Genomic DNA, 576,716 nt, shown 5'->3' with positions numbered 1-576,716 from the left:
GGTGAGGGGTGGGCGGGGAACGCCCTCCCGCAGGGCCCGCCACAAAAAGCTGATAGCGGGAGGTGACAGTGCAGCACCTACCTCCTGGAGCACACGCAGAGGGGTCGTGAGGGTGGAGAGCCCCATGCGCCGACCAAGCGCACGGGGATCCACCCAGTCCCCTCCGGCATAGTCCAGGAGGTCTCCGACCCTAGTGATTCCCGCCAGGATCAACCTCCGGCTCACCGAGGGTGACTCCGCCACCTGCACACGGAGAGCGGGATTGTGTAGCAGGGGCTCCGCGAGGAGATCTGCGCCCTCGGTGGCCACAGTGGACCTGGTCGCCGAGAAAAGCTTCCATGTCCGGAGAATGTCCTGGTAGAAGACCGGCAGCTCCGAGAGGTCACGCGGAAGACCTCTCGGGTGAAGAAAAAGGAGCTGCCGGTCGTAGCGGAGCCCTCGAAGGCGGCGGAGGAAGGCGTGCGCCAACGTGCTCCATGCCGGACTACCCGCACCATAAAGGAGCCTCTGCAGGGCCTGGAGGCGGAAGACATGGACCTGGCTACGAAGGCAGATCAGGCCCTGTCCCCCCTCCTCCAGGGGAAGACTCAAAACCCCCGCAGAGACCCAGTGCAGTCCCGGCCAGAAAAACTCCAGGGCTAACCTCTGGAGTCTGGCCAGGATCCCCGGGGCCGGGCTCAGGGTGTTGAGCCGGTGCCAGAGCATGGACAGGACGAGCTGGTTCAGCACCAGCGCCCTCCCTCGCAGGGAGAGACACCGGAGCAGTCCCGTCCATCTCCGCAGCCGCCCACCCACCCAGCACCTCCCCCACACACACCCCAGCACCTCCCACGCACCAGTGATCAGCTGTTCAGCGGCATGCAGGAGGCGCTGGTGGGGAAGGGGAGTGGAGCAAGGGTGGGGTACACTCGGGAGAGGGGGCAGGAAGAGGCAGGGCGGGGGTTGGGTTTGGGGGGGTATAGTGAGTCCATATTGGTTGACCGGGAGGTGGGCGGGTTCACCCGCCCACTGCTAAAGGCCCCTCCCCCAACTTAGCGGGAGGGACCACTGGACCCAGAACCAAGTAATTCCATGGGACAACTAATAAAAAAACAGGAAGTGAGGTGACAATCAAAGGTTCAAAATCAGTAAACCAAATGGGGACACCGAGCAAAGAACCCCGGACAGCGCCCACTGCTCCTCAAAGGAGGCAAGGGAGCCAGCGGACGCTGCCCAGTGGAACTCCGCTCGGAGACGTGAAACCAAAAAGGTACGAAAGTAGGCCTCACAGTCGCAGAGCACCCCCTCGGCCAACATCTTCTCCCTGGTATTATAGATGGTAAGCTTGGCTAGAGCCAGGAAGAGGTTGACGAGGAGGTCCCGCGACTTCGTGGGGCCACGAATAGGGTGAGCATAAATAAACAAGTGAGGGGAAAAATGCAGCCAGAACCTCAACAAGAGGTTCTGGAGGAGCCGGAACAGGGGCTGCAGCCTGGCGCACTCAAGGTAGGCATGCGCCAGGGTCTCCCGTATGCCACAAAATGGGCAGGCTTCGGGAATGGGGGTGAACCTCGCTAAGTACACGCCCGTGCCCACGGCTCCGTGAAGGAGCCGCCAACCAACATCCCCGGCGGGTCGTGGAACCAAGGTGGAATAAAGACTGGCCCACCGGGGTTTCTCACTCTCCACAGGTATCAAATAGTCCCGCCACTTGGTGTCGGGGCGGGACACGAGGGTGAGAAAATGCAACGTGTGGAGCACGAGCGTGTACAGGTGGTCTCTGGGCGCGGTTCGAAACCGGACCGGCTGCAGAGCATGCAGCTGGCTCGGATTATGGGATCGTGGGAGCTGGGGGGGCTCACGGAGCAGGGGCCCAATAAAAGGATCCGGAGGGCCCGGGGTGAGGGGTGGACGGGGAACGCCCTCCCGCAGGGCCCGCCACAAAAAGCTGATAGCGGGAGGTGACAGTGCAGCGCCTACCTCCTGGAGCACACGCAGAGGGGTCGTGAGGGTGGAGAGCCCCATGCGCCGACCAAGCGCACGGGGATCCACCCAGTCCCCTCCGGCATAGTCCAGGAGGTCTCCGACCCTAGTGATTCCCGCCAGGATCAACCTCCGGCTCACCGAGGGTGACTCCGCCACCTGCACACGGAGAGCAGGATTGTGTAGCAGGGGCTCCGCGAGGAGATCTGCGCCCTCGGTGGCCACAGTGGACCTGGTCGCCGAAAAAAGCTTCCATGTCCGGAGAATGTCCTGGTAGAAGACCGGCAGCTCCGAGAGGTCACGCGGAAGACCTCTCGGGTGAAGAAAAAGGAGCTGCCGGTCGTAGCGGAGCCCTCGAAGGCGGCGGAGGAAGGCGTGCGCCAACGTGCTCCATGCCGGACTACCCGCACCATAAAGGAGCCTCTGCAGGGCCTGGAGGCGGAAGACATGGACCTGGCTACGAAGGCAGATCAGGCCCTGTCCCCCCTCCTCCAGGGGAAGACTCAAAACCCCCGCAGAGACCCAGTGCAGTCCCGGCCAGAAAAACTCCAGGGCTAACCTCTGGAGTCTGGCCAGGATCCCCGGGGCCGGGCTCAGGGTGTTGAGCCGGTGCCAGAGCATGGACAGGACGAGCTGGTTCAGCACCAGCGCCCTCCCTCGCAGGGAGAGACACCGGAGCAGTCCCGTCCATCTCCGCAGCCGCCCACCCACCCAGCACCTCCCCCACACACACCCCAGCACCTCCCACGCACCAGTGATCAGCTGTTCAGCGGCATGCAGGAGGCGCTGGTGGGGAAGGGGAGTGGAGCAAGGGTGGGGTACACTCGGGAGAGGGGGCAGGAAGAGGCAGGGCGGGGGTTGGGTTTGGGGGGGTATAGTGAGTCCATATTGGTTGACCGGGAGGTGGGCGGGTTCACCCGCCCACTGCTAAAGGCCCCTCCCCCAACTTAGCGGGAGGGACCACTGGACCCAGAACCAAGTAATTCCGTGGGACAACTAATAAAAAAACAGGAAGTGAGGTGACAATCAAAGGTTCAAAATCAGTAAACCAAATGGGGACACCGAGCAAAGAACCCCGGACAGCGCCCACTGCTCCTCAAAGGAGGCAAGGGAGCCAGCGGACGCTGCCCAGTGGAACTCCGCTCGGAGACGTGAAACCAAAAAGGTACGAAAGTAGGCCTCACAGTCGCAGAGCACCCCCTCGGCCAACATCTTCTCCCTGGTATTATAGATGGTAAGCTTGGCTAGAGCCAGGAAGAGGTTGACGAGGAGGTCCCGCGACTTCGTGGGGCCACGAATAGGGTGAGCATAAATAAACAAGTGAGGGGAAAAATGCAGCCAGAACCTCAACAAGAGGTTCTGGAGGAGCCGGAACAGGGGCTGCAGCCTGGCGCACTCAAGGTAGGCATGCGCCAGGGTCTCTCGTATGCCACAAAATGGGCAGGCTTCGGGAATGGGGGTGAACCTCGCTAAGTACACGCCCGTGCCCACGGCTCCGTGAAGGAGCCGCCAACCAACATCCCCGGCGGGTCGTGGAACCAAGGTGGAATAAAGACTGGCCCACCGGGGTTTCTCACTCTCCACAGGTATCAAATAGTCCCGCCACTTGGTGTCGGGGCGGGACACGAGGGTGAGAAAATGCAACGTGTGGAGCACGAGCGTGTACAGGTGGTCTCTGGGCGCGGTTCGAAACCGGACCGGCTGCAGAGCATGCAGCTGGCTCGGATTATGGGATCGTGGGAGCTGGGGGGGCTCACGGAGCAGGGGCCCAATAAAAAGATCCGGAGGGCCCGGGGTGAGGGGTGGGCGGGGAACGCCCTCCCGCAGGGCCCGCCACAAAAAGCTGATAGCGGGAGGTGACAGTGCAGCGCCTACCTCCTGGAGCACACGCAGAGGGGTCGTGAGGGTGGAGAGCCCCATGCGCCGACCAAGCGCACGGGGATCCACCCAGTCCCCTCCGGCATAGTCCAGGAGGTCTCCGACCCTAGTAATTCCCGCCAGGATCAACCTCCGGCTCACCGAGGGTGACTCCGCCACCTGCACACGGAGAGCGGGATTGTGTAGCAGGGGCTCCGCGAGGAGATCTGCGCCCTCGGTGGCCACAGTGGACCTGGTCGCCGAAAAAAGCTTCCATGTCCGGAGAATGTCCTGGTAGAAGACCGGCAGCTCCGAGAGGTCACGCGGAAGACCTCTCTGGTGAAGAAAAAGGAGCTGCCGGTCGTAGCGGAGCCCTCGAAGGCGGCGGAGGAAGGCGTGCGCCAACGTGCTCCATGCCGGACTACCCGCACCATAAAGGAGCCTCTGCAGGGCCTGGAGGCGGAAGACATGGACCTGGCTACGAAGGCAGATCAGGCCCTGTCCCCCCTCCTCCAGGGGAAGACTCAAAACCCCCGCAGAGACCCAGTGCAGTCCCGGCCAGAAAAACTCCAGGGCTAACCTCTGGAGTCTGGCCAGGATCCCCGGGGCCGGGCTCAGGGTGTTGAGCCGGTGCCAGAGCATGGACAGGACGAGCTGGTTCAGCACCAGCGCCCTCCCTCGCAGGGAGAGACACCGGAGCAGTCCCGTCCATCTCCGCAGCCGCCCACCCACCCAGCACCTCCCCCACACACACCCCAGCACCTCCCACGCACCAGTGATCAGCTGTTCAGCGGCATGCAGGAGGCGCTGGTGGGGAAGGGGAGTGGAGCAAGGGTGGGGTACACTCGGGAGAGGGGGCAGGAAGAGGCAGGGCGGGGGTTGGGTTTGGGGGGGTATAGTGAGTCCTTATTGGTTGACCGGGAGGTGGGCGGGTTCACCCGCCCACTGCTAAAGGCCCTCCCCCAACTTAGCGGGAGGGACCACTGGACCCAGAACCAAGTAATTCCGTGGGACAACTAATAAAAAAACAGGAAGTGAGGTGACAATCAAAGGTTCAAAATCAGTGAACCAAATGGGGACACCGAGCAAAGAACCCCGGACAGCGCCCACTGCTCCTCAAAGAAGGCAAGGGAGCCAGCGGACGCTGCCCAGTGGAACTCCGCCCGGAGACGTGAAACCAAAAAGGTACGAAAGTAGGCCTCACAGTCGCAGAGCACCCCCTCGGCCAACATCTTCTCCCTGGTATTATAGATGGTAAGCTTGGCTAGAGCCAGGAAGAGGTTGACGAGGAGGTCCCGCGACTTCGTGGGGCCACGAATAGGGTGAGCATAAATAAACAAGTGAGGGGAAAAATGCAGCCAGAACCTCAACAAGAGGTTCTGGAGGAGCCGGAATAGGGGCTGTAGCCTGGCGCACTCAAGGTAAGCATGCGCCAGGGTCTCCCGTATGCCACAGAATGGGCAGGCTTCGGGAATGGGGGTGAACCGCGCTAAGTACACGCCCGTGCTCACGGCTCCGTGAAGGAGCCGCCAACCAACATCCCCGGCGGGCCGTGGAACCAAGGTGGAATAAAGACTGGCCCACCGGGGTTTCTCACTCTCCACAGGTATCAAATAGTCCCGCCACTTGGTGTCGGGGCGGGACACGAGGGTGAGAAAATGCAACGTGTGGAGCACGAGCGTGTACAGGTGGTCTCTGGGCGCGGTTCGAAACCGGACCGGCTGCAGAGCATGCAGCTGGCTCGGATTATGGGATCGTGGAAGCTGGGGGCGCTCACGGAGCAGGGGCCCTATAAAAAGATCCGGAGGGCCCGGGGTGAGGGGTGGGCGGGGAACGCCCTCCCGCAGGGCCCGCCACAAAAAGCTGATAGCGGGAGGTGACAGTGCAGCACCTACCTCCTGGAGCACACGCAGAGGGGTCGTGAGGGTGGAGAGCCCCATGCGCCGACCAAGCGCACGGGGATCCACCCAGTCCCCTCCGGCATAGTCCAGGAGGTCTCCGACCCTAGTGATTCCCGCCAGGATCAACCTCCGGCTCACCGAGGGTGACTCCGCCACCTGCACACGGAGAGCGGGATTGTGTAGCAGGGGCTCCGCGAGGAGATCTGCGCCCTCGGTGGCCACAGTGGACCTGGTCGCCGAGAAAAGCTTCCATGTCCGGAGAATGTCCTGGTAGAAGACCGGCAGCTCCGAGAGGTCACGCGGAAGACCTCTCGGGTGAAGAAAAAGGAGCTGCCGGTCGTAGCGGAGCCCTCGAAGGCGGCGGAGGAAGGCGTGCGCCAACGTGCTCCATGCCGGACTACCCGCACCATAAAGGAGCCTCTGCAGGGCCTGGAGGCGGAAGACATGGACCTGGCTACGAAGGCAGATCAGGCCCTGTCCCCCCTCCTCCAGGGGAAGACTCAAAACCCCCGCAGAGACCCAGTGCAGTCCCGGCCAGAAAAACTCCAGGGCTAACCTCTGGAGTCTGGCCAGGATCCCCGGGGCCGGGCTCAGGGTGTTGAGCCGGTGCCAGAGCATGGACAGGACGAGCTGGTTCAGCACCAGCGCCCTCCCTCGCAGGGAGAGACACCGGAGCAGTCCCGTCCATCTCCGCAGCCGCCCACCCACCCAGCACCTCCCCCACACACACCCCAGCACCTCCCACGCACCAGTGATCAGCTGTTCAGCGGCATGCAGGAGGCGCTGGTGGGGAAGGGGAGTGGAGCAAGGGTGGGGTACACTCGGGAGAGGGGGCAGGAAGAGGCAGGGCGGGGGTTGGGTTTGGGGGGGTATAGTGAGTCCATATTGGTTGACCGGGAGGTGGGCGGGTTCACCCGCCCACTGCTAAAGGCCCCTCCCCCAACTTAGCGGGAGGGACCACTGGACCCAGAACCAAGTAATTCCGTGGGACAACTAATAAAAAAAACAGGAAGTGAGGTGACAATCAAAGGTTCAAAATCAATAAACCAAATGGGGACACCGAGCAAAGAACCCCGGACAGCGCCCACTGCTCCTCAAAGGAGGCAAGGGAGCCAGCGGACGCTGCCCAGTGGAACTCCGCTCGGAGACGTGAAACCAAAAAGGTACGAAAGTAGGCCTCACAGTCGCAGAGCACCCCCTCGGCCAACATCTTCTCCCTGGTATTATAGATGGTAAGCTTGGCTAGAGCCAGGAAGAGGTTGACGAGGAGGTCCCGCGACTTCGTGGGGCCACGAATAGGGTGAGCATAAATAAACAAGTGAGGGGAAAAATGCAGCCAGAACCTCAACAAGAGGTTCTGGAGGAGCCGGAACAGGGGCTGCAGCCTGGCGCACTCAAGGTAGGCATGCGCCAGGGTCTCCCGTATGCCACAAAATGGGCAGGCTTCGGGAATGGGGGTGAACCTCGCTAAGTACACGCCCGTGCCCACGGCTCCGTGAAGGAGCCGCCAACCAACATCCCCGGCGGGTCGTGGAACCAAGGTGGAATAAAGACTGGCCCACCGGGGTTTCTCACTCTCCACAGGTATCAAATAGTCCCGCCACTTGGTGTCGGGGCGGGACACGAGGGTGAGAAAATGCAACGTGTGGAGCACGAGCGTGTACAGGTGGTCTCTGGGCGCGGTTCGAAACCGGACCGGCTGCAGAGCATGCAGCTGGCTCGGATTATGGGATCGTGGGAGCTGGGGGGGCTCACGGAGCAGGGGCCCAATAAAAAGATCCGGAGGGCCCGGGGTGAGGGGTGGGCGGGGAACGCCCTCCCGCAGGGCCCGCCACAAAAAGCTGATAGCGGGAGGTGACAGTGCAGCGCCTACCTCCTGGAGCACACGCAGAGGGGTCGTGAGGGTGGAGAGCCCCATGCGCCGACCAAGCGCACGGGGATCCACCCAGTCCCCTCCGGCATAGTCCAGGAGGTCTCCGACCCTAGTGATTCCCGCCAGGATCAACCTCCGGCTCACCGAGGGTGACTCCGCCACCTGCACACGGAGAGCAGGATTGTGTAGCAGGGGCTCCGCGAGGAGATCTGCGCCCTCGGTGGCCACAGTGGACCTGGTCGCCGAAAAAAGCTTCCATGTCCGGAGAATGTCCTGGTAGAAGACCAGCAGCTCCGAGAGGTCACGCGGAAGACCTCTCGGGTGAAGAAAAAGGAGCTGCCGGTCGTAGCGGAGCCCTCGAAGGCGGCGGAGGAAGGCGTGCGCCAACGTGCTCCATGCCGGACTACCCGCACCATAAAGGAGCCTCTGCAGGGCCTGGAGGCGGAAGACATGGACCTGGCTACGAAGGCAGATCAGGCCCTGTCCCCCCTCCTCCAGGGGAAGACTCAAAACCCCCGCAGAGACCCAGTGCAGTCCCGGCCAGAAAAACTCCAGGGCTAACCTCTGGAGTCTGGCCAGGATCCCCGGGGCCGGGCTCAGGGTGTTGAGCCGGTGCCAGAGCATGGACAGGACGAGCTGGTTCAGCACCAGCGCCCTCCCTCGCAGGGAGAGACACCGGAGCAGTCCCGTCCATCTCCGCAGCCGCCCACCCACCCAGCACCTCCCCCACACACACCCCAGCACCTCCCACGCACCAGTGATCAGCTGTTCAGCGGCATGCAGGAGGCGCTGGTGGGGAAGGGGAGTGGAGCAAGGGTGGGGTACACTCGGGAGAGGGGGCAGGAAGAGGCAGGGCGGGGGTTGGGTTTGGGGGGGTATAGTGAGTCCTTATTGGTTGACCGGGAGGTGGGCGGGTTCACCCGCCCACTGCTAAAGGCCCTCCCCCAACTTAGCGGGAGGGACCACTGGACCCAGAACCAAGTAATTCCGTGGGACAACTAATAAAAAAACAGGAAGTGAGGTGACAATCAAAGGTTCAAAATCAGTGAACCAAATGGGGACACCGAGCAAAGAACCCCGGACAGCGCCCACTGCTCCTCAAAGAAGGCAAGGGAGCCAGCGGACGCTGCCCAGTGGAACTCCGCCCGGAGACGTGAAACCAAAAAGGTACGAAAGTAGGCCTCACAGTCGCAGAGCACCCCCTCGGCCAACATCTTCTCCCTGGTATTATAGATGGTAAGCTTGGCTAGAGCCAGGAAGAGGTTGACGAGGAGGTCCCGCGACTTCGTGGGGCCACGAATAGGGTGAGCATAAATAAACAAGTGAGGGGAAAAATGCAGCCAGAACCTCAACAAGAGGTTCTGGAGGAGCCGGAATAGGGGCTGTAGCCTGGCGCACTCAAGGTAAGCATGCGCCAGGGTCTCCCGTATGCCACAGAATGGGCAGGCTTCGGGAATGGGGGTGAACCGCGCTAAGTACACGCCCGTGCTCACGGCTCCGTGAAGGAGCCGCCAACCAACATCCCCGGCGGGCCGTGGAACCAAGGTGGAATAAAGACTGGCCCACCGGGGTTTCTCACTCTCCACAGGTATCAAATAGTCCCGCCACTTGGTGTCGGGGCGGGACACGAGGGTGAGAAAATGCAACGTGTGGAGCACGAGCGTGTACAGGTGGTCTCTGGGCGCGGTTCGAAACCGGACCGGCTGCAGAGCATGCAGCTGGCTCGGATTATGGGATCGTGGAAGCTGGGGGCGCTCACGGAGCAGGGGCCCTATAAAAAGATCCGGAGGGCCCGGGGTGAGGGGTGGGCGGGGAACGCCCTCCCGCAGGGCCCGCCACAAAAAGCTGATAGCGGGAGGTGACAGTGCAGCACCTACCTCCTGGAGCACACGCAGAGGGGTCGTGAGGGTGGAGAGCCCCATGCGCCGACCAAGCGCACGGGGATCCACCCAGTCCCCTCCGGCATAGTCCAGGAGGTCTCCGACCCTAGTGATTCCCGCCAGGATCAACCTCCGGCTCACCGAGGGTGACTCCGCCACCTGCACACGGAGAGCGGGATTGTGTAGCAGGGGCTCCGCGAGGAGATCTGCGCCCTCGGTGGCCACAGTGGACCTGGTCGCCGAGAAAAGCTTCCATGTCCGGAGAATGTCCTGGTAGAAGACCGGCAGCTCCGAGAGGTCACGCGGAAGACCTCTCGGGTGAAGAAAAAGGAGCTGCCGGTCGTAGCGGAGCCCTCGAAGGCGGCGGAGGAAGGCGTGCGCCAACGTGCTCCATGCCGGACTACCCGCACCATAAAGGAGCCTCTGCAGGGCCTGGAGGCGGAAGACATGGACCTGGCTACGAAGGCAGATCAGGCCCTGTCCCCCCTCCTCCAGGGGAAGACTCAAAACCCCCGCAGAGACCCAGTGCAGTCCCGGCCAGAAAAACTCCAGGGCTAACCTCTGGAGTCTGGCCAGGATCCCCGGGGCCGGGCTCAGGGTGTTGAGCCGGTGCCAGAGCATGGACAGGACGAGCTGGTTCAGCACCAGCGCCCTCCCTCGCAGGGAGAGACACCGGAGCAGTCCCGTCCATCTCCGCAGCCGCCCACCCACCCAGCACCTCCCCCACACACACCCCAGCACCTCCCACGCACCAGTGATCAGCTGTTCAGCGGCATGCAGGAGGCGCTGGTGGGGAAGGGGAGTGGAGCAAGGGTGGGGTACACTCGGGAGAGGGGGCAGGAAGAGGCAGGGCGGGGGTTGGGTTTGGGGGGGTATAGTGAGTCCATATTGGTTGACCGGGAGGTGGGCGGGTTCACCCGCCCACTGCTAAAGGCCCCTCCCCCAACTTAGCGGGAGGGACCACTGGACCCAGAACCAAGTAATTCCGTGGGACAACTAATAAAAAAACAGGAAGTAAGGTGACAATCAAAGGTTCAAAATCAGTAAACCAAATGGGGACACCGAGCAAAGAACCCCGGACAGCGCCCACTGCTCCTCAAAGGAGGCAAGGGAGCCAGCGGACGCTGCCCAGTGGAACTCCGCTCGGAGACGTGAAACCAAAAAGGTACGAAAGTAGGCCTCACAGTCGCAGAGCACCCCCTCGGCCAACATCTTCTCCCTGGTATTATAGATGGTAAGCTTGGCTAGAGCCAGGAAGAGGTTGACGAGGAGGTCCCGCGACTTCGTGGGGCCACGAATAGGGTGAGCATAAATAAACAAGTGAGGGGAAAAATGCAGCCAGAACCTCAACAAGAGGTTCTGGAGGAGCCGGAACAGGGGCTGCAGCCTGGCGCACTCAAGGTAGGCATGCGCCAGGGTCTCCCGTATGCCACAAAATGGGCAGGCTTCGGGAATGGGGGTGAACCTCGCTAAGTACACGCCCGTGCCCACGGCTCCGTGAAGGAGCCGCCAACCAACATCCCCGGCGGGTCGTGGAACCAAGGTGGAATAAAGACTGGCCCACCGGGGTTTCTCACTCTCCACAGGTATCAAATAGTCCCGCCACTTGGTGTCGGGGCGGGACACGAGGGTGAGAAAATGCAACGTGTGGAGCACGAGCGTGTACAGGTGGTCTCTGGGCGCGGTTCGAAACCGGACCGGCTGCAGAGCATGCAGCTGGCTCGGATTATGGGATCGTGGGAGCTGGGGGGGCTCACGGAGCAGGGGCCCAATAAAAAGATCCGGAGGGCCCGGGGTGAGGGGTGGGCGGGGAACGCCCTCCCGCAGGGCCCGCCACAAAAAGCTGATAGCGGGAGGTGACAGTGCAGCGCCTACCTCCTGGAGCACACGCAGAGGGGTCGTGAGGGTGGAGAGCCCCATGCGCCGACCAAGCGCACGGGGATCCACCCAGTCCCCTCCGGCATAGTCCAGGAGGTCTCCGACCCTAGTGATTCCCGCCAGGATCAACCTCCGGCTCACCGAGGGTGACTCCGCCACCTGCACACGGAGAGCAGGATTGTGTAGCAGGGGCTCCGCGAGGAGATCTGCGCCCTCGGTGGCCACAGTGGACCTGGTCGCCGAAAAAAGCTTCCATGTCCGGAGAATGTCCTGGTAGAAGACCGGCAGCTCCGAGAGGTCACGCGGAAGACCTCTCGGGTGAAGAAAAAGGAGCTGCCGGTCGTAGCGGAGCCCTCGAAGGCGGCGGAGGAAGGCGTGCGCCAACGTGCTCCATGCCGGACTACCCGCACCATAAAGGAGCCTCTGCAGGGCCTGGAGGCGGAAGACATGGACCTGGCTACGAAGGCAGATCAGGCCCTGTCCCCCCTCCTCCAGGGGAAGACTCAAAACCCCCGCAGAGACCCAGTGCAGTCCCGGCCAGAAAAACTCCAGGGCTAACCTCTGGAGTCTGGCCAGGATCCCCGGGGCCGGGCTCAGGGTGTTGAGCCGGTGCCAGAGCATGGACAGGACGAGCTGGTTCAGCACCAGCGCCCTCCCTCGCAGGGAGAGACACCGGAGCAGTCCCGTCCATCTCCGCAGCCGCCCACCCACCCAGCACCTCCCCCACACACACCCCAGCACCTCCCACGCACCAGTGATCAGCTGTTCAGCGGCATGCAGGAGGCGCTGGTGGGGAAGGGGAGTGGAGCAAGGGTGGGGTACACTCGGGAGAGGGGGCAGGAAGAGGCAGGGCGGGGGTTGGGTTTGGGGGGGTATAGTGAGTCCATATTGGTTGACCGGGAGGTGGGCGGGTTCACCCGCCCACTGCTAAAGGCCCCTCCCCCAACTTAGCGGGAGGGACCACTGGACCCAGAACCAAGTAATTCCGTGGGACAACTAATAAAAAAACAGGAAGTGAGGTGACAATCAAAGGTTCAAAATCAGTAAACCAAATGGGGACACCGAGCAAAGAACCCCGGACAGCGCCCACTGCTCCTCAAAGGAGGCAAGGGAGCCAGCGGACGCTGCCCAGTGGAACTCCGCTCGGAGACGTGAAACCAAAAAGGTACGAAAGTAGGCCTCACAGTCGCAGAGCACCCCCTCGGCCAACATCTTCTCCCTGGTATTATAGATGGTAAGCTTGGCTAGAGCCAGGAAGAGGTTGACGAGGAGGTCCCGCGACTTCGTGGGGCCACGAATAGGGTGAGCATAAATAAACAAGTGAGGGGAAAAATGCAGCCAGAACCTCAACAAGAGGTTCTGGAGGAGCCGGAACAGGGGCTGCAGCCTGGCGCACTCAAGGTAGGCATGCGCCAGGGTCTCCCGTATGCCACAAAATGGGCAGGCTTCGGGAATGGGGGTGAACCTCGCTAAGTACACGCCCGTGCCCACGGCTCCGTGAAGGAGCCGCCAACCAACATCCCCGGCGGGTCGTGGAACCAAGGTGGAATAAAGACTGGCCCACCGGGGTTTCTCACTCTCCACAGGTATCAAATAGTCCCGCCACTTGGTGTCGGGGCGGGACACGAGGGTGAGAAAATGCAACGTGTGGAGCACGAGCGTGTACAGGTGATCTCTGGGCGCGGTTCGAAACCGGACCGGCTGCAGAGCATGCAGCTGGCTCGGATTATGGGATCGTGGGAGCTGGGGGGGCTCACGAAGCAGGGGCCCAATAAAAAGATCCGGAGGGCCCGGGGTGAGGGGTGGGCGTGGAACGCCCTCCCGCAGGGCCCGCCACAAAAAGCTGATAGCGGGAGGTGACAGTGCAGCGCCTACCTCCTGGAGCACACGCAGAGGGGTCGTGAGGGTGGAGAGCCCCATGCGCCGACCAAGCGCACGGGGATCCACCCAGTCCCCTCCGGCATAGTCCAGGAGGTCTCCGACCCTAGTGATTCCCGCCAGGATCAACCTCCGGCTCACCGAGGGTGACTCCGCCACCTGCACACGGAGAGCAGGATTGTGTAGCAGGGGCTCCGCGAGGAGATCTGCGCCCTCGGTGGCCACAGTGGACCTGGTCGCCGAAAAAAGCTTCCATGTCCGGAGAATGTCCTGGTAGAAGACCGGCAGCTCCGAGAGGTCACGCGGAAGACCTCTCGGGTGAAGAAAAAGGAGCTGCCGGTCGTAGCGGAGCCCTCGAAGGCGGCGGAGGAAGGCGTGCGCCAACGTGCTCCATGCCGGACTACCCGCACCATAAAGGAGCCTCTGCAGGGCCTGGAGGCGGAAGACATGGACCTGGCTACGAAGGCAGATCAGGCCCTGTCCCCCCTCCTCCAGGGGAAGACTCAAAACCCCCGCAGAGACCCAGTGCAGTCCCGGCCAGAAAAACTCCAGGGCTAACCTCTGGAGTCTGGCCAGGATCCCCGGGGCCGGGCTCAGGGTGTTGAGCCGGTGCCAGAGCATGGACAGGACGAGCTGGTTCAGCACCAGCGCCCTCCCTCGCAGGGAGAGACACCGGAGCAGTCCCGTCCATCTCCGCAGCCGCCCACCCACCCAGCACCTCCCCCACACACACCCCAGCACCTCCCACGCACCAGTGATCAGCTGTTCAGCGGCATGCAGGAGGCGCTGGTGGGGAAGGGGAGTGGAGCAAGGGTGGGGTACACTCGGGAGAGGGGGCAGGAAGAGGCAGGGCGGGGGTTGGGTTTGGGGGGGTATAGTGAGTCCATATTGGTTGACCGGGAGGTGGGCGGGTTCACCCGCCCACTGCTAAAGGCCCCTCCCCCAACTTAGCGGGAGGGACCACTGGACCCAGAACCAAATAATTCCGTGGGACAACTAATAAAAAAACAGGAAGTAAGGTGACAATCAAAGGTTCAAAATCAGTAAACCAAATGGGGACACCGAGCAAAGAACCCCGGACAGCGCCCACTGCTCCTCAAAGGAGGCAAGGGAGCCAGCGGACGCTGCCCAGTGGAACTCCGCTCGGAGACGTGAAACCAAAAAGGTACGAAAGTAGGCCTCACAGTCGCAGAGCACCCCCTCGGCCAACATCTTCTCCCTGGTATTATAGATGGTAAGCTTGGCTAGAGCCAGGAAGAGGTTGACGAGGAGGTCCCGCGACTTCGTGGGGCCACGAATAGGGTGAGCATAAATAAACAAGTGAGGGGAAAAATGCAGCCAGAACCTCAACAAGAGGTTCTGGAGGAGCCGGAACAGGGGCTGCAGCCTGGCGCACTCAAGGTAGGCATGCGCCAGGGTCTCCCGTATGCCACAAAATGGGCAGGCTTCGGGAATGGGGGTGAACCTCGCTAAGTACACGCCCGTGCCCACGGCTCCGTGAAGGAGCCGCCAACCAACATCCCCGGCGGGTCGTGGAACCAAGGTGGAATAAAGACTGGCCCACCGGGGTTTCTCACTCTCCACAGGTATCAAATAGTCCCGCCACTTGGTGTCGGGGCGGGACACGAGGGTGAGAAAATGCAACGTGTGGAGCACGAGCGTGTACAGGTGGTCTCTGGGCGCGGTTCGAAACCGGACCGGCTGCAGAGCATGCAGCTGGCTCGGATTATGGGATCGTGGGAGCTGGGGGGGCTCACGGAGCAGGGGCCCAATAAAAAGATCCGGAGGGCCCGGGGTGAGGGGTGGGCGGGGAACGCCCTCCCGCAGGGCCCGCCACAAAAAGCTGATAGCGGGAGGTGACAGTGCAGCGCCTACCTCCTGGAGCACACGCAGAGGGGTCGTGAGGGTGGAGAGCCCCATGCGCCGACCAAGCGCACGGGGATCCACCCAGTCCCCTCCGGCATAGTCCAGGAGGTCTCCGACCCTAGTGATTCCCGCCAGGATCAACCTCCGGCTCACCGAGGGTGACTCCGCCACCTGCACACGGAGAGCAGGATTGTGTAGCAGGGGCTCCGCGAGGAGATCTGCGCCCTCGGTGGCCACAGTGGACCTGGTCGCCGAAAAAAGCTTCCATGTCCGGAGAATGTCCTGGTAGAAGACCAGCAGCTCCGAGAGGTCACGCGGAAGACCTCTCGGGTGAAGAAAAAGGAGCTGCCGGTCGTAGCGGAGCCCTCGAAGGCGGCGGAGGAAGGCGTGCGCCAACGTGCTCCATGCCGGACTACCCGCACCATAAAGGAGCCTCTGCAGGGCCTGGAGGCGGAAGACATGGACCTGGCTACGAAGGCAGATCAGGCCCTGTCCCCCCTCCTCCAGGGGAAGACTCAAAACCCCCGCAGAGACCCAGTGCAGTCCCGGCCAGAAAAACTCCAGGGCTAACCTCTGGAGTCTGGCCAGGATCCCCGGGGCCGGGCTCAGGGTGTTGAGCCGGTGCCAGAGCATGGACAGGACGAGCTGGTTCAGCACCAGCGCCCTCCCTCGCAGGGAGAGACACCGGAGCAGTCCCGTCCATCTCCGCAGCCGCCCACCCACCCAGCACCTCCCCCACACACACCCCAGCACCTCCCACGCACCAGTGATCAGCTGTTCAGCGGCATGCAGGAGGCGCTGGTGGGGAAGGGGAGTGGAGCAAGGGTGGGGTACACTCGGGAGAGGGGGCAGGAAGAGGCAGGGCGGGGGTTGGGTTTGGGGGGGTATAGTGAGTCCTTATTGGTTGACCGGGAGGTGGGCGGGTTCACCCGCCCACTGCTAAAGGCCCTCCCCCAACTTAGCGGGAGGGACCACTGGACCCAGAACCAAGTAATTCCGTGGGACAACTAATAAAAAAACAGGAAGTGAGGTGACAATCAAAGGTTCAAAATCAGTGAACCAAATGGGGACACCGAGCAAAGAACCCCGGACAGCGCCCACTGCTCCTCAAAGAAGGCAAGGGAGCCAGCGGACGCTGCCCAGTGGAACTCCGCCCGGAGACGTGAAACCAAAAAGGTACGAAAGTAGGCCTCACAGTCGCAGAGCACCCCCTCGGCCAACATCTTCTCCCTGGTATTATAGATGGTAAGCTTGGCTAGAGCCAGGAAGAGGTTGACGAGGAGGTCCCGCGACTTCGTGGGGCCACGAATAGGGTGAGCATAAATAAACAAGTGAGGGGAAAAATGCAGCCAGAACCTCAACAAGAGGTTCTGGAGGAGCCGGAATAGGGGCTGTAGCCTGGCGCACTCAAGGTAAGCATGCGCCAGGGTCTCCCGTATGCCACAGAATGGGCAGGCTTCGGGAATGGGGGTGAACCGCGCTAAGTACACGCCCGTGCTCACGGCTCCGTGAAGGAGCCGCCAACCAACATCCCCGGCGGGCCGTGGAACCAAGGTGGAATAAAGACTGGCCCACCGGGGTTTCTCACTCTCCACAGGTATCAAATAGTCCCGCCACTTGGTGTCGGGGCGGGACACGAGGGTGAGAAAATGCAACGTGTGGAGCACGAGCGTGTACAGGTGGTCTCTGGGCGCGGTTCGAAACCGGACCGGCTGCAGAGCATGCAGCTGGCTCGGATTATGGGATCGTGGAAGCTGGGGGCGCTCACGGAGCAGGGGCCCTATAAAAAGATCCGGAGGGCCCGGGGTGAGGGGTGGGCGGGGAACGCCCTCCCGCAGGGCCCGCCACAAAAAGCTGATAGCGGGAGGTGACAGTGCAGCACCTACCTCCTGGAGCACACGCAGAGGGGTCGTGAGGGTGGAGAGCCCCATGCGCCGACCAAGCGCACGGGGATCCACCCAGTCCCCTCCGGCATAGTCCAGGAGGTCTCCGACCCTAGTGATTCCCGCCAGGATCAACCTCCGGCTCACCGAGGGTGACTCCGCCACCTGCACACGGAGAGCGGGATTGTGTAGCAGGGGCTCCGCGAGGAGATCTGCGCCCTCGGTGGCCACAGTGGACCTGGTCGCCGAGAAAAGCTTCCATGTCCGGAGAATGTCCTGGTAGAAGACCGGCAGCTCCGAGAGGTCACGCGGAAGACCTCTCGGGTGAAGAAAAAGGAGCTGCCGGTCGTAGCGGAGCCCTCGAAGGCGGCGGAGGAAGGCGTGCGCCAACGTGCTCCATGCCGGACTACCCGCACCATAAAGGAGCCTCTGCAGGGCCTGGAGGCGGAAGACATGGACCTGGCTACGAAGGCAGATCAGGCCCTGTCCCCCCTCCTCCAGGGGAAGACTCAAAACCCCCGCAGAGACCCAGTGCAGTCCCGGCCAGAAAAACTCCAGGGCTAACCTCTGGAGTCTGGCCAGGATCCCCGGGGCCGGGCTCAGGGTGTTGAGCCGGTGCCAGAGCATGGACAGGACGAGCTGGTTCAGCACCAGCGCCCTCCCTCGCAGGGAGAGACACCGGAGCAGTCCCGTCCATCTCCGCAGCCGCCCACCCACCCAGCACCTCCCCCACACACACCCCAGCACCTCCCACGCACCAGTGATCAGCTGTTCAGCGGCATGCAGGAGGCGCTGGTGGGGAAGGGGAGTGGAGCAAGGGTGGGGTACACTCGGGAGAGGGGGCAGGAAGAGGCAGGGCGGGGGTTGGGTTTGGGGGGGTATAGTGAGTCCATATTGGTTGACCGGGAGGTGGGCGGGTTCACCCGCCCACTGCTAAAGGCCCCTCCCCCAACTTAGCGGGAGGGACCACTGGACCCAGAACCAAGTAATTCCGTGGGACAACTAATAAAAAAACAGGAAGTAAGGTGACAATCAAAGGTTCAAAATCAGTAAACCAAATGGGGACACCGAGCAAAGAACCCCGGACAGCGCCCACTGCTCCTCAAAGGAGGCAAGGGAGCCAGCGGACGCTGCCCAGTGGAACTCCGCTCGGAGACGTGAAACCAAAAAGGTACGAAAGTAGGCCTCACAGTCGCAGAGCACCCCCTCGGCCAACATCTTCTCCCTGGTATTATAGATGGTAAGCTTGGCTAGAGCCAGGAAGAGGTTGACGAGGAGGTCCCGCGACTTCGTGGGGCCACGAATAGGGTGAGCATAAATAAACAAGTGAGGGGAAAAATGCAGCCAGAACCTCAACAAGAGGTTCTGGAGGAGCCGGAACAGGGGCTGCAGCCTGGCGCACTCAAGGTAGGCATGCGCCAGGGTCTCCCGTATGCCACAAAATGGGCAGGCTTCGGGAATGGGGGTGAACCTCGCTAAGTACACGCCCGTGCCCACGGCTCCGTGAAGGAGCCGCCAACCAACATCCCCGGCGGGTCGTGGAACCAAGGTGGAATAAAGACTGGCCCACCGGGGTTTCTCACTCTCCACAGGTATCAAATAGTCCCGCCACTTGGTGTCGGGGCGGGACACGAGGGTGAGAAAATGCAACGTGTGGAGCACGAGCGTGTACAGGTGGTCTCTGGGCGCGGTTCGAAACCGGACCGGCTGCAGAGCATGCAGCTGGCTCGGATTATGGGATCGTGGGAGCTGGGGGGGCTCACGGAGCAGGGGCCCAATAAAAAGATCCGGAGGGCCCGGGGTGAGGGGTGGGCGGGGAACGCCCTCCCGCAGGGCCCGCCACAAAAAGCTGATAGCGGGAGGTGACAGTGCAGCGCCTACCTCCTGGAGCACACGCAGAGGGGTCGTGAGGGTGGAGAGCCCCATGCGCCGACCAAGCGCACGGGGATCCACCCAGTCCCCTCCGGCATAGTCCAGGAGGTCTCCGACCCTAGTGATTCCCGCCAGGATCAACCTCCGGCTCACCGAGGGTGACTCCGCCACCTGCACACGGAGAGCAGGATTGTGTAGCAGGGGCTCCGCGAGGAGATCTGCGCCCTCGGTGGCCACAGTGGACCTGGTCGCCGAAAAAAGCTTCCATGTCCGGAGAATGTCCTGGTAGAAGACCGGCAGCTCCGAGAGGTCACGCGGAAGACCTCTCGGGTGAAGAAAAAGGAGCTGCCGGTCGTAGCGGAGCCCTCGAAGGCGGCGGAGGAAGGCGTGCGCCAACGTGCTCCATGCCGGACTACCCGCACCATAAAGGAGCCTCTGCAGGGCCTGGAGGCGGAAGACATGGACCTGGCTACGAAGGCAGATCAGGCCCTGTCCCCCCTCCTCCAGGGGAAGACTCAAAACCCCCGCAGAGACCCAGTGCAGTCCCGGCCAGAAAAACTCCAGGGCTAACCTCTGGAGTCTGGCCAGGATCCCCGGGGCCGGGCTCAGGGTGTTGAGCCGGTGCCAGAGCATGGACAGGACGAGCTGGTTCAGCACCAGCGCCCTCCCTCGCAGGGAGAGACACCGGAGCAGTCCCGTCCATCTCCGCAGCCGCCCACCCACCCAGCACCTCCCCCACACACACCCCAGCACCTCCCACGCACCAGTGATCAGCTGTTCAGCGGCATGCAGGAGGCGCTGGTGGGGAAGGGGAGTGGAGCAAGGGTGGGGTACACTCGGGAGAGGGGGCAGGAAGAGGCAGGGCGGGGGTTGGGTTTGGGGGGGTATAGTGAGTCCATATTGGTTGACCGGGAGGTGGGCGGGTTCACCCGCCCACTGCTAAAGGCCCCTCCCCCAACTTAGCGGGAGGGACCACTGGACCCAGAACCAAGTAATTCCGTGGGACAACTAATAAAAAAACAGGAAGTGAGGTGACAATCAAAGGTTCAAAATCAGTAAACCAAATGGGGACACCGAGCAAAGAACCCCGGACAGCGCCCACTGCTCCTCAAAGGAGGCAAGGGAGCCAGCGGACGCTGCCCAGTGGAACTCCGCTCGGAGACGTGAAACCAAAAAGGTACGAAAGTAGGCCTCACAGTCGCAGAGCACCCCCTCGGCCAACATCTTCTCCCTGGTATTATAGATGGTAAGCTTGGCTAGAGCCAGGAAGAGGTTGACGAGGAGGTCCCGCGACTTCGTGGGGCCACGAATAGGGTGAGCATAAATAAACAAGTGAGGGGAAAAATGCAGCCAGAACCTCAACAAGAGGTTCTGGAGGAGCCGGAACAGGGGCTGCAGCCTGGCGCACTCAAGGTAGGCATGCGCCAGGGTCTCCCGTATGCCACAAAATGGGCAGGCTTCGGGAATGGGGGTGAACCTCGCTAAGTACACGCCCGTGCCCACGGCTCCGTGAAGGAGCCGCCAACCAACATCCCCGGCGGGTCGTGGAACCAAGGTGGAATAAAGACTGGCCCACCGGGGTTTCTCACTCTCCACAGGTATCAAATAGTCCCGCCACTTGGTGTCGGGGCGGGACACGAGGGTGAGAAAATGCAACGTGTGGAGCACGAGCGTGTACAGGTGATCTCTGGGCGCGGTTCGAAACCGGACCGGCTGCAGAGCATGCAGCTGGCTCGGATTATGGGATCGTGGGAGCTGGGGGGGCTCACGAAGCAGGGGCCCAATAAAAAGATCCGGAGGGCCCGGGGTGAGGGGTGGGCGTGGAACGCCCTCCCGCAGGGCCCGCCACAAAAAGCTGATAGCGGGAGGTGACAGTGCAGCGCCTACCTCCTGGAGCACACGCAGAGGGGTCGTGAGGGTGGAGAGCCCCATGCGCCGACCAAGCGCACGGGGATCCACCCAGTCCCCTCCGGCATAGTCCAGGAGGTCTCCGACCCTAGTGATTCCCGCCAGGATCAACCTCCGGCTCACCGAGGGTGACTCCGCCACCTGCACACGGAGAGCAGGATTGTGTAGCAGGGGCTCCGCGAGGAGATCTGCGCCCTCGGTGGCCACAGTGGACCTGGTCGCCGAAAAAAGCTTCCATGTCCGGAGAATGTCCTGGTAGAAGACCGGCAGCTCCGAGAGGTCACGCGGAAGACCTCTCGGGTGAAGAAAAAGGAGCTGCCGGTCGTAGCGGAGCCCTCGAAGGCGGCGGAGGAAGGCGTGCGCCAACGTGCTCCATGCCGGACTACCCGCACCATAAAGGAGCCTCTGCAGGGCCTGGAGGCGGAAGACATGGACCTGGCTACGAAGGCAGATCAGGCCCTGTCCCCCCTCCTCCAGGGGAAGACTCAAAACCCCCGCAGAGACCCAGTGCAGTCCCGGCCAGAAAAACTCCAGGGCTAACCTCTGGAGTCTGGCCAGGATCCCCGGGGCCGGGCTCAGGGTGTTGAGCCGGTGCCAGAGCATGGACAGGACGAGCTGGTTCAGCACCAGCGCCCTCCCTCGCAGGGAGAGACACCGGAGCAGTCCCGTCCATCTCCGCAGCCGCCCACCCACCCAGCACCTCCCCCACACACACCCCAGCACCTCCCACGCACCAGTGATCAGCTGTTCAGCGGCATGCAGGAGGCGCTGGTGGGGAAGGGGAGTGGAGCAAGGGTGGGGTACACTCGGGAGAGGGGGCAGGAAGAGGCAGGGCGGGGGTTGGGTTTGGGGGGGTATAGTGAGTCGGCGTGGCTCCCCTCCGCCTCCGGCAGGGTAGAGCTGCTTCCATCCCCAGCGTGGGCGGAGCTACCGGGTCCGGGGCCCGCCCCTCAGAGGTCACGGCCCCGACCCGGAAGTATAAAAGCCCACCACCAAAGCTCAGTAAGGGCCAGCTGGCCGGAGAGAGCAGACGTCCCGGGCCGAGCTCCCGCTTGGGAGACACCGGCAGACCGCGAACCGCCTGCTAACGCCCTGCGCCGGTCCAGCCTCCCTCTCGCCAGGTACCCCGAGGAGGACTGGTCCAGCCTGCCCCGGACCCGTTATCCCGAGGAAGACTGGCCCGGCCTGCCCTGGACCCGGTATCCCGAGGAGGATTGGCCCAGCCTGCCCCGGACCAGCGGCCCCGAGGAGGAGTCAAGTCTGCCCCGTGCCAGCTGTCCCGGGGAGGAACTACCGAACCAGCCCCCCAGCCCCGCCACCGAGGAGCCGATGCTGGTGGACTGGCCTGAACCCAGCCCTGCCGCCGAGGTAAGCCCTGAGGGGGAACAAGGAAGTAGCCCGGGGGTAGCCGACCCCGGTCAGGCTGCAGAGGCCTGTGAGCCAATGTCAGTGTGTTTCGGTCAGGATACCCCACTGACCGGCAGCGACAGTAATCGCTGCTAGGGCCCCGGGCTGGGACGCAGTGGAGTGGGTGGGCCTGCGTCCCCCCCTGCCACCCCTACGTACGGGTGGCAGGCTTCCCCCTCACCCAACGCTCAGGTAGGAACCTGGGCCCCCTTTAACTACTTGTCTGCTCAACCCCTGCCCCAAAGGGCTTGAGCTGTGACTGTTTGTGCCCCGCCCTGACCCAGGGCCTGGGCTCCTAGACTGCTGTTTGCCCAGCCCCTGCTACAGAGGGCCTGGGCTCCTAAACTGCTGTTTGCCCAGCCCCTGCTACAGAGGGCCTGGGCTCCTTTACCTGCTGTTTACCCAGCCCCTGCTACAGAGGGCCTGGGCTCCTTTACCTGCTGTTTGCCTAGCCCCTGCTACAGAGGGCCTGGACTCCGTAACTGTTGTTTTCCTCAGCCCCACCCCAGAGGGCCTGAGTCCTGAGCTAACCGGCTGTTGACTTCGTCTGCAGTGAGTCGGCGTGGCTCCCCTCCGCCTCCGGCAGGGTAGAGCCCCGACTCACTCTACTACAGGGGGAAAGGGTGGAGTGGAGGTGGGGCCTGGGGAGTCCCCCCCGGCACATTAGAAAGTCGGCGCCTCTGGGGGAAATGTATAAAAGACATTTGCTTTTATTTATCATTAACAGTATAAACCCATGGGGGAAATACGCATGTGCCCCATAGCGGCTACCACATAACTACGTTGGGCTCCCCAGCCCCCTCATTTGGAGAGTCTGTGATGCCTCTCCCCCACACTGCTGCCATCCCAGCTGGAATATATGGCAATGATTGGGGGTGATAACATCTCCCCTGATGTCCAGTAGTGGTAGGGCCCTGGAACGCTCCACCTGAGTGTCAGGCTGGGGTGGAATGAAGAAGCTACCTACTCAGAGTTCCATGCTGGCTGACTGCTTCATGTTGGCACCACCAGTCACAGGTGAAGGTCCCATACACCTCTTCCTGCAGAGGCAATTACTTCCTCAATGGCCTGAGAGTTCACAGGAGAACCCTTTGCCCATGCATAAGAATGGGTTGGGGTTTGATCCACCTCAAATTGTTTTAATTTCAAAAATTTGCAGGTATTCTACTTGAAAATAACAATATCAAATTCCTTTGGGTCAAAGAATAAAGGATTCCATAATAGAGGAGGTAAGTTCCATTGCACCATGAAAGAAAAGACAAATGTCTTAGCTGTCCCCATGTGCCTCAAGCAGTACCCCAGTGCGGCTCATCTCTGTCGTTCGTTTTACAGTGAAATGTAACATGAAATGTTACAGCATAGGTTACACTTTGTATAATGGTTTTGTCACTGTAGTTGTTTGGTTTTGGTTTTGGCTTGTTTTCTTATACATGTTTATTGACCCCCTTCAGGGTCTCAGCATAACCAACATAGCATTTTGGAAGGGCCTCAGATGGCATTATGCAGATGTTTGCTGAGCATTCAAACATTCCAAAGAGACTACTGGAAACATTTGCTAACATGATGCTCTGTAAACGGAAATGTTATAACATGACACTCTCTCAAGACATGGACTCATTCTCACAACCAAGGCAGGATATATTCACAGGGTGAAAGAAAGATCTTCCCAAAATGGCATGTCTACAGGTGACTCTCACTCAAATGCCTTAAACACTTAACCCCTTATCTCTATGCTTACTCCTCCCATATAGTCTGTCTTTTCTTACAGTAATTATATTTGTGCTTACTCTTATCCCTTTGAAAAGGCATGAATCACCTAGCCACAAGCAGATTATGCTCCATTAAAACCAGAGCCAATACAAAACAGGCCAAAGTGGGTTTACCTCATGCTTTGTTTTTCATTTCCATTATTTCCTATGAGCTATGTCATGCCTTAAGGCACTGCCTTGTGTTGGGAATGCCACTAAATTTCACCCCCCCCCAAGGAAAAATCAGGGGATGAATTACACCTCCTAGAGCAAAGGCTTTAAAACTGTGGGGCACGCCTACTTAGGGGGGTGAGGAGGATGTTCTGGAGAGGGGAAGGAATGAGCAGGTGGTTTGGGCCAGCGTGCGGGACTCGGGGAGGAAGCACCATCTCCACCCCCGATTCACCTCAGCAGGCCACCCAGCCTGTGGGTCAGTGTCAACATCCACCGTGGCGGTGCCGATTTCTGCTTCCGACAGCTTCAGCACCCGGCACTAGTCCATTCCCAGAGACCATCACAGGTGCCTCCCTCCACCCTGAAAACCTGAGGGGGGAGGGGCAGGTATTGTGTCTTTTTTTTGGTCTGGGTTGAGGGGGTGCAACCAAACATTGTAACTCAAAGGAGGGGCTCAGGTCAAGAAGTTTGAAAACCGCTGTTCTAGAGGCACAAACAATCCTTCCTTGAGCTCACTGGTGTGTATTGTAGCGTGCTGTCTGCACTCTCTCCCAATGGGCTGGTGAGGATGGGGGCAGGGCCTCCTTTCCTCTTTGGGGTACATAGGAAACAGTCCTTCCATTCCTCTGAGCACAAAGAATGCAGCTGGGGCTGGCCCTTATACTGGCCATGCAAGAGGGTGGAGAGTAGGATCTTTGTGCATCTCCACAAAAGTCAGCCACAATATGGCTCTATACATTGTGATAACTAAGGGCACAGTCCTGATCCCACTGAAGTCAATGGAAGTTTACCAGGGATTTCAGTGGAAGCAGCTTTGATCTTTACATTTGTATGAACTTTGTAATCAGTTAAACTCTCGTAAACAAAAAATGAGTTTTGATTTTTTCAGGTTGTTCCAGTCTCCTCTTCTGTTTGTAACTTTTGCAAACTCCAAAAAAATAGGATGAAGTCTGAATCAACATAGAAGGAGCCAGAATCGACCTGTGCTAATTCAAAGTAGTGTGCACAGTACCTGTGGAAAAACAATGCAAGGGCAAAATCTTGCTTATCTTAGGCTTGGCCTACACAGGTTTTGTACCAACCAATGTAACTATTTCAGTTATGGGTGTGATTTGTTTACAGATATAGTTATACCAATACAACCCCTAGTGTGGATGCAGCAATACCAGTGAAAAGGTGCTTAAACCAGAATACTGTAGTTTATTCCCCTTCCCTTATGAGAATAGCGATGCCAGTATAAGCATTTCTATACCAGTATAACTACATTCGCACTAGGGGGGTTGTGATGAGGCATTCACTCCACCCTGCCCCTGGAAAGGTAAAGATAGCATGGTAGGGGCTAATTAATCTGATAGGCTGCACCTGGGGGAGAATGAGGCTGGCTAGGCAAGCCCTAACAGTATATAGAACCCAGATGGTCAGGAACAGGCTGAGCTGGTGCAGCACTAGGGGGCTGAGAATAGAGGGAACTGTAGTTGCTTTCCAGCCTGAGAGAGGGAACAGAGAAAACTAGGGAAGAACAGAAGCCCTGTGGTCCTGGCCCTGAGGGAAAAGGATACCCAGAGAAGGGTGGAGAAAGAGTCTGACAGAGACAAACCAGGAGCAGCCTAGGGAAATAGTAGCAATGTTTGGGACTGTGGAGACCTTGGCTGCTGTTTGTGAGATCCCTGGCTGGAACCCAGAGTAATGGATAGGCCTGGGTTCCCCTACCAGCTGCTGGGGAAGTGGCACAGACCAGGCAGTGAAGCAGAGAACTGCCTAGGATAGTTGTCCAGTGGGACTTTAGTACCCCGTAAGGGGAGGACTACAGTGAGCTGGCTGGAGGGCCAAGCTGTGAAGAAAGAGCATCCTGTGTCACAGAGAGAGGTGGCAGGGCCTGTGAATGAGCAACAGAAGTGGGTGTCAAACCTGGAAAGAGCTAATCCCCAGAGCAGCCAGGAGGAGGCACTCTAGTGGTGAGTGGACCCCGTGACAGGGTTGTGCTGCTTTAACTATAGTGGGGAAAGTTAAAAGGGTACAAGTTGTGTGTGTAAACAAGGCCTGCCTGATCCAAGCTGTTTACCCAGTAGGACTGCTTACTTGGAAAGGCTTTAGTTGGTGTTGGTCCTGCTTTGAGCACGGGGTTGGACTAGATGACCTCCTGAGCTCTCTTCCAACCCTAATCTTCTATGATTCTAAGACAAGTGGGATTTAGCCCTAAGTTACTACATTAAATTGTTAAGCAGCTCTGACAACTGCTGTTCCCTATTACGGTAGATAATTAGGGCTGTGTCCTCAGATTTCATGTGTCAATTGCACAGCTCACTTTTTAGTGACTTTTTGCAGCTCTTATCTCTTCCCACACCTTTCCACGCCCTTCAAAGGGAAACATGGTTCTAACTCATTAATACTTTGAATTTAAAAAAAAATACAAACATGGACTCAGGCTATATGGATGTCAGGCTACCTGTAAGCTGATTTAAAAAAAAAAAAAAAAAATTTCTGTGTTACTATAGCTTATTGGAGAAGTGAGGCTCAGGTGCTCCCTTCCCTTTCTCTCATGCCATTGCAGGTTTAGAGCTGAAACACTGTTTGGCATGTTCATGTTCCCTTTCCTATCAGGGGGTTTCTCAGTCAATCCAGCATTAACTCCTGCTTTGCAGCTTCTGCTCCTCAGATGTTGCAGATTGGGATATAGTCTCACAGTAGGGAGCCAATGGCTCCTCAGGTTGCTGTGCTACCAGAGAGGGGAGGAAGGCCAGGAATCAGCACAGACAGGCCACCTACCCATGCAGAGGGCAGGCCCCAGCCTCTACAGAGTTAGAAATCAAATTCCTTGTAGATCCAAGGTCACACCTCATCCTCCTTTGCAAGGCAACAAACTTCTTTTTTCTGAGGGAGGTGAGTGTGTGACAGCAACACCATGGGATAAAAGTTACAGAGGCTGATGCTTTTCCCCCTCAGAGATTTTCCAGAGGAGAGCCTCAGAATAGTATTAAAGCATTTTTGGGAAACCAGTCATTGAATGTAACACTGCATGCTTTTTTCTATGGGCATTGTTCTTTTTCTTGTCAAGAAGAAATTTGTAAGAGTACTGAAAGTTGCCAGTTAGCCAAAAGCTAGTTGGTGGCAACAGATTGTTAGGAGAAGGAAGGGGATGTGTGTATGGTAAAAGGCATTCTCCGTGGTAAAATGCTCAGGCCACAAACATTTGCAGTGGAATGGGGTTACTTCTCCCCTTATCTTTGAAGCTGCCAACCTAAAATGTATTATGTCCAAAGGCATTTTTGACTGTACATACAGTAGGGAAGCCCAACTGATAGCTGATGTGTATTCAATGGTTTCACAACTTATTTTGCATCATTTGGTCTGATTTTAATACAATACCCTACTTAATGTAGTCATCCTGTTGTCTTTTCCAAGCAGTTTTGATGTACAGCATGTATTGATTATCCCACTTGATAATCTGAGTTCATTCATAAATTGTTTTGACATTTATCATTTTGATTTCCTTGTTCCTCCCCTCTCTACAGCCCACAAAATTGTTTATAGAGAGGGGTATTGGTACAATAAAGAATTGCTTGTTAAAAAGTTGGTTTGCTTAAATGGGATCAAAGCTTGCCTCCCTTGTATCATGCTTTCGGTACAGAATGTTTTAGCTGAGGTTCTATCAGGACTTCCACTAAAATACCCTGTTTTCAGCTGCTCACAAACTTCTGAAAAATCATTCTTTTCAACTGAAATGTTCTCTGCTTGCTCTTAACCCAAATGCCCCATTTTATGAACAGTCTGAGTAAAATCCATTCACCTACTTTTTTAGTTAAGTGATGATGTAAAAAAAAAATAATCAATTTTCCTAGTGTACAACTATGGTAAAGACTTTGTTGTGTACATGGGACTTGATGTAACTCTCATTGACTTTAATGAGTCTTGCCATTTATTTCAATGGCGCTGGATAAGTATAACTCAAAAATGACTCCACTTTTCAAAGTGAGACACTCCAGGTGGTTTGTTCTCACTGAGGACTGGTCTCCAGGCCAAACTGCAAACAAAAAACCATCAAGAGTTAAAGTGACTGGAAAATCAATTTTGAATGTGCGTGAAGACCAAAATGTCCATTAAATGTAAAGCTATAATTCTACATACAGGGATATACAATGACATAAATACATGTTGTTATTATTTGTATTCCCATAGCACCTAGGAGCCCTAGTCATGGACTGGGACCCCATTATTTTAGGTGCTGTACAAACACAGTTAATTATGTAAATGGTACTTTGAGTTTTTGTTTCATTGTGGCGATCCACACTTGTGTAAGAATTTGACTCTTTGGAAGCACACAGTGACTTAAGTATAAAGATTAACGTTTTGGGGCCTGATTCTAAAGTTTCAGCTATCCAGCCATGGAGCCAAAGCAATGTCACGTGAGCACTCACACACTGGAAATCACAAATAAAGAACAGCATAAAGCTGAAAATGTAGTCCAAGTGAATAGTTTGTGATCAGCACATAGGCTGAATTTTTATTTGTATAAAGGGTTTGAAAGGCCTAGAGAAGGTAAACCGGGAGTTTCTGTTCTCAGTCTCAGAACACAAGACCAAGTGGACATTCAGGGAAATGAAAAGGTGGCAAAGTATTTTCATCGTGGATTTGCAAACAGCGAAAAAAGCTAAATTCATCCAATAAATTGTACTTTTCAAATATCAAAGGGGTAGCCGTGTTAGTCTGGATCTGTAAAAGCAGCAAAGCGTCCTGTGGCACCTTATAGACTAACAAACGTATAGGAGCATGAGCTTTCGTGGGTGAATACCCACTTCTTCGGATGCATGCACGCATGCATTCACCCACGAAAGCTCATGCTCCTATACGTTTGTTAGTCTATAAGGTGCCACAGGACGCTTTGCTACTTTTCAAATAGTTGACCTATATCTAGAGTGCATGGCCTGAAGTTGCAGCTAGAACTTAAACTTGCACCCAAACCAAACCTTTTTTGAGCAATGAAATAGTTGTTAGCTTTAAATAACTATATTTGTTTCCATGGATCTCTGGCACTCTTAGCTCAAGAAGTGCAAAGTACTCCAAGGAAGGATGCTCATGTGTTACCTCTGATCCAGTAACAAGCAGGCATATTGGAAATGTCACAGAAGAGCTTGTTCTCATCCCACTTCCTGCCTAACTTGGCAGAATCAAGAAGTTCAGGTACTTTAGATAAAGTACAGATGAGCATCTGAATTTTTGAGTACTTATCTGAATGGAATCTTCAAACCTAAGATTTGCCCTTCTTTAGTAGAGAAAAACAGCTTCTGCCACTGAAAACTACTTTTTTAAAAATTTCAGGAAAGCAGAAATGATCACTTTCACCAAGCTGTTCCCTTGACACTGCATGAACTTTAGCTCTAGTATTTGTGTATAGAGACTTGATAAAACAGTCCCTTGAAGACAGATAGAAACCTGCAGGTAATTAAAAAGATAACATTATTCAGAGACTTTTTTGCTTTTGGCTGAACAGTTGGGTATGGGTAATTATAGTCCCTCTTGGATTGGTTTCAGTGACTGACAACCCCCAACAATGCCCAGACCTCACTCCCAGCTGCACAGGGAAGTGAAACTGCAGACGGATGCAGATTTCCTCTAATTTATAGCAGCAGGAATTTTTGCTTGGTGTTTTTTGTTTGGTTTTTGTTGTATTTAGGCTTATCTTTTCCAAATATGAGATGAGATGTGTGCAGAGCATGTTACTTGTCAGCAACAGCACCACTTTCCAAGTCCATGAGCAATTTATGTGCTGTGACATTGTAACTTTTTTCTTATAAGTGAGGACTTAAAACTGTAATTGTGTGTTTGTGTATGTACGTGTAAATAAATCAATGGCTGGTGCAACTAGACTACAATTAAGTAAAACGTATCCAAGTTTTTTCAGTAACTAATTAGATTAAATTTTGGTGGCTAGATGGGGTTGTTTCAGAGTTTCTGGAGTTCTCCACATCATTGCTTCTGTGGCTGAGTTATGGTGGTTTGAGTGCATTTTAGTATCAATTATTTGGTGGTCTTTTCAATTTAATCTTAATTCTGGATTTCTAATCTTTTGTTTTTTGATGTAAGGTTTCTTATTCATTAGGTTACTGATGTTTACGCTCAACCTAAACACCAGATTAAGCAAGGGTATTCACTAAATTAATATCTGTAAGCTATTCCTTTTTTGTTTTAAAGTAAAATCAGGGTGGGGGTGTTATTTCAGGAAAGCAGTAGCAAGAACAGTTCAGTAATTTTGTAAGGGGCATGTGTGTGGATGCAGAACCTCCAGTTAATTGAATTTCTCTACATTTTATCAGGTGGTTTGGCCTAAAACTAGAATCAAAGTAAACCTCTGAAAATAGACCTTATAAAGTATAGGATAAAAATGCCCCAAATTTACAGTCTTCACAGAGTTGAACATTTGTTTGTGGAGGTATCCTGCAGACCTGAGGTCCTCTATGCTCATAGGGGATGCAGGACTCTGAAGGGAGCCAGTTATTCATAAATTCAAGGAAGCGCCTGTGTTTCAATTTTTAGGGTGAAATCCACTCCACCCACATAGAGCCTGATTCTGATCCTAAACCCAGGGCCAATGTGCAGGCTGCTTTGCAATCCTTCCCTGGGGCTGCTGTTCCAGCCTGTACAGCCAAACCTCTCTGTGCTGAGGCCAATAGATGTGCATCAGTACAGATTCTGTGGTTCTGTCCTTGGCCTGCCCCTTTCTATGCTGTCCTATGAGGGGACAGCACTGCCATTTCCCATGGTATGTAGGGGATCTGCAACCAGTGCAAGCACTCCTGCCTGCGTTCTCCATGGCTTAAGTGAAGGAGAAGACCTCATGACTTTCCTTAGCACCAGTGATGAATTTTCAGCCTTAAACACAATGCAAAATCCATCTTGTGGTGTAGACCTCTCTACAGGAGAACAGGTTACAAAACAGTAACTGTGCACAGTGGTGAGCTGGAGCCAGTTCACGTGAACCAGTTGTTAAATTTTGAAGCAGTTTTAGAACCGGTTGTTAACCCGCTTCCCTGTGAGGGGGCGCTGCGGCTTTGATGGGCTCTGGCCGGGAAGTGATGTAATTCCTCCTCTGGCCACCGGGAGTGCTGCGCTGCGGGAGCCATGTGGGCCGCTGCCTGGCCCTGGGCACGGGCCCTGTTGCTGCTGCTGCTGCTCCCCTGGCCCTGGGGATGCTCCGAGCAGCTCTCCCTGCCGCACCCCCTGCCCTGTCTCCAGCCAACTTCTGCTGCACCCCCCTGCGGCCCTGCCTGCAGTCAGCCCCTGCCCTGCCTCCAGCCAGCCCCACACCCCCTTGCCTCCAGCCAACCCTGCACCCTCCTGTCTCCAGCCAGCTCCGTACCTCCTGCCCTGCCCGCAGCCAGCCCCACACCCTCTGCCTCCAGCTAGCCCTGCCCCACACCCCTGTCTGCAGCTGGCCCCATGTTCACTGGTGCCCTGCAGTTCCCAGGGCAGTAACCCTGCAAACCGGCTTCAATGAGGGGGGGCAGGGAACAGCTGGGACCCACACATGTGCACACACCCCCAGGGAGTGGCGGGGACCCAAACATGTGAAACGGAGCTCATTTCTAGTTCAGGCCCATCTTTTTAAAAAAGAACTTTAGGTAGGGTTAACATACATCTGTATTTTCCCAGACATGTCAGGCTTTTTGGTTCTTAAATTGTTGTCCGGGAAAATACGGTACAAAAAATACATACTGTGGCACATCCCTTAAATCAGAACTTTTTATAGGGAACCGGTTGTTAAGATTTTGGCAGCTCATCACTGACTGCGCACACACACACAAGCTGTCTGTGTTTGGGGGGCGGGAACACCTTGCTCTTGCAAAGGGCAGCACCTTGGAACAGCCTAGAGAAGAGGTAAAGTGTCCTGTGTTTCAGTATATAGCAAAGCGTTTGAGACCCAATTCCAGTATGCAAAGGGATGCTTAGTGGAACCAAAATGTGATTCCTTCCCTTACCCCAGCTAAAGTAAACAGAGTGAGAGAGGGGAATGCTCAAGCAAGAGAGACCATTACCTGGGCAGAGAGATCTCCCCACAGCCCTTCTACTAAATCTGTTAAATCCTTTTGCTGAATACACAGCTTGGTTCACCCATGTCCTAAACAAATGGGTTCAGCAACATCCCACTGCCAAGACTTCCCTCCAGGGAGAGGAGAAAAGAATTAATCATTCAGCTGTCAGGCCCTGCCTAGGTTAGATTGCTGCTTGATTTCCATGAAGAACTGAACTGACCTGACTGCATGCCTCTCCTTTCTCAGAGACACACCCATTCCTGAGATAACCCACATCTCCATTTTCTGCCATTTTTTGTGGTTATTCCAGGAGACACCCATACCAAAAATACTTGTATAGACCCAGCTCAGTGTAGGACCTCAGGTTGCAGGATTGTATGTTTTTATGAAGGTCCCTATTTGCTGTTACCTTTTATATAGATATCTGCTTTTTTTTTTTTTTTTAAGACAGCCCTGTCAACTGGTTGAGTGTCTGACTACATGCAACTGTCACTACTAGGCCCAAGGGCAGCTAAACGCTTAAGAATGTTAGGCAGTATAGCAGGTGGGGAACTTTTCACTGGAATGAGTTTCAATTTTGCAGAAACTGCATTTTCTATGGGAAACTTTCCTCAAGAAATTTTGATTTTTGGGGGGAGAAAAAAGTTCCATCGGAATAATCAGTTTTTTTTTTTTTTTTTTTTTTTAAACTGATCCCTAAACAATATAGCACATTGCTTTATGAAAGACAGGTCTGCCAGGAAACCCAGCACCTAGAAGTGTCTGGGGGCCAGATATACAACTCCCATAAGGCAATGTGTTCATTTTTCTCTGACTGAGCAGTGTAACTGAGGGTGCATAATGGGAGGGGTTGTCCAGTTAGAGAACCTGGTCCATAGGAAAGAATGGGCAGCAGAACTACAGTAGTAATAAGGCAGTGCCCCATAGGCAAATGCAGTTTAACGTTGAAATGACTTGGGGACAATAAAGCATTTTGGATAACTTCAACAGACCAAAATGAAACATTGACATTCCTGAAATCAAAATGTTACATTTTGATGTGAAATGTCCCAACACTTATGAACTGAAATTTTTCAGAATTTTTTTTGGTGGAAATATTTTTGAAATTTCAAGTCTCTCATTGTGAGGCAAAACCAAATGTTGAAATTTCCTAAGGGTTGGACATTTGAATTTTTCTCAGCAGTAGTTTTGTCCACAGCTAATGCACTGTTTGAATGTGTTTACAGGTTTCCCTCTATGCCCAGTCTACAAAGGATGTGAGTCTGTTACTGCCCCAGCTGGGCAGCCTTAGCTTAAGACGGTCCCGAGTGCATCAGCCATATAAGCAGGAGCTTGAGAGGTCCACCCTGCTCAATTCCCCATAGGGTCACCATTTGCAATGCCTTTTCATTGGGTTAGCTCTCAACAGTAGGGATTGAATATGGGACCTCTGCATCATAATACATGAGCTGTTACTAACTGAGCAAAGAGATCCACCTCGCCTAACCCAGACTATAGCAGTCTCCTTTACCTTTGTGGCCTAGCCATCACCAAAGACAGTCAGAGTGCCATACTGAGCTGGCATGAGTTACACTCTCCCCCCACATGCACTTTGCAAGACTACCAGAGGCTCCTCTGAGGCTTCAGGGATCTTGGGGAGGTGGGGGGTGGGAGAGGGTGGCAAAAGCCAAACAGAGATGTAGGAGATGATGAACTATTCATATGATTGCTGACAAACAGATGATGTGTTCATCTTATGGTGTACTTGTTTTGGTTCTGTCCTTTTTCTCACTCTAGTTCTTGCTGCACTTCCTGACTGGCTCCTTGATTCCTTACAGTATTGTGAATACTACACTGTATATTGCTCTCAAAGGTGGGCTGGGACCCATTCTGTATACGTCCTCAAAACCATTGGAGGCACTTCACAATAGCACAACTAATTGATAACATTAGCTCTTATTACCAATGAACAGACAACATGGTCACAAACAAGGTCAATACCCTTCCAACCAAACTAGCCATGCCCCTTCTATACATTGGCTAGGGCAATTTAGTGGAATGTGGGTTCCATGCAACTTCCCTAAAATCCTTACTTCCAGGTGTCCCTTAAAAATACTTGCAATTTGCCCAACCCAGACAGAATCGATTCTTCTAATGGTTTTTGGTGTCTATATATTACAGTGAATGCCAGACTTCCAATGCTTAAGATAGATAAATATCCTGCTTCCAGCAGAGACCAATACCTGGCCACAGAGGTAAAGGGTTTTTAAAAAGATGATATTGTATATCAGCCATCTGTTTTAATTAGGCAAAACTTAACTATTACTAACATCTCCTCAACCTCCAGGTCATTTTAATTACAAACTGAGACTTTGCACCCAATTCATTATAGGAATTCGAAATTCGATTTTAGTCTGCTTGTCGCCTTATTGCAGTAGTGATGTCTGTCTCCTTCACCCTTCTTTTTCAAGCCTTGAACAAGAAGAGAATTCCCTCTCTTTAACCAATTCAGTGCACTTCCTTGATGTTTTAAGGAACATGCACTGAACGTACATGTCAGTCTCCCATGTAAAACACTTAAGAGGGTCTCTTAAAATGAACACCAAAGGCCAGGCCCACCGCCTGTGGGCAAGAACCTTTGTGCTAGGTGGAAGGCTAGAAGACCATTTTCTGCCTCAGTTGTCATCTGTACGGCACAAAAGAAGCTAAGGTTAAGCATTAAGTGCAAGGAAAGAGGCACTTCCTTTCCCCTCAAAACAATAAAAGGAATTCAGGAACAGTCAGGTGAAGGAGGAGTCCTAGGAAGAAGCAATGGAAACCTGTTCCGCCTGGGTGTAGGGGTATGTAAGAGTGCCTAAGAGGAATCCTGACGAGATTAAGGGCCTGATTCTGCACAACGCCGGTAAGGAGGTTTGTGCTTGTAAGTACAAGGGAAAAGGTGACTAGCAAGACAGTGAGCATGGGAACCTGCTCCTGCATGAAGGTGAGCATTGCTGTTTGGCTGAGAAGTTATTCCTGCCTAGTAGCAGGAGTAAAGCTGAATGGAGGACACAGAGCTAAAAGTCTCATTGGCACAATGAAGGGTATGCTTATTCATGTCTTTTCATGTTTACTTTATTTATCCTGTGCTATCAAGAGCTAAGGAGTGAGCACAGTGGGGCTTGAGACTTCTGTCTGCTCAGCCAGTCATGCTTCGACTCTGAAGGGCTCTGAGTTTTCAGAACCAGATAAGCAAATGCCTCTGATCTGCAGCACTTGGCACCCACACCGCAAGCAAACTCATCGGTCCGCTATCATAGAGTCAGGTCTGTGTAGGCAGATGCCCTCATTGTATGAGAGGGGGAAGGGCAGAGGTGAAAGTAAGCCAGTACGCCCCGGTACGGCGTACCGGCAAGAGCCGGTTTGCCGTACCGGGGCGGCCTGGCTTCCCCAGGGGGCAATTTAAAGGGCCTGGGGATCCTGCTGGAGCCCTGGGGTAGGGCTGCGGGGCTCTGGGGGCTATTTAAAAAGTCCGGGGCTCCCGCTGCTTCTACCGCCCCGGGGCTGTAGCAGCAGGGGAGCCCCGGGCCCTTTAAATAGCCCCTGGAGCCCAGGGGTAGCGGGGGGCTCCAGGGGCTATTTAAAGGGCCCGAGGCTCCAGCTGCCTCTGCCGCCCTGGTCCTTTAAATAGCCGCGGGAGCCCCGCTGCTTCCCCAGGGCTCCCGTGGCTATTTACAGGGCCAGGGCGGTAGAAGCAGGGGAGCCCTGGGCCCTTTAAATAGCCCCCGGAGTCCTGGGCTGCTGCTACTACCCCGGTGTGTGGGGGGGGGGGGGGGGAGGGGCACTTACCTTACAGGGTGGGCTGGCGCTGGCTCTGACTCCCTCAGCCATGCCCCTTCCGCCCTAGGCCCCGCCCCTTCCGGGGGCCAGAGCTGGCCCCAGCGTACCGGTAAGTCACTGGACTTACTTTCACCCCTGGGGAAGGGTATTGTTAGAGAGATGCTAAGCATCCCTGCTGGGTCAGGCTGGCTGCTGGTGCAGAGGTAGGTGGTGGAGAAGAGCCAGAGCAAGGCTATGGGCCCCATGTGAAGGGCCAGAAGAGAGAATCTAGTTTTATAGATAGTGATTTTTGGAGGTAAATCCCAATATAATCTGCTGCTGGGCCCACAGTCCCCGACCAGCTCTGCAGCTGTGTGCATGAACAACCGCTGTGGGCCCAGAGCATCACATAATGTATGCAGGCAATGGCACAGGCAAACTGAAGGCATAAAGAAAAAAAATGGGCTGATCTGTGGCACAGAGCCAAGCTGACTGAACACCTGGCAGCACTTCAGGGAAGAGTGAGACAGCGGCATCAATCCCTGTGCTCTCCTCCCAGGCTCTGGCACTCTGCCACAGCTCCAGCCCAGCGTGACCCATCAGGGGGCTGGGAGATCTGGACACTGACCACGGCTAACCAGGGACTGATGAACAGTTCTAATAGTGCAAAGCACTCATAGGGCCTCACCCAGGGGAAAGTAATTTAAAGGGTCCCTACCTAAACCTTCTTTCGTCAAGGGGCACGGTGCCAGAGCTGTGCAAGAGCCAGAGCTAGGATCACTCCCTCGCCCCACACACCATATGTCCTCCTCATTTACACAGTGTCCTGCATGTTGCTGGAGCAGTGATGTCACCGGTCAGCTTATGTGACCACCAGTGCTGGCTGCTGGTCTGTCTGGAGAGGGCAGATGAGTGCTCACCTCCTCAGGCTGCTTGTATGTCCTAATTTCACAGGTACCTCTGCTGGCACATTCAGCCTCTTAGATGAACTCTCGGCCTTTGGTGAATCTCTCACCCAAGGTTCCTCCTCTTTAGAGGACTGTGGTGTCTGCAGAAGAAGAGGATTCCAGTCATGTGGCATGTAGAAGCAGTAGATGCACCTGCTGCACCACAAATACAGTCCCCATTACCAGCAAATCAATGTGCTATCCCCAAGACTCGCATACGCTGTCCCTGCCCTTAGTGTGTTAGGGATGAGAAGGCAGAGGGGTACAAGCAAACCTGCCGCCTTCACAAAATTGAGGACCAAAGCATACTTCTCCTCTCCCACCACCTAACGCAATCTTCACAAACATTTTTATAGGAAACCTTTAACATCCTCCTTATTTTTAAATTAAGCATTATTTTCCTCACCTTTTTTTGTTTCTATAATATAAAATGTACTTCATTATTAGGCTTCAAATTTCACACACACTCAGCAGGCATGAAATAGGAATTTGAATTTTAAATTTACCACTTTGTTCAGCACAATCAATGAAGCTGTTCTGGTTTTTGCCAAGCATAACTGATGTAATTGTATATAATAAACATCTGTATCCTAAAACCTATTTGTTCATAATCCCAGACAGTGAGTCAGGGCTCATTCCCTGGATTTTTATATTGATGTGCACAACGTTTCAGACCCGAATATGAGTGCCTTACAATGTGTTAAATAGTCCCTTCAAGTTAGAATACATCAGAGTACAAGAGATTTGCCTTTTTTATATACAAAATTGCATTTTAAAAAGCCCTACGTTAAAAGAATGTTATTTTGTTTGCAAACTCAAGCACTCAGATTCAGGAAATATCACTGTGTGGTCACCTGTGCAATTTTAATTCTGTTCCCCGGTACATCCAAACTCAGGGAGATAGGGGTCAGGTGGGAAAAATAGCGATTAAAGACTGTATTGTAATGCAGGGGAGAGAATTAGGCTGTGCAAGCCCTATCAGTTCCCCATCCCTTTTGTGAGAGCATTGTTCCTGGGAGGTAGCAAGGGCTGAGCATTCTGTGATGATGGGAATGGCTATTGTGACCATTCCTTACACCTGCTACACCTGAGTGGTGGCTTCCTGCACCTGTCCATGCTCCCTTACTGTGCATTCCGCACAGGCATTATTCACACTGCAGCCATAGGCAACTGCAACATACAAGATTTTTGGAAAGAATGTTGGAGTGCCACATTCTCTTTCTGATGCCCAGCTTCTACCCAAGCTCCTTTACATTGTCTCCCTTCCAGGTCTGCATTTTACACCAATGTTTTCTCCTTTTCTCAAGCTTGGAATTGGCTCATGTCCCTACCCGGAAGAGCTGTTCTCTGTCACTGGGTTTTTGTGAGGTTACTCCCCCACTGTCCTATAGGGCTTCAATCCTTTCCAAAGTCCCACCCTTCTTCACTGCCAGGATCACATCCTACTTCAGGGCTTTGTGAAGGTGCTGTGTTCCTCCTCTGATCCACAGAGCTGCTGACCAATTCCCAGCTGCTGTGCAGTCCTATTCTCAGGCTTATATGCTCTGGATTGTAGTGGTGCTCACTGCAGATTCTGATTTTCCTCCCATGTACTCGTTCTTCAGAATTAGTCATTGGTCTTGATTACACACACAGTAACTTGCTATTTTGAAAAATAATTGACAAGAAAGGAAATCACCACATCACTAGAACTGACTGTTTTGCTCACTGATTTCAAAATAAAATATTGTAGGACAGCAGATTTATGCCATTCTTTTGCCCATGAGGCCTCTAGTTATGGCTGGCACTAGCCTTCAAAAAAGCAACACGTTGACATTTCAGCAAATGCTGAATTACAATGGACATCTCATAACAAGCCTATCTGACAGCAACATGCATAAATTGGCTGCTGTCCTTGCCCTTACAGTGATGGGTCACATAATATGCTATTGTTGAGAGAGCCCTAAGAAAACACAAACTTGAAAACATACAATTTTAGCATGTGTGTTAAAACTAAGGAGGAATTCATAAAACTGCCACAGCAAATTCACTCGTTCTTCATTCAATTATTGAACACGTACAAGATAATGCCATTGAATATTGTGCTGTTTCAGTTTCCATAGGCTTGTCTGATAGGAGACAGTATCCCAGTCTCCAGCCTAATATATTAGTAATTCAGCACCTTGTATGTCTGAATTATGTATCTATACATGGTTCTCAATAGCTATTGGCTCAGAATAGCTAAAAGGGAACAATGAAGCCTACATATTAAGCAGTCGAGCACCGAAGAACCTCAAACCACCATCAGATTCTCCAAAAATATATCTGCTCTGCATAAATATCTTTAGAGGAGCTCGATTAACAATGCCACCTAGAGCAATGGATAGGTGCTTCGTACATCTGAAGAAAAAAGACCTTTTTTGTATTTACACTAACGGCCCTTTATGCTACACTGCCAGAATGGCATGAACAGCCTTAGTGTAAAAGAGAATCAAGCTAAGAATATTTAAGTCATCCACATGCCAAGGGAAACAGTTGAGTTGAAAAACTTTGAACACTTACGTCTGCCAGGTTCTGAGACTGAGGCTTTAGCTGCTGAGGTAAGTGGCAGAGTTCATGTAACACTTCATGCCTAAATCACCAATTTAAACTCTGATCCCGTCAGTAGTTACTGAACGTTGTTATCATTTGACTGTGTGTCCCTGATGTAAAACACATTGTGGGGCTCAGTCTCCTTCCTAGTAGACAGATGCCCACATCATAAAAACCCATCACCACAAATTGACACATTAACAGTTGCAACAGAGAGGCCAAGTACCACATGGGCCAGGGAAACTGCAATGCCGCTCTGCGAGATGGACTCTCTAGAACATGGTTGAGGCACACTGTCTTGGCAGCATGGGGAAAGATTCCACTGCTACTACTGTGGCTATGTAATAGGACTTCAATCTCCCAGGCAGTACCTTTCACAAGCAGGAAGTTCACTAAAAACGGTTCACATAATGCAGGTACCACCATTAAAGAAGGCAGGGGGAGGACTTTCTGATTAAAATACTCACTACATGGAGGCTCATACAATGCTGCTCTGCTGCTTTTTTAACTATGGATATGTCTACATTGCAATTAAACCCCCCAAGCTGGCCCATGTCAGCTGACTCAGGATCGCAGGGCTCGGGCTAAGGGGCTGTTTAATTGCGGTGTAGACATTTGGGCTCGGGCTGCACCCTGGGTTCTAGAGCCCTGTGAGGTGGGAGGGTCCCTGAGCTTGGGCTGTGGCCCTATGTGACCTCTAAAGTTTTTGAAATTTCCACATCTAAGCAACAGACAAGCAAACAGCAGTAAAACTGAAAAGCTTGTTCTGGGGAGAAACCAGGTTTCAGGTGGTCAATGAATTATGCAAGACTTAATTTCTTGTAAATCTCTATGGGTCTTGTGGCACTGCTGCACCAGGTGTTTCCTTCTCGTAACTTGTGGGTGATGGCACAAAACTATTTTATTATTTACTTGCTTTATTGTGATGCTCCTAGCTGAGGTATGTTTAGCCTCACACACACCCCTGGGAGGTAGGATGGCATTGTTTTGCACATGGGGAAGCTGAGACACTGAGAAGTTATTTAATATTTGTCCAAGGTCCCATAGCAGAGCTGGGGATAGACTAGAGAGCTTTTGATTCTCAGGCCAGTGCCTTAACCTCAAGGCATCCACAACAGCCAAGGGCAAGATTCTACCCTGTGCCCTGGGGGATGGTGGGGCAGGTCCCCGTTGTGGCTAGAGCTGTTTGGAGGAATTCTGGCTGGTGTCTCCAAGCTGCATGAGTTGAAACAATAGATGTGATGCCTTTGGAAATGTTACAGCATGCTCACCTCTCTACGTTCAGCTGGCTGCATTGGTGCTCTCTGCTCCATTCCTACTCGACCGCTACCTTGCACTCTCCTAACCCCATTCAACCATTAGCTCCTGTGGTGGCACCAGCAAGGATCCGGATAGCCCCCGGGAGGTGTGCTAGGGAGAGCTCTTTGCACCCTTCCCTTCTATGCACATTCATGCAGGGGACAGCCAGCATCTGGCCATAATGCAGCAGAGGTTCATATCTTTTAACACATCTGGATAGAAAAAAAAGATGTATTAAATTTCATTAAACTCACAAAACAGCAGAGAGTCTGTCTGCCTCTGCTGGGAGCCTGGAATAAAACTTTAAGAAACCCTCCAAAACTCTGTGCAAATGGTAAAACATTGGTCCTTATTCTGACTCCACTTTCACTCATTTTGCAGTGGGGTACCTCCGCTAAATTCCTTTTACTTGCTCCTGACTTACTCCAGTGTAACTGAGTTCAGAGTGAGGGCCAGTGTGTTTTTTAAAGGCTTCAAGTAGGCTAGAGCTTGGCCAAATATCTAAATTAAAAATGTGTTTCCAAGGTTTCGGCCAGCAGTCACCATAGCCTACTGTAAATCAATTTAGAACAGCTGTGCACAGCTTTTAAAATTCAGGACTGGAACATTTTAATTGGGGAAGTGGAGTGAAAGTTGCTGGACCATAGTCCCATTAAAAACAAGGAGTTTTTTATGGAGGCAAAAGCTACACAAAACTCAAAAGCCATCATGCCATTCCATCCCTGCTATAATTCTGAGGTAGCATCCTAGGATTTTGATATAATTCTCTAGCCCTGAAAACAGCAACAGAATGTAATTCACACTATGGGATCATTCTCCTTGACATTAGAATCCCTTGACTGGATATCTCTTTGCTTTCCTGTCAGAGAAGTCTCTCCCTGTGCTGTTGGCATATGTGGATATAATCTGTTGGCAACAGTGAAGTGGTGCGAGCTTACCTCAGCAGTGAATTTGGCCTTTTTGTGGCCTATGTCATCCTTTCATACCATTTCTGATAAAGTAAACCAATCATGATGCTCTTGCAAACTAGTGTTTTGGACTGCAAAGCCGTATTGCCTACTTTACAAGAGGTGGCACTCAAAATGTCCTCTAATAATACTGGGAGAAGGGGAATGATTTATTTCAGTCTTTTCATCTGCCTGCCCTTGATTGGCTGAATTAGAAAGGAGAGGACTCTTGAACTTCCACTAGATGGATGTAAAACGTGAAACAGGATACTATTGTTTATATGTTAGTGGAAACTTCCAAAGACAATATACAAAGGAGCTTCCTTTCTTCTTTCACAACAAATGTATTATTGGCAGTTTCCAGGTACAATATGCCTTTTGTGAAAACAAAATGGTCAGCACTTCACTCAGGTTTCCTTTTTTTTTTTTTTTAATGTTCTCCAAAACAAAACAAAAAACCTTGACCAGAACAGGATTTAGTAGGAGGTAGAACTGATGCAAACAGGGCCAGCTCTAGGCACCAGCTTGGGGTGGCACAATTTCAGGGGCGGCATTCTGGACACTTTTTGTGTGTGTGTGTGTGTGTGTGTGTGTGTGCGTGCTTGGGATGGCAAAAAAAAACGAGAGCCGGCCCTGGATGCAAAACCCACTACTTGTGAAAATCCTGTTAGGACTTGATAAGTTTATGGAGGGGAACATATGATGAGGTTCTTTACAGTGGCATATGGTCCAGCTGTGACCGCTGGTAGCAAATATCTCCAGTGGCTGGAGATGGGACACTAGAGGGGGAGGGCTCTGAGTTACTACAAAGAATTCTTTCCCAGGTGGCTGGCTGGTAGGTCTCGCCCACATGGTCAGGGTCTAACTGATCAACATATTTGAGGTCGGGAAAGAATTTTCCTGCTGGTCAGATTGGCAGGGACTGGGATGGGAGGCTCACCTTCTGCTGCAGCGTGGGGCACCAGTCACTTGCTGGTTTGAACTAGGGTAAGTCTTTTTAAATCAAGATGTTGAGGACTTCTGTAACTCAGCCAAAGGTTATGGGCCTACTACAGGAGCGGGTGGATGAGGTTCTGTGGCCTGTGATGTGCAGAAGGTCAGACTAGCTCATTATGATCCCTTCTGGCCTTAAAGTCTATGAGTATAAGAAGGGTATTAAGTGCACTTAAAAGGACAGTACTGTCAGAACCGTTCTGCTTTCTCAGGAAAACAGAGCCCTCAAACTATGTTATGAAGCTTTAAAGTGGGCATTGCTGTTCAGCATTGATGCCACAGGCCAATGAGACTGAACCTCTGGACACAGAAGAGCCATTTTTTAATCAAATGCAGTTGCAGAGAGCCACAAGAGAATCAAATGTATTTATTTGTAACAGGTACCTGTTCACGTCACCTGTGCCATCCTATTCCTTTAATCCTTTCAGTGGTTTCCACTCTTTTACTTGTAGTAGGAGCAAATCTCCACCTCCCTTTGTAAAACAGGGATAGTAATGTTTTCTTGCTTCTGTAAAGCAGTACAGATGAGAAGGCTATCAAAGTGTTAAGCATTCAGGCATTCTTTCAAGATGTGTCTATATGTGGAACAGCCTTCTTGTCTGCTAAATGCCCCCTCCTTCTCCGTAGTCTTCCAGTTTTGATCTTCATGTTGACTCTGTCCCATTGTCATCACTCTGTTTGTTTTGCTAGTTTCATATGTCTGTCTTCATTAGATTGTGTGCTCCTCAGGGTAGGGACCATGACTTTCTATGTGTTTGTGAAGTGCTGTATACTTGTAGCGCACTCCATAAACAGACGTGTATATATAATTTTGGGTTCTACCTATTTCTGAGACCACTCCTATCTCTGTGTGATACCACAAACCAACAATCCTCTTCCTTAAATCAGAACGGTCTGGTGACAGGGTTTTCTTGATGATGGATTCTCAGCTCTGATATGCACTTTCCCTGTTGGTTCATTATAGCTCCATTCTGATTACCTTTGTGGCCTGCTTCGAGGCCCATCTGTTTTCCAAGTACTCTAATTTTAAGAAAGCTGCTCAAATGGAAACATCCAAGCAGAAGTTTCAGCTTCCCACAGCTGGCTAGAGCTTTAACTTAAATGTCTGTGTGTATTAGTCTTTGCCTGTCTGTGTGAGTGTGTCCATCTGTTTGTGTCTCCATGCTTTTGTTTTATTTTAAGTTGCCATTTCCCAGGGCAGCTAATATCACATCATTGTCAGGATGTCAGGCAACACCTGCTGTACAACTTACTCCGCTTCAGAAAAGAATGGTAGGTATATATTTTTGCCATAGACTTTAGATTTCAGGGTGCTGAATGAGGAAAATATCCTTATAAAGAACATAAGGAAAGCCTTAAGGAGTTTCCGGACAGGAATTTTTGCTGATGCAGTTTGTTCTGTAGCTCTCTAATTGGTATGAGGCTTCTGTTATCACAATTTTTGCTCACTTGCACAGATTGTTTACCTGCTGTGAGGGAGCCACAGTTCTCTGTTGTCGTTACAGCTATTAATGCCATTACTTTCTCAGGCACAGACTATAAAAATATCAAATCTGTCTGCTTGAACATGGTGGTATGGGCTCCTCGGCTTTGACATCTACACATGAGAGCCTTTGTGGCTATTCCAGGAAAATCTCTAAACTCTTCAGACTTGCAAACTTAACTTAAATGGCTCCAACAAACACAATACTTTTAATAAGGTATTTTTCATGAACAATGAACTGCTTCTAGTGATATGCCCCAATTCTACCTTCATCCTTCTTCCAGGCCAAGGAACCTTAACATAGGTCTAGGACAACTGTAGCTGACATAATAGCTGTGAAGGGCTTATGATCCAGCAGATGAATCCACCCTGCTCAGAATGACTGCATCTAAGAGGCCTATTCACCAGAGGAAGAATTTTATTATTAGCATGTCCCCAACCACATGCCTGTTTAGTTGGTTGGGAGTGGCAGGGCCATGTCTCCTTTGCTCTCTATCTTGTGCACAATATTGACAGGAGCAAGAAATAGCTGTGTTTTGGAGGAATGCAGGGATTATAATTGCCTGGGCTGCTGCATGGGAACACAAGAGGGTGGGAATGAGCAGGTGACTCCTTGCATACCTTTGGAACAGCTGGGCAGTGGGCACGAATTAGGAATAAAGTTATTGTTTGGCCACTCTGCAACATATGTAGCTTGTGAGAAAGTAAGGTGTTTCTTGGTGTTTGAAAGGAAAAGATAAACTGGAGACGCTTCCGTGTTTAAAGCATATTTCTAGGAAATATTTTATTTGATTTAACATTGATTTTTAATATGATCAATACTTAAGTGTTTTCTGCACAGTTCTAAATAAATAACACTTACCCTAAAGAAACCAAGAACTGCTGTGTATTTATATATACAGCACATATGCATATAGTCACTAATATTCAACTTCCTATGTACTGTATTAGAACTGCAATTTTCCTTCCGTGGGCTGAACGTGGTCTCTGTGCTTAATTGAGGATCTGTATGTCTTCTGCATCTGTGATGGCAGAGCCCCAAAAGGGGATGTGAAATGGGGAAGTGGGCGGAATTAATAAAAGAATAACAACATTTATTCGCATGTTGCTCTCTGAAACAGGTGGATCTGGAGGGAATATTTTTGAGCTCAAGTTAATGCTGACCTTAGCTGGAATAATTTGCCCTCTTGATCCTCCTCAGATGTATAGTAAATAGGGAGTTGTCTGGCTGCTAGATGTGATTGTACACATCTGTCAGATAAATCAGAGATCCAAATGCAAAATGTAGCACTCGGCAACATCGTGTGTATTTGTGACACTCCCTGAAGGACTTTCGGTCCATAAACCAATGAATGGATTATAGTGAGGCATAAATATAGCATTTTTATCGGTGACAGATGTAATCCTGTTCCAACGTTGCTCATGTTATTTAAAAGAAAACCATATCTATTTTCCTCGCACCAGTACTCTGAATTTCCAAAGATAATAAGCACTTTTCCACATGAATGAGCTGGGAACTATGTCTGAAAATTATTTGGCAGTATTGTTTTGAAACAGGGCTGGCCATAGCAGAGTGAGTTTTCTGTTAACTCTTGTAGAATGCCACTTCCACTTACAAGCGCAAACAACCCAATTCAAACTGCTTGAGCAACAGGGATTGAAGTATTGAGCATTGTTTTCCATGCCCAGGAGAGCGGCCCTTGCTTTTTGGATGTAACTTGCAGCATGGCACAGTCTAAATGGCAAGCTAGCAATGTCATGGCAGAGTTATGGAGAGCAGCATCCCAAAGCCAAGAAACAGGTGCGTGACATACCTCTCACTTGCACGGATATGTGCCACAAAATGTTTCAACCCTTCCTACATAATATTGTAATATACACTCCTCAGCAAGGGCATAGTGCAAGGTGCACATGGAAGATATCAGCTGCTTATATTTTGAGACAAGAGAATGTACTTTCTCTTTAGCTACTAGTAAGCACTGGCATATGCAAGGAGAGAGTGTTATACAGGCTCCAAACAATGGCTTGCAATCCGGTAGTGAGCAAGGCTTGAAGAGACCAGGACTTTCAACAAATTGTAGGCCAGGAAAACTATTATGTGCAGTGCTTCCAAAACTGCCGCACCTGGCTACAGTAGTGTCGTACTGGATTATATGGATTTCAGTGTGTGGAAACATCCTAATTATCTAATATGGAAAAGAGTTGAAGAATGCTACACTGCTGGACGCAAAGTCTGTGCCAGTTTGCCATTACTTTACACAGGGGCACAGCACTGAGCTGCCGCTAAGCTTACACTGCTACAGGAAGCCTTCTGGGACTCTAGCAGCAACGAGGCGGAGTTGGAGGAGATCTTTGATGTGGCTCTCAAATAGCTTATTTAGGAATCAAAAGTTGGACTCTGGACTGTAGTGGGGAGGTCGGTCACATCAAGCACCAATTTAAGTAACTGCAGGATTATGACATCCTTTGAGGGGATAATAGATTTTCTCCCTCAAAAAGAAGTGTTGATTATCTCAGTTGGGGGGGCTCTCAGACTCTTTTTAGCCAAGGGGGTAGGGAGCAGGGATGGATCAGAGTCACAGGTGGGTTCATGTACTGTGAAACAAACTCTGAGGTTAGCTTCTGGGGCCATGTAATACTATTGCATTTTCTGCTAGGCAAGATTTTGATAGAACTGGAAGAAATGCAGAGAAAGGGGGCAAATGATTAGATTTATTTATCAAGAGTGGCTAAAAGTGATTTAATCTGCAAAGTTTTGCTAAATTTGGGAGGTGATCTCCATCTATGAGCATTTGAAAAGTGCAAACATCGAGGAGGAAGAGGAATTATTTGGGTTGATAGAAAGGAGTATGTCTAGGAGTGTTGGAATTACTAATAATATATTAAATTATTAATATGGGAAATCACCAAATACCAATTGAACCATAAATTCCTTTTTTAAATCCAGAGGTCAAATGGTACTTTATATGGTTGCTCTAACCATCCCGAAAAAGCCTAACTGATAAGCAATTTACTACATCCAAACAGTAACAAAACACTTATAAGCATTTTAAGATACTTACAAACAGGCTAAACCCAGGGGTGCTTAGACTCCTGTTGGTCGGCTCCAACAGACAGGTATTAGCAATAAGAGTTTTCTTTCTTTATACCCTTTAACAAACAAGTGATGTTATTGCCAATTACCGACTTCAGCTAAAAACCAATTTGAGACAGTTCACCCTTATTTCCAGTCTTAATCCAGATAAGATTTACAACCGCCTTTCCTCCTTATCTCTTGCCCTCCTTCCTGCTGACCAACCGCTTTTTCGTTGCACCTGGGTTCACACAGGAGATAACACTGGTATGTGGGGTGGGAAGGTCCATGATGGCTCCTTTTTAAGAGAGATTCTTTCTGACTTTTGAAAACCATCTTCAGTCACCCCTACCAGCCAGAGGCCTTCTTTTTAGAAACTTTCCCTTATCTCTTTAGTTATTCTTTGAACCAGACAGATATCCTCCCTACTTCATTCCTTCGGGCCTCAGACCTCATTATTTTCAAGGCCTTTCTTCTATGTACATGCTAGTCAGGGCATTTCTTTACAACACATATCTATTTCCTTATCTTAAGTTTGGTTACCTTTAATTCTTTAATCCTTGTAGGAGAAGTATAAAATTAATGGGACAAAAGTTTAAAAATGAGAAATTAGGCTGAATATGAGGAAAAACTTCCTGACAGTGAGATCTTTTGGTTCGTGGACTGATTTCCCGGAGGGAAAGGAGAAGCCTCGTTACTTGGGACATTAAAAGTTAGACTAAATGAAACGCTAGTAATTGCATTGTAGGAAACAATACTAGATTGGCAGGGAAATGAACTAGATGATCTGCCAGGGTAGAGATTTTTCCATCTCTAATTTCTATCTCCTCCTCATTCTTAACTGTGGAGTTACCACCATAATGATTCAGAGAGCCTGGTCTTTCAGCACAGATACATAACTGCATGTCAGAAAATTCTATTCTTTCTCTTGATCAGTGGATCTTAAATTTTGTAAATAGATCATGTCACACTGGTATCTAAATGCTGTTCCTATTCCCAATTAAGAAGCTGATCAGTGGCTTTTAGGTAAGGAAATTAGAAAGCCAACAGCCAAAATAGCACTTTGGTGCGCAGTCAGGTTTCAGTCAGTCCATGCTCAGGCAAAATTCCAGTTGGCTGTATTATCTTCCCTGGATAAGCTCTGAGGTACCATATGGGGGACAGCATGCATCCTAACTACACTGTACCTGGCTTATCCACTCATTCCCCTACCTGCCCAGTGTCCATCCGCACCCCTCTTCACAGACCCTGGACCCCTGGAATTGTTTGTGATGCCTAGAGGAGCAGGGGAGGACAATGCCACGGAGGCAACTAACCCGTCTGCCATCCAGGTGAAGTGAGAGAGTGACATGCACAAGGCTCCTTCCATGTGCAGATCTCAGATTATGATCCAGATGACAAAGACTTGCAAAAAGTGAATGTTCTGCTATCGATTTGCTGAAAAAAGAATTTCAAATTGCATATCCAGCATAAAATGTGCAGTTCGCTGTGTGTTGGTTAGTTACATCTGTCATGTGATGTGCTTTCCGCATCCGGATTGCAGGACTTGTATAACTGATTGTGAAAGTTTTGTATCGCACTAAACAGTTAAGTGAGCTACATTAAGTGACTTATGTAGTTCACTTAAGTTACAGCACAAATTGAATGTGCAACACTTGGCATTCAGGCAACCTGCTGGACAAGAATCATTTGCTGAAGAAATTTGTGAATAATTTTGAAAACTGAATACATTTGAGGTCTTTGCGATCCTTTCAGGGACAATTAGCAAACAGTAAATAAGGGCAAAATTTGTTAAATACATTATTTGCTAAGATGGACCCCTTCTACTACACTCCAGAATAACGAGTAAGATGGTATCGTGCCCCAGATGCCTTGTAAAGTATTGTTGCTCACTTGCCCATAAAAAGAAAGCATTAGCTGCCTCCTCGTTATGGGTGCCATCCAATTCTCACTGAAGTCAACCAGAACCTTTCCATGGACTTTTACTAGGTGCTGCATCAGGCTCTATAATGCTCTCACTGATCATCAAAGACAACCTCGTTGCTCCTCCCAGGATGGGCAAGACTCACCGGGATGGCCATCATTAGTTAGAAAAGCACCTGCTAAGCATTTTATTTATGATAAAGATGAAGGTTGCGATGGCATACTCTGTAGAGGCAAGACAAGCTGCAAAACTCTGTCCTGATGTGTCAGCACCTACTTTGCAGCCAGGACATGGCTTGGAGGAAGCAGGGTGTGAATAACAATGATTACATTTGGAGAGTGAAGAAATGTTGAGAATGGCTGCACTACTTCCCATTTCCTGTGCAGTGACCCTCTTGCCTGTTCTCAGTTGGCAGCTGATGAAATGGTGGAGAGGGTTTGGGATCCCTGCTGAGATTATTGCTGAAACTCCAGTCACACTGCTTGTTTTTATCCTCCTACTGTAAGCAAGTGATTTTACTGTGCACACCATGAAGTCAGGTTTTGCAGGTGGAATAAAACAATTTTTCATCCTGAAAAGCTGACCAAGATAGAGCAAGAAGCTTATCATATTTTGTAAGTGTTTTGATGACTTTATATGTAATTTAAAGTTACAAACTGGAGAACAAATTTGGCTCCGTTATAGAGGTGTAACTGAGCAGGATTTAATCCCATACATTTCAATACATTATTTATCTGTTAGTAATGACACTATACATCATTTAAAATCAAATTTACTTTTCCCTGAGTCAGGGTGTTCCTCTACTTTTTGCATTTCACTCAGTGAACAAAACTGGTCTGTTTCATTTCCTATTTATAATAAATTGCACTTTTGCTGGCTCCCATGCACTAGCACAATGAGGCTTTGTTTTCATTTCCAACAGTGCAGGAAAATGTTTCAATGTAAAATAAAACATGTTTTTAATTAAATTATTTTTATTTAATTTCATGGGCTAAGATCTTATGTTTTGCAATTAAAAAGAAGAAGAAGAAGAAAGACGGACTTAAATTTGGGGCTGAAGCTACTCGAGTGTCACTTTAAGGTTTAGTCTAAGAGAAAAAAGTTAAAATAACTGACTGTCTGAGAGCACTCCCACGCTCACAGGAAAACCCAGAAGAGGCCACTAAGCAGAGAAGAAAATCTTCATGAGATTCCCTTCCATGGAGTTTCCTCCCAATCTGTGTGCCCCATTTTCAGGCAGAGTTTTGCCCCTTCCCTGGAGGAATAGGCTGTGTGCCAGGCCTACGAACTTCTCTAATTGTATCACCTTTCTGAGGGGAACACTCACTACCTACAGGGTAAGATCTTTTGGGGGCTGAGACTGGCTTTTTATTATGTGTTTGCACAGTGCCTAGCACAGGGGATTCTGATCCCTCATTGAAGCTTCTGGACACCACCAAAGTACAAATAACTAATAACAAGAAAGCTGGCAGGCACAACAGAGAGGACAACGCATCATCCCCCTCTCCGCCCCCCCCCCCCCCCCCGTGCCTCTCCCCAGCCTGTCTCCTCCCTGTGCATAGATCAGGGACTGCAGGGGAAGGCAGGGAAGCTGCCAGGGGGTTGGGAAGGCATGTCGTATATGAAGGGTATTCTCTTTCACATATAGGTCAAAAGGGGTATTTGTGATGCCTTTCATCTTCTCTGTGGTTATTTTGAGCCAAGTTCTGTCTTAAGAAACGTGGTATCAGTGAAGTCCATGGGAGCTGAACTTGTGCACATCCAAGGTCAGAATTTGGCTGTCTGTAATTATCTATTGGGTCCCTCCTCTGCCCTGCACGCTTAATTATAAGGGGAGTAGTTTATATTGCCCTGGAATTTTCAGCAGCATTTGGTCTTCATAGAGTTTTTTTCCCCTTCCATTTTCTAGGTGGGTTAACAACTGTGATACAGGGTGGTAAAGTGACTCACGGAGTCACACAAGTGACTCATTGACTCTTCTGCAATTGGAATCCAGCATCCCTCGGACTCTAACCATTTAGACCACACGGACAACTAATATTATGTCTGTGGGGAGAATTTCCTCAGCACAATTCTGTCCTTTTAACCTTTTAATACTCTTCCAACTTAAGATGCTATGGGCAGGCCCTAGACTTAAATAGCTGTGCACAGCTGCCACAAATTGCTTTCACTATGCGCCAGTGATATCTGGAGCTGGCTGACCTAAACCTTGGAGAAAAAATTCTTAAAGGTTTTATTTTGGGCTAGCTTTTAACTGCTTTTATTCTTAGTTCATTATTTGGCCTGAGATGAAAACTGAGTTAAACATATAAAAGGGAAAAATTAAAAGGCAATCCTTTCTCACCCATAAAGATGGCCTTGATGACCACTTGTGGCAGTGAGTTCCACAAGCTAAGAGGTTGGAAAGATTTAAAACAGGATTGTATATTTATATGGGTAACAAGAATATCTAGGGGAAAAAATGAGGCGTCCTTGTGGCACCTTAGAGACTAACAAATTTATTTGGGCATCAGCTTTCGTGGGCTAGAACCCACTTCATCAGATGTATGAAGTAAAAGATACAGGAGCAGGTATCCTTTCTTATGCCCAAGTAAATTTGTTAGTCCCTAAGGTGCCACAAGGACTCTTTGTTCTTTTGCTGATACAGACTAACATGGTTACCACCGAAAAGAATATCTAGAGTTAGAATAGTAAATGTTACAAAGAGACAAGAGTTTGGGAAGGGGATAACCACCCCTCGTTCTTCAGAGCATAATCCAAACTTTAATAGGAATTAGGAAGAAACTATAGGCATGTTAGTCCATACGTACCTAGGGTTTCTTGCACTTTTTTCTGAAGCTGTTGCTACTGGCCACTGTTGGGTACAAGACACTGAACTAGATCAGCGGTTCTCAAACTGTGGGTCACCAGGGCTGGCATTAGACTTGCTGTGGGCTAGAGCATGGGGCCGAGCCCCATTGTCTGGGGCCGAAGCTCAAGGGCTTTCACCCGGGGCGGTGGTGCTCAGATTACAGGACCCTACCTGGGGCTGAAGCCCTTTGACTTTGGTCCCCGTGCCCCCCGCAGGGTGGCAGGGCTTGGGCAGGCTCAGGCTTCAGTCCCCCCTCATGGTGTTGTATAGTAATTTTTGTTGTCAAAGGGGGTCGCAGTGCAATGAAGTTTGAGCACCCCTGACCTAGATGGATCACTTGTCTGAGCCAATATGACAACTCCTAGATATATGTTTATCTGAAGAATAAAGCAGTAAAGGGTTAGCACCCAGAGATTCTAAGCTGTCACTTTAAAAATGCACTATCTCTGAAGTTCTACCTTAACAAAACAAACAACTGCTTATGCAGGCCAGTGATTGTTTTAGTGTTCACAAGAGTGGGAAAGAACTGGATGGGAAAAATCTGTACGCAGATCTGTACTTCTGCAACACATTCTTACTGGCACTGCCACAACAATTCCATATTAATTCCACTGAGTCTAGTAATGTGATGCAATGAATACAGGGGGAAAGTGCCAGATGACATTTTGGAGCAATTAAATCTTTATTTTGTTTATCTGCTTGTTTATTTGAGAGCTAGTGTAGATGACTGTGAATATTGAAGTTGCATGCCTCATGTGAATTGATACAACAGCTAATTCTTATTGTACAAACAATTTTTCCCTCTTTTTCCCCCCCACCCTAATTACTGTAGATCTTCTGCATAACTGGTCTGTAATTAATGATGCTGGAAGATCTTGCCATGCATGTTGAAGTTTTGGATAGATTTGTTGGGCCAGATTCTGCTCCCACATACACCCATTATTTATCAGTTTATTCTTGATATGAACCAGAGTAACTGAGAAATCCATTGATCCATTCTGATGCCTTAATAAATTAATCCAGACTCAAAATATATTTTATAGTATTCTAAGCAATTCTAAATAAGTACATACATTTGTCAACAAGGGCAAAATCCCCCACCAGGGCCAACCCTGAATAACCAGGCAGGGTGCTGGGCAGATGTATGGGTGGGGGGATTCATCCCATCAAGGCTGAGGAGCTGGCTACTTCAGCCCAATGGGTGTCAAGTTGTTGGCACTTTCTCGAATACATTATTCGGGGACAACACTGACCACAGAAAAGCCAACTCTTACAGGATTAAGCTTAATTAGTGCAATATTTCAGTGCCCTACATTTCATTCTGGTAGCTGCTGACTGTTCTGGTATCTGGGACATCCCAGACAGGGCCACCCAACAGAGGGTGAGTGCAAAAAGGGCTGTTTGCACCAACTTCCCATTTGAGAGAGCCACCAAGCCAAGTGATGGCGTAACAAGGTGGTGGGGTTGCGGCGCCACTCATGATGGAGAGACAGCCACGCCAAACCTGAATGATGACACAATCCCAAGCACCAGGTCGCATTGTCCATAGCGTAAAGTTTGGCTCAGCTCTGTGGGATAGGAGCTGCCATTGTGGGGTGAGTGCAGGGCAGACTCCCGCTCTAAGTTCCCCCCTCCCTCCCTTCTTTCCCCTTCTCAGGGTTTCCCCTCAGTGAAAATTATTTTTAGAAGGGTCGGGGGACTCTTAGTTTCAGATTGTGCCCAAAAACCTCTGTGCAGCCCTGATGCCAGAATAATGCATGGGGAGTGTGTGTAATTCTTGTGGCTGCCCACTACACCAAATCCCTAGAGTGCCAGTAGCATGCCAGGTGTACAGCAACTTGTAGGCGAGCACTGTAGGTGCTTCAGCAGCTAGGCCTTATAGGTGCTAGCCCTGGTGGATCCCAGTAACCACTTGCCACATGGCTAAGTGAAAGTGTAATGTACTAGGGCTGGCAGAAAAAGGGAAAGGCCTCTGTACCTAGGGTATTTACAGTCTAAACTGTTTGGGTCCTTGGGGGCAGTCCAATTGACCACCTGAGCTCGTCAGGCCTAGTGCCTGGGGTGCCCTCTCCAGTCCAGTCTCTATTGAAGCAAATAGACACTTGCAGCTTTCCAGGCCAGGCTCAGTTAGTGTCTCTCACTGGGACCTCTCTGTGCTGGTGCCCAGCCCAGACCCTGCTGCCACCCCGTAAGTCCCACACAGCTGTAATGTCTGGCAGTCACAGCCAGAGGCGGATTTACAATGAAACACACAGTGCCCTGGCACGGGGCCCCCCAACTACAGGGGGCCCCAGGGCTGGGCACCCCAGCACGGTCCAGAACCCCCTGTGGGGGGGACTGCTGCGGGGGCAGAAGCTGTGGGGGAGAGCAGGGACGGAGCCGTTTAAGAGCCATGCTGGAGGCGCAGTGTGCGGTGCGCTCTCCCAGTCAGTGAGCCAGGCTCCTGCTGGCTCCCGGGGCCCCTGCTGCAGGCTGGCACTGGCAGGCAGGTGAGGAGCCGACTGGGGGCGTGCTGTAGGGGAGCCGGGTGTGCCCCCTTGGTGGGGCAGCCGTCCGCGTCTGTCCTGCTGCCCTGCTCCTCTGGATGCCGGGCAGTGCAGGTGCAATCCCTGGCATGCACTGCTGCTGGTGGCCCCTGGAAAAAGGCCGGGGGAAGGGAGCGGCAGGCCAGGGGTTCTCAGCTCTCTCATGCTGCTGCCACCACAGCTCTCTTTGGCAGCCAACAGGAGCAGCGGTGGAGGAGGGACATGTCTGCCAGCCAGCCAGGTAAGGTGACCCAGCAAGTGTTGGGACTGCCCCAGCCCCAACACCCCCCCACACACACACTGCCCCCTACACACATGCGCCCCCCCCCCCAACCCTCTGCCCTGAGCTGCTCAGGGCAGGGGGTTGGGGTGGTCCCCCCCACACACACTGCCCCCTGCCCTCACTCCTGCACCCCCCACACATACCCCACCCTGACTCCTGCAGCCCCTCATTCCCCACCCCCACCTGAGCACCAAACGGGAGCTCCTACACCCCCGCCCCCATCCCCACCTGGACCCCTCGCACCAAACAGGAGCTGCCCCAGGTAAGCCCTCCATACCACAACCCTCTGCCCCAGCCCTGAGCCCCTTCCTCACCCTAACTCCTAGCCAGACCCCACACCACACCCCAACCCTCCGCCTGCTCCTGCACCCTAACTCCCTCCCAGATCCCACACCCCAACCATGAGCCCCCTCCCACATCCTAACTCCTGGCCAGACCCCACACCCTAGCCCACTCCTGCACCCTAACTCCCTCCCAGACCCCACACTCCAACCCTGAGCCTCCTCCCACATCCTAACTCCTGGCCAGACCCTGCACCTCAATGTTTTTTAAGTTTTTTTTTTTTATAAAGTGCTCTTATCCAAAGCACTTCACAATAGTTAGCTAACGGTACAAACAATATTTGGAAAGATCATTAAGTGGTTCGCTGAGACCCTTAGCAATTTTCAAGTGGTCTGTGGGAAAAAAAGTTAGACTACTAAAACAATCAAGGTACCTCGTTTTATTTTCATTTACTTCCTATTACTTATAATATAGGAGGAGGATGAAGAAAAAACGAATGAAAAACAGGGATGGGGGAGATAAGAGAGAATGTTCTTTTTCTTGACCTGGTCCCAAGGGAGGGTCCCAAAAATGAAGCTGAGCACAGGGCCCCACTAACTCGAAATCTGCCACTGGTCACAGCCTGTTCCAGATGTGGCTCTGTTCACAGTTCCAGGGGCTTCTCTCCAGCTCCCTGCTGCCATGGAGCTCCCGCTCCCAAACAGAACACAGCCACTACCCTTACCTGGCCAGGAGAAAGGGAAGTGCACTAGGGAAGGTATTGATGGAAGTTGTAGTCCCCTGCTTTGCAGATCCGTCCCAGGTGTATGCTAAATGATGGAGCAGGGTAGTGGGGGAGCCCTAGGTTCTATTACCATTCAGCTACTGGCTCCCTATTGGACTTTGGGGAAGTGACTTAGTGTTTCAGTGCCTCTGATTCTCCATCTGTAAAATGGGAGTAATTACACTTATCTGAATCTGTGAAGTGCAAACACAGGCGCCGACTTCTGCTCGCGCCGGTTGGTGCTCGACCCGACCCCCCCGACACCGCCCTGACTCCACCGCTGCCCAACCCCTTCCTGCCCCTGCCCCGCCCCCATCCAACCCCTTCCCCAAAGTCCCTGCCCCAACTCCACCCTCTCCCTGCCCCTATTCTGACTCCTTCCCCAAATCCCCGCCCTGGCCCCACCTCTTCCCCTGAGCTCGCCACGTTCCCGCTCTTCTCTCTCCCTCCCGGCCCCGGAGCTTGCTACGCCAGCAAACAGCTGTTTGGCGGTGGCGGCAAGTGCTGGGAGGGAGGCAGAGGAGCGGGGACGCAGCGCGCTCAGGGGAGGAGGCAGAGGTGACGTGGGGTGGGGACGGGAGCTTGGCTGCTGGTGGGTGTAGAGCACCCACTAATTTTTCCCCGTGGGTGCTCCAGACTCCACGGAGTCGGTGCCTATGAGTCCAGATATTTTATCATCATCTGTGGATCCAGGAGCAAAGCTGGGAGTGAGATATGAGCCCCCAAAGTGTGAATCTTCAGCTCCACAGTGGAGAGGCTGGGGTGTCATCAGCACTATTGAAGTTGGATCCTGGCTTTTGCTAGAGCAAGGGAACAGCCAGCACGCAGTCAGACATTGCAGGGAAGAATCTGCTTTCTCACAAACCCAGCCCAGCAGCTCACCCTCTTGGCCAATCATACCCCAAAGGGAAGATCCAGGGTCAGTGTCCCTTCTTCCCGAGGTAATGTGTCATGAGCCACGTGACCTAGGGGAAAGCAGAATATTCAGCCGCCAGCATGTAGGTCTCTGACCGTACTCTCACAACTTCATCCTGTGGTGTGCAGGTGCTCTGGATCATAAGGAGTCACTTTTAGTTAATGTGGCCTCAGGAGCTGGGGAAAAATAGTAAGTTTGAAAACAAACTGCATGATTCTTTTCTTGAGGGGAGTGGGAAAGGGGAAGCCTTGGAGCTGAGGAGACATAAAGTAGCTCTGGGTGAGCTGAGAAGATCTCAGAGGTGAGGCGAGCAGTAGAGAAGGCAAGGGAAGGGAACCATGAGCTGGGCACTGAGGAGGGACAGGAGAGTCTTGGGATTGTGGGAGACCCAGTGTCTGCAGGGGTCACTGAAGCAAAGGATCTCTGACTTTAGCTGGATATATGCCTCAGCGCTCTCCATAAAGGTCGCTTTGATTTTGTTGAAACTAGACCCTTAGTTAGTCTGCCCTGATCAGAGTCACAGCTGTGTCCCTGCTATATTGTTGCTGCTTACAATGGTCTGTGGTTTATTTTATTCACAATCCTTATAATAAATATTGGATGGAAAATAGCAAAATGTTTACAACTGGATCTCCTGTGTGTTGGTTTCTTAAGTGCCTCTCGTGATGAATGTGGTGTTCTGACTCTCCCAGTTCCCTTGAGACCCCATGCTTGCCTGACTTCCCTGAGGAGTTTTTCTCAGAGCAGATGTATTGTGTTCTCAGAGGTTGAATTCTTCACAGAAGGAGGGACTGCTATGGCCCAGTGGCTGATTGATCCCCAAGGCAGATGTGGTGTCACCTTTGGAAGCAGGCCTCCTGGCCTGAGGTAAGAGGGCCTCTACTAGCTGCTGTTTGTACTGATGGAATAAACACAAAGAGAAAGAAACAAAGCAAAATAGGGGAGGAAACCAATACCAGCCATAACACAGCTGAGACTCCAGCTGCTTTGAAACTGTTTTCTGCAATAAACAATACATCTGAACAGGTTCTGATTTCCCTAATTAACCCCCACAACAATGCTAGATAGTCATACAATTTTCTGTAAGTAAATGAAATATTAACCCCTTACAAAAATGATCCCTTGCGCTGTTATAGAACATTTCCTCAGTACCTTTGAAAGCATTTTAAAAAGTATCATTATCCCTATTTTACAGATGAGGAAAATTAGGCATAGGAAGGTTGAGTGACTTGATCAAGATCCAAGAGCTTTGGTAGGGCCAGGCATAGAACCCAGCTTACCTGACTCCTAGTCAAGCACTCATTCCCCAGGGCTATGCTGCTGTTGTTTTGCCAGTCTTCTAGTTGCAGAAATGAAGTTTATGGAAGTATAAGTAGGAGTGGTGCTAATAGTTGAAAAGCAGTTGCATCTGTGTTTTACCATCCTTTACTATCCCTTCTGGTCTCTCCCTCCCTGCAATGCGCCCCCCGAACGCATACGTGCACACACACGTAGAGTGATTAATTGTTACCCGTGTCAAGATAATCCATGTTTCAAGAAAATAAAAGGACAGCTGTGTGAAAAACACAGGGCAATGCTTATTTTTAGGTCTAGCATCCTAGGATATGCATTGTTGTATTGGAGTGTCTGATCCTTTGCATGATTATTGCTAAAACGTAGATCAAAGTGTGCCCTAATTTGACCTGATATAGAACAAGCAATATTAGGCACCGAACTGTTTACATTATTTGTTGTGAATGGAACTTTTATTTTTCCTGTTGGCAAATTATTCCCAAACTGATCACAATTTCTACAAATGAATTCTCTATTCCTGAATAGTTTGGACCATTTTCAGCTTATGTATGATGTATTAACCTTGGTGTGCAGATATCTTATAGAGGGCACAAAGGCAGCAAGCAGAAGGGGAGGACATGAAGCCAGATTCTGGCCCTCATGCCAGCTTCTTTGTACCACTCCAACAATGCAGAGTGGCTAGAAAGCAGGTTAACCAGCTACTTAGGGATTCCCTTGTCATAAATTCCCTGGGTGGTGTAGGACTAGTGCAGCGGAAGGGACATACCAGGGCACTCCTGTTCTCCAGCTATCCCTTGCTACCAGAATGGCTGCTTGGGAGCATAGGCAGCCAGGTATAACTCGGAGCAGGTTTTAGACTGCTTTGATTTAGGGAAGTGGACTGGATATAGTAAAGCCACCTTTCCCCTCTCCCTCCCTTCTGGTCTCACAACAAGCACAGGTCAGGCAGAGCAGAAAACCTGGCTCACTGTATATAACCACTTGCCCTTTCTTGATGGGACCCCTGCATTGTGCGTGCGTGTGTGTGTGTGTTTGTGTCCACTACACTGCACCACCTGAGGAAGAAAGAGGCTTATGTAATGGGTAAGGGTTTTAGTTCATCCCTAACAGTTCCCTATATACTTGGCACGTGCAGAGGTTCTATGGGTAGGACAGTGGTACTGCATAAATACATAGTTAAGCAATTGCTAACCATTATGGCCACTTGTGCAAATAAGCATTTGAAGTCCTGGCCTTAGATACCCATATGGAGCACAAAGACCAGCTGCTTATGTTTTTAGACTTTTTTTTTTTTTTTTAAAAGAGCAAATGTCAAACAAACGTCCTCTGTCATTAGCAGGAAAAGAGAACTGCCAGTTATGGGACGCAGGGGCCACGGTAGGAGTGGAATGTTCCACTTGTGTGATGGGGGACAGCAGCCTTCCTCACTTGTTCACTTTGGGATTTGAGGCATGGCCTCATACTTAAAGCATGGACCTATGAGTGGGAAACTTTTCCAATGAATATCACTATAGAAGAACTCAACACATGCAGTGCTATGAACTACCAATGCGGTAGTCCATATTTTCTCTTTCTTCTTTTCTTTTCCTCCCAAGATTTTAAATGTTTTGCACTGATGACGTGTACCAGATCAATAGGATGTCAGTGCCCAGGAATGTTACTCTGCAGAACAGTCACAGTATGGGTAATGGCTGAACAAGCTTCACCATGCCACCCAACCAACCTGTCTCTCTCTCTCGTGGAGGGCTGAGTGGATTTCCATAGCCATTTGCTCCATGCTGAGAGTGCCTAGAAAAGAGATAATTCATGTCAATTTTGGAAGTAATTTTTTATCATGTGAACACCTCTCCACTAGGAACTGGACTGACACCATCAATTTGCCAACAGATGACTGCTCTGTTACAATCGCAGTTAGTATATGTAATGTTTTCCTCAGAGCCCCCAAACAGAGTGTAACAATAACCAGCAAAGAAAGGCATTAGAAGGATCTAAACTTCACTGAAGAACATGCAGATTGCAGACAGAACATAGGCAACCACATAAATGCCTCAGATAGCTTCCTCCGAGAGGCTCTGCTAAAGCTGAAAGAGCAAAAGGAAGGTCACTTGCTACTTCTGGTTTCACATAACTATACCCACAACAGCAACCAACTAAGATTAACCTACCCTAATATGTATTTTCCTTTCTCAGAAATGTTGGTAGAATCATCCCTGTGATGTCGGATAATCTTACTGATATTAGCTTGGGAGTGGGGAAATTCCCAGTTCTTTCAGTGCAGTTGATTAGTGGATGCACAACAATTTGGGGGATTCAAGTGTCAGAAACCAGGCCATTTCTTTGCTGGAGGGCTGCCAGGAGGTGGGGGCCCTCTGAAGACAGTATAGTTAGTGGGAGTAGAGTGTCTCCCCTCTCCCTCTGCAGTGATCTCTCTCTGGCCTAGTCAGGATGACGTCAGCTAGCTACTGAGCCCAGCCCCCCTCAGTCAGTCATGATCCAATATAATCTGTCTCCGTGTTACAAGACGCTAATTACAATAATGAGAGCTGGCAATATTTGATGTTTCACCTGTAGCCCCAGCTCCAGGAAATAAGTGGTTCTGTGAAAATCCTAATGTCCATTTTTTTTAAAACAAGATGTTTCTAGCCCTCATGCCTGCAGAAAAAGACTTTAAAATGGGACCCCAATGCACCCTAAAAGCTCAAATACTGGAAAGCAGATGAAAAGAACCTGCTAGTGGTTATTTTTGTTCAAGTCTCATGATTCTTAAGCCAATCTCATGATTTTGCAGGGCCTGACTCGTGACTTTGAAAATCTGGGGCTCTCTTCTGTCAATACATTTTTAATGCAACTGTCACCATAGCATCAAGGTGCCTGTAGAAACAGGGGAATACAGTAAACATGGAAGACTGCTCAGGACTCTGAAAGAAGCTCTGAGGACTCTGGGGAAGAAAATAGCTTCTTATTAACTTTACTGACCCAATCTCTTGAGGGTGATTGTTTATGCATTAGTTATCTCGTCTGGCTAACTGCCTACTTTCAACATATCGGATGTGATTTTGCTCAGAGACAACAGTGGATGGATAGACAGTTCCAGTGAGTCATCTTAATGGAGTTTGAGTTTGTTTATAGGGCAAGGGAGACGCTCTGAAGTAATCCAGAAGGCTAAAGATCTTTAAAGGGTTTTGCAGATTGCTCATAGATTGCACCCGCCACAGGTCTGAATGATGTCAATGGGTCATTGTGGCTTATGCAGCAGCTTATCTTATGGTATGGCTCTAGAGATTGATGTATGTGGTGTTTAGCTGTCTAACATCTGTGCTACATCAAACTGGATGAAGAATAAAAGGTACAGTATAGACAAGTGGTACAATCTAGCAACTCTCTCTAATTTTTTCATTAGATCAAAACCAATCTGCTGTTTTATTTATTTTTTTAACCCTTTAATTCTTTTTAGTGGCTGGTTTGAGGTATTCTTAGCAAACTTACCTTCCTCCACCATCCTTTCTGCATGGACGTCTAAGGGGAAAAAAAAGACATTGCTGCATGTATTTGTGGCATAAAGGAGAATCTGAACTGCTTTAAATTGCTTTCCTACATTTCTACCCAATTCCCTTTTCTCTTAGACAAGGTGAAAAACAAATGCAAGGAAAATCAGTCCACCCTGAAGGAGCCCTGAAATCTCACAGAGGAAGACATTTGTGCCAGTCCTGGCCCAGGGAAAACACTCAAACAACTCCCAGAGCAGTTAGTAATAACAAAAATATAGGATGCCTCTCTTGTTCTGCCTAAACATCCTACATAATTGTTAGCCCATATCAGGCTCACCATGGTTAATGAGCCCCTAACTCCTCAGTCACTGGTTGGAGAACACCAAAAGACCCTCAATGCAGTTGATGGTGGATCCTGGTTGCTGCAAAAGAAGTTGAGAACCTGCAGTGAGGAAGCAAAGATAACCTGTGGGTCCAGAGATGCTCAGGTTTCTCTGTCAGAGAGGAAAGCCCAAGTGTTCAATTTGTTGTACTGTTTCTAGTCTGTGGGCAATGAGTGATCACACCTCTGGTTGGGATATCTACAGGGGATTGAACATGAGTCTTCTGGGTCTTAAAAACCGAGTCTCTATTGTTTGAGCTAAAGGTTTGGGTCTGTTAGCTTGGAGGCAGCAGCAGATCTATAAACCATTTTATAAATGCTCTAGCCACTTGAGCTGGACAAAGACCCCCATTATGTCGGCATAGGTTATGCATTGCATCACTATGATGATCTAATGAAAGGACACATGCCAGAAAGACACTGTGGCCCACAAATTTCACCTCAGCCTGCTCTTCTTCCAAGCAGTTTTGTTGTCTCTTCTCACAGAACTGAATGGGGGTGCTGAGAGGCAGGTCACTGAACTTGCATATATTGTCACCAGCTCTAGAAGTGGCTGGTGTATTTTATTTGGATTGGTGCTAGGACAGGCCAGTTCCTCAGCTGGTGTATGTCTGTTGCAGTCTGAAGGTGTTTGACAGTAGTGCACTCACGGTTTGGCTGTACTTGTCATTTCCTAGTGTAACTGATACTGTGATGCATTTTCTGTTGGGTAAATTGTACAGGCACATTAACCTGATTGACAGGAACAGTGAGTCTCAAGAATTTCCTGAGGAGAAATGTCCATGTGCAGCAAGTGAAATGTTTCAGTTTTCTTTTGACTGCAGTGTGATATATCTTTCTACTAATTTCATTTGCACCCTTATATATATATAATATAACCTTCATGAAAATACTGGTGTCTTTGCTGCCTGAACTCCCTAGAAATTTCTGTCATCTTTAAATAACCCAAGGCAAAATCAGCAATGAGACTGTCTCTTCCTGCCTGCTATTGTGTTACTAATTTAGTTTGAGATGTTTGCCCTATATAGTAATGGTTGCTAGTGAAGCAGTTACTCTCTGCATCAGAATTTAAAATGAATGAACAAAGCTACACTTGCCCTATTTGTCTAATGGCAGTATGAGTGCTCTTGGTTTTCATGATTCAATCTAGCTGCTGTTTTTATTAATTATATAATGGAGGCCCCCTATTGTCGTAGTAATGGTCAGGATTGGGGCCCCACTGCAGTCACTGCTTCATGGTCACTGCCTCAAATAGCTTATGATCTAATTTGAAATGTGACACAATTAGGGCATGTCTACACGGGGAGTTGAGATTAATTAACTAAAACTCTGAAGTTAATGCACATATGTTAAAGCACGTTAAATCTCCATGTGGGTGCTCTCATTCAGAAATAAAGTGGCCTTAGGAATGGAGGATTAAGCTACAGTGAACTAACGCCACTTTATTTCTGAATGAGACTATCCACGGAGGGAGTTAATGTGTTTTAACATCTGTACATTAACTTCACACCTTAATCAGTTTGTCTTGGCTTTCCTGAGTGTTCCCATGTAGACTAGTCCTAAGCTGGATAAACTAAAGGAGGGACAGGAGTAAGGTATATGTAAGTTTAGCTGTTGCACAGTTTGATTCCAAATCATCCGAAAGTATTTGCTGCTGCTGTTTTACTTAAAATAAACTATTCCCCCACTGAGCCATCATTGGTTACATGGGTTTGGGTTTTTTGGTGTGGTTTTTTTTTTTTGGGGGGGGGAGAGCATCTATCATAGCTTCATGCTACAGCCTCAGCTTTAGACCAGTCTCTTGCAGGAACCCTTTTGATATGCCAGACCTCAACAGGTCTCACTCTTCCTTCAGAGTAAGCCACACAGCCTCACCACCTCCGGAGAACAAACTTCTGGGGCTTCTATCCTCCTACTTATCAGGCCCAGTGGGTCTAGAACCTGGGTCTGCAGAGCTACCAGGCAACAGATAGTGCCATGCTGTTACCCAGTAGCAGCTGTACCCAACTTGCACTCGACTACTCATAACCTGCTGTGGAACCAGACTATGAGAAGTTCTGCCTTAGAAGGGTCTGACAGGCAGCAGCCTCATGACTCCTGATTGGCTCCCCACCCTATATAAACCCAAGGGGCATTCCAGGAAGTATCCAGGCAACAGTGTGGATTTCTTGTAATTGCCATGACCATTCCTGCTCTTGAACTCCTGGCTTTGATTTCAACTTCATTTAGACTTTGCCTCCTGACTCAGACTCTGACACTTGGTATAGACCCTGGCCTGGAACCTGGCTACAAATTCCTACGCTACTCCCAGACCCGGGTTTGACCCTGCTGACTCTCGGTCCCAACTGTCATTGTTAGGATCCTGACACTGCTTCACAGCATGAGCTCTGTTTAGCAAGTCCAAATGAGATAGACTCCTGGTAGACACTTGTGCGCTCTTCAGGGCTTAATGCACTTCACCAAGTATTTACAGTGACACTCAGGTGGCACTTTCAAAACAGTAGGATTTATTAGTCAACTAGAACAAAACATAGGAAATCCTTTGGTTAGCCCAGAGCCCCAGCCAAGTTGTATTGCACCCCACGTTCAGGCTCTGTCCATCTCTTGGTCTGAACCTCCTTTGTCCATTCCCAGGTGGAAGCCCTGACTTCTTCCAGCAGCCACCTTCCTAGTCTTTTGTTCTCGATCTGGGATCTTTGCTCAGTCAGCTTCCCTCCTGAGAGGTGGGGAAATCCATCTCCCTCTGGATTGTTGGTTGCTAGGTATCAATGTCCAGACGATTTGGGTTTTCCATTGTCATCTTGGATTTTCTACTGATGGGGTCAGCCTTGGCCAGTCCTTCTTAATGACCCATTCAGGCTCAGACAGCTAGCAACATTCATACCTATGTCTCCCAGCCTGCCCTGCGAGCAAACAGTACTTCTTTCCCCCACTGGGTAGTCATGCCAAATACAGGGGAAACTGAAGCACACATAGTATTCATAAAAATATTACAGAAAATTCCCACTTGGTCACAACAGAAATGCATCTCAGTATGGGGTGGGAAGGAGGATAAAAGTAACCCATGTATGCTGGGCAGTGTGCAAGGGGCAATTTGGTGTTAATTATTTGCATTCAAATGTTTTAGGAGTACCAGTTTTTCAGACAGTTGGTGGTGTTTTATGTTAGATGTATTTGAAGTGAGGGTCATATCAGCATCACTGGTGTCTTTAATTTAAAAGATACAGGGTACCATAGCTGAAATAGAATTTCTCTGTCAGCGTGTTAGTTTTGTTTGTACAATTTCATCTGTTATGGGTTATGGCTAATGTTGTAGTATAGCTGCATTAATAGATATCTATCTAATGCGTGGCTCACATCATTGTAATATCTGAGTGCCCCTTCCCCCTAAATTATCTACGAATAAAAATAACTCTCATTGTCACTCTCTTCTTTCCCAGCCTAATGGATAAATAGCTTAATGAATTTTTCTCTGTGGGCATATGTGAAGGAGTGGGAGTTGTGGTAAAAAGCTTAGTGAGGGAAAGCTGAGTAGAAGAAATTAGTTCTGCATTTAGTTAGTTAGTTAGTTCTGTGTTCATTGTGCTGGATATTGCACAAAAACACAACACGAAGAAGGTCTCTGCCCCAAAGAGCTTACAATTTAACTATGAGACAACAGGTAGATACAGACAGATGAGGAATCAAAAGGAAATAATGAGAAGATAGTGGTGATCATGGTGTGCTGTGGTCTCAGCACACTAGCTCCTTAACTATTGACATCACAGCAAAGGAACGTTTTAAGAACGGATTTGAAGGGGGACAATGAGGTAGCTTTGTCAGTGTTTATGGGGAGTCCCAAGTGTGAGGAGCAGCATGGGAGAAAAAATGAAAATGCTTGCTTGAAGGCTTACCAAGTGAATGATGAAGGCTGGCATCATTGGCAGAGCACAACTGGAAGATGACACTGTGATAGCGTGTGAGAGATGATAGATCGGGTGGAAATAGGCCATGAACAGAGATGAAAGTAAGCTGGTCCGGTCCGGTATGGCGCACCGGCAAGAGCCAATACGCCGTGCCGGACCGCACCGGCTTCCGCGGCGGGGATTTAAAGGGCTCTGGGCTCCCCGCCGTTGCGGGGAGCCCCGAGCCCTTTAAATCCCCACCCTCAGCTCTGGCAGCCGGCCTGGGGCCGGGATTTAAAGGAAGGGCCCAGAGCTCCGTGGCAGCCGGAGCCCCGGGCCCTTTAATTTGCCCCTGAGCTCCAGGGGCTCCCAGCCACCTCTGCAGCTGGGAGCCCCGGGTTAATTTAAAGGCCCTGGGGCTCCCAGCCACAGCCGGTGCCCGAGGGCCTTTAAATCTTGAGAGGCCCCGCCTCTTCCGGTTGAGGCCATGCCTCTTCTGGATGAGGCCACGCCCCCCTCAGGACTCCGGCAGTACCGGTAAGTCCTGTAAGTCACTTTCACCCCTGGCCATGAAGGGCCTTGAAAGTGAAGACCAGTAACTTATGTCTGATGCACTGGAAAAAGGATAGTCAGTGGAGCAATGCAAAGAGAGGAAAGGTCAAAATATCAATCTAGGAAAATGATCTTTGCAATGCAGTTTGAATGGATATCACTCCAGGGCCTTGTCCAGATAAGGATTTAAAGGTGTGATATTAGAACATCTTAGTACCATACAGGCAGCCGGTGTGGGGTAATGTCCTGACTTCCAGGTCTACTTCCTGCAGACTCACCATTTTGCCGTCCGTGTACTCAGTCCCTAGTATCTTGACAATAAGAGCCTCCATTCCTGTAAATCGGTGGAAGTAGTCACTTCCTAAATTCAGATCAACTTATTAAAGTTCTTTATCTTATTAGGATTCCACTTGGTGCCTAAAAATCTAACATGAATGCCATGAGTATCTGTGTTTGTCTAATCTACATTATATCGTGTGAGATGTAAAGCAAATGGTTATTTACCCATAGTAGTGCACTCATTTAACTGAGTGCTAAACATTTCTGGATTCATTATTTAATTTTGTAATGTAACTATGAAGATCTAAAATAGCTATTGTATGTGCTACGTTATTAAATTTGAATTGAATAATGTAGTGAACATGCAGCAGAATAATTAGGAAGAAACTTAATTTCTTCTAGTTGTTCAGGCGGGAATGAGCAGGAAAAGATTAATGCTCTTATGCAATGAGCTAGCAAAACATTTACCTCATTTGCTGTAGGGGAAAAAAGCCTCTGCTTCCTTACCAGAGAACATTTCCTTGATAGCTTGATCAGATAAATACAATTAAATCCAACAATGCATTTGTTTTTACAGTTGTTGTTGCTTGAGATAGATGCTAATAGTTTATAAGTAAAGAAGTGTCAATACTAAATGCTTTAAAACTGTGTAATGGAAAAGAATGATTTTTGGCCATAAATCACAATTGGTAAGATCTTGGACCAGATCCTCAGCAGGTGTATATTGCCGTAGTTCCATTGAAATCACACCAGCAGAAGGGTCTGGCTCCTTTTCTGCTTTGATAGTCATTTCCACAGTCCCACCCAGCAGGTAACTAGGACTGAGATCCTGCTCCAATTTATGATACTAGCAAAATTCCCACTGGCTTCAGTGATACACAGGACCATAAGAAATGACATGCTGGATCAGACCACTAATCCATTTAGTCGGGTATCCTGTCTTCAGTGGTGACCAGTACCAAAGGCTTCAAAAGAAGGTCCAAGAAAGCACAGGTGCTGACTTTTGTTTTTATCAGTGAGTGCTCCTCTCCACCCCCTACCTTCCATGCAAGTGGCGGGCAGATCCTCTGGGGGAAGAGGCTGAGTGGGGGCGGGGCCTCGGCACAAAGTGTGGGCAAAGGCGGGACCACGGTCCAGGCACTGGGGTCCACAAAGATTAATCCAGCTTTTTTCGGTGGGTGCTTGAGCCCCAGAGCACCCACGGAGTCAGCACCTATACAAGAAACCCTGTGATAGGCATTTAGGGCCCGATTTTTCAAAGACATTTAGGCACCTAAAGATGCAGCTAGGCACCTAGTAGGATTTTTAAAAGCACCTAAGCACCTAACTCCCATTGATTACAGGGAGTCGGTGCCATGTTACAGAACTGTTAGCAAATGTGTGTTCACATTTGTCCTGACTCATATAATAAAAGGACTAAAGTATCTTACAGTAACTGTTTTAAAGCATAGTTTACGATAATGATATTGCAGCGTTTGGGCAGGGCCGGCTCCAGGGTTTTGGCTGCCCCAAGCAGCCAAAAAAAAAATAATCAAATCCGCGATCGCGATCTGCAGCGGCAATTCGGCGGAAGGTCCTTCACTCCTAGCGGGAATGAGGGACCGTCCGCCGAATTGCCGCCGAATAGCTGGACGTGCCGCCCCTCTCCGGAGCGGCCGCCCAAAGCACCTGCTTGCCAGGCTGGTGCCTGGAGCCGGCCCTGCGTTTGGGGCTGCTATGGTAAAATGTTGTGCAATTTTTTTCAATAATGGAAAATACTGTTATACGCATCTATATAGGGAAAAAATATAGATACCTTTGGCTCCTCCAGAGTACGCTGATACTGTACCTAGAGAATATTTGCTAGAAGAAGGATTAAAGCAACTTTTAAGAAGACTTTTCTGATATGTAAGTGCCTGGAAAGGGGTAATGGGCTTTGTTTGTGTGGAAACCAAATCCCCAGGTGATTCAAATTTGAAGGAAGCATCTGAGCTGAGTTATGTGCATATATGTGGATCTGAAATCAGAGCTCATCAAGGACAGCTTTGTGATGTATTCTTTTTGGGGTAGGAAGAGAGAGAAATCCTTATTGTTCTCCAGGAGTTCACATAGCGCTTTCTGAAATTGAATTAAGACTTTGAAAGCAATCTTTAGCCTGTTATAGCTGAGCGGTTGAACTCTGTGAGGTCACATACAGAAAGAAATTATTGTGCATTATTAAAGCAGATTAGATTTTCATATTTTACTATTCATGGTGACCTTGGGTATGCATAAAATGACAGCCAGGTGAGAGCTCATCAGCACTTGCTCCTTAGGGAGAAATGGGAAGGAAGTATGTGATAAAACTCTTGATTCTGCCATTATCCTAGTGAATACATTAAGGCCTAACTTTTCCAGGCTCTGTCACTGCCCTGCTGTGTGATTTTGGGCAAGTCATTTCACCTCTGTACCTGTTCAGACCTCCAGTAAAATATGTATAATACCAAATTGGCTCACCAGTGACCTTAATGTTTGTAAAGCGCTTTGAGATCCTTGAACTAAAGGTGTCTTCTTATTATTGTTGAAGATGCATGAGTTTTAAGCAATAATTTATAAATAAAAACAAGATTTGGCAATAGCCAACAACTATGTACCATGATGATTCTATCAGGGAGAGTTAGGTGTTGTCTACACACAAGTTGTACCATTTTAACTATACCAGAATAGAGTTAAAGCAGCACCAACTCCCCTCTGCTCCCTCTGCCATGACACCAATGTGGATGCAGTCTTACCAGTATAAAGGTGCTTTTACACTGATATAGCTATTCCTGCACATGAAGGGGAACAAACTATGTCAGTATAAGGAAACTTTATACCAATTAATTTCATCCACACTGGGGGTTGTACCCATATAACTACTTTGGTTTAAAAAAAAAATCATGAAATAGTTATACTGGCACAAAATTGGTGTGTAGACCAGGCCTTAGGTAACACATTAGTTAACATATTTTTAAACAGCACTTAGCACCTAGTGCAAACCAAGACAGTGGTGTATAAAAGCAGCAGTTTATAAAAATATTAGCAGATTGTGCTAAACTCTAGAGTCCCTGTAGTGTTTAGAAACATGTTAATCCACTTGTTAAGCAAGGCCCTACAGGCTAATGACATGCCTTCCATCACACTGACAGACCTCTCTAATTGGGACATATAGTCCTAGGATTTTTTTAGTTTAACTTCTAATCAAGTGTACAAATATATTTGTTTGGTGGATACTTTTATTTCACAGCTTACTGTAAAACAGTTTTAGTTTATTGTTGAATTCTTGGCTTTTGTGCATATTTGTTTTAACTTCTGTCCCTCTGCCCCCAAATCTGAATTATGTATTTTGCATTTGCAATTCTTGTGGCTTATGAGTAAGGGGATATTTGGCTTAGAGATGGCGATGAGCACGTGGAGTATTAAGAGGAAACATGATTTCATCCTGTTGCCAACAGAGATTCCCCTCAAAGGATATGTCTACGCTACCCGCCAGATCGGCGGGCAGCGATCGATCCAGCGGGGGTCGATTTATTGCGTCTAATCTAGACGCGATAACCTGATCCCCGAGTGCTCTCCCGTCGATTCCTGTACTCCACTGCTGCGAGAGGCGCAGGTGGAGTCGACGGGAGCGGCAGCAGTCGACTCACCGCAGTGAAGACGCCGTGGTGAGTAGGTTTAAGTACGTCGACTTCAGCTACGTTATTCACATAGCTGAAGTTGCGTAACTTAGATCGATTTCCCCCTTCTCCCCTCTCCCCCAGTGTAGACCAGGCCAAAGAGTCAGTCAGTTTTTTGCCTGGCCTGTTTTGAGTCAGAAACAGCATGATCTCTACTGGCTGCTGTAAATTGCCTCTGAGTGGTATAGTTGTATATCAGTTTTGCCTGTCTGCTTTCAGATGCCGCTACAGAGTGCTAGATTTTAAAATGTTTCTGTTTAATCTTTGTGGAATTAAAACAAGGATATTTCCATGGGATTTCTATGGCATTTGCACACAAGTATTTCCATTTCAGATAAATCATACCAACAAGGCAGGGTGTGACCCATACCCCCACCAAAAACATTTTTAGAAGTATTGCGTGCCCACAGCTCCAGATTAAGTGAAAGGGAACAACAGAAGCCCAACATTTCTGAAAATTAAGTCTATAGCTTTTTTTTCTAGCACCTTTGCAGTGCTGTAGCAACACAGCCGAGAGCTTTCTGGGATGTGTCTTCATTGTACAGTACTTGAAAGCAGCAGGACAGTTGGGAAAGGGAAAGCCTTGAACTGGCTCCTTTGCAAAGACCCTGTGACCAGGAGAAAGAAGAAGCATGCCTATGAACTTTGCTCAAAGTTATGTTTGTTCCTGGGAGACAAGTTGTCATGTGGGTGAGGGGAGAAATCAGATAGGATACACTGGAGATGGAGGAATCTGGGTCAACCTGGACTTATGAGTAGAGAGCTATGAAAGAAGATCGAGAGCCCAGAAAAATGAGGTGGAATCTGTTTTTCGATACCCGTTATCTAAATGCTAGACCCCTACTGCCTAGATTTCACAGGCTTTTTCATAGATTTTTAAGGCCAGAAAGGACCATGATTACTATCTGGCCTGACTTCCTGTATAACGTAGGCAAAAGAATTTCACACAGGGCGTCTTGCATGAAGCCCATAACTACTGGTTGAGTTATAGCATAACTTTTAGAAAGACATCCAGTCTTGAGTTAAAGATTTCAAGTGATGGAGACTCCACCCATGTCCTAGAGTGACCAGATAGCAAATGTGAAAAATCGGGATGGGGGTAGGGGGTAATAGGCGCCTATATAAGAAAAAGCCCTGAATATCGGGACTGTCCCTATAAAATCGGGACATCTGGTCACCCTACCATGTCCCTAGGCAAGTTGTTCCATTGGTTAATCACCCACACTGTTAAACATTTGCACCTTATTTCTAGTCTGAAATAGGCTGTTGCAAAATTTGCTATCATGCATAGTGCAGGGTTGAGTGTTGGCTGGGCAGACAGAGGCCCTACACTCAACTTGATGGCATTTCTGTTTGTCTATCTGTATGCAGTGTTGTTGAAGTTGTGTCCGTCCCAGGAGATTAGAGAGACAAGGTGGGTGAGGTAATATCTCTTATTGGACCAAATACTGTTGGTGAGAGAGACAAACTTTTGAACTTATACAGAGCTCTTCTTCAGGTCTGGGAAAGGTACTCAGTGTCACAGTTAAAAACAAGGTTTGAACAGATTGCTTAGCAAAAGTAAAAAGAACAGGAGTCTCTAGTCTAAGGTGCCACAAGTACTCCTGTTCTTTTTGTGGATACAGACTAACAGGGCTGCTACTCTGAAACTTAGCATAAGTAGTTGACACATATTTCAAGGGATCATTCGAGATGAAGTGGCCTGTTAATACCTGTAATACCTGTACAGTCATTGGAGGGGGGAGGGGAAGCAACAATGTGGGGAAATCAGACTCTTACTATGCTCTCAAATGACCCCACACGGGAAATTGATAAGACAAAAACACCACATATCACCTGTGTGTGAACACTTTTCCCAAAGAGATCAGATATAGTTTGATTGATCAGTCTTGATCCTCAAAGGAAACCTGCACAACACTTTCAAAAGATGACCTTGGGAAATGAAATTCATAACTTTGCTGGGTACTAAAAATCATGGGCTGCACAGAGACATTGGATTTATGGTTTATTACAACATTCTGTAACCCACTAACAACCCTCCCAGCTGCCTTCCCCCACCCCGCCTGCCTTCCCCCCTATGACTGGAGGGGTGATAGCTCCTGATGTATGCAATGAGCCCAGCTGAGCCAACAGATGCAACAAAAATGCAACACGCTAGTTTAGTTTCAGCTTCCAGTCTTTGGCTTTGTTATGCCTTTGTCTGCTAAACTATAGAGATCCCTCCCAGGATCAGAAATCTTCTCCCTAGATTTGGTTACTTTAACAATTCTACTAGCTGCTCTCTGTCTCTCAGTACTCTTGGGTCCTAATCCTGCTTCCACTGAAGTGAATGTTTTTTGCCATTGGAATCCATGGTAGCAGGATCAGCTCTTTGGTATGTCTCTTTCCTTTGTTCCAAACCACTCTGTGAGCACCTCTAGCCTGTATCAGAGCTTCATTGGCTTCTCTCTGAACTCTTCCAGTGAGTGAGCTGCAGTAGCCTCTCGCTGTTCCCCTCCCCCCCCAGCCCCCATACATTCTATAAACCATATGCCTGGACATATGTGCTGTCAATACTGGACTTTGTGCAGGGTGTTTAAAAACTAAAAACCTATCATTATATGTTCTCTGTTGATCTGATCCTGCAGTCCATAGCCAGGCAAAAATACTTGTAAAAATCAATGGGTGTTTTGCTTGTGTAAAGACTACCCGATTGGCCAGTATATGTGTGCATATGTATACACATTCATTATTACATAGATAAACATGCACATTGGGGCAAACAAAATCATATGACTACACATAGTATACACTGCCCGGCCTCCAAAATGGCATAAACTGTTCTCACTGAGTAATCAGAGAACTGATCAATGTACAATGAAACCTACTTACAGTGAACTCTTAAAATAAACACTTGTTTCTAGTGAACTGGAACAAACTGCTTCAACTTATTTCAATGGGCATTCACTCTCATTTAGATTGAAGCTTCACTTTGTCTAGGGCTTGTTTACACAGGATAGTTTTACTAGTAGTATAGTTATACCAATATAAGTATAGTTAAACCAATATAGTTATTCTGGTATAACTCCCTGCATGAGCATTTTTATTCCACTATAAAAGTGTTTTTCCCCCCTTGGTTTAGTTTAAACCCCTTCCAAAGTGACTTAATATAAACTTAAAAAGTCATCCTTATTATGGAATAAGTGTGTCCATATGTGGAGTTATAACACTATTGATTTAAATTCACACTTTAGCTTATGCTGGTATAATTTCCCTGTGTAGACAAGCTTTCATAGGGAAATTATACTCCACTTTATAACCAGGTTACAATGTGCTAATCCCCTTGGATTGAAGCAATTATCACCTTTTGATTGGTGTTAAATGCTGCATTACAAGGGGATTATTTTCTCCTTTGTTCTCATAGACTCATAGACTTTAAGGTCAGAAGGGACCATTATGATCATCTAGTCTGACCTCCTGCACAATGCAGGCCACAGAATCTCACCCACTCCTGTAACAAACCCCTAACCTACGTCTGAGTTATCGAAGTCCTCAAATCGTGGTTTAAAGACCTCAAGGTGGAGAGAATCCGTGCCCCGTGCCCCACGCTGCCCCTCCTCTGCCCTGGAGGAAAATTAGTTCTGACTGAGGCCTGGTTTACGCACACATTTATACCAATTCAACTAATTTGGCTGCCTCAAATCTTTGTGGATATTTTGCTGCAAATCTGTATGAATGATCTTATTCTGGAACAAAAATAGATAATGTTAATTTAGGGCTTGTCTACACAGTGAAGTTAAAAGAATGAGAAGTACTTGTGGCACCTTAGAGACTAACAAATTTATTTGGGCATAAGCTTTTGTGGGCTAAAACCCACTTCATCAGATGCATGGAGTGGAAAATACAGTAGGAAGATATTGATATAGATATATATACTGAGAACATGAAAAGATGAAAACATGAACCCCCATCTTTTCACGTTCTGTGTGTGTGTGTGTGTGTGTGTGTGTGTATATATATATATATATAAAATCTTATTGTGCATTAGAGTCTCTCCACACACAGAGTTAGTGTGGAGTAGCTAGTGCACACCAGGTACTGTTGCCTTTTCCCCTTGGTTAAAATTGGCTTGTTACAAATTGTAGCTAAATTGACTTTAGCACTTCTATTCTGCAATAAGAGTGTACACACAGACCTGTGTGGCAATAACTAATTGGGTTTTAATTTGCACCTTTTGTTATTTCTGTGTAAGACTGTGTGTAAGCCGGCCTTGAGCAGAAGAGTAGGTGGAGGGGAAGACAAGGCTTTGCTATCCATTGAGGGATGGTACAGAGGACTCCCTGGCTCCTGGTCTTGTGATTTCCCCCCCTCCCCCCTCACTAGGGAGTTATTTGTATTGCAATAGAGCCTAGAAGCTTCAATCAGGATCAAGATCCCATTGTTCTAAGCACCATTCAAACCTATATTAAAAAAGACAATCACCACCCCAAAGAGCTTACATTCTACTTTAATAAAAAGATGCAACCAATGTATGAGACCCACAAGTACGAGGGTGGGGATGGGCAAGCTAACTAATTATGCGTGTTGTCACAAGAAAGTGAAACAGAATTGAGTTGGTTTGCTGTAATTTCTCCTCATTGGGAATGAAAATATGGCTTTCCAGAGGCTTCCCATAGCTACCAATACCTTGGCAACTACTTGGGTGGGGAGATGGGGAAATACTTTTTGTCGTGTAGGCCCTCTCCTTTTTAGTTAGTCCTGACTCTGGCAAAACTCTGACTTAAATGGGAGCTGTAGGTGCTCAGTTCTTATGAAAATATGTCACTTATTTAGAGGCCTAATTAGGAGCCTAACATTAGGGACCCAGGTTTGAAAATTTGGTCAATACCAATGAATAATGAGAGGAAGTTGCATTTTCCTTCCTCTGGGTCACTTATGCATAGTGTGACTAAAACTGAACCCAACACCAGTTCGCTTGATAGTAGGTAATCCAAGATACGAAGTTATCACCTCTCTGCTACCTGATCTGTATCTATTTACCACCCTGCTCTGGCCTTCTGTTACCAAGCAAATTTTTTTATCCAGTTGTGTATTTTACCATCAGTGCTGTTTTTATTATTATTTGTTACCATATAGCACTTAGGAGCCCTAGTCATGGACCAGGACTCCTTGGGCTGAAGTCTTTTCAGATATTGAAAGTTAAGCAGAGTTGGGTCTTCTCAGCCCTTCTATGAACACAAGGAAAATGTTGCCACAAGAAGCATTGTGGGGAGTCAGTAGCTGGCCTTCTTTTCTTTCTGAATCAGTGCTCTAGCAAAATGCTAAGGGATACCATGTTGCTGGAGGTGATGTCTTCTGAATGAGCTGTAAAACAGAGGTCTGCCTTTAACTGCTTGTGGTTATTAAAAAATCCCATCAAAGTACCACAGAGCTCCAGTGTCTTGAGAAATTCCAGTCGGGTTGTTATGTTCTGTATATCTAAAATTTCCTTGTTTGCTGTGTTGGTCCCAGAATATCAGAGACAAGGTGGGTGAGATAATATCTCTTATTGGACCATCTTCTGTCAGTGGTAAAGACAAGCTTTTGAGCTACACAGAGCTCTTTTGCCTGTCTCTACCACTAACAGAAGTTTGTCCAGTAAAAGGTATTACCACACCCTTCTTGTCTCCCTCTTAAATGTCCTTATAATTTAGCTGAAGGAGGTTGTGACGGGCTTCCCCCGGGGTGCCACTTGGAACTTGGGTACCACTGAGCCCACCTGACCCCCATTCTGGGCTCCCTTTATGCTGCATTGCTAAGGCAAGCCAGCCAAGCCCTCCCTCAAGCTTCAGGCTGCACTTTACCAGCACACATACAGGTAGGGACATGCCCAGCTGCAGAAACACACACACACACACACACTGAAATCAGCTCTGTGTGGGAAGGCTCAGCTAAGGATTTGCAGTACTCAAGTGCACACCCTCCTCTAGAGGATAAACCCAAAATTATACCGTCTTGCGCTGCACAGAGAATTGTACAGCGTAAGCTCATGAAATTTGCCCCCTCCCTCAATGTGGAGAGAGATGCAACAGCTTCCCCCCCCCCCATATGAATTCCACGCACTGGCTTTTAGACATGACAAAAATAAGTTTATTAACTGCAAAAGATAGATTTTAAGTGATTATAAGGGAAAGCAAAGAGATCAAAGCAGATAAAACAAAAATGCAATCTAAGTTTAAGATGCTAAAGAAACTGGTTACAAGTAGTAATTTCTCACCCTAAATGTTGTTTTAGGCAGATTGCAGAGATTCTTGAAGGCCAGCTGCACTTGCCTGCAGCTTAAAACTTCAGATATTTCATTCACAAGGTAGACAATCTTCCAGCCTGGGCTCAGTCCTTCTCCCCTTATTCAGTCTTTGTTTCTTAGATGTTTACAGCAGTCATCTTGGGCTGGGATGCAGTGAAGAATGAACCCTGATTGTCTCACTCCCCTGCCTTAAATAGGTTTTACGTATAACAGGAATCCTTTGTCTTCCAGTGTGATTCCCACCCCCTCATCCCTGTCAGTGGAAAAATACTAGCAATATCATGGTGTCTAGTATCAGGTAACTTGATCACATGACCCTGCAGCCATGGCTCAGTCTGTTTGCAGCATCCCCAGGAATACTTCTCTGGAGGTGATAAACATCTTCTGAGACCTATTGTTCTCTCTAATGGCTCTTCCTTACAGCAAGCCATCTAGACTGATTGCATTCTGTCTGGTGGGTGTTCCCCAGGTGTAAACACACTTGTAATTGATACATAGTCAGTATTCCTAACTTCAGATACAGAAATGATACATGCATACAAATAGGATAATCATATTCAATAAATCATTACTTTTCCAAAGATACCTCACATGCCTTATCTTGCACAAAATGCATCATAATTATGCCATACTCATATCATAACAATATCTCCATGAAGAATATGGGGGCATAGTGTCACAGAGGTACCTTTCATTGAACAGTTGCATAGTGTCGACATGTGTATGGGTAGAGACTTCATAGAATCATAGACTTTAAGGTCAGAAGGGACCATTATGATCATCTAGTCTGACCTCCTGCATAATGCAGGCCACAGAATCTCACCCACCCACTCCTGTATCAAAGCTGTGTCTGAGCCATTGAAGTCCTCAAATCATGGTTTAAAGACTTCTGCCTTCCACTCCAGAGGTGACTGTTTCAGGGATGGTTGAGATGTTTTATATGTAATGGTCCAAATAAAGGGGCTTTGTCAGCTGTAAATACACTGATGTACAGAGGGCTGAGGGAAGGTATACTCCACTTCAGCATATTCTTCAGATCTTATAACCCAAGTGGCTGGCCCACTGGCAACTATTGTAAAGCATTGTGGGACTTTCAGCAGAGACTTGACGGGAAATGGGAGGGGGCTAGCTGACTTTAATCTGAGAGCTCCTTCCAGCACAGCATGATGTCATGGCATGAAAAAAGGTACAGAGCGAGGAAAAGAGCATATCTAAACTATGCTTTGACTGAATTGAAGGGAATGATGATGAATGGTAATTTGCACCCCAGAAGCAGAAACACGTCTGTCTCCTACACCTTCACACTTCAGTAGAACTGTGATTTAATTAGGAGCCCAGCGTTTGCAGGTTTCTTGCTTAGAAAACAAGAAAAAAAAATATTTTCCACTAGAATTGTCATGTTTCTCAAGTCACATCTGGTATAAATCTAGTGGAAAGCTGAAACTGTACTGTCAGCATTAGTATAGGACTGTTTTTTTTTCTGATTAATGATGGCAAATGTAGTTCTAATATGATCCCTGCCTTCCCCCTCACATTAAAACCCAGTATCTTTTATATCTGTATATGTTTCTTCAAGGACTATAGCTAGTGACAATGTAACAAGGATTGCATTGGAGAAGTTTCACTCTGGCAACCATGTACTCATCAACATCCTCAGTGTGAAAAAAGTAGGGAGGGAGAGATGAACAGAGGGAGAAAGGGGTGGGGCTTTCTAGCCTGGCTGGGGAAAGTAGCAGCTCATCCAATTATTTCACAACTCAGTTTTCACACACCCTCACTCACATTCACCTTGACTCCACCATCAATCCAGTTCATTTCTACCCTCCCCATTCCACCAGTACTCTGTTCTCACGCTCTCTCATTCCAAGTCAACCTGGTTTTGTTTTCAGCTTTTCTTCTCCTAAAACATTTCTTCCTCTGTCTCCCTGTTTTCACCCAATGCCACCGTTTTACATCCCGTTCCCTCCCTGGCATTTCATGCTCTTCACCCCTCCACGCACCTTAGATATTCAGCTAGTGTCACTGAAGATCATCCATGGATCAAATTCTTCTGAAGGTGTTCTGTGGAATGCTCCTTCACCAACAGTAAAAGCCATCAAGGATCAACAGCAAAGCAGTCACCTGCAAATTACTGGGGATTGCCTGACTGAGGTTAATGAACTAATGTTAATCTATGGAAAAAATCTGTGGAATGGACCTCACTTGGGCCAACGTCTTCAAAAGAAGCCACTGATTTTGGGATGTTTCCCTTTCTGGCTGCCTAGCATATGATGCTGTGGGCCTCAGTTCCTGTTAGCTTTGAATGGAGCTGTTGGTTCTCAGCACTCCTTGGAAGCAGGCAATGGTGACTGCAGTTGGGCATCCAAAATCTGAGCCTCCCAAAAAATCAGAGGCTTCTTTTGAAAATGTGTCTATAAGTATCCGGTGCCAACAGCAAAGCTCCATCCAGCAGTGCCATTCACAATGCATGGACTCTATGAACAGTGCTGTATGAAACCTTGATTGTACAGGTTCTGCTTCTTTAAATCTTACCTTTGCAATGAAATCTCTTCTGTTGTGTGCTGATCATCAGGTCATATCAAAATGCATTTGAACCTGATAAGATTATTGTTCAGGGAAAACATGTTGTTGCCCTTTTTCCTTCAAAACCTGTAATGATTCAATGGCCTCTGACTATAAACCTCCATCTTTTTGGGGTCATAAATTTTCTCTACTGCTGTAGCATTACTGAAACCGTTTCCCCTGTGGATGAAATCTCTTATGCACTTAGGTCTGGACAAGGAGGCATGCAGCCGGATGGCAAAGCAAATAATACTGCACTAAAAGAGGGAGATCGTGTTTAGCCACTGAGGTAGAACACGATCAGTTATCAGACTGGAAATGTTTTCTTCTCCAATCTCAGCCTCTGCAAAACAAAGCAAGTCTGGATAGTACAGTAACTGCAATGAATAGAAATGCCTTAAATGATAAAGTTCCCTTAAGTAACAGAGCATGGAAGAAGAAAAATCATATAATGTATTTTCCTAAAAATATGAGTTATATGAACAACTGGTGTGCATTAAATGTCAGAGACCTATCATGTGGTAGTTTGTCTGAACTCTGCTTTTCTTTTGTATTGTTATTTCTATTGTGGTTGTCCCCAGTATCCCCCATCAAGGTCAGGGCCCTTTTGTGCTGGATTATGCACACATACATAGAATAGTCCCTGCCTTGAAGGGCTTTACCATCTTAAATGTCAAGGCTCTTCCTCCCACCACCTCTCCCAAAATAAATGGACCAATGGTTCCCAGCAGTGATGGTTCTTCTACAATTTGCCATAGGTGGGACCACTAAGCACTGAAGAAGGGGTGGAGATTTAAGATAATCTGGGTATGGCCCAACACCTAAATGAATATTTTGCCTCAATTTTTAATAAGGGTAACAAGGAGCCTGGAGCCAGTGGCAGGATGGCTAATGGGAACAAGGATAGAGAAGTAGAAATTACTACATTGGATTTGGAAGCCAAACTCAAAAAGCTTAATCGGACCAAATCAGGGGCCCAGATAGTCTCCATCCAAGCATATTAAAAGAACTGACACATGACACTGAAAGTCCAATAGCAAAGATTTTTAATGAATCCATGAACTTGGGGGTTATAACCTATGACTGGCAAATTGCAAATATAGTACTGTTAGTCAATGCGGGGGGGGGGGGGGGAAGGGGGATGACAAAAACAGAAAATGTGGAAATGGCAGAAGTGCTAAATGACCTTTTTGTTTGTTTTCACCAAAAAGGTTAGTAGTGATTGGCCATCTAACATAGTGAATACCAGTGACAATGAGGTAGGATCAGAGGGTAAAATAGGGGAAAAAAACAAGTTAAAAATTACTTAGACAAATTAGATGTCTTCAAGTCACTAGGGCTTGATGAAATATATCCTAGAATACTCAAGGAGCTGACTGAGGAGATATCTGAACCATTAGCGATTATCTTCAAAAAATCATGAATGGGAGAGATTCAAGAGGACTGGAAAAGGGCAAATATAGTGCTCATCTATAAAAAGAGGAATAAGGACAAACTGGGGAATTACAGACCAGTCATCTTAACTTCAGTACCTGGAAAAATAATGGATAATTGATTAAGCAATCAATTTGCAAGCACCTAGAAGATAAAGGGGTGATTAGAAACAGTCAGCATGGATTTGTCAGGAACAAATCATGTCAAACCAACCTAATAGATTTATTTGACAGGGTAGCAAGCCTTGTGGATGGGGGGAAAGCTGTAGACATGGTATATCTTGACTTTAGTAAGGCTTTTGATACTGTCTCATATGACCTTCTCGTAAACAACCTAGGGGAAAACAACCTAGATGGAGCTACTATAAGGTGGATGCATAACTGGTTGGAAAACCATTCCCAGAGAGTAATCAGTGATTCATAGTCAAGCTGCTAGGCATATCAAGTGGGGTCCTGCAGGGATCAGTTCTGGGTCCGGTTCTGTTCAATATCTTCATCAATGATTTAGATAATAAAGTTTGCGGACAATACCAAGCTGGGAGGAGTTGTAAGTGCTTTGGAGGATAGGATTAAAATTCAAAATGATCTGGAAAAAGTGGAAAAATGGTCTGAAGTAAATATGAAATTCAATAAGGACAAAAGGAAAGTATTCTACTTAGGAAGGAACAATCAGTTGAAACATGCAAAATGGGATATGACTGCCTAGGAAGAGTACTGCAGAAAAGGATTTAGGAGTCCTAGTAGATCACATATGAAATATGAGTCAATGTTGTAACACTGTTGCAAAAAAAAGCGAACATCATTGTGGGATGTATTAGCAGGAGTGTTGTAAGCAAGACACAAGAAGTAATTCTTCCACTCTACTCCATGCTGATTAGGCCTCAGCTGGACTATTGTGTCCCGTTCTGGGCGCCACATTTCAGGAAGATGTGGACAAATTGGAGAAATTCCAGAGAAGAGCAACAAAAATGATTAAAGATCTAGAAAACATGACCTATGAGGGAAGACTGAAAAAATTGGGTTTGTTTAGTCTGGAAAAGAGAAGACTGAGAGGGGACATAATAGTTTTCAAGTACATAAAAGGTTGTTACAAGGAGGAGGGAGAAAAATTGTTCTCTTTAACCTTTGAGGATAGGACAAGAAGCAATGGGCTTAAATTGCAGCAAGGGCGGTTTAGGTTGGACATTAAAAAAAAAAAAAAAAAAAATTCCTAACCGTCAGGGTAGTTACGCATTGGAATAAGTTGCCTAGGGAGGTTGTGGAATCTCCATCATTGGAGATTTTTAAGAGCAGGTTAGACAAACCTGTCAGAGATGGTCTAGATAATACTTAGTCCTGCCATGAGTGCAGGGGACTGGACTAGATGACCTCTCGAGGTCCCTTCCAGTCCTACAGTTTTATGATTCTATCTGTATTTAAGAAAGTCAGTAATAATGGGGGAATTCAGCTATCCCCATACTGAGTGGGTACATGTCACCTCAGGATGGGATGCAAAGACAAAGTTTCTTGACACCTTAAAATGACTGCTTTTTGGAGCAGCTAGTCCTGGAACCCACGAGATGAGACGCAATTCTTGATTTAATCCTAAATGGAGCACAGGATCTGGTCCAAGAGGTGGATATATGGTATAAATGATACCACTCGGTAATAGTGACCATAACATAATAAAATTTAACATCCTTGTGGGGAGAGGGGGAGAACACCACAGCAGCCCATCACAGTAGCATTTAATTTCAGAAAGGGGAACTACACAAAAATGACACTTTTCTATGCAGTGTCTACCCTGCACCTCCATATGATACTGAAGGTGTTAAATAAATCATCTCATGGCCTACCAACAGCACTGAAAACAAGATGTTGCATCTGTCATAACATTTATTTAAGGAGGAATTTTTAAATAAACACATACAACTATCAAGATGCTAGAACATGACGTTAAAATCCATGCATATCCTTTAAGAGTGAGATGTCTGGCCACGTTAATTCTCCATTCCATGCTCTGACACCTTCTCTTGAATGATCTAATAATAACCCAGGTTTCCACTCTGAAAAGCCCTCTCCATTTATCATTTTGTCTGTTGGGATCTCAGTGCAATTATTGTAGGCTGCATCTCTTCAGCTAGGAAAAGGCATTAAAAGTAACTCTAAAATAATGTCAGAGAGCCAAACCCTAAAAAAGAAATGGGTAAGTAGGCCTCCCTTGATGTGATAGCAGAAAGAGCACTCCAGGATACTGCTGAACAAGATACGAGATAGTGTTCTCAAAGAAGCAATTAATGCAATCAATTTAACTTCACATTTTGCCTTGTCTTGAAAATTATTGAGTCATTAATCTTAGCAGTGTCATGGTGTTGTCATCCACTGAATTCAATTAAATGAGAGCTCAGGGTAATAAATAGGTGTGGTGTTCATGTGGAAGAATGCACTATTGGCAGTAATAAATACAGCACTACCTGTTGAATTACGAGGGATTTAGAAAGAGGCAGATTAGCGAAAGAAGACTAGAGAAAATGAGTGAGGGATGCACATTAGTTGATATTCTCTTTTCATACTGTGTAACTCTTGGACAAATCTGAAACCTTTACAAGGCTCCATTCTTCCCTATGTGCTGTGTAATAACCCATGCCAGGGAGAAGAGAGTCCACAAGCTTCAACTCATGGAGCCTGATTCTCTACCTTGTTTTCTCATTGACACCTCAGCAAAGTGAATTGCAGAATTGCCAGATCAGAATGGTGCAGCTGTTAACACCCCCCTGGCTTGCCACACCGCCTTGCACCTGCTGTTGTCAATCAGGCACATGGAATTTCCTTTGAGTTCTGCCATTGGGAATGTGTGGTGTCCCCACTCAGCTCCCATGGAATAAGATGGGGGATCCCCCATCTTATCCTGCAGCTTCCTGAAGCTCTACGTAGACCTCAAGGGATCAACAGGAGGCAATCTATCTATCCAGATCCTCCTTATGTCTGCCTCTCTCCTTCCCCCACCCCAAATGTAGAGGGTGTTTCGGGATGGCTGAAAGCCAGAAGTGGCATGGTGGGGTGGGGCCAGAGCACTGTGGTGGAGAGCAGAGCCTTGAGGAATATTAGCTGCCAGCACAACTTAGAGCAACTCTGAGGCTACTCTATTTGTACCAGGGCCACTTTGGCCTCGGACAACCCACAGGATCAGGGGGCAGAAAGGTGGCTTTAAGCTCTGGAACACCTGCAAATCTAGCTTTTAGTAAGGACTTCAGGATTTGGCCCAATGTTACTTGATATGACTTTTCTCTGAATGTTTTCTTTATTTCTACTTTTGCCTGTGAGAGCTAACCTGAAAGAAATTCCTATAAGTCCAGAGTGAAGGCCTGGAATTGTAATGGAAGAGTGGCTCTGACCAGAGTGTGACCCAGTAAAAATGGCTTCAGGCTTCCATAGGCAGGTTCTCTCTTAAGGGCAACTGCTGAGAGAGCATGTGTATTTGTGGTGTTGGGGAGAGGAGTCTGGAGGAAGAGGGTGAATATTGTGTCTGGAGTACATTAGAAAAATAACTGAGTTTATGTCAAGAGGTTAATTGAACTGAGATTATTTGATACTGTGTGAGTGGGCAAAGGATATATCCCTGGGTTTAGGGGTTCTGTAGTGCCACACAAAACTGGAATTGACATGAGAACATGCTCAACTAATGAAACATGCAGTAAGTTAGAATCATTGCACCGTCAGAAAAAAAGTCTCATTGCCTGATCATACCTAAGGGCGTTGCCACTGGAAGCAGCATGTATAATGTCTGGAGCGACTACCTTTGGCCTGATGGCAACTGAGATAAAAAGATCACATGTGCATGTTGAGCCAAAATGGAGTGGAAAGAGCTTTCACTGATCACATCTTCCTGATGGCAACATACAGAGAAACGCCCCACAGTGAACTCTCTCAGCCCAAGAATCTCGGTGTCAGTCCTAATGCCCAGACCAGCACTATACAAAAAAATATGCTGGATTCTGTAAGAGAATATCTCAGATTTGGCTCTTATAAACACTTATGTAGAATACGGAACAGATCACTATGGATGTTATTGTTAATCACCATATATTTTATGGTGATATCTAGAGGCTCCAGGCAACAAGAGAGTCTCGTTATGCTAGGCGCTGTTCAGACAAATCATAAGAGACAGCCCTGGCTCTGAAGAGCTTACAGTCTAAACAGACAATACGGATGTAGGGTTGGAGAAAGGGTTGGAACATAGAAGCTGAAGAGTGGGGAACTGAGGCACAAGGGCAAGGTCACTGTTTGCATTAGGTACGTGCACAGGGACGTAAGAGGGCATAAGGTGTATCAACATGTAGGTGGACAAGTAGCCTTCTCAGGGCTGCTACTCCCCCATCTGTGCAGATGGGGGCAAGGGAAGTGGCAACTGGGTGGAACTTTGACTGGGCCACCACTACCCCTGAATATACTGCCAGCAAGACTGAGTTTATGCAGAGGGGGAAGTAATCCGCTACTAGCATAGATTTCTAGCTGATGACTTCCTCCTCCCCCCCGCCCCCGAGCGAGGAGGAACCAGTAAATGAATTGTGTTTCTCAGGATATGGCTACACGGCAGCTAGGAGCAAGCCTCGCAGTTGTGTGGACAGACTCATGCTAATGCGCTCAAAATAATTGTGTGGAAGTTGTGGCAATAGCAAAGGCTCAGCTAGCCACCTGAGCTCAAGCCCACGATACCGCTTGGGTATCTAGCCTATTTAAAAATAATAATAATCCTGAAATGTCTCCATTCACCCTTACCTTATTTTCTGCATAACCAGAACATAAAGTAAATAGAATTTGGGAGTTATATGTGTACCTTGCACACTCAAGGTCTGTGTGTGCTTTGCAAAGCAAGGATTCAGAGACTGATTCAGTGACTGTTGACTGTTTGCTGGGCAAAAACTCTCACCCAGATCCATGGATTATAGAGAACTTCCTTTGTTAAGAGAAGGCATGTTTGTCTGGTAGAGCACATGGAGCTGAGATATATAACTCTTGTTTCTGCTTCAAGAAATTAAGATGAAACTGGAAAACTCAGTGGAAATATTTGCAGACTGTTTTTCTGTTTTCCTTCTCTAAATCAACTGCGTTCTTGTCATAAAATTACCACAGCCAGGAGGGAAATGAAATTTCTCAGTTATTTTGTCAGTTATTTGTAATGACTTTGGGGAAATTGATAACTTCTGCAAAATGTGTGTTTGGTTTTTTTTTTTATTGTTTTGGGAAGTTTTTGTTTGTTTTCTTTCTGTCAGAGGAAGGGGGGGAAACAGTTTGCACATTTTCCAGTTTCTTTTCTTCTGCAAAATGCTTCCAGTGCTGCTCTGCATGTGTCATGGAGCTACTAGGAAGCTACTACTTAGAATAAGAAAGGCTCAGAGATGAATATGGCTATAAGAAACTATAGTAGTTACATACAATACAAGCAGTACAAAAATGAGAGGAGGATTTTGGTGGTGGAGTAGCAAGGTAGTGGTCCTTATGTGTACAGTACGTCTTTAGGAGAAGATAAAATTTTTTGCAACATTTTCCACTTGTACTGTTTTGTGCTTATGTATTCTATTGCTTTTGCTTTTCTTGCCTTGAAAGCGTTTCCCCCTTTTTGTTTTTATAGAGCTATTTATCATAGCACTGGTGGAGAAACTAATGTTGACTAAAAAAATAATTGGAAGCCCGAGAATAACTGTTCTGAAGGGCCAACACATGATAGTAATTTAATTATAAGAACTTGTCTTCCTTCACAATCCTGTCTGGGTCCTGTCTGTAGCCCACATTTCCATAGGACTCTTTAATAAGAACAAAAGTAGTCTGTAAGTATTTCCAAGATATGTTTGGAAATAGCATTGTAAAGTCTCTCCTGAAGGGTGTCTACTTATATTTGTGTATGGAGAACATAAAGTGTAAACAGCATTTTGATGATCATATACAGACCATTTGAGGAAAATCTGATGCATTGATTTGTCACAGACCAGAATATGATTAAATCTTCCTAATTTCTAGAGAGCTCCAAGGAAGAGGAAAGATATTACTAATCATGATCTTGGAGCATGCACCAGTAAGTGGCATGATTGGACTCCAGGAAACCATACTCAAAAACCTAGCAACAAAATCGGTACAATTTTGTAGAAGCTGAAACGCAGGAAGCAGGAAAGTGCTAAAAATAATGCAATCTTAGAATGTGGTTACAAAAAGCGGAGTCAGTGATCCATTGAGATGTACTGAACCCAAAATACTGGCACCTGAGCCAGGGCACAGAAGACTCAAAATGCAGCAGTACCCCTGCAGTTTTGTGTGTTTGGGGGTGGGGGTGATGAGGGCCAGAGTGGAGAAGGGAGGGGGCCTCAACGAGCCAGTGAATCATTGTGATCTGGAGTAGTTCTTGGTGCACCTGAGTCAAGGAGGAGAGGGGGAAATTGGCTATACATCACTTTTCAGCCCCCCACATTTTGACGACAGCTGTGGGCCAGTTCAGTCCCCAATGTAACTTACAGCAGCCTCTGGGTTGATAGACCCACTGTGATATTTTGGATGCCCAAGTGCATAGGCAAATATAAACAGGATATATCAGGTCTCCCAATTATGTGGCCCACTGTCCTCTCCAGGGCTGCCTCACCTCAAATTCCTCATGAAGCTGCAATATAATAATCGTGCTGGCAGTTGTCACCCTGCTGAACTAAGTGGGTGGTAATTTTCAACCCTCAGACATCAGAACTTGTGGGGGTAATGAGAGTTCAGATGATCTTCCCCTACTACCTACTCTGAGCATCTAATTAATTCACGGAGGCAAAATGGCCTGTGCAGTAGAGTGAGGCCATGAGTAGCACTATCACTGAACAGCCCAGTCTGCAGGTTGCATGCATTGATCTCCCAAGTTCATCTTCGGTGCTGATGACTCATTTCCACTCTAAACATGCTCTCTCCTGCAGCATGCTCTGTGCTGAAAACATGCTGGTGAGAAAATGGACTCTGCAATTAGAATCTCTACGGAAAGGGCAACCTGTATTATTGTTACTTCCTTCTGTCCTAAAGAGATGATCCCCCACTCACTATGCACCCAGTTGCCCACAAACCACAGTTGACAGACAGAGACCCATTGCTTAAGCGGCAGCTGTTTAGCCTGGGCAGTGTGTAACTGTATCTAGCGATAGCAGGCAAAAGGTGTTCAATACACGCTAGTGGTTTGAGGTTGTTATGGTTTTTTAGGCACCCAAATGGAGTTGAAAAGCACAATAATTAGCAAACGGAAATACTGCGGTTTTTAGCAAGGAAGTAAATTCTTGGATCTGTTGAGAATTCCAAAGTAGGTCATCCTGAGTGTGACAGCATGCTGCACAAATGTGCTAGACTTGAAAACCTTTAAAAACAAATATTACACTATAGAGAAGCAATTGAAGCACCAGCTGGTTCCCTGTAGACTCTCTCCCTTGTGGCCTTCTGAACCTCGTGTCATATGAGCAGTCATTTCCAAAAGTTGCTTCTTTCCTTCTCACAGGCCACATTCTTTCTCTCCTACTGCAAGTAAAGTTCTATTGAGCAGTAAATGTAACAAATTCTAATGGGAACATTTGAAATCAGGAGAAATTTAAGGAGAATAACTTGACCAGAGAATTTGACTACTACTAGCAGTTTTCTCTCTATGCTGTGTGGAATAGCCAACTAGCCAATCATTGGTATTTTCACAATCACTGACAATCAGAATGAAAAGGCACAACCAATTCAACCGTCTGAATTTGTTTCCATGACAACGACTTAGTAAACAAGGTCGACAAAAGTTTAAAATCCATTGCAATAAAAGGCAATTATAAAAATGTGCCCTGTGTGCTCTGGTTATGTATTAAAATGAAAATATCACGGACAAAAACAGTGAATAACATAAAGAAACCAGTTATCACAACCACACTGTAGATTGGAGGAGAATAATGGTCTCTTATTGTAGCAGAAATCGCAATGCCATCTCATTATACAGTAGCTTTCTGGGGGCTGAGGGAATGTGATGAGACACATCCACACATATGAGAAATCCCAGGATTTGTACATGAATGGATTTATTTCTTATTAGAGTCTAATTAGAATACATAGCTACTGTAGTTGGACTTTTACCATCATGATCCATGTCTAGCTCTTGTTCCAAGCCTGAGGGTTTCAGACACAGCTAGTAATAAAGGGAGAATGATCCAGCATTGCTTTTTTTAAATATATTTGAATCATTTATATTTATAGTTTATGAATAACAGGGAAAACAAGGATGCTACTGTGCCAAACGAAGCAGTTTAAAGAGCCCTCCAATCCTTCCAGCCCAGAGGAAAATAAACATCATGGCATTTTGTGAAGAAACAACACAATAATAATAATTAAGTACTTCTTTTTAGGGCAAAGATTGAAAATAACAGGTTCAAAAGCAAAATAAGTGGGACCAAATACATTAGGCACACAAACCTAGTTACAGTAATTAAGGTTATGTTCTTGGGAGGAAAAGTGTGACTAATAAAGACTGCATGTAATTTTTTTCAGACAATAGCAAATTGTCTTTAGCAATAGCAAAAGCCCTTTAAGTAGAGTAATATAGCACACTGCTGATCCCATCTCTTATTTGTTTCCTGGCAAAGTGGATGAGGTTTAATAGATATGAAAGATAGCGTGCAGCTGCATGATTTTCCTGTATATATTGAAGCAGACTTTGATTTTGCAGTGGCAATTGGCCTTCTTTAGAGAATCACAGTAGTCCAAAGTGAGGTGTTTGGTTTTTGTTTGTTTGTTTGTTTTTTTGTTTGTTTGTTTGTTTTTAAAGAGAGAGTGCTCACTGTGAAAGAGAGATGAAGAAAATTTCTGGATTAACTCTCTATGAAATTTTGAAGTCTAGGGGCCAGATCATCAGCTGTTATAAAATATCATAGCTCTGTTGACTTCCCATAGATGATCTATGGGATTTCAGCAAATTGAGGATCTGGCCATCGGTTTCATACCATGCCTTTTTCCAGACTAATTTTGCACTTAATTATGAATACATGCAATAGCAGCATTCAGGTTGTCCTTCTCGCTCCCCATTGGGTGGAATGATTTATTTGCTTTGATTTTTGTATTATTAATTTCTGTAAATAATGAATGATTAAAGGAAAGCTAGGTCAAAGAAATAATCTCTTTTCTTTTAGAAGTGAATGCAATGAGCTTATTGATTGTGTTACCACTTTTTAGCAATGAGTCCCTGGTCTTGGAAACTGAGACACAGGAAAATTAAAGAGTAAATTTCCAGCCAGGCTGAGACTGGGCACGGCAAAAAATAAATAAATAAATAAATAAAATAAAAAGCCTGCAATTCAGGTAAGGGAGGGGTACAAATCTTAGTAGTTAATATATTTGATTGTCTGACTGCAGACATAAACCAGATCATTAGACATGTAACTACTTTGATTTGCACCTGCAAAAAAAGGTGGCTGATCTTCTGAAAATGAGGCCTGAGCAACTTGCCCAATGTGTCTCAGAGAGTCAGTGGAAGAGTCCCCTACTTTGTTAGGCAAAATTTCCCTCCCCAAACTATCCAGAAAAGCATGGCCTGTTCTTGCCTTGTTCAAAAGCATCAGGATGAAAGGACTGCATTTGCTCCATAAATTAGCAGTACAAAAGAAAGTTCCTTCTGTAGGAAATATAAACAAGTGTTTTGTTTAAGTGTTTCCTAGCTTTATAGTTTGTATTAGTACCCTGGCTGTTGATGACCTGAGGTCTTTGGTCATGGAGGTAACCACAAGGAAAAGCTTTCTAGTAGAGAAACCTGTTCTTGATTCATGCAGTAACTATTTCCTTATTATTTTATTATTAGTCCTTCTGATTACTAAAATATAACTCTAGGGGCCCCTCCTGTGCAGTGGGTGCCTGCCCCATAAATTAAAACTCACAAATCACAAAATAAACAAAAGATGGCCCATAAATAGATCTACTCTCTTCTCAACTGCTTTAGAGAAGAGAGGAAAAGCTAGTGACAGGCTCTCTGATGATGAGTGTAACGTAAATACCTAGACAGTTCGATACTGACATTTTGACAGATGGAACATACATGGAAAGCAAAGTAATAACCTATTCTTGAACCACACAGCAAGGGGTACCGCACATCTCTGGTGCATTCTTCATGTCTTCTCCCCCCACACCCCCCCCACACCCCTTCAATCCCCCTTTAAGATCTTCTTTGTATTTTTAGCTCCTTCCCCCTCCCCCTTTCCTCCTTTTGTGCTTTTTTTTCTTCTCTTCTCATGGGAGCCAGCAGTTTGGACCCTTACATTTTTCATGGTTCACTGCTTCTGCTTTGCAGTGCTTCATTCTTCAGTATAAAACAAAGATTGCAAGAAGAGTGCAAAGGCTACAGAGAGGAGGTTACATCAGGCATGTTGTAGACAGTGCTGACGTGTTTGTAACCTTGCCAGATGGATGGACAGCCCCACACACTCCCAACAGGGTCTCCTGAAAGCAGATTCAAACTCATGTATTCCATGGGGGTGGGTATGTGGAATTTCCATACATTTCCATTAACTTGATGTGATTTCCGCCTATGGTGTCACTAGCAGTATTTTACAAGGCTTTTCCGCACTAAGTATTCCGAGCTATTAAAAGTGTCCCTGACCTAGCTGTCCCATTCCTCCCGAAAACAAATATTGTAGAACACTTTTTGCTGCTCATAGCAAATTCCCTGCAGTAAGTAAGTAGCTTCTATTGTTATGATTATCTTGTTTCTGCTAGCTGTAGTTGCTATTCTAGCAATCTCACAAAAATAGGAACATCCCAAAGTTCTCGTCTGCAAGATTTGCTCCAATGTCATCTGTGTAGCTACACCAGCAAAAACCCCTAGTGTAAAAAAGCAGACACGATTTGCACTGGTGGATCCTACAAATATTTAATATTTATTGTTTGTATTGCAGTTGCACCAGTAGGGCCCCAGTCATAAACCAGGCTCCACTGTGCTAGGCCCTGTACGCACCCAGAATAAAAAGAGGAGCTTACAGTCTAAGTAAGATGGGGTAACTTCACCAGGGCAAATAGCAGTTTAGAGTGTTTGATTCTATTTACCCTAGGGGTTGGCAATGGTAGCTGCTCACTCATGCTGTCGTGGAGACAAGTCCCCACTGGGGACAAGGTCTCAAGTGCAATCCTACTCCAAATGCAAATATCCCCCACTTGATTAAATTAAACTCTCTTCCAAACAGTCACAAAACTATGGTCTGACTCCCGCATTTCCCATTCAGGCGATGTCTTCACTGCGGAGTTAGCTCAGGTGATCAGCACCCAGGTCTGAATGTGCTCACTGCAAAGCCATACCTGAGTTGCTGTGTCCTCATTGTTTCTGCACTCGCCTGTATGTGTGTGGGGACATATCCCTTGGTTCTTTGTTCTGAGGTCCTCTAGGATACTTTCCCAGTCAAATGTATGAATGGGGATGGGGGGGGGGGGGGAACTTGTCTGTTCTTTGGGGAATTGTGGGATGGCATCAGAGGACTATCAGCGCTAGAGTGTGGTTTAGCCTGCATCCTCACTGCAAAGAGGGTGGATTCCAGCCTGAGTTAAAGCAGAGACTGGACTCTTCCCTAAGGCCACAGCTGGGTAAGATAGCTTGGGTTTAGATAGCGGGGCCCCCACTTTTGGGAAGGCTCTGTCACGCCTGCTGATAGTGGGGGGCACAACCCCAGAACAGCTCAAGTCACACACACACACACACCCCATAGTTCTCCTCCTGGAAAGCAGCACCCCCTCCCTGCAGCTCCCAGTTATTCCTCCTGCCTCTGCCTCTCCCTGCCTGGCACAGCTCGCAGGCTCAGCTGCCCTACAGGGAAGGGCTTGGCCGCACCATGTAACTGAGCAGTCTGGGGGGGGGCACGTTACCCCGCATGCCCCCTCCCCCCCATGCATTGCCTCTGCCTGCCCATCCCACCCTGAAATATTTTGCACCATCTACACAGGTCCTTCTCTGAAAACTTCCATTGACTGGGTCACAGAGAGAGAGAGAGAGAGGAGTGACTTGATAGCCTAGTGGTTAGGGCACTCACCTGGGAGACTCAGGTTCCAGTCTCTGCTTCAATTAATATTTAAGTATTTATACAAAATGAAATAATTTCAGCAGGAGAGATTGAGAGAGCCCCAACCCAGAATACTCCATAGGCCACTCACCTAGGAAGTGGGTTTCGAGTCTCTGCTTCGCATCAGGCAGAGTGGGGATTTGAACCCAGGTTTCCCCACTGCTGGGTGAGTGCTCTAACCATTGGGCTGTGTCTTGTGGGAGCGCCCCAGTCTAGTACATGCTCTCTGAGATGGCCTCTGAGAATGCCTAACAGCTTGGGTGTCTCAGGTGAGCTAGGCAGGAGGAACACCTAATTGATTAATCTTGCCAGGGCTTAGGCATGAGAGAGGTGCTGAGTTGCTCACCTTTGTTCATGCCCACTGGCAGAAATATAGAACCACAGGGTTAGAAGGGACTGCAAGAGTCATCCAATCTAACCCTCTGCCAAGATGCAGGACATATAGATGCGTTGGAGGTTTTATTGGTGGACACTTGAGCACCTAGGGACTTTAGTTGCCTTTAGGGATAGGTGGCAGCTGAGAGCTGGTTTTATAAATGCTAGTGGTGCCTAAAGGTTGGACTCTCACTTAAAGTGGCAGTTAAGTCCCTTTCGTGAATCTAGCCTTTAATGTTCATGTAACACAAGAACTGGCTGTTGTGGTTTTGCAGCTATTAAAATGACACTGTCCCTGAATGAAAGTTTCCACAGGTACCAACCTATTGTTTTGTGAAACCTTCTGTGCTAGTTGTTTGTTCACACTGACTGCGGGTTACAGTTCCTGGAATCATGCTCCTGCGATGAATCACTGGGTGCATGTGACTTGGCTGGTAGCTGCTGAACACTTTGGGCTCCTTCCCACAAGGAAGCGTTCAGTAGGGATTTATGGCTCAGAACTGTTATGTTTTTGAGGTGTCCAAAATAGTCAGTATTATAGTGGGCCCTGCCTAGCATCCACTGTAATTCAGGTTGAGTTCCATTCTAATTCACCTCTCAGTTGCTCACAACTTTTCATGCCCCTTTTGATATGAATTTTTCCATGCTTGGTCTCAGGCCAGTGGTGGATTGTGTGTGTGTGTGTGTGTATATATATATATATATAAAAATAAAAAAAGGTTTTGAGCAAAATTGGTTCCGCCAATTTTTTTGAACAGGGAAAAAATTCCTTCCCCCACCCCATGTGTTTATACTAGAAACCTTACACTTCAGAAAACTTCACACTTGATTTGCAGATCTCATGGAGATTTAACAGATTGAACCCAATCTGAAGAAAAAAGGTTTTACGATTAAAAACACACAAGCCAGTCCTGGTCCATTCCACCCTCAGTCACATCAATGCAGAGCTTGGCTCGCCCTCACGTGCATCACATTACCTAGCTGTCTAAAGACCCCAAGCAGATGGCTCTCTGATGCCTTCATTGACCAGTTTTACCAAAGAGATGTCTCAGATGGAAATAGGACCCTGCATCACAAAAGACAAGATGGCAGCAGTTAGAGAGGCAGAACTTAAATAAGTATCTGTCCTGAAATGGCAGAATGGGCCTGATTTTACTCTCACACAAATCTTACACTGTTGTGACTCATTGGGCTTGGCTACACTTGCAAGTTAGAGCGCATTAAAGCAGCCCCAGGCGCCCTAACTCCCGACCCGTCCACACTGGCAAGGCACATAGAGCGCCTGGACTCTGCAGCTGGAGCGCTCCTGGTAATCCTCCTCCATGAGAAGAAAACGCCCCAGCGTCAGTGTGAATGAGGTGTTGCATTACTGCGCTGCAATGGGCCTCCAGAAACGTCCCATAATCCCCTTAAGTCAAGTGGCCACTCTTGTCATTGTTTTGAACTTGGCTGTAGGAATGGGGATATCCCCTTTCAAAGCTCAGTTTCTGGCATGCTTATCTGCTCCGGGACAAAGCAACCATTACTGTGGAATGCTGCTTGCTGTAAGTGTGTGAGAAAGAGGTGGAGGAGGGAGGGGGGTTTGCTGCTGTCTGAACTTACAAGACAGCATGCTGACATGCTCTCAGCACCCCAAAAACCCATTCTCTCTCCCCCCACATACACACAACACACTCCCTGTCACACTCCACACACACACCCCATTTGAAAAGCACGTTGCAGCCACTTGAACGCTGGGATAGCTACCACAATGCACTGCTCTCTGTGGCTATTGCAAGAGCTGCTAATGTGGCCATGCCAGTGTGCTTGAATCTGACAGTGTGAACACACTGCAGCGCTTTCCCTACTGCGCTCTCCGAGGGCTGGTTTAACTCTTAGCACTCTATATCTGCAAGTGTAGCCATGCATTTCTCCTCTCACTGACAATGAGGTATATTAGGCAGCCCCTCCACCCCACTCTTGTGCTTTTGAATGAGACATTGTCAGTAGAGATACTTGTCACTAAACCCTGATGCTGTTGTTTAATCTTTTCACTCTGGCCAGCCCAGTCTTTTTGCTTATAAGTTTCTTTAGTCTGGAATGTGCTTTCAGTCAAGATCAAACTGTTTTCCAGCAATAAGATCTTGTTAAATGTTCACTAGTATTTAATTTGAACTCCAGCTGGGCTTGTTTCTGAGTGTAACTTGTCCTGGTTTATAATATAGTGTCTTTTGTTGTTGTTGTTTTTAATGCTAGCTTTTGAAGCTGATAGCTGATTGGATTCCTTTGCTGTCCTGTTTGACTGCACATACTCCCATTAGTAAACCCTGGGAAACAAGGACCTTCATTTCACCATGCTTAGTCTGATGTCATGCAATAAATATATAAAAGATGTTACGCTATAAACAGAAAGATTTCAGACATCTGTTCAAAGCTACATCCAACATAATTACATAACACTGGGGCTGATGGATGACTGATTTATCCAAATATTTGGTGAAGAGGCTGACATACTACAGGGATAAGTTACTGCCTCACCGCTGCTTCCTACCTCATTACTTTATTTATCAGTTTCAGACCAGCAATTAGCAATTGTAAAATTTCAGGGAATTATCACCTTGATGCAAATCTTTAACAGGTGGGTAAATATTGTCTGACTTTGCAAGTTAAATTATAAACTCAAGATGTCTCTTAGGCCTGGTCTACACTAGGAGCTTATATCGAATTTAGCGCCGTTACATCGAATTAACCCTGCACCCGTCCACACCAGGAAGCTACTTAGTTCGAAATAGAGCTCTTTTAAATTCGACTTCTGTAATCCTCGAAAACGAGAGGAGTAGCGCTAAATTCGAAATGGCAATATCGAATTAGGCTAGGTGTGGATGGAAATCGACGGTAATAGCTCCGGGAGCTATCCCACAGTGCACCACTCTGTTGACGCTCTGGACAGCACTTCGAGCTCGGATGCTCTGACCAGCCACACAGGAAAAGCCCCGGGAAAATTTGAATTCCTTTTCCTGTCTGGCCAGTTTGAATCTCATTTTCTGTTTGGACAGCGTGGAGAGCTCAGCAGCACTAGCAACGATGCAGAGCTCTCCAGCAGAGTTGGCCGTGCAATCTAATAGAAAGAGGGCCCCAGCATGGACTGATCGGGAGGTGTTGGATCTCATCGCTGTCTGGGGCGATGAGTCCGTGCTTTCAGAGCTGCGCTCCAAAAGAAGGAATGCAAAGATCTATGAGAAGATCTCTAAAGCCATGGCAGAGAGAGGATACAGCCGGGATGCAACGCAGTGCCGCGTGAAAATCAAGGAGCTGAGACAAGGCTACCAAAAAACCAAAGAGGCAAACCGACGCTCCGGATCCCAGCCCCACACATCACGTTTCTACGAGGCACTGCATTCCATCCTAGGTGCGGCCGCCACCACTACCCCACCAGTGACCGTGGACTCCGAGGATGGGATATTGTCCACGACCGGTTCCTCCTCGGAAATGTTAGGTGACGGGGAAGATGAGGAAGGAGATGAGGAGGACGAGGCAGTCGACAGCGCTTGCACCGCTGATTTCAACGACAGCCAGGAGCTCTTCATCACCCTTACCGAGATCCCCTACCAACCGTCCACAGCCCTTACCCCGGACACCGAATCAGGGGAAGGATCAAGCAGTGAGTGCTTTAAACATCTAAACATTTCATTTTAACATAAGTGGAATATTTATATTGTTAAGAATGGGCTTTTCAGTCACTCAGTTAAACATAGAAACTTTTATTTATAACAAAACAGGAATAATAACTATTTCAGTAATTTGTTGTTCATGATTTATTTGGCTTAGTAAACTTTTTACTACTAACTATGTATAGAAAATCAAGTACTGTCCGGATATTCATGATTAGTCCACAACACGGCCCCTCCACTCTGTAGTCCGTTATGCTCAACTTAAAGGAAAAGGCGGTCAATGTGCCCGGGAATGGACAGACAGTCCTCCTGGGATAGCTCCGCATAGCTCTCCTGGAGGTACCGCTCCAGCATGCGCACGAGGTTCAACGGCAGGGCAATCTTGTTTGGTCCCCCGTGGTAGCACACGTTCCCACGCCATGAGTCCATGAGGTAGTCGGGGATCAGTGCGCGGCACAGCATGGCGGCATACGGCCCAGGCCTCTGCATGCATTCACGCAGCATCCTTCCCCTCTCGGTCTCCGAGATCCTCATGAGGGTTATGTCACACATGACGCCCTGCTTTAAATTAGGGAGGGGAATGTTAGTATTTGGACTGCTTTACAGCCACGCGGTGGAGGCGGCAGAGGGGCAGCATACAGGGATCTTTCCCGGGGACAGCCGCGAGGTGGTGGGACAGGGGCAGAGCTCATGCTTCCCTGATTGCTGCCAGCAGAGAGTGGCCTTGCATTCAGTGCGAAAGGAGCCCAGTGCTACTATTACATGTTTAAGCTGCCACAAGTCTACGGCTTACCATGTTTGCCCGCAGCAGAAGTAGAGGTGTCCTGCAACGCTTCTCTGATCGCAACTGCAGGACCCCAGACACATAAGGCGAGGGCCGAAAATTCGACCTTGTCCTGAGTGCGCATGTGAAAGGTGCAGTGCATGGTGTTGTTCACAGAGAAAGACTATGCTCTTTGTTAGCAACTTCATTTATCTGTCTCAGGAATTTACTCCCTTTTTCCCATTCCCACAGACACATCTGCGACTGTCTCCCAACCCAGCCTGGCATCACACTCCCAGAGGCTAGCGCAGATTAGAAGAAGGAAGAGAAAAACTCGTGAAGACATGTTTTATGAACTTATGGAGTGCTCACGAGAGCAGGCAGCCCAGACGACACAGTGGAGGGAGAACTTGTCACAAATGCACAGAGCAGTCATGGAACGGGAGGAGAGGTGGCGCCAGGAGGACCAGCAGGCTACTCAAACCCTGCTTGGACTAATGAGGGAGCAAACGGAGACGCTCCGGCGCCTAGTGGATGTTCTGCAAGACCGGAGGCAGGAGGACAGAGCACTGCTGCTGTCTATCTCTAACCGCCCTCCCCCGCCACCAAGTCCCACACCCCCCTCACCAAAAGTACAAAGAAGGAGGGGCGGCAAGGGCCGTTAAAACTGTCAGTCGGCCACTGCACACTGCTGCAGCAATGGAAGGCTCTCGTTCCAAACTTTGAAAAGTCCTTTCCTACCCATCTCACACTAGCCCATGTCCAAGTTTCCTTCCCCCCCCCCCTTTTCATGTGCGGTTCGTAATAAAACATCTGTTTCTGTTAAGTACTGTTTCCGAGAGTGTCTTTTGGAGGGGATTCTGTCTGAAGGGGGGGAAGGGGTTTGTTACTTGGACAGGACAGTCACCTGTAGCAGGCTACAGAGGCGGGGGCAGGTCCAGCATCAGGACACATACACAGCACAGTCACCAGTTACCCTGGTCAGTCTGGGAGGCGGTTTTCTTGTTCTGGGGTGCGAGGGGGTTGATCTGTGACTTTGTGTCGGGGGAGGGCAGTTAGAGATCCTATGCCGCGGTCCTTATCCTGGATCACAGAGCCACGCAGCAGGGGATCTGTTACCCTCCGCCCCCTGCCAGAAAGTCACTTGGCCGACACATACATCCAGTCCCGCCCAGGACTGCTGGCAGGCTGCGTTGAAACAACCAATGCAGCACTGTGGAGCCTGTCATTCCCGGACTTTAGAAGCATCATTTGCATCAAAACAGTAAGCCCGCCCCCCGCCACAGTCTGCGTCCCCGGTTTAAAACATTCCCGCGAAAACAGTAAAAAAGAGAACCTTGTTCATTAACAGAACAGAACAGATTTTATTTGTTGGGAAGGTGGGGAAGGGGGTATGTAACTTGGAAGGATAGTCAACAGTAACTGGGTAAAGAAACGGGGGCAGGTTCAGCATCTGTGTCCACAAAGTAAAAAGTCACTGGAGACCCTGTTCAGTCAGGAACCTGGCTTTCAAAGCCTCCCTGATGCACAGTGCGTCCCGCTGTGATCTTCTAATCGCCCTGCTGTCTGGCTGGACGTAATCAGAAGCCAGGCTATTTGCCTCAACCTCCCACCCCGACATATAGGTCTCCCCCTTGCTCTCACACAAATTGTGGAGCACACAGCAAGCAGCTATCACAATGGGGATATTGGTCTCGCTGAGATCACAGCGAGTGAGTAGGCTTCTCCATCTGCCCTTGAGACGGCCAAAAGCACACTCCACCACCATTCTGCACTTGCTGAGCCGGTAGTTGAATAGTTCTTTCCCTGAGTCCAGTGCGCCAGTGTAGGGCTTCATGAGCCAGGGCATTAGCGGGTATGCAGGGTCCCCGAGGATGACTGTAGGCATCTCCACATCCCCAACAGTTACTTTGTGGTCCGGGAAGTAAATACCTTCCTGCAGCCGTCTACACAGACCAGAGTTCCTGAACACCCTAGCGTCATGAACCTTGCCAGGCCATCCAACGTAGATATTGGTAAAACGTCCCCGATGGTCCACCAGTGCTTGCAGCACCATGGAAAAGTAGCCCTTCCGGTTGATGTACTGGCTGGCCTGGTGGTCCGGTCCCAGGATAGGGATGTGAGTCCCATCTATAGCCCCACCGCAGTTTGGGAATCCCATCTCGGCAAAGCCATCTCTGATGAGCTCCACGTTTCCCAGGGTCACTACCTTAGATAGCAGTAGCTTGACGATTGCCCTGGCTACTTGCATAACAGCAACCCCCACGGTAGACTTGCCCACGCCAAACTGGTTAGCGACGGACCGGTAGCTGTCTGGCGTTGCGAGCTTCCAGAGGGCTATGGCCACTCGCTTCTGGACAGTCAGGGCTGCCCGCATCCGGGTGTCCTTTCGCTTCAGGGCAGGGGACAGCAACTCACACAGTTCGAGGAAAGTCCCCTTCCGCATGCGAAAGTTGCGCAGCCACTGGGATTCATCCCAGACCTGCAGCACTATGCGGTCCCACCATTCCGTGCTGGTTTCACGGGCCCAGAATCGCCGTTCAACAGTATCAACAAGACCCAGTGACAGCGAGATGTCCTGGGCGCTGGGTCTCATGTTCTCAGAGAGGTCGGAGCTAGTGTCCGACTTCATGCCGTCACGGTAGTGCCGTAGCCTCCTCTCATGATTGATCTGCAGCTGCCTCTGGTACAGGTGGAGGAGAAGCTGCGAGGCGTTGAGAACTGCCACAACTGCAGCGATGGTCGCAGCGGGATCCATGCTCGCACTGCTGTGGCGTCCGCGCTGTCAGTAATCAGAAAAGCGCGCGAAATTATTTCCCGCCGGCGCTTTCAGGGAGGGAGGGAGGGAGGGAGGGCTTGAGTGACGGACGGATGACGACAGGCGCCCAAAAGCACCCTCGACACATTTTTTTACCCAGAAGGCATTTGGGGCTCGACCCAGAATTCCAAAGGGCAGGGGGGACTGCGGGAACTGTGGGATAGCTGCCCACAGTGCACCGCTTCCAATGTCGACGCTTGCCCCGTTAGTGTGGACTCACAAAGTCTCACAAAGTCGAATTACTGTCCTTAGTGTGGACACACACGTTCGACTTAGTAATATCGATTCCACATAGTCGAATTAACTAAAATCGAAGTACTCTCGTAGTGTAGACAAGGCCTTAGTCTAGTTACTACCCTAAAAGCCTAATCATTAATATTCCATGCCCGTTTAAACTAGAGAATTCAACCAAAATTATTGCATGGGAAAAGAAAGTAAAGAATCTTTCAAGCAGGGAATGTGGTAAACATCATTTCCCCAAAAGTCTGGTTTCAAAGTTTAATGTTTTCATAGAAACACTTTTACAAAATAGTGCTTTTTAAAAATGTTTAAAAACCCTTCACCAGTGAATATAAAATCTAGAAGTAAACTATAATTTTAATGCTGATGTGACTTTGCTGCTAAGAAAATGACGTAGCTTTCCATTGCAGCTGATGTGTGTCTTCACATATTGGTGCTTTCATAGTGGTAAATGCAGACAAGGGAATTTAAAAACGCCCACTGCAAAATCTATATGATGCAAAAGCAGCCTGAGGGTCGGATTCTGAGAGTTGCTTAGCACCCTCAATTGCCATTGACTTCAAGATTGAAAACACTTTGCTTCTGGGCTCCTTTGCCCATTATCTACTATTGAAACAAGCATAATTAAGAGTAAAGTAGGAACAATTTAATTCAAATGTAAACCATTTTGGTATTAATGTGGGAGTATGCAATATAATGCCACCTTTAACAGTTGCTAGCTTCCATGCTTGTAAACAGCATAATCTATCTGTTTACTATATCCTCTCTTTGCAGTGTGAAAGGTGGCATTAAAGGTCCTTCATAAATAAAACTGAAGAAATGGAGGTGGATATTGTAGCAAAGGGAGTCTATCAAAGATCTAGTGAATGTAATTTTGGCATTATAAATAAACAATGTATCTAGTGGTAGGGAATTGTGAGTTAAATGTCTGGGGTTCTTGTCTCATCTTAGATCGAGCTGTGATTAATTTCTGATGCAAAAGATCATAGGGCAGGATTTTCAAAAGCATGCAGGTGACTTAAGAGCAGAAGCCCCACTGAGTTTCAGTGGGACTTCTACTCCTAAGTCATATAGGTGCTTTTGTAATCCCAGCCACCATGCCTAGTAATTATAGACATGAAAGAATCAAGGCTACATTTGGCCAAATTCATCCTGGGTTTAACTGTATTGATTATGGGTTTATGCCAGGGATGAATTTGATCTATAATCTCTAAAGATCTAGGATAGGATTCTCTGAATCTTGCTTGCTTGGTCCTCTAATGAAAAACTTAACAAGTGAAGTGTGTCTGTCTACTCCCAAATGGCCACTTTGAGATAGGATCAAACAACTTTTCTATTATGAACCTGCACTGCTGTATCATTAGTAGTGACTTCTTCATTATGCTTACTGGCATTTCATGCTGCTGCTTCTCTGAGGAGTATAGCATCTAAGAAAAAGATACATGAGTGGGGTCACACTTAGGCTCTTAACTGGGGTGTGATGACAATCAAAAGCTTTGTAGTTACCCTGAGGGAGGGGGAAAGTGTGAAGAGCACAGCTCTTTCTTTTGCTTACAAAAGCCAACATTATCAACAAAGATGACAAGGCCTTAGTGGGACATGAAGGTAGGCTTCCTCCAAGTCTATTGATGTCCTAGTCTCCTGGGTTTTTGTTTTGACAAGGAATAGTGGTTGAATTTAGGTTAGGTTTAGTTATCGTGCGTAAAATAAGCCTGACCTCAAGGCAAAGCCCCGGAGGTAGAGATTTTAAAATATTGCTTTGGGGATATAAAAGGAGCTGGAAGGAAATGCTTGGATTTGTCTCCCTGTTTAGCTATTCTGTTCTCTGGCAAAAAAACTAACTGGTTTCAAGACTCGGCTTGATAAATTTACGGGGGGGGGGGGAGGTATGATGGGATGGCCTACAATGGCATGTGGTCCATTGGCGACTGCCAGTAGCAAAAATCCCCAACTACTGGAGACGGGACACTAGATGGGGAAGACTCTGAGTTACTACAGATAATTCTTTCCCAGGTATCTGCCTGGTGGGTCTTGCCCATATGCTCAGGGTCTACCTGATTGCCATATTTGGGATTGGTAAGGAATTTTCCCCTGGGTCAGATTGGCAGAGACCCTGGGTTTTTTTCACCTTCCTCTGCAGCATGAGGCATGGGTCACTTGCAGATTTAAGCTAGTGTAAACGGTGAATTCTCTGTAACTTGAAGACTTTAAACCATGATTTGAAGTTAGGGGTCTATTTCAGGAGTGGGTGAGGTTCTGTGGCCTGCAAAGTGCCTGAGGTCAGACTAGATTATCAGGATGGTCCCTTATGACTTTAAAGTCTATGAGTCTATGGGATCTTCTCAAAGAACTGTACATTTTCCTGAGGATGGGTTCTCTTTGCAGTGGTTATCAGAATGTACACCAGAGATAATGCCTATCTACTAAACCCTGGCTACTAAATTCATAGAGTCCACTGAGCCTCTGCTGTGTAAAGGTTGAATGTTCAAGCTTAACTAAACTTACAAACAATTTGGTCACCAAACAGCAACTATTTATGAGAACTGTGTCTGGAACAAAGTGCTCTCCTGCCTCTCTCTCAGTAAGATTAACCCAGAAACAGGAATGCATCCCAGAAATCCTAATCACCAGCATTCTACTGCTGTCTAACAAATGGGAGATCCACCAGCAAAGCATGTATCACATTCCATTCTAGTGGTGATCTGCAAAAAGCTAAAGAGCCCTCCTCTAGCTCAATTGGTATGTGTCTGTGCTGAGGACCAGCATTCAAAACCTGCTGACATTCCATGTTGCATTTTCCTTTAAAAACTGGTTACCTGGTTTATTTAATACACATAGAGAGGAAGCATCTTTAAAAACAGGTTTTACAGTTAAGTCATTATAATCCGTCAAGTAAGGCATGATGCCCAACAAAACACAGTTCTAAATTTTGGTTATTTGTTATACGTTTTGGTTGTGTGTCTCACACATTGGCAGGTTTGAAGGTTAAGAAGTAAGTTCCTCAAACTTTCTCCCGCAACTGTAATTTCTATAACACCTCCTCCCATCACTCCCTCTTCCCTACTGCTGGTTCCTTCATTCTCTATCCTTGCCAAGGCCAGCCACAGCCCCCAAATGGGCTAAAGAGATGCTCCACTCCCCACTGACAGCTGTGTTAGGCTGTTTGTTGTTTTTGAGTCTGTTGGCTGTTGAACAGAGGTTGTTCAATAACTGATCTGTGGCTAATGGGAGGTATCTGCTAAGCTCTGAAATGGTACTTTCACAGCACTGCTAAAGCAATGAATCTAGCAGTGAGCACAGTTGATTGCACTAACAGGAGACTAGGGAATGCTGCTGAGATCTCCACAGCCTTTGGATGGAAAGTGTTCTGATACCACAATGATGGGCTCAGTTTAAAAATTGAGATAGATGGAAGCAGCTTCATGGACCATCCGGGCTTGACAGACAAGAGTTTGACTTGCTGGTGTGTGCTGATCCGTATCTTTTAAATCATCACACAATGGCTTGGCTACATTAGCAGAACAGATTGTGGTGTGAGATGACTGAAGACAGGCTGAGCTGGCTTCAGAGTTACATCTAAGGTTCTCCTTTATTTTCCTATCCATGGGGGTCCTTTGAAAAAATCCTTTTCTGAAGGATTAATCATATCTCTAGGTGCGGAAGCTGTGGCAGCATCTATCTTGGGGAAATAGAAACTAAATTAGCCTTTGACCATTGAGGATTAAAAAATTTCATTATTTGTTGATTTTTCCCTTATCAGGGCTTTCCCACTCTGTATTAATTACATCCACAGATGAGGAAATAGGACAGTGGACCTGAATTTTTGTTTTCTAATTTAAAGGGAAGATATTTGCCAGTAACCATTTTATCCTTCTCTTCTTCTTTGTAAGACAGTGTGACAACAGCAGTAGCCACATGGGGCCAGATTTTTAAAGGGACTTAGACAGCAAGGCACTTTTGAAAATCCCACTCAGTACCTATATCAGCATCTCTGCATGCCTAAATACCTTTAAAACAGGCCTATGGTGCCAAGACCCTCTTTTTTTCAGACTGAGATCATTTTCCTTCCTCCCCAGAGGGGCTGGTGTTGAAGAGAATTATATTTTTTGTTGTTCTTTAGTTGTTTTACTTTTTATTTTGTATTGTTTTTTCTACATGTATTTTTTTTGTGAAGAACGAATGACCTCTCAGGGCAAGGGGTTTCCTCTTTTGGCTTTGTCTACTACACTGGCAAGTGAAAGATAAAACTTTTGTCATTTAGAGGTGTTTAAAAAAAAAACAAAAAAAAAAACACTCTCACACACACCCCCGAAAGACAAAAGTTTTGTCCACGACAAGTGCTGGTGTGAACAGTGCTTTGTTGGCAGGAGCGCTCTCCTGCCAACGCTAATGCCGCTCGTGGGGGGTGGAAGTTTTTTGTCGGAAGGAAGGAGAGCTCTCTCCTGCCGACAAACAGCGGCTACACGCGCGCCTTTTAACCGCACGGCTGTAGTGTCACAGCTGTGTCGCTAAAAGCTGCGTAGTGTAGACATAGCCTAAGTGATCCCCTGGCAGCACAGCGCTCTCAGGCATGTACTAGCTTAAGAAACTTCCTTATCATTATTAGAGAGAGATGAAGAGTCAGCGGAATGCCCTGTGAGTGAGAGGACCTTGTTAGGCTGATCACTAAGAAAGGAAGAGCAAATGCCTGCTAATTGGGGTTGAGTGAATTTAGCACCATTTTGGAGGAAAATAGTGGATTTCTATAATAAGCTGATACTTTTCCTGATATGGGAAAGTAAACTGTCTTTTCTCCTTAGCTAGGAGAGCAGCAATAAGACAAGATGAGGTGACTTTTATTTTTTCTGAGCACTTGGGTCAGGGAGTTTTGTCTGTTTGTGCCAAAGGTTTATGTGAGGTACCATGCTTGTGTCAGGCTCTCCTGTCCATTCCATATCACTCCACATCAGAGCCCATTGATCCTGGCAGGGTGATGCTCCGCGGGGCTTGGCACAGTAGGTAAAAGTGCTGCATCCCAGCTGGATGTGGAGCTGCGTTACTGCAAGCTGGGCCATGTCTGTCAGACAGTTCAGATAGGGATGCTCCCCTGAATGGTCTCTGATGGAAAATGCTCTTCCAAAAAGGCCTTCAACTAAAGCAAATGAGAAACAGACTCACTGAGAGTTAAAATGAAAGGTGTCTGGTTAATATTTGCCAAGAGAAGTGTTGGGGGAGGAAGATGAAAGGAAACATGAAGGAGAGTCTGAACTACAACGCTATGCCTAACTGCCAGAGACTGGCAGGCTGATGGGAAGCTTAGCTGAGCAGGTGCGGCCTTCAATCCCAGTCTCCCTTCAGCTCAGCCAAACTGCCCCTGGCCTCCACTAGCAAGAAAGGAACCCATTTGTGCAGATTAGAAGCAATGTTTTGAGGGAGAATGTATTATTATTACTATTTGCAAATTCTAGCCCTGTAAACTTGGCATGGACTAAGGGGAAAAAAGCCCTTCTTCACATCCTTTTGGCATCTACCCTAGGACAATAATGATAGCTGAGACAGAGCAGAGTGAGTGCTGACAGTGAGCTTTGGATGTAAGTAGCTCAGACATGCAGGGTGAAAGATCACTGAGGCATCTGTGCAGTGTTTTTATACTGTATTTTCTATTCTGTTTGGTAACTGAAGCAAATCACAATAAGACTATATTTCTCTCATGCATTGGCTGCTAAATGGCTAAACAGCAGCATTTTGAATAAATCAGAGCCACTTCAGGGAATTATTTAATGCAGCAGAATTGCAGCAATCAGAGAGCAAAGTTAGGTGTAAGAATGTCTGGTTAAGGAGGTTGAATTGAGTTCAGAGTAAAACCGCCTGCCTTCTGTTTACCCACAAGAGACAGCATGGTGTAGAGAAAGGAGCTGGGGGGAGTCAGGCAGTTCCAAATTCCAATCCCAGCTCTGTCATTGACGCCCTGTGTGGCTTTGAGCAAGTGACTTAACTTCCCTTCCTGTTTCCCCACAGTTAACGGGACTTACTTCCCTGCCTGTTAGGGATGTTGTGAGGATTAGTTTGTATGTGGAAAGTGCTACATAAATTCTAATAATTATTTATTAGATGGCAAGATGATGCATCAGGAGAATGGAATGGAATGGCTTGATCTAGAGCCAAATAAGAAATTAAAGCTTGATATCTGGCCAGGTTTGAAAGACCCAAATGGAACTTAAGTCTAATCCATTTTCCAAAGCAGGTTATTTATTGCGTTTTACACTGATTGCTCAGCATCAATACCATTCACATTTAGTTCATGATGGTTTCACACACTTCCTGCTGTCTGCCCCATAATGTGTCTTCATTATTTGCTACTGGCTTTAATGAGGCCACGCTCTTGAAGTCTTGGCATAAAGGATCCAGCATGGTGAGAGAGTGAGCAGGGGAAGTAAGAGAGATGACATTTAAAAGTAGTAGAAATGGAAGCCAGTATCCTGGCTGACTAGTTACAGAGGTGACAAAGGAAGGTTCTGTAATATGGGGAAGGCACGGGGAGTCTGTGGTTAGTAGTGAAGAAATTCTAACTAGAGATGAGTGAATCTTTCATCATGTCACCTGAAGCTCAAGGGTCTCAAACCTGAGTGAATTAAACCTGCTGGTTTGGATTTGCCAATGCCTTGCAAACTGGAACAGGCACTGCCGGAAAGAAGCCAATGACATTTTCATAGTGAACATGGGCCATTAATTCTCCAAAGCAGCCTTTACCCTATTTAAAAACTAAGGGCCAGATTTTCAGAGGGGTGAGCACCCAAAACTGCAGTACAAGTCAATGGAAACTTGTGGATCCTCAGCAGCTCTGAAAATCAGACCCTAGATAAGCTGGGCACTGAGAATTTAAATCACCCAAGATTTGAATTTGAAGATGTGGGCTTGTATCTCTGTAGCGGGGCCTAAATTGAAAGTAATTCCAGTTAGCATGAAAGGACACAGATAGAAGAATTAGGGTTCAGTCATGTCCTCCCATAAATGGGGGACAGCCCTTTTGTGTTAGAGAGCTCTGACAAAATGGGCCTGGCAATTAACCAGTCCAGCTATGAAATCTACTTGCCTAGCCTTTGCCTTGATGATGAAAGAGCTAATGACACTTAATTCACTCATCTAAAAAATTATTTCTCCCAGCTGAGTATGTAAGTAGAATTTTGCAAATCTCAGTTTATAGTGATCAATATCTAAACATTGAATAGTTTCTTTCATTACAGGAGCTTCTAACTAACCGCAAAGACTGTAATCCACAGGTTCTGGTGCTATGTAGCTGTCTACAGAATATGTATCTCAGTAGAAATAGGAGTTCCAAGATAGTTCTGTGACCTATAAATCATTTAACAAACATATGCATGAATTAACCAAAAATAAGTTTCTATTAATGATGCAACATAATACAGCAAACGTGGTGTCAAGGAATGTGTGTGTGTGCATGCACGTGTGTGTGTGTGTAATTACAATACTTTGATACAAAATATAGTCTCTTGTCCATAAAGGTACTCCTCTTATTGTGCTATCTTAGCACAGCTTTATTTTAGTGGAGAACATCTGGAGCAAATATCATTGTCCAATGCATCATAATAGTCAGGAACATTGATCCTCTGTTCCTGATTTACAGTAAAGTTTAATGCCTTCTATGTTTTCCCATACAATCATTTCTATGTAGAAGAGCCTTTGTGCTCCACAATCTGGAGCAGGTTGCTAAATTTGGATCATACTTTTTTCTTACAAATACAAGCTTATGACAATTTACAAAAGCAGCACACTGGAATGCTGGATACCTAGCATTATGGCATTTCCCTTTCAACCATTTGCTGTTATCCAGCTGCTATCGGTGCCTTGGGCATTTTGTTGCATTGAGCTGTATTCTTCTTTTTCTTCAAAGAATGATTTTGAAGATCAACATTTAAACTTGGGAGACCTTCTCCTCCCATGCAACAATTATTCAGGAGCTATATGGAGCCAAATACTGAAGCCTTTATTCAAGCAAGACTCCCACTGAAGTCCATGGTAGTGTTACCTGGGTAAGGAAAGAGTCAAAACTGAATAAGGATTTCAGGATTTGCCCTCTGGCTTGTTGCATGTCAAATTGCTTAATGGCTGTATGTAAGAAACATGACAAATGACTGCCAAGGCTTTTCTTCTAGGTCAGCAGTTTGCAAATAGTCTTTCAAAACTCATTAAGTTATAATAGTGGCACAGTGGATGTCTGCAGTTGCTGTTTCAAAAGCTCCTACCAATATAATCATTTCCCCATGCAAATCCAGTGTGGGGTCTGGGTGCAATTGTGCCCCACCTGCTGAAGCCGTTTTGATGAGCTTCATAAGAAAGGCGAATAAACATGGGCTGAAACTCAGTAAGAACAATAGGCTCATGTATCAAATATATGCCATGAGGGACTAACTCACCATGGACCTGAAGGGAAGGACAGCACTACGGATCAATATTATTCTGCCCTTTTTTGGCTATCTTCTCTTTAGGGAATCTCACACTTTCTGTAAGGCAGGACATGGTCCAGCATCTGTTTTGAACTGTTATGCAGATTGCACAGGAAGTTTACTTGTTACTAGTGCAACTGTTCCCATAGCCTCTTCCAGGCAGGTACAAGTTCTTAACAAAGGTAACCAACAAGCAATTTGTAACACTTCGCCATCCTGCTCTGTGCTCTGTGTCATTGGTAAAAGACACCAAGGGAGTTGACCCTCATGCAGTGTGCGTTCCACATTGTCCAACTCCTTTCATAAACAATATTGTCAATGGCCAGGCCACAAGGTAGAGTTACATCCCCAGAAGGAAACAGTATCATTTTTGAATCATTTGGACTCAAGCAAAGGCTTTTTCAAAAGTAGAATGCTCCCATTAGTGTGGTCAATTCAAATGCAACCGTACTTTGAGGCTATTAGCCAAGATGGTCAGGGTTGCAACCCCATGAGGTGTCCCTAAGCCTCTGAGTGCCAGGAGCTGGGACTGGATGACAGGGGATGGATAACTCAGTAATTGCCCTGTTCTGTTCATTCCCTCTGAAGTATCTGGCACTGTCCACTGTCAGAAGACAAGATACTGGGCTAGATGGAGCATTGGTCTGACCCAGTATGGCCGTGCTTATGTTCTTATCTTCATGGATGATAATACGTCCCCTAGCCTGCAACTACAGATCCTTCAACTCTGGGCCACAGTAGTACTAAAAGTACTGTAGCTATGTGGTGGAGTTACCTGCTGTGAGGAGAAGGAGAGAGCCAAAATTAAACAGCTGGCAGTTTGGGTGGGTTATTACAATAATTGCTAACTAGCCACCAGGATTATACAAGTCTAAGCAGTCACATTAGTTTGACTGCGCAGGAGCACAATGTGCTAACTCCCAAGGTAACTCGCAGCACCTTGTAAGGTGGTTTTGTTAAATGAGCTACCATGCTTACACATAACCTCACAGCAGTGATGGTGACCATCAAAAGGTTCAGAGCTTTGATTCAGATAAGCAAAGCTCCCCCAGTGTGGATGCCTGTTCAAATCTCATTGTTCTGGAAGTCCCCATGAGAAATGTTTTCTCACTACATTTCCAGTATTTTCTGGTTTCCACTCACATCTGTAATTCCACGAGGGTCTTTCACCTATTTCAGCACTTCCACTTCTAGCAGAAACCAGGAAGGGCAGAGGCATAGAAATGAAACTCCTTCTCATTCACTTCTGTTGTTAGCCAAACTGGGAAGGTGAGTCAGGCTTTTTGGATGAAGGTTCTTAGTCTATCTAAACCAATTCACCCATCCTTAGTTTACAAGAGCTGATTTTACTAGCTTACTTAAGGCCTTTATGTGAATGTGGGGGGTGGGCAGAGAGAGCCTTCACCCTTAGCAAGGATGAGGGATAATCTCAGTCCTTGCACTTGAAGGAGTGCAGCATATGCTCTCTCTGTGCACCCCCAAAGGTTCAAACCACCCCAGAGCAGGCAAAGAGTGACAGAGAGGAGTAGTGCTGCCCAGGCTCACTGTGGGAGTAGGCTGCACGTTTGGTACAGCAGGCACATTCCCCCTTTGCCCTTGGGTGCTGAGCCAAAGGATAGTGCTTCCCTCCGCTGCTATCCCACCTGAACTTTCACCTTTGGTAGTGCAGCTCTGCATGGCACCCAGCACAGGACAGGTTGTAAAGTACACGCTTCGGGCCTTACTGGATTGCCGGGGTCAAACTAGACAGCAGGCATTCTTTGTAGATCTCTACTTCCAAACATGATGCTTTGAATAGTGGGTGCCAGGAGAGAGGCCACTAATGCAAACTAGTAAAAATGCTTCATCTGTCTATGCAGACACTGAGATACTGTTGTGAGAGCCAAAACAGCAGAATTTATGGTGCTTGTTCTTCAGCTGGTATGTTTAGTTCTGCCCAGTGTTATTAAGAAGGAAGATTACAGGCCTATCCATTCCTGCTGCACAGCAAAAAGGAATATGGAATACAATTGGAGCCATGAAAAATGGGGCATTGGACCCTCAGCTTATGTAAACTGGAGTATTAGAGCAGAAATTGAATGCATTGGAGCTAAGCCAATTTAAACCTGCAGTACCAGTAACATTTCAAATGCTGCATTTCCCATTCTAAGGGTATGTCTGCATTACGAAATTAGGTCAATTTTATAGAAGTTGATCTTTAGAAAGCGATTTGATACAGTCGATCGTGTATGTCCCCACTAAGCGCATTAAGTCGGCGGAGTGCGTCCTCAATACCGTGTCTAGCATTGACTCACGGAGTGGTGCACTGTAGGTAGTTATTCCACAGTCCCCACTGCCCATTGGAATTCTGGGTTAAGCTCCCAATGCCTGATGGGACAAAAATATTGTCGCGGGTGGTTTTGGGTACATATCATCAGTCTCCTCTCCTTGAAAGCAACGGCAGACAATCATTTCGCTCCTTTTTTCCTGGGTTACATATACAGACACGAAAGCACAGCAAGCATGGAGCTCAGAGCTGCTGTTGTGAGCATTGTAAACACCTCGCGCATTATCCTGCAGTATGTGCAGAACCTGGCTAGGAGCCACCAGCATGAGGACGATTGTGAGGAGGACATGGACACAGCCATTCCTGAAAGCCCGGGATGTGGCAATTGGGACATCATGGCGGCAGTGGGGCAGGTTGATACAGTGGAACGCCGATTCTGGACCCGGCAAACAAGCACAGACTGGTGGGACTGCATAGTGTTGTAGGTATGGGATGATTCCCAGTGGCTGCGAAACTTTTGCATGCGTAAGGCCACTTTCATGGAACTTTGTGAGTTGCTTTCCCCCGCCCTGAAGTGCAGGAATACCAAGATGAGAGCTGCCCTGACAGTTGAGAAGTGAATGGCGATAGCCCTGTGGAAGCTTGCAATGCCTGACTGCTACTGGTCAGTCGGGAATCAATTCAGAGTGGGCAAATCTATTGTGGGGGCTGCTGTGATCCAAGTAGCCAAGGCAATCACTAACCTTCTGCTAGCAAGGGTAGTGACTCTTGGAAATGTGCAGGTCATAGTGAAGTGTTTTGCTGCAATGGGGTTCCCTAACTGTGGTGGGGCGATAGACGGAATGCATATCCCTATCTTGGCACCGGACCATCTTGCCAACCAGTACGTAAACCGTGAGGGGTACTTCTCAATGGTGCTGCAAGCACTGGTGGATCACAAGGGAAGTTTCACCAAGATCAACGTGGGATGGTTGGGAAAGGTGCATGACGCTCGCAACTTTAGGAACTCCGGGCTGTTCAAAAAGCTGCAAGAAGGGACTTTCTTTCCAGACCAGAAAATTACTGTTGGGGATGTTGAAATGCCAATAGTTATCCTTGGGGACCCAGCCTACCCCTTGCTCCCATGGCTCATGAAGCCGTACACAGGCAGCCTGGACAGTAGTAAGGAGCAGTTCAACTATAGGCTAAGCAAGTGCAGAATGGTGATAGAATGTGCCTTTGGATGTTTAAAAGCCTGCTGGCACTGTTTGCTGACTTGGTTAGAACTCAGCGCAACTAATATTCCCATTGTTATTGCTGCTTGCTGTGTGCTCCATAATATCTGTGTGAGTAAGGGGGAGATATTTATGGCAGGGTGGGAGGTTGAGGCAAATCACATGGCGGCCAATTTTGAACAGCCAGACACCAGGACGATTAGAAGAGCAGAGCTAGGCGCGCTGCGCATCAGAGAGGCTTTGAAAAACAGTTTCATGATTGGCCAGGCTACAGTGTGACAGTTGTGTATGTTTCTCCTTGATGCAAAACTTGTTGAATTTACTTCCCTGTAAGCCAATCCACCTCCCCCGTTTGACCACAGCTGGCAAAGGAAATAAAGTCCCTATTGTTTTGAATCCATGCATTCTTTATTTATTAAAAAAAAAAAGTGAGATCACTGACAAAGTAGCCCGGGTGGGGTAGGGGAGGAGGGAAGGACAAGGCCACATTGCTTATTGTAGCCACACTACAAATCAAAGCTGTTTGAATGACAGCCTTCTGTTGCTTGAGCCATCCTCTGGAGTAGAGTGGCTGGGTGCCCGGACCCTCCCCCCCGCGTTCTTGGGTGTCCAGGCGAGGAGGATATGGAACTTGGCGAGGAGGGCAGGTGGTTATACAATGGATGCAGTGGCGGTCTGTGCTCTTGTTGCTTTTCCTGCAGCTCCACCAGATGCCTGATCATGTCCATTTGCTCCCCCATTAGCCTCAGCATCTCCTCCTGTGTGTTCTGATCACGCTCACTGAATGCTTTCCTGGCCTCTGCCACTGAATGCATTGCCTCCATGCATTCAGCTGTGCCCTATCAGTGCAGGAGGACTGCATGAGCTCGGAAAACATGTCATCGCAATTCCTTTTTTTCCGCCTTCTAATCTGCGATAACCTCAGGGATGGAGATGATAGGGGGAGCATAGAAACATTTGCACCTGCAGGGGGGGATAAAAAGGGAGAGTAAAATTTAAGAAGATACATTTCTGAGAACAAAAGGGAGACTCTTTCACAGTGAATCAAGCAATTCACAGCAGACAGCACATGTGCTTTAGGTACAAGGTCGCATTTTGCCTTTTATATTGAGCGCCTGCCGGTGTGGTGACACATCACACACGGCTGGGCAACAGAATTCGGTTTCCAAGCAGCCATGGTAAGCCAAAGGGTACGTGGGGTTGGCTTCTTCTGCATTCATAACATGTGGGAATGGTTTCAAACTGCAGTGCCCTCCTTTCCCATAGCAAGCAATGCCGGTTGAGTTTGCCGTTTAAAAGGAGGGGCTATGGTTTTGGGGTGGATGTGCAGCACACCCCTCCCCCCACCGTGTGGCTATTCTCTGGGATGATCCCTTTTAGCCAAGCGCAAAGAGCCCAGCATGAACGGGATCCTTTTACTGTTCCCTTACAAAAATTCCCCTATTTCAACCAGGTGACCATGAAATAATATCACTCTCCTGAGGCTGACACAGAAAGATAAAGACCGAATGTTGCATGAATGCTACCAAAACCCAGGACCATTCATTGCCATGCTTTGTGCTGCAATGATTCCAGACTACTTGCTACTGGCTTGGCGTGGTAAAGTATCCTACCGTGGAGAAGGAAATAAGGCAGCCCCCCTCCCCAGAAACCTTATGCAAAGGCTTTGAGTACCTCCAGGAGAGCTTCATGGAGATGTCCCTGGAGGATTCCCGCTCCATCACCAGACACGTTAACAGACTTTTCCTGTAGCTGTACTGGCCGTGAATGCATCCCAAGTCTTCAGGGCAAATCAAACATTAGACACAATTGCTTTTAACCTCTGTAGTGTAGTTACAAATGTGCACTCACCAGAGGTGCCTTCTCTGCCTTCAGGGTCCGGGAACCCGCCATGGGAGGGTATTGGCTCCAGGGTGATGAAAAGGTCCTGGCTGCCGGGGAGAACAGATTCTCCGCTTGCCTGCTGCGCATTCTCCTCCTCCTCCTCCTCTTCCTCATTCACAAAATCCTCCTCTGTGTTGCGTGAGACTCCCCCCTTGCAGGTGTCCATGGACAGTGGTGGGGTACTGGTAGGGTCCCCCCCAGAATGCCATGCAGCTTATCATAGAAGCGGCATGTATGGGGCTCTGACCTGGAGCGACCGTTTGTGGTGTTGTAGGCTTGCCTGAGCTCCTTAACTTTCACGCGGCACTGCTGTGTGTCCCTGGTGTAGCCTCTCTCCACCATGCCCTGTGAGATTTTGGCATATATGTTAGATTTCTTCTTTTTGATCAAAGTTCTGCCTGCACAGATTCTTCTCCCCATACAGCAATCAAATCCAGTGTCTCCCGTTCGCTCCATGCTGGAGCTCGTTTGCGATTCTGGGACTGCATGGTCACCTGTGCTGCTGAGCTCGCCACGCTGACCAAACCTGTGTACCTGGCTAGTGCATCGGAGCTGAAAGTGCTGTCCAGAGCAGTCACATTGGAGCACTCTAGGATAGCTCCCAGAGGCCAATACCGTCGAATTGCACAATGCTGTGTCTGCACTACCCCAAATTCGACCCAAGAAGGTCTATTTTAGCGCTACTCCCCTTGTCAGGGAGGAGTACAGCAGTAGATTTTAAGAGCCCTTTAGATCGACAGAACGGGGTTGGTTGTGTAGCCGCATTGCTTATAAAATCGACCTAACGCGACCAAATTCGACCTAACCTCGTAGTGTAGACCAGCCCTAAGTATAGGAATATCACACATACCTTGATAAATGTAAATACTGCTGTGTTGCAAGTATCTATTTTTTAAAGATCCCTATCCATCTGCCACTTCAGCCCCAGGAGCAGGAGACTAACGGCTCAAGGCTTGGTTCTCCATTGTGCTGCATTGCATTTTTACCAGCGCAAAATGGACATAAAACACTATCATTCTGATATGGTAGCATTTTACACCCACTTTGCACTGGTGTGAATGACTATACAGGATGCAGGCAGTGGAGAATCAGGCTTACAGTCCAGTCACACAGGCTGTACCAGGGAGACAGCTAGGAACCCAACACTTATTTAAAAAGCATTTCGAAAATCACGGGATTTTTTAATTTTGGGAGCTGAAAATCCACACACACTAAAGCAACCATGTTCTTTTTCTCAGCTATCTTTACAAAGGGAACAACCTTTGGCCTGTAAATGAGCTCAGACTTGTCAGACCCTTCTGCTCAATAATATTTAGTCTTCCCTGCTTCCTGGGATGCTGTGTTTATTGTTTATTTCAGGCTGTTTTCAGAGTAAAGTAAACAAAAACACAAGCCTCGCTATAGGCCCTGCTATCTCCGGTCCTAGGGCTGCAATTACTTTATGGTCCTTAATAGCTGCGATTATAAGAAGAGAAACATAACTAGTCCACAGAACAGGAGAACCTCCCCTTCCCAGCTCTCCTAGCTACAGTCCTCACTTGCAGGCTGATGGATGGTCTCTGAACTCCCAGACCCCCACCCAGAAATCGTCCGCAGGTTACATGATTCCTAATTGGCAGCCTCTTGTTTAACACCAGTTGATCCTGGATAAGCTCACAGAGCAGAGGCAGGGATCATGGGGTTTCTTCCCCGGGACCAGTTTGGGTTGGCCAGTGCACCCCATCAAAGGCCTTTAGCAAAAGAACGAGCTGTATTATTTAAGGACTAGTAGCTGAAAGCCCATGATGTCACATGGGTGTGGTAGTTGGGCCAAGTAATCCACTATCTGTGCAGTCTCCCTCATACAACCAATGAAATGGTTGCATACAAACAGGGCCAGCTCCAGGCACCAGCTCAGCAAGCAGGTGCTTGGGGTGGCCAACGGTAAGGGGGCGGCACGTCTGGCTCTTTGGCGGCAATTCAGCGGCGGGTCCTTCAGTCCCTCTCGGAGGGAAGGACCTGCTGCCGAATTGCCGCCGCCGAAGTGCCGCTGATCGCGGCTTTTTTTTTATTTTATTTTTTTCCCTGCCGCTTGGGGCAGCAAAAACGCTGGAGCCAGCCCTGCAAACAAATTAGCTGTAGACTAGAGTAAGTGTAGTGACTGGCTGTGTTACCTCTGATGTCTCAATGGTCTAGAACTCTTGACATGGCATAGCTCCATGCCTTACTGTAGCCATACACCACATGGGTATAATTTATAAAGTCAAAATGGCTGAGAACTTAAAAATTGAACAGTAACAGACTGTAAAACCCAGTAATGATTGCACCTGGTAATATTCTGAACAAAAAGAGCTCTCCAATGTACTTGTAGCTGTTTCCATCACTTCACACTGACTAAACACTCATTCTAGACAGAGAGAGAGAGACAATCCTGGAATTTTATAATATAGATTCTTTCCTTTCCTCACATTACATTCCTGTCTTCAGATGTCTTTGGCTGTTTGGTGTGGTCAAGCAAAGGCGACACAGAACCTTCTGATTGTCTGATTGACTGTTCTGCAGTGGAGCATGATTCAGAGTACCTGACTCCACTCTCTCCTGTCCTATAGAAGGAAATCTCAGGTAACTTTTGATGAGCTAATCATAAGCGACACTATTTGCTGTCCTGTCCTTGAGTTCCTCCGCTGAACCAGAAACAAAAGGTAACCAAATGGGAGGTGCTAACAAAGGAGGAATAGTTCATTTGTGATCCAATGCTTTGAAAAGTGCAGATTTAAGGGATGAAAAGGCAGCTCTGCTTGACTTTCCCTAACCCTTGTCAATCTTTGGCTGGTTTGTGTTTGTAGATTCCCCCCCCCCCGCCCCCCTGTTTATGCCAGATTCATTTCAGCCATGCACTTCGTACTTGAAAGAATCTTCAAAGGTTGACATCCTCTCTGAAGTTTGTACTTAAAGCTATTTTTTATAGTAGCTTTACACCACAGTGTGTTTAGATGGATTATCTATTTTCCAACTGTGGGCTAACATTTCTAGCAGCCATGTAATTGTTTAAGGTTTAAAGATGGGGCTGGCTTACCTTTTTGGTGGGTTTTTCATAGTTTAAATAAAAAAAATACACAGCACCTAATTAGGAAACCTTTATTCCGTAGTTACTAATGGCTGCCTTTTTAAAAACCAGCAAAGAGACAGTCTGCAGTGGAGTTTTTTTTAAACTGTTTTAAAAACAAAACTTGATATCGAGATAAGCGAGTCAGTGAGTTGGTGCTCTAGAGTGAGATTTTTCAATTACATTCAGTGGGACATATGCCCCTAAATCACTTAGGGGCTTTTGAAATCCAGTCCTTAGTGTTTCATGTTAGAAGGGCTGGGTTCAAATCCTTGCTCAGGTCATACATTGAAAATGAATGTGCTGTCTCATCCTGACTCCTGGGTGAGATATGTCCCCATCACATGCATTTTAAAAGTATCTGAAAGTCCAGTGTTATTATTTGAGCTTCATACAACTTAAAAACTGGTTCAGAGGAACACACTACATTTTGGGAAAGCCAGATGGAGAGGAGCACTCGGCTCAGCCAACCTGTATGTGGCAAAGGGGCCCATGAGGGACCAAAAGAAAGAGAATATTTTTAGGATTCAGAAATGCAAATTTTTGGTCTGTGACTCAACTGATAAGGGAAAGTGATTAAAAAGGGCCGAGTGTGCTCCTGGCTTGCGTATGCAATAAAGGGCTAGCAGCTGCCTTCGCTGCACTGGGCTGTGACATGATGGGCAGCATGGGAGTGAATGTGTTGAACCCCGCCTTGATACTGTGTAGAAGAGAGATGGAAGGACCTCTCTGTACCCTCTTCACCTTCCTCTCATGCATTTGAATAACCCTAGGCAGAATCTGGCCATGACTGTAGGAGAGACTTCACAGGAGCTGGGAGCTTCGTAGAGCAACACTGTAACACAGAGAGGTCTACTGTAGTCCTTGAAACTGTGCGGCAAAGGAGCACTTCACTAATCTTGGATGGACTTTGATGTCAACATTTCAAAAGGCTGTGAAAAAACCCCTTTCGTTATAGCCGCAATAAAAGGAAAATATCGGAGATGACATTTTGAAAGGGAACAAAAGCCTGTAATTGAATTTCCAGGTATTGTTGTACTTATGCACTATGCCAGGAAAGAACTTTGTTCTGAAGAGTCGTGAAGCAGATTAAAAGGGAAGTGACTTGAAGGATTTTGCAATCACTAATGTATGAAGCATTGTCTCTTAACTAGTTTTTAAAATGAAGAAGTTTCACATTTAGAACATAACACTCAGCTCCATAGAAAATAGAGACAATATATTTAGGAGCCTTAATGTGGATTTAGGAGCCTAATGTTAGGCCAGCAGATTGAAAGTGTTGGCCAGTGGCTGTTTGTGAGATTCGATCTCAGAATTATATTGGTGCAGTGGGATGCAGTTGAGAAACTCACTTTGAGACTTTTACCATGGACAGAAAATAAATAAAGGAGCTTTTCTTCCCTATATTGTCCAGTATCAGGAATAAAAGATGAGCTTGGCCTTTCCTTAGGTTCTAACTCTTTGGTCCTGTTGCTACTTCAGGCAATTTAAGGGGGGAAAAAACACCATCTGTGACAGGAACACTCAAGGCACCCTCTTAGTTGACTGAAAAAACTTTTTCAATTATGTTTGATTTGTACTTTCAATTTTATCCCGTTAGAACTGCACAGCACTACTAGCAATCTTATGCCATTCCTGACACTGGGATTGTCTGTGCTATCTAGGAATGCATTCAAAAGCAGTGGCCTTGTACTGTCTTAGTCTGAAGAAAAGCTTTGCTGTTCTGATTAAGTCAAGCCAGTTGCTTGGCTGTGCCTTACTGCTTGGAAACGAGGTATATAATGCCGAAGGGTTCAGAAAGAATAGAGTCCTCTCAACTAAAGACAAAGCAGACACACTCGGGAATGGAGAGCTGGGGAGTGGGTAGTAGTGGAAGCAAGTTTTTGAGTTAGGGAAGGATTGGCTTGGCATAGAACAAGAAAGCATTCTGCTTGGGTTTGATTGAATAGCTCAGGGGATAGGTAACAAACAGGCTAAGGCCTTTCACCGCTAGGCCAGTAGTTTGAATGTGGCCCACAATAGTAGTACGGGTCTCATAAAGTTGTTAAGCACCTGACACAGCTGTGAAGTGAGTTGCTTATTCCATTCCTGTCCCGCATAGTTGGGTCCACATCACAAAAAATCAAAGCTGACAAGAATTGTCCGTCTGTGTAGAAAGGCTAAAGACCGAAAAACCCATGGAGACTGAACCAATAGACCAAAGAGGTTCTTATCTCCAGACATCGTTCCTGCCAGTCAAGATTGAGGTCAGATAAGGAAGCATTGTGAGAAAGCTTACTCTGTTGCTAGCCATGTTGTGTATGTCGTGTGTATAGATAAAGCCCTGTAGTCTCCAAGCTTGCAAGTCAAGCACTTGATTCATGGTAACCAAAGCTGGATTCAATGGACACACAGTTCATCAAAATCAGAAGAGAAACCTTGGCTCATGAATGGGCTGAGGAAGGTAGAATGGAAAGAGGAAAGCTTTTAAAATGTAAAACTCGTCTGATGCAGAAACATCAGTAATAATACCCATTCGGTTCTGAAGAGGCCTTTGAGAGCTGAACTGGTAGCATTGGAGTTTTTCTATTTACTACAAACAAATGAATACATAAAAGAAATGTGTGTGCAATCCCCGTGCCACATTGTTGGGACTTCTGCCCGTATGAGCATTGTGAAAATCTTCTAAAACCCATCTAGAAGGAAGGTAGTTTATTTGCTTACTTTACCAAGTTACAAGGATTTCAAAACTTCTTTTCTCCATAGTTTCTTCAACATTTTGGTGTACATCCTTATTTCCTGTAATGGTCCTGATCCTGTTGCCACTAACATCCAAGGGTGGTTAGCTATTGACTTCAGAGGGAGGAGGATTCCTTCCCTCCCATATTGTAATTGCTATCAGTTGTTCTTGGCAGTCTCAAGAAGAGAGGCCATTAAAGTAATGGATCAGAGAAACTGAACTACCTTCTCACTCCTAGAAGTGGTCCCTCCAGAGCAGTGTTGAGGCACACTAGCTGTGCCAAGAAGGAAGTGTGAATTGTCAATGTTCATGCTCTGCTTGTTCTGTGACTACACAGAGGACTGAACTTCAGCCTTTAGGGCTGTCAATATAAGTACTCTTCGTGAGTACTGCTTGTTAAAGAACTGTATTTTAGAGAACATCCTGTGTGCTGCTTGGGAGACTGGGCCTCAAATTTGACTCTGCTTCTGGGTTTATTTTAAAATGTCAGTGAAAAGGGGGGATACTTGTTGCCATTTTTCTACTCCCTGATTTTTGCTGATTAGAGGCAGCCTGTAGCATTACAATGCACACCACCCCTCTCTCCCACATACACGTTACTAGGTTTATTTGATCCTACCTCAGCACATGGGGCTGGACTTGACCTCTGAAGGTCCCTTCCAGCCCTGCATTTAGGGCCAGCCTTACAGGTGGGCAACATGGGCAACCGCCGAGGGCGTCGTGGTCAGTGGGGACACTGTGGTCAAGAGACAAGAAGTGGGACAGGTGTGGGGTGTGAGGCCGCAGAAGGGAGCACAGAGCGATGGTGGGGTGGGGGGAGAGGCAGCAAGGCCAGGGGCGATGGGGGGGGAGAGCTTGGGGAGGCAGCGGGGGCCTGAGGTGCCAAAATACAAGTTCACCCAGGGCACCATTTTCCCTTAGGCCAGCCCTGCCTACATTTCTATGATTCTGTGATAACTTCCGATCTAACCTTATTTGTTCAGGTGCTCAATCCCACACGTGAGACCAGATTTTTCAAGAGCACCCACAATTTGGGGCCAGACTTTCTAATGAGTCCAGCTCCCACTGACTATATGGCCAAATCTTCAAAAGAGCTCAGCAGCCAATGTGATGAGTATCGTTGGTTGGAAATTTTTCACCCAAAAGCTTTTTTTCCCCAACAAAAATTGGCTTTTTGATCAATACAGAAATTTTCATGAAATTTGTTTTGCATCATGCTAAATGTTCCAGTTGTTTAATGAACACATTTGTTTTAAACCGATTTGCTGAAAAACTGGAAGAAATCCATGAAAAATGTTGACCAAAACAAACTCTTAATTTCATTCAATTTCTCCCCCAACACACACATGGAATAGAATTCGTTTTTCAACCAGCATCTATTTAGTGTGATCTTTGCCTATGTGAATGTAGGAATTAGGCCATCCTCTGGATGTCAGTGTATCACAAACTAATCAGTGTTTCAATCTGGACCAGATTGTGCCATCAAGACATAGTCCTGAGACAGGGGATAGTACAGAGCCAGCCCATGCCAGCAGGAGCTCCAGATAACATTCTTCTCTAAGGAAGGCACAATTCCTCATTGGACCCCTGTGAAGTGCAGCTATTTCCCTCTCTGGTTAGCTTGCTCTATTAGCAGAGGTAGGGAAAGGTGGTGAATGGCTCTTCTTTGCAGTGTGTCATGCCCTGAGCGATCCTTGCACAAGGGGGAGCACAAGGGTTGCAAGAGTGCCCAGCCCATGCATGAAGAGTACAAGGTGGGAGAGTGGAGTGAAGAGAAGGCTCAGCTCTCTGCCGCATTATGCACCAACAGGGGCTGGCTCCAGTGTATTATTGTCTATTTATTTATTTTATTTGTTTGTATTCCAGTAGCAGCTACAGTATTCCCGGCTCTGCGTGTGCACATGCTCAAACGCAGCCCTGCCCTGAAGAGCTCACAACCTACTAAGACAAGCAACATTTGATGGGTGGGGGAGAGGGATACAGTTAAAATCAGTATAAGCTTTATATACATTTTGTAATGTAATCTGCCCTGAATATTTCCTATCCCCCTCCATATAAACCAAGGCAGAGCAAGTGAGTTAACCTTCAAAACCATGCCACCTATGAACCATGATCAGGTGGCTCTAAATCCTGCCAGATCAAAAGCATCACATTTCACTCTCAGTAAAGGAGGACACAGTGATAGTCACTGTAAAGATCAGAAAAATGGGATTAGAGAAGTGATCATAGTACTGTATGTGGCTAATATGCAATGGTTTCTAAGACCATAAAGACTCATAATTACATTTATATGGATTAGTATAATCCATGAATTTGTAACCCCCAAGGACTTGGTCATGCAGGGCTGGAGAAGTAGAGTGCTATGATATGCTATCTGATGTGCCTGACTAATAGAAGTGTTCTTTTTAGCCTTAGTCTGAAGCGCTGGTGCCTTTAAACTGCTTTGGTTTTCATTGATTCATTTCAGTTTAAAAAAATCCCGAATAATAGTTTTAATTGTTAATTCATAAAAGAAATCTGATATGTCTGAGGCATGATCAGAAATCTCTTTAAAGGAATAAAGAAAATTCCTATATTCGTAAAGAAACAGCTTTCCTTACCTATATTCCTAACACCTTAGACTATTAAAATGAAAGGGTTTGGCTGATTATTTATTTTTTACATTTCTCTCTGTGTTGGACGATCAAAATGGACCAGTTAATTTTATCTTGGTTTTTAATCAGTTTCACTTTCTGGCTCTCGTGTACAAACACAGTGCTGCAACACTGGGGTTTCAAAACCTGCAAAGGGATGGTTAAATCTAGACTGCGCACTGGAATGTGTTGCTTGAGTCGTCATGCAAAATATTGTTTTAACAACACCTAAATTGTGAACCAAAATCAACTTGTCAGTATCCCTTTAACATTCTATCCAGCAGCACTGCCTCTGCCCCATGGTACAGCAAAGGGAGTCAGGATTCCACACACTTGTCAAAGACTTGAATAGCTGGAGAGACACTGTGAGGATGCAACTGAGCAAATATTCACTTGCAAGCTATAGTCAAAGATGGTTAAGGCTGAGTCAGAAAACCCAGTGAAATCTGTGAGAGTTGAAGGAACTCAGCACCACACAATAAGTTCTCTGCACACCCTGAAGCATTGGGTCCTTTGTGTCTGGCTGGAGCCCAGCATTGAATATTTCACCCTCAGCTTGGTATTTCTTTGATCTGGATTTTGTATTCATTTTCTTCCATTTTTTATGTGAATCTGTGAATTTAGCACAGAGACTAAAGTCAAGCCAGACAGACAAAACTCAGTGAGTTCCTGGACTGTACTACTTTGTACTCATAAATATCAAATACATTTTCAGGAAAGAGCAATTTTTCTGTACTGAATGTGAGTGGAATTGGTCAGAATATCAACTAGTTTGCTAATAACTAACTAATTTGTTTCTTAAAAAAAAACTAAAAATAGGCAAATCAGTTAGTCCATGGTGGGAAGTAATGACCTGAGAAATTTTGTTTATGAATCTTAAATTCTCACATTAGTTCTGCGTGTGGGGGAAAGGCAGCTTAACCCTCACCTGGACAGTGGCACAATGCATTTGACTATTGTAGGGATCTCCACATGTCCTGTTAAAGGCCATTTTGTGAACTATTTGAATGGTCTCTAATAAAGCCCTTTACTCTAACATGTCCAGAAATCCCTACTCTGACATGATCCTGGTTCCTGTTGGAAGACAGGTCAGGCATTGCTCCTCCACCTGCTTCATCCCATTGCTGTTGGTTGGATCATTGTATTGGACTGACCGGCCCATTCAGATTCCCCCAGCTGGCTGATGGTCACACAGATGAACCCATTTCCCAGAGAGTTGGCAAGCCTCTTTGTGCTTGGCAGGGTAGAGTCTCTGGGCCAGCTCCTTTACTGGTGTAAACTGGCATTGATCTGTTGACTTCAATGAAGCTATTCCACCGTGCACCAGTTGAGATGGCTGTGAGGGAATGGGATTTTGCCCTATTCGGGCTCTGTGGCAATGAAGTCCAGACAGGCCCCATTGCTCTGGCTGGCTCAGTACAATGAAAGAGCTAGAGGTAAGATTTGGTTCACAGTATCTTGCTGGGACTAACATTTGTTCAGTAGTTTTAAAAATGTTGTTATGAATCATTAAGTAAATTCTCATTAATTTTCAGATTATTGACCCAATGGACCATAGAGGTGGTGGACTCACCACCATTAATGGCCTATCCAAAAACAGTCTGAATGGTTATTAACAACCATCTCAGATTTTAAAGGTATTTCCCAGAAATGAGATGTTCTCGCATTTCAGTCATGGACAGCTGTGGCACCACAATTATCTGGGATGAAGACTCTAGTATAGAAACGCCTACTGAGTTTTGAATGAAGTTCTAATTAGCTACTGACCCAAAACTAAATAGAGAGGTACTAGGAACACAGCAATAAGTCTGTGATCTGAAAATACTGTAATACTTGCTTACAGAGATCAGCGGACTCTTGGTGCTGCAAGTAACAACTCCAGAACATACAGATGGGATTTAACCTTCTCCTGCCCTGCCCTTCCAACCAAGACAAATAATATCAAAATAAGACAACAACTTAGCCCTAAAATAAAGATACAGTACCATCTAATGGTGGAGGTGCTGTCTGCAGGGATCATTACAATACATAGAAAAATGACATTGGTGGGAGGGAGGCAGTGAGGGGAAATATATCCATGTAAAATAGGTGATTGAGATATATTTGAATGTATTGAGCAGAGTGTTGAATCAATTATGTGACTTTGCAGTTATAGTTTCTTAAGCCGTTGTTTATGTTGAATCTGTTATATAGTGGTTACTACATTTTTCTTATTTCTGCAATACAGGAGTCAGTCTGCCATCATGGCTCCAACCATGTGGACATGAAAATGTTTCTAATCAGGGATTCATGCTGTATCCGCCATATACAACATTGGTATTCACAGCTTAATATCTCCTGCAGAGTGAACTGATGTCTAAAGCTTAATGTTACATGCAGAACACTGCTTAGAAAGCAGGGCCGGCTCCAGGGTTTTGGCCGCCCCAAGCAGCCAAAACAAAAAAAGCCGCGATCGCGATCTGCGGCGGCAATTCGGCAGGAGGTCCTTCGCTCCCAGGTGGAGTGAGGGACCGTCCGCCGAATTGCCGCCGAATACTTGGACGTGCCGCCCCTCTCCGGAGCGGCCGCCCCAAGCACCTGCTTGACAAGCTGGTGCCTGGAGCCGGCCCTGTTTGAAAGCATTCTTGGTGACATTAACCTCATCCCCACTTCAGCTAATATGATAGAACAGTGCTCATCATCTTCAATCCATTTGAATCTACCTCCCATGATATGTCTACTGAGTCATAAACCTCCTGGAATAATGACTCTTGCAAAACAACAATCTAGACCAGTGGTTCCCAAACTGGGGTTCGTGAACCCCTGGGGGTTCGCGAAATGTTTCAGGGGGTTCTCGGAAAAAAATTCCCTAATGGCGGACAGAGCTTTCCTTAGGGACCCTGGGCAGCACAGGGCCAGCAGCCTGGAGCCACTGGACTTCCACGAGCTAAGCAGATCAAAGCAAGCATATCTATCGCACTGAGGAGATTTAAACTTCAAGACTCCTTATAAGAAATGGAAAGGGAGGTGGATATTTTTTGCTGTTTTTAAAATTAAATAGGCAGCTAGTATTGTTTTTTTTTTTAATTATTATGAAGAACAAGTTTAAGCTTTGTTGTAACGTGCATTGTTTGCCTGGACTGCTCAAGACCTGAATGCTTGTGTAGGAGGAACTCTTTGAGTTGGCTTCTTAAATACCTTCATGATGTTTCACATCTGATACTCCTTGATGAAACATAGGAGCCTTGTCTTATAACAGGCTTATTCAAAGTGATACAAGCTACGAAAGTGAGCTCTTGGAAGAGTGTTGCCATTTTCATAATGTAATAAAAATACTGTAATGATAAATAATAATAAATAATAAATAGTGTGTAATATGCATGTCATAAAAACAAATTTTATATTTCCCAGATCACTGCTTTTATCATTTATACTCAGATAAAGAAGAAAATCCCTGGAAATATACATTTTTAGGAGGGGGTTCCCGAAACTCGACATTTTAGTGAAAGGGGTTCACAGGTTGTTGAAGTTTGGGAACCACTGATCTAGATCCATTAAGTGTATGTGAAAAACACACATGGACTTGCCAGCACTCTCATGCAGAAAATGACTGAGCAGTTGCTCAGGGTAGGTCTACACTTACCCGGTAGTTCGGCGGCGAGCGATCGAACTTCTGGGTTCGACTTATCGCGTCTTGTCTGGACGCGATAAGTCGAACCAGGAAGTGCTCGCTGTCGACTGCGGTACTCCAGCTAGACGAGAGGAGTACCGCGGAGTCGACGGGGGAGCCTGCCTGCCGCGTGTGGACCGAGGTAAGTTCGAACTAAGGTACTTCAAACTTCAGCTACGTTATTCACGTAGCTGAAGTTGCGTACCTTAGTTCGAATTAGGGGGTTAGTGTAGACCTGGCCTCAGTAACACCCAGTTAAATAGGATGTCCCAAACCACACATTGCATGCTAGCCACACACAGTAATCCTTAGTTCATACAGTACAGGTTTCACATGGATTGACAGAAGAGAGAGAGAGAGACACTGTAACTTGGTAGCTCAGGCACTTTACTTTACACAGACAGGCCAGAAGGGGCAAATCAGACAGTAGAATCTTCTGTAGACTCAGATACAGCACTAGCAGTGGCAGCCTCAACTTCAGTTCCTTGACTGCACTCAACATTTCCTAACAGAGAGAGTAGCAACAATTCTCCAAGGCATCAACCTACGGAGAAATCTGACCTGATTGCTTCTGCACCAACGCAGCCACAGTCAGAGCAATTGATCCCTAAATTGGTACGCTGCTGCTACATTGATGAACCACTTACATAGAGCATTTGGATCCTGGAAAACAAAAACAGCAACCTGGCTTGAATTGGCAAGGTTAGCTTTGAAAGTCCTAAGTTGCTTACCAAGCAGTGTGTGCTTCTATTAATACAGAAGTCAGATCTGTTGCTATTAGAAAATGAACTTCTGCAGACTTGCATAGCTAGGAGTGTGCTCCCATGTGCGGAGACACTGTGGCTAGTGAATTGGTCAATGGTTCAAATAAATCATGCTGTCAGGAGTTAATTGTTCTTGCCCTCTTGGTCTTTGCCCCGTGCAGTGTCCACTCCAACTGTCACATTATTGACTTAAACTGGGACCATATAGAACATGGTTGCAACCAAGGTCCTGTAGTGGCACCAAATCTTGTATAAAGGGGGTCAAATAAGGTGTCTAGGACAAGGTTATGGTTTGCTGGTTATAATTATGCTGTCTATATGTGTGTATCATTTTGTAGTTGAAGTTATGAAGCTCTGCCTAGCCTGCTTGATGGCCCACTAAGGACCATCAGCTACACAATCGACCCATTGAGAGAAGGCAGATACGCCTTGTGACTCAGCAAAGTATGCAGGGACTTGCCCATGTGACTCCAGACTCCATTTTGCTGTAATTTTCCACAGTAAGAACAAAGAGGTGTTTCTTACACCTGGAAAAGACTATAAAAGGCAGCTGCCTCATCTCCATCTGGTCTTCAATCCTGCTTCTTACCTCTGGAGGGACTTTGCTACAAACGGAAGCTCTACACACAGAATTGATGACCCATCCCAGCTGGGGATGTACTCCAGAGACTTGATTTGAACCTGCAGTTTATTCTGTCACTGCTACAAGCCTGAACTAAGAACTTTGCCATTACTGTATGTAATTGATTCCATTTAACCAATTCTAGCTCTCATCTATATCTTTTTTTCTTTTATGAATAAACCTTTAGATTTTAGATTCTAAAGCATTGGCAACTGCGTGATTTGTGGGTAAGAACTGATTTGTATATTGACCTGGGTCTGGGGCTTGGGCCTTTGGGATCAGGAGAACCTTTTTTTTCTTTTACTGGGGTATTGGTTTTCATAACCATTTGTCCCTATAACGAGTGGTACTGGTGGTGATATTGGGAAACTGGCGTGTCTAAGGGAATTGCTTGTGTGACTTGTGGTTAGCCAGTGGGGTGAGACCAAAGTCCTCTTTGTCTGGATGGTTTGGCTTGCCTTAGAGGTGGAAAAACCCCAGCCTTGGGCTGTAACTGCCCTGCTTTTAGCAATTTGTCCTGAATTGGCACTCTCAGTTGCGTCCTGCCAGAACCAGCATAGTTACACCAACTTTTTAGCTTGAGCCAAGACAATTCTGGGTGGGTTGGTTCACTTGGAGCCAACATCCCCTCAGAGCAGCACTCAATAATACCTGTCTCAGAGCATGTCTGAAACCTGCATATGTCAATACCAATCTCCCTCTTGATGTTGGGGACAGAGCATAATGCAGTTTGACTCAGTGTTTGCCACCAGGTTGGCCTCATAATTGCTTGTGTCACAAATAAGGAACTCTGGAGTCTCAAGAATACGTCTGCCACATGGCATCAACTCTGTCAGCAGAACTAGTGAGACAAGCTAGAGAGGTCAAAAGTTCTGGCTTCAGGAGTTGCTTGATGGAGAGCAGGCTCCCATAACTTAACGGGTGGTGTGTGAATGGCAGTGGGTCCTGGTCTTTAGCGTGGATTTGTTTGGAAATCTAAGTCCATAGCAACATTAACAGCAAGAAGCTCTGGATTTCTGTTTAGGGTGGAGGTGTAAAAGCCCTGAATGATTTCCTGAGCTATATCGACAAATGTTAGCAGATGACTCTGAGGAAAATACATCCCAAACAGCACAGAGAGAGGCAACAGCAGGAAGCCACAGATTTTTTTTTTTAACTTCATTATTATTTTGTTTTGACTGCACCTCTGTGTAGCATTGTAAGGCGAGAAAATAAGACTTGGGAGAAACCCAGCACCTTACCTTTCATCTTACTTTTTCTTCCCATCAAGCTGCCCAGCCCAGCCCTTCTCTCGCTCTCTCTGTCATAAAGACAGAGCACTACGTAACCTTGGCACCAGATGATCATTTAGAATCACAATGCTGCATTGGAACTGGATGATAAAAAAAAAAAAAAGCAGTATACAGGCCTAATAGCCAATGTACAGTGGGGACAGCTGTAAAGTGCTGGGCTGTGCTCATCTTACAGCAATTTCTGTACAGGAATCTCTGGATTTACATTTTCAAAAAGTAAACGAAGGCTTATTTTATCCACTAATTACTTTCTTGGAATTGGTTAATTAGCCTCTGTAATGATGAAAGGGGGTGGGGGAGGGTCTGATAAATGCAGATGGAAATGGATAGTACCAAAGCACTGAGAAAAGGTGAAGAAGGAAAAGCGCCTGCAGGTAAATCAGAGACCTTTTGCTCACTAAGGTGTGTATTGTGGAGTCTGTCCCCAGTCCTGATTATCTTCGTAATCATGCTCTCATCTAGATAGCCCCATCCTGATCTCTGTGTGAAGTAGAGTTCACATTAGTCCATGGATATGTTTGCAACAAATCTAAGCACTCTGGTCTCTTGGTATCTATCACAGTGTACAGTGTAAGCTCCCTGCCTTTCTTCTCTGTTATACAGCACTGAAAACTGCCGAAGGGCAGGAATAGTCGTCTTCTTCATTTTCACTCTGAGCTGGATTTCTGGCACTAGGATTTTTTTGTTTTGTTTTGGAATCATGTGTGGTTGGTTCACCTGTCTGGCACATGCATGTCATTTGTCTCACTGACTGGGTCTGAAAATATATCAAGGATCAGTGCATCTTTCTGGTTCTTGAGATGGACACAAAGGAAGCAATTGAGCTAAATGTTCTTGTTCCCTGTGCTATCTAAACAATGTTGTAAATGCAAAATTAACCCTGACTTTTTTGATCAACTAATAAAACAAACCATTTGGGGGCATGATTCTCCACTTCCCCATCTTGTGAGTTGTTGTTTACACCTGGGCAAAGTGGGGGTAAGCTGCTAGTAAATCATAACGGTAACATTCTGCACATGCTTTACAATAGGTGTAAATAGCTATTCTAGGTGTGAGACGGGAGAATCAGGCCCTTATACTGGTACTAGTCACAGGTCTTAATCTAAATGTGGTTTTTAATCTACAGTCTAAAATGTCCTACACTGCAGGGCATTGCACCTGGCGTTTCCAAATTTGTCAGGAGATGACCCCTAAATGCCTCCCTACCTCACACCCTCCCCTTGCCATTAAATTTCTCTCACTCTTCACTTTTGTTTTCGTAGCTACAGGCTTAGGGCTTGGCTAGACTTGTGAGTTACAGCGCAATAAAGGAGCCCCGTGTGCACTAGCTCACTACCCGTCCACACTGGCAAGGCACGTAGAGCGCTCTGACTCCGCGGCTACAGCGCTCCTGGTTCTCCACCTCAGCGAGTAGAATAACACTTGATGCGCCCCTGCTGGAGCGCCCCAGTGTCAGTGTGAATGAGGTGTTGCATTACTGCGCTCTGATCAGCCTCCGGAAACGTCCCATAATCCCCTTAAATCAAGTGGCCACTCTAGTCATTGTTTTGGATATGCCCTTTGAAAGCTCCATTTGATAGCCAGCATGCTTATCTGCTCCGAGACAAAGCAAACATTACTGTGTGAGAGAGAGAGAGGCTGGGGGGAAGGGGGAGGTCTGCTGCTGTCTGAACTTACAAGACAGCATTCTGACATGCTCTCAGCCTCCCCAAAACCCACTCTCTCTCTCTCCCCACATACACACAACACACTCCCTGTCACACTCCACCCCCCCCAATTTGAAAAGCACGTTGCAGCCACTTGCATGCTGGGATAGCTACCACAATGCACTGCTCTCTGTGGCTGTTGCAAGAGCTGCTAATGTGGCTACGCCAGCGCGCTTTCAGCTGTCAGAGTGGACAGACTGCAGCGCTTTCCCTACTGCGCTCTACGAAGGCTGGTTTAACTCAAAGTGCTCTACATCTGCAAGTAGCCATGCCCTCAATCAATAGCTTCACTGAAGTCCAGGAAGTTAGGCCAACGCAAAACCTGTATAAAAACTTCTGTAGTTCCTAATTCTCAGGTGGAATTATGCTAATTTTAATGAAAGGCTTAGGAAATTGCCAATTAAAGAGAAAGGATGGCATGTGTTTCATCCTATCACATTACACAAAGGAGACAGACCCTTATCCTATAAATGTAGGATGTGTGGCGGGAGGAAGGAGTCATACTATTGTGCAATACAGGCAGCAGCTTGCAATAAAGGGTTCTTGCAATAAAGGCAAGTCATCTGGAATGGCTTGTCCAAACTGAAATACATGGCCTCTCTTTCCTGGAAGTGCTGGTGAGAGAAATGTATGTCTATTACTTTGTGTTTAAGGGAAAGATGTTACCTTGCCTTTCCAAATCACATTCCAGCAACCTTCTGCCTGTCTTAGTCCACCCCATCCCATATTGTTACCAATGGGGACTATATTCTTCACTTCTCCTTTAAAAACTGATGTGTAGTGTCACTACCAGAGAACAACTCCTGTTCTTCCACACAGGAGGTGACTCTGTTTCTGCGGGGAGTGAAATGTACACAGCCTTTCTAGATGAAAGGTACTATATAAATCTCAGATATTATTTTTTTCAGCCAATGCAATAACTACAGTGCCATCACTGTAAAAGTGTGGTGGACCCCAGGGTCTTGTGAGAGCCTGCATCAAGGGATCTGTGAAATCAACCACACTAAATTGCATTCTTTGAAAAGTCTTGCCTGGCATCTACAGCCTAGTAAGATTAAAAGAGTGTTGGACTCATGGGGAAATTTGCAGGACTTTTGTAGTGTCTGGGCTGACTCCGAATAGCCATGTTTGATTCACTCCTTTAAAGGCGTGAGTTCTCAAACCTGTCTGAAGCTAAACTGTGCCATTCGTTCTTAGTTCCATGTTGCCTATGCTCAACTATGCATTTCAATTACAAATGATATTTTAGTTCATAATTTTTATGAATGATAGTGTGACAGACCCAGACCAGTGGGGTACAGGAGTCTGGTAGAGGGCAAATATACTGGTCACTGGATGAGTAGTTTTCTGTTCCCTGAGTGACCAGAGCAGGGGCTGCACTAGAGTAATCAGGAACCTGCTAGAACCAGTTAAGGCAGGCAGGCTAATTAGGACACCTGGAGCCAATTAAGAAGAAGCTGCTAGAATCAATTAAGGCAGGCTAATCAGGGCACCTGGGTTTTAAAAGGAACTCACTTCAGTTTGTGGTGGGAGTGTGAGGAGCTGGGAGCAAGAGGCGCAAGGATCTGAGAGTGAGAGGGTGTGCTGCTGGAGGACTGAGGAGCACAAGCGTTATCAGACACCAGGAGGAAGGTCCTGTGGTGAGAATAAGGAAGGTGTTTGGAGGAGGCCATGGGGAAGTAGCCCAGGGAGTTGTAGCTGTCATGCAGCTGTTACAGGAGGCACTATAGACAGCTGCAGTCCACAGGGTCCTGGGTTGGAACCCAGAGTAGAGGGCGGGCCCGGGTTCCCCCCAAACCTCCCAATTGACCTGGACTGTGGGTTCTTCCAGAAGGGAAGGTCTCTGGGCTGTTCCCCAACCCACATGGTGAATTTCTGAGGCAAGAAAATCTGCCAATAAGCGCAGGACCCACCAAAATAGAGGAGGAACTTTGTCACAATAGATAAATGTTGTTTTCTTACATAAATATAAAAGGAGAAGGTGACAGATACAGGAATATAACAGAGTTGAGGCAGTATAGGGTCTGAGTTACAGTAAGTGTATCTATTATGTTTTTTTTCACCCGTTCATCCCATTTGGCCCATCTTTCCTCAAATAGCTCAGTTGTTACTCCATTAGAGGTGGTAAATTGCTCCATTTCTCTTAATTCTTTTATTCTGAGACCACATTTCTCTAGATGACATTGGTTTGTGCAGCCATAGTGATGAAATACATTTACTGGCTGCAGGCACAAGAATTCTAAGCAGGCATCTGTCTTTGTTTAATTTCAGCAATCAGGAGATATCCATATCGCCACAGGAAGAGGAATTTGGGGGACATTACACTGAAATAAACTCTTGCATCAATATTATACCATCAGACCAGAAGCCTTTCACTGGGGACCATACCAGATCTAAGGTGACTTTCCATAACATGGTGTCCACTCCACCGAAAGGTTTTGAAGGATTACTGGAAGCTGCAAATTAAAGGTAGGGGCCAGGATTTGGCAGGTCATGACACACCGACGAAACTCTGAAATTTGCTCTATGTGTTTGCCACATTTTTTGGCTGACTGGACTGTAGGGTTACCAGGCTTTTTGTGGGAGGAGGGTGGTTTTGGTCAAAGCTTGGCCTGTCAGTGGCACCAATTAAAGAGGGTTAGGGGACAAATGCCTCCCCCTCCCAAGGTGTTTGCGCTTGTTCCACATTAAGCAGTGGTCCTATACTAAATCAGTACTGCTGCTGCCGCAGTGTTCCCGAATTGCTCTGGCTATGTGGTTGCAATGGCAATGAAATTTGACCTAGCCGTCCCTCTCTACAGACAGCGGAGCAGCCAGGCCAAATGTCATTGAGTGACATTGCAACCTAGTGCATGGGGTCACAACACCGCTCAAATTTGGCCTGGCTACCCGTTCATCCAGATGAGAGGGGCGGCCAGGCCGAATGGTGGTGTGACTGGGTACATATGGAGTCTGTTCCTGTGCGACAGAGCACAGGGAGTCCACCAAGAACTTGACTCCTGGTGGCACCGACTCAAAGTGTGTGGGTGAGAAAGAGGTGAGACTTCCTGGCCAAGGGAGGCCCAGAGTCCCTACAGGAAGGGTGGGGGATGAGTGGGGACTGGAACAGGGTCCCTGCCAGAGCAGGCGGGAACTGGATTTCCCCCACCCCAATAAATATCTGAATTGGCGCCAGTGCTGTGTGTGTGCGCGCGCGCACACATGCTGTTGGACGCAGGGTAAGAAAGCAATCTCCATCTTTGGCAGTGTTTCTAAAATCTTTGGAGCATACACTCTGTTTTTGTTTACTAGTCTGAATATTGACTTCCTCTCCTCTGTTTAGTTCAGAGCTCTTCGGGGTAAACTACCCAGTTTTAAGTCGCTTAGTGGGGAAAATGGTAGATCTGGCAAGGAAAATTCTAAAGAAGTGGACAGGGCAGCAGAAGGGAGTCAGCAGATGGTACGAATAGCAGGAAGTCAGCTTCAGGGAATCAGCAAGTGGATAAGGCAGCAGGAAGGCTGACCCACTTTCTGAACTAATTGATGTGAATGGCACCTACTGGAATACAGTGCACTTTACACTCAGCCTGGGTTCCGCTTCAAGGGGGTTCTTACCTTCCTGCATATCAGCGGTAATAAAAGTTCTACTGTCCTCCTTCTAAAGGCATTGCATGTTAGTTGCATCACTATTACACTGTGATTCACTGGTAGCACAATCACTTCTTGGCCAGGGCATGAGTTTGTTTTACACTTAAGTTTGGATTTATACCTGAAGCTGACATTGCACTGAAGTCCTGCAGCAGAAGTACTGCACTGTTAGGGGGATCTGTCATCCTTTGGATTAGAATTAAAGGGTCTTTTTTGCCCAGTGATGTGCTGGAAGGGATTCCCAGGAGCTCCTTATTACAATTCTGCCATTACATTGAAGTAAGGGAAGAGTGAGCTGACGTCTTTGTCTCTGATTGATACTAACTCCTGCTATATCAATATTTCTCTAAATTCTGACTCACTGCCAGATGCAGCTCCCACCTGTCTACAGCACACCCCTCTTTAGCATGTGATTGGGGTGGGGGGAGGGAAGGGAGACATGATTTATTCATTACATGTAGCTGGCCCAGCCTAGCACTACCTTACAATATCCTGAACTCAGGGCAGGCACCCGACCTGTGATTAACTTCTTCCCTGCCAACCTGTGGATGATGCCTACAAGCCCTATCACAGGCTCTTTCTTTGATCTGAGGCACCATGTTGTTTTTGAGAGAGACTTTCAGAAAAGTGACCCAACAGTTATCCTATGTCTCTGTCAGGTGCATAATGCATATTTGCAGAATGCATGCTGTAAGTAGGCTGGGATATGTACATACCAACAGCTCATTTGGCAGAAAGAAAGAGGTGCTCAGATTAAATTCTAGCATTAGTTAAAAAGAGGCTGAACAGAAAACTCAGTGCAACTCACTTGGCCTGAACAAAGAGCATTTTAGGACTGTTAGAGAGTTAGAGATTGTTAGGACTCGTGAATTCACTATTGCTGATCAGTTTTGCTCAGAGAGCCCAGCGATGCACAGCAGTATAAACATCTTTAAATAGATGGACAGATAGTTTGGAATTGAGCAGCAGGTTACAGGGCCAGAGGCTCTGTCGTCCCATGAGGACAAACCCAGTTTTTGCTTTTGTAAAAATGCGTGCTATAAAGCCCTTTAACATCAGTTAAGCCTCACAGCATCCCTGTAGTGTAGCTATTATAGTGATTTTCAATATAGGTAAACTCAGGCACAGAAAAAGTTTACCGGCTTGTCCACAGTCATTCAGTAAGTCTGTTGTAGAACCAGAAATAGAATCAAGATATCCTTGACTCTTACTCCCCTGCTCTAGCCATTAGAACACACTCCCTTCATTGTCTTAATACTATATGACTGTCTAGTTGTTCAGTGTTGAATATTTTTGTCAGTATTCATTGTTATGGTAGAAAAACAAAGTTTTATATGAACCAAAGACATGTCATTCTTTTAATGACAAGAAGTCCATCAAGCCCAGTATCCTCTGTCTTCCACAGAAGGCATAAATCATGTGCAGAAGAGTGAATTAAACCATCGCTGGAAAGCGACTAACTTCCCATGTGATTCCTCCCTTCTCCTCAGAATATCAGATTTTCAGTAAACATTGACCAAAAGAAACTACCTCTGTAGCATCGGGTCTCTGTGCTTTCCATGTTGATGCAATTTCTGCATGTGCAGCCCCCAGGCGTGGGATGTTGCAACCCAGCAAATTTTGCACATGATGTGCCAATCAGTTATAGCAGGACCTTGCTTGGGTATATGGCAGAGGGATAGTGCTACCTATGGAGATCAAAAAGGGAAAGCAGAATCAAAATGATATATAGAGAGAAAATTAAATAACAACATGAGAATATTGAAGTTCCTAATCCTAGAATGAAATTCAATCCTGTACTCAAAGGTTTGTGCACCACTAAAGACATGTGTAAGCTTTATATTGAAGGCCTTTGCTGATTGTAAGTGGTGCATATGCCTTTTGCTGGCCCTCTGACAAGGAGTGAATTTCACCCTGAAGGCACAGAATAAGTGAGGATCAGACCCAAGAGGGCTACTGAAATATTTGAGCATGAGACATCAACGTATTCTTTAGATAGTTTAGGAGGACAGTCCATATCAGAAGGTCATGACTGTTTTTTCTTTTTTCTATTGATCTTGTTCTTATTCTCTAGAGTTGAAAATCACCTGCTATAACAAATGGCTCAGTAACCATTAATAGCCTTAGAAGCAAAATCTGAAGCCTTTCCCCATTCTTTGCTACAGATAAGCAGACACTGTTTCCAGTTTACATGGAAAATAACTAAAGAAATCTCTGAACAATTGCCTGCCCACCCACCCACCCCATACATCTCCTATTGAGATGACTCTAAAAAGCTAGATTCTTTTGTGAATTAAAATTGCAGAGGAGTAGACATTAATTAGAAACACACAATGATTAATTTGTCTTGCAGGAGACACTATCAGTCCTCCATTTCTTCCACTACATAAGTTCTACTTTATATTTAATGGGGTTATTAAGCAATGACATTCGAGGAGATCCAATCAATACTACATTTCCAATTCATGATAATAAGAAGTGTACACAATACAGACAACGCAAGAAGGCCGATGATGCCTTTCTGCTCCCTGTGCACTGTATTGTCATAACCAGGGAGTATTAATGCAGAGGTGCGGCAATTATATATCAGGGCATGCCACTGGCAGTGCAGAAGATAAAATGTCAAGTAGTGCCATAAATTCAATACAGATAGAGGGTACATTCAGTGGAGGGAGGTGTGGAAGGCCATGGAAAAGGGAGACGTTTCTTATCTACAGCAGGATTAATGCAGAGAGACTAGTTGCAGTCACTACAGTTCATTGTGGAAAATAAGAAACAAGAAGCCACGTACCTCAGTACGAAACTGTGTGTTCCTTCCACCTTTTCCTTCTCTTTAATGAAAATAACCAGTGGTAGATCGATCAAACAATGGCTGCTCTGACAAGTGCAGGACATAGCTGTGAAGTGTGGTATGATTCTAGATTGTTCTTCTCTTTAGAGTTTCAGATGCTGTCTCTCACACAGAGACATTGATCCTTGTGAATTATCGAATCTGATTAATTTACCCTATATTCAAGCCCATGGCACATCTGGGAGTGGATCACAATCTCTTCCAAAGCATTTGTTGTTCAAATATATTCAACCATTTATTTAATTTCTCTGTGCATTGAGTGTAAATAGTCGAAATTTGAGCTTTCTGATTTAGAGCCTGTCTACATGGCGAGTTAGTGTGCAGCAAGCCAGGGTGTGAATCTACGGAGCACCCGTATGCCACACAGTTACCTGCCATGTGGACACTGCTACAGCACAGTACGCTAAGTCACACTGTAGGACTTTTCACTGTGCTGTAGTAGTGTGTAACCTTTGATTTATGTATTCCCAATTAGTAGCTTGAAGGTAAGGAATAGAACCAAACTGAATTCTTTAAGGTTTGAGCCTCCGGCATGGTTACAATGATTTAATTTAGTGGGAGGACTGTGATTGAGTATAAAATTAAAGACTTTATATAAAATAACAGTGTTAGTTAAACCAAACAGGCATTACAATATAGCTATACACTGCACTGCTACTCACATTCTAAGATAAAGTGATGTATTATGGGGTGATCAGTCCCTGTACAGCAAGAATAGGTATAATCCTTTCTCTAATGATACCTTAATGGTGGGTGGGCGGGCCTAATCTAAAATTAGGGTGCTACCCCTTTTATAATCAATTACAATAACACCCCATAATTAATTAGTATTAAATCTGCCTTTTACCTATCTACATTTCTGCTACCATAATTAAAATACCTTCTACTCCCTCACTGGTTATTTAATACAAAACTTATCTTTAATTAACATCTGCATAAATGCCATACCAGTAAATATCAGTATAGAAAGCATTTTCTAAAACATTAACATTTTATCTAAAACACTTGTAAAAACCAGTTAGGCCCAAAACATATTACAACATGACCTGGGATTATGCCCTAATTTCTCTCTCACTTGCCTCTGGGCTGTCTCACTTTACTTCACTCATATTTTACCAGGCCTGGCTTGACTATTGTCAAGTGTATTTTTAGGCAATAGATTTTGAGCCTATTTACATTTCAACACATTTCTATATATCATAAGCAAGAGTCATCTCCATAGGCTGCAAGTCTCCACACAGTGAGTTACTGCACAGCAAGCTGCTGTGCTGAAGATTTACATCCTGGCTTGCCACTCACTAACTCATTGTGTAGACAAGCCCTACGCTGTGATTGGTCAGATATGTCACATGATACTGTTTCTGATTAGGGGTGTGTGGAAGCACTTGTATACTAGAAATGCAGGAGGTTCCACTGGGTACTTGAGAGACCGGACTTTAATTCCCTGCTCTGCCAGAGGATTCCTGTGTGATCTTGTCACTTAGGGCTCATCTACATGAATAATTAGTTTGTGGCCAGCTGGGATGTGAAGCCTTCCACTGTCTAACTGTCCATGTGCACACTGCTGATGCGTATTAATAGGTTGTTAGAGCACTTTGATCTAGTCCTCTTTGAAATGGGATTAGCTCAAAGTGCTCTAATGAATTGTGAATGTATGTTAGCAGGGTGCACATGCACAGTTAGTGTGCAGCAGGCTAGTGCAGGGCGGATTCACAACCCAACTTGGCTCAAACAAATTGTTTGTGTAGACAAGCATAACTGTCCATCTGTAAAATGGGGATAATACCTCATTGGGATGTTACTCATGGCTCTAGTTGCAGGCTTTGGCTTCAGGTTCAGGAGTTTCAGGTACTCAAGAATCTGAACCAACAATGAGCTTGATCTCTCATTGAAGTCAACAGAGAGACTCCCATTGTCTTCAGTGGGCATTGGATTGAGCCCAATGTGAGCAGATGCAAATGCCTTCCATTTTGCTAGCCCCAGCCATCTGCCTGCCCCAACCTGGGCACGCTATACCACAGTTTATCTTTTTAAATCATCCAGGAGGGATGCAGTGGCCTGATTAGGGTGGGGCTGGCACTAGACCTACCTAGCAACCTTCCTAAAGACTGATGACTGGAGAAAGGGTCAGCACCCTTGTCACACCAGCATATTATGGGTACATATAATGGTACCAAATGATAATGGTATCTGAAATCAGAATAGGGATCACTACATTTTCTTCTTAAAAATAAAGACAAATTCCCAACAAAACCAAGGCTGAGAATTTTTAAAAAACAATCTTAACTTGGAGAGTGGGATGTGTAGCAGAAATCAGTTGTGTTTTGTGTAGGTGGTGGCTTTGTTTTTTTTTATTTTTGCAATATTGTGAATTTTTTTATTGGGGTTGGCAAAAGAGCCAAGTAGGAATGACGTGTGTGTGTGTGTGTGTGTGTGTGTGTGTGTGTGTGTGTGTGTGTGTGTGTGTGTGTGTGTGTGTGTGTGTAAAAAACCATTTAGCATTTCAGTAGAAAGCAGTGTAGAACATAAGCTATTTCTAGGGTAGCATGGGCTAACCATCAATTATACAGCAAACTGCTAACTCTGGCATCCCAGCCTCTTGTTGGAATGGTAAGTTCATAGGATATATAATAAATATTGGCTATTGAGTAGCTTTCTTTTTCTCTTTTATAATTTAGTTTCATTTGCCATGTCTTCCCTTTGTCAGCCAAACAGTCAATTTTGAAAAGCCAGCAGCTTCTACCACCAGCTAGAAACAAAGGCTCCAATACTGGACTGTGTTCAGGCCCCTTTATATGGTGCCAGTGGTGGAGAGCAGTTGAACCACCTCACTGGTGAATTGTCCCAGCATAGTTCCCATATAGTATATGACTCTTGGAATTGCCCTGTGCTGAATCTCCTGGTAGCATAGGGACTTGCTGGTAGTTGGCGGGGACATGTTGGGGGAGGGTGGCCTATGGCCAGAGTGCACAATGTTTTGACTATTCTGGGCTGCCAAGTTGTCCTTTGGAGACTGTTGTAGATGAGGTGCAAGTTGGTGCACACCCTGGGGTTGTTCTAGTTTATGTTGGGGTCTGAAGCAGCCCTTTTTTGGGAATCCCAGAGCTATAAAGGCTGGGTGCAGCCAACTCTGTCCTCCCATTGCTGGACTGAGCAACTCAGAATCAGGGCTAGTGTCCTGCCCACAGGATAAATTAGCCAATGAGCATTTAGTTCTGATGGTGTCATGCTTGTAACTTGATACCTTACTTCTGTTTCTATGGAACTAAGCAGTCATGAAATTCTCCCTCCATTAGTCAATTAGTGCAGTTTTCGTAAAGCCCTGTTGAATTAATCTGTTACTTGTGATAATCTCATTTATTTCTTACCACTTCTCTCTGTTTGCACTGCCCTATTCAGTCACACAGGAGACAAGCCAGCATAAGGCATAATGCTCCGCAGAGAGAGAGCTTTCCACTCCAATTCAATTCCCTGCTAATGCCTCTAAGGCTGGGGCTTTCCCAGCTGGGGCTGCAATGGTCCACGCCCTTGGTGGCAGATGACACAGGTGGTTTAGGCAGAGATGGAAGAGATTGATGTTAAGAAGCCTGTAGTAAGCTACAAATAGGAGACTGTCTTTTCAATCTCTCAGTCCTTTGTATGGCTGTCACAGCTGCATGTCATTCCCTGAAGGCCATGAATATTCCCAGACAGCCCACTGTGGTAACGCAGATCAAAGATCCCTGAAGTCTGCCCTGCCTGCTGTCTATGGAATACATACATTAGTTAGTGTTTCTTTGTCCGCTCCTGCCTGGCTAGTCAGGCTTCTGAACAGAGCTATATTCTATGATCGCTTCAATCTCTGCATTTCAGGAAAGAGTTGCAGTAAACCCCTTCTTAATGCTCAGTTTCACTTGCCTATATTCAGCTGCCCTTTAGAGCTAAATTCTAGCTGTCGTACATACAGCTAGAGAGCATGTAGAGCAGTTGTCAAGTGTTTCTTTTCCTTGTGATTGTTGATTACTTTGTTAATCATAATTCATAGATTTTAAAGCGAGAATGAACCATTATGATAATCTAATCTGACCTCATGTATAACACAGTGCATAGAACTTTAGCAATAATTTTTACATGAAAGCCATTATTTCTCATTGAACTAGAGCATAGAGGTGTAGAGCTGGAAGGGACCCTTTAGTCCAGCCCATGGGGACGAGGCAGGACCAAGTAAACCTAGACCATGCCTAACTGGTGTTTGTCTAACCTGTTCTTAAAACTGCCAATGACTAGGATTCCACCTCCTGAGGTAATCTGTCCCAGCATTTAACCATATAGTAAGTTAGTTTTTCCTGATGTCGAACTTTAATCTCTTTTGTAGCATATTAAGCCAATTACTACTTGTCCTACCTTCAGCGCATAAGGAGGACAACTGGTTCTTTTTATAACACATTTGAAGACAGTTATAAAGACTAAACATGCCCAGTTTTTTTAAGCTTTCCTCATAGGTTAGGTTTTCTAAACCTTTCATCATTTTTGTTGCTCTCCTCTGGAAAGTATATCTTTTAGAAAAGTGTCCATTCTTGATTTAAAGACTGCAAGCAATGAAGAAACCCCTACATCCCCATGTAAGCTGTTACAATGGTTAATCACTCACACTGTTAAAATTTTGCACATTATTTCCAGTTTGAATTGGTCAAGTTTCAGCTTCCAACCTTTGGATCTTGCTGTGCTCTACTGGATTAAAGAGCCATCTACTTTCAGAAATCTCTTTTCCATGCAGGTACCTGTAGACCTTGATCAAGTCACCTCTTAATTGTCTCTTGGATAAACTAAATACATTGAGCTTGTTAAGTCTCTCAGTATAAGGTATGTTTTCCAGGCCCGGAATCATTCTTGTAGTTCTTTTCTGAATCCTTTCTAATTTTTCAACATCTTTTTTTGGAGTGTGGGAACCTGAACTGGTTACAGCATTCGATAATGGTCTCTCGATTGCTATATACAGAGCAACACTGGTAACACCACCTCCCTGCTCTGACTTGATATTCCCTTGCCTATACAGCCAAAGATCCTGTTCACCTTCTTAGCTACAACACTGCACTGGGAGATCATGTTAAAGCGGTAATCTACCATGACCCCTGAGCAGCAGGAGAGCAAAGAAGCAAATCATGAGCCAAACTCCCCATCAGGTAGCAAGACAGAAGCAGAAGAATCTAAATTCAGGCCCTTCCTCTCTACTGATCTTCTTCCCCCTGCTGCAGTTTACACCCCAATCTTGGTTAGTGTCATGTAAACTATGAGACTGGGCCTGAAAGAGATGCTTAATAAACCCATAGAAAATACCAATACAAGCAAAACCCTGGGAAAAGATAGTGTTGATTTGTCACAACTCTTGGAACACTGTGGGAAGTCTAATGTGAAAATAATTTAAAAGCGTAAATAGGATGACCTGGGTAACTATAGGCTGTGTAGTCTGACAGCGATCCCAAGCAAAAACATGGAAAGGCTGGTATGTATACTTGAGTTGCCAGACCTGCACTTGGGCCCAAAGAATTGCTTACCCACTTGTTGAGGCCGACCCTGATCTTTTAGAATTCTCCGACTTGCATACACCAGAGACTAGAAAGGGCATCTTAGTGAGAAGAGACACTCTTCGATACCTACTCTATCCGTAACCACCTGAAAAGCTTCACCAATGCAGTTTTGCTGAGTGGGTGGAGCTCGATGCTCTGGAGACATAAGAATTTGTAGAACACAGTGGAGGGAAATAGGAGAAATGCACATGAATCATAGAATATCAGGGTTGGAAGGGACCTCAGGAGGTCATCTAGTCCAACCCCCTGCTCAAAGCAGGACCAATTCCCAACTAAATCATCCCAGCCAGGGCTTTGTCAAGCCAGGCCTTAAAAACCTCCAAGGAAGGAGATTCCACCACCTCCCTAGGTGAAGCATTCCAGTGCTTCACCACCCTCCTAGTGAAATAGTGTTTCCTAATATCCAACCTAGACCTCCCCCACTGCACCTTGAGACCATTGCTCCTTGTTCTGTCATCTGCCACCACTGAGAACAGCCGAGCTCCATCCTCTTTGGAACCCCCCCTCAGGTAGTTGAAAGCAGCTATCAAATCCCCCCTCATTCTTCTCTTCTGGAGACTAAACAATCCCAGTTCCCTCAGCCTCTCCTCATAAGTCATGTGCTCCAGACCCCTAATCATTTTTGTTGCCCTCCGCTGAACTCTTTCCAATATTTCCACATCCTTCTTGTAGTGTGGGGCCCAAAACTGGACACAGTACTCTAGATGAGGCCTCACCAATGTCGCATAAAAGGGAACGATCACGTCCCTCGATCTGCTGGCAATGCCCCTACTTATACAGCCCAAAATGCCATTAGCCTTCTTGGCAACAAGAGCACACTGTTGACTCATATCCAGCTTCTCGTCCACTGTGACCCCTAGGTCCTTTTCTGCAGAACTGCTACCTAGCCATTCGGTCCCTAGTCTGTAGCAGTGCATAGGATTCTTCCGTCCTAAGTGCAGGACTCTGCACTTGTCCTTGTTGAACCTCATCAGGTTTCTTTTGGCCCAATCCTCCAATTTGTCTAGGTCCCTCTGTAGCTGATCCCTACCCTCCAGCGTATCTACCACGCCTCCCAGTTTAGTGTCATCTGCAAACTTGCTGAGAGGGCAGTCCACACCATCCTCCAGATCATTAATAAAGATATTAAACAAAACCGGCCCCAGGACCGACCCTTGGGGCACTCCGCTTGAAACCGGCTGCCAACTAGACATGGAGCCATTGATCACTACCCGTTGAGCCCGACGATCTAGCCAGCTTTCTATCCACCTTACAGTCCATTCATCCAGCCCATACTTCTTTAACTTGGCGGCAAGAATACTGTGGGAGACGGTATCAAAAGCTTTGCTAAAGTCAAGGAATAACACATCCACTGCTTTCCCCTCATCCACAGAGCCAGTTATCTCCTCATAGAAGGCAATTAGGTTAGTCAGGCACGACTTCCCCTTGGTGAATCCATGCTGACTGTTCCTGATCACTTTCCTCTCCTCTAAGTGTTTCATAATTCCTTGAGGACCTGCTCCATGATTTTTCCAGGGACTGAGGTGAGGCTGACTGGCCTGTAGTTCCCCGGATCCTCCTTCTTCCCTTTTTTAAAGATGGGCACTACATTAGCCTTTTTCCAGTCATCCGGGACCTCCCCCGATCGCCATGAGTTTTCAAAGATGATGGCCAATGGCTCCGCAATCACATCCGCCAACTCCTTTAGCACCCTCGGATGCAGCGCATCCGGCCCCATGGATTTGTGCTCATCCAGTTTTTCTAAATAGTCCCGAACCACTTCTTTCTCCACGGAGGGCTGGTCACCTCCTCCCCATACTGTGCTGCCCAGTCCAGCAGTTTGGGAGCTGACCTTGTTTGTGAAGACAGAGGCAAAAAAAGCATTGAGTACATTAGCTTTTTCCACATCCTCTGTCACTAGGGGTATGTCTACACTACGAGAGTAGTTCGATTTTACTTAAATCGAATATGTGGAATCGATATTACAAAGTTGAACGTGTGTGTCCATACTAAGGACAGTAATTCGACTTTGTGAGTCCACACTAACGGGGCAAGCGTCGACATTGGAAGCGGTGCACTGTGGGCAGCTATCCCACAGTTCCCGCAGTCCCCGCTGCCCATTGGAATTCTGGGTCGAGCCCCCAATGCCTTCTGGGGAAAAAAATGTGTCGAGGGTGGTTTTGGGTAACTGTCGTCATCCAACCGTCACTCCCGCCCTCCCTCCCTGAAAGCGCCGGCGGGAAATCAGTTTGCGCACTTTTCTGGTCAGTGACAGCGCGGACGCCACAGCACTGCGAGCATGGAGCCCGCTGCGACCATCGCTGCAGTTATGGCCGTTGTCAACACCTCACACCTTATCACCCACCTTTCCCAGAGGCAGATGCTGAGAAATCGGGCGAGAAGGCTACGGCAGCGCGGTGAGGACCTGAAGTCTGAGAGTGGCACAGACCTGTCACAAAGCACGGGACCCTGCACCGAGGACATCATGGTGGCAATGGGTCATGTTGATGTTGTGGAATGGCGATTCTGGGCCCGGGAAACAAGCACGGACTGGTGGGACCGCATAGTGCTGCAGGTCTGGGATGAATCACAGTGGCTGCGAAACTTTCGCATGCGGAAGGGGACTTTCCTGGAACTTTGTGAGTTGCTGTCCCCTGCCCTGAAGCGCAAGGACACCCGGATGAGAGCAGCCCTGACTGTCCAGAAGCGAGTGGCCATAGCCCTCTGGAAGCTTGCAACGCCGGACAGCTACCAGTCAGTCGCGAACCACTTTGGCATGGGCAAATCTACCGTGGGGGTTGTTGTGATGCAAGTAGCCAACGCAATCGTTGAGCTACTACTCTCAAAGGTAGTGACACTAGGAAACGTGGAGGTCATCATAGATGGCTTCGCCGCGATGGGATTCCCAAACTGCGGTGGGGCTATAGATGGAACTCACATCCCTATCCTGGGACCGGATCACCAGGCCAGCCAGTACATTAACCGAAAGGGCTACTTTTCAATGGTGCTGCAAGCACTGGTGGACCATAGGGGACGTTTTACAAACATCAACGTCGGATGGCCGGGCAAGGTTCATGACGCTCGTGTTTTCAGGAACTCTGGTCTGTTTAGACGGCTGCAGGAAGGTATTTACTTCCCGGACCACAAAATAACTCTTGGGGATGTGGAGATGCCTATAGTCATCCTCGGGGACCCAGCCTACCCGCTAATGCCCTGGCTCATGAAGCCCTATACAGGCGCCCTGGACACTGAAAAAGAACTCTTCAACTACCGGCTGAGCAAGTGCAGAATGGTGGTGGAGTGTGCTTTTGGACGTCTCAAGGGAGATGGAGAACCTTACTGACTCACTCTGATCTCAGCGAAACCAATATCCCCATTGTTATTGCAGCTTGCTGTGTGCTCCACAATCTGTGTGAGAGCAAGGGGGAGACCTTTATGGCGGGGTGGGAGGTTGAGGCAAATAGCCTGGCTGCTGATTACGCCCAGCCAGACAGCCGGGCGATTAGAAGAGCCCAGCGGGACGCGCTGTGCATCCGGGAGGCTTTGAAAGCTAGGTTCCTGAGTGAGCAGGGTAACCTGTGACTATTAAGTTTGTTTACAGAGAAGCTGAACCTGCCCCTGTTTCTTTACCCAGTAAATGTTCACTATCCTCTCCAGTTACATACCCCGTTCACCCCGTTCCCCCCCTTCCAACACACGTTTAAAAATAAAATCACTTGAAATTTGTTAATGAACACCGTTTTCTTTATTACTGTTTTCGCGGTAAAGTGTTGAACCTGGGACGCAGACTGTGGTGGGGAATGGGTGTAGTGTAGTGATGCAAAGGATGCTTCTAAACTCCAGGAATGACAGGCTCCGCACTGGTGGACTGGTTGTTTCAACGGAGCCTGCCACCCCTCCTGTTCGGGACTCTGTGTGTGGGGGCTATGTGACTTTGTGGCAGGGGGAGGACGGTTACAGATCCCCTGCTGCGTGGCTCTGTGATCCAGGATAAGGACCGCTGCATAAGATCTCTAACCGCCCTCCCCCGCCACAAAGTCACATAGCCCCCCCACACACAGAACATGAAAACCACCTCCCAGACTGACCAGGGTAACTAGTGACTGCAATGTGTGTGTGCCCTGCTGCTGAACCTGCCCCCGCGTCTGTACCCTGGTAAAGGTGACTGTCCTGTCCAATTACCAACCCCCTTCCCCCCCTTCAAACAGACTCTCCTCTAAAAGAACATGATGGAAACAGTAATTAACAGAAACGTATTTTTTATTAGCAACTACACATGAAACTGGGGGATGAAACTGGGACGGGGGCTTGGGTGAGGCGGGAAGGAAAGGACTTATCAAATTTTGGGGAATGAGAGCCTTCTGGTACTTGAGCAGTCTGCAGGGGTGGAGTGAGAGTTTTCACGGACTCTGCCGCCTCTCCTTCTTGGGACTTTGGGTGAGGGGGGTATGGGACTTTGTGGCGGGGGAGGGCGGTTAGAGATAGACTGCAGCGGGGCTCTGTCCTCCTGCCTCCGGTCCTGCAGAACATCCACAAGGCGCCGGAGCGTGTCCGTTTGCTCCCTCATTAGTCCAAGCAGCGTTTGAGTCGCCTGCTGGTCTTCCTGCCGCCACCTCTCCTCCCGTTCCATGTGTGATCGGTGGATTTGGGACAAGTTCTCCCTCCACTGGGTCTGCTGGGCTGCCTGGGCTCGGGAGCAGCCCATAAGTTCCGAGAACATGTCCTCCCGTGTCCTCTTCTTCCTATGCCTAATCTGCGCTAGCCTCTGGGAATGTGATGCCAGGGTAGGTCGGGAGACAGTCGCAGCTGTGGGATGGGAAAAAGGGAGTGAATTCCTCAGAAAGATAAATTTTTTTGTGAACAAAGAACATAGTCTTTCTCTGTGAACAAGACCATGCACAGCACCTATCACATGGGCACTCAGGACAAGGTCGAATTTTCGGCCTTCGCATTCAGTGCCTGGGGTCTTGCAGTGCAGATCAGACAAGCGGGACAGGACAGCGGAATTTGGGTAACAGGCTGACATGGTAAGCCGTAGACTTGTGGCTGCTTAAAACTTTAATAATAGCACTGGCCTCCTTTCACATTCAAAGCAATGCCAGTCCCTGCTGCCAGCAATCCGGCAAGCATGAACTCTGCCCCTGTCCCACCCCCTCGCGGCTGTCCCAGGGAAAGATCCCTGTATGCTGCTCCTCTCCCGCCTCCACCGTGTGGCTGTAAACAGCCGGTTACAGTTCTGTAAAGGAACAGGCAAGCAGTCCCAATACTAACATTCCCCTACCTAATTCAAAGCAGGTCACCATGAGCGACATCACTCTGATGAGGATTTCAGAGACGGAGAAAGAAAGGATGCTTCGGGAAAGCCTGCAAAGACCAGGGCCGTATGCCGCCATGCTCTGCAAGGCAATGATCCCCGAGTACTTGATTGTCTCCTGGCGCGGAAACGTTTCCTACCACGGAGGACCCAATAAGGCCGCTCTCCCCAGGAACCTGATGCAAAGGCTTTCCAATTACCTCCAGGAGAGCTTCGTGGAGATGTCCCAGGAGGATTTCTGCTCTATCCCCGGACATATAGACCGGATTTTACTGTAGCTGCACTGGCAGGGACTAAACAGTAGAGCGCCTAGGGAAAAACAATCATGCTAAACCGGACATTGTTAGATTTTTTTTCAGTAGTTGCACTGCCAAGGACTGAAACGTTAAGCACCTAGGGCAAACTAATCATGAAAACCCATTGTTAATATTCCTGTTCTGTTAAAAATAAATGTTTACATGTTTAAAACACTTACTGACTGATCCTTCCCCTGATTCTGTGTCCGGGTTAACGCCTGGGGATGGTTGGTAGGGGATCTCTGTAAGGGTGATGAAGAGATCCTGGCTGTCGGGGAAATCAGCGTTGTAAGCGCTGTCGACTGCCTCGTCCTCCTCATCTCCTTCCTCATCTTCCCCATCCGCTAACATCTCCGAGGAACCGGGCGTCAACAATAGGGGGGTGGGATAGCTCAGTGGTTTGAGCATTGGCCTGCTAAACCCAGGGTTGTGAGTTCAATCCTTGAGGGGGCCACTTAGGGATCTGGGGCAAAATCAGTACTTGGTCCTGCTAGTGAAGGCAGGGGGCTGGACTCAATGACCTTTCAAGGTCCTTTCCAGTTCTAGGAGATAGGATATCTCCATTAATTTATTTTAATTTTATCCCATCCTCAGAGTCCACGGTCAGTGGTGGGGTAGTGGTGGCGGCCGCACCTAGGATGGAATGCAGTGCCTCGTAGAAACGGGATGTCTGGGGCTGGGATCCGGAGCGTCCGTTTGCCTCTTTGGTCTTCTGGTAGCCTTGTCTCAGCTCCTTGATTTTCACGCGGCACTGCGTTGCATCCCGGCTGTATCCTCTCTCTGCCATGGCTTTAGAGATCTTCTCGTAGATCTTTGCATTCCGTCTTTTCGATCGCAGCTCGGAAAGCACGGACTCATCGCCCCACACAGCGATCAGATCCAAGACTTCCCGATCAGTCCATGCAGGGGCCCTCTTTCTATTCTGAGATTGCATGGCCATCTCTGCTGGAGAGCTATGCATCGTTGCCAGTGCTGCTGAGCTCGCCACGATGTCCAAACAGGAAATGAGATTCAAACTGCCCAGACAGGAAAAGGAATTCAAATTTTCCCGGGGCTTTTCCTGTGTGGCTGGTCAGAGCATCCGAGCTCGGACTGCTGTCCAGAGCGTCAACAGAGTGGTGCACTGTGGGATAGCTCCCGGAGCTATTACCGTCGATTTCCATCCACACCTAGCCTAATTCGACATGGCATGTCAAATTTAGCGCTACTCCCCTCGTTGGGGAGGAGTACAGAAGTCGAATTTAAGAGACCTCTATGTCGAACTAAATAGCTTCGTTGTGTGGACGGGTGCAGAGTTAATTCGATGTAACGGTGCTAAATTCGACAAACTCCTAGTGTAGACCAGGCCTTAGTTGCCTCCCTCATTCAGTAAGGGGCCCACACTTTCCTTGACTTTCTTCTTGTTGCTAACATACCTGAAGAAACCCTTCTTGTTACTTTTAACATCTCTTGCTAGCTGCAACTCCAAGTGCGATTTGGCCTTCCTGATTTCACTCTTGCATGCCTGAGCGATATTTTTATACTCCTCCCTGGTCATTTGTCCAATCTTCCACTTCTTGTAAGCTTCTTTTTTGCGTTTAAGGTCAGCAAGGATTTCACTGTTAAGCCAAGCTGGTCGCCTGCCATATTTACTATTCTTTCTACACGTCGGGATGGTTTGTTCCTGCAACCACAATAAGGATTCTTTAAAATACAGCCAGCTCTCCTGGACCCCTTTGCCCTTCATGTTATTCTCCCAAGGGATCCTGCCCATCTGTTCCCTGAGGGAGTCAAAGTCTGCTTTTCTGAAGTCCAGGGTCCATATTCTGCTGCTCTCCTTTCTTCCTTGTGTCAGGATCCTGAACTCGACCATCTCATGGTCACTGCCTCCCAGGTTCCCATCCACTTTTGCTTCCCCTACTAATTCTTCCCTGTTTGTGAGCAGCAGGTCAAGAAAAGCTCTGCCCCTAGTTGGTTCCTCCAGCACTTGCACCAGGAAATTGTCCCCTACACTTTCCAAAAACTTCCTGGATTTTCTGTGCACCGCTGTATTGCTCTCCCAGCAGATATCAGGGTGATTAAAGTCTCCCATGAGAACCAGGGCCTGCGATCTAGCAACTTCTGTTAGTTGCTGGAAGAACGCCTCGTCCACCGCATCCCCCTGGTCTGGTGGTCTATAGCAGACTCCGACCACGACATCACCCTTGTTGCTCACACTTCTCAACTTTATCCAGAGACTCTCAGGTTTTTCTGCAGTTTCATACCGGAGGTCTGAGCAGTCGTACTCCTCTCTTACATACAATGCAACTCCCCCACCTTTTCTGCCCTGCCTGTCCTTCCTGAACAGTTTATATCCATCCATGACAGTACTCCAGTCATGTGAGTTATCCCACCAAGTCTCTGTTATTCCAATTGCATCATAGTTCCCTGACTGTGCCAGGACTTCCAGTTCTCCCTGCTTGTTTCCCAGGCTTCTTGCATTTGTGTATAGGTACTTAAGATAACTCATCTATCGTCCCTCTTTCTCAGTATGAGACAGGAGTCCTCCCCTCTTGCGCTCTCCTGCTCTTGCTTCCTCCCAGGATCCCATTTCCCCACTTACCTCAGGGCTTTGGTCTCCTTCCCCCGGTGAACCTAGTTTAAAGCCCTCCTCACTAGGTTAGCCAGCCTGCTTCCGAAGATGCTCTTCCCTCTCTTCGTTAGGTGGAGCCCGTCTCTGCCTAGCACTCCTCCTTCTTGGAACACCATCCCATGGTCGAAGAATCCCAAGCTTTCTCTCCGACACCACCTGCGTAGCCATTCGTTGACTTCCACAATTCGACGGTCTCTACCCAGGCCTTTTCCTTGCACAGGGAGGATGGACGAGAACACCACTTGCGCCTCAAACTCCTTTATCCTTCTTCCCAGAGCCACGTTGTCTACAGTGATCCGCTCAAGGTCATTCTTGGCAGTATCATTGGTTCCCACGTGGAGAAGCAGGAAGGGGTAGCAATCCGAGGGCTTGATGAGTCTCGGCAGTCTCTCCGTCACATCGTGTATCCTAGCTCCTGGCAAGCAGCAGACCTCTCGGTTTTCCCGGTCGGGGCAGCAGATAGATGACTCAGTCCCCCTGAGGAGGGAGTCCCCGACCACCACCACCCTCCTCCTCCTCTTGGGAGTGGTGGTTGTGGAACCCTCATCCCTAGGACAGTGCATCTTTTGCCTTCCAATCGATGGAGTCTCCTTCTGCTCCCTTCCTTCAGATGTGTCATCTAGTCCACTCTCCGCATTAGTACCTGTAGAGAGAACATGGAAACGATTGCTCACCTGTATCTCCATTGCTGGTACATGGACGCTCCTCTTTCTCCTTCTGGAGGTCACATGCTGCCAAACTTCTTCACCATCCTTCTGTCCCTGCTGCGCCTGCTCTGAATCTTCAGAACATTGTGGCCGTAGAAGCATCTCCTGACGTCTGTCCAGGAAATCTTCATTTTCCCTTATGCAACGCAGAGTCGATACTCGATTCTCCAGACCTCGAACCTTCTCTTCCAATATGGAGACCAGCTTGCACTTTGTACAGTCAAAGTCACTTCTGTCCTGTGGAAGAAAGACAAACATGGCACAACCTGTGCAGGTTACAACAGCTGATCGCTCACCTTCCATATCACCTTCCTCTTAAGAGCTTCCTCAGCTATTGCAGAAACTACTCAGAGAAACCTGCGGATGAAAGCCTCAGTGAGCTCTCCCCAGGCGAACTCCCAGGCAAACTCCCTCTGTTAGCCGCTCAGCTGGTTCGCTGCTGACTGCCCTTATATACCAGTCAGGCCCACTCAAGGCCCACCTGGAACAAAGCACTCCCAATTCACACTTTTCAAACAAGCAAGCAAGCAATCAAGCACACGGTCAAACTGACAAGCTGCACTGCTTCTCTCAGTGCTGAAGGGGTGTGTGTGTGTGTGTGTGTGTTTTTAAAGCTACTGGAAGTTAGCATCAGACTCTAATGTAATTGTGAGCTGATTAGCTCGCCCTCAAAAAATTAAAATGCCCATTTGGCAAGACAATCACAAAGGATTCCCCTTCGGCATTTCACTCTCTCATTGTCTGAATAGTGATAAATCAGAGATTGTTTTCTTTGCATTGTATATTGGATTGCCATTGTGCAAAGGTCTTTCTAATTTTCCATTTCTCCAGCAAGATCTATCATGCGTCTCTGAGCCATGCTGTGATTATTTTCTTATTATCTCTTTCTGCCCTTTACACTCTTGCATTGCTTTTTATTATTATTATTATTATTATTATTGCAAGCTGTTTGTTCCTCTACACTGGCAACAGCAACTGTCCAAATGATACATTGGCTTTTTTAGTGGCTTTACCTGTGTATCTTCTCAAGACCCTGACGCTGTTGTCTCCTGTATCACCCTCCCCACAGGAACGTGACTGAATACAGTGCATTCGGAGAACATAGGGTATATCTACACTACATTGTAAACCCGGGTCTGTCCAGGCTTGTGAACTTGGTGTTTCCAAGCCGAAACGTGCTGAGTTGTAAACCTGGTTTACAACTGCTTGACCTGAGTCTCAGCTGTGCTAAAGCATCCATATTGCACTATGCAGACCTCGTGACTTGGGTCTGTGGCTTGAGCTGCATCCACACTGCAAAACGACAGGGCTTGGATCTGAATTACAGCAGGACTCTGGCTCCGACCGCCCCCAGTAGGTCGTAGGACCTGGGACCTGAGCGCTTCCTATCCGAGTCTGACTGATTTGTGTGTGGACGGAAGTGGGGCTTGGGCTCAAATAGGAGTCAGAGCCTGGGCTTAGTGTGCAGTGTAGATGTACTCGTAGACTCCCCCTTGCTCAGCCAAACCTCAGCTGCTTTTTAACCAGGATTCACATTTAGGCCTCCTTTAGAGATTTAAAAGTGAGAAGTTTTACCGTGGCTTTTGGTCGGGCTAGTTTTCAGATGCAGAAGAAATATTCTGCGTCCTTCAGTTTTTATCCCCGGAAGTTTTTATTATCCTCCTTGACAGTGCAGAAAAAAATCTGTATGTGCATACTTTTTTTTAGAGCTTCTTTGTTGCATATGCTAAATCTCTGAAACTAAAAATCTCTTGGTCCCAGTCTCACTTTTAATAGGACAGCAAACTAAGAGGATACATAAAGATTATTCTAATTCCCCCCTGAAGCTCTCTGAAGCACTGCTGCATGCCTGGGAGCCATTCTGTAACTGCCTTCTCCAGCCTCTCTAGAAAAGAGGTGCTTATCTTGATTTACTAAGTAATGAGAGGAAAGTAAAAGACTGAAATGTCAAGCCTTAGAAAAAATGGGATTAGCTCACTGATTGAGAACAAAAATATTTGGATAGATCAGAGCCATCCTCAGGCTGTTTCTCTCTCCCACCCTTCCCGCACCCCTTATTTCCCAAAGTAAATTTTAAATACAGAGAGCAACAGCTATTCCAAAGTGTTTACAGTCTGCTCCGGGTGTGCGTTTGGTTTCCCATTTTCTTTTCTCTTTGGTGTGTGCATGTTCAGAGACCAAATTGGTGGGGAATTTATAGTCCCCTCTCATGACACTGTATCTCACTTTAGCTCTGTGTGAATTAAAGGAGGGAGCATGGGGGTGTGTGTTAAATGTGGGAATATGTGGGATGTGTGGGGAGGGAGGGATTTATCCATGGTGGGATTCCTGCTTCCCCCTGGGTACCTGCTAAACCGGCCCTGCAAGAGATGATTTGCATCCCTGGCTCATTCAGGGTGAAATTCACCCCTGTTCAGAGGGGCAGGATAAGGCCTGTGTACCACTAAACTCACACTTACATTCTCAAATAGACCTTAATTGGGGCTTGGCTGCTGCAGAGATCTTGGACTAAAGCTTAGAGGTTAAAAAAAAAAAAAAAAAATCAATCTAGGTACTTAACTGGCCCTTCATGGCTGTTGTATCTGAGCACCTCACAATCATTAATGGACTTTATTCCCACAATATCTCTGGGAAGCAGGGAAGTATTTTACAGGTGGAGAATTGAGGAAACTAAGTGACTAGATCACACAGGAAGTCTCTGGCTGAACTGGGAATTGAACTGAGGTCTCAAGTGCCAGTACATGCCCTAGCTACCGACTATCCTTACTACCCCTTTCATGCAAAGAGACTTCTGAAAATCAATATAGTTTGCTGTTGCACTAAATTGCACCTAGTGGAATGGATTTTCAGAAACGTTTCCAGAAGATGGGATATTCCCAGAACTTCCCTAATAGACGCTTCCTCCCTTCTCTGCAAGTTGCCAGACACTGACTTTTCACACTTAAAGCTAAAAGCATTGGTAAACTGAATGAACAATAAATGCACGTAGACCCTACAACATTTTTTATAAACAATGTTCTCTTTATTTGCAGAATAATATATTTCCTATCCACAGTAAAAGAAAGGTGACAGAGGTGCAGTAAATGATTTACTTTATTACACCTTTTTTTCAGACTGACTTAGAACAATTATTGGGTTGGCAGTTAACTTCCCACAACAAATAGTAAAGATACTGGAATGATAAATTAAAAATATAGGCCACAGAGAGAGAGAGAGAGAGAGAGAGAGATGTGTAAAAAAATAAAATGTTAATACGTCAAAATATAAAATTACATACAAATCAAGTAATGACTGATAGCTTAAGACTTCAGTGTTTTTATTATAGTGGTTGTATACTTTTTAAATTAAAAACTAACAATGCTTTGAAGACATGAAACATGAAAGCCACGACATTTTAAATCAAAATGGAATTTCTTCAAAAACTCATACAGCTACAATGCACAGCTAGACAAAAGAACAGAATCTGAGGATTAACTATCCCTACTTGAAGGCTGAGAGTCATTGTGAGAAAAGTGCTGTGACTTGAACTGCTGCAAAGCAGCTCTATTTGGTTCTTGCTGTGCTTTGTGATTTATAAATAGTCAGTGTGGGCCATGTTTGGCTCACACGTGCTGCACAGTCAACAATGACAAAGCTCTGCCTTCTCCCCATGGTGGTACTCATGTGAGTAACTGCTAACCAAAGTGAGCATGATGTTCACACTCTGGGCCTGTGTGCGTTGTTATATATGCAGGGTGAACTCATCTTGGATTAGTAAAACTATGAACTGTCATTTCTGGCAGTTGGTGAGCCTTGGCTCTGTTAGATGTTAGCCCACATTTAGGCCCAACAGCATTATAACTTGGTAATCATGCCAGTTTTATGGCCATATTCTACCATCAGTTTTTACCCAGAATTGTCACTAACTTTAAGGAGGGTAGGCTGAATTTCATCACTGTGCAGAATAAGCTCTCTCCCTGCCCCACATTAAGTGGGATTTAAGTGGTACATAGGCTGTGGGCTGGCCCTATGCATAAGGGTGAATTTCACCCTGTTAGTACAACAATAGCAGCATACAGTCTGCACTTGGTCTGCCTATGGCTAGTAACTAAGGCTTTGTTCATCCACTTCTATGGGTGTTTGCAGAAAGTGCAGTGGAGAGGCAATGTGCAGGAACTCTCCAAGGATAGCTTGGAGAGGGTCAGCAGGTAGGTTGAAGGAAGAGAAACAGAAGCAGCAGCAGCAGGAGCCCTCCATTGGAGGCTGTGGATGAGTAAGGGAAAGGCTGCAAGGGGAGAAAGGAGAATTGAAGCCCATGCAAGGCACTGACCCAGGACTCTTCCTCACAACACGGATTCTGATCTAAAGGTAAAAGCCAACCATGTTTTGAATTACAGGGCTGTAATCCATCCTGAAGATCTGATGACTACACAAACCACTGGAACTTGACTCTCATGGTTTGTCAGTTTTACCTCCCTGGATGAAATTATAACCCTGCTGTAAATCTCAGCTGCCTGGTGCTTTTTATATATATATTTAACATTTTGAGGTAGAAATTTTAACTCTAGTCTTTAAGTACACAAAGAAGAATGAGCACAGTTTTGAAGGTCTATCTGGCTAGTAGTCCAGGGATTAATGTCTGAGGCTACATCTACACTACGGGGGGGGTGTCGATTTAAGATACGCAAATTCAGCTACGCGAATAGCGTAGCTGAATTCGACGTATCAGATCCGACTTACCCTGTTGTGAGGACGGCGGCAAAATCGACCTCTGCGGCTCCCAGTCGACGGCGCTTACTCCCACCTCCGCTGGTGGAGTAAGCGCGTCAATTCGGGGATCGATTGTCGCGTCCTGACGAGACGCGATAAGTCGATCCCCAAGAGATCGATTTCTACCCGCCGATTCAGGCGGGTAGTGTAGACCTAGCCTGAGAAACCACATGCTTTATTTGTAAACCCAGCAACTCTAATGGCACAAACGTAAATTATTATTTTTAAAAAGTCCATTTTTCAAAAATGAGGTACAATCTACTGTTGTGAATAATTGGCTTGAGCTAGTGATTTAAAGATTGAATTAAATTGAATTGAGTTTTTAAGGAGCTGTTTTATTTATTTATTTTTAATTTCCCCCCTCATAGTCTCTGCAGCAAATAGCAGAAATAGGATTCCAAATGAAAATGTGATAACCTCAGTTTATTTTAGCATCCAAGTAAGAATGTTTTGGATTTATGAGTACACAATTTACTAATTGATTGAATACTGCACCATTGTAAATCACCAATATTTAGCTGGTTTTAGTTCCATTCCTTTTATTTTTTCCTGTAGCAAATAAAGAGATTAAACAGATAATCTAACTTTATCAAACATACGTATGTATATACACATCCAAAACCCTTTCATTTTTATGACAATATAGGGCAGGTTAAAGAAGTAAGCATAGTATTAAGAAAAAATACTTAATGTTCATACATTATTCAAATATAAAGACCACAAATCAGCAGGTTATCACTTTAAATATTCGGAGCTTTTGGTATTAATATGCATTTGCTATAAAATGTAAATGAAAATGGTTGAAAAGCTATTGTTCTCTAGTCTGATGTTAATTTTCTCTGCTTTGTTGAATGCCACTGGGTAAATGTAGCCCTAATTTAAGTTAGAAGAATTTGGTTATTTTGAATTCTATCCTAGTGGTCTTACATTTTGTAGGAATCTGAAAATAACTTGGGTGTAAGAAAGATGTTACAAAGACAAAAAATTACTTATTCCCTCAGCTGTCTCTCAGCAATACTGAAGAATACCGCCTTTAACGTGACATGCTGAAGGAGAAAAAGATTGAAGAATGCACGAGTAAGGAAGTTGTTTATAACGAGTTAGAAAAATCTCACTCTGACATTAAAGGAGACTCTGCTGAATCACTTGAATGTATCAGTTTGTAATCGACACAATTACAGGAGCTGCTCTGCTCTGAAAGCTGGTTTCCAGTCTGTGCCAGAACATGGGAAGCTGTGTAGAACACTTCTGTTGATAAACCTCCAGGCTCCATTTCTCCATAATTGATTTAGTTGTTGTTAGTTATGCAGGGAGAGAAGAGATCCTCAAGGCTTGGTAAGACAGTATTCAGTTAGTAAAAGCAACCCTTTGTGAATTAACATTAAAACACCAGACTCCCCTCAATATTATTCCTTTAAGTCTTGTTTTCCTGGACACCAGCTGTCACAGAGGAAGTCTCCAGCCTCATCTTCTCTTGCCTCCTTATCCGGCTGGAGCTGCATCAGCATGGCCTGCAGAGTTTCCTTCACCATCTGGATCTCCCTCTGTAGAGACTGTACATGCTTTATTAAGGAATAAACCTAAAGGTGATTGGCAGCCCCTTTTCTCTCTCCAAGTTATGAAATAAATTGTTGTTCTGCTGTTCACAACAGATGGGCATTGCTATCTAATTGTGGCTTCAAGTTCTTCCAAACTGTTTGGATTAAATATTCATATTTCACATTAATTAATTAACTAACTAACTAATTAATTAATTAGGATTTCCAGTAACTTTGAAGTCCTCAAGTGGCATTACTTAGCGGTTCTCTTATAAGGGTTAGAAAAGAACTCAGTTGGTTGGAGGGTTTGTTTGGTTTTTTTGGGAGGGGGGAGGAAGGTGTAGATCAATATAGAGGTTGTCTATTCTGATGCCCAAAAACACTATTGCAGTCAATCTCCAATTGGAATAACCTGAAATCTCAGCACAGTTATTAATGGATATCAAAAGAGCTCCTGGTATTAATGTGGCAACCCCTGAGCTCCTGAACAGTAATTCTCACTAATATAAGACCAAGTACTATCTTTGGATTCACATGCATTGTGCTGCCTGAACTCAATGGGAGCCACACACTTGCACATGAGTTCTCCCCAGCACTTTATACATAGGAAATGGGATAATTTTCAGGTAATTCTCCCTTCTTTGAAGGGATAAGTCCACAGAGCCTCAGTATGGGTCATCACTAAGGCTAAGCTTTTGTCATGGTTATTTTTAGTAAAAGTCATGGACCGGTCACGGGCAATAAACAAAGATTCACGGATGCCGTGACCGGTCTGTGACTTTTGCTGCTGCAGCTCCATGGTTTCCCCCCCGCCGCCATGGTGGCTGAGAGCTGTGGAGTTCCCCCTCTTCCCACGGAAGCTGCAGGGGCCCCCCTCCACCCATGGTGGCTGGGAGCTGCAGGGTGACCATATTTCCCAAAGAGAAAATGGGACACCCCTAGCCGCTCGCCTGAGGAGTGTTTCCCCCCACTCCCCGTGAGGCTGTCACCCATTGCTAGAACCCTGAGGAGGGCCCCCTCAGGAGTCTGTCACCTTATGCTGGCACCTTGCCAGGACCTCTGTGACATAAACATAGCCTTAGTCATCACTAGTTTGTAGTCAGAGGGGGCAGAACTTGCTCCACCTTCCAAAGCTAAGCCCTCTGGGTTGTGAAACAAAAAAGGAGTCTCTCATCCTGCATCAGTACCTTGCAAAAAAAATACTTGACAAGAAACATGAACAAGAAGAAAGATTTTAACTTCTGCAGAGAACTTTAACCACAAGTTTGACAGATTTCTCTTAATGGATTTCCAGGGGAAGGCCGGCTCTGTGGACCTATCCCTTTCAAGAAGGGAACATTTTCAGGTAAGCAACCACAAATTCTCCCATTCTCTCTCCAGGCAAGGTCCACAGATCCTCAATGTAGGATTTTCTGAACAGTGACAAAATTCCTAGGGTGGGAACCAAATGTCACTCATAGAAAGGATTCTCTTACTCTAAGGAATCACTACACCATGCAGGCCCTACCTGCCTACGGTTGCATCAGCTGAAGACTGAGTATCTGTGTTGTAAAACTTGGTAAATGTATGCAGGAATGACCAAGCTGCAGTTTTAGATTGCCCGAGAAGGGGCCTGCACTTTCTCAACCCATGATGCCACCTCCACTTGTACTGAGTGAGCTCTTGTTTCCACTGGAGGATTGAGACCTTTTGCTCTATACACACCAGCGTATACACTGTGAGATTGATGATCTAGATGCTTTAGCTCCTCTTTTCCTTGGATGAAATAAGACCAGGAAGGCTGGTCTTAAGCTCTCAGTTCTTTTCAGATATGCCTTTAAGGCTTGCTTGCATCCAACAAATACCATAGTTTCTCCTTTGGGTGAGAAGGATGTGGACAAAAGGAAAGCAATGAAAAATGCTTAATTGTGCTCATTATGCTCAATGAAAAATAAAATTTACTTTTGGACTAAAGGTGGGAGCCATTCACAAAACCACTTTATCTTTGTGGAAGATGCAGAAGGATGGATCAGTTGATAGAGCTCCCAACTCGGACACCCTTCTGGGCAAGCTGGTAGGGATGAAAAAGATTAATTTGATAGCCAGGTAGTGCAATGAAACTGATTTAATAAGTTCAAAGTGCACCTGCACTAGGGCATTGAGCACAATGTTCAGATCCCAAGGCAGTGCTCTCTGCACCTTAGAAGGACCCAATAGCTGAACTGCTTTAATGAAGCGACACACGTTGTTATGGTGGAACACAGAAGACCTTCTAGATACACTCAAAATTGTCGACAGTGCAGAAATGTGTACTTTTAAGGTATTAGCCTGCAACCTGACATAAAAACTGCCATGTAAAAATTCCAGAACATAAGACATTTTGGTTAAATGATGCTGAATATGTCTCCTACTGTGTGTATTTAGCCAAATCCTTGAATAAGACCTGTTTGTTTTTTTTTACTTTCTCCTAGATGCCAACAGAGTTTTGACAAGACCAGCAAACCTTTCATTTTAGAAACTTCCTTTCAAATGCCAAGCTGCTAGATTTGACTTGCTTGGATCTTGGTGAAGAACTGGTTCCTGAGATAACAAATCTGGTCTCGGATTCAGGAAAAATGGTAACTCCCACTGACATGTCCACCAGGTCAGGAAACCAAAGCCTTCCAGGCCAATGAGGAGCCACTAAGATCACACCCATTTCCTCCTTTCTAATCGTCTGTATTACCCTGGTGGTGATGGGCACTAGGGGAAAGGCATGTATGCCCAGGGCTTCTGGCTCTCTTCTCCTGGCAAAGTATTGGAAAGCCTTCCAGAATTGGAATTTTGAAAATTTTGGTATTCAATTGGAAGGATTTGTTGTGAAGACTCCATTATGCCTAACTGATTTTCCTTCTGCTCAGCCAGTCAACATTTTTATTGCTGGTGCCCTTGATGTGCAAGGTGAGGATAGACAGCAGATGGGCCTTCACTGACTGCATCAATGATACTGCTGCTTTCTGTAGATCCCTTAACCTCATACTGCCCAAAGGCTTACATATGCCATTACTGATAGACTGTCCATTATTATAAGGATATGACTGTTCAGCAATGCTGAGGCCAGATGTTGAAGAGAGTACTTTATTGCCACCAGTGCTAGAAAATTTATGCTTTTCTTTTGTTTTGTTTGAAAAAGGACCATGTTCCTTAAGTCACATACTTCTAGGAGAATACTCCTCATCCTTCCAGACTTGCATCTGTTATGACAGATCTGTCTGGTTCTGCCATGTTCATCTCTCCCTGGAACCTCTCCAGACTCATCCAGCAATCCAGGGAATTCATAACAAGTGACAAAATGGTCACTTTCTGAGATGGAAAAATCAGAGAACAACGGAATCAACAGAGAACAAGGGAATCCAAGGGAAGCCCTGGAGAGTCTTCATATGCATACTTGCTCAGAGCACTATCCCTATGCAGGAAACGATCACCCCTAGAACACTCATTAGAGTGCTGACTGATGTCCTTGGGCATCTCCTCAGGAGGGTAATTGCTGATCTAATCTTGTCCTATCTTTCGGCTGACAGAAACATTTTGTGGGCCTCTGCATCTAGATAAACTAGGCACTGAGATGGCTGAAAATGAACCTTTTTGGAATGTACTATAAATCCATGCTGTTGCAACATATGAACTGTGGTTCAAGTTACTCAAGTGGACTCCTCCTTGGATGGGGCTCTTACTTAAATGTCACCCAGGAAAGGGTACATCTGTATCTACTACTGCCTGTGAACAGCCACCAAAATGAGTAATTTTGTGATGATAGTCTGAAAAGCAGCAATTTGTATTGAAAATGATTGGCCTCATGAGTAAGTTGCAAAACTCCCCTGTGCCCCGATGAACTGGCACATGAAGGTAGGCCTCCCTCAAGTCAACTGATGTAAGGTAATCATCCTGGCAGATCACTCCCACTATTGACTTCAAAGTGTCCATCTTGAACCTGGGCCTCCTTATGAACTTGTTCAGGCGCTTTTAATCCAACACAGCTCTGTCCTCCCCAGATCTCTTGGGTACCAGAAATAAGAATGAATATTGGCAGGAGAACATCACTGCCTCGGTGGCTCTCTTTGTCACAATGATTCGCAAAAGAGGATCTATAGCCTTTGGTATATTCTGCCACTTTTGAGGGATTTGAGAGTAGTGGAGAAGGGAGAAAATTATTTGGAATCTCTGACACACTTTTCTTGAACAACATCCGGGGCCCATCTGTCTGATGTTGAGAGGCCATTGGTCCTTGAATTTTAATAGCTACCCCATCCCCAGTTGTTGCTTACTGGACCCACCTGACCACAGTCAGGAGTTGTTCTAGTTCATATTCTTTCTTTCTTTTCTTCCTGCCTCATCGATATAATATTCAGTGGTAGTGAAGCATATAATTTTTGCTTCCATTTTTTTCTACCTAAAAACCTTTTGTAATCATTTAGCCTATTACAAATAACAGCATGTTGTTCCAGGCTGCATATCAAAGGTAATTAAATCTCAGGGGTTTCTTGGTGTTCATAAACTGCATGAGCTATGCTTTTACCAGTTCTGATTTCAGCAGAACTTTATGATTAAATTACATCTTGGTATTCAATCTGCAGGGCCGGCATTAGATTCGCTGGGGCCCAGGGCAGAAACTAAGGAGTGGGTCCCCCACTCTGCCTCCCTTACCTGCTCACACATTGGATTTCTGCAACGTTTCTGAGGCTGAAGCACAAACCCCCACCACACAAGGCCCCCTACAGCATGGGGCCCTGGGCAATTAGCCTGCTTGCTATCCTCTAATGCTGGCCCTGGGTCTGAGACCACTTATTACACAATAACAATATTTCCCTGCCTCACAAAGGTGGTGTGAGGCTTAATTCACTAGTGCTTGTAAAGTGCTTTGAGATCACTGGATAGGAAAAGTACATAGAAATGCATATTATTATTTATATGAAGTCATAGATTAGATTAATAAAGCTGCCCAAAAATTAAGGGAAATGTACCCTCTACTAAAAAAATTGTTTTTTTCCCCCATGATAAAGTGTAAAGAGTGAAACATCACAGTAAATGAATGTAAATTACATAAAAGATGAAGTTTTGAGGAAGCTATAATAGAATCAAAAGCTGCCAAAAGGCTTTTCAAACTGGTGTTCGTGCCTGCCATAGGAGTGATTTGCATAACTTTCCCATGATTCTCTATAGTCATATTTTCAAAAGAGAGAGAGAGCTTGCTTTTTACAGTCGCATAACCTAAGGGTGCCTTTTTGTTTTGACATTGCATTGACATTGTACTTGGGTAAAACAACATTTCATAATGGATGAGCTCTAAGAAGGCCAAAAGCAGTATAGCATTTCCTTTCTGTGTATTAAGTTTTGAAAAAAGTAAGGTTTTTGTTCCAGCTCCAGTCTTTTCTCGTTTAGAACTCAGGGTCTCACGAATACCCTATGATGCTTTACTGTTGTAAATTAAGATTTGCTCTTCTCTATTATCAGTTGAATCTGTGTTAGCGTTTTTGGGCCCTGATACTGCAATCTGACCTGTGCAGGAAGATTACTGAGTAAATTAAGAAGGGGGAAAAGAGGTCAAGAAATGGTCCAAGAAAATTAGACAATTGGCTTGTTGTTCTTCCTGAGATGACAGTTCCTCTGACTCATCACCAGAAGGCTCCAGAGCTAAAAGCTCTGGGTTTTTTTCGTACATAGAAAGAATAAGCATAATAAAATATTAGATTCCAGTGTAACGTGTCTGGGCAGGCCTCTATGGCTGAACACTTCACATGCAATCAGAGGAACAGAGACACTGGCAGAAAGGGGGGCCCAAAACTCCCTGGACTAACCAGACACTGCTTATGCTGTGCTCAACCATGCCACAACTTCCAACTAACCAAACCCTGCTCATAGGGCAGGTCAGCCATGCCACATCTGCTAGACTAACACAACTCTGCTCATTATGGGTCGACCATGCCTCATACAGCCGGCTGTAGAGGACTGAGAGGGAGAGCAGCGCAGATAATGGAGGAACAAGCAGGCGGTAAGGGGCCTCTTGGCTCACCACTTATGTCTGACTGACTAACTCTGCCTGCTTTAACAAGGGGTGGTAACCCTTTTGGAATCCTGCCTTGTTCACCCTAGGCTTCAGTGAGGCAACACAGCTGTGCTCTGCGGCTCTTCCGTAGTGCCGTCTGGCTCATTAACAGATGCAGTCAGACAAAGACCCGCACTATGCAGCTGTTAGGTAGCTATGCCTGGCTCACTAAGGTTATGTCTACACTGGGAGAAAAAACGCAACAAACCACGCCATGGAAGAGAGTCTTAAAGCCTGGGTCAACTGACTTGGGCCCGCGCTACAGGGCTAAAAATAGCAGTGTAGACATTCCCACTTGAACTGAAGCCCAGGCTCTGAAACCTGGCAAAGGGGGAGGATCTCAGAGCCCTGACACCAAGCCAAGTGGGAACATCTACACTGCTATTTTTAGCCCTGGAGAATGAGCTCTGTGAACCTGAGTCAGTTGACCCATGCTCAAACTCTCTGCCGGGGGTTTGTTTTGTTCGTTTTTTTGCAGTGTGCATGTACCACAAGGGATCCATTGAGACAAAGGGCTGCGCCATGCAGCTGTTATGTAGCTCTTCCTGGCTTACTAAGGAGTTCAGGGATAGGCCAAAACCATATTAGCAGCTTAGCAATTCGGGGAGCCATTAGATAAAGTCATGACAGGCTCCTCAGCTAAATCAAAAAGACCTTCAGGACTTCCTGATTACAAATGCAGGAAAAGGAATAGCCAGCTCTATTACAGGCTTAAGTATCCTTTTCATGGCTAATCCCCTAAATACAGAAGGTGAGGCTACACAAAGTCAGATGGAACAAGTTTAAGGCCGGGAAGGGGAGAGAGCACTTTTCCCATAGTGCAAATTCCAACACTAGAACAACTGCTGAAGGAGCAAGAGATATGACTGGTTTACGCTTGAAATAAATTCTAGTAGTCTCAGGAATGTCACCACATTCACAATATGACAGACCAAAGGACACCAGTAATTGTAAAGTTAAGGCTGAAATACTGTGGCAAAGGGACATATATTGCTTTCAAGCAGTATGTAGAACCTCTGTTGGTAACAAATGGAGTTCAGCATGTCTCTGACAGGATGCAGGGCTACTACTAGTTTGCTGCTATAAAATGAGATTAGCCCAATTAAGCTTCTTCCTCCCCTGGCACAAAGTGCTCAAGGGCAGAAGAAGAAGAGCTGGATGCTACAAGCCAGAGACCCCAGGGAGGAAGACAGGAAACTCTTTAAGCATAGTTTGTTGGGTGACAGAAGGCCTTGGAGCTGCAGGCTGAGGTGATGGCTTAGACTGGGATTTTCTGGTTTAGATCTCTGATCATGTAATATCAGCTTGCTGTAAATAGTGCACTCTGAATACATGGGGGAAATATGTACAGGAGGAACACAAATGGCCAGAAAGATGTTTGTGGGTTGTTTGGTTGTTTTTTCCTATTCTACCTGGCAAACTACTCTGCCTATTTACAGTGGCTCTAAGTACCGCAGTGGTCTGAGATTAGTACATAATGTTATGTCTTATACTGTAGGTGTTGTGATTCCCACCACACTATACAAGTTACATATTGAAGGAGCAGTGAGCTAGGGATGCCTTTACTTCCAATTACTCTTCTCTGTTTCTGTCACTGTTCTCATAGGGCTGGAGTGAGGCCAGGAGTTCTCCAAGCCCATCTCCAGCCTTTATATATCATCCTTTTCTTCCTTGTATGATGAATGCAACCCTTCCTGTGATGAAAGGAGCACTGCAGGTGCTTTCTTTGTTGTCTGTCAAAACCAAGTCTTGAATTGGCCAAGGACTAAGAGTGGTGTTCCCTTCCTCACCCCTCCCAAAAATGTATTACGGCTGGTCCCTCCCATCCTGAGTGTCAGGGATCCAAGCTGAAAACTAGACCTTATTTTAATCTGGGAATCTCCTTACTTTATTTATCAACATAAAGCATGGAAGAGAGCCATCCATGGAAGTATAAGGAGGTGGAACTATAAGGCATAATGGAGATGCTGCAAAACCCACTGGTACATGCATGACAAGTGTCCTGCTGGGTCCTGCAATTCTGTAATAAAAAATGAAGGTGGTGCTGGGGTTTGTGGGGGATGGTGGCCAAGGAGAGTCAAACACCACATTACTACTGCCCTGAGAGTTCCTGCAGTAATAAAGAAAGATAATGGAGATATCCTATCTCCTAGAACTGGAAGGGACCTTGAAAGGTCATCAAGTCCAGCCCCCTGCCTTCACTAGCAGGACCAAGTACTGATTTTGCCCCAGATCCCTAAGTGGCCCCCTCAAGGATTGAACTCACAACCCTGGGTTTAACAAGCCAATGCTCAAACCAATGAGCTATCCCTCAGATTAATGCGGAACATTAATTTCTTAAAGATTCATCCAGATGGTGACTCCTGACTAAGGTATGGTAAAGAACTAACTATTTATTTCACCACATATTTGGTGCAGACATGGGGCTTGATTCTGCTCTGGCATCATTTTTACACTGGTGTAAGTCCATTGACTAAGCAGAGTTACCCCAATTTACACTGATGTACAGGAGACCAGAATTAAGCCCCATGTCTTCACCAAATACACGGTGAAGTAAACAGGTTAGGACCTATGTGTGTCTAATCAACATTTAAACATGCTATTACAACTTCAAAATCATTATTTGGAGTTTTTTAAAGGGGGGGGGGGAAGAGGATTTTGTGCATTTAACATAAGATAGCCCAACCCAGTTTTCTCTCAACAAAAGCATTTTCTCTAGAAGGAACTATTACATGCACTCAAATTGTCTATCAAACCCTAACTGCTAATTAAGAACAAAAATGACTGTGAAATTGCAATATAGGAGCCATTTAATTTTACTGGAAATTCTAGGCCTTTACTGTCAGTGAAGTAACACCTCTCATCAGCCCTGCAGACACCAGCAATGAGTCACCTCTCCTTCTTTGGTTTTTCCAATTAATGATGCAGACTGTTTTCATACACTTGCCACTGATTAACTATAGTTGACTGTTTTGTGGTTGTATTTGGTTATGCTACATATAATTTAGCAAACATGTCAGACAGTCAGAGTGCTACAGAGGGGATTTTTTATTCTGTTTGTTTGATGCTTTTTTTATACAAAGGTACTGTTTAATATTTGCAGTGAGAAACTTCAATATCAAATGAGACTCCCAAGAGGCTCTGTGTAAATATTCAACACCAAGAAATATCGCCTTCTCCTTTGTTCATGTCACACCAGCAATTACTAGTAACAGCCTGGCTGATTCGAGCGTTATGTGCCGTCTAAATGTGTAACGAAAAACAATGGCAACTGGGAATTATTTCCTCTAATATAGATTTAATTATTAATCAAAGCCATGATGTATACTAAATATTGGCAGAATTTCTTGACAGCTGCAGGAATGTAGTTATCTGTGGGATGTTTATAGTCCTTTTCATTAAAAAGAGACATCCATACACCTTCACAGCAAATTTCGGCCATACATACTTTTTTTTCTCCTCAGTATATTCACGGCTTCCTTTCTTTTATCTAAATACAGAGCAATCAAGAGTTTTGCTGGGAAGTTTTTACAGTACTCATTAAGTTCTAGATCATATTTTACAAATAAATTACATCTAGCCCTTACATAGCTTTATACCTTAAAAAGTATTTTTAATAAAGACCACATAAGCACTTACCATTTGAGATGTGTTTTCACTGAAGTCAAATAAATAAAGGCTGTGAAAAGCTCAATCCTTAACCTCCCTGTTGACAATAGTAACTAGTACCAATTGTGGTGCTAGTTTTTGTAACACAGGAATAAGACCACGATTATTTCATAGGCTATTTAACAGCCAACAGATTGATTTTGAATAATGGTTTAAAGATTTGATTTTTTTTCATCCCTTTTAAATAAAACAAAAGGACAACTTGATAACTTTTGGTTACGTTCACCTTTAGTGGATTTTAGTCAGTAATCTAGAGTTTAAAGGCTCTATGCTGCTAGCAATCACTTGAGATATTCAACAAACTTTAAATAAGTTTTCTGATTTGTTCTTGATGCACCTCCTGGAAGCCATAACAGCATCCTTCCCACAGGACATGATGTACATGTTATCCATTCATCATTACAGGATTTAACTCCATTTATGTAATCACTGATGTCAAAGAGCCAAGTCTTGACGCAAACCCATGACTTCCAAATCTCCAGATTTCTGTTGTGATCTACAGTACCTGGACTTGGAAACCAAATTTTCACCTAATAGTGCATTTAACAAACACCATTAAATTGTCTTTCTTCACTATTGTTAATTACACTACCTATGAACCTTGTATGTATCTTAATGCTAACTGCAAAGTGTATGATCATGTTAAGATCAATCTTGTGAATAGTGAAAATTGCTTAATATTAGGGTTAAGATATTGTCTATTAAAACGTGATCAAGGTGGGGAAGGAAATATGGGGGTTTGGGACACTCAAAGCTAATCTGGGTGAAAACTTAATTGTGTTTCTAAATGAGATTGACCCACAAGTCTGTTCAAAGTTCAAAATGATTTTTAATTAACTTTTACATTTAGAATTTAAACTAAATTGAAGCATATACTGCCTTTATAAAAATAATACTAATATTATGTGCTTCTGTAGTGTCTGTCATTCAAAAATCAAACAGTTCTCTTCAAACAAAAATGTATGAAACCTCATAACAAACTTGTAAGGTGGGTAACTATTGTCAGACCCATTTCCCAGCTGGGTTAATTCAAATGTAGATGTAAAGTGACTTCCAAAAGAAAATATAGCAAGTCTGTGGCAGAGCTGGGAATAGAAGACTCCTGTCTCCCAGTGCTCTTCTACCCATTGGACACACTGGGCTCAATTAAGAATGAGCTGTAAGGTGTGAAGTTAGAACCTCCTGCCACTTCTTATAGGGGCGTTACATGGGTGTATGTATATAGCATTGCAAAGAGATCTCAAACAGGATTAAGGTTGATCCATTATACTATACAAATGCCTCACAGACACATTACAAATTGGTCTGTGCTAAACACAGGTTAATTATCTTCCTGTAAAAATAAGACAAACATTTAGAGCAGTGAGGGATTCTAAGTGATGACAAATTACTGCAAAATAGCTAATTACATTGGCTGAATCATTCTGTTTCTCATAGGAATTTTAAACAGTAAAAATATTATGCACTTTTAATGAATATCAGGCTTATTTTATGATTTTAAGCTTTTGCAAGGTTGGTAATGGCTCTCCAGGTCTATAAAACAATACAGCATCTCAAATAAAGTGTCTCATCTTCCTCTTTCCTTCCATCTGTTAGTGTCTCTTAAGATTTTGTCCTTAGCTTCTACACTGTCTTTCCTTCATGACCTTGTCTGCTCTTTATGGTTTCAACTACAGCCTTGATGAGGATGATTCTCAAATCTACGTTTCTTAGAACTGTATGCCTTCTGTTCAGTTCCTCATCTCCAGGTGTCTTTCTAGCACCTCCTCTTGGGTGTCATTACAAGCTACCATTACAAACTCTCCAAAATGGAATTTTTTTCATCTTTCCTTTCAATACTTCTCCACTCTGTCTCTTCTCTATCTCCATTGAAAACACGATTAAGAATTTGTGTGAGACAAACTGGGAAATAACATGTATTATTTTTTATGAATATGGTGCATGACTCTCCTTATTTATGATGGAGTTGCTATAGAGTTAGATCAAAAGGCATTGTTAAAAGAACCAAGCAGGGAAGGTAAAATAATGGGCTAGATAAGGAGCATCCCACCAAACAGTAAAACACAGTAGCCAGGTTTATAGCCACAAAGAGGTGATGCCTATGTCCCAACTCTAGTGAGAGAGCTGTTTGGCCAAGGCTGATGAGAGACAGACCAAAGGGAAACACTAAGCCATTACAGGAGCCTGGGCCTAGAAAAGGGAGGAGGGTTAGGTGAGCAAGGTGAGGCTGCCCAGAGAGAATCAATGAAAGCTGATAGGCTAAGGGGTACACAGCGCCTGCTGCAAGCAGGACAGTCTATTTTTCCCAGCCAGAGATGGGGATTAGCTGGGCTAACAGGAACCTACAAAAGCTGATGAGGAATGATGAAGGTGTAGGTCAGAGCAATGTGTCTAGCTTTTTTATTGTTTTTACCTTTTGCTCTATGTGCTTTGTGCCTCTGGGGAAACAATGAATAATACTTTGTTTTGAAGACCCTGTTTTGAGTTGCTTTAATCAACTCCCTGGTCACAGGTTCCCAGAGCGAAAGGGCTTACAGGTTCCAAACGCTGTTCAGCCTGTGTCATTAACCTGGCTGGGAACCAGGAAGGCTGCAACCCAGTGACCCAGTCCCAGAGTGGTTGGACTGTGTGGTTCTGCCTGGATTGAAGTGCAGGAAGCCAGCCCGGTTACCAACAGGTGCACTTGAGAGGGAGGGACTAAAAGAGGTCCAAGGTGCCGTTCTCCCTGTAACCGTGACTCATAGACTCATAGACTTTAAGGTCAGAAGGGACCATTATGATCATCTAGTCTGACCTCCTGCATGATGCAGGCCACAAAAGCTGACCCACCCACTCTTGGAATAATTCTCTCCCTTGACTCAGCTGTTGAAGTCCCCAAATCATAATTTAAGACTTCAAGTTGCAGAGAATTCTCCAGCAAGCGACCCCTGCCCCATGCTGCGGAGGAAGGCGAAAAACCTCCAGGGCCTCTGCCAATCTACCCTGGAGGAAAATTCCTTCCCGACCCCAACTATGGCGATCAGCTGAACCCCGAGCATGCGAGCAAGATTCTCCAGCCAGACCCTCCGGAAAAAAGTTCTCTGTAGTAACTTTTAATATCCCATCATTGACCATTGTTACTAATTACCAGCGATGGCACGTTATTGACCTATTGACTAAAATCACGTTATCCCATCAAACCATCCCCTCCATAAACGTATCAAGCTTAATCTTAAAGCCAGAGAGGTCTTTTGCCCCCACTGTTTCCCTCGGAAGGCTGTTCCAGAACTTCACCCCTCTGATGGTTAGAAACCTTCATCTAATTTCAAGCCTAAACTTCCCGACGGCCAGTTTATATCCATTTGTTCTCGTGTCCACATTAGTACTGAGCTGAAATAATTCCTCTCCCTCCCTGGTATTTATCCCTCTGATATATTTAAAGAGAGCAATCATATCCCCCCTCAGCCTTCTTTTGGTTAAGGTAAACAAACCAAGCTCCTCGAGTCTCCTTTCATACGACAGGTTTTCCATTCCTCGGATCATCCTAGTGGCCCTTCTCTGTACCCGTTCCAGTTTGTATTCATCCCTTTTAAACATGGGAGACCAGAACTGCACACAGTACTCCAAATGAGGTCTCACCAGTGCCTTGTATAACGGAACCAGCACCTCCTTATCCCTACTAGAAATACCTCACCTAATGCATCCCAGGACCGCATTAGCTTTTTTCACGGCCATGTCACATTGCCGACTCATAGTCATCTTGCGATCAACCAGGACTCCGAGGTCCTTCTCCTCTTCCGTTACTTCCAACCGATGCGTCCCCAGCTTATAACTAAAATTCTTGTTAGTCATCCCTAAATGCATCACCTTACACTTCTCACTATTAAATTTCATCCTATTACTATTACTCCAGTTTACAAGGTCATCCAAATCTCCCTGCAGGATATCCCGATCCTTCTCCGAATTGGCAATACCTCTCAACTTTGTATCATCCTCAAACTTTATCAGCCCACTCCTACATTTGGTTCCGACACTTTGTCTCCCAGATTTACAATCACAGTGGTATATTTACACTTCTCCCCATATACTTATCTCTATTAAGCATGCCCCTTTTTTCTCTGTAATATAGCCATCCTCCCCATTCCCTGAAAACCCTTGTCCAGTTCTTGTCCATCATTATCTTCTGTTTTAAACTTCTTCTCTAGACCTTCCCACCTCTCCCATCTTTTCTCTCCAATCAAATCCATATAGTGTTTCAAAATCATTCTTCTCTCCTGTCACTCCAACAAAATTGCTGCCCTCTGAGAAAGCCAATGAAAGGATTCAATCTGTATTTAAGTTTCATATCCTAGTCTTCAAAGTGCTACATAGTCTTGGCCCCATCTGTATATTGGCTCTCATTTTGTACGCTATTCCTGAACCTCTTTCCTCACTGCTCCCTTCATTGTTCTTCTTGCACTCATGGCTATTCATTTCTATCACATTGCTCCTGTGCCAAGAACAATCGCAAACTCCCTGACCTCTAGCAAGCCCTCTTTCTGCTCCTTGCTCCAGGAAAGCTTGCTACCTTCTCCTCCACCCAAATCCTCCTCCCATCTTCTCTTACTTGAGCTAGTGTTCCATGGCTCATCATGTCTTTGGCTTGTATAGCTTAGATTGTAAGCTCTTCAGCAGTTACAAAGAATAAATACTAACCCAAGACCCCAGCCCAACCAATCTGTTCTTATGCTTTTTACATTTACACTTTCTGAAGGCTAATTTCCATTCTCAGCAGAATCACTACCTTTGGTGGTGGTAATTTATTTCTATAAACACAATAAGAGGATTAGACAACACAGGTGAAAAAATAGTCTGTACTTTTAAAGTTGGGAAATTTCTACATATGTAGGTATGGCAGATGGCTCTGTAAAGGTTAAGCAACCTTTACCCAGATGCTGGATGGCGTAAGCAGCCTTTTGGTTCTTTCTGTATTTTATCCAAGGGCTTTCAGCTGGAAGAGAATCAAATACCCAACTCTCTTATGGCTATTTACACTGTACAGCACTGTATGCAGGTTAAATCACATGGTAGATGCCACATGATGCAACTACTGAATATTTCAAAAGGAACAATAGCCAGATTAGAGATCTATAATCAATTCTGACTGCACATGAACTCGCATTTAATTTGACTAAATAGATCATGTTTGAAAGTGCAGATTTGTGTTGGCTGTTACACGTGTTCTACTTAGTGCACTAGACACTTGCAGTGATGTGTACATTATAAAACTTAGGCCAGGTCTACACTACCGCGGTAGTTCGACAGCTGGCAATCGAACTTCCGGGTTCGATTTATCGCGTCTGGTCTGGACGCGATAAATTGATCCCGGAAGCGCTCGCCGTCGACTGCGGTACTCCAGCTCGGCGAGAGGAGTACCGCGGAGTCGACGGGGAGCCTGCCTGCCGCGTGTGGACCGCGTCTGAACCGTGGTAAGTTCGAACTAAGGTATGTCGACTTCAGCTACGTTATTCACGTAGCTGAAGTTGCGTACCTTAGTTCGAATTTGGGGGTTAGTGTAGACCAGGCCTTAGAGATTAGATTGATAGAGATAAGCAGATGACTATTTCAACATTTAGTCTAAGATTAAATTTGCAGGATTTATCTCACTCCTATTTAAGTCAACGGAAGTCTTGTCATTGACTTCATCACGAACTGGATCAGATCCATAGTGAATGAGCACTATGGGAATGTTTTAGTAGACCAAAAATGTCCACATTAGCTAAATTCACTCATTTCCACCTTACTTAACATATCCAGATCATGCTAAAATAAACTAGTGCTTTACATGAAGCTGGGAGATAAATACAACAAGGAGTCTGGTGGCACCTTAAAGACTAACAGTCTTTAAAGTGCCACCAGACTCCTTGTTGTTTTTGTAGATACAGACTAACACGGCTACCCCCTGATACTTGGGAGATAAATAGTTAATCTATGTAGCAAAAGGATATGAATAAAACCGTCATCCAAGTTGCAGACTGATGCTTGGAGTTGATCTTCTAATTGCACCAGTTTCTCACTTATTGCTTCACATTTTTCTCCCAGTTCTGCAGAAAATAAGTGGAAGTCCTAGGAGTTGAAAAGGAAAAGAAAAGGTGATTGCTATTTATTCCATTAGTACAGTTCAAATTCATAGCAAATTAAGGATAAAATAAATATTTTAAAACAGTAAGACTGGATGACTCAGGGAACTGGTAACAGGATATAGTGCCTTGCATTGCTAGGTCACTCGTTCAAACCCATGGTCCGGTTTGTACTGAATGAAAGCTGTTATTGTATAATGATTTGGTGACCTATGTGAAATGAAATGAGCTGGCGGTCTCAATCCATCTCCAAGCAGCAAAATAAGTCACGATAATTGTCATACTCAGCAGGGAATTAAATGGTCACTGAGACGGAACTGCCCTCTCACTCCCAGCCCTTCAGTGAAGGGGAATCTTGCACTGCCTATGCTGTGCATGTTCTATCGTTAAATAGACTATCGTCTCTAGGGGTACAATTTTCAAAACCACCAAAATACTTTAGAAATCAAAGTCCTATTTTTCAAAAGTGACGTAGACATTTAGGTCCAATGACTTTCAGTGAGACTTTCTAAGTGCCTAAGTTGCTGTTGAAAACATTACTTGGGCTTCTAAGTCACTGGTATTTTTCAAAATTTTACTTGAAGGCTATAAATGTTGACATCTCTTTCAAGCACTAAATTTGCTAAAAATGTTTGAAAAGACTAAAAAATCTGGCTGAAGTGTTGAGAGACTTTGCTTGAATAATTCAGAATTTTGGGCGGGCTTGACATATATGCCATTATTTAATGTTTTTCATCTTAAGATAGCTCAGTGGTTTGAGCATTGGCCTGCTAAACCCAGCGTTGTGAGTTCAATCCTTGAGGGGGCCACTTAGGGATCTGGGACAAAATCAGTACTTGGTCCTGCTAGTGAAGGCAGGGGGCTGGACTCAATGACCTTTCAGGGTCCCTTCCAGTTCTATGAGATAGGTATATCTCCATATATTATTATTATAACAACATGTATTGATCTAAGATAATAGACTTTAATTTTGTTGGTTTAGACCAGGGGTGGCCAACCTGAGCCTGAGAAGGAGCCAGAATTTACCAATGTACATTGCCAAAGAGCCACAGTAATACATCAGCAGCCCCCCCCATCAGCTCTCCCGCCCACTGGCTGCCAGTCAGCGCCGCCTCCTCCTCCCTCCCCGCACCTCCTGATCAGCTGTTTTGTGGCGTGCAGGAGGCTCTGGGGGGAGGGAGAGGAGTGAGGGCATGGCAGGCTCAGGGGAGGGAGCGGGAAGGGGTGGAGTGGGGCAGGGCCTGTGGCAGAGCCAGGTGTTGAGCAGTGAGTACCCCTTGGCATATTGGAAAGTTGGCACCTGTGGCTCCAGCCCCCGAGTCGGTGCCTGTACAAGGAGCCGCATATTAACTTCTGAAGAGCCGCATGTAGCTCCACAGCCACAGGTTGGCCACCCCTGGTTTAGACTAACAGTATTCTGCTATTGCATTACAAAGGAAAGCAAGAAAATATAAGCTTAAAAAACTATTTGTTTCCCACCATTTTTATTTCAATCACAGTCCATTTTAAAATGTGTAGTGCTACTTCCAGTTACAGGATGCATCAAATTTTGCAATTAACCAGGTTTAGAATATTCGCTATACATATTTCCTTGCAGTGTCATTCTTCATTAGGTGAACGACAAATTGGCAAATGATCATTTTGGGAAAAAAAAGTTCTAAAATTAATTGTAACAGTGACACACAAAAAAGGCAATTTTGCTATTTTAATCTGCACCTGCATCTACACTGGGTGACATGGCCAGGCTCAGGGGAAAGCAAAGTATATGTAAATGGGTGATTAGGTACCAGATCTGAATTTCCATGACCACAGTATTGAGACAACCATGGTCATTCACTAACCGGTCAGCCTGAACTATTCTTCTCTTGCTGCATGCCCTACAAATTCATCCAAACAGGTGATGTTAATTTTACACATGCAGCTAGTGTCCTGGGTCTTATACGAGCCTCAGAATCCACAATGCCAGCTGCTGTGATACTTCCTTAAATCATAGCATAAATATTGACAAAGGATTCTGGGGCCGATGCAGAAAGCCAAGCATTCACTAATAATAAGCTAAACCAGAAATGTCTTCCTTGAGGAAAAATACACAGAAGGTGGGGGGGGAGCTACAGCGGGGTGGGTGGGTTGGGACAGGGAGCAACTGAGACAAGCTGGGGTGACCAAATAGCTTCACTGCCTAGGTTACCAAGGTAGACAGGGCTTCTCTTATTAAGCATGTGTGCTCTTCTTCGCTGGGGTGTGCTGTCCAATGTGAAGTATTTTGATTCCCAACTGTATTGGTTCAGTGGATCCTTAGAGTGTTGGCATAGTCATCCATGGTGTAACAGTGAATTTATACCAGTGATAAATTTGGCCCATTGTTTTTAAATTCAGAGGCAGGTGGGGAGAAGGTGGCATCTCTCTCTATTGATTGTAAATGTCCTTGTCTCAGAACTGGGTAAAGAAAATGAGTCATCCATCGAGCTGGTAAATTGTTATTCCGTACACCAGCAAGCTCTTGTATGTTTTTTTAGGGAGAGGGATAACCTGAGCAATTTACACAACTGGAAGGCTATTAGAGAATAGCTTTGTGAGAAGCATACAAGAAAAGATTGCAGCATTCTAAGTAAACTTTGGTATCTCTAATGCTAGAAAAAGAAGAGTTAGTAAATCATTGACAGTCATTGCTCTGAAAGTATATCTAAAAATGATTATCTATTGAAAGTTCCATTTTTGAATGCCAATTTTTCTAAAGAAGTTAACCAGTCATAAGAAAATTAGTTGTCCATATAGCCATCATTTCAAATGTGTCAATGTTGCATGTGTGCGTGGGGAGCGGGGGAGGTTGGTGCAGTGATGGTTTGCTCGGTACTATAAAATACGAACACTTGATTTAGCAAGAAAAGCTGTTAACTAGGATTTGAAAGCTCTTAAGTGCAGATTTGCTTTGATGGATAAAACATATGAATGAGGTTTTCCAAATCAAGCTATCACTGCGGACTGTACGCTTAGGTAAAATAAATTACCACAGTACAGAACATGAAGAAGTGCTGTTTTAAAGTGACATTTAAACAAAAAGCAGGCTCTAGTTCCATAATATCAATATATTGAGTACTTTGTCTGGATCAGACTACAGTACATTGCTTTAATTAAGGGCTATTAGTATATTAGATTATAGATCAGACTCACGCTGCCAAAAACTATTAGATTTCCAAGGCTGGTTTGAAAAAAATCATGATCGGAGGCAACAGTTAAAAAATATTGTGTAGATTAAGTGATTGTCTTTGAAAATGTGTGTCACTATATTTAAGCAAAATGATACAATAAGGGTATGGGTTATATTGGGACGTCCCCATTTTCAGATGGGTTAAGTCAAGTCTGAGGTCAGAGTATTTTCCTAGAGTACTGTGGCATGGCCAGTTTTAGCCCTAATATCAGTCACCTAACTAGCACAATTGCTGAAAGACAGGATTGGTTTCCAGAGTCCTTGAACCCAACTCCTTTCTAAAGCTGCCTTCATCTGTGCTTCATGGTATACGAAATACACAGGAGCCTTAAGGCATCTTAACTGCAGCATCAACTCAGGCGATCGGCACCTAGGTCTGAGCATCTGGGTTTGTCTAGCTCAGCTGTGCGTGGCCACACCGCAAAGCCTTACCTGAATTACTGTGTCCTCAGTGGTGTGCACTCACCCATGGGTGTTGCTAGGACTGCTGGGGCATATGCCCTGGTTCTTGGCACTGCAGTAAACTGAGCTATGCTGTGATTCTTTCCCAGTGAATTGTCTGAGAACTTGTCTGTCCCTCTGGGCTCATGGGGTAATTGTGGGAAAGCACTGGAGGACTATCAGCCTTCAAGTGGTTTAGCCTGCATCCACATTGCAGAATGCGTGGGTCATCAATCCAAATGAAAACCTCACTCTGATTTTAAGGTGTGGCCTCAGACAATCCAGCTAGCCCAGGTGAGACAATTGTGTGTGTGGATGGGAGAGAGGTTGAGGGCCACACCCAAGTAAAAACCTGTGTTAACTCTGCCGTGAAGAAATGCCCTGATCAATGAAGAACTATTCTGTGTTGGTCTACTTCAGACAAGTTTTACTCTGTTGACAACATAGGTCATCTCATTTGGCTCCTCCAGATCATCTCCTAAAGTCACATGCAAAAGGAGATCTTCCACCACACCCTCTCTTTGCAGCTATGATCTGTGTATTAGTTGAAGTGGGCTCCCAATTAGACCTTGCTTTCCCTTTTGTTTTCTGATTCAGCAGTTACAGGAGAAAAGGTCCATCTTTTGGTATACCCAGTATTTCTTATCTTTTAGCTTTTGTGGGTAGGCGGGGGGGGGGGGGGGGGGATCCAAGCCCATGTCAGATCTTAGAGCAGCTTTTCCCCAGGTTAAGGGTGTGCCCCTCTTGGGGAAAAAGGTGCACAGACAGACCTCCCAACTGTTCTCCAGGGTCCCAGCTTTTATTTCTTTTTATAAAAAGTTAGTGTCTAGCTGTTACTTTGTTTAAAAAAACAACAACATGTGAAAACATGACCCAAGTGTACTTATGCAGCAATGTCTGCCTGAGTCTCCAAAGAACCTGAAACAGTAGTGTAGAAGTGTGAATTGTGCCATTCATTTCACTGGCTAAAACGCCAATGTTAACATTTTAAACTATTCCACTGCTCAGCAAAGCACATAAGAAAGAAGAGGAAGCATCATGTTATAAGAATCTGCACATTCTACTCGGTATGTCTGCACCCTTTAGGTAGGACTTTAACAAATACCTGTCAGGGTTGGAGGGGCATGATTGGTTTCCTTTTTCTGAAGTGGGACCCCTCAACTTTAAAAAGTTTGGGAAATGCTACCTTAGAAAATTCCAATTTCCTTCCTCTTTTTCCACTCAGAATGTCCTGTGTCACTCCAGGCTCTGTATATCAACGTAATCTCAAATAAAATCAACAGTTACTTCAGATGTACACTGATGTAACTAAAAATAGAATCTTTCTCCTTTCCTGTTTGCTCATCCCATACCAGCAGAAATCCTCTTTCTGTTCTGTACCAGCTGGATTGGATGTTTTATCTCTTCCTCTCTTTTGATTTGTCACTGTCACGCCTCAAGTTTGCACTGCTTGATAGACTTAGATAACCTGGAGACATTCTCTGGTCATTGGCACTCTTTAGGGAATTTCCAATGTTTCCCATTTAAACTTGAGGTTTAGCTTGAGACTTCAACCCCTCAGGCTAGTCAGGATGTCAAAGCTTTTCTTTATTTATTCTTTTGACTGGCTGAGGAGCCAGAGCTCCAAGCACCCTTTTAGTGTGACTTCCAGCTCTAAAATGAACTTGAGGGCAGTTAGTTTCCAGATAAATGATGCATACAATCATGTACCCATGTGCTGTTGCGGAGATGCTGTACAAAAACTGTCACAGGATGAAGTGCTAGGTAAAGAAATGGCTAATTTTTAAGCTTCCATTCCTTTTTGAGAAACAGCAGTCCCTAATACAGTGTATCCAAGCATCTCAGAGTGGTGATTTAACAGTGCTGTTGGGAAAGGGAGATCTGTCGACATACACTGCAAGTGAAGTTGTGATTGTTGCCCGGATAGGCATAGCCACCTTAGCTTTAGGTACAGCTACACTGCATGCGTCTTTCGGCGTCGTATAAAGTACACAGCCCCCCTACTAAGGTATAATAGCAGTGTAGCCAGTGAGGCATAGTTTAGGCAAGCAAAGACATACTGAAGGGTGTGGGTACGTACCCAAGTACATACCCTACATGGCCCTCTACTCACCCAAGCCCTACCTCCCCAGCTACACTGCTATTTTTAGCATTGTGGTGTCCTGCTGACTGCCTGCAGATGGAGCCTTTCCCCTCTGTGGGAAAAGACTCCCCCAGCAGGGACAGGCCCTGGCAGCGGGGAGGCAGCGGGGAAAGGCTCTGGCAGGGGAGAAGCAGCGGGGAAAGGCTCTGGCAGGGGAGAAGCAGCGGGGAAAGGCTCTGGCAGCTCCTTGTTGCTGGATCCTTTCCCCACAGCAGAGAAAATCGTACATACCCTGGGTCCTTGGAGGGCTTGTACTCTGGTTGTTAGCACATGCTGAAGCTCATGTCACCACATCTACACTGCTATCGTTACCTGTGCTAGCTAGATTAAAGCTAGTGTAGTATGCCTACCTGTGCTACAATGACACCTTCACTTGCAGTACAGATATACCCGTAATGTCTTCTAAGAGGAAAAGTAGCACTGTCCCCTCCAACTCTGAGACTCTTTGGTCTGTTCTTATGAGAACCGTGAAACATACAGACTCCTGTTTGCTAAGTATTTAGGAAAGCAAGATTCTAATTTCATTATCATAATTACCAACTAGAAAAGAGGTACAGCAAGGGAAAAAAGTCCCACATCACACACTAGCGTTTGAGGAAGGAACACTATTCTCCACTTAGCTTTGGCCCCATAGATCACAGCAAGAAACCCGCTAACCCCACTTCCCTCTTCAGTCCCAGAATGACTCCGTGAAGTCAGGTTTTCTTTTAGGTGCAACATGGAAAAAGTGGCTCATGCCGGAAGGAGAACAGAATAAATATTTGCAAGTCAACCTGAACTGAGTTTTCACAGTTCTAGTGGGCAGACTGTCAATCATCTTCTAATAAGGTAAGAAAGTATTATCTGCACTTTACAAATGGCAAAACGAAGGCACATCATTTAAAATTACTTGCATGGGGCCACACTGCAAAACAGCAGTAGAGCTGTGCTCAAAACCCGTAACTCCCAACTACCAGCACTTCACTCTGACCACTATATTTGGTATCAATGGATCGAATTACTTCAAATACATAAATATGTAGTGGGCTTAATTGTTTACTCACTTACACCACTTAAACCCCTATGTAAACTTCAATGAGTTCAACAGATCTACTCTTAACATACACCTGTGTAAGTGAGATTAAAGTCAGATCCAGTACATAAACTGCTGCATATTTTCATTCCATCCAGTTTGGCTTGCCCATTTGCATCAACGCTAAGAAACACAAACTACATGTATATTTATCTTCATTTTAGCACCCCACTTATTTTTGTTAGCAAGCATGTCTTATAATAGTAATTTTGTTCTGACGCATTACTGCTTTCTCCTGCTGCAAAGAGCTAAATAAAATTTTAAAGAGAGAATGAGCATTCAGAAAGGAATTATGAAGATGTCAAATTGGTTTGACAAGGAACTCTTGAGATTTTTCTACCATTCCAAACAAAAATAGGCCTATGACAGTATTACTTTTGGCATACCGACAAAAACAACGTTTTGATACATCTTTGTATACTGTTCAAGTTCATGTGACAAAAGCACCCATTTACTTAATGCCAAATTCTCGCTGCTACTGAGTTAATTACACAGATGTAAATCTGAAGTGAGATCAGAATATACAACATATACTTAGAGGAATGATGGGTTTGTGATTAAGGCACTGGTCTGGAACTTAGGAGAGCTGGGTTCTTTTTCTAGCTCTACTACAGACTTCTTGTTTGACCTTGGGCAAGTCATAGACTCCTTTTGTGCCTCGGTTTCCCCATTATAAAATAGGGATAATAATGCTTTTGTGTGTCTTGTCTATTTCAATTGTAAACTCTTTGAAATAGGGACTGTCTCTTGCTATGTGTATGTACAATGTGGATCTTGTTTTAGGGCCAGTAGGTGTAATACAAATAATAAATAAAGGAAATAGAAGACTTGTAATTCAGCTGTTCAGATGAGGAATGGACCAAAATATGGGTGAGTTTGTGGACCAGTCTTCATATATCATTCTTGAGTGACTGCACTTTTATCTTGTTTCTAGGTAGAGCCATAGCACTGTTAATAACTGCTGTTTTGGGGTAGGCTAGGAGAAGAGGAGCATGAGTATTATTATGAAATGTTTCAAGATCAAATATTTGTGTAGGTTTTGAGCTTTTTCTTCTGTTAGCGGAGACCCTCTTGGAGCTCTAATTTATAATACTAACAATTACAACGTTTATACAGAGCCACTGATTCAGCCCTTCAAAATGTTTTGTCCAGGCTGCTTCAGCCTGCCAGTCCAGACCTATCCTTCAATAACCATATGGAAATGTGGGTTGACTCTGCCTCCAGGGACAGGGGCATGGCTGGATACAGGGCCAGCTACAGCACCAGCTTGCCAAGCAGGTGCTTGGGGCGGCCACTCTGGAGAGGGGCGGCACGTCCAGCTATTCGGCGGCAATTCGGCGGACGGTCCCTCACTCCCACTTGGAGTGAAGGACCTTCCGCCGAATTGCCACTGCAGATCGCGTCTTTTTTTTTTTGCCGCTTGGGGCAGCAAAAGCCCTGGAGCCGGCCCTGGCTGGATAGCTGCAAAGATAGCTGCATGGTCAGTTCTAAGAGGGAGGGAGTTTTCTGTTTACGATTCTCTCAGTGTTGGGTAGGCACAGAGTCAAATCAGGCAGAACAGCTCCAGCTGGTGTCTCACTACTAAAGCACCAGGTGCAGGATTTAGCCTATAAACAATTAATATAACATTGGGCAACTAACCTGCTCAGTATGTTAAAACAGCAGCCAAAGCAAAGCCCCAAAATATAAATAATTGGAAAAACTGGTTTAATGACTTAGTCCTTTTTTTTTTGTGGTAAGATAAAAAGAGCATTGCATGTTCCAGTGTATGTACTTCTTTTATAAGAGTTTCTAAACTTTAATCTGGAAACCACCCCAAACGGTCTGCAACAAGTACTTATTCGAAATGATATTTCTTGTTGTTGATTTGCATAATGAACAGTGTGTAACTAGGTGCTCTGTACCTCAGACTCATAGATAATTAGCTTAAAATGTGTTCCCCATCCAATGCAATTTTGAAATAAAATATTAATGAGAAAAATGTTTAAAGGGGCCTTAAATCCAGTCCCTTATTGGAACATAATTAGGGGCTTGAGATTATGGGCACCAGTGAAATGACTGATTGGCAATGTAGGCACAAAAGTACAAATTGGACTCAGCAATGATAATCGCACAGTTTTTATGATGTAGAGAACCCAGAGGCCTGAGGTATAACTAAATCCCCAAAATTCCAATAGGCAATGTGTCTACCCTTTGATGCTGTGTATCACTACCCACTGTGCTGTTTGGTGTTTGATTTTTTTTAAAAGGAACATTCACACACAAGTTAAGAAAGGCATCAACTTTCCAAAAATAATTTGAGTTTATTTCCCATCATACCGAATGCTAACCTTGTACATAAACACTGTACTACAAGGATGTCTACAGATCCTTTGTGCCACTGCGAAATTAAAATTTAGGCTCCTAAGTGAGATCTACTACAAAGAGTCAATTTCTGCTCTATCAGTAGATTAATTTAAAAACTATTCTAAAATAATAGTGTGCAGTTATTATGGATGCATTGATAGTAATTCCATTGGTAAGTCAAGTTTTGCACTTAAAGAAGGGAATCAACCTGTTTGTTACATATGAATAATACAGCCCATCCTCCCCAAAATTACAGCACTTTCTCTGAGTACAGAATGAATTTTCTGAGAATTTACAAATAAATCAGATAACTGGTTCCAGAATTACAATGAATTAATACAGAGTCCTGTAATAAATTTAGCACCCAGTCCAGACCTATGACATCATAAGGGGGGAAATGAAAAAAAAAGCAAATACTTCTTTAAAAATGAATTTAATTTAATCTGGGTCCACAAATTCTAAAATCCCTTACTCATAATCATGACTACTGCATGGTGTCTAGTGGGTAATAACAACACCCCTGTAATATAGTTTACCCTAAACTACTGAAATGTGCTCTCAAGCTTAACTCCATCTTAATGTAATAACAACATTAATCTGGGTGTATTATCTATATATGGGAGAGAGCTGCTTCTTCTGTTAAAATAAACAATTCCCTCCCTAGACAAGCAGTGTCATTGGATACCACATTAGTAGGTCATGAGAAATATACTCATATCTTGTGAAGACCTTGGTGTATAAGGCAATGTATTGATTTTTTGGGGGGAGGGGGAGGAGAGGTCATGCTGTAGATAGATAGTTTCAACTGTTGTTTAACATGGAGGACAGAGTGCTGAGAATTGTCTTATAATGGGGTGAGACAAGTCACCAATGCTCTCAATAAAAGTGAGTATTCTACATTTTCAAAAACAAATTCACAATCCTCTACTTCTAAAAAAGGAGGTAACAGCTAAAAAATAGAGAGGGAACAGTGATTTTCAGCATCTTTCATGCCTAGTATTGGCACTAGTAATACTTTTACCTGACACTTATATATATATAGAAAGAGAGAGAGAGAGAGAGAGAGAGGCAGGCAAAAACACTGCCAGTGACACAGAAACTATTCCAACCACTTCCTGGTAGGAGATCTGCTCTGTGTATACTGCACAACACTAGCTCAGAGAAGTAAATGGACTCTGCCTCAAGCTCAATGTACTAACATAAATCCTCCCGCTTGCTGGTTACACTAACGCTGCAAGCAAACCTAACTCTGATAGCACCTTAAGACTTGTTTGGTTATTTTTTGCACTGACCTCACTTTTAGGAATCTGAATGTTACTGCTAGGAGACATTAATATAGTAAGAGAGAGATGAAATTATGGTATGGATTTTTGTGCGTGCAGAGGGTGTAATTTTTGATGGGGTTTATTTTTGTTGCTCCTAAAGCAGACAGAAATAGGTACAAAATGCACGTGATTGTTGTAAGATATATTTCTGGCAGTGGTGGGAAAATTTCCTCAGCTTTCTAATGCAAAGTGGACTTACTCACCTCTCCTCCCCTTTTTAGCTGTGGGTATACAACATACGTTGCTGCACCTGCATTAGCGTATCAGCTTTAATAGGAGATCAGAATGTTTTTCAATTTATTTTCTGTGGTTCATATTTTCTTAAAAGCCATTTTAATCTCTACTTCCAACTGGCAGTCATTATACAGTACCACTTAGCTATAAATATATATTTGGTCAACTTCTCCAGAGCAGACACCATCCTCCCTCTCTGAATTCTAGTTCAGCAGTTTGCATATAGGAATTAGTGAAGTCAACACACTCTTTTTTGTCACTGTTGTTTTCACCACAAAGTTCCTCTTCACTCCAGTCTCAGAAGTGAGAGTCCCAGATACATCCCCAAAACTGGTCCTAACAGTAAGCAAGCTGTCTAGTCTTCAAATTAATCAAATTGTGCCCCTGATAAAACTTTCAGCACAAAAAGCCTTAGAACTATTGCTACAGCATACCCGGTGAGACATTTCTCGTCTGGGCTGAATTAGAACTGATATTTCTTTTATGCCCATTAAAAACTGTTTGAAGTAATTTAAAATACAAGATGGGGTTTCCGCTGTCAGACAGATATTTCACATTACAACTTTTTTTAGAACATTCAGGCTTCATTTTCAGAACAGCTGATTTCCCACCACTCCAAATGAAGTTAATCAGAGCTGTGGGTACTCAGCACCTCTGAAGAATCACACCCAGGTATGTCGAAAAGTACACGTACACACGAACACTTGATTATATGTTTAAACCAGGGGCGGGCAACCTTTTTGGCCTGAGGGCTGCATCGGGTTTCCAAAATTGTATGGAGGGCCGGTTAGTGGAGGCTGTGCCTCCCCAAACAGCCAGGCGTGGCCCGGCCCCAGCCCATCCAACCCCTCCTGCTTCTCACCCCAATGTCCCCCCTGGGACTCCTGCCCCATCCCCCTGTCCCCTGGCAGCCCCCAGAACCCCTGCTCCTGACTGCCCTCCGCCACCCCATCCAACCCCTCCTCTCATTCCTGACTGTCCCCATTCAACCCCCCTGTTCTCCACCCTCTGACTGCCCTGACCTCTATCCACGCCCCCGCCCCCTGACCACCACTCTGAACTCCCCTGCACTCTATCCAACCCTCCCTGCCCCCTTACTGTGCTGCCTGGAGCACCGGTGGCTGGCCGCCCAGCTGGAGCCAGCCACACCACCGCGCAGCACTGAGCACTGGGTCAGGCCCAGGCTCTGCAGCCCCGCCACCCAGAGCATTGCGCCGGCGGCGCAGTGAGCTGAGGCTGTGGGGGAGGGGGGACAGCAGGGGAGGAGCCAGGGGCTAGCCTCCCAGGGCAGAAGCTCAGGGGCCGGGGAGGAGGGTCCCGCGGGCCGTAGTTTGCCCACCTCTGACCTCAACCATATGTAGTGTAATCTCATACCATACTCAGACATTGAGTTATCTAGCCACACAGTGGTCAAACTACACAAGGAGAAAACATTTCTCCATGTTCCGCATCCCTTAATGTGGGAGTCACTGTAGAGAAGAGGGTGGCACTGACTACTGAGAACAGGTCCAAATTCTCTCTGTGCATAATGTACAACACTCAGGATAATATGTGCAGAGCAAGCATCAATGTGCAAAACTGCATGCATCTATTCAAGAAACCACCACAGCTGCACTATTCATTCTCAGGGTCTGAGAGTGACATGACTACAATCTACTGTACTTTAACAAAAAATACTGGACAGACGCAGCAGTGGTTCACCATCCATAATGGGCAGCAGAGAAAATGGTTTGTAAAGCTATCACCCCATTGAGTGACCACCCAGCTACGGCCACCACACAAGCTGTGCCCCAAAACTGACTACTGCCTGGCAGTTCTGTTCCAGAGATACCACATCATGGGAAGCTCTGGCTGACCCTCTGTGTGCCACCTTTGGGTTTGGTGATTTAGTTTGGATGCACAGACCAAGATGAATGGTGGGATGGTGTGGGACTGTACTTGTCTGTGTTTGTATATCACAGACAGAGTATGTCTTGTGTGACTATGGACACAAGAGATGATCACTGCTTGTGCATCTCATCCTCCAAACATTTCACTTTGTCAGAGCCCTCTGCATGTCTGAGTGACAGGGATTAGCATGTTCTGGCATATTGGTGAGAGGAGAGGGGCTATGTGAAACATAACCCAAGCAAACTCCAAAAGGTAAGTAGGAACACAGCAAACCATGGCTTATCATACATGCTTTAATTCTTGCCATCCCATCAACCTTTTGCCAAGAATGAAGCTGTCACGTGGGGGTGTTTGGGAGCAGCTTCAACACGACAACATGCATCAGAGCTTCTTCTTACGTGCAGTGACTCAAGTACTAAGGTTCACACTCAGGTTCTTTGCAATTACATGACAACTCACAACCACATCTCGCATTTCTTTAGCTCAATCTGCTCTATCCTCCCACTTCCTCTGCAGTGGTACGGAATGCTGGATGTTGTGGCACATGGGCATGTTAATTACTGCCAAAATCATGCTGCAACCCTGACCATTGTGTCCCCTCATGTTTCCTGTATTACAGTTGCTGAAGAACATTCTTGGAAGAGCATCCACACAGGTCTGTATCTTTCTGCTGTCCTCCAGTGTTCAGTCACACAAGACACCTTGCCATGTTCTGTGTGAGAGCAGGTTCCCGTCTCTTATCATCTGTATTCCCTCTGTCTGAAGGATACAGTATTTCTGGTCTGGGCAGGCTTTGAATATGCAAGTGTACTACTACACTGGCTTCATTTAATGTACCTGGGATAATTCCAGTTCCTGTGGGTATTGTCATCTACTGGTTTGCAAGTGATAATCTGCATTGGGCCAGAACTTTTCATAGAAATTGCTTTCTGATGTGCACATCCATTTGTGTAAGGAGTCAGCATAGCTGGATATGATTTGCAGGTGGCTCACAGTGTAAGTAATTCCTTTTTCTACCTCTGTCTAGTCACCATGATCCAGCAACTGTCCTGCAGCTTTCTGTATCACTGCTGTGCATTAGTCTGCTGGAGGTGTTTACATTCTGTATCTCAGGCCATATGCTGCCTGTACTATCTTGTAAAGACTCTGCTATCTTGGCAGCTGCCTGTGGCTGATGACTGGACACTGTCCATGTACCATTGTTGTCATTCTTTTCTGACAACAGGTGTTTTCGCTGTCTTGGTGCCTGCGGGATTATGTACTCCTTTTGTGTGTCAACACTGTTCAGAGGCATATGTGTGGCTTTGTCCTGATTCACAGCTGAGGCCAATGGCATGAGAGGCAGTTTTCATCATCTCAAACTCATTTTTTGCTCAGATAACCTTCACCCCCAAAAGCTTCTTCCTGCGCATGCTGCCATCATGCACAGCTGAACTTTCTCTGGCATATCTAGTCTCATGGGCATGATCTCAGTCTGCCTGTCCACAAAGACAGTAATTTGAGTTCGTCTCTTGAGGTAAAGTATCTTGCCTGGATTTTTCCAGCTTCTATGCAGCCTTTGGATTTACTGGTGGTAATACAGAGTAGTGGCTTGTCCAGATGGCTACCCCATATTGCAACCCAGTAACAGTTCATTTTTGAATTTGCATGGCTGGGCAGCAGGGGGTACATATACTCATATATACTACTATGGGATGTGAAATAAGGTTTACTTCCTGTGTAATTAATTTGCTTGCTGGAAGTGGTGCATATCAACTAAACTTTCTCAATATGTAAGCTTCAGCCCAAGGTATCACAGTGTGGAATTGGGCCATGGTGAATTTATACTACTCCCAAGGGTAATATAAATGTAACTACAGACTTATTATCTGACCACTCAGTTTATAGCCAAAAAGAGGTTGTCCTCCCATTTATTTTTGACAGGAAATGCATCTCAAATTACTTCATTATTTTAGACTTTGCTCAAAGATACAAACTGTAGGATCTGACATCTTTATTTACAAAATGATTGCAAAACAAGATACCAAAAAGATGACAAACATCCAGGATTTGTATCCAGATAACATTTATATTGAATATCGATACTCCAAACATTTATATACTTCTGAAAGGAAAAATAATGTGTTCAAAGGGATTCAAATAGAATAAAAAAGTATGGTACAGGTAGACGAGGAAATAAGCATTATGATTTTGCTCCATGTTAAAATATCATTATTGTCGTACACTAGAGTAAACTAATTATCACTAGCTGTCTATTTCTCTGATGCATTAATGCTATTTCTTACATCTGTGTTAAAATCACTGCCTTAGGGTCTGATCGTGCTTCTGCTGAAGTCACTAGCGGTTTTCCCATTATCTTCAATGGCAGAAAGATTGGTCCCTTCATTTTGGTTTTGGCCTTGCTTTCCTAAATATCTGCCCCCATTCTGCAATTTTCACCTAAAGGTGAAAAAGAGCTATCTGTTTTAAAGGAATCCCAAGGAAGTTAGTACAATTTCCCCCAATCCTCTTATGTTGTCTAGAAAGCACTTACCTCATACAAATGATCATCTGTACCAAATGAAATATCCTCCACAACCTGTTAGGGATAGGTCATAAGATAAACACAATACATTATGTATAAACATGAGGATTTTAATGTAATTGTGTAGCAGCAGTATAGCATAGTAAAAATTATGCTGCAAAACAATATAAGAGTTCAGCCTGTGTAAGTATAAAGAAAGAGGATAGAAGTCAACAAAGGAGAAACCTAAAAGCTATTTTCCATCGAGCTTATTATGGAATGACAGCCAGGCCATATTTAAGGCTACAGTTTCTGTTATAAATAAGCGTGATTTTTGCTCCTCCCCCTCAAATCTACAAACAAACGAATATCATCTTCAAAACCAGTAGATGGGGTTGAGGTGGAATCTTTTATCAAGTTTGTAAAGAACAGTATAAATTCAAAAAGTGTATGTGGAAAGCAAAACTTTTTCTAACCTTTTTTAGCCACTCTAACAAAAAGCTGAAAGAATGAGAGAGGTGAAATGTAGATTATTAGATTTATTTGGTCAATATACTGTACAAAGAACCAATGATTATCAGATTGAACTCTAATTTATAAATTAAGATTGTAGGCCCCAATCATCTACGTGACACTGCACGAGTACATCCTTGTGCCAGTGCAGCATCCCACTGGTGTCCCACGCAGGCACCATGGTCTGCACATACAGATTCTTTTACAGGCATGGAAGACTTCCCTGAACTGATCCATAAGGCTACTATCCTCTCCTTCTTCAAGGCACATTTCTACTACGATACAAGAAATTAGAAAATATTTAAATGGCTAGGCTGAGGGGTAGTTGGGGAAGTCATGAAACTGTAAAATTATATATTAGTATCACACACACACACTATTTGTAGCCCTCACTTGAATAGAGCTAAAGTTAGTGTTTTGACAAAGCAACACACAGTATCAGAGACCTGTATATAGGAAACAAATTATAAAACATAGAATATTCTTGGTGAACTTTTCAGAACTCCACCTCTGCAAAGAAGGGAACTCTGCAAAGACATTAACTGTCTTCAGTTTTTGTTTGTTGGTGTGTTGGTTAGTGCATTTGTTGGTTTTTACTATGTTTCATGTTCTTGGAAGGATTAAATTTGATGAGATACAGAGGTCTTCATTAAAAAGCTAGTGTTTACCCAGAGATACCACACAGTGGTATCTGGCACTCCTCAGAATTTCCTTATGGTTAGAATGGGCAGCGGTATCTTAGGCATCGCTGTGCAGTAAATGTGGGTAAATGCTGGCTGTGCAATGGTGACCTGAGCACTGTATACAAGCTTGTTGTTACAGAATCCCTTTGCAGGTTGGATTAAGGATATAGAAAACATACTCAAACACTGACCTTCACTGATTCTCAATGTTGACATTTAAGGTAGATAAATTTAAAGTCTCCAAATGATTTTTGAATCTCTACAAATACAATATTTAATTAAACTAATATGAAAGTACATTTTGTTTAGATTTCTAAAAGTGTTGCCCTTTACATCTGGCACATTTACATCCTGGATCAGAGGGTACTTTAATCTATGGTAATATGTTGCATCACACTGACAAAGGCTTTATTGCTGACTGCTATCACCAAATTCTGACAAACACTGTATCACATACAGTTTTGACTTAATTTTTAACGTTTGTCATTTAAAAAGTATACTGTTGTCATTTCTTTTTAGTGAGAGTCCATTTCAATATCACAGAGTATTAATATCTCAAACATAGTTATTCAAACAAAATGCTGTGTAATTATATAGCACCTTTTCAACAAGGATCTGAAAGCGTTTTACAAACCTTCTTTACAGATGGGAAAACTGAGGTACAGAGAGGAAAGGTGACTTGCTCAAGGTCAAGCAAATTAATAGCACAGCTGGAAGAGAACCTGGCAACCTGATCTCTACTCTAACAACACACACTCTGTTTCAAGCACTGAGATGGAATTATACATGTTATAAATGACTGGTGTGTTAGCTACCAAACATGTTGGCGTACCAAAGGTAATATTACTGCATTTTGGTTTTTTTTACCTTGAAACTTTAATCACCTGAATTCTCTTGAAATCTAGTAGGTGTTTCCTTCCTTCATAAGGTTAAAGAGGGAACACTGCACAGCATGCCAGAAGAAGAAGAAAAAAAGGACAGGTCAGGAAATGAAACGTGAAGGTTCATGGGTATACATGATCCTAGAGATACCAGGTGTTAGGGAGGTTTTAACACACACAAATCTACACAGGTATTAGTTGTCAGCAGTGCCTCTGATGTTACTTACAAGGAAAATATCAACAAACAAAAGTCAAAGCAAGGACACACAAGGAGAGATGCAATGTGCAGGTGTTAATATCTTGAGAAATGAAGTGTTATTGTATATAAGGCCGGGTAAAATCCTGGTATAATTCAGAAATTACCCAGAAACAAACTATGAAAAAAATTCCAACCTCCTCCACTTCTAAGTAACCAGAGTAAAAATACTTGGAGTCAATTTAGAGCTACAGAAAATTTTAAGGAACAAATCTAGGACCCACTGGGACCATGGCAGAATCACACCCAATTGCCATGATTCTAGTTTGGCTCCTTCGGACTAAAGGTGGCTCCATGTTGTTCTTACTTAATTCCAGCAAGTTAATTTTGGTTCCTGATAGAAGAACCATACCTGATGTTGCCAGAATCTGTCTTGGCTCTGTCTGGTGCAGGAATACTTTGGCTTGGTTCAGACTGATTACTGTTGTTTATAGATTTGTTCCAATAAGTTAAAGAAGACTGCTGTTCTGACTAGCTGTTGGTAGTTCCAGTGTGGTGCCGTTTATTCTCAGGTGTTTTTGGCTGTTCCAGGATAATTCTGGCTGGTCCCATCTGATTTAGTTCTGGCAAAAACCAGTAAAGGTGCTTCTACCAGCAGGATTGTCATGGGTTATAGATGTTTTCCCAGCTCTGCAGTTGGTTTTGCAGGGGAAGTTTGTTAGATATGGTTATTCTGTGATGCCACAGGTAGTTTATTGTCCCATTAAACACAGTATATTTAATTCTGAGTTCTACATAAGCAGGTTAAAAAGAAAATAGTATTTGTGAGGATCACTGAGTCTTCAGTGTAAGTACAACTATAAAATATATTCCAACTGTCTTAAGAAATACAGGGATAAGGCTGTCAAATAATAAACTTATGATCACACAGGAAAGTAAGATATCTAGAACTTTCAAAGCATGCAAAGCCTGAACGATCATGACTGAGCATGTGATATTCTGTGATCTACTGAGGATATATCTTATTTTAAAAATAATAATAAAATAAGCAAGTCTTTATTGTCAAGGAGCAAATCCAGTAGGATCTTGAATGACTGGCTGTTCCCCTTCTCCTGTTTCAAACCCCTTTTGCATAAGAATAGTCTTAAGTTTTTAATGAAACCTGTGAGCAAAAGTTAATCGTATGTGAGGAAATTGTATTTATAATACATCGCCATGAACCCAGGACCCAGTTTACAGTAATGTTTTCTCAGAGGTAACAAGATAAATGACTGGAAGTGAAAGTATATGAAGTAGTTATTGGTAAACTGACAAATGAACCACTAGAATCCAGCCTTCAACCCCTCACTCATAACATTTCAGTATAAAGTGAATCAATTGCCAGGCTGCCAGTGTGTGTGCATATGTATTATATCCTTTCTGTCATTGTTTTGAAGCTAACAGTTCTGCAAGCTCCAAAACAAATGATGCCTCTGTTCCTCTTTTTTTGGAAAGGAGTTAATATTCTTCAAAGGATACCACTCCTCTTTTGATACCTCACAAAACTGAGTTCAATCTTATCAAGATATGTACCTTAGAAGGACTCAATAAGGACTCAAAGAATACCATCAAATAATTTGGTAAATGCACGTTCTTCCTTAAGTGAGTATTTATAATCTCCATCCCTTGTCACATGATAAATTATCATGTGGTTGATTACTAATGATCATCATTAAGCTGTTCCCTAAGAGATACCTTAAAACCCTTTCAGTGGTCAAATGAAAGAGTAACTAAAAGGCATACAACCTATTTTGCCATAGACAGAGCTATTTTTAAACAACCACAAAAGTTCCACAGTTATGCATCATGACAGAAAGTTTAAATGCTGGAAAAGAGATGCCAGACCTCTCAAGTAAGTGCATTTACAGATCAGAGGACTTGCTTCCTTCCTTTACCCAGTTTCTCTTTCTCAAATTATTGCCATGGCTATAGAAAGGTGTAATGTGTTTATTAAATATTCTACCCCATAACTGGCTGTTAGGAGGTGTTTGTGAAAGATACACTCCATGCCTTCTCTCACTAGACATACACTGCCCAACATTCCTGTTCAGATGCTACTAGCCTGTTATGCTACTGTCTAAACCACAACACCAATGATGAAAATTTTTGTACAGATTTTATACTCCACAAAAATAAACAAAATCTTGAAAATGTAATAATGTCAAACTAAGGGCATAAGTATATATGTCTTATTTAGAGGCACCATATGGGGTCAGATCTTAAGACCTCCAAAACTGAATGAAAGGCATAGGGGAAACACAGGAATCTGGGAAGCTAAGGTAGTAGAACTGAAGCTGAAGCAGCTCTGGAATTGAATTTCCAATGCCATTGTAAGCAGTTTCATTTGTCTCAAATGCGTAAGTTGGCCTGATTTTTCTAAAATGAAATGAAGCACATAATCACTTGGTCAACGTAGGAAGCAGGCAGTATTGGGAAACTCAACAACTTTATCTGGGGAGCAACTGAGAAAATCGTGGTAAAATTTGTTTTCAGTCTTGTAGCTGTCTTGGTCCCAGGATATTACAGATTATTGTAATGAGCCAGAAGAAAAAAACAAACAAACGGTGAAAAGCACCTTCAAAAGATGAGTCTGGGAACTTAAGTTCATAAGTTCATAACTCTGCTAGACAACAAAAACTGTGGACTGAATAAAGTCATTGGATTTATAGCTCATTATAACAATCTGTAACCCACTAATCTTTCTTTGTCATACAACTGTAGTGGTGTAAACTATCCACTTCACCTTGAATAGTCACTTGCAACATGTGCACCTTGCAACTCCTTATCTGTTCCACCTTGTATTTAGCTGTGATATTCTGAGAACCTTTCCAAGAAGAGCTCTGTGTAAGCTTGAAAGCTTGTCTCTTTCACCAACAAAAGTTGGTCCAATAAAATAAATTACCTCATCCATTTTGTGTCTCTAATAACCTGGGACCAACACAACTACCACAACACGGCAAACAACACGGGAAGATATCAAATTTCACTGTCTGAAATGGAAATTCCACAACATGAAGAAAAAGGAAACCAAACTTAACAACGTCCTCTACTTCCTGAGCAAATTCAAGAGGACTCCCAGAGGACTAACCATCTATAACCCTCTGACCACTTAACTACACACAACTCTAAATATGCTAAAGAGCTCTGCAGAAGGACTTCAGAAAAACTGAGGAACCATCTCCAGTACCTCACATATTCCAGAAGGGACGCCCCTCAAATAAGAAATCATCACATGCTCCCATATGCTGAAAAGAAAAAAAACAGGAACCCTACCTGGAGATCATGCAAGAAAGCCAAAACAACTATAACCCCACCCCCACCCCATCCAACACAAAAACAAAAAATGGAAATAACTACAACAAATTCACAACCTACAGAACACCACTTCCAGGAGAAACCATGACACCAGGACCCACCAGATGGATACTAGGTGACACCCCAACGTCATCAACTTATCAAGGCTACCTCTTACCAGAGCTGAATTATCTACTTTCTCAGGGACTGAACTTCTGCCCCACCACAGAATTTGATACCATACTAACATGTGAAAACTAGAAGAATTATTTCACTGATTCTGCCTCAAAGAAGTCGTTCACAACAAAGACAATACAGGTCTGTCGCATCTTACGCGCATTTAACATGCGCGATTTCAACTTTACGCGGTCGGCCAAAAAAAAAAGAAAAATAACAATTTTAATATAGTACCTGTAGTGCGGGCGATTCCGCCCGCCATTGAACTCAATGTAATTTTGACTATATGCGGTTTTTGCTTTACGCGCTAACCGCGGAACGGAACCCCCGCGTAAGATGAGACAGACCTGTACTGCTCATAGTATTGTCCCCAGTGATGGTCATAAGAAAAAGGAATCATCTGACTGGACACCCCACAGTGGACGAAACCACACACTTGATTGCTTCAGGGAAAAATTTGACTGTGAAATCCCAAAACAACATATCCACTACAATCTCTCCATTGCGGAGAGGACAGCTATACAGTCTCTGAAATCCAACCACCGGATAGTGATCAAACCAGCAGATAAAGAGAGACCCATCGTAATCCTCAAATGTGATGATTATGTCAATGAGGCCAACCGACAACTCTCTGATGCCACCTACTATAATAAAGTAAGAAGACTCCACACCACAATTCATCCAGGAATGTAAGGATATCCTCAAATCCTTCCCAAAACAACTCCAAAAGAAACTATAGAACCTCATACCCCTTGAACCCACCCAAGGACCTTCTACATGCTTCCCAATATATACAAACAAGGGAACCCACACAAACCCATCATATTTGGCCATGGCATGCTTACTGAAGGAATATCGGGACTCAGAGAAACCATCCTCAAACCACTCACCACACAAAAGTCCAGTTTCCTGCAGAACACAACTGACTTTCTCCAGAAACTCTGCAACATTAACAGCCTCCCTCCAAACACCATCTTGCCACAATGGATGTCACCTCCCTATATACCAACATCCCTCACAATGAGGGAATTGCCTCCTACCTCAAATATCTACAGGACAATGGACAACACTCATATCCACACCGACCTCACCCAAATCATTCTCACCTGTAATAATTTTATGTTCAACAACAAACACTTTGCCCAGACCATGGGAACAGCCCTGGGTAGTAGGATGCCTCCCCAATATGCCAACCTGTTCATGGACCACCCCAAAGAATAATTTTTGGAAAAATGCATCATGAAACCAATGATAGTCCTGGGATACATCAATGATATTTTCATCCTCTGGAGAGACAATCTAAACTCCCCTGTAGATTTCCACCACAACTTCAACAACCACTACCCATCCATCAAACGCTCTCTCCCACACCAGCATCAACTTCCTGGACACCATGATCAGCTTCAATAATGGAACCATATAGGAAACTACATATGAGAAACCTACAGATCACCACACTTACCTTCACAGATCTAGTAACTACCCCAAACATCATGAAATCTGTTATCTACAGCCAGGCACTCAGATACCAAAGAATATGCTCTGAGAAAAAAGTCCAGGATATGCACCTTAATGCACTTTAAACTGCCTTCACCAAACAATGACACTCCACCAAAGAAATAGATTGCATGATTAAATGGGCCATCCAAATATCCTGAGAGAACTTGCTTCGATACAGGAAAGAAACCCCTCTGACTGCACACCCCTACTTGTCACCTACCACCCCACCCTGGAAACCATACAGGGTATTACAACCCATACTCAATGGGGACCACATCCTGAAAGAAATCTTTCCCCAAACCCCTCTTCTGGACTTCAAACAATCCTCCAATGTCACCAGTATCAGCAGAAATAAGCTCCCCCCAGAACAGGACATAACTCAAAGTGAATCTGCAAAGATAATGCCAGCAATTCTGTTGCTTGGGTAAAGCTGGACTCTTCTTCCAAAAGTACAACTGAGAATCTAGGGAGGTTTGGGGTTGATTGTGACTGATTCTTCTACAGTCAAGGCTAGTAGAGGCAAATTCCAATCTCAGTTGCAGCTTTACCCAAGCAACAGAATTGCTGGCATTATCTTTGCAGATTCACCAAGAATAGCAGATAAAATTAAAAACCACAGCTGGCCATTTAGGATGAAAATGCCCTCTGTGTTACAACTTGTCCAGCTATATAAAACGTTTTATTTTACAAAAGGTTGAAATTACCATTCACAGCCTGATTCAGAATAGAATTTTACTAGACCAGATGGGAATTTACAGTAGGGTAATGGCCTGCATTCTGCTAAATCTCAGTCAATACAAATGCACAATTCAATATCAATTTTCTACATGGTGCAGAGTTCAATGGCTGTTAACAGTAAGTGCTCTTAAGCACACGTTTAATTTTTGACAACAAAATTCTAAAGAAATAAAAACAATGCATGTCATAGGGTTTAAGTTTTTTGGGGTCACATTACATGGTGTTGTTGGATGGTATGACTCCTTAACAGCTTGCTTATCCTTGCAGTGCTGTTAAATGATTACTGGGTAGTTGTAAATATTTAAGACAGAAATTCCAAAGCAAACCACAAAACTTAAAAGAAATATGTCAAGCCCTTTAAGCCTCCTCATTTTTTCCTTTTTAATATTTGATGCAAACTGGAAGTCTGCCAGCATCTGAACTGGAAAGACTTAGACCATTCCACTGACATTAGGGGACTCTGCTTCTCCTCTCCCTAATGTAAATCAGGAATAAAAAGTGAATTGAGTCACACTAGCATGAAACTGATGTAAGTGAGAGGAGACAATTGATAATTTGTGTTAACTCCATAAAGAATCTTATGAGAATATTTTCTCCCAAAAATCGATATGTACATTACATATTCTTTCTTAATTTTAAAAAGATTGATGGTGAAAGGAAAAAGGATTGAGAGAGTTTTCATAAAGCTATTTTATTTTTGTTCTTATTTGAGGCCAAATCTAAAGTTAATTCTTAATCTGCTTTGCTGACCCTTAACCCTCCCTCTCAAAATGAAAAACAATGACATCATTCAACAATCTGCAGAAAACTCTAGATACCTCTTTGAGTTCACGGCATTTGGTTTGAGCAATGGGGCATGGAACAGCGCCCCGCTCTGTGCCTTTTGGAAAGTGGCTTTCTTTTCCTCTCTCTGTGTCCGAACAGTGATCATCAGCAGCATCCATCTCATCTGTTCGGCCCTCTTCTCCCTCTGAAACACAGCAACCAGCTTCTTTCAGCTGAAACCCTTGGATCAACAGCTGACAGGCCTCCAAGTCAGCTTCCCACACTCTTTCGAGCAGCTGGTTCCCACAGCTGAAATAAAAGCCAAAGGAAAATAAAAATTTGTTTCAGGGAGAATAATTCCTAACACATAACTTTTTTTTAAACCTAACCAAAAGGGCAGGTCAATGCTCTCATAAAGAGCTCAGCACTTTTTAAAATGGTAATGAGTTATTTCAAGCTGAGAAGCAGTAGAGGGATTTATCTACTGCAAAGTGGATGTCAAGAAAAATCTGTTAAGATGCTGTTACCTTCTGTGGTGTGTCCAGTAGGTAGATTAGACCCCATTCTAATTTTACTGAAGTCAATAGAAGTTTTGTCATTTACCTCAATGGGAGCAGGATCAGAGCCTTACTCACGAAGTGGGCATTCACCCACGAAAGCTTATGCTCCAATACATCTGTTAGACTTAAAAGTGCCACAGGACCCTCTGTTGCTTTTTACTTATTCCCAGTGGCTGCATATCTGTACTGTAAAAAAGTACTCACATAATCTTCCTCAGGTTGTTCTGAGAGAGAACGTTATCACTTCAACTAAAATATTATTTGCTGCATTAAATATGTTGGTCAAATTATACTTTTAAGAAAATAATGTATGTAACTTTTCAGATTCTTGCTAGAGTGAAACTTAGACAAAAATCTAAAGCATCAGTCAATCAAGATTTATTAATTAAATTAGGGCTGTTTTTACTCTCCCTCAGCCTTCTCCTATCTTTTTTGTCGATTTTCCCCAACCTCACTTTGTGGTATTGTACTGTTCCCTTTTTTCCAGCTGAAGGAGGAGTTGAAAGGAGGTTTCCGTTTAGAATTTCTTAATATTTTGCACATCTGTATCTTCTTTCAATCAAAGATCTTTAAGTGCTTTATGAATATTATCCTGAAAACCCTCCATGTACAGTTCTTCAGTTGACGTCAGTGAGAATTCCATGCATGCAAGGTTTTGCAGCATCAGGTATTTAAACTTCTCAGTACCATCATGACACACAGGCATATATTATCTTCATTTTACAAATGCTGAATCCGAAACACAGAGAGGTTAAATTACTCGCTGAAGTACAGTGAAGTGAGTCAGTGGCAGAGAAGGGAATAGAACCCCCAAGTCTTGACTCCCATTTCAGTGCTCTAATATCTAGATTTTATCTTAACATCTAATAACTGCAGCATTTTCTATCAATGTCCTTCAGATATATCAGTTATAAGTTAAAAAATTTAAACAAACCACAATATTTTATTCCAACTTTCTTGACTAAATCAGATATTCGATTACCACAGATATTTAAGATTTTTACTCTGAACACAGAATAAATTAATTGCAGAGCTAGTAATAAAATGCTTATTTGAGTGACAAATTGTTACTTTGAACAACAGTATTTTTTACTGCACAAATAAAACTTACCAACCCAAACTTGAAGCTGCAATATTTTCAGAATACAAGTGTGAATAATTTGGAGTCAGAAATGGAGCCACTGGATTAGTGCTTACAGTTTGTATGGATGCATATTTATTTAAGGTGGAATGTGACATGAGGTCTTCAAATTGCTGCCTGAATTCTAATGGGTTCTGAGCAATGCTAATTAGAAGGGGGGGGGGAATCTTCAACACATGCCACATGAGAATTCTATGTTCCCTCCAGTCAACCCTCCACCTCCAAGTAAAATAAAATAAAATAAAATAAACCCTACTATTTTCTGTACTAGATGGTGCTTGTCACTACAGTGTAATGGTTACGTACACCTCTACCTCGATACAATGCTGTCCTCCGGAGCCAAAAAGTCTTACCACGTTATAGGTGAAACCGCGTTATATCGAACTTGCTTTGATCCACCGGAGTGCGCAGCCCCGCCCCCCCAGAGCACTGCTTTACCACGTTATATCTGAATTCGTGTTATATCGGGTCGTGTTTATATCGGGTCGTGTTTATATCGGGGTAGAGGTGTAGTTAAAAACTTTCCCTGTAGGTATACCTCTGACAATTTTCTTGCCCCTTATAAAAAGTTTGTCAGCACCACTGTATAGTATTTTATGAGATATTCATTTTAGACAACTCAAGACTTGACTTGGAACTTCCAACAGGTAGCCCACTTCGATTGTTCAACTTAATAGAAGACTCCACTGATACAATTAGGATAGAAACAATGATATATGCAATAATTACTGCCAGAAAAACAAATGGTGTTTGAACTACCAAAAAGCAGCAGTGTCTTGGGTACATGTTATTCACCCTCTACCCAAGTCATTTGGTCATCATGAGTTGATCATGATTAAGATTTATACAGATTTCAGCATTCCATAAATACTGTACATGTCTAATAGCTTTGGGTGTATTTCAAGGACATTATTATTTTGCCACTATATTAGTAAAACTCTGGTACTTCCTGATGTATCCCTAAGTAGGTTATCAAATATGTATGTTAATAGACCCTATGTTGCTGAACTTTTCAACTGAAAGCAGTAAATGCACAGATGCTTTTGATGTTCTGAGTCTATTTAATTCTTGGGGCTATACTTCCATAATTTTTTATTTTAAAATTACTGAAAGTTTAGGGGCATTTTTAAACAAATATTTTGAAAATTGCAAACAGCAAACATAAAACCACATGCCAAATAAATAAAAAATTGTTTATGTGGTCCAATTTTTTGACTATTTCAGCATTTTAGATATATAATTAAATGTAATTAGTCCTAGTGAAGTGGCTGGGACTACTCCTCTTCTTAAATTAAGCACAGTATAACTCTGTAGGATTGGACCTACATTGTGGACAGGTCAAGATTAGGTCACACTTTATATTGAAGTTACATTTATAAATACATAATTGACTAATAGATGTTATATATGCACGTTACAGACATACCAGTATGTGTTAAGTACATCAATCAAAGGTATTACAAGAAACCTATTGATTTGTTGGACTCTATAACAGTCTATACGAATTGGTTAATCACTTACTGATCCTTTATAAGCTATTTATAGTGTACTCTTTATATAAAAAAGCATGACCCAAGATTATATATCTAAAGGGAGTTTTGTCCCCTGAGGATTCTTTCCATCTTCTATTAAGTTTACAGGCTATTTCTCCCCTCAGGCTTCGTGCAAGATTCCCAGTGATGTCAACAGGAGTTCTGCATGTAGCTCAGCAGCAGAATATTGCTCTAAAACTATTTAGAGTGTTCACTGGAAGTCCAGGAAAATAGATTTCCCGCTAAGAGCACTGCAGACACACACACGTCATCTTTGGCTCTTGCACACGTTAGCCTAAATGAAAACATGTGCCCATGTAAGTAAGAATAGCCAAAATATTTTTATAAAAAGTAACAGGAGCTAGACAAGGAGGCAGCATTTTTTGTAAATCTCAGTGCAGCTTATCTCAGAGATGTCTTCTGATGACTGAAACGTGAAGAAAAATGGCTCATGATCCACAGTGGCCAAAACATTGTTTGTGTAGAAGATACTGTTCTTTTAACTGACAGAATGAACCTCTGTGAGGAGCCATATCCTGAAAGCCAATAAAGTTAGACTGAAAATGAAACCAAGCATAATAAAATTCATATTCAATAAATACACATGCAAAAACTTTCCAGCAGTGGAAACATAAATTAAATAGAAACAAATAAATGTGTAACTTAGATAACTGATTCCTAACAGAAGATAGAGTTGCCAACTCTCCAGGATTGTCCTAGAGTCTCCAGGAATTAAAGATTAATCATTAATTAAATATTATGTCATGTGATGAAACCTCCAGGGACATGTCCAATCAAAATTGGCAACCCTATTGGGATCAGGACTAAAGTTTTGATTCAGGAAAGCACCTACGCACGTGCTTACTTTACACACATGAATAAGTCCCATTGACATCAAAGGGATGTAAGCATGTGTACATGGTCAAGTATTTTCCTGAATCAGGGCTTAAGTGCAGGCATCAAGGAAAAAAAAGCTTAGAATTAATGACATTCAGGAAGATGAAAGATGTTTACTATTGATTCATCCTACACACAGTGTATGCCTTGGAAAAGGTATTAAAGACAGTGGGCCAATAATTTCCCACAGTCTGCAAGCCCTATTCAGGATGCCTTATTTACCCTCTGCTCAAGAAAAACTTGAATTGACATTAAGAGGAGTTTTCCCTAGGTAAAAAATGCCTAAGGAGTGATGAAATGGGTCTGACAGAAATAACCAGGGAAAGTCATTACAAAGGATACAGGATACCATTTAACATCAGAAGGAAATATGGTCTAGTAAAAAGGGCACAGGACTGGGAATCAGGAGCTTTAGATTCTATTTCTAGCTCTACCACTGACCTACTGTGTGAGCTAAGGAAAGTCACTTCATCTCTCCATGCCTCTGTTTTCCCTCCCACTCTCTGTTTCATCTATTTAGATTCTGCTCTTTGGGGTAGAGATCTTTCTCTTACTGTATGTCCATACAGTGTCTATCTGTCTCTAGAAAGGTAACCACCCTAAGGGAGGCCAGGAAGAAGGAGGGAAAGAAAATCAAGAAAAGTAATGCTTAATCCACTCAAAAAACCCATGAAGACCATATTTTTAGAAACCCCGCCTTTTAATGTAGTTTACCATATTACCATTAATGTTATGTATTAATAGCTATGTTTATACTCAAATATTGCTTAATCCTTCAGAAATTTACCCTCACATCTGTTATCTCAAACATCTGTATCTAAATTTTTCCAGCTTGATTTGCTTTTGATTCTTTAACATTCACTCTGCCACTTTAGCCTCCTGCCCCCACTTGTATTTTTTTGATGCCTACAACTTTCCACTGCTCATCCAAACCCGCTCTGTAATGTTCCATCATGCGACTGGATCACGAGGCTGAGTCAGTCAAGGTCCCCACAACCCTATTTTCCCTGTCAGCTTTGGGTTTAGGAATAATCAGGTAGAGAAGATACAGCTGGCGCTCATCAAACCACAGGACTCAGCTGGCACACACAAAAGGAGAAAGAGGAAAAGAATAGACTGGGGGGAATGGAAAACTTGGACTCAGTTCAAGCAGGGGTATTGGTTTTCCCTATTTATGGAAGGGAACTTTGGGTTGGTTGGGTTTTGTTTGTTTGTTTTTGATTTTGGGGCTGGGAACTTCTCTCACTGCCAATGAGAAAAGCCTGTTATACACACCAGAGTCTCAATTTCACATTTCAATGCCTACTAAAACAATGTTGTATATCTCATCTCTACGGCCACCAAGAAAGTTGGAAATCTTGTAAGTTCATTACATACTTTACGCTATACTGATGCTTCCCAGGGCACCAAAACCTTGTTTCTGCTGCTCCCTTGTTTCCAAACTTGTTAACAACCCTTGTTTGTTCATGAGCACTATTAACTCTCTTCTCCATTCTAAACACTTTGCAATTTCAGTCTTTCCCCAACAAGGCTCAAGGAATCCTATTTCTTTTCTTCCAAGATTGCCCTTTTTTTTTTAAATTTCTCCTCCCCCTTTGACACTTACTCCAAATCCTTCTAATCAATTATTTCTTTTCCCTTTATTCTCCCTCCCCTGCCTTCTCCCCTTGTACCCTGGGACCACTTGGACATTTGGTTCCTTAAAACCAGTTCCTCCTCCTGACCTACTTCATTCTCTTACTACATACTACAACATTGCTAATGTGCCACTGTCAAAACCAACTTTTCCACTGGTACCTTCTTACTCCTCCATTCTCCCCATCTTCCTCTCCTATATTTCCTTTGTATTTGTAAAATCTTCTATGGTTGCCTCTGCCTACTTCATGGACCTTACCTCTCTCTACCCACTCCCTGTGCCTTCCCCTATTTAACAACTGACCCTCATCAGGCCTTTCACTATTGGTAAAGAATGTTCTTTCTTGCACCTCTGGTTGCTAGAAATAGCCTCCATAGCACTTCATTTCATATAATATCTCAGCTGAAAACAATTTTTCCGATTTCCTCTCCTTTCTTTCGCCCCCTGCTATTATTCATTATTTAGTGCTGTACTTTTATTATTTGAAGTAACTCTGTAAAACTTCTTATGATTAAATTTGTATGAAAGACGGTGTACAAAATAAATGTGTATTGTACTGTATAAATGACTGCTAATTAGATCTAAATTACATGATTTACATATATCTTTAAAAGTATTTTAGTTGTAAACAATGATCATTGGATTCTTTTATCTTCTTGCAAAGGACTCTGGGATATCAATGCATGTAAAGAGCTACATATATAAAATATTGTTCAATGAGATGCAGCAAAGAAGGAAACTTTTTCAACCCATATAAAGAAATTCCTTTTAATATGCTAAGGGCTTGCCTACACAGGGATATTAAGGAAAATTAATCTGAATTAATTAAAGTGTGAATTTAAAGTGGCTTCATTAAACTGCATTAAACCCTTTGTTGACATTTTCAAAGTGAATTGAGCTAAACCAAATTAAAACCACTTTAATTCTGACTATGAGGTTCTACACAGGGATTTAATACAGTTGAGTCTGATTTAATACAGTTTAAATAATCCAATTTAAAAATCCATTTGTATTAACTTTCCTAAGAGTTCCCATGTAGACAAGCCCTCAGAGTGATTCTGAATACAAAGAGTTTACATAGGTTTATTATTGTAAATTTATTTCACAACTGCTATAAAATTAAGGACAAAATTTTCAAACATATCTAAATTACCAAAACAGAATAGAAGACTAAAGAATGGGGAACGGTAAACTAAATGCATGTACCCATTTTGTGTGTATAGCAGCATGTTTGTATTAGCAGCTGATATGCACACTTTTGAAAATTGTTCAACGAAGGCCAGAGCCTTATTGTTCAAAGCCCAGAGTCAATGCAGAAATATTTTAGTGGGGAAAATGCACTGCTGGACTGTAACACAGGAATAAAATGGGTAAGTGGCTCCTATTTTCTTTCAAAATTCTATCTCTCGTTCTCATCTATTTTTTCCTTCTCTGGATTTTGACTTCTGGAACATTTTCATGATTGGAAATGTTATGTGCATGTTGATAGACATAAATAATTAGATTTAAATTGTGCTCCTCCATGTAAATCCCATCCCCGTGCCCGTCCCCACCAATTTATAGGGCAAACATTTTCAAAACTGGGTGCTTAAAGTCATACAATTAAATCCATATTTTAAAAACTTGTGCATGTGTCTATATTTCATGGGACAACTGAATATTGTAAAAATTCTCAATCCTGGAAAACGTATAGTGGGAAAATATCAATAGACATATTCTGTGGTGGATGAGGTTCATTTTCTCAGACCTTTACAGTGAATAATAGCATTAGTTATTTTACTTGTGTATAGCGTTTGTTTAGAATTTTTTTTGGTCAAAACATTTACAACTTTGTGTAGCAGTCTGCTAACAAAATTAAGTGAAACACAATATTAATATTAAAAGATGCAGTCCCTCACTGTGCTGTCAGTATATTGAGTGCACACTGAAACATGAATGGCTGGCAATGCTTTCTACCAAATGTTTAAAAGATTAAACCTATCAGCAACAGCTATTATCCACAATTTCTCATAGGCTAGGATAAAAATCACCTATTGCATCCACAGTTTATAGTATTTAAGAGCTGAAATCTAAATTGAGATCTAAAAAGAGCCTGATAATATTATTTCCTTTTTTCTCCTACCTATAAAAGGACAAGCAAACTAACATCAACATCTTGAGGGCATAACTGATTTCTTGGATTTTATGTGGCCAGATTATGTAACTGCTCTTTCTGTTCAAGCAAGTAAAGGGGAAGTCCATTTTTTTTATTGCTGAAAACCAATAATGGATATTTTATTATGGTTATTAAAAAACAAGACAGTACAATACTAAGCAATAACAATTAGAAAATACACTTGTACAGGACTCAGAAAGGAAATTAATTTCTGTTTTCTTTTCATCTGCAAGCTATTCATTTTATCTGGCACAAAACTTTAATCATGGCCTGTCATTTTTCTATCAATATTCAATGTCACTGTGTTATAGTTAAATTATCTCTGCTGGAAACACAAAATGATAGACTGCTGCAGTTTACTGTTTCATTGATTCTTAATGCAAGGTGGATGTTGTGATGGAACTGACATTGCAGATGCAGGAAATTAACTAATTTACAAAGAAATAAGTAGTGAGCACGTATTACTCAATTTAGTGCCTCTACTTACTGTACAATATGTTTTTACCATATTATCTAATCTATAATGTACAGAATTTACTGCCTCTCAAGAACCATTTTTTTTCTCTTTATGAAGAAATGGAGAAATATAGTTCCTACATTAAAACTTCTACTGTAAATAGCCCCTCATAAGGGTAAAAACTTAGCTTTGGTAGTTGAGCATACTATGCAGTTTCTCAACCCTATTTTACCATTCATCTAATCTGTTAAAGTACCTTCAAGTTTGGTACTGGCACAAATAAGTCCATTTCCATGTCACTTGCCTTTGGATTCTGTGATAACAGTGAAGCCCCATAATGTCAAAAGTTGAGAGTTTTGTTTCTTTCATTAGACAGCTATGGTTGAGATGAGATTTTTTCTATATTATTTAATATATAACCCTAAATCAGATTTAAATAAGAGGCCCGATTCAGGGAAGCATCTCTATTCAGGATAACATGTATGCATGCTCCTAATATTGCCTTAACAGGGATGGACTGAAGCACATGTTTAAATGCTTTCCTAAACTGGGACCTCAGAATGTATGTGAATGCCCTCAGCTTCCATTGACTTCAGCTGGAGTTGAGGTTGCTCAACCATTCAGAAGCACTTATGATTTCACAGGCACTGCCAACTCTACTACCAGAAAATTTCAGTTTCCAAACTTTTGCAACTAGGAGAAAACACAGCATTTGAGATTTGGGGCCAGATTCTCAGCTGATCTAAATCAGCATAGCTCCACTGAAGTCAAAGCAGCGATATCAATTTACACCAATGGGAAATCTGGCCTGACATTTTGAAACACTGTTTAGGTTGTACAAGAGAGAATGAGTGCTTGTTTCTTTTAACAAAATGATACGCATAAGGAGCCTGATCCTCTCAACTCCAATTACAGTCACTGTGGGTTGCAAGTGCTCAACAGCACACAGGAGAAGCTCAGGACACAGACTGGTTCAAGTTTCTTCTTTAGAACCATCATGTTTTTCAGGTTTGCTTCTTGTATATACAAATACACATTCTACAAAAAGCTCCCTTCTACCAGAGTTATAAATTACAAGTGGCGGCAGTAAATGTCAATTGAATTTGGGATGTGAGTCATAATTTGGGATGTGCTGAATGAACTGAGTTTATTCAAATGAATGACTAAAGACAGGAAGAAGAAATGTCCTTTGGTTGAGGTGCAATGGGGAGAGATGTGATGTGCTCATCATGAAAGAATGTACTTTGAAATCCACACTGATGTAACTGGGAAGACACAAGAAATAGCTTACAGTGTTGCCTGGAAATCAGACAGAGCGGACCACTGTGGCCCTATGCACTCCTGTATTCACACCCTACAACTAGTGCAATGATGTTTGTACAAAATATGCCTTGTAAAGTATCATCTGAAAGCTAATAGTGCACTGGTCATTAATATCTTTGTAAACCTTATATGTGAAGTTATAAATTTCCTCTATAAAAACGTTACTAGAACAGGTTTAAGAAGACAGACTAGCATAGGTAAAGATGATAAATAGGTTTGGGTCCTAGAGAAAGGAATGTGGGTGTATCTCACTTTACATATTAGCTGTAACAAAGCTATTAAGCAAACCAGTAGGGGAAAATTAAAATAGTTCCTACACCCCAGAGAGACACAGAAGACTGAATCCCCGGGAGGCCTTCCTAACTTTGAGAACAAAGTCAATTCTTTGGAAATATAAGGGAAGAGAGACTCCATCTTTTTATCTTTCACCTAAGATGACAAGGGAAACCAGTACCTGGTACTTCTGTAAGAGACAGTCAGCCATGCTGCACCAAGAGTAAATGATGAGCAAATCCATCTGAAACAAAGAATGTGCCTTGCTAGATTAAGTTTTAGACTTTTAGATGCATGTTTTCACTTTTATTTGCTTATAACTATCTCTACCTTTTTCTTGGCATGGCTTAACCTATGTCATGTTGTTAATAAGCTTGCTTTATTTTAATCTAAACCAACTCAATGCTGTGATTTAATTCAAGTAACTATTAACTCCAGTTAATGTGGCAAGCTGCTGGGTACTGTCTCTTTAAAGGAGCAAACAAACCTTATTTCTCTGGAGTAGTCCAGGGGAGGGCTGGACACTTCAGGGCAGATGATTCTGGGGATGTTCTGGACCAGAAGTTGGGGCCATCTTGCCAGGTGTAACCAAAGCTGGGGAAACCAGGGTGGGGCTGCTCTGTTGTGGCACACAGACACTCAGGATAACGCGTGCTTGTCTGCTGGCTGTTGGTGTCTGGGCTGTGAGCCACAGCAGCAGAGCATTTAAGGCACCCAGGGTTATAGGGCACGGTTATAGGGCAACCTCTTACTGGTCTGGATGGCATCCCAAAACGTGACAACCAGATTCTGTTGTCAGTGACAGCAGACTTGTGGAACTCCATTGAAATGACTGAGAGCAGGATTTGGCATATTGCAGTTACACATTCAAAGAAGAGAGTGAAAGAAAAGACACCAATCAGTGCATCCTCTTCGGCTGGCTGCTGACCAGCATGCACCCTAGCTAGCTCTTCCTGCTGACAGTGGCACACCTACTAGCCAACTAGTTGCCTGTGCATACTCTTGAACTGGCAAATTATATCCCAACAGGTCAGCACATTAACCAACAGATGCTTTCAAATACTATAGAAAGATCTTGACCTGTTCCTTACAGCTGCTTCCCCCCACAGGCTAATCACATGGTAGGATGTAATTTGAACCCAAAGAGTGATCATGGGAAACTGCAACTCCAACATGAGACTGCTCACTTGCAAAGTTCCACAAGGATCAATTCTCTCTCTGGTCCTTCTCAATATCTACATGCATCCACTAGATGAAGTGGCAAGACAACATGGATTCAAGAGCCAGCAATATGCAGATGACAACACAACTTCACCTATCCTCCACCACATATGACCATACAACTCCAACCAGGGTGGCCCAGTGCTTGGATGAAATCAGTTCTTAGATGAAGAACAAGCTGGCTAAAGCTGAACCAGAGCAAGACAGAGGTGATGCTGGTGAGCAGAGGAAAGCACTCTGAAGAGTTTGTAGGCACAGTATAGTCACCTTTGGCTGAGCGTACATACCCACAATTGGTTGATTCAATCCATAGTTTAGGATTGCTCTTGGATTCCTTGCTGATGCTAAACTCCCACATAACAGCATCTTCAAATAACAATTTCTGTCATCTCCAGCTTGTTAGGCGATTGGCCCATCCCTGGCTGATGACCTGGCCTTAATTATACATAGTTCTGTTGCCTCCCATCTGGACTACAGCAATGCTGTATATATGAGCATGAAACCACAAGCCCTTAAGCAACTCCAACCACTACAGATCATTTCAGCAACATGGACTATTCTATGATTCTATGACAACTGTGAGCACATCAAACTTGTCTCCCACTTTATACACTGGCTTCTGGATAGGATAGAGAGTCAAGTTCAAGGTCTTGGTCCTTATTTCCCAGGTGCTCAATGAACTGGGCCCAGGATATCTAAAAGATCACCTAAAAGCTCTGGGATGAGGCTTGTGGTTCACAACTTCACTCCTCAAGCACAATGGAACTTTCTATCACAAGGGAAAATCATAGAAGATTAGGGTTGGAAGAGACCTCAGGAGGTCATCTAGTCCAACCCCCTGCTCAAAGCAGGACCAACACCAACTAGATCATCCCAGCCAGGGCTTTGTTAAGCTGAGCCTTAAAAACCTCTGAGGATGGAGATTCCACCACCTCCCTAGGTAACCCATTCCAGTGTTTCACCACCCTCCTAGTGAAATAGTGTTTCCTAATATCCAACCTAGACCTCCCCCACTGCAACTTGAGACTATTGCTCCTTGTTCTGTCATCTGCCACCACTGAGAACAACCTAGCTCCATCCTCTTTGGAACCCCCCTTCAGGTAGTTGAAGGCTGCTATCAAATCCCCCATCACTCTTCTCTTCTGCAGACTAAATAAGCCCAGTTCCCTCAGCCTCTTCTCATAAATCATGCACCCCAACCCCCTAATCATTTTCGTTGCCCTCCACTGGACTCTCTACAATTTGTCCACATCCTTTCTGTAGTGGGGGGCCCAAAACTGGATGCAGTACTCCAGATGTGGCCTCACCAGTGCCAAATAGAGGGGAATAATCACTTCCCTCGATCTGCTGGCAATGCTCCTACTAATCCAGTCAAATATGCCGTTAGCCTTCTTGGCAACAAGGGCACACTGTTGACTCATATCCAGCTTCTTGTCCACTGTAATCCCCAGGTCCTTTCTGCAGAACTGCCACTTAGCAGTTGGTCCCCAGCCTGTAGCAGTGCATGGGATTCTTCTGTCCTAAGTGCACTTGTCCTTGTTGAACCCCATCAGATTTCTTTTGGCCCAATCCTCCAATTTGTCTAGTTCACTCTGGACCCTATCCCTACCCTCCAGCGTATCTACCTCTCCCCCCAGCATAGTGTCATCTGCAAACTTGCTGAGGGTACAATCCATCCCATCATACAGATCATTAATGACCTGGATGAAAAGCTCATCTGTGCAGGAGAAGCAGCTTTCTCGGGACTAGTCTAGACTAGGGAATGAATTTTCACAAGAACTAAGGACCATCATGAACCTCACCACCTTCCACTCCAAGTACAAGTCCATTTCTTTACTCTTGCCTTCTCCAATATAAACACACAGCAGTGTGTACATTAAAAAAAACTAACAAAACACTACACCGCACACAGAATTGTCCCTCTGGAGAGGGGACATGAGAGAAAACAAACCACAGGTGACCAATGTTAGTCACATTGCTTAATGCAATAATGAAAGGTGCTCAGATACTATGGTAATGAGGGTGGTATAAAAGCCTATATAGCATAGAATAGCTGGTGCCCTGAAGAGCTTAGTCTAAATTTAGACCTAAAATGTATTTATTTAGATAAAAGAATACCACATTCTAAAATGTCTGGTATCTCTTTTTTGAGTTCATTGGCCCACACCATTCAGATTACTCCGATCTGTTAACTCGTATCACAATGAGCTTCACTCTCAATATCCTAACCTGGCATAACAGCACATTTAGAGGCATCTGAAAAATAAAGGGTTAAGGTAAAGAATTGGGGTGTGTGTAAGATTCTAACAAAATACACCACTTCTACCTTTCCCAGTAGCAATTTGAACATTTGTGTATTATAGGTATTTCTTTTCACTTTAGTTAATAGTGTTGAAGTTCTTGCAGGAACTGGCTAAGTTTTAAATGGGCCAACTGCCCCCTTTACATGCTGTGTACCTCTGAGATGTGGAGCTGATTTGGGGCTTTGAGAATATGAAATCCTGTAATAGGAATACATGCAATTTTCATCTGTAGTCACTGTTAGCATGCAAATTCCTTCTATGTTCATACATAAATTCACATAAACTGTAGGTAGAGACTACATAAGATAGTAGCCAGCTGCTCCTTTAAAAGGAAACTTGTCACTAAAATCCTTCACTATTTGTCTTGGACAAATCAAGAAAGAGGGTTCGCAGAATGGATTCTCTCTAGACTCATGACTGGCAACCAGTTAATGGAGAATATAATGGTGTCCTTGGATTTAGGTTTCTTCATGGAATTCATACAATTCAAGTAGGTAGAAGGAGATAAGGAAAGAGGAAAGTAAGCGAATGAGAGGGATAATGCAAGGAAAATCATACTCCATCAGTTTCCACATATGGAAATCGCAGTATTGCAAAGGAAGCACAATAAAAGAAAATTGCTTATTCTCAGGTAAGCTAAGAGGATGCAGCAGGAGAAGGGCTACAATGACATTAATTGACTTCACTAAATTGTTGAACTGTATCATTACTGGTGCAGTTGTCAAGAATCAGAGCAAGGCAATCTGAGAACAGCACACAGATTGAAATGGAGAGATGTGGGCTATCTAAGGAAGGATGGGAACATAATAAACAGCGACTAACAATTTAGAGGGATTGTGAACTTTTAGGACTTTTTCTTTTTAAGGAATGCTGATATTTGCTGTTGCTTGAGGTAGAATCCTATCACTGCCCTCTGACTGATTTTGACATTCTAGGTATAAAATGACTTGAAGGGAAGAAGAAAAGCATGAGGAAAATACAGTTCATTTCATGAATAAGAACAGAATCCCATTCCCAGTAACCTTGGCGTTAGCGATGCCCCACTGTAAGTCAGTCGTAAGAGATGAACAATCAAAGAGAAAAGATAAGATAATTTAGTTCAAAAGCCTGGATAAAGTCCCAGACCAGATGAATTCTGAATTACTATGGACAGAGAGCTAGTAAGGGCTGAATTATTGTATTTCACTGTTTCAGAAGTTTTAAGGGACACTGGCAAGGACGACAAGCCCAATTTTTACATACTTTTCTTCCTCTTTGTACAAAATCTTGTCTTATTGCCAAGAATTTTTTAAGGTATAGATGTTTTCCCCCACAAACAAATGCTTTAAAGCTCTTTTATTCCTTAAAAAAATAAATCGGTATCGGCAGTCCAACATTCATGAACTGGAACAATGGAAAAAATCAAAGGCACAATAAATGTGTGGAGTCTGCAATGTTAGGGGGTCTTTCTTCACTTTTTGCTGTTTTATGTAGTAGCTAAATATTCATAAAAAAATGTTCCTAGCATAATGCAAACCATAGCAATATTGGTTTAATATCAGATATTAAACTCTCTAGTGTCTGAAGTAGAAAAATAAAAGTATTAGTCTGTCTCCCACTCCTGGATAACTGTCAGCCTGAAGGCCCTGCCTCCTCTCTTGCCCTGATGTCACTATTACACTGAAAACTCTCCCCTATCCCAGACACAGTCTGAAGATTTCCCCCCACCATTTATACAGTTTCCCCCCTATACACAGCAACCATGCTCTTCACCAGTGGTGCTCTAAAGCATCCTCACCACCACAGGGGTGTGTGAGTAGGGGTTCCATCACTGCAATTGTTTTCCTTTCCATGGGCATTCATGGGATAAATCTCCCTCTTCCTTATGGTCTTGCCTGGTGCAAGGAGTGGTACATATTATTTCCTCCTCAAACTGTGTGGTGCACTGGAGGGAGGAGAAGATCTGGTGGAATTTTCCTTTCTGCTGTATGAGAGAGTAAACATTAACTCTGCTCCCTGCTGAAAGACATGAGGGCAGGAAGAAAAACTGGGTTGGAGAAAAGAAGCTGCTTTGCAGCCCATGATGTGAATGGGTTGACTGGGGGCCCTCTCCCAACACCTGGCACAACTCTGCCACTGAACATTGCCAGCCTCTTATGCCAGGGACAAGTCTCAACTAACTTTGAACTCTGGTCCCCTGCATTTCCAGAGGGATGGTCTCAATCCCTACCCTGACTGAGCCATGGAAAAACGTTCTACACCCAAACACGACAGTAACAGCAAAGATATTTTTTTCCCATCCATCTTACCCAATTCACCTCAATGAAGTATTTCCTTCAAAGTTCCGGTGGGACTATTTCAATTACAAACCTAATCTACTAAGCATATCCTAGCTATTGTATGCTTGCCGGACACTACAGAAATCTTAAAATATATTTGGGGCTGTTGTGAAGTCATCCCAGAAATATCATTGTGACAAATGGCTATTATTTTTGTTGTAATTTTAATATTCAATTATTCTTTTTGAGCTGAAAATCTTCACCTGAGCCTGGGATAAAAGCAGGGCCGGCTCCAGGCACCAGCTTACCAAGCAGGTGCTTGGGGCGGTCACTTCGGAGAGGGGCGGCACGTCCAGCTGTTCAGCAGCAATTCGGCGGACGGTCCCTCACTCCTGCTCGGAGCGAAGGACCTCCCGCCGAACTGCCGCCACAGATCGCGATCGCGGCTTTTTTTGTTTTTGTTTTTTTGTTTGGCTGCTTGGGGCGGCCAAAACCCTGGAGCTGGCCCTGGATAAAAGGGTGACGATTAAGTGAACGAAGACAAAATTCTACACCTCGCATGCAAACCAATTAAATACAAGTGGTGAGAAAGAGAAAGACATTTAATTAGTTCAGGGCTGGAGTCATTATCTTTGGAGGCTACAAATAAATAGACCATTTAACTCCCAGCAAAAATAAAAGGTCCTTTCATGCAGTAGAAGCTTGACAGATTTCACCTGACTGGGCTGGAGCTTGTTAGAGACAGGGGATAAATTAAACTGGAGAATGGCAAGTACCTTCCGAGTCCCCCTCTCTCACACAATACATAGACATACCCTGGCTTCCTAGACACAGGAATTTAAATGAGATCTCAAAGAGAATGGACTGTAAGTTGAAAAAGAACCTTATTTTTTGTAAGTAATAGTTCTGCCACATTAACAAAACCTGTTAGCTACTTTTCTGTAATGCACTTTTCTGCATAATCCACTTTTATTTTGCAGAGTTCTTCCCTTGTGTTTGGCTTTTAACAATCATTCTTTATGTTATGGTTGTGCACAGAGGTCCCAATCAGGTTTTGGGCCCCATTATGCAAATAAATATTATGGGCCAGATCCTAAACATTGAGGTCAATGCTGCTACGTAGACTTACACCAGCTGAGCATCTGGCTATATATGGAGATGTGATGGGAAACTGCACCTCCACTATTAGACCCATCAATCTGTGCAGACTTTCAAGCATCAATTCTCACTCTAGTCCTCAACACCTACATGCAACCACTAAGTGACCTATTCAGATGACATGGGCTCAAATGCCAGCATTATGAAGATGACACATGTCATGCTATCCTTCACCACTTACGACCGTTCCAGTGTGAGGGGATACGTCTGTACAATTCATGAATTCTGTGAGAGATACCCTATCAGTCTGTGTCAGGCTGCAAACTCCATTTTGAATGTCCAGCCTTTTGCCTCTTCTCGCTCTGTTTGCCACCATGTTGAGTTGAAATTCTAAAGGCTGGTGACAAAACAACAACAACAAAGGGTAGTTGACTAAATACCCATGGTTGGAAATCTATTTATTCTACACAGTTACTGCCCAGAAGAACTGGGTTAGCAAGGGGGAAGTCATATTGGCAACAAAGTCACATGTGGGGAGTGGTCTGTGCTCATGTGAGAAGCTGGCACTGGTATCACCTGACACAGAGAGCTGAAGGTTTTAAAAGGACAGAGGCTCAGGTGCCATTTTCTCCAGTTCATGAGAGACCACTCTCCATGTGACTGCCTGCATTGCCTGCCTTCCTGGACACCAATGGTCACTAAGGACTCACAAGGGAAGAGTGAAATAGAAAGGGACACGCATGTAATGTTTATTGTTTTGTATGATCTGTACTTCCTGGGCTTTGGCTGATTAAGCTTAAAAGAGCATAAATGTGTTAGACTCTGTGAAGGGTGCATGAGTGTGTGTTCACCGCTTCACAATTGCTGCATGTCTCTGAGGATTCATCTACACTGTATGCTTCTTCTGGCAGTGAACAGCATGCATACCTGGATAGCCTCCCTACCACGGGTATAAACAGCAGTGTAGATTGTGAGGCACAACTTAGGCCAGTAAAAAGACATTCCTGAAGGGGGTGGGTATGTACGCAAGTACATACCCTACACATCTCTCTACACACCTAAGCTGTCTCTCCCATGTCTGCACCACTATTTTTAGCAGTGTAGTGTCCCGTGGCCTCCCTGCTGCTGGAGCCCTTCCTTGCCACAAGGAAAGGCTCAGGCTGGGAGGATTCAGTGAGGAAAGGCTATGCCAGCCCTCCGTCGCTGAAGCCTTCCTCTGCCGCAGGGAAAGACTCTGGCATCAGGGAGCTTGTGAAACCTTTCCCCACTGCAGGAGCCTTTCACTGACGTGTAGCTACACACTGCAGTGGGTACACTGCATCCTTTTCGCTAAGGCGTGTAGGTACATGTACCCACATGCTGCTAACACTGGTGTGCAGGGTAGATGTAGCATTAGAGTTAAACTGTAAACAAGAAGCTTCACACATTCAGGGTGGACTTGTGGGAGAGGTGTATGTTTAAGTAACTGGGAGATCTTGGTGACCAGCACTGGTCTGGGTCCTTGGGCAGGTGAGCTGAGGAGCCCCATTTCAAATAACGGGGAGAAGACTGTGCCCAGGAAAAGTGCCATAGAGGCCAAGGAAGGAACCAGTGCTGCAAGGTGCTTGAAACACCCTTGGAATCCAGAACAGCAGAGGCTTGGATTCCCCTCACAGCAGTCCTAGTAGGTCACCAGGAGGGGGGAGCTGCAATTATCTGTGATACCTGCTGCTTGGATGAGATCAGTTCATAGATGTAGAATAAACTGGCTAAAGCTGAAACCGAGCAAGACAGAGGTGATGTTGGTGAGCAGGTGAAATCACATTGAAGAGTTTGCAGCCACAGTACGGCCTCCTTTGGTTAAAGATACATACCCACAATTGGTCAGCTTAGCCTGTAGTGTAGAAGTAATCTTGGATTTCTCGCTGACGCTAAGCTCTCATATAGCAACATACACAAGTAACTCTTTTTATTATCTCTGGTTGGCTAGGAGAATTCACCCTATCTGGGTGGATGATGACTTAGCCTCAATTATTCATGGCACTGTCACTTCTCGGCTGGACTACAGCAACATAATGTATCTGCCCATAAAGCCTGCAGGACTTAGGAATCTCCAACTAGTACAGAATGCTGCAGTGCATCTCGTCAGCAACACAAGCTACTGCAAGCATAACAAACCGGTCCTCCAATTTCTAGCATGGCCTCCCACAGGATTTAGAGTCAAGTTCCAGGTCTTGTTCCTTCAAACAGCTCCATGGCCTGGGCTCACCTAAAGCTTCAGGATGGAATCATGGTCATCAACTCCAGTTCTCAGACACAATGGACTTTTCTACCAGGAGGTTAAAGCTTGTCTGTGTGTGAGAGAGAAATTTCTTGGGGGCCAGTCTGAGACAGTGGAATGAACTCCAACAGGAACTAAGGAATATCAGAAACATCACTATCTTTCACCCCCAGGGTAAGGTGCATTTCTTTGACCTTGCCTTCTGTAACAAACACCCAGTTTAACAAGCAATCCAGATCACTCTGAACCAGTGACCTGTCCTCTTCATTATTTACCACTCCCAAGATTTTTGTGTCATCTGCACACATCATCAGTCATGACTTTATATTTTCTTCCATGCCACTGATAAAAATGTTAAATAGCACCATGCCAAGAACTGGTCCCTGTAGGACCCTCATGAAACAGACCTCACTCTATGATGCTTCCCTTTTACAGTTACATTTTGAGACATATCAATTAACCAGTTTTTAATTCATTTAAGGGTGCCATGTTAATTTTATCTTGTTTTAGTTTTTAATCAAAATGTCCTGTGGTACCAAATAAAATGCCTTACTGAAGTCTATTACATCCACACGATTACCTTTCTCAACCGAACTTGTAGTCTTATCAAAAAGAGATAGCAAGGTAGTTTGACAGGATCTATTTTCCATAAAACCATGTTGATTTGCATTAATTACCTTACCCTGGTTTAGTTATTTATTAATCGAGTCCCATATCCACTGCTCCATTATTTTATCTGAGATCAATATCAGGCTCATAGGCCTATAATTACCTAGCTCATCCTGTTTGCCCTTTTCCAAAACTGGCACAAAAGTAGCTTTCTTCCAATCTTCTGGAACTTCCTCAATGCACCAAGACATACTGAAAATCAACATTAATGCTCCAGCAAGCTTCTCAGTCAGCTCTTTAAAAACTCTTGGATGCAAGTTATCTAGATCTGCGGATTTTAAAAAGTCAAACATTAGTAGCTTCTGTTTAACATCCTCCAGAGATACTAGTGGAATGGAAAAAGAGTTGTCATCACCATATGATCAGACTGCATAATCTGTTTTTCCTCCCAAATACAGGACAGAAATATTTATTGAACAATTCAGCATTTTCTGCATTATTATTGATAGTTCTACCATTTCCACCTAGTAATGGACAAATTTAGTGATTTAGACCTAAATGGAGCACAAGGTCTGGTCGAAGAGGTGAATATTGCTGAACCACTTGGTAATAGTAACCATAATGTAATTAAATTTATTGTTCTGGGGGAGGGGGAGGGGGAAGATACCAAAGAAAGCATCACAGTAGCATTTAAACTTTAAAAAGGGGAATTACACAAAAATGAGGAAGCTAGTTGAATGGAAATTAAAAGGAACTGTCACAAAAGTGAAATGCCTGCAAGCAGCATGCAACCATTTAAACACACCATAATAGACGCTCAAACTAACTATATACCCCAAATAAAAAAAAAAAGAGAGAGTAAGAGGACCAAAAAGATGCCATTATAGCTAAACAGCAAAGTAAAACAGGTAGAGGCAAAAAGACATCCTTTAAAAACTGGAAGTAAATCCTACTTTGGAAAATAGAAAGGAACAAACTCTGACAAGTCAAGTGTAAAAGTATAATTAGGCAGGCCAAAAGAGAATTTAAAGAGCAACTAGCAAAAGACTAACAGCAAACAGAATTTTAAGTACTTCAGAAGCAGGAAGCCTGCTAAACAATCAGTGAGGCCACTGATGATCAAGATGCTAAATGACAACTCCAGGAAGACAAGGCCATTGCAGAGAAGCTAAATGAATTCTTTGCATTGGTCTTCACTACAGAAGATGTGACGGAGTTCCCCACACCTGAGCCAGTCTTTTTAGATGACAAAATCTGAGGAACCATCCCAGATAGAGGGTCAGTAGAGGAGGTTTTGAAACAAATTGATAAATTAAACAGTAATAAGTCACCAGAATCAGATGGTATTCACCCAAAAGTTCTGAAGGAACTCAAATATGAAATTGGAGAACTATTGACTGTTATATGTAACCTCATGCTTAAAACAGCATGTACCAGATGACTGGCAGGTTGCTAATGCAACGCCAATTTTTATAAAAGGCTCCAAAGGTAATCTTGGCAATAACAAGCCAGTAAGCCTAACTTCAGTACCACGTAAATTGGTTGAAACTACAGTAAAGAACAGAATGATCTGACAGATTGGGGAAGAGTCAACACGGCTTTTCTAAAGGGAAATCATGCCTCAGCGGGAATCAAGAAGCATGTGGAAAGGAGTGATATAGTGTACTTGGACTTTCAGAAAATCTTTGACAAGGTCCCTCATCAAAGGGTCTTAAGCAAGGTAATCAGTCATGGGATATGAGGGAAGGTCCTTTCATGGATCAGTAACTAGTTAAAAGATAGGTAACTAAGGGTAGGAATACATGGTCAGTTTTCAAAATGCAGAGAGGTAGATAATGGGGTCCCCCAAGGATCTGTACTAGGACCAGTGCTGTTCAGCATATTCATACATGATTTGGAAAAGGAGGTGAACAGAAAAATGTCACACAATTACCCAAGACAGTTACGTCCAAAGCTGATTGCAAAGTGTTACAAAGGGATCTGACTAAACTGGGTGAGAGGGCCACAAAATGGCAGATGAAATTCAGTGCTGATAAGTCCAAAGTAATATATATTTGAAAACATAATCCCAACTATACATACAGAATGATAAGGTTTAAACTAGCTCATAGACTCTAAGGTCAGAAGGGGCCGTCATGATCATCTACTCCAGGGATCGGCAACCTTTGGCATGCGGCCCGCCAGGGTAAGCACCCTGGCGGGCCGGGCCGGTTTGTTTACCTGCCGCGTCTGCAGGTTTGGCCGATCACGGCTCACACTGGCCGCGGTTCACCGCTCCAGGCCAATGGGGGCGGTGGGAAGCGGCGGCCAGCACATCCCTCGTCCCGTGCCGCTTCCCGCAGCCCCCATTGGCCTGGAACAGCCAACCGCGGCCAGTGGAAGCCGCGATCAGCCAAACCTGCCGACGCGGCAGGTAAACAAACCGGCCTGGCCCGCCAGGGTGCTTACCCTGGCGAGCCGCGTGCCAAAGGTTGCCGATCCCTGATCTAGTCTCACCTCCTGCACATGCAGGCCTCAAAATCTCACCGACACACCTCTGTAATAGACCCCTAACCTCTGGCTAAGTTACTGAAGTCCTCAAATCATGATTTAAAGACTTCAAGTTACAAAGAGTCCACCATTTATACTAGTTTAAACCTGCAAGTGACCTGTACCCCATGCTGCAAAGGCGAAAAACCTGCAAGGTCTCTGCCAACCTGACCCGGGGGGAAATTCCTTCCCGACCCCAAATATGGTGATCAGTTAGACCCTGAGAATGTGGGTAAGACCCACTAGCCAGACACCTGGGAAAGAATTCTCTGTAGTAACTCAGAGTCCTCCCCATCTAGTGTCCCATCACCAGTCATTGGAGATCTCTTATGCTAGCAGTCACAGATTGACTAAATGCTATTGTACGTAGTCTCATCATACCATAAACTTGTCAAGCTCAGTCTTGAAGCCAGTTAGGTTTTTTTCCCCCACTGTCTTCTTGGAAGGCTGTTCCAGAACTTCACTCCTCTGATCGTTAGAAATCTTCATCTAATTTCAAGTCTAAACTTGTAGATGGCCAGTTTATATCTATTTGTTCTTGTGAACACATTGGTGCTTAACTTAAATAACTTCTCTCCTTTCAATAGCCAAGAGAAACTGGAACATGTTTGAACTGCAACCCTGGGCTCGAGGGGGTGCCCTTGATTCAAGTTTATTAAGACCCAGGAAATTTGTACTGCTCTGGTACAACCCAGGATGTTCATTAAAGATATCCCGCTCTGCCCTAAACAAGGTGGATTGATTTAAATCAAAGCTTTTTAAATCACTGATTTTAATCATGATTTAAAATCAGCAAGCAGGAAACCTTGATTTAAATAATTGATTTTAATCTTGTTTTGCATTTGTACTTTTTAGTTATTTTCCTAAAGAAAGATTAATTCTCATTTACTGATAATTTAAATATGTTGATTTGCAACTATACACTATATCTATACACACTTATTTAAGCAATTAAAGCTTAACTCGCATTTATTCAGATTCTTAATTTTTTTATATTTTATACGTTAGAAAATTCTGAATAGTACATTTCTTATTTACTGGATGATTGTTTGTGTCTAGCTGTATGTGGATAGAATTTAAATCTCAATTAAAAGTGAACAGAAACAGCATTTCAATGTTTTTATTAGTTAAATAAAACTACCTTAAAAGTACTGAATATATTTTTAAAAGTTTATCAAAACATGTTTTGCATATTAAGCAAACTGAATTACTAAACCAAATAAGAAAAACCTGTAGCTAGTGAATTGACTTGATTGTTTCTTGGTCACCATGTCCTTCACGATTTTTGAACTAGTAAATCTCATTCCCTCACACCTGTTTTTTATTCAGAGATTGGAAGAGGAAATCATTCCTGCTTTTTCAACTCCTAATTGGTTTCTTAACTTTGAATGTACTAATAATTGAGCTGAAGTAGTTGAATACACTGAAATAGATACAATATTTTCTCTGAGGTTACTGATGTTAAAAGCTGATTTAGCATTTCAACAAACCCAGGTTCCAGGTTGCTTAGCCAGTGACTGCCACCAGTGCAGTGGTTTGACTTTTTTTTAGAGCTTGGAAGCAAACCGATAATGCTTAGTACTACTTTTTTAATATTAATTTAATTGATTTTAATAGATGATAGTAATGATTAGGCCTTAGCATAGGTTTCCATAATTTCATATTTAATTATAAATAAGTTTGCTTTTAAAAAATCCTGTATTTAATTTTTTTTTATTTCAATCAGATTTTTTTTTAAATCACCATTTTTTCCCCACCCTAGCCCTAAGGGTAGGCAAGTAATGAAGGTGAGACCAGGCTTTCCGTGAAGTAAGCCTATTCTTATATGCATGTATATTTTCCCCTCAGTGATGTGCACAGAGGATGAAATATAACAAAATGAAAACATGTAAAGATGCAAGGGAGAAAATCCAACACAGAAAATGGAGACAAAAGGAAGAAGTGGATACAGAAGACAAGCAGAAACACAAGGAGGATAGAAAGAAAAATAACCAAATAAAAGGAAGACAAGAAGGAGAAATAGGAAGCCCTATATCCAGAAGAACTAAATTGAGGCTGAAATTAAATTGCTGGAGATAAAGGTAGGAAAATGGGATGGGGAGAGAAGTTTTCAAGACAGAAAAAAAGGAGGAAAGAATGACTCATATTTAAGTGGGCTCACATTTGTTTTTACAACACTTAGTTTTCAAAGTTGATTTAAAGAGCAGATGATACCTCCTCAATAGGGCCAAGCAAATACAGCAAAAATTATTCAAGAATATTCTTGTGAATAAAACCTACCAATTCACTTTGTCACTATTCATGACCCCTTTTTTCTTAAACATTTGGATGAGCTTTTATTCAGAAGAATGTTTATGGAAACAAAAAATATCATGAACATTCGCAGGAATAAATATTCCAAAGAATGCTCACAAAGGAAGTACTTTATTGGCCATTTGGAATGATTCATACAACAGGTTAGTTGAACAGTTATAAAAGTTTGCAAATAATTTGTGAACAGGAAAGGGAAAACAACTCTGCAAATATATCCTAGATTGCTACAATTTTTTCCTCCTAAAGAAATCTGTATGAAAACAAGATTTTTATTTACAAGTTCATATGCTCTTGCTGCTGTTTACCCACTTGAAATGATAATCCTTCAATTCATGACATCATAACCTTTTCCACAGCAAACAATTGTAATGTCACAAACAGAGGGTTATATTTCAGAGTAGGAATGAACATCATGAGAAGATGAGCCTGTAAGAAAAAAAATCCTATTTTCATGACACCATCTCACACAAGATGAAGATAGAACAAAGCAACGGAAATAAAGAAAATATGTAATACAAAAAAAGCAGAATTGATTCTCCATAGAATGGCTTTCAATCTTCTCAATGTGGCTTTAGCAGCACTTCACAGCTTTTTAGATCAGTATTTCAGGAGCCAACTGGTTTTGTTCTTTTTTAGAGCTCATCAGCTGCAGATAACTGTCTAAACAACGTTTTAAAATCAGAGAATTTTTAAATCACAGTAAAATATTTCTGTATCAGAATGCTTTCAGATGCCACTAAAAGGTGTCATCTTCTATTCATGTCATAAACCTATCTTGTAAGTTATGCATGATATTTACTTTCTATGACAGCAATTGCCACTAGTATACTAGATTTTCAATATAAAAGATAGTTATATGGGGCTTAACCCTGCAAAGCTTAGTTACAGAAGTTACATAGTTATTGACACTAGTGGTCCCATTGAAGTCAGTGGCTCTCTTCAGGTGGGTAGGGACTACTCAGGCAAGTAATAGTTTACAGCTTTTGGCCCCTGGTGTGAGGGTTTTTTGTTTTTACTTTTATATGCTCCATTCTCTTCTCAAAAACAGTAATATAGATGTGAAAAGCGGAGAAAGCATAACTAGGGCCCTACCTGAATCGCAGGATGATTGTCAAATAATTGCGGCTGAGTTTCGGACAAGACATGAAAAATCGTGGAAAAGTAATAAGGAACCTTTATTAATTGCTGTAATTTGGAAAAGCCAGCGAAGACCTGTTTGATTAAAAAAAATTTGCTGGAATAATATGAACACTCAAGTATTATGTTATGCCTGCTAATTTTTTTTGATAACCAGACATTTTGCCGCAACTATATTACAGTCATTAATGTGTGGGATTGACAATTCAAGCCCCAGTCACTGTCAGCTTGGATAAATGGGGTTCTACTGTACTAATGGGGAAAAGGTGTGTGTTGCAAACCTGAAAATGTATGCAAAATTGTGGACTGTGCAAAATAAGCTAATTAAAATCAAAATTGCGGTGGAAACCTAATATTGTGGGATCCGCAATATCGCAAATTAAGTGGGGCCTTAAGCATCACATATCTCCCACTTACAATGCACACAAAAAAGAGCTCTGTGCATGCACAAGCACATCCCAGTCTTTCAGTTTGTTCCTGAGCTCTAAGGTAAGCAATGCTATGAAACAGCAGTATTATTAGCATGCTAATCTCAGTGTGCCATTTTCAGAATTCTCAAATCCAGCTCTGGTACATGATGCCTATCTGAATTGCAGTAAGTTTTATTAAGGCCATGCTATGTGGCATATAAAATGACAGAATACGCACAATAGTGTAATAATTTTAATACTGTTTTGAGATATTTTTAATTTTCAGAGTATTATGGAATGCAATGTGGTTGTAATTAATCATAACTAGTCCCTGAGCAGCAGGACGTTTACTGAACACAGAGGGAGTGTCTCAAGGGGTTTATCCCACTGAAGATGAGAATTTCAGATAAATTAAAAACACCGTGTTCTAGGAAATCATCAGCTTGGTTTCCAAAGTACATATCCTTTACCCCGCAGCCCCACGGATATTTTCTGATAGCTCTAGGTAACTATATGTCCCCTATTACCAGAGTAAATGAGCATCTTCTATTCCGTGCAATATTTCCCCCTGTAGCATACAAATCCCATGGCTCTCTGCAACATTCTTTCAAAAGGGTGAGTTTATAATTAAAATCTTTACTTGGTCTAATGGTTTGGTGAAAAGGGTGATCCTTACATGGTGTGAAACATTTAGGGGACACTGGTAAGATAAAAATCATATTCAATAACAATGGGACGTATTGTTCCCTCCACTTCTATGCACAGAGACGAGAATACTGGCCAACAGTGACTGGCAAACATATAAGGGATGAAGTTGACAAAGAAGCCATGGTAACATCATTCCCCCAGGCTCCATGTGTTATGTGGGTAAGGCTGGACAGGGTGGGTGAGGAGCCTGGGGAAGGTCACTCTACATGGCATCATCCCATGGCAGACTCTCACTGGTCCTCGCTGTAAGCTTTAAAATTCCCCCAGAGAGGAAAGTAAAGTTCAGGGAGTTGTTTGGTGGGAGTGGGAGGATATAACACAGAGGGGCTGGTCTTCTGTATGGATACCATGGCTCAACCCTCTGAGGATAGCCTAGGAACCTTGCAATTTCCCTGCAGTTTCTGGACATCCATACTTCAGAGAAACAAACCCTCTGCTCCATATTTGGTCAGGCAAATTCTGCTCCTTAAACCACATGATATATTGGGAACTCAGTGAGGGGAATTTTATATTTTCCTGCTCTTGTCATGGATTTTTCTACAGGAGAGCCCAATCCAGTCCCTTATAACAGATGAAGACAAACACCTTAACTCCCATTCAAGTCAATTAGGAGTTACTGGAATGTCAGCACTTTTTAAATTCAGGCAACTTATTTGTGTGTCTAAATATGGGCTTAATAGCCTATCTTTAGGCACCTAAGTGTGAAAATCTTAGCCTCATTTACCCATTTATGCAAGTGTGGTTATTTTTATTTATTCAGCTTGCATAGTGAAAGTAGACTATTCAGCTTATATTCAGTGTCACTTTCTGGTTTTCATGCATTAGCAGAAAGCTGTTGTAAGTTTCTGTTTCCAACCTTATAAGGAACCATTTAAAATCCCCAAACGGTTTCTATCAATTATAGTCATGAAAACACTCCCATTTATATTTGATTTTGTAAATTCCCTTAAACACTCATCAGAATTAGAGTTGAGGCCTGTAACTACTCCAGTGTTCTTTTTTATTTCAGCAAGCCTAACACTGCACTGCCATCCCCCCTGTATTGATCATGTACATTATGTAAAAATGACTAAGCGCTGATAGTCTGAACAGCTAGGCTACAGCCAAATTTGTTCTGAACTAGTCAAATTCAGATCATGAGGTATTGGTCTTCATCCTCCACTTTTCTTGGGGATGATGAAGTACCAGGAATAAAATCCTTTCTCTACAAAGTTTGGTGGAACAGGTTCAATGTCCCCTAGGGTTAGAAGGGATTGTACCTCCTGTCTTAGGAGACCTTTGTGAGAAGGATCACTGAAAAGGGACAGGGAGGGAGAGTGAACATCTTAAAGTATAACTAATCACTTGCAGATATATACGATCAGGTGAAACATGCTCTGTGTTAGACTGTTGCTCCTTTAGTAAATATGAGTACAGGTTATCCTAAAAACAACACACACTCTTCATGCTCCATTAAGCAAGCAGCTAGACAAATGAGCACAGCCTTGCACCAAAGTAAGACTGCTATCATTACCTGTACTGTGTCCAGGAGTTGACAAAAGCCACTATTAAGATAAAACAAACACTGCTGGATTTAGAGTTAGTGGGTCCCTGTGCGCAGCTTCATTTTTGAGGGGGCCCCCCCTTGGGACCCAGCCAAGAAAAAGAACATTCTCTCTTATCTCCCCCATTTTTCATTCTTTTTTTCTTCATCCACCTCCTATATTATAAGTAATAGGAAGTTAATGAAAATAAAGTGAGGTACCTTGATTATTTTTGTAGTCTAACTTTTTTCCCCACAGACCACTTGAAAATTGCTGAGGGTTTCGGCGGACCAATTAATGATCTTTCCAAATGTTGTTTGTACCGTTAGCTAACTATTGTAAAGTGCTTTGGATAAGAGCGCTTTATAAAAAAAACCTTAACCTTTCCTCGGTCCACCTGAATGGAGGTCTCAGACCACAGTTTGAGAACTTCTGGTCTAGATGAAAGCTTGTATTTGCATTACGCTAACGTGAAAAATGTGTAAAAATAAAAAGTATAGATGATGCATGAATGGAAAAATAAAAGTTAACTTCCTCTGAAGAAACTTATTCAATTTGAAAAAAAAATTATTCAGATAATTTTGTAAAGAAAAAATGCTAAGTCATCGTAAGCAATATTTTGTAAAGAGGCACTTTCATTGTCAATATTGCCGAACTCGTCAAATGTTCCTGACTCATCGTATTTCGCAAATAATTTTTAACTTGTTTCAATACAGAAAAAGAATGTTCACCAGAAACATTTGTGACGGGTATTGTTAAAAATATTTTCAGAATGGTTTCCACATTTGGAAAGGTTGCCTGCAAACCATCACGTACAAGTCTATACAAATCAACTGGTAATCTCGAAGCACAGATCTCATCATTTTCGATCAAGTGAAACCTTTCATTCATTTTATCTTCAAAAAGATTTGTGTCTATGTCCTCTCGGTAGAATTCACTTAATTTCTTACTGTAGTGACTTTTAGCATTTTCGTCCATACTTCTGTCAAAAAACATGCAAAATAAAGCATAAGTTTTCTTTAGAGATTCACCTCTACTCTGCAATTGCACTATTATTGTGTCACAAATAATATGGACAGTCTCAACAATGATCGTCTCTTTCTCTTTTAAATTGATTTCATTGTCTCTAGTTTCATTGAAAATTAACTTCCTGCTTTTTTTACGCTTCTCATCAGATATATCAGAGGAACCTATATTTTCTGTTAATGTTAGTGCCTCTGCTTCCACCGAGCTATAGTCATTTCGCACTTCCATGACAAAACTTTTAACTGAGGCTAACAATTGTGCAGCATTCAATAAATGTGTATCAACCTTTTGCAGCGATTTGCTGATGGCATTAATTCTTTGAAGTAAACGGTTCCACAAAAAAGTAAAAACAGCAATATCGTACTTTTCAAACTTTTCTGCTAAGGATTTTGCTTCAGTTTTCGCACTCAGTTTTTCAGAATTTGATGTGGTTATGTCTAATAAGGTTTTCTTTCTATCATAGCAGCTCATTTTCAAAGCCAAAACAGCATCTGCACGAGCAGACCACCTAATGTTACAAATTCTTTTGACTGTCAAATGTTTTTCATTTGCCTGCTCCAAGCGTGATTGTAGCATACTCCACCAATGCGTGGAAACCGAAAAAAAGGCATACACGTTTTGAACGAAGCCAAACAAATGTGTAGCTCCCTCACAAGATTCGGCTGCAGCATTGCAGATTACATTTAAGGAATGGCTGGAACATGGTATGAGTAAAGCAGAGGGGCTTGCATTGTTCAGTCTTGCCTGTAGAAATGAATATTTTCCTGCCATATTTGCGGCATTATCAAAGCTCTGCCCATGACAATTTTTGATATCCAAACCTAAATTTGCAATGATTTCCAAAACAGTATCTCTAGACATTCAAAAGTGTGGGATTTTAGCAAGACAAAACAAAGAAATCGATCTATAACTTCACCATTGCCGGTCACATATCTTAAAATTAATGTTAATTGGTCTACATGACTCACATATGGTGTTGAATCGACTATTATGGAATAGTACTTGGCATCCTTTACTTCATCAGTGGATTGGTTTCTGAGCCGCTCTGCCATTATAGTGATGAATTCATCGTAGGTTTGGTACATTAAAAAGTTGGTTTTCCGTGAGCCACAATACTGATGATTTTTCAAATGTTCTTTGAGAAAATCACCAAATTCACTAAGATATTCAAGGCAGGTTAAAAAATTACCTTTTCGATTTGACAATGATGACTCATCATGTCCTCTTAGAGGTAGTCCCAAAGAAGACAGCAGTTTGACTGTGGCAACAACACGTCTCAGCACTTTCCTCCAATAAGAACACTCCTTTTCAAACTGAGCCAATAACACAGAATCAATTCTTCCAGATAATTTATACCTTTGAACAAACTTACACATAGCATTAATATGAGGTTTGGAAGTTTCATGATCAGCAATATGTCTTGCAACATTTCTCCAATTAGAGTGCCCATTGACTAATGTTTGTTTTCCTTTACTATGGTCAGGGAATAATTTGCAAACATAACAGTAGACTGCCTTAGTGGTTTATGAAAAAAATCAACCAAATTCTCATTTCTGTCATCCAATTTTTCTTCATCCTCAGGAAATCGCACTCATGAAGACCTCTAAATTGCTTTCGTCCTGCAACCTCATACTCTTCTCAAATTTTCCATATTGCCTATATTTTTCGGGTTTATTGACTAAGAAATATTCTATCATATCCAATTAAACAGATTTTTGCCATAATGCAATGTCTTCAGGGTAGGTTTCTTCCCTTACTTCGACAAAATTACCAATATTTTGTAGTTCATTGTCACTTCAGAGTCCACTTGTTCAACTTTTGCAGTCATTGTGATATCCCCACAACTCGGCAAGTGATCAGATAATTCAGATGTTTCCTCGCCCATACTTTTTGATGAATGTCCACTATTCAATACATCAAGCTTTTTAAAATAAGATGACAAACTGCCTTTTTGCTTAGCTTCGTCTTCTTGCCTCACCTTCATTTTTTTGTGTTTTTGACTGCCAGACTCAAGTATCGCTTCATTATTGCTAAAAAACTGACCTTGATTTTAGGCAGATTAAAAATGTCTGAAAGAGCAGGGGCATAGCCATAGGTGGGCCTGGGTGGGCCGTGGACCACCCAATTAGGTTTAACACCGTTAATCCTGTGTTTTTAGCAGGCTCTGTAAAAATGGGATTTCAAACCATTACATACTAGTGACAAATCACGGGCACTGTTGCAAAGTGTGGGGGAGGGTGCTTTTGTTCAACTGGATAATTGGTCAAGCAGACAGACTGATTGGCAAATGATGATTTCTCTTAGTTGCTGTTATGCTATTGCCAAGACAGCAAAAAAATGATGAAGCAAAATTCTTTGCTAGACTACTTCAAAAAAACACGTTTAGAGGACAGTTCGCAGAATGCAGAAAGCCTGGACCGCTTCGTGACTTGCAACGCTTATTAAATTCAGTCATTTGTCAGATTTGGGCTGCATTTTGGGGCCCCCTGTCATTGGGGCCCCATGCCACCGTACGGTTTGTTTCACGTAAATCCACCACTGGCTAAATGGAAATAAAGCAAGACAAATAGCAATGGAGAATCACTTAAAGGAGAAAGAACAGGAGTACTTGTGGCACCTTAGAGACTAACAAATTAATTCATGAAGTTGATGGATTTCCACTCCATACGGCTAAATGCAGTGCCTTGCATAATGACAGGTTTCAGAGATTTGTTAGTCTCTAAGGTGCCACAAGTACTCCTGTTCTTTTTGCGGATACAGACTAACACGGCTGCTACTCTGAAACCTGTCATTAAAGGAGAAAGGTTGTGTTGCATTTGCAAGGTTACAGGGTGCTGCATCATTACCAATCAACAATGGCAGAACACATTCCCTGCAATATTTCAGCTTACTAGCAGTCATATTAATTTATTATGCCATTTGCAGAAGAAAGAAAATAACTCAGTAAAACTGCTCTCTGTAATTGTCACCAGTTATCCTTTAAAAATGCTATTCTCCAAAAATAATTTTACAATTTTTTATCTGAGAATTAGGAAAAGGCCCTATTTCTATGATGAATGGAAGTCACAGAATAATCTTTTGAGGCTTGGAGTACTGTACAATCACATTACATTCACTCAGCTCAAGAAATGTCATCTTTACATCAACTGGTACAAAAAAAATTGTTTCCTGCCTCAGGCAGTTGTGATAAGGGAGTTAGGTAGGTAGGCCATCAGCAGGTAGGCCATACGACATCTTGGCATGCATCACAGCATATAAAGTATCTGCTGTTCACTATTTTGTAACTAATGTTCTCACAGCTGTTGTATGACTAAGGGTGGCTGGGAGGGAAAAAAAGAGCAAAATGTGTCACTAGTAAGGTATAATATTTTGTCTAACCTGCATTTACCTTTACTGCAGCAGAACTGTTAAGTGAATCAAAACTAGTGTATTGAGAAACAATGGATGAGATTTTGTGCTGAGTCTCTTGGAGGTACAGCATACAACTTGCAGCATTGGGGAAGGGAGGGCAAAGGTAGCTTCAAGTCACATTAGCACACTTCCAAATCTGAACTACTCAAGAGGCTGAAACAGCCCCCCACATTATTTAGGCAGGCTGGGGATTATTCTACATTACTGCAGCCCATCCTGTGCTCCCTAGAATGGCCCCCACTTTGGGACTTGTGAGGGGACTTATTTTGGTCAACCTACACCTGGCCAATGCAGTGTCTCCACCAAGGGAATCCTCCACCAGCAAGCTGTGGGGCTTTGTGTGCAGCAGCATACAGAAGCCATAATGGGAGGGAAATCTCATCCACTATGTATATAAGAAGTTTGTGCATGAAAACCCACTTTGATAGAAGGCAAGTTCTTTTTGACCCAGCTGAAGAGGAATGACTCCGCATGTTTAAAAAAGCAAGGCCAAAATTTGAAAATCTGGGTGCCTAGAGTTAGGCTCCCATATTTAGGCACCTAAATAAGAGGTGCTTTATTAACAAAATGCCTGAAGTCTACAGGTTTATGCTCTTACCAATTTAGGCTCTGATACTTCAGGTTGTTACACATGGACCCTGTGTCTGAGCAGAGCCCCTCTGACCTTGAACAGGGCTTCAGATGGTAGGAGTCTGCTAATGCAGAACAACTTGTAGGATAGGTGACCTAAAGTATAGCAGACAACTTTGACAACATACCTTAAAAAAGTCTAGTTATTTAATTAATAATGGAGCTGATTACTGGGGTTTGTGCTGATACTATGTTTAATTTTTCCATGATATTTCTGGTTCTCACATTCTGAATGTTGGAAAGGATAAGTGATGGTATTACGATTTTTGGGTTCTCTTGACTTTCTATTTGCTTTCCTACTTGCTCCATCAAGATATATTTTCTCTTGGTAGATGCTCCTGCACAGTAAATCTATCATTAATAATAGGCTGTAGATAAGGAAAGACTCATGTTAAAATACAGTGCCATCCAAAAAATGTTTAAGTATGCCATAAAACCTGGTTGTCATGTGGCAAAACTTATGGCTTGCAACCCACAGACCAAGACAACGACATTCTTGGGCTGATTCTGACATATTTGCTCAATTTGTTTAACGGTTTGAGGTTTTAATTGGTGACTGACAGGGATGTTAGAAGCTGCTCTCATGTATCATAAGAGCTGGTACATTCCAAATATTTTTTATGGATACCACTGAAGACTCATTATAAATGTTTGAAACAAATGAACAGATGTCTAGAGATTTTCAGCTTTAATGGAACTTTTAAAAATAAACCTTATTGTTTTCTCACCCTGACTCTTATAAAGCAGCTTGCACCTTTTAATGATACTTGGCTTTAATTAGCATGAAAAGTCACATTTTAAAATTATTTAAATATTTTACTTGACATTTGACTCATAGAAGCATCAGTAGTGACTCCACAGTAAAGGCTGTGTTGAGATTTTCACTTAAAGCAGCAATCAAATCCATGTTTCATATTTTAATTAATTTAGTTTACAATTTGGCATGACTCTTCATAGGCTAATTAAATTTTCTATGTAATTTTTTTAGTGAGATATTTTCTAACTTTTATAGAGAAAACATTTTTTAAATGTTCACTTTTTGAAATTCTACTTTGTTTTGCAAAGTTCTTCAGGGTCTTCTAATTTTCAGCCACAAACTCCAACCATTGCACACATACATTTTATAATACCTTGTGCTGCTTGCAGTGGAAGGGAGGTAGCTGAGGTTGAGGCTAAGAAGGGGAACTAATGAATGAGACAAAGATGGGATGCTGAATATGTTAGTGCTTATTTCCTTCTTGTTTATGGCTTGCATTGGTAGGATAGATAATCTAGCAACCTTAGCTCAAAGTTAATGAAAATTTTTGTGTGGAGATATACATTTTAGGCCTCTTACACCTGGAAGGAAGTTTCTCCCACTCAAGCAGTCTGAATGAACTTTGATAGAAGGTAGGTTCTTTTTAACCCAGCTGAAGAGGAGTGACACTCTCTGCCTGCCTAAAAAAGGAAGGCCAAAATTTGAAAATCGGGGTGCCTAGAGTTAGACTCCCATATTTAGGGACCTAAATAACAGAGGCTTGATTTTCAAAAGTACAGTTTCTGTTGATTTCAGAAGGATTTATGGGTGCTCTGCACCTCTAAAAATCAGGCCACTTTAATTTAGGTGCATAAATGTGGATTTAGGAGACTAACTTTAGGCCCCCAGGTTTGTAAATAATGGCCAGAAACTTACTGCTCTAATAACCCTGCAATATTTGTGTGTAACTTCTTTTTCTATCTTGGAGCCTCAGTCTAAAGAAGGCTTTTTCCACAAAGGGACTTGTGACATACGCTTATATCCATAATTAGTAGGACTTCCTAGTTCTTCAAAGAATAAAATCATTAAGGCTATAATTAAAGACATCTTAACTAATGTGGATACGACAATACTTTTATCTAGATAGTCCATGTTTCTGTGAGAGAACAATGGTTCAGGGAGGTAAATAGAAAGGAACATAAACACTGCCAAATTAAGTGTAAAAATGTAATAAGAAAAGCCAAAGAGGAGTTTGAAGAATGGCTAGCCAAAAACTCAAAAGGTAATAACAAAATGTTTTTTAGGTACATCAGAAGCAGGAAGCCTGCTAAACAACCAGTGGGGCCCCTGGATGATCGAGATACAAAAGGAGTGCTTAAAGACGATAAAGTCATTGCGGAGAAACTAAATGGATTATTTGCTTCAGTCTTCATGGCTGAGGATGTTAGGGAGATTCCCAAACCTGAGCCAGCTTTTGTAGGTGACAAATCTGAGGAACTGTCACAGATTGAAGTGTCACTAGAGGAGGTTTTGGAATTAATTGATAAACTTAACATTAACAAGTCACCGGGACCAGATGGCATTCACCCAAGAGTTCTGAAAGAACTCAAATGTGAAGTTGCGGAACTATTAACTAAGGTTTGTAACCTGTCCTTTAAATCGGCTTCTGTACCCAATGACTGGAAGATAGCTAATGTAACGCCAATATTTAAAAAGGGCTCTAGAGGTGATCCCGGCAATTACAGACCGGTAAGTCTAATGTCAGAAGAATAAAATTGTCAGACACATAGAAGAACATAAATTGTTGGGCAAAAGTCAACATGGGAAATCGTGTCTTACTAATCTATTAGAGTTCTTCGAAGGAGTCAACAAACATGTGGACAAGGGGGATCCAGTGGACATAGTGTACTTAGATTTCCAGAAAGCCTTTGACAAGGTCCCTCACCAAAGGCTCTTATGTAAATTAAGTTGTCATGGGATAAAAGGGAAGGTCCTTTCGTGGATTGAGAACTGGTTAAAAGACAGGGAACAAAGGATAGGAATAAATGGTAAATTCTCAGAATGGAGAGGGGTAACTAGTGGTGTCCCCCAAGGGTCAGTCCTAGGATCAATCCTATTCAACTTATTCATAAATGATCTGGAGAAAGGGGTAAAAAGTGAGGTGGCAAAGTTTGCAGATAATACTAAACTGCTCAAGATAGTTAAGACCAAAGCAGACTGTGAAGAACTTCAAAAAGATCTCACAAAACTAAGTGATTGGGCAACAAAATGGCAAATGAAATTTAATGTGGATAAATGTAAAGTAATGCACATTGGAAAAAATAACCCCAACTATACATACAATACGATGCGAGCTAATTTAGCTATAACAAATCAGGAAAAAGATCTTGGAGTCATCGTGGACAGTTCTCTGAAGATGTCCACGCAGTGTGCAGAGGCAGTCAAAAAAGCAAACAGGATGTTAGGAATCATTAAAAAGGGGATAGAGAATAAGACGGAGAATATATTATTGCCCTTATATAAATCGATGGTACGCTCACATCTTGAATACTGCGTACAGATGTGGTCTCCTCATCTCAAAAAAGATATACTGGCACTAGAAAAGGTCCAGAGAAGGGCAACTAAAATGATTAGGGGCTTGGAACGGGTCCCGTATGAGGAGAGATTAAAGAGGCTAGGACTTTTCAGCTTGGAAAAGAGGAGACTAAGGGGGGATATGATCATTACCTGTTAGGTTCACTCCCTCTGGGGCACCTGGCATTGGCCACTGTCGGTAGACAGGATACTGGGCTAGATGGACCTTTGGTCTGACCCAATATGGCCGTTCTTATGTTCTTATGAATACCAACTGAATAAAGATTTTCAGCCAAAAAACTTAGTTTATTTGAACTGTGGACAATGGGAGCTGCGTGGGCGGTGCCTGCAGGCAGAGGCAGTGCACAGAGCTACCTAGCTGTGCCTCCGCCTTGGAGCATCAGGGACAGGTCGCCGCTTGCGGAGCCGCCTGAGGTGAGGTGCCCTGGATCTGGCACCCCAAAACCCCTCCTGAGCTCCAACCCCCTTCCGCACTCAAACTCCCTCCCATAGCCCACGCCCTGCACCCCCTCCTGTGCCACAGCCCCCAGCCCCGCACCCCCTCCTGCACTCTGAACCCCTCGTGGCTGTTCTTCCATCTAGGAGCAGCAGGGACATGTCGCCGCTTCCAGGGAGCCACGCAGCGCCAGGTAGGGAGCCTGCCAGCCCTGCATCAACCGGTCTATGAACCGGACTTCCTATGAAGATTAGAAATGCTGGTTTATAGAGCTTTCCAGTTGGTACAGGGCCAGATAATACAGCTTTTACTGTATAAAGCAAACCCACAGGTCATAAGTATGGCACAGTGCCCACAGCTATCATAGCGCACAATGATCTTTTATTTGTCAAACAAGAAGGGAAGACATTGCATTCATTCTGGACATGAATAGCTCCTCCACTGATACTTCCCACTCGAAAGTAAGAAGGAGGAATGTGAACTTGTGCAAATTCCGTTCACATAGGTTAAGGTAGCATCTGATAAGTCAAATCTGCTGTGATGTTCTTCGATTCCTTGATATGCTAGGCATTCACGCATAAGAAAATGAACTCCACCTAAGACGGTCAGCTAAGGATTACCACTGAACATGACTAAACCTCATTGCTTTTGGCAGCTGCAGAGGCCCTCTTAGGCATGGTCTATGCTAGGAAATAACATGGTAACTAACACTAGATAAGACAAGGCAGTTGCAATTTTAACATGAGGTTAAGGTAAACAGTAGGCTCCCTCATAGTCTTTATCTTGACCTGCTAACACATCTGAAAGCTAAAAACTGTCTTGACTTCACTAGGATTTTACCTAGTGTTTGTTACCATATGTTGGATACAATGAGGTAAGATCACACCTTTTTTCCTAATCAGAAAATACCCTCTAAGTGTTCAGCAGGGACCTGGTAGCCTTGCTGACAGGAAGGAGCTGGTAACTTCTCTGTTTCTCTTCAAGAGGCCCTCGCTTCTTCTGGTGAGCCCTGAGTAGTACCTTGAATTTCAGGAGATACTTCCTTTTGGACACAAAACAAACAGTTTCACAGTTCATGGTTGGAGGAGTGTGCTAAAATGAGTACATTTTCTGATGTGCTGTTAGATCTTTTAACTTTGGCAACCCTTCTGGGGATGGGCTCTGCCACTGTTGAAAACTGCACCTGCACTGAGGCTGAAGGGAAATCCTCTTATGAATTCAATTTATCCATTTTAATATTAATGTACTCTCTTACTCTGGTAAAAGGGAGAACAGAAACATCCTGGTTACTTCTTGAGGAGATACAACAATTCTGTTGGTTAATACAGTGCAAGGATCTTAGCTCTCTGCTTAAGAGTGGCAAATCTGAACTGCCTCCTAGTAACAGAGAGAAGGAACAACTCACTGTAGACAGGGCCGGCTCTAGGCACCAGAAAAACAAGCTGGTGCTTGGGGCGGCACATTTTTAGGGGCGGCATGGCCGGCACCAGAATGCCGCCCCTGCCGCCCCTAAAAATGTGCCCCGGCCGCCCTAGCTCACCTCCGCGGCTGCCGCCGCGCCGCTGCTCCCCCTCCCTCCCAGGTTTGAGAGCCTGGGAGAGAGGGGGAGATCCCGAGCAGCCGCGGCGCGCGAAACAGCTGATTCGCGCGCCGCTGCTCCCCCTCCCTCCCAGGCTCTCAAACCTGGAAGGGAGGGGGAGATCCCGAGCGGACGCAGCACGCGAAACAGCTGATTCGCGCGCCGCTGCTCCCCCTCCCTCCCAGGCTCTCAAACCTGGAAGGGAGGGGGAGATCCCGAGCGGACGCAGCACGCGAAACAGCTGATTCGCGCACCGCTTCTCCCCCTCCCTCCTAGGCTTGAGAGCCTGGGGGGAGGAGGCAGGGCTGGGGATTTGGGGAAGGGGCGGAGTTGAGGCGGGGCCGGGGGGTGGGGTAAGAAAAAAACGGGGGGGGGGGGGGCGGCCAAAATTGATTTTGCTTGGGGCGGCAAAAATCCTAGAGCCGGCCCTGACTGTAGATGTAAGAAAGTAGGAGAAATATGCTTTTTTTTGGGGGGGGGGGGGGGGGGTTGAGATACAAAACATGATGATATATTGCGGAATAAAAGGGTTTTTTTGTCATGAGTTTGGCATAGTCATATTAATCGCAAACAGTAAAGCTGAAAGTGAGCTTTGCACATCATCCTAAGCAAGTCCTGATAAAACCATTATATCATACTTCATATACTCTGTATATGTCACAAGTTATAGAAAAGCTGTTTTAGGAAAGTTTTAGTGCATTTCTAAAAAGTAGATTTTTTTTTTATCCCTCTCCCTATAAAATCAGATGCCTTAGTTATCATAAGTCCAACTTGTGCAGGGCTCAGAGAGTCTTAGAAACTTTCCAAAAAGACCTAAAATATTTTTGTATACCTAAACATATCACAATTTGAGAGATATGATATCTGAGGCCCATCTACGTTTAGAAGTCGGTGCTGTTACCATTGAAAAGTTAGGAATCTCCTCTTTCCAATGAATAAAGCTCCCATTTCTAGACCCGCAGTTCCTTGAGATAGGAGATTTTTAGAACTGTGACATTTATATGTACAGAAAAGCTACCACTAGTGCAGGACTGAATCTTGCCCATCTTGGGACTTGGATAGAAATAGGGTTGTTGTTTTTTTAGGGGGAGAGGTGCGGGGGAGAGATTCCATATTTGGGAGAACCTGTTTTTCTGACAGATAATTTTTTTTTAAATGGTAGCCTTTTGAAGATGCTCAGGTGTCTGCAACGTTAGACTAAGTCCCAGGGAGATGGAGAGTGAGAGCGGGCTGGGGTAACAGTCAAAGATGCATGACAAATGAACTAATATGACAGCAGGAATGTACTTGTAGAACTTCAACGACATGTATTTAGTTCTCGGTAAAACCTGATGACAGTAACCTCTAACTAATAACACATTAAGACCTATAGTGTAGTTTCAGTAGAAAACAAAGATTGAAACAGACATAGCAAAGTCTATATGGTACTACGGAATGCAACCTATCAATACAATTCGAACATGTTGCATTACAACACAGTATATTGCTGAAGTCTGTTAGAACCAGTTTGAAATGTTCACCCCTTGTTGATAAAGAAATGACTTGACAGCATGGGCTTCCAATATATAGTATAGTGCCACAGGAGGGTTTAACTTTCAATCCTTTCCCAGAAATGACACACTTCACCAAAACAGGATGAATACCAGCATGATGGCATCGCTAAGTCCAGCACAAATTTCACTCTCAGAAATATGAGTACTGGGAGAAGGGGGTGGGTGAGAGACACATGCCACATACTCTTTCAAAACCCATTAACAGCACACAGCATATACAAAACACACCGAAAAAATTCCTAGGATTAGAACAACATTAATGCAGAAAAAAAGTTTTGAGTTGATAAGACAACCCAACAACCCAAATGCAATATTTAATTTCTTTAAAGCAACTGAATACTTAACTACAAAGCTAGCAGCACAATTGTCTGCCCACAACCAGAAAATTCCCTCAAAAGAAAACGCAAATGACATTTCTCCGACTTTCCCTGTGGTTAACTGTTAAAGAGAAGATGATTTTGTTTGTTGAGGGATCTGTTGTGTTGCTATAAACCTACGAAACCCAGAAACATCACTGTGTTGCTACACCATATTCTTTAAATTTTCATCAAGAATATAAATTCCAAACAAACAAGATTTTGCACTATGGTTTTGATTTAGTGCTAAATATGGAACCTACAACCTACTAAATATTTAGTATTCAAAAGCACATATGAACAGGTCTAAAAACTTGGAGTCTTCCCTCAGCCATTATGGTAAATACTGCATGGGTAGAAGTACCGTTCTCTATTCCAGCCCAGCAGTACAAAGGAGATTTTTACACAAATCAATAATACAGACTGTAGCCAGACTTTTAAAAATGTAAATACCTCTTTAAAACAAAGTCCATTCTAACAGATGGTTCCATTACAACAGCAACACAGCACCCGGTGATAAGCTACGGAAAGGCAAGGCAACCCTTGAGCGAGGCACAAGAGTTCTTCACATAGCAAGAGGATTAAATATTAATCTTTGCAGTAGTTTAAAAAATAGGTATTCGGAGTAGGGTTATATACTTAAAACAGCTATATTGTTGTTTTGGTTTCTATTAGTTTGTGGGGGCTAGAGAGGAAAGAAAGCTTTCATTATATTTTTCAGAACTATTCAAAATTAAGTAGATCATTACTTAATACATAAGAGCACACAGTTCATGGGAGAAATCATCTGGCCCAGCTAATTTGTGCTTTTGTGTACAACTGCTGGGGGGGGGGGGGGGGTTGGTTTTAAATCAATGCTGTGCTCCCCACAACCCAGAACTGCTGGATACTGGGCTGGTCTACAACATAAAATAGAGCAGCCTCGTGATCATTCTAATCACTTGTGCTGAGGTGGATGCAGTGATATCCTGACCATGCCCCCTTCTGTCTTGTCATACCCACTATGTCAGAGGTAGGCTGACGTGGTATATGACCTGTCTATGCCCCTGAAGAATACCCTTACACCAGGGGAATCAACTAACTGGATATGCGGATCTATATGGCCACTTTACACTGGCAGACTAGTGCAAAGCAGCTGCAGCAGGGCCATGAATTTGGCCCATAATGTAGAAACTTATGGTACTTCCAAGCCTTTGTATATTTTTTTTAAAATAAGATTTTGTTACGCTTTTCAGGATGATGGAATGAAAGATTAATAACAAAAATTCCCTTTGAACTATTCCTTTCTAAATTCTGATTTTTGCTATTTTTAAAAAAATATATTCCAAAGTGTTCACCAACACTCTAAAGCAACAGTTACATTTATAAAGTAACATTTTAGATTTTTTTTTTTAAAGGTTTCCACCATGCCATCCTTACCTATGCAGCTTATCCTCCAGCATCTCCATGAATTTCACAGCATCTTCCTTCACGTTTGTCTCTGCAAAATAAAAGTCAAAGTTAGGGAGTGCTGTAGCTATTTAATTTTAACTTGTCTACTCTTATTATTTACTAAGGAATCAAGATGAAGAGGTAAAATACATAGATTTATTAGTGAAAAATGTCCCTTGGTTTTTTTATTATTTTTTTACATCCCATCCCTTACACACTATATTATATATGTATCAGTTTGAAGGTGAATTCTACTAGTTTTTTCATATTAAAATTAGGATCTGAATGTTTATCCCTACCTTAAAGTCTAAAGCACATATTAAATTAATGTGTTTAATTTATTATTATTGCTAAATTCTGCCCTCAGCTGTGGAATGCAGATGGTGGGGAGAGAAGAAAGAGGGCACAGGTAGATTCTTCTCATCACACAAAAAACACGGACTAGCTCCTGTATACACTGGGACCTGGACATTACCAAATATGTGTAAGGATATACATATGTCCACCTGTCTCCTAGTGACTTCACATCTGAAGAGTTTGCTGCATGTCATTTATTCCACATGAAGGAAGGAAGGAATATTTTTAGCCTTAATTTCAATGAATGTTATGCAAATTTCTAATGCACTGCACTAAAAATGTCCTTTTTTGAATATTCATATGCCCCAACCTGGACAAGATGCGAAAGAGATTATAAATCCTTTCTTGAAGGACAGAAGCATCCAATGGATCAACATTTCCATACTGTGGCAAAGATAGTTCTTCATTTTTGTCTCTACTGTCTCTAGGTCAGATGGGAATATTTAACTTCTTAAACTGATAATGTAAACGATATCAACTCTTGATAGACTATTTCTCCAAATACACTACAGGGTTGTACAGTTTGTTGCTTCTGTAGGCCAAACTCATTGCACACACCAGGGGCTCCTTGCATCCCTTCATCTACCCAACAATTTGTAATCTGTTAAATTATTTATTTTCTTTCTGTCTCAGAGAGAAGTCACTGGGGGGGCGGGGTGTGGAGGAGGCAAAATGTTAAGGTCCATTGGAAGGACGGACAGAGCTGAAAGGGGGTGGGTGTTGTTAGGCTGGAAGGTGTTAACAGCTGCCATCAACAAGTTCTGTAATTGTTAGACAATTACAGACATATGTAAAGATGATGGGTGTGACAACCAGATACCAGGAGCTGTGTCGTCCCCCCACCCCATTTTTTCCTTCCAGTTTTCCAATTTCCCCCAAAATCAGTTGAGTTGTGCCCACTGATACCTAGAAGATTCCCTGAATTTTGGGAATTGATCAGATGTGGTGTTCAAAAATTATCGGGTTACAACCAAACAGGCAGACAAGCAGAGAAATTCTATAAAGTTGAGTGAAAGGTCTCACTTTGCTCAGCCAATCAGATATGATTGTTTCTATATATGATACTCTTGCAAAACCTCACATTGCTCTCCGTAGCATTGTCAATTCAAATTCACCTTCAAGAGGTGCTATACAACACAACAACATGCTATGATCCAGAAGGACCAAAAACGGCTACATGTAAAGAATTGCATCTATTTATATTTACAGTTCTGCATCTCTGTAAGCAAAGTGCTAATGAATGTTATACAAATAGATTATGTAAAGGATTGCAATGGTGAGGAAGGCCAATGCAGTTTCTCTACCTCATAATAAAGAGAATTTTATATCAAAACTTGTTATATTAGGTAACACTGTACTATACTACAAAACTTGTAAAAAGCATCTAGTTTTTTAAATACTTTTAATTCCTATTTTTCCTGAAAGGTCTATCTGCGAAGCCCAAGAGACCTTGTAAGACTGTAAGCCTTCCTTTAATCACATACCACAGTTTTAGCTAAAAGAAAACCTAATTTTTCAAACTATTTTTATCTGTCAGTTACAAATGTTTTGACTTACGGTTTGACACGTACTTTGAGAAAGAATAGCTTTAATGTGTATAGCTGCAATGCTCTTCGTTCAGTTGCCATTATACCCTTGAACATGAGATAGTACAACTTCTTCCCGATATAAATGTCAATAGATATTAATTTTTGGAGAGGGATGAGAAAGGGTGGAGAATCTGTTTCACACTCACTTTGTTTCTAACTGATATAGTGACTTCCTCTCTTACATGAAAGATAAACCCTACTTCCAATTTCTCCTGCTGTGCTTGTCATATTTTAATTGGACATGATCTGATACAGTAATTCTCGCTTTCACAATTCAGTCCTGCCCCTACCTGTTATTTTACAATGCCCTTGAAGCACACAGTTTAGTAAATCAGCATTATTCAATGACAAAAAGTAACACACAAGAGAACACCACTAGTCCAAAGTAGGCCAGTTAAATGCTAACACTCTTTTGAAAATATCCTCACATCGCTACACCACGTACACCTCTGCCAAATGTTTTAACTAAATTAAGAAGAACGCAAACTTTCTGTGGCTCTCTCCTCTCACAGCAGACTAGTGTTGCCTCCTTGCTTTCTTGTGCATGTAATTGAAAGGGTTGTGACCTGGAGGGCTTTAAAAAAAAAAAAAAAAAAAAAAAAACTACTTAAAAATTCTATTTGTGTTACTTTCCTGATAATGAATTTCAAGAAGCACCAGGACAAGTACATGAATATTTCAGACCGTTGGACCATCCATTGGAAATACAGGACAAGCAGCAGATTTCTAGATTTTGTTTTAATAAAAACCAGTCATCACCATTTAGTGCAAGAAAACTCAAGCCAAAAGCTATGCATGAGTCTCTTAAATGTAGCTCAGAAAGTGCTTGATGGTGCCAGAGAAAATAATTTATGAGACTGTGTACTGCATGAACATGTAAAAAGGTTTATTTTTAAATTAAAGCAAACAGGGCCTATTTTTCCACCAGTGCTCTGGGGATTGATGTACTTCGCTGTTATTGCCAATTAAGGGGACAAATATTGTAAATCTTCATAGAAGAATAGACCCCAGTGTATTTGCTGAGACCAGAAATAGGATTTTCCCATAGAAGCTTAATCTGGAGAAAAATGATTCAGCATTTTTGTTCTGTCATTACTATATCACATTTTCTTCTTCCTCCTGGGGCCTGACAGCCTGAGTCCAGTCTTACAAACAATCAAGGTCAGGCACAGCTGATTCTCAATGATATACCGCCATTCTCCTTTCTAACCACCATACAACATCTGCCAGTAAAATAATGGAAACATTCATTTTGGCACAGTTAGGAATAATCCATATTCTAAATCTAGGATTGAAATAGTACTGGGGTTTGCAGGTAAGAACAGAATGTGAAGAGCCTTCCTGCACTATGTGGTGCAAGCCCATACAATTAGTCTCTCCCTTTCATAAGCATTACATTCCTTCCCAAGGGTTTTTTGGGCCAACTTAAGCAAAACTCCCACTGACTTTACTGAGAATTTTGTTTGGCAAAGGTCTGAGGGTAAAATTCAGTTCTCAGTTATACTGGGGTAAGTCTGAAGTAAATGCATTTATTTCAATGGACCTACCTGGATGACACAGAGAACAGAATTACAGTACGTGTTAAGTAAGCATAGCAGGATTTGGCTTTTAAAATGTAAAAAGGAATTTTTAAAAAACAAAGAAGCACACGATTAGCTGAAAGTATTTGATCTTTTCTATTATAGTGGAAGGTCTGCTGAATGAAATGTGTGAAGTCATATTCTGAAAACTGGCAAAGCTTCAGTGTATTTGAAGGTTAACTTGAAAAGCCAGTCAAATTTCAAGAGACTACATTTCAACTCCTCAAAATGTATGTCAAGCTGATTTATCAAGCCACAATAACAGTAGCAAGATTTTGGATTGCAAAGCAGCAAGCAATTTTGCACCCCATGGACATAGGAGGGAAAATCCAAAAGAACATGCTCTGTGGGAAGAAGCACTGAGTCTAACCAGTGCATTTCTATGGGAAACATTAGTAGAAGGAGAACCCCCTCTGGAAAAGGCAAGAATTAAGAAAGGAAAATGGTGAATTACACAGAACAGAGAAAATATTCCAGAAAGGCTATCTTTCTTTCCGGGCTTAAAGGTTATTTTCCAGTAATAATAATAATAAGAGTTAAAAAGAAAACAAACAGATGTTTGGAAGGGCTTTAAATCCTTAGGTTTCAAGGTATAAGTCAATCTTACTTGATGGGATTTAAAAAGAAACTTCAACTTGGGACAGATTATTTCAAAATTGCATATTGCAGGTTTTCTTCCTCTGAAGCATCTGGCACTGGCCACTGTTGGGGACAGGACACTGCCTTAGATGGACCACCACTTTGAACCAGTATGGCAATTCCTGATGTTTGGAAATTATAGTCAAGGGATCTAGGCTGAGAAATCTCCACTACCATATAATCTTTCCTGTACTCTCAACTCAACCATTTTACACCTCACAACCAACCTTAACTTTCCCCTCTAAAAACTGTGCAAAAATATGTTAAAAAGTCAAAATAACAAATTACTAGGAAATGAATGGATTTTCTGGGAGTGGTTAACTAGCTCATTCCCACATTACATTTATAGGGGCTACTGGTTGTCTCGTTCCTCCCTAAATCAAACTTCTTCAGGAAAGTGGGATTTTTTAACTTTGCTGTAGCTCACTGTCCATTCAGCAGCAGGACCAGGAAATACCTCTATGGTTCTTGGGTTACCATGGCTATTAGCCTTTACCATATTCTGAATTTGTCACATATCAGAATGCACCATGGTAATAGAGCTTTCACTGAGTGCCTTCTCCAACATCTCAGACACAGAACATTATGAAGCTCTGTTAAAGTGGAAGCTGCAGAACTGGAGAAGCATTACCTGCTTTCGTTGCTGCTGAACGGAAGGGGGACAGGGAAGAGGAGCACAAGCAGCTCACCCTCCTTAAGATGTTTCCTATGGATTTAGGTTGGATACAGCAAGCCTACCAACACTCCCTGTATAAGAGAGCGAGACACCCTGAACATACAGAAAGGCAGAATGTGAAATCTAACCACCCTCTGAGCACAGTGTGGGTGAGGAGGGCAGTACCCCCATGGGGTCCTCTCAGAAGATGCCTAAGAGATCTGGTGCCTGCTCAGTTGGAGGGAGGGGTATGGGTTCCTCTGGGTTAAAAAAGGGTAAAAAGTATTCTCTAAGCCTTTGGTGGCAAGTCAGTCTCTTGCTCTCTCTCTCCAGGCTCCCTATCTGGCAGCAAGCTGGCCCAAGACTTCAAGTTTTGGTGAAGCCTGATGAGTTTTGAGCTTCCATTGAAACCTTCAACCAGGCAAGTTTGCCTAGTTTTAATGTGACGAGTTTGCACAGACCTCTACACTACAAAACGCTGATTCACCCCCAGAGCAGGTCTAGCCTGTCCACTGAATGAGACGGGGTCCTGTGGGGAAAAAATAGTATGCGATCATGTGATTCAAGACTGCCATACTGCATACAAATAAGGAGGCCAAGTTAAGGTTGCAAAGAAAGCCTTAATTCTTGTATTTCCTAACTTTTGAGTGCTTGACCTTGCAACCTTAACATTCTTTTACTATAGTTATTGGTGTGTAATTTCCCCAAAAAATCTATCATATGGTATCCGATTGACACCCACATGGATCATCAGCATGGTTGGAACCTTTTGATCTATGACACAGACCTCTGCCATTTGAGCTAATGGAATAACTGATAGCAGTAGCAGGTTATTATTCTCTTTGTGGCCCAGCACTAGAGAGGGATGGGACATATACTTTGCCAGTGGTTTTCATAGATATTTGCTGACAGCAGAGGAATTGTGAGACTCAGGAATTGTGGGTTCCACTGAAGGCTCTGGAAGGGTGTGTGTGTTAGAGGGCACAGACCCTTCTGCCCATTCCCCCCAAGCTTGACCCCTTCTGCCCCATCCCCACCAACTTGTTCTTGTCCTGGTCATGTCTCTTCCCCACTGGTGGCTCGTCATCCCAGTCCCATTCTCCTAACCTAGCTAGTCTCACTCTCCATTCCTCAGGTGTCTCATGCCAGCCCCAGTCTCCTCACCCAGCTAGTCTCAATTCTTCCTTCCCCAAGTTCCTTATCTGATTTGTCTCCCCTACCCATTCATCCTGCCCCACTTGTTCTCAGTCCCAGTCTCCTTTCCCAGCGAGTACCAGTCTCCCTCTTCCAGCCCTCCTGCACCTACTGGCTCCTAGTCCTCCCACCATTTCCCTCCCTAGCTCCCAGTTCTAGTCTGCTTACCCAATCTAGTCTTCCCCTGCTATCCCAATGCCCAGTCCCAGTTTCCCTCCTCACTCCCCCCTGCCAGCCTCCAGTTCCAGTCTTTCCACCCCCTCAGGCTCCTTGTCCCAGTGTACTCCCCTAACTACCCTTCCTGCCCCCATGGATAAGGTCTTGTCCCCTCTGCATTTGAATCAGGCAGTTTCCTCCTCTATGGTGCCTGGGCCCAGCAAGGGTGTCATAAGCAGCACAGGAGGGATAGTCTTGCTGCTCTTAATTCAGGTATCCAGCCTAGATCCAGCACGGCCCACAATAGCCCAGAGTTGCAATTGGAGTGACAGTCCCACTCAGCCCCAAGCTGAAGCATGCCCAATGTGGACTGAATCTCTAGGGTATTTTGCTGCTAAAATCTAAGAGTCTCTACTGAGCATGTGAGAACTACGATTTTTCAAAGGCTTATAACTTGGTCACATTTTGCTGGATTTTCATTGGGATGTCAAAAAGCATATCACTAATACAAAGGTCTCCCCCGGCTAAATTTCAAGTCCCTGATCCAAAGCATGGCCTTTCTAGAGCTTTAAAAAAAAGCCTCCATAATTATTTAACATGGTGAAACAATGTATTTTTTCCCCCAAGCCTTATCCTCACAAATGGCTGAACAGTTTTGGCTGAATTTTTCCAAAACAATTCAGACCAAGGCAGACACTTGGCATGAAAATTGTCAGCCCAAATGGTTACATTTTGGCAAAGTTCTGAGCAACCGAAACCAGGGTCTTACAATGGGGCGTGTTGGGCAACCTAAATAATAGGTGGTGTTCTCAGCCCCGTCGCCTACCATAACAAAGATCGTGTTCTGTTCAGAATATGGCATAAAAGGTTTAGGAGTGGGAAGTAGGGATATAAAACATTCTACATAAAAAGAGACACTTGAAACAGATGTTCCCAGAAATTGCCTGCTGAACTTACTGCACTGTACATGGTACTTTTCATCTAAAGAGACAAGTGACCTTTCAAGTTCAGTGATGATTAAATTGCTCAAATTGAAGGGAATTACCATAGCTCCATATGGATTTTAAGCTTCGTTTAGAGTTTTGTAAATCTAGCAAACTAAACATATGGTAGCTCCTCACATAGCATTTGGGGGGGAGGGAAATTACCCTCGACATAATTTTAGTAAATAATATAACTTTAAAAACCAAATAGGTCAATGTTGTTAAAGTTAAGTTTCATTACTGACTATGTATTAACATAAATTTAGGACTTCTAAACTAAGCCATTATAAACATTATTAGCACTCCAATAGTAACTAAAGGCTCCAAACAAAACTGGGGCTCCACTACGTGAGGCATTGAACAAACACATAAGAAGAGACAGTTGCTGTCCTGAAAAGCTGATGATTTTAATAGACATCACACACACACACAGAGGGTGAGAGGGTTAAAAGAACACAGAAAGATGAAGTGACTTGCCCAGAGTCACACAGCAGATCAGGTCAGATCTCCTAACTCCCAGTCCCAGTGCCCTATCGACTAGGCAAGTTGTCTCTCTGATAATCATATGTAGAGTAGGTGGACTTGTTGAGCATAGGTTATTGTATGTTTGTTTGTTTATATTTTAACACCGCTCAGCAATTAGAGTTGTTCCATTTGGGGCCTACCACCAGGAGGAAGTTTGAATCTGGACCCAGATCTGAAATGTGCCCTCTCAGCGGTCTATTGGAGTGCCTTTGGAGAAATGTAAATTCAACTCCAAATCTGGATCAAAACTATGTGACTCTGGTCCATCTCTGTTAGAAATACAAAGCAACTGTCCTTTGGAAAAGTTAACTTTTTAAAACTGTTATCAGTAGAATTAAGGAGTTAAAGTATCTCATGAAACCCAAACCCTTTCTATACATTGTTTAGCTTCAATATCCTGACATATTAGAGCCCCATACTGTATTGCTCTAGGAACAAATGCCAAAAAAAGCTCTGAATAGATTTCCTAGGGCAGGGGGTTTCAAACTTTCTCATGGGGTAAACACATCTTAACAGAGTGATTGTCTCATGACCACCCATCTCGTTTGTGATCATGTGAGCCACCTCCCCTCCCAATTCCCCAATCCATTTTGCTGTCTTATAACTTCTCTGCAGCAACTACAGCCCTCGGTTACACACAATATTAGAAGAATATTTATAGATATAACTGTCTAAGTGGTTTGCCCTTCTTGAAAACCTTAATCATGGCCTCCTTTTGTTTTCCATTTCATTTTACCCTCCCACTCTGTTCCTTTCTCTCCCCTTGCTCAACCTGCATAAGCTTCTCTGCCATTTGGTCCCCCTTGTCTTCTCTCCCTGCTTCCCTGTTACCTGGTTTTCCTTGCAGCCCTCTGATCTTCTTCACCTGTTCTGCTGGAAACACTGCTGAAAACCTCATCCGTGTTACCCTGGACATTTCTCTCCCATTAGTAGTTTGCAGCTCCCATCCTACCTGTGACCCCAATTTCTTTTCCTCCTCTTACTAACAGCAGCTCCTCAATAGATCCAGCAAGTTGGCTGCTCCTCCTTTCTAGCTGATTTTACAGTGCTACAAGCTGTTCTTTGCAATGGAGAGCCTGGACACCTCTTTAAGCAGCTGGAAACCAATGACAGTCTGCACCATATGACCACATATGACCAACCTGCTCTCTGTGGATTGCTAGTGGTCATAAGACCACAGTTGAGGAATCATTACATTAGGTACTAGCTAAATAACACTGTATGTCTGCCAAAGATTACTGAAACACATGGTGGCCTATGCTGATTTCTTCTCATTGTGGTTCTTCAACTGAGCCAGAAACATATAGAGAGTGTGTGTGTGTATACACACACACACACACACACACTATATATATATATATATATTAGTTTTAGCCCTTAAATTGAAGACCACACCACTTAAAATGAGTGGCCCCATATCAGCTTTTAAATACAAGTCGCAGTCAGAAACAATCTCTCTAGAAATTCTCCAAACCAAGAAAAGGCTTAGAATTTTATGCCAGCCAGAATGCTGCTGCTGAAAGTCTCTTTTCTCTTATTAGTTGTGCAGCTGCTCAGTGTGTGGGGAAGTCTGGCTGTACAATCTGGGCAGAATCCAGCTACACAGAGAGGCTCCTCTTCAGCCAAAAGGACAAAATGTAATTTTGTGCTACACCAAACATGATTACTGGTGCAGAAGGTCTCTGTACATTACAGACTCATTTATGGAACACAAACACTGCGTAGGCACACAGCCAAGAAGATGTGAGTGGAATTGGTTCCCAACAGCCATGGATTCTGGCTACTGAAAGAGACAAGGGAGAATACAAGCACAAGAGCAGGGCTGCCCTTACCCATACGCAAACTACGCAGCTGCATAGGGCACCAGGAAATTTGGGGCACCAAACTGTCCCAAATTTCCTGGTGCTCTACGCAGCTGCGTGATGCTCCAGCAGCCAGCCCGATTCTCCAGCTGGCTGAGCTGGCCAGGAAAGCTGCCCCCGCACCCACTCCACCCCCTTCCCCATAGCCCCCATCCCTGCTCCGCCCCAGCCCCGCCTCTTCCCACCCCTGCTCTGCCCCACTCCACCCCTTCTCCAAAGCCCCTGCCCCACCTCTTCCCATCCCTGCTCCGCCCCAGCCCCACTCCACCCCTTCCCGAGCTACGTTCCGGGGGACTGCAGCAGGTGTCGGGCATGCCCTGCACTCACTGAGCGGCAGGAAGTGGAGTGACCCGCTGTCTCATGCTGGGGGGCAGTTTTCCCCCTGCCCCGCAAGCCAGCTCCTGCCCCCCCACAGACCTTGGGTGCAGCTCCCCAGGGCTGGCACAACCCATTACGCGACCTAGGCGGTCACCTAGGACGCTACAATTTGGGGGGCGGCTACCGCGGTGGTATTTCGGCGGCGGGACCTTCTGCCGCCTCTGTGGGGGGCGGCCTTTCGGGGCGGGACCTTCCGCCTCCTAGGGCGGCAGAAAAGCTGGCGGCGCTCCTGCAGCTGCCCCCTGCCCCGCGGAGGCCTGGGGGCTGCATAGGGCACTACAATGTCTAGGGATGGCCCTGAACAAGAGTAAGAGCTCTGGAAAGTGGCGAAGACCAAAATGTGGCAAAGAAAGGATGTCACTGTGGAAAGTGACAAAGGACTATGACAAGCACTTGTCTTCACTTCAGTACAGTACATGGTGGCTAAGACATTGGTCCTTCAGGTTATTTTAAAGCAAGGAAAGGGGAACAGAATCACTTAGGCCTGTTCTGCACTACAGAGTTAGGTCGACATAAGGCAGCTTACATTGACCTAACTCTGTAATGTTCCTCCTGACGATGTAAATAGCCCACTACACCGTCCTAATAATTCCAACTCCACAAAAGGCATAGCACTTAGCCAGAACAGTCAACGCAGTGTCTACATCGATCTGTCAGCCCTGGCAGCTGACAGTCCGGAGCCCTGCCCCCCAGGGATAAGAGTGGGGGCTCCAACAATGGGGGTGGCCCCACAATGACTCCACTGTCAGTTAAATCGATGGAAGCACTCTGGAGGAATGTAGCTACTACTGCCATGGCTTTGATAAAGACCCTGCAAGTTGCTGACAGGCCAAAAGGTAGTAGGGTGACCTGGTAATGATTTTGCTTTACTAGAAATCGGAGGTACTTCCTGTGAGCTTGACTGATTGCCAAATGGAAGTAGGAATCTTTTAAGTCAAGGGCGGCATACCAGTCCTCAGGATCCAGGGAAAGGATAATAGATGCTAGGGTGCAAAATGTTATCCTTTTTAAGAATTTGTTGAATTGACACAGGTCTAAAATTCGTCTGAGACTCACCACCCTTTGCTTTTGGAATTAGGAAATATCAGGAATAAAACCCCTTCCCTCTCAGACCACATGGAACCTCCTCTATGGCTCCTGAGAAAAGGAGGTGTTGAACTTCCTGGACAAGGAGTTTCTCCTGTGAGTGGTCCCTGAAGAGGGACAGAGCTGGAGGGTGGGAGGAAAGGGTAGGTGCAACTGGAGATTATATCCTACTTCCACAGTGCTCAAGCCACATGGGTCTGAAGTGATCCAAGACCAAGCACTGTGGAAGAGGGGCAGACAGTTTGCGAAGATGAGTGGGTTCAGGTCTGGAGATATAAACAGGTATGTCAGCCTCTACTGGTCCATCAAAATGGCTGCTTCGCAGTTCCTGGGTATCCTGAGGGGCCTGGAGCTGGAGCCGAAGCAATAGGAGGGGGAGGCCTACACCTATAACCCCCTGGACCTTTTTAAAAAACAAACAAACAAACAAAAACAGGTCCTGGCAAAGAGGAAAAGTGGAAAATCAGTGCATCTGTTGTGACCGATAGTGCTTTCTGATCAGGGCAAGTGTGTACAGACCTAGGGACTTCAGGGTGGCTCTAGAGTTCTTTAGTCTCTGGAGCTTACTGTCTGGTCCGAGAATAGAGAAGGCCCCTCGAATCGCAAATCCTGGATAATACTCTGTATTTCATAGGGAAGACCAGAAGACTGCAACCAGGATGATCCACGCATGGCCACTGCAGAAGCCATGGCTCTAGCTGCTGAGTCTGCTGCATCCAGCCCTGTCTGCAGTGATATTCTCGTGACTAGTCTGCCCTTATTTATAGGGAATAGAACGCCGCTCTAGCATTCACCACCAGAAGCAACTCTGAACTCTTCCTTGGAGCCACACAAATTAAAATTACACCACCTCAGCAAAGCCTGTTGGTTAGCAATACACAGCTGCAGACCCCGTTGAATAAATCTTTCTGCCAAATAAGTCCAGCCTTTTAGCATCCTCTGATTTGGGTGTGGCAGCCTGGTGTGCCTGACACACTCTCTCACTAGCCGCTTTCACAACTAAGGAGCCCATTGGTGGGCGAGTGCACAGTTACTGAAAACCTTGGGAGGTACATAATATTTTCTTTCTGCCCTTTTTGAGGTGGGAGGCAGTGAAGATGGAGTTTGCCATAGAGCCTTTATAGGTTCTAGTATCACCTTGTTAATTGGCAGAGTAACTGGAGAGACCCATGGATGATTAAATGTCAACCAGGCAATGTGAAGACTTCCTGACCTCTTTGACCAGTACACCTGCAGTAATTCTCTTTAGCAATGCCGGATAAACTTTAAAATAATCAGGAGGAGGTAAAGTCATGCTGGACAAAATGGCCTTGTCTGGTGACGATGAAGAGGAAGACAATACTGGTGGGGGTAGAATCTCCTCTACCGGCTGTTGCTCTGGCTTTGGAAACTCCTTCTGATGATCAGTACCAAACCCAATATTGGACTCTGGAGACCGAGCCGCTAGATGCACAGACTCAGCCCTTCTGCAGGCATGAGCTAAGGACTGACAAACTCATAGCTGGAGATGAGACCAGTTGTATGCTAGTTTTGCTCAAAATAGGCATTAGTCTTATAAGAATATATTTAGTGTTTAGACTCTATGAAATGCTGGTAAATTGCTGCATGCATTAACCTCATGGTAATCTCTGTACTCAATGCTATAAGAAATTATGTAAATTTTGCTTTATAACTTTGAAAATGTTTGCTCTGAACTTGTGAACCCAGGCATAGGAATCGTTCCCCCAGCCATCCAGAAAGATTATGAAAATCAGATAAGCCATCAAGGAACATCACAATACAACGGATTGGTTAATGGTCCTATAGCACGTCAGAAAGGATACGTGCAAAGAAGCGCATCCTGTGGATTTGGAAGCTGAATGAAGGAAATAACAGTCACAGGAAAATTTTACATCTCTTTGCTGTTTGAACTCTCACAAGGCCAGAGCCACCAAACTGAAGCCAGAGATCCCCAGGAGCTGCCTCCTGGGTCTGCCCTGAAAGACACTTGGAACTGACAGATCACTACAACTCTGTCACTCTTAGGATAGATGGTAACTCATTGGTGTGTATGTTTGCTTGCTCTAACCTGTAAATAACTCTCTTCTTTCTTTTGCTAGTCAATAAATGTTTAAATAGTTTATTACAGGACTGGTTACAGGCATTGTCTTTGGTGTAAGATCTAGAGTGTCCATTGACCTGGGGTAAGTGCCTGGTCTCTTGGGACTGGTAGCAACCTGAAGATGGTGTGATTTTTGGTGGAAGTGACCATTTATCACTAAGTCCAGTCTGCCTGAGTGCCAAGATAGACTACGGGGACTATCTGTGACTCCATGGTAAGATTATTATCGTGCTCTGCGAATTCACATTTGTTACTGGTTTGGTAAAATGTAATTATAGAACATAACACCAGTTTGAAGTATCTGCCCTTGTTTTCTGAAGTCTGCCCAGAGGTAGACACTCATGGTGTTGAGCCACTCCAGACAGCGTGACAGAGCTATTTTGGACTGATCTTTGACATGAAACTGAAGTGACTGTATGAAGGTGTGTTCCAGGATAAACAGGTATGTAAGATTCCATCAGCATCTAATGAATGTGCATTCTCTCAACTCTCAAAACATGCACTGCATGCAGAGTAAGTGTGTAAGACCCATGGTAGTTTAGAAAGTGCATACTGTGAGTTTAACATACATTAGTTTATGTTTCTATGGGCTAGATTGTGCCCAGCCCTATGCAAGTGAGTAAGGAGCTGGTGGTGAGGAGGAGAACTCACAAGGAACCTTCCCACCCATCCACGTACCCCAGCACAGATGCTAGGCACAGCCTGGTCCTTATGCACCCTTCCTCCGAATTGTTCCCAATGTGGGACTTCAGGGTAAAGAGACGATAGAGCCTTATGTCTAAGTAAGTGTGTTTCTACTGATTACATTAAATGCTAGAGTCAAGCTGTATGGAATATAAAAGTGAGAAGACAGTGGGGTTAAAGTTTCAAAGCTGAGCACAACAGATGTAGCCACAAAAATGTGTGCATACACAGAACCCTTTTAAAACCCAAACTTGCTTGTGTGCACCACAGTTACCTAAACAGGATGTATTGGAGGTACAATGAGGGCAAGCACAGTTCAGCAGCCAGACCCCTTGTTACCTGCTTTGAAAATATGGCCATTAATGTATAGTCAGTTGATTTAAAAATAATACAGTATAAAAAGATTGCCAGTTTCTATATATACTTTTTAGTGCAAAAAATTAATGTGCTAGTCCTCTAGACCGAGATAGCTTTAATAACATTGGTTTAAGAGGGTCCAAATGAAGGGATTTTTTTATGACAAGATCATAAAGTACATTTTCCAAATGAGTTATATCTACCCTATTCAATTGTACAATAAAACAAGGGATGTAATTTTAATGGACGACAGATTATCTGTTATACTGCAGATTGCTGTGTAATTTCCACCTATATTACTCTACAAGGGATTGTGGTTTGGTTTTTTCTTGATATCCTTCCCTGTCACTGGAGTCAGAGATAAGTATGCAGTTTCTCCTTATCACCTGGATAAATAATAAAATATTTGAGCTGGCTGGTAACCTTTCTGATAAAAAGAGAGACTTAATACATATTTTGGTTTAAAGAGATAATGAAAGCAGTCCTGTTAGCAGTTCAAAATCTCTTTCTGGATTGAAATGGACAGTTTCAGTATCAATGGAAAAGCATTTATTTGAATTAAACCACAAGAGATCTGTTACAGTAATTTCCAGGATCTGAAGTAAACTCACAAAAGAAAAGAGCACGGTTTCAGTTTCCTAACACAGTATCTAGCTCTTACTGCATATGTGATAAGTGAAGTCATTCATTGCTAAGAAACCCCACACTGATTGAGCACAATGGTTCTAATTTTCTTGCACTGAAGATCCTGATTTGTGATGGAGCTGCACCTGGGTTTCCCGTATTACTGGCACTGTCACTACTTCTCATGTTTTCTGTCCAGTCTCTCTCCCACCTGGCCCCAGTCCTTCTTCCTAAGCCGCCTCTCCCCCCACACCACTTTTTTGGGGGGGGGTGCGGGGGCAATTTTGCTTTCCATGTTACATTATTTCCCCCAGTTCTTCTTTTTCTCTCTCCCCTTCCCTCCCCGTATATAATGAGCAATATGTGCAAATATTTGCCAAGGATAATTCTCCAAATATACAGGGAGTCTGGAGGCTGCTAGGCCCCTAGCCAATAAGACAGTTTTGTGGGCACTCAATGTTAGACTGCTTCTTAGAAAGTGAGATAAAAGCAGAAAAAAACCCCACCTCCAACTCACCAGAATGCTTCAGAACCCTCACACTACTGACTGATTTCACCCACCCACCCACACCTTCTGCAATGTGGACAGGAATCTTGCAGTTTCCTCATTTCCACTGCTCCTCTCCTCCAACCTTTGCTAGCTTTGCCAGCTGTTACATCCAATCTCCTCCTGTAGCCTCAGGGCACTCAGAGAGGAGCAGCCCATGGAGCTCAGAGCCCCTTTTCCGTGTCTTTAGACACCTGTATTGCAGGCTGAGTGGCACCAGTGAAACTCCTGTGCTTCTCTACTTCCAGAGGGGTTTCAAGTCCCTGGAGGATTTGCCCTAGACTAGAGGTTGGGAACCATTGTTTTAGCAGAAAACAGTTCATATGGAAACTAATGTAGTTTTAACCGTAACTATGAGCTCAAATGCTTTCGTTAGTTTAACTCTTTTGACACTGACCATTTTCCAGGTGATACCTGAGAAGCTGTTAATTTTAGAAGTTCTGGAGAAATCAGTTAGGGCCACTAGGTTCAGGGATTGGAGAGTATTTCCAGCAGTCAGTCTCACCACACCCCACAGCCAGAAACTTTTATTGATGCCCAACCTGCAGTTTTCACATAACCTCACTCCCTGCTGTGTTTCCCGGACTGAATCACTAGGCTGTGAACAAGAATGGGGAGGCAGGTTGGTCAGAAGCATATGTCTGTATGGATAAAGGGAACTGGCAGAAATCTGGAGTAAGCCAAAATGTAGCAATAGGCAGGTCATGGTGAGGAGGCAGGTGAGGTGAGCTAGACAAGTAATTGCAGGGAGGAATGAAGCTGGGTGTGGGCATGCCAGGGATGGGAAGGGAGACAAAAGATATTTTGTGATAAGAACCTTTTGAGGTAAGGGAGGGATCAGTGCTTAGGAAAAGGAGAGAGGGAGGGATGAGGAGATGCTATTAACTGAGAACAAGTACATTTGTTCTCAGGTAGTTGAGTTAAATCAGGCTTTGTGTTACTTGAATATGATTTTGACTGTAGTTAAATTTAAATCTCTTTTTTAGTTATTACTGGGATACAAAACCTTTTCACTTTCCAAAAAAATAAAAATAAAAAAATCTGTACCAATTTTTTCCCCAGGCAGCTCCATTTCACCCCATCTGGGATGCTTAGAATTGCATCCAAGTATATTCAAGATTTTTGAAGCACTTCCACACATCCTGAAAGCACTGCTGGATGTATCTGTAATAAACTACATCAAATTGAGTATAAAGATGTTATTAAATCAGTGTTTGACATAGTGCCTCCTAACGCAATTCCCACACCCAAAATGGATTTAATAGAAGACAGCATATGTTAAGGTGCTGGTTTTGACCTATAAAGTCCTAAATTGGCCCCAATCTTCTCTGAGACGCCGGCTCTTTCATAGTTGCAATTATTGGAGGCTCTCAAACTACTGCCCCCTTGGATTTAAAAGGAGGAGCAGCTGGCAGGGCACCTTCTGAAGGGCTGTGGACTTTGGAACTCACTCCCGTTGGTCTGGATTAGGCTGAATCTGACAACTTTCAGGGCATGCTGCAAACTCATTTCTGAGATATTCAGGATGGAATCTGGAGCCAATTGCTGTGGAGTGACTGGGTTCTGGAGACGCTGCAGTAAATTTGTTTAATTGATTTGTCTGATTGGTCAGTTTATTGTGCTAAGTAGGTTGAGTAGTTGGGCTGGATGGTCTCATTTTGATAGTTTGGGGTTTCTTTAGGAATTGTATATTAAACTTTGTGAGAGTGCCTAGAGGTTAGGATGGGTCCTCTAATAAACCCAAAGGAATCAGTAGATACAGATGAGGGATGTGTGATGTTTTCTTGACTCATTAGCTTACCTTAGCGTTCAGCTCTGCGACTAACATTTCATCACATTTCTGTCAAGCAATATTGGACAAGTTTTAAGCTACATCTAGACTATGAGCTAGGGTGTGACTGCCCTGCTCATGTACATGTATGTGCACTAGCTCTCATTGAGCTAGCACGAGTATAAATAGCACTGTAGCTGCAGTAGGCAGGCAGCGGCAGCGGAGATATGGTTGAGCTGTGCCAAGTACATACCCACCTGTTTCAGGCTAGTTTGCACATGGTATGGCACAATCATGCATCCACTACCCGTGATACCAGGGTTACACTGCTATTTATACTCGCGCTAGCTCGATGAGCTGGTGCCAGTATGTGTACGAGACCAGGGGAATTGCAGCCTGAGCTCATAGTGTAGACGTAGCTGTAGAAATGAAAAGTGTTTATATGCCAATGATATACAGAGCTGTGTTACTGGACACATTTTCAAAGCTGATTGTGGATTTCATCTATGCAACTCCTGGTAATATTAATGGGAGCCACACACTGAATCCCCAAGCATCACTTTGGAAATATGGCTTATATTCAAAGGGCAATTACATTACAACAAAATATCTCTTTATACTGAAAATGGTGTAAATTACTATCCTTAGAGTCAGTAGAAAAGTGGAACAGTTTGGGGAAAATAAATGACTCACTAGGTAGCAATTTTTCCATCCAATTAGATTGGGCCGCTATGCTGAGTACATATAAATATCCACACTGCCCCTTCCTCCCAACATAGCGTACACATTAAATGCAAGTTAAGGCTTCTAGTATTTCATCTTTGTTGATTTGATGCTCCTTCTGGGGCTCATACCACTATTTTGTTAATTATTCTTCCCACACACACATCTGCAGTAAGGAATGTCAGTAATATTGAGCTCAAATCATTGTACAAACCCCCACAGTAACCATTTGTAGTTTACTAATAGGACATTATATTTGCATTAGAATGTTCAGTTCAAAGCACATTGTGTAAATCAGCTCTGAGGGTTACGACCATAAATCTAAAACCAGAACATCAGGTCAATTAGCACAGCTTCTAAACCACAATAGTCTGGACAAAAATATAAAGGGTATGATTAAAATTCTAACAACTGAGTAGCCTTCCTGGGCTGGGAATGTCACAAAGGCACTGTGCTTGACCCCTGGGAGCCTCAGCTCTCACCACTCTACAGTAAGCCTGGTGATTGATTAGGCAGGGCTGACATGCTCCAAAGGAGCAGGGAGAGTAGATCATGGAAAAATAGGGGATGGATCCTCAGGGCTCCAAAAAGACACTTTTTTTTCTGATCAAAATTAAAAAAGATAAGGTTGCATGAGGGAGTATTTGGGAGTTTAGCACTGAGAGGAATAGACTCATGTAAAATCTGTATAAGAAACAAAAAACTTTAGCTTCTAAAATGAAGACAAAGCTAAGACAACCTAATACCCAGTTACAGACTCAAAATCTCAGTTTAACAGTGGAGGTGGAAAACCCTCAACAGATTAGTCAGGGTGGGGAATACCCAGCTGAGTGCACAGAATGCAGGATCTATGACTACTTGTTTATGGGAAAATTGCATATGTATACACCTGGTTTAGTTCATGGTCTTCAGAGATCAATACAGCATTTTGGGATCAAAGCTGCTGAACTGGAGGAGCAGAGAGAAAAGAAATAATACCCAGAGACAGCAGGAAAGGGGGCATTGTAGAGAGGGTCTACCCCAAGACTGGCAGCCCCAATCTTCCAGGAAGATTAGCATAAGAAATTTTGAGGAAGGTAGTGTCAATATGGGAGGAGATTAGGATGGAGTCCTCCTTCAGATGAGTCCCAGCAATTCTACTACAGGTAGAGGAGATTGCTGACACACCAAGAGTGATCAATCAGGGTGCAGCACAGCCAGCCTCCAGGCAACCTAATAAGTACAGCTGGCCTGTTGCAGGCTGCCTGATTGGCTATGCCACATGATTAGTTGGAAGAGTCAGAAGACTGGCTCTTAAACCCAGCAGCTCAGTGGCTGCTCAGAGTATTTGTCCAAGGCTTTGATAGCTCCTGCTTGCTCCCAGCCTTGCCTCACTCCAGGTAACCCAGTTCTGACCCAAGGCTCTTATTCCTGACCCTTAGCTCTGACATCTGGGCTGACTCTGGTTCTGACCCTAGGCTCTGTCTCCGGACACCAGCTGTGACTCTTGGTTAGGGCACCTGAGCTCTGGTTCTGATCCTGTGCTCCAATTCCTGGCTACTGAGTCCTGTTCCAACCACCAAGCCTGACACCTGCTGTGACCATTGAACTGGACTCCTGCTCCAGTCACTAGATATGTCTGCCCATATCCTGGTCACATGACATTGTGCACCAAGTTGGTCATACCAGGAGATGGGGATACAGCTTGAGACAGGGAATTTGATCATTAGAAATATTGATATCTGGGTATGTGGTGAAAATGAGAACTGTTTGGCGACTTACCTACTGGATATGAAAGTGGCAGATCTCCCTAGCCATACTGGGGAGGAACCTGGGGGTTGTGATATATAGTGGAACCAATGATTTAGGGAGGTGCAGGAGAGAGGTACTGGAAAACACATTTAGACTTGGCCTACACTTTGCAGCCATGTGTGTGGTATGTGTAGCTACACTCCACAGTGAAAGGCTCCAGCAGCTTCTTGTTCTCATCAAGCTAGCATGCTAAAACCCTAAATGGAGTCGTGGTACCATGGGCAGCAGCAGGCGATGGAATGGGCTAGCCACCCCGAGTACAAACCAACCTGGGCCTTGTGGGTATGTACTTGGGGACACTAGCCCATGCGATCATGTCTACACTTTGAAAACTGGTACTGGCTAACAGGAAAAACTGACCTAAAATCACCAGACTGCAGATAATGTGAAAAACTATTAACAGATTCCTTAGCTAAAAGATGAGTGACAGAGGCAATTAGTGAAGATGGGGTTTTCTTTTGTAGTGAGAACTTGCTGGTTTTTAAGGTGTTAAAACAGCTTGCTTCCTACCAATCAGAGTACAGAAAGCATAACAATGATACCTCCCCTCCCTACAAAAACACAGAAATATTTCTTCTGCTCTGTCAATTACATTAGGAATATTTGTTTCTCTGACCTACATTGACCAAGAAACAGCCTGCACAATTTCTATGTTTGATTATGGTGTACCTTTTTCCTGCACTGATTTATGACTATAGTTATTGCTGTTTTTCTTTTACTTAGAGGATCTTAAAGTATGGTAGTATGGATAGGATAATCACGCCACATGAGTAGTGGGGAAGGTATAAGAATGGCAATGAAAAAAAATCCAATGGTCAAAAATAAATGTGTCTAGGTCAAAATCATCCTGTAAGATACACAGAAGAAATGCCAACTTATGTTAGCTTCTAAGATGGAATCTCAACCGGTGGGACCACAAGTACATCAGAGGAACATGTTCTATCTAGAATAAGAGTCATGACTTCACCAAACCAGATATTTTTATAACACTTAGGGGAAGATCCTCAGTCCCTTGCAAATATCCCGCAGCAACTGGCAGCCGATGAGAATTTATGCATTCATATAGGGCACTCCAGCATGTCCTGGAGGTGTCTTGGGGTGGAAGACAATGCAGCTGGATTGCTATGTGGTCTGGCAATCTTGGCCAGTGGAGCAGCTCCTTGGAGTTTCTATCTATTGGCACAAGTTAGAACAGCCCTGAGGCTGCTCCAGCTTGTGCCAGATCACTACCAACAGCCTCTGGGTTAGAGCCACCTATACCATCACCCAGTGTGCCAAGAACTGTGCTGGTGAACCTTCTCCTTAATGTTTATAAAACATCTTTCCTCTAAGGATTCCGAAGTCTTATAAACACCCCCATGATGTAGCTAAGTATTACTATACCCACTTTTTGGTTAGGTAGCTGATTCAGAGAGGTTTGGGTGACTTGCCCAAAATCAGTCAAGAGACTCTGTGGCAGAGATGGGAATAGAACCCAAGAGTCCAACTCTCAGTATATTGCTCTTGACCACATGGCCTCTACATCCTTAACTCAAACCCTTCCATTACAATCCCGACCAAAATTAAGGCCATTTTGGGTGCTGAACATATTCCACTTCTGAGGGTAAGTAACTGGTATGCAATAGAACCCGAATAAGTGACCACAGTGGGATAGGCAGACATGCACATTGATGAGTATTAATATTCAGATGACGGGTAACATCACAATCAGCGGCAACCTAGAACTCCATGTGGATGTCAGAGCCTCGGGGGGCCGGGGAGTATGGATCCCAATATACTCACAATGTGATATGGGCAACATTTAGGAAAATATAATTCTGTTCCCATATGTCTCATACCAATAGATAGAAATATCACTTAGATAGCTGTTGGTATGCTGTTATACAAAACATGTAAGGTACAACAGTGTTAAGTCAGTAAAGTCCCTGCAAGCCCAGATATCCAAAATGTCCCATCAATACACTGCAGTTGATGCCACCATATGCAGCCATCCTTCTACCCCCTTGACCAGAAATTTTGTTCTGCCTTCGTATGAGATAAGACCACCCTAATATTAGATGAGCCCAACTTTGCCAATACACACACCATTTTGTCTCTGAAACCACAACTGTGTGATGAACATGGGGGAAGAAATACAGCAAGTGAGATGTTGAGAAAAGAGAAGGGACAGTCAATCATTCAAACTTATAACTGTTTCAACATCGGTAGTCTGAATGAGTATGAAGTTCTGATATGTAGGTACACAAAAGTTTTCACTGTAACAAACTACTGATATGACGACAGCTTGTTACATTGGGGGGGGGGCTACTTCTTTGTCTGGCTGCAAACACAAAAAAAGATGTAACTACCTACACAGAGAGAATTTCTAGATCAGGCAACTGATCTAGAAATTGTAATTCTTATATGTAATTCTTATATAGAATTACATACACAACGGTTGCAACTAAGGAGGTTGGGAGGGAGGCGGACTTGTGGAAAAAGGCATGGCAAGGTAGTGTTTTCATGTGTCATAGCAAGAGACATTATACAGACAGAGGTGGTTAGGGTGAAGTCAGAATGGTTCAATCTTTATCCTGAGCTGGCGGTGTGTAGAAATATACCGGTGGATTCTCTGGCAGAAAGGATTTCACGTTAGTGGACCATGGAGAAGGTGCAAAAAGGAGGGAGAGTATTTTTACCTGAACACACTCTTTGGGCTTGTCTACATATACACAGTGTGCAGCATGCTGGGGTGTGACTCTGCAGCGCACTAACTGGCCATGCCTATCCTGCTACTGCACACTAAAAGGTCTGTGTGCTCTTATGGAGCCTTTAGTGCGCAGTAGCAAGGTCCACATGACGAGTTAGCACACAGAAAGCATGTGCACTGTCGATTCACACTCCAGCTTGCCACACACTAAGTCTCTGTATGGACAAGCCCTGTATCTTCCCACTCTAGTATTGGTGAGTGATATGGTGAGTGATAAGGTCTCTGAATCATTGCATCTACAGCTGCTATGAATAACTTCAGTGGGATTTTTTTTTCTTTTTTGTGGGAGGTGGGGAGAAGCAGTGGTTGTGTTATTCAATATGTCTTGAACCCAACAGTAATATCTACCCAGGAATTAAAATGATTAGCAAATATAATATACAGTCTCTGTGTGCACAGCTGTATGTGCACTGCTACCGCTGCATTTGCACAATATGTCACATGGAAGTTATTTTCCAAAGTGCAGGTGTGAGGGAAGCATCCAACCCACGCACAAATAAAATGTTCTCTTATTCAATGCTGTTCTTTTGTTTATTCATTTTGATTTCTTTTTGGTGCTACCCTAATTTTTCATTTCTCTTTCTCATTTTAATTTAAGTTTGCCCCTTTATACTTTTAAGCTTGAAAAGTGTTAGAATTTTCATATTTACTAATAGAGCTGGTCAGAAAAATTGTATTTTTTTTTCTTTTCAAATTTTTGTTTTGATGAAAATTGTCGACTCTTTTAATAGATTCAAAGCCAGAAGGGAAACATTGTAAGCATCTAGTCTGACCTCCTGTATAACATAGACCAGTGTTTCCCAAACTTGGGACGCCGCTTGTTCAGAGAAAGCCCCTGGCGGGCCGGGCTGGTTTGTTTACCTGCTGCGTCCACAGGTTCGGCCGATCGCGGCTCCCACCGGCCGCGGTTCGCTGCTCCAGGCCAATGGGAGCTGCTGGAAGCGGCGCGGGCTGAGGGACGTACTGGCTGCTGCTTCCAGCAGCTCCCATTGGCCTGGAGCGGCAAACTGCGGCCGGTAAACAAACCGGCCCGGCCCGCCAGGGGCTTTCCCTACACAAGCGGCATCCCAAGTTTGGGAAACAGTGACATAGACCATAGGACTTTCCCAAAATTATTCCTTTTGAACTAGAGCATGTATTTAAAAAAAATCCAATCCTGATTTCAAAATTGTCAGTGATGGAGAATCCAACACAACCCCTTGGTAAATTGTTCCAGTGATTAATTATCCTCACTTTTACAAATTTGTACCTTAGTTATTTCCACAGCATGAATTTGTCTAGCTTCAACTTCCAACCATTGGATCTTGTTTTATCTTTGCCCATTATCAAATATTTATTTTCCTTGTAGGTACCCCCAAAACTTTTCCTCTGTTACGCTAAATAGATTGAGCTCCTTGAGTCTATCACTATCAGGCATGTTTTTCTAATCCTTTACTCATTCTCATGGCTTTTCTCTGAATCCTCTCCAATTTATCAACATCCTTCTTGAATTGTGGACACCAGAACTGGACACAGTATTCCAGAAGAGATTGTACCAGTGCCAAATACAGAAGCAAAATAACCTCTCTACTACTACTCAAATGTTCTCCTGTTTCTGCATCCAAGGATCACATTAACCCTTCTGGCCACTCAGAACTCGCATTCAGCTGTTTATCACCAAAATCACCAAATCTTTTTCAGAGTCACTGCTCCCCAGGATAGAGTCTCCCATCCTGTAAGTATGGCCTACATTCCTTACATTTACATTTGATGGTATAACACGCATTGTTTGCTTGAGCCCAGTTTATCAAATGATTTAGGTCGCTCTGCATCACTGACCTGTCCTCTTCATTATTATCATTATGTCATCTGCAAACTTTAAGAGTGATGATTCTACATTTTTTCCAGGTCATTGTTAAAAATGTTAAATAGCATAGGTGCAAGAAATAATCCTTGCAGAGCCCCACTAGAAATACACCCTCTCAATGACAATTCCTAGTTTACCATTACATTGTGAGACCTATTAGTTAACCAGTTTTAATCAATTTAACGTGTGCCATGTAAAATTTGTATCATTCTAGTTTTTTAATCAAAATCTCATGTGGTACCAAGTCAAATGCCTTACAGAAGTCTAAGTATATTACATCAGCACTATTACCTTTATCAACCAAACATGTAATCTCATCAAAACATATAACAGCTAAATATCTGGCCCAAAGAGTTAATGATTAAAGCCACACAAGACACAAGGAGAATGAAACAAAAGGAAAAACAATAACCCCTCCTACCAGAACCAAATGTCTTCAAGTCTTGCTTGGTTGTTAAGTCCCACTGAGATCTAAAACACCACAAGTTTGAAGTTTAAGTTTCACCACATTTGAGTTATCTAAGCACAGCATTTCTGATCAGAACATATGGGAATTTTTCTTCCCACATTTGGAGAAATGAATAAAGAAGAAACACTCCATAGTATTATCTCCAAGTGTTATCCATCGTGGAGCTCATTTTAAGACCCCTGAACTGCTTAGTTCTCAAAAAAGAGTTCGCTAAAAACCCAGCCTTGAATCTTCCTTTCCCAGTGTTCTTCTCAGGCAGCTGCTTCCCAATGTCTCCAGTTCATACTTATTACAGCTTCATGCATATGTGGACCCAGGGGACAATACTGCAACACCAAGAACTTCTCCAAAGTGGGGTGCGCAAGAGGATCCGTGGAGGTGCGCGGCAGGAGGAGCTTTTTTTTTTTTTGCGCTTCATCAGTTCGGGTGTGAGTCCGAGTGGCTTTTTTTTTTTTTTGCGCGCTTTGGCAAAAATGGTAGAGCTGGCACGGCAGAGGGTGCATGCTCAAAATTTTTTTTACTGATAGGGAAGCGCGATCAAAAAAGTTTGGAGACCACTGAACTAGATCATTTAGGATAACTTGTTTCAGACTCACTAGCCCTTCCAAAGCATTCAGTAATGTCTCTGAAGTCCTGCTTTGCAAATTCCCAGGAATGTCATCACATTCCATATGAAGAATGACAATTATAAACTGTGGCATCTTTAAACTGTGAGGGCAAAACAAAGAACACAAATATGAACTACCGTGCCACCCAAATCTTTTCATTCCTGGAGATGCAGGATCTGTCTCATCTTCTACCGTATCCGAGGTAGTAGCCAAACTCGAACAGTTTAACGGGACTAAATCGGGCGGACCGGATGATCTTCATCCGAGAATATTAAAGGAACTGGCGCGAGAAATTGCAAGCCCGTTAGCGATAATTTTTAATGAATCTGTAAACTCGGGGGTGGTACTGTTGGACTGGAGAATAGCTAATGTGGTTCCTATTTTCAAGAAGGGGAAAAAAAGTGACCCGAGTAACTACAGGCCTGTTAGTTTAACATCTGTAATATGCAAGGTCTTGGAAAAAATTTTGAAGGAGAAAGTAAAGGACCTTGAGGTCAATGGCAATTGGGACAAATTACAACATGGTTTTACGAAAGGCAGATCGTGCCAAACCAACCTGATCTCCTTCTTTGAGAAAGTAACAGATTTTTTAGATAAAGGAAATGCGGTGGATCTAATATACCTCGATTTCAGTAAAGCGTTTGATACGGTACCGCATGAGGAATTATTGGTTAAATTGGAAAAGATGGGGATCGATATGAAAATCCAGAGGTGGATAAAGGGGAGACTGCAGCGGGTCATACTGAAAGGTGAACTGTCAGGTTGGAGGGAGGTTACCAGTGGAGTTCCTCAAGGTTCGGTTTTGGGTCCGATTTTATTTAATCTATTTATTACTGACCTCGGAACCAAATGTAGAAGTGGGCTGATAAAGTTTGCGGATGACACAAAGTTGGGAGGTATTGCCAATTCGGAGAAGGATCGGGATATCCTGCAGGGAGATTTGGATGACCTTATAAACTGGAGTAATAGTAATAGGATGAAATTTAATAGAAGTGTAAGGTGATGCATTTAGGGATGACTAACAAGAATTTTAGTTATAAGCTGGGGACGCATCGGTTGGAAGTAACGGAAGAGGAGAAGGACCTCGGAGTCCTGGTTGATCGCAGGATGACTATGAGTCGGCAAAGTGACGTGGCCGTGAAAAAAGCTAATGCGGTCCTGGGATGCATTAGACGAGGTATTTCTAGTAGGAATAAGGAGGTGCTGCTTCCGTTATACAAGGCACTGGTGAGACCTCACTTGGAGTACTGTGTGCAGTTCCGGTCTCCCATGGTTAAAAAGGATGAACTCAAACTGGAACGGGTACAGAGAAGGGCCACTAGGATGATCCGAGGAATGGAAAACCTGTCGTATGAAAGGAGACTTGAGGAGCTCGGTTTGTTTACCCTAACCAAAAGAAGGCTGAGGGGGGATATGATTGCTCTCTTTAAATATATCAGAGGGATAAATACCAGGGAGGGAGAGGAATTATTTCAGCTCAGTACTAATGTGGACACGAGAACAAATGGATATAAACTGGCCGTCGGGAAGTTTAGGCTTGAAATTAGACGATGGTTTCTAACCATCAAAGGTTGAAGTTCTGGAACAGCCTTCCGAGGGAAACAGTGGGGGCGAAAGACCTCTCTGGCTTTAAGATTAAGCTTGATAAGTTTATGGAGGGGATGGTTTGATGGTATAACGTGATTTTAGTCAATAGGTCAATAATGTGCCATCGCTGGTAATTAGTATCAATGGTCAATGAGGGTCTGGCTGGAGAATCTTGCCCGCATGCTCGGGGTTCTACTGATCGCCATATTTGGGGTCGGGAAGGAATTTTCCTCCAGGGTAGATTGGCAGAGGCCCTGGAGGTTTTTCGCCTTCCTCCGCAGCATGGGGCAGGGGTCGCTTGCTGGAGGATTCTCTGCAACTTGAAGTCTTTAAATCATGATTTGGGGACTTCAACAGCTGAGTCAAGGGAGAGAATTATTCCAGGAGTGGGTGGGTCAGCTTTTGTGGCCTGCATCATGCGGGAGGTCAGACTAGATCATCATAATGGTCCCTTCTGACCTTAAAGTCTATGAGTCTATGAGTCTAAGAACATAGGAAATCCATCATAGAGATTGATGGAACTAACTACTGATGAGGGTGAGGCAATCCAGATCAAGTCAAAGAACTCAAATGTATAGTGCTCACAGTGCTGTCACTGTAGAAAATTAAAACCTCTTGGCCTCGCTCATAGCTCCTGTGTCCACCTGCATCTAATCCTTGTACAGAAGATGCCCTGACACCTTTTTGCTAATCTAGGAGCCTACTGTTTGATTTCTGAAGATCACCATTAGACCAAGGAAGACATCTAGCACAAGCAGCAGCAATAAGGGTAAGCGAAGGACCAGAGTTGAACCCCTTCTCTTAGGGCACCCTGTCTGGAAGGAAAAGCCAATTACAACTAAGTACCAGTAATGATATTCCAGAAATAAACAGGATTCACTACTTCTAGGGCTCAGTCGAAATACAAAGGATTGGTGCTGATAGGGCAGTAAAGCTATCCAAATAGTTTTGCTGTTTAATATCATTACAACCAAAGCCATATTATAATTTATTGTAAATGGATTTATGATTATAATAATTTTAAGAAATAGGAAACCACTATCTTCTCCACTGAATAATATTGTTGTCTGATGAAACTTTTAAAAGTATGCATCTTAGTGGCACTAATCTGTTTCTTTGAAAGAATAGCAGCATATCATTAATATCGTTATATAGTTTGATTTTAATTTGAGTAATAAAACACATGATCATTTGCTATATTAACCATAATAATAAAACAGGAACTGCAGTAGTGTGATTTTTATTTTCAAGTACAAGTTATGTTTCCATTTAAATGCTTTTAGAAGCATCCAGAAAAAAAAGGCAAAAAAATAATTTTAGGTCAAGTGAGGACAACTTTGTTGTATTCATCTAGTTAATAAATCAGCTTTACATAGTTTTTCTCAGAACTAACAGCATAACTGTGTTGTATCTAGTTAACACTAATAGCTTTTATATGGGAATTAGGGGAAAAATCATCCTTGGCTAATCTTTTGATATTTTCTTCAGTTAAGATAGCTACGCTAAGAATACTGATGATGAGTTTAAAAAGAAAGTGACATTTTCATGATATACCCATTCTGACTCAATACATCTCTACAACTTGAAATTGCATTAAAATAAGGAATATTTAATTTTGTCTTTGATAAATTATAGCACACTGGTTCGTTTTGCAGCAGGCACTGTTGTTTTGGAACACAGATGCAGACACAGACTGGCACATACAGGAAGTAATGTTAAGATAGTGATTCAAACAGACCAAGCCAAGAGTACTTAAAACTAAGACTGATTAATTTCAGAAAGGGCTACAGGGAAAATTTGTTTCCTTGTTTGTGATTTTTGATTCTCATATGAAGGCATCCACTCATCTGGACGATACTGATCGACTAAACCCTCCCATTTTTACAGCAATGGAGACAATTTAGTCTGAATCTTTTTACTGTTGTTTAAGTTCAGACTCTGCCGGCTGGACTGGCGTTACATTGAACCCTGCCCCGAGGAGATGACTTCCAAAACTGAAACTCCATAAGCTTGGTAGAAATATTACTTTGCTGTCCTCAATATTGTATACCAGGTACTCAGGTCAGCATTACAATGAGGAAGGGTCAGACAGGTAGTATGGCTATGCTACGTGCATCCTATTTCAAATGGCAGGATGTCTACCACCTTTAACTTAGATTTAATATTGTGTGAATTCTGGGATGGATTTAAGATGTGACTAGTACTAGTGTATACATTTCCCCATAGTACTGCAAAGGCCCTAGTTGAGATGGACAAGTTCTCTTCTCTGATGGTGTTTGGAGTCTCTGAGTCGGATGTTTTTGGGGGTTTCATTGTCTAGGTGGAAGACAATCCATCTATGACAGCTCAAGATCTCATAGTTTCCATTACAACCATGGAGCTATGCCAGGTGGTTTCTGACTCAATATATAATGCTGACCACACTCTGGATCATATTTTCTGGGGATTAGAAATTGGAGAGATGGAATTTACATCTTGGTAATAGACAGACCATGATCCAGTTAAAAGGAAGAAGTGCATCTCTATTTATGAGACAAGTGACCTATTTTATTGGTTTGTCCTATTTGGTTTCAGATGACTCCGGGGATAAATACTGATTTGACCATGCTATCAATAATCTGATGAGTGTTATAATCACCTTTTATCTTTTTTACCAGTTTCATCCTAACAGGTTGTCATAGTATACCAATAGACTGTTACAGATGGAACAAAAAGGAGGATGACTGACTTGAGGACCTGTGCAGAGGGGAGACCCCTGGAAGGCATGGAGGGGGAAAGGTACATGACAACCTATGATAAGCATGGTTGAGTGTCCCTGAAATTCATATGCATTCGGCTAACCTGTGGTGATTTTACCAGCTCTTCTTCTTGTGACCAGTCTGTAAAACTGTGCGAAGTCTGGAATGCAAGATTTTTTTTGTAAAACCAACAGGGATACTGAGACAGGCCAAAATAAGGAGAATTCCTAGATTTGGGGACACAGTCATCTTTACCGTTTATCTTCTCCTAATATTTAGCCAGCATCCCTTCAATAGCAATTTTCTCTGTGGCAGACCAACAACAGCTGCAAACTGAGGAATTACAATGTATCAAGGGTGATATAAATGTGTATGGCTAAAAATACTGTAAACTTTTCTTGATGAAACCTTAGCAGCTGAAGTGCATACTGTCTGCAGGGGGGATTTATAGAAATCCGTTGAACGGGACAGTGTCCCACTTCTGAGAGAAAATAGGGGTCAAAATGGAAAATTTGTAGGATAAAGCCATTGTACAGAATAGTACAAAGAAGCACCAGGATAGGAGAAGGGAGGGAAGGGAAGAAGTTTGATCAGGCCAATCAAGAGGGTGAAAATTAGTGGGCTTAAACCAAAGGCAGAAATTGGGGGAGAGCAGGGCAAGAAAGATGTGGCTAGCAGGGGAGAATGGAGTTGGATATGAAAGAAACTGAAGTGGACCGGAGGAAGCTGGGTATCTGATGAGTGGGGAGAGAAGCAGCTGTGAAAAGGAATGCCGCAGCTTAAATTCTGCAGCCCCATTCACTGTACTGCCCAGACTGATAGGAGCAGGAGTATGGGATTGTGTACTCAGCATTCTCAAACTATATTATTTCTCAGGTGAAAAGGGGATGCTGCATTTTAACTTTTGGATGACAATACTACACCTTTATGGCAGGAAGACTGAAATCCTCAGACATAAGGGATATTCTGTACCTTGGGTTTAACATTGCTGACAGCAAACAGAGTTAAAAAAAATAGAAAAGATGGTCTGCATGAAGCAGTTTTATTAGAAAGAGCTGGATGCTCATTCGAAGTATGACATTACCTAGTTTAAAAAATAAATTCAAAGTCAGTGTCATAATAAATAAAATAATTTAATTTTCAGTGAGTGGTTTCAGAACAAACCCTTTAGTCCAGATACACTAAAATAATTTAGATCTTTCTTGATGCGTTACAGAAATCCAATAAATGTAGTTTTGTACCATTACGTGTTTATTACAAGAATGAAGAAAATAGAGAGGTAAACAAAACAAGAATGAAGGGAATATCGATGTTAGCATGCAATGTCTCTAAGATTTGTCAGTGTGCACAAAACCCTTCTGTACTGCATTTTAAACAATACATTTATTTTTATTAGCAATCAGACAAATAGAATTGTTGCGACTACTCAAAGTACAGGGATGTGGTACAGTTATTAACCCATAACTCTACACTTATTTCTCAATTTTGTAATTCTCTGTACTCTAATTGGCTGATGGAAGTCTGATTAGTATAATGATCTCGTTTATTTCTCTGTAACTGTACATTATGTAAATTACTCTTCTCTACGTTTTTCTTCCTATTAGCTAATGTGATCTATCAATTAAGGTTCTCAACATATACCCCATCACTGTAATAGGTGAGCACTTCACAAAATGGAATTGGACCAGAAAGAGCCCAAACAACAGACTAAAAATGTCTCTTCTCCCTCGAAAGTTGCTGAACACTTTTTTAAAATGTATGCATGCAATCACTTCATCTTTTCCTCCTAAGTTGTTCTTGTTGCCATTGCTGTTACTGTTGCTGAGGGAAGTTCAAGCTAAAGAAGTTGGTTTTGCCACTGAGTCTTCAGGCCATTCTCATTTCCTCTGGAACACAATTCCATAACTTTCATCCAGTTATAATAATTATGGGAATCCCTCCACTCTATGTGATTACTGTCTTTAAACATCCATTCCAAGCATGGTTGCAGCATCTTCTATTTTTGAGGTTCAGTGATTACCATAAATTAAGAAATAATGCTGCATTTTAAATGTTGTATTTATTGCTCATCTTTTGTGTTGGTGCACAAGAATTCTCCCATTCTCTATTTAATAATCATACTTATACAGTCACTGATGTATCGTGAAGAAAACAGAAGAATGAAGAAATGTATGTGAACATATCTGGGGATGCCCATAGAAATGCTTCATTTACTGAACCATTCTCTACCCAGTTATTTCAGCCAAGACATTAAAAAGAGATGTCAGAAAAGGAATTAGTTTTAGTAGGGAGTAAAGGTGAAAACAATGCTGTCCTCAACAGATATGGAAGAGTTGAGGGAGAGATTTAAAAGACTGAGGTTACAGGTGGTGATAGAGAGAGGTCAAAAGGTGGTAAGGTCAGAAGCTGTGGCTTCCACACCTGATGTGGGCATAGATGGCGAGTTGAGGGAAAAAGCCAAATCAGAGCACAGTAGTGATGTACTGAAATGTACGGTTCAACCTAATAACTTGAGGGTATGCTCTCTGTTAATTCAGTAATAACATCACCTTGCGTAATAAATTCCTTGGCTTCTGGCCTGAGTTTATTTAGTTCAGGATAGAGTTATTACTTCAAAAATAGAAAGCACTCTCCATTTTTCATTTAATTACAAAGATATCTGATAATGACACCCCAAAAAACTAAGCATCAAATGTTACCATTTGGTAAAAAGAGTTTACCAATGAACATGTCACTGGGATTTTTTTCTTTATTTCTAGTTTCTTTAATTTTAAGATTCTTATTCACTATTATTAAGGCATGCAGTGATTATTAAGTATCAAATGTAAATAAAATCATAAGGACTGGGTGAACCAAATGAATATTCATAGTAAAACTGGTGATTTGATATAGTACTTAAAAACAGAGAGGGAATTTTAATTAGGTAAAACTGACAGCGATGAACAACAGACAAAAAATACAGATTCCTGCTGTGGACATGGATTCTGCTTAACTAATCAATGGAATCAAATGCATAAAAACACTTCATGCTAGGGCTGCACAGAAATTTCCTGAGAGACTACATACATAAGATTTCCCTTAACATAAGGAGAAACAGAAAAAAGTTAATAGCCTATATTATGATTCTTTATTTCATTGTCATTTTGGTGGGTAAGGATAACCCTTTGTTTAAGCTAATGTGAAGTTCTAATCCCCAAAGGGAGCAGTGACAAACAAATGCTTCATCTGTTCTTTTCCCTTGTCTTGTTCTAGTTAACTAAAGGTGATATCTCAAAGGCATCAAAGACTGTGGTTATTATAGCAGCAAATTGTAAGAGGCTAAAAATAAACAGAATAAGTTTGCTGCAGAATGCTGACAGCAGCCCAAATTTGGAGATTATATAATGAGCTGCTGCAAAATGTCACCGCAAGGAAGTTTTTCAGACAATACAAATATCCTGAAAATTGAAATAAAGGGGGGAGCAGGATGATTCATTCAGCATATCATGTGTGAAAGAAATGGCCTGGATTTGTTCCATAAATGGTAACTGAAATCCTGTGTGAGCCAGGCAGGATTTAAAAATAAATAAATAAATAAATAAAAACCCAACAACAACAAAAAACCCACTACCACCGCCATTCTGATGGAAGCAGAATTAAGGATAAAAGTAAAGGCATATGAAAGAAAACATAAGCCAGTGACTTCCATGAAAACAAACAATGATAAAATGAACTAAAATTTCCTTGGCACATGTTTTATTAGATTTTATTCAGATATGATGGGTACAAATATATTTGTACCCAACTGCAACATGCTTTAATGTTAATAATTCAATTCTTAACACACACACACCCCAAAAAACTGTCCCCGAGATATTTGAGAAAGTAACTTCATCTAAAAATATACAATCTGAAATAACAACAAAAAATACTACATTCAAAACAAACAAACTACAGTGCACAGGTTGATATGGTTGTTTTAAAAAATTAAATGTGAGCAGATTGATGAATATGCCCATTATGAATGATGGCAAAGTAGATGCATACTCATCAAATGCTACTGGCTCTTCTGAACTGACTGATCATTCTCACTAGAGAATATACTGATAATTGTTTAAAGAAACAGGAAAACATCATTTAGTCATGATCTCGTTCTTAGATTATTTCTTATTTCTTCTTATTATTAAAGGTTGATTTAAACATACATGCCTATGACAACCATACATTAAGTACAGGAATCTAGGACTAGTAATCACAGTGACCCAAATTCTGTCCTCAGTCATGCCGGTGGGACCCCACTGAAGATAGAATTTGGCCCAATAAATCTTGCAATGCAAATAAAAAAAGTCATCTTCCATAACTAATTTAAGATTACATATTCCGTTAAGCATCAAAATCTTTTTAGAAACAGATCTGCTATAAATCAATGGTGGTGGTGGTGGTTGTTATTCCTAAGGATATTTGCGTAAATTCTGAATCTTTGTTTCTTGTGGAGTTTATCAATCTTTGCTGCTTATCCCTATTTGAAGTCATCATCCTCAGCTTGTGATGACACAGTAATTTCCATAGCAACTTCTGACAATATTACAAACAGAGGATGATAGTTTCAGCAAGGGAATAAGTATCAGAGTTCAATGAACTCCATAAGAAACAAAGAACTGCTTTCCTGCAAAGACCCCTGATAGGATGAGGGAAATATAGAAATTACAGTATAATTGCTATTGTATAAATAAAATGGTCTCCACAGATAATATTTTTCAACATTTTCCAGGAGATAGCTGAGTATTTTTAAAAATACTGAAATTGTTTTTACAGCATTTATTCCTGTTACTAAGATGGATCAGCTGGCATCAAAGAAAAATTGCTAGCAGTCCTGCAATGGAAAAATGAAATACTGTTTATAGCATCTAAAGAAAATAAAGGATAATCCAATTGGGAGAGATCACATTCACAGGTGCGACTCACCTGAACACCAAAAGTCATATGATGAATCAATGTAGTGAAAATTCAGAGACCCAAATGATTTTATTTTATAAAGAGCCTTACACAAAGTTTCTCCTATTGTGTATTTTTAAGGCAGCTTCTATTTTTCATGCCCAGCTTAGATTCTTTGCTATTTCCCTAAATGTCTGATCTAAATTCCTCATGTTAAATGCCCATTGTGTGTTAAAGCATGCCACTGTTGGAGAAAGAACCTCAGTGACAGTATTTTTGCATTCATGATGTGTGCCACTCTACATAAATCAGACAAGAAACAATTCAAGATATGAGTGACCTATACAGACAGATTTTTGATTTGTGTAGCATAAAGAACTACAGTTTGTCTCTTTAGGAACACTAACAAATCATTGTGTATCTATTCAAATGTTACAGTGACAACAGAGAGAGGGAGAGAGAAAAGTCATTACATGGTAGTTTCTGCCTCCTTGTTATCCTTTTCAGATTTGGAAGACTTCTGGATGACAAAGGCAACAGCTCATATTCCAAAAAAAAAAAAAAAAAAAAAAAAGTAAATATTACTTTAACCATTTCCCCCCTCCATTACTGCTGGGTGGGGCCTGACTTCCTGATTGCACGCAGTGGAGAACGAGGGAAATATCTGTTTTACTTTTGTAGCTATAATGTACACCTCACTTTACCTGTTTGATACAATCCTGCCTGACTGCATAGAGTTAAACCAAAGGAGGCTATTAGAAGGGGTAGCAATCAGGAAACAAAACAATGTTAGAAATGACACATGGGTAAACATCTTCAAGGGAGTGGGGTTAACTGGGTTACCCAGAATATTAGGAGATGGAGTCATGCTCCACTCTTCCCTACTTCCTGTTTGTAAGTGAGAGATTTCCCCCTACTCAGGTTGCTGTGATACAGTTTAATAAAGCAGCAAGTTCTCCAGCTTTCAGTCCTGTGAGCTAAGTGTTATTTTTGTCACACTGAGTGGTCCCTTTACAAAGCAAATAACAGTGGCTGGGCCATTACTAATTGGGAAGATGCTATTTTCCAGGCACAGTTACACAACTGATTTGCCAAGGTTGAAAGCCTAGAGATCAAAAAGAGTTTAAAAGACCCCCTAAAGAAGGGACAGTCAGGACTGAGCAGCCAGCAGCAGCAGCAGCTGGAGATGAGTCTTGGGGCTTGTCTATACTTACCGCGCTGGTTCGGCGGCAGGCAATCGAACTTCTGGGTTCGATTTATCGCGTCTTGTCTGGACGCAATAAATCGAACCCAGAAGTGCTCGCCGTCGACTCCGGTAATCCTGCTCGGCGCGAGGAGTACGCGGAGTCGACGGGGGAGCCTGCCTGCCGCGTCTGGACCGCGGTAAGTTCGAACTAAGGTATGTCGACTTCAGCTACGTTATTCACGTAGCTGAAGTTGCGTACCTTAGTTCGAATTGGGGGGTTAGTGTAGACCAGGCCTTGGACAGAGAGAACATGCAACAGCAGGGCAGTCTGCTTCTCAGAGACAGACTGGGCTGAATGAAATTTACCAAACTTGCAAGGTAAGATTAAGGTTTAGGTAAGGGGAAATATGCATACAGACCTTTATTACTTTACCCCCTTTGCTCTGTGTGCTTTGTACTTTTGTATAAATAAATAAAAGATACTTTGTTTTGAAGAAGCTGGTTTTGGATTACTTTAATCAACTGCTGATCACAGTTCCCTGGTGGAAAAGGACTTACAGATGCCAAACACAGTTGGCCCTGTCATGTTAACTAGGGTTACCATATTCAAACATTTAAAAAAGAGGACATTCCACGGGGCCCGGTCCTGCCCCCAGCCCCGCCCCAACTCCGCCCCTTCCCCGCCCCCGGCCCCACCCCCAGCCCCGCCCGTTCCCCACCCCCATTCCAACCCTTTCCCCAAAGTCCCTGCCCCAACTCTGCCCCCTCCTCTGAGCACCCCGCATTCCCCCTCCTCCCTCCCGCTCTGATCTTGGTTGGGGGTTGCTAAGTGCTTCCCTGCTCCTCACTCACCCTGCAGCCCCTGCACCCCCCCCGCCCCTGCTGCCTCTGTGCCCCCTGCTCCCCACTGGCCCTGCATCCCCTGCACCCCCCCGCCCCTGCAGCCTCTGCGCCCCCCACCTGCCCTGCCCCTGCGCCCCCCTGCACCTGCCTGCCCTGCTCCTCCTCGCCCTGCAGCCCCTGCATGCCCCCGCCCCTGCAGCCTCTGTGTCCCCTGCTCCCCACTCACCCTGCACCCTCCCACCCCTGCAGCCTCTGCGCCCCCGTCTGCCCTGTCCCTGCGCCCCGCTGCCCCTGCAGCCTCTGCACCCCCCGCCTGCCCTGCTCCCCCGGCAGCCTCTGCCTGGCGGGGGCTTCGGATGCTCAGTGGCGACCGGGGCAGCGCGGGTCCCTGGAGCCCCGGCACACGCCGCACTCCCTGCCCCACGCCGCAGCCTCCTTCCTGCCACGCGGGGTGATGGGGCCGCAGGAAGGGTCCCCCAGTGGCCGGGGAGTCCCCGCCCGTGAGGGAAGCCTGAGCCGTTGGCTGGGCCCGGCCTCCCCGTGGTCCTGCGGGCTCGGCTGGGGCGCGCGGTCCACCCGGCCTCCGGGGGCAGCAGCGGCCCCTTCGCCGCCTTCTGCGGCTGCGCCCCTTCCCCCGCCCGAGCTCGCTACAATGTAGCCGGGCGGCTGGGCTGCGCTGCGGACCCAGCGGGTCGTGCTGGGGCCAGGTGGACCCTGGCTTATGCTGCCTCCCTATTTCCCCGGACATGTCCGGCTTTTTGGCAATTCCCCCCGGATGGGGATTTGAGTACCAAAAAGCCGGACATGTCCGGGGAAATCTGGACGTATGGTAACCCTAATGTTAACACATTTGGGAAACAGGAGAGCTGTAGCTCATCTAATTTCTTTAAGACTTTTTGAAAATCCAAGCTGAAATGTCTAATGAAAGTCTTAAGAATTAAGCCTCAGAAGATCTGTGAGGCAGGAAAATATCTCTATTTTACAGATGAAGAAACTGAGGCACCAAGATTAATAGATTTTCCCAGGGTCACACAAGTAGTCTGTGGCAGTGATGAGAATAAAAGTGATTTAGGGCACTTTAGGTGCCCAAATCCAAAATTTAGATCCTCAAAACTGCTGCTCAGATTCTCCCTAATCCTGCAGGGCACCTAGGGTTCTTAGGTACCTAAATCTCCACCACTAAAGTACCCATGGCAGCTAACTTTCTTCCAGTGGGCACATGCAAAGCTACCTAATTCCTGACACTACCAAGCTGCTCAACGCCTAAGCCCCAGCAAGATCTTTAAATTAGACATTCCCCAGCCTGCCTCTCCGGCAGGACCCAATCCAGTAGGCATGCTCAGAAGCCACCTAACAGCACACCTATTAGATCAGGCCCTACACTAAACAGAGCCAAGGAGGAGGAAAAGGAGATGGTGGTGCCCATGCCCTATAGTCCTATGGTCAGAGCACTCACTCAAGATGTGGGAGACTGTGATGAGGTGTACAAATCCCAAACTAGAAAGGAAGCTGGTCTGGGTCTCACTGCACCTGCAAAGCCTGCGCAGGCTGGAGGAGGAAATTAAAAGGGGAAGAGAGTATCTCACTGGTGAGCACACAGTGAACGTGAGTTAACATCCACTCTGATGTCCTGAGACAGAGCACCACAGGAGCTGGCTGTGGCTGAGGCCTGACTATAGTGACCTGACCAAGCCTACCATTTTAAGGGATCTGGGACTCTCTGAAGGTTAGAGACTTTATCTTTGTGGTTTAATACCCTGTGGGAAGAGAGGGAACTGGTAGAAAGTGATCTAGGGAAGCAGCCTCATAGCACACCATTGTGTGGGATTTAGCTGCCTAACACTGGGGTCTGGATTGGAGCCTGGTGGAGGTGGGCCTACGCTGCCCTACCAACTCCTAATGAGGGACAATTACAGAGGCCTAGCCTTGATGTGGGGAACCTACCTTGTGGGAGAAGAGCGAAAATAAAAGGGTCTGGACTGTGAGATTGTTACCAAGGGGACCACTTAATCCCAAAGCCTCCCCCTTTGGACTCTGTATACATACCCTGAAAGGCACAGCCTTGAATATGTGACCTAGCCAGAGGGCCAAGTAACAAGAAAAGTGACCATGGCAGTGCTGCTGCAGTGACTGTCAACACGGGGCACCAGACAGAACTATTATGCCATGCTTGGGCACAAGGAGGCACCCCTGCAATGAGTGAACTCCTTCACAGAGACCCAGGTTCAAATCCCCAGTCTGCCTGACACATAGCATGAACTTGAACCCAGGTCTCCACCTCCCAATTGAGTTCTCTAATCACTGGGCTACTGGATATTCCAGGGTGGGGATCTCAATCTCTCCTGCTGAAGCCATTCCACTTTGTATACAATACTTCAATAGTCATTGGAACAAAGACTGGAACATGGGTCTCCCAGGTGAGTGCCCTTACCCCTGGGCTATAGAGTTATTCTCACGCTCTCTTTGGCCCAATGAATATTTAACTATTGTATACAAAGTGGAACAGCTTCAACAGGAGAGACTGAGAAAAACTCACCCAAGAATACCTTATAGCCCAGTGGTTAGGGCACTCACCCAATATCTGAATCTGGCAGAGATGGAACTTGAATCTGGGTCTCCCACACCCTAATCACTGAGCTATTTGGTGTAAGGGAGAAATGGCTCCTCCTTCTCAATTTTTTGTGAGAAAGAACTGACCTTGCTTGAGGCATGAACCTTCCACCTATAAACCCTCTCTTGGAATTAGGCACCTCCCTCCAACCCAGAGATAGGTGTTTCCACCTGGCAAGGTTCAGCAGCTCCTCATTCTGCATGTCGGCTTTTGTAAATACCATTCTTGGGTACCCAACTTTTCCCATGCATTGTAGAGGGAGCTGGGCAATGAACGCAGGCTAAGGATTCCACTGGGCAGCAGGGTGCCTAAAATTAGGCATTGCAACACTGAATCTAATTCCCCTTTGTGGATCTAGCCTTTAGGAGCCTAAATCCTATTGAGTTTCAATAGGTCTTAGGCTCCTAGGTGCTGAAGTCACTTTTGAAAATGTGACTTAGGCTTCTAGGTCACTTAGGTACTTTTGAAAATTTAAACCCAGATCTCAGGACTTTGCCTTCTGCTTTAGCCGTTAAACCATAACGCCCCCTCCTTCCCTTTGACATCTTTCATCCTGAAGGATCCCAAACTGCTCTGTAAGCTTTATCTAACGATATACAAATGTATAAAAGAATCACTTCATCCGTCACTGAAATCAGAAGTGGGTTAGGGACTTGATTTAGCAAGATACTAAAATATTTGCCCAACTTTAAGCATGTGAGTAATTCTATTAAAGTCAATGAGACTACTCACCTGCTTAGTGTTAGGCACAAACATAAATCCCATGTAAAATCAGGGCATAAACTGGGAACTTTGTGAGAAAAAGCCTATAATTAAAGGAGACTTGGACAGAGCAGAAAGTTACAGGCAGAATAGAGGCAGTGCACTGGCTAGTCACATACTAGAGTGGACTCAGCTGCCTCACCTGAGAGGAAAGTCAAAGGCTCAGAAGAGAGAGGAAGACAAGAGTCCAGTTGTAGGCATGAAGGAGAGTCAATCCAGGGGGCAAAGTTGCGTGAAGTGTCTAACCGGGAGGGCTCTGAATATCCCCTGCCCCTCCCAATAGAGAGACCAGGATCCAAAATCTTGATGTCATATTTAATTTTAATCCACCTCTAATTGAAATGCAGCCACCTTTGGGATGGAAAAAGCAGCTGTTTAAACAGCTCAATACTCATTCGTAGGCCAAATTCTTCCCTATTCCCCCGTGTTTCAGTAGTACCGCTGCATTTAATGCAATGGGGTTGCACTGATGTAACTGAGGGGAGAATACAGCCCTTTAACTTTAACTCCTAACAGAAGAGCAGTCAAACCCTATGCAGTATGTCCTGATATGAAAACATCAAACTTAAGTTAAGGTTGTTCTCTGACAGTTGATGTTTTTCTGCATTATAATTTAAATTTATTCCATAATGTCTGCAGTAATTTGTAGGTAGGAAGTTAGAGTAGTCTGTCATGTAAGAAATACATTGCTATCTTAGCAAGAATGACAGACAGCAGCGAGTTACAGTTACAAAGAACAGAACAGATTCCAAAGTAATTTACCAGTCCTTTGTACTGTATGTTTTGATGATGTTTCAATAGGGATTCATGGGCAAAGGTTTTATATTTTCTCTCTCACACACAAAAAGAAAAGAAAAAAACCCTTGCCACTTTAAAAATAAATAAATAAAAATCAAGTTGGAAGAGAACCAACTTTTCCTAAATCATATTTCACTACATTTTCTTTCTGCTATTTGCCTGGCATTTTAAAATCCATGTGGGAGATCATTTAAAACAATTAATGACCAACATTACTTGCGGCCTTATAATCTGCTGGCAAATCTCCTAGTACTTTGACATGAAAGCAAACCATATTTTCTCAACCAAAATGAGCTAGTCAATAACAAAAATGTTTAGGTTCCAATTCAGCCACTTATCTCCACTGAATAGAAACTGACATCCCAAGCAGTAAGTGTGACACAGAGACTCCGTCGCAAAGGGTCCCTTGTTCTTTGCGAGCAACTCTCACCTCAGACCTCACAAACTCATTGATCCAAACACGTCTTACCTTACATACATGCTACTTTTTATGGATGTGTCCCCTGTATCTATAGAACGCCTATACCTTGTCAAGATGTATGCACAAGTAATATTTAAAAAATAATGTAATTATGTTGAAAGTAGGCTTCATGGACATGGAGTAAAACTTAGGGTGTGTTTACACTGCAATAAAAACCCACGGCTGATCCGTGCCAGCTGACTCCGGCTTGTGGGGGTTGAGCTGCCGGGCTGTTTAACTGCCATGTAGATGTCCGAGCTTGGGCTGGAGCTCAGGCTCTAGGAACCTGCAAGCTTGGAGGGTGCCAGAGCTCGGGCTACAGCCCGAGCTGCAAAGTCTACACATAAGTTAAACAGTGCTGCAGCCCAAGCCCCTGTAAAGGGCCAGCCACAGGTTTTTTATTGCAATGTAGACATACCCTTAGTCACAGGAGAGACTAGGTCTCAGTGATTGCCCAGTCAAGCAGGAGAGAGTTGTCACCCCACCCTGTTTAGCTGGTGATGCAATGCAAGACTCAATTATTTAGACTTGCTCAATACCAAGACTATCAATGGAAAACCAGCAGAGGAAACTATAAACAGTCCAAGTCCCTTCAAGGTAAAAAAGGAGCAAGACAGGAGTTCGATGTCTGTGAATACAAACAAAAGACTGTTTCAATATAACACAGAGGAGGGATAGATCCTCTGGATCCTTTCATTGAGGAGATAGCTTGAGGAGCGAGGTGTTCTCATGAAATATTGGATCCTAAGTTCCTTAAATATTGGTTTCTAGTACCTTAAAACTAAATCAATAATTAAATTAACTTTAGAGTTGCAACTTAAATTTAGAAGAACAAGGGAACTCAAAGTGAAGACAACTATTCCACCCTTAGTTTACACTGTTGCTCCTAGATATTGACAAAAATATCACTTGTAGATGTCCAAGGCAAATTGGACTGAATTAAGTATCGGTGATTGATTTAAGGTACAATTTGAGAGTAAAAGGCTTCCCTCTGTTATGTTTCCTTGCAGGAGAAGAGGGCACAGGAAGCCTCCTCCCACATACTTTATGCAACAGCAGCATTGACTTGTAAGCTAGTTTTCATGAAGTAGTTAGGAAAACAGACAAGCCATCTCCAAGGTCAGTACAGCAATACTGCAAAGAAGCATGGTCTACCAGTTTGAAGGACTGGCAACACCCCTCCCCATTCATATGCCAGAGTCAGTGGCACAGGCAATACAAGGGCAAACACAGCTCCATTTTAAATTCCTCTACAAAATACCCACGAAAACAGACATTGCACAGAGCATCTTCACACAGACCAGAGGAACAGATCCCTTCTCTTTCACACACACTGCAAACCCGAGCTGTGAAGCAATAGCATGTGCTGCTCGCTCTGTGCTCTCCCTATCTAGGGATAGATGGAGAGGGTTGGCTAGTAGTTCCGCACTCACACATCCACTACCCAAAGGCCCTCGCACAGTCTGTTCCTGCATTCACCCTCCAAGCCAAACTTTGCTGTGCTGCACAGAGCTGCACTGCTCTGTGGTACATGGTGAGAACAGAGCCACACTGGCACATCTTTCATATGGCCTGCAAGAAGGCAGCAGGATTTGGCCCTGGAGGATTCGTAAAGTGGGTCGCACCCCATGTTCAGCCCAGTCATTGACCCAGCAGAGATCAGCAACATACTAATTCACCCAGCACGTCTGCTCTAAATAGTGAGGACCCTGCACATGAGCGGAGTCTCTCCCTCCCAGTTCCAGAGAGCCCAATCCAGTGTTCAAACTCCCTCTCTTCCTGGGGTTTGGCTTTACTTATAACTCTAGAGACCCTTGTGTGTCCTGGTCCCCTCTCCCCAAAGGGCCACTCCCACCACCCTTATGACCAGTTTGGAGTTAACAAGCCACACCTGTGACAATGAGTCAGCAGAAATCAGTCCATCTTCCTTTGGGATGCCCACAGCTGCTAACAGAACGGATGAACAGCAGAGCCCTGCCAACCTGTTCCAGGTCTTAATGTTACGTTAATATTGTTTGGCACTCAATTTTCTCTCTTTTTTAATGTTGTATGTTTTTAAGAGGAAAAAAAGAATAAAAAATAACTCCATCAAAATAGTTCAGATGTACAGATATGATGAGAACTGGATGATTCTGCAGAGGCCAGAGGAACAGTTCTTTTCTCTTTTATACATGCCACAAACCCAAGTTGTGAAGCAACAGCCCATCATGCTCCCTCTGTGCTCCCCCCAACCAGGGATGGATGGAGAGGGTTAGCGAGTGTAGGCACAGATCCACTAGCCACAGGCTATCTTACAGTCCAAAAAGCAAACACAATATTGTCTCATCACCTCAAATGTGGCAAAACCAATGAAATATGAATGAAATTGATTTCAAGTTTGCTACACAATACAGCACAAAAAAAGCTCAGCTTTGGTTTGCATAGCAGAAGCATCAACTCACAAAGCAGGGAGCAAACAGTCCCTCTCGAAAATAGTTCTGGTGCATCCACACATGAAATACAGCATTCAGTTCTGGACACTTCATTACCAGAAAGATAACACATTGGAGGGAGTTATTGGAAAAGCTACAAAAAGTATAAGAGGAGATTGGAGAGACTGATTTACAAGGAGAGATTAAAAGTTAACTACAAGCAGCTTGGCTAAGAAACAACTTAGTGGGGGACATGATAATAGCCTCCAAATATTTGAAGGGTATAAATGCCAAGGAGGGAAATGAATTATTTAGAGTGGTACAAGCAGGTACAATTAAGAATAACAGGATGAAATTAAAAAGAGAAAAGGTGGGTGAGGTATCCTTTTATTGGGCCAACTTCTGTTGGTGAAAGAGACAAGATTTTGAGCTGTACAGAGCTCTAGAAGTCTGTATATAGAAGAGCTCTGTGCAGCTCAAAATCTTGTCTCTTTCACCAACAGAAGTTGACCCAATAAAATATATTACTTCGCCTCTCTAATATCACTGCTCTACAGCCAAAATGCTTCTGAAATAAATGTAGTCAAATTTTACTAATTCTGGGTCACTGAGAACGAAAATGATGCTTAAAATTGATTGGCTCTAGTTTTCAAGATATGCTATTGGGTCAGTATATACTACCCTTGACTTGGGAATGGCGGAGGATAAGTGAGTTATAAAGGGAAGGGATCTCAATTTAAACCAGAAATGACTAAAATACATCTTTGACTGGATCTATGAATAAATCTATGACTGGGTTTGGACAGTACTTGCTTTTTAGGCAAAACAATGAATGATGCAATCTGAAGCTGGTATTGCGTCATACACGATATGAATTGCATCATGTTATTCCTAGAAGTCATGGATGATGCAATCATAACAAAGCTTACATCACTCTGCTGAACAAATTGCCCTGTATCAGCTCTAGAAATCATACAGTGTCGTGCTCTCTTATTTGTCAGTGTATGATTTTGCAAAGGGACACATTTCTGTTTAGCCAAAGTGAGCAGAGATGCCTCGTACTTGTGTGAACAGTGCAGATAACTTCTGCTATGTTTGTGGTAAAGTGACTTTTGCATCACAAAAGCGCAGTATAACCACGATGCTTAAGAAAGCCTATCACCTTTATTTTGGCTGCAAAATTGGAGATCAGGTGGGCCCCGCACATATGCTGCAACACTTGTGCAACAAATCTTCGCCAGTGGTTGAACAGGAAAAGGAAATCTATGCCTTTTGCAGTGCCAATGATCTGGAGAGAGCCAACAGATCATACCAGCAATTGTTACTTCTGCATGGTGCCTCCAGTTGGGAAAGGTGTGTCAAAGAAGAAAAAGTGGACTGTGCATTATCCAAACATTCCATCAGCTATACGCCCAGTACCCCACGGAGAAGGACTGCCGGTTCCTGATGCACCAGAATCATTCTCATTTGAGTCAGACGAGGAAGAGGAAGAGGATGAAACTTCTGGTCCTGAACCATCAATGTCACAGGACCCACATTTTCTCCCATCCTCCTCCTCTGAACCACACCTCATAACACAAGGTGAACTGAATGACCTTGTCAGGGATTTGGAACTACCCAAGAGTAAGGCAGAGCTGTTGGGCTCCGGACTACAGCAGTGGAATCTCCTGGCAGGTGATGTTAGGGTTGTGATGAAGGTTGTTGCTCTCTTGCTTGGTCTGCAGACTGGATACACAAAGTACTGCTGTTTTCTCTGCGAATGGGATAGTCGTGCAAGAGATTCCCACTACATCAAGAAAGATTGGCCACTCCGACAGTCATTGGAGCCTGGGAGGAAAAGTGTTCAGCATCCACCACTTGTTGAATCAAGGAAGATTTTGTTACCACCCTTACACATCAAGCTGGGTCTGATGAAGAACTTTGTCAAGGCCATTGACAAAACACAAGCAGCTTTCAAGTACCTCCGTGGAAAATTTCCAAGGTTAAGTGAAGCTAAGATAAAGGAAGGTGTCTTTGTTGGTCCTCAGATTCGTGAACTTCTTCGAGATGATGCATTTGACCATGCACTGCGTGGCAAGGAAAAGACGGCATGGAAAGCCTTCCAGTTAGTGGCAATAAATTTTCTCGGAAACAACAAGGCAGACAACTACAGGTTGTTGGTGGAAAACCTCCTCAAGGCATACAAAAGCCTTGGTTGCAACATGTCACTAAAGATACATTTTTTGCACTCTCATCTAGATTTTTTTCCACCGAACTGCGGCGCAGTGAGCGACAAGCACGGCGAGCGATTTCACCAGGACATTGCAACAATGGAGAAATGCTATCAGGACAAATGGAGCCCATCAATGCTTGCAGAGTATTGCTGGACAGTGACAAGAGATGCTGCATTTAATGAATACAAGAGACAAGCCAAGAAGCGCCGAGTAGACACTGAATAGGACTAAACTATGTACAGAATAGTTTTTTGCCTTTTGTTTCCATAATAAATTTTATTTATATAACCCTTTTGCTGATTTTTAAAGTGTTACATAAACAGGACAGGTGAAATATTATCATGTAAAGCAACCATAAACGCATGAAAAGACCTAGGTTTACAATTTATGATTAAAACTCTACTATCTACACAATATACATAGACATAAAATGTAAAAACTTAAATATCTTAGAAACAGTAGCCAATCAGTTGTTTTAATTGTCATATTTGAATTTAGCACATCAAAATACATAATAAATAGCACATTTTATCTCTGAAGCAGACGACGTCTCAAAAATTGTAGACCAGTGTATCCTGGGACCAACATGACTACAACACTGCAAACAGGATGAAATTAAGAAAGGGAACATTTAGGCTGAATACCAAGAAAAAACCCCCATCATGCGAGCAATAGCCTCCTGAGGAAAGCAGTGGAAACTCTGCATTGAGAAAGCTATAGACTAGCTGACCATACAGGTTTTTTTCTACTGCTAACTTCTGAAACCCAATAATGATAATGGAGAGAAAGAACAGACAGCAAAGCATAAAATCCAATTAATTCTTTGCCACTAGGCAAACCATCGTATCAGATATTTTGGCTTAGCAATAAGCTTAAGCTTGGCATGATAGATCCTCCCGGTCAGTTATTCACATGTCGCTTTTTGTAGAATCTTTGGGGAGACCAACTGTATTTTTACGCTTTCATTAAAGCACGATGCATCCACCACAGAAACAAGTCAGCTCAAAAGAAAACCTGTGGGATTCTGAGACTGGTCCTTATCTGATCCACTGCAGTATTTAGTGATATCTGATCTGTTTTTGGTATCTTATGTAGACTGTAAACTCTTTTGGGTAGGAACCACATGTCCCTCTTTGTAATGAACAGGGCCGAGCACACGGTCAGAGTTCAACAAATAATGAATAAATCCACTAAAAATGGGGAGGGTATGTTACTACAAAGGAGAGCAACATTATTTTCACGGGATGATTTCTCAAATCAGCTAGTGGTCTGGGAGTCATCATGTTTATTCTGGTGGGTTAGGATTATTTTCCTCTGCTTCTCTCTCTCCTTCTAAGAAGGAAAAATATAATCTAAGATTTACCATAAGGGACAACAGCATCACACAGTTTTTTCTAAGATGCACATATGGAGCATGTGTATGCGTCTGTGTATACCAACGGAACTAAAGTAATTTATACACAAAATGAACAGTGAATAATAAAAATAATACCTAGTTCTTATATAGCTCTTTTCATTAATAGATCTCAAAGTGCTTTAAAGGGATGTCAATATCAATATCCCTGTTTAACAAGTGAGGAAACTGAGGCACAGTGAATTTTTTTTTAAGTGACTTGCTAAAGGTCACCCAGCAGATCAGTGGCAGAGCCAAGAATAGAATCCTGAGACTCCCCCTCCCCCCAAGTACCATTCCAGTGCTCTATCCACTAGGCAACATTGCCTCCCTTTTTGCTCTTGCCTCATTTACTGCACACCTCGAATGATGTGCACATTCACTCAGCAGCTAATTTAGCAACATGCACATTTCCAGTGCAGCTTTCCCTTGCTTATAGAACACTGCTAAGAAGTGTTCTAAAAAAAACATACCCAGAATTCTGCATGTCTCCAGGTTGAATTTCAAATGCTCATAACTCAGTGAGATTAAAACCAATTTTCACATGAACACTTAAAGACACTTCTCATTGAGGCCTATTTTCCTGCCAAATTGCAACTTTCTACAACAGTCATTTCAGTGCTAGAGTTGTAAAATGTTGGTTTTTATTTTTTTTTTAAACTTGCAAGATTTAACACGGTAGAAAATACTTTTCACTTTTCTTTCATTCGAAAACTGATGGCCATAGGTTAAATTTTCATAAATGCCTGAGAACCTAGGAACCGAAGTCCCATTTTCATAAGCACTTAAGTCACTTAGGAGCCTAAGTCTCCTTGAAAGTCAATGGGACTTTGGGCACTTTTGAAAATTTTACCCCATGTAAAAAGTTAAGTAGATGGAGGTTATAAAGGCATATCTGTTCTTGGCTAGCCTGCTGTCAATTTCATTGTCTAAATTGCCTGACAGCACTTTTAGATGGACAGTTTTCTGGCATTCACAAAAATCAGGACAAAACTGCTGGGGAATAGGCCCTAGAACAAGGATAATCCCATTTTTCAGGGACACGTGACTATCCCATTTACAATGCACTCTCTCACTTTGGAAGGAGGAAGGGGTAGATAAGGAGAGAGAGAGAACTGACTCAGTGGCAGGTCCTAATTTAGAATTAACTTAAGGATGTTCATCCTCTAGCTCCTGACTGTAAGAGCTGACATTTTAAGCCCATGAGTTACTTTCTCTGAATGGCAGTCCTCCTTTCCCACCCATAACATCAGCTAGTCCATTAGAAAAATAATTTTAAAAAGATAGCTGTCCCTCCACCCCCCCACCACAGGGGCATGTAATGAGATGGAGCTATACACATGAGGGAAACAGGAAGAAGGGACAGGGATTATTCAAGGGCAAACCACCACCTGAAACAACTAAGGCCAGGTGAAAGCCTTGCAAACTGTACAGGATTCTCCTGAAGAGCTCTGACTCACCATCTAGAGGTGTTTAGAGCTTTCTTTACAATAGAGCAGGGGATCTCAGACTTCATTGCTCTGCGACCCCCTTCAGAGAACAAAAATTACTACACGACCCCAGGAGTGGGGACCGAAGCCTGGGCCTGCCTGAGCCCCACTGCCACAGGTGTGGGGGCCAAATCCAAAGCCCAAGGTATTCAGCCCCAGGCAGGGGGCCTTTAACCTGAGGGCCCCCCCCCCCCAGGGCTGAAGCCCTCATGCTTTGGCTATGGCACTGGGCGGTGGGGCTCGAGCTTCGGCCACAGGCTCCAGCAAGTCTAAGCCAGCCCTGGAGACCCCATTAAAATAGGGTCGCAACCCACTTTGGGATCCCGACCCACAGATTGAGAACCTCTGCAATAGTGTATGCTCTGGGCCCCAAAAATCAAAGAAGGAAAATAGTGGAACTTATACTTGGGACTTTCTGCAGCAAAGAGAAAAGGTTATGAAGACTTCAATTTACAACAGACTTTAGACTACCCTTTCGTTCTGGTGAGCAGCGGCACAGGAGCCGGCGAACAGGGCTGCTAACAGGGGAGTTTGAGTGGGAGTTCCACTGGAGGAGACGGTACCTGTATTTGCGTCTGTCTTTGTAGTGCTTGTATGCGTAGAGGCCTGTAGGGGCAGCGTGCTGGGCGGGCAGCTGAGCCCTGATTAGGGGGCGGAGCTTGGCTGAGGAGAGGGCCTATAAAAGCGGCCACCCAGCCAGGCAGCGGCACAGGAGCCAGCGAACAGGGCTGCTAACAGGGGAGTTTGAGTGGGAGTTCCATTGGAGGAGAAGGTGCGGAGGGCACAGGTGAGCAGGCGGGCTCAGACAACAGCAGCCATGAGCCAAGCAGCAGGGGACACAATGCAGATGATTGCATGCGGCAGCTGCGGTATGTACATGGTCCTAGCGGGGGTGCCTGAACAGAGGTATGTCTGCATGAAGTGCCGCCTAATAGACCTGCTGGAAGAAAAGATCCGAGGTTTGGAGATGCAGGTAGATACCCTGGTAGAGTTTAGAAGGGGGTTCGAGCAGCTCATGGAGCAAAGGCAAGGAGTGGCTGAAGGGGAATGCTTAGGGGTACAGGTGGAAGCAGGGGCAAAGGCCTGTGAGGGGGGAATGCCGGGGGGAGAACAAGGGCAGTTGAAGCATGTGACTGTGAGAAGCAGGCCAAGGAAAAGGAGGGCCAGTGAAGGAGAAATAGAGCTCAGGAACAGGTTTGGGTGTTTGGAAAACGAGGAAGGGGTGCAGCAGGTGGTAACTGAAGGGGGGAGGGGGAGGAAGAAGAGAAGAGCGGCTAGTCCCATAGAAAGAGGGGAGGAGTTGATGGAGACAGCACCAAATCTGGGCCCCGGGAGGATACAGGATGGCATAAGGGGGATTATAAGGGGAAATAGGAATGGACAGGGGTTGCAACTACAGGGAACAGGGGATAGATTAGTAGATTGCACTGTCACCAGGCAAAGGCAGGTTTACGTGATTGGGGACTCCTTACTGAGGAGGTTAGACAGGCCTGTGACCAGGGCGGACCCAGAGAACAGAAGGGTGTGCTGTCTACCGGGTGCTAAGATACGGGATGTGGACCTGCAGTTGAAAAGGATCCTAAAAGGAGCAGGTAAGAACCCCTTGATCATCCTTCACGTAGGAACGAATGACACGGCTAGGTTCTCGCTGGAGAGAATCAAGGGAGATTATGCCAGGCTGGGGAAGACACTTAAGGAAATAGAGGCTCCGATCATCTTCAGTGGGATTCTGCCTGTACCTAGAGAAGGGCAGCAAAGGGGTGACAGGATTGTGATGATAAATAGTTGGCTAAGGGAGTGGTGCTATAAAGAGGGCTTTGGGATGTATGGCCACTGGGAGGCTTTCGGGGACAGAAAACTGTTCTCACGGGACGGACTTCACCTAAGTAGGGAAGGAAATAGACTTCTGGGCGGGAGGCTGGCTCATCTCATCAAAAGAGCTTTAAACTAGGAATTTGGGGGAGACGGTTGGGAGATGTCCAGTTAATCTCCACACCAGATTATAACATTGAGAGGGAGGTCGATGAGGTAAGAATGGATACAGCCGGGGGAAGAGATTGGACATAAGGAGGAGGGGGGGGATGGATACTAGACTAATAGGTCATACTGGCGGTACGGTGTCCGTACCAAATTGGATAACAAATGTGAGAGAGGCCAAACGGCATAAATTAAGATGTTTATACACCAATGCGAGAAGCCTAGGTAACAAAATGGAGGAATTGGAGCTCCTGGTCCGAGAAATGAAACCGGATATCGTAGGAATAACCGAAACGTGGTGGAACGGTAGTCATGACTGGAGTACAGGTATGGAGGGGTATGTGCTGTTTAGGAAAGACCGGAACAAAGGTAAAGGTGGGGGAGTAGCATTGTATGTCAACAATGAGATAAACTGTAAAGAAATAATAAGTGATGGAATGGATAAGACGGAGTCTGTCTGGGCAATACTCACACTGGGTAAAAGAACTACTAGAGCCTCCCCTGGGATAGTGCTTGGGGTGTGCTATAGACCGCCGGGATCTAGCCTGGATATGGACAGAGAACTCTTTAATGTTTTTAGGGAAGTAAATACTAATAGGAACTGTGTAATCATGGGAGACTTTAACTTCCCGGATATAGATTGGGGAACAAATGCTAGTAACAATAATAGGGCTCAGATTTTCCTAGACGTGATAGCTGATGAATTCCTTCATCAAGTAGTTGCTGAACCGACGAGGGGGGATGCCATTTTAGATTTGGTTTTGGTGAGTAGTGAGGACCTCGTTGAGGAAATGGTTGTAGGGGACAACCTTGGCTCGAGTGATCATGAGCTAATTCGGTTTAAACTAAAAGGAAGGATTAACAAAATTAAATCGGAGACTAAGGTTTACGATTTCAAAAGGGCTAACTTTAAAAAATTAAGGCGACTAGTTAGGGAAGTAGATTGGACTAACATATTTATGGATCTAAAGGCGGAAGGCGCCTGGGATTATTTCAAGTTGAAGTTGCAGGAGCTGTCGGAGGCCTGTATCCCGAGAAAGGGAAAACGGTTCGTAGGCAGGAGATTTAGACCGAGCTGGATGAGCGAGCATCTCAGACGGGTGATTAAGAAAAAACAGAAAGCGTACAAGAAGTGGAAGATGGGAGGGATCAGCAAAGAAACCTACCTTATTGAGGTCAGAGCATGTAGAGATGGAGTGAGAAACGCCAAAAGCCGTGTAGAGTTGGACCGTGCGAGGGGAATTAAAACCAATAGTAAGAGGTTTTATAGCCATATAAATAGGAAGAAAACAAAGAAAGAAGAAGTGGGACCGCTTAAGACTGTAGATGGAGTGGAGATTAAGGATAATCTAGGCATGGCACAATATCTAAACGAATATTTTGCATCGGTCTTTAATGAGGCTAATGAAGGAATAGTGGCAGCATGACGGATGGGAATAAAGGAGGGGGGGTTGACATTACCGTATCCGAGGTAGAAGCCAAACTCGAACAGCTTAATGGGACTAAATCGGGCGGACCGGATGATCTTCATCCGAGAATATTAAAGGAACTGGCGCGAGAAATTGCAAGCCCGTTAGCGATAATTTTTAATGAATCTGTAAACTCGGGGGTGGTACTGTTGGACTGGAGAATAGCTAATGTGGTTCCTATTTTCAAGAAGGGGAAAAAAAGTGACCCGAGTAACTACAGGCCTGTTAGTTTAACATCTGTAATATGCAAGGTCTTGGAAAAATTTTTGAAGGAGAAAGTAGTTAAGGACCTTGAGGTCAATGGCAATTGGGACAAATTACAACATGGTTTTACGAAAGGCAGATCGTGCCAAACCAACCTGATCTCCTTCTTTGAGAAAGTAACAGATTTTTTAGATAAAGGAAATGCGGTGGATCTAATATACCTCGATTTCAGTAAAGCGTTTGATACGGTACCGCATGAGGAATTATTGGTTAAATTGGAAAAGATGGGGATCGATATGAAAATCCAGAGGTGGATAAAGAACTGGTTAAAGGGGAGACTGCAGCGGGTCATACTGAAAGGTGAACTGTCAGGTTGGAGGGAGGTTACCAGTGGAGTTCCTCAAGGTTCGGTTTTGGGTCCGATTTTATTTAATCTATTTATTACTGACCTCGGAACCGAATGTAGGAGTGGGCTGATAAAGTTTGCGGATGATACAAAGTTGGGAGGTATTGCCAATTTGAAGAAGGATCGGGATATCCTGCAGGGAGATTTGGATGACCTTGTAAACTGGAGTAATAGTAATAGGATGAAATTTAATAGTGAGAAGTGTAAGGTTATGCATTTAGGGATGACTAACAAGAATTTTAGTTATAAGCTGGGGACGCATTGGTTGGAAGTAACGGAAAAGGAGAAGGACCTCGGAGTCCTGGTTGATCGCAGGATGACTATGAGTCGGCAATGTGACGTGGCCGTGAAAAAAGCTAATGCGGTCTTGGGATGCATTAGGCGAGGTATTTCTAGTAGGGATAAGGAGGTGCCGGTTCCGTTATACAAGGCACTGGTGAGACCTCATTTGGAGTAGTGCGTGCAGTTCCGGTCTCCCATGTTTAAAAAGGATGAATACAAACTGGAACGGGTACAGAGAAGGGCCACTAGGATGATCCGAGGAATGGAAAACCTGTCGTATAAAAGGAGACTCGAGGAGCTCAGTTTGTTTACCTTAACCAAAAGAAGGCTGAGGGGGGATATGATTGCTCTCTTTAAATATATCAGAGGGATAAATACCAGGGAGGGAGAGGAATTATTTCAGCTCAGTACTAATGTGGACACGAGAACAAATGGATATAAACTGGCCGTCGGGAAGTTTAGGCTTGAAATTAGACGAAGGTTTCTAACCATCAGAGGGGTGAAGTTCTGGAACAGCCTTCCGAGGGAAACAGTGGGGGCGAAAGACCTCTCTGGCTTTAAGATTAAGCTTGATAAGTTTATGGAGGGGATGGTTTGATGGGATAACGTGATTTTAGTCAATAAGTCAATAACGTGCCATCGCTGGTAATTAGTAACAATGGTCAATGATGGGATATTAAAAGTTACTACAGAGAACTTTTTTCCAGAGGGTCTGGCTGGAGAATCTTGCTCGCATGCTCGGGGTTCAGCTGATCGCCATATTTGGGGTCGGGAAGGAATTTTCCTCCAGGGTAGATTGGCAGAGGCCCTGGAGGTTTTTCACCTTCCTCCACAGCATGGGGCAGGGGTCGCTTGCTGGAGGATTCTCTGTGACTTGAAGTCTTTAAATCATGATTTGGGGACATCAACAGCTGAGTCAAGGGAGAGAATTATTCCAGGAGTGGGTGGGTCAGCTTTTGTGGCCTGCATCATGCGGGAGGTCAGACTAAATGATCATAATGGTCCCTTCTGACCTTAAAGTCTATGAGTCTATGAGATCTCCTGTAACCTATAAAGTAACCGAATCCTGTAATAATATACACGAAGCAGGATTCCGAGGTTCATCAAAACATTTACGGGAAAAATTCTTTCTATTTCATTTAACTCAAAACAGTTTGTATGATGGAAAATATGGAGGAGTCTGTATATACTTCTTGATGACACATACTAAATGACTAATGTGTTCAGTCATCAACTTTTATATGCCATCAACCAATAATGAAAAACAAACCAAAATAAAAATAAAGCTTGGAGGAGATGGCTTGAAAGTCCAGTTCTAGAGTCACTAAATAGACAAAACAGGTTTTCATTCTGACCTAGTGGACTCATGTAATTTACTGTGTGGAGGTCTTTTTGGAGGAGACCTTAAAAAATTAGGTCTCATACTCTTTGTGTACCTTAAAAATCCCATTATACTTTTGTAAGAGTAGGGATAGAGCTAAGCAAAGTGTTCACAGGGAACAATGTAATGAGTTGAGTCCCTTTTCCTGTTTGTGAATTATCTGAAAACTCTATTTTATACAAAATGGGTTGTTATTAAAAATTATTTCACAAATGGTTCTGTGAATATACTTCAGCCTATAGTCTGCTCAGACACTATTTACTGGGACTATTGCTTAGAAGTTTTTACTATTCACAATTCGCTCTTCTTATTGTGTGATTGGTCATCTAAAATCACATCGTATTGTTACTGCTTCCAGATTAGATGAATCCTCCTAAACCTAAAAAGAACAATCAGGATGGCTGTGTGAACACTTCCAGCATGAGTACTCATGTGAATAAACATGTGCACATGTATTTGCATGGAAATATATATGCACAAGAATATTCACAACACTTACCCTTAGATTTTGCTAACCTGAATTTTTACAAAGGGTGAATAAAAGGAATCAGGTATACTGCCAACACAAATTCACTATTGTTATTCCACTGAATGCTTGCAAATTGTTTTTTTTTTTTTTGTAGCATTTGCCCAATGGTAAGTAGAGGGTTGCCCTATTACCACTAAACAAAATCTCCCCTCCCCTCCCCTCCCCAATGCTTATATCGGGGGGTAGCCGTGTTAGTCTGTATCCACAAAAACAACAAGGAGTACGGTGGCACCTTAAAGACTAACAGATTTATTTGTGCATAAGCTTTCGTGGGTAAAAAAACCGCACTTCAATGCTTATATGTGCCTCTCAGGAATGAGGATTAGCAACCCAATTGAAGTTGAAATTTCTCCAGCGTGGTCTGCCTTGCATAGGGTTGCTTCATGTCATTTATAGGAACCCTAATCCAGACTTTCATACTATTGTGCTGCTGGCTTGGAGGTTCATCATACAGAGTTACAGAATTGAAGACTAGAAGGGACCACCAGATCATCTAGCCTGACCTTCTGTATATCATAGGCCACCAACACTACGCATCAGCCGCACAATAAACCCAAGCACTGAAATTAGACCAAGGTATTACAGCCCTCAGGAGACTAAACTGCTATCTGCCACAAGCAGAGAACAGGAGGGACCAAGTTACACCAATGCCTGAGGCTCCTACAATGGCAGGAAATTGATTGAGAGTATGTCTACACTTAAACTGCGACAGCAGCACTGCTGTTGCGCTTCAGTGTAGATACTACCTACGCTGATGGGAGGGGTTCTCCCATTGGCATAGCTAATATACCTCCCCAAAAGGCGGTAGCTAGGCCAACAGAAGAATTCTTCCATCGAGCTAGCACTGTCTACACCGAGGATAAGTCGGTATAACTCTGTCTCTTGGGGGTGTGGATTTTTCACGCCCCGGAGAGATGTAGCTATTCCAATGTAAGTTCCCAGTGTAGATCAGCCCTAAATGACATTCCACAAAACAACCTCATAAGACAGCAAGTGCTTGTACTGCTAGAGTGATCAGATAAGTATAGTTTGCTTTATCTTACCTTAGGACCAATCACCAACTATTTCAGCAGACTAAACAGTTCATATAAAAAACCCCAGAACTGACCACATGCATTCCTCAAGCCTAATTAATTTTAGCACCTGGTTATATTGTTATTTTACTTGTTGTACCTTTACAGTGCCTTTAATATTCCTAGATTTGGCTAAAACCAAAATGTGCTAGAAATACCAAAGGCATTCAGATACCATGGCGATGAGTATTTCATACATGAATAGAATTCTATTAAATATAAAGATTAGATTGGAATTTCATGAGAAAACCTATACTCACAAGATTTCCAAGCCAATTTTTTTGTTACTTTTTCTAAAGCCTGTCATTTCAGGGACTGAGAGGAAAGATTAGGGTCTGAGCGGTCAGAATCATATCGTGTTATTTTTCAGGGAAGGGAGGGAGGGAGTGAGTTTAGGGGGTGGGGAGAGGGAAAGAGAGAGATAGAAGTGGCAGCAACTGCTTCAGGAGAGAACTGGCACGGAAAACACATAACCTGCAAACACTTAGTCTTACAAGACACAATATTACTCAGTTGCCTTTAATTCATGCACCTCTGAGTAAAACATGAACTTGAGTGTTGGTCGGTGTGGTGGGGCTCTCTTTATTTTGGAGCAAAAAGGTAAACGCTGCTTCTGCTTCACTGTAACTCCCTGTGAAAGCCAGTGTGTGACAGCTGTGTTTTGATTGTATATTTATGCTATAAAGTCCATTTAAGTGTGAATGATCTCAAATCAAAAGCTCACACTTAGGCAGAGATCTTTGTGACAGGCAGCTTGAAAAAAAAAACTATTTGCCTAGTCGCTAGTATATACAATATACAGTTTTACAAATAACTAATGCATATGCTTCAACCAAAGGAAAAAAATCAGAAAGTCCTCCACAGTTGCTGGTATATATGTGTACACTATTGAGAATACTCATGTGTCAGCATCTGAAACACTAGTCACTTCAAACAACTCCTCCCCATCTTCATTCATGTATCTCCTGAGATATCATCAGAGCTCATTTAGGATTAAAGTTAGCAGAAGCTAAAAATTACTTAGATCTCTCTGGGCAAAGCCAATGAATTCTAGTAGGCATTTTTCCACATAATTTTGCAGCCCTTCAAACTTATTCTGAAGGACAAGACCTCTTTTAGCTTGTATATACCTTTATATCTCAGTGTCTTGCATATATATTACACTAAGCTAAAATAATGTATTAAGCTTGTTAGTTTTCAGGATTAAGGACTGGGCATTCCATAAATTTATCCAATAAGTATTTGTATCATGAAATCTTTCAAGAGGAGAAAATTATATTTTGAATTTCAGAGGTCTCTGGAAATAGTTTCACATCTTTAATCTCATTTTTGTATTCGACAGCAAAGCAATAACAAAATTAATGAAATTATCCCTCTGAATTTGAAAGCAAAGAGAACAAGCTAGTATAATCCATAACACAGTACTTTATTTCTTGTATCTCTCACTTGCACTTTGTTTTGCACCACTCTTCCTATGGGTGAAACACACAAGGTGAAATCCTGGCCCAATTGAAGTCAGTGTGAGTTTTGCCATGGCTTTCAAAGGGACCTGCCCAGGATTTCACCCACAGAATTCCACAAACTCCTGGAATGCCTGTTTATTTTGGGGAAAGGGAGCTATACACAGTAGTAGATTTTTGAACTGTAAGAGAAAAGTACTGAAACAAAACAGTTTTGCAAAGACCAAGGACCCACTCCTGCAAAGATATACATGCATGCTTAACTACCCTTGAAGTTGACTGGACTTCACACGTCAATTTAAGCATGTGTGCAAATCTTTGTAGCATCCAGGTCTAAATACATAAGTGTACATAAACCAACTCAACCTGTACACTGAACAAACTAGAGAACACATTCAAAAATAATTTAACAGATCAGTAATTCAATGAGAATGTTCTTATAATGGATGCCAACGTACCACAGGAGCCATGAACATTTACTGCTAATTGAAAACCAGAGAGGGAGAGAGAGAGAGAGGTGTGTAATGCAAAGCTTTGAATGCAAAGGATGGCAAAATTTCAAAATGTTTGGCAAGGCATAATCCTTATTATATAATACTTTAAAAGGCGATTAGCTATCTTTCTAAAAGTTATGATTTAATCCAGCTTCTGGGAGAAATTCTACAGCTTGTGTGTGCGCAAGGGATTAGGCTGTATGGTCGTGGTGGTCCCTTCTGGCCTTAGAATCTCACACTCTATGAATCCCTCTATTCAATCCCTTCCTACACAGGCTATGAGAAGAACTAGATTGACTGCATAGCCCTCAACATGCTCATAACATTTGCACCTCTGCATTAGGATAATGACTACAATCAAATTTTATGCTTCAGGACTTCAACAGGTCCCATGCAGGGGTCAGGAAGGAATTTTCCTCCTGAAACACAATTGGCCACATGTATTCTGACGGATTTATTTTCCTTTCTCTGAAGCACCAGAGATTGGCCACGGTTGTACACAGGACACTGAATAAAGAAAACCTTCACTCTGAGGAAGCAAATCTTCTTTCTTAGATGTGTCTTGCTTACATACTAAAGATGTCACAGATCCAGTCAAATGCCAATCTTGGCCACTCACCAGACTTCTGAATCCCGTGCTTTAGATGTGATCAGAGGCCACCTTCTTGAGGCTTCTAGGCATAGTCTTGGGGTATAGATCCTCTATCTAGTATTGAGAGCTGAGACCTCATGGTCCAACTGCCTAGCCCTTGTTATCAATGCTGATCCCTTCAGATTTCCCCCTAGCTCAAACACACCCTCTCCCAAAACTGTAACTGTGGGAATGATCAGGGTCCACAAGTTAACTCTTCAAAGGGCCTATGGTAGATGTAGCACATATCACAGAGTCACTTTGCACAGGATTCTAAAACACTATTGCTCTTTACTTAAGCATGAGAAATACACAGAGTACAATCATACAGAAAACAATGACAAAGAGTCCTGTGGCACCTTATAGACTAACAGACGTATTGAAGCATAAGCTTTCATGGGTGAATACCCACTTCGTCAGACACACGAGGGGACATGCATCTGACGAAGTGGGTATTCACCCATGAAAGCTTATGCTCCAATACATCTGTTAGTCTTAAAGGTGCCACAGGACTCTCTGTTGCTTTTTACAGATCCAGACTAACACAGCTACCCCTCTGACACTTGTGCCTGCACACACACACTCAGTTTGTGGTGGGTCTCTGCTGACTCAGCCCTCCGGCCAAGTCACATACAGTCTGTATGTGAAATAAAAACCAAACCCCTTCCAGGATAAAAGTCCAACCGGGCCTATCTCAAAGCCTTCAGTAATGTCTCTTGATCTGAAGCCCTATCTCTGGGCTCGCTCCTCAATCAGTCCAGCAGGGCCTATCACAGTACTCTGGTTTGAACTGTCTCAGCCCCTTCTGGGCTCTCTCAAGTTGTCCCTGCTCTTCAAGCAGTCCTGGCCGTGGTGTACGCCAATCCCCCTGGGCTCCCTCCATGGATACTCTTCGCCTCTTTGGTCATTTCTGGCCCCAGCTCTTCAGCTGGGCCACTAATAGAGTTCAGTTCCCCTTCTAAGGTGCATCAAAGTCCATACCACTTTCCCAGTGCCTGGTGTGGGAGAATCCAGGCCCACTCTACTCCAGGTCCCAGCCCAGGGATTCCATAGATAGCGGCCATCCACCATGTCCCTTTAAATAAACTGCATTGCTGCTACAATTCCCTGGGCCACTTCCCCATGGCTCCAGCACATTCTTCACCCTTACCTCAGGGCCTTGTCCTCGTGGAGTTCTGTAGCACCATCCACTCTCCTTCAGCTCTAGCAAGGAACTGAACTCATTCTGGCCCTGCAGCTCTTCTTATACTAGCCTGCTGGGCCTTGAATGGCTGCTTCCCACACAGCCGCTTTATGCAGCTTGGAGGACCTCTCTACTGCCTTTTTCTGGGGCAGGGTATGACAGGATCACAAGGCCTCCAGCAGGGGGCCTCAGGGCCTAGTCCACCCCATCACACCTTCATTCTAGCTTGGGAGATCATCTGAGTTCAGGAGAGCAGGGCTCCCCCCACCCCTACCTCAGACTTCTGCAGCAGCTTCCCTTTGCTTGAAACTGTAGAAAATGGCAGAAGACCCCAAATAGATGAGATCATGCCTCTTAAAACCTTCCAGTTTCTCTATCAGATGATTCCTGGATAAGCCTCCTCAGGTGATCCCAGACCCCTAGAAAATGACCTTGTTGCTAAGTGACCTCTCCCCTGATAAATCAGTTCTCCTGGATGGGAGACAGTTTATTGTCTAGTATGTTTGACTAGAGCAGTGGTTTTCAAACTGCCGGTCGCGACCCAGTACTGGGTCATGGTGGCTCTGGTCAGCACCGCCAACTGGGCCGTTAAAAGTCCCGGCGGCGGTCCTGCCCAGCTAAGGCAGGCTAGTCCCTACCTGTTCTGACACCATGCTGCGCCCCAGAAGCGGCCAGCAGAAGGTCCTGCTCCTAGGCGGGGGTGCCACGGGGCTCCGCGCGCTGCCCCCACCCTGAGCACCGGCTCCACGTTCCCATTGGCTGGTTCCCGACCAATGGGAGCTTGGGGGCGGTGCCTGCGGGCAAGAGCCGCGGGCAGCTGCTTGCGTGCCTCAGCCTAGGAGCCGGGCCTGCTGCTGGCCGTTTCCGGGGCACAGCGTGGTCTGCGGTGCCAGGTCAGGCAGGAAACCTGCCTTAGCACTCCCGCTGCGCTGCTGACTGGGAGCCGCCCGAGGTAAGCCCATGCGCTGATCCTCTGCCCCAGCCCTGAGCCCCCCCAAACCCAGAGCCCCTCCTGCACCCCAAACTCCTCATTCCCAGCCCCAGGCCAGAGCCAGGGTGAATAAAAATCAATGATTTTTTTTAATAAAAAAAATCAGATTTTTTTATTTAAATTTGATTTTTTTGATAAAATGCTTTTTGAGGAAAATACTTATAATGTATCTTAATTAAAACTATCGTTAGATAGCACCAAGATATCTCATCATGGAATAGGGATTATAAATTCTAATTCTATAGTATGGGACAATATATTCATGTAATGTTTAAGAAAATTTTGTAAATGAGTTCCAATACTTCATGGATTAGGGACCCAATCTTATGGGGTTCCACAGGCTTCTTTATAGATTATTTAGGTTAATCTTTCTATCTACCCAATGGGACTCAGTGCTCAGTCTAGAAGATACCATCAAAGATCCTTAGTTTTGCAGTTCTTAAACTGTGGATTTGTGTCTCCAGCGGTAACATGCTTGTTAACAGCAAAAATGTTTTTAAATAAATAACATATAGAGGTGAGAAATAAAGAAACCTCAACTCTATTGTCCCTCTGCAAATTTGTGTACATAGAGTCAATCCCTTACCTCTCTCTAAAAGTGCAAAGTTTCAAAAAGTTCAATGAATGGAAGAGTGTTGGGGGCGGAATAGATCTGGTCAAGGAGAAGAAGTCTGGAGATAAATGTGAGAAGCGAGGGAAATATGCTTGTTTTGTTAAAATATTATATGTTTGCTGTTGAAGAAAAAAATCCAGAATACTTAATGTTGTTGTTTTAGTTAAATAAAACAATTTAAATGTCTGTCTGGTGATGTTCTCCTCCTAATACAGCATGGCAAGAAAATCTTCCAAATATTAATGATTAACCTGTTGAATTGGAGATAGTTCACCTCCCAATGACTTCATATATATCTGCTTCAATTACCTTTGGTAAATGAAATAACCAAACAATCATTCATTTCGGATATAGCTGTAAAACTAATCTGAAAAGTTTTCAAAATAAATCACTGTTTAAAAATGTATAGTGTGTACCTTCTAAAAATGAAACCTACATCTATCTCTGAGTTGTGAAGAAAATGCATTAAGGTTATAACAACCAACAAGAATGCACTTTTATGTAGAAAACCATGATTAAATCGAGTCTTCCTGACTAGTGATTTATTATTTAAATCATGATTTAAATCAATTTGATTTAAATCAAATCCACCCTGGCCAGGGCCCTGACCCCCTCCATACCCCTGCCCCAGCCCAGAGCCCCTCCCACACCCCAAACCCCTCATCCCCAGCTCCGTTGGGTCGTGGGCATTAACAATTTTCTTCAACTGCGTCGCCAGAAAAAAAGTTTGAAAACCACTGGACTAGAGGACCGATTTTGTCAGCTCTGTATCACTATCCATTGGAATTTCATCCCAACATGGGAGCAAAAGGACAAAAGAGAAGACAAAAGGCTGTACCTTCAAAATGGAGTTTGCAGTTTGGTAAAAATACATCACAGAGTTCATAATCTGAGACAGAATTCATAAATTGTACACACAGATTCCTCAACGGCCACACAGGGTCAGGTAGGAATTTTCATCCAGGCCAGATCGGCAGGAACCATGGGGAGCTTTTGCTTTCTTCTGTAGCATGGATTGCCTGGACATATCTCACCTAACCAATTCTCTGCCATTCCAGGATCCTCTGGCACTGATGGCACCTCAGTCTCTCCTGTTATCTGCCTGTGTCACACAACAGTTTAGTCTCCTTAGGACTGAAATGCTTCAGTCTAACTAAAGTCATTGGGCTCAATATAGTGGTATTGGGGTGAAATGTAATAGCCTATGATAAACACGACGTCACACTAGATGATCTAATGGTCCCTTCTGGCCTGAAATTCTATGGAAGTATAAGTCTGAGTGTTGGTGGGTTGGCTCAGCACAACAATGTATTACCTCTCACATCCTTCTCTACTTGAAGGACTGTTCTCCAACCGTCACTGTGCATAAACAGGTTAGAAGAATATGCATGAACCCATATCAACACAAGTTTTCTACGCTTCATTGTCTGTCAGGTGCTGATATACTTCTCTAGGTAGTCAGAGGAAGAAAACAAAAAGGGAGAAATCTGAGTGACCTTGGAAGAGGGAGCTATAACACATAACACTGAATCAATGGCTGACATTTGCAGGGCTCTGATACAGTAAAATCAATATGGTAGATTGGGAAAAATAAGAGAGTTTTCAAACAAATGGGGGAAAATAACCTTACAATAAGGGCTAGTGTGACACACCAATTTTTTTTTCATTACTTTTAAAAAAAAAACTTACACTGGGGGAAAAAATGGGTGCATAACTCAACATAGTGAGTCAAGTTTTGAAACAGAAACTCTTGTCCGCAACATTTGTATTGATTCTCACAGACAATAATACCTTCACCTAAAACATATTTCATACCTTTTTCACTCCATTGATCAGAGGAGTTTTATGAATGTTTCCATCAGCCTGATGAGGCTTTTAGTTACACATGCCCATGTTGCAATTCTGCTGGGGTCCAAAAATATTCAGCCAGTGTATGCCACACAGAAAGAATCCAGATTTCTCTCAGGGTAATTTGCCTGCCTTATTACTGCCATAATGTCCAGAACATTTTAAAATAGATTTAGCAACACCAAAATCAGCTGTATATTTATATCTGCAATGAAGGTGTTACTATACCAAAATGGGGGAGACAAAGATTTTCTAAAAGATATTGTATGTTGGGTTTGTAGCAAATCATTGCTAGAATAATAGCAGGGGAGATCTTAAAACTAACAGTTTTTATTCTCGCCTGATGTCATTAAACTCCAGTGTGGGTTGGTAGATATAGGGTAACTATATAATAAATTTGACTTTACATTAGCGGAGTACAGAGATCATATTGCACACACATCAGGATACACAAAGTAAACGACAGCATTCATGAAAACAGATTATATTGAACCTGGATCAAATTATCAAGAATCTACATTTTAAATAAACAGGAGCCAAAGGATCTCTGGCTAGGTGTTTAGTAAAAATCCTATCTAAAGTTTTTTTTTGTTTTTTTTTGTTTTGTTTTTTGTTTTTTGTTTTTTTTTAAAACATCACTTGTGTGAATTTAGTGGTGCTGACAGGTACCAGATTAACATCCCTGTAGCCTGAAATCTTCTATGTCTCCACTATACAGATATAGCAAGAGCAACAGCAGTGTAAGCTTCCCCACTCAACCCTACCAATGAATCTAAATCCTGGCTTTTGATGGACCACTTCTAGGGGTAAGAAGATAATTCAGTCTCCACGACCTGGACTCTTGTACAACTGCCAGTGAGGTCCAGTGCCATGTCAATTTGAGCTAACTGTGGTGCTGTCTTTACTTCTTCTCAGGAAAATGGCCCAAGACCAACAACTCATTTCACACAGACCATTTAAGATCCAGGAGATGGCAACAACTTTGTCACTACCAAATCCTGCTTAGATTAAACAGGCAATGTAGAGGTTAGAGGCTCTATGTTCCATTATAAACCACATCAATCATCCTTATGAAAGTAACTGTTAAATTAACAGGTATGGTAACAAACCAAACAAGCCTTTCTGATACGCTCAAAATCCATAGTAGCTCCATGTGAGTGACAGGAGGGAAAAAAAGCCTTTATCTGTCCCCGTGGTTCCACAACCCTACAATATTTATTTACAGAGATCTGGTCTTTGCTTAACCACTAGCTGTGCAGAATCAAATCTATTCAGTGCTATGGGATTGCCACTGCAATACCAATGCTGTTCTTTTGTGAGCAGGCATTAGGAGTTCATTCATGCTAAGGGTATTCCTAGTGCATTCATTCCTCTCCACACCCCATGCTGGCACTTGAAGAGATAGATCTCCACTGTAGAGACAGTTTAACCATCCCAATTATCCATGACCGCATGGACATTTTTAAACTTGGCTTTGTTACGCACTGCAATACTATTGGAGCTGACTGGAGAATGACAATTCTGCTTTGCAGCAACTTTCAAGGTTATTTTTGTTCCACATTGGAATAAAAACAAAACCTTTCCAACATTTTAATGAAAACAAAATTGTGTCAGCATGTCCACACTCAGACTGAAATCTGAGCTTTTCGATTCATGGGTATGTCATGTGTATCCCTGTCCATCCCCAGGTGGTTAGGGTAGCTCAGACAACTCCTCGCTCCTCTGTCAGATACAGAGCAGAATTTTTCATCCCAGATCTTTCTGAATCTGGTAGTGGAGGGATCCGAACCTAACCACTCTCTCCCTCCTTCTCACTTTCTTGAGAAATTTTGTTGAAAGTGATACAGCTTCAATGAAACAGCATGTTTCGGCAAAATTTCATTTAATCCAAAGTGTACCAACCTGCTCTAAATACTATTTATGTAGCGTCACACAGTCTTCCAGCCAAATCGTTGTTTTAAAGGAATTGATTAATAGAAGGGTTTAGCTTACTACAAATCTGTTTTGCAGTAGGTACAGGCTAAGCTAAATATTATTTCTAACTCCATTGTACAGCAGTAAAAATAGTGTATATTGTGAGACATTTTGTGTTTCAGCCTCTTAAGTGTGTCAATTTTAACAGAGTCCATCACTTGTGTGATTAATAAGCAGTAGCTAAGTCATCTCACTTTGAGGGAAATGAGCCTCTTAAATTGCACACACAAATTTTGCAAGTGCACCCATTTGTGACATTGCCAGTGAGTTATCAAATATCTCTCTTCCTATTTTTGAACCAACTCATATCCTTTAATGGGATGAGTTTTTGAATTTGTGGATGCTTCTCACGGTCAGATACAGCAGTCTCACCTCTTCCGTGCTACGGTTTCTTAAAAAAATTATCAGCAGAAAAGGTACTGATATATCCTAATTTTAAACAGTTATTTTTTCTCCTTTAAATCCTTCCATGTTTTGAATATAGCACTGTGGTATAATAATATGTGACTAAGTAACGAAAGATAAAGATGTGGATTTAAATAAAATATCCCTTATTACCATTCTTAATTCTTATCTATTGTTGAGACGACAGCCATCTGGAGTATTATAGCAAGGTGGATATTAAGGAAGAATCTACACAGAATACAATGTAATTCAAAACCAAGGAACAATTATCTTAAATGAGGTCTTAAGAATAGAGAAGTGGCCTTACTATCAAAGAGGAATGTAATTTTGATGATTTATCTTATTTTATTCTGCATTTTGCTGGAATCATGGCTCGTTATCTGAAGTTGATAAATAAGGTTCTGAAATGACGTTTCTTTTGAAGTTCTGTTTTATGAGTCCCCCTTGTAATCTGCTAATAATTTTTTTGTCTGTAACTCTGTATGTATATTGCTACAACATTGCCCTCTTGTGTCAAAAGGATGCAAAGGAGATCTTTCTTTTCCCCTGAAAGCCTATCATTACTTTAATTACAGATTAATTACAGCCTTTCATCAAGGTCAGAAGGAACATTTATAGAGAGCATAAAGGCTATGATGTGGAAGATACACAATTAAAAAAAATCTCTCTTCTTCAAACGTAAAATTTGCTGTTTCAGCCCTAATGAACATGGAGATTGTCTGTGACATATAAACCCACCATTAATGCATTGCTCTTCTGTACTGAAATATTGACCCATTAATGCCCCAAAATTAAAATTCAAGTGGAAAAGAAGTTATCTTTTTTTGTTGTTCTTGAAAGCGTGGCCTAGAAAAACATTACTTTCTTGAACGTGACTGCAAACAAAATATATTGATTGGCCAATTATGTCATATGAAGTTCTCTTTCTAAGATGTCTGCACTTTTTGGAAAAACATCACACTCATATATGGGTCAAATTCAGAAGCAGAGTATATTGTGGCGTGTGGACTCTATGTTGGGTCTAAGTGATATAAAACATAACTTGCACACATATGGCTTTCAAAGATTATTCAAGGAGGCTTGTAACGTGAAAAGCAACTAACAGGAGGGTGCAAATTGTAATGGGGAGGCCTGCTTTATATTTACATCCTCCAGTTAGCTCCTTTTCCTGAAGCACCTTAACTTCCATCCTTTCAGCGTGTATGTTATATGTATTTTAAGAGTCCAAAGCAAGATCCTGGTCTCCCACAAAGCTGCTTTGTGCAGCATCAGCAACACAAAAAAAACATTAAAACTGTCCTAGCAGAGTAGCTGGGGCTTCCCTTGCTATGCGGAAATCCCTGTCTTGCATAGCGTCAGCTATGCCAACTCTATATTACCACCTGCCAAGTGCAGGAGAGGGCTTGGTCATTGTGCTGTCTTGACCGTGGATGGCCCCCTGGGGTGCCATTTCAGTTGGGAATAGTTTAGATCACTACTGAGGCTGCTCTAAATTACACCATGGGCTGGGCCAGCCCAAGGGGATGTGAGCGGGGCAAAGGTGGTGCAAAGCCATCTTTGATGCTCCCCACCATCCACTGGCATAGCTGAGGATCTAGGCCCCACTATATGCCAAACCAGTGCAAGTTATACTACTTTACCCCTTGCAGCAAATCATACCTGTTTTCTGACCAATTTACACCCAAAGTATTCTATCACAGCAGAATATGGCCCAGATATTTCCATGGGTATTGCACCTGCTTACAGCAAATCTGGATTTTGCTCACTATGACTGTTTCGGCAACACCTATGGGCAGACCAGGTATCTGGGGTATATTCCTATCTCATAAAATAACTGATGGCAGTGTAAGCTCTACTTAAAAGTACACCTTATCAAAACTAACTGAAAGACTGTGATTCCACAGAGGCAGATTTTTATCTCAAGGCAGGAAGTGCTAACTGAAAGAATGCTGTCACCGTTTATTTTTAATAATAAAGGTAACATCTGAGAAAAGTACTATTTACAGTAGCAGCGTGACTCTGGAAGAAAAGCTACATTAAGTCTGCCTGGGCTAGTGAACGTTGAGTGTTAGACAGATAACATTTGCCTGCCCAACTCCCCTTTGCAGAGCTATTCTTGGACTGCAACACATCTATTAATGTTATTTTTGTCTACTTCATAATGTAAGAAGCTCATAATACTAAAACTCAGAGCAATCCCAGCTGGATACCCCACAGATTCAGGCAGAACCCTTATCTAAACAATCATTTTAGGTGGGTTGTTTCTAGAAATCGCTCTACTCATCTTATAAAATTACATCTAACAATATCCCAAAATATCTCAAGGGCATATAAGTGTGTCATGAGCACTACAGTTCTGTATCCAAATACAGACAGACAAGAAAATGTAGAGAAAGGATGAGACCATCGTTCCTAAGCCAAATCATCTTGGGGGGCTGTGCAATTTAACACAGTGGCAGTATTCCTCTGTGCTCCCCACTCTCCACCAAAGGAGTGAAATACATAGTCATAAGTCAATATGCTCCTTCTCTGATGCAGCATGGAGATAGCAGATGGACATAATTTACGTGGAAAAACTGCCCTGGAAACTCCTGTTGAATGGAACGTGTATTATCCCGTATCACACATACCTAGAAGTAGGCCATCCTCACCCAGCTTTGAGTATCAGGAGGACCACATTCAAAGAGGTAAGTGGTGAGATAAAAAGTGGGACGGAGTCAGGACACAGATATTTAGGGTTGGCAGAATTCTAGTTTTACTTTTTCATAATTTCAACTGATAATATCCATGTTTATCTTTAGGCATTTAAAAACTTTTGTCTATTTAAATGTTCACAGTTGCAGGAAACTTCAGAGTGTGTCAGACAATGGGGGGGGAGGGTTAAATAATTATTTGACAGCAAATATTGAAATTCAAAAAAGTTACAGCTTTATAACTGTGAAAACACAAATTGTGAACATCACCTGTCAAAATATAAAGAATAAATACCCTTAAATCAAACTCTAACAAGTTCTCAAGCATCATTTTCTTACTTTGTCTATCTGTACATTTTGATCATTGTCTGTGGAAATATTTTTTCATCAGTCTGTGTGTGTATGATGAATCGACATTTACCAATAAAAATCTAATCCTTCCAAGTCTACAGACAATTGTATTTGGTATATACCCATCTGAAAGCAGCATAAAACTGACAAACTGCATACAAAGTTAACACTGGCAACTCATCGTTAACTGGGCAGATCACCTGGTACAACGTGAAATCAGCACTCACGGTGGATCCAGTGAATCAATGGGTACATCTAATTTGAAACAGCAAAGAACCGAGCAATGATAAACATCATTAACAGACATGCAGGATCCCTCCCTTGAATATGTCTGCAGACAGCAAGTTAGGGCATGCATCTCTGTGTATTCCTCAGAGGCACTCTACACTTTTGCCCTTTTACTAATTGACCTCTTTTCCCTTTGACAACTTAAGATGCATTATTGCTGTGGGAGAAGATACTGTACAATAACCTCTTCCATGATCTTTAACAGCGAGAGAAGGGTAGGATATGGCTTATAGAAAATAAAGAGGGTGGGAAAACCACCTGTCTATCCAGCCTGTTCCCTTACACACTGGATATAAGTTGTAGACAGGAAAAGGCATAGTTCAAAATTGTTGGCAGTTTTCAGTGCAAACAGGCCTTTTGAGGAAAGGAAATTGAAAGAGTCTTCATCAGCACTAGGTAAACATCTAATTACCAAGTCCACAAAGTCAGAGCATGCAACTGGAAAGAGGAACTGCCTGTATCTGAACACTGATGTGTATAGATTTCTATGAGAAGCAAGTCTGTTCTGATTATAAAACAAACATAGTGTTGTTCATCATGTTTGAAAACCTCAGTTGTACAGGATTGTATACAGACAAGTACTGGAATAATTAATAAAATGGAAAATGAAGTTAAGAACAAAGGTCTGACCATGAGGCCTCCTTCAGGAATTATCTGTGAAGGAGGAAGCTTACAGTAAGTGGAGAGCAAACTAGAAAACAGTGCAATATGTGAAGTAAAATAATGGGAGTAGGTACGCAAAAAAGAATAAGAGAAAGATGCAGGCAAGAAGAATAAGGAAAATAAAATGGGTGTTGAACAAAGAGAAGATATAAAAGAAAAGGTAAATAAAAGAACATGTTTGGACAGGACCTAGAAATGGTCACGGGGTAAAGTGGAAGTAAAAACATAACTGAGGTGGGAAGAGCTATTAATAACAGGTAAGGGAAAAAACTAGAAGGATTTAAACAGTTTAAATCAGGTTTTAACAGGTTTAAATCTCTGAGGCCCTAAAGAAGGATGAACATTTAATAAAGATGTAGATAATGAGTATTAAACTACAGTCCACACAAGATAGTGAACGCTTGAAAATTGGCTATAAAATAAACACAGGGATGCTGAGGAAAACAGACTTCAGTGGTTCAATAAAAACTCTTAAAACAAATTTCAAAACCCAAGAGGATATTAAAAAAAGATCTAGGTTTTCTTAGCTCTTTATATTCTTGTAGAAGGTATTACTTGATGAATGGTATCCTACTTAGGGGGACTGTATAGAGGCAGAAATAGCTAAGAAATGTACCCTGATGGTTCTCAGCTGCAGTTGGGCATTTTAAAGCTATGATAAAGTATTTTAATACAGGAAGAGATCCTTGCATTTTGGTGCTTTATTCTTCAAATTTATGAAAATGTATTCCCTTTAGACCAGCAAATATTGTTTTTCAAGGTCAGGCAGGCACCTTGTAAAATGCTACATACTCTAGAGTGCTCTATGTTTTCCCACAGTCTCATTTCCCTATCCAATCCACTCATGTGCTACGCAAGTAACCTCGGCAGGGGTCACCATGAGAGATGAAATGCCGGAAGCATAAGAATGAGATAACACACCTACATACTCTGCCTTTGGGAATTAAACAAGTTGGGGAAGAGATGGACATTGCAGCATTTTTTTAAAATAAATAAATTGGAGGAAGAGAAAGACAGATCTTGGTGAATAGTGTCCTGAAAAAGGCATGAAATAATGCTCTACGTGATTAGGAGCTCAAATAAGCAGAAATTTAGCACCTTTCCCCCAGCATGAACTTCTGAATTATAAAAAACAAAAAGTTTCTTCATTTCAGCTGCACAACAAAAATGAATGATGCAGAGATAGAAAAAAGTGAATAGAGAGCTAGCAAAAATTAAAACAAGGAAAAAAGGAAGGAAAACAGAGAACAGTTACTCTACTTCAGGAGAATGATGGGGCTAATAAAAATAGAAAATGCTAATAGTAATATAATATATCGAGATAACATTTCATTCAGAAGGATCCCAAACTGTTTTAGAAAATTTACCAGCATAGGAATCACTTCTCCTATTATTGAAACTCAGCCACTGCTAAATTGAAAACACAACTACTGTTCATAGATTCACAGATTATAAAGCCAGAAGGGACCTCTATGACTGTCCAATCTGACCTCCTGTATAACACTGGCCATAGCACTTCCCTAATTTAATTTCTGTTTGAATGAGGCTATATCATTTAGAAAAACATCCAATCTTAAAATTTCCAGTGATGGAGAATCCACCACCACCTTTGATACTTAGACTGTAAGCTCCTTGGGGCAGGGACATTGTGGTCCTGGTCCATGACTAGGGTGCCTAGACACGATGGTAATACAAATGAATAATAAATAATAATAATAATTAACAATTAGTCGTACCAATATTTAATTACCCTCACTTTAAAGATTGTACCTTATTTCTAGTCTAAATTTGTCTATTTTCAACTTCCAGCCATTGGATCTTGTTATATCTTTGTCTGCTAGACTGAGAGATCTCTATTATCAAATTTCTGTTCCCCATATAGGTACTTATATACTATGATTAGTCACCCTTTAACCTTCTCTTCGACTAACTAATTTGACTGAGATCCTTGAGCTTTTCACTAAAAGGCGTATTTGTCAATGCTTTAATCCTTCTCATGGCTCTTCTCTGAACCCTCTCTGACTTTTCAAAATGCTTTTAGTATTGTGGACACCAGAACTGGACATAGTATTCCAGTAATGTTTAATGGCAAACATCAATACTCTGCAAAAGTTAAAACAGAAAGTGATGAACAATATATTCAATTGACATTGCAGGGGAAATTTCAGAAATTATTCAGAAATTTCAATTGAAAGTAGGTGCAGAATTAGAGGCTGAGTGGATGCCCATTTAAAAATGTGATCCTTAGACCATATCCTCCTCAGCACAGAATCATAGGACTGGAAGGGACCTTGAGAGGTCATCTAGTCCAGTCCCCTGCACTCATGGCAGGACTAAGTATTATCCAGAGTCTTTTGATAAGGGGTGCGAGAACATATTTTGAGAACCAAAGGGGGGCAGGCTGCAGTAAAGGTTAAGAACCACTGATCTAGACCACCCCTGACAGGTGTTTGTCTAACCTGCTCTGAAAAATCTTCAATGATGGAGATTCCACAACCTCCCTAGGCAATTCATTCCAGTGCTTAACTACCGACAGTTAGAAAGTTTTTTCTAATGTCCAACCTAAAACTCCTTTGCTACAATTTAAGCCTATTACTGCTTGTCCTATCCTCAGAGGTTAAAAAGAACAATTCTTCGCACTCCTTAAACATCCCTATGCTTAATTTATATCCCTTCTTCTAGTTTTCAGCTTTTCATGTAGTAGTTCATTTCATCATCAACAGCACTGAGTGGTGAGGGCTACACACATTTACTGTGAGAAGCTGGAAAAGCTTATACTTCTACATTTATGGGAGATGCTTGCAAAGAATACAGAATTACAAATAAACTGATGTCTTGAAGTTTTTCTTCCGCTAAAAGCCATCTAGGACATTCAAAAAAGATATAGAACAGCAGGAAAGGGGACAAAAATTAATGACTTTGTTTTAACCATGAAGCTTTGGAGAGAGGAATCTTCCAGTTACTGTATGCCCTTTTTTACTTCTGTTTGACAGCTTGCTGTATTGAGTTTTATCAGGAGTGGGACTGCAGGGGACACAGATGATTTAAATACTGTCTGTGTCCATTAGAATTAACATAATGAAAGGTCTTTACTACACTAGTTCTATCTTTAGAGGGAATATTAGGGAAAATATTTATTCACTTAGAGCATAAAGTGTTTGTTTCAGGACAAAAATGAGAAAAATAACTGGTTAGCCAAAAGCACAGCAACCTTATAAGTCCATTCATCAGTTTTATTTATTTTAAATTCTCTGGTCTGATTGTTATCACTACTAACAATAGGATCAGTGCAAATATCCCACATATATCTATTATATATTATATATCCAGCATTTCCCCCACTCTCCCTCCCTCCTCAGTTAGAGGGTATGTTTCTGAATTTATGAACAAACATGAATCATGTATATTAAACAAATTTCAATATTGTAGGTCTTTTAAAACAAACAACACTCTGTACTTATTATCTACACATTATTCCTTACAGATCCACTCTCATAATTTCTGATAGACAACTGCTGCGAGGGGAGGATATAGACACCTTAATGACAATCCAGATTGTCTCCACTCAAAAGTAGAATCAAGAGGCTCATGCTGTGAAGAGTTTTCAATTTATTTCAATGACAACATTACTCAGCTACATAGACCCGATTTTCACCCTTCATGGATGTATAACCATACCTCAAAAAGGATATGGGAAACCAGCATGAAATCTCCTTGGATTAATGGCCAATTTTGTCCATCAAGGTTCTGGAAGGCTTCAGGCTACAACTTGAAAATAGAACCCCTGTTCTTTCTGGTTGGTAAAAGAGAGCGGAGAGATACTATACCCATTACTTATGGCAACTGACAATGCCTCCTGTTAGGAAGACAAAGTGTCAGCAATTATTAGGTCTCTGCTCCATAAACCTTTTTAGAAAATCCTAGCCTCTGTTTGCCAGAAGCTGGGGATGGGCGACAGGGGATGGACCACTTGATTACCTGCTCTGTTCATTTCTTCTGAAGCACCTGGCATTGGCCACTGTCAGAAGACAGGATACTGAACTAAATGGACCTTTGGTCTGACCCAGTATGGTTGTTCTTATAGTCTTATCATCAAATGCTTGTTTTGGAGGGGAACAGGCTTGTGAAGATTGTAGCAAAGTAATTCTGGCAATATCTAGAGCCCTTAGATTTTCTTGGTTTCAGGTCTGCAGTGCTCTCATTGGTGGATTATCTCTTTCTGGTAATGGATGAAAATTGATTATTCACAATAAATTATTTTAGATCTATCAGCTGCTTTACATACCTTTGATTACAAAGGTACTGACACACATTTAGACCCTGGCAGGGACAGACAGAACTGAGTGCCTCCAATGTTCTCTCCCAGGGAGGGCCCAATGGATAGTAATAGACAATGGTTTGTTTGCCAAGAGTACTCTCTGATGTGGAGTGACACGTGGTTCTATTCTGACTCTATTCAATCTTTTACAAGGCCACTGGGGAAGACATTGAATATGTCTGAGTGTAACGACATCAGTAGGATGAGAATACTCAGTTCTACATCTCTAGTTTGTCAGTCCCAAGAAGTACAGTTGATCAGTTTTCCCCATATCTAATGGGGATTGTGTTTGGATGAGATCTAGCTAGCTGATGCTCAGTTTAGCAACATGAGAAGATTGTAGAAAATCGAAGAAAATAGCATCAGTAATAGCATTGCTACTGCCTAACTTTTGTTACATATGTTCACACTTTGAGGGTTTTGTTGCATCTTCAGTCACTCCTGGAAGAGTGGGTTGAGCAGGGAAAGTCTTACTTGGCATGTGTTTTACTGCCGACAGTGGGTCACCTGAATTGATTTTTTGTGTGTTTTTTATGATAAATGTGGAGGTTCCTACAGTTCACAACAGGTGCCATACATATATATATCAAAAATAATAAAGTGACAGATGAACTGGTCAGTGCATGAGGGAAGTGCGTCAAATACTTGACAAGATGTTAATATTTATTACCTATTTTTGCTAACATTGTGGTACTTAGGAGTGAAGACATTTTGCCATATTTTCCCAAATATTCAAATAGGTATTGAATGCTCCCAGGAGTCTAGCTAAATGAAAGGCATATAGCACAGAAACTAAAAACTCTGGAAGAAAAAACCTGTAAGATTTCAACGTCCAAGGGCAAATTCTCAAAAGCAGGTGCCTACGTTGCACCCACAAAATTAGAGCAAGCACTCGAGTACATAACCTCATATATGGGCACCTAACATGCATATGTGAATGTAAACTGGTAGCACTAGCTGCATAAACAAATGGTTATCCCATTTTCACGGGCAACAGGTGCTTGGGGAAATTCTGCCGGTACAGATGTAATCAGGGAAATATAGGTGTAAATCTTTGAATATGTGATGTATAATGTAGTACACATCACCTAGCCTGGCTATTGATGGTATTCGGTACATACTGTTACAAATTGAGGAAATTTCACTACAAGACTTTAATTTTACATTAAAAATCAAGGTCACCTTTAAAATCAAGAATTGTCTTTAAGCATTCAGTTGTGTTCATTATCTGGTTTACTTACAGGACAATGAAATTTACAGGACATTAGCCAACTAATAATTGGTAGGGAAGAGGTCAGTTGAAGGACAGTTGATACTAATTAAAAAAAAAAATCCACCTCTGATTATATATTTTCTCTCTCCCCCACACCCTTTGCCCATTGCTTGACATCTGAGATTGTAAGCTCCTTGGGGCAGAGACTGTCTCTTTCCATAAATGGAGACACTGCATAGTACCCTGGCATTACTACCATAATACAAATAACAAATAATAGTAACAATGTTTGAAGATAGAGTATGATACATCTGAGATTTGGAAATGAGAAATCGTTACAGTTTCTTTAGGTCAATCCTGTTTTGCAATAACAAGAATAAATGCCAGAGCCAATCATAGTTTTGTCTGGAAATTCTACATTGTTAATTCCCCGAACTAAAAAACCCCACAAATGGTGTCTTCTAGCTACAGAAAAACACTGACTCTCTCAATTAAATTTTTATTTTAGGACAAGGACTCTAAACTCAATGAAATAAAGATAATTGAAATAACATACATTTTAGCCTGAATAAAAACTGCTAGAGAGGATCTTCTTTGTTAGTAACGGCAGATTGCTGACTATGCAATGACAGGGTTTTTCTAGTTAAAAATAATCTGTGACCAAGTTCTGCCCCTTTTTATAGGGGTGGAACTTCTATCAAAGTTAATGAAAGTTGCACCTATGTAACTGAGGGCAGAAATGGGCCCTGGCCCCTGGGAGTCTTAAAATAACAAAACAATTCAGTGGAGCCAGGATTTCGCTCGGTATGTGTATGTTCACAACTCAAGCAAATAAAGCACCCGATACTGAGGGATGCAGGATACCTGCAACTCCCACTAACTTTTATGGGAGTTGGGGGTTCTCAGCACCTTTAAGAAGTGTAGGCTTGATTCCTGAAGTGGCTGATTTTGTTATGCCCTTCATTTGGGATGTGGCACAGGAAATTTCACATGTGCAGGTTTTAAAATTTAGGTAAGAAAAATTCCAGCATAAAAAGGATTTCATATTGCTTTCTTGACACTAGATCCAGGTTTCTTTGGCTCTACAATATTACATCTAGTTCCACCCTGTCATTTTTAACTCCATGCTTCACATTATTAATCATATTTCAATATACTCTGTTAGATAAAAGTATAATCCAGCTAAAAGTATATAAAGATTATAGTCCAAATTATGCAGTGTGCCTTCCGCTTGATAATTCCAGCAGGTAATGAACTGTTTAATCTTATGCAGCTTGAAAAAACATTGCCTCTGTTTATCTTTACCCAAGCCTTCAATGTGCACATCAAGCCAAATACATTTGCTACAGATATGACGACTGAATCCTCTTTCACTTACCAGCATTTTAAGTTTTACGTTCCACTATTTTAATGTATTTTTTTAAATCAGGATTTAAACAGATAAAAGGACAAAAAACACACCTTTTCTGATATTCGCCCCCATTCCCATAAAATTGGTCTCTGAGATTTAGGTCTACCAGTACAGATTTGACAGGTAATCATAAATAATAATAATCACTTCTATAGTACCTTCTATCCAAGTATCTCAAGCTTTTTGTGATTATTTGTGATTTAAGCCCTGATTTTGAAATGCAATCTCCTAGCACAGGCTCCTGTGTTTGAGCAGAGTCCTGTGGCTGTAAGCCTCACAACACTCCAGTGAGCAGGCAAATATTATCTCCATTTTACAGATAGGTAAACTTGACCAAACTCTCACAGTAATACAGTCAGAGAGATGTGAATAGAAATAAAGCATAAGAATCCCAAGGCCATGTCTTACACTATGAGCACTAGAGCAGCACAGCTACAGCTTTGTAGCCATGCCGCTATAGCACTGTAGTATAGATGCTTCCTACAGCAATGGATGGGTTTTTTCTGTTGCTGTAGGTAATCCATGTCTCCGAGAGGCAGTAGCCAGATCGACAGAGGAATTCTTCCATCCATCTACCCATAGGGTTACATTAGAATTGTTCACACCTCTGAGCACCATATTTATCTGAACTAATTTTTAAGTGTAGACCAGACCCAAGTCCTAGTTCCCTGCTCCAACTATTAGACACCATTCCCTCATCTTCCAAACTTGTACTTTAGCTTATACAACGAAAGAAAGAAAAACAAAAAAAGAATCAACCCTTTGGTTTCAATTAAAAAATTAGGCTTCTGTTTACTTCATAGCCATCAACTGGGACTTGATGAAATACAAAGAACAATAACTTGATAAAGGCCAAGAAAATAAACGGTAAGAACAACAAGAAAGGGAATTTTCACTATGGCACAATTTATCATATATATAATGCTTCTATTTTAAAATATGAATAATTAACAAACAGCAAGCTTCCTTAAACTTGTACTCCCTGGATTTCATATATTTGTGAAATAGCCTTAAAGTTCTATCAAAAATATTTTTATTTAAGAAAGATCAAGCTACTCTTTGTGAAAGGCAATGAAAAATAAAAATATTATATTTCATAAAAAGAGTGACATCCTGTATTACATTTATACAGGATCAGCATCCCAAGGGTTTCTTGTGCTTAGATTTTCATATTCCCAGCTGACTATTGTCAGTCAATATCAAAGCAGAAATGAAATTTCATGTCCCAGAAAATGATCAGATTTTTTAACTCACTCACTGAGCAAATTTGCCACTGGTGTAAGTGAACTCAACTCTATTGACTTCCATAGAATGCCACACTCTTCTGAGAGTACAGATTTTAACCCATATATTGTCACTTGAAAACACTAACAAAATTTACGGATGGATATTGCCGGGGAAAAAATTCACTAATAGGCCATGATATTGTACCATAAGCTAAATTCTAAAAATGTATTTATTACCACAACAGTACAATTATAGCAGTATTAGCAGACATTATGTAAGATTCATAGAAACAAAGTCATAGGTAAGGCCCCATGTGTTGTTATTGTCATTTGTATTTCTGTAGCATCTAGGAGCCTCAGTCATGAACTAGAACCTCATTGTGCTAGGTGCTGAACAAACACAGAACAAAAAGACAATACTTGCCCCAAAGAGCATATTCCACATTTCTGCTGCTGCAGAATTTGCCTTAGAATCTAATCCTATAACAGAATTGTACAGCAGCATTTACGTTTCCATTTAAACAACAACAACAAAGGGTGTCATGATCAGGGCTGGGGCCATCATCCCTACTGGCTGTAGCAGGAATTGGAGTCAGGAGTCAAACCAAGGGACAGAGCTGGAATCAGAGTCAGAGAGTCAAGCAAAGGGTCGGAACCAGAGTCAGAGACCAGAGGCAGGGATCAGGAACAAGGCAGAAGATCAGGGACAAGGACACAGGAAAAAAGGGCAGGTTCTGATGTAGCAGCCAGCAAAGAATTCACCCAGTTGCACGAATGACTTCCTATGCTTCCTTCTGGCCTAAATAGCACAGCCAGACCAATCAGTGGGATCGGGCACTCCTCCAATCAGTCCACAAGTTACTACCAAGCTGCCAGTTGGCAGCCAGGATATGAAGGTTGCCTGCAGACCCACAGATCTGAGTTCAAGACTTGTGGGTCCTCTCAAAAAATTTCTAAGCCCTTATAGTTATGAATAAAACTTTCAAAATATAAACTGAATGCAAATCAATGCAGTGTTGTCTTCTGCAAACAGCCTGAAACAATAGTTCAGACAGGTTTGAACTGCCTAATTAGATTCACTGGTGCATAGACAAACTGAATGAGGACAACTCCCCAATATTGCAGTCATTTCCACCCAGTCCTCAAAGAAAAGGGAATGAGGCAAAGCATACTCAAAAACTCTTCACACTTTCTTGGGTGCCAAAAGTGCCAACTGACCTCCCCTGCTACCAAAACCTCCACTCTTTCATTTGGCAACTTCACAAATGTAATTATGCAGTCAATCAAAAATCAGTAGCACAGTGATGTAGAATGAAATTAATTGATATTAATATAAAAATAAACACAAAGAATTCTGTACCAATTGTATCATTCATTTTCATATTTAATTCAATACAACTTCTGTTTCTGAATACACCAAATGCTGCCTTCACATTTTCAACCTATCAAAAATTCAGGATCAGAGTGTCATAGAACTGAAGTCCTCATATACATGCTCAGTGAAATGCATGGAGAAAATATCCATGTGGAAGTACAACGCTATCCAATGAACCACAAAACCAATCTACTCTGTGTCTCAGTTTCCTCATATGTAAAACAGAGATAATAATATTAACCTTTCTTTGAAACACCCTTCGAAATCTATTTGCAGCTATATATAAATGTAACTATACAGGTTGACAGCATCATTGGGCCTTTGGTCAAGTAATCCATCTCTCTGGGACTTACTTTAACATTCTACACACCTTCCAACAGCCATAATTTTTACTATTCTTCCAGATGTGTAATTCCCCACTCAAAATTCCCCCAGCCCTGAGGGCAACAAACTTATTCCTGGGCCAGTGGTGGGTTTTTGACACTTTAAACTTTCATATTTTCAAAGAATGGTATCTACTATGCTGCAAGGCTAGAAATGAGAGCTATAAAACATCAGAAGAGCCTCCCAGCTTCCCAACAGAACAAACGTGGTGTATTCAGCACATATATGATGGCATGTTGGTATGAAGGTTTTATCAGCATGAGTTTGGGATGGGCATATTACTCATGGACAATGAAGCCAAGAGTGAGTCTGCAGCTTGATCTTCACAAATGAGTTACACCACGGTTGAGTTTAGCCTAATATGTCTTCAGAAGAAGTCACTGCAGAATTACAATCAAATTCAACATGGATCTAAATGGTCTAAAGTTTGAATATTTTATGAGGGCCAAATTCACCACTTTGTTACTCCAATTTTATGTTAGTGTAGTAGAACGTCAAAGTTCTGAACACCTCGGGAATGGAGGTTGTTCATAACTCTGAAATGTTCGTAACTGAACAAAACGTTATGGTTGTTCTTTCAAAAGTTTACTACTGAACATTAATTGAGCTTTGAAACTTTACTATGCAGAAAAAAAATGCTGCTTTTAACCATCTTAATTTAAATGAAACAAGAACAAAAACAGTTTCTTTACCCTGTCAAATCTTTTTTTGAACTTCCCCTTTATCTTTTAGTAGTTTACATTTAATACAGTACTGGTCTATATTTACTTTTTTATTTTTTTTTGCGTCTCTGCTGCTGCCTATTTGTGTACTTCCGGTTCCAAATGACGTGTGGGGTCAACTGATCAGTTTGTAACTCTGGTGTTCTACTGTATAACTCCACTGTTTTAAATGAATTTACATCAAACTAAAAATGGAGTAACACAGAAATGGACTTGGCCTATAAATGGCAAAGCAACAATAACTTGCAATAATTTGACATTCGATGGGTGTGCAAAACAAACATAATGAAGTGAGGGGCAGAAAGGAGCTAGCAGGAAATACAATTAATAGGAGGATGTAGGTTAAAATAAGGGAAGTCTCCTTTTTTTAAAAAACAAAACAAAACAAAACATCATCCTTCTAACTGCTTTTCCTGATAAACAAACCAGTCTGTTAAATTACACTTTTTTTACACACTCTGAAAGGCGGTTCAGTGGCAATTACTCCACACTTTACCACTTACTTTCATATTGGGTGAAATCACCCCTGTGCAAGCAGCCAACACAAAGTATATACAACATTTAAGTCCCGTTTTTAAGCCTTCTATGGGACTTAAATGGTGGGTGAGCCTTGTTCTGGCTCCCTGAGCCAAGGTGAATTTCATCTTTATAATCAAATTATACCTACTATGCAATATGCACTGTCATTAACTTCACCAGTGAATTTGGTTCTTAGAATTTCATTTCATTTGTCTCCACAGTTGTGAAAGTGGAAACTAAAATGATCTTCTGCCTAACAGGTTTGAGATATAATTTTTAATCCTACAAAAGACATTCTTATCAAAACCTAAATACACTAGTTAAAGATTTACAAGCTAAAAAAATTAGACAAGACAACCTTAACTTTGAAAATGGACCTACATGTCCATTTAAATCAGCATTAGAAATAACTTTGTATTTAATGTTACACGACTGCAAGAGACACTCTCAAAGGTCAACATCTCAAGGCTAAAAGAAAAAAAAGAAAGGGAAATGAAGAGGACATTTTCCTAGAAAATCTGCTAGTGTTTTTCTGTTTTGAGGCTGGTGCTCCTCAACACTCCTTAATTCCTATCACAACACTGGGTACAAATCCAAATTTTTAACTCTGAGAAAGGATTAAGTAGTGCTTTGGAAAGGTTCTTCCTTATATATTTGGGGAAGAAAGGAAGAAGAAAAAAATCAAGACAAAAGACTACTTCACACAGTATTTCGTTAGTTATTCTAAATGCTCCAAATTCTAGGTTAGAATAAGACTATCAAATCCTTTCCCAAATAAGGTATATCAGGCCCAATTCAACAAAGTACTTAAGAATGTGCTTAACTTTAAGCACATTTGTCACATGAACAGAGATGGACTTAAGTACATACTTAAAGTTGAGCACCTACTTAAGTGCTGAATTGTGACACTGCCTTTCGTGAAATTACAGTGATTTGCTCAAATGATGATGATATTTGCTCTAATGGTAAATATTATCATACAGCTGATGTTCTGAAAGCTGCCTGGAGGTTTTGAATGACCAATTCATATTCATTTTAATGGGAATTCAGCATCCAAAACTTTGTAAGTTTTGAAAACTTCAGCTTTGATTTTTATAGTACCTTAATCACAGAGGATCTACAAGTGATTTATTGATTATATCTTATTCAATTAAAATCAGAGGAGTTAAGACTACCTTATGCTGATGTCTTGTCCTTGTCAGGTCATAAACTGGGGCAGGCCTGATCATTATATTGATGTTATTTTGAATACTTCCAAAGAAATCCCCAATATGAAGTTGCTATGGTGACTCATTAAGTAAAAAGAACGAGGAGTACTTGTGGCACCTTAGAGACTAACGAATTTATTTGGGCATAAGCTTTCGTGGGCTAAAACCCACTTAATCGGATGCATGCAGTGGAAAATACAGTAGGAAGATGTATACACACAGAGAACATGAAAAAAATGGGTGTTGCCATACCAACTCTAACGAGACTAATCAATTAAGGTGGGCTATTATCAGCAGGAGAAAAAAAGCTTTTGTAGTGATCATCAGGATGGCCCATTTCAAACAGTTGACAAGAAGGTGTGAGTAACAGTAGGGGGGAAATTAGCATGGGGAAATAGTTTTTACTTTGTGTAATGACCCATCCACTCCCAGTCTTTATTCAAGCCTAATTTAACAGTGTCCAGTTTGCAAATTAATTCCAATTCTGCAGTTTCTCATTGGAGTCTGTTTTTGAAGGTTTTTTTTGTTGGAGAATTGTGACTTTTAGGTCTGTAATTGAGTGACCAGGGAGGTTGAAGTGTTCTCCGACTGGTTTTTGATTGTTATAATTCTTGATGTCTGATTTGTGTCCATTTATTCTTCAGCATAGAGACTGTCCGGTTTGGCCAATGTACATGGCAGAGGGGCATTGCTGGCACATGATGGCATATATCACATTGGTAGATGTGCAGGGGAACGAGCCTCTGATGGTGTGGCTGATGTGATTAGGTCCTATGATGGTGTCCCTTGAATAGATATGTGGACAGAGTTGGCAACGGGCTTTGTTAGAAGGATAGGTTCCTGGATTAGTGTTTTTCTTGTGTGGTGTGTGGTTGCTGTTGAGTATTTGCTTCAGGTTAGGGGGCTGTCTGTAAGCGAGGACTGCCTGTGTCCCAAGATCTGTGAGAGTGAGGGACCGTCCTTCAGGATAGGTTGTAGATCCTTGATGATGCCCTGGAGAGGTTTTAGTTGGGGGCTGAAGGTAACGGCTAGTGGCGTTCTGTTATTTTCTTTGTTGGGCCTGTCCTGGAGTAGGTGACTTCTGGGTATTCTTCTGACTCTGTCAATCTGTTTCTTCACTTCAGCAGGTGGGTATTGTAGTTTTAAGAATGCTTGAAAGAGATCTTGTAGGTGTTTGTCTCTGTCTGAAGGATTGGAGCAAATGTGGTTGTATCTTAGAGCTTGGCTGTAGACAATGGATCGTGTGATGTAGTCTGGATGAAAGTTGGAGGCATGTAGGTAAGTATAGAGGTCAGTAGGTTTCTGGTATTTTCTATGTGGTTACCAAACCAATACCCTAGCATGGTGTTAGAGGACAATTTTTATGCTCCTGTGTATCGTTGATTCAAATAGAGTTACATTATATTTATACTGGTATAAGGGAACAAAATAAAAGTTGTAAAATCTGGCAGCCATAAGCATTTGTGGTAACTAAAGATCCTTGGTAATTTTCAAAAGTGCTGATCAAACTCTGCCTCGTGTAACTACATTTTTACTACCTTGTGAATACCATAATACCTAAAGAACTAACACCTCTGTTCTGTGGTCAGATTTCACCATGTCTCTATGGCTGCAGCATAAAGAACTGATTAATCATTTTTTTCAATTTAAATGAAGATTTCCTAAACTAACAAGTCTCATAAGTAGGTCCCTACCAAATTCACAGACGTGAAAAACACATTCACAGGTAGTGAAATCTGGTCTCCGCCATGACATCTGGTCTTTCGCATACTTCTACCTTATGCTATAGTACTATGGGGTAAAAGTATAAAAAAAAGCACGCAGTGTTTCTCAAACTGGGGGTCTCGACCCAAAAGGGGGTCACAAGCCTATTCCCCAGATTGAGAAATGCTGACAAAGACTTTACATGTGTATATTTTGCCATTTTTAAATATGTATTCCTGCTTTGTCACACCACCATGAAATTCAAGATTTAAATATCTGAAACCATGAAATTCAAGATTTTTAAAATGCCATGACCATGAAATTTACCAAAATGGACTGTGAATTTGGTAGGACGCTACTCATAAGGAAGGATGGAGTAGAGGCTCACCTAAGAGCATCCAACACATGAAGAGCCTGATCCAAAGTCCATTGAAGTCAAAGGGAGTCTATTATCTTCACTTTGTATTGTCTGGGTTTCAGAAGATTGGGTTTTGCTGAAGTCAACATTCTGGAAGGGCACGAGCTATCACCGGGCATCCTGAACTCTGAGTTAATTAATTTTTTTGCCATTTAGTTTCCGAGGTCTTTAAATAGAAAGAAATGTTTGTTGGTCAGAGTTAGTGGTCATTAAGGCAGCTGTAGTTCTCAACTAGGGTTGAAGCGGATATGCTACTGTATCTAGTTTATAATCAAAAGACCTAGCTTTTGTATAGTGCTTTTCATCACTAGATCTCAAAGAACTTTACATCGTTATCTCCATTTTATAGATGGGAAACAGACACAGAGAGGTGAAGGTAAGGTCATGTGGCAGGCCAGTGGCAGAGCTAGGAACAGTCCCAGTTCAGTGGTCTTTGCTACATGGTTGCTATGTGATTCCTGAGTGCTCCTCCCGCCCCCCGCCCCCGCCTGTACATGTTGTTATAGTGGAACGGGGATAATGGTCGTGCTTTGAACTGTTTCCAATCTGTAGTTGCTAACAGGACTGGTGAGAGAACTCTTATCCATCGTCTGTGTCCCAAAACCTTGACAGTTTAATTACAGGAGTGTTACACTAGATTTACGCACATGAGAGAAGCTTGGTGTCTGTCTCTCCTTGTTCACAACACTGCCACACCATTTCCTGCAACATGTAGCCTCCCCCGACCAACATTTCCAGCCTCCCGTCCCCATCCCATTAAACTGACCGGCACCCCTGCACTATTCTCCCCCCCAGTCTACCTGTTACTCGCCCCCATTTTTCCCTCCTAGTGTTCTGCCCCTCCCCCTCACCCAATTCCCCAATTGCAATTCTCCCCTTATTGCTACCTACGCTTCTACCCCTAAACACTGTCCCCTCCTAGCAAACATTTTCTTGTGTAGTTTTCTTTCTTTTCCAAAAATAGTTGCATCGTCTTCTGAATATTCTGCTGTACTCAGATTACATTTCCCCAAAATAAAAATCCCCCCTTTGATACAGGCAGATTGGAGCAATACACGTGCTTTTTTTTAAACTTCAGATTTCTGCTGTGGGCTGGTGCTCAGATTCAATGGCAATGACATGTCCTTGGAGCCACCAAGGTCCTGCGATGTGGACATAGTTTTCCAGATAGTTAGCCCCCACGCCCATGCTCAGAATAATCCCTTAGGAGAGGGAATAAGCACATGAGGCTTGCAACTAGCCTAACAGGAGAAGCAAAATCTTTTTCAAATAACGTTTTAATTATATTTCCTCCAAAGGGCTGGTGGGCGCCACCCATGCTGTTGGGGTAACCTGGAGCGTTGAACACTGTGGTGTGATGATCTGAGCCCTAGTTTGCTCTCTATCTGTGAGCAAAAGAAGGTTGCCAGAGTCTCTAAATTTTAAGAAAAGCCTTTTGGGGGGAAGGGGGAGGAGGGAGGAGCACTGTATCTCGAGACCCCTTGGTCACATGGCCCCAAACTTGGACGACTAACAGAACTCCACACATTCATGAAACACACCAAATTTTAAGTAACCCTGTAGCTTTTAGAGCACTTAGAAGAGTCAAGCTTTAAACAAAAAGCTGGTCTTAACTATAGAAGACGTATTACTCTGCTGTAATGGTCATCCAGTTTTAAATTATTCTTTTATCAATCCTATATTTGAAATTCACAAAAATAAAACTTTTACATAGTGCTATTATCCGGAAAGATTCCAAATGTTTCAGAAATGCCATAAACACAGGAATCTCTTCAACAATCACTCAGACGCTGCTACTAATGAGTTGGAGCATGGAAGATATTTACCAATACCCAACAATTAAGACCAGAAAGTGAAGAACATCTTCTCCAAAAGAAATGGCAGGGGGAATTTAAACCATCAGAGTGTAATCACTCAAACTGGCATTTGGGTAACATATAACTATCTTTGCAAGAATAGGGGTAAGATCTTTTTTTTAAAAAAACAACAACAATTATTAAGGATCTTGGTTTTATATCTTGCCTGAAAGAAAGCTGCCCAGCACCATGCTGGAGCACCAGCTGAATGCCAGCTCAGAAGGAAGAATGCCATCACCAACACCATTTCCTACAACATCTTGGATTTCATAACCAACTACCAATGAGGGCTCACTCTACTTACCTTGTGAAATCTGACAAGGTCACAGTTTAAAAAGATATGGCTGTAGACAAAAGCAATAACCCACTCCCTTCAACTTCTAGTTTTAGCAACAAGTATTTCATATAATTTCTCTAGAGTATATATTGGGTCCTGTAGAAAGTAATAACCTTGTACAAATTGGAAGTGGATATATAATGTGATTGGGAATAGCTTCCCTCTGATGGAAGTCCATCTATTACACACTAGGTCATCTCCCTTTAATGATTTCTTTAAAAAGATGCAATCAAAAGGTTCATCTTTTCAGTTTAGGATCAAATAGTCATTCTCAAATATATGATTAACTGTGGAAACTCTATGGAGAGCCTATTCAGCTCAGAGAACTTATTTTGTGCAGATGCTGCAAACATATTAGACCAAATCATTTCTTATATAATAGCTCCATGGAAATCAATTAAACTACACCTGGGATGATTTTGTCACAGTGTGGTATGAACAGCTTTTCAGATGGCCCTTTTTTCTGTAAAGTTTTAGAACAATTAATTTCTAGATATTTCTAAAAAAATTAGAAAAAATTAAGCTATAAAAGGCTTCCTTATTTTCCACTCTAACAGCTACTATTAATATTATATATTTAAATAAATATTTTTTTTCCACAAGGGGGTTACCATGTACTTTTAATTGATTATATGGAGATTTCTGACACAGATTAAATTGGCCCAAACTGACAGAGTACAAAAATATATCTTTAAAAAAATTCAGTCAGAAAACACTTTGGAATAACCATTCATCATTAGTTTGGTAGAACATGATTTGATTTTATGAATATGTGGGTTTGTCAGAGTCAGAAAGACCCCTGTTCATAAATACACCTCTACCCCGATATAACGCTGTCCTCGGGAACCAAAAAATCTTATCGCATTATAGGTAAAACCGCTTTATATCGAACTTGCTTTGATCCGCCGGAGCGCGCAGCCCCGCCTCCCCGGAGCGCTGCTTTACCGCGTTATATCCGAATTCGTGTTATATCGAGTCGCGTTAGATCAGGGTAGAGGTGTATTTGATTATGCAAAGCCTGTATTATTTTAAGTATCCATTAATGGTTTCTGGTACCCACATGAATATTAAGTTACAAGGTAGTTAACTGCATCCCATACAATGACTGAATGTATAGTTTATTGAACACTGACTTTAATTAAAACAATAGGACAAATTTCTTACCATATTTTGAGGTAAATTTTGATAAATTATAATTGTATATTTTAATTTTCAGCACGCAAGTACAAGCCATATATTTGGAAGAAATGTATTCAAAAACCAGAACCCTGTATAGGTTTCTCTTCATTAAAAGACAAGTCCCTTATAAATATACTGTATAAACATGTAGCATGTGTATACCTAATGACAGAGACAAGGTGGGTGAGATAATCGCTTTCTTTGAACCACCTTCTGTTGGTGAAAGACACAATCTTTCGAGCTTACACAGAGCTCTACTTCAGGTCTGCGTAGGCTCGAAAGCTTGTCTCTCAAAGGGCATGGCTACACTTGCAGATGTAGAGCACTTTGAGTTAAACCAGCCTGCGTAAAGCGCAGTAGGGAAAGCCCTGCAGTCTGTCCACACTGATAGCTGACAGCGCACTGGCGTGGCCACATTAGTAGCTCTTGCAACGGCCACAGAGAGCAGTGCATTGTGGTAGCTAACCCAGCAGGCAAGTGGCTGCAATGTGTTTTTCAAATGGGGTGGAGTGTGTTGTGTGTATGTGGGGGGGAGAGAGAGTGGGTTTTGGGGGGGCTGAGAGCATGTCAGCATGCTGTCTTGTAAGTTCAGACAGCAGCAGATCTCCCCCTCCCCCCCGTCTCTCTCTCTCTCTCACACACAGTATTCCACAGTAACGGCTTGCATGCCGGCTGTCAGAAACGGAGCTTTGAAAGGGCATTTCCACATTCCTACAGGAGTTCAAAACAATGCCAAGAGTGGCCACTTGACTTAAGGGGATTATGGGACGTTTTCGGAGGCCGATCAAAGCACAGTAATGCAACACCTCATTCACACTGACGCCCGTGAGTTGTAGCCAAGGCGCAGCAAACGTTATTCCTCTCACCGAGGTGGAGTACCAGGAGCGCTCTAACTGTGGAGTCACAGCGCTCTACATGCCTTACCAGTGTGGACGGGGAGTGAGTTACTGCGCATGGGGCTCCTTTATTGTGCACTAACTCGCAAGTGTAGCCAAGCCCTTACCAACAGAAGATGGTCCACTAAAAGATATTACCTCATACCTTGCTCTCTAATATCCTGGGACCAACTCAGCTACAACAACATTGCAAACGTACAGTAAATGATTGTAGAAGCTCTGAGCATGGCAAATATGCTTCATACTTGTACTTCTGAAAAGAAAATTCCAGACTCCTTAAACTTCCCATCTGTTCTACTCAATTTGTTTATTTTATAAATAATGATGTTCACTCACAGAAAGCCCCAGCCACTCTGCAAGTGAGCTGGTAAGAGCTTTAAAGGCTGAACCAGCAATCCTTAATCAAACAAAACTCTCACTGAAGTCAATAGGAGTTTAGAAACAAGGAGGGCAGGATCAGCCCAAAAACGAGAGATAAATCAAAGAGTTAAAACATTGTTTTGATGTGTGTGTGAAGGGATTTTTTTATTTTAATGCCACAAGGATGATATCTCCTTAAGAAAATCATTCATGCTAGAAAGTTCTACTTAAAGTGAATTAGGGTGACCAGATGTCCCGATTTTATATGAACAGTCCTGATTTTTGTGTCTTTTTCTTATATAGACTCCTATTACCCCCCATACCCTGTCCCGATTTTTCACTTGCTGTCTGGTCACCCTAAAGTGAATTGGCAAAGACAATCTGGCATTTAAATCAAGAAAATATAGTTCTCCCACTTTTGTGTAGCCATATATTAGTTAGGTACATACACTTTTCCAAAAGTGTAATATGGACAGCAATTTGCTGAACAGAGCCAAGAAGAGGAATTCAGCAAACCTAGCAGGCAAATCTGCCCTCCAGTGATTATAAGTAGGCAAACTGAGAGAGGCGGGCAGGTTTCATCTCCATCCTCAGGTGAGACATGCCAATCAATGCAAACAGGATTTTTAAGTGCAATTCAACAGTTTATCTGGCAGGCAGGCAAGTAATTAACATAAGAATGCCCATATTTGGTCAGACCAATGATTCATCTAACCCAGTAACCTCTCTTCCAACACTGGCCAGTGTCAGATGCTTCAGAGGGACTGAACACAACAGGGCAATTTATGGAGTGGTCCATCTCGTTGTCCAGTACTCAGCTTCTGGTAGTTGGAGGTTTAGGGACACCTAGAGCATGGTCTTGTGTCCCTGACCACCCTGGCTAAAAGCCATTGATGGACCTATCCTCCATGAACTTATTGAATTCCTTTTTGAACTCCTTTATACTTTTGGCTTTCACAATGTCCCCTGGCAACAAGTTCCACAGGTTGACTGTACGTTGTGTGAAGAAGTACTTCCTCATTTTTGTTTTAAACCTGCTGCCTATTAATTTCATTGACCCCTAGTTCTGGTGTTATGTGAAGTGGTAAATAACACATCCCTAGTCACTTTCTCCACACCATTCATGATTTCATAGATCTCTATCATATCTAGTGTTGCCAACTTTCTCATCACACAAAACCGAACACACCTTGCCCCGCCCCCTTCCCCGAGGCCATGCCCTTGCCCTGCCCCTTCCACAAGGCCCCTCCCCCCATCCACTCCATCTCTCCTCCCTCCATTGCTTGCTCTTCCCCACCCTCACTCACTTTCACCAGGCTGTGGCAGGGAGTTAGTGGGTGTGGGAGGGGGTGAGCACTCCAGCTGGGGGTGCAGGCTCTAGGGTGAAGTTAGAAATGAGGGGTTCACGGTGTGGGAGGGGGCTCCAGGCTGGGGGTTGAGATGCAGGCTCTGGGGTACAGGAGGGGGCTCTGGGCTGGGGATGAGGGGTTTGGGATGCAGGAGGGGGCTCAGAGCTGGGGCAGAGGGGTTGGGGTGTGGGAGGGGTGCGAGCTCTGAGATGGAGTTTGGGTGTGAGAGGGGGCTCAGGGCTTGGGTAGGGGGTTGGGGTGTAGGAGGGGGTGAGGGGTACAGGCTCCCGCTCGGTGGTGCTTACTTCGGGTGGCTCCTGGAAGCAACCAGCATGTCCCTCTGGCTCCTAGACACAAGGGCAGCCAAGTGGCTCCGCGCGCTGCCCCTGCCTGCAGGCACTGTCCCCGCAGCTCCCATTCGCTGCAGTTCCTGGCCAATGGGAGCTGCGGAGTCGGCACTCAGGCTCCCGGAGGCAGCAGGCAGAGACCCTCTGGCCGCCCCTCCGCCTAGGAGCCAGACATGCCGTCCGCTTCTGGGAGCCAAGCGGAGCCAGAGCTGGTAGGGAGCCTGCCTTAGCCCCACAGTGCCACCAACCGGACTTTTAGCAGCCTATTAACATTTCCCAGATTGCTTTCAATAGTCACTGGGAGATCGATGCCAATTCCGGTAGACTCTCAGCCAATTCAGGGGGGTTGGCAACCCTAAATATTCTACACACTCCCTTAGTCGTCTCTTTTCCAAGCTGAATAGTCCCAATATTTTTAGTCTCTCCTCATATGGAAGCTGTTCCACACCCCTGATCATTTTGTAGCCCTTCATTGTGCTTTTTCCAATTAAATATCACTTTTCTGAAATAGGGTTTTGGTTGTCTTGAGCTACCATCCAATAAATTTTTCCCTACCATGACAGCACTGCTTTAGAGATAGATTTGGTTGGCAGATCATTTCAAATTCATCTATTTACTATAATGAATTCCAGTGGTTAGAGCAAGAGGCTGGGAGTCAGGAAACCAGTGTTCTATTCCCTGCTCTGTCACTAGCTCACTATATGATCTCGAGCAAATGACTACACTTCTCTATGGCTTGGTTTTGGCTGTAAAATGGTAATAATAATACTTAGCCGTTTTTGTAAAGAGCTTGGAGATCTTCAGATGAAAATAAGTGCAAAACAATATTATCTCATCCTAAAATATAAATAAGTACATCTAACTTATCAGTTGACATCGCTATTATAAAAAGCAATCTAAAATACTTCTGATATTCTCATTAAAAATCCTTTTGTATTTTTTAAGTCTCCTACACGAAGCCCTGACAGTTCACAGCACAGTAAGCCAAGCCAGATTTTTGCACTACATTTGCAATATCTTTTATACTTGGGCAGCTGGCAAAAAGTGAGAAAATCCATTAACATGCTAATGATGTGTCCTATTTAAAATTCCAGCCCTGATTATTGTGTGATTAAATCTCTTCCCTTGACGTCTGCTTTGTTATATCGGAGTTACAATGAGAAATCAACAATATTAATAAAGTACAATACAGGTGACCAATTTAAACACAAGAAACACACATACTTACATTCTAGTCAGTGTTTCAAATTTCTTGTGAAAAACAGCTCCTTCTAAGCTACCAAAAGTGTTATTTCAATAAACAAAACTCAATTCTTAAAAGGCTCACAAATCAAAAAATATAACAGTTCAAGAGAGGAGATGTGCAGAAACAGTCAATGAAGAGATCGACACAGGAAGGCTTTGCCAAAGTAGTAAATTTCAAGGAGAGGTGTGGAGGAGAATAGAGGGGGCTTTTGATGCAGGGGTAGTAGGTTTTTCCAAACATAGAAAGTAGTATGAAAGAAAAGCACAGAGCAAGAGTGGGAAGAGAAGGCAACCAATATCCGCCACTGGTCTGATTGTCTAGCTAGAAAAATTAAGCATCTGCTGTCTACAATGAAAGACTATCAACTACACCACTGAAATAATTAAACTAGTATAAAGATTCAGAAAAGGAAACTGACTTGTCTTCATGGTAGTGTTAGCTCAAATTAACACCTCTCCAGTTAAACTCAAGTGAGAGCAGTCACACAGAATGATTGGATTAGCAGCCCAGAGTGGCTGAGCCCCCACTGTGTTACTAGGTCAAGAGTCAGCAGAACTCAAGCTTCAACCCACACCCCCTGACAGGCCATCTAGCTCGTGTTTAAACCACCACTGAACTTGAGCTAGAGATTTTTGTGCATAGACAGGAGTCGGGTTGTGGTAACATTTGAGATATACCTCAAGCTAGCACTGCTGTGAAGATGAGCCCTCTGAGGCACCTAATACCTGAATATACAACTCTGAAACGCACGAGGGGAAAAAATGGTCTAGAATTAACAAAATATTTTTGTTACAGATTCTGGGAAAACTGAATCAAGTGGTTCAGGTATATTTCTATCTTTATTAATCATAGACTATCAGGGTTGGCAGGGACCTCAGGAGATCATCTAGTCCAACCCCCTGCTCAAAGCAGGACCAATCCCCAGACAGATTTTTGCCCCAGATCCCTAAACAGCCCCCTCAAGGATTGAACTAATAACCCTGGGTTTAACAGGCCAATGCTCAAACCACTGAGCTATTTCCCCCCCCCTTAAAAAGAATAAATCTACTGCCTCATTTAAAAGAATAAATCTTTGCTTTAAAAAATGAAAATGTTATGTTGCTTATTCTCTAATCAAATGACATATGATTTTAACTACTTATTTTTATGTAAAATATGACAGACTACGTTCTCTGAGGGTAACTAATGCATGTTTTACCTCATTTTGCTGTTTTTGCTATTGCTTTCTAAATGCAAATCAACAAGGACATGGGATACTAATTTTGCAAATTCCTAAATAGCCAGAATATTGGCATTTTGGGGGAACAATCTGATTTCCCAACATTAACCCCAAATCATTTAGCTTTTAGTTATTTAGGAGTTTGCATCAGTGCATGATTGGGGTTTCAGGGAGATTCCTAAACTTCACAAAACCATACTAGTCAATTAGCAGCAGGGTTTGTTGAAGTCATGGGACTTCAATGACAGCCATTTTGCAATCATCATTCCTCCTTCATTTAGTGACTGGGTGCAGTCTTGCTGCTGCTATGACCTCCGGCTGTCTGTTTCTCTCTGCCACAACTATCTCCAGAAGGATATAATAAAAATTATCATCCATAATAATATTTTTAAGAGAATCTCATTTCTCTGGTTCTCTCTGCTTGCTCTTTGTGATGTAGATATTCTTCCTCTAAACTTCCCTGCCCATCATTCAGGAGCTCTCATCTATCCTTATTATTTCCAAGGTATGTTTTTCAAAATATTCCTGTTTATCATAAAAATGAGAGGTGAGCATACTAGGGTATTTACCAATCCCTACTATCATCGATATTCCTTATATAGTCGGTATCTTCATCTTTATTCTACTATTCTTTCTCCCTCCATTTTTCTAAATATGCATGCTCACAGACTATATTTTGTGATGAACACCAAAACATCCCAAAGTCAAAGTTACTCAACTAATTTCAATTGCCAGTTGCTAAAGGTTAAATGCAATAATAACCTTGAAAAAAAATGTCCTCATCACCAATCAGTCTGCCATAGAAAACAGGGTGCGACATTCAATAAACAGCAGCAATCACAGAGAAAGCCTTCTCAATGATAATGTGCCATCTGCAGTTTAGACTATTCCATGTTTTATTTTACAAGCATAAAAGTACTATGTGAAAAGACAACTGGTTCATGAAACTCCATGTCTTTTTTTAAAATACAAGATATTTACCACTTTTCACAGGTTTGTTTCCAACCAAAATTCACATGCTAGATGCTCTCAAATCTAAAGGAGTGTCTATCTTCCAAAAAGTAAAATGGTGTAGATTATATGAAAAACTAATAATTTTAATCGTTTATACAGCTTTCAGCAATTTGTGCTCCATAGGGTTTTATTTCATACAGAATTAACTTTCTTCACTTATTCTTGTGGAATCACAACAAATCAAACTACAATCTGCATAGTAAATCTCTGACATATCTCAGTGCTTTACAATATATTATTGTCATAATTTGCAGTAAATTTCAGCACAGCATGATGCTTCATTGCATACATTCGGTGTTTAAAAAAAAAAAAAATAGGGGACAGTCTTTGAAGTGCTGCCAGTTCTGTTGCTTCAACAAGCTCACACAAACAGTCTGAAAGCTCAGTAAAGAAGAACTCATTTGAAAAATGTACCATTTGGAAAATTATGTGTATGGAAAGTTCCCTTTCTTTAACAGAGCAAGTAGCAATATGAAGGGGGACCAAAAATAACTCTTCAATCCACTGGCAACCCCAAATAATTAGAAAGCATGCTTCATCATCTGCTTTTGGATCACTTTGCTTATGTTGAAGAACATTAATGTTGGAGGAAGACCATTAAAATTTTTGCTCCACTTTTCTGGATCTTTTCTAGTTTCTAGCAGGATAAATACTTGTCTAGTAGCGTAGAGGACACATCTTCCTTCCCTTCCTAAATGTGTTGTCAAGAGTACTGTTGCTTTAAATCTCTTTAATGGCCTACAAAATCCATCTTTTTGTTTTTAAGATAGCTTTGCCTGTCTGGTCACCTAGGAAACGCAACTCAGCATCCTTCCAAAAGAGCAATGCTTTTGTCTCTTCTACCAACTTACTGTTCAGAAAATTTTGAGGTAGGAAAAAAGTGTCAAACTCTGGAACTATCTCTAATTCTTTCTCAAGAAAGCAATTCTAAGATTATGTTTAGCAGGCAGAGGTAACTACAGTATGTGTGTATTTGTAATCAATTAAACACTACTCCATCTTTTACTTAAGCAACATAGCCACTTTATCTGGTAACTTACTGGGTGACTTCAGGAGGGGAAGGCAGAAGACAGAGGATCTACAGAAGTTAGAAGCAGCGCTACTTTGTCAGTTGCGTTCACTTAAATCACAGATCAAATTTCCTGATTCTGCTTTGAAACAGTAAGCCACAAAGACTGCTTATGTTGACTTGCTAGCTGTTCTCGCTAAACCACTTATTTAAATAAAGACTTCTTGCTTTCAAAACCTTGCACCCTCTATGGGTTACACACTTTCCCAACAAACATCCTGAATAAATATCCAATTATGTTAAAGGCAGAGGTTCCTATTGTTGTGGACAACCTACATTTTCCACAGATGAAAAGTACAAGAACATTTATGTACAAGATATTTGATTATGCACATGATGTACATGCACAAGGCATTATTATTAATTAGGTTTCAGCACAAGAGACTTTTTGAGAATCAGGACTATGAGAGATATTAAAAGCACTCTACAAAATTAATATACACAAAGCTAGAAAAAATGTCACTCATGAATGACAAGACAAAGCCTGACAGCATGTACAACCTACTGTTTATCAACGTCCTGCCAAAATTTCCCTCCTAAAAATGGTATGTTCTGCATGTCACAAACATCACAGGGATGTTCATCCAATCAAGCAGAATACTGGTCTGCCCACAATATAGCAAAAGCAAAGCTTCAATCACCCAACAGCTGGTGAACTACTTACCAAAGGCAGACTCCCCCTGCTCCAGTTCTTGTTTCAATCTGTTGTAATCTTCTTTAATTCTCTCTAATTTTTGGACATTTCTGGCATTCAGCACCAACAGCTCATTGAGAAGTCCCTCCAGCCCTTCTCTCTCAGATGTTAATGATCTTATTTCTTCCGCAAGATCCTTAGCAGTACAGAAATTACTTCCTGCAGATTCATTTGGAGGGAGAATAAGAGAGAAGGAAACAAACATTTGCAACATCAGTAGATTGCACAGAAAACACGGGAAATTAAGCAACTGAACACCCAAGCAGCAGCTAAAACAACAGTAATAAAAGACAGAAGAGTTTTGCATTCTGTTTAATTTTTCTGCTCCACTGAATCCCATTACAGGAAACGTTCTTAATAAGCTATTGGAACAAGATGTGCAAAATTATGGTTTACCTAGATTCTTTTACACAGAAAACATTCCTTCCTTTTTAGTTTTTAATTATTTTTTACATTTGTGGGGAAAATCCATGTCTGATATGTAAGTTGAAGAAAATTTCACACTTGTAATTCATGGGTCATTACCTTGTAGTCCATCAGATCATCATCAGGCTTTATAGTGTACCTCAATTCATAATTGCCAGATGATATAGTACATTTAAATGGGTGCCATCAATCTGTTAGACTCCAGAAAATATCTTTCTTGCACAACGATAAATACCATATACCATTATTTCCTTAAGGTTTTTATATATAGGACATACTGTGTTTGTAAATGGTATGCACCTATTAAAAATAATATATTAAGAAAATGCTGAGGTTGCATGGATAAATGCTTAAAAATCAGGAATCTCCAATTCTTTCTCTCCCTGAAACATGTAGTTTAGGAGCCATGCAGGGTTCCTGATACTCCCATCTTATTTTGCCTACAGTTCCTGAGCAACGTGTGATTCCTGTTAGAGAATCAGAACTGGGAGTCAGGAGTCCTGAGTTAAATTCCCAGCTCTACCGCTGGCTTGCTTGTGATATTAGTCCTTAAACTCTCTGTGCCTCGTTTTGTAAAAATCAAGATAATAGCACTTCCCTACCTCACAAAGATAATTACATTAATGACACTAGAAAGTTGTACCATTTTAACTATGTGAGTATAGTTAAAATCGCACAATCCCCCTAGTGTGGATGCAGTTATAGCAGTATAAGGGCACGTCTTCACTACCCGCCGAATCGGCGGGTAGCAATCGATCTATTGGGGATCGACTTATCGCATCTAGTGAAGACGCGATAAAATCGATCCCCGATGGCTCTTCCGTCGACTCCGGAAATCCACTGCGGCAAGAGGCGGAAGCGGAGTCGACGGCGGCGCGGCAGCGGTCGACTCGCCGCCGTCCTCACAGCCAGGTAAGACGACCTAAAATACGCCACTTCAGCTACACTATTCACGTAGCTGAAGTTGCGTATCTTAGGTCGACCCCCCCCCCCCCCCCCCGTAGCGTAGACCTAGCCTAAAGGAGCTTTCTACCATTACAGCTATTCCCGTATGGGAAGGGGAATAACCATACCAGTATAAGTAATTTTTACACAATTGTAACTGTGTTCACAGTAAGGATTTCACTGGTATAACTATTTCAGTAAAAAATCACACCCCCTAACCAAAATAGTTATACTAGTAAAACATTTAAATGTAGACGAGCCCTAAGGTGGCAGGGGCCATATAAGTACCTATAAAGACAGGTCTATAAAATAACCTTTAGGGGCTCTGATGTAACCAGCAAAGGCATTCAAGGGTTACGGATGAAATGCTGCTTCTAGAAATTAATGTGTAGCACATCCACTTGTGCATACATTAGCCATCTATCACCTCAAAACTCAAAAAATAACCCCTAACATTAGGGTGTATAACTGTCATCCTCCCCCTTCCCCCCCACCCCGAGCCACTATAAATGTTTTATAAACCTAATCTGTGATTTGCTTCCACAGAGGTGGGGGGAGGGTAGGAATGAGGAAAAAGTTGACATATAATAATGGATGAATGGTAAATATTCAGATGTCTCTAAGGCAGCAAGGCTGACAACAAAACAATGGTATCTCCAAAGAAAATAGAACTCATTACAAGTCTTAGTGCACAGGATCCTTAATAAAACATGAAAAAGAAGAGATTCTTAATTAAAATCTGGAGCCTTCTTTCTACTTCTGAAAAAAGCTAGGGAGAAGGTATGATGCTATACATGAAAGTTTTATACATGTTGAATGATTATGAATTCCCAGAGGGGAGGTTAATATCAAAACTCAGGCTATGATGAAAAGGCATCAAGTATATGCCCATAAGGCAAATCTCCCTGATGTAACTTTTCCTGACAGCAGAAATATGCCTGTGTGTCTGTGATGAAAAATCAGAAAAGCATATACAGATCTGTGCACCACCTCCTGAAAGTGCCATCAGTGAACTCCTGACCGCAATCACAGTAACTAAAATAGGCACTTTCTAAATGCCACAAGAGGTTGATTTTAAAATTATATTTATATCCCTACTGCCAACATTATAAAAAAATGCCCTTCTGCTTTTTAGAAAACACAAGTCACTTTGGTTACTATAGAAATATCCTTTAGACACCTGTCAAAATATTTCATTTTGTTAATATAAATTTGATAAAATGCCTCATTTTGATGACAAAGTAATTATTTTACCTAAACTGAGCACAATAATTTATCACTTTCCTGCATACATGGGGTTAAATTTCTACAACTGTACTGTAGACAGTGTTCTTTTGGATCTCACTGAAGGTCCGGGGAATAGGCGGTCAGGCCTAATGGTTAGAATCAGGTGCCTGGAACTGGAGCCAGGGTCAGAGTCAGGTGCCAAGCCAAGGTTCATTGCCAGAGACAGACTCAGGAGCCAAGCCAAGGGTCAGAGCCAGAGACAGCGTCGAGGCAGGGCATAGGAGCAGGGACCTGGAGCGCATCAGGAAAGCAGGAACCATGAACAGACAAGGGTCTGAAATAAAGGGGACAGGAACAGGCTGGGGGGCAGGGTTCATAGTAGCCAGGGATTCACCAAGTTGCTCAAACAACTTCCCGTACCTCTATCTGCTTTAAATAGTGCATCCCAGCCAATCGGTGGGGCTGGACATCTTCCTCAATCAGTGTTGTGAGCAGAGCCTTTGTGAGCTAGAGCTTTGCTAACCCCCTTCTCCACTAGTTTGAGTAAGCTACTGGGTGGCGGCCACAATCTGAGCATGGTCTAGGGACTCACAGGCCCTGGTTCAAGGCCCAGGATCTTACACACTCACTCAGTAACCAATAAACCCTTATCAGAATTTGTAAGGAAAACCTAGAATGCTGAAGAAAGTAGTGCTGGTTATGCATAAAGTGGTAGTCTATCTAAATAAATCTTTCAGTTAAGACCTAAAACCAAGATTTAATAACCCCGTGTATGGTCATTAAAGATCCCATGGCATTTCTGATATTTACTTCCAGTGCCTGGGCCAAATTCCAGTTTAGATAAGTAATTTACCTAGGCAAAATTCCCCAGCAATATCCATTAAATGTGATATTCTTCATTTTGTCCTAAACTATTGTGCAGTGTTAATGAGAGCTGAATGACTACCAAGTTCCTCACCAGCAATGACTGCATTTCACTAGAGTGTATGTATAATTATACACACCCACATTATATTATACCAGATGGGTGAAATTAACAGCTTAATAAATTTCATGAAAACATTGGCAGGTTCATGGAATTTTACTGTGCTACTTTTAAGATGTTAAATTTTTTAACTCGAATAAATATATGAAATCAACACTCACTCATAGAATTTATTAATTCAGTAGAAAAAGTAGTATCCAACCATGTGAAAGGAAACCGAGATTATAATAAAACCTGTAATTAAGCGATCTTTGCCAAATCAACTCTGTGATTTATTACTTTCCATTACCAGAATCATCAGATATATAAAAGGATTTATCCCCAAAATCATTCATGAATTTTCCACTTTGGAACAGGGACTAATCATAGTTATCAATCACTCATGACACTCTATGAATGGTCTCAGTCTCTACCCTATGCTCAACAGAGCACACAGACCCTGAATTGTGTGTCCAAACTCAGTTCCCTTCTGGGGTTTGGCTTTATTGGTAGTCAAAAAGCAACATCACAATAAACCTCCCCCAAACTTCCTCCCTGAGTTTGGAGGTACCTAATGTTTTCCTCTGGGACTGCCTCCCTCCTATATCCCCAATTCTCACTCCGTAGACAGCCACTCCTATCTCCCTTATATCCAGAGGTGTTTAATAAGCAGTACAGACCAAAATGAGCCATTGGAACACCAACAGTTTTATACAAGGTTCTGACACCAGCAGGGGGGGCCAACAGAAAAATCCTGCCATCCCATTACACACCACAGTCACAATGATCTGTTTTGAGAAGCAATGTAGTAGCGAGGGGGAAACTGAGAGCTTGGTTTGTGATCATTTAAATCCACAATGGTGTACTGGGTTTTATTTTGTGCAGTGAGAGATCAATACTGCAACATGAGGCACATATAATGATACTATATAAAGCTTTATGTGGTCAGCAGACAAAATGAGGGCTACTTGGTGGAAGTCTGAGGGCTCTTGCAGGATCTTACCCTCAAAAGTTTGCAAAGAATTCTCATACTTTAAACCAGTATAAATGACTTCCGCAATCCAGACAAAAAGCATAATTGTTAAGGATCCCAAGCACTGGTGGAGGAATAACCAGTGCAACCAGGGAAGTGCACAGGGGCCCGCGCAATCTGGGGAGTAGTGCTGCTGCAGTGGTCCAGAGTGTTGCTCCAGTACCTGGAATTCAGGCCAGAGCAATGACACCACCTCTCCATTGTATGATTCTCACAGGAGAAAAAAAATCTAGGGATTATCTGGAGATAGGGAACCGTGGGTCATTGATTTTAACTGTGAATTCTTCTAATATGCAACAAGCCAGGCAGCAACTATTGGTTAGTCATTTATACTGCATTTAGAGAAGTATGCTACCAGCTTTGCTATAGCTATGTGCAATGTTACTCAACATCTGGCAAAGGAATGATTTCTGCAAAACAGAAAAATGTGAATACTGGGAAGCCAACTGGGGGGAAAAAACAATGACACTAAGCACAAAGCACACATTCACCTTTCTTCCTCCACTAAACAAAACTTTTTAAAGATCAACACCCGTTGGAGCAATAATAAGAACTGAAGAGCTAACAAGTGTTCTTCCTCAGGGCAATCACCATTATGGTCTCCATCAATGCCACTAATACAAGTCATAAAATCTTCCACCCAGTTGTTGATGAGGATACAGAGTTTGATTGCAACTTAGACTTCAATAGATAAAGTGACGGTCTATGAGCACATAAGGAAAGCTTAGTGCAAAGAATCAGAGGGGTAGCCGTGTTAGTCTGGATCTGTAAAAAGTGACAAAGAATCCTGTGGCACCTTATAGACTAACAGATGTATTGGAGCATAAGCTTTCGTGGGTGAATATCCACTTCGTCAGATGCATGTAGTAGAATTTTCCAGAGGCAGGTATAAATATGCAGGCAAGAATCAATCTAGAGATAACGAGGTTAGTTCAATCAGGGAGTATGAGGCCCTCTTCTAGCAGTTGAGGTGTGAACACCAAGGGAGGAGAAACTGCTTTTGTAGTTGGCCAGCCATTCACAGTCTTTGTTTAATCCTGAGCTGATGGTGTCAAATTTGCTAATGAACTGAAGCTCAGCAGTTTCTCTTTGAAGTCTGGTCCTGAAGTTTGTTTGCTGCAGGATGGCTACCTTTAAATCTGCTATTGTGTGTCCAGGGAGATTGAAGTGTTCTCCTACAGGTTTTTGTATATTGCCATTCCTAATATCTGACTTGTGTCCATTTATCCTTTTACGTACGGACTGTCCAGTTTGGCCAATGTACATAGCAGAGGGGCATTGCTGGCACATGATGGCGTATATTACATTGGTGGATGTGCAGGTGAAAGAACCGGTGATGTTGTGGCTGATCTGGTTAGGTCCTGTGATGGTGTCGCTGGTGTAGATATGTGGGCAGAGTTGCACGGATTGGTTCCTGAAATTTCCACTGTTAGTCTATAAGGTGCCACAGGACTCTTTGTCGCTTTTTAGTGCAAAGAAAAGAGGGGGAATTAGATGTAGTGATATATACCAGATTCTGAAAGCAGCAGTGCTGATGGGTCTGCAGACAAGAAGGAATGAACAATGAATGAGTAAGATGCCTTCATCACCTACATACCTCAAAAAACAAGAGGCCCAATCACAATTATCATTTTTAAGAAATGATACCAACCATTTTTATTATGAGGCATAATGCAATACAAATTGTCCACCTGATCCTGAAAATACACTGTATGAAGGCCCATTTACAGGATCTGCTATAGAAAAGTTAGTTGAAAGAGACAGACAGAAGGAAATGCCATTTAGAGGGCACACAAGAACATTATACCAGGATCAAATCGGCAGGTGCAAAGTAGGAAATATCTTTTGAGCAGCTCACAAAAGCGATTAATTGTAGCGGGACAGAGAAAATAAAAGTTCGAGTTTCTGGAGAGAATTTACCCAAGGAAATTTCCTTAAAATCCATTTAATTTGGAATACTCTATTGTATTTTCAAAGACAAAAAGTTGGCTCTCCAGAAGAATTTTTATAAATCAGGGATAAAAGTCATTCTTGGCAGGAATAGCAGTATCCAGAGAGGGGAAAGAATTGCAAAGGAGACAAGGAAATCCCTCCCTCCTCCTCCCTGTAATTTCTATATGTGCTCAAGTCAATTCAAACACTGATTATACTTTGAAGATGGAGGGGAAGATTTTCTTCTACATCCAAGATCTATTAAGCACAGGGGAAAGGTCAGTTACACAGCTCCATGAGTTGGTGGGCTGTTCTGCAACAGCCTCAGCCTCAGAGCAAGTTAGGGCAATCTAGGGGCTACTGTAATTTACACCAGCTAAGGAGCCACCTCCTCCCTCCCCAGCACATGCTCTGTGCCAGTGAGGGAGGTGAGAGGTTGTATCAGGAACTGACTCTGATATCTTTACCCCAGCTGAGAGAAACACTCAGGGAAATTCTCAGCTGACTAATTATAGCCAGAATTAGGCTCCTTTGAGCTGCCTGTGCAGTATAAAGAGACCAGATTTTACCTTAGAACAGTGGTTCTCAAACTGGGATCCTTAGAGACTGCACAAGGGGTCCGCAAAATATTATGAAAAAAAAATTCTCACCACGTCTGCATTGCCTAACAATTAAAACCAACAAATGGTGCGTGAACAACGCCGTAATACTCACATTGCATAAGCATCAACATAAAAAAATCTCACTGCTTTGTGACAGCAAATCAGAAGTGATGTCCATTTTTTTTTTACGACTAAGACGTCTTTTACGCCTAAGACGGTGGGTGGAAGTGGAATATATTTTTACAGTGTGTGAGCAAATTACATTGAAAAATGGATAAATTTTTTAAATGTCCTCATACTAGTACTGCTAGTTGTGCTAAAGTCATGGACAATGCAGAGTGAAGGAGTAAGAAACAAATGAACAGAAAGTTTGACAAAAGTTATACTGATTTTGGTTTTATGGAATTTAGTTATGGACGACCGCAATGCGATCTATGATTATAAATCCTGTCAAACAAAGCAATGAAATCTGCAAAATTGAAACGACACCTCGCAACAAGGCAACTTGAGTATAAAGACAAATCCAGAGACTTTTTTTTTCAAGAAACAATCAACAGAAAACTCAAATGACAAACACAACATCGGTTCCAGAAAAGGATCTGAAAGCATTTTTCTTAACAGTGCTTCAGATTGCAAAGAGTAAAATATCCTGTACCACTGGAGAAGGACCGATTCTTCCAGCTGCTGTAGAAATGTGCAAAGTGATGGTAAGGGAAGATGCAGCGAAGAAACTTAAGGCCGTAACACTTTTTAATTACACAGTTAGTAAGAGAATTGAATAGCTTTCAAATAATGTAAAATGCTATCTAACTGAAAGGCTATGTACATGTGAACAGTTTGCAATTCAGCTTGATAAGACAACTGATGTTGGTAATGCAGCACAATTATTAGTTTTTGTTCGTTATGTTTGACTGGGGGAAATTTTGTAAAGTTTTCTTTTTTGTCAGGAGTTACCAAAACAGACAAAAGATCAGGAAATATTCAAATTATTGGATGATTTCATGAAAGCTGAATCGCTGAATTGAGAGAAATTTGTTGCTGTTTGCATGGACAGTGCTGCTTCTATGATAGGCAATAGAAGTGGTGGTGTAGCAAGAATATGAGCCATAAATCCACAGGTAACTGTAACACACTGTACCTTGCATCGCCAGGCCCTTGCATCAAAGAAAATGGAACCTGAATTACATGATGTGCTCAATGCAGCTGACACAGTTGTGAATTTTGTAAAGTCCTGGCCTTTGAATTCACACCTTTTTGCAAAGCTGTGTTTAGAAATGGGTGCCGGATACAACACATTATTGTTTCATACGGAAGTGAGTTGGATATCTCATGGCAGAGTGTTGGAAAGAGTTTTTGAGCTTCACAAAGAGCTGCTGTGTTTTCTTTCAGTGCATAATCCCAAGATTGCCGCAAACTTTTCTGATCCAATATGGATTGCAAAGCTTGCAGACCTCACAGACATTTTTAACTGGTGGAATGCACTGAACCTGTTCACACAAGAGGGCGATACCACCATACTTGAGGTGAGTGACAAGATTACAACATTTCAGAATAAAGTAGAGGTTTGGAAAACTAGAATGAGCAGTGGAATCTCAGATATGTTTCCTCTATTGACAGATTTTCTGGATACTAACAGCATGACAACTGAGTGACAGATCACTGCTCACCTTTCAACTTTGGCAGAGTACTTCAGTGTTTACTTTAAAAACATAAACATGGAGAAATATGATTGGGTTTGGGATCTGTTCTCAACTTTTGATATGTTGTCTTGCTGTTTGAGTGGAAAAGCAGAACAGGAGCTGGTTGAACTGCCCTATAGTTTCAGGAACAGACACCTGGCCAGTTTTGGTCAACTGTTGCTGTGGAGTACTCAGTATTAGTTACAGAAGCAATGAAAATGTTGCTACCTTTGCCAGCAACATATATATGTGAAGCATCATTCTCTACCATGACATCTATAAAGACAAAGTTCAGGTCCCAACTGGAAGTGGAGAATGATTTACAAGTTTGCTTGTCAACCACCATCCAAGGATAGACAGACTCTGAAGCAAGAAACAGACACACCCATCTCACTGATATCTGTAAGTACTCTTATACTCCTTTACTTAAAGCATTACTAACAGTACGTGTTTATATGAAGCATACATATACTTTTGTCAATCAGTTGCTCAGTTGGGGGTCTGGGATTAACACTGCATTTGAAAAGGGGTCCATCAACAAAAAAAATTGTGAATCTCTGCCTTAGAGTCAGGCCAAGAATGCACTATAGGAGTGCAAGGTGGAATGATCATTTATGTGAATGGTGTGCGCACACACGAACACAAATATATAATCTTCCCAGCATTATATTTTCTCCCTTCTTCATGTTTTCTCTGTCATCTTATTCCCAGTAATCTCTTGCTCTTTGCTTATTTTCCACACCCTCCTTCTCCTCTTTCCATCTATCCTCCCACTACACACTACCATCCTATCCAATTACTACTCACCAATCCTTTCATTCTCTATCCCCCTGATCTATTTATCCCCAATATACAACATTACACAATTGGTTAGGGGAATAATGGCTTTTGGGTTGAGAGGTTCATCTTTTTCTGAAGCATCTGGTATAGGTCACCACTGATGAGGCAGGATACCGAATGTGATAGATCAATTATATGTTAAGGCCTATATTCCCAAGGAGCCCAATTAGCCAAGATATTGAGGAGGAGTACTGAAAGGCAATAGGCACACTGAGACATTAGCTGAATTTACAAAAAAGTTACAAAGTTACAAAAGAGGAAAGAGGAACACCAGTGTCTTTTGATGGAACAGCAGCACAATTTATGAATCATGTGAGGAAAGACTGAGCAAACTTGCCTAACATAAGGCCATTTTGTCAGCTTGCTAGGATTCTGAGGACAATATCTAATTTGCATAAAATTAAGCAGATTGCAGCATGATCTCAAGCAAACAAAGGAGTTAACATCACATTAGCATAAACATGTGGAGTGGTGGTTAATCATATGTTCACCACCAGGCATAGGCAAATTTCTACTCTGATGGCTCTGTTTTACCTAATCTCAATTATCATTAAGAGACGAAGTGTTTTAAACTAAAAGCCAACCTGTTGCAAGCCTTTTAGCAGCCATCTGGAAATAATCTTATTCCCTAGTCTCCAATGTCCAGATTATTATGAGAGGCAACAGTGCCAACACAGTACATTTGGTAAAAGGGAAGTGGTTAAATACACATGCCATGCTACTAACCTGTACCTCCACCTTACACAGATATAGGTCACAAAAGAGGGATGCTCTTATCTTTTTAAAAATGCTGGAGGTCATATCACAGTCAATCGCCCAACCAACTCCCATTTTCAGGCCAGCTACTATATATCTAATAAAACAGTTATTCAATGCTATTAGTGAAATGATGACATAAGATCTCTATTCAGTGTAAGGATCTTAATATTCTTTCCAAATGAGGTATAAACCTTCTTGGCCTAGTTTCTACATCTGGGTCTAATTTACACTTGCAAGAATAAGACTAACTATGAAGGAAGTGAAGAAAATTAGTGGCTCTCTCTCTCAAACACACACCTCAGCTGTGTCTAAGCATTTGTCAGATTTCATTACTATTATTTTCAAGAAAATTGTTTTCACACAGTTACAATACCTAAACATACATGTAATCTCTCATCTGCACAGCTAGTAAATTGACAAAACATTACCTAAAATGGTGGCTTACTTCAGATCTTCCACTGTACCCCTTATTTTCTTACTATTCAAAAATTAGAATTATACCATTCATCACACATTAACCTAAAATTTTCAAAATAGTGAAAATGAATTTAAAATAAATATTGCTACAGTATTTTTTACTTATATGGATCAGTGCAATATTCTGCATTACAAAAGGTTACCAAGTTAACCTTAGCTAATTTATATTTCCTTGCTATTTTTGAGCATTAATTTAATTTGATCTGTAATCTTGCCCCAATAATTCTTGTGCCTCTGAGCCATCCTACCAGATAAGAATAAACCTTCCTATATTTCCACATCCCTTTCCTGCACTGATCACAGGCTATTTTATAAACTTTTAAAGCTTTGCTGGAATAAGCAATTTTTAAACTTTTTAAAGCTTTGATACAATATCTCAAAATAGTTTTCTTTTACAATGGTACATATAAAAGACACTGACCAAAAAGACTGCATCGATAGTTTTTTCTCAGTGGCTCTATATCTATTAGCATCTCCCCCAACCCCCATCCCAACCCAACCCAAAGAAGCTAGCATTCTTTCTTTGACTCTCCATTACTTTACGTATCTATCTGTGAGATGGTACTCTTATTAACTGCAGTTCCAGGAGAGCTACTGATTCTAAATCCATTATCTACCAACATCCTATTTATTATGTTTTATAAAAAATACTGGGCAAGAGCCTCAGGTGGTGTAAACTGGTGCAGCTCCATTGATTTCAAAGATCTGAGCTGTAAATATTGGTAGAAGGGAGACATGAACACCCAAAGTGGTTTCTAATTTTTTTGGAAACTTATTAGTGTCTTCATGATATAATTGACCTATTGTATTTATTACATACCTTCCTAAAGCTGAAGATTTCCTAACATTTTTGCTGATTAAATTCTAGATGAGGATATAATAAAGAGGGGAAACTACTCAGTTTGTATGATATTATACCCCAGCAGAATGGCTGTTACTTATTGGGTATTGAAATGCAGGCTATATTATTATTGTTTAATACTAAACAATATTCCTTCTGTTCTGAAATGGTTCCAATGCTTGTCTAGGTTAAGATTAAACCAAGTTAACTGGCAGCACTAGTAGACTTTCATGTTTGGGATTGCATTTATTCTGGGTTTTTGTTTCTGCCATATAAAAGATTAAATATCTTTTTGCACTTTGTGGAGCATTTTGCCCAGTACTGTAAATTGATGTGTCTGGAATACAAAGGTGAGTGTAGATAAAATGTTGATTTTCTTTGAACTACCCTGCATCCATGAAATAGTATTGCCTTTCCAACTCTCCTACTTGTAAGTATTTTATATTTAAATTCATATAACTAATATATATATTATTTGATAATTGTATTCCAAGGTACCAGTATCTAACTGAACCTTTGGGCCAATATGTCAGACTTCATTTGATTAACTTTCTACTTTGACATAGTTCCAAAACTATTTACATTTTTGACTGTTCCCTCAAGGTAATTATGGGGTTGGCTAAGAACAAAGTATCATTATCAACATATAAGGAAATTTTGTGCTGGGTATCCTTTAACAATGTTGTTGCAGTGGATTCTTTCAGCGAGTGATTCCATTGTCAAGGTAAAAAGCACAGGTAACACACAACATCCCTGCTTCGTGCTTCCAGATTGAATGAAAACTTCTGATTATATCCTCTGTTCTTCATCTTCACAGCAGGTTACAGATATAAAGTTTTTGTCCATCTAAGAAAGTTATCCACAATTCCATATTGTTCCAAACTGCTCTAAAATAATTTCACTCTACCTGATTAAATGCTTTCTTAGCCTCTAATGCTAAAATACAGAATCATTTATTTGATTAGTCAGATAAAATAATCCCTCAACCGCCATCTAACAGTCTGTTACCTGCCTGTCTCTTCTTTGTATATATAAGTGGATGATATTTTGTTTAAACCACTAGCCTAAACCTTGGCCAATATTTTTTTTACAGGTCAGTTCATACCCCTCAATTGTGGCTTTTTTGAGGGATGTCACTCAGTTTAGTCCCTAAATTATTAATATCCACACATTTGGTGTCCCCTTATTTTACTGCTGAAAATTATTTACATTAAAAATAAATAATCATTAAACAGATTGTACAGTTATTTATATTAAAGCCCCATTATCTTTTAAGTTTCCTCTGTGAATAAAATTGTGTCACTGTGAAAGGACATGCCCTCACACTGGTATGGCAGAGGCTAACAAGCTCCTGTGGGTCTATTCCACACTAACGTACCTGCAAGGCTTGTTCAGCCTGGAGGAGGAGGAGGAGGAGTTTAAGGGGGGAATTTATCTAGGAAGGACAGTGAAAAGGAAGAAGGCTGCTCCACCCAGAGGCTGCTGGTAACAGAGGTAGTTCAGCTGAGGAGGAGACAGCCACAAGATGCATGGCACCTGAAGCCACCCTGACTGACAGCAAAGCAATACGCCCCAGAAAGAGGCATAGAAGGTAAACCCCGCAAAGGAGACTGAGCTCTTAAAACTGAATATCTAGGGGCTGCCTGAGAGACTGGTCCTCTTTCCAGCTAGATCCTCCTCTCTTACAAGGGGAAGGGACTGAGCCCTTAGAGCTGAATGTCTAGGGGCTGCCTGGGAGACTGGCCCTCTTTCCAGCCAGATCCTCCTCTCTTGTAAGGGGAAGGGAAGAGGCGGAGCCAACCCTCTGCCTGTGGGTGGTTGCCCTCAGAGAACTCCAAGGGCCGCCAATTGGGGGAAAAGAGAGGTTAAGCAACAGACAGTGGGACCTGGGGAGGGGGGGTCCATGGAGCCCTGCCCCCCACCGTCCTCCCCCCTCCCATTTGGGGTCTGTTGCACGTCATGATCCACATTTGGGCCTTGGGAGATTGAGAGATATGAGTTAATAGGATGTCCAGACAGTTAGACATTTACTGACTTAGGGAGGATTAGTAGAAATGCTTCTTTTATTGATGCTGTGAGCTTCTTCCCTATCAATGTAGTATTGAAAACATCTGCCAGTGGGTTTATTAGCACTTTTTGAATAGTTTTATAGAGAGGATGCCAATCTACACCAGAGGGTCTATCTGATTTAAAATCTGATATAGCTGCCCCTCAACATCATGCCCACTAAACCAATTAACACAGCATACACCCTCAAGGGAGCTTTCCCATACACCATCTAATCATTAGTTTCTAAATATATGTTTAGTAAAATAACTGAATATTCTCCATCTCTTTATCTGTGTCTTAGTGTCCCTTTAATGGACCATTAATGTACATATGATTCCTGCTTTAAATGTCATTTCTGATTATAGTCAACCCTATTTAGCCTTGTCTTGATTATTCATCTCAAGTAAGATCCTTGCATTTATTTGGGAATTATTTTCTTTTTCTCTTGCTCATCCACAATGTCCTTCCCTGGCAACTCAGTATTTTTTTCTACAAGTATCCAGAAAGATTGAATAAGATACTTCTCTTCTTTTAGATCTTTCATAATGGTTGTATTCTTGTAGGACAAGATAACTTTGAATCAGAAACTGCATCTGTATCTTAGGTATTTCCCCCTCCTTCCTCCCGCCACCTGCAGTTCTTCAGTTGACTTTATTTTTCTGCACAACCTCAGTATATTAGCTGATAAATCTTGACCTTTTCTATCAAGAGGTCTTTTTGTTGACAGTAACATAAGTGTACAATTATGTCCCTGCAACAATTTTTTATGCTTGAAGAGAGAAGACTGCGAGCCCTATCTGTTGTTACTTCCTCCACTGCACTAAGATTTAAAATGTCCTAATTCTTAACTAATAACATAAGATTGCCTTTCTTTTATTTTCACATTGTTCCTTCTTTCACAGTTCTCCAGATCACTAACTGTAGAGAACATGAGTTAAATTTTCAAAAGTGTCTATATGACTTAGGAGCCTACGTCACTTTTTAAAACTTTACCCCATATTTTCCTCTTAACTGCTTGACTTTGGCCTGCAGATTCACTAGTACATATGCATCCTCTCCAACTCTGATCTCAACTGTATCTTTTTTTCTATATCCATTAGTTTAGAGTGAATGTCCATTCTGAACAGAGCTGGTGAAAAATTCCTTGACAGGGAACTTTTCTGTCAGAAAATGCTGATTTCATTGGAAGTAAAAATGTTTTGTGGAGACAATTCTATTTCTCCAAAATTAAGGTGGAAGACACGCAGGGGGAAAACGGTTATTAATCTTTCCTTAACTGTTGTTCTTCAAGATGTGTTGCACATGTCCATTCCAATGTAGGTGTGTGCACACCCCGAGCACAGTTGCCAGAAATTTTTGCATCAGTGGTATCCGTTGGGTCGGCTCTGGCGCCCTCTGGTGCCACGTGCTCATAGCGCTGATATAAGGGGCCCCACCAACCCCATGGCCCTTCAGTTCCTTCTTTTCAGCCAATTCTGAAGAGGGATAAGAGGGCAGGTCTTGGAATGGACATGTGCAACATCTCGAAGAACAACAGTTACAGAAAGGTTAGTAACAGTTTTTCTTTTTTGAGTGATTGCACATGTCCATTCCAATGTAGGTGACTCTCAAGCAGTTGTACAAGTGGAGGGCTAAGAGTTTAGTTGACATGCTGACTCTAGTACTGCTCTGCCAAATCCATCATCATCTCTAGCCTGCTGAGTGATGGCGCAATGACAAGTAAATGTGTGTACTGATGACCAAGTTGCTGTTCTACAAATGTCGTGGATAGGCATTTGCACTAAAAACGCTGCCAAAGACGCTTGTGCTCTTGTAGAATGAGCTGTCAGAACATATGGGGCAGGAACCCCTGCCAGGTCATAACATGTGAGGATACATGACGTGATCCATAATGAAATTCTCTGGGCTGAGACAGGAAGACCTTTCACCCTGTCTGCAATGGCTACAAATGGTTGCGTAGTTTTCCGAAACAGCTTGGTCCTTTCCATGTAGAAAGCCAGAGCATGCCTAACATGTAGCAAGTGGAGTCTCTGCTCTTCCCTGTTTGCGTGTGGTTTTGAATAGAAAACTGGTAGGAAGATAGCCTGATTGCTCTGGAACCGGGAAACCACCTTTGGAAGGAAAGATGGATGAAGACGCAGTTGGACCTTGTCCTTGAAGAATACAGTGTAAGGTGACTCTGACATGAAGGTATGGATCTCAAACTCTTCTGGCCAAAGTGATGGCCACTAAGAAGGTCAACTTCAAGGACAGGTACAGCAGGGAGCAATTTGCCAACAGTTCAAACGGGGGGGGGTCTGTCAGTTTTGATAAAACCAGGTTGAGGTCCCGGGGGGTGGAGGGGCATGTCCACATAGGGGTACAACCTCTCAAGGCCCTTAAGAAAACCATTAGAAATGTCATAGGGGTGAAAGGCTGAGATTGCAACCAGATGGACTCTAACAAAAGCCATGGTTAGACCTTGTTTTAAGTGTAGTAAGTATTCCAGAATGAAAGGTAGTGACAATTGCGTAGGTGAGACACCCTTCTGGGAAGCCCAGATAGAGAACATTCCCATTTTGCCAGATAAGTAGCTCTAGTGGGTGGCTTCCTGCTTCCTAGGAGGACTTTGCAGACCTACTCCGAGCATGCTAGTTCTGCGGAGTTCAGCCATAGAGCTTCCAGACTGTCAGATGGATGGACATGAGGTTCAGGTGACGCAGACAGCCATGGTCATCAGAGATTAGGTCTAGATGCAGAAGGATTTGTGTCTCCACAGAGAGATCCAGGAGAGTGGCAAATCAATGCGGGGCAGAGGGGGCATTGGGGCAGGCCGGGGCCGTCAGGATGACTCACGCTTGGTCTCACTTGATCCTCAGCAGGACCTTGTGTATGAATGGAATAGGAGGAAACGAAGAGATGTCCCGTCCAAGAAAGGAGGAAACCATCTGCAAGGGATCTGGGACTGTGGCCCAGGAGGGAGCAGAAACGGAGACACTTCGTGTTGCGCTTTGTCGCGAACAGGTCTATGTGGGGTGTTCCCCACCTCTCGAAAATGTCTTTTACGACATCTGGGCAAAGGGACCACTCAGGGTGGTCGGAGAAGGATCTGCTGAGGTGATCCGCTAGTTCGTTCTATGTTCCCGGTAGTTAGGAGGCCTCAAGGTGAATTGAGATATAAAACATTGCCATTGTGTTGTCTGTGAGAACTGACACATTCTTGCCTGCCACATGGGTTTGGAATGCCTGGGAAGCCTAGTGGACTGTTCTGAGCTCCTTGACATTGATGTGTAGAGAAAATTCTTCTGGACACCAAAGGCCCTGACTTCTAAGGGAGCCAAACTGAGCACCCCAGCCCATTGCTGATGCGTCTGTAACAAAGGATATCAGTTGGGTCTCGTGGTGCTGGCTCCTGATAGTCAGTGCCAACCTCAGTACCAGAGCCTTGATCAGGCTCTGATCAGAGTGGCAGTAGTGCTCTTGCCTTGGAGGCCACTGAGTAGGAGTGTCTGGACTGGGGGCCTTGCATCCAGGGAAAAGCCCAGGGACTCCAGAAGGGCCACTGTACCGGTATCTGCCACTGTCCAGGGGCCACGCAGCTGATGGGATACTTTGACACGGGTCCATTGCAGGGTAGTGCCGACTCGAATGCCGGTGCCAGCTCCTGCTGAAGGCATATGACTCTGACTCCAGTGAGTCTCTGTTTGGAGACCAGGGAGGAGCAGTGCCAAAGAGGAGGAAATCAGGGCTGGGTCATCATTGCCGGTTTCCCTTTAGACGGTAACAAGGACCTCAGTACCACCGTAGTCTGCTCTTTCCTTCCTACTGGCACCAACATCATCGGCTTTTATATAGCCAGAGACATGAGTACTAATATTGAGAATAGGTCTCTCACTGTGACAAATGCCTCTGGTGTGGAGGGTACTGCCAAAGTGCTGGTACCACGGTGACCCTCCGGTGCCAGGCTCAACAGCACCCACATTAGGGCTGAAGTCAATGACACTGCATGGGTTGCTGGAGTCACGGAGTGTCAGGGTGCAGGTCGCACTCTGCAAACGTCTCCATCCCCCGTCAACCTCAGGGCCAGGGAATGTCCTCTCTCAGACTTCTGCTTCTTCCTTGGCACTGAAGATGGTGAATGGTGCCAAGGCTCTGTGGAAATTGGGAAAAGACATCTTAGTCTTCCAGGAAGAGCAAGAGTCAGGCTAACTCTTCTATTTAATAACGCGAGACTTTAATGCAGGGCCTGGGCGAGTGGGGAAAAAAACTGAGAACGGTTATTTTGACCTTGTGTTAGATAAGAATGAAACGCAGACCGTAGCATAAAATTGCTGAGAAAAGTAATATATCAGGAAGGAATATGTAAAAACAAAATGCAGCTGTTGATTACTGTATGTAACGAAAGGTATAAATGCTTGCCCTAATTGTTTATCTGGCAGAGACCTGCCTAGGTAGGGAAATCTCTGCCTGTGTGTACTCTCCCGACCAATTGCAATTGCTCGTAATAAAGCTGCCTCTGGCTTGCTGTTTTAAACTCAGAGTGAGGACTTTGTTTTCTTCCACAGTTTTGGTGCTGTGACTCGGATGGCAATGCCCGGCTGGGACAGTGACTATTACTATGGACTGTTCCCCTGCACTGTTTTATATGGGAATATTTGCACATAGCCTAGTCTCTCAATTTTTTCTGGTAACGCTACATTCTTGAAGGACTATAATAATGCATATCCTGCAATACTAAACTAGTACTGCTGCACTTTACCATAGTGTACCTATTGCTGGAAGCAAAATATTTCTCCTCGCAATGTAACAAAAACTGAATGCTTTTTGGAGTTGCACATAAAAGACTCACAAGGAATATTTTACAGCAATACATGTTTCAAATAGTGTGGCATCATCCTATATGAAACCCTTAATTATTTCTTTCTAGTAACTTTTTATCTACGAGTCCTCCAAGTGCATGCATCAACGAAGAAACTAGGAACTTAAGGGGAAATAAAAGTGAAGTTTATTTACAGATGAGAAAAAAGTTCAATTAATACAAACTTTCTAGACAACTTAATAGCAGGTTATTATGTTGCCCTGTGAGGAGTCTGGTCTCTCGTTGCTCAAGCTAGCAAAGGCTGAGAGTACTCTAAAGAGGCATGGTGTTCATTTTCTGAGGAAAAGAACACACTGCAGTTCTTCCAAATAATCACATTGCCTGACACTCTGAGTGGTATTTATGGATTCCAGAAAGAGCAAAACCACCCATACTTAGCTAGTGGGACATTGTTGTGATTTAGCACCAAATGGTGTGTGTGTGGAGTATGGGAAAGTAAACAGGGAATAAATGGGAACCATGGAGTCCAATTGACTCCACTGGGAACCCCATTGGCTGCATGGCTACATTTTTGTGCACACACACATGAAAGAGCAAAGCTAACAAATCTGAAAGAAGAGAAAAGAAGAATGGTAAATAAACTATCCAGGTCAGTACACTGAGAAACAGTGGATCAATATCCACCATTACAGATGTGTCCACCTCTTTCCTGCCATATCTTAAAGAGTGTACAGTAAATAGGATATTTAGTTTTCTTCTCTTCAACTAGTATGCAGGTTTTATCAACAGCCATATCAAACTTTAGCTATAAATCAGCAGAAGAACCACAGCATCCAAGTCATCAAATCACATCCACACTTAATTCAAAAATTAAAATAATGTTGTTTCCTCTCTACTTTAAATTGTCTCACTCTGTTGCTCACAGATCCCCGTTACTCCATGGTAAAAACGAAAGCAAACTGTAGCAACACATTACATAGAGCATAATCTTGCAAAGATGCCGTGCTAAGTGCCCTCAACTTCTCCCACTGACTTCAGCGGAGGCTGAGGGTACACAGCACCTCCCACTGAATTCAGTGCGATTTGTGGTTTACACTAAGCTCAGCACTTTGCAGGAACTGGCTCATATTCAGAAAATAAAACTCCTCCTAAACTGCAATATAAAGATACTCCTCAGATTGACAGTGTCAAAGGCTTTTCACTTTCTACCTCTGTTCTTCTTTCTTTTCCCTAGAGCACAACTGCGTAAAGAAAAATCTCAAGTCAGATGCCTCATGACTGGACATTAGCAACAGCAGTCAGGTTTCTGTCCTTTTACGAAGTTTTATTACACCTTCGGAAAAAAAATTAATCTTCAAAACCCCACTAGTAACAAAGAAATGCAAAGAAGTCAAGTCACATGAATCACACATATCAAACAAACACGGCCAGTGCAGAAAAACAAAAAGAGCCAATGGAAGAGAACAGCACAAACTTACAGAACTGGAGCCCATAATCCTTACTCATGGAAAACTTCCACTGAAGTAAATAGGAGTTTTGTCTCAGTAAGAATTGCAAGATTGAACCCAACAGATTATTCTGTCAAATATCAAACTTCAGAATAATTTGCTCCTGTTTTGTCAGAGGTTAACAGTTATCACTCCTGCCAGCATATGAAAGCAAAATATAGACATCTGGGAAGGGGAAAATGAAGGAACACTTTATAAAATCCTTGAAATACTCTTGAACTAGAAGAGCTTTTCAGAGGGCCAGAGTGAAAAAATGGTAATTTGCTGAGAAACAGTGCTGTCACTCCTAAAAAGCAAGATATTCATAGCACTGAGAAGACAGTTTACAGATGCATTAAATTGTCTCTTGCATCCCTTGCTGAACCCTAAGCAACCTCTTTTAAAAACTAGTACAAAATGCTTTGCTACGGAAGATTTCACTTGATGAACACATTTTATTTTCTAAAAGTGTCAAAATCTGATGCACCAGTTCTTTATGGCTTCTTCACTCTCGCAACACAAAGAACTGTAAATCTGGTTTCTGGCTACTTTGCACAAAGCAGCTGGAGAATACTGGTGAATCTGGCGCGTGGCTCCAAAAAATACACAGATCCATGTTTCTTTAACATACGCACAAGAAAATCCATTACAGCTCTGACCTTGCAATCCTTACCCAAGCAAAACATAAGGGGTTGTAGTCTGTAAGGGACTCATGGAAGACTATGGAAATTGAGGATGTTTGGCATCTTGCAGGGATCAGGGCCCTAATTATTTCCATTTGGATTTTGTTTGATCATGAAGTCTGCATTCAAGTTTTACATTATTCAGCTGTAGAAAACAGTACATGTGATGCCTCATGATACTTTATTCTAAAATTAGGTATGCTTTTGTAAATAGTACTATAGCTTCTAATTAAGAGAGCACAGATCATGTGAGTCCTTTTGGCACATATAAAATACACACTGACCTCTTCCTTTAATTTGGTGCAAGACTGAATACATTTTTTGCCTGAATCCACACCTCCTCTACTTTGGCTTGTCCTCTGTAGCAGGTGCCTAATGGAGAGGTATCTACTTACATGTGTGGGAAAGACTTGCTGAACTACAAAAGCCAGCTCTTTAACAAAATTATGCTTAGTCTTTTTTCCCTAGTAAATGGTGCAGTAATCCCAAATAAGTGGCATGTAACCCTGTCATGAATCAGGCTCTGTATTCACATTTCAGTGTTTTACAGGTTGTAAAGAATATGCACGAGTGCTTCCAAGGACCAAATTGCTCTTTTGCTGCCAACATTAGTTGTTTAATGATCTAAATAGCAGAAGCTACCAATTATTGTATTCCATTTTACGGTATCATTTAAAACCCATCCATGTAATTATTATACTTTTTGTTATTTTTATGGCTCTTCTGATACTGAAGAGTGGTAGGTACTTTTAACGTGTAAAAGTCAGGAAATCTACTAATCACATATTTATACATTTGGACTATGGCGAAGATACCACATTCTCAGTATGACTATTACATATCCCCCTCACTAAATATTTTCTAAGACATTGTGGTAATTACACAAGGAATCTTTCCTTTCTAGGAAATCAGTGTGAATATGTCCGGTGCTAGTATGAACTTAAAGTCATTACCATCATATCTCTTATCACGTAAACCTTACCTGATACAGCAAGCATTTTGGCTTCAAGTAAAGCTGGTAGTTGGGTCTCAATATCACTCACTTTCCTCCTCAAAGTACTGCATAGTTTCTGACTTGCACAAACCTAAATTAAGGCAGACAGCCATGATATATAATTCATTCATGAAAAGATATAAAGGCAATTTAAATAGGACTTCAAATGTTCTTGGTTTCCAGACATGACATAACATTCTACCATAAGGTAAAAAAATAAAATAAAAAGTGATGTGTGATACTTCTATAAAGACATGTATCAGAATTCATTGGCTTTGCAACACATTCCAATATAAAAACGAGAAAACAGTATTGTATTAGCTATCCACATGAGAGAACTAACACAGAGAATGTTTCAGTAGTAGATATCGTGAGTGTTTAAGCAGAAGGCCAAGATTATGAACTTTGCACCAATGGCCTATTTTCAATAATGATGTCTGGTAACCAGTGGAATTAAACAGAGGTTTGGTATTTAAGAGTCAGTAACACAAAATGTACAGGTAATTTGTTTATCAAAAATAACTTCCCATACCCCTTCTTAACTGAAGCATCAAATTCTGCTATACTACTATGGGTGGGCAATGGAGAGAGCCTACAGTAGTTCCAGACATTAGTTTCATATTCAGTAGCTGCTACTGCATCAGTATGTAGCGCAGGGTTTCTGCTGAAAAACTTCTGTGACACCTCCCGGGAGCTCTCAAGGTTGTGAAGCACCATGCTACCACCCGCCCTTAGCTTGAGGAAGTCTTGTCTGTGCCTGCCAGGAGTCAGCTCCCCTACTCCAATGGCCACAGGCAACACAAGCACTCCCCTCTAGGCCTCACAGGCCCCACTGTCTCTCTACAAGTTAGCAATAGGCACAGTCCCACTCTCAAGCCCTCTGAGCATCTCCCTGGAGTGTCCAGCCAGTGGTGCAGTGGGCACTCACAGTATTCACAGATTCACTTTTTCCAAAGAAACAGTGGTGTCCAGTTTCCCAGGTCCACCTCAGATCACCTCTCCACTTAACACATAGCTCTTAGATATGTTTATAGTGAAATCAAGTATAAGTTTATTTAACAAAGCACAGAGATTCAAACAATAGCAAGAAGTATTTGAAACAAATGGCAACATTCTAGATCCCAGACTTAATTAACACTCATGTCTTGTAGAGTTTGGTTCACCCAAACTCCTTTCAGTGTTTTATACCCAGCCTTGGCTGTGACCCTCCTTTCATGAGGCTGACATGCTGTCAACTTGCCTTCTACGTGAAGGATTCAGTGTGTTTCTTTGCCCCCACTAGATATACCAGAACAGTCCTTTGTCTTTTTTCATAAAGAGCACACCTCCTGCTGTCCATTTCATCTTGTAGATTTTGCAATCTCTTATTTAGCCTGGAAGGGTTCAGTATGCATATAGACATACAATAAATAATACCCAAATGACCAGACAGGAAAATAGATATCTGTTACCTCCTGCCTGAAAGGAACATTTCCGAGGTATGTCACCTCTTGGTGATCTGCCTAAACTCCAAGACCTTAAGATCATAATTTTTAGTATAGATTCATAGAATCATAGAATATCAGGGTTGGAAGGGACCTCAGGAGGTCATCTCGTCCAACCCCCTGCTCAAAGCAGGACCAATTCCCAACTAAATCATCTCAGCCAGGGCTTTGTCAAGCCGGGCCTTAAAAACCTCTAAGGAAGGAGATTCCACCACCTCCCTAGGTAACGCATTCCAGTGCTTCACCACCCTCCTAGTGAAATAGTGTTTCCTAATATCCAACCTAGACCTCCTCCACTGCAACTTGAGACCATTGCTCCTTGTTCTGTCATCTGCCACCACTGAGAACAGCCGAGCTCCATCCTCTTTGGAACCCCCCTTCAGGTAGTTGAAAGCAGCTATCAAATCCCCCCTCATTCTTCTCTTCTGGAGACTAAACAATCCCAGTTCCCTCAGCCTCTCCTCATAAGTCATGTGCTCCAGACCCCTAATCATTTTTGTTGCCCTCTGCTGGACTCTTTCCAATTTTTCCACAATTCATAATTCCTTACATATTAAAAGTACATTTTGCAAGGATTATGATCACCAGTGAGCCACTGGCTCTCAGCAGAGACCTCACATGTTACCTTTTGATGAACTATTATGCATATATCCAACCCACAGTATTCCTGTAAAACCATATGCACCTCCTGTGCCTTTTGCCGTTTGGCACCAAGTCCCTGGGTCACAACTTCCAGGTTCAAAAATATAACTGGATCTGCCAGAGAGACTGAAAAGCCAAAGCACAGGACAATAGCTAGTATGGGGGATGGAGGGAGGAGAAAACTGATATGAAAACAAACAATACTTTATGCTGTAGCCCACGAAAGCTTATGCTCTAATAAATTTGTTAGTCTCTAAGGTGCCACAAGTACTCCTGTTCTTTTTGCGGATACAGACTAACACGGCTGCTACTCTGAAACCTTTATATTTAATGTACATTACCACTTCTGCAAAAATTTTCAGATCATAAGTAATTTACCACTCTTACATTTTCCAAGCTCTACTTATCAGATTTTAGAGCTCCAAAGGAAAAAATAACAAAACAAAACATTCTTGTAAAGGTTCATATCAGTGTGGCAGTCAACACCCTTGGCTTTAAAGACAATCATCAAGCAGTTGCCTAACATGACTATAATGGGGTAGATAAATCCCACACTGGAGGGGGGATGCAGAACAACTCTGGGGCCAGCCAGGGAGTCTCTTCAGCACAGCAGGGTGGCAGGTGGAGAGAGACAGACCTGCACTCACTGTTATGGAGGGGTTACGCCAGGAGTATCTGTAGGAGGAGGACTGCGGCATGAAGCTGGGACTCTCCAGCCTTCAGAGGCCCTTGGCTGCATTGCAAGGGACAACCACAAGCCACGATGTGCCCCAAGGAAGGAAAAAGCGATAGGAAGAGACCCGGGGAGGGTGTTAGTTGGACCACAGATAGCGGGCATCTTCCTTACAGTGCCCAAGACAGCACCTGGGTCAGATGCCAGTGGAGTGGGAGGGCCTGGTTACCCCTACCCGCTACGGCTTGGCAGGGCTGCCACCACAGACTCTTACCGCTAGGCAGGGCCAACTTTATAGACTCTAACCACTAGGAGGGAAACCATAGCAGTGGATGGAACCTAGTGTACAACATTAGGCAAATAGGCACTGGCCATCTTTGAGGAAACTGGAGTTGAACTGAAATTTCAGGTGAAGGCTTGCTTGCCTTTCCCAGCCTCCTTGATGCACTGCCTTCCTCAGTGATGCAATACAATGTACATATAAACAGACAAAAATACCACTGCTGTCTGTTACATACACACACGGATTATCTCTTGGGAAATTAATTATACATCGCACCCAGCTATTGTAAGACTATCACCAGATGCATCCAGGCGGCTTATTTTAACTATATAAAATTAACTGTAATGCTTAGAACTCATTCAATTTTATTTATTTATTACATATATCCCTTTATTTCAGCTAAAAGCATCTGTTAATCATAATTGGGCCAGCTATTCTTTTAGCCAATAAAACTATCCTTCAAGCTGCCCCTTTTAATATGGAACCCCTTTCTAAATCTTCCTATGAAATTATAATGCATATATTTCTAGTCACTGCTGTACATAATTTAATTTCTCCCAGTCTCCAGATAGTCCACTTTATTTTCTTCTCTGTATTCCATCTAATTTATCCAATAATTTTCTTGCAATGGTGAAGAACTATAACAGGTGGGAACATGTGCAGTGACCCAGGCCTCAGCTAGGCTTTGCCTACTGTGAGGAGCGGCAGAGGCAAACCAACAGAATGGAAATAACCTTAAATTTTAAAAATGTATTAAGGAAAAACCCAGAAATTTGTCAGGAACAATACTTTATATTATTACTCTATTATTTATATTATATTAACATCCAATACTCACTTAGGAAAATAATAAATCCTAAGTTACCACCACAATAAAAGACATTTTTCAACAACATGCTGTTTATTACCAAGAGGTAATAAACTCCTCCTCTCCCTGGTTGCAAAGTCCTGCTTCACCCCAGTTGTCCCACCTTCACCGCTCTTCGGTTTATGATGCTCCTTTGCTTCAACTCTGTGATGACCACACCTAGGGTTGCCAACCCTCCCGGAATCTAAATCGATCTGCTAACTACTGAAACCAATCTGGTGGCTGCTGAAACCAATCCGGTAGATTTTAATAGGTTGCTAAAAGTCTGGTCGGCGGCGCAGTGGGGCTAAGGCAGGCTCCCTACCTGCCCTGGCTCTGCATAGCTCCCAGAAGCAATTGGCACATCCCTCTGGCTCCTAGGTGCACGGGCGGCCGGGCGGCTCTGCGCGCTGTCCCCTCCCCGAACGCCGACTCCACAGCTTCCATTGGCCGGGAACTGCGGTCAATGGGAGCTGGGGGTCGTGCCTGCAGGCAGGGGCAGCACACAGAGCTGTCTGGCCACCCCTGAGCCTAGGAGCCAGACATGCCAGTCACTTCCAGGAGCCACCCAAGGTAAGCACCGCCCGGCCGGAGCCCGCATCCCGAACCATTTCCCGCACCCCGACCCTCTGCCCCAGCCCTGAGCCCTTTCCTGCACCCAAACTCCCTCCCAGAGCCTGCGCCCCGCACCCCCTTCTGCACCCCAACTCCCTGCCCCAGGCTCAGCTCAGAGCCCCTTCTCATGCTCTGAACCCCTCAGCCCCATCCTGCAACTCCTCCTGAACCCCAACCCCCTGCCCCAGCCCGATGAAAGTGAGTGAGGGTGGGGGACAGTGGGCGTCGGAGGGAGGGGGATGGAGTAGACGGGGCCTAGGGGAAAGGGCAGGGAAGGGTGCGGGGCAAGGTGTTTGGGCGCAGAGGAGCACGTGGTTCAGACATCCCTTATGGGAGGATCTAATAATAGAGAATCTCTATGTCCTAGTGAGGAAGAGAGGATGGAAAACGATAAAATACAGGCAGGGTCTGATCAGAAACAATCAAAAAAGAGTCCCATTCAATTACATCATGTAATGTCAGATAGCTAAAAGGAGACAAGTTTTTAAAGTGCTAATATACCAATGCTAGAAGTCTAAATAATAAAATGAGTGAACTAGAGTGCCTCATATTAAATTAGGATATTGATATAATATGATTTCTTGATATGAAATATGATATGATTGAGGCCTATAAAATCATGACTGGTGTAGATAAAGTAGATAAGGAAGTGTTGTTTACTACTTTTCATAAACACAAGAACTAGGGGTCACCAAATGAAATTAATAGGCAGCAGGTTTAAAACAAATAAAAGGAAGTATTTCTTCACAAAATGCACGGTCAACCTGTGAAACTCCTTGCCAGAGGATGTTGTGAAGGCCAAGACCATAACTGGGTTCAAAAAAGAACTAAATAAATTCATGGAGGATAGGTCCATCAATGGCTATTAGCCAGGATGGGTAGGGATGGTGTCCCTAGCCTCTGTTTGCCAGAAGCTGGGAATGAGCAACAGGGGATGGATCACTTGATGATTACCTGTTCTGTTCATTCCCTCTGGAGCACCTGGCACTGGCCACTGTTAGAAGACAGGATACTGGGCTAGATGGACCTTTGGTCTGACCCAGTGTGACCGTTCTTATGTTCTTATGTTTTTGTGCGATTAGACAGTTGGCATCCTTAATCACAGTTCTTTCCAGCCCTTTCTTAGGGCTTGATCTTGAGACTCCTTTCCATCCACAAATGACAGCTCCTCACCCAGAGGGCCACACTCATTCCCCAGGCACCCAAACTGTCAATGTCCCAATGGTCCGTCTCACCAGTCATATGCTCTGTGCTTTGCACATGGTCATTCACAGCCCAGCTTCCTCAGCAAAATCCATTTTTACCCAATGCTGCCTCTTATCACCTCCTTTTTTTCTAACCGCCTTCCAACTGCCCATTTGGGCAGATTCTGAGCCCCCTCTCCAGCTCGAGCCGCCCTTTCTCTGGCTGACTCTTCCCCCAGGACAGCATTCTGAACTTCTGCACCACAGCTTCAGGTGCCAGTGCCTGGGTTACTACAAATGTGCCAGAAAAAAACAGGATCCATTTTCTCTCTCAACTCTCCAAAATAACTCAATTTTTTTAATGATTTCTGTCAAAGTGGTACTCTCTCTCTCTATGGGTACAGGATGGCTCAGGGGATTGGTAATTACACAAGGACTCTTTCCACTCTAGGAAGTGTGAATATGTCCAACGCTAGTATGAACTTAAAGTCATTACCATCAGACAGCTGTTTGGTAATTATGTGAAATGAGTTGGTAGATTAAATCTAGTACCAAGTGAACAGTGTGTCCAAATCACAACCTCCACTGTCAGAACTGGTGCTTATTGGCAGTCTTATTAACAGCCTAAGTAGAGAAGCCAAGGGCTGAATGGAGGCTTAACCTACATCTAGAGATTGTCCCTCTAGACAAGGATAGAAGCTTGCAGGTAAGGCTCTGCAAGTACCTGTGACATATCTGTTCTATGGATAAATTCTGGACTTTAATCATCAGGGATGTCAAATGATCTCTTTCAACAAAACTAAATGAAAGAGATAGGGGAACAAACTACTCACTTAACTTTCTTTAGCTAATCATATTACTGCTATTTTATGCTAGTTATATTCTACATAAACTAAGCTTTCCTTTTGCTATCTCCATAGTGGCTACCATTATTCATTACGATAACTTGTCCTGCTACAAAAGAAAGCCTTTTCCATAGGTAATGAAAATGCTGAAGATTAAAAAATCCAGCAACCTTCTCCTCTTTCTCTGATTTGCCTGATTCAAACAGCTCATGTCTTTTGTGATCCCAACTCTACTTTCCAACCTTCCATTACTCTCAGTGACCAACACAGTATACATCAGTCATACCTAGTGATGTAAGTCAAGGACTAGGAGCTAGGAACCTCCTGAATTCTATTCCTAACTTTAACAATGAGTCTGCCCATGACCTTAGGACAGTTACTTACAGCCAAATCCTGTAGTCTCTACTCAAGAACTCTCATTGAAATCATTGGAAGTAAGGATTCAGAATTTTGCTCTTACCCCTTCTGCCAATTTCCTCATCTGTATAATGGGTACAAAATACTTATTTACCTATCTCATAGGCTGTTAAGAGGTTTACCTACAGAGGTTAATGTTTGTAAAAAGTGTTCTGAAGATGAAAAAAGCCCAAAAGTACTATCCTTATACCACTGGATATTAGGGGCCCAATCCCATATTCCTCACATAGACAAGTCTCACTTTGAAGTCAAAGGGAGTTTGGAATGCATAAAAGGTATGGAACCCGGCCATGTGTGACTTCATATTTAATGCAGCTTTGGGGTTTATATTACAATACATCATTAATGGGGTTTTTAAAAAAATATTCTTTGTGTTTTTCATATATAGGTTTCCGAAGAGCTTTAGAGCAACTAAAAACCATCTTAATTTAGAGCCTAATCCTGCAAATCCTTATTCAGTAATCCTTACTCAGCCAAGCAGTCCCAGTACAACAACTGCGGCCCAGGAAAGAAAGGAGTCTTAGGATCAAGCCCTAAGAAAGCAAATACTGATGAGAACATTTGCATAGTAACATCCTTTTACATCTTTTCCATGTGTGATATGTTAATCTACAGTGGCAGGAATGGGGTGGGGAATGTGGGCTAGAACACTAAAATTAACACATTCTTTCAAAAGTGGAATACAGTCTTTAGCATTCACTGTAACAACTGCTTAGAAAAACAGGGAGATGGAAGCTCTGTTCAATGTCTGAAGCAAAGGGCAGCACTCTGTCAACAAGCATACATCCAAGTACAATAATATACTTCAGCATCACTGCTTGTTATTGGCTCAAGTCCTGTATTACTTCTCAAGGGAAGGGAATGGGTGGAGGAGTGTTCACTTTGTTAATATGTAGTGTGTGGCTATTGCCACCTCAACTCAAAAATGATGTAGTAGAAACAGAAAAGATAGAAAAAGCCAATGTAAATATTAGACGCACGGGAGGCTGGAAGATAGCGATCATCAGAGAGAGATTTACTTTGAGAGAAGAGTAGGAGGAGATATGATAAAAGTATATAAAAAGAAATAATGAGTTGGAGAAGGGCAATATTGTGCTTCCTATTTATCCTCTGAATAAACAAACAACAATGAGGGAATGCAATGAAATGTTTAAAAATATTTTATCTATTTAACATTTACTATTTTAAGAAACAGATATAATCTGTGGAATTCACTACCGCATGTTAAACTAAGTAATTTTTGTGACAGATGAGTGACCTAGGAAGCATGGAAACTCCAAAAAGCTATTAGATTCAGATGTGCCAGATGCTAGCCGCTGGGATTAATAATACACTTTTGTATCTGTAAATGTTATAGGTATCTTTGTGAACTAGGGACAGTATTCTAGCTCCATGGGGGAGGGTTACTGAGCTTCGCCAAGGAACTAAAATCAGTGGGACGTGATTATTGCAGATCCTGGGACAGGTAAACAGCTTCAGAGAAGTACCACCCTCTGCAGTTAATTGCATATATTAGTTCAGACTGCATTCAAGATACCCAGGAGACAAGAAATAGCTTGTGGTATAAAAAGCCAGCCTGAACTGGCTGAGAGGACCCTCGTTTTGATTAAAAAATTGTCATGAGTTTGTAACCAAGAGGGCAAAACCCTGCTAGAAGGGTTTGAAGGACTGGAACCTGCCAGGGTCTCATTTTAGAAGATAGTAAACTTAGTATGCATGTACACTCTATTGTTTCATTTTATATTAAATGTTACTATCCTAAAATAAATGTATTGTGCTCTGTAAAAGCTGGCTGGTCACTAGCAACCTTGACATTGTCCCTGAGAGAGAGCAAATGGTAGGTGCTGGTCGCTGGTGAATTGCTAGGAGACTGCAAACAAACTCCTGATCTGAAGGGAGAGGGATGCAGGTCCCCACCCACAGAGAGGTGATGGCTGAATGCTTGAGACCTAGTAAGCAGTAGCTGTTAGCAGACCATAGAGAAGGCAGAAATGCAGTTAACCCCGGAAGTATGACAATTTTAAGAGAGAGACAAGTAGGGTGAGGTAATAGTTTTTATTGGACCAACTTCTGCTGGTGAGGCCTTGTCTACACTACACAGTTAAAACAGTGGATGCATGCACACTGCGATGCGACTTTTGGCGGCAAAAATGCCCTGTTTTGGCAACAAAATAAAACCACCCCGACAAGAGACACAAGGCTTTTTGTGCAACATGTTTGTCAACAAAGTGCCAGTGTAGACACCACACTTGATTTTATTGCTTTAATTGGCCTCCAAAAGGTGTCCACAATGGCCTCCACAATGCCCATCTGGTCAGCAGTTTGAATTCCACTGCCCTGCAGCCAGATAAACAACCATCCACCCCCTCCCCCTTAGAAACCCCAGGAATTTTTGAAATTCCATTTCCTCTTGGCTTGGCATGGAGAGGTCTCATTGCATCTTCCCAGGTGACCATGGCGGCTTATCACAGCAAATGCTCTCCTGCTTGGACCACTGCAGAGCTGCTGGAGCTGCTCAGTATACGGGGAGAGGAGGCTGTGCAGTCCCAGCTGTGCTTGAGCTGTAGGAATTTTGATACCTACGGGCAGATTTCTCTAGGCTTGTGCGAAAAGGGCTCTGATTGGGACATGCTGCAGTGCAGAGCGAAGATAAAGGAGCTGAGGGCAGGCGTACCATAAGGCGAGGAAGGCAAATTGTCACTCCGGTGCTGCACCTAAGAACTGCCAGTTCTATAAGGAGCTGGATGCTATACTCAGTGGCGACCCCACCTCCACCGCCAAGAGCCCCGTGGATACTTCAGCGGGCCTGGAGGCAGCGGAAAGAGAACCTAACCCAAGATGAAGAAGAGGTGGGGTTAGATGACGATGTGGAGCTCCCAGCAGAGTCACCCAGTGGGGCAAGCAGCCAGGAACTGTTCACCACTCTGGAGGTGTCTAGCCAGTCTCAGCAGTTGCTCTCTGGCGAGCAAGAAGCAGGAGAGATGCCTGGTAAAGTGGCTGCAGTTTGTGTAGTGCAGAGGTGGGTTCAGGATATAGAAATGTACAAGGCTGGCTGTGTTTCTGTGTGCTGGACATTTCCCTGTGCAGCTAATCAGGAACAGGCAGAACAGGGTGTTGATGCACACCGAGATCTCACGGGAATCCTCCAGAGAGATCTCTAGGAAAGTTTTCTGGAGGTACTCGGCAATTCTCTGCCAAAGTTTCCTTGGCAGAGCTGCTTTGTTCCTTCCCCCATTGTAGGAAACTTTCCCGCGCCATTCAGCAATCACTTGTGCAGGGACCGAAGCAGCACACAGGGGAGCAGCATAGGGACCAGGGCAGAAGCCACAAGCGTGTAGCAGATGTACCCTCACTTCCCTGCTTACCCTCAGCAGTGAGATATCTATTATAATGACCCCCTCCAGTGGAAAAGTGTGGGAGAATTTTAGAATTTTTTCGCTAGACGGCTGCACCGCAACCGTTGCAGAGTACTCTTTTCCATCATGTAGCACACCACCTCCCAGCTAACACTCACCATGCTTTGGATGTTCACCGAGATGTGTGCTTGCCAAGGGTCAATGAGAAAGCGATGGTATGTTACCAGAGGTGTATTTTACTGAAACGTTTCAATACTATGCATGAACTTAACAATCATGTTTCTGTGCATTGTTCTTTGTGCTTCGGCAGATGTGGCCTTGAGGAACACCCCAAACACGCTGGCCAAGCGTCTCCGCCAGATAAGAAAGTGCCCAAGACCAAGAAAAGAAGACATGTTCGGGAAGGTACTGCACTTCTCCAATGCAGAGAAAAGGGAACTCAAGATGTGGAGGGAAGCCGAAAGGCAGGACAGAAAAGAAAATCAGGAGTTTGTTAAGGACACTACTGAGTGGATGATTAAAATCATGGAGGAGCAAACGCAGATGCATGCCTGCCCTCCCCTGCAGCACATTCAGAACTCTTTTCTGTGGCCCCTCCCCAAACACCGCCCGCACAGTCCTTTCCGCTTTCTGGGACTTCTCGGTTTCCCCTTCACTCCAGCCCCTTGGACAATTTTCAAAATGATAGCTGGACCTACACACAGCTCTGAAAGTCTGCCCTTCCCTGGTACCTCGTTTCCCACCAAGCACTTTTGTGTGTGTGCGTGTTGTTTCTTGTGTGTGTTTCTTGTGCGTGCATGCGTGTTGCTTCTTGTGCGTGCGCGCGTGTTGTTTCTTGTGCATGCGTGCATGGGGGGGGGGTGTTGTTTCTTGTGCAATAAAAGCAAAAGTTTTTGAACGGTAATCATTTTTGTGTCCTACAAATTGAGATACCAATACATAAACAGACAGTTTAATCATTTGCTTACTGGAATATAAGGCCCCACATTTCACCATTGCTTCCTAGAAAAACTACATGTAATGTACCATTGCAGCACCAACCACAGAGGTATACATTACTGGCTCTCATTTTCAAAGTGTTGCCTCAAGGACTCCCTGATTCAAATTGCCCCCCTCTGGGCCCCTCTGATAGCCCTGGTATCTGGCTGCTCAAAATATGCAGCCAAACGGTCTGCCTCAACACTCCACCCCTGAGCAAACCTTTCACCCTTAGCTTCACAAAGATTACGCAACGTACAACACACAGCTATAAGCATGGGAATATTATCCTCATTGAGGTCTAACCTGCTATAAAGGCATTGCCAGCGCACCTTTAATCTGCCAAAGACACATTCCACTGTCATCCGGCACCTACTCAGACTGTTGTTGAACTGCTCCTTACTGCTGTGCAGGTTTCCCGTGTAAGGTTTCATGAGCCATTGCTGTAAGGGGTACGCCAGGTCTCCCAGGACCACTATGAGCATTTCAACATCCTCCCTGTAATCTTCTGGTCTGGAAAGAAAGTCCCCACTCGTAGCTTTCTATACAGGCCGGTGTTCCTGAAGAAGTGTGTGTCATGGACCTTCCCAGACCATCCCGCATTGATATCAGTGAAACACCCACAGTGATCCACCATGGAGAAGTACCCCTTCCTATTGATGTACTCCGTCGCAAGGTGGTCTGGTGCCAAAATTGGAATGTGTGTGCCATCTATCACCTCTCCAGTTTGGGAAAACCATTTCTGCATAGCTGTCCACTATTTCACGCACACATTTCTCAGAATCACCATCCTTCGTAGCAAGATGCGATTAATTGCCCTGCACACTTGCATTAACGCAGCCCCAACAGTCTACTTCCCAACTCCAAAATGATTTGCGACTGACCAGTAGCAGTCTAGAGTTGCCAGCTTCCACACAGTGCTTCTCTACCAAAAGGGCAGCTCTCATTCTGGTGTCCTTGCGCCGCAGGGCTGGGGCGAGCTCTAAAGCAATCTAAAGTTGCTCCTTTCCATATCATACAGCAGGGGTCTCAAACACACGGCCCGCGGGGTGATTTTCTGCGGCCCGCAAGCCCCTCCCAGCCCCCCCACCTCCCCCAGTGTTTACCAGAGCAGTGGCCGGACGTGCACCGGGAGCAGGGCAGGCTCCCTGCCTGCCTGCCCTGCCCTGCGCAGCTCCGGGAAGAGGCTGGAACATGGGGAAGGGGGGGCGAAGGGGCTGTGTGTTTCTGTTGCTTGAGGCAACACCCCCAGCAGCTCCCATTGGCCGGGAACAGGGATCCGCGGCCAATGGGAGCTGCTGGAGGCAGTGCCTCAAGCAACAGAAACACAGCCCCTCCGCCCCCCCTTCCCCACGTTCCAGCCTCTTGCGGGGGCAGGGCAGACAGACAGGCAGGTAGGCAGGGAGCCTGCCCTGCCCCCGGTACGCGCCGGGCCAGATCCTGCCCCCCGAGCCCCTCCTGCAGCCGAACCCCCTGCCCTGAGCCCCCTGCCACACCCTGCACCCCGACGCCCTGCCATACCCTGCACCCCGACCCCCTGCCTCACCCCTCACCCTTCCTGCATCCCAACCCACTGCCCTGAGCCCCATGCCACACCCCTCCTGTGCCCCGACCCCCTGCCGTACCCTGCACCCTGACCCCCTGCCCTGAGCCCCCTGCACCCCAACCCCCTGCCCTGAACCCCCTGCCGCACCCCACACTCCTCTTGCACCCCAACCCACTGCCCCGATCCCCCTGCTGCACCCTGCACCCCTCTTGCACCCCGACCCCCTGCCCTGAGCCCCCTGCCGCACCCTGCACCCTGACCCCTTGCTGTACCCCTCACCCCTCCTGCACCCCACACCCCAACTCCCTGCACTGAGCCCCCCACCACACCCCACACCCCTCCTGCACCCCCTGGGGGCAGGGAGGGGGCAGAGTTGGGGTGGAGATTTCAGGGAAGGGGTTGGAATGGGGGCAGGGACGGGGTGGGAAGAGGCGGGGCAGGGGCGGGGCCTCATGGAAAGGGTGGAGTGGGGGCAGGGCCGAGGGCGGCGGGGGGGGAGGTGTCAGTAATGCGGCCCTGGGGCCAATGTACTAGTCCTCATGTGGCCCTCATGGTCATTTGAGTTTGAGACCCCTGTCATACAGCATGTCAGGCAACTGGGAGTTTCTTCAGTTAGAACTTTGTTTCCCACAACATGAGATACACCTCCTATAAAGTTGCGACAAACTATCTGGATAAGGTGGAGAACAGACAGCCCTCTCAATTGTTAGTGAGGTTTCAGCTTTCATTTTAAAAAGTCTCCAGATGTTATGGTTGAAAATAAACATTCAAAATGTGAAAAAAGTGTATCCAAATCAGTGATTTCTGCCTAAAATTGGAGAGAGCTTGAAGCAATAGTTCTGAGGTGTGAAATGACCCATTCATTTCAGTGGTGTGCCCTCAGATGTCAATGGCGACATCTTAAATGTCACCACTGTTAACTATATCACTGCTCATTAAAGCATGTAAGAAAGGAAAGGAAATATCATATCATCATATTATGAAGATCTACACCAGCATTTCCCCAAGTGTGGGTGGGGAAGGAATACAGTGATATATAAATTAAGACAGGTTGTCATTTAATAACACAGGGCAGAGCTGTTGGGGAGTGACTGGTTTCATTTTTCATTTAAAAAAAGGGAAGAAGGTGGATCTGGGGAACTACAGGCCAGTCAGCCTCACCTCAGACCGTGGAAAAATCATGGAGCAGGTCCTCAAGGAATCAATTCTGAAGCACTTAGAGGAGAGGAAAGTGATCAGGAACAGTCAGCATGGATTCACCAAGGACCAGTCATGCCTGACTAACCTAATTGCCTTCTATGAGGAGATAACTGGCTCTGTGGACGAGGGGAAAGCAGTGGATGTGTTATTCCTTGACTTTAGCAAAGCTTTTGATACGGTCTCGCACAGAATTCTTGACGGCAAGTTAAAGTAGTATGGAATGTATGAATGGACTATAAGGTGGATAGAAAGCTGGCTAGATCGTCGGGCTCAACGGGTAGTGATCAATGGCTCCATGTCTAGTTGGCAGCAGGTATCAAGCGGAGTGCCCCAAGGGTCGGTCCTGGGGCCGGTTTTGTTCAATATCTTCATTAATGATCTGGAGGATGGCGTGGACTGCACTCTCAGCAAGTTTGCAGATAACATTAAACTGGGAGGAGTGGTAGATACGCTGGAAGGTTGGGATAGGATACAGAGGGACCTAGACAAATTAGAGGATTGGGCCAAAAAAACCTGATGAGGTTCAACAAGGTCAAGTGCAGAGTCCTGCACTTAGGACGGAAGAATCCCATGCACTGCTACAGACTAGGAACCGAATGGCTAGGCAGCAGTTCTGCAGAAAAGGACCTAGGGGTTACAGTGGACAAGAAGCTGGATATGAGTCAACAGTGTGCCTTTGTTGCCAAGAAGGCTAACGGCATTTTGGACTGTATAAGTAGGAGCATTACCAACAGATCGAGGGACGTGATCGTTCCCTTCTATTCGACATTGGTGAGGCCTCATCTGGAGTCCTGTGTCCAGTTTTGGGCCCCACACTACAAGAAGGATGTGGAAAAATTGGAAAGAGTCCAGCGGAGGGCAACAAAAATTATTAGGGGGCTGGAGCACATGACTTATGAGGCAAGGCTGAGGGAACTGGGATTGTTTAGTCTGCAGAAGAGAAGAATGAGGGGGGATTTGATAGCTGCTTTCAACTACCTGAAAGGGGGTTCCAAAGAGGATGGATCTAGACTGTTCTCAGTGGTACCAGATGACAGAACAAGGAGTAATGGTCTCAAGTTGCAGTGGGGGAGGTTTAGGTTGGATATTAGGAAAAACTTTTTCACTAGGAGGGTGGTGAAGCACTGGAAAGGGTTACCTAGGGAGGTGGTGGAATCTCCTTCCTTAGAGGTTTTTAAGGTCAGGCTTGACAAAGCCCTGGCTGGGATGATTTAGTTGGGAATTGGTCCTGCTTTGAGCAGGGGGTTGGACGAGATGACCTCCTGAGGTCCCTTCCAACCCTGATATTCTATGATTCTATGATTTTCCTTAAGTGTGGATTCAGCTTTCTAACGTTTGGGAAAATTCTGAGATGCTGAGAAACAGTATATTAGAGAGAGAGAGAGAGAGAGATGGACTAGCAATCTTTGTGTTTCAGGATATAAACCACATATTTGCCAAAATCAGGAAGGAGTTTCCCCTCCAATTATATAGCATTGTGGAATTAAGCACATTAAGGCCATTTTAACTCTCCATCTAAAGCATTCTCCAGTCACTGTGAGAGAAGACTAGTGGATCATTGATCCATTATGGCATAAGGAACCACTACATTCTGTGATACAGGAGGGCCAGGGAGCAGTGGGAGAGTGGTAGAGGGGAAATATATAAACCCTAGGCTAATTAAGGCGTGGTTCCCTGTAGACTAGGGAGGGTTGATACAGGTTAATTGGAGCACCTGTAGTCAATTAAGGCCCTGTCAGGAACCTAATAAACCCCCCTGCTTCAGTAGTCAGGGAGGAGGAGGAAGGATAGAGGACTGGAGCTTGGAGGTGTGTTGTGAGATTTGAAAGACCAGAGAACCGAAGTAAGGGAGACCCTGCCCCGGCAGGGCAAGGAGACTCCCTCCCCCAATGTCTAAGGACCGAGGGTGACCCCACCCAAGGGGGAAGAGGGTAAGAAACCCGCAGGGCTTGAGAGGGGCTGGGACTCAGAGCGAGGAGCAAACCCAGACCCCTCCCCCGCTTCCCTCCTCTACTACCTTCTTGGGTCACTAGCGGGGCCCTTGTCACCCAAGAGCAGGGGCAAGTGATTGCGTCTTAGCCCCACCCCACCCCAAGAAAAGTGCGGGACCCACCATACGAACATCGGCCATCTTGTTACAATTCTTTATAGTGGCTGGAGGATATGGCAAACAAGAAACTGAAAATCAGATTTGAGAAGGAGTAGCAGCAGTATCTCAGATGAAAGCAATAGTGGTAACCCAAAAGTTTCACACTCCTCCTATTCTTCATATGTCCAGGGTTTGGAGAAATTACCGGAATAATTATGCCTTTTGTGAGAGGGGTACCAAAAACTTCCCACAAAAAAAATAACAGTATAAGTATCTACATTTGTTAGATATTATAGGCCACAAATGCAAAAATAGATATTATGCATATACGTCACATACGAAGTATGTGCCAGTGAGCACAAACAGACTTGTGTGTCTGCATATTTTGCATGAATGAAAAAACAGGCAAATGTATGTGCAAGTGAGTGATTGCATGAGTAACAGCATATTTCCTGCACACAATTACCGGTTTGTAGCAACAAATCAGTATTTTGTACATGCCATTTAAGGCACTGATGTTTGAAAAGGAAGCCTCAAATCTAATAGTACACATGATGGGTGCTTCGCTACTGGAAATTCACTGGGCGTTAGGCACCTAATTCCCCAGGTGCCTTTGAAAAATTCACCCTTAATGCACCTAACCACCATGCCACAAGTACCATATAAACACATGGATTACATGGTAACTAATCTCCTGAGTCTGCAAACAGCTATGCATTGCTTAAATGTACTCATATGAGAAAGTGACATTAATCAGTGGGACAATTTATATGCTTAAATTTAAGCAACCGCATAAGTGTTTGCAGAATCAGGACCTAATGGAGGATGATATAAAAATGAAAGTCAACAGGAGAAAATACAATACTCAAGTCCATTAAGTGTCCTGGAAACTATGATGCACTATATGATTTTTTTTTTTTAAATATGTGTGAGTATATCTAAACTTTACCCAGCTGGGATGAAAATGTAATTCATTTATCATAATTACCCTGGGTCTGATTCTGATTTCCATTTGCACTATTGTAACTCCTGAGTAACATCGCTAACTTCAATGGAGTCACTCTGGATTTACACCAGTGAAACCAATATGAGAATATGGCTTTTTCCTGAGAATAAAGACATTCAGTTGTGACCAGATTTCACTTTCATTTCATAAAGCTGACAGTTCTTTTCTAAGCTGAGGCCAACAGATTGGTTTCTATTGTGAACAGGAGCCAAGAAATATTACATTTAATGAACCATTCCTTTGGCAGACACACTAACATTTTTGAATGCCTTGACCTAGTTTAGATTTCTTTTTTAAACAGATATTAAGAATATTTATATGTTAAACATATTCAGAAGAAATACCATACATTTGGCCTTTCAAAAGACACAATATTATATTAAAAAAGTAATGCATTATCTTTGTTTCTTAAATGTACTGAAAAAAATGATAGTTGATATGCACTTACTTTGGCAGTCGTTTCTTTAATGGACATACTCAGTGATTGTTCTTTTTCCTGAAGGCTAGAAGGATTAAAAGAAAAGAAAAATGTTGACCTTCTTTACTAACCATGGTATGTTACACAATCTATTTTTTCATAAATAAGTACACAAAGGCTTTAAGAGGATTCTTCCAAGCATAGAGGACCAATGTCAGGATAAAAATCATATTTCTCTAAAATCTTCAGTTAGTCTGTGTTACTAATAACACTGCGCTGCAGATTATTAGAACTAAAAGATTTTTTTTCAGTCTAGTTTACTTGTTCTCAACTGATCCTATTTGTTTACTTTTACACTTTATTCAGCATGGATAGTAAAACTAGCCTACAATGTATTTCACCAATACGTTTTCATGTACCACATACTCAGTAATAATATATATTATTATTTTAATTATTATCATCAGTAGTATTAATAATTTGTATTATTTGTAAAGAAGTAGCGCCCAGGAGCCCAAACCCTGGAACAGCATTGCACTGTGTGACGCACTGCACAAATACATAACAAAAAGAGAGACTCTGGCCTCAAAGAGCTTACAATATCGGTATTGCATTGTGTTCAGGTTTCCACACACTCTAGCTGAGACCTCACTAGTGCTGAGTAGAGCAGGACAATTACCTCCTGGGTAACTGGCACTTCTGTTATTACATCCCAAAATGATACTAGCCTTTTTCACAACTGCATCACATTCAATTTGTGATCCACTATAACCCCATGATCCTTTTCAACAGTACTAGTGGCTAGCCAGTTGCTCTCCATTTTGTTGTTGTGCATTTGATCTTTTCCTTCCTAAGTGTAGTATTTTGCACTTGTCTTTACTGAATTTCATCCGGTTGATTTCAGACCAAATAAGTAAATACCGACAGAGTTACCCTTCCACAATCTAAACTACAAAGAGGGTTTCCAGTTTTTAATTTGTTTTTGGTGTTTGTGGACAAATTATTATTCAGTTTCAGAGCGAACTATAAAAACTAGTTTTCCATTTCCGATTTTGGTGGTTTAATCAAATGTTATAGCAGGAATCATCTGGTGCACAGTGGCCTCAACCAGCTCTACAGCATGCACAGGACCCTGCTGTATTTTGTAGGCAACTTTAATAGGCACCACACACAATGGGGCTATGCAGCAAACAACACTGCAGGTAAAGAACTGGCCACTGGGCATCAGCAAAGGATATGCTCCTCCTTTTAGATGCGAAACAGTGCATCACTTTCCACTCTGCAAGATAGGACAGGATACTGCCCTGACCTGATGTTCATCTCTAAAGATGATACAGGTACGCTAATACCCCCATTACGGATTGTCCTTGATGACTTCCCAAACTGCCTACACAGACTAGTACTGACCATATTGGCATTCAAATTCCAGTTCTCTACTCAAAACCAGCGCTGCACTGGAAATTCAAAAAGCAGACTGGGCCACTTTCTCTATGACTGTGGAGAACACAATCTCCCACATTCCCCCAATGGCGAATACTTGTGACCATTTTACTACGCTCCTAATCTCCACTACAAAGAACATCATCTTCCAAGGACACATGTCATCGTACACTCCTTGCTGGACTGCAGAAAGCCAAAAACTCCTCCACAAATATGAGTGCAGAGACCGTCCTACTGTCACTGGATGCAGCAAGGCAGAAACGGTGGCTTGGCTGTGTAGGTCTAAACTTCACACACTCAAGCAGATGCACCTGGAACTTGCTGAGATACCTGGGGGCTGCAAATCCCATGTCACTAGGCCGCAAGTGAAAGCCAATGCTACTGGTGATAAACTTTTGTGGACATAAAAACAGCCAGTGGATAAACAGTATCGCAGACAAGTCCAGCATCAACTTTAGCAAGTGATGTCCACGTGCAATCCATCTTCCCAATGGTCTGGACCATTCACAAGTAAGGATATCAATGCAGCCCGGAAATTCGGAAAGGCAGCAGGGAAAGATGCTATCTATCCTGATTTCCTATATCTGGGTCCACTGGCACAGAAATGAATGATGGAGCTTTTCACAAATATCCAGGAAACCAGTGAAATCTCCTGCCTGTGGAGAGAAGCCAAGGACATTGACCCCTAAAGCCTGGAAAACCTGCAGATTATCCTTCTAGTTATAGACCAATCTCCTTTCTGAACACCATCTACAAGGTGATGGAGTGTATGAGTCTGACCCAAATCAGGCCCACTGGGGACACCAGCCTACCTAAGGAACAAGCTGGTTTTCTTCTGCACAAAAGTTGCTGCGACCAGTTCCTGGCCCTCACTACAAGCATCAGTGCTGGATTCCAGCAAAAACTCAAGACCGGTACCGCTTTCATTGATCTGTCAGCAGCATATGACACAGTCTGGAAGGATGGTCTGATACTGAAACCGACCAAAGTGATCCCCTGTGCGCGGATTCTTAGGATGCTGAACACCACGCTTAGCGGCTGAAGGATGCGCGATGTGCCTTGGAGGTCAAACCAGCAAGCCATGCACTTTGAATAATGGGTGACCACAAGGCCCTGTACTTGCTCCAACACTCTTCAACGTATACACAAGTGATATGCCTGAAACAATAGCACAGAAGTTTGTGTATTCTGATGGTCTGGCACTCACAACCATTACCATTACATCTGACCTTAAGATCATGGAAGAGTACTTCCAAAAGTGGCACCTGAAACCAAATCCTAGCAAATCTGTAGTCTCTACCTTCCACTTGACAATAGACTTGCACAAAACACTCTGTCGAGTTTATGGTGAAACCGTGCGTTATAACCCAAAGCCAACATATCTTAGTGTCATTCTTGACTGCACACTGACCTTTCATGAGCACCTCAAGAAAGTAGCATCCAAAGTGAAGACTCACATCAACATTATTCGAAAGTTAGCAGGAACAAACTGGGGAACAACTGCCCCGGTGCTATGAAAGTCAGCCTTGGCCCTGGTGTACTCAGTTGCAGAGTACTGTGTGCCAGTGTGGACAAGAAGCTGCCATACCCAACTTGTGGATAGGCAGCTGAATCAGACCATGCAAATCATCCTGGGAACTTTAAAATCAACACCTCTACCATGGCTTTTTATATTAGCAAACATCGAACCTCCATCTATCCATTGAGATATAGCTACATCACAAGAACTTAAATGTGCTGAAGACTACTCAGAACTTCCCATCTGCCAGATTATGGATAACATACCCTAACAACACCTGAAATCACAAACACCACTATAGACCACCTGTGACCACCCCATGTCTCTGGATCCGGACAGGGAATGGCAATGTGTCTGGACCTCATCTACCATTCCAAACAAGCACTTGGTTACTGACCCAACAAGTTGCCATGCAGACATTGGACCACACTGAAATGAATCCGAACAAACCATAGAAGATACAGCTACTTGATGCACAAGTGAAAAATCAAAGACTGCCCTTCGTACGACTGGTGAAAACATCCAAACCACTGAACACATCAAAATGTAGTGCCCCAAATATGGATTCAAAGGTGAATTGGATGATATCCACAACATCACAGAGGAGGACTTGAAATGGCTTATGGACCTACAACTGCATCTACAGAACGTTGCTCTGCAGATGCCGTATGCCAGAGACAGAAAAGGAGGAATCACTTATGCATCTTAAAGAATATTCCATCATCTAATCCATGCACCACAACTGGAATGATACAACCATGTCCACTGGCTACAAACGGTCTTTCACCAAAAGAGGATTTTCCTCAGGTTTTTGAGTTCCCAGTTTGTAGCAGAAAGAAACAAGAGAATTTACATCAAGAGAAAACAAAAAGATTCAAAGCATGTGGTAAGACAACCCAGATCTTCAGCTATCGAGTATAACAACAGGAATGTGTCAGTGGATACTGAGCCTGTGAAGTTTTAATAACCCAGACCCATTCAGATGACAGAGGCCAGGAAATAAAATTCAGTCTCTTACCAGTACTCCTGTGTCTCACACTGTTACTACAAGAGTAGCACTCTGCCTGCTCAGAAGCTCACTCACACACTCTTCCTTTTGGCTACCAGAGAGAACTTTTTATAGAGCTCCCTAATTTAGCACTAAGGTCTTAACTGGACCACTAGGCTATATTCTGATCCATTACCTCACTCTTTTCTAGCAGAACAGTTAAGAAGCAACTTAACTGCCTATCTGCTGATGCTCAGATAGGACCTCTGCATCCTATCATAGGACCATTTAAAAATTATTTTTGCTATCCTATATAGTATAACTCACACACTGAGATTGCTAGGCTATTGACCTAACTGATCGAAAGACTGGAATGAGACAGGAATTCAATTAATACGAGATTTAGCTGACAAAATGCAGGAAAGGAAATGTTTTTGACTTTCACGCAATTGACAGCAATCTATATTTAGCATGCAATTTCTTCAGTTCATGTAGCTAGCCAGGTAGGTTCATTATTTAAACCTCCAGCAACAGACCTGGACACATTTTGGGGGATAAAATAAGGTGATCCTAAAAGAAAAGCAGCACAGATTTACAGAATGTATCTTGGGGCCTCCCCACATACACACAGTCTCCATCTTAAGAAGCATGAGCTAAGGAATTAGATTACTGGATGATGAATGATGTAATATACTGGCAAACACATGTGATTCAGCCAGGGAACTTCAGGAAAGGCTGGGAATGCCAGAGATTTAGAATATGTTACTGACTTGACACTTAACAGTAGACTATAGGAAAACTTAAAATTACCAAATGCTTCAATGGATGCAAACAAGCCAGTCACACATTAATACTCTGCACAGTTGACATGATACAGAAAATAGATGACAGATAATATTTATGGATATTTAAAATAATTGTGAAACAGTCTGAGAAATCACCGGAAAACATCTTACAACATCTATGGTGAAGGATCCTAGAGAAGGAGCATAGTTTTGGAATAAGAGGAAAGGATAATCTTGTTTCTAAAGAAAAGAATTGGGAGTGTGGTTTGTGTTCGTGGCCCTGCCACAGACTTCCCATGTGAACTTTAGGGGCCCCTAAACATTATGACGTAACAGCTCATGCTTGATTGGTCTCATGAAGAATATTCTGAGAGGCTGTCACCTCCCTGCCACTATCCTGCCTGTATAGTGGAAATGGCCCTGCTCAAAGGAAAACTGAATAGTACAGTATAGGAAGGACTGCTTTCTGCTAATTAGAGGCAAGTTTCTGGTCTCTTTCCTTTAATTTTGTCTGCATTCCCACCTCTCCATATTAAGGTATTATATGCAGATACTTAGCCTTCCAAGAAAGAGGGAGGAGGGGAGAGCCTGACACCAACTAGCAGGCAAAAATCAAGACAAGATTATTTCTATATTCTTGAGACTCACCGATGGATGAACCTTTTCTACCCAACTGGGAGCTTATATGCCATGATGAAATATTTATACACTATTGTGATAAAAGATTTATACAGAATATAGACAACAGTCACCATAATTACACAGTAATGGAATGTACTACAGTATGCTGGTTAAGAATATATGGGAAAGCATCCAGTACAAAAATAATTTAATTCCTACACTGGTGCAAAACTGCGGGCTTATCTTCACTACAAATTAGCTGAGGGCTAGTCTACACTGGCAACGCTAAAGCGCTGCCACGGGAGCACTTTAACGTGGCTTGTGTAGTCGCAGCAGAGCGCTGGGAGAGAGCTCTCCCAGCGCTCTAAAAAAAAAAAAAAAAAAACACCTCCACGAGGGGCGTAGCTACCAGCGCTGGTGCACTGTCTACACAGCTGCTTTACGGCGCTGAAACTTGCTGCACTCAGGGGGGTCTTTTTTCACACCCCTGAGTGAGAAAGTTGCAGCACTGTAAAGTGCCAGTGTAGCCAAGCCCTGAGTTAGCACACTCCAGCGAGTGACCACACTGCAAAACAATCTATGTGTGTGTGAAAACAAAGTGATATGATTAGCAGCACAGCGAATGAGTTAGCAGTTAATGAGTTGTTGTAACTTGAGCTGCTGCATTCTCACAGCATTACTAGCTCAAGCAGCACTAGTGCTTCACAACATGCCTCCCTCCGGACAGGCCAGCTAGCTCAACCTTCAAGCACCAGTTAACTGGAGCTAGAGATTTTAGTGGATGGACAGGAGTCAGCGTGGGGCAAAACCTGAGCTGTACCTCAAGCTAACAATGCAGTGAAGACAGGCCCTCTGTGAATTGTTTCCACCTTGATCCTGTAAGGACTGAAAGACACAATACTACTTCATAGCAGGAAGTATCCATCCTTGTACCACCACCTTCACCTAAAAGATCATTCTATTTCCTTCTATTCCACTCACCCGACCCCTGCTTAAAATAAAACAAAACAAAACCACCCACAACACAACAAAATTATGCCAATCATTACTGGGTTCATTTGCTTGAATATTATATCCCTATCCTCTGTTCTTGAGTCTTTTAGACTGTAAACTCTCCGGAGAAGTCACTGTCTCTTTTTCTGTGTTTGTTCTACAATGAGCACAAGGAGGCCCGGATCTTCAGTAGGGCCTTTGGGAATTACTATAATATAAATGTTTAGCAGTAACAGTAATCTGTTAAAGGTCACCTAATCTGACAACCAGGTCTATATTCAATTTACAATAAAGTGAAAAGTGAAACTGTTGAATCGAGGACTCGTCCCTTATGTAAGCCATGAATCATCTTTCACTTTCTCATATACCTCACAGCGTATATACATTATGGGGTCAATTTCTAAAAAAGTGGTGTCCTTTTTGCAGGTACAAACTGGACAAACAAAATTTGTACCTGCAATCCAACTCTGAGTGTAAATCAGGTAGAACTAAAACTACTCACCTTTGCACTTACAATTCATTTTGACAGCTCAAAAATGTAGACAGATTTTGCAAGAACAAATTTCAACTGCAAACAGGATGGACCAATCCTCAGCCCATATGAAAACATAGCCCTAAGGCCAAATTCATACCAGATGCGAGTGCATCTCCACTGCACTCAGCAGAATCAAGTAGTACACAACAGATCTGAATTTGGTATGGTATTCAGATTATGTGCAATGGACAACTTGAATTCAAAACAACCCTTTAGAGAATCCCTCACCCCATAAAGATATAAAACATCTGTTTAATACACAATTTGGAATATACTAAAGCTTTTAATGTATGAAAGCATTTCACCATAATATATGTATGAAACTTTCCTTCAAATTCTAACATTTCAAGATCTGAAACAGAAAAATTAAGCACAACTTCAGAATTTGAAAGAATTAAATTTCTGATTTTTGTAAAAATGCCTGAGATTATTTTTAAGACCACTTTGTGCTCATGCCATTATGGTAGCCACTCGAGACCAATAATCCACAAGTCAGTGCATCTAGACTTCCCTACCAGATATGAAGTTTAGAATGAGATATTGAAGAACCACAATTTCTTAGAGGTTTGAAAAGTGAACACATTATAACAACAAGTTCAACTTCCCCATCACTGCCATTTTTCTGATTCCCAGGAAAAAAGTGTTTTGACTTGTTCAAAAGATGAAAATACACAGATCAGACTATGAAAGTCTTTGTATTGTCACCTCTAATGGCAAGTTGAAAGTGCTGACTTTCAAAAAAGCCTTTGTCCAACTCTTAATGAAAGAAATCAAAAACAACACTCAAGGGTACCCATATGTTGTAGCCTACAACAAGCAAAATTCTATTTAGAAGTCAGAAATGCAGAGATGTTTCTTGGCCTTCAGCAGACTCTACAATATAAATCAATCAAGCAATCAATAATTCCCTCACACTCTTATAATTCCCTCTATGAAAGCATCTCAGAATGCTCTGAGGACAGGTAAAAAGACAACTTTTACATTGTGACAAAGCTATACTAAATAAAAGGACACTTAAGACTAGACAAACAAATAGCCAGGACTGAGTGTGTGAGAGAAATTAGAAAAAAATCTATTTACCTGGAAATTCTGTTTCTTTGAGTAATAAGGCCCACAGATACATTATCATGGGTAGGTCAGCCTGTTTGCAGCTTGAAGGCAGAACCAGAACCATCAGTCATGGCAGAAGGGAAATGCCCCACCCCCTGAAATTCCTTCCACTTAAGACAACTTCCACAACTGGGATAACTCAAATCTACTTTCCCAAATTACAGACTGTGTTAAATATAGTTAGATGAAAACGCAAAACAATTTCTTCTAACACAGAGCCTGGGAAATTCCCCCTCACAAAATAAACTCAAATGTCTAGATGTCAATTTCCATCTTTCTTCAGTATTATCAGTTTGTCTGAAGGGTAGGCTAGATGGATCTTATTACTCAAAGAAAGATAATTTCAGGTAAGCACTGATAGATGTTACTATTCTTCATTTTGCTAATGTCCACAGATCCATTACAATGTGATTTTCACAGCAATGTGTCTCCTGGGTGGGAAACAGGATTACCCTTAAATATGGACATACAAAATGAGGTATATTATATATCCTGCATTTTCTCTTGGGCACTACAAGATGAAGAAGACTTCTGCCAAAAAACAGTACTGGCTGAAGATTGATCCAATATGTACAATTTTGGTGAATTTATGAATTGATGGCCATGTGGTTGCCTATCAGATCTTAATGCAGAAGACATGATTTTTGTACCCTTAGATTGTCACTTTTTCTAAGAACTACAGTTTGATGCTTAACAGAATGAAAAATATTTAGTTTAGTTCACTTTAGTTCTTCAATTTTCTTTGGGAATGAATACCATGAGAACTGTGAGAACTACCTATCTGAATTAAAAGTAAAACACTGGGTCTCATCAGAGAAAATTCACAACTTCAAAGCTCATCTGATTGGAGACAATAACTATGGGGAGATCTACTCCAATGGATAGGAAGCATAACACCGCCTCCTGCAGGAATTCAATCTATATAGTACTGAAAAGAGTAGAATAAGATTCTGAGGTCATTCTCTATGGCCTTGTGCGGCAGGAAGTATTTTTGCCCCAGGAAACATTTAAATGTTCAAATTTGTATAAAACTTCCTTTTCTTGAACATGCTGATAACAGAGACCTGACCTTTTTGTTTGGACACTCTTATACACACACAATAAAATTCTCCTGGAGGAAATCAAGGCTAGGTTTCATTTGTTTAACAAGTGGTTAAACTATGGACTTTGCACCAGTCATCAGAATAAGTTCTATCTGGTGACTTCTGTTTGGGATCCACAAAAGTGATAACCATTTAATCTAAATAGCCATATTGAACCTGGTCCTAGATGGACTGTTTTTTGCAACAGCAGACCTCTGCTAAAGAGAGTCACCTGGAAGATCAATGCTAGGTTCATCAGCCATAAGACCCACACAGCCTCTTCAGCCAGAAAAGCAAACAGTATCAATGCTGCTCTCTCTCTTTCCTATCTTTTGCATGGTTCTAGAGAGCAGTGGAAAAGATGATATGGCATATAGCAGAGATAATGCCCAGCTTTATGAGAGGTCATTCACTATCTCACATCCCAGGTCATGACACATGGAGAGACCACACGGCACACTACTGCTGTTTACAGATGCAAAGAGGCCAATCTCCAGGCCATCAAGTTGACTTGCAGTGAGTGAGGATATTCTTGGGTGCAAATTACATTCTGCCTAGTCCAACTTCTGCCATGTAAGTCTTGATGCTCATCCGGCCAGGGCACATAGAGATACAAAAATTGCTCTGCTGAGGACAAGGAAATCAGTTTTCTCTCTCAGATCAGGCTGATCATGTTCCTCCTAGTTTATTATGAAAACCTCATCAGACATGTTGACTGTCTTGACCAGAAAAAGTCTGTGGTCCATGGAAGGAGCAGTGGGAGGGAGATGGGCCCAAAGGACCCCTTACTGTGACTTCCAGAATGGGCAGCATCCATGCTGTGTCTGATTACCTCCATCCACAGCCTCGGTCACCTGAGGGGAGGCTGCTGAGTTCCACTGTCACAAGCATGGCTGCTGGTGTGGCCTCCAGGGACTTAGGCACAATCTTTCTTCTGCAGTCATTCTCCTGACACAGAAGGAAGAGAGGGAACTACTTGTCCCTGGAGCCAGTTTTTCCAAATCTGCCTGATTCCTTTTCTGCCCAAAGAGTAGGACCCAGGCAACCCTGCCAGGATTAGGCTGTGAAATAAACTGTTCTCTGCCTGCAGAGCCAACCGAGCCTCTCAACAAGACATTCAATAAGCTGATGAGGCAAAAGACACAGGCCCTTACTTTTGCCTCTGGCTTTTGTCAGCCTAGCTTTCTCCCAAAAGCTTGTGGGGGTGCTAGCTGCTGCAAATACCTTAGGGAGGAAGGGGAGATAAGGAGACAGTCTCCCCAAAAGGCAAATGCAGCCTTTTGGATGCGTCTGAGAATTAGACAGACATATTATTGAGTCAAACTGTTATTCAAGACATCTGAAATAAAGCTTGGAATTTCCCTCAGAAAAATTCTTCACTGGAAGGGCTGGTTGAGCTGCAGGCTGCCATGGGAGCAGGGCATTCCCCTGCTACCAGCGACTGACAGGTCTGGTTTACTCCAAAGCTGCACGCAGGCTGAAGTACGCACTGTAACACACTTGTGGACCTTAGCATGAAGAAGAAAGTAGACAGAGCACTGTACAGGGAGTTACAGCAAACCAAACAGGATAGAATAAAATACTTGTATTTTAAGAACACCATAATATTAATAATTAGGCTCATTTCACATAATTTAGACTAACTGACACACACACCCCGACAGAGAACATTTTATAGCCTTGTGCTAAGCTTTAAAGGTGAAATCACACTAGTGCGAAGGGACCCATCATAAAGCCCTCTACGCCACTTAACCTCTGCAACAGTCTCCATGAGGAGTGGGCACTGGACAGGGAAACACAAACAGAGCAATCATGAAAGGTGACCTCTGCACCCACCTCACGCCATGGAGGAATTCAGTGTTGGCCACAAAAGACATGTCTACACAGCCAGAGGAAGTCAGGCTCCCAGTCCAGGCTGACAGACTCGGACTAGCGGGGCTCAGGCCAGCTCTCTAAAATCAGCTGTGTAGACAGCACTTTGAAGGTGGAGCTCAGACTGGACATTGGGCTCTGAAGCTTAGGGAGGGAGGCATGGGCATTCATAAAGGTGAGCACAAGTGGGTCCTTTGGGGTTGGACAAGAGAGGAGCAGTTGGATCCTTATTTATGCAGATCCAATGGCCCCAAACTCCCAGATAGGGGATAAGAATGACTGACAGAGCAGCAAGAGGAAGAGCAACTCTGCAGTCTGCCCATACATTAAATGGGTGAATACTGTCTCCCACCCCTGCAGGCTTTCACACACAAAGCTAAATTAATCAGGCCATGTGAGAGACTGGGAAAGAACATCAATTTTACACTAAGAGCGAGCTCTTCCTCACTTCCATGATGCCTTAGATCAGTGGGTGATTATCCTTAACTGCAGTGGCTGCTATGAAATGGTACTTGCTGCCCAGGTACATCTGCCTCAGCCTAATTCTCCTCATTTGGAGGGGAGGACTGACAAATTCCTTTGCTTTTTCAGACACAGAATCACAGAAATGTAAGATTGGAAGGGACCCTCAATAGACCATCTAGTCCACGCTCCTACAATCAGTAGGATGAAATATTATCAAAACTAATGTTTTTCAAACTTTTTGATACCAAGGACCAGCTTGCTGCCTCCCTAAACTGTGTCATGGAGATCTCAGGGACTGGCGCCAGTCCATGGACTGGTCATTGAGAAACACTGATCTAGACCATCCTTAACAGGTGTTTGTCTAACCTGGTCTTAAAAACCTCCAATGATGGAGATTCCACAACCTCCCTAGGTAATTTGTTTCAGTCCTTAACTACACTGACAGGAAGTTTTTCCCAATATCTAACCTAAATCTCCCTCGATGCAATTTAAGCCCATTAATTCTTGTCCTTTCCTCAGTGGATAAGGAAAACAATTTTTCACCCTCCTCTTTCTAACAACATTTCACATACTTGAAGACTGTTGTGTCACCCCTCAGTCTTCTCATCTCCAGACTAAACAAACCCAATTTTTTCAATTTTTCCTCATAGGTCACATTTTCTAGACCTTTAATCATTTTGTTGCTCTCTTCTGGACTTTCTCCAATTTGTCCACATCCTTCCCAAAATGTGGTGCCTAGAGCTGGACACATTACTCCAGTTGAGGCCTTATTAGTGCTGAGTAGAGGGGAAGAACTACTTCTTGTGTCTTGCTTACAACACCCCTGCTAATACATACTAGAATGATGTTCAATTTTTTTGTGACAGTAATCCACTCTAACCCCCAGATCATTTTCTGCAATACTCCTTCCTAGGCAGTCATTTCCCATTTTGTATTTGTACAATTGATTATTCCTTCCTCAGTGCAGTACTTTGCACTTGTTCTTATTGAATTCCATCCTATTTATTTCAGACCATGTTCTCCAGCTTGTCAAGATCATTTTAAATTCTAATCCTGTCCTCTAAAGCACTTGCTACCCCTCCCAGCTTGGTATCATCCACAAACTTAGTAAGTGTACTCTCTGTGCCATTATCCAAATCATTTATAAAATATATTGAATAGAACCGGACCAAGGACAGATCCCTGCAGGACCCCACTTAATATGTCCTTTGAGCTTGACCGTGATCCACTGATAACTGAGTACGGTTCATCTAGGCTATATTTCCCTAGTTTGCTTAAGAGAAGGCCATGTGAGACAGTATCAAAAGACTTACTAATTGACAGCCCCTCTACCCTCTTTATTGTGGCTCCTTTGCTTGGACTTCTAATAAACTGTTGCAGAGAGAGACTGAAAAGAGAGGAAATAACTAAGTGGGGATATAATAAAGGGGTACAGAATAATGAATGGTACACAGAAAGTGGTCAGAAACATCTATTCAACCTCTCTCACAATGCAAGAACAAGGGAAATGAACAAGGACCTCAGGATTTAGCTATATACAAACAGCACCACTGAAATGCAGCCACCTCTGGGAAGGCAAGTGGCAGCTAGGCAGCCACACAACAGTTGGGGGAATGAGGCTATTTTCGTCAAGGTTACTGGGACAGATCCCTACTCTTAAGAAAGTGCCATAGAATCTTTAATGTTCACAGATAGCAGAGAGGACCTCAGTTTAAGGTCTCATCTGAAGAACACCCACACAATAAAACACAAAACTTCCTTTATCTGCATTGGCAGGATAAAGACTGCTGACTGGGACCTATTTATAAATTGTACAGTCAATTGCTTTGAACTTTGGTTCTTTATGAAATATATTCAAAAGACCAAATAACTAAGGTCATTCAGGTTTATAGCTATAAGCCAATGATAATATAGGACAGGAAAAAGGTTCTATATATGGGGGTATACCTATCTCATAGAACTGAAGTCCAGCCCCCTGCCTTCACTAGCAGGGCCAAGGACTGATTTTTGCCCCAGATCCCTAAGTGGCCCCCCTCAAGGATTGAACTCACAACCCTGGGTTTAGCAGGCCAATGCTCAAACCACTGAGATATCCCTCCCCCAGTCTCCAGGAAGCTGTTTTATGCAGCAATATTACATTCACCTTACACAGAAGGTGTGCTCCCAAAGTTACACACCTAAAGCCTCTTTTTATACCCAACCTGTTTACAATTACAAGGTACTGTATACATCATCTGGAACTACATTAACCAACCAGCTTTCTACCTTGTTTTCCTGGTACCGTGGTGTACCCCTTATCTCTTGTTCTGAATAAATACATTTCAAATATCAGGGGGCATGAAGGCAAATCCTAGGTTTGTACTAGGGTAGAACAATCATTCGTCTTGTCCTCCCCTACCAGTTGATATGGTAAAATAATCATATGTCCTGATCCTGACAACTTTATTATCTACTTAAGCCAAAGCTTACTTTAGATCACGCAAGGTACTATGGGATACTTAGCATCAGAGAACAGGATTATAAGTAAAGGTAAAGGCCAATTTAGGCTATATAACTGCTATAATATTTGTGCTCAATGCTATTTGTGATTAATGCATACTAATATATATATAGCAGATAATATATATTATTACTTTGAGAGAGAGAGAGAGACAGACAGACAGACATGCTAGCCAGCATATATTAGTCAACAGACCCCCAAATGCTATTATGTAACTAATCATGGGGATGGGGTGGGTTAAAAATGGATAAAGCTTCAATTTGCTTAGCTGTCTTCTAGTCTCCATGGTTTGTTCCATAAAGGCGAAAGAGCCTCTCTTGAAAATATGTAGAAAGAATAAAAATATATCTTTAGATTATTCTGTTTTTGTCCAAATATAATGGATATAACTTCCTGTTGGGTAAAAATGCAAGGGTGGCAAGGTCAGGTGAGACTGCAAGACTCCAGAGCAGGCAACTGTAAGATGTCATGAACAGTTTGGTTTGTAACGACTACCATCTTCTTGCCCTTCCATGCACAGACCTCTCCAAACAAACAAAAACACTGGTACATGCCTTATCTCCTGCCGCAGAAACTGATTGCTGCTACAAAGCTGCACTTCTATCCCACTCCTCACACTTGCACCTCCCATACATACTGCCTTTACCTCCACACAGGGTGAATAAGTAGATCAATAAGCCCAAAAGCGTAGAGTGAATTTATATACATATATATTTATAGAAATACCAGGGAAAAGATAACACTAGAAAAACCTACAACATGTGCAGCATATTATCTGACAAACAGAAATCCTTTCAAAATGGTAAGGTATAGTTAACTCTACATTCTCCATAACTACAGCTCTTTAAAACTGACATTTTGGCTTAAATGCAGATGCGACCAGATATGACTGAACCCAGATTTCCTGGCTGACTTCCATGTGCCCTGCTAACTGAACCAACAGGTCAACAAGTTTTCTGCTGTAAAACAAACTGTGTGTACAGCAGAATCCCCTAATGATACCATATGTATGTACAGTGCAGTCTGAATGGCAAATCTATTTTTCATATTGTTAAACATATTGAGCAACCATGTTTTTCTTTCTTCTCCTCTCCCTCCTTTCTCAAATAAACCAATCTTTCTAAAAAACAAGATCCTTTGACTCAATCCGGTTTTGTCCTCAACTGAGATTGCTGAATGGTTCAACAATATTCCAACTCATAACGTTTTCACCCTCTGAGCATTTGCACTTCACTTTGAATTAATCTTTGTCAGATAAGCCCCAGGCAACATTACAGCAGAGTGGACTGGTTAAACTAAACTTCAAGTTCAGTTCCTGGAGCCCCTAGCCATGTCAGTACTGCAATAACTAATCCAGAGAATAGAGAATTTCCGTATCTTCAAAAGATCACATACACACTGTGGAACTAATTTCTACCAATTAACGTTTGGCATGTGGCAAGGGTGGAAAGGAAGGCAGAGTGTTTCAAGTGTGTTGAAGGATATTTAATTGAGTTTCTGTCTTGAATGGCATTCAGCTTCACAGACAGCCAGTGCGGTGAAATCCATTTTGGGGATAATGTGCTGCAGAGTCACATGCCCAGTCTCACCTGTAGAGGTGGGTAAAATCATGCGAGGCAAAATACTAAATCAAACTGTGAAACAGAACACAAAACAAAAGTGAAACCGACTTTCTTGATTTTCATTGCCCAACAGAGAAACGCAACAAAGTAAACAAAGAGTACGGTGTCAAATGAACTGAATATTTAAAATTCTTTCACTTAATAATCTGTGATTATAAATTACATAAAGAATTTTTATTTGTTTACAACATATAGTTTTTAAATTGACAGTATCCCCTCCGTGTGTGGTCACCCATCACAAGGTATTCAAAGAGCTTCAAAACACAGACCCATCTTTCTTTGACTATTTCCAAAATGTCTCCTTGAGATGAGAAAGAAGTATGTTGTGAAGTGTGGAGCTGAGAACTCCTGTGTTCCAATCCTAGCTCTGCCAAAGCCTCACTGTATGACATTGGGCAAGTGACTTGCCTCTTTGTACTTCAATTTCCTCATAAGTAAAATATAGATAGCAATACTTAGGCCCCTCACAAAGTTGTTATACAGAGTAGTTTGGGGCCCTGGCTTCATGGCCAAAAAGGCCATGTTTTTCAATCATGTTAGCTCAATCAAAACAGCTTAACACAACTGAAAGCATCATCAAGATGCAAGCTAACATATTTGAAGTCACATCAGGTGCCCATGTTTTAGCATAGCATTCCCCCCGTCCCCCGAGATAGGGCCCAAAGTAGTGTATATAAAATGCTTTGAGCATGAAAAGAGCAATGTAAGTGCTAAGTATTACAGTTATATACTGTAAAGCCTTTGTTTTCAAATAACCCACCACATAGAAAAGATGAACAAGAAAAAACAAAGGTGCATTAGTAAGCTTGAAAAGAATGTTTGAAAAGAAAATTGATTATCTTGGAACAACACTCAATCCACATTACAATAAATAGACATTAAATACTTTGTACTCTAGCTTTTGTACAAAAATATTTGTGCAATTAGTCTCCCTCTAAGAGTTTTTTCCTTGTTCTCCAAAGTTTGCTTTATTATGTTCCTATTGTATAATTAATAACATTTAGACCAAAGGAAAGGAAAATAAATTTTATTTTTACAGTCAATTGTGAGTTGCTGAATGAATTTAATTACACTACACATTGTTTTAAGGGATACTTGATAGCAGCTTGCATTATTCTATTGCTGAATGTGATTTATGGATAAAATAAATAAGGAAAGGGCACTTTACAGCAACACTTTACTGGCTGGCAGGATACAGTTATTAGAACAGATACACAATATCTGCAACCTGGTACCCAGCCAGCTGGCCTTCAAACCCATCAGTGCTGAATGAGGCTCAGCTGTAAGCGTCAGCACTGTAGTTCATATGCATAGATTCATTTGAATAACAGTAAGTGGCTGAAGTTTGATTCATTGATCATACAAATAGCGCTGAACTATCTTTAAAAGAATTTGAAATATTTCTTTTTTATGCTTCATAAAGTAAAATCCACATTACCAGCTAAATCTCTTTCACATTAGGAATAAAGAACCTCAACGGTTACAAACTCAAAACTGAACAACAGTCTACTAAACTCTGCTAATTTTGACTGGGTATTTTAACCTGTTAATTGACATGCAAATATCTTCCCCAAGGAATGTCAATTCAGAATAAGTTGACTAAAAGTGAAGGACTTTTTCAGGCACATATAATTTCAAGTATGAAGCAGCCTTAAATTATTATTTATGCCAGTTGCACTATTTTACAGTTGTAGCTTTTTTTAATACATTACAAAGGGGCAACAGAGCATTTACTGGACCAGGTATAGATCATTGTGACCTTGGATATGAGTGACTTTATAGTCTTAAAGAAAAACACCAATCATTTGGCACAACCTAGAAGATTGAAAATTTACCTATTATGATGAACGAACTGCATTTATTGTAGGAACATAACCCTCCCGACCCCTCGGGACACAGAAAGCCTTGAATACAGCAGAACCAGCAAGGTTCTCCTGTGGAAGCAGCAGGGAGCCCATGCTGGGAGTCTGCAATGCCTGCACACCATGCAGCACACCTCTGCAGGTGCTTTCTGCAATCCAACATAGCACATGGTTTTGGGACAGAAAAGAGACAGGGCAGGTATGGCAAATCAGTGCAAATTCGCCTTCCTTTACACTGAGGGAGGACTGTGGGGAACAGCTGGAGCAAAGGCTACTTAAGCCAGAGAGAACCTCAGCAGTAAAGTAACTCGGAGAGGAGATTGCACTCCCACTCAAGCCACACAGAGGTGCCCGCACACAAAGGGGTGGGTGCAGGATTTGGATCCATTATTCTTATTTATGTAGTACCATACGTCTGCATGATCTTTGTTGACACAAAATCTGACAAGTTCCTGTCCCCAAAATTTTATCATCTAAATTAGGTAAAAAAACACCACATTGTTTTCAAGAGGGAACAGGACGGGAAAAGAAACCATGACAGAGAAGGTATACAGCAGCAAGTTAACTGTTATGTTATTTCTGAGCCCATTACTAATGATGTTCCCCACACACATTTTTTCCCTAAAGCAGAAACATTATTTATGATGCTGGTACCATGAGACGCCATTGCAAGAGTTCCTACTTACTCATATAGTGGTATAACAATCTGCAATTATTTAGTGTATACATTTTTAAAGAATTTTCAAGATAGAACATGTCAAGTACAATTAAAATCACTTATTGACAATGTAAGAAAGAAGAAAAAGAAGACTGAATATGCTCCTGTAACCAAATCCAAAAATAACAGAAGGTACTGGAATAAAGCATGGTCTCTGGCAACTGCTAGGCCACCAAACTGCAAGACAGTGGAGACAAATTTTCACACAGAATAAAAACAGGCACAGGAGCTACAGAACAACAAAATAATTCAAGTTACCATTGGCCACATTCTAGATTAAAATTTCAGAGATGAATCTTTCTTTGGACATTCTTCTGACAATTTTTAAAATAAATTAGCACATACAAACAGCAACACCTCATTAATATTAATAAAACCAAAACAAACCCAGTAAATGTGAAGGGTAAAAAGGAAGAGGAGATAAAAATGTATATAGGTGATCACTTAGAACAGGGGTAGGCAACCTATGGCACGGGTGCCAAAGGCGGCACGCAAGCTGATTTTCAGTGGCACTCACACTACCTGGGTTCTGGCCTCTGGGGAGCTCTGCATTTTAATTTAATTTTAAATGAAGCTTCTTAAACATTTTAAAAACCTTATTTACTTTAAATACAACAATAGTTTAGTTATATATTACAGACTTATAGAAAGAGACCTTCTAAAAACATTAAAATGTATTACTGGCACGCGAAACCTTAAATCAGAGTGAATAAATGAAGACTCGGCACACCACTTCTGAAAGGTTGCCAACCCCTGATTTAGAAAATAAAGTTATGATAAGCAGGATTCTTTTCTAAGGTCCTACTGGCATATAAAGACAGCTGGTAACATTTTCAAAAGAGACTTAGGAGCTTAAGTCCCATTAATATTCAATGAGACTTAGGCTCTGAAGTGACTCAAGTCACTTTTGTAAATGGGACTTGGGCACGTTTGAAAATGTGACCCAATATGTCTATACTCCTGTATATACATTTAGAGAAGCCACCAGGCTGTGCACCTAACAAAATTATGCATCCCAAGATGCACCTTTCTTCCTTCTCCATTGTTTGTTCCTATCACTCAGAATGTGTCTCTATTTAGGTTGGAAGCAAGCAAATCTTTTTAATCTTTGTCCGTATGGTGCCTAGCACATATTTTGAGCATGCAAGGAATAAATTATACTTACCACATTGCCAGTGCAGGGGAGAAAGTGTATGTGCTAGTAAATAAGGAGCATGTTGAAACTGATGATGATTCATTAATAGCTGAGGGAATGAAATGCTTTTTGTAAATGTGTCTTTGATCAAAACAAAAAAAGGGGAAGAATTTTAAACAACAGATAAAGAAGCAAGGTCTTGTAAAAATATCTACTGATTAGGGCTGTCGATTAATCGCAGTTAACTCACGTGATTAACTCAAAAAAATTAATGGAGATTAAAAAAAACGAATCGCGATTAATCCCACTGTTAAACAATAGGATACCAATTGAAATGTATTAAATATTTTTGGATGTTTTTCTACATTTTCAAATATATTGATTTCTATTACAAAACAGAATACAAAGTGTACAGTGCTCACTTATTATTTCTATTACAAATATTTGCACTGTAAAAATGATAAACAAAAGAAATAGTATTTTTCAATTCACCTCATACAAGTGCTGTAGTGCAATCTCTATCGTGAAAGTATAACTTACAAATGTAGATTTTGTTTGTTACATAACTGCACTCAAAAACAAAACAACATAAAACTTTAAAGCCTACAAGTCCACTCAGTCCTACTTCTTGTTCAGCCAATCGCTAAGACAAATAAGTTTGTTTACATTTACGGGAGATACTGCTGCCTGCTTCTTATTTACAATGTCACCTGAAAGTGAGAACAGGTGTTCGCATGGCACTTTTGTAGCTGGCGTTGCAAGGTATTTACATGCCAGATATGCTAAACATTCATATGCCCCTTCATACTTCTGCCACCATTCCGGAGAACATGCTTCCATGCCGATGATGTTTGTTAAAAAAATAGTGCGTTAATTAAATTTGTGTCTGAACTCTCTGAGGGAGAATTGTATGTCCCCTGCTCTGTTTTATCCACATTCTGCCATATATTTCATGTTATAGCAGTCTCTGATGATGACCCAGCACGTTGTTTGATTTACGAACACTGTCACTGCAGATTTGACAAAATGCAAAGAAAGTACCAACGTGAGATTTCTAAAAATAGCTACAGCACTCGACCCAAGGTCTTAAAAACCTCCAATGATGGAGATTCCACAACCTCCCTAGGTAATTTGTTTCAGTCCTTAACTACACTGACAGGAAGTTTTTCCCAATATCTAACCTAAATCTCCCTCGATGCAATTTAAACCCATTAATTCTTGTCCTTTCCTCAGTGGATAAGGAAAGGACAGCCCTACTATTGATAAAGAGCGGCTATATCAATCCTTGGAAACTCTGACCATGTGTAAAGCAACTTGATCAGATTATATAATTCCAAGTGTATTAGGGTTAGCTAATGAATTTATTATTATATCCAAAAAACTACATTGAAAGAATGTTAAGGTTAAAAAGTCAAGCACTCAAATGCTAGGAAATGCCAGAATTAAGGTTGCCTGTTCAGCTGGCCAACCCCCTCCCCCCCCCAAAAAAGTGGGCAGTTCTAATAGTGCAAAGGGTGTGACAAGGAAGCCTTGGAGAGATGCTAATTCAGTCTCTGCAGGTGGCCACAAATTAAAGCTGTCATCCCCTGGTAGAACCCCCAGAAAGGATGTTCATGAAAGCCATTACCAGAACAAGACTAAGGAAGGAAGGAAGGAGAAGGGTTACTAAACTCCGTTTGAGCAGTTGAGTATTAATGAATTTGGAAAAACAATTTCAACATTTATCTGTACAACACAAGGCACAGTCAGAATATCAACAACAACAACAATAATAATAAGCACTATTGCAAGTCCAAAACATTTTGTACTGATAAATGTGAAACTGAACCAGGTATAAACAAAAAGTGTTTATTGTCCAAGCTGAGCAAAATGCAAAGAATAGACAATTTGTAACAGTAAGAAGCAAATAAGTTTATTCAGTCTGAAAGATGTATGAAAATAATCGGTGTTATTAAAAACAGTGCTTTAAAAAAAAAGAATTTTTTTCCTGACACTGTCCCTTTAAAGTTTATATTGCAAGCACAAGGCTTCTTTTTTCTATCTACATATTTTTGATTATCTGGCTTATTTTTTTATATACATTCCTCTGAGTCAGGTAACCTTTGAGCAGCATGAAGGAAAACAAATGGCAGCTGATGCAATGGTTCAGCAGTATGGATTCAACATGTCATTGAAAATACAGTATAATGGAAAATAATTAAAATGCATAAATACCTCTTGATGGTCTCAGGGAGATCCAAACTAAATGGAATTTGATATGACAATGCTAACGTGTCATCTAAGGCCTTGCTTATTTCCTGTAGCTCTCTCAAAGATACACAGCTAAGCAAGGCAGTCAACTCGCAGTCCTGCGACTGAATAAGCCTATCTTGCTCTTCAATGTCTCCTCTTAATTGTTCATCTTTTGCTTCTAGCACAGCCAGCCTTGCTCTGAGGTCTTCAATTTCTTTCTGTATGGAGTAGAGACCAAAGTGTATTCATTAACCTTGTTAAGGAAAACAACTCTGCTGCTAATAAAATGCAGTATATTATAGGCAGTGCAGATGACAGTCTATAGTTAAAGGTGCCAAGCACTTTCCATTATAAGACTTTTATAAGGAACTGAAAATACTTTGCCAAACTTTGACCGTTTGGTCTGAAATTTTCCATAAACCATGGGTGTCTGCCTGAGGCTGAATTTTTTGGAAATTTTCAGCAAAAACAGTTTCACTGTTTCTCAGCACAAAGTTAGGGGAAAATACATTGTTTTACTTGTGTTAATAATTTCTTATAGACATTTTATTGAGATGCTCTAACACTCCATGCTCTGGAGCAGGCACTTGAAACTTGGCTGGAGGTCAGCCCTCTGTCAGAAATAGGCTTTTTGCCATCCCTGTGAAAATCTGCTGAAATCTGGCCAAGTTATGGACCTATGAAAAATCTCAGTTTGCACATGCTCAGTAGAGACTTGTTAGAGTTTGGCAGCTAAATTCTCTGAAGATTCCATCTAGACTAAGCATTCCATCTACATCAGTGCTGGGCTGCAGGAGCTGAGCAAGACTTTCCCTGCAATTGCTCCTCCCATTTGCCAATGTGGTGTCAGGCAGAGGAAGAGAAAGAAGGGAGACTCTGTCTCCTGTGCATCAATACTCCACAATTTTTAAGTTTGTAAAAAACATAAGAAATAACATTAAAAACCCTACATTAATAAAACATTACAAGGTTGCAAAGTCAAGCACTCTTGTCCAAACTTAATTCAGCCCTTTGTACATTATCATAGTCTTTAATGACATGATAACGCATTAATTCTCAATAGGACTCCTGTGTCATTTTGTGCACAGATGGATGGTGCTCTGGGAAGGAATCAGGGCTGTGCAGTTAATGAGGCTGTTGACTTAGCACCACTGCCTCATTTGTTGCAGAAGTCGGAAGGTGGGTAGCGAGCAAGGCAGAGGATTGCACAGAAGAGAAAGAATGATCTCATTGTCTAGACAGCTGAATTCTATCCTTGCCTGTGCCACACAGTTTCTCATTTTCTGGGTGTCTAACACCTGGGGGCTCTGATTTGTAGAAATGGTAAGTGCTCATAACTGCAAACAAAGTCAATTATAGCTGTGCTTTGAACACATTAAGTGTTATAAAATGATGCATTCTCTGTAAAATCAGGCCCTAAGCATCTCAAAATGGGCATTGAAAATTAATGTGCATTTTGACATTAATTAAATGTGTCTTAATTCTCCATCTGTAAAATGGGAATAATACTGCCTTTCCTCCTAGGGGTGCTATGCAGATAAATTCTTTAATGTTTGTGGAGCACTCATACTCTAATGATGAGCACCATAGAAAAACCCATGAGGAAATTAATAATTCTGTATTCAGAGCAGGGTTTGAATAGTGTGTTGGGGCTACACATTGAAGAATAATGAGGATAAAATGGAACATTGAATAGCTGTTCATTCAGTAAGCACTGTTGAGCCTGTGCACTGATTGAGGCCAGGGTCCTGTCAAAAACATAGTATGTGATCACATAATTAAAGATTGTGTCATAATGCATATACACAAGAGGGCTGAATTAAGGATGCAGAGGTAACCTAATTTCCTAATTTCTGAGAGCTTGACTTTGCAACCTTAACATTCTTTTAATGTAGTTTTTTGTATATAATTTAAATGTTAACAATATTCAGAAGGGCAGTAATGCTCACTTTGTAAAAGGTATATTTTAAAGTTTGCCAGATAGTAAAAATTATTCCAACTTTATATTTGTATTACTTAGCATAAGAAGAAACAGTTCTTGCACATTAAAGGACCAAATTAGCTCAAAGAATTCAACTTACTGCAATGTTGCACAGTAGATGCATCAATTATTTTCTTTTTTCTTAGAAGTAGCAACAAGAGAACAGAGCAGCTGATGTTTCATCCCACAGGCATTTGTCAAGGAGATAACAAAGGTCAGCAGGCCAAAAACATCAGTTTTGTTTCTGAGAGTCTCAAATCAGGTTTTTAGTGTGCACAAAGAACATTTCCTTCTCTGTACTACTGGTTTGGGAATACTGCCAGAATTTTAGTTAGCCTCACTTAATACAAAGCCCTCCACATTCTTTGAAACTGTAATGAGTGCAGTAAGAGACTTATAAGGGAATGTACAGGAAGATGAACAGAACTGGTTTTATAATACAGTTTTCATATTCAAGGTATCATAAAATATTGTACACTACAATTAATTAGATACTGATATTGCAGAGCCTGCATAAGCAAAAGAGAAAGCTACTCTACACTTAAGAATAGTTCACATGCATTCTTGGGGGACTGAAACCTATTTTTTTCAGAATGGACATTTTGGCTAGTAAACTGCAGTTATCTCCTGCGCTTTTCCAGAAGTGTCATGGGATCTTTAATGTCCTCTTGGGCAGCCACGCGAGATGACAGAAAGGACCTTAATTTAGCACTATCTAAGAAATTCTGTTTCTTTAATTTATATGCTTCTCACCTCACCTCTTCCTACCTCGGGACACACTGAACAAAATTATAAACAAGGAGCCCTGAAGTAAAGATCAGAAGACTATGGCTGCAAGCCTCTAGTTAGCCCTCCAGGATAATTCATTCTGCAGTGTAATCACTAAAGTTGATCAGGAATATTACAGAAAAGAGGGTTTCATTCTTAGGCAATAAGGAATAGAGCCTTTTGGGTGGTGGGGTTATGAAGAAAGGATCTAACCTATAGTTGAAGAGTTTGCAATTATTTTTACACAAACATTACAGCAGCAGCCATTTAAACAGTTAACATTTGTAACCATTACCACACAGATGCTTCCTATTCTAAATGGAGAGGGAGACCATGGTAATCTCAAGTATCAGTGCATAGTTACTATTGGCAAATGCTGACTTTTTAATGAATCACTGTGTCCTTACAAAATGTACGGATCATCTTTCATGAACAAAAGCTGGCGAATCACATACTGATAATCAAATCTGAAAAGAAGTGACTAGGAGATTGTATTCTTCAAAACTCTCTTTTTGTCTTCAAATAAAAACTTCTAAAGATCAGTGAAGCATAGAGAAAGCAAATAAACCTGTGAACATAAAGAGTATACTTAAAAGATAATGAGGAAAGCTAAAGCATGCACATGAGCAACTGAGCCTTCAACTCCTCCTTGTCTGTAATGAGATTCACACTACCCCTGGCCAGTCATCACTGAGATAATCAGCTGGACTACAGCCAAGTCTCTAATTGCTGCACAGAAGCAGTATGCTATACTATCAGTTTGTTTAATTCAGCAAGAACACCTACAAGCTACATTTCCCCCCCCCCCCCCACTAGTGGTTTTTGCCACAACTTTACTTTTCTTCTTACCTGCAACCATTGCTTTTCTTGAAGAAGCTGGTTTCTTTTTGTGGTTGAAACCTGCATCCTCTTTTGGTAAGCAGGACTCAAAAGCTTTTGCTCATTTTTTTGCCAGAGCTGTGCTTCTTCACTTCCAACCCTTTAAAAATGACAAACATTTATATTTAATGCAACTATTGGGTATTCAGTTCTGGAAGTTTGAAAGGAAATGTACCGTGCCACCCTAGGAGTTGTGATGGCCCATCATCAAAACAGTGTCTTAATCTTTAAAACAACATTACTTAAGAAACTAGAGTGCTTTTTCCTTTACATATTCCCCTTATTTTATCAAACACTGACTCTGTTTTTACAGCATCTCAAAGGAAAGAGGAAGAAGATGACTTGTATGGCTTCAGGCTTCCCCCAGCTATTTTATTTTTCAGCATATTCACTCATCACTGTCTTGGATGAATGGCTAAGGAATGCAATTTTCCATCACCATTGAGAAAAATCTTCAGAAATGAAATTTAGAAATTATCTGGAGCCGTTTCTGAGGCTTCTGTCAGCTTTTGGAGATCACACTAGAGATCAGCCAGAGTCTGTGCTATATGATGCCAACTTTGGCCCCTCTGCTATACAGAAAGCTCTTTCAAATTTACAGTCAGTGGGACTCTTCACAGTAGTAAGCACTATGCTCAGTAAGAAATGTTTGTATGATTGGGCCCTAAGGTAATCAATACAGTATATATAAATTATACAAATTTATAATGGCACTTAATGTACTGCAAATACAGTACATTATGAACCTGCAAATAGTGCAGACATGTTTTCTTATATATTTCCCTATATTTGTGCAAGCAAACGAGTAATAGCATTTCTCTGTCCATTTATGCATACAAGTATATGTGGGTTTTCCATAAATATTACAGGTGCATTTTTAACATCTCACTGAAAAACTGTGGTCCCAAATAAATACATCTGTCAAGGACAAATTTTCAAACATGACTTCTTAAGATAAGCCTGCAAAATTTACTTAGATATCTGTTATACATAATAAATATACAATTAATTTGACTGCATGCATAAATGAGTATCTTGCACACAGAAAAGGCAAATCATATCCATTTTGCAGACACATCTCAGATGCAACAGCAGCAAATTCACATGGCTATGTTGCTGCCATGATTGCATGTAGAATGGACTTCCATCTTGAATGGCCTCTTGTAAATCCTCCTTCAGCAATAGTCAGCATGGGAGATTTTAGGCTTACATCCTTCAGAAATGCATCTTCCAACCTCATTCATAGTCGGCCTCATGCTCTACTTCCTTCTGTAAAAGCACACCTTCTTCTGCACACTGGACATGACCCCACCTTTGCAGTCATCTTGTTCTGAACTGGTGCAAAACTAGAGCTTGCCAGATTCATCTAAGTGTTTCCTTGTTTGTGATAAACCATTGGATGTTAAGAATATGCTGTAACTTTGACACTGAAAACTGTTTAGTTTCCTCTCCTCAGCTGTTTTAACAGCCTTGTTTCTGCTGCATATAGCACAGTTGTCATCACTACCACGTTGGACACTTGTATCATAGTTATCACACATACATCCTGCTGCCCAAACAGCCTTTGAAGACACTGAAATGCCACTGACACAAAACTGATCTGATGTGCGACTTCTTCGGATATAGAACATCCTGTTGTCAATTGACTATCCAGAAAACTATTCACCCATTCAACATCATTGCCATCTACATGCAGCGCCTGTAGGTTGTTCATTTCCATTGTATAGCTTTGGTTTTATCACCATTGATCTTAAGTCCACAGATTTTGCAGTTTTCCACAGCTCTTCCAGCACTAGCTGTAGTTAGTCTGTAGTTTTTTCCAAGTAAAGAAACATCATCCTCTAACGATGAATATTTAAACTTCATACCTCCTACTTTGGCTTCAATCACCTTTATCATCACATAGTCTATTTGAACATTAAATAATGTAGGTGAAAGAATGCATCCCTGGTGTACTCCTTTTTCTACTTAAACTAATCTATAATATAACCGTAGATCCTCACACAGCTAAAAGTACTGTGGTAGTTTCTTCCCTAGGCACACCAAGTCCTGAGGCACCCCAGATTGGCATAATAGTATCCACAGTACTGATCAATGCACTAAGTCAAAAGCAGCTGCAAAGTCTATAAACACAATGTTAACTTTCTTTTGTCACTCTATTTGTTTTTCAGTAATATTCTACAGAGCATATTGTCACAGAGTTTGGAGGAAACAAGGCCCTGCACCCCCGGCTTCCTGCGATTCACCATGACTCTCAGCCAGCCAGTAAAACAGAAGGTTTATTTAGACGACAGGAACACAGTCCAAGGCAGGTCTTGCAGATACAGACAACAGAACCCCCTCAGCCAGGTCCATCTTGGGGGGCTAGGGAGGCCACAGCCCTGTCTGGCCTCCCCTCCATTTTCCCAGCCAGCTCCAAACTGACAACTCTCCAGCCCCTCCTCTCGCCTTTTGCTCTTTCCCGGGCCAGGAGGTCACCTGATCTCTGTTCTCCAACACCTTCAGTTGGCACCTTTGCAGAGGAGAGGCCCAGGCCATCAGTTGCCAGGAGACAGGGTGTCGGCCATTCTCTGTGCAGGCACCATCGCACTGGCCCTCTCGGGCTCTGCAACAATCACACCCCTTTATCCCACCACCTAGATACTTAAGAACTGCATAGGGGAAACCGAGACACCCCACTCAGAGAAAACATTAAGAACATTCCCACTTTGTCACACATATATAGCATGGATCTTAGATTGACTTGTATGGAAACCACACTGGTTGTCTCTTTTTTTTGGCTGACACAATATATCAGTTAGTTCAGTAGTAAGACCATGAACACCTTCCCTGGGACTAACAGCAGCATTATTTCCCTACAGTTTGAACAAACTGATGACCCTTTTTTTTTTTTTTTTTTTTTTAAATGATGGCAGTCCCTTTTCCAATCTTCTGGAATGCACCCAGTTTCCCAAACTCTTAAGACAACTCTATGAAGCCAGTGAACTAAATCCAGGCCACCAACCTTTAGCAGATCTGATGGAATATTGTCAAAACAAGGTGCTTTATCGTTTTATAATTGTTTGACTGAAAGCATCACTTCCTCTCACATCACCAGCTTGTTTTTTGCTGGATTCATTTTTGAATTAAGTTGTTTACATCTTGGTGGGGATCTGTTTGAGCAGGGGGTTGGACTAGATGACCTCCTGAGGTCCCTTCCAACCCCGATATTCTATAAAAACTACCTGAAAGGGGGTTCCAAAGAGAATGGATCTAGACTGTTCTCAGATGACAGAACAAGGAGTAATGGTCTCAAGTTGCAGTGGGGGAGGTTTAGGTTGGATATTAGGAAAAACTTTTTCACTAGGAGGGTGGTGAAGCACTGGAATGGGTTACCTAGGGAGGTGGTGGAATCTCTTTCCTTGGAAGTTTCTACAGTCAGGCTTGACAAAGCCCTGGCTAGGATGATTTAGTTGGGGATTGGTCCTGCTTTGAGCAGGGGGTTGGACTAGATGACCACCTGAGGTCCCTTCCAACCCTGATATTCTATGATTCTCTCCTGGCTGAAGAACTGAAAAGGTTGAAAGCTGATATAAGCAGCACACAGGAGACAGGGTGGAATTTGAACACCAAGAGCACAGCTCTGATTCATAGTGGGTCAGACTTTTCAATTGTTGGATGCCTGCAATACATCTGATAGGCACACTGGTGTTGCTCTGGTTTTGTCCCCGAGGACAAAATCTGTATTATTGACTTGGCAGGTTTATTCTCGACACCTGATAGCTGCTATTTTCAGTTTGAAGGTAGGACGTGTGGTATGCTCCACTTGAGGCAAGCCCTGATGCTGAAAAAGATGCTTTTATGCCATGTTAGATGACACTGTATCTAATACATCACCCCAAGTTCATATTGCCACCTTCGGAGATATGAACACAAGAATTGGCCATGACAGAATTAGATTTGAGGTGGTACTGGGACCACACAGCTTACTGGAAGAGAAATCGATAATGGTGTGTATCTATTAGAATTTGCTTCTTACATATGGCCTATTTTTAACAGCTACCTGGTTTCAGCACAAGAATCGCCATATGTATACATTTAACTATCCATTGGGTGACAGGGTAACCTTGGATCACTTCTAGTTCAGAAATTCTTGACTAAACTCATCCGGGAGGTACATATATTTAGAAGTGCTAATCTTGCTCCAGAAACTGATCAATGACTCTTAATAGCAACAATGATGTTCCATTTAATAGAGTTCCACAGATGGATATCTATTGCATCAAAATGCTTCAATGGTGATAAGCTTCATGATGAAGTGATTGCTAATAGTTACCCTGTAGCGATTTCCAAAAAATATTCTACCATGGAGGAAGAGTAGACTTTATTTCGGGAGTCTATCACAGAGATTGCTGGAGAACAAATGGGATTAAGGAGAATGAAAAAGCAATGTTGGATTACAAATGATACCATCAAACAGAGAGAGAAAAAAAAGACACACGGTGTAGGATGGATGCAATACAACATCAAAGTTAGTGAAGAGAGGAGGAAATGGGTAATAAAAAAAAGAAATGTTTTGAACAAGCAGTCAAGAGGGCCTGTTGGAATGATGCTTTTAGGTGCACCTGAATGCTTTTTTTGTTTCATAAACATTTTCACAGAAATATATTAATTCTGATGAAATTTATGTGGAAAAGTTTTCTCTGATCCAGTGTGGAATGGGAAGAGGTGCTCTGTGGTATAGCTGCCATCAAAACCAGATAGATCGATTGACCAACAGACCAACTAAGCCCAGAATAGCCAATAGCTTCGTGGTTAGGGCACTCACCTGGGATATGGGAGACCTAGGTTCTTTAACCTGGATCTCCCACATCCCTAACCAGCAAGCTATGGCTGTTCTGGGCTGAGTGTTTCTCTCTTGCTCCTCTTTCTCTCTTTTTTTTTTTCCCATGAAAAATTCAAAAGACCTTGATTTTATTCCACTGTGGAACAAAAACAAGTCTTAAAACTTCAACATTTTTCACAAAACAGATTTTTTTTTCCAGCTAGCCCTATTTAAACTATTACTGTGCCTAAAAGATTTTTAAACACCTTCTTGCAGAGCCTGAGGAAGAGTACACTCTATCAGCAAAACAGAGAAAGTATATACAAAGTGCTGTCAAATGCAAAAGACCACAAATGAAAAAAAGGTGTTTAACAATAAAAGCAATAGCCAAACTGAATCTGAAAAGAGAGCAGAGAGTCATGTGCACAGAGACAAGAGTGAAAAGCAAGAACTAGGTCTGACCGTGGTTGGTACTGTTGCTCTCAGACCTGCACAAAAGACACTTCTAGGCCTTGGCTACACTTGCAGCTGTACAGCGCTGTGAGTTAAACCTGTCTTTGTACAGCTGAGTAGGGAAAGCGCTGCAGTCTGTCCACACTGACAGCTGCCAGAGCACTGTCGTGGCCACATTTGCGGCAACTGCAGCGCCATTGGGAGCGGTGCATTATGGGCAGCTATACCACAGAGCACCTCTTCCCATTCTGGCGCCGTGGGTTGTGGGAAGGGGGCGTGGGTGCGGGGCATTCTGGGTCCTGTCCCAACGCCCCGTGATGCATCGCTTCGCATCCCAGAAATCCCTTTGTTTCCGTCCACCTTTGGCGCCATCTTTCAACGGTTTCTGTGCAGCGCGATCTGTCTGCGGGAAATGGAGTCCGAACTGCTGAGGCATATGCTGACGAGCCTCGCCAGCACGTCACATTTGGCTGTCGAACTATTCCTTAAGATCCAAAGTGACAGTGAGAGTGTGGAGTCCGACGATGCTATCGAGCCGCGTAACGCGTACGACACGAAATTGCTTGTGGCATTCACGGACATGCTCAGCACCGTGGAACGCTGCTTTTGGGCTCGGGAAACAAGCACCAAGTGGTGGGATCACATCGTCATGGAAGTCTGGGGTGATGAGCAGTGGCTGCAGAACTTTTGGATGAGAAAAGCCACTTTCATGGGACTGTGTGAGGAGCTCGCCCCCACCCTGCGGCGCAAGCACACGAGATTGAGAGCTGCCCTGCCAGTGGAGAAGCGGGTGGCTATTGCAATCTGGAAGCTAGCCACTCCAGACAGCTACCGGTTGGTCGCAAACCAGTTTGGAGTGGGAAAGTTGACCGTTGGAATCGTGTTGATGCAAGTTTGCAGGGCCATTAATCGCATCCTAACCAGAAGAACCGTGACTCTGGGTAACGTGCAGGACATAGTGGATGGCTTTGCACAAATGGGTTTCCCTAACTGTGGAGGGGCGATAGATGGGACGCACATTCCTATTCTGGCACCACCCCACTTAGCATCTGAGTACGTTAATCGGAAGGGGTATTTCTCTATGGTTCTCCAGGCGCTTGTGGATCACAGTGGGCGATTCATTGACATTAACACTGGCTGGCCAGGAAAGGTGCATGACGCACGCATCTTTCGGAACACTTGGCTGTTCAGGAAGCTGCAGGCCGGGACTTTTTTCCCAGAGTGGAAGATCACAGTAGGGGAAGTTGAAATGCCCATTGTGATTGCAGATCCCGCTTACCCGTTAATGCCGTGGCTCATGAAACCCTACACAGGGAGCCTTGACAGCAGCAAGGAACGGTTCAACTACAGGCTGAGCCAGTGCCGAATGACTGTGTAGTGTGCCTTTGGCCGTTTAAAGGGCCGCTGGCGATCTCTGTATGGGAAGCTGGACTTGGCCGAACACAGCATGCCCGCGGTTATATCCACATGCTGTACCCTCCATAATATTTGTGAAGGGAAGGGTGAAAGCTTCACTCAGGCATGGACCTCCGAGGTTGAATACCTGGAGGCTGAATTTGCACAGCCAGAGAGCAGGGTTATTACAGGGGCCCAGCGCAGGGCTGCAAGGATTAGGGATGCCTTGAGGGAGCAATTTGAGACTGAAAACCAGCAGTGATATCTGGTGCCCTGCACGGGAGTGAAGTGCAGTAGTTCCAATCTTTAGGAATCAGTGTTTGCTAAGCAGACTTGCAGTGCCTGTTTATTTCCTGGGCTAAGGAATCTTTTACTTTATGCAATAATAAAGAATGTTTTCAAAGCCAAAAAATCCATTTATTGAAAAGAAAATTTATTTATTGAAAAGAAACACAACTGCTTGGGAATCAGAAAGGGCAAGGGGGTGGAGTGGGGAACGGTACAATCACAGATTCGCGTATGTCCTGTCTGGTGTGCTGTGCAGTGAGTGTTGCACTTCAGGATAGCTATACTGCATGGTGATGGGGGTTGAGTGCAGAGGGTAAGGGTCGTGGTTTTCAGGGCTGGGTGGTGAAGATACTGGTGTTGGAGGCAGCTGGTGGCGTGAAGAACCCGGAAGTTGGGGAAAGTGGGTTGGAGGTAACAGTGGGGCACAAGAGTTTTGGGACAAGGGCTGTGGGGGGGGGGTGGCGTTTGCGTTACTGCTCCTTCTGCATGGCTACGAGCTCCTGGATAGCGTCTGCTTGGCGCTCCAGGATGCTTATGAGCCGATCCGTGCTTTGCTGCCAGTGCTCCGTGCTTTGCCGCCGGTGCGCTGCGTTTTCCTGGCAGATCCTGCTTTCTCTCTCCCTCCAGTTCTGTGGTTTCTCATTCTCTTTAATAGATTGCCGCATCACTTCTTGCAGCACGTCTTCTTTGGTTTTTCGCGGTCTCTTCCTGAGTCTTTGCAGTCTCTGAGCAAGCGATAAGAGGGACGGCTGAGGTCTCAAGGTTGTTGCAGCTGTATAGGCAAAATGCAACATTTAACAGAGGCAGCATTGTTTATAGCAGACAGAGTAATGATTTCCCCCGCACTTAAGGAGGGCACACACAGGGTCTATCTACACAATAGCATAATTTTCCCGTCCCAAACAGAGCACACAACCCACGGGAGCCTCAAAATGGTGAGTAAGGGGGGCTGACTGTTTCAGGGCTGTACTGTCCTCTGGGTTTCTGTGCCTTGGGGAGAGCCAACAGCTGTAGGGGGCACCTACACTGAACACTGTCCCAACATTTTCCACAGGAGTTCGTCCTGGACGATATCTCGCTGCTGAGGGTGACCTGGGAAGCAAGGGAGGGTCTTCTACTGCAATGCGGCTTCTGCCCTGGCCCATATGCAGCTTGCCTGTGTGCAGCAATGATCCCCCCGCCCCTCGCAGCACAGTGGCGCGGACACGTTAGCCTGGCTGGGACAAGGACCACGGTGGCTCTCCCGATAAACCTGAGCAAGCGCATTGCACATGTTCTGGATGAGACATTCGAGGAGATTACCGAGGCCGATTACCGCGATGTGATAAACCACATCAATGCACTATTCCGCATCTAGGCATGCATGCCTAACCCTCCTCTCCCAAAGAGCCCACACCAAAAAAATTCCTTCCAGAAAAAAAAAACGCTTACCAGGAACCTACTCTTCTGTTTGTCCTCCACCAAGTACCGGCCGCTGCGACTGGCTACCTTCCTCCTGGCTCGAGAAGAGCTCCTGGCTGCACGGCTCCAGGGATTCCAGGGCATCTCCATCCGCCCCACCACCCTCACTCCTGTTTTCCTCCTCCTCCTCCCACCCCGGCTCTGAAGTGTCCATGGTGGTGCTCGGGGTGGAGGTGGGGTTAATCCCAAGTATCACATCCAGCTCTTTGTAGAATCGGCAGGTCGCGGGGGGAGCACCCGATTGGCCGTTTGCGTTGCGGGCTTTGCGGTAGGCACTCCGCAGCTCCTTCACTTTAATCCTGCACTGCAGGGCGTCCCGGTCATGGCCCCTTTCCATCATGTCCTTTGATACCTTCCCGAAGGTATCGTAATTCCTACGGCTGGAGCGCAGCTGGGACTGGACAACTTCCTCCCCCCAAACACTGATGAGGTCCAGCAACTCGCCATTGCTCCATGCTGGGGCTCGCTTGGCACGTGGAGGCATGGTCACCTGGAAAGATTCGCTGATAGCACTCCACGCCACGCTGGGCTCAGCAAACAGGAAGGGGATTTTTAAAATTCCCAGGGAATTTTAAGGGAGGGTCACATGGTTGGTTACCTGAGGCCAGGGCAGTAGAGTTTGAACTGATGACCAGAGTGGCTAGAACAGGCATTGTGAGATACTGCCCAATACTTCTGGAGGCCAGTCACAGCGCATTGGGCGGCCACACTGGCACCGCCACGCTGCAGCGGCGGCGCAATACTCGCTATTCCTCTCGGGGAGGTGGAGTACATGCAGCGCTGCAACCACGGAGATACAGCGCTGCAAATGCCTTGCCAGTGTGGACGGGGAGTGAGTTACAGCGCTGGGGGTGGTTTTACAGCGCTGTAACTCGCAAGTGTAGTCAAGGCCCTAGTCTTCAGCAGGGGAATAGAAAAACTCTCATGAACATTTTTTTTAAAATACTCAGGACATACAATTTAGAGGGTGCCCCATCAGAAAACAAATCTCTCATAATTAATCAGTTTCCAATAATTCAAGTTGACAGTGTCTCTCGAAATACAAGAATAGTTTATAACAAATATTAAAATTAAAATTTTATATTAAATATTAAATATTAAAATCTAGCCATAACTTGTACACAGTACTTCAAGAAAAACAGAAATATAGTTCCATGTCATAAGGCTCCAGTGAACTTACCGATCTCCAGCCCAGTACAACGCTGCTTGAACTTGTGCACTGAATCTGTCCAAGAAGCTGATAATTGAAGGATGCCTGGAAGGAAGCTGAAATTTTAAAGAATTCTTCTCTCGCTCCAGTTCTTCTAGTTTCCTTCTAAATTTATCAGCTAAATACAAAAGTACAAAAAGTTGGTATTACTTAACAAATAAACAGGGTTACATTTTTCTTGAAAGAAAGAAAGTTGGATGGTCATCAAGGAAAGATAAATAACATACTTTATCAAAAAGGTAAGTGTTTGCTACAGTATTTTGCTCTAAATTACTCAGATTGGAACTGGATAACATCAGAGACATCTACAATGTCAAACTATTTACTTCTGTTGATATACAAAGCTAAGCCTGCAGGCCTCAATTGGGAATTTTAAATCAGTGAGCCTTGGAAGTTTTAGCCTATGATTTGCAACCATGCAGTATTCCTAGAGGAATTATTCTAAACTAGTCGACTTCTATGAAAATTCCTACCCTCTGCTGCTCGTTTTAACCAAATTTGTTAGAGTGGTAGTTGCATGTGTATAAGTCAGTCTGAATCTGTCCATACAGATGTAACATCTTAGTGTGCTCGTCCTTAGGAGCACCTTTAGTGAACTTTGATTTCTCTTGCATTGCAGGATGACCAAGGACCCTGGATTTGGGTGAGCATAAAAATGCTTGAAGCCTTTCGGCATCACCTGACACCATTTTTCCACATAGTTGGAGGTGGGAGGAAGAGTGGCCGGGGTTCATTATAGCACTCTGGCTGGTTCTAAGATTCCTTCATTGATAGGGAGAGTGATTCTGGCCAGCGTCGTGGCACTCAGGTCAAAGGGTTTGAGAGACTTTTCCTGTATAAATATAGTCTCAATATACAGGGAATCAAGCCCAAATTGATGGTGATTGCTGTAACAAAAGCTCTGGCACAAAAGTGCTGGTAGGAAATTGACTATTATTTTCTGGCCTCACTCACATGAGATGGATCAGGGCTATAAAAAATTATACTACCTGCCGTATAATAGGCTATCCACTGACTACAATGGCTTCTGTTCAAATGGTCGGGATTACTTTTCTTTATATGCTGCTTATTGAAGTGGAGGACAGCAACCAACTGGCACACAGTTCAATGCAGATATTATGGGGAAGGGAAGTTTTGGGCAAAGACATCATGGCTAACTCTTACTAGTGCCATGGGACCTGTAATGATCACACAGCGCACACAGGATCTTGATTATTTAAGGACTCCTCTGAAAGACCCACCTTCATGGTGCTCATTTTATCTAACTCAGCAGGATGAAGGGCTCTGTGGGCCAGATGAGATTCCTAACCTAATACTTAGGCCCAATAAGCCACTAACAATTGCATTTTATGTGGCATTTCAATATCAAACTTTACTATACTGCATATCACTGTTAAAATTAATCTAGCCATAAAAATGGGACCAGATTGTGACTGGCCCTTACACAGGAGTGCAGGACTCACAGAGAAACCCTCCTGCTCACAGATCACTCAGTATTGCTCTCCCTGTGATGAAGTGCCCTCACCACGCACCTCTGGGGTGCACAATACCCCAAGGAGGGCACTGAGGGGAGAGGTTGGGGTCATGGCCATGCCAATCTGCCCAACAGCCCATAAAGTGGGCATGGCACCCAATTGGGAGGGTTGTACTGTATCCTTCAAAGGGGGGTAGCAGCAGGAGACGCTCTCTGTGAACTTCCTGAGGTAGAATTGCTCCTAGTGCTTGCCTAGTGTAGGACAATCGCCACACTGACTACAAAAAGACACTGTGCCCAAATGGCACAACTAGGCCCTGTCACATTCCAGGGTGCAATCCAGACCAGTGAGGGGTTGTGTCACTGCCTGCTCAGCAACCCTGGGTGCCACACAATACTTTGCTGTTCTAACTCCCAACGTGAGCCGCTCACAAACAGCCTCCCAGCATGCAGATCACACTTCTGAGGGTCTGTGTATAGCTGCAGCCTTGGTCCAGCAGCTCTGACTCCAGCAGCCTGTCAGCCACACACAAGTCACATTCTGGCTTTCACCAGCCTTGGTTACTGCTTGCACAGTGACCCCAACACACTCCCAGTCCCAAATTTCCCCAAAATGTGTTCTGCACTGTCCAGCCCTCTCCTGGATAGTTCAGATATTATAGGTCCGTTGCCCCTGTAAAGAATCAATATTCAACAGTTTGCTAACTTAACTGGATTTACCGAACATTTCAGTTTAAACAAAACACTGAATTGGTTTAGATTAAAGATAAAACAAGATTATTAACAAAAGAAGGTAGGATTTTAAGTGAATTCAAGTATAAGAGATAAAGTTAAAAATGGTTACAAGCAAATAAAAGTGAAAACACACATCTAAAAGTCTAAAACTTAATCTAGCAAGTTTTGGTTCAAGGCTTTGTTGAAGATGGCCTGTCTCACCCACAATCTTCCAACAAGATGGTGATTGACCCTTTCCTCGGTTAGGATCTCTCCCAGAGGCCCAAAGGCGTCGATGCCTTTGTCTTCTTAGAGTTAACTTGGGGTTCTCTGCCCCTTTCTTTTATAATCCAGTGAACCTCTGAAGTGGAGTTACCCTTCAAAATAAAGTTTATTCATGCAGTAAAGAAGGCGACATGGAGTCTGGCGGTGAAGGAGGCTCCATGCTCTTTCTTCCCCCACTTGTGTTTGCTGAAATCCAAATTGTTCTGTTTCCTGCCATTCCTGCTGTTCTATTTACTACTTATACATAAATTGAGATGAACACACATTCCTTGATTTAGGATAGGCCTGTCTAACAACTTTTGCCTAGGCAGGGCTGTCTGGTTTTGAACATGTGCTAACAACATCATAGAATCATAGGACTGGAAGGGACCTCGAGAGGTCATTTAATCCAATCCCCTGCACTTATGGCAGGACTAAGTATTATCTAGACCATCCCTAACAGGTGTTTGTCTAACCTGCTCTTAAAAGTCTCCAATAATGGAGATTCCACAACCTCCCTAGGCAATTTATTCCAGTGCTTAATCACCCTGACAGTTAGGAAGTTTTTCCTAATATCCAACCTAAACGTCCCTTGCTGCAATTTAAACCCGTTGCTTCTTGTCCTAGCCTCAGAGGTTAAAAAACCCAATTTTTTTCAAATCTTCCCTCATAGGTCATGTTTTCTAGACCTTTAATCATTTTTGATGCTCTTCTCTGGACTTTCTCCAATTTGTCCACATCTTTCCTGAAATGTGGCACCCAGAACTGGACACAATGCTCCAATTGAGGCCTAATCAGCGTGGAGTACAGCAGAAGAATTACTTCTCATATCTTGCTTACAGCACTCCTGCTAATACATGATGTTCGCTTTTTTTGCAACAGTGTTACACTGTTGACTCATTTAACTTGTGGTCCAGATTCCTTTCCGTAGTACTCCTTCCTAGGCAGTCATTTCCCATTTTGTATGTGTGCACTGATTGTTCCTTCCTAAATGGAGTACTTTGCATTTGTCCTTATTGAATTTCATCCTATTTACTTCAGACCATTTCTCCAGTTTGTCCAGATCATTTTTCATTATAATCCTATCCTCCAAAGCACTTGCAACCCCTCCCAGCTTGGTATCATCCGCAAACTTTATAAGTGTACTCTCTATGCCATTATCTAAATCATTGAAGATATTGAACAGGACCCAGAACTGATCCCTGTGGGACCCCACTTGTTATGCCCTTCCAGCATGACTGTGAACCACTGATAACTACTCTCTGGGAACGGTTTTCCAACCAGTTTATGCACCCACCTTATAGTAGCTCCATCTAGGTTGCATTTCCCTAGTTTGTTTATGAGAAGGTCATACGAGACAGTATCAAAAGCTTTACTAAAGTCAAGATATACCACGTCTACTACTTTCCCCCTATCCACAAGGCTTGTTACCCTGTCAAAGAAAGCTATCAGGTTGGTTTGACATGATTTGTTCTTGACAAATCAATGCTGACTGTTACTTTTAACTTATCTTCTAGATGTTTGCAGATCGATTGCTTAATTATTTGCTCCATTATCTTTCCGGGTACAGAAGTTAAGCTGACGTGTCTGTAATTCCCCAGGTCGTCCTTATTTCTCTTTTTATAGATTGGCACTATATTTGCCCTTTTCCAGTCTTCTGGAATCTCTCCCATACAGGGGATATTCATATATTTACATATAATGTCACTACATACATTTCACTATGATATTATTGACTAGTGAGTTATTAGTTTTCAAATGATACCACACAATGCATATTTTGTACAAAGATCATTACAATGGTGTGCAGGGCATGAATGCTTAGTGTCACAGGCCCCAAATGATTACTTATGGTTTTTGTTCAGTGTTTGGCATCCTATGTCTTTTCAAATGTGCATGAAAAAATGAGACCATTTTAGTAAGTAAGTATGACAGGGTACAGAGACACTACCATGGCAAATAAGGAGTTAACAACTCAGGCTTACACAGGTGCTTCAGGAGGGGGGTATAAAAACCAACTGTTTTAGGAACAGGCAGGGAGAGGCTATTGTCTAACCTAGAGTTATGGCTTAGAAACCTTGAACTGATCAAGAAAAACATTATTACATTCCGATGGTTTAACTGTTGTTCCGTAACATGACTGGCTAACCCTGTGTTTTTGTGTCGAGTTGTTTCACCAGCCTACACTTACCTTCTTAGACCTCAGGATGTCATAGAGGTTATTTTTGGAAGAAATACAGATGAAGGAATTCAAAGGTCAATGTATTATCTCTCTGTCTCATTAATTCTCAGATGTACTATGTTTCATACTTGCAAGTGTACATGGCATTCAATTAATTTCTACTACCAGACATTTCAAAATACTTTGTTCTGATGGTGTTTTATAAAAATGTTGCTGGCCTCATCTGCTACTCCTCTCTCAAAACCAAACAATCTTTTATCCTTTCTGTGTTAGTCACTATAATCCTGCAGTCTTCTCTAACCAACCTTTTAAAGGAACTTTTTTTTTTTTTAACCACCAGCCTATCCATCAGTTTATTAAGCAGCAAAATACAAACAGCAAAAATACATCTTTTCTTAGGAAATGTAACTATATGCAATGTACATAGCAGCCAAGTACTATGTTTAGTTATTAACTGTAATTGTTTATACTGAGCATAAGTATCCTTCCTGCAGTGACGCAAGCCAAAAATAAAGCAAATAGTTTAACTGATGGCTGGTAAAAAGCAATTGCTACCTTATATTTTATATACGGATGCTTTGAAATTGCATCTTAAGTACTTCAAAGTTGCTTCATTTAAAAACAGAAGTAAATGAACTGTTTACATTGCTATCACACTAGGTAATCAATTGAGAAATTGTTTAGATCTGGAAAGCAAGCTACAGGTTATAATGACCATTATTTTGGTGCAGAATCTGTTAGTGTTTGGGAAACAGAGGCATTATCTCTGACCTTTATTTGGGATTGATTTATTTAAATATTTTATTTATTTAAATGTTTGTGCCTTCACCTTAACCCCCCAATTCATCAACAAGCTCTGGAATTCACTGAGGGTCTTGCTGGTATTGCAATAATAAGCTGAAAATTATAAAACAAAGCTCGGGGGAAATGATTCCTTTACAGTACAACCATGAAGTTATGCTCTGCCATCTGCTTCACAGACACCATCATCACCAAGGATAGAAAGTTTGCTGGCACCAAACTGAGGCCCTGCATGTCAGAACGAATCATTTCTAGACCTCATTAGAGGATAAATTGGAAAGTCTTTGTGCAAAACAGGGCATAAGATAATCAAAGTGGAAAGTCATCTGTCCTCAGCTAAGACTTTGCTAAACTCACCTGCCTCAATTTGCCCTATCACTTACACTGGTGAGAATCGGGGGGGAGGGGGGGATCAATTAAATCCAGTGGTGTTATATTGTTGCCATGATACCTGGTATCTTAAAGCTCCAGTCTTGAAGCCACAGGATTATACAGAAATCCCAACTTTCATTTTAAAAATAGCACGTTTCTAGTCCTCAAGGTTGCAGAGAAAAGTTTAAAAACATACCCCAAATGCTGAAAAACCAGAAGGCAGACAAAAATAACCCCAAATTTATCATTTTTAAAATGTCATGATTTTTAAGCCAATCACATGATATTTTGGTGCCTGATTCATGATTTTTGTGCACTTGAGGTTGGCAATACTATATTTAAAACAAGTAAGTAAAGAAGAATCAAACCCACTAAGGGTATGTCTACACTATGAGAGTAGTTCGATTTTACTTAAATCAAATATGTGGAATCGATATTAAAGTCGAACGTGTGTATCCACACTAAGGACAGTAATTCGACTTTGTGAGTCCACACTAACGGGGCAAGCGTCGACATTGGAAGCGGTGCACTGTGGACAGCTATCCCACAGTTCCCGCAGTCCCCGCTGCCCATTGGAATTCTGGGTCAAGCCCCCAATGCCTTCTGGGGAAAAAAATGTGTCGAGGGTGGTTTTGGGTAACTGTCGTCATCCAACCGTCACTCCCGCCCTCCCTCCCTGAAAGCGCCGGCGGGAAATCAGTTCGCGCGCTTTTCTGGTCAGTGACAGCGCGGACGCCACAGCACTGCGAGCATGGAGCCCGCTGCGACCATCGCTGCAGTTATGGCCGTTGTCAACACCTCGCACCTTATCATCCACCTTTCCCAGAGGCAGATGCTGAGAAATTGGGCGAGGAGGCTACGGCAGCGCGGTGAGGACCTGAAGTCTGAGAGTGGCACAGACCTGTCAGAAAGCACGGGACCCCGTGCCGAGGACATCATGGTGGCAATGGGTCATGTTGATGTTGTGGAACGGCGATTCTGGGCCCGGGAAACAAGCACGGAATGGTGGGACCGCATAGTCCCACCTGCAGTGGGGCTGCAGGTCTGGGATGAATCACAGTGGCTGCGAAACTTTCGCATGCGGAAGGGGACTTTCCTGGAACTTTGTGAGTTGCTGTCCCCTGCCCTGAAGCGCAAGGACACCCGGATGCGAGCAGCCATGACTGTCCAGAAGCGAGTGGCCATAGCCCTCTGGAAGCTTGCAATGCCAGACAGCTACCGGTCAGTCGCGAACCACTTTGGCGTGGGCAAATCTACCGTGGGGGTTGTTGTGATGCAAGTAGCCAACGCAATCGTTGAGCTACTGCTCTCAAAGGTAGTGACCCTGGGAAACGTGGAGGTCATCATAGATGGCTTCGCCGCGATGGGATTCCCAAACTGCGGTGGGGCTATAGATGGAACTCACATCCCTATCCTGGGACCGGACCACCAGGCCAGCCAGTACATTAACCGAAAGGGCTACTTTTCAATGGTGCTGCAAGCACTGGTGGACCATAGGGGACGTTTTACAAACATCAACGTCGGATGGCCGGGCAAGGTTCATGACTCTCGTGTTTTCAGGAACTCTGGTCTGTTTAGACGGCTGCAGGAAGGTATTTACTTCCCGGACCACAAAATAACTCTTGGGGATGTGGAGATGCCTATAGTCAACCTCGGGGACCCAGCCTACCCGCTAATGCCCTGGCTCATGAAGCCCTATACAGGCGCCCTGGACACTGAAAAAGAACTCTTCAACTACCGGCTGAGCAAGTGCAGAATGGTGGTGGAGTGTGCTTTTGGACGTCTCAAGGGGAGATGGAGAACCTTACTGACTCGCTCTGATCTCAGCGAAACCAATATCCCCATTGTTATTGCAGCTTGCTGTGTGCTCCACAATCTGTGTGAGAGCAAGGGGGAGACCTTTATGGCGGGGTGGGAGGTTGAGGCAAATAGCCTGGCTGCTGATTACGCCCAGCCAGACAGCCGGGCGATTAGAAGATCCCAGCGGGACGCGCTGTGCATCCGGAAGGCTTTGAAAGCTAGGTTCCTGAGTGAGCAGGGTAACCTGTGACTATTAAGTTTGTTTACAGAGAAGCTGAACCTGCCCCCGTTTCTTTACCCAGTGAATGTTCACTATCCTCTCCAGTTACATACCCCGTTCACCCCGTTCCCCCCCTTCCAACACACGTTTAAAAATAAAATCACTTGAAATTTGTTAATGAACACCGTTTTCTTTATTACTGTTTTCGCGGTAAAGTGTTGAACCTGGGACGCAGACTGTGGTGGGGAGCGGGTGTAGTGTAGTGATGCAAAGGACGCTTCTAAATTCCAGGAAGGACCAGGCTCCGCACTGGTGGACTGGTTGTTTCAACGGAGCCTGCCACCCCTCCTGTTCGGGACTCTGTGTGTGGGGGCTATGTGACTTTGTGGCAGGGGGAGGACGGTTACAGATCCCCTGCTGCGTGGCTCTGTGATCCAGGATAAGGACCGCTGCATAAGATCTCTAACCGCCCTCCCCCGCCACAAAGTCACATAGCCCCCCCACACACAGAACATGAAAACCACCGCCCAGACTGACCAGGGTAACTAGTGACTGCAATGTGTGTGTGCCTTGCTGCTGAACCTGCCCCCGCATCTGTACCCTGGTAAAGGTAACTGTCCTGTCCAATTACCAACCCCCTTCCCCCCCTCCAAACAGACTCTCCTCTAAAAGAACATGATGGAAACAGTAATTAACAGAAACGTATTTTTTATTAGCAACTACACATGAAACTGGGGGATGAAACTGGGACGGGGGCTTGGGTGAGGCGGGAAGGAAAGGACTTATCAAATTTTGGGGAATGAGAGCCTTCTGGTACTTGAGCAGTCTGCAGGGGTGGAGTGAGAGTTTTCACGGACTCTGCCGTCCCTCCTTCTTGGGACTTTGGGTGAGGGGGGTATGGGACTTTGTGGCGGGGGAGGGCGGTTAGAGATAGACTGCAGCAGGGCTCTGTCCTCCTGCCTCCGGTCCTGCAGAACATCCACAAGGCACCGGAGCGTGTCCGTTTGCTCCCTCATTAGTCCAAGCAGCGTTTGAGTCGCCTGCTGGTCTTCCTGCCGCCACCTCTCCTCCCGTTCCATGTGTGATCGGTGGATTTGGGACAAGTTCTCCCTCCACTGGGTCTGCTGGGCTGCCTGGGCTCGGGAGCAGCCCATAAGTTCCGAGAACATGTCCTCCCGTGTCCTCTTCTTCCTACGCCTAATCTGCGCTAGCCTCTGGGAGTGTGATGCCAGGGTAGGTCGGGAGACAGTCGCAGCTGTGGGATGGGAAAAAGGGAGTGAATTCCTCAGAAAGATAAATTTTTTGGTGAACAAAGAACATAGTCTTTCTCTGTGAACAAGACCATGCACAGCACCTATCACATGCGCACTCAGGACAAGGTCGAATTTTCGGCCTTCGCATTCAGTGCCTGGGGTCTTGCAGTGCAGATCAGACAAGCGGGGCAGGACAGCGGAATTTGGGAACAGGCTGACATGGTAAGCCGTAGACTTGTGGCTGCTTAAAACTTTAATAGCAGCACTGGCCTCCTTTCACGTTCAAAGCAATGCCAGTCCCTGCTGCCAGCAATCCGGCAAGCATGAACTCTGCCCCGTCCCACCCCCTCGCGGCTGTCCCAGGGAAAGACCCCTGTATGCTGCTCCTCTCCCGCCTCCACCACGTGGCTGTAAACCGCCGGTTATAGTTCTGTAAAGGAACAGGCAAGCAGTCCCAATACTAACATTCCCCTACCTAATTCAAAGCAGGTCACCATGAGCGACATCACTCTGATGAGGATTTCAGAGACCGAGAAAGAAAGGATGCTTCGGGAAAGCCTGCAAAGACCAGGGCCGTATGCCGCCATGCTCTGCAAGGCAATGATCCCCGAGTACTTGATTGTCTCCTGGCGCGGAAACGTTTCCTACCACGGAGGACCCAATAAGGCCGCTCTCCCCAGGAACCTGATGCAAAGGCTTTCCAACTACCTCCAGGAGAGCTTCGTGGAGATGTCCCAGGAGGATTTCTGCTCTATCCCCGGACATATAGACCGGATTTTACTGTAGCTGCACTGGCAGGGACTAAACAGTAGAGCGCCTAGGGCAAACCAATCATGCTAAACCGGACATTGTTAGATTTTTTTCCAGTAGTTGCACTGCCAAGGACTGAAACCTTAAGCACCTAGGGCAAACTAATCATGAAAAACACATTGTTAATATTGTTAATATTCCTGTTCTGTTAAAAATAAATGTTTACATGTTTAAAACACTTACTCACTGATCCTTCCCCTGATTCTGTGTCCGGATTAACGCCTGGGGACGGTTGGTAGGGGATCTCTGTAAGGGTGATGAAGAGATCCTGGCTGTCAGGGAAATCAGCGTTGTAAGCGCTGTCGACTGCCTCGTCCTCCTCATCTCCTTCCTCATCTTCCCCGTCCGTTAACATCTCCGAGGAACTGGCCATCGACAATATCCCATCCTCAGAGTCCACGGTCAGTGGTGGGCAGGGCTGGCTTTAGCAAGAGCGGGGCCCGATTCCTGGGGGCGGGGCTTTCTGCAAGCCCCGCCCCCAGGAATCGAGCCGCGCTCCGGCCGGGGTTGCCGGGCTTGGGTCCGACCCGGAGCCGCGCCACGGGGGCCGGGCCGGAGCTGGGCCGGGCCGGAGCTGCGCCGGGGCCGGGCCGGACCCGAGCTGCGCCGCGGGGACCGGGCCGGACCCGACCCGGGCCTGCGTGCTTGGCGGGAACGGGCGGTGCCTCCCCGGAGCCCTTCTCGCGCCCCCACCACCCCAGCTTACCTTGTGCTGCTGCCGGCCCGCCCCTGGGCCGGGGAGGGGGCGGAGCGTTCAGGGGAGGGGGGGAGGGGAGGAGGGGGAAGTGAGCTGGGGGCGGGGTGGAGAGCTGCAGCGCGGGGCCCTCTTGGCACGGGGCCCAATTCAGCCGAATCGGCTGAATCGGCCTAAAGCCGGCCCTGGTGGTGGGGTAGTGGTGGCGGCCGCACCTAGGATGGAATGCAGTGCCTCGTAGAAACGGGATGTCTGGGGCTGGGATCCGCAGCGTCCGTTTGCCTCTTTGGTCTTCTGGTAGCCTTGTCTCAGCTCCTTGATTTTCACGCGGCACTGCGTTGCATCCCGGCTGTATCCTCTCTCTGCCATGGCTTTAGAGATCTTCTCGTAGATCTTTGCATTCCGTCTTTTCGATCGCAGCTCGGAAAGCACTGACTCATCGCCCCACACAGCGATCAGATCCAAGACTTCCCGATCAGTCCATGCTGGGGCCCTCTTTCTATTCTGAGATTGCATGGCCATCTCTGCTGGAGAGCGCTGCATCGTTGCCAGTGCTGCTCAGCTCGCCACGATGTCCAAACAGGAAATGAGATTCAAACTGCCCAGACAGGAAAAGGAATTCAAATTTCCCCGGGGCTTTTCCTGTGTGGCTGGTCAGAGCATCCGAGCTCGGACTGCTGTCCAGAGCGTCAACAGAGTGGTGCACTGTGGGATAACTCCCGGAGCTATTACCGTCGATTTCCATCCACACCTAGCCTAATTCGACATGGCCATGTCGAATTTAGCGCTACTCCCCTCGTTGGGGAGGAGTACAGAAGTCGAATTTAAGAGACCTCTATGTCGAACTAAATAGCTTCGTTGTGTGGACGGGTGCAGAGTTAATTCGATGTAACGGTGCTAAATTCGACATAAACTCCTAGTGTAGACCAGGCCTAAGTACCTACTTTTCTGAATTCAAAGCCTGTATAAGTCTAATGATTAAATACATTGAAAGCATGGAGAAGAGAATGGTATCTCAAACATCAAAGGAAAACTAATGTTTTGTTTTCAATACTGCTGGATTTCTGACTATGAAGATGATATCAAATCCTATGGATTTTGAGAACAAGAGGACGGCAACTTTGCTGGCTCTTGATGTGACTGAAAATGTCCCTTTCTCCCAATGGCATTTAAAACTCCTATCAATAGGAACCTGGAAAACAATAATCTTGTGGCCGCATGCTCTAACTTGTTACATTTTCTAGTTCCCAAAAAACAGAGTTGGTGAGGCATAGCATTGCATTCAAGTGCCATAGATTGGGAAATTGAGATACTGGCTCTTGAGCATCTTAAAGATACTGAAGCAACTGCCTCAGAGTTCAGCTGAAAGTAGTAGGGCCAAAATGTGTATATTGTTTCATAATCATTCGTTCTGTGTACACTTTCTTATAGTAGTTTTATGTTAGAACAAAGAATTGACCTTTTATTGTCACATCAACCCATGGATTTTGTGCGGTTTACAATTAAAGGAACAATAAACTGAAATGGGATGGAATCATTTTAACGCAATTGCCCTCAACAAATGCTACAATAAAATCTTAAGAAGGATTAGGGAAAAAGCCTTTAGCCCTGAGTGCTTTACATCAATCACCACCAAAATAATGTAAATTTTGTTTAAAATATTCCAGACTCAATCCTTGGCTCCAGCCAAATAAATATATGGAGATATACCTATCTCATAGAACTGGAAGGGACCCTGAAAGGTTATCGAGTCCAGCCCCCTGCCTTCACTAGCAGGACCAAGTATGTACTGACATGCATACAATGCTGTGCAACCCTTTGCTATGATGATCCTCCCACAGCTGGCTACACTATCCCTAAAGGCGTGGGGTAAATGTGCCACAGGCTCAGGCAACAAACTGAGATCTAAATATTCTCCCTAAAAATAAATGATCGGTTCCATTAACAAAAGACAGCCAGACAACGATAACAAGCTTCTCCAAAACACTCACAATCAAGCAAAATATTCTATATAAGAGGATCAAACTCCTTTCCCCCCCCCCAGATCTGCACCCAATCCAACACCAACAGAGGGAAGAACCAACATTGGCTTTCATTAAAGAGTATATCTTGCATGAGTGTTATTTCCTGTGCAATTGAGAGTCTTTGTTGATGACTAGCATAAAGACTCTGTGCTTGGGCCACTGCAGATAGACAAAGGAAGTACTGTTTGAGGATTCTTTGTGGTATTAGGCTGGTCAGATGGATCATTTCCAGATGAGCTTCAGACATTATAATGCTGGACCGAACACAAGCTCCTCTTTTTTGAGAATGAGGGCATTATTGTGCCTTTATTACTGATGACACTGACGAACACAGGTAGCATTGATTATCCTTTACAATTGGCAGGGGTTCACATTGGTGGACAGTCTGAAGCAGCTACAAGCAACACAGCTGACAAAGGTATTTTTAAAGCCTTGAAAGTAACCATTTTTCTCATTCATTTAATGAGACCCCTGAACCAGTCATTTAGGGATGCACGAATGTGTGGAAACTCAAGTGGGTTCGTTTTCCTATTTTCCTGCCCTACTGAAGTCAATGCTGAAAGACAGGGATTAAAAAAAACTCAACTTCAGTCTCTCTCTATCCTTTACAGCAGGAATCCTGCCACCATCTCTGCTCCTGCCCTTGCTATCACCCCCTCACTCACCACACAGTTCCCTTCCCTCTAAGGGTATGCCTACACTGCAACAAAACATCCGTGGCTGGCCTATGTCACCTGACTCAGGCACGCGGAGCTTGGGCTGCGGGGCTGTTTAACTGCAGTGTGGACACTCAGGCTCAGGCTGGACCCCAGGCTCTAGGACCCTGCGAGGTGGGAGGGTCTCAGAGCGCGGGCTGCAGCCTGAGCCCAAACATCTACACTGCGATTAAACAGTCCTGCGAGCCCAAGCCAGCTGGCACAGGCCAGCTGCAGGTGTCTAATTGCAGTGTAGACATACCCTAAGAGAGCAGACAGCCTCAGACTCACAGCATCCCTTTGTTCAGCTTCCAGACAACCCATGCTGTTAAACCACTGCCCTATATTTCTATCTAGGTACTTACATAGCCCTCATTAGCATAATATCTGAGCACATCACCATCGTGGGAGTTATTTTCACAACACCCCTATGAAGCAGAAAAGTATTAGCTCCATTTTACAGATGGAAAACTGAGACAAGGTAGAGTAAGTGACTTGCCCAAAGTCACATAGGATGCTTATGGCCAAACCAGAAACTGAATTCAAATCTCCTGAATCCCTGTCTACTGCCCTATCCACCAGAGTATCCAGACACCATGAGGATGGTTTGGTTCCAATATCTCCTCAAGTTCCAGCTCTTTCCTTTCCTACAATATTAGCTGCATGCCACCTTTCCCTGTCTGATAGGGAGACTGCGATGCAGTAACAGGGGAAAGAAGAAAACATTAGGCATACAGACAAGCAAACATGAATAGTTTCCACCCGAAGAGAAATGGAGATGCGGGTCTGAAATTATTCCTATTAAGGCTCCCAACCCAGATCCTTCTCTTCCCAGCCGCCAGGGATCCTTTCCTCCTACCCGCACACCCTAGTAACAATCCAGAAAACTAGCAAGTCCTTAAAGTGTGTAAGACTAGAATTTCCTAAGAGTATAGAATGTAAGTTTTATAGCAGATTTACTTAAGAGTCTGACAGCATAAATAAACCCATTCTTGGAGTTTAATATTTCAGTTGTTCTAAATCGTATGAAAAAATGAAACATGACATGCTGGCAGTTATGGATTTTTTCCTTTTACATTTATATTGAATCCGCTAGTTTTCATTTAAACTTTCAACAAAAGTAAAATTCTCAATGTTTCAGATACTCTTTTGTTAATGACTTGGACAAGTTTACTGTAGCTTATGTTTTAAATCTGGAATATTGCACAGGACATCAAATCTTTCACCTGGAGGGTGCTGGTTCAGTCCCAGGTCAGGCGAGCAGCTTCTGGCCCCCTCCCTCTGCCTCAGCTGATGTTCACACCCATCTGGCCGGTGCTCTGTCAGCGACAGAGTCGTGGATGATCTGGCCTGGTGGTGGAGCTAGTCCAGCTCTATCAGGAGCAGCTGTGCTCATTAGGTTGCCAGAAGAATGGCTCTGGTGCAGGGTAAGCCCCGGACATGTCCCTACATCACAGAAGTCCACACCACCAAAGCCATCACATAACCCCCATTCAGTCTGTGACTTCACGTTAGGGCTGTTATAGTGCTTGAGAAGTTCATACTTGGTGAAATCTAAGGAGAGAACTCACAACCAGTTTGGGGTTTATGCCCTGCTTCTTAACAGTCTGCCCTGAGGTTGGTACTCATGCTCTTAAGCCACTCCAGACAGCCTGACAGAGATAACAATGGGTTAAGCTGAAAGGACAATGATTGTGCTGGCGGGGACTGTTACTCGTGGCTTTCCTCAAGGATCGGTCTTGGGACTGATCTTATTTAATATTTTCATTGATAATCTTGGCACAAAAAGTAGAAGTGTGCTAATGAAATTGACTGATCACACAAAGTTGAAAGGCATCGTCAGTATATAGGAGTATTGGATGGGATTCTATGATGGGGATGCTTGCGATAGCCAGTGACTGGGCTTGATGACCCAGGAGGTCCCTTCCAGTCCTATAAAAATAATATAGTACTGTACTGAGTGTATCTACTCCCGTTCTTCATTGATTCATACAGTATCTGAAACTTGTTGTACATGTAAGGTGCCACAAAACACAAAATGGTTTTAAATGTGTCAAGTTTTTGGAATGATCAGCCCTGTATTAATCTACTGTATATACAGAATAAATCATGCCCTGTTTGCTTTTCATACTTTTTGTCGGTATCTCATTTCCAATTAAAGTGATGTGATGTTTGAACTTCCCATATGACTTTACAGTAAGGATAGTCTAGACTAAGATGCCATTGAAAGATACTTTCGCGTAAAAACAAGCAGGTGCATTTTATTTGATATCCACATTATTTTGTAAGCAGTGTTGACAGTGTCATTACATATTATTTTTACTACATTAAATCCTACAGAAATAAAGATAAACATGCCCTATAGATTCCAGTAGGAATTTTCATTAAAAGAAGAAAATATATACAGCACTATCATGTAGAAAGAATCTATATTATGCTTTATGTATTATACAGCTAAATTATACTCTTAAAGAGATTCCTACAAACAAGGAAGGCAGCAGAAAGCAATACAGATCTTTACCTGCCTATAGTTCAGATCTCTCTATGTGGATCTGGTTAGAGAAAGACTGTAGGAGAGATTTCCAAATCCATATTGTTCAAATACGAGGTCAGGAGGCAACTTTCTGTTAGTTTCATATTGAGGGGGACTGAACAAAAATCCCACACACATTGACAAAAATCTCTAAGCCAAAATCTCCCTTTCCTCATCACCTTGAGAAAAGGTGCAAATCGTCAATGGGAAACTGGAGATGCCTATAATTAATCAATGACAGTGAAATATGATGGACTTTCCACACAGAGTTGCATAATATGCCATGATGATTGTTTTCAAAAAGCAAGTTTTGAGCACTAAGGAATAAATAAAAGGAATTTGTCTGGGTTTTTAATTCAGGAATTTTATGATTATGGAGTCAATCAGATATATTGTCCTATACTCTATTTAGCCATGTATAGGTTCTTTGTTCCCCCGTCAAACAAAGAACAGACTCCTTAGTTATTTCTAACTTGAGTATACACAGAATATCATCCTTAACTAGACTGTCTGAAACACATTTATTTTTGTGATGGAAGTCCAAGAATATAATAGATAACATGAAGGAGTGATCCACAATGGATTATCCCTGTAATTTAAAATATGCCATGCTATGAAAAAGCACAGCAAAAAAGCACAAATTCCAGTCTAAGAAACAGCAATGAACAGGTGCAGATAAAGTCACCTATCAAAAGTGCCAAAATTGAAATCTGACAGAGGATTAAGTAGATTTTTTTAAATTTATATTCTGAAATGCCCCTCTCGACTATTCTATGTGGAGGAAACAAGTCACCAATTGAAGACAAGTCACCAGTTGAACATCAGGATCACTTGAAAACACAGATCAATTAGAAGGCATGATCTTTTCTCTTCTGTGGCAAGAGAAACTGTGATAACAGAAGTCATTCTCTCTACAATTCTACATTGTAGCCTACCGTTTATGGTTATTGAACAAAGAGAACAGTTTACAAACATTTGAAATTTGTTTACAAACTATTCAGAGAAATTTGGATCAATTCACAAAGAGCTACATTTATTCACAACAAATAATTTGACTAGATTTAATAACCTGAAATATTACTGTATAACCATATATCATATATGGTTATACAGTTGTATGGTCATCATATATCTCTTATGCTAGATGATCCATCAAGTGATTCTTACTTTGTAAGTAGCTAAAGAATTTTGCAGCAGATTGCACGTAAGTCTTTGCTAACCTGTGTCATAGTGGAACTGAAAATCAGGTGTCCAAAATACTTTTTACTTCCCCGACATGCATATGACATGCCATCATGTGCTTCTACACTGTTCATATTTTGGATAAATAGTTTCTGTTCCATTGTTCCGAACTAGGCAAACAGCTCCCTGTAACTAGCAAAGAAACAGAAAGGAGCAGGAGTTCTGTCCCCAAACTACCATAGTCTTTTAATGGATTTAAAATCTTCCAGAGAGAGACTCATATCCATTATGTTCTTGAATATTAATGTTTGCTCTGGGACTTTTACATAGGCAGATATACAGTGTGTGAAAATATATGAAAACCCAGACATCTCCCTAAACTGGTGGCTCTGCACTCAAAGTGGCTGCTGCAAATCTGATATTCTACCTAAAGGAGGAAATACTTTTTTGAACTGGCCTTCATTCAAACCCATGTCAGAATGGAAAAACTCCAAATTTGCAGTTCCTTATGCTAAAAATATCTTTTTGGCCAAACTTTTCCCTATAAGCCTATGGATCTCCACTGTGGAAGAAGAGCAGACCCAACATACAGCTCTTTGGAGCAGAGACTATCTTACTACGTATGGCAGATGCCTAGAAAATTGTGGGCACTACCATAAAACAACACATAAAAATGACATAATTTGTAATGTGGGAGAATACGGCAGAATTTGATGTTGGTGATTTAGTAGGTGGCACCTGTCTCTCTGAATCAGTACTAAACCAATGCTTCAATATGGCATCAGAGGCACTGACCATGTGCTTTAAACCACAAAAAAGCTTGGAATATTGACAGATTGGGGATTGGAGAAGCCCAAATTCCAGTGTCAGCTAGAGTGCACACAACAGAAAGGGAAGGAGGGAGGCAATTAACAGCATGTAGGGGAGGGAGCCAGGACTGGAAGCAAGAACCTAAAGACTCAGTCACAAAATATCAAAACTTGTGTGTGCGCAAGGGACTGAAAACTAATGTTCTAGAAGTGTCAGTAGAGTCTCAAATTTCCATCTATCTTTCTGCATTTCTAAAGAATTTATCATGGTAGTATCTAAATCTCATGAGATTCCTTTTTGAGGGGGAAAAAAATGTAGAATTCCTTGATTTCCCTATGGGATCCTGACAAAATAATCAATTCCATCCCTGCTGGGAAAGTTCCTTTTCACTGAAAAAAACCCAGAAGACATTGAAACACAAAACCTCACAAACCCAGTTATGGTTTCCTCAACACATGTTCCTGAAGCAGCCTCAGAACAGTGGCTGTCAGCCAAAATATCATATGACCCTGCAAACTCTAGGCACAATATAATACCAAACAAAATAAACAAGCCTATTTTTAGAAGAGGGGAGCATCAAAGAAGCCCATATATAGCCCACAATATTTTTATCAAGAGATACTTATGAAGTTTCTTTTTAAAAAATGTTAATATATAGGGAATTGTACAAAGAGAATTATAAAAAGATACTTTCTCGAAGGGAGTACTGTCTACTGGTAGAACATAAGACAGGGAGTCCAGACTCCTGGGTTTTATTCCCAGCACTTACTCTGTTTTACTGTGTGATATGATCTTTTATGCAAGCCACCTAATTTTTTTGTGTTCCAAGTTCCCGCATCCATAAATGGTGAATTATAATACCTACTCCACAAGGGCCTTATTATGTTTATTAATGTTGGCAAAACTTTGAGTTCTTCAGATAAAAGGCGCTGCTATAATTGCAAAATATTAACTCCTCATTGCACAACGAATGTCTGTCTATATCCCTTTAGTAATCTGCCCTTTTTTAAAAGTTAGTGCCCTTTTGTTCCTCTATAGGACCCTATTCCCTACTGAAAGCTGTTTAGCCTCATGGAGTCACCTCTTAATCTCCTCACTTCAAAGGAAGATAAAACCTACTCTCTCTTTCCTATTTGAACAACAAAAGATCCTTGGGTCCTTTTATCATCCTAGTTACATCCCCACCATCTTTTTTCCATTTTTATAATATTCTTTTCAGCTCAGCTCTGCAGCAGTAGTCAGAACGACTGTTATATTCTCAGCGCAAAATAAGGTTTAGGGTGCACAAAAGGCCCTCTGAACCACGTAAGACACCCGCTAGGACTGCACAGGAGGGCCTTCAGATAGGTCAATGTAAAGGAGGCCAAAAAAGCTTCACTTGTGCAACTTTAGGGGACTAAAATTCCACTTGGTTCCCAATTCAATGAAGCACTTAAGCATGTGCATAACTTTAAGCATGTGTTTAAGTCCCATTGACTTCAAGCATGTGCTTAAGGGCCTTGCTCAACTGAGGGCACAGAGAGACAGCAGTTGCTATTCAATGACAGCTGCTCCAAATAAGATGGAAAAGGAGGCCAACCACCAATGCCCTTCCTCCTAACTACTATTACTACAACAGCACGTGGAGACACATAGCATTTTGCATAGCTTGGAATATTAAACTAACCTGAATGGAGTACAACAGTCCTAATGCAGCCTCACTAGTATCTATGGCACAATGGTAGAGCCCTGAATTGTTAATCAGGAGACTTGGGTTCTATTTCCATCTCTGCAACTGACCTGCTATGTAACGTCAGACAAGTCACTTCAACTCTCTGTACCAGTTTATTCCCCATCTATAAAACAAAGGCCTATCCTCCTTTGTAAAGTGGGTTTGAGATCTATGGATGAAAAGTACTAGATAAGAGCTAGAGATTTTTATTATTATATATAGTTCTACAATATTTTTTTCCCCCACTTATACCTACTGGATGTGTGTTAAAATTAAATTGTACTGCTGTACTTACAGCATTTTTGTGTTGAATTTTTAAGTTACCCCAAAAGCACCTTTTTAGTATTTGCATAAATCTAAATAAAATAAAATAAATATCCACCCAAAGAGAAATGCCAAAGGCAGAGGGTAAGTCTTTAGTAAAATACATACACAAAATTGCATAGTAAAATTACATGATTCCTAGGAGCTAATAAAACTGTTTAGTGAGTATTTGGGGAAGTATAACATTTTATATATCCCATAAATGTCATGGTAGGAAGACTGCACTTCCCCTTGCAGACTCACTCTGCTTCTCTTTGCCTCCACCATCCTTTTGGCTGCCTATGACTGGACAGCTTGAGCCAGGTCATGGTAGCATAGACTGATCAGACAGTTGTTCTCACTGCTCTTATCATTCCTGGCAATTCAGAGGCTTTTATTTAAATCACTATAGCTCAGTAACTGGAGTCTCTCAGGCTTACAAACAAACAGGCTTAGATCCCACAACTGCTTCTCTTACCTACTAAATGGTCAAATAGTTCCAGTCAGACCTCACAAAAAGCACTAGAACCTTTGACCACAGTAGAAGAGAAGGCTGAAATTATAGCAGCCAGTCTGTGAAATCACTGACTGTCATTTTCTAATTTTAAGCTACTTCTATACAACTGCAAGTGTTCTTTCTTCAGTAAAGTCTGGCTAGAATGTGTACTCTTTTAGCTGAAGTGCCAAAACTGTGGAAAGGCAACAGTTCCACCCTGCTTATATCTTTCTCATTCTCAACATACCCCACACAATCACTGCTTTATAGTTTATCAGCTGTTCACTGCCCACCAGCCCTTTACTCTATTCCAGCATTATTTCTGGTTAATAGTCACCACAAAGTAAATACAAAACAAAGAAACTGTTACACGCGCGCAAGCACACACACACACGTACGCCACCCCTCCCCTCCTGAGGGACAGGTTCTCCACAGGTTTTACTGCATGCTGAAATCTTTACTATGTTTAACTGCCTTGTTATGGACATAAGATAAAAACATAAATTATACAGGGGGGCGAATGTATAGAGAAGAAAAGAAACAACCAAGGAAAGCTAGAATTTGAAAATAAAGTGTTAACAGGTTCAGGGAGGGAGTATCTAAAAGGAGAAAAGGTTAAAACAAAGCAAGTAGATTTAACATTAAAAGTCCATTCTAGGAAAACAGTGCCAATTACAAAAAGATTAATTAAAATAAATGTTCCAGCTGTGATTTGAACAGTAGTCATTTCTAAGCCATCTATTCCTTAGTGATGGAGGGTACATGAAAACTTCACCATGTTATTGCTAAAGGGTTCACATTTCAACACGTATCTTCTTCCAAACAATAAGCTTCTGTCAAGTTAGCGTTCTATCAAATCTGTCAATTGCAACTTATTTTGCGCTACAGGACAAGGTGACACATCGTGTAAAGGTCAAGTGGAAAAATGTCACTTCCACTACATCAATGTCATCAACTGGTAAAGGTCATTCCATCTAATACATCACAACTACAAAAAATAACTTTGTTGCAATCTACATCATGAGAAAACTATTCAGGACCTTTTTTCTCTCAAATGTTTGTTCGAAACCATAGCAAACCAACGTTCCTGTTGTCCTTTTCTTGTAATCCATACAAGAACTGTAAATCCATTTAGAACAGGTTACCTACAGGATCCATTGTCTTTGCTTAGGCAGTACATATGTGGAATAATGAAGAGATTTCCCATAGCTATTAACAGTAACTCTCTCTATCAAATCACAAAAATTCAGGACATTTATTGGAAATAATATTTTGCATTTCTGAAGTTCCTGTCATATGAGGATCTCAGAGGGCTTTACAATCTTTAATTAAGCTTCACAATATATTTGCAAGGTATATAATAATATGCCCATTTTACAGATGAGTAAACTATGGCAAAGAAAAGTGACTTACCTAAGGTTACACAGAAAGTTGACAGAAGCCAGGGGAATCATTAGACCACACAAGCTAATACACAAAAGAAAAGTTTAATATCTGTATTCTCTTTGCTATGTTTTCAGCCATTTGTGCATGGATAAGAGCATTCTCCATTATATTATGACTTCAACTTGCTTCTCCAGTGAAATCATTATCCTATTCGTGATATCACAGTAAGTTGCCCTTAATACAATGTAAAATTGATTCATATGGAAATTAACGCAATGTTAACTAAAGCGATTTGATTGTAATGCAAGAACGCGGAGAAATCTGTTTAATCTAGTGCTTACATAACCCTCATCACCGCAGAACGTGTAGAAGACTCTGCTTAAGTAATAATGGAGGAGAGCTGGAAAGAAGATGCATGAGTTCATCTAATATGGTTACTGCAATTCAAATAGGTCTCTGTGCCTCACAGTATAAACTCAGAGCCCAGGATTAGCGCAAGATTCAAAACAGTATAGTGTTCAAAACACTAACCAATGGGACACAGATCAAGTGGTAGCAGGGCAGGATTTGGAGAAGCTATGTCCCAGTCAACAAGCAGAAAATTGGGGGGATTCTACACGCTGGGTTAAAAATCCATTCCTCAACATACCACGCAGCACTCTACTATTAAGTAATACTGCAGTTAATGCACTAACTGCAACAAAGCTGGAATCCCAACACTTAATGAAATTGTTCAAAAGCCATTCATTTCCCAAATGCCAGATTAAGTTGCACTAATACAATTCTGGCTAGAAAGTTCACATACCTTGAGCACACACCCTAAAGTATGGAGTTAAAGAGACCAAACATAAAAGAGTATTCTACAGTTCTGTATGTACACTACAGGCTGAACAATATGGACCTGATCCTCTTGACAGTGAAGCTAATGGGAGTTTTGTCTTTGAGTTTAGTGGCAGGAAGATCAGATCCTATGTACAAGCAAGCACAAGTTCCAGTTATTATGAAGCAATTCTGAAATTATGGTCTCTTCAGGTTTTAAAACATCACCTTCTTAAACAAAACACAGCACTACACACTACTGTACATCTCTTTTGGGTTTTCATTTCACAGTGCAACTCAGGAGCCTGGATCAATGCAAGAGATGATGTGGCATTCTTTCTGAAACAGCCTCAGTACTGCCATCAGGTGCCACAGTAACGAAGTGCAGCTATATGTATTTCTTTGTTTTGCCCTCTGGCATCAATGGGTCAAATGTATCTAATTGTTCAAAGATTCTCAATAATGGTACTATCAAGACCTGTGCTGTGAAACTAAAAAAAACTCTTATGAGGAGTTGTAGTTTTCTTCACTGACCAGCACTGTGACTGGTTCAACTTGAGGTTCCAGTGCTATCATGTAGCAGCAGCAGATTATGTATGAAGGTCCAGCAACAAATGGATAAAAGAATCACAAGGAAAAATGTTTTGTTGTCTAGCTATTCAATAAAGGCAAGACAGGGAACAGAATATTTATAAGAAAGTCTCAAATTTTTAGGCTCTCTTATCATTGCACTTGCAGAAATTCCCTTGAGACATGGATATTTTATACCAGGTGTATTACCTCTATATAATGAATTATTTCTTATTCTGCATACATAATCTACATTTACTCGGAAATTTAATTTAATAAATGCATTACTGTCTAAAGAAAAATTACCTCTGGACCACATTTTCAAACTTGGGTGCCCAAAGGTAGGTTCCAAAATCCACATTTAGTTGCCTAAATATAAGGAATCTGATTTTCAGAGCTGCTGAGAACTCACAGATCGCACTGATATCAATGGGAGCCTGAGGTGTACAGCATCTCTGAATATCAGGACTCTGATTTAGTAGCCTAAACATGGATTTAGGAGCCTAATTTTTGCTACCCAAGTGTGAAAATGTTTGTCTTTATATATATATATAAAATCGTAATCTTAAAACAAGAGTTGTCAGTCGATCAGACTATGGACCATTTAGTGCAAGTATCTTTCCTACAGCAGCACCAAGTGCCAGATGTTTCAATATTTCAAAGGCAAAAAATATCCACTAATGCAACTAGACAATGCTATCTATGGTGCTGATGTTGGGAATTTCCTTCAGACCCCTTCAGGCAATCAGATAACACCCTGAATTATGACGTTTGAATACTCTAGATTATAAAACTGGAAATGTCAAAGATGATAATGGAGTTATCCAAACCCTTTAAAAAAATCCAGCCACAGTACATGTCTAAATAACCTCTTGTGGCAGTGTGCTTCAAAAAAGCAGCATCAGCCATTCCTATCCATTGCTAGTTATTGGTTCCATCTCCAAGATATAACAATGAAGTCTTTGAGACTGACTTTCAGATTTGCAAGCCTGTAGTTACATTGCTTGCAATATGCATTCCCAATTGCCAAGACTGTACGCACAAATGCAGTGTTCACACAAACAACTGGCCAGTAAGACACACAACTTCAATAACACTTGTGCTTTAATAAAAACTAAATCAAAATTTCAGAATTTGGCCTAAAGTAAACCAGGATCAAAATACTGAGGTATTAAACACCTGCAACTTCCACTGAAATTGCAGATGCTCAGCGCCAATCAGGATCAAGCTGTATGTTCATTTTGCACAGACAAGACCTTGGTATAAAGTAGGAAACCAGGCACAACACTGCTCCCCTGGAATGGAAACCAAGCACAGAGTATCGTAATATATGAAGTGCTTGCATCATGCTTCAGAAATAGTGAATTAAAATGCTGCCCTTATAGAAAATTCCTATAGAATGTTATCCTTTCTACAGGCTTTTTGAATATCCTATAGAGATTATATCCATTATCAAACTGTACAGGATGTTCAAACAACCTATAGAAAGGGTAACATTTCCTAGTAAATTCTTTGTTTCTAGAGTAATATCTTTAGAATCGTATTTCATTTCATCCCTATTAAATTCTATAGGACTTTTCCATAATACTGTTAAAGTTGTACTGTTAGAATTATAATTTCTATTAATTTTCTTCCATCACTGTAATTAATTAATGTAAAATGCACAAAAGGAACAGTGACATCCAAAAAACTTCACTTATAATAAAAAGGGTCAAGTTGGAAAAGGGACAGATGAGCCACTCGTAGTCCTCTCTCCCCCCCTCCTAATTTTCATGAATGAACCCCTGGGAATAATTGGAGTAGAATGGGAGAAACAAGTTAGAACTGTGTATGTCTTATTTAATATGATCATTAAATGAGTAATCCTTTTCTAATGTGGCTGGTTTTACAGCTATCCTATCTTTATGTGGCTGAATTTTTCTTTTCTAGCTTGGCTTTATTTTACATACATGTACAATGTTTTGAATCATAGAAGATTAGGATTGGAAGAGACCTCACGAGGTCATCTGGTCCAACCCCCTACTCAAAGCAGGACCAGCAAGCTGGGCCTTAAAAACCTCTAAGGATGGAGATTCCACCACCTCCCTAGGTAACCCATTCCTGTGCTTCACCACCCTCCTAGTGAAATAGTGTTTCCTAATATCCAACCTAGACCTCCCCCACTGCAACTTGAGACCATTGGTCCTTGTTCTTTCATGTGCCACCACTGAGAACAGCCAAGCTCCACCCTCTTTGGAACCCCCCTTCAGGTAGTTGAAGGCTGCTACCAAATCCCCCCTCTCTCTTCTCTTCGGCAGACTAAACAAGCCCAGTTCCCTCAGTGTCTCCTCATTTACCTAATACATTAGAGATAGGCTCAAGCCAGGAAATTTGGACCCAAACTTCTCCAAATTCTGGAGGAAAGTGGTAAAATGGACTTTGGATCTTGTTTTCGCCAAGTCAGCTAGCCCTATTAATTATTTGAAGGGAAGATTTTTTTGGTCTGAGCTCCCTAATTCCTGTGCAGATACTCCAGGCCAACTGGGTTTGATGCTGCTCTAGCTCTCTTGATTACTTCTGCAGCGATGTGCAACACCAGTCAGACGTCAACAGTGCAGCAAACTGCTACCAGACATCCTGCCACACTAGAGCATAAACTGGAAGATGATAGTGTGTCTCTCAGTCAGCAGCAAGTAAGTGGGAAGGGAAGGAATGGGTAGCTTCAGAGGGTGTCTTTGAAGCCAGGTCAGAAGGGAGGCAAGCAGACAGCAGTGGGAGCAGAAAGGTTGCTGGGCTGCGTCATTGGAATCAGAGATAAGAAAGAAGGCAATGAAGGAGCGTGGGTTTACAGTTACTCCTGGGGGAATTCTGCAACAAAAAAAAATAAAAATTCTGTGCACAGTATTTTAAAATTCTGCAAAATTCTGCATATTTTATTTGTCAAAATGACACAATATAATCACACCAGTTTCAATTCTTTTTGGTCATTTATTTCATAATACCTGTCAGCAAGTATGTCTGTAACAATACAGACAACAAAAAAGATTCAGGACAAATAGATTTCTTACTAGGCATATTAATACAGAACTCTGAGTAATAAATCATTTAAACAACACTACAGAACCGTAATTCCCACATCCCTGAGAAGCGGTGCAAAGGCTTGGAGGAGTCAGGGGTAATGGAGGTGCTGAGGGAGAGGCCAGTAAATTGCTGGGAAAGAGTCTGGGTTGTGAACTTGAAGGGTTGTTGGGTAAGGGTGGGAAAAATATGGAACAGGTTTTTTTGGGGGGGGGGGAGGGAGGAGGGATTGTTAGGGAGCTTGCCCCGTGCAGAACCTGGCTGACCCCTAACCTCTCCTATTCAGTCAAACCCCTAACCTCTCCCCTGTCCACATATGTCCCTCCACCCCCACTCCGACACCCACTCCCCCCCATGGCCCGGCACCCCCTCCCCCTGTCCCTGTGTGGCTCTGTACCCCCTCCTCCATCCCCATGTGTCTCTGTCAGAGCCGTAACAAGGAATTTTTGCACCCGAGGCAAGGGCCGGCTCCAGGCTCTTCGGCGGCGGGTCCCTGAGTCCCTCCGATCGTGACTTTTTTTTTTCCCCTCCGCCCCGCTTGGGCGGTAGAGCTGCGCCACTTCGCTTTGCACGCCCGAGGCAAGTGCCTCGCTCGCCTCGCCCTTGTTACGGCACCGGTCTCTGTGCCCCCACCCAGCCACCCCCTGTCCTTATGTAGCTCTGCACCCACTCCCCCATCACCATGTGGCCCTGCACCTCCCTCCCCACTGTGGCCCTGTGCCTCCGCTTCCATTCAACCCCTGCCCCAGTCTGTCCTCCCCGACTAGTCCTTATGAGCCCCTGTCTGACATCCCCCCAGCATGCCACGCTGTTTGTCTCCCCATAGCCTCTGTTCCTTACCTGGCCTAACAGGCACTTTGAAGAAGTCAGGCTCTCTCTTCCTTAGCTGGCCGGGAGCTGCTGCTTTATTCTATCACCACAGCGCCCTCTAGTGGGCAAAAGGCAGAACTGCAGCAACATTTCTGCAGAAGCTTTTTTCTTCACAAAAAAATTTAAAATCTGCAGGGCTCATTAATCATGCATGTGTGAAGAAGCACAGAATTCCCCCAGGAGTATACAGTGGACTGAAGAGGGGAGACGGTTGCAGTAGGAGGTTCTGCAGTCAGGGTGAAAGGGCTAGGGAAGGAGTCAACATGAAGGAGCTTTCTAGGACCACTTTATACTGGGATGCAAGGACAGAAAGCGGCAGGAGGCAGGTTCCTATCCAGGAGAGAGGATGGGGAGGAGGCAAAGGTGTCAGAGCCCTACCTGCACTAATACAATTCTGGCTAGAAAGTTCACATACCTTGAGCACACACCCTAAAGTATGGAGTTAAAGAGACCAAACATAAAAGAGTATTCTACAGTTCTGTATGTACACTACAGGCTGAACAATATGGACCTGATCCTCTTGACAGTGAAGCTAATGGGAGTTTTGTCTTTGAGTTTAGTGGCAGGAAGATCAGATCCTATGTACAAGCAAGCACAAGTTCCAGTTATTATGAAGCAATTCTGAAATTATGGTCTCTTCAGGTTTTAAAACATCACCTTCTTAAACAAAACACAGCACTACACACTACTGTACATCTCTTTTGGGTTTTCATTTCACAGTGCAACTCAGGAGCCTGGATCAATGCAAGAGATGATGTGGCATTCTTTCTGAAACAGCCTCAGTACTGCCATCAGGTGCCACAGTAACGAAGTGCAGCTATATGTATTTCTTTGTTTTGCCCTCTGGCATCAATGGGTCAAATGTATCTAATTGTTCAAAGATTCTCAATAATGGTACTATCAAGACCTGTGCTGTGAAACTAAAAAAAACTCTTATGAGGAGTTGTAGTTTTCTTCACTGACCAGCACTGTGACTGGTTCAACTTGAGGTTCCAGTGCTATCATGTAGCAGCAGCAGATTATGTATGAAGGTCCAGCAACAAATGGATAAAAGAATCACAAGGAAAAATGTTTTGTTGTCTAGCTATTCAATAAAGGCAAGACAGGGAACAGAATATTTATAAGAAAGTCTCAAATTTTTAGGCTCTCTTATCATTGCACTTGCAGAAATTCCCTTGAGACATGGATATTTTATACCAGGTGTATTACCTCTATATAATGAATTATTTCTTATTCTGCATACATAATCTACATTTACTCGGAAATTTAATTTAATAAATGCATTACTGTCTAAAGAAAAATTACCTCTGGACCACATTTTCAAACTTGGGTGCCCAAAGGTAGGTTCCAAAATCCACATTTAGTTGCCTAAATATAAGGAATCTGATTTTCAGAGCTGCTGAGAACTCACAGATCGCACTGATATCAATGGGAGCCTGAGGTGTACAGCATCTCTGAATATCAGGACTCTGATTTAGTAGCCTAAACATGGATTTAGGAGCCTAATTTTTGCTACCCAAGTGTGAAAATGTTTGTCTTTATATATATATATAAAATCGTAATCTTAAAACAAGAGTTGTCAGTCGATCAGACTATGGACCATTTAGTGCAAGTATCTTTCCTACAGCAGCACCAAGTGCCAGATGTTTCAATATTTCAAAGGCAAAAAATATCCACTAATGCAACTAGACAATGCTATCTATGGTGCTGATGTTGGGAATTTCCTTCAGACCCCTTCAGGCAATCAGATAACACCCTGAATTATGACGTTTGAATACTCTAGATTATAAAACTGGAAATGTCAAAGATGATAATGGAGTTATCCAAACCCTTTAAAAAAATCCAGCCACAGTACATGTCTAAATAACCTCTTGTGGCAGTGTGCTTCAAAAAAGCAGCATCAGCCATTCCTATCCATTGCTAGTTATTGGTTCCATCTCCAAGATATAACAATGAAGTCTTTGAGACTGACTTTCAGATTTGCAAGCCTGTAGTTACATTGCTTGCAATATGCATTCCCAATTGCCAAGACTGTACGCACAAATGCAGTGTTCACACAAACAACTGGCCAGTAAGACACACAACTTCAATAACACTTGTGCTTTAATAAAAACTAAATCAAAATTTCAGAATTTGGCCTAAAGTAAACCAGGATCAAAATACTGAGGTATTAAACACCTGCAACTTCCACTGAAATTGCAGATGCTCAGCGCCAATCAGGATCAAGCTGTATGTTCATTTTGCACAGACAAGACCTTGGTATAAAGTAGGAAACCAGGCACAACACTGCTCCCCTGGAATGGAAACCAAGCACAGAGTATCGTAATATATGAAGTGCTTGCATCATGCTTCAGAAATAGTGAATTAAAATGCTGCCCTTATAGAAAATTCCTATAGAATGTTATCCTTTCTACAGGCTTTTTGAATATCCTATAGAGATTATATCCATTATCAAACTGTACAGGATGTTCAAACAACCTATAGAAAGGGTAACATTTCCTAGTAAATTCTTTGTTTCTAGAGTAATATCTTTAGAATCGTATTTCATTTCATCCCTATTAAATTCTATAGGACTTTTCCATAATACTGTTAAAGTTGTACTGTTAGAATTATAATTTCTATTAATTTTCTTCCATCACTGTAATTAATTAATGTAAAATGCACAAAAGGAACAGTGACATCCAAAAAACTTCACTTATAATAAAAAGGGTCAAGTTGGAAAAGGGACAGATGAGCCACTCGTAGTCCTCTCTCCCCCCCTCCTAATTTTCATGAATGAACCCCTGGGAATAATTGGAGTAGAATGGGAGAAACAAGTTAGAACTGTGTATGTCTTATTTAATATGATCATTAAATGAGTAATCCTTTTCTAATGTGGCTGGTTTTACAGCTATCCTATCTTTATGTGGCTGAATTTTTCTTTTCTAGCTTGGCTTTATTTTACATACATGTACAATGTTTTGAATCATAGAAGATTAGGATTGGAAGAGACCTCACGAGGTCATCTGGTCCAACCCCCTACTCAAAGCAGGACCAGCAAGCTGGGCCTTAAAAACCTCTAAGGATGGAGATTCCACCACCTCCCTAGGTAACCCATTCCTGTGCTTCACCACCCTCCTAGTGAAATAGTGTTTCCTAATATCCAACCTAGACCTCCCCCACTGCAACTTGAGACCATTGGTCCTTGTTCTTTCATGTGCCACCACTGAGAACAGCCAAGCTCCACCCTCTTTGGAACCCCCCTTCAGGTAGTTGAAGGCTGCTACCAAATCCCCCCTCTCTCTTCTCTTCGGCAGACTAAACAAGCCCAGTTCCCTCAGTGTCTCCTCATTTACCTAATACATTAGAGATAGGCTCAAGCCAGGAAATTTGGACCCAAACTTCTCCAAATTCTGGAGGAAAGTGGTAAAATGGACTTTGGATCTTGTTTTCGCCAAGTCAGCTAGCCCTATTAATTATTTGAAGGGAAGATTTTTTTGGTCTGAGCTCCCTAATTCCTGTGCAGATACTCCAGGCCAACTGGGTTTGATGCTGCTCTAGCTCTCTTGATTACTTCTGCAGCGATGTGCAACACCAGTCAGACGTCAACAGTGCAGCAAACTGCTACCAGACATCCTGCCACACTAGAGCATAAACTGGAAGATGATAGTGTGTCTCTCAGTCAGCAGCAAGTAAGTGGGAAGGGAAGGAATGGGTAGCTTCAGAGGGTGTCTTTGAAGCCAGGTCAGAAGGGAGGCAAGCAGACAGCAGTGGGAGCAGAAAGGTTGCTGGGCTGCGTCATTGGAATCAGAGATAAGAAAGAAGGCAATGAAGGAGCGTGGGTTTACAGTTACTCCTGGGGGAATTCTGCAACAAAAAAAAATAAAAATTCTGTGCACAGTATTTTAAAATTCTGCAAAATTCTGCATATTTTATTTGTCAAAATGACACAATATAATCACACCAGTTTCAATTCTTTTTGGTCATTTATTTCATAATACCTGTCAGCAAGTATGTCTGTAACAATACAGACAACAAAAAAGATTCAGGACAAATAGATTTCTTACTAGGCATATTAATACAGAACTCTGAGTAATAAATCATTTAAACAACACTACAGAACCGTAATTCCCACATCCCTGAGAAGCGGTGCAAAGGCTTGGAGGAGTCAGGGGTAATGGAGGTGCTGAGGGAGAGGCCAGTAAATTGCTGGGAAAGAGTCTGGGTTGTGAACTTGAAGGGTTGTTGGGTAAGGGTGGGAAAAATATGGAACAGGTTTTTTTGGGGGGGGGGGAGGGAGGAGGGATTGTTAGGGAGCTTGCCCCGTGCAGAACCTGGCTGACCCCTAACCTCTCCTATTCAGTCAAACCCCTAACCTCTCCCCTGTCCACATATGTCCCTCCACCCCCACTCCGACACCCACTCCCCCCCATGGCCCGGCACCCCCTCCCCCTGTCCCTGTGTGGCTCTGTACCCCCTCCTCCATCCCCATGTGTCTCTGTCAGAGCCGTAACAAGGAATTTTTGCACCCGAGGCAAGGGCCGGCTCCAGGCTCTTCGGCGGCGGGTCCCTGAGTCCCTCCGATCGTGACTTTTTTTTTTCCCCTCCGCCCCGCTTGGGCGGTAGAGCTGCGCCACTTCGCTTTGCACGCCCGAGGCAAGTGCCTCGCTCGCCTCGCCCTTGTTACGGCACCGGTCTCTGTGCCCCCACCCAGCCACCCCCTGTCCTTATGTAGCTCTGCACCCACTCCCCCATCACCATGTGGCCCTGCACCTCCCTCCCCACTGTGGCCCTGTGCCTCCGCTTCCATTCAACCCCTGCCCCAGTCTGTCCTCCCCGACTAGTCCTTATGAGCCCCTGTCTGACATCCCCCCAGCATGCCACGCTGTTTGTCTCCCCATAGCCTCTGTTCCTTACCTGGCCTAACAGGCACTTTGAAGAAGTCAGGCTCTCTCTTCCTTAGCTGGCCGGGAGCTGCTGCTTTATTCTATCACCACAGCGCCCTCTAGTGGGCAAAAGGCAGAACTGCAGCAACATTTCTGCAGAAGCTTTTTTCTTCACAAAAAAATTTAAAATCTGCAGGGCTCATTAATCATGCATGTGTGAAGAAGCACAGAATTCCCCCAGGAGTATACAGTGGACTGAAGAGGGGAGACGGTTGCAGTAGGAGGTTCTGCAGTCAGGGTGAAAGGGCTAGGGAAGGAGTCAACATGAAGGAGCTTTCTAGGACCACTTTATACTGGGATGCAAGGACAGAAAGCGGCAGGAGGCAGGTTCCTATCCAGGAGAGAGGATGGGGAGGAGGCAAAGGTGTCAGAGCCCTACCAATTACTTAAGTCACTGCCATCTCAGAAAACACAGAAAATGTTTGGGAGGCGTTTTTCTTGTTTTTTGTTTGTCTTTTCCACAAACTATTCCTCAATAATTGACAAAAAAGAAAAAAAAGACAGGCAGAGCATGAACCAGAGGTGCCCTAGCATTCTCTGAATCACTCTAGAGCAGGCATAGACACAGATGCCTCTGCATCTTCCAGTCTCAACATTGCCAATCTTCCCGGCAAACAGAAAAGATTCTCTTTCCCCCGCCCCCCAGGAGATTCTGAAGGTTCTGCAAGTTCTCTTTCAGAAAGAAAATATGAGAATTCAAATTTCTTTGATCCGATTCCCTGCACAATCTCACACAATCATGCCCTGCTAAGAATTTCATTTTTCAACATCCTTCCATGTACCTCATCTTTGAGGATACCAATTCTTCCACTTCATCAGAATACTTCAGTTATTTCTGTATCTACAGTAAAAAAAATGCCTTTAATCCAGCCTCCTCATTTGTTATTCCTCCCAGTTTAAATTCTTGTCATCCCTGTAGTCATCTTGCATCACATGTAAAGAACCCACTCCTGCAAAGTGCTCTCCACTCTCAATTCCTCCTGTCTTCACTGGGAGCTGGGTGCTCAGTACTTTCCAGAATCAGGCCCAAAGTACAAAATACATGAGGGGTGGCAAAAATGTCACCTGTGGGACAAAAGTAGCCTGCTACCAAATTCATTTTAACTGCTTCCGGAGACCACACATTCAACATGCAACGTTTCATTTTGATCTGAGTCAATACAAAGCATGCTGGCTCAGTCGTTGCCCAGATAAACAAGGGCCATGTTCACCACTCAGAAACCAAAGCAGGGGCAAAACGCATGGTCTCAACAAAATTTCTTTTCTTTCCTGTGAATCACTCTCCCCTCCCTACTTCTCGGTTCACTGTTGACAATGCCACTCATGACTTTATCTTAAGATTTTGGCTCATGCTAAAGTTGGAGCTAGTCTACACTGGCAATGCTAAAGATGCTAAAAATGCCCCAGAAGTGCTTTAATATGCCTTGTGTGGTTGCGGCAGAGCGCTGGGAGATCTCAAAACCCACTTCCACGAGGGGTACGGCTCCCAGCGCTGGTGCACTGTCTACACTGGCGCTTTACAGCGCTGAAACTTGCTGCGCTCAGGGGGGTGTTTTTTCACACCCCCTGAGCGAGAAAGTTGCAGCGCTGTAAATTGCCAGTGTAGACAAGCAACTTTTAGTCTCCCAGTGAAACAAGAAGCTGCGGCCTGGAGTATTCATTGGAATTATTTTATATTGCAAAACTTTGCACTTAGACATGAATTTGAATGTTGTGCTAATACGTTGTATGTGTTTTACTGTTGCATTTTTATTTGTTAATGTGAGCTGTCTCTTTAAGAATAGGGCATGGTAGATTTCCTGTGAGCCTGGAAGAGATTATGCCTGCCTGTCCTCCAGACTCTCCCTGTGTAAACTGCAAAGAGATCAGAACTTGATTTAATAAAAGACTCTCTCCAGAAAGCAAGCCTCATTTTCAAAGGTGTAACATTACCATTTACAGGGTACTGGGTGCCTCACAGCATCACTAATGAGTTATAGAGCCTTTCATCTAGACTTCACAGTCTGAATCCTGCCTAGTCCAGTTCAGTATGGATGAAGAATTGTTCCCATCTAATAGATGCTGGATAGCCCCTATACAAGATGAGTCCCAGTTCCAACTTCTAACCCACCACTATATTTAGCACTAAATTACTCTTCACAGCAGGGTCTGTCTCTTGCTAAGTGTTTACATGCTGCCTAGTACAATAGGGCCTTAATCACAGCTGAAACCTCCTGAGAGCTCCTGCAGCAGGGGCCAAAATCACCTCACTATAAATTTTTGAAAGCTGGCAACACTTGTCATGCACACACTGGGAGTGGGCAGGGGAGGGTTCGGAAATCAAACAAACCAAATAACAAGATTTAATTTTTTTTATAAAATCTCACGATTTTGTGGCCAGTCTCATGATTATTTGAGATCTGATTAACTGGGCAGTGGAGTATGTCATGCACTTTGTTGCTTCTGCAGGCACACACCAGAGGATCCTTACATCCCTTCATTCCCCACAAGTTCCCACCCTCCTCTATTTCAGGGACTCTTTGTAGTCCCTTATCCCATTCCCCAGACCCGAGGCTCTGTGTCCCCCATACCCCATATGCCAGGGTCTCACCCCCCCTGCTGGGGGCTCTATGCCCCCCCCCATGATCCCTTCAGCCATCTGCCATGGGCTCTGTGTCCTCCACACTTCCTCCTCCCATACCATTGCCCCCCATTTTCCCCTATGCCAGAGGCTCTGTGTGCTCCCCATTCTCCCCACCACCAGGGACTCCGTATGGCCCCCATTTACTTACACACACACACACACACACACTCTGGCCTTGGCTACACTTGAGAATTCACAACGCTGCCGCGGCAGCGCTGTGAAGCGCAAGTGTAGTCACGCCACCAGCGCTGCGAGAGCTCTCTCGCAGCGCTGCAAGTACTCCACCTCTCCGAGGGGAATAGCTTGCAGCGCTGCGAGCGTGTAGCGCTGCAGGCGCTGATTACACTAGCGCTTTACAGCGCTGCACTCGCTGCGCTCGGGGGGGCACGTTTTCACACCCCTGAGCGCAGCAAGTTGCAGCGCTGTACAGCGCCAGTGTAGCCAAGGCCTCAGGGTGTCAGCATTTTAAATTGTATTGGGATGTTAGGCAGAGGTGATGTGGCGGGTATTGTTTTGTTGGAATGTGATAATGGCTGCCATATCGACCAGTTCTTTGATCTGTAGTTAACAGCAGAGCTGGTTGAAGTTGTTGGGGCCAGGTCTACACTTACAGACCTACATCAGTATAACTACATCACTCAGGGATGTGAAAAATCCTAACCCCCCCATGTAGTACCGCTTCTCAGGGAGGTAGATTAAGTACACCAACCGGAGACGCTCTCCCGTCAGCATAGTAGTAACATCACTAAAGTGCTACAGCGGCACTGTATGTGAAAACAAGCCCTGGGTCTGCTAACCAGATTCCAGGGGCTCAGTGAATCCCCTATTTTCACCTCTTCCAGGTTTCAATGAAATCAGTAGGGTTCTGCCCACTGTGACTGAAACATGCCCTGTATGCAGTGGTGGTGTAGCCATGTTGGTCCCAGGATTCTAGAGAGACAAGGGAACCTGCACAACACCTTCAAAAGACAAGCTTTAATTTATAACTTTGCTAGCTACCAAAATCATGAACTGACCTGACACACTGGAATTATAGTTTATTACAACAATATATAAGCCACTCCCACCCAGCTTTTTTTTCCTTTCCCTCCTGTGATTGGAGAGATTAATGAGCCACTTCACCTTGAATGGTCTTGAATGAAATATGTGCTAACTACTTATACTAAACAGTCTGTTCCACCTTGTACTTAGCTGTGACACTCTGAGTACATTTTCCAGACCTGAAGAAGAGCTCTGTGTGACTCGAATGCTTGTCTCTTTCTCCAATAAAAGCTAGTCCAGTAAGAGATATTACCTCACCCACCTTGTCTCTGGAACATTCCCTGACATTTTCAAATTGGTCAAATATAGCATTTAAAAGTTATCACGTTTACATCCAAGCAAGCAAAAAGACAGACAGGTACGTCTACATGGCAAGCAAAAACTTGCGGAAGTGAGTCTCAGAGCCTGGGTCTACGGACTTGGACTCACGGGGCTCGTGCTACAGTGCTAAAAATAGCAGTGTTAGATGTTGGGACTCAGGTGGAACTCAGGCTCTGAAGCCCAGGGAGGGGGGTGGACTTTTCTATTAGAGTTGTTGAAGATTACAACAGCCATATTTCTCAGGTGCAGCCAAGGTGTGTTTGGTGCAGGACCTGAACAGGTGTTGGTGGCCAAGGTGGCATAAAAATCTCTCTTGCGGTTCTCCAATTCTGGGGTCAGCCAGGGAACTCATGTAATGAACATCGTAGAATCAGGTCCAATTAATACAGACAAAAGAATAAAGGAAGTTTGTGGAGAGACTACCTGCTAAATTGTCAGCCAACTTATTTCTTCTGAATAATCTTGGGGGGGGGGGGGAAGTTAGTGTATGTATTACTGAAATCCAATAAATCCCAGATAGTAAATGCAAAAGAATTGTGAAATAGAGAAAAAAAATTAGGAATGTGAAATATGAAAATATTGAGCCAAGTTTTCTGTTGATATTTTGAAAAATTCTAAGGCTATAGCTAGGTTTACAGTACAGCTTATGTGGGCGGAACTTATGTCACTCAGGGGTATAAATAAACTACCCCCCTGAACGACATAAGTTACACTGACATAAGCGCCAGTGTAGACAGCGCTATGTCTACACAGCGCTTCTCCTGCAGATATAGCTTCTGCTGCTCACGGAGATGGTTTTATTCCCATCAGCTCTCTCCCATCAGCACAGAGTGTCTTCACCAGACACGCTGCCCGTACGTGTAAACATGCCCTAAGTTAGACAAGAACATTTCACAGTCATCTGATATGATAAAAGAAAGTAATTTCCAAATGCTAAGTGTTTTTTAAAACTTCTCTTTAAAAGCATAAAGCTCTTCTGACCTGAACAAAAAGCCAGATCAAACAGAATTTGTTTAGTTCTTGTGCTTAAGGTTTATATTTCATTTCTCCGTGATGTTGCTCATTTAAAAAATTGCACTATTTTACAAATGTGGAGAGGTTGCCCAATTGATTTTCCCATGGATAAGAAAAACCGTGAATAAGCCATACTGAAGAGGAAAATGAAAATGATTCATTGTCTGAAGTCTTAATTTCTTTTCCCTCCATGAGTTAAGGAGAAATCCATCAACCTAATGGATATAATCTAAGTCTAAACACATTTATATTTCAGATTTTCATTTCAGTTACTCAAGGTTATATAGTCTTATTTTCAAACAGTGATACTTTATTTTGTATGTATGTTTTTTCCTCTCATCTCAACTTCCTGCTACTTCAAATGAAAACTTCCTGCCCATTGCATCTGGAAACTTAGCTAGTGTAATCCTCCAATAAATAATTTTATAATTATAATATCTGTCAATTACTTTATAGAAAGCCATAACTTTATTTCACAAGTCAAATTTGTACCTCCCAACAGTAAAATAAATTTAAAATTCCAAATCAGTAGCAGCTTCAAAGCTCAAGCATTTAGCTGACCCAGAATTACTCTCTCATAGAACTCTTTTGCTGATCATAATTTCAGTAACTTGGATAACCCAAAATCCTACAATAGCAAAAATAAATAATAAAAAAAATATAAAACCTGAAATGAACCTGACACTGATATCAGCTACTATTCTGATCCAATCACTACCGCCTCCCCTTTCTTTCTTTCATTGCCCAATTCAGCATTTTTTCTTTTTAAATAAAGATACTGCATGATTTAATTAAAAGATTGGACAGTCTATCTAAATGCATTAGCTCTGCCCTACGTCATCCTTTGTGGTGGAATATTGCCATATAAAGTGATCTGTGCTACCCTTTTTCTATCATTACTCTCAGAAATGAAAACATTTTACCTGAGGAAATTAAATAATTAATAAATTTACCTACAATCCAAAATTAACCCTACCTGACTGTCTTGTGACATGACAGCCAAGACTGAGAAATAAAACACCCCCAAACTGTTCCTATGGCCTTGTCTACACTCAGATTTAAAAGTCTTGTTTTAAACACTTGTTAGCTAATGTGTGTTTACAAATCTAGTGTAGATAAGACAGTGTAGACTTGCAGATACTACACTGGTTGAGTTAAAGCATGGGCTCCCATGTAGGCTTTCACTCAAGCAGCTTAGCATGTGTGCTTTGTCTTTACTAGACTTATAGAACACGTTAGCCAATCCATACTCACCACATGCCTTTAAATCCCAGTCTAGATAATACATATAAGGAGGAGAGTTGAAGAGAGGACTGTTCAGTATTTAGCTATTGTATTTATATTTCTTCACAGGTTAGTTGCATTGAATCCAACATTTTTAGTTTAGTAAGATTTAATTCCTCTTGTTGTTACTTTTGTAAGCCTAGAGAGTGGAATTTAGTTTACAATTAAAGAGTTTTGCATTTGTTCTACCAAGTTCATAGTATACCATGTTACCTTGCTTTGGAGGCTATCATCAAGAGTGGTGTGAGTGGCACTCAGTTTTCTCATTTAATAACCATCAAGGCTGCAACTCTAGGGAAAAAGTCATGAAGAGTTCACTGATCTGGTCCCTTGTGTTGTGACAACCTTGTCACCGAGCTTCTCCTGTTCTCTATTAACCTCCCACGCAGCCTAGAATTTCATTCTGCAGCTCCCCAATCAGTTTGTTCAACTTATTACCACATACACTTGCTCACATACAGACAGCAAGTGTGAAAAATCAAGATGGGGTAGTGAGTAATAGGAGCCTATATAAGAAAAAGACCCAAAAATCGGGACTGTCCCTATAAAATCGGGACATCTGATCACCCTATGTCCAGGATAAAAGTCCAGTCCTAGTATTAAGATTAGGTACGCAGATGGACAGAAGAAAAGACTATCTAGGTCCACACAGTTATTTAAAATTTGAATGCGCTAGTGTTTTGCTTTTCAATTTTTTAAATGGGTTTACAGTTACATTTCCTGTTGCTGTCTTTGTTCAACCATTATGTACACTAGTTATCCTCTAGGTGTAAAAAAAAAATAATAATAATAATAATAAAGTATCTCCTGAACTCCTTTACTGCCTGGTCTTGTTTAAAATTACATAATACACAGGTGAATCAGTTTCCCTTTATTTATATATTTTACAGAACTGCATAAACGTTTAAGTCTCCTCTTAATTAATTTTCTGTATAAACGTGGCCTTATGATTATAATTAAGGCTGTGAGTTTGTTACGGATTCCCTGACTTTCCATGACCTCAGTGACTTTTACAGCGGCCAGTGCGCCTGGCCCGACAGCAGCTCAGGCAGTCCCTGCGCCAGTCGCACCGGCCACTGCTCGGGCAGTCTCAGACCACCATGCCCCTTACCCACCAGCAGCAGCAGAGTTTGGGTGTGGGAGGGGCCAGGGCATGGGAGAGGGTGGGGTGGGCTCTGAGCAACGCTTACCTGGGGGGCTCCCTGGAAGTGTTAACATCCCCCTCACTCAGCGGCTAGGCGGAGGCGTGGCCAGGCAACTCTGCATGCTGTCTCCACCTGCAGGCACCGCCCCCGCAGCTCCCATTGGCCACAGTTCCCGGCCAATGGGAACTGTAAAGTGGGTGCTCTGGTCAGAGGCAGCATGCAGAGCTGCCTGGCCATGCCTCCGCCTAGGAGCTAAGCAAGGGGAATGTCACTGTTTCTGGGGAGCTCCACAGGTAAGTGCAGCCCAGAACCCGTCTCACCCCGTCCCGTGCCCCAAACCCCTGCCCCCTCCCACACCCAAACTCTTCTGCTGCTGGGGGAGGAGGTGCAGAACCATGCAGGAAGCCTGCCAGCCCTGCCAAAAAAAAACCCCACCCCCCTCCAGCACCAGCGAGGGTCCTGGGCCGCATGTCGCCACCTGCCCCCCCCAGCACCCACACCGCTCCCACCAGCACCCGCACACACACACCCCAACTTTTAGTCAGGGGTATATATTAAAAGTAATGGACAGGTCACAGGCCATGAATTTTTTGTTTACTGCCCATGACATTTACTAAAAATACCCATGATTAAAACATAGCGTTAATTATCTTTAAGGCTTTTAGCATCCCTCTTGCCCTCTTCTGTACTTTTCCAAATCATTAGCACTCTTTCTCTAATACAGTCTCCACAGCACTCTAGTCTCACTGGGCTTTTGGACAGTGCTATATGAACCACTGGGATTTGTGCGTGATACCTTTGATATAATCATAGTTCAAAGACAGATGAACACTGCACAGCTTCTGGTAAACCAAGGGTTAAAGCCTCCTCCCATGCAGCCAGCAACCCCACATCTGCTGCTAGCAGTTAAGCTTGTGAGCATTCCCTCAAGGAATCTCCTGCTGATTTATCCTGGTTAACTGCCAGCAGCAATTCCCTAGACAGTGGAAAACCAGCAGGGCATTAGCTGGAAGATTCTATGTTAGATGCTTGAAAGGGCCAAATGTTTAGGCTCCTTACATTTACTCTCTAAAATTATGCTGAGGTGAGTTAAGCTTCTTGTAACATTCCAGGAAGCTTAGCCTTTACTTAATTTGATCCCTGGCTTGTGCTCTTGCTGAAAGAAGTCTTCATTTTTACATTGGGCCATTTTGCCTTTTCTCCTGTGCAACTAAACACCACATCAATCAGTCCATCACAGAAACCCTACTCATCCTTCAACACTGCTCTAAAATATCAGTGGGATGAGACATTCCTATTTCACAGAAATCTGGTACATGCTTTTGGAAGTCAAAGTTAAAAAGACCAGCTGGGCAACTGGAGGCAGGGCCGGCTCTAGGCACCAGCAAAGCAAGCAGTTGCTTGGGGCGGCAAATTTGCAGGGGCGCAAGAATCCAGCATGGGAGCTGAGAACCAACAGGGAGCCCTGGGAGCTGTAGTTCCTTGGTTAGCTCCCTGCCTATAGAGCCGGCCCTGGAGCAGGGAAAGAACTACATTTCCCAGCATTCCCTCGGCCGCAATTAACAGGACAGGGAGGGGGAAGGTGTGTGGAACTGAAACCTCATGCTGCAGCTTGCTGTGAATGGTAGGGACAGAGCCAGCTCTAGGTTTTTTGCCGCCCCCCACCCCAGCCCTGGGCTCCCCCCGCACCCCGTGTTGCCCCAGCCCTGGACTCTCCCCCGCCCACACCCCCTGCCATCCCAGCTCTGGCCCCCACCTGCACCCCCCTGCTGCCCCAGCCCTGGGCTATCCCCCCCCCGCACCCCCTGCCGCCCCAGCTCTGGCCCCCACCTGCACCCCCCTGCCGCCCCAGCCCTGGGCTCCCCCCCCCCCCCGCATCCCCTGCCGCCCCAGCCCTGGGCTCTTCCCCCACCCGCATCTCCTGCCACCCCAGCCCTGGGCTCTTCTCCCCCGCACCCGCACCCCCGCCACCCCAGCTCTGGCCCCCACCTGCACCTCCTGCCGCCCCAGCCCTGGGTTCTCTTTTCCCCCCCCTGCACCCGCACCTCCTGCTGCCCCAGCCCTGGGCTCTCCCCCAAAGAAAGAATTGGGTGGACTAAATGGACAGTGCACCTCTCTATCTGAAGCCTAGGAAGGGAGATCCCACTAGAATTTAAAATGAAAAGTAAGGGAGGGGAGGCTCTACTAGGACCTAGGCAGCTTTAGATACAGTACCAGGCACATAGGAGGATTTACACTTCTGAGCCATGGAAGCAGAAATTGACTTTTCTTTTCCAGATTTAGCTAATATTCAGAAAGGGAATCTAGCACCTGCCTTCCAGATTTGAACACCCTCAAAATTCAGGAGTGCTCAAGCTCAATTTGGGCAGCTGTTACTTCATTTCTCCCAAATCAAATATACTGATCCACTGTAACTTGCTGTAGAAAAAGTAGAATAAATTGAGCAAGAAATGCTTCCCAGTGGTTATTAGGACTGGAATTGCTATTTTCAACAGCCATTGCTTTTTTATTTTTTTAGTTTTAGTTTTATTTGTTTAAAAGGAAGACAATAATATTGCATTGGCAAATTCCCCATAGAAACAAAGAATGGAACAAAAGAATAATAAAGGCACCTCAACTTTTCCTCATTTATGTAGGCCAGTCTTATAATATGCATCCAGATATCCTCCAATCACACAAGCTGAAAATTGTTCCACTTTACTGCAGTTCTGTAACCATATGGGAACCAATCCTGTCTGTGTTCTGTGCACATCCAAAATTCCTGCTGAATGACCCGCCCTGGGAGTGAGTTACCAGTGACCCAGGGCTGGGGCGGCAGGAGGTGCAGTGGGGGGGGAGCGCGGGGGGGGGGAGAGAGAGAGAGAGCGAGCCCAGGGCTGGGGGGCGGGGAGGGGCAGCCAAAAATTTTTTTGCTTGGGGCAGCAAAAAACCTAGAGCCGGCCCTGACTGGAGGGCAAGGTTGTTCAGTCAGCAGGCACTGTCCATTTGAATGGCAACATTAATTGTTGTAAGTTACACCTCGGAATGCTATAGTCTTCCCCCCCCAAAAAAAATCAGCAAGGAGTCTAGTAAATTATACAGAACTGCTTATTTTGTTGTGGTGGTTGTTGTTATAAGGTTGTCCAGGCTGAGAACAACGTGGCTGCATCATGAATTGGGACATACAGCTTTACTATCAGACTGGGGTCACCTGGGGTGTCAGTTTTAGGAGGTAGATGGCTGGGTGTATTGTCAGCTTCCAAGCAGAAGAGATGCTAAAACTTCAGCAAACTTTTTTTTCCCCTCAAACAACTCTCAGAAGCACAACAGGTAGTCTTGGCCACAACTAAGGAAGAGGGAACACATGAATCTCACAAAATGAAATAGTCTCCTGGCAATATTAAGGCTGGATGGTTTAGGCAAGATACTGTATGACTAAAGCAGCTTCCATTATGATTCCTTAGCTAATATCCAGAAGAAGAAAAATCTATGAATGCTTTCCAAAGTGAGGGAGTAAGAAAATTAGGTCAGTTTAACTACATTGGTCAGGAGCGTGAAAATCTAGATCCCTTGAGCTGTGTTGTTAAACCAACATAGGTCCTCACGTAGACGGGGCTAAGTCAATATAAGAATTTTTATGTCGACCTAGCTAGCGGCCTTTTGGGGAGGTGGATTGCCTATGCTGACGGGATAACTCCTCCCATCGGCATAGGTAGGGTCTACACTGAAGCGTTACAGTGGTTCACCTGCAGTGGACAAGCCCTAAAACACCAAGCACAAAATCCTGCCCTAACTCACCTAAAATGAACTCCAGGGGTGGGGGAAACTGAACAGTAATGACCAAGTGGAAGGTTCAGGAGTCATGCTGTCATTACAGATCACCGTGCCTCAGAGGCACTGGGGATAATACGCACCCACAATAATATTTTAGAAAGTTGCAGCCAGTACAGCATCTGCCACCAAGCACAGCAAATGCCAGTAAATCTGAATATGCTTCAGTACCAGTTGACTTCATGCCATGAGGGCTCTGAAGTGCCACCACGTGCATTAGTTGGGCACCCCTCCTAGCGCACTTCATGCCCTCTTCCCCACCCTAGCACCCACACAAAACAGGGCAAATTCTGCCATCAGTTTTACATGCACAACCCCAAGGACTTCAAGATTTCTTCAAGTATTTCGAGCCCCCAATTTAGCCTTCAATATCCTTTAGGCTTGGTACCCAATACTGCATCCAAGACTCCAAATCTGGACTAACTCAAGGGGAATCATTATCTACCTAGATTTATAAATATTGATGCACTTTATGCCCTTATTTATTTTGTTGCTGTTGACATTAAACTTTAAGGGCCTGATTTTCAAAGGTGCTGAACATCTGCTGTTCCCTCTGACTTCAACTGAAATTTGGGGTGCTCAGAACCTCTGATAATCAGGTCTTAAATACCTATTTTTGTTGTTACTGCTGTTTCCTTCCCTTCAGGGCCGTCCTTAGAATTTATGGGGCCCTATGCAGTATTATTAAACTGGTGCCCCTATGCCCCACGGCAGCCCGGGCTCACATGTGTATTTTAGATAAGGGTGGTCTTTTGAAGGATTTATTTAAAAAACTATATGTTTGAAGATCCAAGCATTTAAGGCTAAAAATGAATACTCAGATTGTGCATCTAAAAATCTATGCAAGGATTTTTTTTGAGAGATGTGATTTTATAATTTTCAGCAACACGCTAATGAAATATTTTTAAAGCAAATTTTAAACTAAGGTCCTGTAGACTAACATGTTCTGAGTAAATATTACAGTAATGCACAACTGTTTTTGTCAGTAAATTCAGAAACTGACAGTATATACCTGGGGGTTGGAAAATGCCTGTTAAATGGCTTCATTACCACTTGAATGGCTCTTTAACAGTTTCAATGTTGTGCTAATAGGGCCTTGTCTACACTGTCACTTTACAGCCCTGAAACTTTCTCACTCAGAGGTGTGAAAAAACATGCCCCTGAGCGAGGCAAGTTTCAGCACTGGTAGCTACTCCCCTCGTGGGGGTGGGTTTTTTTTACAGCCTTGACTACACAGCCACACGTGGCAGCGCTTTCATGTTGGTAGTGAAGACATACCCTAGGTCTGGCAGGCTGGAAGGCTTTTTCACTTTTCAGTACTAGATCCCCTCCGAAGGAAGCCTCATCAGGCTGCAGCAGCCAGCTGTGGTGGGAGCCTGCAGGAAGGGTCAGGGTAGACACTAAGACCCACGGGTGCCCCAAATTTTCAGGTGCCCTATGCAGCCGTGTATGCTGCGGATGCCTAAGGCCGATCTGTTTCCCTTCCTGTGTGTCTTTCAAAATGCAATTTCAAGAACATATTATGCTTTCCAGCTCACTCTTCTTAAACCAATAATTTAACATTCATAGATACTGGCTTCTTGTGATAAATGAAGGGGGGGGTAGCTCCCCTTTATGGGCACCGAGCCAGCCAGTAGCTATAAAATCCCTCTTAGTAGCTGTTCTCTAATTGCTCTACCTGTAAAGGGTTAAAAAGTCTCACTGCTATGCATAGGTAAAAGGAAGGGAGTAGGCACCTGGCCAAAAGAGCCAATGGAAAGGCTAAAGTTTTTTAAAATTGAAACAAGACTCCATTTTTTTCTGTCTGTTGTTGTTCTCCCGGGGAGAGGCGGACAAGGCAGAGCTATGCTGTAAGAAGCCTGGTCCAGGTATGAAAAAATCATCAGTATCATACCTAGAAACTACTCATTTAAAACCCCAGATATGTAAGTAGATTAGGAAATATCTAGGAAGATGTGATTAGGTTTATCCCTTTTATTTCGTTATGGCTTGTGGATTCCTCTGTGCTAACCCCAGGTGCTTTTGTTTTGATTGTAACCTTTAAGCTGGACCTCAAGAAAGCTATTCTTGATGCTTAATCCTTGTAGTTGCTCTTTTAAAATCTAGCAATAGCCTGAGTTCCCAGATGTATTTTCTTTCTTTTTTTTTATTCATAAAATTTACCTTTTTTTAGAACAGAATTGGATTTTTGTGTCTTAATAGGTTTGTGCACATGAGGTTTAATTAGCTGGTGGCAAGAATTGATTTCCTTTTTTCTTCTCTCAGCTCTTCCCTGGAGGAGGGGGTGAAAGGGCTGGAGGGTACCCCACAGAAAGCAATTCCCAAGTGCACCTTCCTGGGCTCTCAAAGGGGTTCTGCACTTGGGTGATGGCAGCATCTACCCATCCAAGGTCAGAGAAAAGCTGCAACTTCGGGAGTTTAATATAAGCCTAGAGTGGGCAGTATTAATTTTTAGAATCCTTGCGGGCCCCCACCTTCTGCACTCAAAGTGCCAGAGTGGGGAATCAGCCTTGACACTTCTACTTGCAAGTCTTTTGCTCACTGCCATATGCGTTTAGACCTCTTTCGAACTTATAAACCCAGCACTGTCTATTCCGATGCAAAGGAAAGTTTGGAAGAATTGTAACATGCCCATGTCGCTCCATTAGGAGCTCATCTTTTAACTGAAAATCAAAAAGGAATCCTACAAAAAGTGGAAACATGATCAAATTGACAAGGAGGAGTACAAAAGAACATCACAAGTATGTACGGACAAAATCAGAAAGGTCAAGGCACAAAATGAGTTACACCTGGGGCAAGGCAACAAAAAGAGGTTCTTTAAATACATTAGAATCATAGAATATCAGGGTTGGAAGGGACCTCAGGAGGTCATCTAGTCCAACCCCCTGCTCAAAGTAGGACCAACCCCCAACTAAATCATACCAGCCAAAGCTTTGTCAAGCCTGACCTTAAAAACCTCTAAGGAAGGAGATTCCACCACCTCCCTAGGTAACCCATTCCAGTGCTTCACCACCCTCCTAGTGAAAAAGTTTTTCCTAATATCCAACCTAAACCTCCCCCACTGCAACTTGAGACCATTACTCCTTTTTCTGTCATCTGGCACCACTGAGAACAGTCTAGATCCATCCTCTTTGGAACCCCCTTTCAGGTAGTTGAAAGCAACTATCAAATCCCCCCCTCACTCTTCTTTTCTGCAGACTAAGCAATCCCAGTTCCCTCAGCCTCGCCTCATAAGTCATGTGCTCCAGCCCCCTAATCATTTTTGTTGCCCTCCGCTGGACTCTCCAATTTTTCCACACCCTTCTTGTAGTGTGGGGCCCAAAACTGGACACAGTACTCCAGATGAAGAGATTAAGCGCAAGAGAAAAATGAATAAAAAGTGTAGATCCTCTACTTAGTGGGGAAGGAGAGCTAATCACTGATGACATCAAGAAAGCTGAAGTGCTTAATGCCTATTTTACTTCAGACTTTACTAAAAAGGTTAATGATGACCAGATACTCACACATAATTAATACCGACAACCAGAGGGAAGGAATGCAAGTTAAAAATAGGAAAAGAACAGGTTAAAGAATATTTAGATAAGTTAGATGTGTTCAAGTCAGCAGGGCCTGATGAAATTCATCCTAGGGTACTTAAGGAACTAGCTGAAGCAATCTCAGAGCAGTTAGCAATTATCTTTGAGAACTCCTGGAGGATGGGAGAGGTCCCAGAAGACTGGAAAAGGGCAAACATAGTACCTATCTTTAAAAAGGGGAACAAGGAAGACCCGGGGAATTAAAAAACAGACAGCCTAACTTCAATACCTGGAAATATACTGGAGTAAATTATTAAACAATCAATTTGTAAGCATTTGGAGGATAATAGGGTTATAAGGAATAGCCAGCATGGATTGTCAAGAACAAACCATGCCAAACCAAGTTAGTTTCTTTCTTTGATAGGATTACTGGCCTAGTGGATGGGGGAGAAGCAGTAGATATGATATACTTTGATTTTAGTAAGGCTTTTGCCACCGATCCGCAAGACAACCTCATAAGCAAACTAGGGAAAGGTGGTCTCAATGAAGTTACTGTAAGGTGGGTGCATAACCGGTTGAAAGACCATACTCAAAAAGAGTAGTTATCAATGGTTTGCTGTCAAGTTGGGTGAACGTACTTAGTGGGGTCCCACAGGGGTCAATCCCGGGTCCAGTACTATATAATATTTTCATTAATGACTTGGATAATGGAGTATAGAGTATATTTTTAAAATGTGCAGCTGACAGAAAACTGGGAGTGGTTGCACACACTTTGAAGGACAAGTTTAAAATTCAAAATGACCTTGACAAATTGGAGAATTGGTCTGAATGCAACAAGATGAAATTCACTAAAGACAAGTACAAAGTACTTCACTTAGGAAGGAAAAATAAAATGCACAACTACAAAATGGAGAATAACTGTCTAGATGGTAGTACTGCTGAAAATGATCTGGGGGTTACAGTGGACCACAAACTGAATACGAGTCATCAATGTGATGCAGCTGCAAAAAAGGTTAATATGATTCTGGGGTGTATTAATAGGAGTATTGTATGTAAGACACAGGAGGTAATTGTTTGTGCTACTTGGCACTGGTGAGGCCCAGTGCCGGCGCTAGGCATAAGCAGACTAAGCAATTGCTTAGGGCCCCAAGCAGCTTAAGCAGGACCCATATTCACTTTTGTAGTTTGTGTTTGGGGGACCAAAAATATTCCTGTTTAGGGCCCCCAATGGGCTAACGCTGCCTCTGGTGAGGCCCCAGCTGGAGTACCATGTCCAATTTTGGGCACCACAATTTGGGAAGGATGTGAACAAATTGGAAAGAGTCCAGAAGAGAGCAACAAAAATGATAGAAGATTTAGAAAATCTATGAGGAAAGGTTGAAAAAACTGGTCATGTTTAGTTTTGAGAAAAGAAGACTGAGGGGCAGCCTGATATCAGTCTTCCAATATCTTAAGGGCTGTTATAAAGAGGACGGTGATCAATTGTTCTCCATGTCCACTAAAGGTAGGGCAAAAAGTAGTGGGCTTAATCGGCAGCCAGGGAGATTTAGGTTAGATACTAAGAAAAACTTTCTAACTAAAGGGTAGTTAAGCTCTGGAATAGGCTTCCAAGGGACATCGTGGAGTCCCTATTAATGGAAGCTTTTAAAAACAATATGGACAAGCACCTGTCAGGGTTGGTCTATCTTTACTTGGTCCTGGTGCAGCAAAAGGGGCTGGACTTGACTTCTCGAGGTCCCTTCCAGCTCTACATTTCTATGATTTTATAACACTGCCCAAGTATTTTACAGTTGCTGCCTGCTTGATGTCCCATCCAGACAGGTTAATACTGCACTGGACACTTGAAAGATTTGGACACTCATATAGCAGCAGCTACTACCTTGTTCCAGGCCCTTCAGCAGCCTCTGAGGAGATGTCAGGACATCAAGCTCACCATGAAGCTCCAGATCTAAGAACCATAGTTACACCAACTCTATGATACAGAAAGGAAATGCATGCACTGAGGAAGGTTGAAAAACACTGGATTGATGTTTTAGATTCTCATTGTTTTCGTTAGCTGCTCCATATGAAGTGGCAGGACAAGATCAGAAATGAGATTATTATAAGATGAACCCAGCAACCATCTACATCAGCACTGATTGAGGTTCGGCAGCTTTTCTGGTATGGACATATTATTAAAATGGAAAACCAATGAATTCCAAAGCGTGTACACCAAGGACTGTCGCTGCACAGGTGGCAATCACACGGGCATCAAAAGCTTCGGCAGCGTAACAATATTGCCAGTGATGGACAAACTGACTATACAACCAGACCACCTCATGAGACCACGTCCCTTTGGGATTTACCATGATGATGATGATTAGGCACGTAGTTAATAGACTGAAAGTAGGATAAGGAGCTTTTCACCTTTAAGTCACTACTGGTTCAAATCCTGTCCAGACTGACAGCCACATAGTCAGTACCATCTGGATGACTCCTTTGCACCCTACATAAAATGAATTGGTTGCCGCAATGTAACTGCTAATTAACTAAAGCCATCCTCAGTGTTTGCAATGTGGTATCCTAGCTGGTAGTTTCAGCAGGAAAGTGAAAGCCTGACTGGATATGGACACTGAAGTTCTATCTCTCCTATAGAACTGGTCTCTCAAAAAGAGGCCAATCTCTGGGACAGGGTTGAAAAGTTTACATGGCTGCTACTTGTGCTGTATCTGTTTGGTGGACAGTATAGCTCAGTCTCTAGTCATACTTTTCATGAGCACTAAAGTTTTTTTTAATCTCCCCTATTGATCCCAGTATCATCTACGAAACTGGAAACCATGCAGCTCCTTCCTTTTCAAAGTCATTTATGTTTGTTAAAGAAAAACAGGATCCATGCAGGTTTTCTTAAGAAAGAACAGATCTAGCTGGCAAATTATAGAAATAGAGAAAGAAAATCCAAGAAAAAAAGGAGAGTCAAAGAAAGTTTGCCTAGCTGATTATAAAAAGCATCTCCATGTTGCTTTAAGCCTACAATACGAAGCACTGCTTAACATACCTGAAAATCTTACATAGCAGGAAGCCCTTTTTGGCACACAAACGCCAAGACAAATCTGCTACCTCAGTGGTAAGCCACATGATCAAGATTATCTGTTTCGCTCTTGTGCCAGGAGGTCTGTCCCTTCTGTGTCACAAGCCCCTTACCTAATAACCTTGTTTGAGTGGACACCTTATACTAAAGATCTTTTTTCATTCTCAAGCATATATGGATGTTTTAAAAAGATATTACCACCAAAACCAGTTTAATCAGACTCCTGAATCCTCCTGTCCTGAAACAGGCATGGACCCCAGGTTGTATATTCTTCAAAAGCCCATTTCCAAACAGGTCCTCTTAAGTGCATATTCCCTCCCCCCAAAAACAACAATTATCTTTCCTTCACCTTGACAGCCAGTTGAAATGGATACCTTGCAAACAAGTCTTTGTTACTAGAACATCAGACAGTCCCTTTCAGGCCATTAGTAAAACAATACATAAAACGTGGATTTTGCTCACCCTCAGCTCTAAACATCTCTGCCAACAAAAATTACATACCTTAAGATCAAACTGGCTCATATGTTTAGTACAAAACTATGACTCGTATTTACAGACAGAGATCTATTTCAATGCCTTATCCAATTTAAACTACAGGGAGAAATTTAGGAAGGCAGAATGTAATTATCCAAGTACTAACCTGGCCAGGAGATTGGGGTTAACCCACCTCTGCTCTTGCAAAAAGTGACATCAGAACTTAAGTGCTCAAGACCTCCATCTTAGATCTCCTCTAACAGGGAATACTGTGCTGTGCTGCTAAAAGCACTGTCTAATACCATACCATGGCATTTTCTTATGCAGCAGCACTGAAACAGAGTAGCAGCTACTTAATAAGCTACACCTTTTTCAATACCTATGCATTCCTTGGACTAGAATCTTCCAAGTACTGACACTACCTGTCAAAGTGTGGTTGGTCCTTTAAGGAGAGTTGGGACCAAGCTAATAAGGAGAAGAGAACAGACAGACTCTCCTTGACTTCCAGGCAGATGGCCTGCAGAAGTAGATAAATTAAACTTAAGCCCTGTGTGACATTCTGTTCAAGACACCCAGAACTGTAAGGCACTGTGTTATCCCTCTGCCTTAGCAAGAGTGAGTTTTATAGGAGATTAGACTGTGTGTCAGTTCCCAGTCATACCCATCTGTCTCCCCAGCAAACTCCTTGAGACTCTGCCAATCCAAACATTGCCTTGCAGGCAATCAGTGAACCCCAGTTTCCAAGATCCCCAGAGCCATCTCCTTGTGGTGTCGTCCCTCGCATTGGACACTCACAGAAATTAAGTCTGCACCTCCAAAGAGTCAGTGTACACACCAGCCTGTTAGGTTAGCTGAGGACTCATTTTATATTCAATATAATAGCACTGAAATGGTTTCTAGTAAAACTAAGAATATGTTTATTAACAAAGAACAGAGATTTATGTATACTAAGCAGGAGATAAAGAGATAAGTATGGTTAAAAACAAAACAAAACACGCTTTTTCTAATGACTAAACTTAATTCTAGGAAGTTACATCTTTGCTGAAAACAGCTTCTAACTTACAGCAAGTTATCAGCAACTCCCGCCCCTCAAGCCAAGAGAATATAACTTTCACAGGCTCAGAGGGTGCTCTTCCCTATGTCTCCTAAGTGATGGATTTTGCTCCCCTTTATATTTTCCAAAGTCCACTGTCTTTGTCTCAAAAGCCAGGAAGACTTCCTGGGGGTGCAGCAGACTCAAACCCCCAGTGGGCTCACTAAACTCTCTCCTCTGTTGCTTGTTAGCTTAATTGCTTTGTTTACCTTATATATAAATGTATTTTCACTGTTTGCCTGTAATCAAGCCAGTCAGACAGGTGAATCCACATTGCTTTGTCTAGCACAGGCCTGATTTATGCACTGCCTCCCAAGCACGTTTTAATCACACAAATATAACTGGGGCCCTACCAAATTCACGGCCATGAAAAACGCATCACGGACCGTGAAATCTGGTCTTCCCGCCCCGTGAAATCTGGTCTTTTGTGTGCTTTTACCCTATACTGTACAGATTTTATGGGCGAGACCAGCGTTTCTCAAATGGGGGTCCTGACCCAAAAGAGAATTGCAGGGGGGTCGTGAGGTTATTTTAAGGGGGGTAGCAGTATTGCCACCCTTATTTCTGTGCTGTCTTCAGAGCTGGGTGGCCAGAGAACAGCTTTTGGCTGGGCGCTCAACTCTAAAGACACTCCATCAGCAGCAGTGAAGAAGTAAGGGTGGCATGGTATGGTATTGCCACCCTTACTTCTCTGCTGCTGCCTCCAGAGCTGGGCAGCTGGAGAGCGGCGGCTGCTGCTGGAGGGCCCAGCTCTGCAGGCAGCAGCGCAGAAGGGTGGCAATACCATACCATGCCACCCTTACTTCTGCGCTGCTGCTGGCAATGGCTCTGCCTTCAGAGCTGGGATCCCAGCCAGCAACTGCCACTTTCCATCTGCCCAGCCCTGAAGGCAGTACCGCCACCAGTAGCAGCGCAGAAGTAAAGGTAGCAGCACTGTGACCCCCCCACACAACAACCTTGCGACCCCTCCAACCTCTCCTACAATTACAACACCATAAAATTTCAGATTTAAATAGCTGAAATAATGAAATTTATGATTTTTTAAATCCTATGACCGTGAAATTGATCAAAATGGACTGTGGATTTGGTAGGGCCCTATATATAACTTACACACATCACACAATGATTTTTGGGTCCAGCAGGTGATCAGTTTTCACATGAGACCTTATATGACACCTTTTAGATACATATGACAACAGTGCATTGGGGGTAGTGAGTGTGTCCGACTTGATATGAGTTACAGTATTGAGGGCCCTCTACTAGTTGGCACTGAGGGGCTCTTAGGGGCACACCCTTAAAAGAAAAAACTGGAATAATGTGGCTGGACAGTCTTCTTTGGTGTACCGGCCAGTGAGAGAGCCCACCAGCTTATATTATCAAGCCCTGTTAACTTATGAGTATTGACTGTATTCGTAGTAGAAGCTAAAATAGCTGAAGGCTTTATAGGTTACTATGTACAAAAATACCTACCATACTATTTATACTTGCAGAGGTGGGATAGACTCTGTCATGACATGTTGTATGTTCTCTACATTCAAGCTGGCACAATGGTTCTGTGAAGAACTGTTCTATTCTGTTATACCACCTGCTTTGGAGAATCCAGACTCCCAACAGAACCTAGTTCTGCAGAGTAAGTCAGCATTTCTCTCCAGTTCCAAGCAGGAAGTGTGTGTGTTCTCATTCCTGCATGGATGAGATTTAGTTATTTTTTAAACTATTTGTACATAGTTAATTTTGAAGTAACAATTGGCTACACAAGCTGATGTGGAGCTCAGCAGCAGACTTGACCCTGAAACTTCATGTCAGACAGTCTGCCCCCAGCACCTGGTGCTACTGAAGGCAATGAAAATTACTCAAGGAGCTCTCGGGAGCTAATAAAGGAAAATAAAAGGGTTTTTAAATGTTTAGACATGCAACTGTGCCAAACAAAAAAGCCTATACTGCTACCCTTGCAAGCCCAACTCCCATAGACATAAAAATGTGCTTTTTTTTTTTTCCAGCAGCATGTTTAACCTTGGAGCTGTCAAGCTCCATCATGAATAATGAGCCATGACAACACTCCAAGCGATCCATGGAGAACAGACCAATTTCTACTATATGCTATGTAAGGCAAAATGCTGTTATCACATTCCCAGGGCATTATACCTGCTTGGAAAAAATACAGTAATGTGGCCATCAAGAGGAGACTGTAAGTAAATACAGAAACAAATGAGACATTTCATTACATTTAACCACATAGATTGTAAAGCAGGTAATAGAAGGTGTAATAAATCCTAATATTTTACATTTTATATTTAAAATTAAACAGGGAGCAGGGGTGATCCATCTAACTGAATATGCATTTGACAAAGAAATACCATAGGGGGAAGTATGTGTGTTGGAAACACATCTGTGTACAAGGGAAGGTACACTATGTAAAAAGGCTTGGCACTACTATATATGTAGCATTGTGCTAGAACCTCTATGTTTATTGAAAATACTACTAAAAGATATTCACATCTACTTTTTCAACTTTGTGGAGAATTGTGGCTGCACAAACATCCATTAAAGCCAAAGTGAGTTTCATGGCTATACCACCATCTACTGCTTTGAATATTTAGGGTTTACTGTTAATTTCCACTTTCAAGTATCTTGACATTCACTAGAGGGAATCAAGGGCAAGCACTTTCCTTTTGTATCACCATTAACAATATATGTTTATATAATACTTTTGTGTCTGTGGTAACAGTAGTAGATAAAAACACAAAGGAGAATAGAGTGCTTTTGAACAGAAAAGTCATTTCACCTCCCAGCAGCATAGATCTCATTCAATTTACATTTTAATTTCCATAATTTGTCAAAAACTATAGTAATTAAAGGGGTGGAGAAGTAGAAAAGAGAGGAGGTGTCAAAAGCAAGATTTTGCAATTATTTGGTCCTTCAGTCTCATTTTAGCATCTTTTTCTATAAAATTCAATTAATTGTGCCTGTTTCCTCAAATAACTTCTGCTCATTTTTTAAAGATTGGCTTTTTTCTGTTCCATATACAATCACTGTATGTTTTCCTTGGCTGTCACTATACGGTCTTATTTACAGAAGAAAAACTGCATGATTCTAAAGCCTAGAGTACAGACCTATAGTCCCAGGCCTTTAGAATTCCTCCTGTACTGTAGAGAATTTCCTTCCATTGTATTCCTTTAAAAAAAAAAAAAAATCCCTTCTTGCAGGATGAGAGGAATTTTAAAGGGTGAGCACCATAAGTTTGAAAATCTGTTGTTTTAGCAATAGTCTATTACTGCAGCTGAAGAGGATTCAATAATCCTAAAAAGAGTGATAACATTTGCAGTTATGCAAACCATAACAATTATGGCAGTAATCAGATTTCATATTTCAGGGTATACGTTGATCACCTGCTCACATCCTTCATTCTCTCTCACACACACACATGCACGCACGCCCATATGGCATTGCACAGCTGACTAACTGCACTATACCGCAGTTTCCCCTTCCTTTGAAAATCCCCAGACTAGATGGACCAGCAGTGGTCTAACCCTATGTGGCAAATATTACGGGCTATTTAACACACTTGAATGGCAGTTCTGCTTTTGACTAGAAAAGTCATTACATGCACAAAGAAAACCCCAAAATTCCAAAGATATATTTTTATTTTTATTAAAACATAGTATACCTTCAAAGCACTGTATGCATTGTTTCAGTTTTTCTCCCTTTCATACCTATATACCTATTTACATTTTTACATCACATTTCTAGTAATAGATGTTCAGTATCTCCATCCCTTTCTAACAATATGCATGAAAAAAATAGATTTCAGACATTTTAGACAGAAATTGGCACTAAATAAATCTGTCAGCTCTTTGATAAGTTTTAAAACTTAACTTTTCACCAGGTATGACTTTGCTACTCTCAGTAGGATACAAAGTAGTTTCTAAAAGCAAAACTGAAAGAACACCACCTCACAAAGAGAAAGAGGTCATGGTTCTAATTCTTCTTGCTACACCATACATTCTCAGAGTCTTTCCCTTGAGATGAGCAATGTGCATTTCACAAAGAAAAAACTAGAGAAGTCAGCTCAGATGTTAGGAAAATGATAAAAAGTAGTCATAAAAATTGGCTGAATATTGCATCAGAAGAGGAACAAAGACCCACAAGAGATAAAGTAGGTCAAGAACTCACAAGTTAGGAAGTGCTAGAATTTAGTATGCATAGGTATGCATTTTGTTATAGGGTAAAATTAAAAAAAAAAAAAAAAACACCTAAGTGACTTAGGAGTAAGTTTCATTTACAAAAGTAACTTAGGCACTGAAAAGTCTAAGTCTGATTGAAAGTCAATGAGATTTAGGTTCCTAAGTGTCTAAGTCACTGGGGCTTTGTCTTCACTACCCGCCGATCCGGCGGGTAGCAATCGGTTTTTCAGGGATCGACTTACCGCGTCTAGTGAAGACGCGGTAAAATCGATCCCTCATCGCTCTGCCGTCGACTCCGGAAATCCACCTCGGCAGGAGGCGGCAGCGGAGTCGGCGGCAGCGCGGCAGCGGTCGACTTTCCCGCGTCCTCACCGCTAGGTAAGCCGACCTAAAATACGCAACTTCAGCTACGGTATTCACGTAGCTGAAGTTGCGTATCTTAGGTCGGACCCCCGCTGCAGTGTAGACCTAGCCTAAGTAACTTTTAAAATGGAATAGGAGCTCTGAGAATTTTACCCACAGACTTCAATTACATGATTACATATTTTTTCCACAGATCCTTTCCCTCATTCATTGCACAGAATGGATAGTAAATGAGGCAATGTTGCGCAGTGAAGGAAACAGTTGTCTGCAGAACCCCTGCCTCATTTGTAAGCCTCAATTGCAGCAGAAGTTGGAAAGTGGGTAATAAATTAAACAGGTAGAAATAGGGATTTTCTGCAGCTCATAGTTTAGTCAACTCTGGACCCAATTTCATAGGGACATATTAAAGTACCCTCTTTACTGAAGACTATCTCCCTCCCACTTCAAACCCTGAAAATGAAAAAAAAAATTGACAAAATTACCTGACAGTACCCTATGCTTATTACAGCAGAACAAAAGTTCAGTTATAATTAAGGTTCAGACCAGCTTTCTGTTTAAAGCTCAACTCTTCTAAGTGCTTTAAAACCTATGTGGTTACTCACTGCCTTGAAATTTGGTGTGCCTCATGGAAGCGCAGTGGTCTATTAGTGATACACATTTGGAGCCATTTGACCAAGCGGTTTTTGAGATACAGCACTTGAAAAAAAACCAGCTTTTTTTTAAATTGACAGATTCTGGCAACCTCTTTTTGCTCAGATAGAGATCAAACCAGGGTTCAGATCATCACACCAGGGAGTCCAACGCTCGGGCGTTACTCCAACAGCGTGCATGGCCCTTTGGGGGAAATCAAATTAAATTGTTATTTCAAAATGTTTGTTTCTCCAGTTAGGCACATAACGGATTACACTGACCATGTATGGACAGAGAAGTTAACAGGACTGTTAGCCTTCAAAGTTTCACACCAGCTGGATACTGAAGGTGATAAGTAGTAGTCCTTGGAACCTGACCCAGTCACTGTCAGTCTGAGTCCCACTTTGGGCAGAATGTTGGAAAAGGCTGGATGCCATATTGCTAAAATCTGTTTCTGTCAGAGGTTGGGGTTTTGTTTGGGGCGGGGAAGGGATTAAATCAAAGTATTTTTGTAAAATAAATTAGACGTGAATGCTTGCTGGAAGAGGAAGAGTGAAGGGCAAGAGGGGGGGAAGGGAGTTGGGGCTTCATCAAGGGGAGGGGAATAAATGGGGATGGACGGTAGGGGATGGACATTGGGAAGCTGACATGGGGGTGAGTAGCAGGTACTGGGCCTTTCTCCTTACTCCCCATGAGAGCTGGAATCTGGGGGGGGGGCCTTGCCTCTCCAGGGGTGTCTGAGCCCCACTCTCTGCCCCCATATGTGCACCAGGATCTGCCCATAACATGTGCAGCCCTCCATTAAGTTGCTGCTTATGATACATGTGTGTAGCAGCATAGAGCAAGAGACAGGAAAAAGCAACTTCTTACATATTGATGGCTTCTGCAGTGCCAACAAATGACTTAATGGGATGGAAAGGGAAGCTGGAAATGTTAGTGAGAAGTGGGGAGGCTACATGTTGCAGGAAATGGTATGGCAGTGTGGTGGGGAAAACGCGACAGACACCAATCTTCTCTCACACGCTTAAAGCTGGTGGAACAACTTTGTAATTAAAATGTCATGGTTTTGGGACACAGACAATGGATGAGATTTCTCTCACCAGCCCTGTTAGCAACTACAAATTGGAAACAGTTCAAAGCACAACCATTATCCCCATTCCACTATAACAAAATGTACAGGAGGAGCACTGAGGAATCACATAGCAACCATGTGCCTAGTGCAAAGACCACTGGACTGGGACTGTTCCTAGTTCTGCCTCTGGCCTGCTGAGCGACCTTGGGCAAATCACTTCACCTCTCTGTCTCTTGGTTTCCCATCCGTAAAATGGGGATAATAAAGTTCTTTGAGATCTAGTGATGAAAAGCACTATACAAAAGCTAGGTCTTTTGATTATAAACTAGATACAGTAGCGTATCAGCCGCAACTCTAGGTAACAACTACAACTGCTTTAACGACCTCTAACTTTGACCAACAAGCATGTTTCTTGGTTTAAAAAAAAAACAAACAGGAAATTAAATGGCAAAACACAATTAGTGCAGAGTTAAGGTTGCCTGGTGAAAGCCCACGCCCTTTCAGAACATCAAGTTCAGCCAAACTCAAACTTCTGAAATCCAGACAATATAGAATTAAGGTAAACACGCCCGCAACCTTAACTCTGCCCTCTTTGAGCAATGCCCCACAATGCCCATAACATGCACTCTCCCACTCTGCCTTTTCACTGTAATGGACAGGCATTACCTAAACGACCCATACACTGAAACACTGAGCCTACTCCCAAGAGAATACCATACCTGTAAAATTTAACAACCAGTTCATACCCTTTTACAACCCCTTCACACTTGCACACAGGATATCAACTTAACCTACACTTTGCCCTTTCTATCATTAAACCCACAGACTGTTCTCATATCCCAACTCACTACTGACAATACCCATGGCATGAAGACCCCAGTGCCCTGCTAGCGACCCAACCTACACAATTCTGTACTGAAATGATGCATACTGGAGGCTCAAGGTACACAAGCACCTCTTTCCTTTGATAGCACACATTGGGGGACTCAGACCCAGATCTCCTCATATCACAAACACAGCTCTAGCATGCCCATCAAACTAATCCCCAGATCTCCGCATATACAATCACAGCTCTTCCAACTTATTCCTCCTCCATTCAATGCAGCTACGCCTTACCCAGTGAATGCAGCGGGAGTGATGCAGATAATTCCCAGTGGCTATTGGCAGCTTCACAGGGGCAGAGTTAAGCATTTATTTTAACTCTATTTCCTGATTTTCAAAATTTTGAGTTTTGCTGAACTCTATGTTCTGGAAGGGCATGAGCTATCACTGGGTAACCTGTGTTAAAGTTTTTTTTCATTTAATTACACATGCACACATACTCAGATGTATATACAACACATTATACAATATTTATAAAGCACTTAAGTTGACAAGCATTTCTTAAATATAGAGTATTCACCAGCAGCTGTATCTTCTCATAGACAATAACCATGCATACTGCAATCTTAGATTGTTTTACTTGAGATTATTTGATTCAATTTGGTGGATATTCAGCTTGTCCTTCAAGTTGGCACAATTTACATTTATAAGAGCTGGTGTTGCAACTTGTGTTCTAAAGTTGCTGACCTCACTTCTTCTATTTATGAACTCTACTGCACTGTGGTGACTAATTGTGGTGAACAAAAAATTATGCTTCATCAGCAATCAGTACCTTGCCCCATTTAAGTCTTTCACTCATTTTTGTATTTTTAAGTCATGCTGTTTAAAGGTATCTGATCCAGATGGTGGATACTTGCCTCGTGAGGTGGCTCAATATAATAAACTGTTGCATTGCTTCTTGTGCTACCTGCTGCTGTCCTACTTCTTTCTTTAATTTCTATACCTCATTGTACTGCATAATAAATAATACAATCACATGCTCACTGAACTTTTGTCACCATTACCCAACCACGGTAGTGTAGCAATTGTAAAACAAAATTAAAAAGGGAAAGAAAATAGACTGAAACTGGTATGAAAACAATAATGAAAAAGTCTCACCTTTATCATAGTCATCTTCCTCTATTGCTTTTTCTTGAAGCCTCTGAAGCCTTAACATTAAGGATTTTATCTGTATCAATACAAAAAACGTAAGTTTAACTACAACAATGGGTACTCGTGAGTGGGTTTGGGTGTTTTTTTGTTTTTTTTTTCTCCTACAACAGAAGTCTGCTCGGGTCTAATTTTTAAGCCCGACCTGGACCCAAACTAGACCGAAGCCCACCTGACCCGAGGTTGAGTTGTTTTCCAGATTGACATTAACCCTTTCCCCTGAACCTGAGCCAGTGCAGTCACCGCCTACTTCCTGTGTGGTCAGTGCGGCAGCATCCATTTTTCCCCATTCCTAATGGCCACCACCCCTTGTGTGGTCTGCAGAGAGGTGCTGTAACTCCTTTGGTCACTCGCTCCACAGCGCCCACAGCGCAGCAAGGTGGCGATGGCCAGCAGGAGCAGGACACGCAACTGCTGAAGCACCATCCCTACAAGCAGAAGGAGAGCTGACCTGACCCAGAAAGGTTTGAGTTGTTTTCTGACCCAACCCTGACATTTTGATTAAGCTTAATATCATTTTACACTTTACAGGCACTTATCCTAAATTAATACAGCCACACTGTTGTTCCACACCTGAAACCAAAGTAATTGTTCTTAGTGAGCAAATACGAAAGCTGCAAAAGCAGCATTATTGTGAACCTGATTTCTGGCCATCTTCAGTCCCACATTTAATCCACGGTACAAAATTAATCTAGCAGGAAGTTGTGAGACTTGGTCAGGCTACGTATGTATTCAAGGGAGTTGACCATACCCCTTGACTTGTAAGCCTTGTTCCAAAATGCCCCTCAAGGTGCTACATAGGGAAGACCTGCAGAGCAATGTCTACATGGATCTAGTTTCTTCAAAACTGGGACAACAATAACCCCCGTGTGGGCCTCTGGTTTCAACTGCACAACCCATGCCAGAATTTGGCCCCTCACACACTTATACCAGTCACTTCATCCATCAACAAAATACAGCCACTTCTGGGAGGAAGTGGCAGCTGTTTGATACAGAAACACCACAGCTTATTAGGAAAGGAAATGAAGATTACTGTATTCTGCTGAAATTGCAATTTTAACCATTACAAGAAAGATTAACATTGGTTATTTTAAGAAGAAAATTGGGAAAAGGAAACAGAGTAGTGGTTCTCTCTCATTTCTAACCATGCACTATGCTGCTGTAAATCCATATAAAGAAATGCCACAAAGCCACAAAAGCCAGACATTTCCTGTCTTCTGCAACAGCTCGGTGATTGATTTGTCTAAAAATCCACAGCACCAAATGAACATGAACAAACAGTGTGATTACCAACCTTTAATGTACTACGGTTGCCAACCAAGCAGTCCAATAGCACCGGTTCATATTTCCTCATCAGGGTGTCCCAGTTGTGATCACTAACAGTAAAGCTACTTTCATAGCCTGAGGTAACAGAAGAACCAGCAGATGCTGCATCTGAGGAATCTGTGGAACATGAAAATGCTGCATCTGTATCCAAAAGAGATACCATCTCACAATCCTGCAATTTATCTTTCACTATGGTCTCTTGTGCACACTGATAATCCTCACCATGCCTACAAATGCAAGATGAAGCCCCTACGTCTTTATGTGAACTTCTTAGTCGCTCCCCTGGTTCGTGTAAATTAACATTTTCTATTTGTCCTGTTGCATTTGTTTGCAGTGTGTGTTCCGTTGCCCTGCCATCTGACTGACCTTCAGTGTCACTTTTTTCAAAACTTGAGTTCAGTGAGAGCTGGATGAAGCTGAAACTTGAATTAAAGCTATCCCAAGTACTGGACGAGTAAGAAGTGACTTCTTTGTTGTTATATACACAGTTATTGTTCACTTCCTTCTGATCCAAAGTGTATATTTTCTGTGGCTCCTTTACTCTAGCACCGTGGATTGTCTTCCACGTAGTTGCTAGTAGATTAGTCTGCCATGTATTTGAACTGCACACAGGTGAGAAGTCTCTTTTACATGTGGCAGCTGCAGGACAAACCGGCAGAATTACATTTTCTGACGGCTGAATCCTGAGATCTGACAGATTTCTGAGGCTTCCTGTCATATTTCCAGCAGTGGTCGATGTTGTTACCACAGTAGTGGTAACAATGGTGCTGTTTACAGATGAATTACAATGTAAGAATTCAAAGTCATTTTTGCATAGTCTGTGCAGAGAGCAGTTCTTGAAGTCTTCACAATGCTTTCTGCCATGTTCAAGCCCCTTTGGGTTGAATGGCTTGCAGTGAGCAGGAGGCTGAAACTCTATCTGTTGTGGAGCTTGTGGTCTCATGTATCCTGGTCTCTTTGCCAACTTCTTTTTATGAAAAGAGACAGGAGGCAGTGAATGATCCTGACCATCTGAAAAAAAGAAAATAAAATGTCTTTAAAATGTTTGTGTGATTTTTCTAGGCTTAAACTACTGTAGCATCTGAAAATAATTACCTCAGAACATTCAGACAAAACACTGATTTCTTTTTAAACACACAGAAATTGACAATACTGTAGAATGGGTATCTAAAGGGGGAAAGAGGGTTCTGTTATCATTCTGTTGGCCTGGCATCAGCTCTCTGATCTGGGATGATTTGCACATGTATATGTACGAACAGGCAACTGTGTGCTCAAAATACACATTTGCATCTCTTGTATAGCACTGAGCTCACATTTACAAAAGAACATAAATCTGAATATGTAAAATAAATACTTGCACAGCAATTTTGTATTTTACATACACCTTTTGCTCCCGCTCAGCTACTTAAGTTCACATGCATATTTTACCAGTATAACTTGGGCATCTATTTTTTTAATTTTCTCCCTAAAAATTCAAGCATATATTATTGTGATATTGCACTCCATAATGTTTTATGGAAATATGCTTTTGAGTGTGAATATGATGTAACTGGAATATGCTTTATGCAAAAGGTCTCTTATAAGGCATCATTACAAAGGTTATAACCTACTGAATATATTCCTCCTATTTGTATGCATGTATCATTCTTGTATCTGAAGCTGGAAATACGAAGTATAACTCTGAGGTCCTATCGTAATTATGCAGTGTGGGCCATTAATGGTGGTTTAGAAACTTGATGGCTCCCATTAACTGGACAATTGGTTGTAGATGGTTTATTTACCTGCAAGCCTTCCTGTATAGGTGTGAGCCAGCCTGTGGGTAATGAAGAATGAGGTCTCACAGGACATGTGTCCATGTCACATGATACTGGAATCCATCTTAAATCTGGTACTTTTCCATTTAGAAAGAGGGGTGGGGACCCAGAGAGACAAAAGATTCCCACCTTGTGCCAAAGCTGTAAAAAGGGGGTGGAGCAGAACAAAGGGGACTTCCAGTAATGAGAAAACCCCTAGTGATGGAGATAAAGTGAAAACAGCTCTGCAGGTAACCTAAGTCTGCAGCTTTGTGGGGGATGGACCAGACCTGGGTCTGTGTTGCAGCAGGCTAGCGTGTCTGGCTCAACAAGGCAGGGTTCTGGAGTCCCAAGCTGGCAGGGAAAACGGGCTCAGAGGTGATTCCAGCACGTCAGGTGACAGTCCCAAGGGGGTCTCTGTGACCAAACCTGTAACAATTATTACACTGTGGCATGTGTAAATGTTATTCTAAAGTGAAAAAATCCTAAAGTCTAACTTTACTTATAGTTAAAAATGTAGACAATACTGTATGTACCAACAATATCAAATCAAGTACTTTCCATAATAATAATAAAGTAACAAAGGCTAATTTTGGGAGACAGATGGTCTTCCACACAGTGCTCAACTGCCATATTGTGTCATTAAGATTATTACTGCAATATATCATTAAGAAGAGATCCCCACAATTCAATGGCACACAGAGTTGAGTTCTAAACCATCTGAGACACAGACACACACACACAAATCAAAAAGGGAAAACAAAATAATTCTGTTCTCAAATCAGTAGTTTCTGCAAAGAAATTATGCAAATATAAAATGGTCTTATACAAAAAATGAATGAAGTATAGAATCTACCTAATAATTTTGCTTCATTTTTCTTTGTATCCTTAACCTATAAATAGCTTTTCATTTTTAAAAAATCAGGTGCACCAAAGTAGAAAAGAATTTACCATTTGGGGTCTACATTTTTTTTTAGATTTTGTGTGAATTTCAGTGCTTGTGAGAGATGCAGATGGATTGTGCAAAAATCCTATACAGAACAAGCAGTGGCAATGAAAGCTTCCCATCCACTATTTCATTATGTGCTACAACTATAGACTGGAATGGCCTCTCTTCTAGAATACCTTTTCAAAACGCTCTGTTCATTGCTTGGGTTATGGTCTTGGGCATAGCACAGCATCGATCTATGTTCCTGGGCAAAAATACACTGATTGACTGATTAACACTGACACCTGACCTTCTCAGATCGCAAGAGCCACTAGAATAAGATGAGCTTTGGCTCTGATTTCTCTTAAGATGCTGAAGCTTTCAGATAAAGGATCTTTTGGACAGTTTAACAATATAAGTTAGAGAGACAATCCACATCTTAATACAGAGTGTGACATTCTATACCTTGGGGGAGCGTCCTGTAACCCCCATATTCCTCATTTTTATATAATCATGATCTTACATATAAAGCATGCCTTGTAAGGTATCAGGGGAAAGGTTATGATCTGCTGAAAGTCATTTCTCTATCCATATATGTATATCATTAATGCATATGAAGTTATGAGAATTGTGTTGTATGGTTGTCACTAAAACATGCTGTAAGTTGGGCAATCAGCCAGATATTAGCTCCTCAGAAGCAACAGCAAGGGAAGTAACCAACACCTGGGCAGGGTGTCAAACAACCCAATAACCACCATTGTCCAGCAAGGGAGCTACAATTCAGTGACTCACTTGCATGAGGCCACACCAAGGGAATTGCTCAACCTTGCTTGGAGACTCAGCAATGCCCCCAGACATGCCTGGACTTGTGTTCCCCAAGCACATAGGACTGACAGTATAAAACAGACACAGAGGCCACATGCTGGGCCTTTCTCCTTCACCCATCTACACTGCAAGCAACAAGGACATTCTGAAGACTCCAAATGAGGGGACTGGCCCAGATTTCAAGGGTGAAATCTGTGTACTATGAACTGCAATATCCAGTGGGGTAAGAAAAACTGCTTAATCTAGATGTTGCCCAGTCTACTAGGGTTGAGAGTTTAGACTGTGCGCTTATATTTTATTTTCTTTCGGTAACTAACTCTGACTTTTTGCCTATCACTTAAAATCTATCTTTTGTAGTCATTAAATTTGTTTTACTGTTTATCTTTACCAGTGAGTTTGTATGAAGTATGCTGCAAAATTGCTCAGGTTCTCAAAGGCTGGTGTACATCCACTTTCAATTGATGAAGTGGTGAACCAATTAATAAATTTACAGTGCCCATCTTGAGCAGTGCAAGACAGTATATTCCTGAGGTACAGTTCTGGGAGCTGGGGGGGATTCGGCTGGTGCCTCTCTCTCTGTGATTCATGAATGGCTCTGGGAACATTCATGCAATCTAGCTGGGTGTGGGGCTCCACATGCGGTTGTGCTGAGTGATAACGCCTGGAGGGGCTTGCTGCTGATCACTAGCAAGGCATTGTGAGAGACAACCCAGGCTGGAGAGGGTTCGGGGGCACAGCGGTCCCACGGTCCCAGGCTGCACCCCAGGGATTCCATCACATTGAGTATTGGCTATTTGGATCTAATCACAATCATGTACATTTCTGTAACCCAACTTATTGTAATAAATTTGTATACAAAACATACTGCAAACTTCACCAACCTCTAACTGAAATCTCACATACACTTCGCTAGAACACTAATAATTATAAATACATAAATATGATCAATAAAGCATGAAAGGTATAATAGCTAAAGCTTTCTGGTAGACTTTTCCAAGAGTTTACTCTAGCTTCTAACTGTCCTTCTTGAAATAGTTTAGTTGAAGATTATCTTAATCATTCTGCACACTCTACAAGGTAAGTATCGTACCATGGGATTGTGGTTCAACTTCCATATTTCACCTCAGAATACTATAAATTAGATTAACTAACTCAATTTTAGTCATTTCCATATTTTCCTCTGCCCAGTAGAAAGAATCATAGACATTAGCAATGAAAAAGGCAACACGTCATGCAGTGAATCACTTCGCCTATTTAGGAAACAGTGAGATGTTCTATTTGCTGTCATCTGGCAAAAAAATGATAACCTAGTGGAATCTGCTCTGGAAGTAAGAAGACAAACTAGTAATGAAGAAAGGCTCTTTGGAATTTAGGAAAGGTTTTCTATTTTAAACATCTGATATGGAGATTAATGGACAGTAAAAATCTGTCTCCAGCAAGATAATCCACAATCCAGGAAAAGGTCAGTCAACCTTCTAATTCTTTCCTTTAGAAAAAGAGATGAGAAGCTCAAATGTTATCTCTGGGCAAACTGTATTGAAAGTCTGGAAGAAAATATTTTTCACACTAGTTTGTAACGTAGATTATTCCAAAGTCTGGGAACAGGCCTTGTCACTGGTTTAACTAAAACCAATTTAAAACTGATCTAATTAAACCAGTACAAACCCCAAATGTAGACACTTAAATCTGTTTACATTTTTGACTGAAGCTAAACTAATATAAAGCAAGGTTTAAACGGCATTAAGTATGTCAACATTAAGGATTTGTATCAATTTAAGTAAATCAAATTTCTAAATCTATTTTAGTTAAACGGTACAATTTTCTAATATAGACAAGACTTCAGTTGAAGAGGAAAATCAGCTATAAATACAGATCTGCAGATAAAGCTCATACTACAAGTTAAAGAGTTAGGCCTGGTCTACACAACAAAGTCAAGTCAACATACACTCCCTTGCGTCAACCTCATTGTGCATGTGTCTAAACTTAAATGTGTCTCCCACTGAGGCCTTGGCTACACTTGCGAGTTACAGCGCAATAAAGGAGTCCCGGGCACACTAGCTCACTCCCCGTCCACACTGGCAAGACACGTAGAGCGCTCTGACTCCGTGGTTACAGCACTGCTGGTTATCCACCTCGGCAAGTGGAATAATGTTTGCTGCGCGCCCCCTGGAGGGCCACGGCGCCAGTGTGGACGCCCTGGTCCTATAGTGCGCTCTGATCGGCCTCTAGAAGTAACCCACAATGTCTGTGTTAGTCACTCTGGTCATCACTTTGAACTCTACTGCCCTGCCCTCAGGTGACCAACCGTCAGACCTGCCCTTTAAATTCTCTGGGAATTTTGAAAAATCCCTTCCTGTTTGCTCAGCCAGGCATGGAGTGCTATCAGTGAATCTTTCCAGGTGACCATGCCTCCACGCACCAGACAAGCCCCAGTATGGAGCAATGGCGAGTTGCTGAACCTCATCAGTGTTTGGGGGGAGGAAGCTGTCCAGTCCCAGCTGCGCTCCAGCCGTAGGAATTACGATACCTTCGGGCAGATACCAAGGGACATGATGGAAAGGGGCCATGACCAGGGCACACTGCAGTGCAGGATTAAAGTGAAGGAGCTGCGGAATGCCTACCACAAAGCCCACGAGGCAAACCGCCGCTCTGGTGCTGCCCCCGCGACCTGCCGTTTCTACAAAGAGCTGGATGTGATACTTGGGGGCGACCCCACCTCCACTCCAGGGACCACCATGGACACTTCAGAGACCACTGCAACAAGGCAGGAGGAGGAACAAAGCGGGGGGGAGGGTGTGAGGCGAAGGAAGACACCCCAGAATCCCTAGATGCATGCAGCCAGGTGCTGTTCTCAAGCCAGGGGGAAGGTAGCCAGTCGCGGCAACCGGCGCTTGGGGAAGGACAAACACCAGAGGAGATTCCCGGTAAGTGGCTTTTATTTTGGGAACGAAGTTATTTGGTGCGGGCTCTTAGGGCGAGGAGGGTTAGGGCTGCATGCATGCCTATATGCGGAATAAGATGTTGATGTGCTCTCTCACATCACGGTAATCGGCCTCAGTGATCTCTTCAAAGGTCTCATCCAGAACTTGGGCAATGCGCTTACGCAGGTTTCTCGAGAGAACTACTGTGGTCCTTGTCCCAGTCAGGCTAACTTGTCCATGCCACTGTGCCGTGAGGGGTGGGGGGACCATTGCTGCACACAAGCAAGCTGCATATGGGCCAGGGCAGAAGCCGCATTGCAGAAGAAGACCCTCCCTTGCTTCCCAGGTCACCCTCAGCAGCGAGATATCTTCCAGGACGAACTCCTGTGGAAAACATGGGGACAGTGTTCGGTATAGGGGACCCCTGCTGCTGTTGGCTCTCCCCAAGTCACAGAAACCCAGAGGACAGTACAGACGTAAAACAATCAGTCATGCTTGACCCTGTGCTTACTCACCATTTGGGGGCTCCCATGGGTTGTGTGTGCTCACTTTGGGACGGGCAAATTATGCTATTGTGTAGACTGTGCTTGCCCTTCTTAAGTACGGGGGAAATCATTGCTCTGTCTGATGTGAACAATGCTGCCTCTCTTAAGCGTTGCATTTTGCCTTTACAGATGCAACCTTGAGATCTCAGCCGTCCATGTTATCACCGGCCAAAAGACTCCAAAGAATCAGAAAGAGGCCACATAGAAACAAGGAAGACATGTTGCATGAAGTAATGCAGCATTCAAGTAATGAAAATCAAAAAGTGCAGGAGTGGCGGAAGAGTGAAAGGAGAGTCCACCAGCAGAATGCGGATCGCCGGCACCAAAGCATGGAGCGCCAGCTAAGCATCATAGAGCGCCAAGTGGACTCGATACAGGCGCTCATAGCAATGCAGGCAGAGCACTACCATGCCCACCCCTTACCCGTCCGCAGCCCTTGTCCCAAAACTCTTTCCCTTGTGCCCCCATGTCTCCTCCAACCCACTTTCCCCAACATCCAGGTTATCGCCACCAGCTGCCTCCTACACCTGTAGCTTCACCACCCAGCCCTGAAAACTATGACCCTTACCCACTGCACTCAACCCCCATCACCATGCAGTATAGCCATCCTGAAATGCAGCACTCATTGCACAGCACTCCAGACAGGACATACGCAAATCTGTGATTGTACTGTTCCCCACCCCCTTGCCCTTTCTGTTTCCCAAGCGGTTGTCTCTCTTTTCAATAAATGAATTTTCTTTTCAATAAATGGATTTTTTGGCTTTGAAAACATTCTTTATTATTGCATAAAGTAAAAGATATCTTAGCCCAGGAAAGCACTGCACTTCAGCACTGCAAGTCAGAGTAGCAAACACAGATTCCTGCTAACATTGGAACCACTGCACCTCACTCCCGTGCAGGGCACCAGACATTACTGGTGGCTTTCAGCCTCAAATTGTTCCCTCAAGGCATCCTTAATCCTTGCAGCCCCGCGCTGGGCCCCTCTAATAGCCCTGCTCTCTGGCTGTTCAAATTCAGCCTTCAGGTGTTGAACCTCCGAGTTCCATGCCTGAGTGAATCTTTCAGCCTTCCCTTCACAAATGTTATGTAGGGTACAGCACACGGATATAACCGCGGGGATGCTGTCATCAACCAGGTCCAGCTTCCCATACAGAGAGTGCCAGCGAGCCTTTAAATGGCCAAACGCACACTCCACAGTCATTCTGCACCGGCTCAACCTGTTGTTGAACCGCTCCTTGCTGCTGTCAAGGCTCCCTGTGTAGGGTTTCATGAGCCATGGCATTAAAAGGTAAGCGGGGTCTCCAAGGATCACAATGGGCATTTCGACTTCCCCTACTGTGATCTTCTGGTCTGAGAAAAAAGTCCCGGCTTGCAGGTTCCTGAACAGGCCAGTGTTCCGAAAGATGCGTGCATCATGCACCTTTCCGGGCCATCCTGCGTTAATGTCAATGAAATGCCCACAGTGATCCACAAGCTCCTGGAGAACCATAGAGAAATCGCCTTCTGATTAACATACTCGGAGGCTAGGTGGGCTGGTGCCAGAATTGGAATATGCGTGCCATCTATTGCCCCTCCGCAGTTAGGGAAACCCATTTGTGCAAAGCCAGCCATAATGTCATGCACGTTATCCAGAGTCACTGTTCTTCTGAGCAGGATGCGATTAATGGCCCTGCAAACTTGCATCAACACGATTCCAACGGTTGACTTTCCCACTCCAAACTGGCTAGCGACTGATCGGTAGCTGTCTGGAGTTGCCAGCTTCCAGATTGCAATAGCCACCCGCTTCACCACCATCAGGGAAGTTCTCAATCTCTTGTTCTTGCGCTGCAGGGTGGGGGCGAGCTCCTCACACAGTCCCATGAAAGTGGCTTTTCTCATCCGAAAGTTCTGCAGCCACTGCTCATCATCCCAGACTTGCATGACGATGTGATCCCACCACTCAGTGCTTGTTTTCCGAGCCCAAAAGCGGCGTTCCACTGTGGTCAGCACCTCCGTGAATGCCACAAGCAAGCTCGTGTCATATGCGTTACTCGAGTCGATATCATTGTCGGCGCTCTCACTGTCACTTTGGATCATAAGAAATAACTCGACTGCCAAACATGAAGTGCTGGCGAGACTCGTCAGCATACTCCTCAGCAGTTCGGGCTCCATTCCCGACTGAAAGGGAAGACAGAGCGCGCAGTACAAAAAACGTTGAAAGATGGCACCAAATGTGGACGGAAGCAAAGGGAATGCTGGGATGCGAACCAATGCATCACAGGGCGTTGGGACAGGACCCAGAATGCCCCACATTCCACACCCCCTTCCCACAAGTCACAGCGCCAGAATGGGAAGGGGTGTTCTGTGGGATAGCTGCCCATAATGCACCGCTCCCAATGCTGCTGCAAGTGCCGCAAATGTGGCCACGCCAGTGCGCTTGCAGCTGTCAGTGTGGACAGACTGCAGCGCTTTCCCTACTGCACTCTCCAAAGGCGGGTTTAACTCACAGCACTCTACATCTGCAAGTGTAGCCATGCCCTGATAAAGAACTCCAGTACAGTAACTCCTCACTTAACGTGGTAGTTGTGTTCCTGAAAAATGCAACTTTAAGCAAAATGATGTTAAGCGAATCTAATTTCCCCATAAGAATTAATGTAAATGAGGGGGTTAGGTTCCAGGGAAATTTTTTTCACCAGACAAAAGACTATATTATATATACATACACACACACACACACACACACACACACACACACACACAGAGTATAAGTTTTAAACAAACAATTTAATACTGGTACACAGTGATGATGATTGTGAAGCTTGGTTGAGGTGGAGGAGTCAGGAGGGTGGGATATTTCCCTTACTGCTAAATGATGAACTAGCAATGGCTGAGCCCTCAAGGATTAACTCTCTCTCTACACAAGGCAGCAGGAATGGAGGGAGATATGCGCATTTCCCTTAAGTACACTGCCTTGTTAATTAGATCAGCTTGCTGCTGCAAGCTCCCTCTGTCCTGAGTCCTGGTCTGTCCCCCCTGCTCTATGGAAGATGGGGTAAGCGGGGTGCAGGAGCAGGAGGGAGGGGGACACCCTGACATTAGCCCCCCTCTTCCTCTCCTCCCCTCCACACAGCAAGCAGGAGTCTCGGGGAGCAGCTCCAAGGCAGAGGGCAGGAGCAGCACATGGCAGCGGGGGGAAGGACACAGCTGAACTGCAGGCAGCTGCTGCACAGGGAACTTAAGGGAGCGGGGAGCTGATGGGGGCTGCCGGTCCGCCCTGGTTCCAAGCCCCCACCAGCTAGCTGAAACGGGCTGCTCTTCCTGCAAGCAGTAGACAAAGCAGGCGGCTGTCAAACGACGTTAGAAGGGAGCATTACAGAACTTGAAACAAGCATTTTCCCTAATTGATCAGCAACGTAACAATGAAACAACGTTAACCGGGACGACTTTAAGTGAGGAGTTACTGTATAGCACCTCCCTATAGCCCCTCCTCAACATTTCACATGATTGCATCCCTACTCTTACCACTCTACCCCGGGGACATTAAGAACAACTATAGCTTCACATACCCTGACCTGAGAGAGGCACAGTTGATGTACGTTTAGGTAAAATGGACATGAATGTTCCTTCTCTTTCTTTAAGCTCTGTTCCATAAATTTGTTATGGTTCTAGTGTATTTGCTTTTAACTTAAAAAATTCTGTGCAAGTGTTTATTACTCAATAAAACTCTAGTGTTTGGAAAATAATTCATCTTTATTAGTTCCCAACATATGCTGCAGAATGACTGGCAGTACTGAAAACACCCACTTAAAGTGACAACTCAGAGGATCAGTGACAAACATAATGTAACAATCATAAATGTACAGCAAGCACCACAAAATTAATAGGTGCACTGTCAGTGTTACACCCGTGCACCAAGCTCTCCACAATTCCGAACAGTCCCGCAAACTGCAGGGCCAGGTAGAGCACAGTAACCATAACACATTACTGTGGCTCAGTGTTGAACTGCTCTTCAAAGCATGCCTGAACCCTATAGCTCTGTGTTGAGCTCTTCTAATAGACCTTGTATCGGGCTGCTCAAACTAAGAAGACAGCTGCTCCACCTCTGCCCTCCACCCCGGTGGCAACTTTTCCCCCTTTGCTTTGCAGGTATTATGCAGTGCACAGCAGGGAGCTATAACCATTGAGATATTTTTCTCACTGAGATCCAATCTAGTGAGTAAGCAGCACCAAGTTCCCCTCAATCTACCAAAAGCACTGTCATTCTGTACCCAGTGAGCCGGTAGTTGAATCTTTCCTTGGTGCTGTCCACGTAGCCGGTGTATGGCTTCCTGAACCAGGGTAGGCTGGGTCCCTCAGGATCACTACTGGTATTTCAACATTGCCAATAGTAATCCGCTGGTCAGGAAAGAAAGTCCATGCCTGAAGCTTTCTGAACAGTCTTGTGTTCTTAAATATGAGTGTGTCAAGCACCTTCCCTGACCAGCCAACAGTGATGTCAGTGAAGAGTCCCCGATGATCCACCAGTGCTTGCATAACCATTGATGTACTCTGTGGCAAGTTGGGTTGGTGCCAAAATACAGACATGCATGCCATATATTGCTGCACCACAATTTGGGCACCCCACTGCTGCAAATCCATCCACTATGTGCTGCACATTGCCTAGAGTCATAGTCCTGCATAGAGATAATTAACAGCCGTGTACACTTGCATGACAATGGCCCCCACAGTGGATGTTTTAACTGCCCACTGACCAGTAGCAATCCAGCATTGCAAGTTGCCACAGTGCAACCACCCGCAGCTCTTATTTTGGTGTCCCTGCACTGGAAAGCCATGGTGAGCTTGACACAGAGACCCAGGAATAAAGCCTTGTGCATCCGAAATTTCTGCAGTCACTGCTCATAATCCCAAGCCTGCATTACAATGTGATGCCACTAGTCAGTGCTCGTTTCTCAGGCTCAAATGGCACTCCATCATCTGCAATTGCTCCGTGAATGCCACCAACAATCTTGAATTGGTTCTCACTATGTCCCACAGGAATCTGACCTCCAGGAAACTGTCATGTTCCCCACTGCTCTTCTTGCAGCTCTGCAGATACCAGAGGATTGTGTGTCACATGCTTGCAATGCTCATGACAATAGTGCACAGCTGTGCAGGCGCCACACTTCTGTCCGAGATGGTGGACAGCAACAAGTCCTATGCGGGTTCATGGGATTTTCAAAATAGGCATGAAAATTATGAGATAGAGCTGGTCGGGGGAGGGTGAGAAAGCTGCATAATGGGCCCTTGACCCCACCATCTTGGTCTTCCTTGTGCAACTTGTTTCTGCCCCACCATGCATTGCCAAAACATCCCAAAAGTCAGTGCCCTGGACAGTGGCAATTTGCACATTATTATACCGCCCCCTGGGGCGCCACACTGCATTGAAACAAGCATTCTGGAGGAGTACGCGCAGTGCCGACACAAGGAGCCAAGTATGCACGTGCACAAGCGATATACTAACTATGGCAGCTTTATGCTGACGGAACTTGAGTTGGCAAAAGTTTGTACCGTACATGCCCTTAATGTTGGGTTGAGTTAGTCTCACAATTTAAGTTTTGTAAATACAAGTTTTGAAAACATAGAAGCAATTTAAATGTTTGCATTAATTTTATTTAGTCTACTTTTAATTCCAATTATAAACAGTTTTAGGACTGGATTTAAACATTCCCCTGGAATGAATATAATGCAAAGATTGTGCAATTGTTCTACTGTATAAGACTCAAAATGAGAAACTGAATAGACAAGAAAGTGAAGCTAACTAGCCTATTTCCAGTATCCAATCTGAATAAACTACAAAAAATAAACAAAACTGTATGTTGTTAATTTAATCTATATGCTTGTTAGAGGTGCTTGTCACCACACAAACAGTGGATTCACTCTCTCACAATACTATGGTGAGGTAGGAAAATATCCCCATTTGACATATGGGGCACGGACGCATATAGAAATTAAGTGCTGCTCAGAGCTTTCCCCAAATTGCTGCAGAGCAAAATCTAATGGAGTCTTGTCAGTTTTCACTGCTGCTATACAGAACACTGTCAGCAGCACAGAAAACTGACAAGATAAATTTCACTCTGCTACTTCTTGGGGGTGGGGGTAGGGGAGGAAATCTATGAGCCGTTGCCTAGGTAGGAACATGAGTAGGGTCCTACCAAATTCACAGACCATTTTGGTCAATTTCACGGTCATAGGATTTTAAAAATCATAAATTTCATTATTTCAGCTATTTAAACCTGAAATTTCATGGTATTGTAATTGTAGGGGTCCTGACCTAAAAAGGAGTTGGGGGGGGGGGGTTGCAAGGTTGTTGTAGGGAGGATTGTGGTACTGCTACCCTTACTTCTGCACTGCTGCTCACGGTGGCGCTGCCTTCAGAGCTGAGCAGCTAAACAGCAGCAGCTGCTGGCCAGGAGCCCAGCTCTGAAGGCAGAGCCGCTGCCAGCAGCAGCGCAGAAGTAAAGATGGCATGGTATGGTATTGCCACCCTTACTTCTGTGCTGCTGCCTTCAGAGCTGGGTCCTCAGTCAGCAGCCGCCTCTCTCCAGCTGCCCAGCACTGAAGTCAGCGCGGAAGTAAGGGTGGCAATACCATGATCCCCCCCCCAAAAAAAATAACCTTGACACCCCCCCGCAACTCCCTTTTGGGTCAGAACCCCCAATTTGAGAAACGCTGGTCTTCCCCATGAAATCTGTGTATTTTAGGGTAAAAGCACACAAAAGACCAGATTTCACTGGGGGGGGGGGGGAGGGAGACAACACCAGATTTCACGGTCCATGGTGCATTTTTCATAGCCATGAATTTGGTAGGGCCCTAAACATGAGTAATTCACTAGGGTGGGAGCTCAAAAAGAGACTAAGAAAGCAAATCGTGGGGGGACACTGTCACAGAAGCCAGGAGTCTCTGGGAAGCAGAGAGATGGAGCGTAAGAATCCATTGGACTAGAAACCAGTTGTGCAGACCCTGGGACTGCTGATGTTTCCACATTGCCACCTGGAGGCCATGCAGAGACACCTTCAAGGAGCACTGTGGAGATTAGATACCACACACAGTACTGCCCAAAAGGTCCAGAGCGATAGTATCCTGTGGCCTTCTGACTGGTCCATGTTCATTATTTAATCATGGAGGGTGCCACAAGAAGTTGCCTGGGCAACCACACAAACTTCTGGCTGTGGTGACTCCAGATCTCACCTCACTTTCTAGTCTCCAGTATCCGACTCTAGCCTGGCTCTTGCCTCCTGATACCAGCCTGGTAACTACCTCTGATTTCCTGTTTCCGACCCTGGCCTGACTCTGACCTTATTGATCCTGGCTCTTGTGATTACTCTGATCCCTGCTCAATGACTACTGCCTTGTGGCTGTCCTTGACTTGTGGACACTAGCCCAGCCATGACTGCTAGGCCAGACCGCCTATGCCTGGTCCGAGAGAGGGAGAGAGAGAACATGTATGCACCTTCTCCCAGCAGCCAGAAGGGATTAGGCGGTGGCCTTCAAATTTACCGGACATCTACTAGCAAGAGGTTAATTCTAAAATGCAGAGACATTGCTCAGCACCATCCCCTTGGAAACTGGGGGCATTAAAGGGGGCTGGTATCTCACCCGGGCAATCCCACAGACACTGGAGTATCTTTCACTAGAAGACTTAGTTCTTGAAGTATGTCCCTTAAAACTCAGTTTTCTTCTGTAGTCATTAGGGATTTCCTATGCATCCACAGGCTTCCAACCTTGATGGCAATGCACCTATGGGAAAGGCCCCCTTAGTGCATTCCCTTTTGGCTAAGAATCCCAAGAAAGGAACACCCTTTGTTCGCTACCTTTACTTAGAGGGAGATGTTTTTCCCCCAACTCTCCAGAACCATCTCTGCATGAAATGCAGAAACAATTTAAAACAAACGTTATAAGAAAACAAAATGTATTAAAGAGAGAGAAAATCTGAGTAAAACAAAAAAACACCCTATATGCATAACACATCTAGAATAACTTGGCCAATACTAATCAAGAGAAGTACAAGCTGTGACATCACAGGGAATAAGACATATTTTGCATTTCTTGAGAGTGTCCTTCCCCATCTCCCGGTCATATTGTCCCCTCTAGTAAAAAACTTTCAAGTGATGTTGACTGCTCAGAACACACAGGTGAATGAAAAACAGACATTGGAATGGATTTTAAGTGGCAGGCCGAACTTTATGAACATAACAGTGGATGGGGGCAGTATATGTGCACCCCATCTCACTTACCAGACATTTAAGTAGGTCCAGTACAGGATAGAGGGCTCCCAAAATGTAACCAATAACCCAGGGTAGACCCCTTGACCTACTCAGAGGAATCAGCTCACTTCTGAGTCCTCTAATTCCCCCCCGCCCAGGGCAGATGGGGAGGTAAGATAGCCTCAAGGGGAGACCTTGGTCTGCAGAGACTTCAGGCAACCCCTTCTCCTTATAGCACAAGTTCCACCAGCAAAAACCCTGGGTCTCATTTACCTCTGGGAGCTCACCCTTTAACCCTTTCTCTGTACGTGACACCAGCAGCAAGTTGTGACAAACTACACATTCCTACAGTATCTCTTATTATACTTCGAAATTGTACTCTTCTTTATGCCACCAATGTCTCCACAATGTTGCAAGGAAGGCAAAAAAAAAAAACACCAGAAATCCACAAATTTGGCCCCGACAGGGAAAAAATCCTTCCTGATCTCCAAAAAGCAGGTTATCAAGTCAGACCCACAGCATTCTGGAAACCCAGCTCACTATCTACAGCTTCAGGAAGGGAGGTGGGGCAAGAGCCTCTTGCAGCCAAGTGGTGTGAAGTTGTTGGGCAGGAGAGTGCAGGGGCCAATCAGTTCCCACTCCCCCCCCCCCCCAGCCGTCCAATGGGATGCAGTGAAACCATGGAGGCAGGGGGAGGTCTGGTTCTGATATTTTGGGGCATTTTCAGGCATGCACTCCCTTCTTTCCTTCTCCCCGCCAAGAGCAACAAATCCACTTTTGTGGTCCCACCTACAAAATCCCCCCCTCCCGACCTGTTGTGCTAGGGTGTGTGGGGGGGTGCATTTCTCAGGCATATGCTCACCCAGGCTCTTCTTCACCTCCTTTACACGGGAAACGCATTCCCCCTGTGGTTCGACCAAATGTAGCACTCTCACACTACTCACACTGAGCCTGGAGGTGTGGGAGGTGTAAATCCTCCTCCTCCGCAAAGGAACTGCCTGATGTACTATTCTAGGAGGCTATGTCAATCATTTATGAAATGTCTTTTGGAGATTTCTCAAACCCTGTCAAGATTTTATTCACTGCTTAGGATAAACAGTTTGTGGCTCCTATATCACATCTGTAAAAACTTAAAATTCTTCATAAGATGTGCACTCAAGAGTTATTTCCCATCCTACCTTTGCAACTTATTTCCAAACAACCATTCCACTTTCTGAAGGGCCATCTGTTCTTTGCTTTAGCCTACTAACTATGTTTGCCATGTTCATTGTTCTGACTGGAGGGATCAACCTGAATCCACCTCAGCTGGTCTTTAATAAAAAGACAAGACTAATTTTCTTACAATTCCTTCCTAATTTTTTCTGCTCTACATCAAATATTGCTAATTGACAAATTAATGCCAATCTGCCACAATCCTCTGTAGTGTCTTCTAAAATTGCCAGACCCCCCCTGAAGACAACTCGAAGAGTTACACCATGATCTGTTATAGGAAAGAGAAGGAAAAAGAAGGTAAAATGAAGCCAAGAAGGGAAAAGAGTAACAAAAATACAGATATAGTAAGTTAAGTTTAAGTAGAAAGTTGATAAACATTATTACAATTAAATACAGTTCAAACACTACACAACTATCTTAGTCCTTTAAATTCTAGGGAGTGTGAACCTACAATTAGTGGAAGAACGGGTATTATTTTGCCCTGCCTAGTAGGTTTATTCCTAGGAGTAGTAGGTATTGAGTAAAGTGATTCAAGCCCTGATCATGGGAAATCCTGGAAAGACTTGTATTTATTAAAGAAGATATTCCATAAGAATCTTCTTCTGACAGTCAAGGATTCATTAAAAGTAACTACTCAGGGCAAAAAAATGCAAAATCTAAAGGTGTAAATGCTTCAGAAAGAAGCTGGAATGTAATGGCCAACATCACTTGAGCCTCAATTGCATCAATAACACTGCTCTACAGCCAAAATGCTTCTGAAATAAATGTAGTCAAACTTTACTAATTCTGGGTCACTGAGAACGAAAATGATGCTTAAAATTGTTGATTGGCTCTAGTTTTCAAGATATGCTATTGGGTCAGTATATACGACCCTTGACTTGGGAATAGCGGAGGATAAGTGAGTTATAAAGGGAAGGGATCTCAATTTAAACCATAAATGACTAAAATACATCTTTGACTGGATCTATGAATAAATCTATGACTGGGTTTGGACAGTACTTGCTTTTTAGGCAAAACAATGAATGATGCAATCTGAAGCTGGTATTGCGTCATACATGATATGAATTGCATCATGTTATTCCTAGAAGTCATGGATGATGCAATCATAACGAAGCTTACATCACTCTGCTGAACAAATTGCCCTATATCAGCTCTAGAAATCATACAGTGCCGTGCTCTCTTATTTGTCAGTGTTTGATTTTGCAAAGGGACACATTTCTGTTTCGCCAAAGTGAGCAGAGATGCCTCGTACTTGTGTGAACAGTGCAGATAACTTCTGCTATGTTTGTGGTGAAGTGACTTTTGCATCACAAAAGCGCAGTATAACCACTACGGTTAAGAAAGCCTATCACCTTTATTTTGGCTGCAAAATTGGAGATCAGGACAAGAGGTGGGCCCCACCCATATGCTGCAACACTTGTGCAACAAATCTTCGCCAGTGGTTGAACAGGAAAAGGAAATCTATGCCTTTTGCAGTGCCAATGATTTGGAGAGAGCCAACACATCATACCAGCAATTGTTAAACTCCTCATTTGTGACTGAAAATGAGTGGAAGTTTAGTTGTTTGACCAAAAGCCCAAGTAGTATATAGATGAAATAAAAACATCTTGAATTAGTACAGTGTCCAACATCTTACATGATCCCAAAGCACTTTACAAATCAATACACAAATCTGCAGTGGCTACTTATACACCATGCAATGTTTATAAACATTTTCAGTTGAACACAAACATAACTAGTACATTATAATAGAGTTTTAATAGAGCTTGATTATCACAATACACTTAAGTAATTCTAACTTAATCTGGTTATTTGTTACCAGAATTACCCTGTGTGGACAGAGTTGGAGGGGGGAGATGTTTGGTACCACTCAACGTCCACTGTCCAAAACCCACTCAGAATGATATCTGTAGTTGTGTTTCTTTAATGAATTTTTTACTGTTGCCTTAATAAAACATGCATGAGATAGGGGGAGTTCTCCTCTCAAGGAAATATTTATTTTTAACAAAATGAGAATAGTCTCTTGATGTACATTAATAAACAAAATCCATCAAACGTAAATGCCATCAACATAGAATGAAGATACAATTTTATCTTCTTAATGTTTTCTACAAGGTTTATAATTTAGTAAGCGCATTTTTATATTTTACTGGCATGTCTGTTTGCCACATTGCAAAAATTAAAATACAATGCACAATATTTTAAATATGTTTGCTACTAATGGTAGAGCATAAAGTATTTTAATACTTGAACAGTTAATAGAAACAGGAATTTCTTTCAGGGAAAGTTCCTTTTGTGTATAGATTTTCATAAATTCTTAAAATTCAAGGTCAAATACTCACCTTCTCAGTTTTAATTCCTATTAGCTATATTTAGCTATACTTTTGCTTAACTTCCATTTTGTAGTTATGTGGAACTTTGAGAAAAACAAAGTGATTAGATAATTATTTTATTTCCCATCTAAGATGTTTTTTCCTCACAAAGACGCCTGTGGTTTCTAAGATCACATGCTGGGTTCAGTCTTTCAACTGCTAAATTTCCAAGATGTCATGATTTCACTGAAATCATTAAATGCTTGTTAGTCTTATTCTTAATTATAAAACAGCCTTAACATTGTAATGCATTTTAGATGTCAGAGTGGACTTCCTTAGCTGCATTAACGTTCAAATAATTCTATTTTTATTGACGTTTGCCACATTGTGGCAAACAACAAAATATTGTAGACATGTCTAATCCACGTATCTCCTTACAAAGAAATATGGCAATGACCATCTTTAAAGCACTGGGTCAAAACGCAGCACATTAGTCAGCATCACATTAGTCTATATGAATTTCAATATATCCATCTCTATCTTTTTTTAAAATACACAGGGTCAGTAGTGTTACCTGTTTTAAAAAAAAAAAAAATCACACAGTACATGAAACTCATTCTACAGCTACCTATGAAAAATGGGCCAGTAAATATCTTAATACTTAAAACACTTAATAAAAGCCAATAATTTAATATAAATTGTATTTAAATGTAAAACCAGTCCAAAATTTAATCACGTTGTATTGTAATATTGGTTTTCACCTGTTATTCAGAATTAAGCCTTGAATCAGCAAAGCACTTAAGCATGTGCTTAATTTTACCTGTCTAAGTCAACCACTATTCATTTAAATGTGTGTAAATCCCACTGAAGTCAATGGGATTATTCATATGCTTGAACCTAAGCACCTGCTTAAGTGCCTTGCTAAACTGGGGCCTATAATCCTACTCGTTCCATAAATCCCTGAAATGTAGATTTCTGAAATTATTTTAATTGAAGAATACAATAATCAATCATTTAGTTTGTGAAAATCTACAACTCTATTGAGAGAGCCAGTCTAATAACTAATGAACATGTGTGATAGCCGGCAGCTAGAGATCCACAAATCTACCATAATGATGGAATTGGGGTTATTTCTAGAAGTTAAAATTGAATGCAATTACACTGCCCCTAACGTAACCTTTATTTTGTTTTTATCTGTTGTGACCCAGGAACCTCATGGTGTCAACTGGCAGAGGACACAGAGGGTGCATAGGGTTTTACAGGACTCCCCTTGGTCGAATAATAGTTCACCGAAGGGACACAAATAAGATCACCACTGAGAGCCCGTAGCCCACTGATCATCATAATCACTGTGAAATGTATGTACAGAAAATATTTAAGGAGTTGTGTATCTATACTGAAAATTATGCTTTTAAGGTCTTGGAGTAAAGGCAGGTCATCACGAGGCCAAACATTAACCATCTGAGGTTAGGAAAACTCCTCCCCTCACTCACTATGGGCATATTATTGCCTAACTCTGTATTATGGGGGTTTCATATATTCCTGTGAAGCATCCGGCAATGATAAATTTCAGACAGGATACTGGACTAGATGGACCATTTTTCTGATCCAGCGTGGTATTTCCTATGCTCTGTAGTGTAGAGTTATATGCTCCCGGCGATAAAGCTACCACTGCTTGTTCAGGGTGGGTTGTTTTTTTTTAAATCGCTGGGAGAGCTCTACCTGACGATAAAGCGTGTCTACACTGCCCACATCACCGCGGCCACGTTGTAACATGGGCAGTGTAGACATACCCTTAGAAAAGGATGTACAGGAGAAAGAATTTAGAGAAAGTATCTTTGGTTTATTCAGTTTAAAATAGAGTTTTCAAACACATTTAAAGTCATAGTCCATGATGTTTACAGAAAAAAAAAAAAAATCAGGAAAAAGTTGCGTTAAGGCTCTAAATGTATTTAACAATACTTAATGGAGACAGCAATAATGTGCCATAACAAAAGGGTTCCACCTAATGCACATGTAATTATAACAGCAGTACAACAGTACTCTTTGAGGTCTATTTAATAAACCACATCATTCTATGGGCTGTGTGACACAGTGGATTCCCCCCACCCTGGCTCAGTCAGATAGATCACCTGCAGCAGGCTCCAGTATAAAGCTTATCACAGGGATAAAGGAAAGTGTGACAACACACTGACAGCCGCCAGTTTCAAAGGCAAACACAGTTTGAGTGCTCCTACCTGGAGATTTTAATTTTTAATTTTATCAAGAGACTGAGTTCCAAATTAAGTGTCTGACGCACAGTCAGTCAGAAACCAGAATTGATTTTACTGAAATAGCAATTTTCTCTTAACAGCTCAATAGTGATCAGACATAATGAAAATAAAACATGGCAGGTCCTATATTGCCATGGGTAAGGAATCAGCTCCTAACTTTGCAATTTATTATAATAAAATCTCAGTATAAATTCTCTTCCTTTGTCTCACAGGAAGTTTACCCTATAGTCTCACTCAGGAGGTCATGCTATAAAGTCAGCGTAATCTAACTCTCTTCCAAATCCCAATGCCATCTAGACTCTGGATAGACCGAGTAACCACATTATTTCCTCTGATGTGAACACACAGAGAACTGAGTCCTTATCTTCAAAGTGCTCTATGGCCTGCACCCAGGTATCTAAGAGACCATCTAAAGCTCTGAGACAAAAACTATGCTCAACAACTATGCTCCTCTGGCACAATAAAACTTTCAACAAGAGTAAAGCTTGTCTGTGTGGGAGACAGAACTTTCTTCGGGGGTGGTCCAAGACCATGGAGTGAACTCCCCCAAGAACTAACGACCATCACAACACTCACCACTTTCCTCTCCAAAAGCATGGTACACTTCTTTGACTATGTTCTTCTGGTAGATGTTTTCCTTCTCTGTAACAGGGTATCCTGGACTTGCACGGTGCAATCTGTCTGTGGTACTCTGCGAGCCGACGGCCAAGCCATCTGGTGCAGTGACTTCTTGTCTGGATGGGGCATCTGGCTGTGGTGTTGCAAGATCATCTGGGCAGTCTGGGAGCTAGATAGGAGACTGGATGGACATTTATAGTAGGTCTGTCAGTCAAAAGGGCCTGGTGCAGTACGGAGCTGTGAGAATGACTGTAGCTTTGTCCCTTTTGATATTGAAAAATCACCCTGTGTATCAAGGGTGTTGCGGGGAAGGGTCAGAGGAAAGACGAACAAGAGACATTGGGACCACTGCAAAAGGAAGGCATCTAGTAATGATCCTGGACTCATGCCCCCTCTGGAACAAAGTTCTACCATTTGTCAACAACATCAGTAATGAACAGGTCTATCAATGAGGTCATCACTGGCTCCAGATACACTTCAGCAGAGCCCACTCATGAGTGGTGACTGTCTGCCACCTCAGGAAGTCCACCAGGTTGTTGACACCCAGGAGGTGAAGAGCCGTCAGGATTATCCTGTGTTGATGGCACCATGTTCAGAGTTTGATGGCTTCCAGGCAGAGGGGAGATGAGCACGAGCATTCTTGCCTGTTCATGTAGAGTATCGCGGAGGTGTTGTCCATCAGGATCTGCACTGTGGAGCTTTGAATAATAGGTAGGAAGGCCATGGAGGCTAGTCTGATGGCTCTGAGCTCCAAGACACTGATGTGGAGCCCCTGTCCCCTGGGGACCAGGCCCTTGAATTTGTAGGTGGTCCAGATGGGATCTCCAACCTGTACCTGATGCGTCCATGATTAAGGTCTTTGTCAGGGACAGGGAAGAGAATGGCACCCCTCCACACACACTTCTGAGGTCCTGCCACCAGCTCAGTGCTGCAACTACTGGTTTAAAAGGCAGTCTGCTGACCCTTCAAACCAATCAGTTGGCATAGCCAATCAGGCAGGCTACTGCAGGCCAACTGCACTCATTAGATTGTCCAGAGACTGGCACTGCTGCAGGTCCCTGCATACTCCCCTGTACAGCGAGGTGAGGTGCTTTGCACTGACTGCCACTCCTCACAGCAGACTCCAGCCCCTCAGGGTTGAGACCCTGCCTGTCCAGTGACAGACTGATCCCCATCAAGAATGGATACAGCCAATGCCTGTATGCAAGTGTTTTTCAATCAGGACCTATAAGTCCTGGGATGCTCAGCTCTAGCCACATCTACTTGAGAAGTCCATGTGGTCTCTGACTCCAGTTCTGACCCTTCACTATGACTCCTGGCTCCAGCTGTGACCCTTGGCTCTGGCCCCTGACTTCTGACTCTGGCTCCGGCCCCTGACTTCTGACTCTGGCTCCAGTCCTACCTCGGATTTCTATCAACTCCTATTCTAACCGCTCCGACTCCCAGTTCTCACCACTAGGCATGACTACCGGTTTGGCCATTATGCCTTACTCCCACTCCGACCACTAGACATCACTGTCCACACCCCAGTCATGTGACAATATCCCTTGCAAGAAAAAGTATGAAGATAAGATGTTGTCACAAGGAGGTTGATAGAAAACCAGTTTAGGGTCTCTGGAGAGATTAGGGTGTCCGATAAATGCTGGGTTGTGGGAAGGAAGAGGCCATCCTGCCCTTTACGCCCTTGTATAGGAGCATGAGGCGGCCCAGGCACATGCACAGCACTGCTACTCAAAAAATATCCAATCTCGCATATGGAGCACATGTGCAGCTACAGTAAGATCCTCACTGACACATAGAGAACCTTTCTTTGGTTCTCCCGCACTCTCGTTCTGGGTCAGTTTCACTCCCTCAAGCTCATCCTGGTGTGTCAGCTCCAACATCTTTCAGTCATCTTAGGATGCTGTAGTCATACCCAGCCCTTTTCCATCAACTTCCATTGCGGTTCTCCAATTCCTTGGTCATTTACCTCCATACTCTGTGACCCAGCTGGTCCTCCTAGGTCCTGACTAGTTCTCAGGAACCAATTACTCACTTCCCCCAAAATAAATGGGGCTGGATCTCTTCATTGGTCCCTTTCACTATCCACATTCATCTCTAAAAGCACACTGGCTCCATTCATTTCTTTTGAGAGCGTTACACTAGTGACAGTTTATAAGACCTTCTATTTTGAAACCCATTAAATCATTACCATTCAAATCTTAGAAATCAAAGACCTTAGGACAATTATCTTCCCCAATTTACTTTGGCAATCTCTCTGCCTTTACATATATTAACCAAAAATACAGGTTGCCATTTATTAACAGATACTATACCTTTGGAGCTTAAACAAAAGTAAAGAATTTTGCCAGAGGTTTGTTAACTGATGACTGTCACATCCTATGTGTGTGTCATCTAAGTATTCCCATAGCTACTTTAATGAAAAGAGTATAGAATTTGCCATCTTTCACTCAGATTCTCCTCTGCATCTCCTTATTATCCTAATATTTAAACATATCCTTTAAGAGATTAATACTGTACTTTCTCTTTATCTTTCTATGAGATCGTTTATTGTATCACACAAAGTCCTTGGCATCAATGAAGCATATGTAATGAAACAAAGTTTTTAGTGAAATCTTTAGATTTAGAAAGTAATGTGGAAAAAACATGAATCAGACTGGCCTTTTATATATGTACGTGTGATTATCATGCAAAACATAAGTAAATGAGATGCATCATATCTTGGTACATTTTGGATGAATTTTAATGGATATAGAAATGACTAGCCCACAGAGGGGTAAAAAAGTATATCTGAAAGGAGTCTTGCCAATGTGTATATCAAGAGAGAGTTTAGTGGATGACAACATTCACATTGTTCTGGTGTTTACATTATTTCAAGTTCAGAGGTTTATAAATACAGATATTGTATTTTGTATGTTGGGGTTTTTTTTATTTGTCTTGGCTTTTGAGTTAATGTGTTGACAGCTGTGCCTAGGATTTGCAGGGCCTTTTGTGAAGTAGCAAACAAGAGTCTGTCCCATTCTTTTCTTAGAGGCACTCTCAATATTAACTGCTACCTCCTACTTGTCTGTGACCCTGTTCTTGTTGCTCCAAATCATATAAAATAAATCTGCTGTGCTAGCTAAAAAATATGAGATGTTCTGACACTTTGGAGCAGGAAGTTCACAGCAAATTTCATAGACACCCATGAAGGAAATGGGAAGGGTCATCCAGACATAGGAGCATGCTGACAACAGATACCTTCCCAATCCTGGCTGCAAAAGATCTGCAACGACTTTTGAAGTGCTGAGCCAGGGGATGTCACATCTGTACTCTCCCCTAAGGTAAGCTCTAAATGGTCTGGGACAAATTCAGAACTGATGCAAGTGAGTGCAACGCTACTGATTTGCTGCTTACACCAGTCTGAATTTGACACATTAACTTTAAAATTAGGAATGATAATTTGCAAAGCACTGGGGGGAAAACCAGGGTCTGGATGCAACAGCTGGCTAACAAATGGATGAATGCTGGCACTATGCCTAATACAGAAGCCTAGAAACGTATTAAGTGTTCTACCAGCGTTGCTCGTGTTGGCTTTAGGTATAGCACTCTTGAAAGTCATTGTTATAAACAATACTACTTTTTACTTCTATTATCCTTTTCTTCCAAGGAGGGTAAAGTATTTAAAGACATTAAACCTCATCAATTCTGTGATGCATGACAGTATTATTACATCCATTCTGCAGGTGGGTAAACAGACACAGACAGAGGTTAAGTGACTTGCCCAAGGTCACAAAGCATGCCTGAGGTAGAACCAGTAACTAAGCCAGGAGTGGCAAATTCCATATCCCTGGTATGACCACTAAAAAAAGATTGCCTCACAATATGAGACACCCCAGGGCTTAGTACCTTTTGGACTTGTGTCTTTACAGAATTGTTTTTTAAGAGTTTATCTTAAAGACTGGAGAAAAATTAATTCCTTCCTAGCGCTTCTGTGGAATCCCAAGGCACTCTCAAAAATACTTGGAGGTACAAATAGTAGTAATTTCTTTATTATTCAAGTCATGGGTCTCCCGTAAGCCAAGACTGCTGGTCACACCAAATTGTGTGGGATTTCATGTTGTGAAAAAACAATTCATCGAGGATTTAGCTTAAGACAAATTTTCAATGGTAATCTAAACCAAATGTGACATCATGACTCCAGAACTGACAGGCTAGCCTCTACTTTGGGGCTCCCATACTTATACTTGATTCTTTAATATGGCTATATCATGATTCAATCATGTTCACACAAACAAGCCCAAACCAGGTTATAAGTTTTTGTACTGTGAACACAACCTAAAGATGCCTGAAATTCTGTACTTATTCTCAGATCTGATATGGCAAATGAGATTTAATAAAATATCTGACTCAGAGATTTCTTGTGGGTTCTTCCATTGATAAAATAAAGGGATCTATTGACTGGCTTCTTTAATTTCAGTAGAACAGCATGGCCATTATCCTGAAACTGAAAGCCTTTTGACTGTTACTCAGACTATGAACACAACTGAAAAAGAAATACCCAAAGGAGTTTTGAAATGGTTTGCAAAGGCTCCACAATTTAAATAATTTTTCACTCAGTGGGAACTGCTCACATGAGCAGTCTTACAGAAAGATGTTTAAAAGCTCTACCAACTTCTTCATGTGCTAAGAACATGAAAGTTATGATCTGCCTTGATGCTTCAGTTTTTGCATAAGAAAAACTTTGTAATAGGTATGTTTAGTAGACATGAAATTTGGCCATTTTCTTCCCTGGACTCAGATACCTGAAAGTCAGAGTCAAAAGCAAAGATGCATGTGAGAGAAAAAGACTGAGATGAACTCCTGTAGAACTGAGAAAATTTTTAAGGTTAGAATGCCCTCTTTGGGTATGCGGATATACTGACAGAAATACTGAATTTCAGCATACACAGATGCTATTTTATGCTACAAGAAAAGAAATCAAAAGGCCACACTGTGGCATACTAGAACTTTTAAAGATATTATAAGTTACACGTGACATTCTCCTGTTTGCATCAGTGGAAATATCTGCTACATATTAACATAATAAGAATTCATTTTTATGAGGACAAAAAAAAATCCTAAAACATACCTGACCTAGAAATCCTAAGTTCCAGGAACTATAGTTTTCCATTAGTTATCTGTACTTCTTTAGAATACACACTACAAAAGATCCAATACATCCTGTATGAAAAATTACATTCGGCTAGACTATGATCTAATTAGATCTTTTCCATGTCAAACTATAATAATGTATCAAATCAGATGCAAAAAATAGTGAAAGGCCAGTGCATTGATGCCATATTCTTTTAATAAGAAAGGGACAGTGTTAGAAGGTTAGTAAAACTAGTCATACAAGATGTGGTAACAAACCAAAGTAAAGAATTTTTCAACAAACACCAATTAAGTGTTCAGTATTTGAAACAAACCCAAAAAGCAAGTTCTCAGATGACTATTAAACATCCAGTATTTATACACTGAGATATCATGGGCTTATATCATGGCAATAGTGCCTTAGGATGGATGGATGGATATGCACAACAGTGCACACTGAAGAGGGGCCTCCATTGTGCCTAGGCTGTGGACCTTAAGAGTTAACTGATTTTCTTGCTCTTGCTGGTGGACACTTAAATGACACTTTGATCTACTATGATTAGTTACTAAAAAGTTCTTGTTTATCAATCAGCTTTTAATTTGCTGTAAAATGTATTTCCCTCAAGACATATTTATGCCAAATTATTCAGTTTATTATTAAAAATCATTTGAATATATAGGGTTCATTATATCTCTTTCTAGGCTGAGCCAGGCAGGGGGATAGAAAAGGGAGTAACTTGCTAGACCACCACAAAGGAGGCACTATGCCTTTCAAAAGCATAATGGCTTCACTGGGTACCACAGAATCACAAGAGAAAGCATCTTACATCACACCTGTTCAACAAGTGTAATAAGGGCTTCCTCTAGCACTGATATCTTGGCAAAAGGGGACAGGACAGGAGAGACGGGCCCCACTTTCATGCTACTGAAAAATGCCCCTTCTGTGGCTCTGCATTCCCTTGATCACTGAAGCCTGATTATGATTGTGCCAAGTGCGCTGAGAAGAAAGAATACCTAAATCCTCTCCTACTTTCGTATACTCATGCTGAAGCAAACATAACTTGACCACTAGTGTATGTAGAGACAGAAAGATACACACATGCACAATTATTGACAGTTATGTCAAATGGCATAATTATTGTTCATAAATTTCTCCTTTTCTCTTTACTGTTTTTACTTGGGGGGGGGGTTGGTTTTTTTTTTTTTTTTTTTTTTAAGGGGAGGGGGGTAATTTTTAAATTGTGCACTGTTTTTTCCTGTTGCTTTAGAGTGGGTTTAACGCACACAGCCACACATTTTTGGTAGCTTTAGACAGTTCTGGTTTGTTTTATTCCCTACTTAACTCCCTTTGCCTCTTTTTTTTTTTTAATCCTCTTTTCAAAAATTTTAAACTTCCCTCACTTTTTACTGTGGTTTTAAAACATAAGTGACCATTTTATATATAATTAAATTACATACTTTTATGTAAAATGCAGTGAGCTAAGATTAAAGTCGTTCATTCCCATAATAATGCTAAAATGAGACGACTTGACATATCCCATAGAGTGTAAAAGACTATATGCACTCTAACACATAATTAATACAAAACAAAACCCCAACAACATTAAAATAATCATTTAAACAAGAATCCTGCTGACCAACCACCTGCAAATTAAAACTCTTTTCCAACCACTCATTACAGGAAGCACACTTGATCTTTATCCATCACCAAGAGGAGATCATCAACCAAAGTGATCACAAGGCAAAACCGTCCCAGCAACATCATCCAACCAGGTTGTGGTAATACATGCAAAGTTAGAAACCTCTGTTTTTATTTGATCATAGATCATTGATGGTTTCTTTCCCCAACGACTGAAGGTTAATTACCATGAACCAAAGCTTGGGATCTTAGCTTCCTGACAACTCAATCTCCAGAGGAATAAGCAAAACCAAAGGAACACAGATTAAACATCTTGTTCCTGGTTTACACTATCTCCTTACAAATCTATTACTACCTTATCTACCTCTGCCAATTACCTAAGGACTGAGGAACCAAAGCCCACCACAATCATACCCCTTCCTCCCTAGTCCCAGAAATCCGTATTGCCAACACATGCCAACACTGTTCCACCCTCTTGGCCAGTTGACAGTACCTACCCATCAAAAAGGGATGCAAGCGCCACAGGTGGGTACCTGAATAGTGAACTCCAGGGCTAGCTGCAAAAGTCATTATTAAACCCCAAAACCTTCCTAATTCACCACCCACTCACTACTACTTCACATCAACCATCTCTCACACTTAAGGGCCTCTTCAACATTCTACAATGCCAGCCCCCTCCAAAACAAAAGTCCCCCTTGTTACAACCACCATTGCACCTTTCCTCCCCACTATAACCATACTGTCACCTTGGCTAGATAGAGACAGACAGCAACAATCACCCACTTTCCTGGTCTCAGCAACTCTACCCTGCCAGCCCCACTATCCTGGAAGTAGCAGAGAAAAGAATTCAAGAGCCTCTCACACCCATACATACAAACTCTTTCATCCAACCTCTCTCAGTTTTAACACGCTCATCCTCAAAAAGAGAGAAGATTGCACTCAACATTATGACACCTCCTGGCTTCTCAAACCAGAGGCTCCCCATATTTCTAAACTTCTAATCCTACCATCATCTACAAGCAGCCTCCCTGCTCCAAGTCTTTCCCACAGGCCACCCACCAAAGGATTCTGATATTAATTACTTCCCACCCTGCTGACCTCTCACTCCAACAAGAAAAATCCCTTCAACCATAGCCTACTCATTCTCCCCAGCTAAATCCTCAACATAAACAATCCACTTATCACTATAAAGAAAAGACAAGAAAAAAAAACTTACAATGACATAACATTTGTTATATACTAATTTTCATGATGCTGCATTTCTCATACAACTCCTAATAATAAGGTTCTATCACCTAAATCTATGTATATATGGTTCAGCAAATTACTGTTACAGTTCCAATTTGTCCTACTGAGGTGCTATTCAGTATAATCAACATATGTAGGTAAAGCTCTTGGTAGATGGAAAGTGCTATATATAAGCTATTATTAGTCATACACATTTCCCTCCCCCCATCCCTGACAAGTCACAAACAGCTGTTTGAATTGTTTAAAAAAAAAAAAAAAAAAAAAAGATATAAAAGTTTTAAGTTTTTTACCCACCAGGGCTGCAGTATGCAAACAAACTGAGAGAAAGCAAGAGGAGCAAAGGAATGACTAGATTATTTACTCTGATGTCATGATCATACAACCCAACAATGACCAGTCTGTAAGGCAGCAACAGAGGAAGGAAAAGGGAGGAGGGATAAGAGAGGAGGCTGGAGAGTAGCACCAATTATGTTCATTGTGAGACAGGCTCCCAACTAGTAATATACTATTTTAAAAGTGAGATAATAGAGGGTATGTGGGATGGAGGTAAATGTGGGTCTAAAATGAAGGAATAGCTAAGAGGTATAATGCAGAATTCTGATCTGCAGCATGCAGATCTTCTATAGAGGGCTAGGTGCAAACCAAGAACTATATTCCTCTAAGGAATCACACCGAACAAAGCAATTGTATTTCAGATTTGCACATTATAGAATTGCTATGTGTCTGTAGACTTTAAATTGGGCATTAAATTATTTTAATTTCCATCACCAATATATTGGAAGTATCTTAATGTCAGTAGCTAATATAGTTCTCATAAAGTAAACCAACGAGAAACTTGTAAATATCTGGCACTTGCTCCCACAGGATCACCATTTGTTTTTAATAGTTTAAATCACAAGACATTCGTCTTAAAGCTTTTTTCCAGATAAGAATTTTATTTGGTAAATGAAACTGTATCCATAAGCTAACACTGAGAAAAGGTGTTGGGGGGGGGGTTACAGTTTCTGAAAATTACATCAAATTAACAACCAAATATATTTCAAATTAAGGATGCCACAGCATGCTTTGCTCAGTCCCCAGTGGACCAAACTCTTCCCTAGTGTAAATCCACTCATTTATAATGGGCCACATTATAAATGAGGTTTATAATGGGTTTTGCAGCAGCCTTTCCTCCAGAACAATGAAGTTATTACAACATACCATGGTCTCCAATCCTGATCTAAATGGCACAGTAAGAAAGGGCTAGTCTCTGTAAAAATACACAACATGCTAAGGGGTAAATTCAGAAATCACTATGGCAACTCCACAGGCTGCTTTCTCTTTACCTTTGGGTCTGATATTCCAAAATAGGTAAGAAACCCAGTTTCAATAGGGGGAGTTAATATGTATTTGATTTTAAACTAGAGAGGGCTGAAGATTATTCTCTCTCCCCGAAGGACAGGCAAAGAGAAAGCTCAAAAATGTCAGAATGCTGAAATGAAGGAATCATAGCCCCTGAGGGGTACCAGTGGGGTTGTATATTCTGAAGCAAATCTTATTTGAAAGGTTGAATGGCTCCGTAAATGTTGGAAGCCCAAGTTATGGTGAACAAAACAACCAAACAGTGAGTGCCTAACTCTTGAATGAAGTTAGAATTAACCATCTGTTTAGTGTGTTCAGAAGTACTAAATATTATTTGCTGTGTTTTCTGTCTTATTTTTTATGTATTCACTGTCCACTAGTGTAAATAGTCTTTGCCTCAAAACAACAATATCAGATACAGTAGTTTAGAATCAGAATCTAGTCTTTGTTTAAAAAAAAAAGAACAAAAGCAAATAAAACACGTTATACATTTTAAAGAGAGAAAAAAAAATCAACAAAGACGGTATGTCTGTATGTCATTCCTTTGCAAGCCTTTACAGTCCAGATGATGCAGCACTGTGCTCGTACATGCAAGCCAGGAAGTGCATGTGAGTAGTTTATTTTCACTGCCCAAACACTGTGAACCTAAAACATTTATATCAATCTTTGCAGAGAGCTTTCCTAATAAAAAAGCGTCCAACACTGGGGAAAGGATGTGGATAGACAAATTACTGCAGACAGAGTAATAGGGTTTGATCTAGAAAAGAGGACCCACAACCTCAGTCTGTAGCACAATAAAAGAAAATTTCTTTCAGATACTGTTTCAATGGTACCTCATACCAGTCAGGTTAAAAAATATATAGAGACTGAACAGGGATAAATGTTGGGGAAACTGGCTTAAAAATAGAGATTTTATGCATATTTGGTGGAAATGTCCAGTCATTAGAGTCATTAGATGCAGTCCGTAACCAAATACCACAAATTATTGGATATTTATTACCAAATCATTCTTTGGTAATCCTGCTGAGGCTTCCTAGTGGAAATGGTCATACAAAAGGAGATGAAGAATTAATCTCTCATCTGCTAGTAACTGCTTGGCTATTGGTAGCCTCTCACTGGAAAAAGAAAAATATCCCAGCTATTGAGGAATGGTTAAAAAAAACATGTGAGGTTGTGGTTATGCTAAAAATTAACACATCGATAATTTACCCAGTAAAATAGACAGAGGACAGATAAATACTTAGAATTTGAATATAAACATTACCAACATACCTGGTCTGGTAAATATGTGTATATAGAGACTTCCCTCTATGTAATAAAATCACTAGAAATGAGGTATTGTAATGATGCTCACTCTGTAATATGGGAACAGCCTGTTAAACAGAAAGGTCTGATGACTGTATTCCTGTATAAGGTCTCTTTAAACAAAATATAACTGTTGTAATGATTGTTTTGCTTCTGATATTTCCATGGCAAAGATTTGTAAACTTCTTAAAACTTGCAAAATAAACAAAATAAATAACAATAACATAAAATAAAATAGATAGTGTAAGTGGTGGAAAGTATGGTGAAATGTAAAACTAGATTTTTTTCTTTTTTTCTTTTTTATTATTGTTAATAATCCCAGGCATTATAAGTAACACTGCTAAGGAAAGATTGTTTTATTAAAATATTTTTACCCATTAAATGTAAAATTTATAAGAAGGTACTCAGATTATTTGGACCTTGGCACGCACAGACCACAATACTGGAGCTGACTTGATGCAGGTAGGCACAGGTGCCCATATAGAGCCCCATAAAACCCTTACAAGCAAGAAAATGTCCAGCTACACTATCCTTCTCTAAGATACCTTAAATTCAACACAACCCCACTGCTCTATAAATAAGCTTTAAATAAGCTTAAAACAACCTCCATTATGTATAACACACCACATTTCTCACAAACATTACAACGTAAACCTTCACTGACCTCAGCACCATTCACATCCATAGATGTAGGGACATGCATGAACTGGTGAAGTGTGTGTGATGTTATTTTCCTACAGAGAACAGCTAAAATATTCTGTGGAAGAAAATGGGGTTTGTAGTTCAAAAGAGGGTGATGCTAATGCCCGAGTGAATTTTGAAGTTTCCAGACACTATTTGTGCAAAACATATATGAAATTTGAGACTACATACAAATTTCTGAAATGTCTACTTTAAAAAAAAAAACTTTTCTCCTCTCAGGCACATCTGCCAGTGACCAAGACCCCTTCAAGAGTACTTTTTACTATGGTTTCTTTTAAAACAATCCACCATTTCAGCTCCACAGGGCCTACAAGTCCTGTCAATATGAAAAGCCTAAGACAACCTTAACTATGGAGCCACTATCAGTGCCTCTATAACATCTGATCGCCATATTTGGGGTCGGGAAGGAATTTTCCTCTAGGGCAGATTGGCAGGGGCCCTGGAGGTTTTTCGCCTTCCTCTGCAGCGTGGGGCATGGGTCACTTGCTGGAGGATTCTCTGCACCTTGAGGTCTTTAAACCATGATTTGAGGACTTCAATAACTCAGACATAGGTTAGGGGTTTGTTACAGGCGTGGGTCAGTGAGATTCTGTGGCCTGCGTTGTGCAGGAGATAAGACTAGATGATCATAATGGTCCCTTCTGACCTTAATGTCTATGAGTCTATGAGAATCTGAAATCTACCACAGCCTAAATTTTAGTGAAGAGAACAAGGCTCTGCCACTACTATATAATTAAATGTTGAATCCCTTTAACCAACCAGGAAAAGTTTAATACAGTAGAACCTCACTAATTTGCACTAATTACTGAAAGGCTCATTGCAAATAAGTAATTGAACAAACACGATCGGGAAAAAAGCAGAGATAATGCATCACAATGTATTTTGTTCAATTATTTGACAAGTGTAATTTAGTTTTAATTAGTGACAATAGTTCATGGTATATGTTCTGCAGTACATTTTGTAAAAGTAATACAATCTTTGTAAAAAGACACCTCATTACAACACTCTTAAATCTTCGTCCAAAGTAGAGAGACTGTAATCTAATTTGCACACAAAAACTGGTGTGGACTGGTAAGTGTGAAGTAGTAAGGCTCTACTGTAATATTGGCAAAGATAATGAAAAGTCTGTCTAGGGGGTTTCTTAGACTAGTAGAACTTTAATATAAAACACAAGTATATCTCTAGAACAGTGGTTCCCAAACTGGGTTCGTGAACCCCTGGGGGTTCGCAAAATGTTACGGGGGTTCTCGGGAAAAAATTCTCTAATGGCTGACAGAGCTGTCCCTAGGGACTCCAGGTAGCATGGGGCCAGCAGCCCGGAGCCCCTGGACTTCCAAGAGCTAAGCAGATCAAAGCAAGCATATCTATCACACTGAGGAGATTTAAACTTCAAGACTCATAAGAAATGGAAAGGGAGGTGGATATTTTTTGCTGTTTTTAAATTAAATAGGCAGCTAGTATTGTTTTTTAAATTATTATGAAGAACAAATTTAAGCTTTGTTGTAACATGCATCATTTGCCTGGACTGCTGAAGACCTGAATGCTTGTGTAGGAGGAACTCTTTGAATTGGCTTCTTAAATACCTTCATGCTGTTTCCCAACTGATACTCCTTGATGAAACATAGGAGCCTTGTCTTATAACAGGCTTATTCAAAGTGATACAAGCTACAAAAGTGAGATCTTGGAAGAGTGTTGCCGTTTTCATAATGTAATAAAAATACTGTAATGATAAATAATTATTAATAATAAAAAGTGTGTATTAAGCATGTCATAAAAACAAATTTTATATTTCCAAGATCACTGCTTTTATAATTTATGCTGAGGTAAGGGAGAAAATCCCTGCAAATATTCATTTTTAGGAGGGGGTTCAGGAGCTTTGACATTTTAGTGAAAGTGGTTCACAGGTTGTTCAAGTTTGTGAACCACTGCTCTAGAAAAGCAAAACAGTAGCTGGAATGTCCACTCAACCATTACCAATGTTTCACTTAGGTACAGCCTACAGTAGGGAAGTTTTTCAAAAATTTCCCACCATTGCTTACACTAGTTCAGCTCAACCAGTGTTAATAATAGTGGGAGCTCTAACATGGATGGGTGGCCTTCTGCTGGCAATCAACACAGCAGTGTTATGAGATGGTGCTTAAAATGCCAGTGGTCAAACTACATTAGGGTTCCCAACATTCTTAATGTTAGTGGAACTCCTGATCTATACTTAGAAGTTTTACCAGTATAACTATTTCAGTTAGTGGTGTGATTTATTTATTTTTTTTAACCAAAATTGTTATAACAGTAAAAGCCCTAGTATGGTTGTAGTTATACTAGTATAATGGTGATTTATACAAGTATAGTTTTTTCCTCTTCACATGGAGGAAAAGCTATACCAATATAAAGTGCCTTTATACTGACATAACTTCAGCCATGTTAGAAGGAGTTGTACTGCTTTAACTATATCGGTGTGGTTAAAGCAGTACAACTTTTTAGTGTAGACGAGGCTTAAACCAGCAGTATAGCATGTTGATAGTAGCATGGTTTTTTTTATAAGTGTCTTTACATTTACTAGGCTTGCCTTATTTGTGGATTAACTACTGGCATCAGTGTGCTGAAACTGTAGGTCTCTAATTGCACAGTTTGAAAATCAGAATATTTTTTCCCAACAGTGCTGGAAACTTTTCCATGCACACAAATTCTGTGTTGTACATTTTGTAATAATATTTCAAAACTGTCAGGCCTTCTGAGTGAACAAAAGCAATAAAATAAATACAGTGGTGTCTTCCTAAAATTCCACCTCATTTTGACCACTGCATTCCCATAGGAAACAAAGGGACCCTCAACATACTTAGTACACCTGTGGGAGTGTATCACAGAAGCAGGAGACCAAACTGGCTCCAGGGGACAAACACAGTTGTAAATTGGTAGATTATCACCAGGGTGAGGGTCACCAACAGTCCCAGGGCTGACCACTAATGTTTTTATCTGATCTATATCATCAGGGGAAGGTACCGCAGCTGAACTGGGGCTGCAAAAGAAAAAAAAGCTAATTCATGTTTAAAGGGACATCAACATATTAATTATTCAAAAGTAATTTCTGACATTACCCCTACCCCTTCTGTTGGTGAGAGAGAGAAGCTTTTGGTTCGAAGACCTGAAGAAGAGCTCTGTGTGATTCACAAGCCTGTCTCTCTAACCAACAGAAGTTGGTCCAATAAAAGGTATTACCTCATTCACCTTGTCTCTCTAATCTCCTGGGATCAACACAGCTATAACTACACTGCATGCATTATCCCCGTTCCTAAGTCTGTCAATTTGTTGTTGTTTTACAATCACATCTTTTCCTACTTTTAAAAATATTGCTCTCTCTCTCCCCAGATGGCCTTCCTAGAAACTAAAGAGAAACTGACCAACTGGTTACAGAGAACACAGTGAAACAGACTAAAGACCCATCCACAAAATGGGGATGATAGCCCACAAGAATGTTATGAGGCTTACATTTTTTAATGTTCATGACATTTTGAGATTCACACATGGTAAAGACCAGGTATTATTTATTTCAGGACACTCAGCAGGAGAATAAAAAGTTCACAGATAGATTTGTTTTAGAAAAGCAACAGAATAGTAGACAAGTTAGCAGGAAAAGCAGAAGTACCATTACAAGGACTCTTGGGACGGTACAAAGAAAAGTATAAGGAATATAGTTTATTTAAAATATTATTTTGATACTGTAGTTCATATTTAAGTAGAGGACAATTTGCCTTGAAATCTAAGTCACCTACCATGAGCAAGGGACACACACCAACATCCCACCTGAGATAAATACCCAATCTTTTCTTTTACTTGAGATTTTTTGGGTGTTTATGGCGAGACAACTGGAAGTTTTTAACTTCTGTTCAAGATGAAAAGAATATTGGAGCTAGAGGAGCCCACCAAAGCCAGTCCAAAGCAGCTCCCACTGGAAGCCTCAAGATCTGAAGTGGGGAGCCCTCGCAGGAGGACCCAGAACTAAGGTAACCGTATTTCCCTAAACTGAAAACAAGAGGCCGGGTAAGCAGTGACACCAGGTGGCTCGAGTCAGCCCCGACCACCTGGCATGGCCATTTCTCCCGAGCTGATGTTACAGCCATCACGATTTTTTTGGCAAAACTAGACATTTCTCCCATTTGCTGCTGCTCAAACATTCCTCTGAACCCTCCTCCGCCAGAGCAAGAGCAAAGGGAACAAATGCCCAGTTTTGCCCCCCAAAAAGGCTTGAACTCCGGGACCGAGCTTAAAAAAAGAGGCCAACCCAGCCAAAACAGGACCTCTGGTCACCCTACCCAGACCAGACCTTCCCAAGCACTAGCTAACCGGCACGGTGGTCACGCTGACCGGACGCCCACAGGTTTGAGGCTTATCTGGTTACAGCCTCTCCCGTTTGCTCGCTGGGCCGGGCGCCGCTCTGTGTTCCCCGCTTGTACAGCGCCGAGCACAGCGCGGTCCTCGCCCGGCCGGGGGCTCCTGGGTGCCAGCGCAGCACCCATAACGACTAACACGGCCCCCGCTGCCGCCTCCCCACTGACCGGTACCGGGTGCGAGGGCCGGAGCTGGACTCGCCTGCTGCCTCCCGCCGCCTCCCCCCGGGCTCCGCGCCTGGCACCCCGGAGCCGCCCCGAGCCAACGGTTCCCAAGGCGGAGCAGGGCCGGGCGAGGGGGCGGGCACAGGCCAGTGTCGCCACCTCCCCGGCTCCCTGCGCCGCGAGCCAGGCCGTGGCGGCCCCGCTCCGCTCACCTGGGCTCAGCCCTCCGCGCCCGAGCTGGGGCTGCTCCTGCCGCCGCCTCTCCCCGCCGGCGCCGCACCACATCCTCCGCCTGCGCCGCCCGCACCCGCCGCTTGACTCGCTGCCACCGGCCGGCCCGAGACCTCAGACGCGGCCTGGCAGCGCCCCCTAACGGCCCGCGACAAACGGAAAGTTGGGTCTCCCCGAGCCACTCCCTCGCCGGGACACAGGGAGAGACAGGCCCTACTTACAGCTACCAACACACCCACATCGCAGCTATACACCCCACATCACACACCCTCACCCAAACATATCTACACCCCACATCACACACACAGCCCACATCTATACCCCCACCCGAATATATCTACACCCCAGGTCACATCTATACACCAACACACCCACATCACATCTATACAACACACCCACCACAGCACCTATCTACACCATATAGCACATATATATACCCACCTCAGCACACACCATATCACCTATGTATACCCACACATGCACATCACCTACAGTATATTCACCACACCAACACATGCACCCCATACCACATCACTTATATATATATATCCACACCTCACACACACACACACACACACACACATATATATACACACATACACACATATACACCTTACACCAGATATATACTCCCATACATCAGATGTATACACCACATGTATACTCCCATACATATACACCACATCAGATATACACACCACACACATACACACAATATCACATATATACACTCACACATCCAGTATTGCCAGCCCTAAGAGTTCAAAAATCATAAGATTGGCTTAAATATCATGATTTTTAATTTTTAAAAAAGTATATATATGGAGGGGGGTATTTGTCTTCTGGTTTTTGAGCCTTTAATGTGCGCTCAGGTCATGTTTTCAAGCTTTTCTCCACAACTATGAGAGAGAGAAATAAGAGCAGAGATTTTTGATTTAATCATAAATTCCAGCTTTTCTGTCTTTAAGGAAAACATAAACTAACAAAACTCACAGTAAGATTGCAAAGATTGACAACACTGCACATCACATATATACACTCATATATACATACACAGCACAGCTTAGCACATCACATATATTACATCCAAAAAAGTGTATGTTAAAAGAACATTAAGGTTGCAAAATTAAGCACTCCAAAGCTAGAAAATGGAAGAATTAAGATTGCCCATGTATACAGTATTTAGTTACATGATCATATACTATTTTTTCTACAGGACCCCTGCCTCATTCGTTGCAGAGGATGGACAGTGCTCTAGGAATGAATCAGGGTTGTGTGGTGAAAAAGGTGCACCATACATGCTACATACATATATTATACATACATATCACATGACATATGCACACCCATAAATACATACAGACCACACCCACACAGCAACCACAGATATATTCAAATCACATATACACTCTACACACACACATATCAAATAAAAATGCAAAACTAATATTTTTAAAGAGATTTTATTTTTAGGGGAAATTTTCATTAGTGCCAGCCAGTGTGTGCAATTTGCAACTTCCATACACAATTGCAAAATTCAAGCGTTTAATTCTGTAGTAATTTGTATAATGAAATTTAGAATGAGATTTATCTTTGCATGACATGTAAAAGATGCAGTGTAATAGAATATGTTTATTTATATAACACCCAAAGTTTGTCACGTGCTTTATAGACATGCCCATGCCCAGAAGAGCTTGCAATCTAAGGAGCTGCAAAATTTTATGCACATGGGTATTCTTATTTAGATTAGTATGACTACTTAAGTTCATATCTCCTGATTGGCTTTTAATGTACTTTTGGACTGAAGTTGCACACATCATATCTGACTGATTCATATTCCAGATTCCGCTTTGAAATTAATTCATTTTAACCAATTTTGGCCAACTTAGCACTTAGTTTATTATGGACTATGTCCAAGTATCCTGAGCTTGATGTAGCTTTGAGAAGGCATGTAAGAATTAGATTTTTGTTGGTGAATGTCCGTAAATGTCAATTTCATTGTACACACACAAACCAAGGGAAAATATTGCCATCAGTAATAATATAAATTTACAAGATAGGCAAAGTGTGCTGCTTGCAAACATTTAATATATTTTGACATGTAATGCTGACAAATTGTGGTTTAATGGTTACAAAGCTTTAACTTTTTTAAATTTCAACATCTACTGTCATTAAATAATTATTGTCTGACACCTCCCATAATTTCCCACAAGTGTGAAAATTTAAATCAATCAAAATAAAAAATGCTTAAAAATAAAGATCTATATTATCTCTTGAAATTATACAACAGTATAAGTCGAATTCTGCTAAGCCTATTTATAAGTTAGAGAAACCTCTGAGAGAGAGAAATATCTGCCTTTGTGTGTGGAGATTAAAATCCACAGTTGGTATGGATTTTGAATGGTTGGAAATTTCAGACTTCTATGGATTGAAATTATATGGTAAAATAAGCTAAAATAGAAAATTAACAGCATTTTTTCAACTCTTTTGAAAAGAGGATGTGTGCAAGTCTTACATTGTAAAAGAATGCTTGTAGTTAATTAAAATTAATACACAGCCATGTCACTGAGGCCCAGATTGTCCTCATTCCTACTTCCTTGGCCCAAATAAAATTCAGGTCAATTTGCAGTTCCTGCACTCAGGATAGCCCAGGGGCTACTCTGTCTTTACTCCCCTAGAAGTGCACAGTACTCCAATGAAGGGAAGAGAGGAGGTAAGACCATGGTACCAAGCCCTCTCCTCTACACCAGCCTGCAAAGAGGAACCAGTGTGCAGGGGCAATCAACTATACAATATGAAGGGCTGTAATAGTAAGCACCCTCCCATACACTTTTGGAAGCATTGGGTATTCCACCCCACCCCTTACTTTGGGAAGTGCCTATGTGTATACTACATGCAAAATGTTTTGCTTTTAAATTTAAATCTACAATGCATCACTTTGATAGTGCAGTCACTGTGCACACAGGAGTTCTTTGCTGAGATTGTATTTTGTATGCTGTAGAATATTTTCTTCTCACATTCAAGGGAGCATGCATACAATTATGTGATATGATATTGGAAGCAATCACTGTGCTGCATGCATCTTGGTGGCTTATGATTTTCATTAACTAATTCTTCACTAAGAATTATGTTCCTTTTTGATGTGTCTCATGATCTTTTCTATTTTATTTCAAGTTAGATTAACTATATCTGGTTTATATTCTTGAACTAATCCTTTCAACTAGTTTTGTTTATATGCGCTGTTTGAATTTCTCAGTCTGTGGATTTGGATGTCAGAAACATTAAGTGTTGTAGGTGCATTTTAATATACAGCCATCACATGCCATCAGTCTCTGAGGAACTTGCAATGTATATTTCAGGTTTCAATCAGGCCATAGAGCAAGGAAACTGCCCTCATTTGTGTATTAAGGACACTATCATTTTTCTTTTTTTCCCTTCCATTTTATTGCAGCCATCAACATCTATCCTGAGACCCCTCCTCTAGTTTGAGTTCCACAAAGGCTAGTTGTCATCTCTCTTTTTTATTTTTATTCATCTCTATTTTTTATTTACCTTTTCCCTCTTAGTTAACTCCCCTTCCTCCTTGAGCTGTCACCACCACTTTTGCACTGATAAACTCAACTTTACTTCTTTTGATACCTTTAATTGCTTACCTGGACTAGGTAAATTTGTGATTTTGTCTTACTCTTCTTTTGGCTTCAGTCTGGATTCTGCTTTCTTTTTTCTTTCATATCTCCTGTGTTTACATATCTTCCTATCACCATCTCTATCACCACATTATCCATGTACACCAGTGCCTGGATTCAGCATCTTCTGTAATCATCATCAATACATTCATCACCCCTCAGTTTTACTATTGTTCACATATATTCTTTATACCTCCATGTCCCAGGTTTTTAATCCATATGCAGAATGTTGCTGTCTTCCCACATAAAGTGAATGCCTTTAAAAAGCCAACATTTGCCAGCAGATGCCGCACAGTTATTTCCTATTTTAGATTGGAGGAGAAGGAACTGTAGTGTCTCAGATACTGGTGTGTGATTTTGGCAAATGTTGCCTCTTTAATGGTGACCACTTTATAAGGTGCAAGGCCATCACTCTCTCATTTTCTAACAATTTCGCTGGCTCTCCACTAATTACAGAATCCAGTGCAAAATTGCCCTCTTCATTTTTCAACCCTTCCATGGGCCTCTCTCCCTTTCTTGTTCCTCTGCTTGTCTGGAACTGACCTCTCCTTTGTACAGTACCTTCATGCAACCTTGACATCATTGTAAGAGTACTCTCCTCTGCAGCTGCTGCCATCTGGAACAGGTTTCCTGTAGCTCTGTGTCTCATCACCTCCTTCCTCTCATTTCAAAACAGCTGCAAACATTGCTTTTCTTCCTTTCCTTACGCTTCTTAATTTTTTCCCCACTAGGCTATCAGCACTTACCTTAGATACCCAGTGACAGGAGCTTAGAAATATCATGGACAGAGCAGATGAGATTAAATTTGGCTGTGTGTATTATTTAACTCTGTAAATGTTCACAACGACTCTGTAGGGTGTTCTGGGATGTTGTTTGTATGAAAGATGTTCTTCATTATAGAATTATAGAACCATAGGTTTAGAAGCAAGCCAAGGTCATCTAGTCTAGCCCCCCTGCCAAAATGCAGGATTATAAAACTGTATTCTTTTTAAAAATCAGAGCACTGGATGCAAAATCCTGGCTCCAATGAAGTCAATGGCAAAACTCCTATTGACTTAAATGGACCAGCATTTCACCCCCCAAAAAATATTTTGTCTTAAATATGTCTTAAACATAGCAATCCAAGAGAAACAGCTACAGCCCTCCTTTAACAGGAGCTAGTTGTGGAGAGAAAATCAGGCAAATTGGGAGTTGGGACCGAAAGGCTAAGAGCTGGACTGGAAGGAAGCCTGTTTCTGGCAAGCAGGGTTGCCCATTTTGGTTGAATGTGTTCCTGGAGGTTTCATCACATGACATAATCTTTAATTAAAGATTAATCTTTAATTCCTGGAGACTTCAGGACAATCCTAGAGGGTTGGCAACCCTACTGGCAAGAGCAGCAGCAGCGACAGGAATGACCTTCAAACAAGGGGGCTGTGCAGATAGGTCTCAGCAAGACAGAGAAAAGGACTGGACTCTGGCCAGAGGATCTGCAAGCCAATACATTGTTACCTCTAGCTGAGAGTTTCCTGGAGAGAGAATTCCTAGCACTGGGCCTGAGGAGCCCCATCTTCATACCTCTGTACTGGACTACCCCTAAAAGCTGGATTAGGGACTGCTTGTTCATATTTTGTTTGTAATTTAAAGCAATTGTGCCAAGAGTAATTGTTGGGGTTATGTCTGGCAGCCCTAGTGAAGCAGCTCTTCGTTATTCATTAGACTCTGTGAGGTTGATGGGAACCCAGTGAGGGTTGGAGCCTGGAGGACCTAGTGCTTGCAGCACCCACAGTGCTTGACTTTGAGTGCATGGCACACCGAGCATGCTACCAGACGTCTAAGGGTATGTCTGCGCAGCAAAGAAAAAAAGCTCTGTGCCAACCACAGGTTTGCTGTGTAGACATACCCCAAGAGACAGGAGTAGCACAGCACTCTCAGCAGCTCCCAGTTTATAGGCCCTTACGAAGAGTTTGTGCCAGAGTACTAGCAGCAGCACCCTGATCACTGACATTGCTGCAGCATCGAGAAGGCTGCAGGCTCAGCTGGAGGCAGTTAACCACTCTTTATTGGGGGATTATGAGCATCTAGGTGGCAATTACTGGGGTAATGATATAATTGAGAGAATATAAGTAGAAGGAACAGGAAGCAAAGGGGAGCTCAGGAGGTGAGCTGGGTAGAAAGTGCCTGCTACAAGAAGTCTGTGTTAGGCTCTCTGTATAAAAGAGCAAAGGGATAAAACGTACAGATGGTGGAAGGAAAACAGCTCAGGTGTGTTTATGACAGTGAGGTGACAGAAACAAGTTAAGCAGCACAACCTGGGGTAACTGAAATAGTACCCTGTGACAGAGTTATAAGGGGTTTTTCTGTTCCCCTGCTGATGTTAATAGAGATCTTTTTTGTGGATGAGAGAATAACACCAGTGAACGTTCTTGGGGCCACCTCTCCTCCACACTCCCTGCCTGTCTGTCTGTATACACATCTGCTTGGCTGTCTTTTCATTTCAGTTTTCATAGAATCATAGAATATCAGGGTTGGAAGGGACCTCAGAAGGTCATCTAGTCCAACCCCCTGCTCAAAGCAGGACCAATCCCCAGACAGATTTTTGCCCCAGGTCCCTAAATGGCCCCCTTAAGGATTGAACTCACAACCCTGGGTTTAGCAGGCCACTGCCCAAACCACTGAGCTATCCCTCCCCCCCTGATTTATTTTTGTTGATAAATACCCTCTTGCAAAGCCTGGGGAAGAGCATGCACGTGAATGTTCCCCAAGGCAGTGCAAGAAAGTGAAGTTGGGACAGGAAGTTCAACTGATTATTAACAAGAATACTGTCAAATGCATAACAAAAACAAATTGGGGGGAAAAAAGAGGAAAATCACTGGTGCCAACTGTCCCAAATTTATTGCAAATCTCACAATATTAGGAAATTCAGAGTTACGATTAAAAGAAATCCAAACATGAAGGTCTGAAAGTGCACAATTAAGGCAGGCAACCAACCGTAACTCTGACCCGTAGTGACACCACAAGGCAAAAAATTGGAATTAATCATGTATTTTTAAAAAAACAGTTTAATCTAATCTGGGACTAAAAACTGTTATGCACTAAACATAATTGTGTGGTTATTGCACAGTGTCACTACAGGGCAGAGCTAGGGCTGTTTGGGTGCCGTAACTCAGGGCTGCCCGGGGGGGAGGCAAGTGGGGCAATTTGCCCCGGGCCCCGCAGGGGCCCCCACAAGAATCAGGGCCGGCTCTGGCTTTTTTGCCGCGGCCGGGGAGGGCGCCGGGGGGCAGGGCGGCTGGAGCCCTGGGAGGAGGGCGGCGAGCCCCGGCCGGGGCTCCGCTCTCCCCGGCGGCCGGAGCGCCACGCCGCCCCCCTCCAGGTGCCGCCCCAAGCACAAGCTTGGTGGGCTGGTGCCTGGAGCCGGCCCTGACGAGAATATCGTATTCTATAGAATTGCAACTTTTTTTTATGGAAGGGGCCCCCAAAATTGCTTTGCCCCAGGCCCCCTGAATCCTCTGGGCAGCCCTGCCCTAACTGTGTACTTCCATGCCCTAAAAAGTTTTTATTTCTTCTAAATTTAACTGTAATTCTGAAATCCCTGGGTTTGTAACCCTTGTTTTGGAGATAATTACAACATCCCTGTGTGGTTTTTACTCTTAGGATATTGCTATGCATTGAACCTTAACTCTAGTTTAATTAATTGGTTCATACAGTTTAAGGCCACAAGGGACCATTAGATCATAGAATCATAGAATATCAGGGTTGGAAGGGACCTCAGGAGGTCATCTAGTCCAACCCCCTGCTCAAAGCAGGACCAATCCCCAACTAAATCATCCCAGCCAGGGCATCTAGTCTGATCTCGTGTATATCACAGCCTGTCCAATTTCACCCAGTTATCCCTGTACTGAGCCCAATAAGTTGTTTGGCTAAAATATGTCTTCCAGAAATGCATCCAGCCTTGTTATCCAGACAGCAAGATATGGAAAATCCACCCCATCCCTTGACAGTTTGGGCCAATGGTTTAATCACCTTCACTGTTAAAAAACTGTGTCTAGTTTCTCATTTGAATTTGTCTGGCTTCAGCTTCTAGCCATTAGGTCTTGTTATGTCGCTTTCTGATAGTAAATGGCTCTTTAATCTATCTGATATTTTCTTCACATGAAGGCACTTACACACTGTAATCAAGACACCTCTCAGTCTTCTGTCATAGCTTCCAGGGCCCAAGGGCAACTGTGATAAGCCAGAGTGACCTCCTGTATAACACAGGCCATAGAATTTTCCCCAAATAATTCCTGTTTGAATTAGAGCAGATCTTTAAAAAAAAAATCCAATCTTGATTTAATAATTCCCAGTGATGGCGAATCCACCACAACCTTAGATAAATGAACTATGCTCATTGTTAAAAATTTACACCTTATTTTCCATCTGAATTTGTCCCGCTTCAACTTCCAATATTTGGACCTTGTTATACCTTTGTCTGCTAGACTGAAGAGCCCATTATCAAATATTTGTTCCCTTATCTAGGTAGTTATAGACAATGATCGAGTCACCTGTTCATCATTCGTTTTGAATAGCTAAACAGTTTGAGTGTTTTAAGTCTCTTACTGGAAGACATTTTTTCCACCCCTTAGATTATTTTTGTGGCTCTTTTCTGCACCCTCTTCAGTTTTCCAACATCCTTTCCAAAATATGGACACCAGAACTTGACATAGTATTCCAATATGTGTCTCACCAATACTGGATACAACGGTAAAAATTATCTCCTTTCTCCTCTATTTATACATCTATGGTTCACATTAGCCCTTTTTATCCTTGCCTTCGCAGGGGGAACTCACGTTGAGTTGCTTGTCCACTCTGACCCCTAAAGCTTTTTCAGAGTCACTGCTTTCCAGAATACAGTCTGAATTCCTTGTTTCTAGATGTATAACTTGGCATTTGGCTGTATTAAAAGGTATTTTGTTTGAATAGGCCCAGTTTACCAAGCAATCCAGATTGCTCTGTATATCTTCCCCATCCTCATCATTACCACTCTGCCAATCTTTGCATCATCCACAAATTTTATCAGCAGTGACTTTTATCTTTACTTCCAGGTCATTGATGAAAATGTTGAATAGTATCAGGTCTACTACTGATCTCTGCGGAACCCCATTAGAAACATCCCATTTGAGATTTGTCATTTAGACAGTTCTTAATCTGTTTAACATATGCTTTATTGATATTGCTTAGCACTAATTTTTTTAGACAGAATGTCATGCAGTACTAAGTCAAACACCTTACAAAAGTTTAAGTATATTACAGCTACATAGTTACCTTTATCAACCAAACTTTTAATCTCAAAGAATAAAATCAGGTTTATTTAAGAAGACATATTTTCCATAAAACAATGATGACTGGTATTCATTATTCATTAATTCCTATCCTTTAATTCTTTATCAGTTGAATCCTGTATCATCTTTTCCATTATTTTGCCCAGGATTGATGTCAGTCTAATTGGCCTATAGTTACCCAGGTCATCCTGCTTGCCCTTTCTGAACACTAACACAATGGTAGCACTTCTTCCAGTCTTCTGGTATTTCCCTGGTATTCCAAGATGTATTCCAAAATTAACATCAGCAGCCCAAAGACCTCCTCAGTCTACTGTTTTAGCACTCTTAAGTGCAAGTTATCCAGGCCTGCTCATTTAAAAATGTTTATCCCTAGTGGATGTTTAACATCCTCCTTTATTACCAATGGAGGGGAAAGTACTTCATCATCCTCAGGGGATACGAACACATCATCCTGCTTTTTCCAAATACAGAACAGAAATATTTATTGAACACTTCTGATTTTCTGCATCATTATTAACAATCTTACCATCTCCATCAAGTGATGGGCCTATATTACTATTAGAATTTCTTTTGTTCTTAATATACTTAAAATCCTTTTTACTGTCCTTAGCCCTGCCAGCCATAGATTTTTCCCTGATGTTGTTTTTATTTCTAATTGCTGCTTTCCCTACACCCCTAATGTAGTTTGTCATCTGACAACTGGAGGGGGGAGGGGGGGAAAGGGAACCAGAGGGTAAAATGACAGGAATCTACATGTCTTAGTCAATAGAAAAAAATAAATTACATTTGGTGAGCAGAGCTTCACAAGTCCTTGCTCGTTGACCAGGCATAAACATTTCTCTGACTGCCTATAGGCTAAGCCAGTAGCCAACCCTGTATTACTACTCTATTGGCAGTAATGCTGCTGGCTATATGATTAGAATTTTCAAGGAAACATTCTGGTTGGTGATAGAAACCACACTTAAACAATCCTGGGAAATATAGTTGTCTAAAATAGATCTTTACTTCAAAAAAACTCAGCTAGATGAATTTAAAAAACCTCTCATTTTAATCTCAGACTCAGGAAATAACATCAGATGACACAAAGATTGTCATTTGTTAAGGCCTGGAAATAGGAAGTGAGATCAGTTTCAGACACCATCAGATAATGCCATTGCCAGAGGATGTTATTACAGTTTTAGGCTAAATATAAAATATAAATAACTTGTCTTATGCAGTACAAACTGTCTGCTGGCTATGGGTAATTATTGTGAGATAATACATGGAAGTCTGCCTGCTGGACTTGTTGGATTTCTAACTGAAGATATGATGTACTCTTGTGTATGGTGTATTGTTATCTCCTACTACAATAATGTTAGAGTAGCAGCCATGTTAGTCTGTATCCGCAAAAAGAACAGGAGTACTTGTGGCACCTTAGAGACTAACAAATTTATTTGAGCATAAGCTTTCATGGGCTACAGCAGGCCTGCACAACATGCGGCCCGGGGGCCGCATGCGGCCCGCGTGGCCTCACTGTGCGGCCCGCGGGGGTTGAGTAGATGGGCTCACTGTGCGGCCCGCAGGGGGGTGAGTAGGCAAGCGGCAGGTGAGGGAGGGGGGCTGAGTAGGCGAGCAGGCGGGCAGTGGCGGGGAATGAGTAGGCGAGCCGGGCGGGTGGAGGGCTGAGGAGGCGAGTGGGCGGGCAGTGGCAGGGGGGGCAGGTGAGCCGGTGGTGGGGGAGGGGGGGCTGAGGAGGCGAGTGGGCAGGCAGTGGCGGGGGGGGCAGGTCAGCTGGTGGCGGGGGAGGGGAGGCTGAGGAGGCGAGTGGGCGGGCAGTGGCGGGGGGGGGGCAGGTGAGCCAGTGGCGGGGGAGGGGGGGCTGAGGAGGCGAGTGGGCGGGCAGTGGCGGGGGGTAAGTAGACGAGCCGAGGGGGTGGGGGGCTGAGGAGGTGAGTGGGCGGTCAGTGGCGGGGGGGAAGATGAGCCGGCTAGCTGGAGGGGTGGGGGGCTGAGGAGGCGAGCGAGCAGGCAGTGGCGGGGGTGAGGAGGCGAGTGGTGAGTCGGTGGCTGACCTGTTCTACTGATCTGGTCTTGCTCCCATCCCCTCTCCCAGGGCCGGATCCAGGCACCAGCAAAACAAGCAGGTGCTTGGGGGGGCACATTTCTAGGGGCGGCATTCTGGCGCCAGCCATCATAGGTGCCGACTCCGGGGCATGGGGAAAAAGTGCCCTCGCCGCCCCAGCTCGCCTCCGCCTGCTCCTCTGAGCGCGCCGCCGCCGCTCCGCTTCTCCCCCCTCCCTCCCAGGCTTACCACACACGAAACAGCTGTTTCGCACAGCAAGGCTGGGAGGGAGGAGAAGCCAAGTGGCAGGGCACTCGGGGGAGGCGGTGGAGGTGAGCTGGAGCAGGGAGTGGTTCTTCTACCCCCCCGTTACTTCCTGCGCCCCCCCACCCTAGCTCATCTCTTCTCCACCTGCTCCCCTGAACGCGCCGCCGCTCCGCTTCTCCCCCCTCCCTCCCAGGCTTGCCACGTGCAAAACCGCTATTTCGCGCAGCAAGGCTGGGAGGGAGGAGAAGCCGAGCGGCGGGCGCTCGGGGGAGGCGGTGGTGGTGGAGCGGAGGTGAGCTGGAGCGGGGAGCGGTTCCTCTACCCCCCCGTTACTTCCTGCGCCCCCCCCACCCTAGCTCACATCTGCTCCGCCTGCTCCCCTGAACGCGCCGCTGCTCCGCTTCTCTGCCCTCCCTCGCCTGAGAGGGAGGGGGGAGAAGCGGAGCGGCGGCACGCCCAGAGGAGCAGGCGGAGCGGAGGTGAGCTAGGGCAGGAGGTCACGGGGGGCCCGCAGGAAGCAATGGGGGGGAGAAATGCGGCATGCCGGGTTAGGAGGCGGTGCTGGGGATTTGGGGAAGGGGTTTGGAAGGGGTGGAGCTGGGGTGGGGCCGGGGACAGAGGGGCACAAAAAAGAAAGGGGAGGCGGCCAAAAAATTTTTTGCTTGGGGTGGCAAAAATCCTAGAGCCGGTCCTGCCCTCTCCAAGGGTTGCAGCTGTCTGGAGGTGCCTGCCTTCCACGCCTTCCTCATTCACACTTCATTCATTCAACAGGGCAATTGATTACAAAGTGGGGGAAAGATCTTATTCTACTTATTTTTCTTTTACCTTAATTATACTACCTTAGGGGCCCGCTATAACATATTACCGAGGTTCAATACTGCTGTTTCGGTGGGGCGGCGCTGGGGAAGGAGGGTTTGTTTCCGCGAGGCAGGTGGCGCAGGGGGTGTGTGTTTTGGCGGCGCTGGGGGGGGTTGTTTCCGTGGAGCGGGCGGCCCTGGGGGTGGGGTTGTGTTTTGGGGGGGCTGGGTGGTGCTGGGGGGGGGTTGGCGGCGCTCGGGGGGGTTTCGGCCCTCAGCTGTTTTCTTTGGAGTAATATGGCCCTCGCCGCTTTACGAGTTGTGCAGGCCTGGGCTACAGCATCCGAAGAAGTGGGCTGTAGCCCACGAAAGCTTATGCTCAAATAAATTTGTTAGTCTCTAAGGTGCCACAAGTACTCCTGTTCTTTTTACAATAATGTTCTAATTCTGTTGCCTGTATTTATGGACCTACTTTAATGCATTGGTGGTAAAATAATAGGCCGAGAGTATTGTTCAGTAAACTAATCTAAGCCAAATCCATAATAAGGGATTACTTTCCATTCAGAAAGTACAAACACCTCTAAAAGACTTATATTCCATCTGAATGAATTACTTTTCCTACCACTTGTCAGCATTAGAAATTGGCCAGTGGCCCAAGGTCTACACTTTACTCAACAGGCTAATAAAATATTGATCAGCAACACCAAACAGCCAGCTGCACATAGAACAGCAATTGTGGGGATGTGGGGAGAAGGTTGTAGTGATTGCTGCCAAAATATTCATCTTGGTTAGATACAATGCCAAGTAACTTCACTTTTGTGTGATGCAAAATCCTGATCTCTGTAATAAAACCTTCACAAGAGTAGAAAATACCCTAAAGAGTTATTCCGAAAGTGGGCAGGGGTCTGGAAACTGAACTGCCCTCCTCCCCCTGGAGAAAAGCCCTCCAGAAAAGAGAAGAGGCAAAGCAGTGTGAGGAAAATATGCACAGCCGTTCCTAGCCTGATGTGCCTGTCCCAGCACCTCTCATAAGCAACATGTTCACTTGGCAACATCTTAAGGGAAAAGGAACAGTCAAAGGAAGGAAGAGAACAAAACAAAACAAACCCAGGGCCGGAATGAATTCTATGACCTGCTGCAGTTTGTTCCATTGCTAAACCAATAACCAGGGCAAACTCGGCTCCTGTTTCAGGATGGAATCCTGACCTCACTGAAGCTAATGGCAGAACTCTCATTGAGTTCAATGGGGCTAGGATTTTGCCCTCAGCCTCTAAAATAGGCTAAACCCAGACTTTGCACATGCCTTTGAAACATACAAGCATGCCAACATATTCAGTATACAATCTGATGTCCAGGTATAGCAATGTTATCAGGTTTATTATAATTTAATTATCACATGGATTTTTCTCTGGATGCTATCACAGAAAACAGAAGGATCCCAGCGAGAAGGAATGTATGGGTCTTGACAGGGCCACATTTCTCAACTATGTGCTGCTTAAAACGATAAACATGGGATGGCACCATTCAAAATATTAAAGCTGGCCTCTGCAAAATAGTCTTCTAAATCAAATGAAGGCCATTAGAACTGTCGAGAAGTGTGCTGTCAACTTCTAAAAAATGAAAGTATTGCTTCCCCCTTTACACTCTTATTTCCTCATTCCTTTATATATATGTCTTTAAAAGGAACAAGAACAAAGATATCTAGTTGGCTTATGAAAGAAGAACAAAATGGTTTCGGATTCTCAGGTCTGTAGCATGGAGTCTGAGGATTGTGGGGGTGGGGAAAAGATATTACAGAGTACATTTCAGAAGGGCAGCCTCCCTTTTTCAAGTGCAGTTTGCACCCTGATTACATTGTATTGAATAGTGGGCAAATTCTCAGATTTGTGCCCCTGGTTAATTTTGCCATTGCCAAAAGATGGCACCAAATGTGCTGGTACAAACTGCACCTATGAACAGGGAAGCCATGCCTCAGCCCTTGTGAAAATGTACCTGCATACAAAAGGGAGAAGAAAAGCAAGAGAAGAGGGAGTATATGGTGAGACAGGAAAGGATGAAGGAAGAGCAATGGAAGGACAAAGTCAAAAGAGGAAAGGTGGGAAATGAAAGAAAAGAGATGAGTCATGAGAGGAAAGGGAGAGAGAGAAAGGAAAATGGAGAAGAGGTTAGAAAGGAAAAAAAAACAAATGTCTGGGAATAGGGAAGAGGCAGAGAGAAGGCAAAAGGGGATTGCTGAGCAACACGGTGACTTGCACCAAAACCTTCAATTTCTCCCTCCACATAATCTTATGAAGGGTCAACTGCTGCTTGTCAGGAGAAGCCATCTCCTCCAACTTTCCTGTGAAACAGGGTGGGATTTCCCATTAATGATCAGTAGAACTCTAGGTCTCCCATCAGACCTGGAAGATCCCATGGATGAGCAGGTTACTTTAGATATAGGCTTACTGTTCCAGTTCACTCCTGGTTAGAGTTGGGCAAATTTTTTTGGACAAGTAGTTTATATGATGAAAAACAGTTTGGGTCAATCCAAAACTATTAGCGAACATGACACAAATAGTTCCAGCCGTTCACAAACCAGCCAGAGGAGGAAGCGGTAGTGGTGACCCAGTGCGGATACTTCCCTCTCACTTTTATAATCTTTAGCCCAGCAGTTAGGACACTCATGTGGACAGGGGAGCCCTAGATTTGAATCCCCACTCTAGAGCAGACCTGAAACAGACTTTATCGATGCACTGAAAATTCAGAAATATTCAGATTTGCTTCAATCTTTTTCTGAACTGCTACCAAATCAAAAAATAAATTATTCATTCATCTCTACTCCTAATACACTTCAAACTTGTCTGCCTTTTGTAGTGACAACAGAAGAGAATCAGTTGGCCAGGAGTCAGTGTAAGGAGAAAGGAACATCCCTGCAAATTGAACGTGTTGTGCAGCTGTTAGCAGAACAAATAGGGAAGCTGCAGTCCAAATGACAAAGTATGTACATACAGAATTTCTAATTTACATTTTTAAAATTCCTTTTTAGGACATGATTAGTTGCCAATTTTTTTGAGATTTTTCTGCTGGAACAGATGAACACTCCGGCACATACACCACCAAAAAACTTTTCAGTTTTCCAGTGTCACTGGAATCTTGCATTGTTTCAAGACTTAAGTGTTTATTTTATTAGCAATATACTGGGGAAGTTAGAGAAAGCTACATAAAACATTACAGCCCCTTAATAATTATAGATTTACCACTCAGCAAAATATTTACTATTAAAATCTTGCAGGTGGTTTGTAAAGTTAGATGGAGTTAACGTGTAATATTGTGGTGAATATTAACAATTTTTAAATTGTTTTAGTGGGGGGGTGTCATTGCCTTTAATGGAGATTTACAAATATGCAAAAAAGCAGAGGCAACTTATGAGGGCAGGGAGGGCATGTGGGGTCACACGGTGCGACCAGGCCACCTCCCTGCACAGCAGCTGAGCCATCCAGCTGTGCAGGGCAGGAACTGGGAGAGGCAGAGGCAGGAGCGGAGGAACAGCTGAGAGCTGCTCAGAGGTGCTGCTGCTTTAATTCTACTGGAAGAGGGAGAGGAACAGCTGGGAGCTGCAGGGGGGGGCTGCAGCTTTCCTGGAAGTGGGGGCCCGTTTCCCAGAATGGGAGGACTGCCTGGAGGATGTGGGGGTGTGATTCGAGCTTTTCTGGGGTTGTGCCCCCCCACACTGTCAGCAGGCACAGGTTGTCTATGCAAAAAATCAATAAATTCAAGATACCTATGTGGAAATATTACTTCCCTGAGGCCAACCTGCAATGCAACTATTATTAAGAAAATTATGAATCAGAGAAATGTAGAGCTGGAAGGTACACTGAAGGTCATCCAGACCAGCACCCTGCACTGAGGAAAGACCAAGTAAACTTAGAACATCCCTGAGAGGGGTTTGCCCAACCTGTTCTTAAAAACCTCCAGTGATGGGGATTCCAGAACCTCCCTATTCCAGAGCTTAACTACCATTATAGTTAGAAAGATTTTCCAAATATCTCCCCTAAAACTCCCTTCCTGCAGATTAAGCTAATTAATTCTTGCCCTACCTTCAGGGGACATGGGGATCAATTGATCACCTTCATCTTTATAACAGCCCTTAACATATTTGAAGACTGTTACCAGCCTCCCCTTCCTGCCCCCTCCCCAGTCTTCTTTTCTCAAAACTAAATATGACCATTTTTTTAAATCTTTCCTCATAGGTCAGGTTTTCTAAACCATTTATAATTTTTGTTGCTCTCCTTTGGACTCTCTCCAATTTGTCCACATCTTTCCTTAAGTGGTGCACCCACAACTGGCCACAGTACTCCAGCTGAGACCTCACCAGTGCCAAGCAAAGTGGGACAATTACCTCCCACATGGTACATGTGACACTCCTGTTAATACAGCCTAGAATCATATTAGCCTTTTTTACAACTGCATCACATTGTTGACTCATATTCAGTTTGTGATCACTATAACACCCAGATCCTTTTCAGCAGTAATACCACATAGCTGGTTATTCCCCATTTTGTAGTTGTGCGTTTGATTTTTCCTTCCCGAGTGAGGTATTTTGCACTTGTCCTTATTGAATGTCTTCTTGTTGATTTCAGACCAATTCTCCAATCTGTCAAGGTTCTTTTGAATTCGAATCCTGTGCTCCAAAGTGCTTGCAACTCCTTCCAGTTTGGTGTCAGCCACAAATTTTATAAGCATAACCTCTATTCCATTATCCAAGTCATTAATGAAAATATTGAATAGTACTAGACCCAGGACAGACCCCTGCAGATCCCTACTAGATACACCCTCCTAGTTTGACAGCAAATCATTGATAACTACTCTTTAAGTATAGTAATTTAATCTAGACCACATTTCCCTAGTTTGCTTATGAGAATGTCATGTGAGACTGTGTCAAAAGCTTTACTAAAATCAAGCTAGATCACATCTACTGCTTCCCCCTCACCCCATCCACTAGGCCAATAACTCTGTCAAAGAAGGAAATTATGTTGGTTTGGCATGATTTGTTCTTGACAATTGTATGCTGACTATTCCTTATAAGCTTATTATTCTTTAGGTGGTTACAGATTGATTGTTTAATAATTTTAATAAAAAGTGGTATTGTGCCAACAGCTGGACTACAGAGCACTGACAAATATTTTGAAATACATTTGCTGTTGGACAAAGATTTTTTGAATAAAGGCTGCGTGAAGAGTGAGCTCCCCCAATAGCATCTGGAAGTCCCTGCTGCAATCATATGTGCCTGTGGTATAATGTACAGAAAAATTACAAAGAGGCAAAAAAGAAAAGGCAGGAAATTCTCACAATTGCCTATTTCCCATCACTAAATCAAGCAATTGCATGATCATAAAACTTGACTGAATTGCGGGAGTGAGTCATAGCATTCGAATCTAGTATCCACTAATTGTTTTCATGGAAGAGGCTCAGGGAAGTATGAAGAAGGATTTTATAGGATATTGTTTTACTGATATGTGACCTCTGTGTTCCTTTCAATGCTAGCAAACCTAGTCATTTCAGTTGAAAAGCTTACTTTGTATTGAATTTCCATAGTGATATTTATCTTCCAGTTTTGGGCACCACAGGATAGAAAATTACTGCTTGCCTGTGGCAATTCTGGAGCTCTGGGGAAGGAGCTCTCTGCTGCCATCTAATGGTGAACTGGAGGAAGAGGTGGAATGGGCTAGACCTTATGTGCATATTGTTCCCATCATCCCAGTGTGAACAACTTGGTCATTTTGGTTAAGATTCATTTAAATTTTGTGGGTACGGGTAATGAAATGTTATAATCCTTATTGTGTGACAAAAATACAATAGAACTGTACTTTCTTTGCCCTGAGTGACAATAGATATCACAGAGGCAGCGGCAACATGCCCCTACACAGCACCTATAGAACTGAAATGTCTGTTGGTGGGTTAGGAGTCTGAGGACCCAGACTCAGCATCACAGACAGAGACAACAGTGCAGTGATAAATGGCTTATAGGGAACATTATGATGAGAGATGATATGGAGACAGTATTGCATCAAGAGATGGCACAGAGACAGCATCCCGGCTAGAGATGACACAAGGTGGTAGGAAGGTAGAGACGACCCATGCCTGCCGATAGTGGGGGGTCAGAGTGAGAGCAGCCAGCATGCTCAATAACATGCTCAGTGTTATTGAGCATGCTCTGTTCATAGCATGCTCTGTACAAACCAAGCAGCAAATCTGGGGGGGGGGGGGGGGGTGTGTGACCTCCCCATGCATCGCTTCTGTAGGAAGGCATCTCTCCATGGAAGCCAGGCATAAGCTCCAACTCCATGGGTGCTCCAGACCCAGACTTAGTGTGTACTGCAGGCATCCCCTAAAAAGCTGTCTTAGCAGAAAGGGTTACGTGTGTAGTTTTTATCACCTCATTTTTCTATTACTCTTCAGGAGTCTTACAACTTTCCTTATTACTAGCTGAACATCAGTATGTCAGATACTTACATGTGCTTGTCTACAATTCATAGAACCCCACTCACTGCTTTCCTGTTGCACATAAGAACTAAAAAACTCAGAGCCAATCCCTGCAAGTCTGTACTCAGGCAAACTCCTAATGACTCTAATAAGAGCTTGTGTCATTGGAGGACTATTGCTTTCAGCTTTATTAGTGTGTTGGAGATACCACCTGGAACTTTGGCAGGGGGTTTCAAAAAGGCTTATATGGGCTTGAGCACCCCACTTCATGTTTAAATACAATGGGAGTTGGACGTCAAACTTCCGTTGGCCCCAGAGAAAATCCCAGTCTTTGTTAAGTTGTTTTGAGGCAGAAACAGTCTGGAAAACATCTCTCAAAACTGATCTCTCCCCAAGGCAATGTAACTGTACCTGGTCTCCAATAAGGCCAGCATCTCGTTCTGCAACAATAATCCAAAAAGCATTTTGTATTACAGAGCGGTGTCTGGCCCCATTGAAGCTACAGGAGGCTAAAAGAGGCTCAGATCTGACAGTGATGAACACAGTATAACTACTTGGATGGATTAGCTGTGACTGCTGTGTGGTACTGAACAGCTTCAGCTCCCATGGAGCTCAGCTTGCAGGGCCACTCAGCCTTTGCAGGGTTGTGCCCATAGGACAATGGCTTAAATGACGTTCCAGTACTTTAATACATCTTATTTAGGGATGTGCCTCATAAGCAACTTTTTGACCACCTCTACAAAGAAATACATCTTCCCAGTGATATTTCCAGCACTTTCAATGTGTATTTAACCTCATCAGTGACTGGTATAAGTGTTCTTCCACTGGGGTTATCCAGATAATAACTCTGGGTTACATTATCTAAGGTAGAATAATTTCTTACCTCCTTTAAAGATGAACTAAAATACTTTTTTGAAAAATGTGTGTGTGGCCCCTGGCTGCTTGCATGTTAAGGATGCCCTGCTACCGAGAGAGGCTAGAGGATATATGGGGTGCAGGAGGCAGGAAGAAAGTGGAAGCAGAACTGTGAGGAGAAGAACGGAAGCAGGTGCTGAGCAGAGGAATTGACACCCATCAATGCAATACCTCCCTGTTCTGACTTTCATTTTAGAGAGACCACAACAGCTGCATAACCGCACAAACCCAACCCATTTTCCACTGCCTGTGAAGGTAGAAAAGCAATGGCTTAGTTTAAAATACATCCCTTTGCTATGAATAAGTGATCCCAAGTGACGGAAGGAGACTGAAGCATTCTGATTGGAGTCTCCTCAGGCTACAGAACACTGTGTGTGTGGGGGGGGAGGTGAATAACAGTTTGATCATGACGTAGTGAGACCCCTAAAAACAATTGTAAGAATCCTGAAGCTGAATGTTTGCATGGAAGGGTAGAGTTGTCTGTGCTTAAATAATTCATTATCATATTTCACTAAGGGAGTGAGACTATATGTTTCACCAACCTATTTTATATGTAGATGTGAAGTCTTGTGATTTGTAAGTTACATATAGGTTCAGTCTTAGGATTGCCTGTAGCACCCATCACTGTAGTATCTCTGAGGTTTTCCCCCACTTGTTTGATTTAAACACAGATACACAAAGGCCTTTGATTTTATATCTAAAGCTCAACATCCAAAAAGGCTCATAAACTCTTCTTGTACAGGTAACATGCTCATCATGTAAATTAAGATAATGTAGGGCTCAATTCTGCAAATACTTATTAGTATGTGTAATCCTTATGTATGAAAGCAGTGACTTCAAATGGCATCATGCAAGCAAAGACTGCTCACTTAAGTGTTTTCAGGGTCAAGTCCTAAAAATTAAGCTCTTCGTGGACATTGTCTTTTCTTGGACAGCAGGTAGCAGAACAACATGTAAAATATTTTCTCTGTACATAATTCACAGAGCTGTACCACCTTGTTTTACCAAAAATGGCCTGAACACAATGGTATAGAGCATCAACAGCTAAAACAACACTCACTTGTAAATGCTTACTGCCAGATGTTCTGCAGCTTTTTTGACCAATACCTGTAGTCTAGAGTACAGGATTTGTTAGATTGGATTTAAACATTTTTAGCTAATTTATCATCAACATTCATCCTTTACTCCCTCCCCCCTTCTTTAATGCTACAGCCACAGTAGTAACTCTCCTAGCACAACTAAAAAAGAGCTCCCTTCCAATACAATGCAAATTTTGTATGTCTTTCACGCAAATTGTACCCCACATTTTTTAAGGTAATTAAATAGCATCTGTTATGTTGTGGTAAATATAAATTGAAAGTTCTCAGGGACAGAGACTTGTGCTCCTCAGTGGCTTGTTCTCCTAAGTAACTCTGGCACTTTTGAAAATTCTTACCCTGTGTGAGTACCATGCTGAGCACAATTGGGCCTTCATCCCCAGTTGGGGGATCGAGGAGCTATTGTCATAGATATAAACAACAATAAATGGGGTCTAACTTACTTAGCAATTCCTTTATTAAACTCCACACCCATTAAGCAACATTTATTATATATGAGATTCCGGAGTCCCAGTTCCTAAAATGATCATTCTTTCACCTCACATTCAAGCTAATCTTTTGCTACACATATATAGAGAAACGTAATAGACAACAAGTGTATAAAGTTATAGCCACAAGGGGCAGATGCAGAATTGGAATCCTTAAGGAAGAGAAAGCATGGGGGGGGGGAAAGAGAAAATATTTCACACCACAAGATGGTAGCATTGACCTGTCTGATTGCTCATGCTACATGTTATGAGTGGAATGTGTTCTGCTGTTGGGGGACTCACAGGAGAGGTTTCATATGGGTTCTGTTAAAGTGAGCAGATGATGTATCTCTCTGATTATTTTCGCTGTGTATCCATTTCAGCACAAATACAGACACAGATTAAAACAGGGAAGACAGGCTGGGAAAATATGTAGTGCAAAAAAAAGTGGATACAAGCATCACTTTTTAAAGCTGGTTTGAATTTCTCTGTAAATACTTTAAATGAACAGTATTATACTTGCCTTTTGAATTTTGCTTGTTAATATTTTAGGTAAAGGTGCATACAAATACTATTTACTATTTTGATATATCGACAAAGGGATCTTAGCTGGTTCCTGTGTACATACTGGTGGCGTGTGTGTACAAAGTATTTCAAGATTAGGGGCAGTGTGGTCTAGTGTTGGGAGACCTGGCTCTGCCATTGGCCTGCTGTGAGACCTTGGACAAGTCACTTCATCTATCTCTATGCCTCTCTTTCCCCTTCTATTTTGTCTGTCTTGTATATTTAGACTGCAAACTCTTTGGAGCAAGAATTGTCTCTCCCTATGTGTCTGTAGAGCACCTAGCACATTGGTTGGGGCTTAAAGGCACTGCTGTAATGCAGATCATTATAAAAACAGAATAATAGAAGTGAAAGGTCATCCTGCTCTTTGCATCCCCAGCACAATTAGTAAACTGATGTCCAGTACCTTTGAGCTAACACCACAGTTAGTCCAATTTTCAGAATCATAGAATGTAGGGCTGGGAGGGCCCTCAAGAGGCTATCTAATCCATCCCCCATGCTGAGGCAGGATTGAGGCTATGTCTACTCTGTACTTTCGTCGATAAAACTTTTGTTGGTAAGGGGTGTGAAAAAACACACCCATACCAACACAAGTTTTACCGACGAAAAGCGCTAGTGTGGACAGCGCTTTCTTGACAGGAAATTCTCTCCCCACAACAAAGCTACCGCCCCTCATTGGGGGTGGTTTTATTTTGTCAGCAGGAGAGCTCTGTCTGGGTGACAAAGAGCGGCTACACTACAGACCTTACAGCGGCATGGCTTTAGTGGCCCAGCTGTGCTGCTGTAAGGTGCGTAGTGTAGACATAGCCTAAGTATACCTACACCTAACCTGTTCTTAAAAACCTTCAGTGATAGACCAATGACCTCCCCAACCTCCCTATGTAACCTATTCCAGTGCCTAACTATCTCTATGAATTAGAAAACTTTTCCTAATATTTAACCTAAATCTCCCTTGCTGCAAATTAAGCCAATTACTTCTTGTCCTGTCCTTGATGGACATGGAGAACAATTGATCACCATCCTCTTTATAACAACTTTTGACATATTTGAAGAGTGTTATGTCCCGCTTCATCCTTTTCTAAACATGCCCAGTTCTTTCAACCTTTCCTTATAGGTCATGTTTTCTAAACCTTTTATCATTTTTGTTACTCTCCTCTGGACTCTCTCCAATGTGTTCACATCTTTCTTAAAGTGTTGTGCTCAAAATGGGATACAATGCGTCAGCGGAGGCCTCACCAGCGCTGAGTAATTGGGACAATTACCTCTCAGTTCTTACATACAACACTCCTGTTAATACACCCCAGAATGATATTTGCCTTTCTCACAACTGCATCACATTGTTGGCTCATGTTCAATTTGTGACCCATTATAACCCCCAGACTCTTTTCTGCAATACTACCTCCCTAGCCAGTTATTCCCCATTTTGTAGTTGTGCTTTGATTTTTCTTTCCTGAGCATAGTACTTTGCAGTTGTCTTTATTGAATTTCATCTTATTGATTTCAGACCAATTCTCCAATTTCTCAAGATCACATTGAATTCTAATCCTGTCCTCCAAAGTGCTAGAAACCCCTCCCAGCTTGGAGTCATCCACAAATTTTATAGGTGTATTCACCATTCCATTATCTAAGTCAATAATTAAAATATTGAATCAACAAATATTGAATGAGATACAACATACAATCAAAGGCGTTTAGTTTGGTTTTAAAAATTATCAACTATCCCCAGCTGGATTTCTGTTGGCAATGTCCTCTGGCATCCTGGTAGAAGTGGGTCTAGAGGAAGGATTACATGGAAAAGGTAGTGGCCTTGTGCACTAGGAGGGAGTATCATGCCTACAGGGAAGAGTGGCAAGAAAAGCGAAGAGCTGTGGGACAAGTGAACAAGTGGGAGCGTGGTCCAACCAGATACCATAAGCCATAAGCGCTGCCTTTTATTTTCCCCTGAGGGTGCTCCACCCCAACTCTGCCCCAGCTCCGCCCCTTCCCCGAGCCCTACCCTCACTCTACCTCTTTCCAACCCTGCTCTGCCCCCTCCCGCAAGGCTCCCACCCCGCCCGTCGCTCACTGCTCTCTGCCCTCCCTCAAGTGCCTCCCCAAGTCACCAAACAGCTGATCGGCAGAGCTGCCAAACAGCTGTGGCTGGTGGGTGCTGAGCACCCACTTTTTTTTTCCGGTGGGTGCTTGAGCCCTTGAGCACTCACACAGTTGGTGCCTATGTCATAAGCTAAGCAAGGCCAAGGGGGGCAACATAGGACATTGGGCTTGTTGAGCTGTCTGATCTTGTTTGGCAATGAAGGGCAGACCCTACATGACAGAAACCCCTTTATTTAAATAATGAGGGGCGAGTGTGATTATAAAGGGGAAACCCTTGAAGGTAATTACAGTAAAAATATATTAGAAGCTGGTTTTAGAAATCTAAATCTAATAGCAGGGGCTCAGAGTTCAGATTGCAGACAGCAGAGGCAAGGCACAATAGTACCAAAGTGTCAGCCTGCAAGCCTATGGGAAGAGCTGGGAGAAGACACATGACATCAGTACTGGCCAGTACTCAGGGAGGCATTGACTGGCTCCAGAAGTTGTAGGCAAACACTCCTCTGCTAGGTTCCATAAACAGCCCTTTAAAAGTTTTGTTAAGTGGGGTAAAAAGGAAGTAAACTGGTGGAAAATGGTGATCCTGAATGACTCTCTCCTAAACTAGAAACATGGTCCCTGCTTCCCAAACTTTACTTTGGCTTGTGAAGATTACAAACCTAAAAATAACCAAGGGCTGCTTGTCTGCAGAAGCAACCGTGAGCCCTATCAACCCATCCAGACACCCACTGTCACATGGTACAATGGTTGTAATAGGAGTAAGCAGACAGGCACATTGAACTAAATAGAAGCCCACCCAGACCCACCAGTTTCAGCAGCGTTTCTCAAAACGGAGTCATGAGCAAAACCAACCTGCATTCAGAGCCCAGCAGATCTCTGCTTCTGGCAGCTGGAATAGACATGCTCCTGCACTGAGCTGTTTCACCAAGGGTGTCAGCTAGGATGGAAATGACTAACTCATGGGACCATCGTAGCCAATGGCTCAGGAGGATGGTGCAGCTCCTTCCCACCTGCTGGCCAGAGCCTGAGAAACAAACAAGTTAAGAAACAGGAAGAGTCAGAAAAAGAATGAGGGAGCCAAATGAAAAGGGGGAAACAAGAGAGAAACAGCAGCAGCGGTAACCATATTAATTTTGGTATGTAACAAGCTTGCAAAGGCTTGTGATTCACAACAAAGATTGTGGCTGCCAAAATACAGGTGGATGTAAAATGTTCTCTTTGTACTTACTAAAAATTGTGAATTGGGATCATTTTCCTGCCCCTGGATGTGTGTGTAAATAAAAACAGAAAAGTTAATTTTTGGCAGAGGTGTAATCTTGCAAGCGCTGCTGCTCCATATGTGCAATTCATATTGACTCCAGTAGGACGTCAGCACCTTGTGAAACCAGGCTCTCTTCATAAGGGTATGTCTACACTACAGGATTAATCCGAATTTATATAATTCGAATTTAGGAAACCGATTTTATAAATTCGAATGTATTCGGCCACACTAGGCACCATTAATTCGGTGGTGTGCGTCCAAGCTACCGTAGTAACATCGATTTCCAGAGCGTTGCATTGTGGGTAGCCAATAACATCTAATTGCCAATAACATCGAATTGCGGCCACACTAACCTTAATTCGGATTAACAATACCGATTTTGACGCTACTCCTCTCGTTGAGGAGGAGTACAGAAATCGAATTAAAGGGCTCTTTAATTCGAATTAAATGGCTTTGTTGTGTGGACGGGTCAAGCGTTAATTCGAATTAAAGCAGCTAAATCCGAATTAAAGTCGTAGTGTAGACCAGGCAGAAGCCTAACTTTAGGCATAAGGATGGGGGAAGGGGGAAATCACCTGTGATAAATAAAGGGGACGGGGAGCTCCCTTTGATGGACACCCAGCCAGCCAGTTAGCTGTAAAATCCCTCTTGGTAGCTGTTCTTTACTTGCTTTATCTGTAAAGGGTTAAAAAGTCCCCCAGGTAAAGAAAAAAAGTAGGCACCTGACCAAAAGAGCCAATGGGAAGGCTAGAACTTTTTAAAATGGTAAAAGAAATTTCCCTTTTTCTGTTGTTCTCTGGGTTGCAGCGACACGGAGCAGCAATGCTACAAGCAGAAATGCTGTGTAAGGTTTGAACCAGGTATGAAAAAGTATTTTCCATACCTAGAAGGAATAATTTGGATATAGAATGTTTAGTTAGATGCTATCAGGTTTGTTTCTTATTTTGGCTTGTGGATCTCCTCTGTGCTAACCCGATACTTTTGTTTGCGTGTAACCTTTACGCTGAACCACCAAGAAAGCTAGTTTGGGTGCTTAATTTTTGGAATTGCTCTTTTAAAATCTAGCAAATGCCTAAGTTCCAGATGTATTTTCTTTCTTTTTGTTTTAATAAAATTTACTTTTTTTTTTAAGAATAGGATTGGATTTTTGGTGTCCTGAGGTTTGTGCATGTTGCTTGATTAGCTGATAGCCACAGCTCATCTCCTTTGTTTTTTCTCTCAGCTCTTCCCCGGAGCGGGGGTGAAAGGGCTTGAGGGTACCCCACAGGGAGGAATTCTCAAGTGCTCCTTCCTGGATTCAAAGGAGGGTTTTTTGCATTAGGATGGTGACAGCATTTACCAAGCCAAGGTCAGAGAGAAGCTGTAACCTTGGGAGTTTAATACAAGCCTGGAGTGTAGGGTGACCAGACAGCAAATGTGAAAAATCAGGACAGGGGGTGGGGGGTAATAGGAGCCTATATAAAAAAAAAGAACCAAAAATCGGGACTGTCCCTATAAAATCGGGACATCTGGTCACCCTACTGGAGTGGCAAGTATTAATTTTTAAAATCCTTGTGGGCCCCCACCTTCTGCACTCGGAGTGACAAGAGTGGGGATTCAGCCTTGACATCACCCTTTTCCTTTTTTGCAGCACTTTTTTTCAATTGATTCCCTTAAAAATCTGTTTCTTAACAAAATCTGGTTTCAAATGATTTGTCTAACTTTCTGCAAGTCACTCCTGACCCGCACAACCCTCCCATGGTCTCACCTCACATCACCAGATGCATCTAGCTTATTTTGCACCTCACCCTGATATCTTCATCCTTGGCTACCCTCCCCCACAGTCCTCCTGCCTTCATCTCCCTTTACACTCCACTTCACTTTCCTCACACAAACACCTTCTCATTCTCCCCTTTTGTGACTCTCTTCTCCATCCCAACAATAGAACAATTACTATAATTATTTAAAAGTTGAAAAACTTTAAAGCTTCTTTTCAGAATCAGGCAAGCACTAAACCAAGCAACCACTTTCTTTTGATATAAACCTCATCTTCCCTTCCTCTCCATCTCCTCCCTTCTACTTACCATCTTCCTTGCTCTGTTTGGTCTAATCTTAGGTTGTGAACTGCTTGGGGCAAAGGCCACGTCTGCTCTATATTCCATATGGCACTATATACATTTTGGGGACTGTATAGATACCAAGTTTAAAATGTATGTGTGTGATTATGGTAAACCTTGTGCAAAACCGAAATAACCAAGACAGTAAGTCGAAATAATATTACACGTTCTGTCAACAGGGAGCTGTTCTCTTGCATAACTTCACTGGCAGTTAAGGAAAGCTAAAATATGATGGGTTTATTTTCCCCATTGCAAATGAGGATTTTAAAAAGGCAGATGATTTTAGCACCCAAGGCAGCCTTCATGAAACATCTGCTATGACGTCACCTTGTTCTGGCTCAATACGAAGCATATCAGTGGCTCCACAGAGTAATAGGATAAAAAATGGGAAAACTGCCATTGCTTGTTTAGCAGCTTGTTTTGTTGATAAATGTCACCTTTCAAACAACTACAGTCTAATTGTTTTTTGGGGGGAAATATTTCCTTGAGCAAGAGGTTTGCAAGCCATTAGCTATTTCCCATCTCTCATGGTGCTTTAATATACCACACACACTTTGTTCCTACTAATGATTACTCATGGATTTGATTTGCTGGACAAGAGGCTTAAAAATCATGCCTGACATCATTTACAAAAATTAAATATCTTCTGTAGCCATGTCGAAAGTTTATTCCAATCTCAAAATTGTTAAACCCAATATATATTAGGCATAATGTGTAACTGTTCTTAAGAGACTGTGAAAAGAGAAGAATTGCTCCTTTCGTATTCAAAGGTTTCCAAAGTGCTTTAAAAGCAATGAGAGACAGTACTAGTGCAGTGGCTGTTTTGTGAAATACGGTAGCCATTATGTGCTCATCAATGGCAAATGCAGCAGGTTGGGCTTTAGAATCTGTTTTCCTGAAAGAGGGAAACACTGCCAGGGCAGCCGGGTTCATTTCATTGTGTGTTTAAAAAGAGCCATGGAATTTTTAACTCCTACCTGATAGCTGCCAGAACAGACAGAAGAGACTTCTGTTTAATATCTCATGGTGCCTCTAGCAGTTATCTCTTCATGGTTTTGCTTCAGACAAGTACATCTTACTGCAAGTTTTCTGCGAGATGTAAGTTCCCTCTTCCCAAAATGCAGAGTACCATGCTCTCACCAGCTTCAACTGAAGCTCTAGGTGCTCAGCACACCTGAAAAATCAGGCTGTAGGTACAACAGGCACAGCCACGTGGTACTGTTCTCTATTCATCCCAGGAATAAACTTGTCTTGCCATCAGAGTGTCAACTTCTTTAAGAGCTCTACATTTGATTATGCACGTGGAAGGCCCATGAGCAGTCACAGCTGCATTATTATTTTTTAATTAATAGGATAAAATTAATGGGGGGAGAAACAATGATGAGATCATGTACTGGTGAATGCCAATCATGAGGTACCAGTACAGCATGGGGAATGAGTCAGACCTTTGAATAGAGTCCTGAACTGTAAGAATGGAATGCACTCAACTATTACTAGTCAAGTATTCTCAATTAAGACTGATAGGTAAACGAACTACCACTCATTCACAATAGCTTTTTAATGATTTTATTGTTTAAAAAAAAAGCACTTTAAAAGGTATTAAACAATTGGAAAAACACTCCTTTTTCAACTCACCAAATATTTCTTTACATGGAAACAATGGGAAAACCTGTGATAAACACTGTAAGTAACTGCTGTTCTGGTCATATATCAGATGACCCCAGTTAACTAGGACATACCATGCTAACGGGAAAAATATTGGCAGTACTACATCATATGGAAGTGGAAATAAAAAACATGCAGTATTTTCATTTGTGCTTGAGGGGCCTATTTCCTGGAGTAGCTTTTTTTTTTTTTTAAAGAGTGTATTATTTTATCTGCTGTTTCCCCCCAGCATAATATACAGTTTCAAGGGGCTTTCACAACTTTGGACACAAGTGAGAATTCAGATTATCTGCCAATGAGCTCAAGAATGCCAAATAAATGCAGGGAATTTGCCCATCTGCCTTATTTTTATTGCAATTTCTATTTCATAATAGTATTAAAACACACAAGGCAACACATTTCAAAGGAATAAGTCACATCTCAGTTAAACACACTGAACCAAATTCTTTCTTCGCTAACACCAGTTCAACTCCACTGGAGTCCCTTGGGGTTCCACAAATATAGTGGAGGGCAGAATTCTACCCACTGTCTTAACCCTGTATCCTCTTAGGTGACAAGCATGCAACCAGCATCGCGCAACGAGTCTGTCCTACTGCTGAATCCATGATAAACTTGTTTGGCTACATTTCTGCACTTGTCCAGGAACGGGTCTATTCAGCAAACTAAGATTCTGCATCAGTTAAAGGTTTTATTCTTTAAATTTAAAACAATAAATTCAATTTTTTAAAGGATTTTCCAAATGATGCCAAAACAGTAAGGCAACAAGGCAGAGCTAAAATAAAGCTGTGAGCCCTGAAATGGCCAGTATACAGTAATATTAACCAGGTATTATGAGTTTTATCAATGAGCAGAAAACTGTTAGTTTCAGTTTCACGTTCAAAAATAGTAGTCAGACCAAACTGCAGGTTACATAGCACCTTTGGCTCTGCTTCAGTTTCAGCTCCAGTGAGATAAACATTTGAATTAAGCAGATACAAATTAAACAATGTGGAGATCCAGCATCAGAGAAGTATGCTCAAATGGGCCTATAAAAACATTCTGATCCCAATAATCTAATGCATGAAAGACCAGGGTAGGTTTAGATGCTGGGAGGCTGGGTTTGTTTTGCTCTGATTAAACCATGAGGCTACTGCTTCTCCAGGCCTTTGGCCACCCCCTATTCTGACACGGGGGGTACACAGACACAGGCTACATTAAGGTGTGGGGCCCAAGAGAAATTGTGGGTAAATCAGAATCACAAAATTTAATTATTCACAACCTGCTCTGAGCATCATGTGATCACTGAAAACTGATGCAGTGGCCCAGGCAGTTTGAAGTGAGTCCACTTCACTGAAAGACACCAGCACTGAGTGTAGCATTGACATTTAGCCATTATGACAGCACATAGAGTAGAGGAAACAGGAGATTGAACAAATATTTGAATCTCTCCTCTGTGGGCACTTACACATTATGTTAAGGGGTTTTTTTGGTTACAAGTTACCTTTGCAAATAATCTTGCTCTGCTAAGTAAAACTAAAAACATCACTACATAAAAGGGTCTACTGAAAACAAACCCAAAATATTAACAAGCTTCCAACTGTACAGCCCAGGGCCCTTCAGGGCCATGATTGTCTCACTGTTTTAGGAAAGACCCTCTTCTCGGTCAATCATTTCTGCTTTGGTGGAGAATACATCAGCCAACATGTGCTTTGGGATTTCAGAACCCCTCACTTTTAATGTATAGCAGGCGTTCTCTACTTTGGCCAGACTCTGCTTCAAGGTATATAGTTTCTTAGACACTTCATAGGGTCCAGTGTTGCCAATATAGGAAAAACCATCATAAATCTGACGTAAAAACTGGCTCAGTTCAAAAGGGGTGTCTATATCACCGTTTCCAACACTGTTAATACACATCCGCATGAGCTCTCCTGTTAGATCAGCCACACCCAGCAGGTAATCGACAGGTGTTACCTTCAGGCTCCAAGTGCCCAGCTGCTCATCATGTGGATTGGAGGAGGGCTGAGGACAAAACACAACACAGAATATTGAAAACTGAAGAAATGGTGGTTTGCACCAGTTTAAACACACATTGGCTTAACTGGCATAACTGTAGACCAACAACAACTGAAAAACGTTCAGTAAAATTAAACTACGTAGTATTTCTATATAGTAGCAGGTTAGGCTTCAAAAGCACTTTATAAAATTCATTTACCCTTACTTTTGTACCTTACAGGTGTATGTATCTTCTACACTTCACAGATGAGAAAACAGTGCAAATGCATTAACAAACATTTTTAAACACTGAAGACAGCGATCCAGGCCCTATATCTACCATCTATATCTGTACACATAGTTACCAAATTTGTCTCTGCATATATGTTTACTTGTATTTACATTTTTGTGCACAGACCTCAGGCCACCAGATTTAAAAAACTGGCCCTAACTGACCTGCCCAATGCTACTGCGGAAGTCAATGTAAGAGCCAGGGTTAGGAAAAATAAATCATACCATTTTGTAACACAATCCAGTATTTCAAAATATAGTTACCATAAAAAGCAGGACTCAAGAATAAATGGATGTGTTTCTCTGGAATTTTCCCCAGATCCATTATTCTACAATCTGATTAAAATTAACCAATACCTCATGGAGTACTTGAAATATTGTTTTATCAAGAAACAATTCTGCTCCTAAATCCTATAATTTCTGTATCTCTCTTCCCACATTCTATATCCCCAAGACATCCATGGTATATGAAAAACTGATTTTTTTGTTCTTAAGAGTTCATCTGCTGCTGCTACTTTTTCTCCACACGAAGTCATAAATCCTGTATTTATGACATCACAATTTGTTGTGAAAATGAGTAGTCACAGAGGGTTCTGCCTTCAGCAGGAGCAGATGAACTCAAATAAAGATCTGGCTTCCTTGCAAATATCCTTAGTAGTAAGGAATATAAGAGGAGAACTATGAAAAAGCATGATTTACAACACAATTTCTTCTAATAAAATGATTTTCCATGAGTTATCTGTAGCAGCAGAACTGGTGCTGTGCTCCTCCATGTAGAACTCCCAGTCGCCCTTGTCAACAGTTCAAATGGGACAAAACACTTGTTGCAGTTAGTGGTAGTATTTGAAGCCTGACCATTCTGAAATGTATTAAAATGTTAAGACATCATGGTTTCAAATTGCTCAGTAAAGGCAGCCCTTGAACATCTGTCTTCAAGATGTTTGCTTTTCTCTAGAGACATTTGCTTAATACTATACCTAGAGTTGAATTCCAGCTGCCTGGAAATGTTATGCAGCTGCCTGCTTGAGTGTTCAACTCAAAAGGCTAGCAATCTAAAGACACCTCATATTATATTTACAGCATTTCTTTCAGGAGAAAGAATATTTATTGATGAAGATACTTGCACCTTACATAACACACAGACTTCTGAGTACAATTAGGACTTAGTAATGTTGTGTTAAAGTGGCAAACATTTTTCCAGGAAATTTCTCCAACATTTTTGGCATTTTGGGCTGCTGAAGCATCTCTGTCACCATGAAATTTCAGCAACAATTGTGGGCAAAGGTATGGGCAAAATGCAAAATACACTTTCATCTGGAAACTAAAGTAACATAATGGCTGAGACTTTTTTCCTTTGTGGCTTTTGAAAGATGAGCTGAAAAGAGGGGGAAACACAGAGAGACACTCTGAAACTCTCTCACACACACTAACAGACATTGGAGATGGAAGGCAAGGGCAACAGGATCCATAATGGCAAGCACTACAGTCACAGAGGGAGCCAGGGGCTCAGGCGGTGGCAGAGGTTTCTCTTCCTGTAGCTAGAGGAAGAGTGTAGCATGCCTACAGTGCCAGTGGGAAGGGATTTATTTCTCAAGTCTGAACAACCTGACTGCAACACTGAGGCTTGGTCTACACTCACCCCCCAAATCGAACTAAGGTACGCAACTTCAGCTACGTTATTCACGTAGCTGAAGTCGAAGTACCTTAGTTCGATCTTACCTCGGTCCACACGCGGCTGGCAGGCTCCCCCGTCGACTCTGCGGTACTCCTCTCGTCTAGCTGGAGTACCGCAGTCGACGGCGAGCACTTCCTGGTTCGACTTATCGCGTCCAGACAAGACGCGATAAGTCGAACCCAGAACTTCGATTGCCAGCCGCCGAACTAGCGGCTGGGTGTAGACATACCCTGAATCTCTTTGTGTCCAGCTGACATTACAGTACAAGAGTACTTTGGATATCCTAACAGTGGTTCCAATTTCTCTGCAATTGCTCAACTAGCAGTGGCATAAGGGATACCTCTGAATGGCACTGACCGTTTTTACTAGTATATTCGTAACACAATACATACCTATTACTTTGCAATGGAGCTCTTCCTGGGGAGTTACACAACAATACTCCTTAATTTTCAGGATCTCATAAAACCTTTTCTTGTCCTACGTATACGCAGTGACCTGTTACACTGTTTAATTTCTATGAGCACTCTTAGGGCTTGTCTTCACTAGGGGGTAAGTCAACCTAAGTTACGCTACTCCAGCTACGTGAATAACATAGCTGGAGTCGATGTAGCTTAGGTCGACTTACCCTGGTGTCTTCACCGCGCTGCGTCGACGGGAGATGCTCTCCTGTCGACTTACCATAATCTTCTCGGGAAGCTGGAGTACTGGGGTCGACCCGAGAGCGCTCTGCGGTTGATTTAGTGGGTCTTTATTAGACCCACTAAATTGACCCCTGCTGCATCGATTGCAGCAGCGTCGATCTCCCCGTAGTGAAGCCCTTAGAGATATGAATGTATCTACTGGAGTTTCATTCATGACCTCAACAGCTGGTCATTCATCCAAAAATTAAACCAAGTCAAGCCCATGGAAAAATGTGTGCACTGTTACCCCTGTTACAGAAGAAAAAAACAATACTATAAGCCTGGTTTCACAACTGGCTGTAGACATCAGAGTTTAGCTTTTATAGTCTAATAATGATCATTTCCTTTGACCAACTAACTTTTGTCTCTGAACAAACCTGTTCAGTCACTTTCTGGAGGCAATGCTAATATTGCATCATAGCTTGTTTAAGACTTTATTCTTTTTTCAAAAATTTTGGGGAGGAATTGCAGCTGTTTCTTTGTTTTTAAATAACTGATGCTGATGACCACCGGTATGACCATCCAGTGTGGACATCTCCATGCATCTTCATTCAGTGTCATTTGAGATTTTTCTCTTTAAAGACTGCAAATGTCTCATTAGAACAGCAATTAAAGTGACCTTATGCATTCCACACATCGATCCACTTTACATCCGAATATAAATTTTAAAAATAGAATGTTCATCCAAAGGCTGCGTAAAAAAGATGGCCAGGCTGTATTTTGGCCATATACAAAATGTTCTATTTAGGGATGGGCAGGGGAGAGAGGAAGGGAAAGAAATGGAAGATGCTGTATTAGGCATAGGAAAGGAAGGAAAGCAAGTCTATTGCCCGGGGGAAGTTCAAGATTAATTCTAAGTCAGATATCCGTGACCTTGCTAGGACACAGAACACGTATTTTAATACTAGCTGGTTATAGTGAAAAAATTGCAAGTTGATAAAACTGTGACAGAGGACAACACCCTTCTTCTCATCACTCTCTGCTGTTGGCTCCTGTAATCAGCTCATTGTTGAGCAATGGGACTGAATCAGTTGAAGTTACTGTACCCCTTACATTCATTTGCTTCTTCTATTTAGGTTCTTATGCTACCCCTATCAGTATGATATCTGAGTGCCTGCTGGATATAATCATATAGGCAATATGCATTACAAAATTTAGAATAGTTCCTCCAGAATTATCAAATGGTATGCTAATATACTGGCCCCTTTTCCCAATGAAAAGGGCTCAGCCTGGTCCATGAATAACAAAACAATTCTTACCGTGTTTGTTTCTTCTTCTTTGTCTTCCATTGTAAATATTAGCTGTTTGTTGATCTCCTTAACACTAATTAGTGATCGTGTTTTGATGAAATATTGGAAAGACACTGCCTCTACATATTCCTGAAGCCCTGTAGGAACAGCAAAACAGTCAAACTAATGAAACTTCTCAACAGAGATCCATACTTACAATTACAGAAATATTTTATGAGAGATTATTTTCAAGGTCACCTGCAAAAGGAAAGTGAAAATGGTGCAAAAGACAGAAATGGGAGCTGAATACATAATTTTATTAACCTAATATGCTTCCCCCATATACAAACCAAGACATTAAACCAACATCATGGCTGATATGCATTTTCAGTGTATTTTATTCAGAAGGGTACATTATGCATAGATCCTCTTTTCCATCCAGATGCTTTTGTAATCGTAATATAAAGCATGATACTGCTCCCACTGACCTCTCGGGCCTGTTCTCACTAAACAGCAGCTCCTTACAGTGGGGTATTAAGAAACTTGTTTTAACAGACTATTTCTCTGATAGAAAAAGAAATGAATAGCACAGTTGAAAGGCTCAGGAAAAAAATAGTTTCCGTTAGCGGCAGCATTTGCAGGAATGTTAAGCCTGACACTGCACTCTTTATTCAGGCAAAATCTCTACTATTGAGTATTTTTGATGAGTGAATACACACAATGGCTAAAAGACCAATTTTCCAGGTAATTTTTCTCTCTCCTTGAGTCTTTCTAGCTGTTCTTTCCTCCAACACAGACTGTGGTGAAACTGACTAAGTGAGGTACAGAGCCATGGTGCATAGTGTGGGGACCAAGAGCTGCATGACAATTTGATTTTTGCTCTCCAAATAACGATGAAGAAATGTGAATTTGCATTATTCCATCTAGTTATTACTGGAAAGTATTGATTGAAGCCCAAGATTCCCACATCTTCTTTTGTAGGAAATCACAGAATCATAAAAATGCAGGGCTGTAAGGGACCCCAAAGGATCATCGAGTCCATCCCCCATGCTGAGGCAGGACCAAGTATACTCACCCAGACCATTCATCACATATCTACCCTGGTCTTAAAAATCACAAGGGGAGCACAGAGTGCGGCACAGCTGGAGGGCTGTGTCATGAAGAGGATGCTGCAATCCTGGGAGTGACATGGGTCCCTGGATCAGAAGTGACGGTGGCGAGACGCGAGGGTGCACCGGCTAGCAGAGCCGATCCCTGGGACAGCCAGCATGGGGCGCCGCAGTGGTGAGTCACACCACATCACATGTGGTGGAGAATGTGGGCATTTGGTTGCCCCTGAGGGAAGGGGACTGAGTGAGAGACTCAGAGACTGTTTGACAGCTGCCCTTGTTAGAAGAGGAGTTGGAAAGACTATTTAAGGGATACTTGGGGGGGGTAAAGGAACTATGGAGCTGCCATGTACAGAGACCTTTTTGGCAGAAGGCAGGTGTACCTTCCCAGGCTGGACTTCAGAGTTGCCGCTTCCAATGAAGGGGGTTGAAGAGCAACCAAGAGGGATTCAGGCCCTGGTGAGGCAGATCCTGGAAAACCAGCGGCATCAGAGGGAGGCACAGAGATACTTGCAGGAATGCCTGAGGCAACTAATGGAAGAGCAGTGTTATTTGCTCAAGACCCTCCAGGAGGTGATCAGGGGCCAGACAGCCTGGGGCAAGAAGCCAGGTCCCAGGTCAGGCCAGAAGGCCAAGCAGGGCAGTGTTACGCCTGTGGGCAGAGGGGACCCTTCAAGAGAGCGTGCCCCTATTGGAAAGAGGAGAAGTCTATCCCAAAGGGAAAGAGAGCAGGGAAACCCCCAGTCCCTGACCTGTGAAGAGAAAAGGAAGGGGGGATGCTTGTTTTGCCTGTGGGGAATCAGGGCATGTGAAGAGGAAGTGCCCTCACAGACAGAACAGGAGCCCAGGGAATGGCAGCATCCCGATTGGAGATGACAAAGGGGACCCGAGCCAGCAGAAGGGCAAGGGAGATAGAAAGGAACAGAAGGAGGTGCCAGCTCTCAAAGTGTATAAATGTCTATATTTGACAAGATGCTCAATCCTTTAATCACATCACTTTCTTCTATCCAGGGTAAGACTAGACACTAAGACCCAGATTCTCTATGGGCTGGGATAATTTAGTTGGGGATTGGTCCTGCTTTGAGCAGGGGGTTGAACTAGATGACCTCCTGAGGTCCCTTCCAACCCTGATAATCTATTTAAAGGGGGGAGGGATAGCTCAGTGGTTTGAGCATTGGCCTGCTAAACCTAGGGTTGTGAGTTCACTCCTTGAGGGGGCCACTTGGGGATCTGGGGCAAAATCAGTACTTGGTCCTGCTAGTGAAGGCAGGGGGCTGGACTCAATGACCTTTCAAGGTCCCTTCCAGTTCCAGGAGATGGGATATCTCCATAAAAAGAAAAAAGAAAAAATACCCAGAGGGGGTGCACCAAGATGGTGGAGAAGGCCAAAGGGGCCGAGCAGGAGAGAAAGGAGAAACGGAAGAAAAGGAAGAGTCCCTTAGACATCCAGCTGAAGGATGTGGGGACTTATACAGAGACCAATTGAAGGGAGCTGGGAACTCAGACCCTGGGAGAAGGGGATACTGGGAGAGCCAGCAGAGCAAGGGCCAGGACTATGGGAGAGACTGAAAGCCACTGAGCTGGCCTTGCACAAGACAGCGCAGAGGCACACATAAGGAAATTTAGGGACTCCAGGGAGGAGAACGACAAGTTGCTCCTCCTAGTGGAGAAGCTGAGAGAGCAGAGGGACACCCTGCGAGCACAGCTGTGGGGGAAGCAGTGGAGGTAACCTCCCCCAACCAGGGCAGTCGGTCTTAAGGGAGAGGGTATGTGATGGGGCGCCTGCCACACACTGGGCTCCAAGGGGTTAACAGAGCCCTTGGGAGGCTGCGCAGGAGGCAGCCAATCAGAGAAGGGCTGAGAGGAACAGCCAATCAGGGCCCGGCAGGCCCATATAAGAAGAGCTGCAGGACAAAACACCTTCAGTCACTCCCTGGAGCTTGAAGAGGGAGGAGGACTGGCTGCATTGCAGGCTGAAGGCAGCAAGCACCCTGGATAGAGCAGTACTGCAGGCAGAGACCGAGGGAGCAAAAGGCAGCTCCTGGTGAGCTGCAGGGATCTGCAGGCTGAGGTCCTGGCAAAGGCACAGAGGGTGCTGGGGAAGTGGGTCAGGGAGCTCTACTAAGGAGCTGGAGAGGATGCAACAAGTAGTGGCCATCTACAGGGTCCCTGGGCCAGCACCCAGAGTAGTGGGTGGGCCTGGGTCCATTCCCCTCCCCCCCCATTGCCACTGAGGAAGTGGCCAGACATTGAGCTGCAGTTGCTGCTGAGGGAAGTGGCTGGACAGCTGACTGCAGGTCCCCAGGAAGGGGGAACACAGAGTGCGGCACAACTGGAGGGCTGTGTCATGAAGAGGATGCTGTGTTCCTGGGAGTGACAGTGGTGAGACACCACCAGAAGAGGGCACACTGGCTAGCAGAGCTGAACCCCAGGACAGCCAGCAGGGGGTGCCGCAGTGGTGAGCTGTACCACATCACAGGTTGTTCAACCAGTTTTGCATCCACCTTGTAGTAATTTCATCTAGACCATTTCCCTAGTTTATGAGAATGTCATGCATGACTGTCAAAAACCTTACTAAAATCAAGATATATCACAGCAATTAACTGATTCATTCCTTACATCCTGTAGTTAGGGTGAAATTCACACCTGTCCAGAGGATCTTTTAATATTAATCATTTATATTGCAGTACCACCAGGTGGGGGCTTTGTTCTCTAGCAACATATGGGATATAAGTCATAGACCCTGTCCCAAAGAGCTTACAACTTAAAAAAGCAAGACATAACAGGTAGATAAAACAAACAAGTAAGTGGGGACAAGCAAGAAAAGAAAAGATGGGCTAACAAATAGTATATTGTTTTAGCACAGATTAGCTGTGTATATAATTTGTAGTGAATTGTAGTAAACACAACTCACTACCTGCTTAGCAGTTACCAGATGGCAGTTTTCTGTATGTATTACAGAAGAGGTGAGATTTAAGGAGGGTCTTGAAGGAAGATCAAGTCTTGGTAGCTTTACAGATTTGGACTGGGAGTTTTGTCCTTCTTTGTAAGGGGCTGAATTGGGGAAAGTATGTGGGAAGTGCCCATAAGCAGGCAATTGAGGCTGGCATGGTTGGTAGAGTTTAAAGCAGTCATTCTCCCTGAGGGTATGCAGAGATCTTCCACGGGGTATGTCAACTGATATAGATATTTGCCTAGTTTTCTAAAAGGTTACATAAAAAGGACTACCAAAGTCAGAACAAACTAAAATTTCATACAATGATTTGTTTATACTGCTCTATATATTATACATTGAAATGTATGTACAATATTTATATTCCAATTGATTTATTTTATAATTGTAAAAATGAGAATGTAAGCAATTTTTCAGTCAGTGTGCTGACATTTTTGTATTTTTATGTCTGATTTTGTAAGCAAGTAGTTTTTAAGTGAGGTGAAACTTAGGGTATTTAAGACAAATCAGACTCCTGAAAGGGGTACAGTAGTCTGGAAAGGTTGACAGCCACTGCAATAAAGTAATAGAACGGATAGGCATGGTGGGGCTAAAATGTGAAGAACTTTGACAATGCAGACCAGAAGTTTGTACTTGACATGTTGGAAGATAAAGAGCCAAAGGAGAGAGTTAAAAAAGCAGGGTGACAATCACAGCAAAATCCCAGGAAAATTATCTTAGCAGCTGCATTTTGAATACACTTGTAGGAGGCCAGAGAGGAGAGACTGCTGTATTCAAGGCACAAGATGATATGGGCTTAGACAAGAGTTTTGGCAGTGTGGGCAGTGAGGAAAGATTCGATCTTGGGGGGGGGATCTTGGCCCCACAGAAGTTGATGGGAGTTTTGCCATTGATTTCAGCATGACCAGGATTTCACTCCTAAAGATGTTGTGCAGGAAGATACAGCCTGGATCAAAGGAAAGGTCTGAGTCAAAAAATAAAGCCAAGAATATGGATATGAGCAACAGGGAAAATGGTGGTGCTGTTCAATGTGATCGAGAGGGTGACAGAGAGAGGGTTTGGGCGGGGAAGATCAGCCTATAGAAGGCCTGTCATACTATAGCCGTAATAAAGGGCTTAAAGGTGACCTACAAGGATATTTAAGAACAACTCAATCCTTTTTATGCTTTTTTATGACTCTGGCAGGGTAAGGAAAATAGGTTCAGTGTTCAGAAGCCACCTTAAAATGCTCTCCACTGGTGAGGAGCCATTAGAGGCTGCCTCTGATTATGCCCCCTGTGATTGTTCTGGCTTTTTCTCCCCAATCTAAGGCTACACCTAAAAATCTACAGTGGAGATAAAGCATTTTGAGCATGCGTGTAAAAGGCTGCTAAAAAGAATGTGCTCAATCAGAATCCCCCAAAAGTTTTATTAACCTATAAGTTGTAGAAATTGTTGGATTTCACCACTTATCTTTTCCCAGGCTCATCTTGTACTCCGTTATGATGCAGTATTATGTGACCAACAATTCATTATGACATTTTCTCTAATTCTGTATTTAAGCAGAGAGCTACCACATATAGCAGCATTACACATGGGAACCTCTGCCAGAGCACATTTCTGGTGTCTTCGGACTGGACAATCAACTGGGAACGAAGGATCAGGGACCTGACCAACTACAGTAACTCCTCATTTAACGTTGTCCCACTTAACATTGTTTCAATGTTACGTCCCTGCTCAATTAGGGAACATGCTCGTTTAAAATTGTGCAACACTCCCTTATAACGTCATTTGGCTGCCTGCTTGTAAGATTCTGTGGAAGAGCAGCGACTTTACATGGGAGCATTGCACAAGTTCTGCTTCTCCGCCTCCTCCCCCTCCCTCCCAGCACTTCCCCCACCGCCAAACAGCTGGCGGCGCTTAGGACTTTCTGGGAGGGAGGGGGAGGAGTGGAGATGAAGGGCTTCCCTGCTCCTCCCCCTCCCTCCCAGCACTTCGGGCTTAGGACTTTCTGGGAGGGAGGGGCAGGATTGGGGAAGCGCTGCATCTCCGCTCTTCTTCCTCCCTCCCAGAAAGTCCTAAGCGCCGCCAAACAGCTGTTTGGCGGCGCTTAGGACTTGGGGGGGGGGGGGGGTTATGTGGCATGCTCTGGAGAGGAGATGGAGTAGGGGTGGGAAGAGGTGGGCCTGGAGTCGAGCGGGGACAGGAAGAGATGAGCCTGGAGCATTCCCGGCAAATTCTGAGCCTGTTCTCCGGGGAAGCTGCCGCTGCTGCTGCAAAGGTGCTTCCTAGCGTCCTTGCCTGCAGCGGGCTGTGCCTGTGTGGGGTAAGCCAGGGGCACTTCCCAACCACAGTACAGTAGTATACAGTATAATGCCTTTTGTCTGCCCCCAAAAAATTTCCTTGGAACCTAACCTCCCGCATTTACATTAAATCTTATGGGACAATTGGATTCGTTTAATATTGTTTCACTTAAAGTTGCATTTTTCAGGAACATAACTACAACGTTAAGTGAGAAGTTACTGTATTTCTGCCAAAAGAGATCAAGTGAGCTCCCAAATTCCCTATTCATCATTCCCTTGATCACACCACCCCATTCCCTAAATTTACCCATCCACAGCTTCCTCTTTCCTTCTTCAATTTCTACCTCCTGCTCCCACACACATCCTGTTTCTTTCCTTTACTTTGTCCTACATTCTGATCATCCCCACATACCTCTCAACTCCCACTTCTCACACAGCCTAACTGTTTCACTTTCACTAACTTTCGCACAGAAGCATTAAACAAAAACATCTGGTTTGCCATTTACTTTCATTCAACCCTTCCATGATTTTGGTTAAGTCCCCTTCTTTCAGAATTATAAGATTTATGCTTACATAATGTCCTGTATATTATTGTCTTCCAAATATGTCTAGTTTATTTGGTAGCTCAAATTACTCACACATTTGGAGCGGTTTCCATTTCCAATAGCATTTCTGGGTTCCCTGGTAATGACTACTTTGCTATTTATTCCGTAAAAATAATCATACTTGACCATAGTATAAGGCAGCGGTTCTCAAACTGTGGGTCAGGACCCCAGAGTGGGTCGTGACCCCATTGTAATGCAGTTGCCAGGGCTGGCGTTAGACTTGATGGGACCTGGGGCCGAAGCCCAAGCTGCATCACCCAAGGCCAAAGCCACAGCCTGAGGGCTTTCGCCCTGGCTGGTGAGGCTTGGGCTTTGGCTCCCCTGCCCGGGGTGGCAGGGCTCAGGTGGGCTCAGGCTTTGGTCCCCCCCTCCTGGGGTCATGTAGTAATTTTTGTTGTCAGATGGGGGTCACGGTGCAATGAAGTTTGAGAACCCCTGGTATAAGGCTTTTTAAAAGTCTCGTGTCTGCCAAAAGTAGTTCAAAGATGACATTTAAATGACCCATGACCTTGAAATAATGTGTTTTTATATGCAGGTAAAAGGATGTTTAAATATATTATGTTTTAGCTTAATGGAAGGACATCCGCTACTCTCAGCAAATAATCCCCAAGGTGAAAAATTCCATCCCATTTCACTATTCCATCCAACAATACCTTTCCCCTTCTGCTCTTGTTTTGGATTTATTCCAAAATAGGATTATTTATGGATTGTGCTGTCAGTAACAGAGTAGTTTATAAGGCTGCTTTTATGTAATTTATTTTGTTTTCCCTGTACCCACACGGAGAAGTCCAATTAAAGATCTCTATAATTATTTCTAGTAGCACTTTCTACAAATACAGTGTACCAGAACTGAAGAGGTTTTGGCATGTTTTATTACATTTACTGTATGTTAACAATGGTTCATTTAATCTTCCATCACCATCAGTTATCCTACTTGAGAAATGCAACAAACGGCAGTAATGAGCTATGCTAACGTTCTCGTGCATTTTGAAAACTGAAAGATTGAGTAATTTTTTTCTAGCAGACAGATCTTCTGCACACAATCCCAATACATTCAGTAGAAATATTCAGCAGAAAGATTTTCAAGCAAGTTCTTACAGTGACCCAATTCAGAGACCAAAACCAACAACAGATTTTAGCAGCACACTTCTTGTCACTCCCCATTGAAATCTAAACAAACAGCCAAATTTTCAGTTTGCATTACTCTTGGTGCTAATTTTCTTTCAAGGTTCATTTCATCTTAAAGCTGGAGCAACTAGGGCATGCCCCCTAAAACAGACAGTCATCTCAACATTACTAGTATAGCTGGAAACTGCAAATACATAAAATGTTGCCAGAGGATTACACACAAGAAGTAGGAATTTGTGAGCAGCAGAAAGGAAGATGGGGCCAGGAGGCTGAGGAGAGAGATTGGAAATTAAGGGAAGGAGCTGTGAAGGAGACGGACCAGTGCTATGGGAAGGGGATGGACAATGACAGAATTGCAGCTGCCCAATCGGAGGGATTAGAGTAGGTAAATGGAAGCTCCCTCTGACTGTTGAGGTGTGGTGGGGATTCACATTTCTGCATATGCATACTGACATTTCAGCTTGAAATGATTGCACCCAAATTGGGGCTGAGGGGCTACCTCCTTAAGATTAAAAAACAGGAGACCAAAAAACATAGCCAATTAAACTTTAAGTGTAAATTTTGAATGTAGAACATTTTTATAATCTCATGCTTTCAGCCAGTAACTCATAACTCTTGAGCTCTCAGGGTTGGCAATAATGGGTCTATTTTCTCTCTTCCTGCATATTATTTGTCTGTTCCTATTCCCCCTCAGTCTTGTTTTCATTCTTTCTCCCCACACTTCCTTCCATTCTCTTTCTCATTGTCTTCCTCTTCTCCCCACTCTTAATCTCTTAATACTGCCACTGCTGGGAGATGGCTAAACGAGACAGTGCTGATTCCCTCCTACATTGTGCAGCAGGACACAGGGCACTGAATGCAGCAATAGGAAATGCTGTACTGTGGCTTACTGCCACCACACAGTGGCCACAGAAAGAACAGCAGGGGAAATCCTGTTCACTCCTTGCACTTCAACTGGAATGAGCTATCAGCAGTGCTGCAGGATGGGAGGGGGAAGGCAGGGCATCGCTCAAGGGTAAATGAGTGAGTGTCATGTGAAATTTGTCTGTTAGGATTTGAACCTGCAGACAGTATAGGTATTGGTCTAGAAAGATTAATCTGATGTTTAGGCCACTAAGCTACCCCCTCATCCCTATCATTTAAAACCTGTAACTGGACTCCTGTGGAACATCCTTTCAAAAAATTGGAATACACCAGTGTTCGCCACCAGCAGAGTGGGGTGCCTTTCCTGATCTTCAAAATTAAACACTGATAAAGCAATGGCAAATTAATGGGTTGATGTGGGTCAATCAGAGGATTTCTCTTGTAAGCTCATCCCCAGGATGACAAAATTAAAAAACTACTGGAATATCCAACCAGATCAGACAATTAACTGGATGTTTCTACTAACACAAACAGCAGTTAAAACAGTCAAATGCATTAATGTTTAAATTAGGGCTGTCAAGTGATTACAAAAATTAATTGCATGATTAAAAAATTAATCTCGATTAATCGCAATGTTAAACAATAGAATACCATTTATTTAAATATTTTTGATATTTTATACATTTTCAAATATATTGATTTCAATTACAACACAGAATACAATGTGTACAATGCTCACTTTATTTTTGATTACATGTATTTACACTGTAAAAAAAATATTTTTCAATTCCCCTAATACAAGTACTGTAGTGCAATCTCTTTATCATGAAAGTTGAACTTACAAAGATAGAATTATGTACAAAAAAACTGCATTCAAAAATAAAACTATGTACAATTTTAGAGCCTGCAAGTCCACTCAGTCCTACTTCTTGTTCAGCCAAACCAGTTTGTTTACAATTGCGGGAGATAATGCTGCCCACTTCTTGTTTACACCTGAAAGTGAGAACAGGCATTCTCATGGCATTGTTGTAGCCAGCGTCACAAGATATTTATGTGCCAGATGTGCTAAAGATTCATATGTCCCTTCATGCTTCAACCACCATTCCAGGGGACATGCGTCCATGCTGATGACTGGTTCTGCTTGATAACAATCCAAAGCAGTGAAGACTGATGCATGTTAATTTTCATTATCTGAGTCAGATGCCACCAGCAGAAGGTTGATCTTTTTTTTGGTGGTTTGGGTTTTGTAGTTTCTGCATCAGAGTGTTGCTCTTTTAAGACTTGTGAAAGCATCCACACATCATCCCTCTCAAATTTTGGAAGGCACTTCAGATTCTTAAACCTTGGGTCGAGTGCTGTAGCTAATCTTTAGAAATCTCACATTGGTACCTTCTTTGCATTTTGTCAAATCTGCAGTGAAAGTGTTCTTAAAATGAACAACATGTGCTGGGTCATCATCCAAGACTGCTATAACATGAAATATATGGCAGAATACGAGTAAAACAGAGCAGGAGACATACAATTCTCCCCCAAGGAGTTCAGTCACAAATTTAACACATTTTTTTTAAACAAGCGTCGTCAGCATGGAAGCATGTCCTCTGGAATGGTGGCCAAAGCATGAAGGGGCATATGAATGTCTAGCATATCTGGCATGTAAATACCTTGCAATGCCGGCTACACAAGTGTCAAGCAAATACCTGTTCTCATTTTCTGGTGACATTGTAAATAAGAAGAGGGCATTATTTCCTGTAAATGTAAACAAACTTGTTTCTCTTAGCAATTGACTGAACAAGAAGTAGGACTGAGTGGACTTATAGGCTCTGAAGTTTTACACTGTTATGTTTGAGTGCAGTTATGTAACAAAAAAAATCTACATTTGTAAGTGGCACTTTCACGACAGAGATTGCACTACAATACTTATATGAGGAACTGAAAAACACTCTTTTGGTTATCATTTTTACAGTGCAAATATTTATAATAAAAAATATACACTTTGATTTCAATTGCAACACAGAATAAGACATATAAAACGTAGAAAATATCCAAAATATTTAATAAATTTCAATTGGTATTCTATTGTTTAACAGTGCGCTTAAAACCAATTAATCTTGATAAAAATTTTTAATCCTGATTAATTTTTGAGTTAATCACATGAGTTAACTGTGATTAATCAGCAGCCCTAGTTTAAATGTGATCATTAGATTTCAGAGTTGACCCCCTATTAAGATTAATATGGCAGTTCACCCTTCTCAGTCTTTGTTTCAATTCAGGTTTTCTGCAGACTCAGGAAAATAGCTTTTATTAGATTCACATTAACAAAGTTCTGTTTCCAGTGATAAGTGCTAGAAACTGAAGTTGATTATACGAAAGCTTAAAGTTCTGTAAAACTATCCACCAGCTGCTTATTTGCTGTGGGAGTGTCCTAAGGTTTACATATTTGGGGATGGAGTGAAGTCAAAGGTTAATTTTATAACTGCATACCGAAAAAAAGCTGAATCTAGAGCCAGCTTTCCTCAGACACCAGTGACTTGGATATCCTGTTGTGAGAACAGCTTTTAAAAAAAGAGCTATGGTAATACTAAACACTGGCCCTTGCACAATGGAGACAGCTAACATGTCCAAACAGAGCATTAAACCAAAATCTTCATAGAGGCCTTTAAGTATTTCATTTGCTACTGTTTTGATTCACTGTAGCAACTGTTCAAAGACTGAGTCAGTACGCCAATTTGAGTTATACAGCTTTTGGAGTCTTGAAATAACTTTTAGGAGAGAATACAATTTATGCCATGTCTACACAGGCAAGCTGCTCCATCTAGATTTACTCAAATCAGCTTTTGAACTGATTTAGTTAAACCAGCGCAAACCTGCATAAACAATCTTAATGCAGTTTAAGAAATGTTTATCTCCATTTAAACAGATTCTTAAGTGACAAACTAAACTGAAATAAGCATATCAACAGAGCCTTTTGCACTGGTTTAAGTACACTGGTGTAATATCATATAATTAGTTAAACCACTGAAAATGTCTCATATAGACAAGACCCAAATACGTTGTGTGTGATTATGGTATGCTCCTGAGGGGTCCTCTGCTAGTTAACATAATGCTTTCTCACCATCAAGAATTATAATTCCTCTGTGTTCCCTTCCTCCCACTTCTCTTCCCCAACCCACCCTCTTTTTTTTTTTAAGGATGGATTCTGCTGTATATGCTGCAGTAGTTTATTTGAGGTACTAAAATGCTCATATCTGCATGTTCTAGTACTTTGTTGGCATTTTGTTTATATATTTGCTTATTTTATCCAAAAACCTTTATTTAAAAGTTACCAAAATAGAATGGCACCTTGAGTGAAGGCTCTAATTTTTCTCCCCAACTATATGAAGACACAATGATGCAGCCATGTTTGTTGTTAACTAAAGTACAAGGTATAAATTCAGCATTGAAATAAGCAGGTGAAAAATCTATTGAGTTTTTAACAGTCTCTATAGCATCCTTTCCACTATTGTATAACTGAGTCACAATTCTACTCTGCTTACAGGCTTTCATACACACTGCAAGGTTGAACTAAAGAAATAAAGACAGCACTGGTCTTACAGCTAATTTAAAGACAAAATTTCAAAGATAAGAGGCAACTAACAAAAGCTCATACTTAGTGACAATTTTATACACCTGTGGCCTTGTACCTGTGTTTTGCTCCTACTTGAAGCATCTTTGATAGATGTTCCACAATCAATTCTATTCACTTGCATTGACTTTTGTGACACAATTTAGTCATTCTGTTGAATTCAACAAGTCAAATATTCTAGATGAATTTTTAAAGGGGACTGGAAAACTATGACCAATAAAAATTGCGGTAAACAAGTGTTAAGGTTTCCTGAGCTGGGGGGTAATCAAATGCTAAGCTTACCCACTTGTGATATGCTAATAGGAGTAATCAAATCCCATTGGGCATTAGCTGATCAATACAGGAGTGAAGAAGGAATTTCCCCCTTTGTACAGCATTGCACAACTGGTCACGTACATCATAGCATGGCAGATGGGGGTGAAAGGAGATGTTCTTTCTCCAAAGTATTCACTAGGCCTATGCTGAGGATGGGATATCAGATGTGATGTCGCATTCACTGTTCTATGACAAATCTTACACTACCTAAAAATCTGAGGCCAAAACTAAGAAGGTGCACAGACTCCTTTATTCCTATGGAGGGGTGCCCTGAGCCAGCCTCACCAATCCCTCTAGTAGTCATACTGAGCAGTAGCGACAAAGTGACTGGTTAGCACCGTTAGCTGCTGCACTGTGGTCAGGAACCACAGCAGAGAAGGGACAGAACTCATATGAGCTCCCTGTGTTTGGCCACAACTAAATGCCACAATGTAATTCTTTTTCTAGTATAGGCAGTGCCTAGAGAGGAGAAATTCTGTGTTCTTAGGCTGTGTCAACACTGAGATTTTTCATAAGTAATTCCACTGCTGCACCCATCACTGCAGCTCCACCATGCACAGCAACCATGGGAGCGCCAGTCAAGACAAGATGCTGACATTTTTATAACAATGTCATCTAATCCTATTGAGAGAAAGTGTAGACATGGTGGTAAAACATTGATGGTAACTCATGATCTCCTTTGCAAGAGTTCCTACCACTGCTATTACCAGTAAAGGCACACCAGCCATAATGCAATGGAAAAGCTCAGCTAGACAAGGCCCTACCTACACTCATTATTATTAATTTGTATTACAGTAGGGCAGAGAGGTTCCAAACAGGTCAGGGGCCCACTGTTCTAGGCATCCTGCAGAAGAGACCATCCCTGTCCTGTAGATCTTACAAGTCCCTTGACTTTCATGGATGTATCAGAGATCAGAATCAGGCCCCAACTGATTAATGTTTAGACAAATATCTAGAATTGGGTCCTTACGAAGTACTGCATTTGCTCCTCCACCACCCACAAGTCCTAACTACATGCAGTACGAATGTCTATCAAATGCATGGCTACCCTAATTTACCTCAATATTTGCTTTCAGTTGCCTAAGGAGGTAAAGCTTGTTAAGTGCTTCTCATCTTTTGAGCATAATGGAATTATTACATTTATGCAAACTAGTCTCAGAATATACTTTGAAATATTTCCACAAATATAATTTATGATTTATAAAGCAGGCGTTTTTGGGTGCTTAAGTTTGGCGTGTGCATTTGATGTACATTACTGACCATGTAACAGTATTAATTTATTAGAATAGGCAAAACAGTCATCATGAAAAGCTAACTTCTCTGCTTCACTATAGAGCTTATGGCTAGAATCTTTCCCAGTCCTTCTCCTGACTGACTTCCTGATAAAATTTTAAAGAAACTTTACACATTTCCTCACAGGATATATTTGGTATATATTACAAATTGAGGGAAGGGGCAGGAATTCTATATTCCAAATGTTAACATTTTCAAAATATCAACAAAGCGGAACATTCACAACGTAACAAATTAAGAGTTGTACATTAAAAAAGGGACTCGTTATTTCAGTATCTCTGTTTGCTTGTTTAATCATCCCTTGGGATAATCTGTACTGTTAAGAGAAGTGTAGAAAACAGGCATTAGTTTTTGTTGTTCAATTATTAGTGCTATACTCAGTGTTTGAGCTCATACAAGTATCCTTTAGGGAAACATCCTGCGTGCCGTTAGCACTATTCTTAATGAGGGAAAGCATGGAACTCCTTTAGTGCTCTGCCAGAATTGTTTTATCTTCAAGTCAAAAGAACAACTGTTTGGAGTAATCCCAAAAAAAACATTTAACAATTAAAGTGGCAAATAATATTCCCAAGCATCTAGCACTGTTCTATTTATAGACTAACAGTTATTATACCAAATAAAATACATATCAGCCAGCTTTATTATGCAGCTAGAGTCATGACTCTATAATTAAAGTGGTTAAGATGGTTTCCATTACAAATCCAGTTATGACCCCTCCTTATTCTTTCTGGGAGAAGTCGGGTGGGGAGCGAGAGGATGTCTCATGTTTGAGTTCTAGCCAGAGGAGAATATTTTTAGGAAGTGTGAGGTTAATTGGACAAGCTGTTTTTGAGATATGGGACACTGTCTTTTTTAAAAATTCTTTTGTCAATTCATGCTTAATTCAAAAATGTTTTGGTCCAAAAACTTTGCTTGTGTTTTTTGTACTAGTCCTCAACAACAACAAGTGCAAAGAGCTTTTTTTTTAAATACTAACTTGTAGTGGAAAATTTTAAAGTTATTAAAAGGTCAAGGTTAAAACTCTAGGAGGTATGTAAAGGCTTCCTGGATATTATAACTTTCATGAAACATCTAGCAAGTTTACAAGCTCCACTTTAACTAATCTAGCCTCTAGTTTTTTTAAAATAAACTATCCAACCTTTTTGTCATAATGATAGACTTAGAAATGCAACCCAATAATAAGGCTTGTACCTTTGTCACTGATTTTTCTTTATGACTCTTCTTTACAATTATGGTTATTCATGATAAATTTTAGGAGGGAAAACTGGTCTCTTCTATCCCAATAGTATTGTTGCTTAACCACACTTCATTCACCTCCTGATTTCCTGCATATTCCTGACAGTATGCCATTCCCTTAGATACCAACATCAGCACTATCATCCATAGAAACTCACCACATTTCCATCGGTCCCTGAGACAATACTTTTTCTCTTTGCCACCCCTACTCCTGAATGGAGAGTGGAAGTCCCTGTGAACAAGGTGGTAAGAGGGGTATTACCAACTCACCCAGAGTTTAACCTGTGGTCATGCATAGGCTGACTACATAAAGTCTAGGGCCATGTCTACACTAGCACTTATGTCGGCAAAACTTTTGTCACTCAGGGGTGTGAAAAAAACAATCTGAGTGACGTAAGTTTTGCCGGCATAAGCGCTGGTGTGCACAGCGCTATGTTGGTGGGAGACGCTCTCCCACTGACATAGCTACCGCCACTCGTTGAGCTGGTTTTATGATGTTGATGAGAGCGCTCTCCTGTCAGCATAATACAGCTACACAAGCACTCTTACAGCGGCTGCTGTAAGCTTGTAAGTGTAGACATGGCCTGAGTCTTCTTTCAAAACTTTATATAACAGCAAAGGGCAATCATACAGTCATTTCCTTAACTGTAAGCTACCTATCCATGACAATCAATGCAAGTCTCACCTTACAATGACTGGGGAGCTCAGTGTGCTGAAATGGATTCACCGTCTGGACCTTTCTTCCTCAACCTCACTCAGCTCCCCGCTTACTTATTTATAACTTTCCTATGACAGCTGCAGTGAGAGGTTTCCTCCCCAGCACCAGCTTTAATGTTACATTCAAACTAGCAACAATCAACTAGAGCAACTTCTAAAATATCTGTTAACCCTTACCTGACCACTTGAGAGAAAGTAAAGAAAAGAAAAACTATAATCAAGAACATTCAGTTCTACAATGAATGTGGCAGAGTAGGTAAACACACAGTTAACACACAATTCAACAATCAGCATGGCAGAGCAAGTCACATGTTCTCAAAGTTAACACTCAGCTCTGCAAGCAGCAAGGTCGGTTTCACCCAAGGTGTTCCAGAGAAGGGGACAAAAGAGAATTCTTTCTGCTCCTGCTACACTCCCCACCTTGATGTCCAGGACTAAGTCAAATGTCACCTCTCTGAATCAGAAATCTATGAAGCCATGCCATCCGGCATCACTGCCAGGTTGCATGCTTGTGAGGGACCATCAAAGACATGGTGTCCATCATAGTTCAATCTCTAGAGGGGACTGCTTGCCTCATGGCTACCTCTTGCCTTAAACATGATATTTTACGTACATACATCATGTCCAGCAACCAAGCATTATCATTCCAATCATAACTAAAACTTATGAACCAAACAGTACAATTGAATGTAACATGAAATTTAGCACTCTCATTCCTGTGGGTAACCATCCTAAGAAAATTTTCCACCAACTAACTTGTCCTTCCTTTTCAATTATCTGTGCAACAGCTTTCAACCGTCCGACCTCATGAGTTACTTTAATTTGCAACTTTTTCTTCTTTCTTTTCCTAAGAAGTCTGTCTTGCAATTTCAGAAAAGTCCAGCAGTTGCTGTAACTGTCTAGCAGATGGTGGCAAATCAATCGGCTGTAAGTGGATATTCAATTTTAAGTCCACTTTTTCATTCTCATACATGACGGTAGGTACTCAAAAGTAGATGTCATCTACCCGAAGGGTGATGATACTGGAATCAGCTTCAATGGTATTTAACACAATACCTGGATCTATCAGGCACTCTTCTCCATCCAAAGTCACTGTACCTACAAGAGAATGAAAATACATTCCCTTCTCCAAGGTAAAAGATGTTAGTTCCATCTGGCCATATTCCCTCTACCGCACACTTCCTAATGAATCCAATATTCTTGGGTCAGTGGCTGCTGGTGTAAGGATAAAGCCACTGGTTGCCATTGGCCTGAGTTGTTATAAAATAACCACTGAGGCCTTTATGTGGAGTGCAGGATTAACTTACTCATCAAATTTCCCACACTGACTACTGGATATAGTACTGTTATGCAGGATCAAGGCTGGCACGACAGTGGGTGCGCACACACCCACCTGTTAAAATTGATCACCATACTTGATGTTACCAAGCATAATTGGAAACCTGACCCTGCATCCAATTACTTAACATTGCAGGTAATGCGCTCAGCTTTACTGATATTGTGACTTCCTTAATTATTTCCTGCACAAGTATTCTCCTTCCCAGCATGCTAGATCTCAAGATTCATCTTCATTAAAACCCCTCTGAACATCTACCAGTGATCGTAACTTACCCATAATTAGATTTGTCAATGGTCCCATTGTTTCTAACACCTGATAGTGTAATATTTGAAATTCTTGATCCATTCCTGCTTGATTCGACAGGGCTTGTCCCACATCCTTAGTGATGCTAATCAATTTATTCCTAATTACTTCTAAATTCATAGTATTCAATACATCTACTCGTGGGCCTATTCCTCCTAAAACTGTTCCTACATCTCTAGCCCTTCTGTTTCAGAGTAGCAGCCGTGTTAGTCTGTATCCGCAAAAAGAACAGGAGTACTTGTGGCACCTTAGAGACTAACAAATTTATTAGAGCATAAGCTTTCGTGGGCTACAACCCAAGAAGTGGGTTGTAGCCCACGAAAGCTTATGCTCTAATAAATTTGTTAGTCTCTAAGGTGCCACAAGTACTCCTGTTCTTTTAGCCCTTCTGTGTGGATCATGTCGTTCTACTGGTCCCAGGATTTGATTTGACCATCCTGGAACAGATCTTGCTGAGTGGCTATAAATTGGGAACAATTTGAATATGTATACATGATAGTCAAATTCCATTGGGGAATTTTCCATGTATAGATTTACCACTGAAAGTTGGTTAGTACAGTTTGCTGGCCACTGGCTTTAAACTGTGTAGAGGTTGTGCTTCTATTATCTTATCACGTCATCCTCTCAGCACCTGCTCCTCACCATTACTTGGCACTGGTGATTACGGTGCTCGGAGTAGTAACCCTTGGAACTTTTAGTATCAGTATAACAACAGGTCCTCTACAATAGGCTATTTTCCTACCTGTAAAAAACCAACAACATGTATAATTTCCTGCTACATCTTCACCTACTGTGAAGTTCAACCACCCTTTCCAGGCAGCTGCCCATCCACTAGGTGGCATTATGGAAGACTTTCAGAAGTGTTCACTATGATCCTATTCCACAACCACCCAAACCAATGTTCATGTTCTTCTACTAAAGCTCCATCCTTTGCATTTCTTAAAGACACCTAACAGCCAAAACTAATGTTTTGGCCCCTTGGGAAAGCTAGCTGGGACTGGACCGACATTTTGCTTCCATCTCCTCCCACTGCAGTTTGTCTCCACATCCAAGCCAATGAGTTTGGGTTCTTGGTCCAAGGGCTTGGGATGTTCCACATCAGTGTAAGGATCACACCTAGGCTAAAGATACTAAAACCACTTGTCTTTCTAGAAAATAAGTTAGTTATTTCCCTACAAATGTTTTAAATAGACTACTGTGGAACCACTGTTCAGAATTCTTCCCCTTACCTAGATATACTAGATAAACTGTTGGACTAGCTTTATGATGTGATATGGTCCTTCCCAGCCTACAGTAAGAGAATGATCTCCTCTTTTTACTGCTACTGAATCTTCTACTTGCTACTCCATTGTCTGCTGAGTTCTATTAAAATATTTATCCATTCTCTTCTTAGTATCCCCCAGACTGAATGCTACAGTTCGATGAACTGACACCATGGTCTTTGCTAGATTTTCAACCCACTTATCTGTTAGAACCAGGGGCTGAAGCTCATAAGGAACTGGACTAAACCAGATTTTGGTAATCTCACTGCCCACCCTGTAATCATGTCATTGGGTGAGAGTCCATGTGAATCACAGGTGGTGGCCCCGATGGCCTTTAAGATAATCAGGAGTTCTTTACCCTTCTATCTGCATTCACTGCTGCACAAAGAAAACAGTTAACATACTGCTCTACATTCCGGCCTTGATTTAACCACCATCTCACCTGATTCGTTCCTTAGTTTTATTGATTCCCTGATGTCCTCCTTTATTGTGAACCAGTACCATAAAATCAATCCTACGTAATTCAGGTATTACCCATTCCCAATTTTCTCCAGTTTTCATCAAGATTAAGACTTCTTTAGTCACTTCCACTTCTGTTTTATTAAACTTTCCTACCCTCAAGATAGCCTCTTTAATCTGTTTTACATCCTCACTGGTTTCTTGTAACTATACCAGGCCATGATCTGTAAGCTACACCTTGGGGTTAACTACTGCCTGTACCTGGCCCTCTTCTTTAGGTTTTCCCCCAAAACGGTTTCTCCATGCTGCCTACTTAGCTAATTAGTTAGCTGTGCTATTCCAATAAGCTGCTCCATTACCTTTCTTGTGAGCTCTTACCTTGATTTTCTTTGCTTGTTTTCCCTTTGCTTGGCTAAGTGGACGATATACTGCAATAATAAGGTTATGTTTTAGAGGTTTCCCATTGGTGGAGGTCATGTCCTGGGTCTCCCAGCGATGAAGCCAGGTTACCAGGGCTTGACAGACCCAATCTGGGAGTGAATAAAATGACTTTCTGTATAATTGGGGTTTCTTCCAATCCTAAGGGCAAACATTGCTAACTATGCATATCATGCAGATTGAGTACCACATACAGCATATTGAATTTTGCTTTCTGACTTTGGGTCTATTAAGGCAAATCCCATTTTAGGTTTCCCCTTTAAAAATAAGAGGATCTATCGACAAACCACATCTGTCCTGATTCTTGATTTTGTCTCTCATTCTCTCATATACCTCCTTCTAAATAAACAAGATCCCATCCACATTCTTCAGGAAGGGGACATTTGTGTGTTTCTCCTTCATACATCAGACCGTATGCCACAGCTGATGCCCCACCACTAGCTTGTACCTTAATATCTTAGACAGGTAACATCAGTTAGGCAGCTTCACTCTCCACTGGATTTATACCCCTGGCATCAAAGATGATACTTAACAAATTTACAGAATTCTGTGCTAGCTGGGCATTTCTTTCATTAATCTTTAGCCCTGCCTGATACCATCAACACCTCATCCAAGACTACTAGGTGGTGTTTAAAATTCTGCATATGTATTAATAGGTCATCTACATATTCAGTGACATTTCCATTCCACTGTACCTTGTCCAAGACTTCGGTCACAAGTGCATGAAAAATACTCTGGCATTATGGTACCCTTCAGGAACCCTCATCCAGTAAACTGTTCTCCCTGGAACATGAACGCAAATTTATACCAATACTCAGGATGAAAAGGGATAGCCCAGAACCCCTTTGATATATCCAGAACAGAAAACACTTGGCCCCCTGCCATTACATCTTCATATTAAACTATCATGGGTGCTGTCACTGGAATGACATTATTTAAAGCACAATAATCAATAGTCAATTGCCACTTTCATTCCTGTCTTTCAGTTACAGTGACTTTAGGTGCTACTTGTAATTATAGCAAGTTTACAGACATTTCATACAAAAATGTGATTTTTCAAGTTGGCAATGATGTCTCTTTAAAATGAACTACACCAATTCACTTCCCTCCCTCCCCCCAGAGCATTCTCCCAGACCCAGAGGGTGTCAGGTTTTCTCACTTGCTTTCTGAGCCTCTGCTATGGGGTTTCCAGTATTCTGAGCTCAGTGAAATTTCTCAGTCCTTTTACACCTAGAATGCATACTGACAGCAGTATGGAGCAGAGCCTATAAATGCTGTGCACACCACCAGCTATGCGGGATTATAACAAGGCTTGGAATGTGAGCCAAAAGGGGGTCTAAGAGTTTCATAGGTTCTACTGGCAAAGTTTGTGTTTCCATCAGGCCTCAAACTGTTCTGTTCATACTTGATACCAGGTCATAACCCCCTGAGAACTGCATTTAAAGATTCACTGATGAATTAAGCACTACCTTAACGCAAAGGCAACTTACATAGCCAAATAAAGATTTCAAATAAAAACAAAAATATTCACAATACAGTCAACTCACACTGTTCACAATTTCTTTGAGCATTTACTCTGCAACACTACAGAGCAATTTATAAACTTTCTTAACACTAATTAATTGTCTCTGGATCCACAGAACACTAAACTACAAGTGGCATGAAGATACACAAACATACACAATGCGTAGTTTCTACTAAAAGTCACGTTCACTTTTTAATTGGACTAAAACAAATATATAACTGGTAAAGAAACAGTGACAGTCCTGACTCAGTGAAAGACTGCAATATGGTGTACTGCTGATGTCTGGCTGTTACAGTGCAGATGTTCCAAGTTAAGGACGAATTTTAAGTTTAACCATAGTTTGGAATTACATTGACAAATGAGCTGTAAATTCATGAATAAGTATGCATCCACAGCCCTAACTTGGATGCTGCAAGTTACATCCCTTATAGATAGTTTTGTAAACTGGGGGAATAATATAACAACCATAACTTTAGAGATTTTTGTTTGCTAACTACTATAGCCATTCAGGGGCACCTTTTCAACACTCATTACTCAAACTAAATTCTCATTGATGTCAAGATGAGTTTTGCCTGAGTAAGGAATGACAGCTGGAACCCTGACGTATTGATTAATTACTCAAGATTTTCTTTAAAAAAAGCTTGGCAAGCAAGAGGCCTGGAGACAGAAGTACAATGGCTGATTTTTCTTGTGAGATGCAATAAAATAGGCATTGCAGCTGATGTTAGTAACATTCAGGTTGTGCAAATACACTGGTAGTTAGTATCTCAGATTTTTTATTTATTTAAATAAATCTCAGCAAATTTCTCCTTCTCTCTCTACCACTTCTGCCTGTTATTTCTTCTAATGCACATATCTGGAAGTGTTAATGACAATGAGAAATGTTTTCTTAGCCCTAGAAATTGGAGAAACATCAGAGCCGGTTGAGTGTGATGCTGGGCAAGGCCACAATTAACGTGTTTACCCATGTTATATAAAATGGTGTAGTCAGGGACTCTAACTTGTGCAATGATCCCCAATAGATTTAGTAAAAAACACAACGTAACCCCCAACTGCAGATTCTGAGCCTAATTTGCAAACTTAGATACCCGGTCCCTAAATTAGAATACCCAATTATAGATTTAGACTAGTGTTTCTCAAACTGTGGTCCGCGGGCCCCGCTGATCAGGCTCCCTGCCTGCCCTGGCTCCGCACCGCTCCTGGAAGCGGCCAGCACATCCCCGCAGCCCGGAGAGGGGTGGGGGAGGTGTCAGGGGGTCTCTGCACGCTGCCCCTGCCCCAAGCACCAACTCCGCAGCTCCCATTGGCTGGGAATTGCGGCTAATGGGAGCTGTGGGGTGGTGCCTGCAGGCAGGGGCAGTGGGCATAGACCTCCTGCCCCGCCCCCCACCTAGAAGCTGCTGCCAGAGAGATGTGCTGATTGCTTTTGGGAGCTGCCCGAGGTAAGCGCTGCCCAGCCGGAGCCCACACCCCTCACCCTTTCTCACACCCTTCAGCCCCTCCTGCACCCAAACTCCCTCCCAGAGCCCGCACCCCCTCCTGCACCCCAACTCCTGCCCCAGCCTGGTGAAAGTGAGTGAGGGTGGGGGAGAGCAAGCGACAGAGGAAGGGGGGGATGGAGTGAGCAGGGGGCAGGAAGAGGTGAAGTGGGGCCTTGGGGGAAGGGGTAGAGTGTGAGCGGGGCCTGGGGCTGAGCGGGGAGGCTTGGGGGTCCCTGAAAATTTTTAAATCAAAATGGGAGTCCTCGGGTTGCTGAAGTTTGAGAACTGCTGATTTAGTTGATCAAACTGGAACTTAGGTACTCAAAAAAACACTTTCAAGTAAGAGTACCAATACAAGCACCCAAAATGAAAAATGGGGGGTCCACAGTTTTTTGCTGAACCGTAGACAGGTTGAAACAGCAGGAATAGTTTAGTTTCTTTTCTTTTCCTTTTTTTTTTTTGGGGGGGGGGGGGGGGGGTAAAGAAAGTCTTTAGAAGGCCAGCAGGACACTGAATTCCAAAGGTTCCAAATGCAGTTGGAAAAATGCAGGATGGCTGGATTGGTGGTGAGGTGCTTTCATATTGGCCCCAGGCCTGCAGAGCACCTGAGAAAAGGTACACATATTTGGGAAATTGAGTCTAGGGAGGAGCCAGACACTCTGAACAACAGAAAAGAAAGACTGAGTGCACTGACTGGAAACCCAGGAGTGGAACAGTACTGATGCATCTACTAAAGACCAAGTGATGCTTACAGCCGGAGAGTTTCTGTTGATCACTAGTGCCACACACAGTGCCTAAATACAGTTGTTTTGCATGTGAGAGAAGGATATAAAAATACTGTGGGGAAACTCAACATATTGCTTCCATCAGTGTAGCTGAAATGTTAAGATGACCTTTGAAACTGTTTATAAAAAGACTGTCATTTACACAGAGAAGTTGAAACAGATTGGGGAGGAGGGGAGTTAGAATGGTTGCACACAGTACAGTTTGTGCTTGATATTCATATCTATACAATGTGTTTACATATTTGAGTGTTATGAAATATAACCAAGAGCATGTTTTTTAATCTTCAAAAGGAGGAAAATCACAATCTATGTTTTAAAGTGCAAAGGGTGAGCCAAATTCAGCCCTGGTGTAAGCAAATGCATTACTGCTGAAGTAATGGAGCTGCACCTAAACTGAATTTGGCCTAATGTGTGCGCCCATCCTATCTGAATGTAGACTTACCTGGAGAGATGGCTCTGTGGAACTGATACATGTCTTCTCCTATCAGTTCTTGTGCTACTTGCTTAATTTTCTGTCTGACGGCTTCTAATTTGGCCTCAGATTCATTTAGTATTTCCTCCCCATTGGGATCACTGTGAGCACAAAATACAAATAAAATTACGAAGTGACAGCTGTTAGAACATCAAAGAGAGTTCAATTACATACTTTATCTTCTACTAACCACCCTATGTTTAATTAGTGCAGTCAAAATTAAATATTTTGGAATGAGCCAAATTTAAAATGAATCTTTCTGATCTAGTGTAAGTAGGTACCTTTGATCTCCATTGTAGATTCAAAAAAGAATTGCCCTTAAGATAATCAACCATTCAAACCCAGTCTGAATAGCATGCTGCTTATTTCAGGCTGTAGCTTTAACTATGACTAAAGCAGAAGTAATGAGGAAGCTCATGACAAGGCTCAAAATAAATATGCAAAATAGCTAGAAAAATCTGCAGAAGACTTCTCTCCCATACACAAAATCCATAGCATTTTGCAATACATTAGATTAACATAGCACAAGGATCTACTTTATAAATGTTTTTAGGCAGTATTTATGAAATATGCCACTAAGGAGCCCTCTACAGTATCTGATCCACAACTATCGTTACATTCGATTTTATATACAGCATTTAAAGGACAGTTCATCTATTATACTTAAAAAGCCCAGACGATGTACACAGTATTATAGGTTTATGACATCTCTTTTTAAATTACTATTTTGTGGATTTAGCGGATACAGTAAAAGCTGTGTTATCCAGCCCTGTACCAACCAAAAAGCTCTATAAATTGGCATTTCTAATCTTCATAGAATGTCTGGTTTATAGTCTGGTTGATACAGGGCTGGCAGGCTCCCTACCTGGCTCCGCGTGGCTCCCCGGAAGCGGCGATATGTCCCTGCTGCTTCTAGGCGGAGGAATGGCCATGAGGGGGTCAGAGCGTGGGAAGGGGTGCGGGGCTGGTGGTTGGGGTGTGGGCTCAGGGAGGGGGTTTGGGTGCAGGACAGGGCTCGGGGCAGGGGCGCGAGAGGGGTTTTAGGCTGCCGGATCCAGGGAGTGCTCACCTCAGGCAGCTCCCCGCAAGCGGTGACCTGTCCCTGCTGTTTTAGGCAGAGGCACAGGTAGGCAGCTCTGCACACAGCCTCTGCCCACAGGCGCCAACCCCGCAGCTCCCAATGTCTGAAATTACATATGTAATTCTCCAAGTAAATCTTTTATACAATAGGCTGTGGCAAGCCTCAACTTTTTCCATTGTTCTCCCACAGCACCTACTGCTTCCAATGATCAGGGCACAAAATGCAAGGCACCCTACAGCTATGTATATAGACACTCCTTAAGTTCCAGCATGTATGGGGTTCCGAGTAGAACCCAGGTTCCTGGCTCATCACATGGGTGATCTGGGGTGGAACTATAAAAGAAATGGGCAAGTTATTTCAAAGGCAGCTACCTAGAAGGGTGTGTTCTTTCCCCTCCCAGCTTGCTGGAAAGGTCTCTGTTGGCTGTTACCAAGTGTTCCGTGTTACTCTGGCCTTGTTTTGGAATATTCTTTATGTTAATAAAGCCATCTCTAAGGAAATGGACTTGACATGAACTAGCGGCTGGTCCTTACTTTTAATTTCCCGATTGGTGCACGTGCCCACTGGCTTACATATCCTTTTAGAGGAAATAAAACACCACAGCTTGTGGGAAATGAACTGAGCCTATGTTTATCTTCCTTGATGTCTAGCTCAACAGAATATTGCATCTGTTACTCATAGATACAGAAAACTCTGCAAGGCAATAGCAAGTTTCTGGGTCAGCATGGAAATGGGAATTAATGTTGTGACTCACCTAGTAATCCTGTGAAGTAGGAATATTGTCCTTTTACTTTCAATAGTTATATCACGACTAAGTTTCACAAGCCTCTCATATTTATCATGTCTTGTATCAAGCTCCAGTTGAAATGCTAAGAACAGAATGCAGATGATCACAAAAATAATTCTCATGTGTAGTCTAGTACAATAATATTAAGTATTCTATTCCTACACTATTTGTGTAACAGAACCATTTAATCTTCCATTATTTCACATTTGTTTTAGATTTTTTTATATACAGAAGGTCACACAATTACAATGCTTTACTATAGGTTACAGCAGGGAAAATACAATAAATAATACATTTTAAAAGCAGTAAAGGAAAGTCATTTTTATTCCTAATATACTAATTTATGGCCTGATCCTGCTGCCACAATGGAGGACCTTGTTTAGTTTAGCTTCATCATAACTTATATGACTAATTAGCTGCTGCTCCCTTATAATGGGTTTGTACTAGTTAATCTCTGTTTCTACTCATGTCTCAACACCTCCTCCCGCCACGCTCACTCTTTGGAGGGTAGACACATCGGGAATACATGTTATGTCTGTATTATGAGTCTATGTGAACAGTTTGTTTAGAAATAATGATGATTCCTAAAGGATTTTACAGTTACCTGTGAAACATTCAGAATGTCTTGACTGTGATAAAGAAAAATTTTACAGTTCTCACTTTCTTTCTTTTGTTGCTCATTCTTCCTTACCTTCTACTTCCTCTCTTTTTTCTGACAGTTCTCCTCAATTCATTTGTATTAGGGCTCTTACATTCTCTCTGATTTGCCACCATATACATACATTCAATCCCGCAGAGGGCAGTCAAACATACTAATATGTGTGCCTCTTTCGATGTAACAAATTCATGATGAACAGCTATTCTTCAGATTGGAGAGAAGTTGGATAGTGTAGGGTCAGCATTGGGATTAATGTTTATTAAATATAATGGACAAAAGAGGGCAAAGTTAATCAATTCCAAAGTACAAGAAATCTGATAACAGGGCATCTTTTCAAAAAAGGGAGAATTTTTAAATGTTCCCCCTGCAAGGGTTAGTAAATATTTTACTAAAAATATTACACAGAAAATGCAATTGTTCTCTGAATATTATTGTGCCTAATTTGGAGAGGAAGGCTTTTGTCTATACTGAGAAAACATATCAGAAAACAAGTTAATTAAGGGTATATCTACACTGCAGCTGGGAGCATGCCTCCCAGCAGTAGACAGATATGCTAGCTCTGTTCAAATTAGTGTGCTAAAAATAGCAGTGTAGCCAGTGGTAGCATGGTCAGCAGCTCAGGCTAGCCACCCGAGTACATCCCTGGGGGATCTGGGAGGGTTTATACTCAGGCAGCCAGTCTGAGCTGCCACCTATGCCAACCCCAGCTATTTTTAACACGCTAGCTTGAGTAGAGCAAGAGCACGTGTGTCGACTCGTGCTGGGAAGCACACTCCCAGCTGCGGTGTAAACATACATGCAACTCTGTGGTTCGACCAGTTAGCATGTTTCTAAACACAACTGTCTCTGTTCACACTAAAAGAAAAATAATTTTGAACACTGTGCTAGTTACAAAATGTTAATCAACACATTTCCTAACAGGTTGCATTTTCCCAGTCTAGACAAGACCTATAGTCAATTATTAAAGTGTGAAATCGGATCGTTGCTCTTCTTTAAATGCAAATCTCACCACAGCCTTATTTGTAGATTCATACTAATGCTGCATAGTGGTATTATAGGGGCCTCAGGGAAGGGAAGGGTTTAAAGCATGATAAACTAGAGGTCCTTAATATCAGACAATTAACAGTGCACACAAACATTAACAGAAAATATAAAGTTTCATTCATGTGAATTTATTTTTGAAGAATTCTAATCACTCATTTTCATATAACACCGGATACCATTAATAATCATGCTACAGCTGCACCACAAAGTTAATTTTTATTTGTTTACATACATACACAATATCTAGTTTTGGAAAAACAACAATATCAATTACTGACAATCAGCATTCTAAAGAAATCATAGAAACCTTCTCTAATAGCAGCTGTGTGCTCCCAATAATGAAGTCTTCACTTTACAAAAGCTTATTTATCTTAGTTATATTAGTCTTCTACCAATAGATAATTTTAGATCATGCCAAGACATGGGTTTAACTTTCTGATCAGATCAATTATTTTCCATTGCTTTATTTACACAAACACACACACACACACACCAATTTCTGTTTCCTAGCTTTTTTTCATGTTGCAAGGACTCCCCGACCCCACACAATTATCCTTGTATTCTTCCCTCTTCACAGTACTCACCCCTTAAAAGAAAAGTGGAGCAACCTTGTTGAGATATTAAACCAGGGGTCTGGATTATATCAGTGTGCTTTAATCAAGCCAGTTTCCCCTACAAAACCCACCTTGCAGGTGTACTAAGGTGTGTCCACATAAGAAAGGTGCATTTAAGGTGATTTTTTTAAAAGCAGTTGAACTAGTGCAAAGCCCTGTGTAATCACTTATTTTGGTTTAAACCAAGCTTATTTTGATTTAGTTTAAATTAGGAACAGGTTTAAGGCTAAATCAAAATAAGACTCTCAAACCAAAATAAATATCTACACATGGGTTTGCACCAGTTTAACAACTAAACTGGTTAAAAAACTTCTGCGTGTAAACAAGCCCTAGTCTCAAATAACTACAACTGTCAGTTGTGAGCAGCAAAGCTCTCCTTTCAAAGGTGATGAGCAAGGTTAAGATTCTGTCATGGGTATTTTTAGTAAGTCAGGGACAGGTCATAGGCAATAAACAAAAATTCACAGAAGCCTGCAACCTGTCCCTGACTTCTACTAAAAATACGGGGGTGGAGGGAGCTGTTCTGGGGGCCACTGCTCTGGGCCTGGCCAGCTGCTCCGGCAGCAGTGTTCCAGTGGACAAGGCTCCAGCACTGCCTCAGAAGTCACGGAGATCCATGACAGAATCATATTCCTAGTGATCAGCAAGAAGTGCTCTGTCTCACTCTTCCCCTAACTAAAAAGTGACCCCATCATCTCTACCACAGCACTCTGCTGGCTTAGAAAGCGATAGATCACGTCCCAAATTTAGAGAGTCTCACTGATTTTAATTTTGCCTATAGACAGCTCCAAATTACCCCATCACTAAATATTTTATTTCCACTAACTTTTATTGTATACATTGCTATGATCTGGACTTTCAACTTTTACTTACACTTAAAAGACACCATCAAAGATGAAGACGAATTAACATTGTTTTTTTCATCTTTTCTTTGACCATGTGGGAAATTGTCATGCTTTCGTTTTCTGAACCCACCCGATCCTATAAATAGAACACAAAGATAAAAATGTGAGATTTAAATATTATTGAGTACCAGTTTTATAACAGCTTGACCAGATGTCATGGCATTCATTTCAGGGGTGTTTTTTAATATATCCAATGTTGAATAGTTTATATCCATCCTTCCAAGTATCAGAGGGGTAGCCGTGTTAGTCTGTATCCACAAAAACAACGAGGAGTCCGGTGGCACCTTAAAGACTAACAGATTTATTTGGGCATAAGCTTTAATCTGAAGAAGTGGGGGTTTTTACCCATGAAAGCTTATGCCCAAATAAATCTGTTAGTCTTTAATGTGCCACCGGATTCCTCATCCTTCCAAGGTAACTATAATTCAACTCTATCCAGTTTACTGTAAAGAATACTGTAAGGGACATAAAAACTGAAGTCTTGGTTGCTTTGTGTAAACATTATGGACTCCATTATTCTTCCATTGAAATCAATAGCAAGCCTGCTCTTGATTTCAATTGAAGCATGATGGGGCACCAAAAGATCACCGTCACTTTTAGAGATCTCTCTCTCTCCCTCTATATAAATAAAATTAGGCATGCACATGCGCACGCACACACAGTTATATGTACAGATGCCCCCCCGGGGTTACGCAAACCCGATTTACGCAAATCCACACTTACGGAAAAAGTTCCGGAAGCTAGAAATAGGAGGTGATTTTTGGGGTTTTTTTTTTGCATAACTGTCGGGTATACGTTTCCGACTTACGCAAAATTCGAGGAGCGTCTGTATATATATTATATAGAGACATAGAGCTAGAGCTAGATATAGATATACACACACACATATATATAAGGCCTGATCCCGGAAACCTTTAACCCACTAAATATGATGAGACTGAGCAGGTTGCAGGATTGATTCCATACCTTGTTAAGTGTTTTGAAATCCTTTAGAATGAGTGGAACCATATCATTGTAAAATTATTACCACTGTCTCACTGTACCTCTTTCACCACAGAACTTTGGTCTTTGGAGAATAGAAGGAGCAATTTAAGAAGGCAATTATTGTTCAGTGTATTAATTTCATCTGTTGCTTCCCATATCAGCTCCCTGTGCTCTAGCCACTCTTATCCTTGTCTCCCCTCTCACTTATCTATGTGATGTTTTCCCATGGGCTGCTCCCTAGAGCTGGACCCACATACCTCTTCCAACACACCAAATGTCCTCATTCTTCTCTTTCAAATCCCTCCTCAAAACCCATTCTTCTAACTTGTATTTTCCTACTAACTTCCACTCCTGTGCTACATGCTCCTCTTGTCTTCCCACCATCTGTGCTTTAGACAAAGCACAATTTAGGATTCACTTACTGCACAACACACATTGCTATATCTTCATTTTAACTTGTACCTCCTTTTCCCTACCTCCTTTTTGTAAGATATCTTCATTTTTATATTTAAATGATTGAGGCCCAGATCCTACAAACACTTATATACCTGCTTAACTTTATACATGCGTCTAGTCTTGTTAATTTTCATTTTTCAAAAAGAAAGCAATTTTAAGTTACACACAGGATTTTAAATGTTTCAGTTTAACTGTTTATTATCCCAAACCAAAAACAGAATGTGGACATAGTTATTTTCAAAACAAGGAAATTGAAAATCAATATTTCCTTCACATCCCTGTCAGAAAATTAATTCAGGGTTCTGTTTTTTCTCCAACAGTTGAAAAGATCACATATATGACCTTTACAACAGTGCAGGGTGTGAGGTTGCACTCCATATGCTTTATGAAAATATGCTTATGAATGTGATTATGATGTAACTGGAATATGCTTTATGCAAAAGGTCTCTTGTAAGGTAGCATTACAAAGCTTATAATCTACTGAGTGTGTTCATCCTATTTGTTTGCATGTATTATTTCTATGTCTGGAGTTAGGAGAATAAGCTATAAACTTGTATTACTGATGTAAACATATTAAGTGGAAGCCATTAAGGGTGCTTCAGAATCAATGAACTGTAAATGGCTCTGTTTACTTGCAAACCTTCCTGTGTACGTGTGGGCCAACCCAGGAAGAATGGAGGCTGGGGTCTCACAGGACATGTGACCATGTCACATGATACTGGAATCCATCTTAAATCTGGTACTTTTCCATTTAGAAGGAGGAGTGGGGACCCAGAGAGACAAAAGATTCCTGCCTTGGGCCAATGCTATAAAAGGGGGTGGAGCAGGACAAAGGCTGCCAGTCATGAGAAAGCTCCTGCTTAGCACCTAACTAACAAGGACTGTACCAGGGGAAAGGATTGGGCCCAGACTAGGAAGAAGTCTAGTCTGTGAAAGGAGCTTATTGGAACATCTGAGGCTGAGATATTACCTGTAATCAGTTTCTTAATGTATTAGGCTTAGACTTGCGTGTTTTGTTTTATTTTGCTTGGTGATTTACTTTGTTCTGTCTGCTTTTACTTGAAACCACTTAAATACTACTTTTTATACTTAATAAAATTGATTTTGTTTATTAATAAACTCAGAGTAAGTGATTAATACCTGGGGGAGCAAACAGCTGTGCATATCTCTCTATCAGTGTTATAGAGGGTGGATAATTTATGAATTTACCCTGTATAAGCTTTATACAGAGTAAAACGGATTTATTTGGGGCTTGGATGCCATTGGGAGCTGGATGCAGGTAACCTGCTAAGTAGTTTTCACTTAAAGCCTGCAGTTTTGGGGCGTGGTCCAGACCCTGGGTCTGTGTTGCAGCAGGCTAGCGTGTCGGTCTCAACAAGACAGGGTTCTGGAAGTCCCAAGCTGGCAGAGAAAACGGGCTCAGAGGTAATTTCAGCACATCAGGTGACAGTCCCAAGGAGGTCTCTGTGACCAAACCCGTTACACAGGGATTGAAGCTCTCTGCTCTACTCTGAATGTCAGATACATCACCCACCACCAGCTACAGGAAAACCACAGGCAACGCATAAAAGGGATGGTTAAATCTACCTACCACACAAAGTAAACCCACAACCTGAATATTTAAAAAAAAAATACATTTCATTGAATTTTAGGGTTTTTTTTAGCTTCTAACTCCATTCCACAGTTGAAGGGAGGTGATGGAAGTGGTTTGTATGGCTACCTGGCCCAAAACGGAGCTGGCAGGAAGCATACTGACACACAGCACTATGAAAAATTAAGTCACCAGCACAAACACCACCCTCTTCTAAGCCCTGGTCTACACACAGATTTTGTATTGGTATAACTAGGACAGTTAGGGTGTGGGATTTTTTTCCTGACATATTTATGCAGGTATGGCCCCTAGGCATGATGCAGATGCACCACTCTAGGTTAGTGCCCCCATAAGCTACAACAGGATAAGCACATTTACAACTGTGGCCACAGCTGGGGAGCTGCACCGCTATAACTCTACCAGGAGAGCAGTGCCAAGCGGGGGCAGACAAACCCTGGGGCCTCAGCTTGGGGAATGAAAGAGACCAAAAGGCGACGGGCCGAGCGGAAGCGTCTACACAGCAGCAGCGCAGGTGAGTGCAAAGAGCGGGGGAGGTGTTTGTACCCCCGGGTTGCTTCTTTGCGCTCTCTGAAGGTTTCCTCCCTTTAACAAGATGTTTCGCCGCTTCTTTTTCGCGGGAGGCAGCCCAGTCCCCCGCACCGCGCTGTGCCCTGGTGGGCTGCCCAGGCGCCGGGATGGGGACCCGGGGCTCCGGGCACTAGCCACAGCGCGTAGCTCTCTCCCGTGCAGCTCTGCTGAAACCAGACGCGGGAAGGGGCCTTTGCTAAACACTGGCCGCCCGCCTCCCGCCAGCGCGAACCCGGGGGGTGGGGGCGAGACCTTCGCGGGCCGGGGAGCAGAGGCGGGCGCAGGCTGTTGCCTGCCCCGCGGGAGGGAGTCACCCGAGCGCAGCGGGGGAAGGGAGGGGCCCGCCGGGGCCTTCCCACCCCCGGGAACAGCAGCTACGTCGTGACCCCGCGGGCGGGGGAACCTCTGGCGCTACCGCCAAGCGCGACCCCGGCGTCACCTTCTTTGCTGCTCATATTCCCTACGGCCCACGGGGGAGGCGACGCCCCGCCCCTCTCTCTCACACGCGCGCGCCCGGGCCGCCGCCGTCGTGTCGCCGCCGGGAGTCTCGAGAGCTTCCAGGCTAGCCCCAACCTTAGCCGCGCCGTGAGCCCCGCTCCGTCAGGACCCCCCAGCCAGGTGTCTAACGCAGGCGCCTGACACCATGCCCCCACTTGCGAGAGCCAATCCCAAAGTGCTGTCATAAAGCGGGAAGTGGTCAGAGCGGGGACGTCGCCGCAGAGGGAAGGAATCGGCCTCACTGTCGGCGAAAGGGTTAGGCCATGGAAACTAGTCATGTTTCCAAACAGGCACTCAGTTGTTTGGCTAAAGTAGTCCCACGTGTAGGACCGTCTCTAAGGCCCGATGAAAGCGGTGTATGATGGGAAATGTAGTTCTCTGCTGTGAACGTGGTGAACTACCTGGACAAAACGCCAGCAGCGCAAAATTCAAGCCTCGCATTTTCCTTTCAAAGCAGAAACTAGCTCAGGAATTCTTTCCTTCCAGGA

The 576,716-nt window shown here is 43.4% G+C and overlaps 2 protein-coding genes across 2 annotated transcripts; both read right to left on the bottom strand.

Moving 5' to 3' along the window:
• Positions 1-157,852: 157,852 nt before the first annotated feature.
• DISC1 (DISC1 scaffold protein) lies at positions 157,853-472,350 on the bottom strand. The gene is given in 16 exon segments (XM_065401455.1): positions 157,853-157,894; positions 157,896-157,993; positions 173,673-173,790; positions 178,099-178,139; positions 197,919-198,061; positions 239,837-239,897; positions 335,478-335,666; positions 357,232-357,334; positions 374,857-374,911; positions 396,288-396,523; positions 399,904-399,993; positions 404,784-404,844; positions 409,533-409,662; positions 469,126-469,195; positions 470,471-471,513; positions 472,284-472,350. Coding segments are annotated over 16 exon segments (2,547 nt in total).
• Positions 472,351-536,883: 64,533 nt separating this feature from the next.
• Positions 536,884-576,218, bottom strand: TSNAX (translin associated factor X). Its single transcript, XM_065400872.1, has 6 exons — positions 576,170-576,218; positions 572,080-572,187; positions 568,858-568,972; positions 566,993-567,123; positions 542,865-542,992; positions 536,884-538,986 (listed from the first exon to the last, which is right to left on the bottom strand). The coding sequence occupies exons 1-6, from the start codon at positions 576,183-576,185 to the stop codon at positions 538,609-538,611; spliced, it is 876 nt and encodes a 291-aa protein (XP_065256944.1). The 5' UTR covers positions 576,186-576,218; the 3' UTR covers positions 536,884-538,608.
• Between the last annotated feature and the right edge of the window lie 498 nt (positions 576,219-576,716).

This window comes from Emys orbicularis, chromosome 3, assembly GCF_028017835.1.
Source record: "Emys orbicularis isolate rEmyOrb1 chromosome 3, rEmyOrb1.hap1, whole genome shotgun sequence".
Classification (NCBI taxonomy): Eukaryota; Metazoa; Chordata; order Testudines; family Emydidae; genus Emys; species Emys orbicularis.
Note: the sequence above shows the minus strand (reverse complement) of the source record. Positions and strands in the feature narration are given on the sequence as shown.

Excerpts from the sequence above, each read along its gene's own strand:
- TSNAX (XM_065400872.1), bottom strand. Across the intron at positions 567,124-568,857 it reads CTACTTCACAGGATTACTAG|TGATCCCAATGGGGAGGAAA; the intron begins GTGAGTCACAAC and ends TTGTGCTCACAG. Across the intron at positions 542,993-566,992 it reads CCACAGAGCCATCTCTCCAG|GGCTTCAGGAATATGTAGAG; the intron begins GTAAGTCTACAT and ends CTGTTCCTACAG.